This window comes from Anthonomus grandis, chromosome 8 (genome assembly GCF_022605725.1).
Source record: "Anthonomus grandis grandis chromosome 8, icAntGran1.3, whole genome shotgun sequence".
NCBI classification, from domain to species: Eukaryota; Metazoa; Arthropoda; class Insecta; order Coleoptera; family Curculionidae; genus Anthonomus; species Anthonomus grandis.
The window spans coordinates 19,044,809-19,504,462 of record NC_065553.1 but is presented as its reverse complement, the minus strand read 5'-3'; the positions used below and the strand labels follow the sequence as shown (position 1 = coordinate 19,504,462).

Sequence of the window (459,654 nt, the reverse complement as noted above, 5' to 3'; positions counted from 1 at the left end):
TTAACGACGTATTTAATTTTGAACCCAACCTTATTTTTAATAATCTTATTTAATCAATTTTATATTTACATAATCTCTTCCAACTGAAATAAGTTTAATATTGTGTTAAAATGCCTTGGCTGAACAACAAATGTTTTGAACTTCTCCTCAGTGTTTCGGTAGCCCATAGGTTATAGTCTCTGGCTTGTAAGCTTGTTGTCGCGGGTTCGATTCCCAATAGATGTGATATTATTTTGCAATTTTTTATTTTTTGGTTCTAAATAACTGTATAGTCATCCTAACATTAAATGTATGTTTATTTACTGTTTTGCCAACGTTAGTGGCTTTTTTAAGGTTTTAGTCTTTTTAATGTCCTATTTTTTTCTTTTTTTTTTTTTTTCTTTCAATACTAATTATTATTGTTTTAGGCCTGATGATGCTCTGAATAGAGCGAAACACGTGTAGCTTTAAGTAAATGTTGTGAGACTGTGACTTTGTGTTTTTCATTGTTTTTCGTCTGTTGTATACGTCGGTCTCTTTGTGAAAAATGGATGAGATTTTCTTATTATTATATTGTAGAGAGGCAAAAGAATCTCCCGTAGCCAGAAATCGTAGTGTTACTTGTAATTTGAGACGAGCTGGAATAGCGTCTCTCATATGAGTGTTTGATTTTTGTATTTTGTTGGCTATAAGATTCAACAAAAAGTTAAACTGTTCTGTTATTCTTAGGTGATTACGATATGATTCTTGGTCTTCATCTCCTAATTCACGGATTAACCTATGCGATGCTCCTAGCGTACTTCTTCGTGAAATCCAATCACGGATCCAATACCTATGTTTACGTTTTTTCTTTTCTTTCAATTGCTTCCGCATTTCTGAACACAAAATTTTGCAACACAACATTGATACTAGCACGAAGAATTGCTGCCGTCGCCATTTTGATGACATAAATCACATGCCAGTTTAGAATTTTAAACAAACCTGTGGACACGCTCAATGGTGCCAGTAAACTGGTGAATACTGGCGCCAATAATCCCTGCATGTGGAAACCCCCCGCTCAAGCAACTCTCTACGCGTAATGATTGATTCCCCAGCCCGTATAGGAATATGGATATTGCTTTATAATACTAACTTTTAATAATTATAGTAAGTTCGATATTCTTAGACTTTACTGCATTTGCAATATTTTTGTTCTTTTTAATTATATATCGATCTAATAATGCCCTTAAGGCGAAACATGTTAACATTTGACTAAAATTTTAATAAATACGCTCTGCATCTGTGAATTTCGATTTGTTTAATGTTATAACGCAACCATAAAAACATAACATTAATGTTTTTAAAAATGTTAATGTATCGTTGGTTTATTGGGAACAAAATAAAAGAACAGCGGTTTTATTTAACAAATTTTACTGTAAATACACCATTTTAAAAATAAAACGTGACAAAGCAAACTGGGCTTGAAATCACTGAAAAGCGCGAATCCGGTTATTTTTACATAAGACAAATAAAAACATATAGACCCGTCCACGCAAAAAAAAACAAAAATAAACTGTGTTTTCTAACTAAAACACATATTATTTTGGTTTTGGCGGCGCCTACGATGGAGCCAGTACAAAAAACGAAGCACATGTTTCCTAATATTGCTTTATACTTAAGACTTAAATTTGTTAAAAACTATCCTATAACACAGTAGCTTAATGATATTATATGTTTTTAGACATGTTTTTTATACAAAAAAAGCTTCACTTATAAATATTTGGTATTGACTTTGCTTACGATAAAAATTAAGATGGCAATTGAAGTTTACGAAAAGAAAGATCTTGTATTGAAATACTGCATTAGTATTGGCACACCAATATAAAAAGAATACAGTGCAGTACGCTTTTTCACACCCCGAAAACTCTTAATGTTATAGAATATAAATTTCTGTAGAAAGATTTCTTGAGTTTGAGATAATATAAGTGAATTTTTAAAGTGTATTGTACTATGTATAAGTACGTGAATCTGTCATAGTAAACCTAAAAGCTAAATAAAAATAAACAAAATATACAAATGGCTCAAATAAAATTCAAAAATAAGATAATTCTATAAGCAACTGGCACAAAAATAATGAGTATATCGCCTTTATATACAAAATATAATGTTTTCTTATGAAATAAATAAAATTTGTAGTGAAAAAATAATATTTTGTAAGGGCAGATTCATCCTATTTCTAAATGTGAGTTCTTTGGTCTTTGAATTTATTTTTAAAATTAGTGTTTGCCGTAAAATTATTTGAAATAAGCAAGTATTTTTGTGTTATTTTGATGTATGCACTTTTTAAAGAAATGAAAATAAAAAATAAGTTTAAGTATTAATTGGGATTCGATCGATTATTTTTTTTTAACTATGTAGCATTGGAAACTTGTTTTTGGAAATCTGCTTTTTGGGGTTAAATTCCCTTGCTTGAAATTTACAGTTTGAAGTTATTTAAACCGTTCCGGTTAGAGAAACAAGACCTTTCCTAAATTACAAGGTTTCGATGGTTTTCTCCAAGCAGAAAGCGAGCATTTTGGATTATTTGCTTGTTTGCACCTCACAAATTCTGTTTGTAGGGTACAAAAATTCTTCATTTATATCTGAAAAGCTCATTTCAATCCAAATAAAAAAATCGTACGAAACTCAAACCATATTTAGAACCATTAATAAATGTTATTTAAGTATTAGTTAAAATTAAGAGTGCAATATTAAGAGTTCCTTATGACTATTAAGATCCATTTTAGTAAAAAAAGTAAGTAAAAAAGAAAATAGTACTTTTTTTTATTATGGAGCATTGCAAACTTGTTTGTGATCAGAAAACCTGCTGTGTAAACTCATTAAGTAACAAAACAAATTTATAAAGTTTATTTAAGCACTATCGGTTGGATAAACATAACTTTTATTGAAGTTGCAACAGTCTACTACAAGAAAAAGTGAAAATTTTAGATTTTAGTATGATTTCGCCAGAAAAATTTCACTTAAAAACCCCATTACAAAACTAGCAATTAGAAGACCATTTACCCTATTCTATTACCAATCGATATTCAAAGACCTTCATTTGGAAATAAGAAGACACCTCCCGCATGAATATGGTACATTCTGTCTTTTTTTTAAATAAACTGAAATCAGTAATCAGTCTAAAGCAGTATGATTTAAAAAAGTATTTGAACTTTTAAAAGAGAGTCTAAAAAAACCTTTTTAACGTTAATGCATAAGTTTCTGAGTATTTGACAAGATAACAATTTTAATGAATATCCGAATATTTTATACGGGTCATTAGGTTTCGATGTATGTAAGTAACAAACGCCACCTCTATGTCAATACAATTTTCACTTACGCATTAATCTATTGCAGCTTTTAAAGTATTCAACAAAAAAAAACTAAGGAAGTTCCAAACGCCCCAATATCACTTTAAAGCCTTCAAAACCATCACTCTTAGGTGTCCGAACTTCCCCAAGAAACTCTAACGAAAAAAAAGCTATTTTAAAAATAAATTTACAAAATATCGCCTAATTGTTGCAACAAGACTTGGTCGAACTGGGCAACGGTTTTTTATCGACCATCACTTTATCGATGTTATCTCCGGGTTCCCGGCCGGCGGTTTTATCTAAAATCGCTTCCGCAAGCTCCTTAAAGGCCCGTTCTATGTTTATGTTCGATTTTGCGGAGGTTTCCATGAATCTTATGCTGTGTTCTTTGGCAATCTGTGAGTGATAAATAAACTTTTATATGGAAAGTTATTGTTGTTAAGACTTACCGTTTCACCCCTTTCTTTACTAACAGTTCTCTTATCTCCCATATCACATTTATTGCCTAGGATCATTTTTTCGACGTCTTCATTAGCGTGCTGCAAAATAAAGGGAATATTTAGTTTTGTCTGTTTCACATCTATTGAAAATGGAGTGTTTAATGAAATTCAATATTTGTGTGTAATTTTTGGATAAGCAGGTAGACGTTTTATGAAGTACCATCCAGTTAAAAACATTAAATTCGTGGACAACATAATTATGTCTCCAACTGACTCAATAAAATACTTAGGAATATTAATCAACAAGCATTTGAGGTGGGATAAATCAATAAAACCCAAAATTTCAAAAACGAGATTTCAATTACACCGTTTTCCTACCTTCATCTCACCTTACATTAAGTCAGTTAAAAATTCTCCAACATGGCTGGGGTGGTAAGGGATTGCTACTTAAATAATCTTGAAGTAATTATTTATTTATTTATCAACGAACTCATTATTTATTTATCCTTCTATATAAAAACTCCAGCTCATTAAAATCACATTAAGCAATAAGTGCATAGTTTTTATTAGTCACAAAATTGCCGAAACAGCCAAAAAAAATCCATAACTTAAAACAAGTATCTAAAAAAATAATTAAAATCAATCAAATTCAAAATTACATAAACCATAGAAAATGCAACAGTAAACATTAAAACAAGTTGTAAAGTGAGAATCACAAAATGTTCTTTAAATCTCTTTTAAAGCTTGTAAGTTTGAAGTCAAAAAAATTAATCTGGTCAGCCAAACTATTAATGGGATTTCTTTATCTTGAAATTGTGAGTTTATGACACTTCCCAACATGTAAAGTCATTTTATTTGCCACACACCATTCAAAAAACACTTTAAGGTCTTCCTGAGGACCAATAGCATCATTAAGGGACCTCTATTCCCTGAAAAGCTTCCCATCATCAGCAAACCATAAAGAACTACTGTTTTTAATTCTCTCACTTAAATACATAAGGAAAATGCAAAAAAGTACAGGACTGCAATGGGAACCCTGGGGCACCCCTGAAGTAACCTCTATCTTCCCAGTAAGTATTGTACGTATTGTTAGCTGTTAAACGCGAGTTTAAAATGTTACCTCGAAATTTATCTGATTTGCTTCAAATTGTATATTCTATCGAGATTGTAGGTGCGCAATAATTGTCCTTTGACCATTTTACGTGCTTTGTATTTATTGTCTATATACCTCCTGCTAGTAGCAAATGGGTTTATGATATGGTGTACGATTACTTTGAAACAATGCAATATTTGTGTGACAAGAAAATAATTATAATGGGTGATTTTAATATCCCCAATTTTCTTAGTCACCAGCATGACTCTATTGTGAGATCAACTTTGGCTTTTATGAATATAATGGAATTCGTACAATGTAACGACGTCCTTAATGTCAATGGAAGAATTCTGGATTTAGTGATAACCAGTTTGTCTGAGTGTGAAGTTCATTTGAGTAGTTTTTCTTTTGTTGAATGTTATTCTTATCATCTCTCATTAATTATGAATTTTAAGGGTAAATTACGTCAGACTAATAATTTCACCCACAATTTACTGGTACAGAATTGTTTCAATTTTAGACGTGCTAATTATCCCATGTTATATAGCTTAATTGAAGCTGCTGACTGGCAGGAGGTGTTTTTGATTGTGCCTCTTTTGATCCTAATGTATCTTGCGACAGCTTTTACAGTACACTTAATGAAATATTTCATAGAGCAGTTCCGCTTAAAATCGTTAAACTAAAGAATTTAATTCGAAAAAACCTCAAGAAATACAGAACTCATTATTATGAAAGTCAGTTTAAAATAGTTCGAAGCAATATTAAAGAACAAATTAGGATTGCTTTCTTAGAATTTTCTCAAACAGCTCAAAATCGAATTAATGTAGACCCCTCCGATTTTTGGAACTATGTGCAGAACAAGAAAGGAATTTCGCGTATTCCCGGAGTAATGCTGTTTCAGGATCGTACAATAAAAGATCCACAGCAAATTGTTGATGCATTTGGAACTTTCTTTCAAAGCGTATATATTGAGTCGGACCCATCTAGTATTAATGTTGGTATTGAATCGAGCCAAACTATTAACAACTCTCTAAATTGCTCTTATAATTTTTCGGAAGATGAAATTGTCACCGCCTCTAATAAACTAAAAAGTAAGTTGACCTCCGGTACCGATGGAGTACCAAGTCTTGTCGTTAAAGATTATATTCGCGCTTTATCAGGGCCTATTGCCCACATATTTAATCTTATCTTGTCTTCAACAGTATTTCCCGATAAATGGAAGACTGCAAGAATATCCCCGTTACTCAAAAAGGGACCGAAGAACGACATTCAAAATCACAGAGCTATATCGATCTTATGTAATTTCTCCAAACTTTTTGAAATAGTTCTTTATAATAGAATATATGCCCATGTCAAATTAGACATAGCACCTAATCAATTTGGTTTCATCAAAAATCGCTCCTGTACAGTAAATCTGGCTTGCCTAAATGAGTATCCGTGTCAGCATTTGGATGTTTTGGAATAGAGGTCAGGTTGATGTAATATACCTTGATTTCTGCAAAGCTTTTGAACAAATTGACCACTTTGTACTTCTTCATAAGCTAAAATTTTTTGGTTTTTCTACGGATTTAGTTGCTTTAATAAAATCTTACTTACGAGATCGTAAACAGTTTGTTGAATGTGAAGGGTTTAAGTCTCCTATATATATGAAGTGTGCTCCGGAGTTCCGCAAGGATCTAACTTGGGCCCGCTTCTCTTTTTATTATTTATAAACGATCTTGCCAATTTACTGTCTTGTCAGAGTTTACTGTTTGCGGATGATATAAAATTGTTCACAAAATTAGATACTGAAGACGAGTGCGAATTCCTTCAGGTAAATCTTAACAAAGTAGAGAATTGGTGCAATGTCAATAGACTATATTTAAATGTTAATAAATGCTCTATTCTCTCATTTTCTAGAAAACTGTTGCCAATCAATTTTGACTATAGAGCAAATAAAGTTGTGTTGGCCAGAGTGGATGAGGCGATTGATCTGGGAATTACTTATGATGCAAAATTAAGTTTCGCTAAGCATATAGCAAAAATAGTTTCTGACTCTGCCAAATTGTTGGGTTTTGTTTATCGAAACTGTCGGCAGTTTGAAAATATTAATACTTTAAAACTACTTTTTTTCACTTACATACGCTCAAAAATAGAATACGGATCTCTAATTTGGTACCCAATTTATAGATGATATTGAGCGCATTCAGCGCAAGTTTATGAAGCATCTCTGGTTTAGTGAGGAACGTGTCGTTCCAGCCAGAGGTTTGGATAGTCAATTATACTTAAATAAATTTAATATTATACCCTTAGCAAAAAGAAGAGAAATTAATTTCATAAAATTCTTATATAACCTTATTCATAACAAGATTGACTGTCCCACCCTTTTGGCTAAATTAAATTTTCGGGTACCAAGAATGAACTCTAGGCATTTTAGATTATTTTATGTAAGTCCCGCTAGGACTAATATTTTGTTTAAATCCCCTATTAATATAATGTGTCAGAATTATATTAATAATAATTTACATGAACGGTTCGATATATTTGTTGACAGTTTAATGTCCATTATAGAAGGTATTAAGTAAATAGGTGATGCAGAGTCTTTCTAGTATGTATATAGATAGTCTGTTTAAGTGCATAGAATGTTAAGCATTTTGATTTTTCATTTTTATACTTATTTTGGTAAATATTTTCTTTTTACCTGTTGAAAATAAATGCCTCTTTTTTTTTTTTTTTTAGTACGAAACCCTATAATTTTTACCACCTGGGTTCCACCTGTTATATAATCATAGATCCAGAAAAGAAAAGGAGAGAAAAGGAAAGCATTAGTTTGCCACAAAGCACCCCATGATTAACCCGGTCAAATGCTTTAACAAAATCCGCATAGTCAAAGTTCAAATCAGTAGATCTACCCTTAATATTTAAAAAATGAATTTTAGAAATAATCTTTAATAGGGACAAAACTTATTCTAGTGTTCTTTTATACAAAGAAGCAAACGTTTTTTTATGTAAGAAAAACTTTACTGTTTAAAATAATTGTACTGGTAAAAAAAATATATCTACATACCGTGACATACGAAAAAAATACAAGATTTAGAAATAACTGTATGAGGATATAGAGCATAGGTCAAGTGAGTACCTTGCACCATATTTTTATAATTGTTCTAAAGTGGTTATTACAAATAGAGAGCGACATCACAGCATTCCAGTTTGTATGCATTAAGAATTATTTTAGGCAAATGCAGATACTGTAAACTAAAAGTTTCAAAATTACTATGATATGAAAAGTTAGTAAAAGATGAAGTGAAAGGTACAGATCTCATTATACTCATTATATATTATGTAATCCTTTTTTATCCCTAACAGGAATAATTTAACTTATGCTTTCAGGTAACTTGTTTATTTGCAATTAATTAGGAAGTTTATATTAAAGGAAATAAATTTGTAAATTGGCAACTAAACATTGTTTATTTTATATTCTATGCTGAACATTTTTTTTGCATCCTGTGGAAGTATATTTAAATTTAGAGTTAGAATATTTAATTGTAAAATGCTGGATTTTGGAACTGCTAGAATTTTTATATGTGTTCTTAATATTAATTTAATATTTAGTAATATTTTATATTTTCAGGTTTTTATAATGTTTAAAATTGCAAAATTTGATCTATTTTACCACTTGTGTTAGGCATATTGATATTAGTAAATGAATTTTGTTATAATAAATGCTAGCTTAATAAAAAAATTAATTACATTTTATTTGATGCATTTATAAAGAGCTAAACTATAATTTTTGCTACTACCTTCAAAATCCTTTAAACAACAGGAAACGGTGAAAGCCATATTTTTGTCAAATGGGTCTCAATATATTAAAAGATGTATTGCAACCCTAACCCAGGATAACCTTTCTATAATTTGAATTTGTATAATTCTAAATTTTTTTTTTATTTTATTTCAAAAGGCAAATAAACATTATCTATTTTATATTTTATGCTAAATTTAAATTTAGCACTAAGGATATTTAATAGAATTTTTGGTTTATATAATGTTTACAATTGCAACATCACTAAATGAATTTAAGTTTAAAGCAAAATATATTCATGAAGAACACTAATCACAACTGCCTTTATTCTTTGAATACTTCAAATACAAATAGTTGAAAGTCTAAAAGCATTAATTAAATTTTATTCCATGGATTTATAAGGAAATCAGTTATAATGTTTAGTTGCTATTTTCAAAATCCTTTGAACAACAGAAAGCAGCAAAAGCGATCTTTTTCTCAAATGGGTTAAATTATAACACTATAGGATATAGGGAATCCAATCCCGCAATACAGGATCCTGCAAATGCGGGATCCCTCTAAGTTTCTGCGGGATCAACATGGCGGGATTTTCCGTGCGGAATCTGCGGGAATCAATATTAAAATTCCGTATTCGACAACAAAACTACAAACGTCTTTTAAAACGCCCCAGAAAGCAAAAAAACCACTCACAAATAATTACGGACTTATCTGGTCGGACATCTGTTATATAATTGCATTACTGCACGGATTTAAATCCAAGGGGAATCCCCGAGCGCCGACGCTTCGTCGCCCGGGATTTCCCGCTGAGCTATTGGAAATAAGTTGGAAATAATATTTTTCTCAACTTAAAATAAACTTAAATAATAATATTTGTTTCAGGACGCTGATTCAGAAAGTACGATAAATCGTAAAAAATTTTAGTTCAAAATCTCCAATGAGAAATGACTTATTGCAAAATTATATTAAAGGAAAATTTGGCAGAGAATTGCAAATAGTCAAAGATTGTAAAACACATTGGAGCAGCCTTGCAGCAATGATTTCAAGGTTTAACCTCGTCAGAGAGTGTTTATTTAAAGCTCTCATTGATCTTAAAACTACATCATCTTCATATTCATTTACTGAGGATAAATGTAATACCTTGACAGATATTGAACGTGCATTTGAACCAGTTAAGCTGGCTGTAAGCGTTTTGTGCTGCGAAGATGCAACACTAGTTACTGCTGAAACTACACTGCGATTCATGATCAGCAAATTGGAAAGTCATCATAATTCTGCATTGAGTAAAGAAATGGCTAAAGCTTTACGTTCTAGGATAAAAGAGCGCCGTTCATTACTGACAAGTATATTACTGTATTTGGAAAATCCAGGCAAATATCTGGAATTTCTGGAACAACAATCAGCATCTACCAACGGTCAAGAAGATACTTGTTTACTTCATAGCAAATCAAGACTATGAACAGAAATAAAGAGTTTGATTGAGAGTCTGCAAATAGAGAAGTCTTTAGAAGGCCAAACCGAAGCCCAGACCACTTATGTTGAGGTTATTGAGGAGGATGAAGAGGATAATATACCTTTATCTAATCTAACAACAAGACGTGAACTATCAGCATTAAATTTAGAAGAGGAATTGAATTGTAGTCTTCGTACTGCCTGGGTATCAGAATCAAAGGCTTCTCCTATGACTTTACGAGCACGAGTAACACTTGACCAGTTACTGAAACATGAAATGACCCTGTTTCAATGCGCAGGGAATAGGGGTATATAATTGGAAGCTGTTTACAACTGTGTAAAGTCTATTCCGCCGACAAGTGTCGAAGCTGAGCGCGCGTTTTCAGCTGCAGGATATATTTGCAATAAAATAAGATCAAACTTAAAAGAAGATACCTTGGATATGTTATCTTTTCTCCGAAAATACTTCCAAAATCAATGTGACAAGTGACCTTTAAACTAAGTACTTGAACCACTAACTAATGTATTTTGTATATGAAATAAACACTTTTTTTCATCTACCATAGTTTGTTTATAATTGCATAAGACATAAGACCTTTTCTTATAGCAATTATACTCTATTTCAGAAGTGTATAGAGCAATAAACTGGGGAATTCCGTTCTGTTTGGCTACATTTCGTGGTAGTTCATAGGCGCAGGTACTTATAATATTTATGAATTTAATTTTCACGGATTAAATGCCTTTATTTTGAAAAAAATTAAATACTAAATAAATACTTTTAATCCTTTTGTATAGGTACCTATCTTTTAACGCTTTGTAACATGCAAAAATGGGGTCAGGTAATATATACAGACTATAAATACTTTTAAATCATATTTTAAACGTTAGTAGTCACTGCTACGCTGTAGTGTAATCACAATATTATTATCCCAATATTTAAAAAATGGAGGTATTCAGTCCAACAAAAAGATGTACTAAAAATTCTCCACTATCGCTGAGTGAAAAAGTTATTATTTTAAATGTACATGATTGCATAAAACACGATTACCCTAGTTTTACTGTGCAAGAAATTGTTGAAAAATGTTCTCGAATGAGTGGAATTGGAAAGTCCACCATTTTCAAATTGTTGCGGGAAAGAAAAGTAGCAGGTCAAGTGGAATCTCCCAAGCAAAAGCCAGGACGACCTACAAAAGTCCTTGATGAAAATGCTAAATGTATAATTCGAAGAAAAGTTCACTCTTTTTATTTTAAAAAGGAAATACCCACCCTAGACAAAATTTTAATGGAGCTTGGCCGAGATGACAGTATTCCGTTGATAAGTAGAAAACTTTTATGGAAAACTTTAAAAAATATGGATTTTGCCTGGGAAAAGCATAACCGCAAAGCACTTTTACTGGAGAGCGACGAAATTGTTTGTTGGAGACGACAATACTTAAGAAGTATCAAGCAGTACCGCAGGGAGCAAAAAAAAGTTTTTTATCTTGATGAGACGTGGATTAACGAAGGTTATATAGTCCAAAAAATGTGGCAAGACAAAAATATAACCAGTGCTCGCCAAGCTTTCATAGAAGGCCTGTCTACGGGTATTAAAGTACCTTCGGGAAAAGAAAAAAGACTTATAATCACACATATTGGAAGCGAAGAAGGATTTGTAAAAAAAGGTCTGCTAACCTTTAAGTCGACTCGCACAGGAGATTACCATGAAGACATGAACTCAGACGTTTTCGAGGACTATTTTGGTGAAATGATAAAATTTCTTCCGGCTAATTCGGTGGTGGTTATGGATAACGCAAGCTATCATTCACGGCGAATAGAGAAGACGCCAACTTCAAGTTGGAGAAAGCAAGAAATTATCGATTGGCTGACTGCAAAAGGTATTGCGTTTGAAGCAAATTTGATAAAAAAAGAACTGCTGGCAATAGCAAACTTACACAAAACTCGTTTCATGAAATACGCCGTGGATCATTGCGAACTAAATCCTATAGAACTGATATGGGCGCAGGTAAAAGGATTTGTAGCAAGATAAAACACGACTTTTAAAATGAAAGATGTTAAGCTACTGTTTGATCAAGCCATTACAGAAGCGACACCAGAGAATTGGCGAAAAGCAGTCCAGCATGTAATTAAGCAAGAGGACAAAATGTGGGATCTTGACAACCTCATCGATCAGACAGTCGATCCTTTAATTATAATGTCAAGAGGTGATGACAGTTCGTCAGATGACGAAGAAGACTACAATCTATTATAATTTAAAATTGTTATACACTGTTCAAAAAGTGCCAGATCCAAAAGTGACATTTTCAACTGTTTTACTCTACATATTATGTTCAATAAATTTGTGAAAAAAATATATTATTCCATTTAAACAAAAGTAACTTTCTAAAATAAAATAGCATTTAAGTACATTAATTATAAGTTAAAAAACAAGTCCCAGTTGCACGCCTTTGGCGAACCGTTTTCAATGTTTATCAGTGAGTAACAATGGGCAAAACTCATAAATTGACCCAAAACCGGGTGGCACTACCTGCAATCAACGAAAAGAAAGAATTTTACATTGAAACTAATACCCAACTAAGGTAGTGGCATAAAATATTGGTGGATCACCAGGTACCACTTTTGCATACCTAATGAGGTTTTATTGCTCTACACACTTCTGAAATAGAGTATAGCATGTTTAATAGGTTTATTACAAAAAGTTATATATATATTGTTAACAATCCTGTATTCTTGTGGATCCGCGGGATCAATGATTTTTATCCCGCAGGTTTGCGGGATTGAATTCCCTAATAGGATACATTGGACACAAAAATTCCTTCAATTTTCCTATATAAATAAAAAAATACCTAAAAGCTTAAAGAACAAAGAAAGTAAATGCAAAGCTGTCAATAATGCATTGTAAAGAAAATGCCTAATTAACACTCACTAAATCACTTTTTAATTTAGCCTCTAATGTAATAAAGACATTTTCCTTTCCACATTTCTTCACTCCATGTTAAATATGATAATATTTAACATGTAATAAAAAAATTTAATCAGAGATTACTTTGGTTGGCAATATATTATAAAAAGTAATAGGGATTTTACTTTGTCCCAATATATTGAAGGATGGATTGCAACCTCAAACTTGGATAATGCTTTTTTTTAAATTTTATAATACAAAAATTAAATTTTATTTCAGATAGATATTAATAGACATTAACATAAATATGATAGGTGTATAAGTATGAGTAATGAATATGTTTATCTGAAAGGCGAGACCAGCTGTGAATCACTAAGATGATTGAATTAAAGCTTTAAAAATTGGCATATGTTTAGAAATCTGCTTATCAATGATTTATTATTGACTTAGCCTCACAAATAATTTCTATTAATAACTTTCAAATCTGAATAAATTTATTGACTTATATAAGAAGTATTGACTTATTTATATAAATCAAAAATAAAGTATCCTTTAGTGTAAATTGCTTCAACATAAAAAAAAATTCCAAAGGCCACACTAGTAAAAACAAAGCTGATTTATTACTTAAACTAGAAGTAAATATATTAACACCTTTTAAAGTAATGAAAAATATGTTTAGGCCTTGGTTAAAACTAGATCACATAAAACACACAGTTTTTCTATATTGTATTTATCCTTGCCTACAAAAATAAACTAATTATGAGAAACAGATGTCAATAAGTACAGAATTAGATGTTTTTGTTCTTTGCATGTTAGTTAACTATATGTTATTATTAATTGCTACTATAACATAATTGATAACATCTCCAGATGCCATTAGTTAATGGAAATAATATTATCTTTATAGAACCATTTAGGTGTGTTATTAGGTTCAAAATTAATTAATTAATTATCCTTACTTACCTCATCTATATTTCTTAACCATTTCACTATATTTTCAAAACTTTTCTCATTTGTTATATCATAAACAAGCATTATACCCATCGCCCCTCTGTAGTAAGAGGTGGTGATAGTGTGGAACCGCTCTTGTCCCGCTGTGTCCCATATTTGCAGCTTGATTTTTTTGCCCCTTAGTTCTATAGTCTTGATTTTAAAATCAATACCTAAAAAACGTATGGAATTATTCATAATATGATGATGAGTATTATGACACAAAGGGTGTTTTTACAAATATATTTTTAATCAATAAAAAGGGTTATTCATTCTGATGATCCAATGCTTCCGTGTTAAGTTCATAAAATTGTTTCAAATAGGGCTTATTAAGTGATCTTATGTAATAGAAATTAAGCGAAAATACTAAAAAGTTTATAATTTTTTTCAGGTTTAACTTACCAATAGTTGATATAAAAGTAGTGGTAAAGGCGTCGTCGCTAAACCTAAACAAGATACAAGTTTTCCCTACCCCAGAGTCGCCGATTAGCAACAATTTAAACAGCAAGTCGTACGTTTTCTTGGCCATTTTTTTATTATAATAATAAATAATTTATATTTCGGAACAGAGGAAGGGTTTATTTTTGACTTTGACACCGACTAAAAATAACGTCACAAAACAACCTTCACGCCTTGTCCGTCCTGACCAATCAGAAGCGAGGGGAATTCTTACATCATGAATCTATACGACCGGGTTTATATCCTTACTCTGATATTTAAGTTAATTTATGACTCTGTTATATTATATGACTTTCAACATTGAATTGAAATTTAAAAATGTTTTTTTAAATCTTCTTCCTATTGCCAAAAATGCCCCTTTTTGGGGTATCTCTCTCTCTGACTCGCTTAAGAATAATAACGACCTTAGTGGCATCCTTTTCTAATGTCAGTAAAACGTCAACCGAGAGTAGATGACAAAGGTGAACCGATGAAGTGACGTTTTTTTTTCCTCAAAAATATTATTAAATAGTTAATATAAAGACCGTTTTAATGTCTAAATTAAAGAAAATCCTGACCATGGAAAACGCCAAAGTCGAATATGTATACGAAGATGAAAACGGACAAGAGTTTACGGCGGAAGAGCAGCAGATCACCGAAGCAGATCTGCTGGAGCAGCAGGGTGAGGTCCAGGAAATAATGATCGTTGAACATCACTCAGAAAATCAGGAACTTGGCGAGAATAAACCCTCTTTGCTACATGCTGAAAATGCCGACAGAGATCCCGATTGTAAACGAGGAGGTAATTGGTTTCTTCGAGTAGGATTTATCAAATCAAAATTACTATTTAAAGTCAATTAATTTTGGTTCATTTTTTGGGTAGATTACGTCGGCCATCTTGGTTATTCTTATTTACATTCATCTCTCTCATATGTATATGCATATATATTCATCTCTTTATTTACTTTTTAGTTTATGTCATGTGGGTTTGACGTTATTTGGGTGGGGGGGGGCAAGAGGAGCATACGTTAAAATACAAATATGCCCAGCCAATCAGAGAAATTGAGAGTGGAGCAGCACTGCTGATCCTTTCGTGAAAGTTCGTACGTCAAATTTAGTTGCCGATTAGCTACGGAAATTGAAAATCAACGGATTGGTTTTGTTTAACTTAACCTATATTGGAGATTTTATTTGCTTTGCTTGCTTCCTAATAATTGATTTAATTATCAACAATTATATCAACTTTGCGACTATTTGAGTGAAAATTCATAGTGTATAGTGTTGAGTGTCTACTCCATTATCTATACAATCCATATCTGTGCTGGTTTTGGGCTCAAAAACAAACAATTTAGTGTTTGATTTTCATTACCTTTCAATAAACTTGCCAGTGTGTTTCTTAGTGCATAATTTCCTTCCACTTAAACCAGTATTTGCACTTATCTGTTGCTGTCTGTTAGACAATTATGGCATCACTAAGGTAAGATACATATAATTTTTTTAGCTCTAATTTGAATAATTATTTATTTTGCAGTCAACAAAATGCAATCTGTGAAGTTTGTGATAAGGAATTTTCAAGCACATCTACCAGAAACAGGCATTGGAAAAAGTTTCACCCTGAATTTGTTGGGAAGGAAGAAATAAAACACATTATATGTCCAATGTGTACTAATGATATCCAGACATTTTCATATTTTAACTGTTTAAACAAACATTTGCTTGATATTCACCATAAAACTGTCAAAGAATCAATTTTAAATTTTAGGAATTTTGAAGAATTCACGTCTTGGAGGGCACAAGATAATAGGGAAGTAGATTATGCTTGTCAGACCCGAAACAAGTTTAAGAATGGGGAAGAACAAATATTTTACAATTGCAACAGGAGCGATATCAGAGGTTGTACAAAGTCTTAGTTATCATTATCAAACAAACATACATAAGTATGTTTTGTTGAGTTTACTTTTAGGATTTAATAGTGCATGCAAAGTGAGAAGTCTGGGGGAAGCATTCGCATTTTGCAATATGGAAAATTTAAAGTAGTAAGTGTTTCGATAAGTGGTAAGTTCTATGTTGTGTCTTGTCATGAACTATGTGATGAGCAATGTCGCACTGGATACTGTAACATCTGTAAAATATGTTTTCATAAATACAGATGTGAGTGTCCAGAAAATTCTGTCAAAACAGTACTTTGTAAACATATACATGCTGTAGCCATTTTTGAGCAGAAGAGTTTGTTGTAGGTTCCCCAACTGTGAGTGAAGAGGAAGAGGATAATGTTTTGTTTGTTGATCAACCACAACTAGCCAAATCAATTATTAGGAGGATGTAAACTATTTTATTCAGGAGAGTTCGAAAATGAAAGTCAATAGTTCTGCAATGGAATTGAAGTATTAATTGACTAATTGACTGACTAATTGACTGAAGAAAATCGAGAAGTAGTTTGAGTAACCTATAAGTTACATTTTTATTACATCGGTTATACTTATTTTAAGATTGCATTGCAAGAAATTTGTAGCTATGGTAGAAGTTTAGATAAAAATGCATTTGCCAGATTTATGGCTGTAATCAACAAATTTAAAAAAAAAGAAATGGAGGAAGAAAATTCTCAGGGCATTGAAAAGAAAAGAAAAATTAAAAAACAAATGTACTATCCAAATAAAAAATAAGCTAGATTTCTTTGTGTATTTAATGGCTAGATAATATTTGAATTGTAGCGATTTTTTTATGTTTGTAAAGCTGTGAAGTTAACAAAAATAGAATGTGGTATTTTATATGGTATTTTGTGTTATAATCAGTATAATATAACTAAGTATATTTTTTGTAAGGTTTTGGTGCAGGTTTCAAATTGTAAATACAAATTTTATGTAAGAGGTCATATACATAACTAGGTATAGTTTTTGTAAGGCTTAATTTGGTGTAGGTTTCAAATTGTAAAAACAAATTTTAAGACGTCATAGGTGTTGGTTTCTGTATAACTATTTTTATATCTTTTAAGACTAAAAATGTTAATATTCAACTAATCATTTTCTATTACATTTTCTTTGCTATGTTTTTAATATTTTTTAGGGTGCAGAAAAGCTAATTGGATTAACTTAAAATTAACATGGAACGAGGGGGAAGATCCCCTGTGAGTATATATTTATTAATTAAAATGTATACAGAGCAGTAATTTTTTTCATGTCACTATTGAATGGAAGTTTGAATGGTTTAGGCTGTATATACATGACCAGCAGAGATGATAAATAAGCTAAAGAAGTGCGAGTCTACATACTATATATCAGATTAATACATTTAGCCTCTTTGCATTTAATTTTGAGGTTGTTGATATTAAAAGTACCATAAATTATTATATTTAAATAACGAATAAATTTATAGATTTTTTATTATTTGAAATAAACAAAGTTAAAATATAATTTCTACGTTTTTTTTTGTTTTCTGTTCTTATACTTTGACTTTTTAGTCATATTTACCCTTTATCCAGCTTTTCCAACCATATATATATATACTTCATATCAACCACTAAAGTATAATGTATAGTGGTAGTGGACAATTTAAAATAATTAAAATAATATACTTTTAAATAACTATTGACAATTATTATATTACTAAGGTGCATATTAGAATTATGACATAGAGATATGTAAAAATGAGAACTTTAAAATGTTCACCATATATTGTTAAAAAATTGAATTGCCTTTTATTTTCTAACTTTTTTATTTATCCACCTATTAACCAATTAATTTATCAGCTCTACACACCAATTTAATTTCGTATCACCCCATTTTTAATATTAAACTAACAATAATAATTAAATAATTCATACATTGCGCTTACACGTACCGCTATACCAAATGATTAACAAATTTCGTCAATAAAAGAGATAATTTGCTATAAAAACCAAATTTGGCAAGTATTTATAAAATATTTTTAAAATAATAATTGATCACACGCTGTAAATATTTAAAAAAATCAATAATCCATTTACTAATAATAGCTAAAATATCTTTTTATTAAATGTTTTTAATGCATATTGCACTTTTCTTCATCTAAAATATATACGCATCATAAAAACCTAATTAAATATAAATATGAATAGAAAAACTCTACATACATTGAAAATTTCCTATTTTGAATTTGGCGGTTCGCATACCACGCCCTCGCGGATGCCGAAGCGCTCTCATTGGCTAGGCATATTTGTATTTTAACGTATGCTGGCAAGAGGCCACCAAACCAAGATTTGATTATCACCAATTTTGAAATCTATTCTAAAAGTTACTTAGAATTTTTTGTATATTGTTAAACTGTTATTTTAAATTCGCTTAAGTACTGTAAGCTGCAGGCGTTTTCTGACGATTCGCGAATTTATTATTCCTTTGATTTCAAAGACTATAATGGAGCAAAATTACTTATGAATTTATTTATTTATCTATTACTTTCAACGTTTACATAAACGTTCTAAGATAATAGAGGTATATATAATATATAATATTAACTATTAAGTATCTAGAAATAGAAAACTAAACTAAGATAACATCATATGCACATTTCTTAAATTTGTTAAAATTACTGCAAAAGAAATCAAGACTATCTGCATACCTGTTGACAGTTGCAGAAATCTTATTGGATTATTTAACAGATATGATTTTTGACAAAAAGGAATATTCAGAAGGTACTTTGTAAAAAAAAAAACAATCTTTATTGTTATTAGCAAAGAAAAATTGTTCTAAACAAAGCTACCTTAAATTACTACCACTAAACTTAACCACTACACCCCATACACACTCGAGTTCCAAAACAAATATCAGAAAAAAAAACATCCCTAAAAAGTAAATTAAATTCCATAATTATTATCTCCTCAGGTATAAGACAGCAAAAAATTCAAACCATACAAACAAATCAAATAAAATTCAAATACTGTAAACTTACACTTAGGGAAAATTAGAATGTGTCAACGTAGTATTCATCCAGTGAATAGTAACATTTTTCGGTCAAAAGTATTTTCAATTTACGTTTAAAAGTGCCAATACATGTTGCCTCCCTGATTCCACCTGGTAAACGATTGAAAATTTTGATTCCCTTGTAGAAAATAGATTTTTTAGTTAATGTGGAGGAGGCGATCGGAAGATTTAGATCGTTCACTTGACAGGTTAAGGATCTTAAATTTGGGGTTATAAATTTAAAGCGATTTGCAAAAAGTAAGCAGGCCACTTCCTGAATGTAGAGGGAGAAGACAGTGTGTATGCCCAGCCTAACAAATAATGGGAGATAGGAATCTCTTGGTTTAGCCCCACAGATGTAAAACAAGCAGCATTTGTAGAAGGTAGGCAGCTGCATTGCCCCAGAAGCAAATGGCATACCTAAGGTAGGATTCAAATAATGAAAAATATACGGATCTTCCAAACTCCATGCCAAGCTCCAGGATAGCCACTCTGACTGCAAAACAACCTGCAGACACCTTTTTGCAAGTACTGAGGATATGCTCTTCAAATCTGAGTTCTCTGTCAATGAATATACCCAAAAATTTTGTATGAAATGAAATATATCTTTATTAAGTAGGTACATCTAATATACATAAAAACAAAACTATACTAAATAAGTAACTTAACTAGGTAACAAAAAATAATAATAAGCACAATTTCACCCTCTTGAAAGAAAAACAAACCAATAAATGAATTTCCACCAACCACATTAGTTTATTGCCCTAATTCGCCAATTTCCAAATTAATTTATATTATTCATATAATTCTTTAGAACAGTTTTAAACCAATCAAGAGATTGTGATTCCTTTATTTCTCAAGGAAGACTATTATATTTTTGAAAACCCTTAAAAAACAAAGAATTCATGGTACTTCTAAAATTTGCTATTGGAATAAAAATATCATCACTATTTCTTGTAGGGTAATCATGGACATTTCTATTAAAAGTAATGAACAGTTTGAAGGTGGCGCTAAATTATTTACAATCCTATATATAAAAATCATAGAAAGAAAGCAAAACCTTCTCTCAACAGAAAACCAATTTAGAGTGTTGAGCATAAAGGATATTGGTGTAAGGCGGTGTGTATTTAATATCACCCTCATGCCCCGATTCTGAAGCTTCTGAAGTCTGTTAGTCTGGTTTATATTAAACAAATACTGCACTGAGGCACAAAAGTCAAAATGTGGTTGAATGATAGTATTATAAACCATTAATTTAAAAATCATTGATTGATAAGATAGACTTGTTGATATTTTACTAAAAAAGAACATTTTTTTTGCAATTTTCTTTTCAATGTAATCACAATGAGTTTTAAAGTTAAGCAAATTATCAAGTTGCAGACCCAAATATTTCATACATGTTACAAATTCAATTTGTTCATTGTTAATTAATAATTGAGGACTAATATCCACAATTTTCTGATATTTATACTTAGATGTAAATATTACTGCTTTAGTCTTTGCCACATTTAACTTTAACTTATTAATATTTAAATATAATGATATCTGTGACAATACCCCATTCATTTTATCTACTGCTCTGTTAAGACTTGTATCCACTACATGCCAGAAATGTGCCATCAGCAAAAAGGTTTATAAATTCACAATTTACAAAAAGACCAATATCATTCATATACAATATAAATAGAAGAGGTCCCAAAACACTTCCTTGAGGTACTCCCATATTGTTATTTAGTTCAGTAGACTCATTTCCATTAAACCTTACTCTCTGTTTTCGATTACTTAGATAGTCAACAAACCAGTTATAAACAATACCAGCAAAGCGATAGCTTTAATTTTTGCAATAATATGTCCCTATCAATAGTTTCAAAAGCTCTCCTTAAGTCCAAGAACAATACACCACATATTTATTATTATCAAGATTAGTTTTTATTTTAGATAAGGTCAATATGAAGGGCTGATATCAAACTGCTGGACTACTGAATTAGAAAAGGGCATGTGGTCTAGACCACATTTAAAACATAATAATTTGGTTTTTTGAGGATTTAGTGACAGCAAGCTTGATTCAAACCAGAGATTTACTGCCTGAAGATCAGTTGCTAATGTAGTTCGCAGAGTATCTGTGTCTGGGCTGTGCCAAAGAAGTGTGGTATTATCGGCAAATAGAGTAAATTTCCCCCGTACATTAAGATTGGTAAGATCATTTATGTATAGGAGAAAAAGTATAGGCCCCAAAACTGAACCCTGAGGAACTCCCCGAAAACCATATGAAGATGAAACTCCCCGAAAACCATAATGATAAAGCTTCCGCAGCAGAATCCTGTGGCTGACACAATCGAAAGCCTTCGACAAATCACAAAAAACTGCCGCCAAAACTCCACCAGCATTTATCTGGGAGTAAAGCTCATGAAAAAAATTAAACATGGCATCATTGGTACTGGTATTTTCACGGAAGCCAAATTGAAGTCTGGTGAGGATGTTTTTGGACTTATTCGATTAAAAAAAAAAGGACAATATTCGATTTTTAACCAGTTTTTCAATTACCTTTGATAGCGTAGACAAGAGAGAGATGGAACAAAAGTTGGAAGAATTATCAAGAGCTCCACCCTTGTGAATTGGGTAACTTTAGCTGATTTTAGGCAAGATGGAAATATCCCCTTGCTCCAAGAAAGGTTAATTGCGTCAACTAGTGCCTTTAGCGCCGTTTCTGGAAGGTTGAGAAAAATCTTAGCTGAAAGGTTGTCTTCTCCAGTTGAATTTTTATTTTTTTCAGTATACAGAATATCCTTGAGTTCGTTTAGGCTTGTAGGTATAAAGAAGAAGGAATTTGGAACATGAATGGCTGGCATAAAGGAAAGAGGATCCACAGAAGGATTCAAATTTTGCTGAAGTTGTACAGCAATATTAGAAAAAAAATTGTTAAAATCATTGGGAGAGACTTCAGGGCATTGTCTTGACTGCTTACCACAATTGTGTCGAATATCGTTAATAATTTTCCAACTCTCCTTATATTTGTTAGATGAACCACTTAAACGGTTGGAGTAATAAGTTTGCTTAGAGATTCTTATCAGACGACGATACAAGGCTCGGTAAGAATTGATATTAAAAAAAAAAGGAAAACCAAGCTCCAAGATCATTAATAAAATGAGTGAAAAGCAGGGATCCAAGATGGGAACCTTGAAAAACTCCAGAAGATGCCTGAAATGGTGAAGAAAGGCAGCTTCCGATTTTTACTTGCTGCTCATGGTTGGTTAAATATGATTTAATCCATTGTAATAAAGAGCCGCAAATGACAAGTTTAGCAAGTTTATCAAAGAAGACAGTATGATTGACTTTATCAAATGCCTTACTGAAATCTGTATGAATGGCATGAGTTCACAGCTTTTTCCAAAAGATTTAAAAACTTAGATGGTAAACAAACAAAAATTGTTTTGACTGAACGCCCTTTAATAAAGCCATGCTGCTGATCACAATTATCTCTTAAAAATCTTTAGATAAAAAATTTTCCACACAGTGCTCGAAAAGTTTAGGGATAGATGATAAAATGCTGATGGGGCGATAATTTGAAACGACATCCTGGTATTACCATTTTTGGGCTGAGAATTAATTAACTTCCAGAAATATTTACTGTCATTATTAACAGAATTTTCTGCTCTTGTAAGATAGCTGTTGTAACATTCCTTAGACAGATTCCTAGCTTTCAACCTCAAGGCACTAAAGTTTACATAAGCAGAAGGGGAACCACTCCGCTTATACAATTTATGCGCGATTTTCTTCTGAGTTATAATGTTTTTCAATTTAGGATAATGTTTAGAAGGAAAAAAGCGTTTTTTAGGTACAAACTTATTAAATCAGTCATACAGTTGAAAGAACTCATCCATTATCTCAAAGAGACCTATGTAACTAGAGAAAAAAAAAAACTCCAAGTCTTGGTCTCAAAACATCCTTTTATATGTCACGAAGGTTACATGTTTCTCTCATCATCAGACCTTATAAACTCGATGACCTGCTAAGTACTCAGTATTCTTTTTTTTTTCTACTGTCATGCAGTACCAAATAAAAGTTAGCAACAGTGAGATCTAAATTAGAATTTGACATGATGGTTTCCCAGTTGTCATCTAATAAGTAATTGTTGACAAGATTGAAATCCGCATGTTTAAAATCATAATACAGAGAAGCAAAGATCATTGACCACCCTATTGAACTGAGTCAAACTTTCAAAGGCTACTGTATAACATAGCAAGGTCTCTCTTTTATGCAATACAATACTAGGATGGAGACCATGCTGATCATCACTATAAACCCACAAGATGTTAGGCAGATTATGGTCGCCAATTACTACCACTTTATTGTAAAGGTCACAAGCTTTGGTAACGGTATCACAGTGCAGTTTGTAAATAGACAAATCCTTTAAAGGAGGAATGTATACACAGCCTATACTATACTATTCCTGAGAATCAGCTAATTCCACAGATATCCATACTTCTTTAATAGAGGGATTGGAAATGCTTAGCCTATGCGACTTTATATGACTTTTGACTGCGATGAATACACCGCCGCCGCGATTCTTGGAGCTATTCCTTATTGTTTCGGTCTGTTGCATAGCAGGGGTCAAGAAATTCAGAATCACAAATGTCAGAGTCCAACCAGGTTTCAGTTAAAGCTAAAATACTGTAATAATCTGATTGAGCAGCACACATCAAGGGAAATCCTTCAGATTAGTTTTCAGGCCCCGAACATTTTGGTAGAAAACGACAAGATCACCATCCACAGGCCCGGACGTTCTGTTGGGCCACGGGGGTTCTCACTGGCCTGAGGTTCGCATCAAGTAGGCCTGTCAACAAAGATTCCTTGACGCCAATTTTAAATGACTCTACATCTTCGTTTTTATGTAATGTTAAGCACTTAACATCGGTTATCAACAACTGTTTCTCCATATCGACTGTTTACTACTAATACCTCCTATCTACCACATTTTCCCAATATAAGATTTTTACTTGACTAAATTGTTTATTTTTAAATCTATCGAATAGAAACACCTCCTAAGTATAAATATTTTAAAGTTCCCGCGTATTTTCAACTGTCAATATCATCAATCTGCACAAGTCAAATATTGTGGAAGAAATACCTCTTATCTCGCATTGTGTTGGACAGCACCACGCGTAAATTAGCTGGTAAGTTTTATTTAAATTTATAATGTTTTCGAGGAATTTTTGTTACTATAAAGTATTCTAGTTAACCAAGAACCTAAATTTTCTGTTGTAATTGTTTAAAAGACATAATATTTTATTCACAAAAACCTCTAAAATAAAGCAGTATGCAGATAAGAGTTATTTCCATTCCCATATTTTGCATACTCGCTGCAGTTAGGAGGTTTTGTGGATACATAGCAAGCCTAATATGGGTAAATTATTATTCTTATTGATACCATAATATTTTTGTAACTAAAAAAAACAATAATAAATTATTAATAATATAAAGATGTACAAGGGACATCAAGTTAGTTGTCCTTTATGTGGGTGTATTGAAAAATGTTGATAAAAAAATATGATTTTTAAATTTTGTTTATTGTTCAAGATAGTTCAAAATTCTGAAAACATTCTGTAGGCAACTTTTTTAGTAGAATCCATTGGCATACTTAGAGTTTGTTGTATTTTATTTTAGATCAAAATGTCTACGAGAAAAGACAAAATTATTCGCATGGTAAGAAAAGAGACAGAAGATGCATCTCTTGAAGACCAATCTATTCCATTGACGCCTTCTCAAGCTAATTTTGTGTTAGTTACACTAGAAAATTCGCTGGAATTCCTTCAGGACTGTAATAATTTCGATTGCCAAGATACGCTAAATAATTATGGTGCTGACAACAATGCCGAGATCTCGTATGTTAATAATGAAATTCTTGTTCTTCTAAATACTGATCCCAGATTAATTTCTGATGAACAGTCAGCTAATGCTAATAATGAAGACAGAATTGTAAAGCAAACTGAAAACCAGCTAAATGATGAACTACATATTGTCGAGGAAGATATTGCAGAATACGGAAACATGAGCGAAGGGAGAAAAAGAAGACACAAGGCAGACCAAAATAAATTAAAGAAAAATCAGAATAAGAAACTAAGAATGGAAGGGAAGAAATACTTGGGGTATACAAAACCAAAAGGAAAAAAACTGGAACAAAATGAAATAAGACCACCCAGATCCATAAAACCTACTTGTACTTCTTCGGTTTGTGCAAAATCAAAGAAAAGAATGAGTAAAAGATTTACTGAAGAAGAAAGGTAGTGCTTATTTGATAAATTTTAGACTGAGCTTAACTAGGACCAAAGAACAATCTTTGTAGTTAGTCACGTTACCAGGGTTGTTCCAAGACGGAAAACAAAGGTCGGTAGCTCTCGCAGAAGTGAAACCTTAAATTATACGCTCACTTTCAGTAATAATAAATATCCAGTCTGCAGAAAGATGTTTCTGAATACCCTTGGGTTAGGACCCTTTACTGTGCAGAGCTAGACAAAAAAATAGTATCCATTCTATGCATAAGTGCAAGGAAGCACAAAATTTAAGTCACGTGAAAAACAACCCTCATCAAATAGATATTGATTTCCTAAAGAATTTTTTTAACCAGTTACCAAAATTGCCTTCTCATTACAATAGGGCCAACTCTTCAAAACTTTATTTGGAGTCTGTTTTTAAATCATTAAGCCAGCTTTATCAATTATATTGTGAAACGTGTAAAAATGCAGATAGAAAACACCTTTCAAACAAAACATTTTACTGTCAATTCAATGATAGTAATTTGTCGGTCATACTGTTGGGAATATTAGTGATGATCAGCACTTAATTCACATTCAAAAAAAAGATAGAGCACGAACAGAAAAACAAAATAAAAAAGCTTCAGCTCAGGAACAAAACTGCATTGTTCTTACTATGGGCCTCCAGGCGGTTAAAATTTCCGAATGTTCAAGCAAGCAGTGTGTTTTTCAAGACTAAATTATGTGGATACAATTTTACGGTGTACGATATTACTAGCCATCATAGTACATGTTATTGGTTCACTGAATATGATTGCGAGTTGGTAGCTTCTGCGTTTACCTCATGCATTATTGATTATTTAGACAGAAACTGCACCAACAAAAAGTTACCTGTTATTATATATTCAGACGGTTGCACCTATCAAAACCGGAACAAAGTCTTGGTCAATGCAATGCTTAATTATTCCATAAGATTCCTGTAACTCAAAAATTTCTTAAGGGGGGTCACATTCAAATGGAGTGTGACTCCGTTCACAGCTGCATTGAGCGGAAGCTCAAAAACAGAGACATTCACCTGCCAAGTGACTATATTTCAGCCAGCAGAAAAGCAAGAATTAAACCATTCCCATACGAAGTTGTGAAATTAGGGTATGACTTTTTTAAAGACTATTCAAAACCTTCTTTTTTGAAGTATACAAATATTCGACCAGGTAGGAAAGCCAATGATCGATCCTACAGTCATGGATATTCATTACAAATTAGATGGAACAATTCAATACAAATTGCTATTTGATGATGAATGCAAAACACTACCCTTAAGGCCTAAGAAAATATCCGAAGTAATACTTAATTATCCACAGCTTAACAAATCCAACATTCCGATAAAAAAATCAAAATATAAACATTTACAGGAACTTAAAAATGTGATACCGGATGACTGTCACAGTTTTTATGATACTCTGCCATGTAAAGAAGACTAATTATTCATATGTAAAGCACTAATTATTTTTAATTAATATTTGTTTAATTACGCCTAATTTAAACTAAAACTTAAGGTTTGTATCCATATTTTATTTAAGTCCTCCTATATTCAATAAAAGCTATGCCAATAACTCCTATGTTACAAAAGCACCTTAAAAACGATTTTTTTCCTACCAATTACATAAAAATTGTTTCACTTAAAGTAAATAAATTCCTAATCAATAATGTTCTAATAACTTTGCACTTAAAAATTATTAAATTGATTTTTTAAACGTTTTTTTTTCCTCCTCTAAAATTCTGGCTTTTGCATATAGGAGGTATTGGTAGTAAACAGTCGATATATTCTACGTATCTATTTTGGGCTTTACCTGCATAGTGTGTTTCTCGAGTTTTTATTCTTTTTCTGTTAACTAATTTGCCATTTTTTATATAAAATTATTATTAAAGGGATTAGCTTTTAGTACCTCAGAACCTAATACTGTTTTTGTATTTGCTTTGTTAATAATTGATAGTTATAATTATTGTATAACTGATTGTTCTGTTGGGCAATAAAAGTTTATTTATTTATATTTAGTCTCAATTACGTTGCTAGTTAGGAACTGATGATAGTAATTCCTTTCCATATACCAAACAAAACATCTTACACTCACGTAATGTTTGTTGTACTAGCTTAAAATATATGTTCTAAAAATATTTAATTTAATACGATCCTCTTATTCTTTCCAGATAATCACCACTGTTGGGGCATTCAGCAATCGATAAAACTAATAGAAACAATGAAAAAATTCAAAAACGAATTGGCAAACACATCAAATCGAAGGGGAGTTTGGACGCAAATCCACGAAGACGTGTGCAATAAAGGTCTAGCCGTAAGTGTACAAGAATGTCAAAACAAGTGGAAAAATCTTATACGAACTTACAAAGAATGTTGCAAAATGAGGAACAAAGACAACATGAGGTTTCGCTACTATAAAGAAATGGCAGATTATTTCGGTGGAGAAACGTTTGCTGGAGATCACGATTATAACAAGTCCAAGTTGCATTTATTTCCCTTGACGAAATCGGTTAATCAAGCAGGAGCTTCCAGCTCACACGGAGCACCAACAGTTACATTTCCCCCGATATGTTTTACGGATAGGCAATTTATCGAATATACAAACATGAAAAGAGAGGAGTACGCTGCCAGACAAAAAAGGCACGAAGAGGAAATGGCACTGAGGAAAATGGAACTGGATATCCAAAAGAAGAAATTGGAAGTTATGAAAAAAGCGGCCATGGCCTCAGTGCAGGGCAGCAAGGCAATTAATTTTGGTAATAAAAAGCGAAAATATCCTAAAAGCGATAATAATAGTAGTATTGAAGAAGTGGAGACTGTTCAGGTTGTCCAGCAAACTCCTGTCAATAACTTTCAGATTTTGGCTGACTTGGCGTTTTGAGGGAATCCCTATTTTTTTTTTGCTTTTTGTGAGTCAAATTTTTTTTATATTTTTTTTTTGCTAAAATTGTTTTAGGACATCTAAACTGCAGAGGTATCTTTGTGTGATACAGGTTTTATGTTGCAAGGGCCTGATTGTTAATGACAGATTTTTAAAAAGAAGTAGTAAAGGCTGCATCACACAGCCTATACAAAGTGGTCCAGGTAAAACCAAAATTAATTATTTAAGTAAATCCAGCTCACACCTCCACACAATTTTCATTGTATGGCATACTTTGATTTACGTTTTATTCCTAAATCTTAATGGACACTTCATTCCAAATGGAACAATGATAACATTTTAGTAAACAATGTAATAATGTTATTTAAAAACTTAATTATCAAACAATTAAAGTTTATCATTTTAAAAAAGTACTTAACATATTACAAAGAAAATTTAATTTTCTGCGTTTTCAAATAACTATAATGCGTCATCGGTACTTTAGAAAGAAATTTTAATTTCCAACTTAATTTAAATAACAAAGTTAAATATTCCTAGAACATTCGTCAAGTCAATTATGATTATCTGGTCTCATGTTCTTTAGATTTGCGATTGGTTAATATCAAATACGAATTACGATATAATTTATTCAGTATCCCTTTGGCGTTAAAATTGGCACAAAATAACCCAAACTAAAGTCTTTTGCCCTTCGACCCATCGTTTGTAATGTCTCTAATTTGGTGTAAATATTAAATATTCTCAGTGGGTCGTGTTTGCTAATGAATAAAGATCTTGATGTTGCAACATATGTTTCAAATTTGGTGGTTCTTAGATCTTAGTTGACAAAAGAAATGTTCTTAAATGAAACTATTAAAGAAAATATGTTTCTTTTATTCACAAAGGGAAAATTTGTTTGGTTTAATGTTTTTTAAGAATATTCCAATTATTTTTTTTTAACATTTCACAACCAAAAGTGCCTTGACTTCACAAATCGTTAATCGCGTTCATACCCTCAAACCCCTCTTTAGAAATCCCCCTATTTTGGTGTTGACAAATTAAAATATTTTCAATGGTTCGTAAATTATGTCCAATTATAGTGAATCAAAAGATGGATGGTGAAATACAGGTTTCAAATTTGATGGTTCTTAGACATTGGTTAACAAAATCTTCTCTAATTCAGGAGGTACAAAAAGAAGTTCTTACGTGAAACTATTGAGAGAGAAATGCTCTTTCTTTGGCTAAAATATTTTTAAGTAAAGTCCAGTGCAACGATATATTAGAATTGTCACCCGTCAAAACACCAGCATTTTACTTCTCAAACAATGTAAATAGAAGGTGGATGACATTGTTTGGCAGGTGGAATGCTGGTGTTTTGACGGGTGACCATTCCAATATATCGTTGCACTGGACTTTATATTTATATTTTCTGAATGCGTATAATATATATTTAGAAAAGTAGAACATTCCTGGTCTATCGCTATAAAATCCCTGCCTAAAAGACAAGAATATTGCATGGTAATGTCTAAGACAATATAAAAAGAGACATTCAAATAATAAAGTTGTAGCAACCCCTAAATTATTTAACAACTAATTTTGTGTTCAGATATATTAAGATTTTAGATTTAATAAAAGTCAGTGTTTTTTTAAACTTGTATACCTAAATCATCCTCTCTTTATTAGGCAATTTGTGTCGAAAAAAATATTTTTTACCAATGGTTCTATCACTTATCCAAATTAATGCTTTTTACCTGCACCACCTGTATATATCAAATGTGTTTAAAAATATGTCTTGTCAGAGCAGTAGAGTTCAACAAAAGCCTGACTCACAAAGAGCAAAGAACACCGTGACAAAAAAACCACTCCATTCGTTTTTTTGTTTGTAGATTTTCCATGCCGTTGGCCGGACGAGGCGACGAGTCTGCTGATTTCAATAATCCGCGAAAGAAAATTCGAAATAGCCGATCGGGACCAGCAAAATAAACCGCGTCTGTGGAACGAAATAACGCTGGAAATGGTCGGGAACGGATTCCAAGTAACTTGCAAAGAGGTTAAGGCGAAATGGCGAAACCTGATCAGAACCTACAATTTACGATCGAAAAATCCACGACAGAAGGGCTTTAAGTTTAAGTTTTTTAATGAGATGAGTGAGTTTTTCCAAGAAACCAGCTCCTTAGGTATGGATCCTCTTGTGTTTGAAATATCTTACGTTGAAGAAGTGGCGTGAGTGTTACAACTGTTTGTTTTGTAAATATATTTATTTAATTTTCATATTTAGTTTGTATATAAATTATTATTTTAAGGCATACCAATTCTTTTTTAATGTTATTAAATTGGAAATAGAATATGGTTTTTGCACATGCATTTAAAACATCCTTTTCGTAAAAAAAATCTTGCTTTACTTATTTTTTCCAGGAGCTTTGTTTAATTTATATTGTGAACTTATAGAATCCAAGAAATAAAGCTTCGGAATCGTGTCAACAAAATTTAGAATATGTCCTAAGTTTCTAAAAAATCGCGAAATTTGTATGTTCTCAAAGTCAAATCAGACTCTGACACAAAGAAAGTGGCCTTCGTGGTTTTGGTGAACCACGTCACATAACATATGTCCGCCTACTTGATCCAAATATAGTATGTAGTCCATTGACGTCATTGGTTCAGCAGTTTTAGTACCACTTGATATATAAAAGATCCAAACTTCAAAAGAAACGTTGATCAATTCGTGACATTAATTGCATACATTAGATTATATAAAGTTAGTTTCAGATCCTACTCTCTAGTAGCCATGAGTACTAACAAAGTCTATATATTTCAACAATTTAATTTCAAGTTGAAATATATAGACTTTGGTACTAACATCAAAATTAAGTAAGCGTTTTCACTTGCTGAAGATGTGTAACCCGGTTAAATCTGGTCGGCTTTAAATTGAAAACAGGATGTGAAAAATCATAAATTTTCAAATCAAAAGTAAGGGGCCTCTCAATTGGCAAAAATGTAACGTGGAACGTCATAGGCCGTCAAAGAACCTACCTACAATTATTATTTGATCTCTACTACAGAGAACTTAAAATACACGCTGCTAAAATAAAAAATAAAATTATGTATTCCAAATGGTATAATTCCTAACATTAGGAATAAGGAAACCTCGGGTGATGCTGAAGATTCGATTAAGCTAGATTATAACATTTTCGTCTATTTGTGTATACTCACCACCTATCGCCAAAGCTAGATTTTTTGTATCAAGTTATGGATTGGATCAGCTCAAGGGTGGGTGAATTTTTTGTAAGTGAAATTCACAAAAAAGAAATCCATAAAGCTGATTACACTAGTATTGATGCTGTACTATCAAATATTAATTGGAATAATCTCTTAAATAAGGCATTACCTACTCTATAAAAATGTATCCACTTTTTATTCCATTCTAAATGTCATTATAATAATACATTGTTGTTCAGAAATAGGTCGAAACAATTATATCAACCACATAGATAGTCGCATATTTCAATTACACTTTTACGATTGAAAGCAATTTAGGCAATTTGTTGGGCTTAAGCCAAACAGCATAAATGTTCCATTCGAAATGTTCTATGGAGGCGACCGTGTCCCGGACAGTGAAAGCATCCGTAATTTATTTGCCAGGTACTTTAAAAGGGTATACACATAGAACAAATTCTATAGGTCTCTGGTTTTTAAAAACTATATGCAAGTTACTGCAACTCTACGCTACGAATTTGAATTGTAGAACTTTGCTTAGAACGTCGTCAAACCAACGTTATAATAATATTTTTATATAACATAGCTAATGCAAATATCGACTGTAAGCATTTATTGTCAATAATACCACTTGTTTTGTGATTCCTGTTCATCATACTAATAGATCTTCAAATTCACCATTAAACAGGATGCTCAGATTAGCTAATACATACTGTGAGGAAACAGATTTTGAATAAGGTATCTTTTTGTAATGTATTTGAGTTTAATTTCTGTAATGTGATTAAATAACATTTATTTTCTATTAATGTAATATATGTGGACACATTTTTTGGCGATTGCCTGTTTGTGTTTCCGAATAAAAATAAATAAATAAACATTAAAAAAGAATGAAGTGAAAAAACTAAGCTCTACAATTTAACAACGAAACTAAGTAAGCTTATAAAGTATTGCTATAAATTATGTGCCTTAAATAAAAATTATCAAAATGATTAATTAAGGGCCAAACTTGTTAATAGTAACGTTATTTTTTTTAATATTAAGATATAATTATAAATAAAGTTACAACCTCGACTAAACTCATACTAGCATAAGCTTTGAGAATAAATGTACAAAGTAAATAAACTTAAGCTTAAGTACTCTTTGTATCTGTAGCTTCATATCCACCTTTCTAGTAATCATGGGTATTTCTTTGTCAATTGTCAAACAATAGTGCCAACGTCAAAAATGGGTACACGCCTTTAGCTGGTTAAATGTCTGCTCAGTCCAAGGCTACAGGGATGGTAGAGTGTATCGACAGAACCCACCTGAATTTAATAATAGTTTCCATTGCAGTTGTGACCTATCCAAAGCGTCCGATACGTATGTTAACCTCCATCTTCCCCTGAAAAAACTTGCATGTTACAAATTTTCAAAAGGGAGCATCATAGAATTATTAAAATGCTATCTAATCAGAATTACAGTGCGATCTGCATCTGAGAGAGTTACAAATATAGGAGTACCACGAGGTTCAATCTTGGAGTCCATCCTTTTCCTTATACCCATATAATTTTATAACCTACTCAAACACCATAGGTGAAAGCTATATCCTCGTTGCAGATGAAAGAGATGTCTGTCTGATGTCTGATTGTCGAGATGTCTCTTGGTTTGATACAAATAGGCTGAAACTAAGACTTTTCTTTTGCCCTGACTGAAAATGTCAATGGGAGTCGGCGACGTATCAAGTACGTAGGTGTACAAATTAACCCTACTGTTAAGTGGAACTGTCATATTGTTGAGCTTTCAAAAAATTTTAGGGGGATTCCTATTCATGCCCTCTGCATATCATGCCCTCTTCTACTCAGTAATGACATATACTGTAATGGCTTGAGGTCATGCTTCTTCACTCTGGGAGAGTCTTTGGTCTGCAGAGAAAACCTGTGCGGTTTCTGGATGGGCTAAGTTATATAGAGGCGTTCTATATAGGCATTTGTGAATCTCAAAATCGTGACATTACCATCTCAATATATCCTTAAATGAGGGCCTGTACAGAGACGAACAGAGAAAACTTATTGTGCCAGAAATGGGCCAGATTGTCTTAGAATTAAATTGTTTAACATTTTTCCTCAAAATATCAGGTTCTTACACTTAATAAATTTAATCTTGAAATAACGAAAAGCCTGCTCAAGGGGGCTTTTCATGTGTTTTTGAAGGTGGTAGACAATGGTACAGTGAAAACATCTTGTCGGACTTGCATTGTCTTATTTATTTAATGTAACACGACGTTTCGGTTGGTAAGTATCTCCAACCGTTATCAAGTGTAGACTGACAGCAAACTACTATTCTATAGGCTTATATACTAGATGTGTGCAGCGATGTGGAAAGGAAAGTCATCCGTGAGAAGAGTTGGGGGGGAGGACACGCCTCTCTCTAGATCCTACACTGTCCTGAGAGTAGAGGCTTTTAGATGTTGGGTATATCGACGCTTGGCTGGCTGAAGATCCCCTGATTCTGTGAAATGAAAGCTGCCTCTATGAACTTCCTCTTCCGCCAGTGCTGTTCCTTATGCAGAATCTTGGCTTCTGACCAGTGGATATTGTGTCCATTATGCCACGCGTGCTCTGCTATTCCGGATTTCGAAACCTCTCCTCTTTGGGTCCAGCTGCGATGTTCCTTCGCTCTGATTTCTAGGGGGCGCTTCGTTTCGATCCGGTAGACGCAATTTTTGGTATCCAACATGCCATCTGGTTTGGTCTTTGATACCACGCTTCTGATAGTGGTGCTAGATCTAAAGGCAGTTCTAATATTGTACTTGCTGGCAATGCGTCGGATTTGTTCCGATGTACGCCTAATGTAAGGTATGGGTAGAAGTCTGGTTGTCGTGGTGGCCTCGTCTCTGATTTGATTTGGACGCGTCCTTTGGATGGTCCTACTTATTAGCTTCTTTGGATATCCATTCTGTTGTAGGTCTTTGTAGATGGTATCCACTTCAGTCTTGAGATCCTCGTCGTTTCTACAGATGGTTCGAGCTCTATTGTAGAGGGATCTTATGATGCCTACTTTGGTGGTTTCAGGATGGTTGGACTCATAGTGAAGATACTGGCCCGTGTGTGTTGGTTTTCGATAAACTTAAGTTCGTAGATTTCCACCGACCTTTTTAACGAGGACATCTAGGAAAGGTAGAGCTGAGTCCTTCTCTGTCTCCATCGTGAACTTGATTGTTGGTCTGAAGCTGTTGAGGTGAAGCAGAAACTCCTGAAGTGCTTTTTCCTCTTTGTCCCAGATGATGAAGGTGTCGTCCACATATCGAAGCCAGAGCTTGGGTTTGCAATGGGAGGCATCTATTGCATGTTTTTTTTCGGGGCTTTTCATGATATCACAGAATTCATCAATGCATTTTCTAATTAAAGTATGGCATTATTTATTTCTACATTTCACCCAATGCAAAAGATCCATTATCTTTTATGCGGCGAGAGTATCAGTTAATGGAACCCTCTTTTTTATAGAGATTACAACTGATGAACTTTTAAGAGCAGATCAGAAAGAAAAAAATTGCAGGATGCGTTAAAATATCAATAATTCTTTTTTTAAGCCTTTTCTTAGAAGCTCTTTCAACATTGGCAGAGTTTGCATTAATTGCATGAATGAATCTGTTCTGAGTGGAAATTTTCCAGATTTGTTAAGAAAGGCCATCGTTACAGATATATATACAAGCAGGAATAGCGTCTCTAACTACCGGCCTAGATCACTGCTTCCGTCTTTGTCAAAGATCGCTAAAAATGTTATAAAAAACAGAAAGGCAGATTATCTGGAGGTTAACAATATATTAAATACTTCACAATTTGGCTTCCAGTCCTCCAGGGGCACGGGTGATGCAATTGTTCATCTTCTTGAGGAGCTTTACCTAAGATTGAACGATGCTGGGGCCGTCGCGGGGATGTTTTGTGATTTGGCAAAAGCCCTTGATTGTGTTATTATATTTTTTATCTCAGACAAATCGGTATTTTCAGCAGGGAATTTTGTTACACGTAATCTATTGATAAACTAATACTAGTTCATGTTTATATTTTGCAAAAACAAACTGTTTCCAGAATAAAAAGACAACACAGAGTTAAAATAATATGGGTCAGAAATAGAGGGCGGCGACAAGAGTCACGAGGTTTGGTTCCACAACCACACGAGATATCGAATGGCCTCTTTCTGCAAAACAAATAGTGAACTAAAAAGGTAATTAGAGCAAGGATCCCAGAAGTAGATTCCATATCGAATTTTTAAACATTTAATTTTTGTGTCACACCACTCTTTTATTTTCAACAAATCTGTTCTTATATGAGATAAGAAGGAAATTACTTAAGGGCAGTTCCCCTAAAACGTTCGTAAACGGTTCGTCGAGTACTTCCTACTACACGAACAAGGAAGAGAGCGCATATTTCTTCTAGATACTGATGGACCATTAGTACAAAGTTTTCTATTTCGTTTTTTTTTATTTTGACAATAGGAAAAGCAATGTGAAAATTATTTGGAACGAACATGAAAACTATGCAGAGGATTTATTGCAAAGCAAGGAGAATTTGTGAAATTCTCCTAAATACCACTATCAAGTTTCACAAGCCCTGCTATATTGCCTCATAATGAGATAAACTAGCATTATCGACATTCAAACTATTTAAGAAACAGGTACAAGCTATTTTATATTTAAAGGTATACTACAGCATAGACGAGTACTTTTTCGACCATTTTTGATTGAATATTGAATTAAACTTAATAATTGTTAGTCTTCCCCAGTAGTGATTGTTGATATGCTTGTAACTGTGGTCGTAACTTTATAAACAATCGAGTTTAAAATAATTTTAATTTAGTCATTATTAAGTTTCTAATTCGTATTGTTTTTTATTCATCTATGACGTTATATATTTGTGTATTATATGTATATATTATTTACCAAGTTTATACGAGTACCTTAAAGTGGTTTAGTGGAAATCGGTTTAACATAATTTGCAGGTATTACCACGTTTACACACAACCGTTAATGCTCATAAGAATTCCTTGTTTGGCAATGATAAACAGCTCTTGAATCCTAAGGTGGAATCTTTTTCTTAATCTTCTCATGTAAACACTAGACAAACTGAATTATCTCTAAACCGGTTTAGCCTCTAAAGTGGTTTTATTTCCCTAGAAACTTGGTAAATATAAACACCCGTAAACCGCTTTAGCGTTCGTAAACCGGTTTAATTTAAATCGATTTAAATAAGCGGATAATCCTATTTTCAACCGCTTTAAACTAGTAAACTACCATGTAAACCACCCAACCGATTTAAGTCCCAGTGCTACCAACACAAATGTGCAAATACTTTTAAAAAATAGTTGGATGTTAATTTTTTGTCCAATCATTTTGTTATAATTTGTTAAGGTACTCAACTTTTCAGCCAATAAACTAACTAGCCAGCTCAGCCAATTTTTTTCATTTTAATTCCTAGATTGGCAATGGCAATAAACAGCTGTTTAATCTTAAGGTGGAATCACTGGAATTGGAATCCCTTTCTTAATCCTCTCATGTAAACACTAGCGTCACTAGTCAAATTGAATTATCTATTAACCAGTTTAGCCGCTAAAGTTGCTTAATTTTCCGTATAAAATTGGCAATTGACTCATTTTAAACCACGGTTAGCCTCTTTGTTGAATGATTCTTACTTCAATTTTAGTTCCTATACCTATGTTTTATTTATAGTAACGATGTTCACAAGATTTGCATTTTTTTAGCTTTGTCAACAAATAATTTCTTCACTTTGACTTAGCATTAAATTGTGTTGTGATATTTTCTATAAATTTTTTAGTTTGGACCTTTATCGATAAGCTTTTTTATTTTACTTTTAGTGATTTAAACTTGTGTATATGCTTCTACAAACTGCTTAGCAAAAGCGCATTTCAACCCACGAGCAAAATCAAATGTACTACTTTATGGTGATTCTAGTGCTAGAGGTTTCTTTTCTCTTCTCTCAGGTATTCTGAGCTCGTCATACAATACCTGTGTTTATGTGTTTAGTAATGTTACAGCCCAGACCTTATGTAATTATGCGTTTCCGCTAATTGTTAACTATACGTAGAATGATGTTGTTGTTGTTTGTCTTGATTTTTCTTGTACATTGCCATCTTTTTCCCAAATAAAATCCTTGCTATCAATGGGCAGGACAACTAATGTAATTGTTTGTATTAAATACGATTTTAATAAGTGCTCAAAAAGTAGATATTACAATACAATTCATTTTATGAATTCTTTCATCTGTAACCGTAACTTTTCTGTGAGAATAATTACTGATGTCAGACAAAATTTTAGGTACCGTCACTCTGCCAAATCTATGTGCAAACTTTTATCTTTATATGTTAAAAATACTTTTCTGTCATCCAAATTAGTATCAGCAATAGTGGGATAATCAGCGATACACCCTTGATCGAAGGTAGGTCTTCGGTTACGCCTCAACTAGACCAATCTATAGACACCCTTGCTATTGGATCTTCTTTTTTAATAGAAACTTCGACCATAATCAAGTTTCCCTAGCATTTCTTAATGTTCAATCTGTGCGTTCAAAAGTTAGCGAATTGGAACTATTTTTACAATCGGTTAACTTTCCTAGTGTGTTAATTCTTGTTGAACACTGGTTGAGGTCTGACGAGCCTATTGATATCCCTGGATATGTACTAATTTCCAAATTTTCACGCAAACAATATACACATGGTGGTACTCTTATTATGTTAGAGAAAGATTTTTTAACTAAACTTGTGTTTATTACTATTGACAGATTTGATCATCTATTGATTGAAAAGGTGTGCGAGTTTTCTATTGTATTTAGCAGTAAGTTAAATTTGTATATTTTAGGATTGTATCGATCTCCATCTGGTAATTTAGATTTGTTTTTAGAAAAGTTGGAGATCCTCTTAAGTGAAATTTCGGTTAATGCGATGTTGATTCTGACTGGCGATCTTAATGTAAATTTTTTAGACAAATCTAATGGATCAAATCGAATGCTTTTTAATCTGTTAAACTCATTTAATTTTAAGATGCACGTGGATCAGCCAACCCGGATTTCAGCATTTTCTTCCTCACTGATAGATTACTTCAATACGAATTTTAACCAACACGAAAATCAGTGTACAACAATCAATGCCGGTTTGTCTGGCCATGAGGCAAAAGTGGGATTAGTAAAGCTTAATAGTGCAGCTAATGAAAATAAGTTTGCACGCGATAGACTTTATACTAGAGCTAATTTCCGCAAATCCTCCTTGCTTTGCAATATGTCAAGTTGGAATAATGTATTGACTACTGTTAACCCACTGCATAGCTTTCATCAAATAGTATTAAACAATTTTAACACTGCTTTTCCTGTTGTCAATATTCAGAAACGAAATAGAAAACCTTGGTATACTAAGGGTTTACGAGTATCTGGGAAAAATATGCGCTCTCTTTTTTACATTAGGAAATACGCTATGAACAATGCAACATTTTTAAATTATTATAACAGATACCGCAAGATTTACAGAAACTCAATCAAAATGGCTAAGTGGATCTACTTTCAAACGAGGATAAATAATTCCTCCAACAGAGCAAAAGAGTCTTGGAAGATTTTAAATGAGCTAAGGGGCAAAAATAATGTCTTGGTTATTCCAAGTACCTTAGATTCCAATGTCCTCAATTCCTTCTACTGTGATATTGCAAGTAACCTTGCAGCCAATCTCTCACAAAAATATATCCCAGGAGCTATCTCAGCAATGTGGTAGTAGCCAAATCTTTCTTTTTTGCCCCCCACAAGTGTAGAAGAGCTTAGACAGTTAATGGTTAATATAAAGAGTTCATCAGGTTGGGATGGGCTTTCTCTTAAAATATTTTCTGCTTTACCTCTTATTGCTTTGCAAGTCTTGGCCGAGTCAATTAACTTTTAATTAACCATATTGTGAATGTATGTAGAAAAGTCTCATCAGGCTGCTACGCCCTAAGGGTTATTGCAACCAGTCTTAATTTCTCCATCGCCAGATCTGCATACTTCGCGATTATCGAGTCGCACCTTCGATATGGAATTTGCTTTTGGGGTTCATGTTCAAATTCACTTTTTAGTTCAGTGTTTGTACTCCAGAAAAGAGCTATTAGATATCTATGTGGGGCCAAGCCTCGTGACTCATGTTGCCCGCTTTTTGTAAGTCATAATATTATTATGAAAATGTAAATACGTTAATTATTCTGCTAGTTTTTGTACAATTTTATTAGTATTGTGTAGTTAAAGTTGATTCGTAGGGTTTCTTTAGGGTTCTACTTACGTTTGGTTTATTATTTTCATCTATAGTGTTTAGTTTTTAGGTAATTCATCTTGTTTGAGAGCCCCATTTTGGCCCCAATTTAGGTTATTTAGGTTATATTATTGTAAATCCCTGTAGTTCTAATTTTCTAGAATTTGTATACTTGCTTGCTTTGACTGTCAGTATTCTCCTAAAATTATTGGTCTCTTTGGGCAAAAACAATGAAGATAATTCTAAATATTTCGAAACTGTTCCATCGGGTTTTAAAAAGGACGCGCTTCGTGACAAATCATTCAGTTTTAATTGTTTAGTCAGTTTTTACCTTGGAAACAATTAAACAACAGTCAAAGCGAGTTAGGTTAGTGTTTTTGACGTTGACAATAAAAGTGTGTTCCCGAATTTCGTTACAATTGGTGTCAGAAGTAAAGGATATTTGGAAGCTCATTTTAGTGGATGCCTTTAACAAGAAGTCAGGCCAAGATGGAGACCGAGAAATTGATAGAGCTGCTATTAAGGAAGTTTGACGAGCAAAAAGTAGAACAAGAAGAACGAGACCGTAAACAGAAGGAAGAACAAGAACAACGAGACCGTAAACAGAAGGAAGAACAAGAAGAACGAGACCGCAAACAAGAAGAACGAGACCGTAAACAGAAGGAAGAACAAGAACAACGAGACCGTAAACAGAAGGAAGAACAAGAAGAACGAGACCGCAAACAAGAAGAACGAGACCGTAAACAGAAGAAAGAACAAGAAGAACGAGACCGTAAACAGAAGGTAGAACAAGAAGAACGAGACCGCAAACAAGAAGAGCGAGACAAGAAACAGGAAGATTTACTAAAGACAATTAAATCTGACCTGAAGAAGGAAAATGAAGACCTGATAAGGACCATGAAAGATGACCTAAAGAAAGAAAATGAAGACCTGATTCGAACCATGAAAGATGACTTACTTAATTTAAAAAATAATCTTAAAAAGGAGCAGGAGGAACGAGACAGAAAACAAGAGGAACGAGTTTTACAACTTAAAGAAGATCTGGAGAAGAATCAGAAACAATTAATGACTAACTTTGAAGCAACAGTAGAAGAAGAATTGGGGCAAGTACAAAAAAAGATCCAAGAACTAGAGATGAAAGTAAAACGGACTCCTCTTCATCCCGATCCTGGAATGCAAACAATGATGAAAGTAAAACCACCAAAATTCGATGGCAAAGAAGCTTGGAGTACCTATTTGAATCAATTTGAGGCCGCTGCTAGGGGAAATCGCTGGGATAACGAAGAAAAGGCAATCAATCTTAAGCTAAGCCTTAGAGGAGAAGCTACAGAAATATTAAGAATGGTGCCATCTGAGGATCAGCTCAATTTCGACGTACTGGTGCGTACCTTAGAGATGAGATACGGTGAAGCCCATCTACAACAAGTGTACCAGGCTCAATTGAAATCTAGAAGACAACAACCCGAGGAAGGACTCCAACAGTTTGAGGCCGATGTTGCTCGATTAGTAAATCTGGCTTACCCTTCAGCCCCAACAGAGTTCCGAGAACAAATTTCTATAAATTGTTTTATTGACGGAGTTCGAGATCCAGATACTAACCACGCTCTAAGGATGGCTCATCATAAAAGTATATCAGAAGCTTTGGCCCATGGACTAGAGTATGAGGCAGCTTTTCAAGCAACTAGAAGGCAGACACGAATAAGACAAATCAGAACTTCGGAAAGTGATCTCGAAGACCGCCTAAAGAAGCTTGAATCATTATTAGCGAGGAAACCTAAAAGACCATTGCAATGCTGGAATTGCAATGAGGAGGGGCATCTTAAACGTCAATGCCCCAAGCCTTTAAGAGATCCAAGGAACCAGAAAAACTTCAACTAGTCAGCTTTATGGGGCGCAAGCTGGCTGGGTGCTACCAAGCCCCACGTATAAGACTAAACCGGCTGCCACATCCTGGAGAGAGCTTGGTAGTACCGGGAAAAATATGCGGCCGTGAATGTGAGATGGTAGTGGATACAGGATCAAGTCATACTATCGTGAAGCCGAACATCGTAGCACACTGTAGGCTCTCAGCACCACCCAATTTAATTCTGGAGTCTGCAAATGGAAAAAGGATCCCGATTCTTGGATTGCACGAAGCTACAGTCACCATTGGCTTAACAACATTCCAACAGCCAGTACTAGTGGCAGAAATCATGGATGATGTCATATTAGGATTAGATGTTATGAATGCTCAGCAGTTTAAAATGGATGTATATAACCGGATATTGACGACGAGAAATGAAGAGATTTTTATGCACCACCTATATGAAGATAAAGTAAATACCAGAGTCGTTAAGTTATTCAAGGATGTTACTATACCAGGAAATTCAGAGGTGGTGGTTTATGCTACAACTGGAGGAAAAGAGGGAGAAACTGTTTTGATTGAGCCCATGGGAAAATGCAAACTATATGGTCAAGGAATTTTTCCAGCCAAGACGTTAACTACGCAGAAGAAATCTACTATTTTGGTTCGAATGGTAAATTTAAAAGGATATGATCAACACCTGAAACAAGGAGAGAACATTGGCGTATGCTCTGAAGTAGTGGCAGTCATGAAAAATGCTGATAGAAGTCGTTATTTAAACAGACCTTTTCCTGTATGTTTACAAAACCTATTTGAAGAATCTTCTGCCAATTTAACCATGGACCAGTGTAGTAAATTGCGACGTCTTCTTGAAGAAAATCAAGATGTGTTTTCCTTGCACGATAAAGACCTGGGAAGAACTGATTTGGTGCAGCATCGAATTAACACTGGAGATAATACTCCGATTAAACAAGCACCTCGAAGAATTCCGATAGCTAAACAAGGAGAAGTTTCCTCAATGCTTCAAGAAATGAGGACACAAGGAGTGATAGAGCCTTCTCAGAGTCCTTGGACATCTCCAGTTGTGCTAGTGAAGAAAAAGGATGGATCCACTAGATTTTGTGTAGACTATCGGCGACTGAATGATATTACCAAGAAAGACAGTTATCCCCTACCAAGAATTGACGACACCCTGGACACGCTATCAGGTTCACAATGGTTCTCAACACTCGATCTAAAGAGTGGATACTGGCAGGTAAAGATGCACCCAGAAGATAAGGAAAAGACCGCATTCTCGACTGGAACAGGACTTTGGCAGTTTACAGTAATGCCCTTTGGACTCTGCAATGCTCCAGCTACCTTTGAGAGACTTATGGACACAGTTTTACGTGGAATGACTTGGGAATCATGTTTAGTTTATCTGGATGACGTTATCATACTGGGGAAAACATTTGAAGATCATTTGAAGAATATTCAAAAGGTATTTGTTAAACTGCGAGAGGCCAACCTTAAGCTAAGTCCTAAAAAATGTTGCTTATTTCAAAAAGAAGTTCGATACCTTGGCCATGTAATATCAGAAAAAGGTGTCAAGACTGATCCAGATAAAGTAGAGGCGATCGAAAAATGGCCACGACCCACTGACAAACACCAGTTAAGAAGCTTTCTGGGCCTTTGTACCTATTACAGAAGATTTGTAAGAAATTTCGCTAATCTTGCAAAGCCTCTACATAAGCTCACGGAGGACAAAGTGGTATTTAGTTGGTCAACAGACTGTGAAGAAGCATTTCAACAGTTAAAGAGAGCACTATGCACATCTCCAATTTTAACATATCCGATTCCTGGACAAACTTTTATTTTGGATACCGATGCGAGTAATGTTGGAATTGGGGCCGTTCTATCACAAAAATATGAAGATGGCGAGCAAGTAATAGCTTATTTCAGTAAAACATTATCAAAACCAGAAAGAAACTATTGTGTCACTAGACGAGAGCTATTGTCAGCAGTAAAAGCTATTGAACATTTCCATAAATATTTGTATGGTCAACGATTTATCCTTAGAACCGACCATGCTTCGTTGAAATGGCTGTTTCAGTTTAAAAACCCCGAAGGACAAATAGCAAGGTGGCTTCAACGATTACAAGAGTATGACTTTACAATAGAACATAGGAAAGGCGCATATCACCAAAATGCCGATGCTTTATCGAGAAGACCCTGTATTGAAACATGTCAACATTGTTTTAAAAAGGAATCAAAACAGCATCCAGAGATATTTACTTGTAATCGTATTGGCCTTCACAGTTCTAAAGAGTGGGATGTAGCTAGTTTAATCCAAGATCAGTGTGATGACCCAATATTTGGTCTTATTTACGAACTGAAATCTCGAGAAATTTCAAAACCAGAATGGAAAAACATTTCTGACAAATCTCCAGAACTTAAAGCTTATTGGTCTCAATGGAATTCATTGGTTATAAAAGATGGATTATTAAAAAGAGTCTGGGAGAGCGTAGATGGAAAAGAAAAGACATATCTGACAGTCCTTCCTCGAAAACGTATTCCGGAAGTCCTTGAAGCTGTTCATGGCGGTGTCGGCGGAGGACATTTTGGAGTTAGTAAGACCTTGGCAAAAGTGAGAGAACGGTTTTACTGGCTGAACAGTCATCAAGATGTTGAACGCTGGTGCCGACAGTGTGAGCAGTGTTCGTCAAGCAAGGGCCCAAAAACCCGGACAAGAGGAAAGATGATGCAGTATCTTGTTGGTGCACCTTTTGAACGAATTGCCATAGACGTAGCAGGACCCTTTCCTACTAGTAGCTCCGGAAACCGATATGCTCTTGTTGCTATGGATTACTTTAGTAAGTGGCCCGAGGTTTATCCGATTCCAAACCAAGAAGCAACGACAGTAGCTGAAGTGCTGTTCCAGAACTGGATTTGTCGATTTGGTGTACCCAGAGAGATACATTCAGACCAAGGAAGGAACTTTGAGTCACAAAAATTCCAACAAGTATGCCAGTTGCTGGGAATCAATAAGACCCGTACAACCCCACTACACCCTCAGTCTGATGGAATGGTTGAAAGATTTAACCGCACATTTGAAACCTATTTAAGGATGGTAGTAAACTCTAAGCAAACCGACTGGGATACCTGTATACAACCATTCCTATTGGCATATCGTTCTTCTATCCACAAGTCAACTGGAAAAAGCCCGGCAAAAGTTGTCTACGGTGATGAACTTCGTTTACCTTTGGACATTATTACTGGAAGACCCCATAAGTCTGAAACCCTGGAGGAGTACGTCGACCATTTACAAGAGCGTTTACAAATTGTTCACGAACAAGCACGGGATAAACTTCATCTAGAAAGTAACAGAATGAAATCACGTTATGACATAAAGGCAAATTCTACCGGTTTTAATCCTGGGGATAAAGTCTGGTTATACAATCCACGGAGGACGAAGGGCAAGTCACCAAAGCTCCAGAAGGATTGGGAAGGTCCATTCAATGTGGTCACCAGGATCAACGACGTGGTGTACCGTATCCAGCGACATCCGACAGCGAAGATGAAAATTGTAAACATCGTCCGGCTAGCGCCCTATCATGACTCAGGTGGTCCCATGTTTGATCGGGACGATCAAACTTGAGAGGGGAGCAGTATTATGAAAATGTAAATACGTTAATTATTCTGCTAGTTTTTGTACAATTTTATTAGTATTGTGTAGTTAAAGTTGATTCGTAGGGTTTCTTTAGGGTTCTACTTACGTTTGGTTTATTATTTTCATCTATAGTGTTTAGTTTTTAGGTAGTTCATCTTGTTTGAGAGCCCCATTTTGGTCCCAATTTAGGTTATTTAGGTTATATTATTGTAAATCCCTGTAGTTCTAATTTTCTAGAATTTGTATACTTGCTTGCTTTGACTGTCAGTATTCTCCTAAAATTATTGGTCTCTTTGGGCAAAAACAATGAAGATAATTCTAAATATTTCGAAACTGTTCCATCGGGTTTTAAAAAGGACGCGCTTCGTGACAAATCATTCAGTTTTAATTGTTTAGTCAGTTTTTACCTTGGAAACAATTAAACAACAGTCAAAGCGAGTTAGGTTAGTGTTTTTGACGTTGACAATAAAAGTGTGTTCCCGAATTTCGTTACAATATTTTAACCCTGTGTTGTATCTTTATTTTGGAAACAGTTTGCTTAGTTTTTAGAAAATATAAACAGGAACTCCACTTAGGAAGCCGCTATAATACGCGACAAAAATATTTGTTGAGGCTGCCCATTCCTCATTTTGAACTTGTCCGTAGCTCTATCATATATGGAGGTAGAAAGCTGTTTAATAAACTTCCACTAGAAATAAGACAACTTAAGACTGAAAAAAGCCTACGTACAAGGACGAAAATATTTCTTGCTAGCAAAGCGTACTATAGTTTAAGTGAATTTTTTAATGATTAGCATTTAAGTATTTTTTAAAGTTTTATATAATTTTATTTTATTTTAAATTAGTTTCTCGTTTTTCTTCCTTTAATGTACAGTCTATTGGCTTTGTCTACAACTTCTATGTTTATATTCACAATAAAGCATTTTTGAGTTAAGTTGAGTTGAGAAGTATCGTGCATGTTTGCACGTAATATATTGAATTTGAATTAAATACTGGAGCGGTAATGACATAAACACTATATTTATAAATAGTCATCCCACAAAACAAAAAAGATGACTTACATATTATTTCCTTATCGATTGTCGTGGGAGGAAAAATCGTGACAACGTCGCAAAATGGCCTGACGATTTCAAAAAGGCGGAGTCACGTCATTTAAGACCGTGACGTAGCAGTTGGTAACCCTACATTTTGTTATTATTGTAATTTTGAAAAAAATCATTTTTCTCAATCTAGTTTAAAAAAAAAACGTGATAACGTGTTATTTTTGAATAGGAAAATTGATAACAATTATCGGTTCGCAACGTTTAAATTATGTCGCCTCGCGCCTTTTCCCAGTCAGTCCATTTCTATTGATTCCTACGTGTATTATACTGTGGGACTATTACTGTGTTTCTTTTTACGGTAATGGACTTTTTTATACTAACTCTGACTTATTACTAGATTTCTGACAGAAATAGTGCATTTTAAAGGAAATTAATTAAGAGCGACAAATATCTATCCTAAGACGATTAATAAGTATCCAAATTTAACCTATTACTCCCCTAGAAAACACCCTTCATTACCTGAAAACTAATTAATTTACCTGTATAAATTAGTATTATCAGAACAAGTGTTGAACAAACTGTCAATTATATACAAAAGGGCCGTCAGACAACATGCCAGGAAGTACAGAACATAAAAAGAATAATGAACAAAATGGCATCGAGAACGGATTGGCAGAAACCAAAAAACAAGTTCGGGTATGGTGTGATGGATGGTAAGTGGGAAATATTTTTTTTCTAAAGGTGTCTCAGAAAGTATTTATAAGATGAATTTGTTGGGTAGGGCCATTACAAATAAAATACTCAGATGTATCTGGTGTTTGTGTAGATAGTTTGAAAAATGTTATTGTCATCCTCAGGGTCTTAAAAAATGTATACATTTTTATATGCTAAGTTGAGAGGTACCAAATAAAATTACAAAATATTTTTAAATACACAATGTTTAAAACAGTGATATGATAAATATGACTTTAGAGTTTTCTTAGCTTTTCTTCTAACTTTATCATGAGGCATATAAGATCAAAACCCTCTAAATCCACTTTACTTAAATTTTCAGAAAAATCCAAAAACTATTTAACTAACTTTAAAATCAACTTTAGGGTTAAAGTTTTGTTTATAGATTCTTCGATACTATTAGACTCTATTTAAGTAAAAGAAAATATCCTGAATTTTACCCGAAATTCAGAAAATGGAAATAAAAAAATGGATTTTGATTGTAAATAAAATGGACTTAGTGTAGTTTGTCACGAAACAAAGTTATAATAGAAAATTAAACCAAACAAAATGTAACAGATATAACAAAAAGAAATATAGGACTACTTAAAGATACAAATCCTTTATTAAATCCATAAAACATGTAGTTACAACAATACACATTTTTTATTACCTATGTGAGGTGTGGATTTTGTCAGTAAAAAAATTCTAACTTAATTAAGTATACAATTAAAATATTTATAAAATTTAAAGCATTCAGTCACTTATCCATTCATACATCCATTCATGTCATGATTTATCAAAATATTAAATTTAAATATAAATAAAAAGGCAAAACGCGATTACACAAAAATTAAATAACAAGAAAATATAACATTCATTCACAAATTAACTCATGCACTAATAAATACTAGATGAAAGTTTCATTTAAATTTTCAGCCATATGAAGAGAATAAAAGGCCTTTTCTTGCAGATATATTTTTAGATCTTTCTTTATCTCTTTATCTGATTTTTCTCTGAAGTTTATTCCAGACATCTAAAATACTATGTACCACATTTTTCTTAACAAATGTAAAATTTGGTTTACAAGTCTTGAAATTGTTTTTGAACCTAGTATTATGCGGATGTTGCCGTTTCAGATTCTCAAAAAAGATTTTATTGTCAAGGATAAATGAAACACATTCATAGATATAAATACAATAAAATGTTAGGATGTTATGATTAATAAAATATGGTTTACAGGATTCGTGATAGGGTAAATTGAATATAGTTCTCAAGCACCTTTTTTGCAAGATAAGAACTCTTTCAGAGTCCCCCGAATTCCCCCAAAGAATTATACCATATCTGACTCTGGACTGTATATAGGCATGATATGCTGAAAGGGAAGCCACTGTACCCACCTCCTGTGTTATTAGTCTCAAAGCGAAGCCCTAATCCAATCTTTCATCCATCATTACCCCAAGGAAGTTAGTGAGTGCTGTGTTCTTATCTCTGTCCTTCCAATTTGCACTAGAGAGCTTTCACTAGGCCATTGTTTAAAGTTTAATATTTGCATTTTGTTGACATTCAGCAGAAGATTATTTATGCTAAACCAGTCTTCTAGCAATCCATCAGTTTAGGCCACTTGATTTGCACACTCCTGATCTGTATTTTTGCTGCATATAAGACTTGTGCCATCAGCAAACATAACCATATCATCATAGACATTGGTGACATCATTGGTGTAGATTATATACAGCAATGGTCCCAGAACGGACCCCTGAGGCACACCTTTTTTATTTCTTTGTAACCAGACTTGAACTGTCTACCATCACTCATTCTGTCAACTACACACTGCCTACAGTTTGACAAATAGGACTCTAGAAGTTTGAGGGCAACTCCTCTGATTCCATAGGCTTCTAGTTTTTTAAGCAGTATTGAATGGTCAACTCTGTCAAAAGCCTTGGATAGGTCAAGAAAAATTGCCATTGTAGCTTTTCGATCATTCATTGATTTAATGATTTTCTGCAGTGCTTGATATGTTTTTAAAGTATCTTCAGATCACAAAAAGACACAATTCAAGTAAAAAATCTAAACTACTAAATCCGGAACTATCTCTACTGGTTCACAGAGATTGTTTTGGTTGTCCACATAGATTTCATAATTTTCTTGCGGATAAGTCCCTCCTAGATATTTTTCTAACACTACCTTATAATAATCTAGACTACCAAAATCTTTCCACTGGGCTCCATAACGTTTAATTAATAGCGATGACACATCCTGTAGTTTATTAATTTTTGGTGGTACTCCAGTTTCTATTGGCAAGGGATTTAAGGAATCTAGAGATTTTCCTTTTTTACAGACAGATTTGCGCTGATTAAGGTCAGACATATAACTTTGTTCTCCTCTTATGGTCACGGTATTATTCCTCCCTCTTTTTAATATGAACCTTTTGGACATATTGAATTTAAAATGCCACTTAGATGGGGGATTTAAAACTTCCTGTGAAGCAGATTTCCAGTCCATAACTGGCACATCTTTACCCAGTTCAACAACTGTTCCATGTTGTCTAAATATATCCAGGTATTTTATAGGTTCTACTATCTGTTCAATATTTCTAATGGATTTCTCAATATCACCAAATACCCAGTCCGGAGGAATATATGAGTGTCCAACAACAGGAAAGACAAGCTCTAGTTCTTTTATAGGTGCAGTACTCAACCATTTAAAACACATTGCCAACATGATGCTGTTCTTATTTTGTCCTCCGCATCCATCAGCGACAAGACTAACTTTTTCAATACCATCAAAATTACTATGGTTTAAAGTATAAAAAACAGCAGATGCAATTTCATTTGCTCCTTTGCGATGTTTATCCTCAGTCCATGCAAAAATCCGAACATTTTCTGGAGTAAGTGAAGAATGAGAGTCTCCTGTGAATGTTGTGAAGTTATACATATTACAGTTGTCTGCTGTAGTATACACTGATCTGGAATTTTGGGCAGAGTTAAATTCTTTTGACAATCAAAACTTATTATTAGCAACCCTTTTTTTTTTCTCTCAATTTTGCAAAAAAAGCTTTTGTTCTCAGTGTGTGAATTCGAAGTTCAATCATTATCTTGTTTTTCTCACTCGCATCTTTTTCCTCTTTTAACTTTTCTCCAAGCTCCAAGCATTTTGAACATACATCAGTATGTGGAGATCCAAACCCTATGTTAAAATAGGTATTCAAAATTGATCGGAAATAACTTTCTTTTACCTGAAGCTCCAGAGAAGCCTCGCTTTTGTATAATTTCCACAAACGCCGAATATTTAGGCTGCTGGGTAAATAAACTCTGCATGCTGTTTTGCTGCGGCAGTAGTGAGACTCAATAGCCTTAAATTTTTTTATGAAGCTAATTATTGCATGTCTTCTAGGCTGAAATAATCTTTCTTTTCTATTTCCACCTCACCTTTCTTTTGCCATATTACGACTTGTGAAATGTCGATGCAAAACATCTTTTACTCTATCTGGGCGAAGGCAAAGTACACCTAAAAAACTTTCACGGCAAACTGGTACCAAATTATTATTTTTATTCTTTGGGATGAAATACTTGCACGCAAATTGTCGACTGGATGTTCCCTTGTTATTTCGACGGCGACGTGGTACCTCTATCTGGGAGAACTTTATGATAAAGTTGTCTTGACCCACCTTAGTTTGGTTCTCGTAAAAAGCATTATGAAACTTTTTAATATCTAACATTATCAAAGTACTGCATCTATAACTTTTAGTACAATGTTTACATTTTGGGTATTTTGGTACTTACAGCAGAATATCTAAAAGAAGAACACACCATCCTTAGTTTTTCTTAACTTTAAAAATGTAAACAAAACTCATTACCTTCTGGTCTTTTCCACATTCCTTTTCCAATTTTCTGGAGCTCGCTGCCTCTTTCTAGCCTTATTTTGATTTACTACGACGATTTCTTTCATGTTATCGCACATTACTTTTATTATACTTTACTTTTTTAAATTAAATAAACTTTGAAAACATACTGATGTCAACCGCAAACGAGACGTTTCTGACAGCATTTCAAAATAATAATATCAACGGAATACTATTTTGACCACATGACCACCTAGCTGAGTATCTGATTGGCTAATTTGGATTTGGCGGTATTTGAAAATAAACCAAGTTGGATTTAAGGGAATTTGAAACTGAACCGAGTTTTTAAACTATATTTTATAGTGGATTAGATGGATTTTGTTACTGAATTTCTGTTCATGTGGATAGATATTTTTATGACGAATATAATCATGTATATAACATATTTTTGACTAAAATTGGATTTAGCGGGTTTTGATCCTATATGCCTCATATGTATCTGTCAATTTTTGATTTGTTTAGAACAGTCTTGTCTAATGTTTTAATTATTATTTTATGTATTAATATTATGCTCATGTGTTTGCTATATATAAAATCTTTTATTAGGTACCTCTCATCTAACGATGCAAAAATATGTGAATTTGTTTAGTATCGTGAGGACAATAATAAAATTTATTAAAAAAACAATATAAAGACCACACAGATCTTAATATTTTAATTATATTGGAACAAAACCATCTCATAAATATTTTCTTGTTCAATATGCCTATAGTTATTAATTCATTCCGTAATTAGCTATGATATGGTGCATTTTGGCCATGCAAATTCTTTGAGGCAAGCTAAAGCTTTGGGGGACTATTTGGTCGTCGGAGTTCATACGGATGAAGAGATCACCAAACATAAAGGACCCCCAGTTTTTACAGAACAAGAAAGGTAAAAAAATATAATTTTAATAAAATCTATATTGTGACAATTAATTCATAATTAGTTTAATTGGGTATTATTTCACAGTGCAGTGCAGCAATTTAAGACCCAATGATTTTTATGAAAAAATTTTTGTTTATAGAACATTTTTGTATGAATCATATTTTGTAGCAAAAAAATCAAAAGAACTTTTTACTAAATGACATCTTTTTCAAACCATTTGAATGCAAAAACTGTGCAACATGTCAATTTTGTATTTTGGTAAATCATTGTAAAGTCCGCACCAAACAGTGACTCTTAATGGATGCATTTCCTTCTCATGAATGACTCTAGGATTTTCTTCGCCCCAAATTCGGCAATTTTGTTTATTAACAAAGCCATTAAGGTGAAAGTGTGCCTCATCGGTAAACAAAATTTTTTTCGAAAAATCGACATCTATTTGTTGTTTTTGCAATACCCAAGAAGAAAATGTACGGCGCGCGTCGCATGGTCCACTGGCTTTAATTCTTGGATCAATTGAATCTTATAGGCATGTAAATGAAGATCTTTTGTTAGAATTCGGTGGGTAGTGCTCTTCGAAATGTGCAACTGCTGTGCACGATGACGGATAGATGTCCCGGATTCTCGCCAACACGTTCACGCACTGCGGCAATATTTTCAACAGAACGGCTAGTACGGTGACGCACTGGTGTTTTTACATCCACGAGACACAACCATTTTGTACAAATTTATCAATTAGTCTTTGGACGGTCGTGTGATTTGGTGCATCGTGTCGACCAAAAATGCCCCGCAATTTACGAACTGTTTCCGCAAAACATTCTCCATATTTGTACTGTGTTTTAACAACAATAATTCGTTGTTCGACCGTATATCGTTCCATGGCTACTAATTGCAAACTGTTTACATTATTCTTTTCAGTTTTTTTTTTTTTGACATACTGCGATAAAAAAAGAATGCTGCGCAATTCAAAACGTGCGTTCCTATTGGGACACGCTTATTTTCATTCACAAACTTGAAGTAATGGGAGTTGGTGGTGCTCTACTCAATTAGTTGGGCAATTACATTCCAGGACGAACCCAAGTAGTAAAACTGAAGAATGCCTTATCTAGAGAGATAACTGTTCATTCTGGTGTTCCCCAAGGTGGACACTTATCTCCATTTCTTATTGTATGCCAATGATTTCAAAATTTTTACAGAGGTCAAATCTATTAATGACTGCTTTAATCTTCAGCATGATTTTACACTTATTTTTACTTTATGCTTTCCACTTCCACTGCATAAGGTATCCAATTTTATTCTCATATAAGATTCGCAGTATTATTCTCGAAAGACCACAAGAGAATATAAAGAATCTTGGGGTCACCTTAGATCTTGGAAAAAAGGCTTGCACTTGCTTCTCAGATATTCAACAGGGCTATAAAATTTCTTGGTTTTGTATTGAGATCCCTCAAATGCTTTAGTAATGTGTATGTCATTAGGGATGTCTATTGTGCTGTTGTAAGATCTTTCTAGGAGTATGCTAGTACTGTGTGGTCACCATTCTATCAGTGCCACATCGATCTTCTGGAAAGGGGTCAAAAATGGTTAGTAAAGATTATTTATAACTTTTCTAATGTATTTGTAAATAGGAATTCTGTTAATAAGCTATTATTATTATTATTTTCACAAGGATATTTGGCACTGCTTATCTAAGAAAATTCCATAAGGTCTGGGTAAAAGTTGGCTGTTAAGAAAGTCACTGATCAATTCTTAAATTTCTTGTAAGTGAATTTTCTATTGTTCAATGTACATACTCTATTTTACCACACATCAACAGTTTAGATTATTTTTTTTTACAATAGAAATGGTACAGATCCCTCATTTGATATGTCCAATTTAAGAATGTAAAGGCTGGAATGTCTTTAACCTGATTGAACCCAAATTAACCCTCCTCTAACTCGACCCATTTGCCTATGGCTCAAGCAAATAAAATTTGATTTATAGAAAATTACTCCATATAACTAATGTAAGATATAAAATGTAACACAAGTAAAATTGCTTACAGCAATATAAATAAGATTAGCCTGTAACAGTATCATAATACAAATAAGAATATATGAAAATTTTATTCCATATACAACATAAATAGATTTTCATGTTTTGTTGTTAAAAAATGGTTAATCCAAGAATTTTTATGTTGTAATATAATGTAGGCTTCCATAAAAAAATCTAAAAGCCATTGGGTCATTAATTTCTTGATCACCTACCTATTTTTTTAACCCTTAAAGAGTAACAATAAATATATAAAAATAGATAATTATGTTCTGTATTCCTCTTTGCTTCTATTAGTCTTTGACTTATAAAATCTAAATTAATAAAACCTAATTAAAATCCATCTAAGAGTTGATAGGTACTTTAAAAAATTTATAATTTGTCAAAAAGATTAATTAATTACTACACAGAGCTTTATACTCGTATATTTATTAATATAGCTTTTATGATTTATGTATTAATATTGTTATATTGTAAAGTCCACCAATTGTATATTGTGGCATATTACCCAATAACACAGTTAATCGAATATAATTTGGAAATAAAAAAATGTCATACTTAAGTTTGTTAACTCAATGTAGGTATAAGATGGTAAGAGGAATCAAATGGGTAGATGAGGTGGTAGAAGGAGCCCCTTACGTGACAACCTTGGAGACATTGGACAAGTACAACTGTGATTTTTGTGTGCATGGGGATGATATTACTATGACTGCTGAAGGGGTGGATACTTATCATCTTGTAAAAAGTGCTGGGAGATACAGGTTAGTGATTATTTTAACTTTTATGGGAACTATATTATTATTTTAGCAACAGAATGTTGGCAAGAATATTCAAGCTGCAGATGCAGAAAACTAGTTTCTATTTTAATGGAAATATAAATTCCAGTAATAGAAGAAACTTAATATTAGGGAAATAGTATATTTTTATAGCAAGATGCTATACTAAATCTAGATCTGATAAACTTAGACAAATTATTAATTTCTATTTTCTAGAACAATAATCATTTATCAAGATCTGTTCAATATTTTCTGCTTTCAAATCCCTATCAAATTGTTAAATAACAGGTATATATACCAAAACTAAAAAAATAATAGATAACAAAACTAAAATTTAAAAAATTATCCAGTATTGTTTAATATTTTCCAAATTGTATTAATTGCATTCAATTGAAAGTAGTTTATGTCTTTGTTTTTTGAAGATAACAATAGATAAATACTTTCATTTTTAATGATAAATAAATTTCAATTGTTTGTTAATTAAATTTTTAAAACCTTTCATTATCTATTTAAATGTTATCATCTTCTTTCAATGTTACTAGTTTATTATTCATTAACTTAACTTAGTTTCAACTTTATTATAAGAAACTTTAAAAAATGGTTAATAATTTATCAATATACAAATGGATTATTTATGATCTCCACCTCTAAGAATTACTTGTTTATCTATATTATTTTATACCAGTCTTGCAAAAAAGAAATGGGTTTTTTATATGTTAAATTTTTAATAGTATTTTCTGATTTGAACCCAACCTCAAAAATTAAGAATTTTAAATTATATTTTCCAGTTCAACTTTCCATTTTCAAAAATTAATTGTTTTGTAATAAAATTTTTTAATATCCTCTTTGTTTATTTAAATGTTTTTTAACATTATTACTAATTTATTGTTTTTATGCAACAAAGTTATCTTAGAATAAAACAAATTAATTTTAACAAATAATAAATATTATATAATAAAAATGCAAAATAATAAATATTGCAAAAATACTTATAAATTAATAAAATAGTAACTATGGTGTTTTTATGCCATAATATCCTGTGCCAAAATTCAGTTCAATATTTTAAACCCTATTTGAAAAAAATTATTAAAAACGAAAAAAAAAATAAAACTTTAACACCCTGTATCTTAAAAACTAATCATTTTAGGACCCATGTTTATATGAACTTTTTGACTTAAAATCAGTCCAGGAATGTCCCTTTTAAATTATGACATACCTTTAAGTAACACCCTGTATAACCCAAACTGTTTCTTAGGTAAATTATGAATTAAGATACTGAGATTCCTAGGATTTGGCCCCTTATCTTGGACATCCTGCTTTTTTTTATGCTTATAAATTGCTAAAACATGTCAAAAACTTATAATTATAATACTCCAATACCTAAATCACAAATTTCCGTCAATTAGGGAAGTTCAACGTACAGCAGGAGTCTCAACGACCGACCTAGTAGGCAGAATGCTCCTTCTGACACGAAACCATTTCAAACAAGGTCAGTATGAGTATCAGGTGGCAAAAGAGCATTCTGCAACTATGGGTCAAGACTCTTCCGCTAGGTCGCCCTGGACTGGCTGTAGTCAGTTTTTGCCCACCACCCAGAAAATTATTCAGTTCTCCGATGGTAAAGCGCCCAAAATGGGAGACAAAATTATTTATGTTGCGGGGGCGTTTGACCTGTTCCATGTTGGACATTTGGATTTTTTGGAGAAGGCTAGAAAACAGGTTAGTCAGTAAACACCAAAAGTGCCACTATTCCCTATTAATAAGTCAATAACAAATAGAGTCATTTATCCTAAGGTTCATAAATATAAAAAAGGGGAAAAGACACAAATTTTACCTGTAAAATACCCTTCTTTAGACTATTGATTTTTCGCTGATGCATAAAAGTGAGTTTATTTATTGAAGCACTTTCCAGACTTTGAATCACATAATAAGAAAATCCTTGATGAAAGTATTTATTATTATTGATTGAATGTTTTTTTTATTACTTTTCCCACTTAAATGAATTGAAAAATATAATCTTTTACAAATTGTATATTATTGGAATTAGATAATAATAATTGCTCTTGCTTGCTAATAACGGTAATCTAAAAATTTTTTCTGTAGAAATTTTAATACAACCAAAATGAAGAAAAGACCAAATAAAATACTAAATGTTTTCATTCCTACAATTTTTTTCGCCAATAATAAATCTAACATTAAAATTGATAATCAAATTAATTTTAAACATCCGTTCTTTTCAGGGCGACTATTTAATAGCAGGTTTACACACCGACCCGGTAGTGAACAGGTATAAAAAATCCAATTTTCCTATAATGAACCTACACGAGCGAGTATTGAGCGTTTTAGCTTGCAAATATGTTTCGGAGGTTGTTATCGGTGCTCCTTATAAGGTAATTTAAAAAAAAAACACGCGTTTAATGAAAACAAAGAGGTTTACTTGTTTAGGTAACCGAGGATCTCCTGACCCATTTCAATGTGGATTTAGTGATTCATGGAAAAACGGATGTAATGGAAGATGAAGACGGAACAGATCCGTATGAAATTCCCAAAAAGCAAGGAAAGTTTATGACAATCGACTCAGGTAAAGCAATTTAAATATTGACGTTTTTAATTAAACGTTTTATTTGAAATTACGTAGGTAATTGCTTAAACAAAAATGAGCCTTCCAATATCCGTGGGTTTTTACCCATAAAAAATGACCAATTGATTATATTTATTTCGCGCTTTTGTTTAACTTAATAGCTCGGTTAAATTATATTTTAACCGAACCATTGATAAAAACCAATGCAATTATAGAAAAATGCAGTTTTCCCGAATTCCATGTCTATGATAATATTTTTCTAAAATGTTAATTGCTTTGTTTTGTTACAATGAGGGCAATTAATAGTTAAATATTGACATTGCCAATATCTAAACTCTAATAATAAGTCTAATAATTTTCTAAGTTTAAGTCTAAGTTTTTAATAAGTTTTTCTGATGAAAAAGTTTGCTTTTTCTGCACCTCGTAACCTTCATTAACTTTACACTTCAAAGCAGGTAGACAAATATCTGACAGTGACACAAAATAATTTTTAAATTGCTCCATTGAACTTGTTCAAAAACTCTTTAAAATGTCGATTTACACTACGGAGGAACGTATTGAGATGATTTCAAACTACATTGGAGGAATGTCGGGGCAAGAAGTGGTAGATAATTTTGCCGTGTCTTATCCTAACCGTCCCGTCCCGTCTAGATCAACTGTACAACGGTTTCATGAAAAATTTATTATGATTGGATGCATGGCCAGTTCTCACTTAAAACGAAAAAGAACCGAAACTGTAGTAGACGAAGAATTTAAAAAGGAGGTATGCTTGGCCGTTGAAGAAAATCCAATAAATAGTCTTACTCAGTTTGCTGAAGTAACCGGAAAAAGTAGGAGTAGTAGCTATAAGGCAATCAGAAAAGAAAAATACAAATCTTTTAAAGTTAGTAATGTTCAAGAACTCTTGCCTAATGATTATTTTCTTAGAATGCAGTTTTGTGAACAATGGATGGAACGAATTAACAACGACCCCACAATTACAAACAAAATACTATTTTCAGACGAAAGTACTTTCTGTACAAATGGTACAGTCAACAAACAAAATCTCGAATATGGGCGCGAGAAAATTCTCACGTCATCCAGGAAACGCATACCCAAACAAGACAGAAACTTAACGTGTGGGCAGGAATTCTCGGAGATCGAATAATTGGACCATTTTTCATAGAGGGTAGCCTGAATACTGCAAAATATTTAGAATTACTTCAGGTGCAGGTCATTCCCGCATTAGGAAACGCTGTTCAAAATGGCAGGATAATTTATCAACATGATGGAGCCCCTGCTCATAGTGCAGCGACTGTTACCGAGTTTTTGAATGCCACGTTCCCAGGATGCTGGATTGGACGTTTTGGGCCATCTAAATGGCCGGCGCGAAGCCCCGATCTTTCGCCTTTAGATAACTTTTATTGGGGCTCTATCTATCATCGAAAGTGTTTGATATTGTTAGAGGCAGACCCAACAATATCGAAGAACTTCGTAATAGAATTATCGAGGCTTCGCGTACCATTACTCCCCGGCAGCTCCTAAATGTTAAAAGACATTTCTACAACTGTCTGGGCTTTTGTTTGGCTCTTATTTATTTGAAAGGTTTTATTTGTTTATTGTTGATTTTTGAAAATATATTTTTGAGATTTTGAGGAAATTATTTTGTGTCACTGTCAGATATTTGTCTACCTGCTTTGAAGTGTAAAGGTAATGAAGGTTACGAGGTGCAGAAAAAGCAAACTTTTTCATCAGAAAAACGTTTATTTTTTAAAGTCTGTTAACTTAAACTTCACTTGTTCCAAGTTTCAATCCTATCGATTAAATAGAACAGGTTCTGACATGGGGTTGAAAATATTACACGTAAAACCCTATGACCCGAGATAAAAAAAATGCACTGTATACATATTTTTGCATTTGGTCTATGTACTATATTATTATTTAATTCCTTATCCTAGGAAATGATATGACCACAGAAAAAATCGTAGAAAGGATAATACTAAACCGAATCGATTTTCAAGAGAGGAACCGACATAAGGAACAAAAAGAAGTGGAATTGATTAACGCCCTTAAACTGAAGGGTCTGGCGGTTTAAACCGTTTTTTACTTCGTTTATAGATTTTATTTTTAAAGCAACTTTTTAAGGAAGGCAAGTACGTTTTACTATTGGCAACAAAAAGAGCGTTTTATATTATTAAATTAGCATTGCATTTAATAGTTGTGATTGCCAAATTAAGTACAAAGTTTTTAATTTAAATCGTTCTTTCTGTATATATTGGTTTATATGTTTCTAGTGATAACCCAAAGAGTACCAGTGTACCTACTTTAGCCATTTTGTTTGTGATAGTTTTGTTATTAGCGAAAAAAAATATTATCATGTACTATTTATACCAGCTCATATTCAAATATGTGCCTAAATAATAGGTTTATTTTACGTTTTTTTTTAATTGTATAAGTGTTTTAATTAAATAATACTCAACTTTTAATACAATCTCTTTGATCTGTTTCTAAATGTTTTTAGATTTTTTAAAGTATAGAAGCCACGTAGCTGCGCCAGCCAAATATTGAGTGTTATGAAGTGTGGTAATCTCTTTTGATGCTAAACGCGTTTTATGACCAGCAATTGTATACTTTCACAGGGAGATTACCACGTTTTAAACTTTTTATTTTAATTATTTACTTATGTATTGTGGGCATTGTAACTTTATTTACATACTGTTTTATATTTGCATTCGAATAATGTAACTTATTATTGTTAAATATACTTATTGTTTTTCGCAAAACAATGTCTCGTATACTTTTTTTACGTATATAGACTTTTTAATCATCTGTATATTAAAAGAAAATATTAATGTTATTACTAATATATTTAATCCATGATCTACTTAACAATTAATGTGATTTATGCGTTTTAGATAAATATTTGGATGATTATTCGTCGTCACTTTTGGGGTCAGCGATACCGCCGTTTGTGATAAGAAATTCCGTTTCTTTCTCTTCTAAATTGGGACTATCGTATAATTTTGCTATACGAATATTTCCTTTTCCTGTAAAATAATTTTTTGTTAAATAATTCGATATAATTCAAAGAATCACAAGCTTTATTACCCGACTTTCTTTTTGGCCAGGCTTTATTCTAATAGATTAAAATTAGATGAAAACTAAATTTTAAAGAAAAATAACAATTAAATCATTTAATCAGGATCAATTATATTATTAATGCTAAATTCAAATATTGATCATAGTTTTAGTGGGAAAAGGTTTTCACGTTTTATTGAATGTTATTATGTAAGTGCAATAGTGATTTTTATTTTAAGTTATGACGCAATGTTATTCTATACAAGGTGGTCCAGTTTAAACGTCGTCGTGATATAGAATTTAAAAAGAAACAGGACTTTCATTATAAAACTTTTCTCAGAAATGTTTAATTACAAAGATACAGAGTGTTAAAGTTAAGAATAATTATTTAAGTTTTAAACTACCACCTCAATTTTGATTAAATTTCGCATGCAGGTTACTGTAGTGAATTGTCAATTACAGATGAAGCCAATTTTTAAAAAAATTGCTAGTGGCGTAACATATGGAGGGACTTGGTCCTTTTTTGCCTCAAATGTGCGAGGCGATAAATATTTTTTATCGCCTTTATTATTAAGATATTTAAAAAAAATAGTGCCTTAAATCATAATTTTGCAAGAGTGACTTTTTTTCCAAATTAAATGGAGAATCTAATAGTCGACTTCTTATAAAAAAATATTTTATCGCTTCGCAGATTTGAGGCAAAAAAGGACCGAGTGCCTCCGTATGTTACGCCACTGGCAATTTTTTTTAAAATTGGCTTCATCGGTAATTGACAATTCACTACAATAACCTGCATGTGAAATTTAATTAAAATTGATTTGGTAGTTTAAAAGTTATGACATATAAGTAAACAAATAATTATTCATAACTTCAACAGGCTGTATCTTTGTTATTAAACATTTCTGAGAAAAATGTTATAATGAAAGTCTTTTTCTTTTTAAATTCTCTACCACGTATTAAAATTAATGACGTTTAAACTGGACCATCCTTGTATATTCCTCATTTTTTTCTGCCCTCCGTAGAAGTCGTGTTTCATATCGGCAGAGAATTTTTTCCAATACCGTCGTTTAATTGATTGGATTTCTACATTAACCCGGTTCTTGACAGTCGTAATTGTATTCGATCGGTACGAATTTCGTTTTTCAGCTGCTAAGTTCTAAGGTCTTACTCAAATTACGGCTTAATATTTCTTCTTGCGGTTTTGGTTGTACTTCATCTCCCAAGTGCTTCATCTGCTGCACTGAACATTAGATTTGTTCCTAATTCATCTCAGGCCAAGTTCACGTCATCATCATATTGATCCCGTTGCCCGTTCGCAATTTTCTGTTTCAGGCTTTGTTGGTATAAGGTAAGGTGGGGTAAGTGCAAAAAGCGGGAAAATGCACACACAAAGCTAGTATATTTCAACCAGTAAAACCAGCGCCATCTGGTTCCTAACGTGAACCTAAAAGCTCATCATAAAGTCCGAATCCTTACAGTAATGCATCTATTGTTTATACGTCTTAGTTTCAAGCTAAGCGCGAGAGACTGCATTAACGCGAAGCACGTGTATTTTTAATTTGCTGGCTTTTGCTGAAAAACTATAATAAAAAAGTATTTTATTTTAGGTGAAATAATAGGGTATTATTTATGAATTGTATTGTTTTAAATAAGTATTGCCAATTATTTTTTCTTTGTTTACATGATTGCACTTTCCCGATATACAAATATCATTTGATTGCACTTTCTCGATGGGTATTTTTTAGTTTTAGATGGTTTGAAGATATAAAAGAAAGACACAACGAGGAACAGGTTAAACAAAAGAAGCTATTGCGGCTGCGATTCAGAGCATAAACTCCAACCTATTAAGTTTAAGAGCTGCCTCAAAAAGATACTCTATTCCATACAGTACTTTACGGTGCTATCTGTCTGGTCGTCGTGGCAAAAAAAGCCAAACTGAAGGGTGTTGTACAGCGTTAAAAAAAGAGGATGAAAAATTGCTAGTCGAGTATCTAAAAACTTTAGAAAAAAGTGGTTTTGGTCTTTCACGAAAGGAGCTTTTGGACGTCATTCAACGGTATGTGAATCGGAGTCAAATTCAAACACCCTTTAAAAACGGACGTCCTGGCAAAGACTGGTTTTTTCTTTTTACACGGCGTCATCATCTAGCAATAAAAAAACCGCAGTCGGTTGAATACGTTCGAAAAAAGCAAACCGATCCGTTTATTATAAATGAATATTTCAATTTACTTGAGGGAACCCTTCAACGGTTAAATTTGGCTGACAAACCACATCTCATGGAATTTGGATGAAACGAGTAAATGTACAGATCCTAGTAAAACGAAAGTTGTAGGTGAAAAGGGAAAACCGTCGTCTAAAATTACTGGAGGCACCGGAAAAGAAAACTTCACGTGTTTGGTAGCTGCTAATGCTAGTGGCGAAAAGGCACTAACTTTAGTAATTTTTAAGGGCTTAAACTTATGGTCCAATTGAATTCCTGAAAGTATGGATAATAAATACCCCGACAAGACTGTTGCTGCTAGTAAAAATGGCTGGATAATCTGCGAAATCTTTATTAATTTTTTAAAGAATAATTTGGTTACCACATTTACTGAAGAGAAACCTGTACTGCTGATATATGACGGACGTGCCCCATCCATATTACCGAAGAAATTTTAATATTGAAATTTTAAAATTACCAGCCCATACAAGTCATTTGTTGCAACCCCTAGACCTTTCTGTTTTTAAATCAGTTAAAGTATCTTGGGATGAACGTTTGTGTGTTTGGCAACGAAAGAATCCAGGAAGGCGTGTTTCAAAACGGGAGTTTGAACTTCTCTTTGGAAAGATATGGGCCAATTTGAAAACAAACATTATTAAAAGCGAAATAGATTTCGAAAAGGAGAAATTTTACCATTTAATAGGAACGTTATAACCCCTGACACGTATGATCGTGATATATGGTTAAAATACCAACAACTTCAGCATCAAAACAATAATAAGCCATCAGTATCAGATAAATCTACAGACCGAAAAGACACCGGAGCAAAGTGACCCATGTTTTAAAAATATTTTATTGGATACAATACGATTGAATAAATCGGAAAATCCTCAAGCCATTGGACCGCGAAAAAAAATTTCAGCAGGTGCTGAAGTTTTAACTGCTACAGTGGCACACACAATTCTTGAAAGCAAAACTACAAAAGTCGTTATCGAGCAAAACGATGTTCCAAGCACTAGTGGAATGAACAAATGGAAACCTAAAACCAACAGGAAGATAAGTTCAAGTTCTGAATCTTCAGATTACGAAGAGTCAACATATATTGACACCGAGGATGACATAGATTTGGAATCAAATCGTTCCAGAGAAAGCCTCTCAAGATTTTGTGATGTACAGGAAATTACTGAAGAATCTGATGGCTCAGAAAACATACCTTTGAGCGAATTAAAAAACCTATCAGCCTAAAGATCTAGCTGTAGGCACATACATAAAAGTGGCATTCAAATCTCGAAGTTGTGAGAAAATATACGTTGGGTTAGTGACCGAAATAATTGAGCCATTTAAAATGTATGACTGTTCATTTATGAAAGCTGCTGTAGGGCAAAAATATCCCAAAAATACTTTTATTTTCCCAGACGTAGAAGACAAATCAGTTGTGTATAAGTATGAAGTTTTGGAAAGTTTAAATAGACCGGTGGTCAGACGCGGGGGCTTTTCACTTCACTCTTTTCCTCCATTTTACGTTTTTACTTAACTAAATTGCGATATGGATTTGGTTTTTTTGTACTTTTTCTCAAATTTCCACTTATTTGTTACATTCCTTTGGTTTAAATAAAAAATATGCTTAAATTTAAAAATATTGTTTCCTTTTTTCTGATGGTACGCATTTTATATTAAAGATATTTTCAAAAATATAATTTATTCCGATTTAAGCTTACTAGAAACATGATGCTCTTTCCCGTTCTTTTTTATAATACGATTTAACTTTCCCCCTCCGGTTGGGAAAGAGCAATCGCCTGCAACTAAAAATATATATTATTATATTTCCAAAATTTGTAAAAGTCTTTATATTTTTTAATACTATATCTTTATAGGAAACTCCTGAAAAAGTTCGCAAACAAAAATTAATTCGGCAATTTATATATTTAAAAAAAATATGAATATGTAAAGAGGCACTATTAAAATTCTTGGTCGCCATTACCCCACCTTACCTTAGATGTTGTGTAGAGTATATCGAGTAGCTTTTTCTTTATTTTGATAAGTCGTGACTCTTATTTTGGCTATTACAAGATTGTGATTGTTAACAGCATTTGCTAAACTCAGAATCCATAGTCTAGTATTCGGGAAGGGTCAATATTTCTGTTTGTTATTATAACCATCTGTTATGCACTTTTGTCCTCGTGTGTTTTGAAATGTAAATTTGTATTGCGGCGAATGTGTTGGAAACTCGTAGGTCGTTGAGGGTGCATATCTGTATCAGTTGTTTTGTCGTTGATTGTTTCTTCATTAAATCGGTTTTTGACCCCAAAATAATTACTTCATCTTACTTTGAGATACCCCTGAAACTTCTCGGCAAATTTTGGTAAAAAGTGTCTAGCTCTACATGGGTTTGGTGATTTCAGGCGTACAGGCACTTTATGCCAATTATATACCATAATTTTATGTCTTGTTTTTTTTTTGATGTCCCAAATTAATTGCAGTACTTACTACTAGTTTATGCCCCTTTTATTATTTTTCCACTTTTCATTTATCAATATACCTACTCCCGTTGATGAGCATCTGATATCCAATTATCGAGGAATTTCACTCTTATCGATGTTTTCAAAAAGTGTTTCTCTAAACGTTTGGAGTCTTTTCTACTCAGAGAATTTTTTTTAATAAATACCAGTTTGGTTTCAGGACGGGTCGCTCTACACAAGATGCAATTTTGTCCCTATATTAATATGTTTTGTCTAATTTGGAATTAAACAATAAATGTGTAAGCCTATTTTTTGACCTAAAAAGGGCGTTTGATGTAATAAATATTAACCTAATGTTGGATATATTTAATGACTGTGTTATGCGTGGTCTTGGCCATAAATGGATTAAATCCTACCTGATCGATAAATATCAAAAACCGATATTAAAGAATGGAAATGTTTTAGTTGCGTCTGAGTCCCTACCAGTTGTTAGTGGTGTCCCACAGGGTAACATTTTGGGGCCACTGTTATTTGTTATATTTTTTGATAGCATCTTGGACGAATTTCCTGGCAACCATATAGCTGCGTTTGCAAATGATGTTGTTATATCAACGTCGAGTGGTGACTTAGAAGAACTATCTAGAGGTTCAACCGGGGTAGTTGACCGAATGATAAGTATCAGTAGCAGGAACAGCCTAGTGCTTAATGAGTCAAAAACTGAAATGATTTTTTTAGTCTTAAAGATTTGAATAAAAGCTTGCTTGTTAAAGAAATTATCAATTTATGCCTATGTAATCTGGCAATTACGTAATAAAATTATTTGGTTTCAAATTGGTTCAATTACTTGGTTAAAAATTATTCGATATTGGCCTGATACTTCTTTATTACTATGGTTATGTCCAGTCATGTTTGTCATATGGCATAATGTGTTAGGGTAACTGTTCTAGAAGTGGTGAGTTTCTTACGGCCCAGAAAAAAATAATTAGAACTATTTTATTCAAGCCTTATACATTTTCTTGTAGAACACTTTCCATACTTGAAAATTATGCCTATTCATTTTCAACTCGGTCCTACATATAAAGCGTAACCTGTCTGATTATTCTTTGTCTAGAAGTACCCACTATGAACTCAGGGTTAGCTTAAATTTGGATTTACCCAAACATAAATTAACCAAAGTGGCAAACGGCCCACTAGTTTTACCAATTAAATTATACAATCATCTTTCCATTGAAATAAAAAGAATTAAGAAGGTTAATAATTTTAAAGCTTCATTGAAAAGAATTTTAATTAAAAATTCCTTTTATACGGTAACAGAATATTTAAATTGCAGCGTCTCATCCTTACTCCCATAATTCGTATTTGTTTGTTTGTAAAAAGCTGTAGTTTTTACAAACAAAGGGCCTTTCTAAAAGTTGTATGTTTATTTTTTGACATTATCCGATACTTATTTGTATGAGTCTATGGAAATAAATATTTGAGTATTGAGTATACTCCCGACGTTGCTCTTTAATTTTTTTTTATTTGCCGCTGTTTATAAGTGTGTAGTTTCAATCCCGAGTGCTGCCTTTGCCCTTCTTCAAATAATGAAATAGCTTTTGTATATGCCGATTCTAGCAAGACTGGGATTCTTATTATTGGAAAAACATAACTGCAATTAAACCTCCCTTAATAATTGGCACCTTTAGTTTAACTGTGCTAAAATCTGGTTGATTTGGTAAACGTGCTTTCTTTTGGATAAGAGAGATAATACAATAACGGGCGAATTACAAAAGAAATTGGCCAAAACCGGCATTTAATACAGAAACTTTAGCAGAAAATTATAATAAAACTGATTGCTGCCTAAACATGAATCATCTAGGAAGAACAAGATGTAAGAATTTAAACCTTTGTTATTATTATTTTTTTAGTTTAGGTCTCTACGTTTATTTCTCAATAACCTGTGGCGTTATGTTTTCCAGAATTCCAATGCGAATTCCGCCAAACCAATTTTAAAATATTAAAAATTGACGCAAGACATCTTATAAAAAATACTTGGATAGCTTTGCTCGAGACTCCGAGACTCAAATAATAAATGATTACCGAATTAACACACTGCAAGTATACGAATTTAAGAAATCTAAAAGTAACAAATTAAAGTTAAGCCTCTAACTTGGCCATATTAGTCAGAGCATTCACCATTTAGTTTCCATTATATTTACAGTTAATATTACATGTTATGTTACTAGTTTCTTCGATTTTCTCAATTAATCTTCTATTTGACTTAAGTTTCTTAATTAACTATTTAACGATTAAAAAAAACAGTCAAGTGAACGTTTTATGTTGCTTCACGACAAATTAATACCAAACAAATTCTATGACAAAAAGATTGAGTTATGCATAAGACAGAAACGTCGGCCTAAGTTAAATTTAATAGAATAAGTCCTGCCCAAAAAAAGCCTGTGAATTTTCTATTAATTTTTAAATATTCTTTTGTTAGAAAACCCGGATTTTTACCTTTTTTTAAGGCGATTCTGGTGGTGGAGGTGTGAGCTAAAATATTACCGCCAACCGGTTTAACTTCCAAGTCATTCAATAATGTGAAGTTTAGATCGGTGGTAATTTGGTTTGTTAGGAACACCGCAATGTTGTATTCCTCGCTGATTTTCTACAATTAAAACAAAAAAATTAATTCCTCATATTTTAAATATGCGTGGGTACCTGTAAACGTGATAGCATAAGTCCCAATTTCGATTGTCTTTCAGACATTTCTCCCGAACCGATGAAATCTACTCGAAATAGGGCCATAATGGAGTCTACTATCAGGAGTTTGAACATACCAGGTTCCTCATGGAGCTTTTCAGCCACACTATAAATTGTTTTGTTAGAGTAAGGCTCATTTTTAATTAAAACGTTTCTGAATTTGTGCGACAAAAGCCTCTTAAGAAGGAAAATTTAAAACATAAAAAAGGGCAAATCATATCTCCTTAACAAAATATAATAAATCCAATTTTTTTTATGGTTTCTTTATACAGAATGACTAATTCGATTATACGGAAACAAAATGCCACATTTGAAGAATACCTAGTTTACTCTTCTAGAATACTCTGTTGTTCTTTTCTCTTCCTCGGTTATTAATAAATTTCTTATATTTAAAAAAATAATCCTTCCCTGGACTTTTGTTACGTAAATTCAGGAATCTCTTAAAAATAATTTTTACCCATTTAAAAGTTCATATTGGTGTTCCGAATTGTATGCTCGAGCATAACAAATATTCTCCAGAACAGATGTGTTATCTAAATCAAATCGATCTGCTATCGGTTTGATCCTATCCGGCCGGCTTTAAAATATATAGTCAAGAAAAATGATTAATTTCTATACGAATTGAACTTTTATAAAAGCAAAAAAAGGATACAAAGTGCTTTCAGTATCAATAACGATAACTTTCCCTCCTAAATAGCCGTTTTCACCGGGCATTTGTGCGGTCACGCACAGGGTATGGGCGAGTTGTGTTTTGCCTGTGCGTGCCTCGCCAAAAACTTCGGTAAGAGACATGGATTCTACGCCGCCACCTAGAATTTTGCTGTGAAAAAAAGTTTTTTTATTTAAATTTGTAAGTATTTATAAGGTAAGTCTAACTTCTTTCGGATCATATAATCTGTCTTTTGGACTGTCCCTTCGAATATCTATATAGGGTATTTCGGGAGGAAAGGGAAATATTTTGGGGACATATTCAGAAGGTCAAAATAAGATGAATTAACTGATATGTTTTAATCCGAATCTTAAGCGTTTCTGAAATAATCGGTTCTCAATTTTTTTTGTAAATTTTTGGAATAATTACGTTCTCTGTATTTCTAACTCACCTTGCAGGTATTTCATCATTGTTTGTTAAAACCTATTTTAATTGACTGGTAGTTTTGAGAAGCATAGTTGTCAGTTTGATTGATTCTGAGCAAAAAGCGTAAAGTTTCCATTACGTAATACCTAAACCATACACTGAGAAAAATGCAATCTTTAGATATCTCATTTAAAAATAACTCAATGAAGGTAAACGAATATCTAATTACCAGCAAAAATTATCGTAACAACACACATTAATGTAGCTGATAGATACATCTTAATAAAATGTCAAACGCAAAAATATAGATCACCTATATTTAACTTTTGACCATCTTGGAAGATCTAAATATCACAACAAATTAAACTTAATAAGTCACTATTTCATAAATTAATTTAAGACCAGCAATAGATATCTTACTGATCTTAACAAATTGGTCTCTCGGGAGGGGATGACAAATACACTGTTCATTTTTGGTCATAAACATAAACGTCATCATACGTTGAAGGATTTGAAGGTAAATTCATTTTTTGAATATTTAATTTACCTATTTGTACAGGATGTTTGATGTAGAGCCGCAAATAATATCCCTCTTCTCAAGAAAACATATAATTCTGATGTCTAAATTGCCATTGACAGGGTTATCCCATATAGCACAAGTACGTCCTGATGAGTACATAACCGGACATAAGCACGTCCTAACTATATACAGTTTTATATCCCATAACGTACTCATACATAATAAATAATTACATAATAATCCAACCCAGCTGCTTTTTAAAATTATATCTCACAAAAAGTCAATATAATTGTAATACCTATTTAGTTTCAAAATTTTATTAAATTTTTATAAATTATACTGAAGACTATAACAATAAATTACGAGGCAGTTTTTTTCTTGGGCTTTTAGTATTTTTAGGCTTTTTTTATGAAGTTTTGCATGGCCCTTTGTGTTTCTTCACAAATTTTTCAGTCCCTTTTCCGAGACCCTGAAATGAGATTTTATTATGACATAATAAACTCGGATCTATATATTTTGTTTATAAATTTTATACCTTCATGTTTTACACAGGGTGTTCCAAGCTGCATAGGCTTCGACGAGATTCCAAGGGTGTCAAAAAGAAAATTTGTATACCGCAGCTCTTAAACAACCTATATTAAAATGTTAGTGTTTTTTTTTTGAAATTTTTTCGCATTTATTTTTTATTGATTTAGCTTGGCCTAAAAATTGCAATATTAATGTCGAATGCGTTTTATTAGAACCTAAACTAATACCATATTTAGACTATCTTAATATGAATAATAGACTTATATGGAAGATCGATTATCTTAATATGACATTAAAATATCTTAAAGTGATACTAAAGAAAAAGAGTTAGGACATTAATATAACTATTTGCCACTAATAAGATCAACTTATAGTTTTATTTAGATGCATATTGATAGACACTAACCAATCTAAGATAGTTTTATGATAAGCTATTGCGTGGTCTTAAGATATATCTATTAAGGTCGTCTATTGATGGTTACTGAGACGAAGTTATTAAGATCAATCTATTAGTGGTATTTAGACCATATTGTCATCCCCTATGTTAGTGAGATATCTTATTGACTAGCAGTGAGAATCTTCCTGATGGTCTTAGATTATTTTTCTCGGTGTAGGGAGTATGCCGACATGATATTCGTGTATGGTTTCTGTAATGGTACCTGCTGTTGATGAATACCGTTGTCGTTTTCCAAATCGAAGAATCCCTCAGGAAACAGGAATGTTTCCAAGCGTAAGAATTAATTCTGAACGAGAGGCGGGACTAAATGTGGAAAATTAAGAAAATGTTGTGGATTAGTACGAGGCGGATTACAAAAGAACTTCGATTAGCATCACATGTGGACGTTTCGAAGACACTTAGGAAAAACGTTTTTAAGCCTTTCCATATTCAACCGCTTCAACATTTTCAAGAGGGTGATTATGGCTTAAGGGTTCAATTTTGCTAATGAATCCAACAAAATCGAGGCCTACATAAATATTTAGCGATGAAGCTCATTTTACCCGCAATGAAATTAATAATAGACACAGTTATTCAGTGTTCACGTGTGGTGTGGAATGCTGAACGACCAGTTGTTTGGTCCTTTTGTATTAGATGAGCATCTTACTAGAGAAGGATATTTACGCTTTTTGGAAGACCATTTAATGCACATGTCGTCGGGTGCGTCATTTCTTTGCATCTTTCTTGCGTTCAAGGATCGCAAGTTTGGCCACCGAGGTCACCAGACTTAAATCCACTGGATTATTGCCTCTGGGGGTGGATAAAAGCCCGTGTACGAAGCACCAGTAGAAACCGTAGAAGGACTCCCAAGCAATTAAACGTGCAACAAGAGCGCTTAACAAACGTGCCGCAGCTTTTCTTGAAGTTGGTAAGGGTATTTTCGAAAACATTTTAAATTAGTGGCATTTTGTTTTTTTACTATAGTATTTGTTTGTGTTGCTTTTAAAATAAAAAAAACTTCAAAACCGATTATTGCAGAAATGGTTGAGAATCGGATTAAAACATGTGGGTTAATTTATCTTATTTTGACCTTTTGAACATGTTCCCAAAACATGTCCCTTTCTTCTTGAAACACCCCGTATACAGAGTGTTTTTTCATATTAAGACAAAACTCATGAGCGTGTTCCTTGGACGAAATTAAGTAAAAGCTACAGAGTGGTGTTTATGCCAAATGGCTTATAAAATGTAAAACTGGTGGTTTTAATAAATTTAATACTTTTTTTTTTGGACAAGAAGATAATGTATTAAAAAGATAGACCGTGAAGTATGATCACAGTACTTAAAAGTTTTGAATGAAAAACATTCCATTATTAAAGCATATGAGTTAGTATGCATGTAATTGTTTTGCCGAAAAAACTATTAAAAATGCTGAAAATTAGTTATAGAAGTAATATTTGATTAAGATAATCAGATTTAGGCGTTATGGCGATGCACAATTATTAATAATGGTTCTTTTCTTTCTTTATGCGAAAAACTGTTGGAATATACGGGATTCAGGACGCAATGAAAACACCAAGATTAATTTATTTAAGCTATTTATTTAAAGAACGAAATTAATCGATAAAATGTAATGATTATAAAACGGGCTCCGCGAGACAACTACTATTAACCTTATTTTTTAAAGGCGATACTTACAGAAACAGAAACACAAACTGCCTAATAAACATTTTTTTAAGAACGCCACTTGCCAGGAAATCGAATACAAGCTCAGCAGATTTATTAATAGTGATGTAAGCTCTTGAGCCCAACAAAAAAAAAACTATAAACTAATATATCGACCTTTTTATATTGGAATAACAACAAAAACAACCAGATATGCTCTAAAAGAAATACAAAATTCAAAAATATTTTTTATTACAAGAAAAATCAGTAGCGAATCCTTTTCTTTTAAAAAAATATTTATTTCAAAGCCCGCATGAACGCCAATGGGCAATGGCGAAATAAAATATTTAGATTACGTATAGGAAAAACGCTACGGTATGCTTCGAAACTGCATACCAATTTTCAGAAAAAATTGGTATAATTTTTCGTAAAAAGTAAGTTTTTTCTTTCAACTTTACGACTCTGTAGTGTAAAATCTAAGACGTTTATGGGAACTTTTTTGGTTGATTTCGTCCCAGAATCACGCGCATGACTTTTGTCGTCATAACAAAAAACTATATAAACATTTAACAAAATAGGAGTACGGAGAAGACAAATTTGTATTAGTACCCATAAGATTTTCATTTTAGCCAGTTTTCCATTTAAATGAACAATCACTAAATTGTTGAATGCACAATTTTTATTTTGCTTAAGTGTTACGTTCCGTAAAATATGTATGAAAAATTTCAATTTTGTAAATTTTTGGACTATATCTGCTATTTGATACTTCTAATAATAACAAGAAAACTAACAAAAAGAAATGTTTTGGAAAAATGCTTAATTTATTTCAATTTAGTCAGGCGTTCCTAAATAGTGTATTATTACTAGACCACATGCATATATTTATTTAAAATAACAACATACGTTCAAATATATAAAATTTGATGAATTCTAAAGACTAAATCATTCCTGATCTATTCAAAAAAAGCAGAAAAAGTGATAGTAAAGCCAAAAGAGAAATTTAGATAACAAAACACTATGTATTATCATAAATACACTATGGGGCACTTAAAGTTTATTACTTACCAGTAAGTATAGGTATTTACCAACTACTAAGTATAAGGAATATTTTTGTTTTTTGATTTTACTCAATGTAATTTAATTGTTGCTAAATAAATAATGTGTTGATCAGGACTCTTGAAAGGCACTTACTCGATATTTTTGCTACCAGTGGATAACCGGAAAACTTGTTTTCTTTGCTCAGACAGTTCCAGGCAATTTATAAAAGAGCTCGTAGCAGAACCGATTTGAGCGATTTTTTTACACGCTTCTTTGATTTTAATCACTTGCGCTTCGTTGAATCCGTTGATCATCGACAACTTCTTCTGGGTAGCCATCTGAATTCCTTTAAAAAACGTGTAGAATTTTGACCAAATGGTGCGAAAAGAGAATGTTATTATATAATTTTTATATGAAGTTATTTACCTTTAACCGTATTAAACCCGGCCTTTTTAAGTTGATTAACTTCTTTTAAACTAATCCCGTGATCTAAAAGTAAATCAATATCCAAAAAACCGACATCTTCCTCCTCACTGTTCAGAACTGATTCTTCTGCCTCGGTTCTTTCATCGCTCGAAACCTCCGATACCGCTACCACTTTTTGCACTTCTTCGATTTGTTTTTCTACAATTTCTCGAGGTTTTTCAGCCATTTGGGCCATTTTTTTAAAATTTATTTCAACTTTTTATACGCTCTTTAAACTTAAAATTTGGCAGTAATCTAGGATTCGAATGCTGCACGCAACTGTTTTTACCGCCATCTGTCATTTGTATACAGTTTGCATTATGGGTAATTTAGGCGTTTTCACCATACGCTGTCATGAGGCTGACCATTATACCGGGTTAATTTGAGTTAATAACCAAAGTGATCTAGATGTGCACGAGTCGATATTCCTAAAGGATAATCGACTATATCGACAGATAATTTAAATTCTTTATTTTTATCTGATAAGTTAATCTGATTCCTAGTTAACAAACAAATATGCTCCTTTAAAGAAAGTGTTTGTAAAGATAGACCGTTTGCACATGGATTACGGGTAATATAAGACATTAGATGTGAGGCAGTGAGCTCCAAAAGTTATCTTATCCAAAAACGTAAATTTCGGAAAATCGCGTAAATGCTGCGTCTTTTAATCTGTTAGGTAGAAATAGAAAGAATAATTATTTAATGGAATTCATTCATATTATATGTACTTAAATTAAAATAGATAAGAATAGTTTTGCTACAAAAGCATAAATAAAGGATACAGTACTAAAAAACGAAATTAAAAGATTTAAACTAATAAAGTATTTAAGTATTGCAATTTATTGAGTTCTTGTCAATTCATGCCAAAATGTTGCTGCAGCAGCTTATCAGCATCTTTTAATTTCTCAGATTACACTAAAACTCTTGATGGAAAGTTATTTATCACAAAATTACAAGAATTGCTCTTTTTAAGAAATATATTAAAATATCCTAAAACCCTTTTATAAGTAGCCTCGACCCTTAGGACTACGCTTTTATTATTTTTTATTTATGAGAATCTTCCATTTAGAGTTTTTTCCATTTTTGCAGAATTTCCGAGCAATTTAGCTTCCAGATCTTGCAACATTTGACCAATATCGCTTTGCATCAGCAATAACATAATAGGTACAAATTAAGGATTTCAATCCTGGTATTCCGATTACGAAAATCTCGGGATCCTGGAGAAAATTAGATGTCCGAAAAAAACCAAAATACGAACGAAGCAAAAAAACTATATTAAAATGAAATAAATTTAATTAAAAATATACATTCAGTGTAATCCACGTAATTATATTTCAATTACGTCATTAGATATGGCTAACTTGCTAAAGGCCATCTTTCTTCCCAACAATCAAGGAAATGCGAAGTGAAGAAGGAGAAAAAGGGGTTAATTTGAAAATCAAAATATAAACACGATTTTAAACGTCATAAACAAAAACCCTAATTTTGATATTTTCATAATAATTAAAACTTTATCGAAAAAAAAAATAGTAAAAAAGGCATGTTGTGAAATTTTTAAAAAGCAGTAGTGTCAAAAATGAGGTAAATCTAAAAAATAATAGCAGGTACCTTATTTATTCACTAAAAATATAATTTTTAGGTTAAGTGTGGACGGCCTTATAGTATATTTTCCTTATGAATACATATACCCGGAACAATATGCCTATATGTGTGAGCTTAAAAAGGCTCTGGATGCCAAGGTAAGGCCTAAGAGGGTTCAGCTGCCCTTTTCCTTTAGAGCCATAAATAAACTGAAACCATGTGCCTTTTTTGTAAAACCTTACTTTTTCATGCCAAATCTGTTCGCAAGCTTTACTTCAGCTCTTACTTAATATAGAAATATCTGTTTTATTAAATTTTAAACTGTATTTATTTGCCAAGGTATATAACATTTAAAGTATATATTAACAATTACCTTACCAGTAATCCCAAGTACTAGCTATAATACTGAACTACTAATAATGAACTCTACTTAACTCAGCTTAATCTAATGATTATAAGATAAGTACTCATTAGAGGGGCAAGTACCATCCCAAAATGATTGCTGTAAATAAAAAAAAAACAAGTTATTTGGAAATCAAATCAAAGTAGAGCTATTCTGTTAACAGAACTGACTGTTTTATAAGAAATTAATACCTATAGGTTAGATCCAGGTCTGACATCATAAGAGCATATTATCTGGCAAACCTGATGTGCTTTTTATTTTACAAACTAATTTAACCCTCTTGGATTTTGCACACACTGATTGCTTGCAATCTAGGTGCAAGAATTTTAGAAAGTTTAAAAGGCTCAAATTGTAATGTGTTATTTAGTTTGATTATTGTATTTTAGAGCTAATATTGTAAATTATCTGAATAAATTATTAGAGAACATTTAATATTTAACCTAAAAAAATGGGAAAAAATATCTAATTTTTAGTTTTTTCATAAGGTACCGTACGATGACGAGGAAGTCTAGCCATACTGCCTTGTCACCACTCTGGTTTGTCAAATGAAGAACAAAGCAAAAAATGAAGAACCATTTTCTTTAAGCAGTATTTTTATTTTTTAACAAACTCAAATGAAACTAACATCTTTCATATAGTTACAGTCACAGTCCTCACTTTCTTCAACATTGGTTTCAACCTCACACTGGCCTTCTAAAATTGGAACTAACCCTTCCAATTCTGGATCCTGATTCCAGTTTTCTCCAGATAATGATGCCAATAATTTTTTCAAACTATCTACTTTTTTTCCCTTTATTTTATGACCCAAACCTAATTCCTGCCATTCTATTTGATCGAATCTTGCTCGTGGTTTTAGGAGTGATTGAAACTTTTTTGTCTCATCTGAATTGCGATATAGTAACTCAGTTTTCAGCTAAATATTATGGGTGGAACTTTTTTTCTTTAACAAAAGTCTTCGACAAGAATGAATGCCAGTCACTTTTTTCAGATGCAGCAAAAGTTTTTTTATGTCAAGTCAGTTCCAAGTTTTTGTACACCACCCACCTTGGTGTAGATATCCCAATATTGATCTGGAGTTTTTTATAATACTATGAGACCCTAAGCTTTTTTCAATGCGTCCAAAGATACGATCGGCGGGGAGATAAGAGTGACCTCTAATTGGAAATATAATTTCTATGTCCCTAATCTGCTCACATGAAAAACGTTTGAAGCCAAAACATTAAAGCATGCACAACATTTATTTATTTTTATTTTGTCCTCCACACCCATCTGCAAAAAAACGGATTTTCGTCGCATTGTCTGGAAATGTAAGTTTTTTTCAAGAAATCGATAAGAGCGGAAGATATCTCAGTCGCCCCTCTATCTGCTTGGTGATCCATCCACGTATAGAATACTGGGTCTTTACAATTAAGTTTGGTAATGCAAACTCAAAAATGCTTTATTGTCAATATAAACATAGAAGTTGTAGACAAAGCCAATAGACTGTACATTAAAGGAATAAAAACAAGAACCTAATTTAAAATGAAATAAAATTATATAAAACTTTGAAAAATACTTAAATGCTAATCATTAAAAAATTCACTTAAACTATAGCACGCTTTACTAGCAAGAAATATTTTCGTCCTTGTACGTAGGCTTTTTTCAGTCTTAAGTTGTCTTATTTCTAGTGGAAGTTTATTATTTATTATTTAAAAAAGTATATTGACAGCTGTTGGGCGTAAAATGCCTCCTGAATAGGGACCTTGGGTAATACCTAAACTTGTTGCAGATCAAAGCAATATGAAATGGTATTGGGATCTTCAAATTTCATTAATTTATGAAAATGTGATGCACGGAATTTATGCACTTTTAGTTCAGTAGATAACTTTTGTTTTTGTGTAGCAATTTGAGACATACCAATTCTGGTTTGTGTTCTAACGCAGTAGCTACAGACATCAGTAGCGGGACTACCGAATCCTATATTATAGTATTTACTAAACACCCGGCTGAAATATTTGTAATTTACTTTCAGGTGCTTTTTTGTTATATAATTGCCAAAGTATGGAAATGTTGTATTCTGATGATACATAAATCCGTCGAGACTTTTTTCTTCCATAGTGGCTTTCCTTTCCTTGTAACTGACTAATAAAAGATCTTGCAGCACTCAGTTTATCCACAAACTTAAAAGTGCATCTCCTCCCCTTTTTTCTGTTAAAACTGTTTCCCCACTTTGCACGTTCCTGCAAATGGTATTCACCCTCCTCTGACCAACATTGTAAACAGCATTTATAAACCTCTGACAAACCTGCAATTTTTTGTTGCTTAACAAAACCTAAAAAAAAATTTGGTGAAACATTTAAACTAAAAAAAGATTTAATTTTAATAGGTAATTAGGTAAAAAAAAATTCAAATCCATATTTTTTTTAAATAAAAATAAATGTATATAACAGTTTTTCGTTTAGGTATATCTAAAGTAATGTAACTGACTAAAATTCCATCTTGAATGGTTTTATTGGATTTTCTATAAAAAACTTCTCGAAGTTTAATTACATCTTCTCAACTCACATAAATTCATACCTCACTTATTTTTTTCTTTCCCTAGTTGTTAAATTAATTTGTCGCTTTCGGCTACCCCGGTCACTATCACCAACAATGTGCTTACCATCTACAGACTCCATTGTGATTTAAACTTCACGAAAAAGTTATGAAACAAACACAAAATACTTGTACATAAACTAAAACCACACCGACAGAAATTAGGTTATGAAACAAACATTACATCTGGACCAAACGCGATTTGCTTGTCTTGTGGACAAAATACTTTTTGTTTGTCTAAAGGTGATGGACTAAATGCATTTTGCATGTCTAGGGGATTTTCGCAATATATTTCAAATGGTACAAAATTCGATTTGAACGTCCAAAATGATGTGAAATAATAGAAATTCGGTTAAATAATGTTGCGCCACCTTTAGTTCAAAATGTGAAAATTTGGACAAACTGCGTTTTGCAATTCTGCTCCTCAAGTATATAATAGAGCAACATATTTATGCTTATTGAAATCTTATCACTTTTGAAATCTGTACAATCAGAAAATGAAACCTATTACTCTTAAATAACACTAAAAAAAGGTATCATTTTAAATCAATGTGAAAATAAGACTTGTTACACTACACATGATTTTTTTCTTGAATGATCTGCATCCTAACTGAGAGGGTTTGATTAAATTAGTTTTAGCTGAGTAGGTTAGAAATTATGGCATTTTATTAAATTATAATATTAAATAATGTTTACTACTTTGTAAACTTCTTATATAGTGTCTTAATAATCACTGATTATTAAAGTGTTTGTAAGATTTTTTGAAGTCCTAGCAGCTTATTATCTGTATACTGTGTTCAAGGTGTTGGGAGAAAGTAAAACTTGGATTCAAAATGACACCCAAATTCTTGACTGAGTCAAGCTGCTTCAAGGGGATATTATTAATAACATATTGACAAGGCTTTCTTCCTGTTATCAGCCCCCAGGTCAAGAAGGAACATCTCATTTGGAACAGCAAAAGCACAAAATGAAACTTTTACAAACTCCAAAAAAAAATTCTGCATCTCAAGTAATTTTCAAATATAAATAATTATCTTAGGTAAAATATAAAAAGATCTATTTAGCAACCTGAATGGAACCTTATAAGAGCTTGAAACAGTGCCCAACACAAAAATACCATTAGTGTTCTTTTACTTAGTACCAGCTTTATGTAAAGTTAGAAGACAATAGAATAATGGAGTATTCATAAATAAAATGTACAAATTTAAAGACATAAAAAGTTGCAAAATAAGTTTTGCATTTTATATTTTTATATAAAAATAAGGATACAATTTATAGATCTTTTTATATTATACAGAATGAAACGAAATAATATTGAAGAATTACTACACCAGTTAATTATTTTTTTCAGGAATTCATAACAGCAAAATTTACTACAACCTAAATACTTTTTATTGCAATATAGCAAATAGGTTTACACAGAATCTACCATCCGCTTCAGAACGTTTGTGTTTTAACAACCTCCAAACTATTAAATGTTGGCTTAGAACATTGAATGTGTATTCAATGTTCTAAGGTTGTTGGCATTGATTCTTGGCTTGAAGGTGGTTCTCATGTTCCATTTTTAAAAAAAAGTTGGATATATTAAAAAAAAACATGGATAGTGCATTGGCAGAGGTTTTCTTTGATCTCTCTAGTGACTTTGATTGTGTGGGCCACAAAATTCTGCTATTAAACCTGGAAAGGTATGGGTTTCTTCCTTGATGGAGAGCTGTAAAACCCGTGGAACTCCCCACAGGTTTCTTCACACTCTGTTTTAGGACTGATCATATTTTTACTTTATATTAACGAACTGAGTGATATTAATTTTATATGCACCCTATAAATATTTTTTGGCACACATATAAGTACCTTATTAATACAAAACCCTTATTACATTTTCATTTGGACAAACTTGCTTAAGATTAGCAAAAAAAGGCAATCATATTTTTGAATGCTAATTTTTCTTCTCATCAAGAATCTCTATTTCAGGGCCATGGACTGCTTGAGATGCCTTCTGGCACTGGAAAAACAACCACTTTACTATCCCTCATAGTGGCATATATGATAGAAAACCCTCACAGTGTTAGGAAGTTAATATATTGCTCTAGAACAGTTCCAGAAATTGAAAAAGTCATGGAAGAACTGAAAAAGTTACTGGATTATTATGAAAAACTGGATGGACAGTACCCGAGCTTGGTTGGACTAGTCCTTAGCTCCAGAAAAAATATGTGTATACATCCCCAAGTATGGTTCTGTTTTTAAGTTATAAAGAGGAACAACTTATTGTAAAATATTTTCTAGGTAAGTGCAGAAAGAGAAGGAAAAATTGTAGATGGCAAATGCCACAGTCTTACAGCAAGTTATGTGAGAGAAAGACATAACATAGATGACACCACACCAGTATGCCAATATTATGAAGGGTTTGCTTTAGATGGCAAGGAGAGTAATTTACCTTATGGTGTTTATGGATTAGATGAAATAAAACAATATGGGAGAGATAGAAATTGGTGCCCCTATTTTTTGTCTAGGTTTGCTGTAAGTTACTTATACAAGATGCCATTCTGGTATAATAAATTTTTTTTTAGATAGTCCATGCAAATATTGTGGTCTATAGTTACCACTACCTCCTGGATCCTAAAATTGCCGATGTGGTCTCAAAAGAGCTGGCAAAAGAGTCCGTAGTAATATTCGATGAAGCTCATAACATTGATAATGTCTGTATTGACTCAATGAGCGTCAAAATACATAGAAGAATCATTGAGAGAGCGACTGCTAACATTGGTACATTAGAAAAACATGTTTCAGAGTAAGAAAGTATGGTGTAGTTAAAGTTTAAATTTTAATAATAATTAATTAATAGGATGAGGGACGAAGATAGCAGGAAGCTTCAGGAAGAGTACCAAAGGCTTGTGGAGGGTTTGAGAGATGCCAGTGTGGCCAGAGAAACGGATATGATCCTTTCAAATCCAGTATTGCCTGATGAAGTGCTCCAGGAGGTTGTGCCAGGAAATATTAGAAATGCTGAACATTTTATTGGTTTCTTAAAGAGATTTGTGGAATACTTGAAAACAAGGTATCGATTTGATAAAATTTAATGAATAACCAATTAAAATTTGAAAACCAAGTAAACAAAAAATTAACTGCAGCCTATAAGTTTAAAAAAAATTTCTAAAGTCAAACAATATTTCTTTTTTAAGGTTAAATATTTGCTCTGTGGATCTCTTATTATTTATTTATTCTCCATTACTTGGAATCCATTTTTAGAGATTACTGTAAAGAAATACAAAAGCTACAAAAACTCATATATGGGGATTGCGTCGTCAATATCCTATAGAAATCGTAGGTATAGTTACACCATTGTTTCGTGGGTTTCTTTGACCCAAACAATGCCATCTTTCTCTTTTCACGTGTCTTATTATAATTTTTTTTTTCTACTTAGGTACTTTTAGCAACGTTTGTGATAAACTTGTGTGTTATGTTTATCTAAATCCATTTTAGGTTACGGGTACAACACGTCGTTCAAGAATCTCCAGTTGGTTTTCTCAAGGATGTCCAACAAAAAGTGTGCATAGAGCGAAAACCTCTGCGATTCTGCGCAGAACGCTTGGCATCCCTTTTGCGCACCTTAGAAATCACCGATATGACAGAGTTCGGTCCTTTGACGCTAATCACGCATTTGGCAACGCTGGTATCTACGTACACCAAGGGTTTTACCATTATCGTAGAGCCGTTCGATGATAAAACTCCCACTGTATCTAATCCAATACTTCATTTTAGGTAAGTTGAGGTGTTGTTAGTGACATGGTCTTAAGGAAAAAAAAAACAACAAAATAAAAGCACTTTATCAACGCAAATCTAAAATGCGTGGGTCTGTGCAATGTCTTGAGCTATCTTAAATAGAAATTCATTATTCATTTAAATTTTGAGCTGTAATATTAGGTTTGAATAAAAGTTCTTATAATTACATTAATAATACAGAAGTAACAAAAAATATATTACAAACCACAATTTTTTATAGTCAGTAGTTAAAGAGCAAAATAATGTTTCTTTTATAGATTCTTCTAGGTATACATGTTTTGGTAGTTGATTAATGTTTAAACAAATGTAGGTCTTAAAAAACGCAAATTATACTCTATACTGCTGCCGGTTTCGCATAGTCAAAGCTGCAACACTGTCTTCAGGGAACAATAAACTGAAAAACAAGTAAAATTTTACGCTGACAAATATAGCAACTAAGATTATTTATTTTAATAATCTTTAAAAGCGTCTGTTTTTCAACCTAGTGGATAAATTTTGTGAAAGGAATGTTTTTATTTCTTTTTTTTTGCTATAGTATTTTCTTCTTATTTAGCTGTCTAGATTCATCAATAGCCATCAAACCAGTCTTCGATAGGTTCCAAACTGTAGTGATAACGTCTGGAACGTTATCGCCTTTGGATATGTACCCGAAAATTTTAAATTTTCATCCGGTAGTGATGTCTTCGTTTACGATGACCCTGGCTAGACCCTGTTTACTTCCAATGGTACTGCAGTACCTCGAATTTAAATTAAATTATTCAAACGACATTTTTTAGATTGTTTCCAAAGGTAATGATCAGGTGGCCATCTCCTCAAAGTTCGAAACCAGAGAAGATAATGCCGTGATACGTAATTATGGACAACTTCTAGTTGAGGTAAAAAAATCCCGACATCTTTGTTTATTTTACAAAAATGAAGAATAAAGGGCAAAATATTAAATTATTTTTTAGGTAGCTGCCAATGTTCCTGATGGCATAGTATGTTTCTTCACCTCCTATTTATACTTAGAGTCAGTTGTTGCTGCCTGGTACGACCAAGGTGTCATAGATAGTTTACAGCGATACAAATTGCTGTTTATTGAAACTCAGGACTCTGCGGAAACTAGTTTTGCATTGATGTATTATATTAAGGTAAACCAGAATCTTATATTTCGTAGTTTATAAAAGATAATAGGAAATCATCAGAAACTCGCTTGCAAGGGACTCAGCTAATAGGGTATAGGGTGGGCATTAAAGGGTCAAAAGTGCTTTAACTCGATTTCCGGCAAAACTGCGATAGATCTCGTAGTTTTGTCTTTTAAAAAAGAGTTAAATAGCAAAGTTGTAGGCAATAAAGAGATCTACTTTAACTTTTTTCACATTACCTCAAAATTTTTTGTAAGTAACCAGTTTTTGGTTTTTCATTTTGATTTTTTGCAAACAAAAAACTATGAAATTTGATGAAAACTTACCTTTTTATGTCCCAAACTCACTGTAATGTTTTTGATTTAAAATATATAATTTTTCATCCCATTTTGACGTATCGAAAAAGTACCCTCATTTGCACTCGAAAATCCTTCCGTAAAAATATTAGGTTTTTTCAAAGAATTCGGTGGGCTTTTTGTTGGTTGAAGTTTCTACTTTATTATGGTGTAGAAAAAAAATTAATATCGTAAATTTTCTCAGAAAATGCGAACAAAGGAGAAAAACTCGAGAAACCCTTTTTCCATAGGATTTGTAGTTTAGTGTACTCTGTAGCATCTGCCCGTAAATTATTTTTTCTTTCATGTTATGTTTTTTTCCATTTCCAAAGGGTTTCATTCTAATGTAACTTTTTCACTTTTTACCATTTTCAAAGGCTTCAGCCCTAGTCTAATATAGCTGCTCTTACGTATAACCTACAAGTAGGTAACTTATTAAATAAAAATAAAAACAAAAAGCTCATAGAAAAAAACAGTAATAAATACATCATTTATACCCAAAAACTAGTAACTTCCTTAACTGTATAAATTATTTATTCTCCGCTTAACAATTAAACCTTTCTGTCACTGCTATAAAGATGCCGAAAAAGGTGTACAGTAGGTACAATAAATTTGACAGACAATTCTTTGAGTAATTTTAATACAAGAAATTAAAAGTAATATATTAGAATAATCAACAGTAAGGGCATGAGTAGTTAGAGATCTAAAATAGTGCCTTTTAATTTCTGTAAGGGAGGTATTAAATATATCAAAATCTCTGCTAATATGATATAATAAATAGGATAAAAACCGTAATTTATTTGTTCCAGCTCTACATAAAGAGAATAATACATTTTGACGTGATGATTAGCGAGAAATACTAGAAATTTAATTTTGTCTAATAGATCAGAACAATCAAGTTGATTGTTGAGTAACTTAAATAAAAACACTTGTAAGATATATTATCTTCTGATTAAAAGGGTTTGCATATTAAATGGTATAAGTAACTCTTCCTCTGAATATCCTTAAGGAGGATAAGCACCATGGGTTTTAAAGTAAAGCAGCTTTAAAATCATCCTCAAGGTCCACAATGTGTTGATTATATTCATCCATTATACGTAATATATGTGGTGACAAGATTATATGGGCACTCCAGCCTAGATCTAATATTAAATTTATTTTAGGCTTGCGAATCAGGACGTGGTGCAGTTCTTTTATCAGTAGCCCGGGGCAAAGTATCAGAAGGTATTGATTTCGATCATCATTTAGGAAGGGCGGTACTGATGTTTGGAATTCCTTACGTTTACACTCAATCAAGAATTTTAAAGGCCAGACTCGATTACTTAAGAGATCAATTTCAAGTAAGGATTTGTTGATTAATTAATCTTACGATTAATTAATTACGGATTTTAGATCAGGGAGAATGATTTTCTTACATTCGACGCCATGAGACACGCGGCCCAATGCGTCGGACGAGCTATAAGAGGGAAAACCGATTACGGTATTATGATTTTTGCGGATAAAAGGTTTTCGAGGGCGGACAAGAGGTCCAAGTTGCCCAAATGGATTCAGGAACATTTGAAGGATAGTTTGTGTAATTTGTCTACTGAGGAAGCCGTGCAGGTGAGAAAGGATTTGTCACAAGAAACAATATTAAATCAGTATTTAGTTTTCTAATATCTTAAAATATATATAGAAACTTTTTATGAACGTTTCCATAAAAATGTATTTAAAAATATTATAAAATGTATCTGATAACCCTTTAGATATATCGCCATGAGTAAATTACCCGTTATTTTGTGTTACACGCCCAGATCCGATTAACCTTGGATTTTCTTAATACGAGTATCAACGAAAAAAAAATTATATAGTGTTCAAACGAATTAAAAACTTACTAATGGAAGGATTTTTTTCACAGTAACTGGCCAAAATAGTAGAAACATTAGTTGAAATTAGTGTAACTTCTTTCTTACAAAATGTTAACAGTCTGAAACTGAGAGATTATGAAAAGTAAAAAAATTGTCTTTCAGCAGATTACAAGGGATGCCATGTTCGCCTTCTTTGTTCAACTATATAATAAATTAAATATTGGTCAGGTTGAGGCAGCAGTATTTTGTGATCTATCGTAAGCATTTCAACGCATGAATCATTAGATACTGCTTGAATCTGTATTACTCCTTCTGTATAGAAATTACTCCAACAATTTAAATAAAAAGGCATATCTCAAAAAGTAAAAGCTTGGTGCAAATTTATTGGTGCCTATTTATTGAGTTTGAATGCTTGGTTTCAAAAATTTGTCTAGATTCTGTCCTTGTAATCAAATAACATAATAATAAAAGATAAAAGTTTTTTAGGCCTAAACTTACATTTATAAAATTTAAAGAGCACATTTCAGATTCGCAATAAAGTCTTATCTCGTTGTTATGCTTTGAAGGTTATAGCAAATTATTTCAATTATATCACAATAAAACATGTTTACAATTGATGTTCATCTTCGGCATGGCATTTCATTTTTTTCTGTGAAAGATTCGTGTCGTCCACATTTATTAAGTATAAAAATATTAGCTTTGTCTGGATTCTTCATCCTGGAGACTGTAGTGCTTAGTTTTAAGAAGTTTAAGGTTGAAATGAAGGGATTTCATTTCAGCCTTCTGTGTGAATGAACATGCATCATAAAAAGTTCATTCATACAGTTAAAATGTTGTATGAAGTGTAAAAGGGCATTAGAGGCATGCTTTTTATTATTTGGATGGATTTTATGCCTAAAATTTAGACTGAGAAGTTTATTTTATTTATCTTTTCACTGTCACGTATAGTGAGGAAAAACCATTTCTTTTAAAAGTAAAAAAAGCCACACGTGTTTCGCTAATTATATTAGCATCTTCAAAGAGGTATACAACTTATACATAAGTATATCCATTCAGGAAATGATGGATAAGTAATTTTAGCCTAGCGCCTATTGTACTGCTCCAACCTTATATTTACTGAACTATTACTGATTTTCTTCAATTGAAATAAATATTTTGAATTTCCATATTAACTTTATTTTAAATCATATATGCTTAAAACGTATTTTTTTGATAATCTTTACATGTAATTGTAGATAGCCAAAAGATGGTTAAGACAAATGGCCCAACCATTCACGAGAGAAGATCAACTAGGTGTGTCACTTTTAACTTTAGAGCAACTACAGAAATTAGAAGAAAAGAAACAGGAACAAGCCCAAGAAAAGATGGAAACTAATTAGATTTTGATAGGAAGAGTACAATCCATAAGTGCTTTTTTGTACCTTCGTATAGTTTAAGCAATAAAACAATTATTTCAATAAATAGTGTATTTTTTATAAAAAATAGCTATTTATGTATCAAGGGCATTGTAAGGACGATTATGCCCGGAAGGTGAAAATAGAAATGGAAATAGGCTAGGTTTCCGCCTGATGGGCATTAGAGTCTAACAATGCCCGTGGTGCATACAATGCTTTATGTTTTACCTAAAAATTGATTTTTATGAACAAAAATAATTTTAATATTAATTAAAAAATAGGGTCTACCTGTACCGGTACGTACATACCTACCTACAGAAATTTATCAAGTGACTTGCAGTGATTATTTAAGTTTGACTTTGATGTTTCTGTCAGTTACTCAGTTGGAATTTTTTGTTTAAATATTTGCTTAAAATGGAAGAAATTCCACAAAATATAAGAGAAAAGGTCATAAAAGCGACCGAAAATCTTTTGCTAGTTAAATCAAGGCAACAGTATGATCGGGAGTATGGCATATTTGGTATTTGAAAAGATGCCAACGCAATTGTTCAAATAAGCGAAACCGTTCTTATGGCATATTTTCAGGAACTGGTAAGTTATTGATTTTATTTTAATAGGTACATATGTTTAACAAATTTTAATATTTTTAGTCGGAAAAATACAGTCCGAACTCTCTCTGGACCAAGTATTCTACCCTAAGGTCTACGTTAATGGTCTATAAAAATATAGACATTTCGCAATACCATCGTCTCATATCTTTTTTAAAAGTTAATTCGAAAGGATATGTCCCGAAGAAGTCTAAAGTTTTGGAAGGAGAACAAATAATAAAATTTATTAAGAAGGCTCCTGATGATATCTACTTGGTACACAAAGTCATATTGGTAATGGGTGTTTTTGGAGGTTTAAGACGAGATGAGTTGGTCAAAATGACCATTGATGATATTGAAGATAGAGGAACGGTCTTGGTTATAAAGGTACCAGAAACTAAAACTTCAACTTCAAAAAGTTTTACTATCATTGAAGAAGATTTAGGCGCTTTAAATTTAATAAAAAAGTACGCAGCATTAAGACCAGATTCTTTCTTACCTATAGAAAGAGTCGCTGTACAGTACAACCTGTTGGAAAAAATACCATAGAAAGCGTCCCAACATTGATCGCAAAATTTTTAAAACTGGATAATGCAGAAGCTTATACCGGCCACTATTTGCGTCGCACATCGTTAACTTTACTTGTTGAGGCAGGTGCTTGGTTTGAAATGCTAAAACAACATGGGAAATGGAAAAGCTCTTCAGTAGCTGAAGGATATATAGAAGAAAGTATTTTATCCAAAAATAAAGTAGCCAAAATGATTGCCAATTCAGTTAATTCCGTATCGACTATTGAAAATTCTTTAATGGACAATTTACAAACTATACAAAATAGCGTTAGTGCTACCACCTCTACCATCACAAAAAACACCGACCATTCTATAGTGGGATCAGCTACATTTTCCGGGACATTTCAAAATTGTAATTTTTATTTTGGAAATAAAGTTTAATTTTTAGTATTTAAAGAACATTATTTTTTGTATAAAATGGATGTTTATTCTTTATTATAAGAGAATATTGGATAAACAATAAAATTTCCGGGCATTATCATAATGCCCGCTTATAATGCCCTAGGTGTGATAGCAGGTATTATTGCTACCATAACATATTCCGTTTCTAAGGTATTATAAATCAATAATAGATAGGTAAAACATAAAAGTCTTTACGCACTAGTGTAAAATAAAGTAATTTGACGTTTTTAGGTACTAGTGTGTAAAGTAACTTGATACTTTTTTAATGTTTTCTTCGGTAGTAGAAAAATTTTGTTTTGTTACCCGTACGTATATTTCCCATTCATAAAAAAAAGGATTATTTGAGGAGCAGAGTTGCAAAACGCAATTTGTCAAAATTTTCACATTTTGAACTAAAGGTAGCGCAACATTATTGACCAAATTTCTATCATTTCACATCACTTTGGACGTTCAAATCGAATTTGATGATAACGATACGGAAGTTGTTAATTTCATTTGAGTTTGTTAAAAAATAAAAATACTGTTTAAAGAAAATAGTTCTTCATTTTTTGGTGGTAATTTTACCCAAAAAGTTTTTCCAAATGACAATCAAAAGGCATTTTGTCCACTATAGACATGCAAATAGCATTTTGTCCATGTTTTTCTAAAATACCAAAGTTACTTTTGCTTCTTCTATTCTGCCATTCTAGTATTTACTTATCCTAAATTTTCCTAATTTTTTGGTAAAAGTCCTAATTCGGTAAGTAAGACCGAGTCGTAGCACCAGTTTTTGATGTTTGCTGAAAATTTACTTTTTTAAGTCTGCTCCTCATTTTACCCACTTGTCACATAAATAACTATTTGATAAAAGCACGTGTTATTTATTAATAGATAGTGTTGTAGTATAAGCAATAAAACACCAATGATTTCAATAAACAGTGTATTTTTTATAAATTAAAATAAAAGCGATTTAGCCTATTTTTTTCACAATTTTTTTTTAAACAAACATCCATCTTCATAAAACTAAAAAATATAATAAATAGTTAAACAATGGTAATACTCCACGAACATTTTTTTCCTTAATACAAAATTAAAAAAAAAAAAAAGAATTACAAATTGAGCAAAACAAAAATAAGGTGATTATGATATGTTTCGATATACGAAAACCTTTACTCTCCTGATAATTCTAAAAAACGGGGTCGAATCAGGCACCTCATGCAAATCACATGCCGCGTACCAAGGTTATATTGAAAATAAATACCCGTGATTCGAGAATAATTATAAAATACGTATCTATACCCGTAAATAATGGAGTAAATATAGTAATCAGTGATACAGGATATTAAATTAGGCTTCCTTTAGGAGATACAGTGTTAAAATTTGAACACTCTGTAATTCCCTCTTAAGGGAAAATTGCCTGTCATGTACATTTTGAGTAATATAACCACGTATGAATGCAAATCGTATTAACTAATTCCATCTCTCTCGCTCGAACAATGTCATTTACAATTTAAATAAAGTAGGATATGGAAAGGTTGTTGCACACAAATCAACCTTTGAAACTATGCGCGCAATCACGGCCGTTTAAAGAATGTGGTAAACAAATTTAATTGTTTAATGAACGGATTCATGTGACTTCACGATGATGATGATGATGCCTGTTTCGTTTTATGCGAAGGTCAGTTAAATATTATCATTATTAAAATTACTGGATCCACCCCGCATTTATAAAATATATTACCATTTTCAAAAAACACATTAACGCAGCTTAAAACTTTTTTTTCATATATAATATTTAAGGTACAATACCTAACCACGCATAAATTAATTCTTCCAATACGCCCCACTTTTTCTCAAAGCCGTTTTGCGAATATTTTTTTTATTTCCAATTTACTAAGGGTATATTTTATTCTAAATATTTGGCCGAAAAATTTCCTAATTTACATTCGCAAAACCGCCCCTAAAATAACATCACAATTATCAAAAAATTACATGCTAATAAGCGCATTCGAACCGTAGTTTTATATTAAAGCTAACTAAGACATTCACTACAATATACTCTAACATACGAGGAAAAAGTGGGGCTAGTGAAAGAAAGTTGTACAGGGTTGACAACAACAAAAAAAAAGATAAGGAACATACAGCAAAGGTCTTATACAGGATGCTGATAGTTGTATTTTGCTAATAGGGAGACTTCTCAAAAATAATTTGTCTTTGAAGAATTATATAATAATGCTAGTCGTCTTAAAACCTTTTCGCATTCAGTCATATTTTCTGACTGAATACCCTGTTTACATATATAACCACACTGATTTTGTAGATAGGGGCTAGAATCCCAAAAAATGATTAGTTGTTGAAGGAATGAATATTTAAAAGAAAATAAAAAATTAAGTTTAAACCAAAGGAATCAAAAAATTAGTCCAGGAAAGTGTCTGGAACAAGTTTTTATTTGTATTTATAATCACTTCAAATGCCTGAAAGTAGTTTCCGATTCTTTAAGAACTAACAAGTGAGAATTGTACTGTTAAAATGGAAAAATAAGCCACTTCTCATAATTTAAATGGTAAGCACTTTCCTTAAACTGGCTTCATAATGAAACTACAGCAAAATACAGTTATTACAATACAATTTTAAATCCTTTGTATAAGAATATAAAAAAATTATTTTCATAAACCAGCTCTCTCTGTACACAACACGAACATTCACACGACTTATAGCGAAGCAAACATAACCCTGTACATAGAGTATAAATCTCATTTCTAGACTGGTAAATCTTCAAATACCAGGAAAACTTGTTGAAATTAATAATAATAAACTTTTTGGGCCTAGAACTAAGGACATTTAAAAATGTTAATTTCAGTTTTATTTGGCATCCGACATGAATTCTCCTTTAAAAAATAATTATATTTTTATTTTAACTTTTAGGCCCAAAAAGTGGCTATACCATACACTCTTATTAAAATTAAATATAGAATATATTATAAACAAAAAATTACACCTATAAGTTTTTCCTCCCCTAATTCAGTCTTAAACACAAGGTGTTCATATTTTTGGTTACCAAACGCTCATGTGTCTGTTAGTTATAAAAACACATTCAGAATCAGTGAAAAAACACCCTAGATACACCCTACATGTTAAAGTAGTTTATAGTAAGCGGTCCAAAACGTAGAAAACAGTCCAAAAAACGTACAAAATCTGCTATCCCTACAGTACAAATCCCAACAAGCAACCAAGAAACCACAAACACTCATGTCATTTTGGCACGGAAATAACCGACAATGCGGCCTACATGAACGCCAAAATTGTCAGTTTTAATCATATATAAGAACACGAACAATGTCGCAACCTCCTTTCAAAAATAACGATGTTGAATTATATTTCAGCAAAACCGTATTAAAATAAGATCAGATGAGATGTCGGGCATATTGTTTTGTAATTGATTCGTGAAAAAGTGGTAATAATAACTAATAATAGTTTCTTTCTGATTTTAACGGCGTCCATATTCTCGTCAAAACATTTTATTTTGAATTGTTTCGTTTTTTACGATAAACCGTGTAATGCTTATTTATACATCGATGTTTTTTTAATATGATACAAAATTCAGGGCAAAAAAGTAAATGGTGGCAAAAAAGTAAAATATTTACAATCGGAAAAAATGCAGGCTATAAAAAAAAATTCTTACAACTTTACCACCCGTAAGTCAAAATTTAACAGAAAGTGACTCATATTAAGAAAAAAATTCTTTTAGTTAGATTTGGAGACTTAACGACTCTGACTTATCCAGAAAATTGACAAATTATTATCTGTTGTTCAGGCAGTTCAAATAATATTTTATTTCATCCACTTTTTGTTTTGCAGAGTCAAAAGAACTGAAGAGTTCTAAGAAAAGGACTAAAAAAATTACTCCAAATGGAGTAATTCTTAAAAACCACTTGGAAAAGTTTTTGGTTCCCATAAGATGAAAAAAGTAACTATAAATAACTGAAAAAAGTATTTGACTCCCTGGGAAATGAAAAACTGACGTGGTAAATTTGTAAGAAGTTTGCTATTTCGTTAAATTTGGTACATTGTAGACACTTTCTTGAAAATTGGACTTTTAATTTCTCGAGACAAAATTTTCAATCGAATAAATACAAGGATATCAAATGTATCAAAAAATCATTATTTCTTCCAACTTGACCACTTAGACTTGGAGATTTAACGATTCTGACAAAAAATTTATAAAATATTGTCTCTTTTCCAGGTAGCTGCAGTAATATTCTATTTTATACACTTCGTTCTTATTCATTATAAGAAAATCAAAATATTGATTATGTAACCAAAACATCACTCCAAATGCCTAAAAAAAGTTGTCGGTTATTCTATGAAACAAAAGTACTAAAAATCAGCCGTCCAAAGCCTAATTTTTTTTTACATTTAACTATTCTTTTCAAAAAATCAGGTATTATTTGTTAATAATATCGAAGAAAAGTTTACTATGCATGAGAGAATCAGTACAAAATGAAATTGTAAAACTTGATCTTCCCAGATTTAACTTAAATGCAGTTAGCCACTTTTATTCTTTATACGCAGAAATGATTAAAGGAAATTTCGGTTCCCATGGGACATAAAAGCCTGATGTGATAATGTTGCAAGCAACAAAACTAATTTGAGTAGACACTTTTCTGAAGATTTAACTGCTGTTTTTTCGAGTACAAATTTAGAATTGAAAAAATACAGGGATACCTAATGTATCGGAAAAAACCCTCTTTTTCACAACTTTACTAGTAATTTAACATTTCTTGGATTAGTTAATTTAAAGAATATTTCCAACTGTTTATTATTTTTTCAGGTCACATTAAGAAAAATGATAATGGTATAGTGATCATTGTTTTATTTTGGTTTGTAGACTTAACAATACTGACTTCTCCATACAATTGACAAAATATCTTTTCCAGGCAGTAGAAAAATATTTTAATTTCTCCAATTTTTTACCCTTATTTCCCACGAGAACTAAAATATTGACCCATATACCGGTACGAATATGTCGGTTCAAAACAACAACAAAAATTACTCCAAATGCATGGAAAAAATTGCTGGTGATTACGTTAAACAAACAAAAAATTCAATGTCTGGAAAACGTTTTTGGTTCACAGAAGATAGAAAAATTTACTACAACTAAACTGGAAGAAGTTTTGGTTTCTGCGAAAACAATAAACTGACGTGGTAAAAAAGAAAAATTAAGGAAAAAACTATTTTTAATGACATCTTTACTACTATTGCCCCCCAGTGAAATAAAAATAAAAACCCAAATGCCTGGACAAAATTGTTAGTTCTCAGAGAAAAACCAAAAAAATTACTCTTACTTCTGAACCAAAACTTATGTCGTTGTAACATTAAACATTTATTTTAATAAATTTAATCTTATCTAGATATATTTTTTGGAAATTGCCGAACTCTCAACAAAAAACTTTTAATTTAAAAAACTCGTTTTTTTCTTACAACTTTACAAACCTAAAGTTCAAAATATAAAATTTTTCGGAATACATACGTTCATATTAACTATTTTCTTTGATTCGTCAGAGTTCCCGAATTTTGTCGCAATAATAAAAAACAACAACTTGTATAAACTTATTTACAACGGTGTTGAAAGATTATTTTCAACCTTTTTAGGAAAAAGTTAAAAGTTTGAATTCTAAATTATTTATTATTCATATTTTAATAGAAAACATTTTTGAGTTGTATTACTTTTGAAATAAGGGTGCAACATGTCTTGGTATTCTTTGCATGGTATTAACTGAAAATTCTAACGTTTCCTCGCATCGGCCAACGCCGATTACCACCGACCTAAAACGATCGTAATCACCCACAAAAAAAGCTCCAATCACATAGGGATTATAGTAATGTAAATGTAATATCTCCGCATACACGTAACCTACACGAATTTGGGCACATTGTAAAAATGCATGGAAACCAATTAAAACAAAACAAAAACGGAAATGACTAAAGCTCTTCTAACGTTCAGTTCTCTCAATTGTTATTCGGTGAATTCTGACAGAGAGTTTGCACGATACTGTCGAACTCGTTGAGGTCACTCTCGAAAGTTTCCAGTTGTTTTTGGAGGTCCGTCGCCTCGATGGGAGGCAACTCCTTGAAAGTTTCCAGCAAGGGAGCTTGCTGCCACTCCCTGAAAAACTGGGTGAGTTCGAGTTTCTCGCCTGCCGGTTTAGCAAACGGCGTTTTCTGTAACAAAGAGATTTTGATGTTGTTAATATTTTTGGTCAAAATCAATGTAAGGGTTAGTGGTTAAACAGGTTAGTTGGATTTCACGATTATTGAAAAGAAGTCAAAATATTGCTTGAAATTGTCGATGTTTCTTAGAACAATGCATTGTCATTGCAAGTATGAAAATTAAAAAAAAAAACTATAATTTCATACCCTGAGGATTATTTGAAATGATTTGAAAGTTTTAGCAGCTAAGGTTTAAAAATTATATTTTTGTAAAATACAAGTATATTGACTATATTTTGAATATTTTGGCGTGAATTATTATACTACCCTATTATAAAAGTCGCAGTTTAATTTATTCAAAAAGCTTTCAATATTATTTAGAGAAGTTTTTGGTTTCCAGGATAATATAAAAAAAATTACTATAAATGCTTGGAAGGAGTTTTTGATTCCTAGGCGAATTAAAAAATGAACTTCGAATGCCGGGAATATGTTACTGGTTCCCAGAAGAATTAAAAAAATATTCTACAAATGCCTGAAAGAAGTGAGTAAATACAGAATACGGCACTGGAATGTGACACATTTTAACAGGCCACTGCATCACGTATGGGGAAGTTCTGTTTATGATGACTGATGTGTTTGTTATTGTTTGCAGATTGTGCATTAATTATCTCCCCAAGATCCACCTAACAGACTAGCATTTTGCAAGGAATTTGTAAGCTTGTTGGGCAAAAAAGCAGATGTTATGAATAATTTAATTATGACGGATGAAGCTCATTTTAATTTATCGGGTTTTGATAATCAACAAAACTTTCGATATTGGTAGGCACAACCATGCAGTTGAATGAAAAATCTTTAGCATTGCAATCTTTGGAATTATTGGAACATATATTTTTTTAAAGACAACAATGAAACTGTAACCGTTACCACAGATGTAAATAGCACGCTGCGGAGCTATTTACATCTGTGCCCTTACCTCATGCTGATATTTTCAAATGCTACAAATCTTTCTTAATGTTACGAAGATTTACAATTTGACAGATCTTTAATCACGAAACATAGTTTCAACAGAATGGGGCAACTAGTCATACCTCCAGAATAGTTATGCACTTAAGGAATAAGTTTCCTGGAAGATTAATTTCCCGAAATGAAGTCCTTGCTTGGCCAGCACGTTCTCGTAACTTAAAGGCTTCAGATTGTTACTTATGGGCATTTTTAGAATCTAAAGTGTACCTAAACAAGCCCCGCATAGTCGATGATCTAAAGAACAACATAACTGAGGAGATAAGAATTGATGGAAGACTTTGAGACACAGTTATGATCCACGTCCGAGAAAATATTTAAAGATTTATAGTGTTTAAAATGGACATTTACCATCTGTAATTTTTAAAAAACAATAAACTATTAAAAACTGCATTAAATAAGTATTATTTTTCAGATTTTTACTTCTTTTTACAACAAAATGTCGAATCACTACAGTGTAGCGAAAAACGTTACATTCCACTGCCGTACCCTGTATTTTACCGGACAGGAAAACAAAAATATAAAAGCTTTGAAATTCATATCACCTGATAAAGGAAAAAAGTTGTTATTTTACTGTTTCTACTGTTTTTGTTATTTAAAGATTTTTGCTGTAAAAAGGAACTCAAGAAGAGAAAAAGAAAGTTTCCAAAATTGTTCTAATAATTTATTCAAAAATCTACATATCCTATGAGTATTTTTTTTTAGATCGGCGAGCGGACTTATATATCAAAAAGACCAAATTTATTGAAGAAAACCACCTATTTTTAAATTATATGCGTAGTATTTTATACTCGTTTAGATTTGGGATTCAGCATGTCGCGTCGTTTTTTGTCGAAAATCTTTTTAATTTTTTTTATTGTATACCGACAGCCCTATTCATGCGCCGAGGGTTGTTTGTGTTAGTATTTCTGGGCGGTGCCTTTTGGAGATGTTTCGGTCGCGCGACTAGGGAACGGCAGAAAGTAAAACTCAGCCATCGAGGGTACTACTTTAAAAAATTATTGAATCGTATTTAATTTGTGTTGAAGTGGTTTTTTTTTTAGATTTTCTACAGGTTAGTAAATTTAAAACTTATTAGTTTGTTTGTTTTTTTTTTTATAGGCAATGTGTAAATATATTTTTATTAATGTTTATAAATTTAATACTTTGCGTGAATAGGAGGAAATAACTTATGCATGTATTTATCTAAAATTGTTTCATGCTGAAGAGAAAATTAATATTTAAAGTGATCACCTGAGATAATTTATTTACTGAATTTTAGGTATATTTTCGAAATTAGTTTTTTTTTAATTATTTGTGTGTTTCAAAAGTAAGCTAGAGCCTTGTTGAATCTAACTAACATTTCGACCCTGACTGGGTGAATATTCAGACGTAAATTATACCACAGATAAATAAATATAGGTTTCGCGAATTTGTCCATTTATCTGTGATAATACCTAGAATATTGACTCAACTATTCAACTCATAGCTGGGTAGCCTCCCGTATGGGACCTCAGTACCTTCTAGTGATGGCTGGATAACTAACCCAACTCTCTTCAGTTTTAAATGGATAGTATGTATGAGGAATTAGAAAGGAACAGTAAATAAATTATCTTTATTTTTTTGTTTTAACCGAAGGAAGAACTTATTACTCAGCATGATTCGATTTTTAGGGAATTGAGATCGAGGGTTTCTCTGCCGTGCTCTTTCCCCTCGTGAATTCCAGGCTGAGTACGGCATTATTTTTTTACATAAATAAACTAAGTAGGTGTATTATCAAGACTGCATTTTCTTTAATACCATCCTAATAATTCAAGTTTCCCTAATTTTGTCTTGTCAAGCGCATCCGAGGTAAGTAAAAGAGAGAGTGATTCTATTACAAAACACAACGTAGGGAGGGTATTGGTTTCTTATTTATTTATTTTTTTCTCGTTCGATCTTTTTCTTATTTATTAAAAAAAAAAAACTTATCTCATCCATTCTTTATGGACGAACCTGGGTTTGTTATACTACATTATGATAATCTCAAAATCAGCAACAGATCTAGGGATCAACGAAGACCTAGTAGATAGTCAGTAAATATAAATACTTAGGAACAATGGTCAATGAAGGTAATGAGGAAATTAATTCATGTGTTTATTGGTCTGTGGAAACCAATTTCGTTGTCGTGACGTGTTCGATTTTAATAATTTGAAGGACCACTACTTTAAACACTAATTTATTAAAGTAGAAATGTAAATCAGTTACATATGTATTATTTAAACTAATTATTACAACTTATAAGAAAAACGTAAAACAAACGATTATAATTCATGCCATTGTTGCGTAACGTGAAGAGACGCTACTTTCGCGTCGGCGTGTTAAAGAGAAGTCTGGTCCCTTCCTTTCTTGCACGGAGCCGTCGATATAAGCTGCCCAGGTATACGCGGTTGCCAAGAGCTGCATAATGTTTTCGATAATCATATAGGCCTCAACATGCCGCCCGCCTTGAAAAGTCTGCTTTTCAAAACAAAAAGTCTTCATATTTACTATTCAATCGGCAATAAGCATACTTTGTTTATTGCACGTTTGGAAACCGTACCGTTAGGCAAACGCACCGATACTACCCGCACAATGTTATCAGCACCTTTATGTATGTCAACAATTCGAGCCATTGTCCATTTTAATGGCGGCCAATTGTCGTCCATTAGTACCACTAACGCACCAACTTTCAAGGAATTGTCTTGATCCGTCTTCCACTTGGATCGTGTTTGTAATTGACAAAGATAGTCCCTAGACCACCGCACCCAGAACTGCTGGTAAAGCTGCTGCATATGCTGGTAACGGGACAGTCTGGTCATCTGAAGATCGGTTATATTTTCTTCTGGTAGACTGGCTAGTGAGTCGCCAATTAAAAAATGCGAGGGAGTTAAGGGTTGGAAATCATTTGGATCTGTTGATATAGGCGTTAAAGGACGTGAGTTTAGGCAGGCCTCTATTTGTACCAGTACCGTATACATTTCTTCATACGTCAAAGAAGCGTCGCCAATAACTCGCTTTAAATGAAATTTGACTGATTTAACTGCGGCTTCCCAAAGTCCGCCCATATGTGCTGACCGCGCAGGAATAAAATGCCACTTTATTTTATCCCCTGACAAAAAACGTGATACCGTTTCATTATGTTTGCAATCATTTAACGTATTATATAACTCTAAGAATTGATTGTTTGCTCCTATAAAATTTAACCCATTGTCAGAAAAAATGTCACTCGGTTTTCCGCGGCGTGAACATAACCTTTTTAAACAATTTAAAAAACTTGGCGTCGTCAAATCTCTAGCTAATTCAATATGAATTGCTTTGGTAGAGAAACACACAAATATACATAAATATGTTTTTACAATTTTACTCCTTCTCAATGTGCCTTCTTTTACATAAATAGGTCCCGCATAATCGACACCGCAATTCGAAAACGGTTTACTGGGATTTACTCTTGCACTTGGTAAATCTCCCATTAGAAATTTACACGGTTTAGGATTATTTCTGTAGCATTTTAGGCATGATTTGACGATTCTTTTAACGGCATTTTTACCGTTAATAGGCCAGTAAGTCAACCTAAGTATGGAAAGCAAATTCTGAGTCCCTGCGTGTAAATACTTTGTGTGTTGGTCTAAAATGATTAGATCGGTAAGTTTGTGTTTGTAAGGCAAAATTATGGGGTGTCTTTGATTGAAAGTTATTTCAGATTTACTTAATCTACCACCTACTCTTACGATTTTATGTTGATCAAGAAAAGGTCGCAAACTTAAAATTTTACTATTTTTATTCAGAGTTTTACCAATGTTCAGTCTTGATATTTCTTCCGGGAATGATTCACTTTGAGCTAATTTGATTAGTTTTTGTTGAGATTCGGTAAGTTCGGTTACTGTTAACTCAATAGATGATTGAGTTACTTTGTTTAATACTCGATCTTTGAATCTTAGTATATAAGCAAATACTCGTAGCAACTTAATGAAACTGGAAAATCTTTCAAAAATATCGATATCGATTTTAACCGTATTTGTTTCTCGAGCTAATAACAATGTTAACTTTAAATCCGGTAATTCATCTGAATTGTCCAAATAAGGAATTTCGATAACATTATTGTTTTTAAGAAATTCTGGCCCGTTAAACCAGATGTAATTTTTTGAAAGTTCCTTAGGATTAAGTCCTCGCGATATGATATCTGCAGCATTGTCTTTGCTTCTTACATGTCTCCACCTTTCGACGTCAGAAATCTGTGTAATTCTTGCTACTCTATTTGCTACGAACGTTTTAAGATGACATGGTTCAATTCTTAACCATGAAAGTACAATTGTTGAGTCGCTAAAGTAAGTTATTTTGGAAATGTTCATGTCTAAAATATTTTGCAATTTGTGAATTAATTCCGCTAGTAGATGTGCTGCTAATAGTTCAAGACGAGGTAATGATTGTTTTTTGAGAGGTGCTACACGAGATTTTGCTGTTAAAAGTCTAATTTGGTTTTTATTATTATTCATTGATCCTACATATACACACGCACCGTATGCTTTTTCTGAGCTGTCACAGAATCCGTACAATTCTAGATTTTTTATACCTGTTAATAACACTTGTCTAGGAATTCTTATTTTGTTAAGATAATCGATTTGTAGGATAAATTCCAACCAAGCTGTTTTTAAGTCATTCGGTATATCTTCGTCCCAATCAATCTTTAAATGCCAAAGTTGCTGCATAATTAGTTTAGCTTTAATGATTGACGGACCTATTAACCCAAGGGGGTCGAAAATCTGCGCAATGGTTGATAAAATATTACGTTTAGTGATTTTATTTTCATTCGTGTAAGGTGTAACCGCATATTTTAAAACATCCTCATTAGGATCCCACTTGATTCCCAAGGTTTTTAGTTCCTTTTGGTCATGAAACAAAACCAAATTTTCGTCTTGACTATTACTATTATTTACAATGTAATTCAATATATTTTTATTATTAGAGGACCATTTTCTTAAATCAAAATTTGCGCTAGATAGAATTTCAGATATTTCGTGATAAACTTCTATTGCTTCTTGTTCCGTGTCTAAACTTAAAAATAAATCATCCATGTAGAAAGATTTACGTATAATTTCTGAAGTACGAGGATACTTGTCTTTATATTGTAATGATAGTTCAAGTAAACAACGCGTTGCTTGAAAGGGTGCACTCGAGGTGCCGTATGTGACAGTGTTTAGTTCAAATACTTTAATTTTTTCTTTGGAATCCTTACGCCATAAAATTTGTTGATAACTACGCTCAGTTGAATCAATTTGAACACATCTGTACATCATTTTAATGTCAGCGCTTAAAACATGTTTTCTAAGGCGTAATCTTAAAAGTATAGAAAAAAGATCTTCTTGTATTGTAGGCCCTGCTAATATGATGTCATTTAATGAGATATTCGTATTTGTTTTCGCACTGGCGTCAAAAACAACGCGACATTTTGTCGTCAGCGATGAATCCCTAAGAACCGCCGTATGTGGTAAAAAATATGAACGATTATCAATTGAATTATCTGTGTCTAATGTGCCCTTTAGTGTCATATGCCCTAACGATTCATAATTTTCCATAAACTCAATATATTGGTTTCTTAGTGTTTCGTTTCTATTTAATCTTTTTTCTAAGCTATTAAATCTTTTTAACGCTGTAATTTTCGAGTTTCCCAACCTATCTTTATCTTCTTCTAAAAAGGGATATTTTACTATAAATGAACCGTCTTTATTTTGTTTCGTGGTATTTTTAAAATATTCTTCGCAGAACTGTTCGTTTTTTGATAATATATTTTTTGCTTCTAGCTCTTCAATTTTCCAAAATTTAAGTAAAGAGTCTTGTAATTGTTTATTTGAAATCTTTGTAGCTACATTACACACTTGCCTTTGGTACATATCAGTATTTAAATTTAAATTCCCCGTTAATATCCATCCTAAAACCGTTTCTTTTAAAATTGGCATGTTTTTACCTAATTTTATAATACCCTCTTGTAGCAAATCAAAATAAATACCTGCTCCTAATAACAAGTCTATTTGTTTTGGTGTATTGAATTGCTCATCAGCTAAATCAAGATGTCTCGGGTATTGTATTTCCGATTTTTCAAATTTAAATATCGGTAATTTTTCAGTTATTTGCGGCAAGACTAAGAATTGTACATCCATTTCAAAGCTATTAAATCGTGACTTAATTGTTGTTTTTGTTCTACTAGTAATTTTAGTTTCTATTTGGTTAATTCCCGATAAAGGAATATCAATTCGTTCGCTTTTTAAATTTAATTCATTAAATAAAGATTGACTCATCAAATTACACTGCGATCCTGAGTCTAATAGCGCGTTACATTTTATCCATTTATTTTGACTATCTTGAATCAAAACACATGAAGTCGAAAGCAGTACTTGATTTGTACTTAAAGTGGTGTACGTAAACATTCTTTGATTATTATCATTTAGTTCGTGTGGGTTTTCAACGTTCACTTTTGTATTTGAAACTTCACGATTATTTTTTATTTCCGGTTCCAATAAACCCTGACCTCGCGGCGCTTTATTATGCTGAATTTGTCTAAAATTTGGATTTGAATTCTGTGCAAAAACGCAAGGTGTTTGATTGTGATTATTTGAGAAGTTACCGTGTTGCTGAGGATACGTTTGAGCGAGCAAAGTCATATTTTTATTTTGGATCTGATTTTCATTAGTATGCAAAGAAGTATTATGCTTACGATTGCATATTTTGCATCCTCTTGATAAACAATTTACCTTTAAATGTCCTGGCCTTAAACAGTTACTACAGAGTTTATTTTTATTTATCTCAGCATATTTTTCTGAGATTGGAAGATTTTTGAAAATTGGACATGTAAAAATAGGATGATTTTGTTTACAAATGAAACAAGAAAAATGTTGACCAAATTTGCCGGAGTATTGATTTGTTTGATTAAATTTTGAAGCCGAGTTATTATTGTCGTTCGAGTAATTGTTGTCTTGAAATTGGGTATTAGGACAAGAAACTAGTCTGTTACCCTTTTGTAAATATTTTTGTGCAACTTTATGTTGAGAATTTTGATTGTACGAATTTTTATTTTGCGTATTAAATGATTTTTGAGTGTCTGTTACTTGAACAGCTTCTAGCGTGAAACATTTTTTGGTTAAAAATTCTTTTAATTGTTCTAAAGTTGGTAGTTGTTCGGTCTGTTTGTTTTCCCACTCTCGCTTAGTACGATCGTCTAATTTTTGCACTATGATTGGAATTAGAAGAACGTCCCACTGTCTCACAGGAAGTTTCAATTTTTCCAACGCGGCTAAATGTTGGTGTAATGTATCCAACAATTTTCGTAGATGAAAGGATGATTCTTTTTGTACGTTTGGGAGGTCAAATAGTATTTTATTTACGTGCGTGTTGATTATTGCTCTACGATTTTCATATCGCTTCATCAATAATTCAAAGGCGATAGTATAATTATCTGAGGTTAGCTCAATTGAATCGATTAACTTTTTCGCGTCGTCTTTACAGCATGATTTTAAAATTAACAATTTGTCGATGTCACTAATATCCTGCTTGTTACCTACGATCGAAGAGAAAACGTCTTTAAAGCTATACCACGACTCATAATTACCGTGAAAAGAAGGAAGAGCAAAATCCGGAATCTTACTATTGGCAACAACGCGAACGCCTGCTTGTGACGATGAAGCCGCTGCCGCTGCCTCCGTCGCCAAATAACGCGGATCGGATGCTAATTTTTGCTGTGTAAGCGCAGTTTGAGCTAAAGAAATAAGTTTTTTGGCTTGGGAAATTTGATTGTAAAAACATGATTCTGTATCTAAGCGATAATCTATTTCTGTTGAATCTAGAAACTCTAGGCGTGTTTGAGTTTTGTCAAATTCAGAGAAATCCTCTTCGACACTTTTTAGCCGACATTCGATTTGAAATTCATCTAAATTTAGAATGTCTTTTTCGCGTTCCTGATATAAAAATTCCACGAATCTGTTTAATCTATCCGTGATAACTTTTCTTGCGTGTTTTAATTCTAATATTTCAATTTCATTAGGATCAACATCCTCTGATGACTGTTTTGTTTTTCTACGAGACATGTTTTCTTAACTTTTTTTTTTAAATTTATTTACGAGAAAACGAGCTGTTTTTTGTCTAGATTTCGATAATAAAATGGCACTCACAATCGATTAAACGATTAAATAATTTTATGTTCAATAAACGAGTTAAAGACGATACAACTTGTAAATTATAAACTAAACGATAAACGATGTACGATTTTTTCGTGATTGTTATTTAAATATTTATTTATTTCGATATATAAATAAATATCCATATACGTTAATACGAGTTACGATAAATACGATACAGTCTTAAAGTAAGTATATATACGAGATAATAATATAATAGAAGCTTGCTTTCTCTAATAGGATAGAACAATTTAGGAATTAGGTTAAATGCATTAAATTAAGAACGAGCTCACCCAATTGTCTTCGTGTGTAGATCCATCCATACCATATTATTCCATAGGCGATATCATCCGATTCGAAGTGACCATGTTTATTGGTCTGTGGAAACCAATTTCGTTGTCGTGACGTGTTCGATTTTAATAATTTGAAGGACCACTACTTTAAACACTAATTTATTAAAGTAGAAATGTAAATCAGTTACATATGTATTATTTAAACTAATTATTACAACTTATAAGAAAAACGTAAAACAAACGATTATAATTCATGCCATTGTTGCGTAACGTGAAGAGACGCTACTTTCGCGTCGGCGTGTTAAAGAGAAGTCTGGTCCCTTCCTTTCTTGCACGGAGCCGTCGATATAAGCTGCCCAGGTATACGCGGTTGCCAAGAGCTGCATAATGTTTTCGATAATCATATAGGCCTCAACATCATGAATTGGACATGACCATATTTAACAAAGCAGTAGGGATCTTAACTTACAACTTAAGAGTCAGAATACTGAGGTGCTACGTTTTCTCGATGTTTCTAAAATCTTGGATATTAAAGAAGATTATGAATGATCGACTGGAAGCATTTGAGATGTGGTCATCTAGAAGGATCTTAAGAAGACATTGGGTGGACATTGTTTTTTTCTCAAATTCGTAGATAGAATTGCTAAACGAAAAATTGATAACAGTGGTTTTTTGGTGGATATAGTAGTCATAAATTAAAGGAAACCAACTATTTTTTTGCCAACTTTTTGAAATGTATTCAAGCTCAAAGCTTTAAAAGCGGAGAAAAAAATGTCATAGTTATGAAAAGTAAAAAAAAAACTACGAAAATTAATTACCCTAAATTTTTTAAGTTTTTATATGTACGGCGGATAAACATAAAATATTGCCGGTATGACTAAACTCTAAATTACGAATAACTTAAAATATGCCAAGGAATTGAACCTAATTAAATTCCAAATACATCGGCATATTGTTTTAAAGGATTTTCCTTATTATCAAATGTACTTAAAAGATTCTTGGAATATTAAATGGAAAGAATGCCTCATTAACCTAATTTTTCAGAATAAATGTTCAAATGGACTTAAAAAATAATTTAGCTGCAGTTTAATTAATGGCATGGCTATATGTGTTTCACTTAAATTAGAGCCTTATCAGGTCATCAAAATGCCTAAATACTTTTCAAGCTCAATATAAAGTGTTAATTGAATTGTTTGTTGATAGAAGTTGAATTATCTTGAAAATTTTTATGATTTCATGGATTCTTATTAAAACTTCCTATATTGTTGTTAGCAAAATCATAATTATTATAATTACTGTGTGATCTTAACAAATACAAAATATTGTCTCGATTAGGGTTAGTCCCTTTAGCCGTTACAAAATCTGATCATTTCACAGGTAAAACCACTAATTTTTACAATAAATTTAATATAGATAGAACCTAAATTGATAAGATTACCAACTCGGCGCCAGAAATATTATCAGGATATAAGATTATATTACAAAGGAATATATATATTTTTTTACGTAGAATATAATAATGTATAGTTGATTGTACTTGAAAATAGATATATCTAGGAGGTAAAGTTTATTTTACTGGTACTTAAAAGATTAGTAACCTGTACAGGATGGCAAAAAATGGATTCTTAAAAAAAAGGAAAAACTAAACATTGTTGAAAGATGTGACTAGGAAGACGTAAACTATTAGTTCTTGTGACCATAGAGGGAACAATTAATTTTGTAAAGCAATTCGGGAGCTGTTGCTCTTCTTTATAAGATCTCGTTCCTTTAGTCGAATTGTATAATATGACGTATTGAGAAATTTGAATAGATCTGAGTCATTGAACTTATCTTCTTCTTGTTAAAAATTGTGCGTAACTTGTCTAAGACTCTGAACATGTATATGTTATTTCTATTAACATTATTTAAACCTGGGACTTAATTAATCGTATAATGCTTCATTGCTACCTTCAATTTTCTTTTTCCGATGTTCAAAGTCATTTTTTATTATACGTATAATAAAATAATATAGTTACGTACGTATTAATACAGGGTGTTTCCTAACTACGGTACGAAACTATACAGGGTGAATCGTTAGGTCGTTTTATGAAAAAAAGTTCCTATGAACGTATGTCGGGAGTTGCTTTGTTTCTGAGATACAGGGCGATGAAGGTTCAAAAAAATAACGGTATTTTAAAAATACTATAACTATCCTTAAACCGATTTGGTTGAAATTTGGTGCAGTTATTTGAAGTTATAAGACGCTTATTTAGCTGTAACTAGATTGAAATTATTAGGTCCAGTGGCGTGTCAGTGGGCACCACATGCTTATTGTTGAGAAAAAAACAAGGCCAATAATTGTTTTGCAGCTTTTTATTTATTTTTGTATTTAAGCAACTAAAAATACAACTTTTTCGTATCTTATATTATCTTCATATCTGGCTTTGTTTTCGAAAAAAAATTTTTTTAAGTATCTTGAACTCATTCTAAAAATTATCCATGGACGACAACATGAAATAAAAACCAATTAATTCGATAAACAATGTCGACCTTAAAGTAAATGAGCAAAATGCCCACCTTTTGATAAAATACACGACTGCAAACGATTTGTCATGGACACGCTCAAAAATACCTGGAGTATCCCTTATGATATTGCAATTGACAATTATCTGATTCCTCAAGTCATTCACATCTAGAACAGGAGTTTTATAAAGAAGAGCCTTCAGATGGCCCCATAAATAGTAATCCAGGGAATTCATATCAGGACTGCGAGCCGACCAATTTTGAGGTCCTGCACGTCCAATCCAGCAATTAGGGTAGGTGACGTCGAGATGCTGACGAGCAAGAACACTGAAATGAGCTGGAGCCCCGTCGTGCATAAACCACATGTTGACTCTTACTTGTAGGGGTACTTCTTCTAATAAAGTGGGAAATGGTGTTGCAAGAAATCCGTGTAGGATTCACCTGTTAATCTTGCCGGTAAAAAAAAATGGGCCAATTAGGTAGTCACCAATAATTCCTATCCAAACGTTCAGCGAAAATTGTTGCTGAAAATGAGTTTCTCTAATAACGTGGGGATTTTCGTCGGCCCAAAAATGATCATTGTGGAAGTTCATAAAAGCATCTCTTGAAAAATTTGCCTCGTCCGTAAATAAAATATTTGGTAGGAAATTATTATTGTGTGCCATCGTATGAATTAACCACCTGCAAAACATTAATCTTGGATGAAAATCCCGAAACAGTAGAGCTTGTACACGCTGTATGTGATATGGATGCAGGAGGTTTCTTTTTAGAACTTTCCAAACGGTTTTTGAACTGACTTCAAGCTGCAGTGCAATCTTCCTGATACTATTGGAAGGATCTTCTTCTATCTCATCAAGTATAGCTTCTTCCAGTTCAGGCGTTGTTATAGTTTCTGGTCTTCCACCACCCATATTTTTATTAAAACTCCCAGTTTCACATAATCTTGCATGTAGTTTTATAAATGTTTTTGCACATGGAATTACTCTGTTAGGATATCTGTCCTGGTAAATTCTTTGTACTTCTTCCGCATTTCCATTTGCTAATCCATAAATAAAGTGCATGTCGGTCATTTCATGGTTAGTAAAATTATTCATGATGGAATAATGAATCACTGCTAATTGACAGCTGAATTTTACTTATAGCAATTCTATCACTGTCAGCTGGTCTCCAAAGGGTAGGTACAAAGGAGGTACTTGAATGGACTTGCCAATTATTTGTCATAAGAAGCAATGTATATGTTATTTTGTTGTATTTCAAAAATCTGATAATAATAATCGTAGAAGTTGAATGTTTATTATGATAGTAAACAAAACACAAGAGACCAAAAAGTCGTGCATTGATGGAGGGTGGAAATTTTGCTCTTGTACTTTACTTTAAGGTCGAAATTGTTTATCGAATTAATTGGTTTTTATTTCATGTTGTCGTCCATGGATAATTTTTAGAACGAGTTAAAGATACTTTAAATTTTTTTCTCGAAAACAAAGCCAGATATGAAGATAATAAGATAAGATACGAAAAAGTTGTATTTTTAGTTGCTTAAATACAAAAAAAAAATAAAAAGCTGCAAAACAATTATTGGCCTTGTTTTTTTCTCAACAATAAGCATGTGGTGCCCACTGACACGCCACTGGACCTAATAATTTCAATCTAGTTACAGCTAAATAAGCGTCTTATAACTTCAAATAACTGCACCAAATTTCAACCAAATCGGTTTAAGGTTAGTTATAGTATTTTTAAAATACCGTTATTTTGTTTGAACCTTCATCGCCCTGTATCTCAGAAACAAAGCAACTCCCGACATACGTTCATAGGAACTTTTTTTCATAAAACGACCTAACAATTCACCCCGTATAGTTTCGTACCGTAGTTAGGAAACACCCTGTATATTTTTTATTTATAGTTATTTTTCCACATTTTAAAAACATTCAGGTTTTTGACTTTTAAGACTAATTTTGTATGTCTTTCTTGGGTAAGTAAGATTTAATTTAGTTCCAAGTATTTAATATCTTGTCTGATTAATTCAATCTTTAGTGATGTTAACAAAATATTTTTTTTTTAAAGTGTTTAAAAAATATATTATGTTTTCAAAGTCTATTCCATCATTTCATTCTAGTAAACGCAGTTCTAAAGTGTGTTTTTTTGTTGAGAGTTATTTAAGAGGCATACCAATAAGATCCAGATGAAACCTTTGGAGTACTTTTGAATTGGAAATTACAAATTGCAAATGCCAAGTTTCTTTAAATTTTTGGATAAACAACTTTGTCGAACTCGAAAAGTCTGTGTGTTTTGGCTCAATTGTATCATTTTTTAAAAAGAACAGTGTGAATTGGTTAAAAATGAAATTTAAGTCACATACAATGCAAGTCTGGCGAACTTTCAAAAACAATAGGACTATAAAATCAGCTATTATTAGATTTATCGCCAAAAATTTGTTAGTATGTAATAAACAGACTCGCACATAGAAAAGCAATCCGGTATATGTAAATTAAATTCACATGCAAGCACTTGAAAAAATAATAATTATTATCCTTTCCACGACTTTGAAATATAATCTATCAAACAGTAATTATCCGACAAAAACAATGAGCCATAAATTCAATATAAATTTATATTGTTGAAAGATAAATCAATTTTTTCCAAACAAATATTATTGAATGATATCTAATGCAGATATCGAGCTGGAAAACAACTTATTTTTGGCAGCAGTTTTTTTCCCGAGAATCGTGGCGAAAAATGCAGTTTTATCTTGGAAGGTTACGGTGATAAGGCCGACGACGCAAGGTTATTTATCGGTAAACGTAAGATTAATAAATGCTCGGTGCATTTATTTTTTATGTGCTATAAACCTTAAATTTATATTATTGTAAAAATCGGTTATAAGCTATGAGAAAATATGCTAATGCATTGTGTGATCAAATATGTACCTAAAATGTGATATTTAAGTAATATTAATGCACCTATTGTATGATTATGTAACTAGGAGAAACATACTATTATCCCGAACTTGGATGTAAACAAGTTCACGGTCAGAATGTTTAATTTTAGAATTATTACAACAATCTCGTTTTCTACGTCAATCAGTGGAACTTTTTTATTTAAATAGTGCCTTGCAATATTGTTTGTCTCGGTCAATATTGATTAAGGTGTCTGCGATAATTTTGTTTGATATTTAAATGAACATTTTGACAAACAAAATCAATAGATTTATTTGATCGTCAAGGTTTGCACTTAAAAAATGCTAGGACGCATCATCAAAACATGCGACAAAAAAAATTACCACAATCTAATAAAGTCATTGATAAAGTGTAAGACCCTGTTTATTTTCTAAAGAATTGAAATATTTTTCTTAGTCATTAAGATGAAATTTATCGGTCTGACCGAAAAGAGGTCCAGGATATTTACAAAACTAAAGCTAGCTCAGCGGTACCGTAAGTAATCAAATACGGTTTACACTTAGCGTTTCCCCTCGGGAATTATTTTTATGGGTTTCGACAAAAGAGTGAGATAAATATTTGGTTTATAAAATTCATTTGAGTTTTGGTCACTAAAGAGTGAAGTTATTTAATAAAAACAATAAAGGGTGTTGCGACGTGAAATAAGCTGTGTTGGTTTGGTGTAGTGTTTTACTACAAGAAAGAGTGAGTGTTATCACAGAGTATGCTTATTTCTATCTTATTGATTACACCGATATTTTACCTTTTTAATTAAAAATGTGATTAATGAAATATTTTAATGACCGATTGTTGTTTGTCTTGCTTGTGTTGTTGTGACGATTGTTTATTGTTTCTTGTTAAGATACTGAGCTGGTCTGGGACCATTGCACAGCTCGTTGTATTTAACAAGGCTTTGTATCTGGAGAGGACCCTCGCGTTTTGGTGTCCATTGCACCCCTCAGTACAAAGTGTGTTATCGTCAAGTGGTCTAGATCGGAGATTGCTGTCTCAATCTCATGTTTTATGATAATGTTTTTGGTAGCATTTTGGCTACGGTTTGTGAGTAATGTAGTGCTCACGTTTTGGCATATTGAACGATTGTATATCATTTAATATCAGTACGTTGTCGTTACTGGGACATTTAACAATCGGATAAAAATAATAAGTTGGTGAATAATGAATTTTGGGATATTTAAGTTAAGTGGTTAAATGTTGGTGAACATGAATTAAATGGTTATCGTAAAAGTAAAATTACTGAGCAAGTTTAAAACATATTAATTCATATTTTTCATATTAATGAGTTTTGATTAATATTTTTATTATTATTTAATTTTACGGGAATAAGTATGCTCAGGTTACTTTTATTATTTCAGGTCTACACGTCACCATCTCTACTTTGGAGTCGCCCAAGCGTCCAGTTGTTTTACAAGGTGTTTATTCTATTTTTATGATTTATTTTGGACTATTTTGAATTTATTTAACGTATTAAAAATTATACAATTATTTAAATGACGCTCACAGGTTTTAATTATTATAAAAGTCAGTAATAAAGTCACAATCAATATTAAAAAAGTTATTTAAATTCATTTTTAGGGTAATGCTCAACGAGAACCTTGTGCCTTTTTAAAAACCACTTTATTTTATCATTATCTAATAGCAAACAAACCTAAATTTTTAACAAATATTTATAAGGTTAAAAAATATTTTGGCTCGGCGGATCACTGTGTCATTTGGTATACGTGCATTTTCTGTCAAAATTATTCAATATTTTGTAAAGGCACATGGTATACTGCCATGAAAAAATTGTAATTTTTTTTAACAAGTTAAGGGATCCGTTAGACCCCTTAGGGGCAGTCCTGCACGTGTGCCGATGATTTTCCGGCATTTGTTTATTGTAAACTTTCTTTTACGAACATAGGCACATGGTATACTACCGTGAAAAAACAACAAATTTTCATACAACTTTTCATTTGGTTTTCCGAGAAAAGCTCAGGGGGGGAGTGTAGTTTTAAAAATAAATTAATTCGTACATACATAATATTCATATATCCAAATGGCACATGGTATTCTACCATGAACCATTTTTGTCCCCTGACCTCACGGTCTAAAATGCTACATGAAGTAGAAAGAAGTTTTCAGGAACGTATTAATTTATGTTTTGAACAAAACGAAGGACATATTGAACACTTAATGTAATAATAATAAAATGATAAATATTTTTAATATGCTTGTTTAATTATTATCGTGAATATTTTAAAAACGACTAAAGATAGCTAAGATTGTTTACATAATAGAAAATTTTCATGTATTAAATCCTCATTAAATGGATAAAAAATATACAGGGTGTTCCATTAAAAAAAAGCGAGAAATGGAGCTTTGAAATTCGTAAAATATGATTGCTAACTACGAACACCCTGTATATGACAGAAGGAAACAATTTAAGTCAAAGTAATTCTCAATTCTTCTACAATCCCAATTAAGTCCAATATTGACATTGAATTAACATTTTTAGTATCAAGATGAAATTAAATGATGTGATGATTTTTAGATTTTTTTTTATAAAAAAAATTATTGCAGTCAAACTGCGCATCACAAAGCAGCCATATTTAGCGCATATACTAGGTAGCCTAAGGCGGTCTTAAAAATAAAATAAAAAGAATGGCATTCCATTAAAAAAAATGCTGCTTATATCGCCCTACTTTTTTGAAGCACCCTGTACACTTCAAAATATTTTCCAGATATGCGCCATCAGGTCCCAACATTTTTTTAAGAGGTTAGAAATTTTTAACCTTATTTTTTTAGGCTTTATGGAAGACCGACGCACTGTTGCAGGACCCTGTATAAATTATATCTAGGAGGTTCAAAATACTTCAAATATTAAGAACATTCCTTCAAATGGTTAAGATTTTCAATCCTACACTTAAAAAATGTTCAATTTTAATTCAGTAAATCCTTGCAAAATTTAAAAACTTAGTTGGAATTTTTTAATAAAAACTTCGAAATCATCTAAAAGCCTAAAATTTGGTTAATTTTACCTTAACAGATTGAAAAAAATATATAAATTGCAATTAGGAAGTTAAAAATAGTACACAAATATTTTAAAGCATTAAAATTAAATGTCTAAACAGACTCTTTTGGAGTGCAAAAGATGCAAAGAACTTTCGATTTTTTTAATAAAACTTTTAAAATCACAAAATTCATTAAAAAAAAAAATTGAGCTTCGCCAGATAAACAAAAGTTTTAAAATAAAAATTGTACGAATAAATTCTAAAGAAAAAAATAAGTAAATTCTAAGATTCTAAAAGTTATACCTCCTAAAATTTGCAAAACAAAAAAACAGTTCTAAAAATCCTTTAAAACCCTAGAACTTAAAATGAAGGCACCTAAAGATTTACAGAAATCATTAAAGAAAAAGTCATCAAAAGTTCAGACTAGATCTTAAAGAATGTATACTTAACTTAGATATTCATCTAATTAATTTTCTTACTTATAAATAAAATTTGACGTAATTAAACACAATAAAAATCACAACATCAATAAAAATGTATTAAAAACTTCAAAATATATCAACATTATTACTTCAGTATTTAATACCAAAAATCTTAAAAATAATTATTATCTTCGAGATGTTGTTCTAAGGACCTCTAAGGGATTTTACTTAGGAACGACCATTAAAATCCCATCATTGTCTTAAAAAAAAATATATAAAAAATACAAAATCTAGATCTTAAATATTGGCTATAATATTAGCCCTCCCCGGACATACTTTTACCCTATTTATACATGAAAATGAAGCAAAAATCAAATTCCAAAAACTCAAGTCAAGTCTGTCCAAACAAGCTCTCCTCTAAGCATTAAACATCATACATTAAAGTGCGACATAACTTGCCCCCAGCACACACATCAAATGTTAGTACATTACTCGGTTTATTTAATGTAAATCGATTAAAAAATTTATTCCAAAATAGGGTTAAGTGGTAATGAACGTAATCAAAAGGCATGCGTCGAAAAAAAGCAAAATCAGCCAAAAAAAAAAATTACCAAGTCTACCATGATAAAGTCGTCGCCTGTTGACACCATGGACACCTCCTGAGGTTTTTGTGGCTGCTGTTGTTCTTGCTGAACATTTCCATTTTTCTCGTTCGTCTTCTGGGTCTCGGAAACCTCCTCGACCAATTCGACATTTTTCACGCTCAACCTGTCGTTGTCCGGTGAGGTAGCCAAACTTTGGGGTTCGCTGTCGATCGGTTGGTCGTTCAAAGAAATTTTGTCCGCGAAAAATGTGCAAAACGGTAGTTCCAGTTGGGGATCTTCGAAGTATTTCTTTTTTCGGTCGGCGAACGCCCCGATTTTCATCGTTTCTGATAGGGATGATGTTCGATCGTCGCTGTAAGAAATAAACAATCATTAAGTGAAATGTCATTTTATCAATAGGAAATCATTTGAAACTGGCCTTTTCAAGCTTAGAATTATTTTGTTTAAATTTAGGGATTTGGAATGACTATGTAAGACACACGAACACACTGGGAGTTCTTCTGGGTTCTCTTCTGGAACCCCTGAAGATCAGGAAACCTAAAAAATTTGTATTTCTGGATGTGAACATTCTCATTAATCTAGATTCTTACGTCTATTTTAGGCATATTTTATATAAATGTAAATGAATTTATTAAATGTTTATTGGGAACATTCACACGTATATATTTTTTTATGAATCAAGGACGGCGACGGCGGTTTTTTACCACGTTTTAACCGTTCTCTTGGGTTTCACGGTACTATTTTTAGCTCGCGTAAACAACTAAATAATTATAATTATTGTTGTAATACAGTTCAATATTGGTTAAATTAAAGGGAATTACATTACTGGTAATGTTGAGGTCTTATTATGGTAAATTTTATTGTATAATAGCATATATTTTAATGAAAGGAATTTTTGCTGTATGTGGCAAATATGCCTATCATAGATTTAAACACGCTCTAAAACATTTAAGATTCGAAATTTGAAAACCAAAATTTATAAGTTCAAAATTCGAATATTTTCAAAAGAAAATATAAAATCCAGTTTAAAATTTCCACAATTTGAAAACGTCAAAATTTAGTAAATGTAATAAAAACTTCAAAACTCAAAAATTTATCATTCACTTATTAATTACGATACTAGCAGCAATTTAAAAAATATTATAGCAAAGAAATAGTATGGTAAGAAATTTTTGACCAAGACACTTGTAATTAAAAAATATTATAATAATAAACTATAAATTAAAAATAAAAAGATTTAAAGCAGGAAAATTAAAATTGACAACATTAAAGAAAAGCTTATTATTTCAAACATTTAAAAATTATGTAAATTCAAAATGTGCATTTAAAGCCATTTCTTTTTGTATTTTAGGCTTTTGAATTTTGCTTCTGAAATTTCGTCAGTTTTTCATTTCTTTCAAGCAATTTTTATATCTTTTCCAGGCTTAGGGAGGCATTTTTCATGCAGTTCCAGGCATTCGAATGAATTTCTATTTCGGAGCTATTTCTATTTAACTTAATTTATTCTAGACATTTTAACATCTGAGTTATTTTTTAAATGTTTTCCAGGCTTTGAAAAATAATCCAAAATGCCTGGAATAAAATGCTCTTCACTCCGAAAGCCTGGAAAAATACTATGGATTTAATAGTTGAAGACACAAGTGGATAAAGGTGTCATGTATCAAAATTGTTATTCCGAGATAAATAAATGAGTTTAAAGTTTTTTAATTGGAATTTTTTTATGCTTTTTATATTTTTAAATTTAACAAATGGGATATCTTACATATTCTTTAACTTTTTAATAGAAGGATTAACATTTTAAAAAATATATATACTTTTGGAAAAAATACATTTTGAATGAACATAACACCTTTATCCATTATAAATTTAATTAAAAGAATTAAGGCAACATATGGAAAAAAACGCTATTTGCACAAAATCATTTATTTATTAAACTTATGTGCACAAAATAAACAGCTTTACTTAACCTAATAAAGTATTACTTAGTTTTTCTCTTTTTCTTGACATTTTCCTGACTATCTTCCAAAATGTTTTCGTAAAACCACAATTTACGGCCTTTGTTAGATGTACATATTATTTGATACATATAAAAATGTTTTGAAACCAAGTCAACATCAAGCTATTGATGAATCGATGATCCGATTTAAAGGCCGAAGCTCCCTAAAACAGTATATGCCAAAGAAACCAGTAAAACGTGACTATAAAATTTGGATTCGTTCTGAAAATTCAGGATACGTATGTCAATTTCAGATTTACACTGGTAAAATAGGTCAAATGACCGAAAAGTCTCTTGGTGGTAGAGTTGTTAGAGACCTTACGAGAGACTTAGTTGGAAAAGGGTACGAAATATATTTTGACAATTATTTTAATTCGGTCGACCTGCAAAAACAACTGCAAACTGAATTGATTTACGCTTGCGGTACCGTCATAAAAGATCGAGAGAATCTACCAACAGATCTACTAGATGACAAGCAGTTAACAAGGGGTGAATTCGATTGGAGAGTTAGCACTGATGGGTTGACATTTTTGAAATGGATGGATAATAGGCCAGTCCATTTTTTAACTAATTATCTGGATCCATGCAAAAAAATCAATGAGTTTCCCGCAAAAAAAATGATGGTTCCGCCGAAGATGTCACCTGTCCTGAACTAGTAAAGAAATATAATACGCATATGGGATACGTGGATAAGACGGACATGCTAAAAACTCTTTATGAGGTTGACCGAAAGTCGAAAAAGTGGTGGCATAGAATTTTTTCCTATTTCATAGATTTATCCTTAGTAAATGCATTCATATTGTATCAAAAAAGAACGGATTCCAATGCGCAACTTTCGCTAAAACTTTTTCGACTTTCAGTGGGTCTAGGACTTGTGGGAGCTGAACAAGGTTTACCGAAAAGGGGTCGGCCATCAGCAACGATGAATCATTTCAAACGTACTGTACCATACGAAATTCGGTACGACTCTTGTTCCCACATGCCTCTATATGGCAAGCCTGGAAGATGTGCTTTTTGTAGTACCAAGGCGGAACCTCACAAATCTAGATGGCATTGTACAAGGTAGCTGTTGATATTACATTGACAAATAAATAAACATAGTTAATTATTGTTATTTTTATAGGTGTGATGTTGCCCTGTGCCTTTCAGATAAGAAAAACTGTTTCCGTCAATATCATACAAAATAATTTTTTTATAATCAATGTATTTTTCTAGCAATAAAAAATTAGTTTTTGCCAATTTTTTTTTGTTTATCTGCCTAGTGTCCTTACAGTGAGCACACCTCATTGTAACTAACTCATATACAAAAAAAAGATTTAATATTAAAAACATATTAAATAATCTTTAATTAATTGAGCAAAACAAAAATTTTCACCAAAAGTTAAAAAAAATAAATCCTGCCTCAAAGGGTTAACCTCTGGGAATCTCGTTTATTTTTAATATTAGAAGAAAAAAACTCGTAAATATAAAAAATATGGCATCTTTTAAGAATATTTATCAAGAAAAACGATATTTTTAAAAAGATGTGACATGACACCCTTATCCACTTGTGTCTTCAGTTATAGACTGCATATACTTCATAAAGTCACAAATTGACCTAATATTTTAAGATTCGATGGAAGATGGTTTTTAAAAAATATTGAAAAATATCCGAAACCTATAAAGCAAATAGAAAATTGTGCACATAATTTATACCAAAGCTTTTAGGATTCATAATAATATTCTTAAAAAAAAATAATACATAATTATTTTAAAAAATATCCTGTCAACAGTGGAAAATGCTGAAATTAAAAAATCTATGTTTCTTAAAATTATTTAAAAAAATAAATAAGGTGCTGGGATATTAGTTGGCCCAATTTTACCACTAACAGAAAAATTTTAAAAAATATAGAAACTTTAACTCAAGACCCTGCATATTCTTAATTTTAATAGAAAAAAAATGCATTTTATGCACTAATTTCCACAGTTCCGATCGACCAATCATTACCATGTCTTAATACTTTTAGACACAATTGAGTTTCATAAACGTGGCGTTGAGGAATTTTAACTATAAATATCTTATTAGTATTATGTATGCTTTCTCGAAAACCGCCATCTATTGTTATTCACAAATCGACAAAAACGCTTATTATTATTGTAATTTTATTTATAGCTTGTAGGCCGTCATTCGCCATTGAACGTTGTTTATCCGCATGCAATGGCGCTTTTTTTTTTAGAAAGCTAAAATAACCATTTAATTTATGTAATGCAATTGTACTTGTCACAAGCTGTTACAACAGTTGTTGCTGTTTTATTGATAATGGTGAGGAAATAACTGATAAAAGGCGTAGCAGTAGTAATCAGTCGGCCATATTCCGAAAATAATCTGGCAATATTGCAGAAGAAATTGGTGAAAAGGACTTTTGAGATTTCAAGTCTTCTCTTGTGAATCTTAACTTCCGGTTTCCTTGATTTTTAAACTATTTTTTTTAATTGTTTTTGATTTTTTGGTTTTTGTTTTAACTAATAAATATAATTGAATATCGTGTTACTTTGCCGCTCTTTGATTGTCTGACCATTTAAGTTGTCACTTCTTATTTTATAATTTTGTTTTTCGTTATTTTGCTGCCTATTCATTGTTGTCCTTTAGAATTTTGAACATGAACATTGGCTTCTTCTTATCGACACATACAAATACGATTTTTGTTGATCAATCAAAAGATTCGTAAATTTATTATAAACTTATATGTACTTTCTTTAATTCAGTGAACGTTTAGTTTTTCCACTTTTAACTGCTTATTTTTTCCCAAATTCGAGGGTGACCATTGGGAACTCGGAAACCGTAAGAGTTACGGGGTCGGTTAAATGGAGGCAAAGTTGCGCAATTTGGAGCTTAATAAAGTGACGTTTAAAAAATTTTAAAAATCCGGATACTTCCGGTGTTATCTGGAAAAAAAACGAAATTTGCAAAATCGTTTTACCTTCTATCGACTTTATTTAAAGAGACATCGGAAAACTGAAAACAGTTTTTCATTGCCATCATTGGATAACTCCGGAAGAGTATCCGGAATTTTAAAATTTTTTGAATGTCATTTCATTAAGCTCCAAACTGCGCAACTTTACCTCCATTTAACCGACCCTGTAACTCTTACGGTTTCCAAGATTCCAATGGTCATCCTCGAATTTGGGACACCCTGTACTACGTACTTCTTTTCAGTTCGTGAATTTTGGAACATTTAATGTCACTCTATGATCCTTTTCCCTGACTCATTGAAGATTTCATTGTTTTTCTATTGAAAAAGTTTTTGAATTCTTAATTCTTCACTGCCCGTATAATTTTTTTAAGAACCTGTGATATATAATTTTTTACTTGGTCTTTAGCGCTTTTGTTTCTTTTTTATGCTTATATAAAATGGCTTATTTGGATTTAAGCCTTTGATTCTGAACTTTTTCAACCCTGTGACTTTCTGAAACTGTTGCATTTTATTACTTTAAGATTTTTAAGCATTCTAACACGTTTAACTATTATTTTCCGAATTTTCCTATATTTTTTTTTTGATAAAAAGATTTTTGCTATATCTTGATTCTCTGATTATTTACAAACATAAAACTCAACGTCTTCTTTAATTCTTGGATTCAAAAATAGATTATATTTGTCATTTATAAGACTTTTACTACTTTGACGATTAATTTGAATAACTGTTTAACCACTACCTACTATATACACCTAACTCTCTATTTCCGTAAAAAATCCACGACACACCTCCATAAAACGACCTACAAGTAACATTTTGCATAACAAAATCGATCAACTTTTACTATCAAAGTCCTGATACAAGGACGAATCTTTGCAACGACCTTTTTTCAAACCAACCGTTTTTGCCTTGTACCGGATGTGAATGAAATGTTATTCTACGTATCTCTCTCTACAGCTATTATCCTATTCTTGTTGGCACTTCAATGAGAACCTGCAGGAAATAATAAAATATCTTTAGACGCGCCATGAATGATGACTAAACATGAGAAATTTCTCGACAATGATGTTGCTAAGTCGATTTTTCACAAAAAAGTAATGAATCAATTACATTACTACTTCATTAACTATGCTTGTGACGTTAACGAAAAAAAAAAGTGGAACAGACACGTAATTGTTACATTTCGACCTTAAGCAGTAAATTACAATCCAAAGTCATTTAAGCCGTATGTTGCAATCTTGCCGCAAACTATTAATAATTTATCAAAAAAAAACTTAATTAGCAAACAATCAATCGAATTACCATACTACTGGTTGTTAATGCAATTAGGGCTTCGATGGAATAGTTGAACGCACTTGGCTTGTATAGTAGAAATGAGGGCAAGATGAACAAATACCCGCTATTTTGCTAAAAGTTAATCAAATATTAGTTGAAAATGTTTGTTTTTAGCATTGGTTGTTATACTTGCGACTTGCTTATAAATGTTCACGAGTTTCTATTATCGGGTTTTGCACATTAGCAGTTCAAAGATCTCAAAAGACTTGGACTCTCTAAAAACCGCTAATTATGAATTTTAATGCTTTGGAGCTTCAAAATGATGGAATGGTTAAAATATTTATTAGAAAATTATGGCTTAGAGTATCGACAGCCTTGCTATAGTCAAGCATCACCAATAACTACAAATAAAATATTATCAGTTACAGAGTACAACATCTGTGGTTCCATCTAAACCCTGATTGTGTTACCGATAAAATTGAGTTGTCTTTAAAATATTTTTGAAGCTGTAGTATGTCCATAACTTTTTCTAATATTTTTAATAGCGTTAGAAGAATGATTATTGGTCTCAGATGTAAGAGGAATTAAAGTTTTAGGCAAAGGGTAACTTCCACATTGAAGGAAACAGCACTTTAGAATTATTGAAGTTTTTTTTAATGACAGGGTTAAGGTAGTAGTAGAAAAGACAGGAATAATCGGATGGTAGGTATATTAATTTCGCCAATGTCCGTGGCTGTAATTTTAATATTAATCATAGATGTTTGGATTTCCAATTTAAAAGTCGGCTAATAACCAGACCAGTAAGACAATTTCTTATAGGCCAACTTTAACCCTAACAAAACCATAATTTATTATATTTTTTGGAAACCATCATACGATTATTTAACGTTTATATGGGATTTATTTATTCAGAGGGGTAAAAATAAGCCAGTTGCTCTTCGCCTTTCAAAATAGTGGTCACATCTCTCGTTCTTATTTTTTATTCTTACTGAAATTGGTTGACTCTCGATCTCCGTTATATTTCCTTATATATCGAGCAATAATATAATTAGTAAACATTTTAAGTGAAAAAGTGTTTTATTATTGTGATTTGAGAGTTTGGGGCATTTGTATAAGGAAAAACTTAATAGTAACCAGAACCAGCAATAAATCGAAGGTGGATGCGCTAATTTGGGATTAAATTCAGTAGGTTTTACAATATCATATTCTGGCACGGCCAAAAACCTAAAATTCGTTTGAAATAAGTTATTTTAAACATTTTTATAATAATTGAGTGTTTTTTTATTCGTGGGAGATGAAAATCTTCCAAAGATACCAGGAGGTATGTTGGATTACCGGATTTTTTAAAATTATTATTAAGAAATAATTAATAGGTCAACTGCTTGAAATCTATGAATTGACTACCCACCAAGATTTAATTTGCCAAGTGCTTCAGAAAATGGAATTTATGACTGAATTCAAAAAACTCATCCATTATTCTCCAAGAGACCAACATACAAAATTGACGAAAAACAAAGAAAAACACAAAGTCACGGTCTCACAACATGTAATAAAACGGGCTACACGTGTTTCGCTATAGTTAGAGCATCATCAGGCCTTTAGAAGCCATCTACACACTTCACAGTACAAACAGAATGAGAGTAAATGTGTAAAATTATTAGGAATCATCATTGACCAAAGTCTAAAATGGAAAAGTCATGTTGATGTATTGTAAAGTGTGTGGATGGCTTCTAAAGGCCTGATGATGCTCTAACTAGAGCGAAACACGTGTAGCCCGTTTTATTACATGTTGTGAGACCGTGACTTTGTGTTTTTCTTTGTTTTTCTCAATTTTTTATGACTGAATTGGCTGAAATTTGACAAATAAGTATTCAGGTTCATAGTATGAAGCCTAAAGAAATAAATGGAAATTTCTCAGGATATTTTTGAACGTGAAAATATCTAATATCTCAATAACTAGTGAATTGTCATGAAATAGAAAGCATGATATTCAGAAAAATGTTCTTTATTGGGTAATCTAGTCCAAGGACTAGTTTCATAATTATTGGCACGTTTACATGATTGTGCAAGAACGATATTTGCTTTTTTTTACTTTCCACGAAGAACACTAATTTTAAAGTCCAATAACTCAAAAGCTATAATGGGAATATTCCCATTCCCTAATGAAATAAAAAGCATATTCTGGTGTCTTACCATGTAAACTAAGCCAGAGAATAGCCAAATTTACCAAGTATCAAACCAAGTTTACACTCACTGGAAACCAAAAATATTTGACAATCCTATTAACATGAATGTGAAAACAATCGATGATTTGACTATCTGAATAAAAATCTGGAGATTAACCGACTGAAATACTTTTAGAAAAAACTGCTTGATTATCTGAAATTTGCTGATAGCTACAAAAATTTAGTTTTTTTTTACATTTTGCCGTGCAAGTTATATTTTTTCCTATTCTACGTAGTTGAAAAAAGTCTGCATTTTAGACGCTTGATCTAAACTTTCCTGGTAGGTAAGACCTAAAGTACCTTTTTTTATTCAAACAGTTGAGTGGTTTAATGCGCCGAGCCATCTGACAGTAACCATATGCCAGTTATCTTATCTTAAAAAATTCAGGAATTAAGTCATGGATTCAATTAGGAAATTAAACCTTTTTAATCATAAATTACTATTTTTTAATTAATTTCAATTAAGTTATAAATATTTTTTTAGATAGTAAGATATTTCAGGAAATTGATTCATTAATTAATTCCTGGAATTTTTTTTCTAGATTCCTGGACTTGATAAGGAATGGCCTCGACTGCCTGGAATTTATAAAAACGACATGAGATGCCTAAAAGTAATGAAAAATAACCTCGAGTGCCTGCAATTAAGTAAAAATTACTTCGAATGTCTGAAAGAGAGAGAAGTTACTTTCCAACTGCCTGAAATTAACAAAAAAACGACTTCCAATGCTTGGAAATGATGAGAAGTGGCGTCAACTGACTGGAATTGATAAAAAAGGACGTGAGATATCTGAAAGCAAAGAGAAATAGCCTCGAGTGCCTGTAATTGAGAAAAAATAACTTCGAATGTCTAGGAGAGAGAGAAGTGATTTTTGAATTAGCAGTTTTTTATATTTTCTATATACTCGCAGTATAACTATTCCAGGCATCAATATTTAATTTTTTTTTTGTTTTTTGCTATCTACAGTATTGTGCAAAAAGATAGCAACATTGAACTTTCCTGTTATATATATCTTTTAGTATCTATTTTATAAGTAAGGTTTATATATTATTTATAAGAATAGTTAGAGCCTGTTTATATTTTCATATTATCATATTTTTTGCATCATAATAAATAAAACACCAAATTGTTTTATGCAAATTTATTATTCAAAAATATAGCAACAAAAAATAGTTTTGATTCAATAAAAATACAACTAAACTAAACTAAAATCAATTCAATATTTCGTGTAGTACCCCTTCTCCTTTATAACATCTGCACATCGTCTTGGCATGGACTCAATTAATTTCATAATATAGTCATTGTTCACTTCTTTCCAAGCCTTTTCCACTATTTCAAAGAGAATATTTGTATTAGAGCATGTTAGGTGCCTGATTTTGGTGTCAATGTAATGCCATAAATTCTCTATAGGATTTAGGTCTGGTGATTGAGATGGCCAGACCATTACATTTATTTTTTCATCGGATAGCCACCTCTTAACAAATTGAGAAGCATGTTTTGGATCGTTGTCATGCTGAAATATGGCTGTTAGTGGCATGACTTCATCCATATATGGCACTAATTGCAAAATGTCTTTGTACATGGAATGATTCATTTTGCCCACTATTCTTACTATGGGTCCCACGCCACGAGCCGAGAAACATCCCCATACAAGAATATTTCCCCCTTCATGTTTAACTGTGGGGCAAATGTACTTTTTGTTTAATCTTTTTTCACTGGGGCGTCTGACGTACATCACTCCATCAGTCCTGAATAAATTATATTTAGATTCATAACTAAATACGACTTTCTTCCAATCAGCTATAGACCAGTGGACATGAGATTGGGCAAAGTGAAAATGAGCCTTGACGTTCTTGGCGGGGCGACGAGCAGGTAAGTTGGCATCAAGTAATCTTCTCCTTACGGTACTGGAACTGAGGTTTACTCCTCCACCCTCTTTTAATTTTGCCAAAATTTGGGAAGAAGACAAAAAAGGATTTTCTTTGGAAATTCGTAGCAGCTGCCTATCCATCCTCAAATTTGTTTTTCTGGGTCTACTAGGAATGGGCGCCGGTGCAGCTGTTCCAGTAAGGCGAAATTTTTTGCAAACTCTGGATACGATTGACAGGTGAAGCCGTAAGCTTTTTGCAATGTCACTCTGCGTAACACCATTCTCGTAATGCTCCACAATAATTTTTCTTACATCACCAGAGACGGTTTTTGAGCGACCCATTTGAAGTTAATTCTGAGATTCAAAAATAACAACTTTACAGCAGGTAAATCGATATTTAACTGATAAAATAAATGCGAAACAAGAATGTTGCTATATTTATGCACATTGTCTAAATAAACAAACATGAAGTTCCTTACTCTGCATTGGCATTCTTATATCTCAGTATATTTATAAATAATACAGAGGCGCGTACTTAAAAGTAAAGAAATAATATGGAATAAATAAAGGAGCAAATAATATTTTTGAAAACATCGCTTGTTGCTATATTTATGCACAATACTGTATATCCTGCATTATAGCCCTTACAGCGTCGCCAGTCAAGCATGTCTTTGAGAAAGTTTTATACATGGTGCATGTAAATTAAGTAAGACGACTATGTTCTCGATTACAAAGAAATTTTTAAGTCAACATCTGTTAACTGATATATGTTGGTCCGCGATATAAACCGAAGATCCATCTCAAAGTGTTGCAGATTTATATTTTTGACACGGGGAGATGTCATAAAAATAGGCGAATTTTTTGTTGAAAAAACACTGTCTTTATATATACATACACTACCGCTCAAAAGTATTTGCCCACCATGTATTCTTTTTAATAATTCAAATTAGATACAAAAATCTTATCTTTATACCTATATTTAGATTGTATCTCTTTTGTAAATTGCATATATGCTTAAACGGCATACCTATCAACTATGGTTCGCTGAAAAACACTGAGTATTTAAAAATAGTCCTGCAAATAACGAAAAATGTAGTGAAAATATGTACTTCTTCTAAAAAACTAATCTGTTTACAGCTCGTTTCCGATGAAATTTGAAACATTTAAAGGTGGTTAGTCTTCAAGAATTGATTTTGTGTAACATTGGTAAATAGTTTCGCTTGCTTATTGACGATTGTCACCGTTTCTTTGCTGGTTTTTCAACCTTCTTTAAAATGGCTAAAACAAAAGAGTTATCGGTAGAAACAAAAGGTTTTGGAGATAAAGGTCATTGGAGTTCATAAGGCTGGAAAGACTAACCGTCAAATTTCGACGGATTTGGGAATTCCAATGCGGACTGTCGATTATAATGTTAGGAAATTCACCAGAAAAGGGACTATTAGCAACAAACCTCGATCGGGAAGGCCAAAGGCAACAAGTTCAAAGGAGAATTTCAATATTATAATTACAAGCAAACGCAATAGACGCCTTACCGCCCCTGAAATCACAACAAAAATCAACAATCAGCGTAAAAAAGCGGTCAGTGTTTCGACAGTAAAACGGCGACTTTATAATGCTGGTCTTAAAGGACGTTTAGCTGTATCAAAACCGCTACTGAAGGATGTTAATAAGAAGAAAAGACTTGAGTGGGCCCAATCACACAAAGAATGGACCGTTGATCAATGGAAGAAAGTTCTCTGGAGTGACGAGTCGAAATTCGAGGTTTTTGAAACGGAGAGGCGAGTTTTTGTTCGCCGTTATGCCAATAAAAGGGTCGCTGAGAATTGTACGGTGGTCTCAGTTAAACACGGTGGTGGTTCGGTGATGGTGTGGGGTTGTTTCGGAGGATCTGCAGTGGGCGATCTAATTAGAATAGAGGGAATTCTTCGAAAAGAGGGTTACAAAACAATTTTAAGTGACAATGTACTTCCTTCTGGTCCTCGAATAATTGGGGAAAACTTCATCTTTCAACATGACAATGACCCCAAGCACACGTCGAAATTGTGCAAGCAGTATTTAGGTCAATTACAAAGGCAACATCTTCTGAAAGTTATGGTATGGTCCCCACAATCACCGGACCTCAATCCTATCGAATTACTGTGGGATGAACTGGATAGACAAATGCGAAAATCATGTCCCACTTGTGGAGGACCATCCAAGAAGAGTGGCAGCAGATACCTCAGGAAACTTTGGACAAATTAATTAGAAGACTACCGAAACTCTGTGAAGCTGTTATTAAAAATCGAGGCGGACATGTACATAGATGAATCCAAAATTTGATTTTCTTAAATTTAATTAATTGAAAAATGTATTGTTTATATTCATTTTGTTATAAATAAACAGTTTCATAAGAATAACTGATGGGTTTATTATTTTTAGTTATAACTTTAAAAGTCATATGTGGGCAAATACTTTTGAGCGGTAGTGTATGTAAGAAAGTTCTAAGCCTAGGAGAATAGCATAGTGTAACATCCAAAAATTATATTTTTTTTAATATAACAGATAAGGTTTGCTTTCTAATAATACGAAAATAAAATTCTAAAAATCATTGGTTGTTAAATTCCACAATTGCCGCAAATTTTAGTCTAACCGACCCACATCTTAAGAGTTCAGCATCGTTCTCATACTCGAAAAACTACCTACCATCCAATTACCGTTATCGTTTTGGTGTCGCGCGATACGCCTCTATAGTTATAGTTGGCAGATGCCGGACCGGTGGACCAATCGCGACACACCACGACTGTGGCGCTTTCCGTGCGATTACCGGTTCAATCAAAGACGCAAGGTCGCTCTGCCGATTTTGCTGTTGCCGTGTTTTTTTCTTGGCGGGAACGGGGCGGTATGTCTTTGATTGGTTCGGCTTATGTCTGGGATTACGAGGGTGTGTCTTAATGTATTTTAATTGAATTTTAGGAGGGTTGTTTAATTGATTTCATTGAAATTTGTAAATTATACAGGGTGGTCTTTTTTTCGATAAGATTATCGTTATCCGTAAATTTGCATATTTCAGGTCTATGTTTAATATAGGATGTGACTATGTAGGCAATGAAACATTTTTTAAATTTAACGGAAAATTATAGTAAGCCCTGTACTATAATTTTCATTATTCACAGGCGTTTACATAGATAAGTTACACAGATAAGCCAGGACCTAGTAAAAAAGTAAGGTTAAAGATGAAAATCGGCAGTTTGTATGCAGCAAATTTGGACTGAGAACTACTTTTTTGTATGGTCGAATAACAAAGTCGCTTGTTTAATTTGCAAGAATTCTGTTGCAATTGAAAAGGAATATAATGTAAAATGGCACTATGAAACGCAGCATCCTTCTTTTACCAAGTTTACACATGAATTAAAAAAGCAAAAAATGTTGTCTTTAAAACGGGAGCTTATTGGTCAGCAAGCTATGTTTTAGAAAACCCATTCAAAATTCAGAAACAGCTACAGAAGTTGGTTATGAAATTTCTCGAATGATAGCAAAGCGAAGTCGCCCCTTCAATGATGGCGATTTTATAAAAGAATGCTTAGAAATTGCCGCTAAGAAAATTTGTCCAGAAGCAGCAAAAAAGTTTGAGAAAATTCAACTGAATCGTATGACTATCCAAAGACGAATTATGTTTTTGTCAGGTAATATTATGGAGCAATTAATTGAAGAAACTAAGTTTTTTTCATTAGCATTCGACGAATCCACTGATATTAGTTTTTTTGTAAATTACTCTCACTGTGACAGTGAGAGTAATTTAATGAGAGTAAATGTGTAAAATTATTAGGAATCATCATTGACCAAAGTCTAAAATGGAAAAGTCATGTTGATGAACTGTGAAACCGACTAAACTTTTCCATGAAGATAAAACTAATTTAAAAAAAAAATCACTCAATTAAAAAAGCTTTTTCTGTAGAGATTGTAAATGCTATTTATTCTGACGGTGCAGTATATTTCATTTTTTCTTATTAATCTAAATGTTTAATGTTTTGGTGTACTGTTTTTTACGTCCCTAGTTAACAAATTAGTTTTTTAGGGTTTTAAATTTTTTTTAGAGTAGGTAATTAATTCTGACTTTTAAAATATTTAGATGTTGGTTTATATAATGAGAGCCCAAAAGTGGCACTTGCCCCATTTTCATCATAAAAAATAGATTTTTCTTTTATTTATTTTGGCTCTAAATTTTTTATCAATCGCTTAAGGCTGTCCTCCAAGAGTTTTTACTAATCTGGATATCTATCGGCAAATTTCCGATCAAAGTCCTTGACAAAACTTTGGTGTGTGTAATTAATTTGCCCCGTTAAAATAATTAATTAATTAATATCTGTCAAAAGTCAACAATTTTCTGATTTTTAATAGAAAGACAGAATTTATTCAAAAGATTTGAACTAATAACTACAACATACCGTATTGCGATGGGTTGGTGTCGCTTAAATATCCGAATATCCTTGTAAAAAATTTCTTACTTTTAATAATAAAATCACAAGAGTATATTCTAATTAGAGAACTTACCGCAACCGCGTTATAGGAATGGATATCTATCGCAAGATACACTATCGCTCATATATAGAGCAACTTTTACAAAAACAATAAATAAACATATTTACTGCCAAAATATTTAGGAATTCAGACATAAATAAGATTTAGCATTTAACAAATACCATGATCGGAATGTTTTTGTTTAACTTGTGAGACCACAGACTTTGATGATAATTTTATTGGTTTTTAAGCAGTCCATATATAGAGCAACTAAATTTTATTTGAAATTCTGTTCAGACCCGCTTGTACTCTTCAGATATTCTGTGGTGAATGAAATAATACAAAGACTTAAAATGCCAAGGGGTGTACATTTGTCACTGCAAATAAAGAAAAAGATTATGGAAAAAAAATAAGAATTGGAGAAAAGCAAAAGAAATTGTTTCTTATTTTAATAGAAGGGGTACTTTGGAGGGAGTTCCAAAAAGTGGCAGAAAAAGAAAAACTGATGATGTGGTAAATAGAAATTCAAAGAGATTGGTTGTGCAAGATCCCTCTATTAGTGCTTGGACTTGTTTCAAAAATAAAGGTAAGCACCATAAAACGAAGACTTAAGGAAGCTGGTTTACATAGCAGAAAGTCCATAAAGAAGCCGTTTATCTCAAAGAAAATCAGAGAGTCTAGACTTTGATTCGCAAGAGACCATTTTAACTGGACTTACCAAAAAAGGAAAACAGTAGTATTTTCATTTTAAACTATTTAGATCCGATGGTATTTGCTGGGTTAGGAGACCGGTAAATGAAAGATTTATTAACCCTAAGTATACGCGACCCACCGTAAAACACGGTGGTGGTGGCATTATGGTTTGGGGTTGCTTTGGTGAAAATCGAAGGTGTTATGGATCGCTTTGTATACCAAAACATATTGAAAAGTCATATGCTACCATGGGCAGAAGACAACATGTGTTAAGGTGGGTTTTTCAACATGACAACGACCCAAAACATACATCAAAATTAGTTAAAAATTAATTAAGTGTTAATAAACTTGATTTTATGCCTTTTCCAGCCGAAAGCTCAGATCTCAACACCATTGAGAATTTGTGGGATGAAATTGATATAGGAGAATTCATAAAAACAATCTATCAAATGTGAACGAATTGCATCAGGAAATTCAAAATATCTGGAAAGCAATTTCTCAGGACTATACAGGGTGTTTCAGAACTATGGGATCAAACTTATAGAGGTTATTCAGTGCAACAGTAAAAAGCATTTGAATATCATTTGAGTACCCATGTCCCGAAAATGGTCACTACAGCCCTAAGACGCTTTAAAATTAAAAAAGGACGATAAATTTCCTAAACAGGTTTTAATGCATTTAGTTTTAAACTTTTGTAAATGTATTATCATAATAATTGTTCAAACTGTCTTCCTCCAACCCGAATATACCGATTTAAACGTCGCACATGATTTCGGCGGACTTAAAAATTTAAAATAACTAAAAATTTGATATTTTTTTTGAATGGTTCCACATGCTGCTAGAGTTCGTTCAATTGGTCTTTTTCTGTTTCTACTGGAGTTTCGTAGACCCCAAAGACTTTACATTTCGCCACAGGAAAAAAATCTAGCGACTTCAAATCGGATGACCTAGGTTATCGTTTTTAAAGATAAGAACACAAGCGCCGGTAAATAATTTTAAATTATCAGCTATAAAATTATTAAACATTGACATTCACGTTGACATTTTGAGCAACTGTTATGATGATATTAAGTACAAAATGCAGAAATTAAATGGATTAAATCGTATTTAAGCTATAATTCATTGTCTTTCCAAATTTTAACGCGCCGTAGTGACACTTTTCCGGACATGGATATCTATTCTCAAATGTTTTCTACTGTTGCACTGAATAACCCCTAGAAGTTTGATCCCATAGTTCTGAAACATCCTGTATTGATGGACTATTAAAAATCAATGAAAAACAGGTGTGAAGCAGTTATTAGAAATAAAGGATATGCTACCAGATACTAAATAAAATGTAAATTAATTTAAAAGAAATAATTTAAATTTAGGTTGCTCTACTTTTGACCCAGACAATTTAGATTTTTTTTGAATTGTGATATAAATAAAGTTGTTTTACTATTACATAAAAAGTAAGCAGACCTATTTTCAAAAAAGATATAAACGAAGAAAAAAACTAGTTTTTTAAAAAGTTGTTCTATATATGAGCGATAGTGTATGTGCGTGTAAGAAAAATTGTCAGGAGAATGCCTTGTGCGTGAAGTCTCACCCTAGATTGTCTGCATTCTTCGAAATGAATTTACAATGAAGAGAAAGGTGACAATAACTGCGTGGTCAATGAAAGATATTCTATAAGAACGGTAATATTTAACGCATACCTGATAAATGATAATCTATGCTAAAAATTAATATACAAGGGTTTAAAATGCTCTTCCCTATTAGACGAAAATCTCTTGCCACACAATGATGCCTATTATTAACGTTATCCGGTCTATTTTTAGTTCGAAACTGCAACTTGAAGTCAGCATCGCTATTTATAAATCGTAAAACACACATTCGTTTTACAGCTTCCAAATAATTAGCCGAAATAAGAATTCCATGAACAATCACGCGGAGGCAAACAAACTTAATTAAATTTAACTGTTTACCCAATAACGTATATATAGGGGCGTAATGTGTCTTATGTTGTAATTTAGTAACGTCATCAACAGACATCCTATTTCGTGATAAGATAATTTGCACCGAAGTCTTGGTGTCATAACAATATTTTGGGTGGCCACTAGTCGTGAGATGATAGCTATCAAACTTTCACAACAAAACTTTAATAGAAAAACTGTGACTAGAATTCATTAATTAATGAAAAGCTCGTTGTTGAACGCATAACTTGTTGAACTTGCTAAACTGAACCTCAACATTCCAAAGAAGCATATTAATGATATAATAACCCCAGCAGATTTTGTGACAAGAGATTTCGCAGAGATGTGAAATGATCTACCTAGATCTTAGGCTCAGTTCTAATGTGTAATGTTACAATGACTATGACTATTACAGTGGTATTATGATACGCCTCCTCGGATCGAAGTGAAATTAAAATAACTAGTTTATTAATTAATGAAATCCTCTTTCAAACTTAATTCATTCAATTTAACTAAGCTAAATAAATAATATACTAACCGGAACAGATATCTCATGGTGGTTCCAACCATGTTGGCACGTTTGAACGTAATCTTGAAAGCTCTTTAAAGTCCCTTGTGTGCAAACTATGCGAGCGAAGAACCGTATAAGGTTCCGCCCAGTTGTTCTTTCGGCGCGACTGCGAAAAAAGACCACAAAAACTCCTTAAGAAGTAAAGCGAAACCGCATCGACGTGAAGAAATGCCAACAATATGCATATACCGAATGTACTGATTGGTACGATGAAATGAAGGAGCGCGAGTGGCTTTGGCAACTAGAGTACCAACGCGCGTAGAACCAACCGGCGAGTAAACATAAAGTAAACTGAAAAATACGATTGTGAGTCTCGCATCGCGGCAACGGACTTTGACTGGAGCGGCTTGATTCCCTAGCGAAAAACGACTTTTGAATTCGAGACACGTTGATTTTACGAGGGGGAATCGAGAAAATTGCGATGATGCGGGTCTTAGGATGACCGCAGTTTTGTAAGCAGCTGTATAACAGTTTTCGTTTCTAAGCAACGCCTTGTAATTTAATACTCTTAAGGGTAACTACCCCTAACATGGATATTTCATGTAATACAATTAAATAACAGTTGCGTGCGCCCTGGTATACGATCCCAATAAAGCAACTCAAAAGAGAGAATTATATTATGCCCGCATGTATATATATACTCGTATCTATGGTTAAATTGACTTTTAGACCAGACATCTATGGCACAAGAGAAACATATTCCCGCATAGGTACATAGAAGGGGAGATAAAAGGATTCTTAGAGCCAATCAACTTATTGACTTCATTTTGTGAAGTTATATTTCTGTATTTGAACTGCTGTACACTTTATCCCTATTATTTAAGGCACTAATTATTTATCATGACGGGATACCGTAAGTCATTTCTCTATTACTACTTGAATCATTTGGATATCACAGTTTTGTTACGTAATGTGTATACGAAAAGCATGATTTATTTATAATAAGGCTGGAATGACTGATCATGTCAGTCAAGTCAAAATCAATCGTCAAAGTATTACGAAAGTATCTTTATTTTCATTGATGAAGGTATGAAGCAAGATTAAGATGTACATGTACGAAGAGAGAAAATTCAAGAATCTTTAAGATTGGCTATACCAATAGAGCTTGAGAATTGATACAATGCAAGTCGCATAGGACTTAGCAATTATTACAGACAAGCAGTCAGCACTAGACACTACATTCTTTTTGCAGCGAACCCATTATAATTCGTCTGTAGTACACTCTAACTTAGCAAATTTATTTATTGGTACTGATAGGAATGAGCCTATTGTTCATAGCAATATTCAAATTCAAATATATTTAGTGTCTAACAGGAATCTAATCCTAATCACTAAGACAATATGTCAAAATATAAGTAATAAGAATTCATATATCATGAAAAATAATAATAATCATATATAAAAATATAACTAATAGGTAATCATAAAATATGTTCAAGAGGAAAAAAATATATATAAGAGGCATATTAACTAAAAAGGTTTACGATATTATTTGATAATAATTTTTTAAAATGACGAGAAGACATACTAAAGAGATTGACATCCAGACTCAAATGGACCAAGTTAAACCAAGAGCATGCTCTGTATCACCTCAGTATATAGGCTCTTTCTTTGCTAAATTTATGCTATGTGTTTGTAAGTAAAAAATGTTTTGTCTTCTAGTATTAATGTAAGGCACAACAAAGTGTAGAGCTGCTAGCAATGCCGGGTAGTTATTTTCGACCATTACACAATTTGAAAAGAAAAAGCAAACCTGCACAAATTGTTTCCTGATAAAGGGAAAGCATATTGAATCTGCTAAGTAACAAGTGCTGATCGTATCCTTGTTCCGGATAAATTCCATCAGTTGTAAAAGCGATATGTTTCAGAAATTTACGTTAAACAAATTCAAGTACAACAATGTGACAGTACAGTTTGGATACCAGAGTGGAGCCGCATAAAGTAATCGCGATTTTATTAGGGAATTAAATAAGATGATTCTACTTGATATACTAGTGAAGTACATCAGACTTGCTCTTATAATAAAACCCAGAGGTTTTAAAGATGACTTTATGATATTATCGATATGATTGCAAAAGTTAAGCTTTTTGTCAATAGTGATACCCAAATCAAGAACATAATCACAGTTAGAAAGATTGTACCATTTAATGTATAGTCGAAGCTAATTTCATTTGATTTCACTTTTCAATATTGAGAGGAAGCCTATTAATCTTGCACCAGTTGTAGATTGAATTAATATCATTTTGGAGAAGCAAACAGTCATCCCAATTAGTTACAATGCGAAAAATCTTTAGGTCGTCAGCAAACAGAAGATTATTGCTTAAAATGTTATCAGGTATGTCATTGATAAAAATAAAAAACTAAAAAGGAGCAAAATTGCCAACCTGAGGAGCACCATAACATGAATGTATTTATTAAAAGTGTATCACTAGCTAGATATTTCAATAATTTAAGTGAGTATAATAGGTATTTTATAGTGACTTTACTTCCTCCGGATCTTATGTACATTAATTCAATTCAACTCAATTCCACGTCATTATTTAGGTAATAATACACAATTATTGCCTACGAAAGCGAAGATTAGCTAAAGCCACTCTTAAGAATAAGATATGAAATATATAAAATATTTTAATGACATTATACGGTCCCTATGGTTGGAACCTTTGGTGTGACACTCAAATTACGAGACAGTTGTACCACTAACCAAAACTCTTTATTTTTACTCTCGACACGCGTTTCGCTAACGACGTTAGCATCTTCGGCAGAAGCTTAAAATTGTTTAAATAATAATAGAATTATTGTCAAAATTTACCAACACTTGAGGAATGATTTCATATAAAAAAATGTAGAATTTCCGGTAACTTTGATTTAGGAGGTCTGTAGACAGTACAATTTATAAGAACAATAATAATTTCAATTTCAAATTCAAATGCTTTATTTGCCCATATATAAAATACAGTTATAATCTAATTAAAATTTTGGCAAAAAGAATTAATTCTCGATTATAAAAACCGTTAATCTGTTGGTACAGACCCAATAACCCTTAAATATAATTAACTTATATCAAATAAATGAAAAGGAAACAAACAATAATAATAACAATAAGGAAAATAATCCAGATACGGCAGTGGATAAAAGAATCAAGGAGGGTAACGTCCAATATTTAAGACCCCAAAAAAAGCAAAAATGCAAAATGTCGATGTTCACAAGGTAATGACAATTAATAATGATTTTTTTTTGTTAGATTTTTACCCTCATTTGTATCCGATGTTAACTGACCTATTCTTTGTTCAACTAGCAACTGTGATTTAATTTTTTTAGAAAATATGTTTAAAGATAGTTGTTTAATGCTGGCTGGAATACTATTCCACATTTTAACCCCCGCAAATTTAAAAGAGCGCTGAAATGATGCGGTTCTATGGCGTGGCACAACAAAAATATCATTGTTTCGCATCATGTGTTCATGCTCAAAATCCAAAAAAATCATCTCGCAAGTTTGCCGGTTGGCCTTTCTTTATAATCCGATAAATAAAGTTAAACCTATGATGCTTTCGTCTGTTTGTCATATTTAATACATTTTTGTCATTAGGATATGGCGTTATATCGTTTCTATATGGGATATTATAGACAAATCGCATGCAGGAATTTTGAATTATTTGAATGGCGTTTTTGGTACTTGAACGTAAAGAGCCACCGTATACCACATCACCGTAATCGAACAAAGATAAAACGAGACTTTCACAAAGTAAATATTTTTGTTTTGTGGACAAGTTCCGTTTAAATTTATTTTAAAAGGTTTTTCAGGCGTAAATAGGCTGCTTTAATTTTGTTTTTTACATGGGGTTCAAAAGAGAGAGAATTGTCAAATATGATACCCAAATTTTTTGCCTCTGGGACAATTGGAACTGGAGTGTTATTTATATGAATATTTATCCGATTTTCAAAATTTCGCCTTAAATTATTATTCGAACACATCAAAAGAATCTTAGATTTTTCAGCATTTAATTTGAGGTTGTGATTTTTTGCGTACTTTTCTAGATTCATTAAATCAAACTGAAACTTATGGTGAAATGAATTATTATTCATATCATCAATAGAAACAGGAATATACAGTTGTGAGTCGTCAGCATACTGCTGTAATGTGGAATGTTTTACAGCTTTATACATGTCTGCCACGTAGAGTGAAAAAAGTAGGGGTGATAGTATAGAACCCTGAGGTACGTCTTGATTTGTTTGCCTCAACATTATTTTTCTAACCGTTGGACTGTCATAACACAACTTTCACGATTATATAGGTATTCTTTAAAGAAGTTAATACCATATTCAGAGATTCCAAAATACCTTAGTTTAGCCAACAACATTTCGTGGTTAAGTGTGTCGAAAGCTTTACTAAAGTCTAGCCGAATAATGTGGTTGCAATAATTTTGTAACAAACATTTAAATTTAAAAAGATATATTTAAAGCTTACACCGTTAACGTTCACGATTTCACATAAAATAGTTGATCTAACGTAGAATCCTACACAGTTACCTCTCCCTAATCTATCCGTTCGAAAAAAAAGTGACCCAGCAAAATAACTTGTGATCCACGTTACGTACTCAATAGCATTATTGAGTAAAGAAATATTAAACCCATCTGGATTCTTCAATGATCCTGCTTGTTGTCAAAGAGTCTTGTGTATGTTTCAAGTAGATAATAATTCATTGATATCCATATTCTGGGAACAACTAAAAAAATGTCCAAGCAAAAAGACTTTTTCCAAGCAATTGCACTTAAAGAAAGTAATTCTATTGGTTACTAAAAATGAGCCGCAAAAAGGAGAACCAAGATGGTTAATGCCTTTAAAAAGGAGAAGATAAATTGCTTAGAAAATCTTCACTAGGAAAATGTTGAATTCCTTCCAGGCAATTAAAGCCAAGAAAACAATTCAATTGGTTACTCTATAAATCTCCGATAAACTAATCTGGATCCTTCAATGATCTCTTGCTTGTCAAAGAATCTTGTATGTTTCAGATAGTTAACAATATTACTGGGTCGCCATATTCTGAGAAAATCTTTCAAATCTTTCAGAAAACTTGATTTTTTTTTATTTCTTCCAAAAAATTGAAGTCAAAAATACGGTTGCTTACGCTGTAAACCCCCGATAAACTAAGCTAATGTCAAAGAATCTTGTCAAACTTAACAACCTTTCAGACAACTAGAAAAATTTTAAATTTCTTCCAGGCTATTGAAGTCAAAGAAACCAATTCGATTGCTACCTCATAAAAGCTTGTGAAGGAGAAAGAAGATTTGTTAACGTTTTTAAAAAGGAGAAAATTAATTGCCTAGAGAATACATAAGTTTATCCGAGTATCATCCTTCTTCCGGGCAACCGACTTCAACTGATAGGAAAAGTAAGATGCATGACAAATTTTTTTTTGCAGGCGGCTAGACAAGGTTTATTTGTGAATTTTATGAAGTTCGAGGACTTCCGAAAGTTCACGAGAAACAAGAGCAAAAAGTTCTTTTTGCTTAACAAGACTGTGTTCGAATCTAGAAAGAAATTCTTTTATTTTCTCTTGTTTTATCACTGCCAGAAGCTAGTAGTGTCACATGCATAAGATCATTATGAGTTCCGAAGGCACCGATAGTGCTGAATCATTTTTTATATGACTAATAATATTAATAAGATTGTTGGGCTTATTAATAAGGCAACATGATGTTACAGAAGCATAACTGGCTACAATAAAATTGTTTTTTTCATGTCGGTCGTCACCCTCAAGTTTGGCAATGTGCTCAGTGGGTCAGGCTGCAAACAAAAATATATTGTTTTGTTTTTACATACAATAATAGTATGAAGCCCTAGATGATGCTATTTATGCTCTACTTTTCAAGGTTTTTAATAAGAACCTCGTAACATTTAACTGATTAGCACGGCAGGTCCGATAACAAAAATCCACTTTAAAACCTTTTCTGATAAAATAAAATGTCGCAATTTGTACACGTATGGTATATAATAATTGGGTTTACAATAATATTTTATGATCCTCTGACTATGTCACAAGACAACCAAATTTTAGCACTTTTTGAAATTGGATCAAATTGATGAGTAAAAGACCTTTCTTAACCTTGAACAAGTCGAGCGGACTCCAAAGTACCATCGCGGTGCACATTTTTTTCTATGCTATTTTCGAATGCAATCACTCGCATTATTATTGTGCTGTAATAGGATACAAATAATATTTGGCCGACCCGTGGGCGCCAGTATGTTGCGCTTACGTCACAGTCGATTATGCTGGCGGAAAATAGAAAAACAACCTTTATAAGCGGTTATTTATTATTACTACAGTAAATTCAATTAATTTATTGGAATTTTTTATTTGTTCGTTTCGCTGATAACTGGTTTGCTATGTAAGCGCATTTTTTTCAGTTTAGCTATTGTTGGGTGAGTAAAGGCGATTTTCTGAATTAATCATAACACAACTAGGAGTTTCTAGGGATAAAAAGATATTCGATCAATATTTTTTGGTCATATACAGTATTATTCACAGTTCTCTTGTTTTATCTGAATATTTTCGAATTTTCTCATTCAAATTATACCATAAATCCTCAATGGGATTATAATCTGGAATCCATTTTTCACCTCACAAATTTTATTATTTTTTTTATAGCATGACATCTGAAATGCTTGCTTTTCTCCTAAATATCATTTGGCTAACTCATTGATCAACTTACTTCTATGTTCGTAGTAACTCTCGTGCTGAGACATTTGCCATATCCCAATGAACCAATAAATTTTAAAAGCAATTTGTTTTTTTTTCCTATTGTTGGGTGAATAAGAAGAGCTTTTTAAATTAAAAAAACTAATGGTTTTCAAAGTTAAAAGCTTCTAAATTATTATTTTCTTGGTGAAAAGTTTGGAATCCGAAAAATGTTCTGAAGAGAAGAAAGTAATGTATGTAATCTACATTAAGGCCATAATCTGTTAATCTTTAAGCACATATTTTTTCATTCTTTCATTCAAACACAGTTGAATTTTGTTTTAATTGATTTGAATCTTATTGAAAAAAGCTAGCTACGCATTTTGTGATTCGCCAAAGACATTCGATCGAGTCTCTTTATCTATTTTCTAATGCAACATTGTGATTTATCAGTTTCAAAAAACTGAATTTCAACAACTGAAACTATTCTTGAAGATAGTGGAGTGCAATATGGTTGACTTCATTGCTGTTAAAAACCCTGTTTTCCCACATCTAAATTCCGATTTCATGATTTTTGCCTACGATAAAACCGTTCTAAATCAAGATTTAATAGTAGCGAACTTGGATTTTTTTGGTGATACTGGGCTATTCTGCATACGTCTAAATATTTTCTCTTCAGTCGTTGCCCTTCGAAGTTATAGCTGTCAATGTTTCTCCAGCTGTTGCTGTATAATAGTTTGCTTGTGTCTATTTTACAATAACTTCAAAATTCATTAAGGTTTGCATTATAAGGCTGAATGTAGAACGTATGATCAAGTCTGAACACCTTCCGTTACTTGGTTATACAGTGCGGCTCTTAATTGTCCTCTCCCATATCTTTTGAATGCTAGCAACCTAAATACTATTTTTTGGTCCCTAGCTCATTTTGAAAGAAAAATAAAACTAAATAGAATTTATATTAGACATCGTTTGAAAGCTCCCACTAAATTCTTTATGGTCCTAGAATATTTAGTCATTACTTCTACCCATAGCAAAATAGCAACCTTCCAAATCTTATTTTTCGCATTTTTATTTTCATTTAAGATAATCACTTTAGGTAACACAGAAATGTAACTATACCACTACAAAAGCTGTTGAAAATGCGCACCATTAACTTCGAGACAGTAAAATAATCTATTGGAGAACTCTTCACGAACGTTTTCGAAAGTGGCAACATCAATATTGGGACATGCATCAATTATTCTTTGACGTAGATCGAAAATAGATTCTGACTGAGCGACTTAGCCTTTTTGGTCCAAGTAGCCCCATAAAAAAAGTCCAGAGGTGTAAGGTCGGGCGACCTGGCTGGCCACTCGGTAGGCCCTCGACGACCAATCCACCGATTAGGGTAATTATTAGTCAATTATTCTCTAACATTTCTGTTAAAGTAAGACAGTGCCCCATATTGTTGAAAAACAGTTTCCAAATCAAATTCATGAGGATTGTCTCTAATAATCTCAAGGATCAGTGGTTCTACTGCATTTTCCAACATGTTTAAGTAAAGGTCCCCTGTCATATTTTGGTCTAAAAAGAGAGGCCCAACAATATGGTTCCCTAATATGCCAGCCCACACATTTATTTTTTCTGGGTATTGTGTGTGTGTTTCACGAAATATGTGAGGATAACTGAAACAAAATGTTCTTCACATAAGCAAGCGGGTGTCCTATTCTCTCGGTCATTAGTTCGCAGAATTCCATACCAGTCGATCAGGATCATCTTCTGTCAATTGACGGACCATTTGAATCTTATACGAATGAAATTTTTTTTTTTTAATGAAAGTACCCTTTTCACTTGTCCCAAACTATGGCAAAAACGGCGTCCCGCTGATATTTTAAAGTTGTGCAAAATGAGCTAGGGACCAAAAAGTAGTATTGAGGTTGCTAATGATATGGGCCTAATTTCAAAATTTTAATATAAATGCATTCAAAAGATAAGAGGGGGGAAAGGACAATTAAGAGTCGCACTGTTTATTTTTCCTTGCCTATCCAAATGCTAATGGCATGTCAACTGTATCAAGAAAAGACATAGCAAACTTATTTGCTAAGCACTTCTCTAGCATCTATCACTCTAATGAGATAGATCTAGGCAACTTTAATTTTACAGTAAATAATTCTGTTGACATCTCATTTATTCAGGTATTTGATTCTGTAAATGGCCTTAAGGATAATCCTACATATTTCGTCAACAGATGTGTTTTCAGTTTAACGAAACCCTTGCATACTCTTTTCAATTTGTCACTTAGATTACAAATTTCTCCTGATAAATGGCGTGATAGCTTTATGGCCCCTGTTTACAAGAATGGTGACAGAGAAAATATTAAAAATTATAGACCTGTTGTTATGCTGTCTGTAATTCCTAAGCTTTTTGAGTTCAAAGTTAACAAACTTCTTACTTGGCATTGCAGAAATCTCCTGGTCAATGAACAACATGGGTTAAGACAGGGTAAATCTACCTATAAAAATCTAGCATTGTATCATGACTACATTGTTGATGCCTTTGGGGATAGATATCAGGTGGATTCCATCTATACAGATTTCTCCAAGGCCTCTGACTCTTGTAATTCACTACTTACTTATTTTTAAATTAAAATGTTATGGATTCCCTGAGTGGCTTCTATCTTGGCTAAAAAGTTTCCTAAGCAAGAGAATTCAGTTTTGTTTCTATTAGGGGTTCACTCTCAACACTGCCTATTTTTATTATACGCCGAACTATATTTACAAATTTCAAATTTATCTGATTGCCATAGAATCCAAGACGATCTTAATTCACTGTACAAGTGGTCTAAATCTAATGGCTCGCATCTCAATAAAGATAAATGTTTTGTATAGAACAGATCTCCTTTAGTAAATTCAAAACTGTTATCGCTTTTGCCTATCATAATATTAATACAACGGTTCTTTCGAGGGCGACAGAAATTAGGGATTTGGGTGTACTGTTTGACAGCTCTTTGACATTTATTCCCCACATTAATAATCTGTTAAATAAGGCCTCTCGCGTTCTTGGTTTTATTACAAGGAATTCTCGTGATTTTTCTGTCTTTTCTGGCATTTAGAGTTCTGTATATTACTCTTGTTCGTAGTATTTTGTTTTACTCTTCTCTAGTATAGCCCCCTATTATTTAAACCACATTCATAGCCTTGAAAGAGTTTAAAATAGGTTTCTCAGAACCTGTGCTTGGCGGCTAAATTTAATTTCACTTGACAATTATAAGACCAGTTGTGATTTACTTTTTTTCTATAAACTTCTTAAAGGTAGTATTATTTGTCCTGAATTATTAAGACTTGTAAATTTTAGATGCAATACCATATATCTTAAAGAGATGCCACTATTTTCAATTAAACAACACCATACGCATTATGGTAAATATTCTCCTATTGATAGGTTTCACATGCTGGTAATTATGATATAATTGATAAGGGTTTTTCTGGGTTTAAGCGATGTTATGTTATGTTATGTCTGACTTATGATATGCATGTACATAGTTTGAAATGTTTTTTAATTGGATCAAATTTAATCTCAATTTATTAGTCATAGAATCGCGAGATTTATTAATTTCTTATTTATTTTAATAAGTATATTGTTTACAAATGGGCACATTTTGTTTAATTACTTAAGGTATATTGTTTATTTTTTTGTATTGTTATGGTTAGGTTATTAGTTTTTGTTGTAATTTATTTTGTTTGTGGGGATGTATATAAATAAGTAAATATAAAAGAAAATGAGAATAGGTTTGTATAGACTCAAACTTTATAACCACCTCAAAGGCATCTCTTCTTTAGAATAAGGCATCATGTTTTTGTATAGAAGGAAATAGTCTACTGTTCCCTTTATTTTAACATTATACTTCCACTACTAGGTTTTACTGTAGATATCTGGTACTTGTGACTTTGGTCAACCAACTATCTCACTTAACAACACTCTCACTTTTATTACTACATAGTGATAATATTTGTTGATAACTGGCTCCTAGACTATCACATAATTGGATATTCTTTACGTTTCAAAAACAGTTCAGTGGAAAATCTTGTACTGGAAGACATGCATTCCACGTATTTTAATTATACATTTAATATGCGAAAATGAAGATGAATGCAGAATGGCCATCCAACGATGTGCATTTCTTGTATAATTAGGACTCTGGTTCTTTCATAACGTTCGACATTCTGACATAACACTGCGGAATAGGCGAATTGAAACAAATAGAACGATCGGCCCTCCTACTTGGTTACCTGCAAAAAACGAAGCAACGGAAAAAAAAACTGCATTCCTCAGAGTTACTCAACCGGGTAGGTCGAGTCGAGTGCAAAGCGACTTGGGTTTCGCGTGCTAAAAATAACCAGACCAGCCGTATTAATAAAGAGTTACTGGTCACAATTTAATTATTATTGTAGCATGAAAAGGTTCAGGGTTACGGTTTTAAAGTCTAAAGGTAGTGTAGTAATAGTGGTTTTTAAATGTTATATAAATGATGAGACTATAAAAGTATAAGGACCCATAAAGATGAAGGGATTTGGATTAAGAAAACTCCAAAAAATGGTTGATTTTTTTTCCAAAAAAAAACCATAAGTGTGTTTTGTCGTCGTGTTAAATCGTAAATTAATAAAAGATGTACTATAATAATTATGGTAGTGCAGCCCAGCTAACAAAAAAGAAACACAGCACTAACTGAGTACATGCATATCAGAAAAGAATATGGCAACTTCAAGATTTATAAAAACCTGAATGAATATCAAATAGAAAATACAATTTACATTTAATAATAAATCAAATTTGAATTTCCTAGCTAACTTCAGGCTTCCAACAAATCAAAGATACTATTGAGAAACTCTTCAATTTAATAATTTTACAGAATTAATTTAAATTCTTGGTGAATACTAACTAAATTCGATTCCGCGAATATTTAATTTAGGGATTTGAAAGGTCTTATTGGAACGTGTGTCACGAGAGTGAATGGCTTTTCGTAAAATTAATCCAAGTAGAGAAGCATATAGATTAGATTTTGTGTTATGTAAAATAATAGTTTTGTTAGTCAATATTTATCAAAGTCTTTCTTAGTCGATTCTTAGATTGGTTAGTTGCACATCTGATTAACTGCACTCATATCATCCCTTGTATTTGAAAAAATTATCAGAATTACTAAAAAATATAGCTTTGTTACTCACCTATAATTATATAGTTTGTTATATTAACTAGAATAACTGAAACTATTGTCTCAAATTCTTAACTAAACTTTCATCTTGATTTATGCGTGTGACTCTTTAAGGTCTATCCATTTATTAAATATTTTCGGTACTATATTTAAAAAAGGTGTATTTTAAATAATTTATAAAATCATTGTTAATTAATTGATATTTTCGTTGTTAAAATCAGAGTGAGATCATCGTTTGTAAGTCTCATCTATCAGTTACAATGATTTAACGTTTAAGTTTTATACATTGATTAAACAAAACGCATTAAATATAAGGATAATCATGATCTGATGATCTATTAGGTATTATAATTTAAAAAATATAGTATTGTTATACTATATAAGTAATTAATTTTAATGATGGACACTCCCAGTTTGTAACTATAGTTTGTTACTGGGAGTACCAGAGGGCAGTGTCCTGGAAACTATTCATTTAATTGTAATTTGATTACTCTCTTTGCTGATGACACCTTCTTGGTCTCTCTAGTGATGTTAATTAATGAAACAAGATAGGATGTTTCAACTTCATTACATGTAATTAATAGCTTAGCTGGGGTGTGTAATGTGTACAATAAATAAATTTCTATTAAGAAAAAATAATATTTTCCATCCATTTTCAACTGTTTCATGTTGCCCTAAAATTATTTCTGGGCCATTTGGGAAAAGAGATTTCGAATGTATATGAAAATAGGAACTATATGTCTTATGTACTAGGTGTTAAATAAAATCTAAAAAAATGTTAAAAGTATTAAAGTATAAAAATTTTACCTGCCTCCGCGGTTAAGGTAATTTCTAGAGAAAACATTCTTCAATAGTGAAATGATGTCAGAGCTATACGCATTGTGCGTGAATATATCTTGGGATTGTGTCACTAGTCACGTAGACATTTTTTAAGCGCCGAAAAATAAATTCGGTAATAGTTATGTTTGGTGACCTTCCACGTGGTTCAGCCGCATGTTTTTATTATTTTTAATTGTGGAAAAGTAGGACAGATATTATACGAGTTGCTTTTTTAAGGGTGTTTTGGGAGATATGTTGAGTAACAGCAACTTTGAAATATCTAGTAGTTTTTTTTATGTTTTTCGTTAATTTTGCCCCTTCCCTTCGTTTTTTTGATGCTACAAACCCTTGTTTAGTTTATTCAGAGATTAATTAAGAGCTTAGAATTTGTTAGTCATTGACTTTTTTTTCAGGGTTGTTGTAGTAATAATTTATTTTCTGTAGATATATGATGTTATAGTTTATTTTTTATAGTCACGCAGACGAGTTGCTTTTTTTTGGAGAATGGTGGATGGATACACGTTAAGTAAACATAATTTTTCAAATATCTGTACTTTTTGATGTTTTTAGTTAATTTTATTCCTAGAAAACTATTTTTTTATACACCCTCATTTAGTTCCTTCAGACATTAATTAAGGGCTTAAATTGTTGGAATTATCAGATCATTGGCTTTTTCTATTCAAGCATCTTATGATATTTTAATTTTTTAACAGGCATTTAATTTAATTTTTTATAATACTGTTTTTTTAAGTTCAATTGAATTCAGTGTCAAATGATTTCAACTGCCTTAAAGAAATAAGAAATTACTTTGGATTGCTTGAGAAACAATAAAAAAATAATTACAGTCCAATAATCCATGCTATCTAATTGAAATATTCATTATTTGTTTACCTAAGCTATGAATATATACAAGTTATTTTATCAATTAGTGGACTGAAGGAATTAAAAGGATATAAAATTACCCCAGGTCGTTTACCTTTTACAAAAAACGACATTCATGCAGAAGGGCGCCCAAAACATAAGGTATTATATTGCCTGTTTCCATTAAAGAACATCTGCTGTTATTATTTCCCCAGTAAATTTTGAAAGCGGACCCTTTTCAAAGTAGGCTGAACGGATCTGGGTCATAAAATAAGAATGGGACAATGAAATCAGTTATACATATTTTTTTGAAACTTTTAACCAGGTAGATTTAAGCACAATGCTGTAATGATCCAATTATCACTCACAGGAATTTTATCTAAATACTTGCTAGTAATAAATATTCCGCATAAACATGATATTTACATTTAAACTAATAAAGCCATTTCCTCATTCCTCTGAAAAAGTACTTGACGGCATTCCGGAGGCGCAGTCCGAAGGCATCGACCTCTGAAAGCCGCTTATCTATGTGAGTCTATAATTATGAATTATCTGAAACATGGACTTTAAACTGTTCGGGATTTTCTTTAATGCTTTCCTATCGACATTCTTTTGTACCAGCAGGCGTTTTAAAAACATCTAAATTAACCTAGTGCTTGAAAACAAATTATTTAGGGTATCTGCCTAATATCTTAAATAATTTGGCCGTTGTTTGGTAGTGAACTTGTTATTACATAATAGGAAGCCTAGAATTAATAATTTAACAGTATTTAACCAGATACAAAAGATTTGAGATTGACTTTTGTCACTTTCTGTTTTAATTTTGCTTTTTTTATCAGGCTCTTTTCCTAAAAACAAGTTAAACATTAATATATAATAAGTGTAAATCCTACATTTAAATGGAACTTTCATATAAGGAACTTTAAAGCAAGAAAAAGCTAAATCAGACATTGTACACATTTTGGGAAGTTTTAGAAAGAACAGGTCTAAATATTTTTCATTGCGTATCCAATACGGTATACATTGTACATTATATGATATGTGTCGATTCTAAAAATTCATACTTAATGTAAGAGGCATATATTGTAATGCTAGTATTTCCATCTTTATGGGCAAAAATAAGTCAAACATACATTTATTAAAGTTAGCCATTTACTGTTAAATCCTTGTTTTATATAGTCGGTCATGTTTGGACCCATCAAGGTTATGTTTCCTTGCAAATTATATTCAATGTTGCCTTGGTTTTAAAAAAGACAACAGGATAAAGGTCAATTACTTAAAAAACAAAATAAACAGGCGCCAAAAAATTTCCACTAAAAGATATAACCGACTTTGTCGTAAACAAAATTATGATTCTCATAGTTATGAATCATACACATTTAGTAGATACCATATTAAACATACTATCACACCAAATTAAAGGCACCCACCTTCGAACCTATGTGGTGAACCAACAATGATTTATGATCAATTGGTAGGCTTTTATCTGCCAATTACTGTTTCAACAGACTGAATCATAACTTTAGAATGTCACACCTACAGGCTACATTTCATGAATAAAATATAGTAAGAGAGAGCTCTCATTTTTAATTTACACCCAACTAACTGCAGGTGGGCACAAAAACTTGTGGGCTTAGAAAGTAGCATGCTGTGGACATTTTTAGAATAATGAGGCATTGTTTTTTTAAATATAAATCAATTAAAAGTATTAAAATCTTGATTGGTATCAAGCAAATACATATCAAAAATTGCCATATGTCAATTTGGAATAAATTTAAAATGTTAATAAACAAGAAATGCACCTATGCCCAACCCTAAATGACTTAAAATTCAAGCAAACCACCATATAAGATGAACTTAAGCAGCATTGCCCATCTATATTTAGATATACCTTATTTCACCATAGTGTATTAAGTAAGGTCATTCTTTTATTGCAGACATTTCAAACAGGTTTGTTTGTTTTTGTGTATTAGAAAGTAGACAGTCTAGGTTTTAGAATGGGATAACATGTGTGTCGGTATTAGATTTAAAAGGCCATTCACTTCACAAGAAATAGTCTTTACTCAAGGGAGATCTGAAACCTTTTTATTTTAATTTTTTTGTCAAAGAAAAAGATATTTTTTACTGAGAGATTACATAAATTATTGACAGATTTATTGGTCAAGTTACCAAACAATATGAGGTGAAAGTGTCATTATGCAATGACTATTTAGTATTTAGAACTTTCCTTGTAAGTAAATAAAATTTATTCAAACTACTAAGCACTATGAGACGAGAGTGTCATTATGCAATGAATAGTTTGTATTTAAAAACTGCCTTATGAGTAAATATAAAAGAACCTTAGAAAATCAAATTGAAGAAAGCATGTCTTAATCATCTATTAAACCCACACTTTATAATCTTTAAAAACATCTATAAATGACTAATTAATAGCAAAATAACCCCTATTTACAAAACTGGTTTGAGGCAAAACATTAAATTTTAAGTAATATTTGACTGTCTTTACTAGATTTTCTAGCCCTATTAATGTTAGTGAGGTTTATTTAAAAATCAACCCTAACAAACTTAATCTTGTTTTGTCAATAAATACATTCAGCTGTAAATAGAAAATCCCAATTGGATACCACATATACATACAGAATGAATTTTCCAGATTGAGAAATCGTGTAATAAGTCCTATCAGTGTTTCTTCTTTTTATGTGAATTGAGTTTAATCTTACTGAAATTGAGTTTAATCTTAACGTAAACTATGGGCATCAACGAAGGAAAATTAAATGTTTTAAATTGACCATCTTCAAAAATACTCCATTGGGATCTTTAAAGACTCTTGAACCACTAATCTTAATAGATATAATTTTATACATTACAAGTATAAGGTTTCCCCCAAATAGTCCAAAAAAGCATTTATAGGACACATTCAACAAAAACAATTAAATTAAAACCAACTCAACTGAGACAAACTAGAACAGTGATAAATTCCATGTTATTTGAAAAAGGCTATTTTAAAACCTGTGCCAAACTGTGAACTTAGTTATTTACCTGTATCTTCTACTCTTAGGACTCAAGTTGGTGTTAAAGTGATCGCTTTTTAACATGATTGAGTTGCTCGCTTGTGTCGGTGATATGGTCATTTTGGTCCTATAGGCACAAGACAGCTGCAGGGTTCCAATGGGCATGCAAATCTGACCCACGCAAATCTGCTTGAAGCCCTCACCGAGACTGTGGTGCAAAGGTTCGTCCATATACATTCTGTAGCACATGACATATGTGTCTGGACCTAGAGAACAGTATAATTTTTCTTTATCTTATTTCTAAGAATAATTAAACAACAGAAAATAGTACAATGCAATATTAGGAATTTATGAACAGTAATTCTTCAGATATTAAAAGGCCACTGATTTATCACAATCTAATATAAAAATTAGGAGTGTTTCATAGACAACTATTACCGTATTTGCGAATTAAAAAAAAACTTCATAATTGTGGAATTAAAATGGGAGAAAAAATTATTGTACTACTCCAAGCAATTGAGCTAAAGATTTTTTTATTACATTCCAAACAGATAAACCATGAATTATTTCATGGTTTTATTATTTATTATATTTTATTTATTATTTTATTTATACCCATATTTTAAAACATTTCAAAAGTAGCATTTCATCAAAAAATGTGTCCACAATAAAACCAAGTAATTAACCTGGACTTCTAAATACTGACTGTGATAGGGATTCTTTTTTATAGATAAATACACAGAAGATGAAGCTCACTCATATTCTATAAATAACATTGAAAATAAGCATGCGAAGTTTCAGTAGTTTTATTTTAAATATAGTCTCTAAAAAATAAAATGGACGAGCTTCATCTTTTACTTGATTCATGTGATTTTCCTGATATTGTATTACTAACTGAGCACTGGTTAAAGCCTAACGAATGTTTCTTAATATCTGATTATATTCCTATATCAATTTTTTGTCGGCAACACTCCATACATGGAGGAACAGCTATTTTAATTAAACAAACAATTAAAGCTTTTTTTTGTAAAATTAATAAGTATGATAGCTTTCTGTTGGAGAAGGTTTTTGAATTATCCCTTTGTTTTCGTAAGCGATTTAATTTATATGTTCTTTGTGTTTATAGACCACCCACATGAGATATTGGTATGTTCCTGGACAAACTTGATTCTCTATTATCCCAATTGTCTCTACACTCCATAGTTATATTGGCTGGTGACTTTAATATTAACTTCACTGATGTAAGCTTGCCATCATATCATACATCCCTTTTAAGTATATTGGAATCTTATGACTTGAAGATGCATGTTCTTTCACCCACATCTATAACATCCTCATCTGCAACTACTATTAATTATTTGTGTACAAATTTAAATGATGTGTCATGTAGAGTACTCTCATCTGGTATTTCTGACCATGAAGCCATTCTTGCTAGGATTCCATGCAACACTGTATTTCCTTCATCTCATTATATAGGAAGAATTTTCAGCAGAGCAAATTTTAATGCTTTTTCTTCTACTACAGCTTTGGTTAATTGGAATGCAGTTGAAATGGCTCCTGACCTATTTACTTTATTATTTCATGTGCTATGTGACAAGATCAATCAGTGTTTTCCTAAAAACAGGCTTAAAATGAAAAATAAAAAAACCATGGGTCACAGCAGGCCTTAGAACTTCAGCTAAAAACCTCCGTTTTTTGGCTAAGTTGTGCAAGTATACAACTAATGCAAACATTATTCTTTATCATCAGAAATATTGTACTCTATACAGAAAGACGATAAAAGCAGCAAAGGTTAAATATTATAGTGACCTCTTGAATATGTCCTCAAATAGGCAGAGAGAATGTTGGTCAATTATAAATGACTTCAGGCATTATCACAAGAAAGTTTCAGAACCAGAAGTAAGACCAAATAGTTTAAATGATTATTACTGTAATATTCCTCATTTATTGCTCAAGGATGTAAATACTAATATTGATCCTTTGCATTATATTCAACAAGTGTCAATTCAAAATTCTTTTTTCTTTTATCCTGTTAGCCTTACTGACGTTAAAGATGCAATTAAAAGCTTAAAAAACCTCAGGACGCTGTGTTCGGCTTTTTGGAGAGTGTCTATGTGTCCTTAAATTTTGGAGAGTCCGCGGCGGCAGTGTTTTGCGATTTATCCTAGGCATTTGATTGTGTAGATCATGGAATACTACTGTCTAAGCTCAATAATTATGGCTTTAGAGGTGTGGCATTGCAATGGCTGGAGTAAATAGCCTATCTGTCTAATCGTACCCAAAGAGTTACAGTATCTGGATGTTTATCCGATTCCAGATCCCTTAAAACTGGAGTACCTCAGGGTTCAGTATTAGGACTACTATTATTTTTGCTCTATGTAAATGATTTGAGTTCATTAAAACTCCAGGGCAAAGTGGTTCAGTTTGCTGATGATACCTCCATTTTATGGAATCATAGAGATTCTGATAATGTTAGAGCCCAGGTTTTTAAGGATCTTAAGATTTTATCGGAGTGGTGTGCTGCAAACAGGCTTGTATTTAATGTGGGCAAAACCTTTATTATGGGATTTAAGTGTGACGTTCAGGGCCTTATGTTTAGTGAAAACTCCCCCTTGTAAAACAAAGAAAGCTGTAAGTTCCTTAATATTACCATTGATGGTCGCCTTTGCTTCAAAGATCATATCCTAAATCTTGCATCAAAATTATCCTCTGGATGCTTTGCAGTAAGAATGGCGGGGCATGAGCTGGGAGGGGTAGTTGCACGTTCAGTGTACTTTTCTCTTATTGAGTCCCATCTTCGTTAAGGCTTGCCTTTTAGGGGTTTAAGCAACAAGGGATTATTAAACATAATTTTTGTGATTCAAAAAAAGGCAGTTAGATACCTATGTTCCGCTGGGTTAAGAGATTCTTGTAAACCTCTCTTTATATCTCAAAAAATCCTAACTCTTTTTATCTTAGAAACAGCTACTCTTATTCATAAATGTCCTAAACCTCCCTCTAACACTGGTCATATGACTCGCCAGGTTAACGATTTTCCCTTACCAATCCCTACATCCTCCCTCACCAAGAACTCACTTATATACCTTAACAAAAAAATTTACAACCATGTTCCTCTATGTATCAGACAAATTTTAGAAGTTAAGAAATTCAAAAAGGAATTAAAATCACTTTTATTATCCAGGGCATATTATAGCCTTGACGATTTTCTTAATGACACCTTTTAACCTGTGCTCTGACATCATTTTAGTGTTTTAGTTTTGTTTCCTATTAAATAATTTAATTTACTTCCTCTAAATTCTGTTTTATTGACAGCTTTACTTATTTTATAATGAAATTTATCAAAAAGATGCTTTTTTTTTCTCAATCTGTTTTGTTATGATTAATTTTGGTAATGTGTGTAATTTTTATGGTAAAGTGTTTTAGATGTTATGTTTGTTTGAAATTTGAAATTAAAAGTGAATTTGGAATTTTTTAGTTTTTAGGATGCTTGTACACAAGATTCTGTTGTCTTACGTAATATAGCACATTTTCTTTCTTACTTTCTTCCTTTCCAAGCAATTGAGCTAAAGATTTTTTTATTACATTCCAAACAGATAAACCATGAATTATTTCTCTTTTATTTTAGTAAGAAATTCACCTACATATCAATTCAAGATTATTTTGTTAATTTAATAAATACAGCCCTTAATTTTTCTCAATAATTCCAAGCAATTGAATAACCACAAATTCATTATTTTCTTAGTTTAGGCAGTTAAACCATTTCCAGCACAAGAAACAGGAAATTTGAGAAATTAGTAACAATTCTGGAAATAGGTGAGGAAAATTCTAAATGAACAACTTTTGATATGTGTTTACAAAGCTCTTGTGGAATTTTTACAGTGATATGATTACTTAATACAATAGGATGAAGAAGTTCTTATGCAAATGCATTAAAATTTTAAAAAAATAATTTTCAAAAGTACATTCTTAAAATCATTTTTAGAAAAGATAAAATGTTTCCTACATGACATTTTTACATTGAAGATGTACTTACAATTTGATCTTTGCATGTTTTAAGTTAAGTTTTTAACACAAGGGTGTTCTGTTGATCATGTTACAAACTTCTAGGTACAGTGGTGGCCAAAAGTATGGAAACTTTAAACTTTTTCAAAAAATGCAGAAAATATTGCAATGCAAAAACTTTCAAAAATGTAAATAAACAGCTTATCAGCAAATAAAGAAATTCCAATGGAGATAAAGCAAAAGAATGTTGTTTATTAGTTTTGATGAAAGAGGAGTTATTTCTCTGTGGCCAAATGTATGGAAACCTTTAATGAAATCATAAAAATTGTTTACTACAAGCTGTTTAACAATTTTGTTTGAGTGAAGACAGGCATCATGTCTAAGTGTAAATACTTATCTAGTGATTTAAAAAGTAAAATAGTTGAACTATACCAGAAGGGTTATAAACAAATTGAAATAAGTAAAAATTTAAACATTTTAAAAGACACTGTTTCAAAAATAATTAAAAAATTTGAAGAGAGTAGAAATGTTTCGGTAGCCCACAAGCAAGGAAGACCAAGAAAGTTGTCCAAAAGGGCTATGAAGGTAATGAAAAGAATATCAATGAATGACCCAAAGAAAACTTCTATAGATATTTCTGGAGAAATGAGTGAAATGGGGATTTCTGTGTCTGCTTGCATGGTGAGAAGAAGGCTAAATGAAGTGGGGCTTTTTGGAAGAGTTGCTGTAACGGAACCACTAATATCAAAGAAAAATAGAAAGGATCACTTGAAATTTGCACGAGATCATCTTACCTGGTCTCACCAAAATTGGAATACCGTATTTTTTAGTGACCAAAGTAAGTTTCAATTAATTGGGAGTGATGGGAGATGTTATGTCCGGGGACCAAAAGGTACAAGGTACGGCCACAAATACCACATGCCTAAGGTAAAACATGGTGGTGGAAGCGTAATGGTGTGGGATTGTTTCTCCCGATCAGGTGTTGGCCCCCTGGTTAAAATTGATGGAATAATGGACCGTTTTCTATACAAAGACATATTGGAGAACAATATGTTGCCTTATGCTGAGGAGGAAATGCCATTGAGATTGTTATTTCAGCAAGACAATGACCCTAAACACAAGTCCCAATTTGTGAAAAACTGGTTAAATGAACAGAGCATTGCTTTAATGAATTGGCCTTTACAGTCCCCAGATCTGAATCCCATAGAGAATTTATGGGATCATTTGGACAGGAAGATTTGAAACCATTCGATTTTAAACAAGACTCAATTGTGGGAAATACTGCAAACTGAGTGGGCTGCCATTTTCAGTGAAGACTGTGCAAGACTTGTCGATTCTATGCCACAAAGATGTAGAGAATCAATCAATATATGATTTATTGTCATAAAAGTAAATTTGTTGACAAAGCTGTAAAAAAGAAAAACATATACACAAACATGTAAAAAGGTTATATAGCAGAAGTAATAAATTTGGAGGGATATGCCACAAAATATTAGCAGATTTTGATTTAGATGTAATTTATATAAATAACTTTCTTCAGTTTCCAAACTTTTGGCCAAGAAAATATTAACTTTATTTCATTTTCTTTTTATAATATGTTTAATTTCAAATTAATATGTTAAGTTAGGTAATATAATATATATACTTTATCCCAATATGATGAGTAACTTTATTATAGTCCCTGGTTTCTTAAAAAAAATACAAATTAAAAAAGTTTCCATACTTTTGGCCACCACTGTAGATAGAAAACATTAAAAAAAAGAAAAGTTCATATAAAAATGAGTCTGGAAATGCTTCCTCAGGGAGTTAGAGCTCTTTGAATATAACCTTTAAAAACTAGTTTTCATTTTATAGCTTCATAACTACTTTATGTATGTTTATTCTTTTGAACCTACTAAAAGAAAAATATTTAAATCAAGGGTGTGGAAATCAGGGGGATATTTGGTAAATTTAACCCCATTTCCCTAAGACTTCAGTTTCTGGTATCAGATTGCTAAATATCACAATTCTTGTAAAAATTGATTAAAAGTAAATTAAGATACAGCACTAATAACAATACCCCCCTTGGCTCACACACCCCTGGTTAAAATAATTTTTTTTTTAATAAGTTAAAAAGCATAAGCATACTTTATGTCTCAAAATTGGTTGCGGTAGCAGTAGTATTTCTGAAGCTATAAAATGAAAAGTTTTCGGACCCATATTCATATAAAGTTTTCTTTTTTTTTTTATCTTCTATCTACCCTAGAAGTTTGTAACATGATCAATGGATGAATCAAGGGATGCATAAATAAATAGTAGGTATAACAGTAAACTTGGGTAATAATAATAATTTTGGAAACTAAGAATAATCTTTATCAGAGCCTTTACTTTAGCCTCATATATAAATATTAGTACTGAATTAAATAAACTAAGTACCTTGTCTTCTTGACAGTTTATATGCTGGTGTGACCCTTGTAACTGATACAAGTGATTTTAACAGTATCCCCATTCTATTGTAGATAGTTTGTCCATTGGTAGCTCCTGGGTCGCACTGCTCTTGTAAAATCTTGGCACACCAAGTTTCCAAGACCATATTATCACCTTCGGCTGTTCTAAGTGAGATTTCAATACAGAAGGGAAATTTTTTCGTTAGCAGCAGTTCACTGTTTAGAACTTTTTTGGCTTCAATTACCACCTCGGGAAGGTCACTTATGTTGAGATTGAACTAAAATATTAAGGAATTTAGAGCTGTCTCACCTAAGACTTTAGAATGATTAAAATAGATGCAATTGACTTACCCAATCTGGTCCATTGGAATGGGGTTTGCAAGGTGTAGAGACCTTCTCCCCCAAACGACTTTGCACAATAACTTCTGTGGCTTTTAAAGCCAAAAACTTTGAGAATCTGTCCAATTCCTTTTTGTCATTTTTCGAAAGTCTCATCTTGAAGTCCCTTTTCATTTAGGCCTTAGGTTTGTTCAGAAGAATATGTCAACACTAAACCTGACCTTGCACAAATCACCAAAAGGACAGTTCACTCCCAAATCAAAACCCTTTGCATTTTTTTTAACAATTAAAGACGAATCAGTTTTGCATTATTAAAATTCCTGTTAATTCGCAAAACCAGAACACTGTACGATAAAAATACAACGTCTATGGAAATTCGATTTCGATATTAGAAAATCCAAACAATCGATAAAAACATGATACTATTAGGATACGCACCACTCACGAATCACGATCCGCTAAACTCCAACGAAAAATGTCGGAAAATGACAGGGGGTCATTCTTCTTCTTTTCTTCTCTCTTAGAAATTATTGACGTTGCCAAAGAGAGAGACAGAGCCATATGTTGTAGTCTAAAGCTTCGGTTTCCTACGAAGCGGTACCGCAAAAGAGCGGCCGTAATTTGACGGCACGCTTCGCAGCGAAAAAGCGTGTATGTACTTGCAAATCGAAGTGTGTTCCTCCAGAGCGTTCGGCACAAAAAAAACGGCACCGTAATCTAGTTATTAATTCTTAATTTAGTTATTAGTTATTAATTCTTAATAATCTATTAATTATTAGTCTAGTTATTAATATATTATCTATGACCGTAATTTCGGAAGCGGCCGCTCTGTACGTTGGGATAGTGCAAGCACGATTTTTGATGGTAGTCTACACAGAACACAAATATATAGGTAGTCTATATAAACGTTTTCGGGTGAACTGTGGTCTTGTGTAGTTAGTGTAGTGATTGTTCGTTTAAATAATATCTAATAATTAGAAATGGCTGAAGAAAATAGTTGGTCTAGTAGCGAACAAGATGAAATTTTAATTGATTTTGTTCGAACTCATGAATCACTTTTTAAGGCAGGAAATTGGGATAATACTTCGTAAAAGAGGTGAGTATTATTTATTAATAATATAATTATTATATACATATACATACATATATATCTAAGGTTTCAATATTCTCTAAAGTAACGATTTTGCCATTCAATGGCGCCAAGTCCATTGAAATAATTCTTGAATTTATCACGAATTTCAAGTGATGTCTATCGGGCACGTGCATTATTTTTCGCTAGATTAATCAGATTTTGTGTTGGTAGAGGCATAACATCATCTACTGTAGCTTGATTAGGAGCAGGTATTTTTGCTTCACGCAATATATTGTGCAATATACAGGCAAGGGCGTCGCCAACCGGTAAGCTAGGGAGGGGCAGCATGAAAGAACTAAAGACAAAAAACAAAAATTTTAATTAAAAAAGAATAAAAACCGAACAAAATATTTACGTGAAAATCAATTGAAACATAATCTTCTAGGGTTCTTTGCAAATTCGTTAGTCACTTTGTTAACAAAATCGTCCAAGTTTTTAAAAATGTGTTGCCTGTGTACACTCATCATAGCAAGGCCACTGAGTCGAGTTTCAGACATAGTGCTCCTCAACCAGGTTTTGATTCTCCTAAGGCTACTAAATGACCTTTCAACTGTTCAAGTCGTACAAGGTAATGCAACAAGGATCTGTAAAGCCTTCTTAATTTCAGGAAAGAAATCATCAGTTTCCTTGAGGATGTCCACAACACTCATTTTGACCGATTCTGGTTTTTCCTCCCATATTTTTTTCCAAAGCTCTATCTCATTTTGGATATTTGTAACACCGTAAAAATTTTTAAATTCCTCGCAAGCCTCTTCAAGTTCTTTCAAAGAAATGTTTTTCATTTGCGCAGGATGTAGTTTTGACAAAGTAATTGATGGTCTATTTTCTTCAGAAAACCTTATTTCTAGGGAATTTATAATTGAGTCCAAATAAGGAATTGTTATGGACCTGCGCCAAAATTCTGAGGGGCTTTTTGATGGGTGGTTGCTACGGTGTTGTTGTCTTTCAGCAGTACGCGGTATTGATTTCAGATCCAATCCAATTTTTTCCGCAATAACAGAAGCATCTTTGAAAATTTCTTCTGTCATTTTTTCGGGATTCTCACGGTCGTTTTTGATCAGTTTTAAAATACGACCAACATGCTGTCTGAACTGCACCCAAGGAGACTGATTGGAGCACGTTTACTGTTGGTTCTAAAAGAGCGGAATATTTGGCTATCAATCCAAGGCTAAAAATAAACGAAACTTTGGAAGCTGCAGCATAGAGCTGATATGTATGTTTCCTTGTCGCAATATTGTCATCTCGAGACAGGGTTTCTAGTGCCTCCATTATATCACAAAAGTTCTCTTTAAAAACTCTGATGCTCTTGTATTTCTCGCTCCACCTTGTTTCGCACAGCTTGGGAATATTGGGTATTAATTTTCTTCTTAGAACCGATTCACGAAAAAATGTAATTATATCTTTGATGGCCCCAACTGTATTTTGGATCTCCGGCAGAGCATTCAGATCATTGATTACCAGGTTGAGTTTATGTGAAGAGCAATGAAAAAATAGTGCTTTCTTGTATTTTTTACGCAAAATAGCCTGAACGCCACCTTCTTTTCCAGACATCGTGGAACAACCATCGAATCCCAAACCAACGCATTTACCTGGATCGAGATCCTCTTTCGTCAGGAATTCGTTTATTGCCGTGGCAATCGATTTAGCGTCCAAGGCTGTAAGCTCAGCAAATCCGAGGAATACTTCTTCAATGTTGCTGGTTTCCTCATCAAAATCTCTTATGCCAACTGAGAGCTGTTCCTTTCCAGAGATATCCGCTGTTTCGTCTGCTAAAATGCTATATGCTTGCGATATCTTCACATTTTTTATGCAATCGGCCTTAATAACATCTCCACAAATACTAATAATCTCATTCTGGATGTCAACCGATCGATAACTTGCATTTTTCTTTCCATGCTCAAGATGGTTTTTTAAAATAGTGTCTCCTGCGTCAATTCGCATGTTATACAGCCCTTCCAGAATTCCATCACTATAGCTTGCCCCTGTTAATGCTAGGTCGTGGAATCCGCAAAACGCAATGCAAGAAATAATCGATCTTATAATTTTCCTGTTTTTTTCAATACTTTCCTGAGAGTATTTGTTAATTTGCACATCTCCTGGCACATTATCAAGAAAAGATTTAGCTGCTTCCAATGCCGTCTTATGAAAGTGAGTATCTGCGTGTTTTCTGCAGTATTCATGAACATCTTTGAACTTACAAAACGGCCTTATAATGAACGAACCTAAAACACCTCTAACGGAGCTCAGATTGGGTGGAAATAGTGTACAGAATTTACAGAAGGCTCCTTTTTGTTGGCGGGAGTATGCTAACCAGGAATTATTGAATTTTCTTTTCAGATACTGGGCGTCTTTAGCAAAGTCGTACGTTTTCCGTAGTATCCGTAGGTTCTTGGCTCAAAGTGAGCGTAATCGTTTCAATTCGCTTTTCACTTGCGAGCGCTTCGAGCCCCCGAAATGTAAATATGTATAGGTATAGTAAAGCCTTATCTTAGATTGAAGTTACCTAATATTCTAATTATTAAGTGAAATTAGAAACTAATAAGTGATAAGTTACGAAATATACGTTTTCAAAAGTAAAGTTTCAATTAGCCGGATGATTGGTTTAGCGTTAACCTCTAGAGGCCTAGAGGAGCAGCTGCCTCCCCCTGCCCCTCTCTGGCGACGCCCTTGTATACAGGCACACACAATTAACATATCTGTTGTTTCGGGAGGTACAGCGAAAATATGCACATAGTATATTCCGAAAGCATTTTCAGTTGTACGCCTCACCCTGTAATGCAGAATGTGTGCAGAATATTCCAATAATAAAATTAGACATAAGAGAAAAGAATCAAGCAGTCAGAATTTAACAAGTTTGTCAAAATCTGTTAACTTGTTTTTAAATGGCGAGCTGTCAAATATTGGCCAAAAAAGTAGGTGCGTCGATTTTTATGACGAGCAGTTTAGTATATTAATCTACGAGATGAGAAAATGTTTGATTATTGTCGAGAGATTGTGTAATCTTAAAAATGATAAAATTTTCCAAGAAGTGCTATTTACAATCCTATTTTCAACCATGATTATTTCTATCAGATGGTCAATGGAGCAAATACTGACAAAATATTTAATTTAGTACCCGTTGTGGAGAAGTGACATGGTATGGTATATGGTAACGGGAAACTGTACTGGAAGTAAAATGCAACAAATTGGAGATTCTGGAACTGTTTCTGCGAGGGAAGGAGAATACAGTAAAGTCAAGTCTAAATTTTGCAGAAAATTTCTTTTATTAAAGGCCTTTAATAAAAAAAAATCTTGAAAATTTAGACTTGGGTGAGTAACTTTAGGGTGAGGTTGTTCAGTCGGTTTACAATGACTTTTCCAAGGCGTTTGACATAGTGAGTCATGCTCATTTGGTTGAAAAAACTCTCTGCATGGTGGAAAACAGATTGTAAAAATACAAAAATTCTTTACTTTCATTTTGCACCTTTACTTTTCATTATTCTTATTAATGATGTACTGTATTATTTAGTCTGTCAAATTGTGCTGTATGCAGATGATTTTAAAATATTTGAAGAACTTTACAGTGAATACTGTCTCAAGATATTAAAAAATTTACGTGCATTCAATTTAGTAAAAAAACCTATTGTGAATCTAAATAATTAAATTAGAGTGTACGTGGATAGTATGCTTGATCTTGATTTTATATTGGACTCCAGAATATTATTTGTGGATTATATTAGTCACTGTCGCAATAAAGACTTTAATAATCTATTGGCTATATATATCTATATATATCTATGGCGCGAATAATAATTGGCGATGGTTTAAGTGAAAAAAAATGAGATTTGGCTAAATTTATATAATCCGAAAGTGACGATAGAAATAATTATGTACTTACCGAGATACAGGGCTTCAAAACTTTTTAAAATTCTTAAATATAAATAGTTAATATTTTTATTAAATAATTTTTTTTAATATTTGATATCTAAAAAGTTTAATATCTTATAAATGGACCCAAACCAAAAATTTTAATAAGTTGCGTCAATGCCGAAATTTGAAAATATCTCGAAAACGATCATATGTAGCTGGTTTAAAATTGGGTTGGGTTGGTACCTTTAAAAAAGACGTAGGAACGATAACAACTCATTAAAAATATCAAAAAATTACTGCTAAAAAAGTTAGACCCAATTAAAAAGAAGAATATAGCGTATGTACCGCCCTCTAAGTCTTACATGAAAATTTAGTCCAAATTATGATTTCTCACCTCAAAAAACCGCTAATAATTGTCAAATTTTGGGTAAAAATTAAATTTTGTGTTAATTTTATGTTAAAAATTCAAAAATAGAATTTCATTTTCAACTCCCTGTATCTCGGTAAGTATCGACTTTTGGATTATAAACTTAGCGAAGCCAAATCGATTTTTTTTAACTAGAAGAATCTCCCGAAACTCTATATGTCGCATTTATTACAAACCATCCTGTATACATAAATAGTTACTTACCAGCTAACTTTTGGTATTTATTATTGTTTTTAAAACAAACTGGCACAAAAACTGAATTTTTTTCCAAATAACACAAAAAAATACAGATATATGTAGGTAACATATATCGAAAGCTGATTGCTGCACGTGGTTTTTCTATTATTATTATGATTGGAGACAACTGTAGGTGGAACTGTAGCATAAAAAGTCGTAACTGTTTTGCGCCAATGCAGTTGCGGTTTTTTGAACTAATAATCCGCGTTACGTCTTTCTAAGCTACAAACATCTAATATTTATTTGCGTTAACTGTAAAGTAAAAAGGTAAAAGTTTTAGATACGGGAATGTAAGCAACATTTGCTAGTTAGGGTTGTTTAAGTTATGAAATCGGAAAATTACGTCATTTTGTAGTAATCGTATGTACATTTAAGCAAACTTGCGACGCAGATACGCGTTTTTAAGATACATCAATTGATTCCTCATGCCTCAAATACCCATATTATAGTTTTAACCAAATTTAAAAAAAAATGCAGATACGGCTTCCTTTCTTACGACGGCAGTATGAAGACTGTATATATTTTCTTAGTAAGATCATCCCACTCAATGAGTTTAGTTGTCTTGTGTAGTCCCCATATTAATTCCTTTTATATGGGTTACAAGCTCATTGTTCCCATAGATGTGCTTGATAGAAATCTTTAATATTCTGAGTGCTAAACATAAACTTATGAGCAGGTTTTAGCTTATAAACTTCTTAACAATCAAACTTATTCACCAGAATTGTTGGCTTCAGTAAGCATAAATGTGCCTGTCAGAGCACTTAGAATAGTGAACACATTTAACCGAGAATCTCATCGTAGAACACTATATGGTCATCATAATGCAATTTTATTTTGGCGGCTAATTAAATGAAAGTAGATATTTTCAATACTAGTGTCAACCAAATAAAACGCAAACTGTGATTTATATACTTACTTGGTATATTTAATTTTTTTTGTAGTGTACTTTTTATCATGCAATATTCAGTTTTATATATATCTGTGCTTTCTATTGTTTATCTAGTTTGCCTACTATATGTCAATCTGACCCCTAGTTGAGGACAAAAAAAAATAAACATTTTTTGTGGTTGTACAGTTTAAGGAAATTTCGTAATGCGCACTGTGCTCTTGAAAAAATAAATAAATGAATAAAAAATGTCCTACATATAAACAGTTGGGTTGTCAAAAATCCCAAGGTGGTTAAATTCGGACCGCACTTTTCAAACAGCGTATTGTCATTTGTCATATTACAGGCGTGACATGTGACAATTGTGACATTCCATTTTCTGGAAAGGCACGCTACTACGACAAAGTTAAGCATTTCAACCAGAAAAATTGTGATTTTTGAAGATATTTCCACCCAAAAGAGACGTTTTCCTATAGTTTTAGGCGTTTTGATATTAATTTTGTGAAGAATAATAACGTGTTCGTCGAGGTAAGTTATCAAAATCTCCACATAATAAAGCCAAGGCCATTTTTTGTTGAGGGGCCTTACGATAACCGTAGGGACTGCTACGATCGTAGAAGCTGCAGTTCTCGTTTAGCGCATCATCAATAAACAACAAAAATACAATTTGGATAAGACGACTTTGGCTTGGACTGTTCATTTTATGTGTTTTCAGATATCTATAACCTTTTGCATAAAAAAGCAACTAGAAACCATTCCTTACTTTTGCTTTTTACAATATAAAAGTACTATCTAGAGATAAGTAACTCTAAGTATATTGTATGATTGAAATATTTGAATGGAACAAATATCTATTGTAAAATGAACATTAATCTTGTCCAGACTATTGTGTTCAAGAAAATGTTTTTTATTTTACTGGTAGAGAGCTTTTGCCCTCTAGTGGGACATCTCCAGTGCTAACATCATCATGTTTTTATACCAAGCCTAAAGACATAACTGGGTATCTAGAGCCAAGACATAAAAGAACATTGGGTAAAGGTCTAGTTTAGGACCTTTTCTAAAAATCACACCTAAAGTTCTAGGCTAAAGCTTAAAATGTGTGTGATTTTTACCAGAAACAATATTCCAATGGTGGAGTAGTGAATTTTCAAGCAGGTTCTTATTCCAAAAAATAAATTTATTTTGACATTTATATATTTTAATCATACCTCAACGAATTATAAACTCAACCCAACTTTTCTGAAAACTGCACTTAAAATTATGGAAAAAGGATATAATTTCTACACTAAGATGTGAGGATAATTAAATTTTTGACTGAAATATAAATTGTCAACAATTCATCTTTCAATGCTGTTATGGTTGGGTTAAGTTGGAAGTACACACATTTTAACCCTTTTTTTCATAATTTCAGCTGCAAATAAATTTTAACAAATATATATTGTTTTTTTTGGAAGAAAAGAATGTCTATATGAAAATTTGCTCTTTCTGCATCAAAATACTGTTTCTGGTAAATTGGCACATAGTTTAAGCCTTCTTCCTTAATTTTAGGTGCAATCTTTAACAAAGTTACTTAACTAGACCTTCACTGAACATTGTTAAAGTGATGTTTCAAATCTTAAAATAATACTAATGTTGGAATTATACTAGGTACTATTTCTGGTAATTATTTACAATTCAGTTTTTAGCTTTTTTACCAATAAACAGGATATTTCTTGTTTAAGCACTTTGTGTTGCTTGTAATGTTTATAGATGTGCTGGCAGAAACACGCATTTGCCTTTTTTTGTAAATTTTGAAAGCCAATTTTTTTAATGGAAATGACAACCAAACTTACAGCATTTCAAGTAAATGACACTAATTCACCAAATTTTTTTTTTTACAAATTTCTTTATTTTTAAACATTACAATCATATCTTTACAAAACCAAAATCCTTAAAACAGTGCCAATGCACTGGTACCAAGGATATGTAACGTTCAGAGTGTACAACAACCTTAACCATATATACAGATATATTAAATATACTATAAACCTTTTAAAAAAAAAGAAAACGAAACAAATCAAAATCCCTGACGATGTCAATTACATCACTACCCTTATAAATCCAATTAAATACCTACACTAAGTGTAATTTTAGATATTTTTCTTTAAGTATATTTATAGCAACCAAGCAAAACGAAAAAATAAAAAAAAAAGAAAAACTATTCTAATATATGACTTAAAAGTTTCGCTGTGAATTTTTCAACCGAGTCCATGTTCTTAATGACTACATATTTTCTCCATTTTCCTAAAATATTAAGTCTTATCTTTATAAATACTCTACAAAAACAAAAAGATCCAATAAAATCGGCAACATTTTGTAAAGTCTTCATTCTGTTAACTGTCTATGTAAATCTTTTCTTCTTTTATTAAGGTGTAATTATGTATGTCTCAGATTACATTGTTAAATGATTGTAAACAGTTCCTTAAAAGACATGGTTGCCATGATTGTCTCTTCTGGATGGGATGGCATGGGTTGAGTTGGGTTGGGATAGGATTGGATGTGTTGGGTTAAATTGTTTTGAGTTAGGTCGTCAATCACATGGGGAGCTTCCCGATGTGCTTGACATTAATGATCCCTCTATATACTTAAAGCAATAAATCAGAGATAATTAAAGGCGATAAGACCTCAGGTCTATATTCAGTAAAAAAAAATCTTTCAGCGCCAACAGTTTTGTGTTTTATAAAGACAGTAGACAAGGCTTAGAGAAATTTTCTTATGGTAGTGATATAGCAAAAAACTGTTTTGTAAACTATCACAAAACAGTTTGTAACTCATGGAATTGGCTAAAACACATGTTGCTAACTACACCCATTTATTCAACATCATTTTTATAAGTCATAAGGTATAAGTATGGATAACTTGTAAGGTTGACAAATTTCACCTTTTGTACCATCTTGGGCAATACATGATGGCATATGGCAATAACAGCTGATAAGGTTTATTAATTTTTCTTTGTGATAGATAATAATTTTAGATTTCTAGTTTATTTTACAGCCATATAAATAATTTTTAAAACAAACAAAAAAATTTGCCATAAAAAAAGTAGTTTGTCCAGGTAATTCATTAGCACTTGTAGTGGGTTAATCTTTTGGTTACCTACAACTAATTTAAAGGATAGATACACCAAATAAAAGAAATATGTACTTAGATTTATTATTGTATTGTTGCACAAATGATAAAAGTGTAGAATTAAGTCTAGCTAGTGAGCAGGAAATTATTAAGAGTGTTTACAACAAACAGAAATTATTTGGTTTATTTTATGAAGATTTTTACTATGATTTTTAAAATGCAAATTACTTGAGTTTTGATAATTATTTCTCAGGGACAGATTGGGCACAGTGTTTATACAACCAGGACATAAATTTATCCTTGAAGGTTTCTTTTTGTGCCTTTAACCAAATATAAAACTAGTAATTATCTTAAGTGGTTTTCTGCTGAGCTTTCTACTTTGTCATTAAAATATATAACATGAAAAACAATAACATGAATAATTTGTCTATGTAGTAACAAAATAATTTGAGAAGTGTAGTGAGTTTTCTAGGTTGCCTAAGGAGTGTAGACCTGTCAAGTATCGGCAGCAGTATTTAAGTAAAATGGATCATTAATTCAAAGATAATCCTAAATACTTTTGGAAATACATATCAGATTTAAAGATTAATTACTCTCTTCCTCAAGACATCTTTTACAATAATGAAGAACCTAACAATGGTGAATACATTGATTGCACTATTTAAAAACTACATCTCGATGACTATGATTGTAAAACAACAGGATCTAGAAATGTTTGTCAATCAAAAATTAAGTCAATCAAATAACATTAAATTTAGGGTGTTACATAAGATATATTGTGATATAAGTCTGATGTTAATAAATACTGGGATTGTAAAATGAAAATATTGATATTAAATTTGGAAATGTAATATAATTGTAAAAGTTATGAATTATCATTTTTCAATCTGTTTGATATTTGAATTCCTGTTCTTTAATACAAGATTACATTTTCATTACACATCTCACATCAACGGAAAAGAAAATTATATAAAGAGATTATTAATTATGAATTAAAATATAATTATCCTCAAACGTATATGGTAACAGGTGTGGTCATAAACCCAGAGATGTCATAAAAAGCACATCTTAAGAAGGAGCTTTTAACAATGCTTGTACATTTTTGTAACTTCAAGCTTCTGGTCTTCATTTAGTCAGATGCAGAGAGTTGTTGATAGAAATCTGCATTTCTTCAACTATGACATAAGTTAAATAACACAACATTAATCTATGCAAAAATTAACCATCACCTACCTATACAATCACTAATCAAAAAAGAATTATATAAAACTTGGCGAAATGGAAAGTCAAAGTTAAATTAATTTTCATTAATATGAATAGGTTTGGTTTTTACTGTTTTAAGTTCTTTGTAAGTGTTTCTGAGAGCTCTTATTAACGGTTTTTCAGTAAATTTATTTGAATTACATAAGTTATAATTTTTTTATGTAATTATTATATTTGCACACTATGTATGCAAGTTATTTCTTCATTAAATTTATCTTTACATAACAGTTACTTACTCAGTTTCAAATATAACTAAACATTTTTTAGACATTTTATTACATCAATTTATTCCTAATCAGCAAAGATTCTGGTATTGGAAGACAAACCTATATTTATATCATAAGTTAAACCACATTAATATTACAAAAACTGTAATATAATTATGTAAAATAATTTTCTCATCAATTTTACATATTTGTTTGGACTGTTCTGTCTGAACTCGAGTAGGTAAATGGGTTTCAGAGAGACACAGATCAACAGTGTGTATTGTCTCAATGGCAGTTAAAATTGATTTCTAATGGCCTCATTCTGAATCATTTGAATTCTATTCTAGGTGCCCCATAAGTGCTCCAAACATTAATTAATAAGATGTCTTAAGATATGTATGCATTTAAAATAAATGTTCAATCAGAATTATTTAGGTATGAGTTAAATCTGTCTAAGGCTTCTAGCACTAGGACAATCTTAACAACCTTCTCAATAGTCCAGACCAATTAATTTACCATCTAATATAAGGCCTAAGTATTTTGTCGTAGACACCCTTGAAATCCATATACCATTATTTTTTATGTTAAGTTTACATTTACACTGTTTATAGATGTATACTGCTTTTGTAATAGGTTACCTAATAGATAATAACAGTGTTTTGACACAAAATAAGTAAATTTTTTTCATTTTATGAAAAATGCTGTTTGTCTGGCTTTACAATACAAATAAAATGTCGTAGCATTTATTTTTTTGAACATAGCTTTTGCCTATGAAATTGTTGATTGTGAAAACACCCACATTGACCAAGGTATGGTACCTTGGTCAATGTGGGTGTTTCTGATAATTGTAATTTGATTGCGTTTTTTGAAAGTTAACTCAAGAGTCTTTAAAATGTTGGGTTTTGTATAGGGATCTACAGAAGACCTTTCAAACCTTTTAATCAGGCAAGTGTATTTTATTATGTATTGGTCAGACCTTTGTTGAAATATGCATAATCTGTCTGTAGTTCACTATGTGTGCCATATCCATAAGCTGGACTATGACTTTTGAGATATTCCATTCAGTATATTATGGTAATTAACCAATTTACAAAATAAATATAGCATAAAAAATATTCAATAAAATTAGATTTTATATCGCAATAGAGCACTTGAAGTATTAGTACTATCATTAAATATCTAGCATAAAAAACAGATAATAGGTAACATCAAAGTCAAGATATAAAATTATATTGCACTTAAGCAGATTTTAAAATTCGTTTGAAAAAGTGAACTCAGAGAACAATGAAACAAATCTATACTGACACTATTTGAGTTTCACATCATTCTATCCAGTGCAGAGTTTTCACCATACAGTGTTGTTCAAGGTAGAATAATCTAGTCTGTCTAAGCACTGTAGTAGGAGGAACATTTAAATTAAGCTGACACAACAACTCAGGAGACTTTATTGCATGTTAAAAATCTTGTATGTTGTGACAATATCGCAGTTTTTACGTCGAGTCTCCAATTTTTGAATGTTCAGCAATCTATATATTTCATTGTAATTAATATCAATACAAGGAATACTAAGCTTGTAAGCAATGTATCTTATGAATTTACATTAAACTTCTTCTAGACACATATATATTTAGCATAATAAGGTGACCATATACATGAATTCAACTCAAGTTGACTGTGAACCAATGAAAAATACAGAAGTTTGATGGAATCAATACTGCAGAAATTATGAGTATGTCTCGTAATAAAACCCAACATTTTGTAAACCTTATTTCACAAGTTTTCAATATTTTTTGAAAAAGTTAGTCTGCAATCAAAAAGCACCCCAAAATCACGTATCTCTGATACCTTTTTAATAAGTGAACCCATTAGATGGTACTGATGGAATGGTGGACTAAAACTCCTGGTAAATTGAATATATTTGCATTTTTTAGTATTTAGGACCGTTCTATTGTTGCACTATAATTCAAATTTGTGAAGATCAGAACAAAGTTCATGAAGTGCCAAGTTACTGTCTATAATTTAATATTGTTTGCTTTTAATATTGTGACTAGTTGCATAATAGGTTTTCCCCTTGTACTCTTCAGACTCATAGACAGAAATCTAATTAATCTACATAATTATTAATGGGGTGGTAAATTGCCCTCATCAACTATGTTCTTTGCCCTGTAATGGCAACCATAATAATTTTCTTTCAAGAGATGTGTGAAGTTAAGCAATGGTCTCCAAATCTTCCTTTTAGTGTTTCTGAAAGAAGCTTTGCGCACTTTACTGATGAATATTATATTAATGAGGAATAATAGAGATGTTTCTTGCTAAAAAGAAGTAGAACTGATAAATGATTAGTTGGTTCTACTTCTTTTTAGAATGAAGCAAAAGACCATTGAATATTATAAGCATTTTTTGAGGTTCGCTACGATTTACTAAAGAACATGGCTTAAGAATAAATAAATAGCTTATTTATGATACCCAAATAAACTCATACTCTTGTGTATAGAATTCTAGTACGTGGATAGGCTGGACCCGAATACCACTATTTTCTAGTCTTCTAATAGAAATTTCAACTGCTTGCATTTGATTTAACTTACGGCAAAAAAAACATTTCTAACAGCCTGATATGAAAAAGAAAGGTTTTACCTTTAAAGTGACATAAAATTGAGCGCCAAGAGCTTCACATTTCTAATGTGTTTTTTTTCAGGGTTTTTAGAACTTTGAATGAAGTGTGGAAAATTCATTTATGAATTTAAAACCACATGGAAAGATCTGCGTTCAGGCTTAAACAAAAAAACATTAGATACTCAAGCAATGACAAAGATATCACAAAGTTATATTTTTTTATCGACTATCATTTTGAGGACTGTACCAATTCGTGTAATAAGTGATTCATGTAATAAGTTCTGACAGGCATCTTTCTGGTGCATTTAAAGCTAATAAATCTTTCTATATTTTATCGCTAATAGGTTACTAAAAGATGGAATCCCAACATTTGTTCTTAAGGAATGCTTGTGCACAATTGCAAGACCAATACATATTATTTTTAAGCCATTACTTCCCCCTGAAAAAAAAGTAACCAATCAAAGTTAGCAAAATTTCTGGATTGCCTCGTTAGTAAGAAAATAAGCTGGAGTTCTAGAACTATTCTTAATCTGGGTTTATAAAGGACAGATCTGCTGATGTCACTCAGGTTTTGTATGTTAATCATGTAAACAATTGTGTTGGGGGAAGATCTCAGGTTGACTCAATCTATAGAGATTCCTCTATAGCTTTTGATTGGGTCAATCATGAGGGCCTCTTAGAAAAACTAAAGGCTTTAGGTATGCTGATCCTCTTCTTCAGTGGATATCTGATTTTATTGGAGGGAAAACCAAAGTGGTCAATCTATGTGTACCATTAGGGATACCACAAGGTTCCCATTGTGGCCCTGTATTGTTTTGCATCTTAATTGGAAAATTTTAAAAATTACAGTATTTTATTATTTGCGAATGATGTCAAACTCTTTAGGAGTATTGAGTCCTTGAGTGATGCTGTACTTCTACAAGAGGATCACTCAAGGTACATTTATGGAACTATCTGAAATAGTTGATTGGATGCAAATATTTGGTATAAATGATTTTACATACAGGATGGCTAAACAAAACGACGGCCATGTCGGGCTCGTAAAGATTTTAAAAAGATAACGCTCGAACACGTCAATTTAGATTACCAGGGGGAAAGATTTTCAGAGTATAATACCACCTCCATCTGTCACCCTTTACCCAGGGTGGAACTAACCTCAAAAATTTTATAGAATAGAATAGTGGCTCGAGTTGGGTCAAGTTGGAAAGGTCTTCGGATTCTTTTTACGGCTATACCTAACTTACAGGATTTTACTTCAGCCGGTCTTAAACAATTGACTATTTTAACATTTAATACAGTTTTTTGGAAAATAATCACAATTTTTTGTTAAACTATTAATAGATAACAATCATACATAAACACAAGTCCAACAAATGCTGAAAATGGCCACCATTAACCTCCATGCAATAATACAGATTTTGTTCTAATCGACGTCGCACATTTCATAGCGTATCAGGAGTTATCTGTTGGCATTCAATAGTAATTCTTCTGTTGAAGCTGGTTGGGTAGCAAAGATTTTACTTTTTATGTGACCCCACAGAAAAAAATCCAGAGGTGATAGATCAGGCGACCGCGCTGGCCATTCAACAGCCTCTCCGTCCAATCCAGCAACCAGGATAGTTCTCATTTAAATAATTGCGGACAGCTATTGCGTAATGAGGGGGCGCACCATCCTGCTGAAACATCACCTCGCCTTCAACGTATTGATTGTTATTTCTATTTTCAATAATGTTCGTTATTGCCGGATCGATAGCTTCTTGTTATAACCTGAGGTACATATCCCTATCAAGATTACCGGGTATAAAAAATAATATGATCGAATTTTTGGGGATGTTTAGTATGTCCTTCTTGATAAATGTGTGGATTTATGAAGAAGTTTCCGACCAATAACGGCAGCTATGACGGTTTACAGTGCCGTTTAAGAAAAACGAACATTCATATGAGAAAAAAATTTTAAACACATAATTGGGATTATTTAATGCTCTTTCACTAGTTATTTCACAGAACTCCAAGCGCCGATCCTCATCGTCTTCATTTATTTCATGTACCAGCTTAATTTATATGGGTAAAAATGATCACTTTTTAGAATCCCTTGTATACTTCCCAGATACAGAAGCTAACTGTCGAATGCTTAGTGTAGGATCCATATTAACATGTCCCGAAACCACAACCTCTACAGCTTCGTTCCTTACCAGTCAACATTCCTTTTTTTTATTGGCCACCAATCCTGTTTTCCTGAATTTTGTAATTAGTTCTATGCCATACTTTCTTTGCACCTTTTCTGTTTTCTTCACGTCCATTGAAAAGTTCCGCTGTTCCGCAGAAAATTACTCCACTATCTCTATTCTCTCTTGTAGGGTATAAACCATTTTGACTTTGTTTGACACGATAAACTAAAAATCAATTATCCGATTTCACTCTGACCAAGTTGAACTGATAAATAATAAGTGACATTAATATTTATTTGTATTTTGACATTTTTATTTTTTCCCTCCTAAACATCGATTTGAACAAAATCTGTATTATTGCATGGAGGTTAACGATGGCCATTTGTTGGACTAGTGTTTATGTGTGATTGTTATAAATTAGTAGTTTGACAAAGAATTGCGATTATTTTCCAAAAAACTGTATTAAATGTTAAAATAGTCAATAGTTTAAGAACCGCTGAAGTAAAATCCTTTAAATTAGGTAGGGCCCTAAAGAGAATCGAAAGACCTTTTAAACAAGGTATAACTCGACCCACTGTTCCATTTAAAATTCACTAAGGGATGACAGATGGGGGTGGTATTATACTCTAAAATTTTTTTCACCTAGTAATCTAAATTGACGTGTCCGAGCGTTTTCTTTCTAAAATCCCACCGTGTATATTTGATGTTTTGAGAAAACAGTTGATTGTCTTGTAAATTATACATGGTTTAAATTAATGCAACAGCTTCTTGTTTTATTATAGGCACTCGCCTAGTTACATTAATTATTATTATTACTTTCATTTATAGTTCTGTAAACGCATTTACTACCCAAGTTAAAAAAACAATTACATTTTCAAAGAAAATATTATATATCCACAACATTATTAACTTTCACAGAAAAAAAGGGTTTTACTTATCCTTTATGTAGAGAGGTACCATTTTTTATTTTACAGGTAGATAATATTTATGACCTAACGAAAACCTTAAAATATAATAAACCTATCTTATCTCTGTGCGGTAGACCTTTACCTTTTTAAGAGGAAATTCAAATTGTCCACTTGCACGTTCTTTCGACGAGAAAAAAATTTTGCTGTGTAGAGAGTGGAGTTCCTTTGTTGAGAAAGTGTTTATATGTAGTTAAATCTCAAGATATACTTGTGCTTGGGTTTGTTAATCAAATCAGTGATTACATTTTATAGTTCTACCGAGAATTCACTCATAAGCTTGGTTCTTGAAAAACGGTAAGTGAAATTACTGAAGATATATTTGTTTTCATCGAAAGAACGTGTTTTGGGCTATTAAAACCTAATTTACTAATGCCTCTTATTTTTTTTTGCAGATGCTCCTAAGAAAACTACAAGCGGCATAGAGTTCATTCATTATAAGTCAAGAATCCCAACACTAACTACATATTATCAACCTACAAATAAATAACCACAATGTATCTATATAACCTTACACTTCAAAAGGCAACAGCCATCACACATGCCATTCACGGGAACTTCTCTGGTCAAAAAAGCCAAGAAATCGTAATCTCTAGAGGCAAAAGCATAGAATTGCTCAGACCAGACCCAAATACTGGTAAAATGCATACTTTGCTAACCATTGAAATTTTCGGAGTTGTAAGATCACTGATGGCATTCAGGTTGACAGGAGGTACAAAGGACTATGTTGTAGTAGGTTCTGACAGTGGCAGAATTGTAATTTTGGAGTATCAGGCACAAAAAAATTTGTTTGAGAAAGTCCATCAAGAAACATTCGGAAAAAGTGGCTGCAGAAGAATCGTTCCCGGTCAGTATTTAGCCACAGATCCTAGAGGAAGAGCCGTCATGATTGGTGCCATAGAAAAACAGAAACTGGTATACATTCTTAATAGGGACGAGCAAGCTCGTTTAACAATTTCCTCGCCCCTCGAGGCTCATAAAAGCAATACCTTGGTGTATCACATTGTGGGTGTAGATGTTGGATATGAGAACCCCCTATTTGCTTGCCTCGAAATTGATTATGAAGAGTCGGATATTGATCCCACTGGGGAGGCAGCTCAAAAAACTCAACAGACTCTAACTTTTTATGAATTGGACGTTGGAGTCAACCATGTCGTAAGGAAATATTCAGAACCTCTTGAAGAACACGCAAACTTCTTAGTAACTGTTCCCGGAGGAGACGATGGACCTTCAGGAGTGCTAATTTGTTCAGAAAACTACCTCACATACAAAAACCTCGGCGACCAGCACGATATCCGTTGTCCCATCCCGCGAAGAAGGAACGACCTTGATGACCCCGAACGTGGAATGATATTTATCTGTTCAGCAACGCATAAGACAAAATCCATGTTCTTTTTTCTGGCACAGACCGAGCAAGGAGATATTTTTAAAATTACTCTTGAGGTGGACAATGGCATGGTTACAGAAATTAAGCTTAAATACTTCGATACAGTTCCTCCAGCTACTTCCATGTGCGTCCTAAAAACAGGTTTTCTATTCGTCGCTTCAGAATTTGGAAATCATTATTTGTACCAGATCGCTCATCTTGGTGACGACGACGACGAGCTCGAATTTAGTTCTGCTATGCCTCTAGAAGAGGGAGACACATTCTTCTTTGCACCCAGGCATTTACGAAATTTGGTACTTGTAGACGAAATTGAAAGCTTATCGCCCATTTTATCCTCGAGAGTGGCCGATTTGGCAGGCGAAGACACTCCGCAATTGTACATGCTTTGCGGTAGAGGCCCTAGATCTTCTTTAAGGGTACTAAGACACGGTCTCGAAGTTTCCGAGATGGCCGTTTCCGGCTTACCGGGTAACCCGATCGCTGTGTGGACTGTAAAAAAGCGAAGTGACGATGAGTTCGACGCATTCATTATTGTATCGTTCGCCAATGCAACCCTAGTACTTTCCATTGGTGAAACTGTCGAGGAAGTTCACGACAGTGGTTTCCAAGGCATCACGCCAACCTTGGCTTGTCATGCCTTAGCGGATGACGCTTTGGTTCAAGTATATCCGGATGGAATACGTCATATTTGTGCAGATAAACGTGTTAATGAATGGAAAGATGGCAAGAAAGCTATTGTAAAATGCGCTGTTAACCAGAGACAAGTTGTCATTGCTTTGGCTGGAGGAGAGCTGGTTTATTTTGAGATGGATCCCACCGGAAGTTTGCATGAGTATAAGGAGCGTAAGCGGATGAATTCTGACGTGCTTTGTATGGCATTGGGCAGTGTAGCTCCCGGTGAACAACGCTCTTGGTTCCTAGCAGTAGGTTTGGCCGATAGTACCGTCAGAATTATATCTCTGGATCCTGCGGATTGTCTTGCTCCGCGTGCCATGCAACCTTTACCAAGTTGTGCAGAATCCCTTTGCGTTGTGGAAATGGGAGGAGGAAGAGAAGGGGATGGGCCTAGCGATCAAGCTGGAAGCACCCTCTACTTGTATATCGGTCTGCAGAACGGTGCGCTGCTCAGAACGGTCTTAGATCCCGTAACTGGGGATTTAACCGATACCAGAACAAGGTACTTGGGTTCTAGACCCGTAAAACTATTCAAAATTCGTATGCAGAACTCCGAAGCTGTCTTGGCAATGAGCAGCAGATCCTGGCTTAGCTATTACTACCAGAGTCGTTTCTATTTAACACCACTTTCTTATGAAAGTTTAGAATATGCGTCTGGCTTTAGCTCTGAACAGTGCCCGGAGGGCATAGTAGCGATCTCCACAAATAAACTAAGGATCTTGGCGTTAGAAAAGCTGGGGGCAGTGTTTAACCAAATTTCGTTCCCTCTTGAGTACACACCAAGAAAAATTACTGTTCATCCTGACACAAACAATTTAATTATCCTCGAGACTGAACACAATGCTTATACGGACGAAACTAAAAAGCAAAGGCGGCTTCAAATGGCAGAGGAAATGAAAGAGGCAGCAGGAGAAGAGGAGCAGGAGCTCGCGAGAGAAATGGCCGAAGCTTTTCTTAGCGAAGACCTGCCGGAGAATATTTTCTCTGCACCTAAAGCCGGACACGGTATGTGGGCTTCACAGATTAAAATTATGGATCCAATATCTGGTACCCTGCATAATATTATAAAGCTAGAACAGAATGAGGCTGCAATGTCGCTTACCTTAGCCAAGTTTCATGGACAACCCGAGCACCAGTGGTTCTTAGTTATCGGTATTGCCAAAGATTTTCAACAGAACCCTAGAGTGTGCACGCAAGGATTCTTGGACACCTATAAAATTGACATGATGTGTAGGGAGCTGGAGTTGGTGCATAGGACGCCAGTAGATGAGGTTCCTATGGCATTGTGCGCTTACAATGGCAGATTACTGGCTGGAGTGGGTCGAATGCTAAGGCTTTATGACATGGGAAAGAAAAAATTGTTAAGGAAATGTGAGAATAAACATATCCCCAACGGAATTATTAACATTCAGGCCATGGGTAAGAGGATTTTTGTGGCGGACATTCAGGAGAGTGTGTTTATGGTGCGGTATAAGAGGGCGGAAAATCAGCTAATTATCTTTGCTGATGATACTCACCCCCGATGGATTACTACTACTTGTATCCTCGATTACGATTCGGTGGCCACAGCAGATAAATTTGGTAACATTGCAATTATGAGGCTGCCTCCCAATGTTACAGATGATGTAGAGGAAGACCCGACAGGCAATAAAGCATTATGGGATCGTGGCCTGTTAAATGGAGCTTCACAGAAAGCGAATACCATTGCGACCTTCCATGTCGGAGAAATGGTCACTTGGTTGCAAAAATGTACCCTTATACCTGGTGGTAGCGAGTCGTTGCTTTACACCACCCTCTCTGGAACTGTGGGTGTTTTGGTGCCGTTCACCTCGCACGACGATCACGACTTCTTCCAACATTTAGAGATGCACATGCGTAGCGAGAATCCCCCTTTGTGCGGCAGGGATCATTTGTCCTTTAGGAGTTACTATTTCCCAGTGAAGAACGTTATTGACGGTGATATGTGCGAACAGTATAACTCTTTGGAGCCGGCCAAGCAGAAAAGTATTGCGGGCGATCTGGATAAAACTTCTGCTGAGGTCTCGAAGAAGTTGGAAGATATTAGGACGCGATATGCGTTTTAAGATATTCTATTGGTTATTTTTTTTTAAGATGTTTTGCTATTAAGATTAAACTGTTCGATGGAATGTTTGTTTTAGTTTATACTGTGGGAGGACGAAGATGGCTATATTTACTTGTACATATTTGTGTGTAATATTTCCATGCTGCATATTAATCAATGTTTAATTAGAGAGGAAATGTTATTGATTTTTTCCGATATGAACAGACATCCGTTGTCCTAGACGATTTCTCGGAACTATAATAGTGTTTACTTCTTAGGCTAAAAATAAACATTTCATTGCCATGAGATCAAAGTGTTATGCTTGACTTAGTTGCATTAAACATTGAATTATTTACTTCCTTTCTCACTAATAAGACATTTAATTTAGATCAGAAAGAATATTGATAAATTGTAAGCAAATACAACGCGATACTTCTCAAAAACAAACTAATATAATGGCAAAAAGTAATTATCAAATTATATAAGGTATTTATTCGTATGGCTAAAATCAACTCTTTTTAAACACAACCAAACGCCCAAATCTTAAAGATGAGACATCAACAGGAACGAATGGTAACATGAGCAAATATAATGGGTTTCTGGATCTCGGCTTGGTCGACAAAGCGGCTGTATTAAATAAATAATAATGGACCCAAGTGTTTCTTAAAAAATATTTTTAAATTATTTTATATATTTTTTTATCAGGTTATTGACAAGATCCCTTGATAAACCATTTAGAAGAAAATAAGGCCCATTCTAACAAAAGTAGAAAATCAGACTATTCAATTATTATATAACAATTATATATTTTTTATTTATACTACGAACACGTAGATATAGCCTATAAAGTATTTCCTGATTAGTACCAGCAGCAAGTACCATTTTATCTTAAAGGTTCAAAATCTCTTATGCGATACATTACATCATTATTAGATGCGGCGAAAGTTCTCAGGAATATTACGAGGTATCCGTATGTTAAAACCGATTAAATAAAAACGATTCTAGCTATCATAGAATCGGAGAAAATTGAAAAAAATTATAAAACATAAATATCAAATGATCAAGAGCCCTATGGAAAAATTTCAATTTTTTATTTTTCTATTCTGCACTATTTCAAAGTACCTTTAAAAAAGATTATTACAGATTTGACTAAAATGAATTGAAAACCTATTTCTTTGCATTTTTCGGTTTTCGAACAAAATCCGGGGTCAAAATGACCATTTTTTCAAAATATGCTCTGAATTCGAAATTTCTTTTTTACCTGCTTATAGACGATTTAAAAAGTAGTAAAAAAGCTTTATGACAAATTTTTCCACGATTCAGACGAGTGCCACAATCTGAAGAGAAAGATCAGGTCCCGTAAGAAACTATGTATTAGGATAGGAAAAAGAGGTTTGTTTCTTGTTTTTTTTTCGAAGGCAATTATAATAAAATTACAAACATTTAAAGCAAAAAAAACGAATAAAAGAATTGGAAAGTAACTACCTGATTGGTACCAGCAGCAAGTACCATTTTATCTTAAAAGTTAAAAATCTCTTATGCGATACATTACATCATTATGAGATACGGTGAAAGTTCCTGAGAAATACTGAAACGTACCATCTTCAAACTGTTATTAAATAGAATGTCACCCGGGAAGTGAAATTAAATGTTGGAACAGGTCACGAGCGTCGTTATTGAGATTTTTTTCGAAGGTGAGGTTATTTCTTGAGTTTATATGATCTTAATTATATGGTATCGGAATAGGTTAAACACCATGTTCCTTGCTTTCTTATTTTGTATAAGAATCGTTTATTGAGAGACAATTGAGTGCTTGTTTTGGTTTAAAGTAGGTATATGTCAAGTTTTATCGGCCTTTATTGCGACTAATCATCATTAAGATGCAGAAAATTAAAATTATTATTTCTTTAATAGAAAGTGTATGTGGAAACATGTTTTACAATTATTGATCATTCAAGTAAAAGTTATACCACAAGATTTTGCATTATCTTAGAACTATTCGTTAGGATTACCTTGACTATAAATAATTTTCTACTTTCTCGAATCAACATTGGAAATTTCGGAAGGATTTACCTGGATTGCCTCTGCTTTGCGTTAATTCACAATATTCTATGCCGTGTCTCTTTGGGGTAATTTCTATTAAACACAATAGAATTTTATGAGAAAAGCAACCTCTGTTCCATAATATATTTCAAAATAAATTATTTATTAAATTTATTGTAAGATTTTCTTTGTCCCAAGCAGCACAAGCACCTTTAATTTTTTTCCCTATTAAGAATTCCAAATTTTGTTTATTCCCTAAACTAGATAAACTTGTATTTCTACTTGTCTCGCTTTAAAAGGAAACCTAAATTAATGAAATACAAGTTGAAAATAGCGCCCTATGGTTAAAAAAATGACAAAACTATGAAATTTATTTAAATAAAACTTAATTGAACTATACTACTTAGTTGAAATACACTACACAAAAAAGGTTCTGTAAACATACAGTGAGGACGCGCAATTTGAAACAAATTCATTTAAAGTTCAGGGGTGTGTTCGAAAAAAAAACGCTCGGACACGGTAATTTTAATTTTTTGTCGCGGTTTTTTTGATGATGAGTTCATGTACTCAGGGTGGACCAAAAATGAGCTGCGACTATCAACTTAATTTTTTTAAATAGAAACACCCATTCTTTATTTTATTTTTTAATTCTGTATAAAAATTTTACCTAACCTCAATATTTATTAAGAAATTTGCGATTAAATTTTGTATAAATAGCCATGAATTTTTGGAACAGTTTATAAATAAAACAAAACAAAAAAATTAAAATAAATGTTCGAATTGTCGACCATTAACTTCCTGACAGTAACCAAGTCGATATTTAAATTCTTGTAATACTTTACTTATTGTTTGATTATTGCCGTATTTATTATATTTCGGCTGTAATTTTATTTTTTAATTCTTCTAAACTTTCAGGATTATCAAAATAAACTTTAGATTTTAGATAACTCCATAGAAAAAAATCCAATGGGGTTAAATCTGGCTACCTTGCTGGTCATTCAATCCATCTATTTGGGAAAATGTTGTTAAGGTAATCTAAGTACTTTTTGTTAAACAGATCGCAAACTTCGGCCTGTGTTCGAGTCTTGTCACCAGATCCTACCATCATCAAAATTTCAATTCTTTGTTCTTCAGTTAAACTTTTAAATATTGCAACTGCACTTGACATTTACGAGGGTGAATCAAATATGAACCGGACTTTGGTTTTAGTAATTTTATTGGTACAGTAAATAAAAGTTTGAACACATGTTATTTTTCTACATAATCTCCTCTCTTATTTACGCATTTTTCCCACCGGATCGGAAGTTTTTTAATTCCTTCATCAAAGAATGAAGCTGGTCGTGTCAGTAACCAATTGCGCACAAACGTTTCCACACCTTCGTCGTCGTCAAAGTGATAACCTCCCAATTCTTCTTTTAGTGGCCCAAACATGTGGTAGTCACATGGTGACAAATCGGGACTGTAAGGCGGGTGTTCAAATCGTGCCAAAAGCCTTTCACACACGGCAAGACGGTTTGCTTTCTGATCTTCCGTCAAAAGGCGAGGAACCCATCTTGCACACACTTTGCGGTAACCCAAATTTTCTGAAATGATTGATTGAGCACTTCCGTATGATATTTCGACGTGTGCAGCAATTTCCCACAATGTAAGGCGGCGGTCACCTTCAATCAGCTCACGGATCGCACGAATGTTCGCCTCATTGATGCTTGTCCTGGGTCGGCGTGCATGGCTCTCGTTTTCCACTACCTCTCGGCCATCGGAAAATTTTTTGTGCCAGTCGTAGACTTGAGTCCTTGATAAGGTTTCATTACCGAACTGTGCAGTTAGTCGACGCAAAATTTCGGAAGGTTTTACGCCCTCACGCGACAAAAATTTTATAATAACGCGTTGCGCAACAGACGTGTGTACCTCTTGTTCAGACATGATGCTACTAACAGCTCATCTACTCCGGTGCGCCAAACCGACTGACTCCCCTCCTCTTGACATCCCTATCTAGCATATATCAGGACGTCGCGCCACTCGCTTCACCTATGGCGCGCTAAACAGAAAAGTCCGGTTCATATTTGATTCACCCTCGTACGTAAAGTATACATACTTATACATACTATGTTTCCATGCGATTAAATAGTGACAAGGTGTCAAGAAACAAATATACCTGTTAAAAAATTATGAAAAAATGTTTGAATATTCTCAAATTACTCATTAACAGTTGCAAATTTATTAATAATGTTGGTATTAGGTATAAGACATGGTATACAAAATATAATTAAAATTCTATGTAGAATTCAAAAATGGAATAAAAAATAGGGTGTTTCCATTAAAAAAATTGAAGTTAATGGTCGTTACTTATTTTTGCTTCACCCTGTATAATGAATTCATGTTCATCATCAAAAAAATCGCGAAAAAAAATAAAAATCGACGTGTCCGTGCATTTTTTTCCGAAACTCCCTTGAATTTTAAATGAATTTGTTAAATGAAATTTTAAATGCCGGCCCCGGCAGCGCGGTGGGTATATACATACCTGCCTAGCAGTCGTGTGGCCCTGGGTTCGAGTCCCAGACTTAGCATGGTCGTTTGTGATGTCCGATTTAGTTTAAGTACTAACATATTATAGAGGCCTTTCGTGACTAAATATGCTCAGCACAAAGTCAATAAATAAATTAAAAAAAAAAAATAAATAAATAAATGAAGAAACAGTATTATCGCAAATAAAAATCACAAAGCGAGTGATCGATCTCTTAAGTTGACTTAAGGATCTTATGTCATAATATTATTATTAATATTCAGATTGTTTAACAAACCCGTATTCCTGACCAAAGGAGTATAAGTAGCACCAGAGGTATTACGGCGTTGACAGAGCAGCAGTGAATAATTGTGTTTCAATGTAAAAATAGTCCAAGATAGTTTCCAAGCCATCAATATCAGTCTGGTGATATGGAAATTAAACCGCAGAACAATACTCCAGTATCGTCATTATTAGGCAGCAATAAATCCTCCCAGCAATTTTGATGGTGAGCTTCTCGTCCTAAATCCCTAATAGAGGCAGCGTAATTAAGAGGCTCACTATCTATAAAGTAATTGACTTGTAATCGGTTGACTTTGACTGCATTTTTTTTGCTGATATATTTATACTGTATACCCATCGAGAGAAACATTGTGACTCTTACAGGACCAAAAACATGTGCCCTGTACTAAAGGCTAAGATATGTACCCATACCTTAAGCCTTTAAGTTCGGTCGGTGTATGAGTTAATGCATTTAACGATCCTCAAAATCAAACGCCTTACTTAAATCGTTCTATATGACATTTATTTATTTATTTATTTATTTTATTTACGCCATTCAACAGAAATACATCCAATTACTGAATGGGAAAAAAATACATTTACAATCAATAACAATAAGGAAATGCTTAAAAAGAAAAACAATGAGAAAAGTAAAGAAAAAAAAAACAAAGTTTTACTAAGAATAGTGTACTTTTGTGATATCTGCTATGCTACAGTTAAATAAGTCACATTGACCCTGAACAGAATTATATGTGTTACAGGTTCTGCGTAGTGGAGAAAATTTGTTAATGTTAGTCCTTGGTCTAGGTAGGTAAAATGTTTGTGAGTTTCTGGCTGATATGCGAGGTATGTGAAAGTTCAGTTCTTGTAATAATTCTGGCAAATCGATTAAGTTGTTCACTAATTTATATAGAAATTGCAAATCAGCAGATTTTCTTCTAAAGAATGAAAGAAAAATCTTTCCAGTAACCGTGCATGTGGAAAACCGATTTCTGGGTACACTCCATCGCATTTATAGCAAAGAAATTTTAGAAATTTTCTCTGTATACCTTCAATCTCATTTATATGGTTTTGGTAATAAGGGGACCAAACTTGAGAAGCATACCCAAGTATGGATCTGACATATGAGAAGAATAAGATTTTTAGGCTGAGGATATTATTAAAATTATGAGAGTTACGTATTACAAAACCTAGCATTCTGTAGCTACGTTTGACAATATCTGTAATATGTGGCTGAAAAGAAAGAGAGCTATCAAATGTTACACCTAAGTCATTCAAAACTGTTGATCTAGGAACTGTGACATTGTCTATGGTATAGTCATAAATAATTATTTTTTTCCTTAAACTGAAAGAAACAACATTACATTTAGCAGCATTTAGAGGCAGGTTATTATTTTTACACCATGCAATTAGTTTGTTTAAGTCACTTTGAAGTAAAATACTGTCCAAAATGCTGTTAATTCGATAAAAAACTTTTTTATCGTCCACGTATAATAGACTATTTACAGAAAGTTCATCAGATATTTTATTAATAAATAAGTTGAGAAAAAGCGGTCCCAAAATTGAGCCCTGTGGGAGTGGGACTCCAGAGGCGGCAATAATCTTTGACATGTCTATGATCCTCTCACTTTTTCAGATTGATAAATTAGCAGCTGAAGATTTATTCTTCAAATAACCATGTTGTGAATCTAAAATTAGACCTGTTGTTTAATCTTAATATATGTTGTTTAATCTCGTGATTTAATTAGATTCGTTAGGTTTATTACGATTGTTTGGGCTGCTAGACTATCAAAAACTTTAGTTAGTAATAAATGAATACATATATTATGATAGTTTTATATGACATCCTACTACTATTCTTAAATAAAGGCAGGATGTAACTATCCTTACAAGGAATTGGAAATGTGGATGACTGTAAGGCAGTTATTAAATAACCAATATGTTTTATACGAAACACGTTTGGGCCATGCCAGTTCGATGGTCAATCCGATTTTTTACAACATATTTAATAAAGTGTTTTGGCAGGCTTTTAAGAAGGTTTTGACGTGTAAGTATCGGAAAACCATCACTTGGAGGCCCCACTGGTGACAAATGAGGATGAAAAACGTCCAGAAGTCGAACGTGTGAACCGGTTAATTTTTTTTTTTTTTTTGATCAAACTGGTCTTGACGCGAACTTAAGTCTATCATTAAGTTGTGATATATTTATTTACTTCTCAAGCAACACGAGTTCGTAAAATATACGTTAGTTTTGCATATTAGTTTTTTTTACGAAACGTTTGATATACGCATATTATACGATTTGTTTTCAGTTCCTCTTACCTTATGTGTTTATTATAATTAGCGTTTTTTTAACGTTTATCCGAGGCATATAGTATAAACCTCTATACAATCCATTTTTAAATCAATAATCCATTTTTGGCTCTATACAATAATTTCAATTGTAAGTTTTGTGACTGGTTCGACTTTAAAAGCTATTATCCAATCTACTAACGCTGTTTTCTGTCTTTCGAAACTGATATTTTTGGCAAAGACTGAGCCGTCCAGTACGAACCAACTTGTCGTTATGAAATTTTCAAAATATTTGGAAAATTACAAGTGCTACAGCAAAAATGCCTAGAATAAATTTTGTAGAATATAAAATTGTGTACAAGTTTGTATACTACAGGTTTTTCAGAAAATTAATAGAAACTTAGATTTTTGCCATAAACTGAGCCATCACTTAAGAATCAGTTTGTCGTTACGGAATTTTCAAATAAAAATTGGGAAAGTTTTTTGGGCCTGCAGTAATTTTGATATGGAGTGAGCTATTACATTACAATATTTTAGAGATGTTCTAATTTTAATATAACTTAAATTTTGACCAATATTTTCATTAGACGGACCAGTAGGTTGCTGATCGTTATTGATACCAGGAGAGTATATACCGGGTGGTGCGTCACACATTTTTCTGTAAAATGTACAGGGAAGCCAATAATTGACCCCCTTAAAATTTACATGGGATTTCCTATGTTCCGCTCGGCGACGCACCACCCGGTATATACCCTTTACCCTAAACCTAATTATACTTTTTAGGTAATAAAATTCACATATTCAAACAGTAAGATTAAACAACCTAAAGGGTAATTTTCAGTTAGTGTTTTTGAAATGTTAAAAAATAGCGAAAATTAATGCTATATAATAGCGGTCTAAATCTAAAAATATATAAATTGGATTGTTTCAGTATATTTAACATTAAAAGTAAGTTTAAGCTTCATCTGTCTTATACGCTATTAAAGCATCGCTATTAGCAAACCAATACCAACAATTTGTGTGTCAAAGATAGCATTAACAATATAATTGACTATGTAAAATCCACAGTATATTCTTACGGTTTTTTTATTTTGCTTCTCCAAAAGACTTAAGATGGTAACTGATGTCCTTGTGGAGTTTTAACGCATTCCTCTCAATTTATAATTTAAGACTACAGATGACTCTAATAAAATTTTCCTTTTTTTTTCTAGTATATTATGGCAACAGCGCAACATGTCTCCTAACAGTGACCAGTCCAGATAAGAGGAGTCGCTGTGCCTGCGTGTGTTAGCGCTGTTGCCATGTAATGCAAAACGTAGGAATATTTTAATACATTATTTTGTGGCATTTTGGTGCTATAATACCTATTGAGATCTCCAGAAAAGGTTTATATTCAGGTCAAAGTCGACATATTTCATATATAAAATATCTGTCCAACCAAACGTGGTTCTGGCTATAGTAAAAACAAGCAGAATTCAAGAGGTGTTGATGAAACAGATTACGAGATTTAGACTAACCTAAATCTTATTTTTTGTGTTAAAATAAGCAAGAACCTGATAAATTTTCCAAAAGATCGACATCTTTCTTCGACCAACATTTCTTTTAAAAAGTCCTTTAAGAGAAAACTTTCCTGTTTTTTCACACCTCTAGTACATGTGCCTAAAATAAACTTGGATAATTATATGGAAACTGACGGTACTTTAAGCGATCTTAGTGCCAAAAAAACTCAACTTATCAGTGAAAAAGAAGAAAAAACTGTTCAGTGTGTTCAAGAAAGAAGAAAACTACGTCGTTGATCTTCATTCAGGTGTCGTGGCAGATTTATGGTGATGGAGTCGTTGATGTGCCTGCAGAAGGATCGCTTTGATATATGTTTTAGATTAGATGGTGCCAAAAAAGTAAGGTATTTATTAAAAGAAATTTGATTTTCCTTTGGGGTTGAATGGTGCAGCTAAGAAGTTTTCTTGATATGAAAATATGGTTTTTATAGCAAGAAAACTTAAAACTATCAAGAGTAATTTTAATTTTGGGTGCAAAACGGAAATTAAAACAGAATATCAGTAGAAGCCAAATCTTATGATGGTCTGTGAACATGTGCCTAATGTCTTCATTTTATTGTGCTTCTAGAGGTATTTTGTTTTTTGATATTCATTGGAGTTAAAATCTTAAATGGTCAATAATATACAAAATCAATTGAATTTCAAAATTTACCATAAATCATTACAAATCTCGCAATAAGTTTGATATACAGGGTGATCAATTAAGAATGACCCTGGACGTTCTACCTCCATCTGTGAAGCTTACACAAACAAAAAAAAAATCGAAAATAATATATAACTTGAGGTGCTAGAGATATCTCTATAGGGCATTGAGGGAAATGCCCCGAAAATAAGTCCTCCCTGCCACTCATCACTTATCGATACAAAAACTTAATAAATATTCCAATTTAATAATGAATCAAACGTAGTATCGATTTTTTATTTTCATTAAGAAATCAGCCTTAAACTAACGACCCCACTCGTTTAAAAAATCCGTTTGTTTATAACCAATAAGGTGTTTTAATGTAGACATCTTTATTAAACAATTTGTTTCTCATATTGATAATATGGTGAATTGATACACTCTGCTTTATTTCACCATTTTATGCACTAATTGAAATGTTAATAAAAATGCCTGCATAGCCAATGTCTTATTTGTTATAAAAATAACAAGTTTTTAATTGCGTGTAGGATAGCTGATACATGCAGAATATTAAAAATACATCGTACTGCATGTCATAGGTTAAACTATTATGGCCAAATAATTTGCTGTTCTTGAGTTTTTGCTTAAATATTTTTTTCGTGAAATCAGGAAAAAGGTAGAAAGATATTAATACATATATATGCTGGATAACAGACTTAGCTAGTGACTAGCGCAATCCTGAAAACACCCTAATACGTCCCTACTATCCTAATAGAGTAAGTACAGACAATTCGGGTACCATAAAATGTATATTTAATGATGCTGGGAAAGTCGTGAGAATTCCTCTGTATAGCTGAAGATTACATAACTTATTTATAAGTTGTTGATATAGTTCGTCAGCGCGAAGCCTTGAAAACTTAGTAATTTTTTTAATCCAAAATAGTTTTACCAATTTTTTAAATGATGTTTTAATTTCCTACAGACTTTCGATGATCATATTATTATCTTTGCTAAAACATTAAAACTGTATTTTTTCATGGAGGTGCTTAACATGTCTGAAAAAACTGGAATAAACTAATTATTGTATTCATTGTTAATTTTTCTATACTTGCATAAATAAACGAATTTTGCAAAATAAAGACGTTAACAAAGATAAGACGCTTCATTCACAAATAAAAAATTATCGTTTCTTATTATGGAAATAAGAGAGCACCATCAGCTGCTTGGCAATGCTGTAATTCGTACTATTTGATGACTACAATCTTTCTGTGGAAATGAGAGCGATATCTTCTCACTGCTTGGCAATGGTGCAATTTGTTCTATTCGAAGATTTTTAGTTTGATTTGTTTACCAGTGGAGCGTTGATCTCAGGTCGATAAGGTGATCAAATATTGATGCAAATCTATTCATGAAAATTTCGCACCAGGAGTGATAGGGCTTGCGTAAAAATATATTGCAGCGGTGCCAAAATGCCTAGAATTTTTAATTACTTTTTATGTTACTCAGATTTTTTTGAAATATTTGTGCGCTAAGGAAATGAGCTTGAGTGTTAGTTTTAAAAAAAAAATCCAAAAATAAAAAAACCAAAACTTGACTGCAAGGACTGCGTCTATTGATTTTACTGCCATGTCAACTTAGTTAACTAGCTAACTAGCTGAAGTTTTTTTCCGTTACAGGAGTAAAAGCTTATCATGAGACACTTTCATGCGATATTTGCTTAAAATGTTAATTACATTCTAAAAATACGTGGAAAACTTATAATTTTTTAAAGAAGAAATCAGTATTTCTGGAAATTGACTTTAAAGTAACAACCATCAGAAAATGCTCGTTTTAACCCTCGAGAATCAGGAGATGTCATCGTTAGAATCTTTAAAGGAAATGGAGGGTCAAGTGGCACATAGTTTTAAACAGCGTTCAAATCCCTTTACGGTGGTATCCTATATTGTTGGTTTTTGTCTACAATTTTTTTCCGAATAATCGTGTTTCAAAGTTGCAGAAACAATTAAAGTTGCCTGCATTGAGATTTTGGTTTGCAGGTTAGTGTTTACACAAAAACTTGCATTGGGTCTCATTGTAGTACAAATGATTAGAGGACTACGTTACACCGTTAAAATCATTGAATAACATAAAGAAAATCTAGTTTAAAGACTTGATTTTTTATTTATTGATTATTTACTTCGACAAAAATTACTTTATTTGCGGAAGATACATTTTTACAATAAGACATATGGGATGCATTTACTTACTATCTTACGAGTTGTGGAAAATAATGTCCATTGTCCTGTAAAGAATAATAAAGTCTGTTTCTACTATTTGTTTTGTTCCGGTGATCTTGGAGGCCATTCAATTGGTCCCTTCTTGCCATCATGGTTTTGATGGCAAGGAGGATCAATAGTCTCTTCAAGCATTATAAGATATAAATCACCTGTCAATTTTCCTGTAAAAAACAAAGGACCAGTAATGAATGGCATTTTCAAGAAAACTATCCAAAACATCAACTTTTTGGGAATATTGTATATTTCCTTGAAAAAGATGCGGGTTTTCGTCACTCCGACGACGACAATTTTTTTGTTAACATTTTCATTCGGAAAAAAATAAACTTTTATCGCTGGAACAGACATTCGGCAGATTGACGACGTTGCCTTGTCAACTCATGAATTCACAAAACTCTATTCTTTTACCAAAATCATCGCCATAGCGTTCTCGAAGTATCTGCATTTTCTAGGGATGGAATTTATTAATTTTCAGTGCCTTTCTTACTGTTTTGTGTTCTGTATATTTCTGTCCTTTCTGATTTTTCTGATTTTTAACTCAAAGAAAGACATGAGGTGGGGAAGTTTTTAAATTGACTCCTTGTATAGAAGTCTTCTAGGGGAACAAGTGCTTCTTTGTCCTCCAGCAGCAGTTCAGAAAAACTTCCTCGTGGCGTAGTAGAATAGAATACACTTCTTCGGTCAGAGAAAGATAAATACTTGTATGCAATTGGCATTGACGCAAACTTGAAGAATGTATAGTGCCCAAAGAGCAATTCTTCAATTGCTCTCTATCGATACATGGTTTGATCCTCTTGGTTGGATAAGGACGCGGCAACCTAAAGGTTATTTCTCAGCCCTATTCTTTAAGTGGGTGACTAATTCGAATTGATAAGGCATAGTACGAGGGTGGTTCCAGAAGTACCCGACCCAAGAAAGAAAACACGACAATTTTGGAAAAGAATATATTTATTTTTCAACATAATCTCCTTTCAGCTCTATATACTTTTTTCAGCGATGTTTTATAAGTTCGATACCCTTTTTATAATAAGAACTGTCTTACGCCTAGAAATAGCCATTAACTGCCGACATCACTTCTTCATCGTTGGAAAATCTTTGACCACTGAGCCAGTTTTTTAAGTTTGGAAACAGAAAATAATCTGAGGGGGCTAAATCTGGCGAATAGGGTGCATGAGGTAGTGATTCAAACTTTAATTCGTTAATTTTGGCTATTGCAATAACGGATTTGTGAGCTTGGTGCATTGTCTTGATAAAACAACACTTTCTTCTTAACCAAATGCGGCCGTTTTTGCTCGATTTCTTCGCTCAAACGTTGCAATAAGTTCGCATAATACTCGCCGTTGATAGTTTTACCTTTTTCAAAATAGTCAATGAAAATTATCCCTCGCGCATCCCAAAAAACCGACGTCATGACCTTGCCTGCAGATGAAACGGTTTTCGCCTTCTTTGGAGCCGGTTCTCCCTTTTGAGTCCATTGTTTTGATTGTTCTTTTGTCTCAGGTGTGAAGTGATGGACCCATGTTTCATCCATGGTTATGAAAAGACGCAAAAATTCTACTTTGTTGCTATTAAATTTCGCTAAACACTCAATTGAAACATCTTCACGACACTGTTTTTGCTCGAGTGTGAGCAAACGCGGCACCCATCTTGCACACAGCTTTCTCATGTCAAAATTTTCAGTTAATATGCGATGTACCGCACTTTTTGAAATGCCTACTATGTTAGCGGACTATGCTCGCGCACTTTCAGTCGACGATCATCCAGTACCACTTTGTGAATTTTCTTTAAAATTTCTGGAGTCGTCAGCTCATTTGGTCGACCACTGCGATGATGCTCGTCTTGGCAGATCGTACGGCCTCGTTTAAACTCTGCTACCCAATATTTTACTGTTGTTAACGAAGGAGCAGACTCACCCAGAGTAGAATCCAGTTCAGCTTTTATATTGGTTGAGCTGAGGCCTTTCAATTAAAAGTATTGTATCACATAACAATGACCAACTTTCTCCATTTTCACAAATTCACTGCAAACGTTCACTATTGATGGCTGCCAAACAAATACTAAACAACGTGGCGTCTTCAAACTTGAAACATAATTATGCTTTATAGATTGTATACTTTCTAATACACTGATATTTTTCAAACTACTACCGACATCTCTAGGTCAGGCCGGGTACTTCTGGGACCACCCTCGTATACCATTCTAGATACGCAATATATTTTTTAAGCATTGCAATGCTAGGAATATTTTATGATACACTTCCAACATAAGAGGTTCCCATGTAAGGCGTCGTCTATACGTAAACCAAGGTGCTTAATCAATTTTTTTCTTTTTCTGTGCTTTTATGTTCAAGAATGACAGTTTATGATATCTGAGCCAATGATCTATACTCATGTCGTTTTCTATCACATTTTCTAGTATCTTGGAATCTTTTGCTGCATGTAGTAAAACAGCATCATCAGCTTATAGATATACAATAGACGTCAATGATGGTAAAGTAGTGTATGTACATCGTAAATAATGCTTGTCCCAGTAAAAAAACATAAGTGCATTTGGAAGAATTGATTAAATGCAAGAAACTAATTTAAAACAATCTTTAACGAAGAAATTTTATAATTTTTTTAATTGAAAAAATGTGGTACTTCCATTTTCCAGAGAATTGTGATTGCGTCAAAAATCTTTGGCTCTTCCGGATTTTAAAAAATCGTAATTCGAAACGTGTTGAGATTTTAGTAATTCTTTAAGCACCGTTGCGTTAAAAAATGTTCTACGAATTGATTTATGCGAAAATATAATTTTTGTCAAAAGGTCACTTATAAAGTTTATTCTCTGTAAAAGCCTGATATTGTTTTCCACTGCACCAAGAATGTTATTACAGAGAGTACTCTGTGTTCTGCCACTTAGGTACTCCTTTAGCCAAGTAAGAGCCATACCTATTTTTCTATATGGCTCAAGCACCAAAGTAAGTATTCTATGGTCGACCGTATCAAATGCTTTTTGTAGGTCCAGTGATATAAACGCAGCTCAGACCGTTATCGATTTTCCTTAATTTTTGTTGAGAACCATCTGTTAAATTAACGAATCGAACCAATTGATTATTTACGGCAGCTTTAAGTATTTTTGACATGGCTGTTAAACCTTACTGTTAGAACGGATATTGCTCGATGATTCCCAAGTTTCGTAAGGTATTACTTTTGCCACTTTCATAGAATTAGGAATTGATCCAGTTAAAAGAGATAAATTCACTATTCTGATTAGGTTAGATATCATCATCAAATTCTTTAATTAATAGTTTAATGCTAAAGCAGTGTTACTCAAACTTTTTTCGTGACGGAACCCTTTTAAAAAACTAAATTTTTAACGGAACCCTAAACTCTAAACTAAAAGCAAAAGCAGTTATATGTGAATTGTTTATTAATAATCATACAAAAAAAGATAGATACAGTAAGTAGTGAGTTAGTAAGCAAATGATAACACTAAGTTCATTTAATGCGAGGCATGTAATTGTTTTTTATTCCTCATCAACTGGGTAATGTCAGGCTTAATAGAAGAAAGTTGAATTCTCATGTCTGGTTCGGTATCCAGTCTATTGCGGTATTTTGTTTTTGTAGCTGTATATGCTGAAAATCCCGTTTCACACAAATACGTTGTTGGGAACGGCAGAAGAACATTCAAAGCTTCTGTGGCAAGTTGTGGATATTCATCACGAACCCTGCACCAAAAATCATTTAGTGAAATTGTTTTGAACAATGATTCCATGCTTGTATCCGATGTCATTTCTAGAAATGATTTGACATATTTTCAGGCTTCTGCAATTTAGATGGAAAAGGGTTTTGAATCCATGAGTTTATTTTCTTCAGAAAAGTAAGATCCAAAAGTCCCTTGCAGATCATTGAGATATTGGTGCAATAAATATTTCATTTTGAAATATTTTTGTATCGCTAAGACTATGGTGACTAAGGAACTCACTTAGCAATGAAAAATAAGTAATCTAAAAATCTAATTTTCTTTTAAAGCCTTGACAAAGTTTACCCCGAGACAACCCTCTCACTTCAGTATGGAGCAATAGCGTTTTATGATATATGCGCTATCATAATCTTCACATAATATTGAGAACAATCGGGATTGTAGTGGACGTGACTTGACAAAATTAATTATTTTTACACTCTCATCAAGAATCAATTTTAGATTTGGTGGCATTTTCTTAACCGCGAGTGATTATCTATGCGGGATGCAGTGGCTGGAACTAGAATTTGGCGCTTCCATTTTTATTCGTGATATTACTTCTGCTGTTCTACCTGTCTTGGCTCCATCGGTACAAATATCAATGCAATCTTTGCGATCGAGTTGATTTTCTTCAAAAAATATGTTAATCGTGTTAAAAATTCCTTCTCCGGTTGTGTTAGTAAGCAGCGATGAGCACATAAGCAAGTCTTCTTCGAGTGAATGTTTATATGGATATCGCACAATTACTAGCAAGATGTCCAGTCCAGCAACATCAGTCGACTCATATTTGCAAGACGAATTTGTTATTTTAAAGCCGTGAAACCAGTTCTTGTTTTATGTTTGCTGCGATATCCCTAATTCTCTTAATAGATTAATAAATTTTCCGCGCCAAACAATCCTCCTTTATATTATACCAGCAACCATCGGATCATCTCGAATTCCTCAGAAACTTCGGAGAGCCACACGATTTTCTCCGAAGTACGAACCGAGGTCATTCGATTGCTTATAGTCCGGGGGCGAATGGTGGCGTACGAGTAACGCTGTAACATTTCGATGTAATAGGATTTACTTATTAATACATAATATATTAAATTTTCGCACATGTACCAGTAACACCTATAAGTAGGCGTTTCATTTTGGTTGTTTATTTTTATCTTAGGTAACTTTATTCTTATAGGGTTTACTTTAATACATGCATTCACTTATTATGACTGCTGGCGAAGCCCTACCGGAGGTTTCGCGGAGCACCGGGGCTCTGCGGAGCACACTTTGAGTAACGCTGTGCAAAAGCCATCAATTTTATTATTTTTTTTAGTTGCATGATTCATACACTCACCGGCAATAAAAACGGACCCTTAACATTTTATATATAATTTCTTTTTAACATGTTTTGCGAGGTATTGTTCTTATCACTTACACACAAATAAAACAACATGAGTAATGATGAGTAATTTCTAACCACAACCATTTATTTGAAAAAAAACTTGTTACAACACTACCGAAAAAACACATAAATTGGTAGTTTATGAGAAATATCTTCTTGAGGAACAATAAGGAGCAGGAACACAACTTCGTCCTAATTCGAGAACCTCCTTGATAGCCTACCTAGGACTAAAGATAGATTCTGCAAAACGTTAAGTGTTCATGATTCCTTGCAAACAAATCGCGTAACACGATGACACCTAAGAAGCTCTTAACCTGCAGCTGGTCTTTGAGTAGCAAGATTGGCTTCACCAAGTCTTCGTATAACGGTCCATTTGCTTACATTGGTATTCCGGATGTGATCAAGTCGATTTCTGATACAGCTGTAGCATCACGATCTCAGGTCGTCTAGTGTAACCTTCAGTTTACAAAAAACGTTTGGAAAAATAACGCTCACTTCTTCCGTCTCGAATCAATGCAACCATAGCAGTCGCTTATTTTAGATCAATTAAACGCAGCAAAACTGTGACAAACATCTGTCTATTCATCTAGCAATAATAACCTTCTAAAAAGTTCTATGTAACTAATCGAAGAGGAAAGTATTAAGGGGTGATTGTTAATTATTTTATGATTCTCTATTTCATTTTAATAAACTGTTTCATTTCGGTAAAAAAAAAACTAACAGGAAAAATTTTAATATTCATTAAAATCTATCCTTTAAATGTTTTCTATGAGCTGCAACTACACGTTGGGCTTCTCGCGTACAAAACCACAGAGACTTTACGACCACATAAAACAATTTTTCTAAAAAAATATTTGATTTATTTTCATTAAAATCTGCCTGTTGATAACTACAAATCTTGGAATGGGTTTCGGTAGTCGAAATAGCAATAATCAAAACCTAAAAAAAAATAAAGCAAATCATTTCCAACTACCATTTTGGTGTAATATACACTAATTTGAAAAACAAGGGATCACGGACGCAGTCCATGTCAAAACTCTTCCATTTTAAGTTTGTATAGATGTACGATGGGTAATTAGATAAGGTATAAAAGGTAAGTATTCATTTTAAGACCACTTAATCAAAGAAAAACAGTTATCTACTTCAAAAAAGTACCTTCGGTATAATTATATTATTAATAATATAGTCATTAATTAATTATACGATAATATGAGTTCTAACGAATACTAAAAAGATATACAGTTAAAAATATAAATCAAGACAAAATGAAATTAATAATAATTTATAAATACATTTAAAGGATAAGTGTTGTACGTCGTAACACAATCATAAATTATGGGAATTTCCTAGGAACCGCTGGACCGCATTTATATTAAAGAAAAGCCGTTCAATAAAAATATATGCCATGTTTAACTGTAAACTTAAGGAATTTGATGCATACATATATTTCAAATTTGAAGGTTAGAGAGGATCTCAAAAGTCTCCATTATGGCCGTCAAAACTTTAAATTTGTGTAACTTGTAGAATAATAAAACAAGTTAGTATACAGGGGTGATTCAAAATTGAGTGCAAAGATTTCAAGGGCCTATTTACCAGCCAATAATAAGTTTTTTCATAAAAACGTATGTCCTAACTTGTGTAAAAGATTCTTAATAAAAAAATTTTTTTTTTTGGTATGAAAATATGCTTTTGTATGTGTCTGTTACTTCGGCTAAGTTAAATTTTGAAAAGAAATTAAATGAATTTTGATAATCGATGCGAATTTATTATTTGTTTTAATAGGACCAGGCAAAAGTTCTAAAAGTAATAGAACACAGCATCAGCAGTTCCTAAGTCAAAATGTCGTCTTACTCCAAAGTGGATATTAATCAGGGAGGGTTGTTTTTTGCAAATCTCAATCAAATTTACTCTATAATTTTGCGGTTGCTACTCTGTTTAATAGAACTCTCTTAAGGCGACAAACATTCCAATAAAAGTTCCGGAATATCCATCATCAACATTCAGGAAAATTATCTCCGCCAGCAAATTGAATTTGAATATTCCTGGAATACTGCCTATTGTCATATATCCTATCATAATTGCCTGTTTTATATTAAGATCTATAGACGTGTTAAACGTGTTGACTGAAACCCCTTTAAGAATATTACGATTATTTCATGAAAATGTTCTAAGCAATCCTTAGTCTGGAATCACTTTTCTACCTCAAACCATCCATGCCCAGAAACTCCTGTATAATAACGCAAAAATTTTTTTTTTCTAATTAGCCCTATAAAAGTTCGTTAATGAAGAGAAATCATCATTTTGCAACATACGTTTTAAAACTTCAAATTTGGCGCTCCCAAACTGTTTAATTTGAGCTTTTAAACCTGGAGATCGGGAACACGGGATAAATTCTCTCTATCTCAGAAGGCAATATCTCTTCTTTTTTTGAGTCAGGTTTCCCGAATGTGCATATACAGGGTGTTCATTTGAAAACTTCCCACCACGGATTTATCGAAAACCACTGTTTAAAAAAAAACGCCGAAATACGTCAAAAGGTTTGTCAAGGGGGACAACTTTCTAACCTAAAATTACTTCACCCTCTGCCCCCCAGGGTCATCTCCTTAAAAATTTTAAATGGCAAGGGGTATCCAGTAATAGCTTGTTTAAAAGGTCTTTCGAAGTCTTTTATTTTGACGTTTGATTTTTTTAAATCGGTGGATTCGTTTTCAAGAAAATTAGAAAAATCTTTATTTATCTTTATTTGTTCAGATAGAAAACAAAAACATGAATATATCAGTTTTTATTTCAATAAGTGTTCAAAATGTTGCCCGTTTTTGGCCAAACAATGATATAGGCGATGTTCAAATTCCTGACGGACATTTTCAAAAACATGTTGTGGGATATCATGGCAGCTGTCGATGATGCGTTGACGAAGTTCATCCAAAATTTCAGGTTGGGGAGTAAACACAATAGATTTCAAATGACCCTATAGAAAAAAGTCTAACGGCGTTATATCAGGAGATCTAGCAGGCCATTCTATAGGCCCTCTTCGCCCTATCCATTTATCTGGAAACTCGTCGTCTAGCCATTGCCGAACGGGAAGAACATAATGAGGAGGAGCGCCGTCTTGCTGGAAATATATTCCAGCCTCATCAAGTATAGGGTTTCCATCATCATCGATTTGGTTTTCAATGGATTCAGTGATAAGCGGATTGATGGTATTTTCCAACATATCCAAATAAATGTCTCCATTTAAATTTCCTTTAATAAATAATGGCCCAATCACTTTATTTCCTAAAATGCATGCCCATACATTAATTTTTTGACGGTACTGGGTATGCCCTTCAACAAATGCATGAGGATTTTCATTGCTCCAATATCTACAGTTATTAACAAATCCATTTAGATAAAATGTGCATTCATCGCTGAAGCAGATATTCTTTACATGAATACTATTCATACCGTTATTCGCTTCAGTCATTTTTTCACAAAACTCATCTCGCCTATCGAAATCGTCTTCGGTTAACTCTTGCAATATTTTCATTTTGAATTGATGAAATTGATGAAGTTTGGTAACTGTGTGAACAGAGACTAATGAAATACCAGTGGCAGCAACAATTTTGCGTAATAAAGTATTAGGATTTATTCCAAAATGACCCAAAACTTCAACTTGAGCGGCTTCATCCAAAAATCGCCGATGATCACGCTTTTTATTTGCAACAGATCCAGTTTCAGTAAACTTAATAACAAGGTCCAAAACATACCTATGCGAAGTTATCTTCTCCGGATGTCTGGCGTTAAACGTGAAATAAAATATTGAAATAAAAACTGATATTTTCATGTTTTTGTTCTAATTTTCTCGAAAACGAATCGACCGATTTAAAAAAATCAAACGTCAAAATAAAAGACTTTGAAAGACCTTTTAAACCAGCTATTACTCGATACCCCTTGCCAGTTGAAATTTTTTAGGAGAAGACCCTGGGGGGCACAGGGTGAAGTAATTTTAGGTTAGAAAGTTGTCCCCCTTGACAAACCTTTTGACGTATTTCGGCGTTTTTTTTTTTAAACAGTGGTTTTTGATAAATCCGTGGTGGGAAGTTTTCAAATGAACACCCTGTATATAGTATGTATTCAAAAAAATACAACGTTGGCCTATTCAGAAAATATTTATAGCAAACCTATCCTGAAATATAATAAATGAACCTAAAGCAGGCTGAGTAATGATTAACGTAACTCAGCACATGCTTTAACAGCTATATACTTAACATAGGAATATAAAATAATTTTTGTCTTTGATTTAAGAAAATTTTGATTTGGTTTCACAAAATTGAGATGATAAAATTAATTAAATATTTTATAGCAATTCTAAAAAAAGCTATGCAGAGTTATATTTTCATGTTGGGTTTTGTATGGAGGGCTTTGAATACTATCATTTAAAAAATAAATTAATCAATTTACGGCCTAATTTAACCTAACCCAACCAACCAGTATATGTTAAAATATGTATATCTTTAACGTGGATATGTTGAACTGCGGTACATAAGCCTCCCCCATTTCTGTCCATTTCTTTCTGTCTTAAATTCTATGTATCTAATCAGATGCACATTTCTTTAGGTCGTCCTTTCAAGGTGTAGGAACTCGTCCTTTGCTTCTTTTATTCAAATACGGGCTCCACTTAAGCAGCCTTTTCGTCCATCTTTCCTGCCCCATCATTCGTGCGTTATGTCAAGCCCACTATCACTTGAGTTTGCAAATTGGGATAACTGCATCTGTGACGCCGGTTCTTCGTAATCCTTAATTTTTTATATGGTCCCGCAATGACGCCCTAATCATGGACTTTTCTTAGCACTTGGCGCGTTAGTGTTAAAGTTTTAGCTCCATAGGTTATGACCGGCAATACACATTGATCATAAAACACCTTCCTCTTCAAACATTGTGATATGTCAATGTGTTTTAAAGACTTGCCATTGTTTGCCCAAGATAGTGAAACTCTTCACTTCCCCTGTTAATGTCTTTAAGGTTATCTGATAGCAAAACTATATCAGCCGCAAAGACGTAGATTTTTTAAGTTTCGATCATCTACATTTAGACCTTTGTCTTTACAATTGGGTTTTCTAAAAGCATACTTCAAGACTTATAAAGAGATTGGTCGACATCGTGTCTTTCAGTCTGACACGTCTTCTGATTTAAATGCATTTAGTATTTTCATGAAGTTTTGAATTTTCCGTATGTGAATAGACCATGTTATCAAATAGATAACAGAAATTCTAAGGATATTTACTGAATAAATACACAATTGAAGATTCATATTATTTTATGTAAATAATTAGACCGAGTCTAAAACCATTTTGACAATATTCTAAAACTTGAAATGATATAACATGAATAAAAAACATTTGTATTAAATATGGTTTTTTTATTTATACATGATCAAATGCCATAGAATAAGAAAAATTGGAAAAATTAATATTTCTATTTTCATGACATAGGACATCTCATACCAATAATCTATTCATACTGAATTCTGCTTCTCCTATGTAGTGTAATAAATTACATAAAAACCACTGGATTTTACGAGTATTCACAACACAATGAAGACGTGAGAAGCGGTAGAGCCTGCGAAAAGTGGAAGGTCCGAAGTTTTATGTTAACCTATCTCAGACCGAATTAACATATATACTGTAACAAATATATATAATTTAGATCTTAATTGAGAACCGAGTAGCAGTAGAGATGCAGATATGATAACCCAAGTATAACATGGACGTAGTAGTATAACAGGGTAGATGTTGAACAAACTACGTATACAAGATACGATTTTAAGATTTTTATTCTTAGACATCGCACTTCCAAGTACTACTGATGATCGGAATGAAATGATACTTTGCTTCTGTATTAGGACAAATTATGACAAGCACGATTTCAATTACGATGTAGTCGAAACCATGACGAATAAACAAATTATACAGGGTGATTTTTAAGTTGATACTTTTTTTTTAACTGTGTATAGAACTCGGAAGAAAATGTTATAAAATGAGTCCAATACTAAACTAAACTTTTCATATACCCCCACAAAAAAAAGTCACATGGATTTAGGTCTGGCGACCTTGGTGGCCATGCAACTGGTCCATTTCGGCCAATCCACCGATTTGGGTAACTTATATCCAAAAATTCGCTCACTTCTCGTCTAAAATGGGCAGGTGCTCCATCCTGCAGGAGCCACATAGCTTGCCTGATATTCAGTGGCACGTCTTCACAATTCCTGTCCACACATTAGCGGAAAAGCGGTGTTGAAAATTGGTTCTGCGAATTGCATGGGGATTATCAAGAGACCAAACATGCGTATGTCGAAAATTGTTAGTTCCGTTAGCCACATAGCTGCTGATGAGATTTAAAATTTGTTCGTCCCTATGAACATTTTCAGGTCTCCTTCCTCTTCCTGCATGCCCTCCACGATGTTCCCGTAAATCGCCAGTATCCCTAGCCCGTTGAATAAGATTTATGAAACTTCTGAGTGTAGGATGATTCCGCAAAGAAAAGCGGTCTGCGTATAATACCGAAGCAGCAGCAGCACTTTGAAGACACTCTCCATAAATAAGCAACATATCCACAAGTTCATTGTTTTCATAACGATGTGCCATTTTAAGGATTTGCAAATTTAAAATTAACAACAATAAACCAAAAGTGTCTAAGACTAACTGATCGGTACAATGCGTGATCGATAATACAAAAAGTCGAGCAAAAACGGACAGAGGAAGATTCATTATATTTTTCTTGCTGTAATGCCTGATAAGTGATTTCAAAAAAATGTATTTAAACAACCGTAAACTTTTTTTTACCAGTTAATCTAGTTTACATGAAAGAATTATTGTAAAAAAATCTAAAATTTGCCAGTTAAGAATTCTGCTACTGAGATGTTGCATTTTGGATCACCCTTATATTACGGAGAAAACGGCTTACATTGTGGCGCAGGTACTAATTAGATCAACGACAAACATAATCTAATAAAAGTCATAAAATTTAGAATTTTATTGTTAATTATACTTAAGATTCCTTGAATTGTACCTTGTACAGGTAAAAAAATGTAACATTAAGTACCTAGATATATTTAATTCAACTCATTTTGATAGATTGTATTGTTCCCACCCTATTTATAATTCAAAATATAGAAAAAGGTTATTGCTTAAACTACGTCTGTTTCATTTCCGTATCCTACACCAAACACTCCACTTGCACCTCGGGACACGTTCAGAACAAAAAAACAATTGGAAAAAGTGACGAGCGGAGTCTTCTTTTGATCTTTCTAGGTGCGGGGTTAGTCGCGCGTGCATTATCTAAGTTGGCAGGATGAGTATAATCATACGGCTGCAAAACCTGCCTTGGTCGGCCAACGCTTTGGATATCAGACAATTCTTTGCCGGTCTGCAGATACCAGAGGGAGGCGTCCATATCGTCGGCGGAGAACTTGGTGATGCTTTTATTGCTTTCAGGTATTACCTATTAATAATCTGTTTTTCTTATTTTTTTGCCTATGAGGATTTTATTGAAGAATTTGGATGGTGCTCCAACACTATAATAAGAGAAATGTTCATGATTCTAGATAACCTAATGATAATTTTATATGTACTGGGTGTCCCAAATTCGAGGGTGACTATTGGGATCTCGAAAACCGTAAGAGGGGTCGGTTTAATGGAGGAAAAGTTGCGCAATTTGGAGCTTAATAAAATAATGTTTGAAAAATTTTAAAATTCCGGAGAAAAAAAACGAAATTTGTTAAAATCGTTTTTACCTTCTATCGACTTTATTTAAAGAGATATCGGACAACTAAAAACAGTTTTTCATTGCCACTTTTTATGCTCTAGAACTTAAGGCAAAAAAAAAAAAACCGACGTTAATTATTAAAACTAATATACAGGGTGTTCCTATGATCATGTTACAAACTTCTAGGGCAGATAGAAAACGTCAAAAGAAAAACAAAAGTTCATATAAACATGGGTCGGAAAAGCTTCCTCAGGGAGCTAGAGCTCTTTGAAAATAACCTTTAAAAACTAATTTTTTTTAATAGCTCCGGAACTACTTTAGCTACCGCAACCAATTTTGGAAGGTAAATTATTGTTAGTACATTTATTCTTTAGAACCTACTAAATAAAAAAAAAAATTACCAGGGGCTTTAGAATCAGGGGGGTATTTGGTAAATTTAGGCCCATTTCTTTAAGACTTTAATTTCTACCACTTTGGGCATTAGATTATGATGTTCCTATGCTTTTTACATAAAAAAGGTGCTCTTAGTAAAAGTCGGTAAATGGTAAATATCACCGTTTTTGTGAAAATTGATGAAAAGCAAGTTATATGATACAAAAATGTATTACCTATTATCATTAATAAACAATTTAAAAAAAATCTGGCGTAAATAAAAAATAAATGTTTAAAAATGTTAAGGTAGCCACTTTATTAAATTGGTACTCAAATTACTTAACTGTCACTTTAATTACCTTGAGGCATAAAATGTTTAAATGATTTTTTTAAGTGTAATAAAAAACCAACAAATTAACAATTTTAGAAACGTAAACAAATTTTATTAAAGATTGGTATTACAAAAATAAACTTAAAATATTAATTGCTCAAAATGCCGGCCGCCACGATCGATACATTTATTGTATCTACGCACCATATTAAGGTTGACGTGGTTAAAAATATCAGGCGTGGTTTGGATTACTTCAGCAGCTGCGGAAATTCTGGCCATCAGGTCTTCTTCTGACTCGACTGGAGTTTCATATACGAGACTTCATATGCCCCCAAAGAAAAAAATCTAAGGGTGTCAAATCTGGTGAGCGCGCTGGCCAGATGACAGGGCCTCCGCGGCCAATCCAGCGCCTTCCAAAATTTTCATTTATAAACTCGCGGACAATAAGTGAAAAATGAGCTGGCGCTCCATCGTGTTGTAGCCATAAGTTCTGTCGTATATTTAGGGGCAGATCATTTAATAGTTCTGGCAGTACATTTCTTAAAAAATTTAAATAAATATTTCCCGTTAAACGAGGAGGCAACATATTTGGATCAATTAAGCGTTCTCCAACAATGCCGGCCCACATATTGACCGAAAACTTATGTTGATAGCTACTAAAATGAATACCATAAGGGTTTTCCTCACTCCACACATGATTATTCTTAGAATTAAAAATGCCTTCTTTTGTAAATAAAGCCTCGTCAGTAAAAAGGACATATTTTGGAAATTGAGGTTATTCTGTACACCGGTCAAAAAACCACTGGCAAAAATTCAAGCGAGGCATAAAATCATTGGGTCCTAATGATTGCACCTTTTGCAGGTGGTAGGGCCGAAAAAGCTGTTTATTAACAACGTTCCATACCCTAACATGATTTACATGCATCGCATCAGCTACTGCTCGAGTACTTACTGATGATCTTCAAATCGCTGAAGCACTTCTTCCTCAAAATTCGGGATTCGGTTGTTCCTTTGCGCGCCATTATCTTGGCGTTTTATTTTAACGGAGCCAGTCTCCCTGAGCCGTTGATTGACCCTTTCAAAAAATGTGTGAGCTGAGTTTCGCCTTTCGGGAAACCGCTCTTCATATAGTCGAGAAGCAGCTCTACCATTACATCGAACTTCGCCGATATGCCCATAAATTAAAAGCATATCGGCGTATTCAGCAAAAGTGTAATTTTCCATTACTTAACTGTAATAAAAAGGGAATTAATATCATGTAAAAAATACTGACAGTGGCAATGAATTAGAATTATTATTATTATTAAAATAATTAATTCAGGTGCTGTATCTTAGTTTGGTTTTAGTCAATTTCCACAAAAACGGTGATATTTACCGACTTTTACTAAAAGCACCTTTTTTATGTAAAAAGCATAGGAACATCATAATCTAATGCCCAAACGGGCAGAAATTAAAGTCTTAAAGAAATGGGCCTAAATTTACCAAATACCCCCCTGATTCTGAAGCCCCTGGTAATTTTTTTTTTTTATTTAGTAGGTTCAAAAGGATAAACGTAGTAACAATAATTTACCTCTCAAAATTGGTTAGCGGTAGCTAAAGTAGTTCCGGAGCTATTAAAAAAAAAAAACTAGTTTTTAAAGGTTATTTTCAAAGAGCTCTAGCTCCCTGAGGAAGCTTTTCCGGACCCATGTTTATATGAATTTTTGTTTTTCTTTTGACGTTTTCTATCTGCCCCAGAAGTTTGTAACATGATCAACGGAACACCCTATATATATATATATTTATATTACCCTATATATATATCACCCTATATATATATAGTTATATATATATAGTTATATATATATAGTTATATATATATAGTTATATATATATAGTTATATATATATAGTTATATATATATATATATATATAGTTATATATATATATATATATATATATATATATATATATATATATATATATATATATATATAAATAACTATTTTTCAAAGAGAATTTTTGTTTCCGTACATGATACGAGGTTTCGCCTTTTAATGTCCGCTATATTATTTAAAATTATGTATGTATTTTAAAATCGCATCTAACAAATTTTATTTTTTTTTATTAGTTTTTTATTTTGGGTTTACTTTTTCAAGTTTTATGTGAAAGTTTCTTTACCAAAAAGGTCGTTACAAGTAAATGCAACCGTTTGGCAGTTTTAAGTAATGTTTCAGCGAACTAAGGGCTTTACAAAAATTATAAATAATTTTAAACTGGTGGAGGTTCGTTATTTAAATATTAAAAAAAAAAATACTTTTTCTGTGGATTTGTGACAAAAAAGGGAAAAATCAAATTTTCACGTTTTTAGTACATATTAATGTTAATTGGATCCGTTTCATGCTTATAAGTTTTAACTGGCGGCGCAGTTTTATATTTGCTCTATTGTCTAAATAATTTGAAATGTTTACACCTAGAAACTTCCACAGAAAATGAATTGAACGAGCTTTTTTAACTGCTGCAATGAACAAGTCAAATCAAGTTTTAAAATGAAGAGATGCGCATTTCATATCGTTGCCAGTGCTGCCAACTGCAGATATTTTCTTTTAGGGAAGTTTGAACGTCAAAGTGAGAAAAGAAGGATTTTTATCAAAAATGCGACAGAATCCTGTAACTGCGATGTTATTTTTTCATAAAATTTAATGCTACAAAAAATTACAAACTCAGAATGACTCTTAGGTAACTGTAATTTGTTAATATAAATGAAGATCAGGGAATTCTTTCTAGGCTACTGCTCTAGGGAATATATGACGAGTAAAGTTGCCATCACTTACTATAATTCCTTATTGTATATAAAAGAGCACTTTTCGTGCGGCTCTGAGAAATATATTTCGAGAAAGGTTGGTAACATTAACTGTCATTTTTTACTATAAAAGAGAGGTTTTTTAGTACTTCTCAAGAGAATATATGAAAAGAAAGATTGGCACCACTATGTGTCATTTGTTATTATATAAAAAAGAAAACCTGATACTGCTTTAGGAAATATATATATTTTAAAAAAGGTTGGCAACGCTGACTGTCATTTCTTATTATATGAAAAGGGGAATTTTTAGTACTACGCTCGAGAAGAAGGTTCGTGATACTGAGAGTTGCTTTGGTGACGTAATCCATGGATCTAAATACAGATGGATTTGTTAGCCTTTACTCGCTTATTACCGATAATACTTACCGTTTTCAAAAATCTTTAAAAATATCGACAAAACTTTACATTTAATCGGCGGTAGCGTTACCAACTTGAATGACATTAGTTTACGTTGGCGGGAAATTTGAGTTTGTTTTCTATTATTTGGTTAACTCCATATAATTTAATCCGTCGATAAGAATTAACCTAATGCGTAGATTTAATAAGGTTGTAGATAATATATGTTTAGAAAAATAACATCGATTTGACTTTTATTATTCTTGAATAAAGTAACATTCCTACTCTAATCAAAGAATTTGAAAACCAAAGATGCCATGAACGTCTCTAAAGAAATATTCCTTCAAGGTGATACGCTTTCTGATTGATCTGTATTCTTAGGAGAGTAGATTTTACATTAAGCAATTATTTGCTTTATGAGAACGTTTGGAATAAGTATTCCAATATCTAAAACCAGCAATTAAAGAATGTTCGTTATTGAAAACAAGGGTCAGTTTTTCCAAGGTCAAGTTTCTTAATTACTGATGTCACTGGTTCAGAAAGAGCAAACGCATATTGGCCGTGCTATGCACTATTTTTGCCATATGGTTTTACCTTTACCAAATAATACATTCGTTTCTAACGAAATCCAAATTCACAAATAGATTAGGCCAGTGTAGCACCATCTATTCGCAAATCCTAATCACAATAAAAACAATATACTTATTACATTTTTTGTAGTACTGATGAAGACGCTCGACAAGCTTTCCTTCGGAACGATGGAAGTATTAAAGGAATACAGGTTAAGCTTATGCTCAGCTCCAGAACGGAAATGCAACGCGTCATCGAACAAGCTCGTACCCAAAGCATGGCTGCATTTATGCTACCTGCCACACCTCAATCTATCCCACAGGTAAAACTATCCCTGAAATAGTAAAGTTCAATAAGTAATTATAATTATGTTATCTATAGGTCGGAATTCCTGCTGTCCCAATGCCCGCCGTTGTGCCTCAGGTAGTTCAACCGGCAGCCGTACCAGATTTCCAAAGTAAAGATGATTACTCGGACAAAAGACGGGATAGTAGGCGTCGCTCTCGTAGCAGGAGCCGAGATAAATCAAGGAGACGATACAGGGACAGAAGTAGATCACGCTCCAAAAGTAGAGACAGAAGAGATAGAAGAGGCAGAAGAGATCGAAGTAGAAGCAGAAATAGAAGCCGAGACCGTGATAGTCGCAGAGGCCGAGACAGGTAACTACTACATTTTTGTAAACTACTTATATTTGAAAACCATAAAACGGATCAGATACACCTGTTACGTAAATAACTTTCCTTTCAGAGCGAGGAGCAGCAGCACGAGGGACGTTGACACTTCCAAAAAGATGCCGGACATTTGGGAACCCCGTCCCACATTAAACATAATCCCGCCGGCCGCGGTGATCGGCAGCGATAGTCCAAGATTATTGCCGCCTTCGCCGTGGAACGTGCCGCCCCAAACCGCCACCAATTTGGTAGCCGTCAACTTACCGACGCGTGGTATCAACGCTTTCGCCGCCACATCCGTCCGAGTGACAAATCCGATTGTAAATCCGGTAGCGGGAAGGGACAGCTGGCCCCCAGCCAATAAACCAATGTCACTGGAACGTGAGCCGTTTACGATTTCGCCCGATTTTAGTGCAAATAATCCGGTTATCACTAGTACAACTAACCGAGCTCCGCCAGTTCTTGATACCAGGAGCTCTGGTATCAGACCGGTCGGCAAAAGGGATGAAAACTTATCGGAATCGCGCATGAGGGAGGAATTGTATGGTGCAAAACCAATCGAGAAAAAAGCCGCTATTCCAAACAAAAGGAGTCGGTCTGATATGTTCAAAAATGGGAGGAGAAGTAGATTTGACGATAGTGATAGCAACAGTAGTTCAGGTCCTGTGAACGCTTGCATCTCCCTTGAGCCATTTTACGGATCCTACGGCGACTTAAGGAAATTTTTCAGCAAACTATCGATTAATTTTAGAGGGATTAAGGTGATCAACGACGAATACGGACATAAAACTGGCGTATGCCTGGTCCAGTTTAGAGATTTCGCCAATAAAACCGAGGCTCTGAAAATGGACGGTCTTGAGATTAACGAATCGGTCATCAAAATCAAACCAATTTCTGATAGAGTATTCGAAGAAGCAATAGACCGATACAACCCTAAAATGGACGAGATGAATCCCAACAATGACCAATCTGAGCGAAACAGAAACACGAAAAAGTTCCTTAACAATGAGCCTGAAATTAAGAACTTTTTGAGCTTAAAAGTTGAAGATTTACCTACGATGGTAAAAGAGCAAGACATTTTGCACATTTTCTCGCATCATCCGTTGATTTCTTTACATCTGGACTTTAAACCTAAAGGCGGTACGGTGGCTTACGTGAAATTTAGCAGCACCGAAGTGGCAGAAACAGCACTGAACGAACTGTCTCAGCACGTGATCCGCGGAAAACCAGTTACAGTAAAACCTTGTTCAGACGAAGAATTCAACAAAATTAATATGCAACAAGACGTTATTTTGGAGGCACCCAATCCCATTAAAATCGAATCCGACTGTTTAAATGTCATTAATCTGCCTGTGAAAACCAGCGACAGGGACATATCGGACTTTTTCTCCGACATCGGCGTTATACCCGTAAAAATCCACCTAATGAGCAATAATTTAGGGTTCACCGGACAGGCCTATTGCGAGTTTGAAACCAAAGAGGAAGCCGCCAAGGCGAGCACCAAAGACGGCATCGTGCTCGGCCAAAACACTGTCAGAGTGGAATTGATTCCCCGAAAAACTATGGAGGAGATTTTGGGCAATAGTCTTCCCCATCCGGGTACAGCGCCTGGGGAAGCTTTACCGCCCGGGACCCCTCTTCCTCCAATTAAGGCACAAGAGGAGCTAAATACTGCTCAGAAAGAACATAAGAAATCTCTTGAACCAAAGCCGAATGAAGAAAAAACTGATGCCGATGATAAAGATAAGCCACAACAATTAAACTTTATAAGTCCAGAAAACGTAGATCCTAAAGAATTTTACAATGACGAATCTTTCGACAATCGGTTTGGGGACCAATTAGAAAGATTCAATGACAGAAGGCACTTTAATGAATTTGATGATAGAGGAAACTTTGATGATAGAAGGAACTTTGATGATCGAAGAAACTTTGATGAATTTGATGATAGAGGAAACTTTGATGATAGAAGGAACTTTGAAGATATAAGACAGTTCGATGGTCCTCCTCTTAGAGGAATGTTTAACGGAAATCGTGGTCGTGGTTTTGGACCTAGAGGCCGAGGCTTCGGACCAAGGGGCGGTGAAGATTTCGCTCTAAGAGGCGGAGACAGCTTTGGCCCGAGACTCGAAGGGTTCCATCAGAGAGATGAAGGTTTCGGCCCTAGGGGCGGAGATTTTAGGCACAGGGGTCGCGGTTTTGGACCCAGGGGCCGTGGAGGTAATCAGAGGTTCGAAGAGAGAACGAGAGTCGTACCGGACGAGGACGATATGGACGACGAACGACCCGGATGTGTCGTTTTTATGGACAACGTGCCTTACAGGGCCGGTACTGACGAAATTTTGGAATTTTTCGCCGGATACAATTGCACGGAAAACGTGAGTAGGAGGTATAATGCCGATAACACTCCTAGTTCCGAGGCGAAAGTGACGTTTTTCACGCCTAGCGATGCATTTAGAGCCGTCAGAGAGCTTAATATGAAGACGATTTGGGGGCGGTCGATTTATTTAAGGCAAGAATAGGAAGTTGCCGAAGAAATGCGAAGTTTGCCGATTTTTTGGGTTAGCTTTATAGATTATATAATTTTTTTTTAACCAAATCAGGATAAAAGTATATAATACCATAATAGAAAACAAACCGAATGATTGAATTGCATAGTTTTAAATTTACTTGAGGCTTTACTATTATTTACCTCGATATTATATGCGTTTTGTATCTGGTACAAACTTGTTAAAATATACTGCTATATTAGTGGTAAAAAATTCAACTATTTTTAATTAAAATATTATGGTATGAAGCCAGTAGAACTGTTTTATGCTTGGAATAATTTTAGGGTTTCTTAAAAAAGCAATTTTTTGTGTTTTATTTATTGTAAATAGTTTAAATAGCGTATTAGAGAGTATTCTGTATCAAAATATTGTTTCATTAACTCCTTTAGCAGATTAAATAATAATTAAATTTGCTATAATTTAAAAAAATTGCTTTGCTCCCTATACTGTAAATATATGTTAAAGCGACTAAAAGAAAACAGCTGTATTATATAGCTACTTGTTTGAGCCAATATGGCTTCACAAAAAGTTAAGTGATAAAAGGATAGTGCTTCCGTTTTCCTTGCTTTTCTTCCCTAAAGAAACCAATAAGCAGAAACACGTATCGGAAAATAAACCGCTCAAGAAAAAACTTTAAAAACACTTGTATACAAAAATATATATTAAAAGTGAACACTATAATAATAATAACAATACAATACAATAAGGATCACCTCACCAAGCTATTTCCAATCAAACGCAACGACCTGCTACTCCTCTCGATTTCCAAGCTTTCCCCATATTTTTCTTTGAACAGATCCGACAAAGAATCCCAACACACACCATTTCCCTCGGAAATGTGAAATTCCGCCCTTCTGCTCATTTGCACCGTCCAACCCTTCTCCATCGGATCAAAATAGGTCCATATGTTTGAACAGGCAGTAACATTAACATACGATAGACCATTATGTTCCAGAAGTCTTCTTAGAGATATTGAAGTCAAGTCCGGATTGTAGGTGAGATTAAGTGATGTGACGTTTGGTGCCAGTCTAAAATACAAATATTGGTTTAACCATTTATTATTTCTATAGATTATACTAAAATACGCAAAAAACGTCAGGGCAGGATTATAAGGGTACATGATTCGGCAAAAAGTCCTAGTTATGAAATAAGATGCCTCTGTTTAATAAATTATTAATTATCCACTTCTAACCATAATTTCTAAAACGTTTTCATTTGAATAATCTTTCTGAATGGCTCAAGCTACCAAACCTCAGTTTTAATCTCTAGCAAAATAGGGATGGAATAATTGTTCTACTTTAATTTCTTATTTCATTTCTGATAAATTTTTTGGATAATAGCAAAAAAACGATTCTTTTGCTTATATTTTGCTTCAGTGAAAATCTTTCCTGAAAAAAAATGCGTAAAACTTTTTTTTCAAAATATCCTGATTTTTTGTGCAGTTAAGTTAGTACGTTAGTATATAGGGTGTCCGGAAGCTAGATACAATCCTTTAAGGGGGTGATAGCTGACTTAATTTTATTTTGTGTTGTCTAATGTGTATTAATAAAAATACGATCAATTCCAAGCTTCTGTGTAAACTTATTAGAAAAAATAGAGACATTGAAACGCCCTTTATTTTTAGATATCACTCGTGTCAATGCCTGGCCAATTCTCAGAATTATGGCAATATTTTTTCTACTTCTTACAAGGATGTGTAGGAAAAAAAAAGCCCTTTTTTCCTTAAGTAGCAATTACGCCACATGAATTACTTTTAATTACAGATTTTTCACCTGAAGCTCAGACATCATTTTTTTCCGAGATATGATACCTTGTCACTATTAATAAAACACCCTGTAAGTAAAATTATTGATCAACATTTTAAAATTGTTTTTTTTTTTAAAATTTTGGACGTTTCATCATTTAACTCACCCACCACAAAGGAACTTAATGACGACTTACCTTAAAAAATCAAATAAGTCAGAATCATTGACGTTACACGCTTCCAAATTGATTTTTTCCAAAACCACAAGAGTCTCCAGCTGGAAAACTTCCAATATCTGCCTTAACAATTTCGGCGATTTATTTCTGCTCACATTTAAAGTTTTTATCACATTTCCATCCAACCAAAGCATTATACTTCTAATATCACCATCAGTCAACCCATTATAACTCACATCTAAATGCTCAACGGTTTTGAGACATAAGGTATCCTGCTTTGCCGCTCCCTCAGTGAGGCCTATATTACTTAGATTTAACTCCTTCAAGCTCAAATCGTTGCTTATAACCCCTATATCTTTCATACAGGCATTTTTAAGTAATATATTGTCGCTCAAGTTCAATATGGATAATTTTTCCAAACTGTTGGCATTGTTATGTATCGTGCTCGCGAGCTGACTTAAATAATCCTTTCGGAGGTTGGTGCAGCTCAAATTTAAAAGTTGCAGGTTTGGCAAAGTGGTTATGCTCGCGCATAGTAAATTTATGCACTGGCAGTTCAAAAAGTTCCCGGATAAATTAATTTCTGTGATGGCTTTTTGATTGTTGATGGATTTGAGTAGTGGGTGTAGAATGTGTCCGAGGAAACCCCGATCTGAGATGTCTAAAGTTATTGAGAGAGTTTGGATTAGGTCGCATAAATCGGTGTCGATTTCTGTAAAGAAAACACTATGGTTAGAAATTTGAAGTTTATGGGGATATTTTGGTTAATTATGAGGATAAAAGGGGTACCTAAATACTCCTAGAATGTTTTCTTGTTTACACGGGCTCGTTTGCTAAGAATTTCTTATTCATTTAATTAAACACATAATACAAAATTGCAGACGTATATTTTAAGTCGTTCCCAGGGACTCTCCTCAAGAATTCTTTTGTGAAATGCAATAATTGATGAATGCACAGGGAAAATTAATGTGTAATTTATTTAAAAATCGCTTATGAAATAAAAATGGAACGATTTCTCAGAATTTTGTTTTTGTTGTATTTTTGGTTTTTGTCAAGTTTTGGAAAATATGCTAGTAGAAATGTTTAGCAGTAATATTTCCAGTATATTCCAGCAATATCCCAATAATATATATTTACTTAACTTTGAAGAATTTAATGATTTTTTTGCCTTCAAAAAGAAGCGACCTTTTGAACTAAATATGTACGTCACTTTAATTTTAATTACAGTAATGTATGGATAGTCCGAACCCCGTATAATCCGAACTACTCTATAATAATCCGAACGCCCCAATTGCGTAAAATTGATTCCATAATCTGAACACCATGAATTCCGTAATCCGAATTGTTGGTACGTACGCGAGCGTGGGCGTCTAGTGCGAAAAGATGATGCAACGTTTAATTTATGTGAGTAGTTCAAAATTGTCAGTTTGTTCTTGCAGCAAGACGTTGCGTGGTTTTATAGTTGTTTTGAAGTGTTTTATGGAAAATGTAGAGTTATTTAGTTGTGTTGTGAGTTGCACGCTGCATATATGTATATGTATCGCATATTTCATTTAAACCATGGATTCTAAACGTAAGCATGTCACATTAAGTCTTAAACAAAAGGCTGAAATTTTACGTCTGCTGGATTCCGGATGTTCATTCACGTCCTTGGCGACACGCTTTAATGTCGGAAAGTCAACAATATCCGATATCAAGAAAGAAAAGAGTGAAATTAATCGTTATGTATCGCGTACTGAAAAAGGTCCGGGAACAAGAAAAACGATGCGCAAAGCGGAATTTTCTGATGTTGAAGATGCAGTGTATACATGGTTTTTGCAACAGAGAGCACGACATTCACCGATTTTCGAAGCAATGATACTTCAAAAGGCTCGTCAATTTTTCACAGAAATGAATAATGACGAATGAGTCAACTTCGAAGCTAGCAGAGGATGGTTTCAGGGCTTCAAACACAGATTTGGGATCCGCTCGTTGAAAGTTACCGGGGAAAAGCTGTGTGACGAAAATGCTGTGGAACCCTTTCGTATAGAACTCAAACAAAAAATTGAGCAACTCGGTCTTTTTTCAGAGCAAATCTATAACGCGGACGAATCTGGATTATACTGGCGCTGCCTTCCTGAAAAGACATTAGTACACGCAGACGAAAAGGGTGCCCCGGGTCGTAAAATCAGTAAAGACCGAATTGCATTTATGCCTTGCGCAAATGCAAGTGGACGATCGTATCTTCGAAGAATGGTTCCACAGTGAATTCGTATCAAGCGTAAAAAAGTATCTTCTAATCAATAATTTTGAAGAAAGCCCTTGTAATACTAGACAATGCTTCAGCTCACAGACCAGGCCAAGAACTAGTCAGCCATGATGGTAATATTCAATTCATGTTTCTTCCACCTAACTGCACTGCCCTGGTTCAGCCGATGGACCAGAATGTGATCCAAAATATAAAAGTCACATATCGAAAAAGGCTGCTGCAAGAGGTACTTGTACAAGTTGATGAAAACATTGCGCAATGTTTAAAGAATGTGTCGCTAAAGGATGCTGTGTTTGCATTAGCCGAATCTTGGAAGCAAGTGCCTGAAAAACTGGTGAGAAAATCGTGGTGTCAACTTCTTTTCGCCAGGGACATGGATGAAGAAGATTTGATACCCCTGCATGCTTTACGAGGAGAAATATGTGATTCTATTTTGTCAGATGAAGGACCTGATCTAGTAGAGTTAGTGAACAAAATGAATCGTGCTGATAATCCGATAGATAAAACAGAAGTTGAAAAATGGGCAAGAGGTGATGACGAGGAAAATTTGGATATAGAGATCTTAGAAGATGATGAGATCATTGATAATGTCGCAGGAGAAAATCAGAAGCCTGATGACGAGGATGAACTTATACAAAAAGTTTCCAGCACAGAAGCGGTGATCTCATTTGATAAGTGTCTACGTTGGGCGGAGGAAAATGAATTGCCACTGTATGAAGTGATCCTTCTAAGAAGAATTTGACAGAAGGCTGTCGATCTAAGCATCAAAAAATCTGTTCAAAGAACTCTGGACAATTTTATTCAAAGAAAATATTAAGAGGCAATGAAGTATGTCCATATTATGTATGCAGTTAACTGGTTTCTTTAAAAATCGTAATTATTTTTCTTGTTAGATAAATTTTTACTGAATCTTTTGTTTGATTTCCTGTTAAGTTTATTTTTATTTTGAAATATGCATTTATGTATGCACATAAATAAAGGTTTTTAAATCCATTATGTACAAATATGTTTTATGGTGAGAGTGCATTTATATGGTGAAGAAAGTTATCTATAAACCGAACGTGTTCGGATTATAGAAATCTTTTATTATAAATCCTATAATCCGAAAATTTTGGTAAACCGAATGGGGTCTGCCAACTTTCTGTTCGGATTATCCACACATTACTGTATTTGATATTTGTAATTTTTTTTATGTTTTAAAAACTTTTAAAAAAATATTTAATTTAATTTAATTTCCGTTCAAAAACATTAGCCTTTTTTCAAACCTTAATGATGCAATTTATTTATTTTTAAATATATTCCAAGAAATTTTTATTTTTAATAAAAAAAAATCATAAGAAATTATAAAATACAAACGTAAAAAATATTAGAAAAATAGCCTGACATCCATTTCTTATAAATTATAAAATTATTTCAGTTTACACGTATACTTCATTTACATTTCTAGGAATATTTATTTATTGCTTGGGAATATCCCAGGGATGTATATGGGTCATTAGGGTATCTTTATACGTTTTTTACTAAGGGTTCGATGGTGTATATAAGTAAAAAAGAAATAAATCCTTAAATGGGCTTTACTTCCTAATTTAACCATCTTCGAATCTCTTACAATATCAAATAAGTAGATTAGCAAAAATACATGTCCATGAATAAGAAAGTACAGCACATAGGACACAGCTTCGATGCAGTTAGGCGTCATCAGAGCTATTAAAAATTACCCATTAAAAAAACGTTTAAATTATGTGCAGCATTTAATTTTATTTTTCTAAACTGTTATTTATGATCTCTAGCTCTCAAGTTTCCTTGCTTTCTTATTTTAGGCCTGATGATATTGACTAGCATCGAAACGTAATAATATATAAAAAATTTAGACCAAGTACTCCTTATTGAAATAAAACGCGCTTCTTGAATTATCTGCACATAATAAGTTTATTTCAGTAGAAAAAATATAAAGAAGACAAATATGCTGATGCTTCTATAATCAGAAACAACAGTGGCGTAGCTATAAATCTGAATACTTTGGGCTTTATTTTCGACACTCATAACAGCTTACTTTGACGTGTAAATATTTTATGGGCACTACCCATTTGTAGTGATGGTTCAATATAGGTGGAACCGTTGGCAATTTTAAGACTTAATGCCTGAGAATCTTTTGGAAAAAAAGCAAAATCTATTTTGACACTGTGTTAACGTCAGTAACAAAATTATTAGTATTAATTACAATAGAATATAATTCAATAAAGTTCAGTCTCAAAATGGAATGAGTCAAGACATTTCGCTATTAAAAGCATGTGACCTTCTTTCTTTTATGTTGTAAGTTATTTATTGACTCTATTAAAAAAAAAACAGGAATAAAAATCATGATTTTACTGAAAAGTTGTTGCTTTAAAAACGTAACAAGAGAGATGAAGCACAGGTACACTCGCAAAACATATCTCGACAAACTGAGACTTATAGATTAAAAAGTTCAAGTGACTTCAAGTTAAGAATCATCCCAAAACATGATACTATAGTTAATAATTGATTGTACACTTACCATTTATTGGTATAGCTTCTTTCAGTTTTCGAATTGAAGGACGTTACTATTTAGTTTAAGTATGAGATTCTGGCGGTGTAAATTTCAACTAAACGTACGATTTCCCATTAAAATTGACATAAAGAGAATTAGTGTACTAATTCACCTCACAAATTCTTTCGAAGGACTCATATTTCAATAATTGGTGAATCCGCAAATTCATTTTAAGATAATCTAAAATTATTAAAAAGACTAAGAAATGATGCCCTAAATCGATTTCGCCTTACACGTTTGCCTCAACATTGGGAATATTACAAACAGCTTCGTAATACTTTTACAACACCATATCGCGCAGAAAAAAAAGCATACCTAAATATAAAATTCCAAAGTTGTAACTCTAGACAAAAGTGGGCTGAATTAAAAAAAATTAATGTTGTGAATAGAAAACTAAATTCACTTCATTTAAAAAAACCTAACGAGATCAATTCACATTTTGTTAGCGCAACAAATTCAAACTCTGCTCCTAACAAAGACCTTTTAGAATTTTACAAGAATAATAAAAAAGTCAATCAGGAATTCTGTTTCACTGAGGTAACAGAGGATACAATTTCCAATATTGTGCTGGGGATGAAATCTAAGGCTTCTGGAAGCGATGATATTAACAGTACTATTTTAATATTGTGCCCCTTTATCATTCCTTATATTAAACATTTAATTAATTATTGTTTACGATTATCAACATTTCCGAGTGCTTGAAAGTCGGCCATTGCTACTCCTTTTCCAAAAGTAAATCAGCCCAATGACTATGGACAGCTAAGATCTATTTCTATCCTACCAGCTATGTCCAAAATTTTAGAGAAAGTTATGGCAATGCAAATTTCTGTCTTTATTTCAAGTAATAATATTTTGCCAGAAAAGCAGTCAGGATTTCGACGTGGATATAGTTGTACAACTGCGTTGGCTGAGATTACAGACCGTATTAATGGGGAATTGAATAACAGCAAAGCTAACGTTCTGGTACTTCTAGACTATTCACGAGCTATTGACTTAATAAATCATGATGTTTTGTTGAGTATTTTGGTTTATATTGGTTTTCGGTTTAATGCCCAATCTATGATTTAATCTTTTCTAAGTAACAGGACGCAGAGGGTATTAGTTGATGGGAAGTTCTCTGAGATAATGACTTTACACTCAGGTGTCCCACAGGGAAACGTCTTGGGCCCTCTTTTTTTTTACAATTTACACGTCTAATTTTATTAATTCTATTCGCTACTGTGATTATCATTTATATGCCGACGACACTCAAATTTTATACTCTTTTAAGCCAGAAAATGCGACAGAGGCTAACCTTAGAATAAATACGGATCTTCGGGCGCTTTGTGAGGTGTCCGAGGGTCACATGCTGAGGTTGAACCCCTTGAAATCGGTGGCTTTATTATTTTGTAATGATAAACTACGTGAAAAGATCTTGAGTCAGTTGGATCTAAGTATCGGAAACGCTAATATTTCTTTTAAAAATTCCACTAAAAACCTGGGTTTAATTTGTGACACTAAACTTAAATTTACCGAACACATAACAGCTTGTATTAAAAAATCCTACTGCGCCCTTAAATCTCTTTTTCCTCATAGGCATTACTTAGAAAAGAAAACCAAAATTGAACTCTGTGACGCACTCGTACTATCACACTTTAACTTCGCGGATAGTGTTTATGATCTGGATACAACACAGGTCCGGAGAGTGCAAAAGGTTCAAAACTCATGCATACGTTTTATATGTGGCATAAGACGTGGACAACACGTATCGCATAAGCTTAAAGAACTTAGCTAGTTGTCAATGTTCAATAGGCGTGTACTGCACTCGGCTTGTCTGTTTTATAACATCATTAAATTTCAGTAGGAAAATTGTTTACAGAACTGATGTTCATAATATAAATATACGTAGAAAGCATATCCTTACGATCCCCAAGAACAATAAGGAACTTTTTAAAAAAAAATTCTCTTATAACATAGTGTCAACCCTAAATAAATTTCAAGTTACTCATTTTAACACATCTTTATCCTGTTTCAAAAGAAGGATCAGGCTGCGGCTTCTCAGTGAATGAGTTTTTATGGGCGTTTATATGCATTTCAGAGAAAATAAGATATTATATACATACAATTTTCTGACCAGAGCTTAATAGTTTTACCATGTACTATCTCTGTACCGCTTAACATAATGGACCGAGTCATCTAACTTCATTAATGTATTGGGATTTATTAGGCTTAGGTTAGGTAACTAAATGTAAGTACGGCTTAGAATTTTTCTACGGCTTTAACAGCCTCTCCTTTTGGAGAGAAGCTGATTATAAAGGCCATTTGTTTCATTTATATATTTGTTTTGCATTTGCAAAATTGTTATAAATAATTGGAACGATGAAATGATTTATTATTATTATTAAGATCGGTTTTAAAATGAAATCAAGAAAAATAATTCAGACCTTTTTCTTGGAAATCTTCTTTTTTTGATCACTTTTGAAAAATTATAATTTCTATTTTTTCGTTTAAAAAATCGTATTTACGTTCATACAATATTCTTAAGTAGAATGGATGTAAAGAACTGGTCTTTACCATAGCATTTATTGAGATAGAGCACTTTGGCCTGAGATAGAAACAGAGAATAAGTTTTCAAATCTTAAACCGAATAATTCAAGAACTATTCCAGGCACCCCAATGAAACTTTCATAGAAAGTTAAAGAGTTTCTTAGATAATAGTTTTATGTATAAACAATTTTTATTGCTCATTAACTCAGAGTTAGGGCTCATTAGTGCCATGTTACTAAACCACAATGCAAATAATAAATGGATCTCGAGCACACTCCATTGGAAAACTATTTCAGATATTTAATTTCTTTTAATGGGAATTACAGAGGGGTCTTAGAGATGAATTAAATGTATAAAACAGGTCTATATCCCTAGTAGTAATTGAGTTAGAACAGTTCTAGCTGAGGTACACTTAAAGAAAAAATTTTTAAGTTTTAGACCGAATAATTCATAAACTATTCCAGGCACCCCAATTGGTAATAATATTCTAGGCCAGCTTTAAACCAAAACCTCAATAAATAATAAAATAAATCAAATATAAATAAAAAAATTAAATCAATATGAAACCTACAAAAATCTACCTATACAAAGCATCTCAAAATGCGGACCGAATTATTTATATAAAAAAACAAAGAATAAATAAATAAATTCTAAATAAAGTTTTTTAATAATTTTCAAGGCAAAGCTAACGCTTTTCAATATTTTTTAATGCACACTCTAAAGTTGTGATAAAAATAATTTTAATAGGAATCATCGGATACTATTTCAGATTTTAATTAAAATCTAAACTTATTAATAAAAAAACATCTTTTTTTTCAATTAAATGAATTAATTATTTTTGACAAAATCTTAAATAATGAGGCACATTTTAGAGATGTTTACAATAATTCTACTAAATAAATAATTCTTTAAATGTTTTAGAGGTACTATCATAGAAAGGAACAAAAAATTTTTTTAACGTACCAACTCCCATATTGTTGCAAGTCTCCTTATATCTTTCAAAGACAGAAGCCTGGCTCCACTCTTTAACTTTGCCAACTACTTTCTCAGCTTGCATCCCACCCATTGGAAAAAGCAACGTTAAAACGTCATTATCTCCTAAAATAACTCCGCTAACGGTTTCCAGCTCCAAAACAGGTTTCATAAACTCCTTACTACGCAAAAGAACGAAACAGTAAAACTTTTAATTCTCTGTTTTAATCGATTTACCTTTCATATCTTTGTGATGCTTCATCTGCAAGCCACCGAATCGTCTTCACTTGAAGCTGAGACATTAAAATGGGCACCCTGAAGCACTTTCCTTCGATTTCTACATCAACGTAAAGCATCGGATCTGAGATTCGTTGAGTTGCTTCCACTGGCCTAAAACTGTCGCGCGGTATTGTGGTCGAATCAGCTTCCACCACGATGTTGTTCGGGCTACCGAAGTTTGTTATTTTCGGTTGAGTTGTGCTAAAATAAAAATTCAGTATCCAATTTAAATCTCACAAAATAAAAGAATTTGAGACATATATGACTATTTATGAATTATAGACCTATTTCAATATTAAATACTGCAATAAAATTTGCAATAATGGTTAGTTTTTTAAGGAAATAATGTGACATCTTAAAATCACTTTGATTTCAGAGAAGATAGCTCAACTTTCGTCTTAACAACTTTATATAATTTTATCTACAGGGTGTTTCAGAACTATGGGATCAAATTTCTGGGGGTTGTTTAGTGCAACAGAAGAATCCATTTGAGTGTAGGAACCCATGTCCGGGAATGCGTCATTACGCCACTACGGCCCTAAGACGCGTTAAAATTTATAAAAAACATTAATTATCTAAATAGGATCTACTGCATTTATTTTTACCTTTTGTACATGATACCATAACAACAATTGTTTAAAATCAACGCTTATCAATGTCATGTTTAAAAATTTTATAGCTTACAATTTTTAAACATTTGTTGCTAATGAAAAACTTTACCAATCAAGAATTGGCGGATATGCATTTGGTATACGGAGCAACAAATTGCAATGTACGAGCAGCATGGCGGTTGTATCATGAACGTTATCCCGAACGACGGCATCCTAGATACAAAAAGTTTATTGCGGTTCATCGGCGGCTCGCTGAGACAGGCATGTTTAAGACCAAGATGCATGATATTGGTGTTGTTCGAACCGTAAGAACGGTCGAATTTGAAGAAGAGGTGCTTCAGCGAGTTGCCGATGAACCATCAAATAGCACACGTGACGTCGCTAAAAATATGAATACGAGTAACGCTTCTGTCTGGCGGGTACTACACGAGCAACAACTCCATCCTTACCACTTCCACAAAGTTCAAGGTATGACTGCAGCCGATTATCATCCTAGAGTTCAATTTTGTCGATGGCTTCTGGATTACAGGAAGATTTTGTGGACCGATGAAGCCTCTTTCACAAGAGACGGTATTTTTAATAGTAGGAATAGCCATGTTTGAGACGAAGAAAATCCTTATGCAATTTTTCCAAGAAAACATCAGAATCGTTGGTCTGTCAACGTATGGGCAGGCATTGTTGATGATTATTTAATTGGGCTATACCTTCTACCGGAACGGTTAACAGGACCTATTTATCTGCGTTTCTTGGAGGAAGTTCTCCCAGAACTCCTTAAAAATATTCCACTCAACGTTAGACAGCAAATGTGGTTTCAGCATGATGGAGCGCCAACTTATTTTGCTGTACAAGTACGCGTTTGGGCACCATTGGATTGCCAGAGGTGGAGCAGTTTCTTGGCCTCCTAGGTCACCCGATTTAACGTCGCTCGATTTTTTCTTATGGGGACATGTAAAGTCTTTAGTCTACGAAACTCCAGTAGAATCAGAGCTAGACTTAATTGGACGAATAACAGCAGCATTTGAAATCATTCAAAACGAGGATCAAATTTTTAGTGTAGTCCGCCGAAATCATGTACAGCGTTTAAATCGGTGTATTGAAGTTGGAGGAAGACATTTTGAACAATTGTTGTGATGGTATCATATACAAAAGGTAAAAATAAATGCATCAGATCCTATTTAGATAATTAATATTTTTTCTAAATTTAAACGCCTCTTAGGGCCGTAGTGGCGTAGTGACACATTTCCGGACATGGGTTCCTATACTCAAATGGATTCTACTGTTGCACTGAACAACCCCTAGAAGTTTGATCCCACAGTTCTGAAACACCCTGTATAAAAAATAGTTTATTATCATAAGGCTCAAAAATTACTGCTTGCTTTAAGTTGTAAATTTTGAAAATGCAATATTTTTTTGGAAAAGAAAAATTGCTCTCTAGATCACCAAATGGTATGTTGGCATTTTGTAAATTGATTAATTTATTTATTGATTTTGGGGAAACAAGTACAATCCTGTTATACATGTCACTATACAAAGTCACAAAGTAAAATATAAAAATCTACACAAAATTAATTCAAAACAAATTAACCATAAAATGATCATCACACACAGACATTCCAAGTAACTGAAAATCAAGTGAAGTTATCATTACGGGTTCTAGAGAGCTTTTGAAATGGTTCCATAACGAAGCCACTCCTGGTGTTGTGCCTGTAGATCTGAGCGACAGTCGCATACTTGACAAGATTCCTTCCAAGAAACCCTTTAACCTAGATGAGCTATGACGTTTTGCAACCCAAATGTTTTGAGCATATAAACCGAACGATCCCAATTCCTAAGACTGTATGTCATCAATCATTCAAACTTATCAAGAAGTCTATTAAGCTCCATTACAATCAGAAGCCCGTGACAAATCACAGAATATTGCGTGGAAGTGTAAGCTACTTTCAAAGCTGTAAGAATCTGTAACTGCTGTGTAAGTGGAGTCTTTTTCCCTTAAGCCATAATGCTTTGCTTAAAATAGAGAATTATGTTTAAAGTATTCCGCAATCTGATTCTTAACTAGGCATTCAAAATTCTTATCCAAAATCGGCCCAAGAGAAATTGTTCGAAATATTCATCCATTATTCTCAGAGACATAGATGTGTGACAAGAAGGAAATTGAACTTAAAGTCTTTAATGTTACACGATGTTGTAGATATTATTTTTATTCTTACTAAGATGTTACATTAAGTGTTTGTTTAGTATGTGTTGTTGTATATAAAAACGTTTGATGATGCCGTAAAACGAAACGCGTAACCCAACAAATAGACGCTGCATTTATGAAAAAAGCGAAATATGCCAGAAAAACATATTTTAGATACGTTTTAAATTCATATATATGAATGTTGAACACTCAAATGATAGCCAAGCAAAAAAGGCAAAATGGCAGCCCGTTCAAAGTACCTCGTTTAAATCCATGCAAATCTACCATATGAACCATCATAAAAATATAAAAATTGGCTACACAAACAAACTAGGATCAAAATAGATCAATTTGTAACAATAACTAGAGTACTTTACTTAATGTGATCATGGCGATAATCCAGAAAAACAAAGGAAAATAAATAACAATAAACTAAATTAATTCATTACACCCTCATTTCATGTTTACATGTCAAATGTCGAAAATGTTGAATGTTTTGATTTTTTGCTGTATCTATCTGAATATATCCTAATCGCCACTAACGAGGGATACCTACGGGTTCCTTTTGTAGATAACTGTTTATTTACATTTCGATATTTACGTTTTTTTTAAACAAATTAATATTTAGTGATTTTTATTTCTATAATAAGATTGAAAAACATACAGATTTAATTTACAAAAGCTTGTTTATTACAATTTGATTGAAAGGATTTTCAATATTTTTCATTCAAACATAAAACCCTAACAGAAACTAAATACAAACTTAGAAAACTGTAGTATGTGGACATTTTAAGGAAATTTTTATATCTCAATAACAACAAAATCAATAACAATCAATCAATAACATTCATTTTCAACTACCATTTCCTTACTATTAGATATAGAGGCGTGATTCAATGACTGCTACGGGAGCCAATAAATAAAGTAGATTTTATTCATCAATAACAAACCTGGGAAATGAATAGTTTTCAAGACAATCAAAATTTAAGTTTTTTGCAATTATGTTTCAAGTAGATATTAAAAAAATATCATTATTTCTATGCTATTAGAGATTTGAATACTAGGGTACCTAAACTGTGTTAACCCAAAACTTTAATTGCCCTTTTTTTACTCTCATACTAAATATACTATTGAGTAGAAAATAATAATTCAGGCATATTATACCTGGCAGGTTTATGTCTAGAAGTGCCAAAAACTGGTGATCTGTTGGCTGTTCTCTCTCTACTAAACCCCGAGTCTAGTAGAGTGACCTGAGTTCTTTTCCAGGATGTTGATGACTGATTTTCACCGCTTGATCCTCCAGAGTTTCGTTTTCGTGGGGAGAGAGCGAAGTCGTTAAAATCTTCATTAAATAAACTTGCCGGTAAATCTGGAATGTCCTCCGGAAAATCATCTGTAATTGAATGTTTATTTTATTTAAAACAGGAAATATGTTCAAGATGCTTAATTGCTAAAGCTATTCACTGTCATGTCAGAATATTTCTCTTTTTATCTTGACGCTTTGCTTTCAGTACATGGTGTTAAGATGATGTTGGGATTGTAGAAATCAATACATATTAGTATTCATGAATCACACTGATTAAAATTAACATACGCATCCCGAAGGCGGAGATGACATATGTAACAGAGATAATGACTTTTATTTGTTTATTTGTTGTTTGCGCTTTTAAAAAATATTCTTGTCTACAAAGAATTTAATTAAAGTATTGATATACCCATTTTTGCCTGACGCATTATTTTATCATTATCATATGCCTAAGCATTTGATTTTTGATCACTGGGAAAATACGTTATCTGTATTTTGGTCGAAATAGCGCTTGAGTTGCCAACGGTATCAGCTAGAGATATTGCGGTTTAGGCTTGTGTGTGTGTGTTTGTGTGTAAGAAAGTTTTTAGTAATATTGAATTTTAATCGGTGCTAAGTGTATGTGTATTTTCGAAAAAAATGCCTAAATTTCTTACGCAAAAAGAGCTGGAGAGTGCTTTATATGAAGTAGTAGATGAATTGGAAGCAGAACATTCCGGAGATGTTGGTAAGATCTACTAAGTATTTTTGTTAGGCCTGTTATGTAGACGGAAATTATTTTAGTTGAAATTGATGCTGTTTATATTCCTCCATAACCAGATAGCACTGACCAAGAAAATATAGATGACGATGTAATTGCTGTAAACGAAAAAAAATAACCAAAATGATGTGGACATAGCGGGCACATTTGAATTAAAGATAAGACAGGACAATGAATTTGACTGGGATTCGTCTGATGATGAGAGTTTGGCAGAAAAGAAATGGAAAACCGAAAGGTCTAACACCAGCCAATTTCAAAGTAGGGAATCAAAATGGAAAAAGGGTTCAATTCCTATGATGTCCCAGCCTATTTCGAATGAAGGCCCTGCGCTTGAAAAATTGGTAGATTTACTCCACGGAAAGTCACCTTTAGACATTTTCTTTTTGTTCTTTGATGACCAAGTATTAAATTTTATTGTAACATTTTCGGAAAAAATATGCAAAAGACACTAATCGACATGATTTTGAGTTGGATAAATATGAATTACTAAAGTTTATAGGACTGCTAATATTTACAAGTTATCATAAACTACCACAAACACAACTATATTGGTCAACTGATGAAAACAAGGGAATAGACATTGTGAAAAAATGTATGAGTCGAAATAAATTATACAATATAAAAAAAAACCTCTATTTGTCAGATAACGCACAATTAGATAAAAATGACAAGTTTTGTAAGCTTTTTTGATCCATTTGACATTGATTTTGAGGCCATTTTTTGATCTCATAAATCAGAAAATGTTGCAGTTTGGTATATTTTCACACTGTTTGTCCATTGACGAACAAATGGTTCCTTACTTTGGCAGGCACTCCTGCAAAATGTTTATTAGGGGTAAACCCGTTAGATTTGGTTTTAAATTATGGTGTATTTGTTTGTCAGACGGTTATTTATATCAGTTAATTCCATACGCAGGAGCAAATCCAAATAAACAAAAATCTGTATTGGGTGGGCAAGTTGTTGTTGATTTATTGTCTATAGTGAATGACCCAATGGAGCATCAGGTATTTTTTGATAATTATTTTTCTTCGTTTCAATTATTTTCATATCTTACCGATAAAGGTTATTTTGCAAGCGGAACTATAAGGGAAAACAGAACCCTCCGCTGTCCTTCAGAAGGGACCAAAAGTGTTTCTAAACAAAAACGCGCCTACTATATTTCGGCACATGACACTCTCAGTAGGGTCTCATTAGTTAAATGGAACGATAATTCAGTGGTCACAGTAATAAGTAATCATTACAATGACGAACCATTATACAGAGCTAAAAGGTATGACCGTAAAGCAAAAAAAGACAATCCTATTCAGCAACCTAATGTTATCAAGATGTACAACAAATTCATGGGGGGAGTAGATCTCCACGATAACGGGATAGCCAATTATAGAATAGGGATATCTGGAAAAAAGTGGTGGTGGCCTTTGTTCGTTAACACTATAGATAGCACTTTAGTCAATTGTTGGAAGGTTTATAACATTGTCAGTGACAAAAATATTAGTCAACTAGACTTTAAATCGTACATTGCTCTTCGCCTGATAAAAACTGAATCTTCCAGTTCTTGAGCAAAGATATAATATCAGTCATATTATCACTAAATCGCTCAACTCCAGACGTAGATGCAAAATATGTAGTAGTCAAACGGTATTTTTATGTAAAAAATGCAACGTGCCCCTCCATACTGATTGTTTTGAGCGTTACCATAAAAAGTAAAATTACGTTTTTTTTTGTTCATATGTATTTAGCCAATGATGCGAAAACGCAACATGCCCTTTTTTGAAAGTTTTTGAATGTAACTTTTTTTGTGTCATAATCTTCTTTTCTAACCTATTTTAATACATAATAAATATTGCTATTCGAAAAATTGTTGTTTTTTCATGCCCTGGTAAAATATGGGTTAAACATAATCCATTAATCATTAATATATATTGTTTAATACTCGCAAAAGTATTCTTCAGTAGGTTGATATTAATTTCATCAGGACTTGTTTTATTCGCCATGTTCTCTATAATCCATCTGTAAGTTCTGTATAATTAATTAAATTAAAATGAGAAAATCCACGGTCCAAAGTTCCTGCTTTACTAAGTCCTCTGAAATATTTGTTCTGTCTACATCTAATATATAACATATTTCTGAAAAAAGAACATCTCTGATTTTGTGAATTTATTCAAAGTAAGAGGGTCGCACTGTACTCTTGAACAACTTGACAACTTGAATCGGTAAATGCATTGACGCAAGCAGCGCAAACTCAAAAAACCAAGGCCGAAGCAACTTGAACCGCTAAATCGCCGCTCTTACGCATCAACTTAAATATAACCTGTGCTCTTTAACATAAAAAATAAATAATTAATAAAACAACTCACTTTCTGTAATGTCACTCCTGACACTTTTCGCCGGTGATCTGCTCGAGGTACTTCCTCCACCAAACGATCGGTTTCTTCCCCAAATAAAATCTCCGCCCTCGGATTTTCTCTTTTTATTCTTACTGGGCCCCAAATCGTCTTCAAGCCAATCGTCGTCGACAAAATCGCTCTCGTTTATCAGAGCGGAACGTTTCGATGTTGCCGGTTTTGACGAGTGGACTATTTTTTGTGGTTTCTGGCTGTAGTTTTTATGACGAAACGATTGCATTACCATTTGGTATTCATTGGAGGCCGCAATGTTGCTTGTTTGAGAAATGATCTCGGATTCGGGGGATTCTGCAGTTAAAAAATTACATCCGTTTTTTTCTATCAAAATATTTCTTCATACCTTCTTCAGTCATATCCTCTTCAATTCTTTCATCCAAATAGATCTCTCTTCTAAGTTTTCCCACGTTCGAGCTGTTACCGTGCCTGTTTTCTTTGCCGGGACTCTCGGAAATGGCCCTGAAGCTTTTCTCACCCTCTTTTTGACCCGCTTTTTCCAAAGAACTTTCAAGTCTTTTAATTACTTTATTATAAAGACTACGTTTTTCACCTGGTAGGTCTTCATCTACCCGACTGTACCTTAAATGTTTTTCTAACCTTTAGTTAAATTACGTTTAGCATACAATACATATAGCTTACCATTTTCTGAGTTCAGTCAAAGGGGTGTTACCATCATCCATTTTAGCCAGCGCTGAAGCTCCTCTGTCCAGAAGCAGTTCCATTACTTCCAAGTGGCCATTACTTGCTGCATCGTGAAGTGGTGTAACTCCTATATCAATATTAAAGTAAATATTTACATACAGGGTGACCCATCGAAAACAGTCCAGCAAGGTTTGGGGCTCTTTTATAAAAAATTTAAAAAATGCCCGCACCCGTCGATTTTTGATTTTAGTAAAACGATTTTTTGTTTAAATTTTTAACCCCACAAATTCAATCCCTTGGCGGGAGCGACATTCACCGGAACGGGTGTGTTTTAATACATCTTTTGAAAGGGCATTCAATTTACTTTACAATAGCGCTTTGTTTTTTAAATTTGAGCTACGCATCGCCAAGAAATAGAATTCCAAACATTTTACTGGATAATTTAGGTGTGTAAGTAAAAAATTGTTTTTAAGCTGTCAACAATCCGACTTTATGTTCAGTAAACAAGTTGATATGAATTAGTGTGTTTTTCTTTCGATTCGATACAAATGGTTTATTCTATTGTGCAGAGAGTGGAAATTATTGAATTATACTTTATAAACAATCAATGTACAAGACTAACGCCAACTTTGTTTATTGAGACATGCAAATAAACACGTACATCATGGTTACATCATTGAGTTAATGACACAATTTCGGGAACCTAGTTCGGTGGCAAATAAATAGCAGAATATTGAAAATCCAATGAGAAATGAGGCAGTAAGTAGAAGTAGATGTTCTCGGTGAAGTTAGTATGAACCCTACATTAATTAAGTACCAGAAAACTTTCTCATGTAACGGGACTCTCACCAACTAGGTACTGTACAGAGAATTCTAAAACATAATAAATGGCACCCATATAAAATTCAACTTCTGCAAGAATTAAATGAAGCTGATAACGACCGCCGTTTACAGTTTTGTGAAATAATGTCCGAACTAATTTCAAATAATCCCAACTACCTTTTAAATGTTTTCTTCTCAAACGAATGTTCATTGTTTCTCAATAGCTTTATCAATCGTCATAATTGTCGGTACTGGTCCGACACAACATTTCGATTGGTATTTTTGGTAATCATAAAACTGGGCTATCTTTCTTAACGGGAAATTTAAATGAAGATACGTACATTGGAGAATATCGTTAACCCAGATTGAAATTATGGAAAACGACCAACGCTACCATGAAGAAAATGCGATATTTCAGCAAGAGGGGGCTCCTCCCCATTGTGCATTACCAGTACGACAGTTTCTGGATACAACGTTGCCTGGTAGATGGATTGGGAGAAGGGGTGCTATCGAATGGCCCGCGAGATCACCCGATTTATCTCCTCTTGATTTCTTTTTGTGGCGACATCTGACATCAAAAATTTATGCCAGCCAAGCTGAATCGTTAGAAGATTTACGGAACCGCATCATTCAAGAATGTTAACAAATAACACTTCACAATATCCGGGAACACTTTGAACAGTTACTGTACCATTGTATGAAGGACGGCGGACATTTTCAACATTTAATAACATAATGTGTAAGTACTAATCAATAAAATTAAATGAACTTTCAAAAGCTGTATCACAACACATCCCTTCCCATTTAAAAAATAAGGGCGAATGTCGCCCTAAGAGGTTGAAGTTGTGGGGTTTAAAAAATTTAAACAAAATATCGTTTTTCTAAAATCAAAAATTAACGGGTGCAAGTGTTTTTTTTTGTAAATCAAGAAACTCTAAAAACTAGCGCTGAAGGTATTGAACAATGGTATTGTTTCAAAATCTTTGACAAGCTGTTATACTGCGAAAACTCAAGTTAGCAATTTTAAACTTGGCAGATGTAACTAGAATAAAAAGACCTAAACACAAGGATTCATTTTATCGAATGTTACGACTACGAAAGTACAATAGTTAATTTAAGACTAATACATTTAAAAAATATAATCTAAGTTGTATAATAAGTTTTATTTAAGAGCGAGAAAGACAAAAAATACAATTTTATCATCAGAATTACTTTAAGTTATCGTAAAAGTAAAATTCTTGTTTATATGGGTATCAACTAATAGCTTTATTTTTATTCTGTGTAGACTTTCCGGAAGCTTGTCTAGTTAACTTTCGTCCTCTTATTGGGGTTTGTTGTTTTTCTTTGCGCTATAGTTACTGAAAAGCTGATTTTTATTAACAAAAAAGTACACAAAGTACAAAAGTAAACCTCTCAGGTCTTCTAAGCTGAATTTCTCATCACTTACAATAAGTTTGCTTTTGACAATTTTTACTTAAAACTCCTTACGTCTGGCTATTTTGCAGTAATTACAGTAAAGAATTTTTTGATCTTGCTGCTGTTGTGCAGAAGATCATTCGCAATCCTGATTTGAGATCGCTTTAGACTACCTTTTAAAATCTCCTGTTTCTTTGTATATCTTATAAAGCTAACAATAACAGGTCTGGTGCTTTTTACCTATTCTATGTAAGTTATCTAGATCCAGAAGACTGAATATTTACTTTAACAATGTAAGAAAATATTGTCAACATTAATTTTTTTATCGGCCTTTCCTTTCCACTTTATTACTTGCTTCTTCTTGTCCGATTCTCCCAGGTGGCTAATTTTCTTTTGTAATTTCTGGTTTCCGTTTTCTAATTCGCTGACTTTAGCATCTAATTCTCCAATTTTTTCTGTATCCACTGAGCTCTGGTTTAATAGACTGCACGTCACTTTATATACTTTACTTCTGCTGTTAGATTTGCTGGTTAGTTATGATAGTATCTCGCTACATTAAAGCCGGCCAGCTTAGACGATAATAGACCTTGAGCTGTATGCCTTGTATGGAACTCATATTGAAGATCCATATAAAATGCTAAACGTACAAGCTTCAAGTAGTTACCTTAGCACAGCAGGCAAAATGAGTGTATGGGATTTATTCTCATAATTTATGCGAAAAAGAGAATAAATAAAAGAATAAACTTATGCGAATTAATTAAATTATTTAATTTTTATTTTTATTGAATACTGAATAGTTAGTTAATCTTAGAACAATCAATATTGCGCTACATAATACTATTAAGTAAGGCATGAAAGATTTTCAAAAAACTCCCTAACTCTTTCAAAAAAGAAGTGACAAAATGTTTTTACCAAAAACTTAAAGAAGTCTTATAAATGAATGTTAAAATATTTGCGTAAAAAAATGCGTTATACATTATGCTTTACAAGTAATCTTTAGTAATAGTAGTTTTTCTGCCAAACATGTTGTAGGGTAAGTATTTTTTTTAATTGTCCGCCACTAGTACTGTTTAGAATAACTGTAACTCAAGCTAAAATAAGCGATGTAATAAATATCTAACAATTTATTGATATCATAAGAGATTTTCTTAAAAATATATATACGAGCCCTGTCTCAGTGAAGTTGGCTCCACCCCCAAAACATGATATTTCTGCATTTATTTAAGGGCTAATTAAAATTTTATTTCAAATATATAATTTTTGGTATCTTTAAATGTTTATCGCAAGAGAACGAAACCGACGCAGCTATTTTTCAAGCGTTTTTATTTCAAAAGTATTTTCTATGGAAAATGACTTCTGTCTTACAAAATATGTGATGAAAACATCATACCTAAGTTGAATGGTGCGTTTATGCGCTTCGATAAAATAAATGATAATATTTTAAATTGCTAAGAAGCCGATTTTGACATTTAAATCAACTTTGTTATTAACAACACCAATGCATGGTTTTGTTAATAACAAAGCTTCCCAAATTGCAAAAAGCAAAAAATTCCCAAATGCTTCCCAAATCGCTGACAGTATTAACAAATTTAGGTGTACAACTCGAAATAATATTAAATTGTAAAAATCAACGGGATCTACTGCTCAAAAACCCAGAATTGAAAGCCGACCACGATATTGCAACACAAACTTAAGAGCCTTAAAATGGATTATCAAGGGAAATGGGCATGAAAATTAAAATGAATTAAAAATATTCTGTTATTAATTAGACAAACACAAAAGAGTTTTCAAGAGCAAATTGTCACAGAGCTGCCCAAAAATGGAAGTAAAACTTACAAGGTAGGCTTAAATTTTTTTTTAATATTCGTTTTTAATTAATTTTTTTAGGAAAAAGAGAAACTCTTACTAACAAAGATTCAGCAGAAAATAGACTAGCGTGCGCTAAAGAACACAAATTACGGTCTTCGAACCAATGGAACTCTATTATTTGGAGTGATGACGCCAGGTCTGAAGTATGCGTGAGTGATAATAGGAATCGCGCTATAAAAACTAAAGAAGAAGTATTTCAGAATGAGTATCTTAAAAAAAATTAAGTTTCTGGTTTTTGTTATGAAGGGCCATGTCAGCAAGTGAAGTAAGAAACTTACTCTTTGTCGAAGGTATAATGAATGCTGAGAAGTACATTAATGAACTTCAAAATAACTTAATACTTCAAATGGAACAAAGGCGCTTAAACAATATTGAATGTATCTTCCAACAAGATGAAGACGTTTACCTTACGGCCAGAAAAGTAAAAGACTGGATGTTAGAAAACATTATTTCAGCTTTAAAATAGATGTCGAGTAGTCCAGACCTATCTCCGATTGAAACCTTGTGGCATGTCATGACGAAACAGCATAGATCGAATTCCGCAAGAACCGTTCCAGAATTACGAATCTCCAAGAAATTTGGAACAGTTTTACAGCAGATGACTGCCAAACATTAGTTGACAATATGTCAAGACGTATAAAAGCAGTAATCAGTCGAAAAGTCGATGTAACGCCGTGCTGATTTGCTGCTATTTGATTTCGTTGATTTTTATTATTAATTATACCTTAATCGGCAGTTTTTTTAATTTTTTTTTAAGATATTTTTTCTCTGTTACAAAATATGTCGTATTTTAGGCTAATATTAAATAAAAATATCGAATATTATCAGAAGTACATTTTAGTTTTTAATACATTTCGGCTAATATGACAAATTTCATAAACAAACGTAGTTTTAATAGTTGGGCGAACTTCACCGAGACAGAGCTCGTATATTTAACTAAATACCTATTAATTTCTAATCATGTAAGAACTTACCATTGCATTCAGAACCTCCTCTATCATTAATCGAAGCTTTTGCATCTAAGAGCATCCTAACAATTTCCAAATGTCCATGAACTGCTGCTTCATGCAGTGGTAACCATCCAGCATTATCTCGAACGTTTACAGGATGATCTACTTCTAACCAATATTGAACCTACAAGTTATTTTTTAATATTTAGTAATTTTAAACTATTTATTTATTTCCTAACCATTTTTGCATTTCCCTTGATACAAGCGATATGTAAAGGCCATTCCCCGTTTAAGTTTTTCTTAAATTTCACCGTGTTTGGCTTTCTACGCTTTGATGGTTGCACCGTAGTCATTTCAGGTACTTCATTGTCAGATTCTTCAGAAAGATCTAAAAATACTGAGAATTAACCATTTCAGTCTTTTTATTGGTTATTTAAGGTCATACCAGTGATATCGCTAAGAACTATATCATCTCCTACATGAACTTTCGAAGAATCTTCACTTTCACATTCTGACGATGAGCTGTCATCATTATCAGGTGCTTTTTCATTTAGCTTGTTAAGATATTGGTCCAGTTTAAATGCATCTTTATGGCAGGAGAATCTTTTTAAGAAATCTATATACCTTGCATAAAATATAGGGTTTAATTAAAGGAATAACAAGTGAAATTTTTGGTACTTATTTTGCCAGTCATCAAATATTGATATTATTGTTTGTGATTGATATAATGCCTATAATATTGTTAAGTATTTCTTCGTTTCACGCTTCGTATGTACATCTTGTATAAATCCTTTGGATATATCGCACAGGTAATCCAAAAGTGTCACTATACAAAATATTTGCAAAATGTACTTTTTACAATAAAACTCTTCCGAACCACACCGGCAACAATGTCACTATACAAAATATCTTGAATAATTACATTAGAGACCTCTAAATGGCGCAAGTGTCATTATGGCTTACGCAATATTAATACGCTCGTGGTGGGCAACAGTGACATTAAATCAGTAGAAACGCGAATGCGGAGCAAAATGTACGCGAGGACTTGTGCAATAGTGATAATTTTTGTTTAGTGACGGTTTAGCCAAACCCAAATTGAAATATATTAGAAAACTTCATACAGTGACCAAACTTTTAAGCAAATTGTTCGGTGCCTCGTTCAACACGTCAAAATCGCAAAAGTTTTCAATTAAATAAACTTTACCCAGAAAGATTAAAATTGTCCGATCGAAAAAACAAAACATCAAAAGTCTTATTGAAAATTCCTTAATACCTCAATGCTATGTACACTCCTTTTATAATAATATTTTACGATAATTATTAATGATAATTACCCACTATATTTAATTTACCGAACGAAAATATTTTCAAAGGGTAATTAAAATAGTTTCGGTCATCCTCCATTAAATTTATTGGAAAACCATCTATCCTACATGTTTCGGACATATAAGATGTCCATCATCAGGGATCTATAAAGAACCGAGGAAACTTATAAGCTAAGGATTAAAAGTGTTGAAATAAAAAGGTATTAAAAATAACTTACATACAATGAGGGTTTTCATCAGAACACATAAAAAGCCACAGTGCTTCTGGCAAGGTCAAAGGTTAAAATTACTAACAATAAATAAAAAAGGCATCTACAATAATGATAAAAAGGCTTAAATAACTAACAAATAAACAATTGGACGTTGAAGACAAAAAAACTTACATTAACATGCACGAGAAAGTGACTAAACAGGGTCTACACAAACATTAAAATCATTAAACATTAAAATTATAGATCCCTGATGATGGACATCTTATATGTCCGAAACATGTCCAATAAATCTAGTGGAGGATGACCGAAACTATTTTACTTACTCTTTGACATATTAACTCCACTGCAAGTATGGACTACTTCTTCAACTTTGAAAATATTTTGTTTTTTCATAATGGAAGCTGTCCATATTTAAAGTTGTGTTTATGTTGTATTTACCAGGTTTTTGAATATTTTGTTTTAGGAAATAGTTTTTTGTTTTTGCAGTTGTTTTTATAGCCATTAATTTGGCTTTAGTGCCATTTCTGTATCAGTGATGTAAACTTTTATTGGCACAGTGTAAATTTAACCATAGTTTAACATTTAAACGTAAACGATAGCTATTTTGTATGAATTTGAATGGAAAATAACAGTGATGGTTTAAATTTTAAGCCTTTTTAAGTTCGCGGTGCATAAGTGGTCATTTAGATGGTCGGTTTAAGTTAAGTTAGTAATTAAGATAAAAAATATTTTTTAGAAGTACCTACCTACATCATTTTTTGCTCAAGCAGTTGTGTGTAAAAATAAATGTTTCATGTTTCATTTAATATAATAATATTATGCTTTTCTACATATTTATATTTTTTTTTTTATTTTTATGGTTTGAAAAATTTTGACAAATTCTAAAAATATTGCATATAATAAATGGAAAAGTGACACTATAAATCAAAAAACTAAAAAATAAACAAATAAAAGAATTTATTTTCCATTTCTGTTTATTACTAAATTATACCATTTTACAATGGTTAAAGCCAAAACATCGTTCACTGTGATAAAAAAATCGTTCATTTATTATCAATCTTCTAAAGCAACTCCTTCAATAATTATTATTGCTTCTTTAATATCAAAGTAATGTGCCTGATACTTAAATCAATTTAATTATTTCTTATTTGTCAAACAGGCATTAACATGTTGAGGTCAGAGATGTCAGGTATGATTTTTACACTGGTAGCTCTGGAGTGCATCAGTGATCTAATTTGGGACCTCTATTATTTTTAGCTATCAATATTAAATTACGAGACAGTTTCACCACTAACCAAAACTCTTTATTTTTACTCTCGACACGTGTTTCGCTAACGATAAGTTTTAATCTTCTCCCGAAGATGCTAACACGTGTCGAGAGTAAAAATAAAGAGTTTTGGTTAGTGGTAAAACTGTCTCGTAATTTAAGCATCACACCAAAGGTTCCAACCATAGGACTAGGCTCGGTTAGAGTTAACTCTGAAACATTACTTTTTGCAGATAAACTTAACCTATACATATACAGAAATTAGGTCGGAGGTTGTGCCAGTCTACCTCTGTAAATTTTAATAATATTATAGAATGGTGTGAAGAAAAGGCCCTGAATAAGAATATAAAATTTTTCTTGGTTCTAGTTATTTCGAGTTTTTCTAACAGGCCTAACTTCTTCCCTTTAGAGTATTCATGCAGTATGTCAGCTCCATCAGGTGCAGTGAAACTGTGGGATGTAGTTAGCAGATGCTTAGCGAACGCTGATTTAGTTTCTGTAACATCCGTGTTTCTGTATTTATCCACAAAAGCCGTATGTTCTTTAATTCTAGTGGATATTTTTCGGCCTGATTGTCCAATATACACTGCGTTAAAGTCGTTACACTTTAAAGCGTACATCCCCGATTTAGAGAAGACGTCAGATCTGTCTTAAACCTTAATTAATTGTCCTCTTAAATTATTAACTGTTTTAAAGGCTATGGTTAAATTAAAAGGCTAAAAGCTATTTGGTGTGAGATGCTACCGAAGAATGACATGGACCGATATACTTGTTGAGTTTTCTTATCATGTATTAATATTAGAGGCAATTTATAAGACTGTGGAGAATTTGACGAAAACTGAAGCGGACAAAGGCAACTGTTTAGTAGTTCTTAAAAAGGAAAACTATATAAAAAAGGTGTTGGATTTTCTGGATTCGGGTGAGTTTGTTAAAATTAATAAAGATCACACAAACTCTTTTTTCACTAAGGTTAAGCAAATGCTCGACAAATGCAGCCTAACCCTGGTGTTTTTTCATACCAAGAAAAAGAAACTTTATCCCATGAACTCTAGAACTCCAATCATCTACGGTCTTCCTAAAATCCACAAATCTAATATACCCATTAGACCGGTTGTTTCCTTTGTTGGTTCCCCCTGTTATAATTTATCCCCTTGGTTGAATGCTACGTTGAGAGAGGTTACAGGTTTTAGGAGTGATTTTTCTGCTAAATATTCTGTAGAACTGACAAACTTCTTGAAAACAGTTACCATTCCACAAGGTTCAAAACTGATTTCTCTCGACGTAAGAAACCTTTTTCCCAGCATCCCACCAGATGAATGTATTACCCTAGTTAGAGACCTTTTACGTAAGTCTTCCTTATGTCGTATAATAAATGATCTAATGAACCTGCTTAAACTGGTCCTTGATCAGAACTTTATAAGCAAATCATCGGTTTGGCTATGGGATCTTACCTCTCTCCCCTCCTAAGTGAGATTTTCATGAATGATTTGGAGAAAAAGATCATAAACAGTGGATTTGGAAGGTTTCTGACTGTATATAGGAGATACGTGGATGACATTTTTGTGGTGTGGAATGGTAGTGATGTCGAAATGTTTATTAATTCTCTTCACCCCAATGTTTCCTTCAGCACCGTTTCTAGATGTCCTCGTTAAAAGAAAAACTCGAAATAACTAGAGCCATGAAAAGTCCTGTTCTTGTGTGTGTTAATGACGTCTTTATATTTGAACAAAATTTAATTTTTAATAACATTTCCTAGATAATTTTTCTTTCTGTAATTTTAAATTGTATATACATGTTATCTGTTTAAGTTATAAGTTACCATTTTAAATGTACATGTCTAGCAAGCAAGAGGTCTATGGTTCAAAACCCAACAAGAAGATCACAACCTTTTTATTTTTGTTTTTATTTGCTTATATATTGTGTTTCTAACCTCACTAGTTTGTTTATTTTTGTTGTAAGTTTTACAGTGTATGTGTAGGTCCTAAAGTAGTTTTATTTTATTTTGCAAATGGTTGTATACTAAATACCTCTTTTTATTGTTTTTAGGCCTGATGATGGCCTGCTTATACAGGGCGAAACATGTGTAGCCAATAAAATTTGCTTATGAGACTGTGACTTTGTTTTTTGTTTGTTTACCTGAAGAATGCTGTTAAATATAATTTTATTATAACATGCACAGGGTAAACCTTGGAGAATCCAATAGTAAGAAGGACCTAGGAGTTGGTTCCTCAATATGGAGCAAAAAATAGAACGAGTGCAACGCACTTTCTCAGGTGCGTGTTTTTTTTTTTTAATTGGGTGTTTAATAGATCGTCTTTGGAAAATCGGTATCAAGATTGGGTTTATATACTTCTATAAAGTGTTATCAAATAAAACTGATTCCTCAGAAATTAATTCTTTCAATGCTTCCATTTTTGGTAAATTTTAAACACCAGATTGAGAAAGACGTTTCATTTAAGCTTTCTTAAGACTAATGCGTATAAAACTCACTATTTACAAGATGTGCAATTAATACAATATTTATACTGGTGACTTGAATCTTGATATATTAGATTTATAAGGCTTTTCATTAAAATTGTATTCAATTTTTCAAGGCAAAATAATTAAATACATAATTTATGCTGTTCAAATTTAGGCCTTACTTGTAATGTAATTATTGGCAAGTACACTATGTTCAAACATAATTACCTGTATTATTTTTAGTTTTTTTATACTTTTATATTGTGGCTATGGTACTTTATATTATTATTAAAAATTTATGAAAATTGTGTATTATTATTATAGCGTCTGTAATTGGCCTCTTGGCTGTTGATGCTGTATATATAAAAAAAAAATTAAAAAGCTGGAAAAATAAATATAAAAAAATCACTGCTGGCATTATTATTACCAAAATATTAGTTCTTTTTACCTAAGAATAATTCTCTTCTCTTCCTTAATATTATTTTTTTTCTTGCAATTCATCAATCCTCTTTCGTAAATCTTCTTGATTTCATTGATGTCTGCATTCGCCATTTCCTTCAGGTCGGCTATCTTGCAAATAGTATTGAGGCTCTCCTTAAGTGTGTTTTTACACAACTCATATTCTTTTTCTAAATAAAACTCTGCTTCTTTAAAGTTGCCTAGGTCTTTGTAGGTTTCCCCTGAAAAAGTAGAGATTTTGAAAACCATTCATAATTTTTATCCATGAATTATTATAATTTATTATGTATATACTATTTGTTAAGAATTTATGAGAATAATGTAAAAAAATCAGTTAATTATATTCTTTCCTATATTTAAATGCACCAAATTATGTTCCTCCTTAAAGAGTGTGGTTGAAAATTATATATAATATGTTTGTGTTGAAATAAATACCAAAAAAAAAATATTAAAATATTTTTTACCTAGACTGTAGTAACATTCTCCAAGTTCTTTATCACTGACTCCAGTTTTTTCAGCAGCTTCTAACATTTTCTTGTAATATTCAATAGCTTTAGAATAGTTTTTTAAATCACAAGCGCCATCACCCATTTTCTCATATAGTCTCTTTAACTCCTTTTGGTCATTACATGTTATTATGTCATCTTCCACTTTACACATACCTGCAACTGTTACGAACATATTAAACATTGACAACTTGGATATTTTTAAAACTTACCAACTCTTAAATGCATTTCAATCACTTTTCTTTCTTCTTTGTTAGGGGTTTTAAATTTATATGCCTTTCTCAATATTTGCTTTGCTCCTTGCAAGTCTGATATTCTAATTAATGTTTCAGCTTTGGCAAGTAGAGCAGCACATATTAGTTCCACTCTTTTGGAACTAAGTTTTTCTGAGGAAAAAGATCACATTAGGCATTTAAAATTCAAATAACCAATATACATACTTGCTATTTCAATTGCCATATTGTAATTCTTTACAGTTTCTTGGTACATCTCCTGTTTTTCAAACAATGAAGCCATTGATAAGTAACCTCTGTACAATTGCTCATAAATATCATGTTTTTTGCAAATTTTGATGCTCTTTTCATATAAATTTAACGATGTTTTATAATCTCCAAGATTTTCCTTTACCAGTCCTAAATTTGAAAACAGTCTGGCCAACATGTCCTGTTTTTCCACAGAATCCGTGAGACTTTCACACTTCTTCATACTTCTCACAAAATAGCCGTATGCATTGTCCAGCAATTTTTTGTTGTTTTCACTCATGGTTTCTAGATACCAGGAAAGATATAAATGACCCAGTTGGGCCAGAGCCCTTTGTTGTTCCAAAGCATTTTGTTCTTGAGTTGCAACTTCTAAAAAATTAATAAGATAAAGGGTGATAAAAAAATTAAATAATGATTTTAAAAGTAGGTATAAGGTTCAATATATTAATATATACAGACCAATTTTTAAATTTAAATCAATACTTACAACAAAGTTGGACATATCTTAAATTAATCTTTTTCATTTAATCACTTATTTTAATAAATACATTCATACTAATAATATTCATTTTCTGTCAGTTTTTTCCTGTGTTGCACGATATAGCCGCAGTCGATTTTTTGTCAAGTCCTCAGCAATGCCTATATGTTTGTCTCTTTTAATTTTCCAACATTTTTTAAAATTAACATTCTATTGTTATATTGCTAAAATTTGATGATGTGTGTTCTAATGTGATTTTTGTGTAATTAGTGGTCAATCTTGCAGGCTTATTATCTGAGGAAATATGTGTGCCATCAGCGGTACCACAAGGTTGCCATTGTTGCCTCTGCAATCATATTTTAGTTGGTGTGACAGGATGCCATTTAATATTAATAAATGTCATAAAATTACCTTTTCAAGGCAGATAAAACCTATACATTTTATTTACTCAATAAATCAGACGTTTCAGACTTGGGAATGTAGGCAGTCTACTGTCGTCAGTTTTTGTATACAGACAGTCTAAAACTTTTGTAATACCATTTCACCACACTAATTAGGGCATGAATGGATCCACTACAAGACTGTTTCACAGTGCTAATGGCCTACTAGGTCAAATAAATCTGTTTGATACTAAATTTAATCCTTTTAAGCAAAGAGTAAGACATATTTTTGTAAATTTTATTATTTAATCCTGTTCGTAGTAATTTTTGTTGTTGTTAGTAATTTCTGTTATATGATGTTCATATGATTGCAACTTATTTATATCTGTTTTGTTTTTGAAATATAGCATTGTCCCACAGTAGTCTAAATGTGGGTTTATTATGCTATTAAAAATTAATTTCTTTGCAAAGATAGTTTGTATGTTAAATGAAACAAAAACCAAATTTTCTTACCCATTTTACCAATGACATTCTCAAAATAATCGTTTAAAATTTAACTGATTATTTAATACATATCCAAGAAAGAAAGAAAGAAAGAAAGAAAATGTGCTATATTACGTAAAAATAATCTTGTGTACAAGCATCCTACAAGCTAAAAAAACAAAACAAAAATACAATTTCAAAAATTGACAAAACAATGAACAAAATTAAACACAAGAAGACAAAACTTTTTGGACATACTTGAATTAAAGATAACTAAATAAAACAATCAATTACTAAATAAAGGTAAACTTGTTGACAAAAAAAAAAAAAACTTTATAACATGTCCAAGGTTAAAACCTATCATTAAAAAAGTCATCCAGGTCATAATATGCCTTAGCCAATAAAAGCGTCTTTAATTCTCTTTTAAATTTCTTAACATCCGATATATGTCTAACACATAGAGGAACATGATTGTAAATTTTTTTACTCATGTAAATTTATGAGTTTTTGGTAAGGGAAGACGTAGGAATAGGTAGGAGAACACCATTTACACGACGAGTCAAATGGCCAGTGTCAGAGGGTAGTTTGTGAATTTTGTGAATAAGAGCAGCTGTTTCTAAGATAAAGAGTGAAAAAAGAGTTAGGATTTTTTCAGAAATGAAGAGGGGTTTGCAAGAATCTCTTAACTTAGCAGAACACAGATACCTGTGTTGCTGCTTTTTTTTTGAATAACAAAGACAATGTTAAGTCGCCCCTTATTGGTTAAACCCCAAAAAGGCAAGCCATACCGAATATGAGATTCAATAAGTGAAAAGTACACTGAATGTGCAACCACCCCTCCCAGCTCTTGTTTTGCCATTCTTACTGCAAAACATCCAGAAGATAATTTCCCAGCTTAATGTAAAATATGATCTTCAAACCAAAGGCTACCATCAATGGTAATTCCTAGGAACTTGCAGCACTCTTTATTCTGCAAGAGGGAATTTTCGTTAAACATCAGACCCTGAACATCACACTTAAATCCCATAATAGACGTCTTTCTTACATTAAACACGAGCCTGTTGGAAGCACACCGCCCTGATAAAATCTGAAGGTCTTCAAGGATACAAGTCTTAATATAATCTGAATTTTTATGGCTCCATAGTATGGTGGTATCATCAGCAAACTGAACCACCTTGCCCTGCAGTTTCAATGAACTCAAGTCATCCACATACCGTAAAAATAACAGTGGTCCCAACACTGAACTGGCATTTTAAGGATCTAGAAGCAGACAAACGCCCAGACACTTTAACCTTCTGAGTACGATTTGATAAATAGGACTCAAGTCATCGCAACGCTACGCCCCTAAAACCATATTTATCGAGCTTAGATAACAGTATTCCATGATCCACACAGTCAAATGCTTTGGATAGATCACAAAACACTGCCGCCGATGACTCTCCAGAATTCAAGGACACATAGACGCTCTCCAAAAAGCTAAAAACAGCATCATGAGTCCCTTTACCGGCCTGAAATCCAAACTGATTTGCAGACAAAATGCCATTATGATGTAAAAAGGACAAAATTCTGCTTTTTGCAGGTTTTTCAACTATCTTAGAGAGGGTAGACAAAATAGAAATGTGACGGAAATTAAAAGGCTGATCCAAATCTCCACCCTTATGAAGAGGGATAACCACTGCCTCTTTTAAACATGAAGGAAAAATGCCAATATGTAAATCATTGTTTATGGCAAAAACTAAAGCATATAAGACTGAATCAGGCAAAAAGAGTAACAATCTCGAAGATATCCCATCACCTCCTTAATCCAAAAAACCATAATCCGATGATTTATGGTTTTTTAGGCATTTGATTTTATTTTTTACTTCTGTAAGATCGACAGGATGAAAGAAAAATGAATGCTCAACCGACACTTGTTGAAGATAGTGTAAGGGATCAATGTTACTATGAATGCCCTTGAGCAAGATATTAGGTATATCACACATGGTATTTCCAAGGTATTTTATTTTGTCCATAAATTCATATTTTTATTATTCATTTTAATAGTACAATTTTTAGTGAAGCTTTCTTTATCTCTTTTTGACTTTACAATTATCAAACATTTTGATTTCAACAAATTAAGTTTTGACTTGTTGACACACAGCTATGAATAAACTAACTTTAATTCCTCATTAAGAGTTGTAGAAAGGACCTCATGTGACTAAGAGCTAAAAAAGATGACCATGTCAAGACATCGGCAAACCGATGTATTTGGCAGAATGTTAAGCTTCATTAATAATAAACTTGATTAACATCAATGACATAACTGTCACTGATATGCATGGTAAATAACAGTGGCCCAATTCCCTGTGGATCCCCATAAACAGATTCATGTTTAATATCTCTCAGATATGTAAGATTCAAAAAAAGATAATACTATTCCATTAATACTGAGTTTTTTTTTTAATTTGAATAAGAATTTTTTTCTACATATTGTTTCCATGGCTTGTTTTAAGTCCAAGAACGCAGCTCCAATTGTCGCACCCTGGAACTTATTCTGTTTTGGTGCTATCCACTTATTACTGTGGACTGACAAAGTCTTTATACAATAAAAACAAATAACCTTAAAAAATAAATATGCATACAACTTGCAATTAGTAAGTTGGAAATTTCTAAAACTGAAAAAATCAACTTGTCAATATAATACATACCATAGTAAATCTTGAAATATTTCAGTGTTTTGTCAAAATCTTGTAGCCCCATGTATGCCTCCCCAATTCCTCGATTAGCTTGGGCATATAAAATCATTTTTTTCTCTGTTTTGTAGATGTTGCAAAGTGTTTCATACTCTTTGATGGCCTTAGAATACTGACCTACAGAACTGTAATATGCAGCAAGGTCCGTACAGGCAGACACTAAGGCTGTATTATTTCCTGAGGCCTTTGATTTCCTTTTCAGCAGTTCTTTTGGGGGAATGATGGTTATAGAGTGATAATTTTATAAATTATAAGGTGTTACTGATACTTACTTTGTTCTTCCATAGTAGAAATTTAACTAAAAATTAAAATTAGGTAGAAGAATTAAATTTTAAACTAAAGAATAAACACAAAAACAAAAAGCGCCAAAAACTTCTAGGTTATGTGTATTTGTTTTGACATTTGTCAAATGTTGATGAGCCTGTCAAAAAATATGAGCGTTTTCAATTTGTTTTAACTTCTAGCAAGACTTGTGGAGAGCATAGTATTCCGCGCTATTGCCATTTTACAATTTACCTTATCTTATCTGGCAACAGTGCATTGTTTATATTTATTGTTTACAATTTGCAAACAATATTTTCTTTTTAATTAAATTAAAGTTTTTTAAGAAATAATACTTTTACTTTTTAAGATCTTCAGTTTAAACACATGGATGGTATAGTCGCTTTAGGCCACTTCTGTGAAACTCATGGCCCTTGTATTATACTAAGTACTCAAAGGTCTCAGGACGGCCCTCCAAAACAGCAAATCCACAACCATACAATACCCATATGTGACTCTTGCATGTCGGTAGATGCAACACAAGTCTTAGTAAGCAAAGATGAGAATGCCTCTTATGTTACCACTCGTTTGCCTTTGCAGCAGGAGTTGGCCTTTCTTTTGAAGCAGGCAGTAGTTAGAACTTTAAGTTGTGAGGTAAATTTATAAAATAAAGATTTTTATGTATTTTAGATATATACTTAAACTAAGGACATAGCCTTACAGTGTGTACCTTAATCTAATTAAATGTAATATGTAAAGAAAAAGAAAATCAAATACATGAGGAACAAAAATATGTTTTCTATTTAGTGTAACAAATAATTTAAAAGTGTTCCTGAGAATGTTTCTACTGAGTCCATGTGTTTAATGAATTCTGGTAAACTATTATAAATCCTGTTACTACTTGATAACCTACATTAGTCCTAATATTATTATCTCGATAAATGTCATGTTGAGTCATTATTGTACATAAATATTTTCAGAAAAGACAACTATTATATTAGATTTTGGGTTTATATAGTCACTTTAAACATACGAGTATATTTACACTGTACAGAAATATATGTAATTTTTTCAAGACAATAAAGTTCCACCATATTGTTTTTAAATCAATCAATTTTAAATTTTACCTATAATATCTGATTTTGCAACATTTGCATTTCATTGAAATCTCTTTGACCACATGAAACCTCACAAAGTAGAAGATATTTGAATCGCAACAGAAAAAAGGAATTGTAAATATACATCTTGCTCTTAAACAGTTTTGATAAACTCTGTATATAGCACCTTAAATTGGAACAATTTTAATAGTTACATGCATTATGTATTCTCTATATAGCTACTGTTCTCAATAGAACTTTCAAGAAAAGTTTAGGTTATATAGTTTATTACATCAAACTCATGATGTATTACAATATAAGCTTATCCATTCAAAAATTTGCATCTAAAATGCAAATCAACATTATCATTAACATTCAAAATCCAAAGAGCTTATCTTTACACATCAAAAGATTTTTGGAACCCCACAACTTACTAGTAACATATTCATACAAGTATTTAAAGTAACTATTTTTCTACATACTATTGGCTGTCTATAAAGATAAGTTAAATAAGACTGTTGCACACTTCTATTCTGTTGTTTATGATTGTTTGAATCTGTATGCGCCTCTAAAAAACACACTTAAGAAACACTACCCTCCATGGTTTTCTGGAGAATTGAAAAGTCTAGTTATTTGGGACAAAATAGCACACAGAAGGCTCAGACAATCAAGATCAAATACAGATTACTCAAATTTCAGTGCTCTGTACTCAGAATGTTGTTCACTATCTAGGAAATGCTACACACATTATATTGAGAGAGCTGAAAATGCAATACAAAACACTAACAATATTTTCAGAAGTTTGTAAAATTTTCCAGTTCAATCAAGGTGCTTCTACTATTCCAAATGAAATGTTCCTTCATAACCTGAAGGCTGATACTATTGCAAACCTCCTTGGCACCCACTTTTTATATCAGTATTTAACAAGAATAACGCCTTAGGTGTTTTTGACATCTCATGTAAATTTAACCATATCAACCAGATGCTTCCAGCACTACTAAAATTGGGAGGGAGCAGGTCCTGATGGAATTCCAAACAGGCTTACAAAAGAGTGCTAGCATTACCTTTTCTATCCACTTTTTTAATATTCTCAATCTGTCCTTTACTTCTGGAACTTTTCCAGATGACTGGAAGGTATTATATATTACTATATTTAAATCTGGAAATAAAAATGACATAACTAATTATCGTCCTATTAGTACTCTTTCTGCAATTCCTAATATATGTTCGAGAAATAATTGGGGATCAACAACATGGATTTCCTAGAAATCATTTAGTGGAAACATCCCTTGTATGGTTTTGGCAACTATAACTTTAAATCTTTTGGCGACGGCAATGAAACACATGATATACACGGACTTTAGTAAAGCTTTCAATAAGGTCAATCATAATATTCTTATCTCTCATATTTCAGATCTTGGTATGAGTAGGTCACTTTTACTTTGGATTAAATCTTATTTGACTGATAGAGAGCAGTAGGATAAGATTGGTGTTTCTTTTGTCCAACCCATTTTCAATAACTTAAGATCCCTCCTATCATTCGGCTTGCCTTCCTATTGGAATCCGAGTTCTTGCTTTTCACTAATCATTTGAAGATTTTTCGGCGGATTTCCTCCTCTCAGGATCAGTTGGTGCTTAAAACAGAATTTGAATGTTTTTTTAGATCCAAATTTTACTTTCCCTCAACACTTTAAACATTATATAAATAAAGCTAATAAAACTGCTTGGATTTATCAAAATATATTGCAAAGTCTTTAGCAATGTGTTAGGTTTGCCAGATATGCTCCAGAATGTCTGTACCATTTTTCTTTACATGTATACTCTTATAGAACACGACTTGAGGCGCTTGTCCATATTCCCTTTAGTACAAAAACCTATTTACTAAATAGTTGCATTAATGGAATAACTTCTACAGTAAATAGATTTACAATATATCTCGATTTGTTGGTACTTTTTTAAATAAATTTAAGTCTTCAGCTAGTGCTATTATTTTGGAATGGTGCTGTAGCCCCTCACTCTTTAGATTAAGCCGAGCCAAGTATAATATTATTAATATGTATTTCAAATCTTATATACGTTGACTATAAAAAAAAATAAACAAATTAAACATTAAATTCATTACACTACTTGTGTCTTTTCTATATATAGGAAACTAACCAAGAAGGGGGTATAATGTATTTTGGAGATAATGAACGAGGCCATGTTATAAGTCATTGCTTCACAATACAAGATTCCCTAGCAAGAGGCTTTCAAAGAAAATACTGTATCTTGGTGCTTACAAGAGATAAGGTTTACTAAAAATCAATTAGCAATATATCAATTTTTTTAAAAATCATATATTTTGCAGATCCACTTACTTAACTGTTGGCCATTTATAACAAAACATTTAAAGCAGATTTCTACAGACCTGCAAGAAAAGTCTGTGAAAATAAACAATGCTGAGCAAACCCACAGGCCACAAAGGGCCGTACGGCAAGCTCAAGGTTCTCCCATATCTACTGGAAGGTCTCTTGGCCAATTAACAGGTAACAGTTTAAGTAAAGAAAGTATTTCCTCACATAGTGTTTTATTAACACCAAACTTTTTTAACAATATTTAGTGGATAATAAATTGGTGGCACTCAAACGAATAACAATATAAGATTCATCAAATAAAATAATAGAAAACTTGTATTAATAAAATGATAAAAAATATTTGTGATAAATTTAATTTTTTCCCATGTACAGCTCTATTCATATTGCCAATGTTCTCTGAATAAATATGATACATCGTAAATAAATGTATATTAAACACAATGAATATAACAAAAAAATAAAGAAACAATATTTGAAGTTGAAGAAGTAGTCCATTCTTGCAGTGGAGTTAATAGTTCAAAGGGTAACTAAATGTATTCAAGTCATCCTCTACTAAATTTATTTAAAAAACCATCAATCCAACATGTTTCGGACATAGAGCATGTCAAGGAGTACGATTAAGGGGTTCTGTAAGACTTATACGTTTGGTGCCTGAGACAAAGTTAAAACGAATAAAAATAAACAAAAGTGACATATTAAAATAGAGCTGCTCCTCTCAGTTCCCGCTTACACAACAAAAGCCATTAAACGACCTATTGTTTCAATTATGTAGTTTTAAGTTGTAGTAAACACAAGTTTTGTCCAATTCACATGTATTTTAATATGTACCGTCATCTGGGGTGAATTCGGACGATTTTCCGGTATTTTTCCAAATAGCAGCTACATTTATTTTTTTAAAAATCTCAAAAAAATAAATAAATTTCTTATGTCTTTTGTCGATTCATTCCACACAAGAAAAAAAATATATTCTCATTTCTTAATATATTTTTTTTAACCTAAATAGTGTCCGAATTCACCCCTATGTGTGGGGTGAATTTGGACACCTATTGTTTTTTGCCTATATTCGAATTTTGACATGCATTAGGGTGTAGTCGGACACAAAAATTGAAAGTAAAAACTTTCCCACGTCTCTAGATGAAAAAAATATATTTTTTTGGATATGAGGAAAACACAATAATTGAGAAACATAAGATATATTCATAAGCATTTGTTCACAAAATAAATAAAACAAACTCCTTTGTTAACTGGAAAAATATTCTCACAAGAAATAAAAAAAACATATTATTTAATTATTATAATAATATATTATTCTAAGAAGTGCTTATATTAACCGGAAATTTAAATTGGTATCGGCCCCTTCGTGCGTCTTTTACAGATCTGAGAACAAGCGTTAGTTGACGTCTTTCAATGACACTTACATCTTTAGTTTGGGGGTAAGTATAATAATCTCCCATCTTGGAAGATTCATGCTTTCTCAGAAAATAAACCATATATGTATCTTGATCCAAAACTTCCTTTACACAGGCGACATAGTTTTTTATTGTCTTTAAGTTGGTCAATTTTACTAGGACAAAGGTGTCAGTTGTTATAATTGCGGCTTTTGGATCCTCAAAAGCACCCTGGACTTCGTTATTATTTCCGCTTTGATTATTTTCTCCATCAAGTTCATTTTCTTTTTCGCTTTCACCATCAAATCGTTCATCGGCTTCATCCTCATTTGACAGATCTAGTTCATATGATGAATCTGATGATGAGGAGATCCTTCTGTTGTATAGCTTTTCCGGGAGCCACATTGAGCTTTTTGCCTCTTCTACGCGTCGGTTCTTCAGTAAATCGTTTATCTTGAAGTAAGCCAACGAACATTTCAGACCATTCATCAGGAACATCATCCTGAGCGTTTGGAACTGGAATTTTGTTTAACACTATCTCCGGATTCAAGGGAAAGATTCCACATGCTCGAAATCCCGACTTGATGGTCTGCTGCATTGTAGGTTCCATGGCAATTAATGTAGTTTTAAAAACTCTCAGAAACTCTGATTTAGGAATAAATCCCTTATTTTGTAATTTCCAATCTGTTAATGCAGCCCGCCATTTTTTCTTCAATGGGGAAAAAAATGCCACGTCTAAGGGTTAAAGAAGGTGCGTGGAATTTGGCGGAAATAGAACGAATCTTATATTAAATCTTTCACATTCCTCAAGAACATGTAGTAAAGACACATGGCTTGACAGATTGTCGCCTATTTTTATTTTTGGGCCTTGGAGATTTTTTAAATATGGCAACGCAATCTTATCAAACCGGTCTTCAAAGGTGGGTCCGTCGAACCATCCGCTTTTTGTACGGTTGTAGAAAGCGCCTTCTACTCCCCCTTCCACCCACGTGGGATATAAATGTGTAGCTTTATAAACTGTGTAAGGCGGTAGTAATTGGCCAGATGCAGAAATAGCCATCATGATAGAGATGCTGCTTTTACTTGAATCCATTATTCTCTCCGCTCGTTTTGAGCCTTTACGACACAACACTTTCACACGACCCGGGTCATCACTCATGTTAGTTTCATCCTAATTGACGATGTTCGTATCTGGCACTCCCTCCAACGTGTCCCTCAAATTCGAAAAATATTCCACAATAGTTTCTCTATTCACGTTTGCTCTGACACGTTTAATGTTTTGTGCGAGTCGCTCAGTTAGACGCTTTTTTCGATTCAAAAAACAATAAGACCACTCTTGCCCTGGCATATTATCTCGGAACTTCGCTATCCTCATTCCCTTACGATCCAAATAGCTCTTGACAACATGTCGTATATCAGATCGTGTGAGGGTAAAGCCACATTCACCAAATTTTTGAATTCCCTCTGCCAAAAATCTTTCATCCTCTGCCGAGAGTGCAGTTTGCCCACCTTGTTTTTTACTGTGCTTATTTTTTAGCTTATTTCGCTGGTTGATTTCGGAATCATATAGGTTTCTGAAGCATCACGAATAGACCTTCTGCCCCGTCGAGCATCCTCTAGGGCCCGTTCCAAGGTCTCTGGCGTATAGTTCATAAACTGGACACCGAGTTTTTTCACATATTTACGTGGCATGGCTGTCCGAATTCACCCCACCTAGTGACAAATTTTAAAGTTAATCCCCTAAACGAAACAACCAAGGTCAAAAGTCACAATGTTTTTATGCTAAATTGTTGTTTATATAATACTTTTCAACTATTGTTAAAAAATGCACATTCAAATATTTCCTAATTCTTCCACCAGAAGTTTATTTCTATGGTATAGAGAAAAGGCAAAACATAAATATTTGAAGTCATAAGATGAATACTCACCTTAAGTTGAATTGTTTTTACACCGTGAATACATGAACTACATGCATACTTAGTCGTGTCTAAACGTCGACTGGCGTGAAAATCTAAACAATATTACCGCCAGGAATATTCTTGCGCAGAAACGCATTATGTCCGAATTCTCCCCAGATGACGGTAATTGAATTGCGCCCTTTGCATTTAATGCCAAAGTAATAATGGTCCATAAATATTATGAAACTACTTATTAACATTTAATAATATATGCATAAGAATCCTATCCTTTTGCACTCAAAATGGAAAGGTTGAGTAAAATAAAATAAAGACATTTGTAAGGAACTGATTTTTAAGAATATTTCCAAAAAATAAGGTTCAGATAAATACTTTTCAGTCGTCTGGGTCCCTATTCTCATTATTATAGATTTAAAGACAGCTTGCTAGTATTCAAATACATTGAAACATCTAGTTTCTTAGAGTTGATAGGAAGTTGCTATTGTATGCTTTCGAATTGGGACGACCCACATTATCGAGTCTCTTGACATTTATTGTTACAATGCGTGGATAAACATAATAACATTCCGGTAAAACATTGTTCTTTTTCTGCTCAACTAATATATAATAATTAAAAATATTTATCTTTCTAGGTGAGCCAGCAGTCTTTGCTCATATTCATTTATGGTTTACATGGATTCTTAGTGCAGAGACTGTGGTTGAGAAACCTTGCAAAATACCAGAACTTCCCGTAGATCATTTAAAACTAAATCTACGAAAAGTTTATAAAACTCTTCCTCAAGTATGACAGTTGTAAAAACAAATTTTATTCACCTTTTTAATTTTACCCTCTATGTTTCAGGAAATATTTCGTAAGTTAGCTTATTGCTATCTAACCGGCATCAAAGTAGTCTCAGAAAACCCCCAGATAGAAACATATTTTTGTCAGTTTTTACCAAAAAAATTTACTCTCCCAAAAACAGGACCATCCTGCCATCTGTCCCACACAAACCACATCACTTGGGACCTCACTTTACCCCAGAAGCTGCCAACACTAATAACCCTCATTGAAAATGCTTTGCAAGACGAAAATTTTCCCGAAGCTGCACTGGAGCCCCACCTAATAAGTCTTATAATGTACTGGTATAATATAGCATGTGTAATTTGTAGGGCCCCAAATGAAAATAATACAGATTTGTTAAAAAGCTTAGGGGTTCAAAAACATGATTTGCCATTATTAAGTTATTGGATACCACAGTGTAAAGAATGCTCATGAAAAATAGTGTAAATAATACAACTGAGTTTGTCAGTTTTAGTCCTATTTATTATTATTATATACAAACAATATTCATAATAGGTAAAATATATTTGTGTGTAAATATGCTGTTGGATTTTTAATTTTAGACCTTAACTTTCTTGCAATTTTGTTTTCTTCTTTTTCTTAAGTTTTAATTGTTCTTTACGTAGGTTCACTTTTTGTTTTTTAGGCTTAACAATATTTGTATCCTCACCACTCTGCTGGCGCTCAGACGATTTTTGCCCTTTTTTCTTTTTTGGTTCTTCTATAGCTTGCGACTTCTTCTTTCTCTTTTTACTAATATTTTTGTGTACCTCTTCCCTCTCTCCCTCTGAGCTATCCTCCACTTCCACAACCACTCTGCTCCTTACAGGTTTACTCCTAGGCACTTGTTCAGGCACATTCTCTTCTTCTGATTCTTCTTTTTTCACCTTGCCACACCATTTTGCTATAATCATGCATGTTATTCTGCATCCCGTAGATACCTTGCATATTTCCTTCAGTTTTCTGGTCCAAATTTTTATTTCTCCTGTGCTGGAACCTGTTGCTATGTATCCTTCAAAGTATTGAGCTGCTTTAATTCTACCTGTAACCAGAACATACATTTAAGACCTCTGATAATGGTGTTTATGGAATCGGTTAAGACTTTTGATACAGTACTACTACTACTAATAATAAACTTTTGCTGGAACATGATGACATTAGACCTAAGTTTGATAATATTTTCCACACCTCTGTGGTAAATATCAAAATGAGTTTTACAATTCAATTATTAGTAAGAAAAAGTATATAACTCTTACACAAAGTCAATTAACAATTCCGAATTATCTAAACAGTATTAAACATCTAAAGGTTACACATAATGTAACTAAATGTTAACATAAATCCATTAAAACACTTCATTCTTTGTTATAGAATTATATCAAAATTCCTCAAATAAATAAAATGCATTTAAAGTTTAAAAGTTTTTTACTCTGAATTTAACCATCCCTTAAAATTATATATACACCACTTTTGGGATGGAAAATGAAAAGAGCACGCAACAAATGGGGACATGCAAAATTTTCAGAAGAATTTATGGTTTTTACGCGGGCGGTAATTCTGAGGGAAGTCATTTTAGGATACATGTATATAGGAAAAAAAGTTTTATTTTAACTCCAACAATATGCTCTTAAAATATTTGCACCCAATTTTATAACACCCTGCATGTTCAAATGGTTAATTTTTGAGATACAGGGTGATACATTGATTATTAGTATTTCAGTATGGAAGAGAACATATGCCAAATAATTTATATTTGCCCAGTGACATAACAATTACCAGTATGAATTCTGATTTAAAAACATTTTAGATCCTAATATGAAAGTATCATATAAACCTTATAGAACAGGAATTAAAAAGGTGAAAATATTGTTTACTAAGTTAGGCCATGAAGAATGTAAATCATTTACATGATTCTAGCCATAATAAAGAAAACACATCTCAAAATACTGATTGTTCTAATTGCTGAGCCATGCCTAGAATACAGGAAAAAAGTGGAATGCTTCATGGAGGAATATTGTGTTGATAAATAATAAACATAGCATATTCTAACTCAAAAAATTCATCCATTATCCCAAAGATGCTGGTCATACACTTTTATAAAAGGTAAAAAACACGAAATCTACAGCATCACAAATACATTAAATAAAATAACGAAGGTTACATGTTTCGCTCGACTAGAGCATCATCAGACCTAAACAATAATTAAAATTATGTAACCCGAAAAAAGGAGAATTCAACAAAAACTTACCATAACATACACAAAACACCTGACATATAAGTAAACAAAGATTACAATAAAGTGGCAATATCTATGTACAAAGAACTCAACTAAACAATCAAATCACTTTATACATTTTAGAAATCTAACCATCATTTAAGAGTCTAGAACTACTTGAGGTTATTAAAAACTAGGTTGTCTCCAACAAGTCTAGTTTTTTACTTTTGTTGCATTGATGCAGTATTTTTATATTTTGGCTGTCAGGAAAATCATGTTTGGAGTCGAGAAGGTGATGAGCAAAAGCTGATCTGGTCACTGTGATTTCGGTATTTTTAAATTTATTATATTGGGCCTTGTGTTCACTAATCCTAATAGAAATCTTCCTACCAGACTGGCCGACGTACACTGCAGGGCACTCTTTACACCTAATCTCATAAACTCCTGGAGAAGATAGCGGGGGTAGTTTATCTTTAGTTTTAATTAGATGTCTTTTTAAAGTATTATTGGTTTTAAAAGCTGGGGTTATGCCAAAGGGAGAAAAAAAACGGGATAGTTGTGACGAAATTGGTCCAAAATAAGTAAACGATCTAAAAGTTTTGATATAGTTTGTTTGTTGTCTGATAAAATTAAATGATGATTTATACTTGTTCACATACTGAAAATACATTTTATATATAGGTATAAGAGGGAAAAAGTTACTGACTGCTAGTTGTTTAATGGTAAGGAATTCTTTTTTAAAAGCTTCACGAGAAAGTGGGATGTTAAAAAGTCTGTAAAATAAAGAATGGAAAGCAGCAAATTTATGTGAGGACAGTGATGTTGAATTATATTATCTGTTGTTGCTTGTTTACGAAATATTTCTTTCCCTCTTAAGTAATAAATCTAAGAATGGTAAGGTGTTGTTCTGTTCCCGTTCGATTGTGAACTCAATTTTAGAGTGAAGAGAGTTGACATAATTATGGAAATTTGTAAGCTCTACCTCACTTCCATTCCAAATCAAACATATATCATCCACATAATTATCATCCACATATTTCTTAGTGAAATACTTCACTAAGAAATGGCAATCAACAAGAGCCCAATGCTAGTCCTTCTTTTTGTTTGAAAAAACGGTTGTTAAATTGGAAAAAATTTTGATCTAACACAGTAGAAAGGAGCAAAAGTAGATTTTCCACCAAAAGTGAATCAAGTTTCCCCCTGAGAAGATCTTTGACTAAGTCCAGGCAATCAGCGGGTGGAATGCTTGGAAATAAGTTTTTCACGTCTAGCGATATAAGCTGGGCTGTATCTGGAACGTGAACATTCTGAATGCTTTTGGCAAAATTCACTGAATTTGTTACAGAATATGGCGCTTTGAAGTTTGAGACATTTTTAAGAACATTGTTAAGCCAAGATGATAACTGGTAACAAGGGGAGTCAACAACGGAAACCACAGGTCTAATTGGCATACTAGTTTTATGGACTTTTGGCAACCCATATAATAGAGGTGTTTTAGGGTTCATGGGATATAGTTTTTGTTTTGTGGAATTAAAATATTTTAAGGTTACCAATAGGTAACAAGATTTCTACTAGGATTAGTGAACACTAAAAATACCGAAATCACAGTGACCAGATCAGCTTTTGCTAATCACCTTCTCGACTCCAAACATGATTTTCCTGACAGCCAAAATATAAAAATACTGCATCAATGCAACAAAAGTAGAAAACTAGACTTGTTGGAGACAATGGAGATTAGTAAAGCTTTTAAAAGCCCAGATCTGTCCTGTGTTAATGAAAGGTTTGATTTTGAAGGCCACCTAATTTTTAATAACCTCAAGTAGTTCTAGACTCTTAAATGATGGTTAGATTTCTAAAATGTATAAAGTGATCTGATTGTTTAGTTGAGTTCTTTGTACATAGATAGTGCCACTTTATTGTAATCTTTGTTTACTTATATGTCAGGTATTTTGTGTATGTTATGGTAAGTTTTTGTTGAATTCTTCTTTTTTCGGGTTACATAATTTTAATTATTGTTTAGGTCTGATGATGCTCTAGTCGAGAGAAAACATGTAACCTTCGTTATTTTATTTAATGTATTTGTGTTGCTGTAGATTTCGTGTTTTTTACCTTTTATAAAAAATAGTATATTCTATTTTACTGATATGCAAAACATCATCATGCTTCCTAGAATAGATATGTCCAAGCAACTCCTCATATTATAACTTTTAAACAATCCTTTGTTCCTCTTGGTAGTTTAACTAAAGAAAATAAGAGAAAGGATGGAAATATCTGTCCAGCAGAAGCCATTGCTGGATGTGAAAAAGACAAAATTAGATGCTACAACATATTTAAGATAAAGAAAATATTTAATGTAAGTGGGCACAAAATTGCAGCAGTCAAAATAAGTTATCTCAGATATATAATTAATACACATTACACCACCACTCAAAAAATAAGTATTAAATACTTTGAGCTTAGACATACCTATATGTCAGCAGAGTCCATATTTTTGTTTAAATAGAAGCAAGAAGAGGAACCACTCTCATATTTACAAAAAATGCTTTCAGGAACTAGATTTTAAAAAACTTCATTTCTTCTAAAAAATTTTTTTTCACCCAAGACCCGAAAAGTTACAGCATTGCAAACTGAGTTGTCGGGATTCTGCCCAACTTGTCCATCATTCCTAACCAAAAATTACTTTTTTGGAATAGATTATTTCGAAGCAATGGAGAGGACCGAGTTAACTATATGAATGATAACTAAAATTCTTTATTATATATTAATTTTGTTTTAACAAACCTAAATCATTTTTATTTTGTACATTATTTATATTAAAACTTTCAAAATGATTTTTATGTCTTTTTATTTCATCATAAGAGATGATATTCATAAGCACTGAGTTTACAACAATTTTATAACTTAATTTCTTTAGAACCAAATTCTCAGTCACAAACTGAGAATTTTAAGTATCCTATTATATCTTTGGGGGAACTTGAACTTGCGTCTCTTTAAAGAATTTGAAAAAAATGTTTCTATATGTCAAAAAAATAAATAAATAGTTGGTTTCACATCACTTACCATTATGCCCATCCTTAACAGTCTTCTTTCCACTTTCCACATCAACTACAGAAATTTTTCCACTTTCATAACCCGCAAATAAAGTTTTATCATCCAACCAAGCACATGCTGTTACCCTCTCATCATGTTCAATAACTGAAACAGCCCCTCCAATGGCAATGCTCCATACTTCAGTAAACTTTCCCCCATAAATAACAAATCTAACATCACCTGGTGCAAAAATTATCCTTTCCACATTTTTGGGATCCTTGCATTTAGTTTTTAAATTAATAACATAAGCCTCTCTCCCCTTGACAAGATTCCAAGTGTGTATTTTAGCATCTTTACTTAATGTCAATGCTAATTTTCCACTAGAATGCACAGCAATATCTAAAACCTCTCCTCCTTCTTTATGAGCTTGATCCCAGAGCTTCTCCACTTGCCAGTTGCCCACTCTGACAATACCCATTGCTCCATCCTGACTTGCCGATATGACATGAGAATGATTATCGGTAAATGCTAAAGAAGTTACTGTACTGTTATGGTGGGTAAGCATACAATGCTCTTTTCTTGCTCTAAGATCGTAAATAATTATACGATCATCTGCGGCACCAGAAGCCAAATAAAAGTCGCTTGTTGCCAAGCATCTTATGCTGCTGCTGTGGTCATGAGAGGCGAAACTTTGAACCAAGGAATTGTCCTAAAATAAAGCAAGGTATTTAAGTATGGGTATTTAATTATTTAAGGAATGTAAAAGAATTACTTGTGATGAAAAAATATATCCGACTAAGTATTCCTCGTAAGTTCCAGCAATTATTTCGAAATTTGTAAAAGACATGCTTGTTTGTTTTGAATTTTTAAAATGTTTTGTGGTTAGGTTATCAATAGCTAGCGGTCAACGCTCTTCTTTGTAAATAGTAGATTGTTTGGTTAATGCTTAGTGACAACTTTTATGGGTGATTGTAGGCAACCCACCGTTTCTGGTGCTCCTGGATAACGTGGCGAACGTATCTGTGATATACCTTATAGCAAAAAAAAAATTGTATTATTTTTGTATTTGTACTAAGTTTGTATGGGAAACTAAACCACGTTAGCGGCTAAACTGATTTAGAGGTAATTCAGTTTGGCTACTGTTTACATGACAGGAAATGTTTATTCCACCTTAATTTTAAACAGCTTACCTTAAATAATTTACCTAGGAATTAAAAAAAAAATTGGTTAAGCTGACTAGTTAGTTTATTAGTTGAAAAGTTGACTAGTTTATCGGGTTATGTTTGGTTATTTTATAATTCTTTAAATTTTGCGACAGTATTACTAAGCACGTGACATAGTTGCGAATTAGCGGGTAATGCGAATTAGAGCAAAAACGCTTTGGCCTGGGTTTACACAACGGTTTTAAAAAGAGGTTACATATATGTAAGAAATTACTGCCTTTTTGAAGAAATCAAACACTTAATAACTTATAATACGTTTAATCTTCGTCGTGTTTCATACAAGACTGCCTATCACTAAAAACATCACCCGATACCTACCATTATTAATATCGCTATTTCGAGCGTTTTTGCTTACAATTCCAAAAGGATTAAATGAAATATTTTACCTGACTCACCATGGTCTGGCGGTCCGGACTTGATAATTTAATAAAAAGCTCACACGGCCAATCCTAATACTAAATTCGTTCCCGAATTTTACATTTTAGCCCGTACTAGAAAATACAATTTTAATCACATAATAATACAAAGAGCGCGTCATTTCAACGTTTAGATACTCATGATCTAAACGCAAAGAGCAGGTCTTGGACCTTTTGACAAGACATCACTCATTATTGCAAAGAGCACATCATTTCAACGATCAAGTCCTAATGACCTTGTCGCAAAGAGCACGTCTTTCAACAAATACCTAGCAAGAAATACTAATACCGATAAAATACCAATCATTCACCAAGGCAAAGAGCACGTCGTTTCAACACTCAAGGCCCCATCACCTTGATGCAAAGAGCAAGTCTTTCAAACAAACTATTATCACTATTATCAATATTGAGTGTAGTCTTTTTTTTTTAAATTGAGCTTTACTATAACTTACAAATAACTAACTAATATTAAAGCTCACACGGTTATCGTTTAGCAAATTACCAAATACTGAATAATAACTACAACGTAATCAACAACTATTCATATCTCTAGATATAACACACAAAATTTTTATAATATCAACAAAAGAAAGTAAAAAAAAAGAAACATAAATAAACAATGATTTTAAATATTTTCCTCTTCAAATTCACCTGGCCATACCCGCATCATTTCAGCAGAAACAGTTCTTTTGCAATTAGTGGCTAAATTTTTAATTTCTACCCGGTCATTATATAGGCAACAACTGTATGATTTCGAATGGACCTTCGTACCTAGGATCCAGTTTGAATAGGTGCGAATTTCCAGACGGATGGAAAACTATATCTCCTACTTTAAAATTTTTTGTTGTTTTTCGTCTTTTGTCAAATCGCTCTTTTGACTCTAAACCGCAACGAAGAGAGCGTTCGTAAGCGGTTTTACGATCATTAATTAAATTTCGATCAGTAGTTGTCACTGGTTTTAAACTTTCTGTTAAATTTTGAATATCCCTGGTATCCATAAGTTGCCCCGTTAACAAATAGAGTGGGGAAAATCCCGTGGTCTTTTGGACAGTGGTATTAAGGGTTAGTTGCAACTTAGGGAGAACGCTTGCACATTCTGACTTATTTACTTCTACGCGGAGCAGATCTAGAACTGTTGAGACGTATCGTTCTAACTGCCCATTTCCGCGGGCGGCGCTTTTAGCAATTAAATGTTGGGTAATGTTTAATTTTGAGAGTAACTCTTTTACTTGTTGGTCGGTAAAATTAGTTCCCCTATCCAGCGCCGTAGCAACAAAATAACGGGCCTGGGTTCGAGACTATATCCGCGGGCCCCTAAAGAGATACTAACCTTCGTCTCTCCCTAAATCGAGGGCTTAAGGAAAGAAAAAATTAAAAGGCATTCATTACATGTTAACTAAACTTTTATGAAATTAATATTAAGACAAAAATACAGTAAGTCAAATAATAAGCATATATTAATAAAATAATATTAATAAAAATAACAGTAGTTACGGAAAAATATTGAAAACATATGTACATAATTATAAAAAACATTTACAAAAGGATACAAATACAAAGTTAATATAGAAGAAATACACCCATTAAAAAGTTACTTTTTGAGATTTAGCAGTCGCAAATGATTTAATAATTTCCTTTAAATCTATAGAGCGAGCAACTTTATTTTCAATGGACAGCATTGCCAAAGAAGATAATCGATTTTGATTCATCGAATTCCTTAAATTTTTGATTAATTTTAATTTTGAGAACGATCGTTCTGCCGATGCAACCGTTTTGTTGGAAGGAATTGTCAGATATAAGAAGCATAATGTTATTATTTCAGTAAAGCTACTACTAGACGAATAATTGTCAACCAGGATAAATTTAAGCAAATCTTTAACTGGCCTAATATTTTTAAGTTTTTCAGAAAAACATGTTCGAAATGCTAATAATTGATTAGAAAGTATATCTGATATATCATCTTGATATATTTCACGAATATTTTCAGCCATTTGGTATATTACTGTGTCACTAGAATTTAATAGAACTTCTGTATCCAAAGTATTGAAGTTAGTAGATATTTGTTGTAAACTAACTGTTCTACATTGTAACTGACAGATTTAAATAACGCTAGCGTTATTTAAATCTGTGCTAAAGGCTAAAAGCTAGAAAAGATTTGCTTCGGCTGCGGATAGGCACATCGATGTAAAAATTAATAGCTGAGTCTTGGATTTTTATGTTTTTTATGTGGTTTGTCAGATTATGTAAGTTCACAATATATTATTGAGTTTTAGTTTAAATTTACATCCTTTGTTTATTTATTTATTATTATGTTTATTAGGTGGCTACGGGCCCTTAAGAGTGGCGGGCCTGGTTCCACCGAACCCGTGGAACCATTGTAGCTACGGCGCTGCCCCTATCGCTTATCAACCGTTTAGTATTCCCGAATATGTTTAAATAAATTTCTAGGTTTTTACTAGTCTCAGGACCAGAAAGAGTTTTTAACGGGATTAAAAATAAATATTTTGTGAATGCATCTATTAAAAGAAGGACTTGTTTATAACCCTCTGGTGTTAAAGGGAATGGTCCCACACAATCGCAATGCACTGTGTGAAAAGAAATTGGATTTTTTTTAAAAAGGGTGTAATAGTCCCTGTTTTCGCCCAGTGTGTTTTTTACTTGCTATGCATTTAAGACAGTGGTCACAATATTTTTTGACGAATCGTGCCATTCGCGGAAACCAAAAATAGTGGTTTAGTTTTGCAAAAGTTTTATCCGGTCCAACGTGTGACTGTTCGTCGTGAAAAATTTTTAACAACCCCAGTCTACTTCCCTTGGGAACAAAAGCCCTGTAAATTGGTGGGTTTTGGCCCGGGTTAATTTTTCGAAAAAGAACCTCGTTTTGGCAAAAATAGTCGTGAGTTAGCTTACCTTCAAGTAATTTTGATTTAATATCCTTAGTTTCGGGATCACGCTTTTGGTTAATTTTAAGCAAGTTATCAGTTGTAAGAACATTCACGGGCGTGACACAATCGATCTTTTCGGATGGTTGCGGTGGGGTTCGGCTAAAATAATATACGTGTGGAATGTATTTGCCTTTTCGATACTCGATATTAAAGTCAAACGATTGCAAGTAGAACCACCACCTCGCGACTCTGGGCAACAAATCTTTCTTTTTTTTTGAGTTACAGTCGGTGATAAGTTTAAATGTGATTCCGTATAAGTAAACGCGGTAATGTTTCACTGCATAATAGACAGCAAGAGTCTCGAGCTCGTACGAGTGATAGTTACTTTCTTCTTTTGTAGCTCGTTTTGAAAAATAAGATATTACTTTCAGTTTATTATCTATTTTTTGAAAGAGTATTGCCCCAAATCCCAGAGAACTCGCGTCTGTATGAAGTTCCGTGTCTAAAGTAGGGTCAAAAATCGCCAAAAGAGGTCGTTGAGACAGAAAAGCACAAACGTAATTTTTTGCAATTTCTTGATCCGTTCCCCACACAAAATCGACTCCTTTTTTTGTAAGGTTTGTGATACAAGCTGTGCGCGTTGAAAATTCAGGAATGTACTTCCGGAAGTACCCGGCAAGACCCTTAAATTGGCAAACCTGTTTTACATTTTTTGGGTCGGGCGCATTAAATAATGCTTTTAATTTTCCTTCGTCAGGCCTTACACCATCTTCGGAAATTTCATAACCAAGATGGAGAATTTGTTTTTCGAAGAATTTACATTTAACAATATTTAAGCTAAACCCTGCCGAAGTGAGGGAGGCTAGGACTCGATCGAGTTTTTCCAAACCTACCTGAATGGTTTTTGATGGTATAATGACGTCATCCATATATACCAAGGCATCGGTATCTTTAAGCTTACCCAGAGCTTTACAAATCGCTCGTTGAAACACTGCAGGGAAGTTCGAATGACCAAAGGGTGAACGCAAGTATTCAAAATGCCCATCAGGCGTGACAAAAGCTGTTTTATAAATAGAGTTTTCAGCTATAGGGATTTGGTGAAATCCTGCTGCCATGTCCAAAGTCGTAAAATAATGAATTATTTTATCGCTTTTTAATTTGATTTCCATTTCACCGGTTGTTATTGCCCTCACGGAATTGCCAACAGTAATGAAATCATTATATTTTAATAAAAGTTCTAACAATGTGTTGAAATCATGTCCATTTAGCGATGTTTGAATTTTCTCGGGAGAAATTGTTACGTTCTGAATCATTTTAGACTCTGTTTTATTTGAGTAATCCAGATAAATTCTAGACCTACATGAATCAGTGCAATTTTTTATTCCCTTGTGATTAAATAAATTCCCTACCCAAAATTGCGTCTAATTTCATAACCGAACTTTCAACAACATAAAAATTTATTTCAAATGCTGTCCCTTCCCTTTCAACTAGTAAACTACACCTTTGACAACTTGGAGTTGAATTGCCTCCTATACCTGTTAACATTATAAAAGTTGGTTCCAAATGACAGTGCAATTTATGAGCAATTTTATCCGAAAGCAAACTACATTCTGCACCCGTATCGATTAAACAATTTACGGTCAAATTTTGTATTTTAAACAAGATTCCAACGTCAATTTAGTAAAGTGGTTTGATTCGAAACCTGTACCTTTTGCTTCATCATCTACTGGCGTTGAGCCACTAGGAACATGTTCACGTTGGTCCAAAACCGAAAATAAATAGATAACAATAAATTAGCCTGCAATAGTAAATGAATACAATTTAAAAATGGGAGGGGTAGATCTACTGGATAGAGTGATTGGAAAGTATCCTATACGTGCTCGAACAGACAAATGGACGATTCGAACCATTTATCACTTTTTTGATTTTTCAATTGCTGCTAGCTGGTTAGAATACCGAGAGAATGCTATGTCTTTAAATCATGCAAAGAAGGATATTATGGATTATCTTGATTTTAAACTCTCACTGGGTAAATCGTTAATTCATTCTGCTAATGAAAGCAAAAATAATAATATTGAGGAAGAAGAAGATGAATTACCAACTTCTCGCAAGCAAAGAAAAGTTGAGCCCGTACCAGACAAGAGAGACAGAAAAAAAGGAAATAAGCATTTATCTACTTTCATGAAGAACCAGCAAAAATCACGATCTAAATGTCGAAAACCTGGCTGTGGAAAATTTACATTTGCAAAATGCACCTCTTGCAATATTTTTCTGTGTTGTAGCGTTGACAGAAATTATTTTAAGTTATTTCATAACTAATATAATATTTATAATATATATTTATTATATTATAGTTATAATATTTATAATATTATAACTATATAATATTTATAATATTATATTAGTTATGAAATAACTCAATTAATGAGTTCGACTTTTATTTGTATTTTGTATTGATATAATCCCAACGTATCATTTATTATGATACGTATTTTTTTCCAAAAATATGAAAAAGTAAAACAAAAAAAATTGAAAATTGTTTTATTACCATACTACCTACAAGGATAATGCAATGTGTTTTTGTAAATTTCATGTAATAGACTCTTGGGTCTGAAGAGGTTATGACAATAAAACAAACACATGTTCGGTTTTACAGTTTTTTATTCAAATAAAAACGCCAAACAGTATATATCTACGCAATACGTAGTCCTTATTTCATCTTTAATAATAATAATAATAATAATTAATAATAATATAATTAAATAATTGGAATGACTAGGATGGTCGCTGAACAACTGAGAACTCTCGTAAGGCAAAATTCACCAACACAATTCTGTGTATCAACTAAAAACCTACACAGTCATAAAAACAAATATAGATAACAGAAAAATTCATGTTTTACCATAATAAGATATTCAGTTATTTCCGTGACCATCCCCATAGTATAATACAATACAACTTCTCTTATTATTTAGAATATCTTGTAAGTGAGCAATAAGTCACCCGCATTGGCGGTGTATAAAGGGGGGTGTGGCCCTTTTTAATTTCCTATTACGCGATTTTTGGACCTGGACGCCCAAAAAAAAATTGGCATGAGACGCCACTACAAGGCATTACATGTACAATGTGTTATGGTTTTTTTTTTTTTTTGAAAGAATTACGCACGTTGCTGTACACTGATCGACCGAAATAAATAAGAAATTGAAAATAATACATCCAGAAGGCATTTATTGTACTCTTTTATATAGTGTAAGATACATAATATATTTTGTTGTTAAGTGTTAGATGCCTTCTTATTGTTACTGAAAATTGTTTGGATAATATAGTATTAGGAATATATGAGAAAGGGGCGCAATCACTGAAATAATAACGAAAATCTGAACTTATATAGTCGAGCTGACCTAAACTGACCTAGCAAGCCGTATCTCTAGGTTTTTTTTTGCACCCATTTCGTCTAAAGAGTCTATTCTTAACGCTAGTTATTTTTCTAGGTTAATAGGTACTTACATTACAGAATGGTGGAGAAATATTAAAATAAAAAAATGAATTTAGAAATTCTTAAATAACTTTTAATTGGCCCATTGATTCTTTTTTTTTATTAAAAATATGAATGAAAAACAACAATCAGTGGCCCTTCAGATGTTAATTTGTGTTATTGTAGGTTAATTTAAGCCTAAAACAATATATATTATTTTTTTTTTAATTTCAATGCGGTGCCTACCAATGAAATATTCTGGTGCAGCAAATTTTTAATTATGAATATATTTAAGAATATTAAATTTTAAACATAATAATATTGATTTTTTCTCGAATTGTTAAAAATGGCAATGTACTAAGACCCTTTATAAAATTAATAAAACGATTGTGAATCGGAAGTACAAAATTAACCAGTGTCACATTATTAACATTAGAAAACACGTTACTTAGTCCTAAAAATAAAAAAGTGTGTGCACAGCCATTTTTGACAAATTAATATGACATTATATATAAAGTCGTGTGAGCCCAATCATTAAAGTAAATGAAACATCAACGTGTGAGAGACAACCCATTTTAACACAATTTATTGTCACAATTTTTCCTCTTTTAAAATACAACGTAGTTCTATATCGAAGATAATATTGCAGAGACAGTGGGTGCCACAAATACTAAAACTCTTGGACTACAAATTGTTGAAAATAAAACGCTTACTTACAACTAAACAAAATATTCTTTCAATCTAACAGAAATAGTAATAAACTACCTTTAAACATTACAATATTCCTTTTTGGTATAAGTTCCTCGCCTCTACTTACACTACTACGTTGATCTTAACAATATTACATATATTTTAAAAACAAAAACTTCTAAAATTTTGTGCGTTATGACCAAAACCTCTACTTAAAAATTTAATATATGGTTATTTATTGTTTAAATTTAGTTATAATCATTTGGGCCTTCGTACAGTTTTTTTTTCTTTGATAACTGGTTTTGCTGTATGATCTTGTGCTATACAGTGCGTAAATTTTTCTATAATAATTACTGGTGAGCGTTAAAAACCTTATAGGGTGAAACTATTACTTTATATAGAAAAGTTTTTTATTTTTAGACTAGAATTTTTAAAATTTTTATTCCAAGCTTCTCATTTGAAAATGAATTTTCCTCTTCAATTCATTTTTTACTCTTTCTAGCAATAATCACCAGTTTGAGCATCGAGCATCCTCCCTTATTTATTGTCTATGACTGCAAACGCAACATTTCGTTAATCTTTATGTTAAAAAAAACTATTTGTTATTCATAATTACCCATTCATTTATTTATTGCATATTATTTAAATTTAATGTTTTTACTATTACCGATTTTCTTAAAATTTACTTCTGTATTATCAAGCATCTCGAGTGGCTGATGATAATGCTTCATCATAATTTTATAATTTTAATTTTTTTTTTTACATTGTTAGATGATGAGCTTAGAAATAATTTAAACTTGGCAATTTCATTCTAATTTTATGTTAATATATTTGTTTATGTTCATTTATCATCAATATTATTTTTTTAATTCTTAAATTTTTATTTATGGAAAGTATTTTTTTCACAATATTAAGAGTTGTGGTAGCTTTAAAAAATAGAAGCTAAGGCAAAAGAATAGAAGAAAAAGTAAGAGGAGAGTTCAAACATCTTGAAATAACAATAAAAAATTAAATTCTAGTATGAAAAACTCCTATTCAAGTAATATTGACCATCTAGAAAGATTTATTATTTAAAATCCTGAAAAAGACAATTTTAAATTGTCTTAGACTCAGTCATTAATAAATTCTTTTGCTTTTGGCTTATTAGCCTTAATAAAAGAAACGATTAGAAATTTAATGGAAAGAATTACAAAATAAAAATAAATATTTGTTTCACAAAAATTCAAAATTCGTTTTTTTTTGGAATTTTGAAATTGCCGAGGAAATTACGCTTCAAAATTAGGTTTTATATGAATAAATTATCTTCATGCGCCTAAGATAAATAAAACATAAACCTGCTTTTGGACTTATATTAATCATCCTCAGGGATACTAAATCTAGGTTTTTATAGCTGTAAAAAATACAATGTGTCTCAAAGATTAGGTTTAATTTGTAATTTTCTTTTCGGTTCTTGAAATATAACAATTTAAAAAAAAAAAAAACTTTTTAAAGCTTGACCAGCATTTTTGAAATTATCCATTCCACTAACTCTGAACTGCTCTAAAGTTGATTACAAATGAATGAGGGTAAAGAATAAGCAGTATACAGTTATAAGAGTTATTCCAGGCATTTGGAAGCTGAACATGTTTAAAAATCAAAGAGTCATTTCAATACTTATTCCAGGATTTTTGAGTGGTCTACAAGCCTTCAGAATATACCTCCAACCTGCTAGGATTATAACTAGTTGTCCCAGTAATATAAAGTCTTATTTCAAGTCATAGTCAAACCTGCTGGGACTATAATTTATTATTCTAGTAGTGTAAATACTAAATTGGTATTAAACTGATTCTGAACTGCTCTAAAGTTGGCTACAAATGAATGAGAGAGTTATAGAGTCTTGTTCCAAGCATTTGAAAGTTGTTAAGTGCGTCGAATAAGCTGATAATGCTTAAAAATCAATAAGAGTCATTTAAGGAGTTATTTCAGCCATCTGAGTAGGGGAGACTGGGGTCAATTGTAACAGTAATCAAAACTTTCTTCCGCTACAAGATAGAAACAAATTGCGCGCGTAATATAGACCATAATATCGACAACCATTTTCTGGCAATACGCCGCGGGCCATTAAACAAAGTATACGTACCTATAGTGCAAGATTTTGTGTTTTCACGTATCCAAAGTAAGTATTTGCTATATTTCTTATGCATGTGTAAATGAGTCTGTATGTGTATTTGGTTAGTTTGTCAGTTTTCATTACTTAGGCCATTAACTTAGCTTTATTTTACTTTGGTTTAAATTTGAAATTCATTTTGTTTGTAGTAAATAAGGTGTCATTTATTTAAAAAAGTCGTTTGGGGTCAGTTGTAACGGGGACGTTTGTAACGTTTCAACTGACCCCGCCGTTCATTTCTAAAATGAAATAAATTGTAATTGAGTCTGTAGTGTGTTTAGTTTGTTTGTCAGCTTTCATTAGTTAAAACATTAATCTAGTAAATTAATTAGTTCATTTCATGTCAGATGCCCCGTAAAAGAGTCTCGAAAACGTTCAAGTCGAGATATATCTTTATATGAATCTGCATATGCAGAGCTCAAAAATGGAAGTTCTCTACGCTTAGCTGCCGACCAATTTGGGATCTCTCATGTGTCTTTGTTGAGATACAAGCGAAAGAAAGAAGCTGCGGGGAATACTGAAGGTCAACCACCTGTTGCAATGGGCTATAAACCTGCAAATAAAGTTTTTAATGAACTTCAAAAAACCGAAATGGTAAAGTATATAAAAAAAGCTGCAGACATTTATCAAGGTCTGTCAACCAAAGATATTCGGAGACTTGCGTTAGAATTAACCATTAAATATGATATAGATAAACCGGACACTTGAATTAAAAACGGCATGGCAGGAGAACTGGGGTTCCGGTTTTATGTCAAGACACCGTGACTTATCAATAAGAGCACCACAAGAAACCAGCTTCAATTGTGCAAATGTTTCTGTATTTTTTAATAATCTTGCCAAAGTTTTGGATCGAGACAAATTTGAAGCAAAGGATATTTACAACGTAGACGAAACTGGTGTGATAACAGTCCAGAAACCAAATCGAATTGTAGCAAAAACAGGCATAAAACAAGTGGGTGCAATTACCTCACAAGAACGTGGTACACTCGTAACAGTTACGGTGGCAATAAACGCACTAGGCAATTATTCGATTCCGCCCATGTTTATTTTTCCTCGACTGCGGTTTCAGGATCATTTTATTCGTGATAGTCCACCAGGGTGTATTGGGGCTGGAAACGGGTCAGGATAGATGCAAGAAAAAGAGTTCGTCTTGTTCTTAAAACACTTTCAAAAGCACAGAAATTCTTCACAAGCTCATAAGGTTCTACTCACACTGGATAACCACACATCCCATATTAGTATAGAAGATCTAGACTATTGTAAAACTCATGGAATAGTAATACTTTCTTTCCCACCCCACTGCTCGCATAAATGTCAGCCCCTCGCTAGAACAGTTTTCGGTCCTTTTAAGAAAGCAATAAACTCTGCTTGTGATGATTGGATTCGTAGTCACCCTGGTAAACCGATGTCTATATATGATTTACCCGGAATTGTCGCAACATCATTGTCCTTAGCTCTTACACAAAGCAATATCCAAGCCGGATTTAAGTGTACAGGGATATATCCTTTTAACAGAGATATTTTTACCGAGACAGATTTCTCGCCATCTTTTCTCACATCAGATAGGTTGCCTCCAATCGAACCTTCAGTTTCACCTGCTTTAGATCCAGGCAACAATCTGAATCTGACAGATCCTACTTTGGAAGATACATTTGATAATCCTACCTCATCTACGTCTGTTACCAATAGGTTGCCTTCAAACGAACCTCCAAATGATCATCCTAGTTCAAATTCAGGAAACAATCTGACTGTACCAACCTTAGAAGATGAGTTTCAAAACCCAACGCCATCAACTTCTCGGGGCCTAAAAAATTGTAAAATATCCGAAAACACCCAAAATAACATGTTTTCACCAGATGTTGTTAGGCCTTTCGGAAAAACTTCACCAAGAAAAGTAAACGCAAGAGGAAAGAAAAAGAGGAAGCCAACCGTGTACATCGATACACCGGAAAAGGAGGAAATAGAGAGAGAAGCTAATAAGAAAACACAAAAGGTCAAACGGAATCTGGAAACCGAAAAGAAGGGTCCAAAGAAAATCCCAAAAAAAGCACCCGTGAGAACCAGAAAGAAGTCATCTGAAAATTCTACCAACGACGAAAGTGAATGTTTTTTTTTGGTGTGTGTTGAAGCATTTAATAAAAGTAAGCCAGGTGAACAGTGGATCCGATGTACTACTAACTGCAAAATGTGGTCGCATGAAGCATGCACACCACAAGAGCTCACATATTATGTTTGCCATAATTGCCAAAGTGACTGACCAAAAATTAAAAGTTAAGTGTTACACATCTATATTATAAGAACCACCAGTTGTTGTTTTTTAACTTTTAAAAGTTTTATTTTATGTTCCTACGTTTCTGTTTAATGGTCCTCCTCATAAGCAGAATATTAGCTTCTGTTATTTTTTTGTTGTTGTTATGAGGCATTTTTTACAGTTTCTATATGATTTTGAGTCTTTTTTGAATAATAAAAGAAAATAAACAGAAATGTGTTTTTTATTTAACTATCCCCTTAATGTGTTTCAATTGACCCTTGATCGGGGTCGTTTGAAACATTATGCTCCACCACTTATTTTTATTTGCATATTTTTTTTCGCTTATCTATAGTCAAATTTAACTACTAGGTCAAGTATGTCAAGTTCCCAGCTATATGTTACCTATTTTTTGATCATATTATAGTATTTATCTAGCCAGAATAAAAATATTTGTACCAAATGGTTCAATTGACCCAGTCTTCCCTAGTCCAAAAATATGCCTTAATCCTTCTGGGACCGTAATTTGTTATTTCAGTAGTGTAAAGTCTTATTCAAAACATTGGACTGACTCTAAACTGCTCCAACGTTGCTTACAAATGAATGAGAGTACTATAAAGTCTTATTTCAAGCAGTTGGAAGCGCTTATGTTCGGCTCTACAACCCTTCAGTATATATATCAGTCCTGCTAGGACTGTAATTTGTTGTTCCAGTAGCGTAAAGTCTTATTCAAAGCATTCGACTAACATTCAACTGCTCTAAAAGTGATTACAATTTGAATGAGTGTATTATCCAGGCATTTGGAAGCCCAAAAGTTGTCGAATAACAGGTTTCCTAGTTATATTTAACCATGGAACCCTAGCTTTGGAATCCTAAGGATGATTTAATAAAAGTCAAAACGTCGATTTGGGTCAAAAGATCCATGAAGATTTTTAAGGCTCACTCCACGCTTTATCTTAAGAAAGAAAAAAGGAAGTACCTTCAGTAAGTACTATTATTAATTTTTTGTTTAATATTGCTCGGTAGTCAGACTCTTGCTCTGTGCATGTGCTACAATTTTAATACCTTATAGATTTTTTTTGGTTTTTAAAAACGCTGTGTGACTGTGTTTTCGTGTAATATACTTAACAAGGTCAGTTTTAAAACTAGTGTATTGTTACCTTTTTTACTCATGAACGCGCCCTTTCCTTGCATTAGAACTAATTAATTGTCATAGAATTAATTTTTTAGGTAAAATATGCCTATTATGTATACAGGGTGACCCAAATATACGCCTGACTGACTCAAAAACTTTAAAGATACAAAATGCGTTAAAGTATAGCGAAATTGCGTAAATTTAAAGGTAAGTTAAACGAAAATATGATTTATTAGGATCACTCTGTTTTTGCTAACATTTATGAAACTATTCTATAAAAAAAAATAATAAAAATAACTACCTGCCCATCATAAAAAAAATTGTGAATGGTTTTTAGAAACATCGGATTTTAAATATAAAAACACTTACTATATATATCAGAAGCAATTTGAAAGGCTTTATTTATTTTAAACTTCAAGTAGTCTTTCAATTATCCAACAATTTTTTAATAAAAAATAGAATATTTTATTTATTATTATATTTAAGTAACAATATTTAGTCCCATATAATATAATATAGACTCCTATTTAAAAAAAATCCTTTGAATTTTTAAACTGTAACCTAATTATTTTCTTTCATGAATCTTTAATTTTAATAATTCTGCCTAATTATGCTTAGTTAACTCCTAACTGAAAACCTCTTTTAATCCTACGATAGACTACCTAAAAAAGGTGAATTCTAACAAAAGAGATTTCGAATAAAGCATTTTTTATTTTCTTAATTAGGATAACTTCCTACTTGATGAATTTCATTTATATCTGTGAAGCGTAACTAAAATTGATTTTCCTTTAGGTAATTTTTTTAATGTTCAAATAATTAAAATGGAAGTTTTAATTAATCCTTATCCTTTAATCCTGGCTTAACTTTTGTGACTGGGAAAAAAAACACCTTCTAAGGACGGCGTGGCTTTTTCTGTGAATTTCTACCCTTAACTATAAACATGCACATCTGTGTGGGTTGTCCCCTATCTCTGGCGCCTCGGACTGTTTGTGTTTTTGCACAAGATCAGTTCATATTCGTCAGTAACGCGTTGCACCTACTTGAGTAGAGTTTGAATTACGTTAAATATAAGGTATTTTTTATACGTTAAAATGTCGGATAGTGAGGCCGGTCCTAGTCGAAGCCATAGTGCAAGAGGAAGATGGCGGAAGATTTATTATTATAATTTATTATTTTTACATAATAGGTAAAATGTCAAAGTTAATACAGAGTATAAAAGGAGGTAAATTAAATAATAATAGGAAAATTATAATAGGTTGACCTATTCGGAATTAGAAGAAGCCTTAAAACACCTAAGTGATAAAGAAGAAGAGCCATTTATTGCTTCTGATGAAGAGGAGTATATTCCACAACTGTCAGATGGAGAGGGCGAGGATTCTGATGTTGAAAACGATCCTGTTGTAGAGCTAGAAGATTCGGAGTCTGATGATGATGATGATGACGTTCATCCAAATTTATCTTCACAATTTCATTGGACTAGTAAAGATGGCACTTAATGGAATGACTCACCTACACCACAACGACAAACGGTAGGTTGAAATATTTTGCGTGAAAAAAGTGGTGCACCAGCCTTAAGTCGTTTATATATGCCCAAAGACATCTTTAAAACTATTATATCCCCAGAAATGTGTACCCTGATTCTAAAATATAGCAATAAAAAAGGGAATAGAGTTACGGAGGAATATAACCAAAGGTTATTGGCAATAACTAAGCCGCCGAAAACATTTTTTCCAAAAGTATTTATTCCATTTACTGATGTAGACCTAGATGCATTTTTCGGAATTCTAATTACTGTCAGGTATACAACCAGAGTATATTTTGAAATTGCCTATTTATGGCTTGTCAGACATTGACAAAAGACAACTGATGTTTAGTTGTTGTAGGTTGGGTTGTTTGTATGACTTGCACTTATGGAGAATAAAGCAAGTAATAAAATAATTATAATGTGTTATTAATCTATCTCATTATTCAAGTGTACCCAATCAAGTGCTCCCAAATTACAAGTAGAAAAATAAATATAAATTAACAATTACTGCTGGTTTACATAGGTTCAATAAAGAACATATTTCTGAAATGTGGAAGATGGATTCGCTCTCTTTGTTTCGCGCAGCTATGCCTCGTGATCGCTTCAAAATGTTTCTAAGATTTATTCGGTTTGATGACCACAATACGCGTATAGAACGTGCAAAGACAGATAAAGCAGCTATAATTCGAGATATCTGGATTATGCTTAATTCAAATTTGGCAAAAAATTATCGGCCAACAGAGTGTATTACAGTAGATGAACAATTATTTCCATATAGAGGACACACTAAGTTTACCCAGTACATTCCCTCGAAACCAGCGAAATATGGAATAAAGGTTTTTTGGGCTTGTGATGCGATAAATTCCTATCCTCTAAAGGGTCAGCTATATACCGGAAAACCACCAGGTGGTGAACGTCAGGCAAATATTGGTGAGAGAACAGTATTGGACTTAGTTGTACATTATAAGGGATCAGGAAGAAATATCACAACAGACAATTTTTTTACAAGTTTGCAACTTGCTCGTACTTTAAATTCATGGAATATGACTTTAGTAGGAACAGTTAGAAAAAATAAAACGTTTTTACCTTCCAATATGCAAGCACAAAAAGATAGAGCCATAAATTTAACCATTTTTTGCATTCAACAAAGATGCTACATTGCTGTTATGTTCTTATGCTATTATGTTCCAAAAAAAAATAAGGCAGTGATTTTTTTTATCAACTATGCACACAACAGGCGAAGTAGATAATACTTCTGTTGCAAAGCCTGAAATTAACAGATATTATAACAAAACTAACGGCGGTGTTGACATATGGACCAAATGCTATGTGAATATACTGTCAAACGTAGAACAAATCGCTAGCCATTAGCATTTTTTTTCAACATAATTGACGATGCTAGTTTAGCTTCTTATTGTATATACAAGGAACCTAATCCTTCTTTCAAAGCTACTGATCAACGTCGGCGATTTTTAAAAGATCTTGATAATGAGCTGTGTTTGTCAAGTATCCAAATAAGATCCCAAATTCCAAAAGTTGTTGGTAATTATTTTACTCGTCAGGCTATAGAAATGGTACTTCACGAATGCCTGTTCCTTTAGATAATCCAGTTAGAGAACAAGCAGTTTGTGAACGAGATGCATCTGGACGTATAAAGGTGGTTGGTAGTTGCCAAATATGCCGAGAGCGAACCCATAAACAGAGAAAAACTCGTAAAGCCTGTAAATCGTGCTCCAAACCAGTATGTAATGAGCATTCAGTGGCTATTTGTCAAAACTGTAATTCATAAGTAATGTTTTTTAGTGTTTTTAAGTGTTTGTTTGTTATGTTGCGTTAATTTGTACCTCACTGTAATTTTCTATGACTTCTTATTACTGTATATATAATAAAACATATGAATTTAACTCTTAAAAATTTTATTAGTATTTTAAACATAGTATAGGTACCCGGGTAACCATCCAGTCAACTATGGGTGAAAAAATTTTACACCTTATTTACTTTGAAAATAAAAAAAAAATTCCAATTTTAACAATAACTTAAAAAAACCAAATTAAGAAATGTCACAAAAGTACAAGCTTCATCGAAGGTGAGTTAAAAAGATATTCATATCTGAAAGCTAAAAAGGTACCCGGGTACCTTTCCAGTCACATAAGGGTTAATTGAGTATTTTTTAAAATTTGAATTAGCACTACCTTTACATATAGAAAATCTTATTTAATCCTACGAGAGAAGAGACTTTCAATAAGGATTTTTTACTCAAAAAAATTAATTAAAATAATTCTTTAATGAAGCATTTTATTTAACTCCTATTTTAGTTCGATTTAATTAACACAACTCCCGAAGCAAAAAAATCTTATTTAAATCTACCATGAATAACCCAAAATAAGTGAATTCTAACCCAAAATATTTAAAATATTAAACATTTCATTGGAAAAACGAGGCAAAGGAAAAATAAATATCTTATATTGGGCAATAAGCCTCAATTTGCCATTAAACATGTTGATGAATTTTAAAGAACAGCTACAACAGATAATCTCAAATGGGTTGATTCTTAAAATTTGAATTAATTAAATTAATAATACTACAATTGTAATTCTGCTTTATGACGATGATGGATTTTGAGTAAAAATAGATCAAATGAAATGTTTGATTTATCAGAAAAAACTCAAATTAAGCCATAAATTAGGTCATATTGTATCTCCTACAGTTTTCTAGGTATACGACTTTAAATTGGTCACCCTGTACAACGAGGATTCCTTAATAAATAAATTTTAAAAAAGCGCGTCCATAGAATAAATCTCGTAATAGTTTTTTTATTTTCTGAATACATCTGAAATTTTACCTGCGACTCTAAATTATATACAACTTTCAGTAATTGTTTTCACTAGGTATATTTTTAACTGTTTCCCTTGGGCTACGAGCGTTTTACCTATCTAGGGTTCATCATCATTTGACGTAACCCTCGAGTTAGCTATTATCACTAAAATAAAGAAATATACAGAGTGTTTGGATTTGTACTGATACTGATCCGAGTTATTACTATTATTAACGACTCGTCTAACAATTCCAAACACCGCATGCGCGTTCAGTGCTTTTTGGCATGTAACTAAAATTCTACTAAAAAGTGTCAAACAACTAAAAGTCCGTCATCTAAGAAGGGTTACGTCATACGCCATTATATAGTTTTCATTTCATTTTTGTGTATAATATATATTTATTTTAATTACATTATATTTATTTTACATATTTTAGAATTTCGTTTCTACGCGACTAAGTCGCGCGCTTGCGCAATTTTTAATTTTTATTTTTATAAAATGCGTTTTTTTTTTTTAAATTAAATAGGGGTCGTTTTAGAACACCCTGTAAACAAGTCCGGCACGTTTTTGGGCACGTTTTCTTGTTTTTGGTAACTATTTTAATAAATATGTAAGGTGGTTGGTTCGAAATAAGATGAAATATAGGGTGTTTTATTAAATTTATGGTAGAAAATGGTTCAATGCTCAAGAGAAAATTTTTGAATTTAGTCAGCTAGAGGATGTATTTTTTATGGCTACTTTTGAAAACTGAGAAGTTAATTTTGTTACCTTAAGAAGCCATTCTGCAATTATTATGCAGCTTTTTGAAATCATTACGAATATTTCAGGTAAAGTGTATTTTTATCCACCAGAGTTATACAGTACAGTCAAACTGTAGCCCGAAAACAACATAATATAAACGATAGCCGGAGGCTAATTTTTTAATTACAGCTTTTTTTAGGGAATGATTGGGGTTAGTTGTGGATTGGTGCTATATCGTAAGACCTACAACATTGATCTCACCTTTAAAATTTTCAAAAAAATCTGAGCTGCATTTTACTTTACGCAGTCAAAGTCATTAGGAAGTGAATAGATTCAGCAAAAATGTTTGAAATTTTAGCTTCTATTATAAGCTGTGTTAATGTTTTTATCAATTTGCCTCAGTTCGTATCTAAAAATTATGATATGAGAAACTGACGGAAATTCGGAAATTTCGAAAAAGTTTTTTTTTCATTTATAATTCAGGCCGAATTATTGTCGAAGTGGATTCAAATGCCAAAGTTGAAGCTCTTGAAAATACGCGTTGATCAAGTATATTATTTTACAACAATAATGAAATTCTAAAAATCAATGAATGAATAATTTCTTGATACTGCAGACATAGGATGATCATGTAAGAATTAATCAATGATATTTTTGAGTTGACAAATATGTAACAATACCATTACATTGACAAGAACAAGAAAAGGATTAACTTATTATAATAAAGCTACTTGCTAGTCAATGCAAGAAGAAAAATGCAATGTAATTTCTTTGCACTGCAGAGGCACCAATCGTAATAACACACCTAATCTTATCGAAAAACGACAAAACGTCAATCGACAAAGAGCTTAGACGGATAAGTCCGAAAAAGTCGAGATTTTGGCTCTTCTAAGTCATATCATAAACGCAGCTTAAAAATAAGAAAATAATTACTATAAAATGAGTGTATTTGTCCGTAATTATATTACCTGAACTAGAAAAACACAATTTTAGAGTGATACCGAGGATATTAAAGAACTGAGACGAATATGTCCGAAAAAGTGGAGATTTTGGCTCTCCTAAGTCATATGAGTCTTCTAGATGCAAAAGCGGATAAATCTACTTTTTGTCATTTTGGCGCAAACCTATAATACTATTAAAGTTATCTACTATGCAATATTTAAAAAGTTTCTAACTCGGTCATATCACGCTAAAAAATGCCGTTTAAGCTCCTACTAAATGTCAAAACCAGATATATTTTAAGCTAAATGATATTCAAAGGTAAATCCATTGCGCTGCAAATTCAGATATATCCCAACCTTGTCGCTTCGCGTAAACGCACAAGCAAGTCAAAACAAGTTAAATCCATTTGGGCGGTTTAATACTGTTTACATTTCTTTTTTTTGCAGTCAGTTGTTCTGAAAATTTGATTGAAGTACTACCTACGTATTTAGTGTGATTTGAAATTAGTAGTATTTAAGTGTTAATGAATGGTTCTTTTATATGTATTGTATTTTTATAAAGAAAACTCATAATGAACACCCAGTAAAGCACGGAAAGTCTTGAAACAGTGTAAACACTGGAAAAGACATGCAGCTACCGAAACGAGGTATGTTTCTTTTAAATGTGATATTCGTTGCTAAGCTTACGTTTTTTGTTTCATAGATATTCAGCTACCGCTCCGCTAAGATTTCCTTTATGTTCTCACAACTCACAACACACCTTCATACAAGTGCTCCTTATTAACAAATGCTGATATTGCAACTTTCCATAAATCTTTCTTTGCTTCTCACAAAAAAAACAATACAAGATTGTTTTATTATAAAGCACTGTATTATTAAGGAAGTTAAAAGACGACGAGCTTTAAAAAATTTAAGAGCCCGAAACGCGTCTTTCCACTATTTTATACCTAAAAAAACTTTCCAAGGAATGTGTACCTGTTTGTAAAAATACCTTTTTGCGGGCCCTAGATCTAGGACATAATAGAGTCACTGGTGTATTAAGTCGATTTTTTAAAACAGGACAAATGCCTTTAGAATCCCGAGGTGGTGATAAAGTCAAAGACAAATATTTAAAAAAAAAGGAATGATCATAAACTTTATTAAGTCTTTCTCTGTTATAGAAAGTCACTATTGTAGAGGCAGAAGTGAAAGGCAGTACCTGGCTAGCAACTTGAGCATTAAAAAAATGTGGAATCCTAATAATTCAAGTTTTGAAGACCACCGGGTGAAAGAATCTTATTTTAGATCCCTATTTAATGCCAAATTTAATTTGGGATTTAAGGCGGCTCAAACAGACGTCTGCTCACGCTGCTTGGAATATAAATCCAAAATTTAAAATACGAAAGCCCAACATGAAAAACAACCTTATTGCGCAGAGTAGGCTCCATAAATTAAAATCTAAATCATTTTTCCAATTGCTGCAAGAAGAGCGTCCAGGGTTATTAACAATGTCATACGATTGTGAAAAAAATTTAGTGCTACCGAAGATACCCGACCAACAAGCCTATTATATTGTATTTGTTTCATTTATTGTTTACCAATAGTCATACCAGGTTTTCATTAGTATATCAAGAAGCTTTCTTAAACACAACAACTAATAGATTTAATTCGACCCTATTTTCCACAACCTTTTGTTAATAATAGAGGCAGAGGAAGTAGAGTTACCATTGAATGGGCAGTTTTAGTATGTCAAGATTTTATGCCACAGATTATTACCAAAGAAGCATTGGACAAGATTTTAAATTTGGAATTAGCGAAACTATTGCAAGTCGTTGAATCCATAAAATTACTGAAATGAAAGGTGAAAAAATTAACAAAATAAATAAAAATTCTTAGTGTTTACTGTTTATCAATAGAAAAGACAATTGACGTTTCCATCTGCCAAATATTAGGGAAAATAACAAATATGTACCAAGAAACCTTAATCAACTCGAAAAAAACGAGTTTAGCCGACGATTGAAATTTAGAATCACCTTTGTCGTCACGACTGACGGAGTCGCGATCGAATTCGAAGTCGTGATCATATCGAGATCGAGTCGAGATTTTGGAATCCCAGCCCAGTTCCGCGGTCTTTGACAGACTTCAAAAACTAGACTTAACAGACATAACAGATCTGAGACTTTGTTCCGATGGATGCGGAGGACAAAATAAGAACCTAACAATGATCACCATGGTATCGGTTTGGTTTCAAGGTGCTCCAGATCACATTCAATCCGGTGAGTTAATATTCCCAGTGGCGGGCCACTCATACATACCACCTGACCGGGTTTTCGCAAATATGGAGAAGAGGCTACGCAAGGAGGAGATTATTATTATTATTCCAGAGAAATACCATGAAATATTTGAGGAATTTGGTACCGTGCAAATTTGGAATTGGAAGGTTTTTGATTGGCAGGAACAAGTCAAACTTAACATAAAATGGACTTCGTCACTACATTCATGTAAACGTATATTATTTACAAAAAACCAATCAGGAAATGTCATTGTTAAAGGAGAGCCATTTTATATACACTCCGTTAGTAAAGCACAAAGTATATGTACAAAAGGAAAAACACTGATGACTGTTAATCCTTCTGAAATGAACATAAGTTGTCCAAACTTAAAGCCAGAAAAAATTAAAAATGTTGACGAACTCCTCATCGGACACTTCGGCGCAAACTGGAAGGAAGAAGCAGATATTTTAGGACTTCAGTACTACAAAGATGTTTTGAACAGAGTTGGTAACTTAACTGCAGAACAAGAAGAAATGGTCTAGGAAGAAGAAGTCCTGTGTGAGCCTCAAGAAGACGACAATAGATTTGTGTAATACATTTTAAGAAAACATTTCAACTAATATTATTATTTGATTTTTTGAAAAAATTTGTCAATTTGACACGTTTTTTTGATTAAGGATTATTTTTAAGTTTATCTTTGTTATTAAAAAAAAATAATAAAAATTTTTTTTAAAGAAATAATGTCTCTCATTAAACAGTACTTTAAAATTCAAAAACAGATAAATCCTGGCCTAAGTTTCAAAATCAGTTATATTCACAGCATTTTTTTAAATAAGTGTTTAAAATTAAGAAAAAAATAATTATTTCTTTGCTATATTTTATTAAGAACCCATCACCTTTCGGTTGGTCCAATATTCGGCCAATAATATCCTTTATAAACAAATGGCAGTTTTTTGCAATTATCTCAGTTTTATTACAAAGTGATATATCTGGTTTTGCATCTAGAGGACTCATATATCATGAATGCAGCTTAAAAATAAGAAAATAATGACTATAAAATGAGTGTATTTGTCCGTAATTGGACTTACATGAACTAGAAAAACACAATTTTAGGATGATACCGAGGATATTAAAGAGCTGAGACGGATAAATTCTATTGAATTTAAACATTTTAAACGTGGAAAACTTTGAAAAAGCACATGAAGTAAGGGACTCTGTTATTCACAAAATTCAATCAAAACGGAATTACCACGAAAGAGGAGGCAATAAATCACACTGACTCTGATTAGTGAAGAAATTGTAGATTAGACCTAATGGGGACATACAATAAGAAAAAATCGCTAAATACTCAGGCGGTGCGCGCAAATGAGTATTTTGCGTTGTTTGTGTTCATTTTACACGGTGCAAATACCTGATTGAAAATGTATAGTGACAAATTTGATTGACGATGCTACACGTGGCTTATTAATTTCTTCATGTAAGTGTTTTGGTTTGTGGTAAAACAGTCTCGTAATTTGGAATTATGGTGATTTTAAATCAAGATTTTATTCTTGTCAATTATATTCAGTCCTTTCTAAAATGAAGTTCGTGAGTTTGTCTCTGACTACTATTAAGTCGTTGGCGAAGCCCAGGCTAATATGTTATAAAATAATGTTTTCATCCTTGAAGATAACCTAAAGGTCGAAACATCGGCACAGTTTTCCGGTTTATTTATTTAAAAAAAAAAACAGTACTTTATTTGAGGTGCTCTAAAACACACTAAATTTTTTTCACAATTTTTCATAATAGTTGTTAATTGATAATGATTATTTTCGTAATAATTCTCATTTAAAGTACCCTTTTTAATCATTAAAAAAAATACTTAAGTAAACCTTGCAAAAAAAATTAACTCAAAATAACAGTTGTATTAAAAAAAAATTAACACCCTGTATACCAAAACAAAGCTCAGGTCCTTACAGAAAATATTTGATGACGGATATTCTTATCCCAAAACGTCTGAAAAAGTTATACGCTATCACGTGTAAAACTAATTAATGGTAAATTATATTTCAAACAAAAAATAATTTCTTTAATATTATAATATTCATCTTTATATTACCAAAAACAAGATATAAAATGCCCAAAAAGTCAGTGTAAGTGCTAGAAGATCTAATCTAAAAAATAATTGCATTTCAATGAATATTAGTGCATTTTAGTTAGGTATAAAAACAGGAACGTCATATTTACATGGGCATTAATAAACGTTCTAAGATACAGGGTGTGCTCCGTTCTCGACACCCTGTATAGAATGTTTCAATAATGTTACACTAGAATATTTTTTTTCGCTAAATTATTAGTCTCGTGCCTATAAACTACAAAAATATATGTTCAACGAATAAATAAACTTTTTAAAAAATTTAACAGAAGTGACAATAAAATGGTTGACAGTGCATTCGCTTTATAATCGGGTCGAGGACAGCATTAAGCGTTTTATAAAACCGTCTTTTGATGTTTTCGACCGTCTTATTGGAGTTTTTTTTGACTATATTCTAAAAGTCTTTTTTTAACTATATGACATTATTTTATTTTGGGATATTTTATATCCAGAAAACGCGGGTCCAGTAGTCATTTCTATACAATGTGCACTTACGTTGCATTAAAGGCACGTAACTTGTATAGCCCTTGAACTAGACCAACAAAAAAATAATCGGAAAACTTAACGTGTTATATAAAAATTTAATCGTAACAATTGATAGGTCAAACTCTACAGAAGGTAACTCGGAAATAGAGACGCATTTTAAAAAATAAACAGATTTAAAATTCCTACTCGTTGATTTCTAAAGAATATTATGCTTATGTTTTGGCATCGTTTGCCTTATGTCAGTTCTTGGGTGCGTATATCAGTATTAAACCACTTCAGTATAATATGGTTGCAGCAGGTTTTTCCAAAAAAAAATCTCTCCTAGAAAATTTTTAATAAGAAATTGAACCAGTATAAAATCCAAGTACTGTGTGACCCATTAGTGAAATTTTATGTTTTAACCGATGTCAACCATTTTGTTTTAAAACTATTATATAATGAAAGGCCTACGAAGGAACATCTCAAATTTTTATTTTAGTTCTGAAGCATATTATAATAATTTCTCATGATCAACAATTTTAAAAAAGGTATTAACATTTTTTTTATTAAAGAATCATCTTTACCACTCGATTAAGAGCATCATGAAATAAGTATCACAAAAACTGCTCTTTAGTAAAAAGGTTTTTTTTTAATTCAAGGTAATGCGCTATGCACAAGATAAAATATCTGTCAAAGCAACATATGCGAACAACAGAAATAATATTCTCTTAAAAATAACACTTTGTACAATATTTAATAAATGCAACCAAAAAAATGCTTACCGGCCTAATATTCAAGCTTTCGGTGATGTTCGGCTGTACGGGTCCGTTTATACTTAAATAACTGTAAATATATTAATTCTTTCTCTGTGTATTAATTGTTGGCCCTATAATATTATAATTTTTGTTGGCATTCAAATTTGCGTAATACATTGATACAAAAACCATATGCTTTCGAATGATTGCAGCTTTAAATCAAAGAAAATAAACTATCGTTGCCGACAACTATACCAAAAGGAATTATAACTTTATACACTCAAGTATATCTAGCTATCAATGGGCGAAACTCACATGTATTGATTCAGGGAGAGTGTATTTGCCCATTGAAGTTTATCAAGAATCTTTTTTCGTAGGACCCTTATTTTTGATACACATCAATGATTTGCCCCATGACTTAAACAGGCTGTTTCGTAATTCAACAAAAAAATATTCCTGAATTTTTTTCCTTCAAAAAAACAACCTGGAGAATTAGATAATGTTTATTCTTTTCACGTTCTCCTTGACATTGTTCTTTTATTCACATATCGCCTATGCCATTCTTTGTGTTTAGACTGCAAAGAAGAGCAATTTGCATTGTTGCAGGCCTGCCCAATAGAGCAGAATGCAGACGGAACTTAATAAAGCGATAGTTTCAATACAAGGCCTAGCGAGCATCTTCTTCCAAATTTCTGAATATTGGAAAGATGCATTGGCGCAGGCGTTATTTTCTAAATAAGAAATGTATTTGTATAAAATTCTGGTTACACTAACTTCAAGGTGCCCTTAATCTAATGGTAGACTTTAGAAAAATTACTAATAAAAAATAGCAAAAAGCATCGAAGAATGTCTAAAAAAATTGTTTCGTAGCAGACCTTCCACTAATTTGCCATTGAAAAAATAAATGCCTGAAATCAGTTCTTAATTTCCAACCTAAATGGGTCACACTGCATAACAGATAAATAACAGAAACTGGTATTATCACAAAAATAAAACCTGCATAGTTATTCACTGACACCTCCCAATCCATCTTCACCCAAACTATCATCGATATCTACTTATCAACCTCGAGTAGCACCAAATCATCTGCGACAACGTCCGAGATGTGCAGGTAGATGATCCAATACATTAAGTTGAAGCAGACGAAACACACGGGGAACACTATCCTAGAATACTTGTCGATATCCGATGGGGTAATGCCGTACAACTTGTTTATGTCTTTGTTCGGGTGCATGATGTGTTGGGGGATCGGGGGGCCGCCCGCTTCTTCGTCCGGACCTCCCTCGCGACCTCCACGGCCTCCGTTTACTGTACTCTCTAAGGTGCCCCCTTTACTGTGCGCTTTTGGGTCGTGCACCTTAAAGCGTACGGCCTGCTGAAACAAAGGGTCACCACTAAGAAGGATCCTTAAGAATATTCAAAAAATTCAGGGCAAGAAAGGTGTTTTATAAGCAGCAATCATAAGATTTAAACACAAATTACTCTAACTTAGATGCACGAAAGTTCCGACTCGAACGTTTTCACTCCGTGCGTCTCCACTGAGGTTAGGTACCGGAGCATTCCATATATTAGGATGCGATGTCCACAATTAGTACGACAAGTTGATATGGGTTATAGAAGTCATGGAAATAAGGCATTTGGATAGAGGAACTCTTGTTTCCAAATGGCCCGTTGCGGCAGGAGATTTATTTAGACAGAAATAGCCGATCAAAAGGTTTATTACGCAAAATTTAATGCACAGTCTTACACGGTCGTTTATTGCTTTACGAACCCTCCCGAATAAGCCACGTATACCCCATGTGTAAGTGCGTATCTTCTTCAGTCTCGATCGGCTTTTATAGTAAAAAAGATCCAGTGGAATAGGATCTGGGATCGTTCGAAGCAACGGTCTCCTAATCGTTCATCATTATTCACTTGTAATAAAGGCACATTTAGGAATATGGAGTAATATATTATCTAAATGACTCGTTTCTATGCTATCTGCAACCCATATCAACTTGCTATCTAAGTGAGGGATCCGAATTACATTAATATGGTTATGCTTACATTCAATTTAAATAAAACCGATATTTAACATCCAGGTGGTTTCTCTGCAGCGGTTTTTCTCAGCCCATATATTTTTATCGAATTCTCGCATCTAGATTAAAGTTTTTTGTTTTAATTAATTTTTCATACAATCAACCGCAAGAACAGATATCTTTTAAAATTGATGAACCCAACTATAAATATCCTACCGTTTGTTTGGGCATATGATCATCCGGTCCTCCATCGACGTTTAATTTCTTCTGTTCGGCTATTTTCTGGATCGCCAAAAATCGATTCTTTCTCATTTGTATTCGTTTGGCCATATATCCTACGGTGGCGTATTCTGAAAACAAAATATTAACATAAATATCCGCCACATTGCTTATTCGCTAGAGAGCAAAGATATATCGACATTCTGTATAATAAATAGAAATACTGTACAGATGGCTCAAATGTCTACTGCCTCATATTTTTTTAAATTTTTTGGATACAATTATGGATTCACCGGGAAAATTCTACAACATAGAGGTGTTTTAGGGTTGTAGGTTGTTTGTTACAGGAATTTAAAGTTATGATTTATCTCTTCCAGACAGTTGAAGTCATGCTCTAAGCAACTTGAAATAGGAAAGAAATACAGGAAACAACTTAATTCACATTTTCCTAGATAAAAATATGTCAAAGCTCAACTACTCAGAAAAACTGCTGCCTTTTTTAAGTTAGAATTTCATTTTGCGATTTATCTTAGTTAGAGTAGCACCGTTTTTGAAGCTTTTATATGGCCTGAAAGAATTGGCAATTTTTTTTCCAATAACCTATCGGAAAAACATTGTAACAAATATAAATCACTATAACATATAATTCTGCACTGACATTTAATCCAATATCATACAAAAATCATTTTATTATGGAACTATTAGAAAAGAAACGCCCTTTCTTGGGCCAAAACTCTTTTAAATCAAGTGCAATTATTTCTTCAAATATTACTAAAAAAAATAAAAATTTGGTTTGAAAATTGAAAAAAATTTTCAGTCTAGAACGACGTTGTTACCCTCAAATCTATCTTAAAAACTTCTTTATATTACTAAAAAAGATCATAAAAATATTCTAAGTAGTTCCTAATTTTTACCCAAAATGTACAAAAACTTTGCTGCCGCAATATGAGTTTCAAAAACTCAAATTTGGCGGCTCTGGGACCTTTAGGGACAAAATTGTCTTGAACCAAGACGAAGAAGTTTTTGAGATATAAGAAACATTTTGGTATGCAATTTTTGAAAAAAACGCTTTTTCTGAAGCAAAAACTCTTTTAAGCCATTTCCAATTATTCCTTAAAATAAATTTTTAGGATAAAATTCTAATGAATTATAGAAAAATTGTGACGTCCTATTTTAAAAAATGCTAACATGAGAAGGCGCCAAATCTAAAAAGTTTTAAGTTAATTCGAATAACATCAATTTTTTTAGATTCCCATCTGCTGAGCATTTCTTTAAGACAGCACATTAAAGGAGGGCGTCCACTGAATCGGATCGGCTCGGTCGGTTCGGCACGTTCGGTCCGTTCAGTCAGTAACTAGCGCTCATAGAATCGGCAGAAAGAAGGCACGACGACGTTTAAAAGTGGTTCGACTATTCGAGCATATAGAAGTATTGTGATTAAGCTCCCGTTTAAGCTTTTTAATAATAATAATAATAATAATAATAATAATCGTCTTTTATTCAAAAAAAAAACAATAGATTGACAAATATTACAAATGGAAAAAAAAGGCGAAGTCTAGCCTAAGGCTACTCAAACTTAACCCTAATAAATAATTAATATAATATATACATAATAATAATATATAATTATTATATAATATTACCTTATATAATAATATATAAGGTAATCATACATAATAATAATAAGAAAAATAATATAAAGATGAAATATTATAAAGAAACAATTGTTCACACCAAAAAAATACTTATACCCAACACGGAGGAGATATAAAACTCACAACCTGCACCAAAACAAGACTGTACACAAACAAATACCTCTGTATGCAATCGTAAACAACCATCATATTACCTCTGGAGCACACCATACTAGTGAGTTAAAGAATAGGAGCTCAACTGTTCTCTAAACAAATACAACCTAAATCCTGACTTAAACTTAAAATTATAAAGTAGTAAATCATTGTTTGGCAAGGAATTACATGTTTTAATCGCATTATAAGTAAAAGACTTCTTGTATGTTCTTGTATTATGTCGAGGAATAATATATTTAAATTTATTTCTGGTATTTATATCATGGACGCTCAAATTGGTTTTAAATTTATTTTTTAGAGATTTAGATATGAATTTTGAATTAGTAATTAAACCATGCATAAAAAGACCCAAATGTTGAGTTCTACGATTTGACATATTTAACCAGTTCAACTCATTAATTTTATGTGATACGTGATCTGACTTTCTTAAATTAAAAATTAGACGAATACATGTATTCTGCACCTTTTGAATACGATATTGTTCCGCTTGACGAAGACAAGGGCCATAAATAAAATCAGCATAGTTAAAGTGAGAAAGTATAAGAGTTTCACATAACATTGCCATTAACTTGGTACCTAAAAGGTTTCTATTGGAATATAGTTGCTTAAGCGATGTAAATGACCTTTGTAGAAGTAACTTAATATGATCGGAGAAATTAAGAATTACGGAGAATTACAAAATAGTAATATTTGGTCATCTATTTTGATTTTAATATTATTTTTTAAATATTCGTTTTGATTTCTTTTGCCAAACAGCATAAGTTTTGATTTAGATGGATTTAGTTGAAGGCCATGTTTTTTAGAGAGATCTTTTAGGTTGTTTAGTTCATGATTGATAGTTTCGTTACAAGTAACAAAGTCTTTTGAAAAGAAGTGATAGTACAACTGGGTATCGTCAGCAAAAGCTTGTATCTTTCCGACATGAAGAGACCTTATAAGTTCAGAAGTGTAAATAATAAAGAAAAGGGGGCCAAGGATAGAGCCCTGAGGTACTCCTGATAGTATGGCACTAGACTCCGAGTACACACCATTAACAAACACTTTTTGTGATCTGTTAGAGAAGTATGATGCGATGAGTGACAGTGAGTCGACGTCGAAACCGTAATATCTTAGCTTTGCCAACAAGAGTCGATGATTTATAGTGTCAAATGCCTTGGAGTAATCTAATAGTATAAGAATACTTTCAAGTCCATGATCCAGTGCCTCAATTATATCATCAGTTACCACAGCCAAGGCGGAGGATGTGGAATACCCCTTACGAAACCCGTTTTGCAATTCTGAGATCATACCATTTTCATTTAAATATGAGTACATCTGGCTGTATAAAATTTTCTCCATTATTTTCGAAATGGCAGGTAAAATTGCTATAATGCGTAAGTCATTGAAGGTCTCTGGCTTTTTTGATTTTGGTAAAGGTATTCCTATTGCAGTTTTCCAACTTTGAGGAAAATAATTTTGTTCTATGCAACTGTTAATAATATTAGTTATGTACGGATCAATAAATGGACTGCAATATTTTAACATAGATGATGTGATTTTATCTGTGCCACAAGCAGTAGTTTTCATGTTTTGAATAATTTTATGAACATCTTCTATAGAACACATGGAAAGCTTAAATTTTTTCGATGCGCTGAATTTGTTGTTTTCGTAAAATTCTATAGTTTCATCACAGTCGTTAGATCTGTTGTTAAAAAATTGAGAAAAATGCTGGTTTATTAAGTTTGGATCTGTTAAATTAGGTGATAACTTGCTATCACTTGAGCTTAGGACATTTAACGATCTTAGTGCTGACCATGTTTTTTTTATGTTTTTTTGTCTAGAAATAAAATTGAGATAGGCCTTTTTTTCGGATCTCAGTACAGAAACTGTAAAATTACGTAGTTCTTTGTACCGGTCCCAATCTTGAGGTTCTTTAGTACGCTTAAATTTTTGTAAGGCTTTATCTCGCTCCTTCATGACAGCCTTCAAATTTTCTATTAGCCATGGAGCATGAGGTTTTGTCACTCTAGATTCTTTAAAGGGAGCATGAATATCAAAAAGTCTGTTTAAAAAATTAGTAAAAAGAAGTAATTTTTTGTCTATATCGTTCTCATAAACAATGTCCATCCAAGGCAAATTGTAGAGATCGGACAAAAAATCATTTAAAACAAAACCTTTAAAACAACGATACGTAACAAGTTTTGATAAAGGTTTATTAGATTTTAGTTTTAAGTCAACAAAAACGAGTCTGTGATCAGAGATTGTATCGGCAGAGAGTGTACCAGAGGATGCAACTAATGTGGTATCACTGATAAAAATTGGATCTATAAGCTTGCTTGAATTTTGAGTTATCCGAGTTGGTTCGTTAAGTATCTGAAAAAGATTATATGAGTCAAAACAGTTAAGGACAACATTATTAAAATCAAAAAAATTAATATTAAAGTCTCCTAAACATAATACTACATCAAAATTTGGAACAACTTCAGATAAAATGTTATCAAAATCTTTCAAAAGAGGACCTATGTTTATATTTGGGGGGCGATAAAAATTACCAATGGCAATAGAAGAAGATTTTAGCTTTATTTTTAAAAAGATATATTCAAGTTCTTTAGTTATTGGGAAATCAAATATAATTAAGTCTACATCTAAGTGATCTTTAACATAGGCACCCACACCGCCTCCTCTACCATCTCTGTTTTTCATATAAAAATTATAGCCCGGCATTTTGAAAACAGATACATCCTGACCATTAGAAAGCCAAGTTACTGTGACTAAAATAACATCAAAGTTATTTGAATTTACAATCAAAGTCTGAAAGTCATTGAAAGCTGTGTTTATTGAGCGTAAATTAATATGCGCTACTTCTATTTTCACGCCATAAAAATTTAAAAAAAAATAAATAAAATAACTGTACTTAAACAAAGAACTCCTTTAAACTAAATATTAACGTAACAAACAACATCATTACATAATAAAGATAGCTCCAGAAGTATCTACCAATCATACGATATATAAAAATATATCAAGAAAATAATAAATCACCCCCAAGTACAGTTTAACAATTATGAATAAAAAATATTTATAAATTGATTATGATTGTATGTGGGCAATAGAAATATGCAGGTTGAGTAATTAACAATTTAAATTTTAAGTGGGTGCAGGTTTTAAGTAATATATGATAAATCCAAATAATAAACACAATTAATGTGAAGAAAATATAAATCTACGCCCTAGTACCTGCTCATATTGATAAATAATATATATTATAACTTTTAATTTACTGCAAAAACAAAAAAACCCAAAATTAAACAATTGCCACCAAGCAGTAATATTTACAACAAATAAATAATGTAGTAAACAATTAATCACAGTCCTAGCGCACCCAAAGTTATGTTATACTGGCATGTTAGAATGATTATTGTTAAAGAAAAAACGAAAATTGCAATAAATAAATCATAATATAGGTACTAAAAAAAAAGCTAGAAATCGTAAAATTGGAAATACTTAGCAGTATTAAATTTACTATGTTTAGCCAGTATACCTAAGTTCGTTAAAATTTAACGAACTGAGAAACTGTTAATTTAAAAAAAAAATTAACAGTTTCTCAGATTCTGAAGAGAATGTTATGATTGCAGTAGCCTGTGCTGCAAAAGCGAGAAATGCGAAATAGATAGCCGGCATTCATTGTGAGACACCCTGTATAGAGTCAAATAAAATAAATTATAACATAACATTCCAACGTGCATTTGAAACTATATAAATAAGCTGTCTTTTTTGTGTATTTTTGTAAAAAAAATAAATTATATTCAAAGCAAGAGTTGTACACCACTTAACACCAAAACGAGAACTTTCACACTCACACATTTCGCCGACCAAGTTGACATCCTCAGATAATTAAAACTGAGTTTTAAAATCTCCTGATGATGCCAACTTAATAAACAGTAAATAACGAAAACACGGATTTAAGATATAATAAATGACTCTTACCGGAATCCAGTTAATTTGGATACCTCCTCCCAAGAGTTTTCTTTCCTTAAATTATCATGTTAATATGTGTTTTGTTTATCATACAATATTCTAAAACTGCGAACAGCTTCGATTAAAATTTCGTGTAACATATTTATCAAATCAGCGATTTTTAAAATACTTTGAAACAGTTCCTTACTTTATTCAAAAAAATGCTAAAATAGTCGCAGGCTTTCGGTGCAATCGGCAAAAGTTGCCCTCCCCACAATATGAGATCGTCGCCGGAGAAAACCGAACCGACCGAACGTACTGAACCGATTCAGTGCGCGCGGCCCCATTTAAATACATGTGAAGCAAATCGAATCGTGCCGAGACGGTCAATGCCGATTAAGTGGGCGCCGTGCTTAATCATTAATATTTCCCATTTCTATAAAGTCAAATGTCAGAACACTACCCTTCCTTCAAAAATATTGTGCATCATATCAACTGTCAATCAATATGCTATAACGTTTTTCATTTGTTGCACTTCGTTCTACCAGAAAAATTATTTATTTTTTTAGCAGTTAAGGCATTGTCTAAAGTAATAAAGACATGTCCAATGGTAGAACAGCGTAATATGGCTGTTATTACCTGGAATAAATTACGTCTAATGCTCTCCGGTGGAACAAAGTTCAACGAATGGAAAATGGCATAAACTACTCGATTGACAGTTGACATGAGGGTTAATTTTTTTCAGGGCTGGGATTCTAAAATCACAATTCGACATGATTACTTTTTACATGCCATATTACATGCATTTATTATTGCCATTTTACATGCATAATCATGTAAATTACAATTTTACATGATTACTAGGACTTCGTTTAGGCGTTGACCTGAGCGGACGTGTGTTTTTGCGCTGACCAGTAAAGTGTTAAGGTTTGGCTGTATTTATGGTTCGAAAATTCTGAAATTTTCACAGAAGCTTCTCTGGTAATCACTACAGATGGGTAAGTGATTTAATTTCACTTAACCCATTGAATAACCATCAATAAAGTCAGTTTGATCCACACCGCAAGAAATCTCCTATCAGTCTATAGAGATAAAAAATGTCCTTGTGTGGGCTTTGCAACACGTCGGCAGGATCCTCTCGCAGCAAGCCGCATCTCACCTGCGCAGGATCTTGTAAGAAACGATCCCATGCTGAATGCATGCGTATACCCAGTGATGCAGTAAATATTATTACAACGATTCCTGGACTGATTTGGCGTTGTCTTTCCTGTCGTAATCTACCTTTGGATGAAATTAAAAGTACCATTCGGGAATCTTTGCAGAACGACATTTCTTCTGTCAAAGAATCAATATTGCAGACCATAGATGAGAAACTCTCTGTTCTACAACCTACTGAGATCCAGCAACCTAGAGTTAGTTATGCAGATGCGTTGAGCGGTCAAAAAACAAGGCTTATTATAAAACCGAAGAATACGGCACAAGATAACAGTCACACTAAGGCTGACATCTTAAACCGTATTAAGCCAGCGGATGAAAGCATATCCTTTAACCATGTTAAACACATTGCAAATGGCGGTGTTCTTGTCACAGTTGAACCTAATAGCGTAGGAAAAATGAAGGATCTGGCCAATGAGAAACTTAGGGAAGACTACGAGATTCGAGAACTTCAGTCGACAATGCCGTTGATCCGAATAGTTGGTTTATCAGAAGATTACTCTAACGAAGCACTAGAATTTCATTTGCGGTCTCAAAATAAATTGTTGTTTAGTGGTGCATCTAGGATGAGTGTACTTAAGGTCTGGCCTACAAAAAAAAATGAAACTATATTTCAGGCTACTTTACGTTTAGATACTTTTACTTTTAAAAAGCTAATTGATCAAAAAAGAATTGTTGTAGGTCTTGACAATTGCAACATTTATGACTCCACGTCAATAACACGCTGTTTTAGATGCAATGTTCTTGGTCATTCAGTGAAGTTTTGCCAAGGTAACGTCGTTTGTCCTCTTTGCGCAGTCGCACATGAAGTTAGAATGTGCACATTAAAAGTAGCAGATAAAAAAAATTATAAGTGTGCTAATTGCGAGTCTTTAAAAAATAAATATAAATTGAATATTGAAATCAATCACGCTGCTTGGGACCATTCTGCTTGCTATGCATACAAACAATCTAATAGCAAATTCAAGTCCGATATTTTTGGGTCCACTCTGTAGCAACCAACTTTATTGGTTTCCCCCAACCTGCAAGGTAAAACCGCCTGCCCTCTCTCTCGTGGTTCCTGCGGCTCGCATTCAGTCGAGTCGCGGCAGCATGATCGTTGGAATGACCTTCGCATCTGTTATCAAAACGTTAGAGGACTTCGCTCAAAAACAAAAGTATTTTACAATTCTCTTTTAACATGCAATTTTGACGTTATTGCTTTGGCCGAGACTTGGCTGAATGATGGGATTTATAGCTCGGAACTTTTTCCGAATGCGTACTCTGTCTACCGCTGCGATAGAAACTATGCAGAGATGTCCGAGAAGAGGGGCGGGGGGGTGGCATTAGCAGTAAAGCAGTCATTTTCGGTGGTAAAGTTAAACTTGGCGCTTTCTTATAACCTTAAAAATATTATTGAAATCATAGGTATAAAAGTTATATTTGAGCACTCTTATGTATATGTTATTTTAATATACATACCACCCGGACTTAATGCTGATATATATGAAAATATTTTTGAATACTTATCTTCTTTAACCTATCTTTTCAACTCAAAAATAATTTTGCTAGGAGACTTTAATATACCTGAGTATATTAATTATTCGGAAAATTCATTATCATCCAACAGATTTAACCAGATTATTTATACTTTAAACTTTTTTGACTGGAATCAGGTAAATTTTATTAAAAATTCTCAAGGTAAATTATTGGATCTGGTCATTACATCAGAGCCTCAATTCTGTACTGTGGAGCGATGCTACGACTTCTTGGTTGACGAGGAAGCTATCCATCCTTCGTTATTTATAAGGTTCAATTATACCCCTGACAAAAAGTTTAATAACTGTAAAATAGATAATATTTTTTATAACTTTAAAAAAGCTGACCTCAGATTGTTATATGACAGTTTTCTTAGAGTTGATTGGAGTGATTTGGAAGCGGTTAAAAATGGTCATACTGCTATGAACATTTTCTATCTGAAGATTTATTATTGTCTTGATATATATGTTCCGAAAACTGCAAAAAGAGCTCGTACCTACCCGCCCTGGTTTTCTTTTGAAATAGTAAGAGACATAAAACAAAAACATAAATTTTGGATAAAATTTAGACGCTTTCATTTTCAACAAGATTTAATAAATTTTCGAGAATTGCGTTCTAAAATAAAAAGAAATGTTGAGCTGTCATACAAACAATAGTGTGCGAGACTTGAGAATGATTTAAACTCGCAGCCTAATAACTTTTGGAAGTTAATTCGGAGTTCACAAAAAAATAACTCCCTGCCCCAAAATATGTTTGATCAACAAGGAACTTTGTTATCGGATCCGCAGAGTATTACTGATGCATTTGCAGCTTTCTTTCGGAGCTCATACACGACTTTTAGTTCACCTCAAGCCTCTAACTCTAATAATATTCAGACACCGTACCCGGAGTGCATAACCATAACTAGATTTACTGAAAACGAGGTATTAAGTGCTTTAAAAACTAGAAAACCCACACCGATAGTTGGACCTGACAAAATACCCGCATTTCTTTTATCAGACTGTAGACATGTTTTTGCAAAACCATTAACAATTCTTTGTAACTTGGCCCTTAAACAAGAATGTTTTCCTGATCTTTGGAAGTTGGAAGACTTTTCAAAAGCATTTGACCGACTAGACCACAACATTCTCATTAATAATTTCGACCTATATTATGGATTTTCTTCTTCTTTGTCAAATCTTTTACAGTCCTATCTTACCGAGCGACCACAACACGTGGAATGTTTTGGTCGTAGTTCGGTGCAGATAGTTGCCACTTCCGGAGTCCCACAGGGCTCAATTCTGGGACCACTTCTTTTCAACTCATTCATTAATACAATATCTGACCAACTTGATGTTAATAGCCTGCTGTACGCAGATGACAAAAAACTATATATTAGAATTGACTCTATTTTGGATTGTGAGCAGCTACAAAATAATTTAAGTCTTTTGAATACATGGTGTAAAAATAATAATCTACCCCTTAATGCGGCTAAATGTAATGTTGTCTCATTTGGCTTAAAGAAAAACTTCATTACTTACAACTATACCATAGATGATGTTATTCTGCCTACATCAACTGAATTTAGAGATTTAGGGGTGAACTTTGACAGCTCTTTCTCTTTTCAACCGCATATTTTAGATATTGTCAAGCGCAGTTATAGAATGTTGGGATATATCATCAGGAACTCGCAAAATTTTAATAATGTTCTTAGTCTAAAAATCCTGTACTTTTCTTATGTCAGATCAATATTGGAATATGCATCCCAAGTTTGGTCACCATATTATACAAATCATATTCATGAACTTGAAAATATTCAACGAAAATTTCTCAAATATCTTTGGTACAAGAGTGACGGAGTGTACCCAGAAATTGGTTTCCCACATCAGCGTTTATTGGAAAGATTTTCGTTTGCTTTGCTGGAGGATCGGCGAAAATCCGCTGATTTGCAATTTTTATTTAAGTTGGTAAATAATATTATTGATTCACCAGATCTATTGCAGCAACTAAATTTTCATGTGCCTCGCATATCAGCAAGGAATACATCAACTTTTTACCTATCAAGACCTAGAACCAACATTTGTAAATTTTCTCCTCTGCGCAGAGCATGTAACATACATGACTCTGTTCTGGATCAGTGTGACATCTTTAATTGCAGTTTGTCGGAAATTAAAATAGTACACTTTTCCTAGATGTTTTACTTTTAATTTACTTTGTCTATATTTCTTTTAATACCATTTGCTTGTAATTATTGATAATATTGTATTCTTTTTAATTTTCTTAAGATACCTATGTTTTGTAATTTATTGTTGTAATTTTCCCACTCATTAATTGGAATTTATTCTGTAGAGTGGTGTAAATAAATAAATAAATAAATAAATAAATAAATTACTCGATATCACTGATTCTAAAATATAAAATTTTCAGTCGTGAGTGTCTTGCGGATTGCCTAGTTTTTAACGATTTGTCGACGACTCGCTTGGGTATATCGTATACACCAGACGATATAGCTTCTTCCTTTTTTAATACGTGCATTATGTGTCAGCATCTTTTTTTAAATGTATTTGTTTCATTTATTGTTTACCAATAGTCATTCCAGCTGGTTTTCATTAGTATATCAAGAAGCTTTCTTAAACACAACAACTAATAGATTTAATTCGACCTTATTTTCCACAACCTTCTGTTAATAATACAGGCAGAGGAAGTAGAGTTATCATTGAATGGGCAGTTTTAGTAGAGCAGGCAGTTTTCTATGTCCAGATTTTATGCCACGGACTATTACCAAAGAAGCATTGGACAAGATTTTAAATTTGGAATTAGTGAAACTACTGCAAGTCGTTGAATCCATAAAATGACTGAAATTATTGACAATCACCTTGCTGACCGATTAATTTTTCAAATATTAATGATTGACTCTATATCAGATTGTGGTCAACTGCAAGAGAACATCAATACTGTACACCATTGGTGCACTTTGAACCGGCTTAACCTTAATGTGTCCAAGTGTAATGTGACCAGCTACTTTCGAATCAAAAGTCCAGTTGTCTTTAATTACTCAGTTAATGGAGAGTCTCTGGCAAGGTCTATCTGTTTTAAGGAACTTGGAGTCACCTTTGACCAAAAATTTTCTTTTATTCCTCACATCGAAGATACTGTTTCTAGAGCTACTCGCATGCTGGGCTTTATTATTAGAAATTGCAAACTTTTTTCGAACACTGCCACTGCCAAAACTCTCTACTATGCATTTGTTAGATCCAGGATGGACTACAGCTCCCTCATTTGGTCTCCCATTTACAACCAGCACATTCACCTATTAAAATCAGTCCAACGGCGATTCCTTAAATGTTTGGCATTTAAGGATGATGAAGTCTATCCTCCAAGGGGTTTTGACCATAACCTGCTGCTCTCTAGATATACTGAACGGTCACTTGCGAAGAGGAGAGAAATGCATTCGGTGAAATTCTTGTTTAATTTACTTAACCATAAAATTGACTGCCCATCCCTTTTGCAAAGGATTTGCTTTCATATACCACGCCCAGGATCTAGACAGTGTCCAGCTGGACACAGCCAGGTCCAACATTCTGTACCAGAGTCCTATTCACTTTATGTGTCAAACCTTTAACACTATTCCTGATTCTTGTGACATTCACCATGACAATTTGGCACTTATTTTGAGTCACCTGCGTATAATCGGTGAGGTAGGCTAGGTTATTTAGTTTTTAGTTATTTAGTTTTTAGTTTGAATACATTTATTTACTCATTTTTTTTCTGCTCTTTTGATTTAAATTAATTCTTGATTCATACCCTAATTTAGTGTTGATTTTTTATTATTTATTTTCTCAAACTCACTACTTTTTTTATTATATAGCCATTCTTTTATAGTTTAATTGCGTGAATCTAATACAGTTCATGCATTCGTACTTGTACATTTATATATTTAATTGATTTTCCTCTAACTGGGTATGTGTAACCTGTTGGAAATAAAGCTTATTATTATTATTATTATTATTATTATTATTATTATTATTGTTATTATTAAATATAAGAAATGAGAGAAATTAATAAATTAACATTTATAGAGAGATCCAATTTCCCTGGTCCTCATCAATAGGTCCTATTGATTGCGACCATGTTGCCATATTAAAACCAAAAGTGGATGAACACAACAAGTTTTTGAGATTTTCCATGAATTGAATTATTATTTTCCAATAGATAGTGGTGGTTTTAAATGAAATTTGTTTATTTTATAGAAATAATATAGGCATATATTTAAATAAAAAAACACGAAAAAAATTAACAAAATAAATGAAAATTATTAGTGTTTACTGTTGTATTAATTGACGTTTCCGTCTCTCAAATATTAGGGAAAATACCAAATATGTACCAAGAAACCTAAATCAAATCGAATAAAACGAGTTTAGCCGACGATTGAAATTTAGAATCACCCTTGTCGTCACGACTGAGTCGCGATCGAATTCGAAGTCGTGATCGTATCAAGATCGAGTAGTGATTTTAGAATCCCAGCCCAGAATAGTTCATTGACATTGACTTAGTAGGTATGAAAAATAGTTATGTTCTCTCTTGAAGATGCTAAAGAATAGATGGAAGAAAACCTAAATGAAACCTTTACTACTGGTCTTTTAGAGAAGTTATTTAACAAAACTTGGCACACTCCAAAATAAAACGCGTAACAGAACGCCAAATTTGGAGTGCAGATCAATAAAACAAAGCAGAAAGTGAAGTAAAAAGGCTTTTAGTGACAGTTGATGTCATGCTTTAAGCAACTGGAAATAGGAAAGAAATACAGGAAATAAGTAACCTTACATATCTGGAAGAAGTAACGAAAAATTTCATAGAAACGTATATCAAGGCTTAACTACTTGGAAGAAATGCCAAATTTTCTTTACATCTTTTTAGTGAAAGAATATGTGACAAATATAAAATGTTATAATATAGTTGCTATAGAGTTTTATAGGTTAGAATTTCGTTTTGAGATTTATCTTAGTTGGAAATAGCGCTTCTTGAAAATAAAACTTATTCAGGCAGTCGCAGTCATGGCTTAAAGAATCCATTATCGATTTTCAACGGCTTAGAAAATAGTATTTCGTGGCTTTTCTATAACCTGGCAGAAAAATATTGTAACAAATCGAGATCAACATAAAATATCTTCACTTAGGCTTGAGCTACCTAAAATAAGTAACTAATCGCTTCTACGTCAAAAATTTAAAAAAGTCTTTAGTGGAAAAAGTGTAACAAAAGGAAAACGTTATTGCATAGACGTTTTGTCGGATATTTGGTATGAGGAGTAAAACTTTAAGTTTTAAGATAAGGTTTTCTTCTAGAACACACAGGCATTCATGGTTCAAACGATTCGAAAAAAGTATTCAATATATAATTTTATAACTAAGATTGATAGTTGAATTATCTATTTGAAATATTTTAAATAGAAATCTACGTTTTCCCAGTAGTGTAAAATAAAAAGTATGTCTTCAATGATGCTTTAAGGACTTAAGAATAAGAAAGAAATAAAGTACAAGTAGAAATTTCTATAGCCCAGATCGACAATTCACGTTTGTAGTTTACGTTTTTTCCATATGTCTAAATGTGAACTGCTAGAGAATAAAGTGAAATATGACTTCAACTACAACTCTTTTCAACACATTTCAAAAGGTCTCAATTGGCTGGACGAATTTACAAATTTATTTTACTGTTTTTTAGCAGAGAGATAAAACAGATGGAAAACGTAACAAAAAAGACTCCTTGACTGACAATTGACATGAGAAGGCAAGAATTTTGCTTTGAGGTTTATATTAAAAAAAAAGTGGTGTCCTTTTGTAAAAAAATGCTAACATCTGTAAATGAGTGACCTCAATCTAGAAAACGTTAAGTTAATTAAAGTTATATCAATTTTTTTAGAGTCCTTCCAACTGTTTAGCATTTTCTACAGACAGAACATTAGTTACTTATTTCTCATTCCTAATAAGTCAATTGCCAGAACATTACTCTAACCTAAAAAATATTGCCCCTAATTTCAAATGCCGATCAGACGTCTATGTTATAACGTTTTCCATTTTTTTAAGTTAGAGAGGTGCTTTTATAGTAGGAATGAGAATTATTGATATGTTCTCTTAAAGAAATACTACACAATTGATGGCAGGAAAGCTAAATCAGACCTTTCCTAATGTTCTTCATAAATCATAATGAAGAAGTTATTTAATGAAAATTGGCACACTCCAAAATAAAAAGTAGCAGTACACGTAGCGTAACAACACCAAGCCTCGAGTACAGATCAATAAAAAAAAAGCAGAAAGTCAAGTAACAAGGCTCGTGTCGACACAAAAACCGAGCCCGAGTGATATTTTCAGTATTTCGGTTATTTCCTGCGGCAGATATAATGAAACTCGACAGAATATCTACTAGGGCCTTTTATTTATACGACAGAACGCTTGACGACTGTAAAGTTTAAGTGCTGTTGCATTTTTAAAAGGGAGGGGGTGAGGGGGAGCCTTCCTGCCGAGCTAGGGCCTCTAACGAGTTGCACGGTAGTCTCGCTGTTCGCGCCCTGAATTTTAGATGCAAAGATTTTAGTAGCTTTAGTCCGTTTTTGAATTATAAACATGTTTATACCAATGAATTAAATTAACTGCTTTGAATTTACTACGGTCAAAATGCTGTTTGGTTTTGTTCGAGTTTTTGCTTGAATATTCATGTAGGAATGAAAGACATGGATTATTACTTGAATTTATAATCCAATCGTAGACTATCAATTCATATCCCGGAAGAGATTGACTTGAAGTTCAACTGGAAATGATATGAAACTGAATTGGTCGGATGTTTGCTGATATATTACCTTGTTCATACATTGAAGGTTTGATTGCCTTTCCTATTTAAGCTTTAACTCTTAAGCGTGCAACAAATGAAAAACGCTATCATAGATCCAATTTTTGGTGGATCCACAGGGGGCCGCTATTTGTATGGTCTGCCCCTTCTGTTACAGCTAATCAGCTATTTGTGGCAATTAATTTTGTTTGTTTTGAATTAAAGCAGTTGAGGTTATTTATCTTGTTCTTTCTGTTTACAAATCAAAATTTCAATATATTTTTTTGCAATGTAGCTATATTCTCGCGAAAGATTTTTGACATCGATGATTTAGTTCTATGCACTATCGATTCCCAGACTCAGTTTCAATTTAAAAGTGAAGTGTTTATTTTTAAATTTTGATTAAGTCGATCTTCGATGTTTTCGTGACATTGATGTAGAAAAACATCGATGTTTTTAAGGCATCGTTGTTACCTTTCGATGTCACCGTCGATGTGTCATTTTGATGTCTCAGCACTAGACCATACAAATGGCAGTTATGGTCATTAGACGATCAGCGCTGGTCTTGGTCCATTCTCGCCTTTCTTTATTTTTATGGTTGAGACGAATAAAAATTTTTATTTGCCAAGAAAAAATAGATAATGAATATAACTATTTGTTAGAAATGACAATTTTTTTTCCATATTTAGTTGATATTAGGAGCAGAGATCTTTAGGTTCAAGCCACCAATAGCTAGGAAGAGGTCAATCAATCAATCAAATGCTTTATTGTCAGAAAATTTACGTTTTATCGACAAAGCTAAAGGAAAAAAAAATACAAATATAAACAAATAAACATAAAAAAATACTCAGACAAAATACACACAAAGTAAATAGGTACATAACAAAACAAAAATACTGTACAAATTATCAAATTGTACAATTTGGTCGAAATACATAAATAAAATAATTTTTATATACAAATATATACACAATTATATGTATAAAATTGTCAAAAACCTTAGTCTTAAAAAAAACATACAATAAAAGCAGGTAAACATTTTGCAAATAATAAGTAGCTAATAACGCCAGTGTGTGTGCTTTAAAAGGAAATATTAAAAAAGTCTTCTACTGTATATAGGGCTTTTTGCAGTAGTAAAGATTTTAGGGCATTGCGAAAACAACTAAAAGTAGTCATCGATTTTATTACGGAAGGCAGATGGTTGTGCATTTTTATTGCTGCATAAAGTATAGAGTTCTTTACTAATTCCGACCGTGGAATTGGCAGATGAAGATTATGATCAATGTTCCTTAGTGAATAGCCGTGGGATGGTCTTTCTGGAATCTGCGACACATGTTTGCGGATAAGGCAGATAGATTCAAATATAAATATCGAGGGAAGAGTAAGGATCTTATATTTTATAAAATTTACTTGGCAGTGAGTACTACTATCAAGTCCTAATAAGTAGCGAAGCGCTCTCTTTTGAAGTTTAAATATACGCTCAAATTGAGTCTTGCACCATGTACCCCAGAATGGAAGGGCGTAACGAAGATGTGACTCAAAAAGAGCATAATAAACTGTTTTGGCCGTGAAAAAGCCTAATTCTCTTGAGATTGATCTTATGGCAAAACATGCCGATCTTAGTTTTTTAGATAACGTATCTATGTGCAAATCCCATTTTAAAGAGCAGTCCACAACAAGACCCAAGAACTTGACAGACTCAACAACTTCCAAACTGGTATTGTTTAGAATAAATGGAGGAATGGTCGTTTTATATGATAAGACTTTAGTTTTTGAGAGATTTAGGCATAAAATATTGGAATCGCACCACGATTTAATGAAGACCAAGTCGTTGGAAATTGTTGTATGTAGTGCCATTGCATTCAGATTGCTCCAAGTGAAGCTAGTATCATCAGCAAAAAGACAGGTTTTTCCGCTTATGTTTAGGCTGGCCAGGTCATTTATAAACAGCAGAAAGAGCATAGGACCCAAAACGGAACCTTGAGGTACCCCACATTCAATTGGTTTACAAGAAGATCTTGACGTATCGACCTTTACAAGTTGACTTCTGTTGCACAAATATGACTTAAACCATTGAAGGGATATACCTCTGAATCCATAGTGCTGCAATTTGTTAATTAAAATAATGTGGTTTACGCAATCGAAAGCCTTTGAAAAGTCACAGAAAATTGTTGCTGTTAAGTAATTTTTATTGATATTTGAATAAACGCTGTTAAATAGGGAGAACATAGCATCGTTGGTGCATTTTTTGCTCAGAAATCCAAACTGATAAGGGGTTAAGATATTATATTTAAACAAAAATGACAAAAATCATTTTTAGCCAGGCGTTCTATGATCTTTGAGAGGGTTGGAAGAAGTGCAATTGGACGATAGTTTGAGGCTTGATCTTTATCTCCTCCTTTATGTAATGGAATGATTATTGCAGTTTTAAGGCAGTTTGGAAAGACCCCATTTTGAAATGACATGTTGATTAGGTCTACTAAATGGATTAGAGTACAATCAGGCATATTTGAAAACATTTTGAGAGTAAGCCCATCTGTACCAGCTGATGATTTGTTTTTTATTTCGTTAATTGTACTTTGAAGTTCTGTAAATGATACTGGCGTAAAAAAGAAATTGTGCAAATTTTCATTAGAGAGATATGACAGAGGATCATCAGAAAGGGTAGGTAGGTAGGTAAACTAAAAGCTTTGGTGTCTAAACAAAATTTAAGAAATTATTTCATAGCCTTAGAAAAATAAACACAAAAATTCCAACTGCCTATTTTGGCAATTTGAATTTGTTTGGCAGCTGCTTATATTGGCTTCCACTGCTTAAAAGAAATGTTCATATGGTCTTAGTTGCCTGAAAGAATTGACAAATTCCTTCTGCTTCTATTTTCTAGTGGAAAAATGTGTAACATCGAACATAGGCGTTGTAATTGACTGTTGGCATATGTCACGCTATTTACTCCAGGCCGTGGAATTCACGGTTTAAAGGGATCAACTCATCAATAAGTCTAACAGATGGGAAAATAAAAAAAGACTCCTTAACCTCCAAAGAAATGCCTGAAAGAGCTGACAAATTCGTTCTCCTGTCATCTAGTAAAATAAAGATTAAAAAATGGAAAACGCGTCTTAGTTGGCAGTTGGCTTCTTTTCTTCTTCTGTCTTTTAGTGGGAAAAAAGCATAACAGATGAAAACGAGGTGACGAATGAGGTGACTTTATAGTTTAAACGAATCAATTCATCAATGGGTGTAACAGATGGGAAAACAACTACTGATTATGATTGAACTGACTAGAAGAAATTCAAGAAATAATTTCATATTTGTCGCTGCAACAATTATTTCCCGCATCTAAAGTTAAACTTTTATATTTATACATTGGTAATACTTGGTTGGCACCTGGATGCGCAGACGACTTAGCAGTCTTGCGATTGAAGCGCCACCAGTCGTCTTTTTCTCCAAGCATATGAAAAAAGTAATTCTTAAAAGGTAGTTCTTCGCAAGTTCTTTTTCGCAATAGTCTACATTGTTTTTAAGAAAATCTAATCTAAGTGAATGCTTTGAAACAAGCAGAATCCAGTCAAGTTCTACAGAGGAAATCGGGGATCCCTGCGACACTCACATCCAGAAATTCCAAAGGTAAGGTGCCATTCATCATTTTTATTGCCAAAGTATACCCTTTTCGCGTCGAATCTCAACAAAAAATTTGTCTTTTAATAGGAACCACCTTTTCGCGACATTTTATGGTCCTTCGAGCCGGATCCAGAAATCGGTATTCATACGCTGAATTAGCTGCCATCTAGAGAGACGGTTCAATTTAAGAGAAGACATGTCTGGACTGGGACAAGTAGTAAGGGGTTCTAAGGTCAGAAAATGACCGGGGATCAATGCAACCAGATCGTTGGGGTCCAAACTTTGAGGACAAAGCGGACGAGAATTTAAAAGCGATTCGATTTGTATAAGCAAAGTATTTAACTCCTCATAGGTTAAGATTTGATCTCCAACAACACGGAACAAATGATACTTTACAGATTTTACAGCAGCTTCACTCAGTCCATTAAAATGAGGTGCAGCGGGGGGATTGAAATGCCAAGTGATTTTTAATTGCTCAGATGCTTCTTTGGACAAGTCATGCAATTGGGTATTAGCACCAATAAAATTGGTACCGCAATCGCAGTAGATATCGGAGCAACGACCACGTCTAGCGACAAAACGCCGAAAAGCCGCTATAAAAGCCTCAGAAGACATGTCGGATACTAACTCAAAGTGTACTTCTTTTACAGCACAGCAGACAAAAAGGCAAATATAGGCCTTAGACAACTTGGAACCACGATATCTTCCTAAAGATATGTTAATGGGACCTGCATAGTCTAAGGTGACATGCGAAAAACACTTCAATTGTGAAATACGAAAATAGGGTAGATCTCCCATATAGGGGGTATACGAATATTCCTGGAAAAAATTGACCAAGAATTCGAACTAAGAACTAGATTTTGGCTTTACTTAAAACAGAAATATTGATATGGTTCCAATTGCCTGGAAGAATTAATTAATTCTTTCTGCTTCTATCTTCTAGTCGAAAAAGTGTAACAAGTAGAAAATCCTATATCATAGGCATTGGAATTAAGAATTAGCACACGTGACAGTATTTCTTTTAGGCAGTTGAATTCATGGTTTAAAGAGATAAATCCATCAATAAGTCTAATAAATGGAGAAATGAAAACTGTTACTTTAACTGCCAAATGAAGAAATATAATAAATGACTTATCACACACAGAAAAGCATGAATCAAGATATCCAACAGACCAGAAAAAGTAGATTATAATTCAACTATTTGGAAGAAATTTGATATGGCCTCACCTAAAATTTTTATGGTTTGAGATGAACGTTTTTTCTTGCTAAAGCTACGATTGAATTAGTTGAAACGAACGAATAAAGCTGAATAGACTCTGATGAATTAGATGGTTTTAGCTCAAAATCAAGATTGTTTTATTTCAGGAGACTAGAGACGTGACTTAAAGGAATAAAGCCATCAATGAATTCAAAAGCTGGGAATGAAACCTCATTTAAAAAATTTAAGGAATGACTTATGCCTGGAAAAAAACCTTAATCAAGATATCTAAAGCTGAGACTGGCTTTAACTGCTCAGAAGATAGATGGATTCACCATTCATAGCCTTAGAGGAAAAAGTCTAAAAGACTTACATCAAGCGATTTAGGTGGCCATGCCGCTTCAGCTCTTTTGCTCTATCCATCTATCTGAAAATTCATTGTTTAATCTTAGAGTAAAAAACCATAGTAATAAAAAACCCATCTTGCTGCAAATGTACTCTGGCCTCATCCATTCAATCAACAATCTGGGTCTAGATCAACAATCACCGATAAAAATGACGCCATAAATAACATTCTTATACGGCACGCTTATCTTTAAAAAAAAATCAGAAAATCCCCATTTTCTTTCGCATTACATACCGCATTACATTCGCATATTTCCAAATAAAGCCCTCTTGTTCTGCATATTTTTCCATTACGTAATTCTTGCCGGAGAACCATTATTCTTATTTAGGTTAAAAATATCCCGCTCGTCGTCGTGTCTTCTTTACATTAGAAAAGATAAAAGTCAAGTTCTGAGTCGGACAAAGGGATCGGGGAGCGCACACGTCATAAAGCACGACAAAGTATAGAGAGGACAATATAGGGACAGGGGGCGTAGTCCCAGAGGAGCTTTTTCGCTTATATGACTGCTGGTAATAATATACAACCAAAGGGGTCTCTTGGTTCACCTTTTTTTCTCTGGAACGGCACTGGATTGTTAAAGGGTACAGGTAAGTGCATTAACTGGGTTAATTACATTTTTGTAGCCTTAAAATAATTTTTACCATCATAGTACCCTGTCTATTTCTGAATTAGATACATTTAATATATCGTTCAAGAAATAGTAAGTTGTAAATTAACTACAGAATTTTCACCTATAATGTTACAAATTTTATTCCTATGAATCTGATAAACCTTTGATACCCTCCTTGATTGTTGAATATTAAGACTGTACTTGGAATGTTTCAACCATTCAATTAAATCAATAAAAAAAGATTGAATTGAATAAGAAACCTACATACAATAATATCTTGTCGGAAGCTTTAGATAGACCAAAGGAAATATAGTCAATCTGAAGAGCATTTTGCAAACAAATTCATAAACAAAAAAATTACTTGTAGCAATAAACAAGTGGAGGTCTGTACACTTTTTTCCGGAGAAAAAATCAGAGTTAAATCTGGAGACTATGGGGGTCATTCCATTGCATCTTGTTTGCCTCGAAACTAATCGTAAAGTTACTCTTGAACTATTAGAGCTAGAAAATGTAAATAATAGCCCCATTTTAAAATTAATTTTCCAATGATTGCACAGTTTAGATTAGATACAGTTGTTTCATTATAGTAAATCTATCAGACATAAAGAACATTATCATATTTCTCAAAATACCAAAACCTCCACAAAAAACACAAATATATATGTCAAAGAATATCAGAGAGATATTCCAGGAATGTCAGATATAAACTTATATATTTATAACGTAAAAAAACTAAGTTATTTAGACACATTTTCATGGAATGTTCTGTGATATTTTTTTCATCTTAATTTTAATTTTTTACCATTTCTATTTCTTTATTATTCAGTTTTATTAATTAAAAGTATTCCTAATACAATTTAAAGAAAAAATCAAACAGAAAAAAAATTAAAAGAATGAAGATAAAACTTATTTAATTTAATAGTACTTATTATGGAATATAATAATACCCATACAATAGTACGCTTAAGGGAATTTAGCTTTATAAGATCAAAAGTTGAATACTCACCAAACTGTAAAATACGGCTAAATCGTGTATGGCCATATAATATGGTGATAATAAAATGGTCAAAAAATTAATACTTGGCCTATTTCATAAGTATAATGGAATATAATCAAAAGATGTTTCCCGTATGCGATGAACCAAATTACGTAAGAAAAATATAATTTAAAGATGGTTTCGGCAGTAATAGAAAAACTGGGCTTAGCAGACCCCCAATAAAAGTTTAAAAATTAATCTATTGCAATTGTTTACCGGCTCAGGCTAATTAACGCATCTCAGATCCAAGTATGAATAACGATCGTATCAATGGTCGTATGTAACGATATACTTTAAATGAACCTAGAAAACGAGTTGTCAACTAATGTAAAAAATATTGTGTAAGGGGTAATAACGCTACTTTGTGGGTACGAAATCGTGACGACACAATACAGATGAATTAACATAATTAAATTACGTTTAGCATAAATGTTTACGATAAAATATAACGGAATATAAAAGAAATCCAATTTTATTGGATAACAGCAGCCAATGAAAAAAATTCTATTTTCACATAAAAATTACTACAATAAAAAACTAGCCATTCTGCATAAAAATTTTAAAATATACTTAACTTAGAAGAAATGACTGTCATAGAGAAACATTGAATAATAGAGCATTTTAGCGAATTAAAAAACAGCCAAAACAAAAATTACAAGGCAGAAATACCCCGTTTCTTTTATAACTCAAATGAATGCATTTCACTTTAAACCCATTTTGTCAAAAAAAAACCTAGAAAAAGCTTAAAATTACTTTTAATGTCAAAAAAAAGCTTTGGCTTTCTAAAAAAGCAAATTATATAACAAAAGAATGTAATTAATGACTGGAAACTTGGAAAACGTTAAAAAATTACCTTGCCTTTCTATACGAAACAATTACATTTAATAGCAGGAAAAATACGTAAGTAAAAATTAAACAAACAATTAAAAATAAATTACGACCATTTGCAATTGATCTATACAAATTACTTTGTGTAGTAGTTATTGTCAAAAATTAAATACAATAAAATCATAACAGTATAAGGAAATCGTAATTTAACTGCAAAATTTGCAATTTTCTTAATTATATTTACGAAAACATTGAAAGACATATATATGTATATATACGTACATTTTTATATTTTTAATGTCTTTCTTTGTGTCTTTTATTTTTATACTTTTTAGTATAGTTTTTAATTTTATATTAATGAGCTTGTAGTTTCCCGAATCTTGCCTTGTTACCATGTATGTAGTAAATACGCTAAATAAATAAACATATTGTTATTATTATTATTGTTATTATTATTGTTATTATAGATGCTATTCTAGCGAAATGATAAATTCTATTTTTTATAAATAGTTAATCGAATTTAATAATAAACCAAATAATATAAGGAATTATATAAGATCATTTAAAGGGTTGTTAGGAGGGTATAATATCTAATTTTAATATTTATGTAGTTTAACGTTGTATTTTACTCTTTTATTATTTATTCGCTTACTTTTTATATTTACTAGTTTTATCAAGATTATTATTATTATTATTATTATTATTATTATTATTATTTTATAAAGACGCTATTAATAAAAAATAAGTAATTTGTTATTCTTGAAAAATATGTATTGAGATATTTATATTTTTCAAACGAATCAAACATATACAAAAAAATAGAAAAATTTTATATATGTATACAAGCATGTGTAAAGTACCTATAAAATAACATGAAATAGAAATTCATAGACAAGCCGTTAAGTTAAAGAGTAAACGATAATGCCTGATCAATACACCACTTGTGGCGTATGTACTTTAATAGTTAATTTGAAATAATTTGGCTATTGAACTGAATATTCTAACATTCCTTAAATATTAATGACATATTACAAAGTACGTAATACGTTGGATTAGGGAATGGCAAATAAATAATTTGTTAATAAATCATCTGGTTCGTCAACTAATCCATATAAACATAATAGACACATACCTAGTAAGAAATAATTATTAAAATATACGACGATTATACATCTTTTGGTGTGAGGTTTGATTTCTTGTCGAAATTTGGAATGGTTGTTGAGGTAAAAATTTAGTTTAATTTAGCTGTACAAGATCAAAAGCACAAAACTGTAGAATACAACCAAATGATCTATTGTTATCGTTATTTCATATTTAAGTTCCACTGGGTTTATTTGAAAATTCATAATTAACATCGATTAGTATAATTAGCTTGATGAATGAATAATTGATAGAAAGAGAAATTATTTCGTCAAATTTGGGTTCATCTTTACATTTAGGTTATTGTAAATTACTCCATTTTAAATTAAGAAATATGATGTAGGGAAATGATATGCAATGGTGATGAACAAAATGGTAAAAATTTGAGATTTTTCCTATTTTAAGACACAGCTATATTCCAGGCCTAAATCACAATATCTTGCCTTTTTTTCTGACAATCAATTTATTCTTTCTTTTCTAACAGTGAAGAATCTCCGATTGAAATAAAGAAAATGCTTCATGTATTAAAAAAAGACAGACTTACGATGTTAACTCTATTCATTATATCTATTCATTACGATACTCCGTGGAACTTGAGAAATAAGCAGGGTCAAAAATGAGCAAACAGATAAACGAAGAATTACTGAAAATATGCAAAAACATCTTCATTCACTTAAAAAAAGTGTCCTGATATGATATTTTAAAGAAGTAAAAAATGATGTCAAACGAATGAAGAAAATTTAAAAATCACCGGAAGAAACTCAAATTAAAAGACCTAAAAAAATTACTGTCTAGAAAAAAAATTAAAAACTCAATGGAAATAACTGTGAAAAGCTTAAATAGACTTTAAAACTCGTTCACAGCGTGAAAAAAAAATTACATCAACTTCCTGGAAGAACTAAAAAATTACTTCGACAAGGTGACAAAATTCAAAAACGACTTTAAGACCTTAAAAACAACTAAACAAATTACTTCAACCGCATGAAAAAAAATTCAAAAATACTCCCCAAGATGTTTATAGTAACTTCAATGACTTGAAAGAAGTTAAAAGAGAACTTCCACGACTTACGTCAACGGTATGAATAAAAATTAAATTAAAAATGATAAAAAATATGGGGACAAATCTAAAACAGGATTTAATTAATTGGGTTCCTAAAAGATGTAAACAATTTTGTTCTTACCTATTTTGAGATATTTTTTACCAGAGAGTCCAACCAGAAAGGTATTATTACATACCACAGCTTCATATAAATAATATTCAAAGATCAATAAATACTATGATCTAAAAACTATGATACAGTAATTGAAAAGAAACATCAGCAGGATTCTGATATATATTATTGACATTTACATTGAATGGCACATTTTCCAAAATACAAGAGCAATAAAAAATTCCATTTAATATTTTATAAAATATGAATAAATCCGAACTTTAAGACTATTGATAATAAATATATTCTTTATTATCTTATAATCAATTTGAAAATTCCGAAAAATGTCAATGTCTCTGAGAGCTAGGGGACGAATAAATTCTTTTTGAACGGCTTCAATTGTTTCCATATGGTTAGAATAAAAAGATGACCATACAGGCAAGGCACGTATAAGCCCAGAGCCTACCACTGAAAAGTAAAGCATCTTGAAATAAAAGAAAGAAAATTTACTAGAGTAACGATAAACTAAAAGACTTCAACTTCCTGGAATTATTTAAAAGCTGATTTAATTGTTTGAAAAACTTCGATAAAGCAAAAGATTACGTAGGCAATGTCAAAGAGCTAAAACATTATTTCGCATCTAAAATGAATAAAAAAATAAAATAAATTAAAAAAACCATTTATTTACAGCAAAATTATAACAACATTAGGAAATAATAATTAAACATGCAAATTTGCACCTTTGTTGAGAATTTTTTTGTTTGTGTTGTTTTCAATACATAAGTAGACGCTATTATTAAATAAGTAAACTAATATTTTCAAAAACAATATTCCAACAATACTCCATATATAGAAAACCAACACAAACCGATAATGTCATTACTCCAAACTCAAACCGTTTCTTTGGATATAAACTGGCAACTTTTCACGCATTAATTCATAGACTCTTTACGATCCCTCTTTCACCTTTGGAATTCTTAAAAGAACAGAACACTATCTATCAGATTGCAATTAAAAATGGATACAAAAAGTCCTTAATAGATAATTTGATTAGAAAAAAGTTCAATAAAATATTATTTCAGTACCTCTCCAGTGAGCCCCTTGATCAGACCATCCATCCTTACCAAACTCCGAAATATGTAAAAATTTCCTTTATTGGTCCGATTTATTTAAAAATAGGTAATTTAATTTACTTAAGTCCATAGACAACAATATAAACATTGTATATAAGTCCTTTCAAAATATAAGAAGTCTTTGTTTAAGATTAAAAGACTTTGTAAGCCCATTAGAAGGCAGTGGCGTTCATCTTTTATCATGCGACTTTTGTCCAGCCAAATATGCTGGTCAAACCGGCAGAAATTTCAAATTAAAGAATTAAAGAACATTTAAATTCTTAGTCGCCTAATAATAAAAAATCCTCCTTTGGAGTGCACCTAAGAGAAACAGGTTATTTATTTAATACAGACGACAATTTCAAAGTTTTGCATAACCTAAATAAAAGCAAAAAATTAAATATATTAGAAAATCTAGAAATTGCAAAACTAGAAATACACAAGTTAATTGTCTGAACGAACCAACTAACGCCCACTACCGAGAAGCGGTATTTAGTTTAATAACACCATTTTATATTTTACTTACATAAGAGATAAACATAGTTTTACCTTGACGATGGTTTAACAACCGAAACGCGTCGGGATTCTTGAAATAAAGATTGTAAAGTAAACAGGAACCTTCGTCTATTATTTTTCTTTGTATTAGAATGACTTCAATGGCTTGAAAGAAGTTAAAAGAGAGCTTCCACGACTTACGTCAACGGCATGGAAAATAAAATTAAAAATGACAAAAAGTATGGGGAAAAATCTAAAACAGGATTTAATTAATTGGGTAAACTAAAAGACGACTTCAACTTCCTGGAATTATTTAAAAGTCGATTTAATTGCTTGAAAAACTTGGACAAAGAAAAATATTATGTAGGGAATCTTAAAGAGCTAAAATATTATTTCGCATCTAAAATGAGTAAAAAAATTAAATAAATAAAAAAAACCATTTTCAAATGACCAGTAGAACCCAATTTATTTGCAGTAAAATCATAATCACATTAGGAAATAATAATTTAACATGCAAACTTGCACCTTTGTTGCGATTTTTTGTCAGTTTTCAATACGTAAGTAGACGCTATTATTAAATAAATAAACTAATATTGTCAAAAAAAATATTTATTAAAATTAAAAAAAATCTCGAAAAATCATGATAATTTTTTTCAGTCTGAATTATTTTACTGCATTTAATGTTTAGAAGAAACGCATTTTAAACTAAAAAGTAAAATATTAGTAAAACTCTCTAATAGACATGGTGTCATCCAAACAAAATTACAAGGTTGAATAGCCCCTTTCCTTTTATTATTCAAATGAACACTAATACTAAAAGTAACTCAAAATGCGCCACATTAAACCCAGTTTGTCCAGCGTTTCCCAATCCGACTAAAGTAAAATCCAATTTCTTGATTAAAATCTTCGACAATGGAATTGGTTCCATATATTCACCAGAATCAATTTACTTAGACCGTCTGACCGTTTTGTGGCTTTTTAAACATGGAATCCACCTTTGAAACAAAGAAAACGCTTTCACACGAGGTAAATTGCATCAGCACGCGGTCTCGACCATTGTTTGGATACAATGAGGCGAACGCTCGCACAGACCTAAACCGATTAGGTTACGCCCATCCTCGACGAACGGAATCGCCTTTAAAACGCATCCCGACTAAAAGCCCTTCAAGTTAAAATATTCGTAGAAACGGAAACACGCCGACTTTTTGACGAAGTCTTTCATACATTCCAAGCGACTTAAAAAATGCGACAGCTCTTAAACTGAACCACCTCTAAAGAGGTTCGCTAAAGAGTTTAGTCGAATAAATAAAAGACTTTATGGCTTTCATCATCGTTTGTCACCTCTTGAACAACTCGAAATTCCTGCTTTACGATTTTTCTATTTAATATGATGCGAATGACGTACAGAAGGACAAGAGCTGAAATTCATACCGGAAGAAATCATAAGTGACCTTCAAAATGGCAATATGTTTATTGCCTCCGAGTCTCTTCCAGTTGTTAGTGGTATACTTCAGTGTTATGTTTTTTCATTATGTTGTTTGATAGCATCTTGGATAAATTTAATCCTCTCTCATGAATCTCAATATTTTATTGAAAGTACTTTGCATAAGAATTTGAAGCAGTCAGATTGCTGGTGAATATGACTCACCTTAAATAAAACTCAATTCATTCACTCAAGTAACAATTTGCAGTCATCTAAGTTGAGATTAAAATTTAGTTGGTTTTGTAGCCACGTTTATTTTCGACCAAACTCCGACGTACAGCGGAGAACACACATAGGCGATCGCGACAGACATATTGCGATTGCGATCCAGTTTATACCAAAAGTGAAAAATGTGTAGTTTAGAGGAAGAGGCACTCATTCTTGCTATATTATTAGAGGAAAAAAATTGTACTAATGAAACAAGAAAGTAAGTACATAAACTTATCTTTTATTTGTTTTTTTTTTGAAGCAGTACATATTTTATAACCGTTTAAAATAAACGTCACAAGCTAAATAATATAATTTAAATTATAGAAAAAAGAGAAGGGATATTTGGGTACATGATATAAATAAAAAGCGGAACGAAGAAGGAGAATTTTATAACTCCGTAAGGATGAAAATCAGTTCTATACGTATTTCAGAATGAATTTTAATAGTTTTTGATGAAATACTAGATTTTATTAGAAAAGATATTACTAAAGATCAAACTACATTTAGGGAACCCATTGGACCAACAGAACGGCTAGCAGTTACATTAAGGTAATTGAATGAGCATTTATATTGTATTCTTATTTTTTAATAAAGTGTTTTACAACAGCCAGATTACATATTAATAAAAAATACTTAATAATTAATTGGTCAATATTGTTCATACAGAATTCCTCATAACAGCTTGTTGTAGAACTTTCTTCAGAGACTTCCTGAGCAGTACAACTGTTTGTCAAATATGAACGCTGTGGGGGAGAGTTTGGCATGTTTGTTACTTCCATGGAATTAAAAGAGGAACTATTGCTTGGCTGGTTTTGTCTTTGCATCCGGATTTCACCTAATTCTTGTTCCATTATTATTTTGGCAACTTTGTATTTGACCATTATCTGTCCTTCCGTCGACAACTTTTTTACACTTGCTGCGTACCCTTGAAATGTTATATCAATTTCATCTGTAATGTTAGTTTTCTGATTTGCAATGTGTCTCTCATCTAGGAATTTGATAACTTTATCAGCAGATGAAGCTTGTGGGTTGGATGTCGAGTCTTCCATTGATTTTCTCTTTTTTTCTTGTTTTCTTTTAAATGAATTTTTTGATATTTTTCAATGATTAGCTTCACTTCCTAGTATACTTTCACTTTGTAAGTCATCGTTTGTATCACCACGTTCTTCGCATTGTTCGCTTGCAAACTCATGAATTTCTGTTTCGTCAGTTACATTAGTATCAGTCTGAGCAAATTGTAAAAAAGGTCTGAAAACTGCCATCTGTTGCGCCCAAGGCCAGGTTTTGTAGCGGCAGATAGATTTAGCAGCTTATCCAGTTTTTGTCTTTTCGGTGCGGAGATATTTTGAGTAACAATCTCTTAGGTTTTTCCAGCGTTTTTTTAGATCGTTACCTAAATAAAAAAATATGTTTTAATGATACCTACAGAAAAAAAGTTGCATAAAATGGTGAATAGTTTATGATTACTGCGAAATCGTTGATGGTAATATGTGACACTTTTGTGGACCTCAATGTCCATTTTCAGGAGGAAAATTCAACAGAATTACATTTGTTTTCTACTAGCGACATTTATTTATTAGCAAAAGAAACTTTATTACTTTGAATTGAATATGCTATTTTTTATATTCATTATTTTAAAATATTTTAATTTTAGATTTTTGGCGACAGGCGATTCTTATAAAATAATTAGTCATAGTTTTCGGATGGGATTCTCAACAGTTGCTTCAATTGTTGAAGAAGTTTGTGAAGCAATTTGGAAGAGATTGCAACCAATTTATATGCCAAAGCCTACAGCAGAAATATGGGAAAAATCAATTTTGGGTTATAAAAATGTATGGCAATTTCCTAATTGTTTGAGTAGTATAGACGGGAAGCATATAACTATTAAGTGTCCACAAAACAGTGGATCAAAATACTTTTCTTATTTGAAAAAGTTTTCAATTATTCTAATGGCGATTGTTGATCCTGAATACAAATTTATTACCATGTAGATGTAGGTGGATATGGTAAAAACAGTGACGGATGTATATTTCAAGTATAGAAAATTTGCAAATGGCACTTTTTATGTACCATCGAATAGATCTATATCAGATGAAGATCATGATGAAATTCCGTGTGTTTTATTAGGCGATGAAGCTTTTACATTAAGTACTTATTTAATGAGACCATTTCCATACAGACAATGCCGATTTGATCGAAATAAAGAAACATTTAATTATCGCTTGTGTAGAGCACGTCGGGTTGTCGAAAATGCATTTGGCATATTGGCACACAAATGGAGACTGTTTTTTAGGCCATTAGAAGTTAAAGTAGATACAGCTAAAAAACTGGTCAAAGTAGCTTGCGTATTGCACAACGTTCTACTAGTTAAAAATGTTGATCAACAGTTTGTATACTTACAAGAGAATAATGATAGACCCCTAGTTTTATTTAACAGCTTGCCGGTTGATGGAAGAAGAGCAGTAAATTTGGCTTTTGACATACGTGACAAATTTGTTACTTATTTTAGTACTTTATCATAATTTGATTAAACTTTTCATTACTTAACTAATTATATAATAAACAAAATGCTTACCTGTGTGTTTTAATCCCATATTCTTTGCGATTGCGTTCTTTATACGCATATTTTTGTAATCTGGATGGGATAAATCAAATAAAACATGATACGTTTTTACATTTTCAATCAATAATTCCATAAAATCAGTCACTTTATCTAACCTTAACACAGTGCGACCTGCGATTAACGTAACCTGTTGCGTTTGATCGCGAATGTTCTTGTATCGCGTTGGACACTGCGATCCGTCGCTGCACAAACGCGAACAGGTCGCAGCATATATATGCTGATGTAAGGTCGGGGCACACATATCCGTACCGAGGACGCACCGTGCCCGCAGCGTAGCTCGGCCGTGTCTCGGTGCGTTATCTCCCAAAACACACATCTCCGACACACGGCCGCATCCCGCATCGCATTGGACGGTCACGACGCACTTCAAAGTATTCGGTTTGGATCGAAACTTAATTGGGTTGGTACATTAAATTTATTTCAAAGAAAAATGTTCTCGAAATTTGGTAATGATCAACAAATACAGCATTCGCAATACGAGAACAACTAAAAGATTTCTTTAGTTTTGTAGAGGGCAGCGTAGATTGGCAGGAAAATACAGCCCTGACAATTTAAATAATTTAATTAATGGATCATATTTGCCAGTTTTTTTAGATGTTGCATATTTTTCGCTAAAATGTAGTAAATAAAATCTAGATCGTATCAAATTCATGTTTTTTTACTAGTTATTTGGTTTCTTCGCCGTAAAAAAATATTTTCTAAGACGAAAATCCCAAACAACTAATGTATAATCTAGTGGTAAAAATATTGGTAATTAAACTTTGTAACCTTTTCTTATGTAAATTTAAAAACTAAATAAAAACCGAGTATATTGAGTAAGTGGAATTTGCGAATACAACTATCGTTACGAGTTATTTAAGTAAAAATCAAATTAAAATTTTTGAATAAAAACTTAAACTTGAAGAAGTTTTATTTCGAAAAATTAATTAATATTTTTTATGCATATAGAAGTACCAACCTTAGTTAATTTTAGTACTAAATAGTACTTTATTTCATTGTCTCCGGAAATACGTATATGTTCCAAATCTCACCAAAATCGGGCAACTAGAAGTTGGTCAAATTTGAGTTTCAAGATTTGCACCGAACATACATAGTTAGTTACATATGTACATACATACATATATACATACATTGCAAGTTAAATAAAAGCTTTTTAAAAAACTGCATGTCTCCTATCCTAAAATATGAATTAGAACATTTTCTAGGTCATTTTTTTACACCTGATCTCTTACACACCACTTCAAATATCAACCTCAATCTTCGTTTGGTTTTAGTAAAATGGGCTGTAATGCATCTAAAAAAAAAGAATCAATTTCACGGTGTATAAAATAATTACAACTGGAACAAACTATAATAGCCGCTTACTAAAACAAATTCGCTCATCTAGACAACCGGATGTTGCCAAAATCTACCTAATATACTACAAATTATTTAACAATTTTTCGATTTAAATTTTTTAAAAATATGTTTTATAAATTTAGACCCAGCTTTTATATTCAATTCCAAAGAAATTTTCTTCCACACTCTGTCCTTATAATCTGTATTGCTATATTTTTAATTTTTTTAATCATACAGTGATAGAAACTTCCTTACTTCCTCTATTAACCTTTCAATTTCCATTTTGAATAGCTAAATTTTATTGGTCGTTCGAGACCGTACAACGCACCGTCACCGTTGAAAATTAAACAAAACTATTCCCACTCGTCACGGATGCGGTGCGTGCTACATGCTCGGGCACGGTGCGATGATGTTAAGACTTCGCCATATGATTACTATAGTATTGCTGACAACCGAGACACGGCTGAGCTGCGCTGCGGGCACGGTGCATCCTCGGTACGGATATGTGTGCCCCGACCTTTATTCGTTTACGTTTGCTAAATCGGATCGCTATCGCTATCGCCATCGATACACACATACGCGACCACGATCGCGTATGTGTGTTCTCCGCTTACTGCACCTGTATCGCAACTGTTGTAAAACTCTGCTATTTTTACAACGTATTTTTTTTACTATAGATGGTAGCAGTAGTAATTTATACTTAAAACAACGACGTGCAAACGTGTACAATTTTTCAAATTAAAAACCCAGTAAGAACAACGTTACCTCATCGTTAGAGAATGGGTACTATGAGTACATTGCCTGATCGCCTGTGTTAAGCATTTTTTGCTGTAGAGGGAGCTTTTTGACATGTTAAGAATTTTAAGAAGAATATATAAAACAAAGGTAGAGAGAATAAGAGGCAGAAAAAATATTCAATTCAACATAACCTACTTAATCTATATTTTTATTTTATAATTTATTTTTTGCTTGGAATTATTGGGATTTATTATTTTCGTTTTGCTTTAAAAAATTAAGAGATATGAAGACGTTAAATATTCTGCAACTTACTACAGACGCAAAAAGAAAACTTGCAATGGAAGCAAAAATACCTACAGCTAGCTTGCCTGAAGTTGATATGGATTATGTAGAATCAATGGAAGTGGAGAAAGGTAGCAGTAAAAAAGTTTGTAATAAATTTCACATATTTAAAGTTTAAAATACTGGGTTTACTTTTTGTAAATGGTTTCCTTCATGGTTCCTATATTCTACTTTATAGTCTTTCTTTACACAAGAAACTAATCAGTTTGAAAACATTGGTAACTTTTATAAAGTTCTATTTTTTAGGATTTATGTAGCAGCAGCAGCAGTAATGAGAACTGAGAATGTAATTTTAACATTACATTCTGAGTTTATATTTTTCGAAGAGCTTATGCATTTTTTTGTAAAAATTAAAGTTTTTGTTAATTAAAGTTTGTAAAAAAACGTGCTGCATACGCGCAACAAACTGCAAACAATAATTGAAATATTAAAATTTTAGGTTAGGTCCATCCGTTCTTCTTCTTGCTTTGGGCCAACCAGGGAGAACGACAGCGGAACCAATAAAAAATAAATTATTACTTTAATTTACAATTAGTTTATTGTTAAGAAAGTAATTAATTTTTCTGTCGTTTCTGGCGTCCATCCGTCCAAAAATCAGTAACTCTAAAAAAGTTGCAAAAGCGTTTAGAAAGTTAACAGAGGGTCACTGCGTAACGTTAAAGCAACCAAAAAAACCTCTTTCAAATTCGTGTAAAACGTGGCCGCCTTTACGGTTAAGACAACGTAAGCGTCGAAAAATTGCTAATTGGGCAAATGCCAACGTCAAAAACACTAGCGTTGAAAGTGCAAATCAGACTCTCTAGTATTGGCGATAACTTTGAAATAATAAATGAAGTACTTACCAAGTAAACTGGCGAATACCATGACGAAACAAGTACCCAGATACACATCGATCGATTTAACGTACGAGATCTTCGGTAGAGCGGCATTGGTGGATGACATCAGCGTGGTCATGGTCAACACGGTGGTGACTCCTAAGGCGACTCTAGCGGGTGTCGCGTTCCTGTTTAACCAGAAACTGACCCAGGAGATGATTACGATTAGCCCGGACGGGATGTAGATCTGGATTAAGTAGTAGCCCATAGAGCGTACGAATTGGATCTCGCAGGCCAGACGGGAGTAGTTTCCTAATTTGCAAGGAAAGAAAATTAAGAAATAGTGGAGATTTTTTGATTTTATAAAGTTTCTCAATATTTTCGTTTTAAAAGAATAGCTGCTTTTATTTTTCTAATTAAATGAGAATCTTAAAGAGCTTTTTCGGCATTACAGCATTATATTAACTATCATTTTGTGGAGAGATGATAAATTATTTTACGAAGAAACCTAATAAATGGCATTAAGTTATGACCTCCATCAAGTTCATAACTCTATATTGAAATAAGTACTTTTATTTACAATAAAACCGCTTACATATTTTGTAATTCTTTCATACTATTGTAGAGTGAAATGAATTTAACAACATGTGCCCTGCTGGAACATTTTGTGCTCTTAGTAAGACATTTGATTGTGTTAATCACAGGAGATTTAGAAATATGATTCTGTTAGTTATTCCTTTGAATGCTTTAAGTCTTTTTTCGATAATACAGAACAATATATTTCAACTCAATAAAATATTGAAAGATAATAAAAAATATTTCGTTAAAGGCATTAGCATTCCATTACAATGGAAACATTTCAAGGTTATGTTAGTGGACTAATCTTTTTTTTTATTTATTATTAAATTTTAGACCACTGAATCCTTCATCCAAGGAATTCCTTTTTTTGTTTTATTTTTAATTAAAATTTAACCAATAACGTTACTATAACACTTACAAGTTAAGGCATCTTTGATATCACTTAGCCAAGCCAGCGCTCAGCTCACTCGCCTAGTTACTCTGCTCAATATCCTAGTAGGCGCTTAAGTCAGATACTCTCACGTCACTTTTTCCGGCAAACCAAGATGATTTGTTCGTTGATTTATTCAGAGTTCGGAATAAATCAACGAAAGGAATTGAGTCGATTTCCAAAGAATTCGCGTTTTCATAGTAAAATAATGTCGTGTTTGTCGTTCGACAGGTTAGTAGGTCTACTTTGCATTAAGTTGCTATGAGGTTCAGAAAAAATGGTCATGGATGGTGTGCAGTTTAGGACAAATTCGGGATCGGAAAGATAATTTTTTTCCAGATCAGCCTTAAAATTAGAAAAATTCTTTCAATGCCGACTTTCTCCTGAGTCGCACACTCCTAAAACATACCTCTATCGAGCGACAAATACGACATTATTCTACGCCAAAGACGCAAATTCTTTAGAAATCAACTCTCGTTTATACTAGTGCTACCTTTTTTGCCCTGTTTACGTCGAAAAGTGAACGGGCTGTCATTTTTCTAAACAAATCGATGATTAAATAATCTTGATTGTGCCAGGAAAGTGACGTGAGCGTAGCTGACTTAGCCGCCTACTCGGCTATTAAGCAGAGTAACTAGGCGAGTGAGCTGAGCGCTGGCTTGGCTAAGTGATATCAAAGATGCCTTAACTTGTAAGTGTTATACTAACGTTATTGGTTAAATTTTCATTAAAAATAAAACAAAAAAAGGAATTCCTTGGATGAAGGATCCTTGCAAAATTTATTTAAAAATAAAAAAAAAGAGTCCATTAACATAATCTTGGAATATTTCCATTGTAATGAAATACTAATCTGAATAATAATATTCCTGTATTAAATTAAACTATTGGAGTTACTCGGCGAGTAAGCTTAGCGCTGGATTGGCTACGTTGTACTAAGCATTAGAAAGAAGGAGTGCCTAATAATAATAATAATAATAATAATGCTGATATAATAATAGATCGTTTTTCTAATATGAATTACTCTTGAATTCTTTAAGTTGCAATGTTGCACATAAGGTTCCTTTATGCCCACAAAATGGTTGAAGAGTTGAGAGTTATTAAATTTTCTATCAGTAAAAATACTGAACTTCTTGGACTCTATTTTGATTTTAATCTAAGATCGAAAATTTATTGATGCAAATACTTTGTATCTATGTGGATTCCAGGCTAAGTAAGATAAGTGTTAATTACTTGGGTTGATTTATTAATTATTATCGTCGTGTCTTATCATTGTTCGATTTGGTTGAATTGACTCACATCCCCGAATAAAGATTTAAAAAGCAGTTTCTATTACCTCAGTATACAAATTATATATTTCATATAAATTTATGTGAGTCGATGGCAATATTGTCAAAATATCATCAGTTTTTGGCAATTTTCAGAGAGATTTTCGCAAATTCTTAGATTTTAAATACAAAAATCATAGATTTTGTGTCAGGATTTACACACTGCTCTCCTAAGAGGCTTCTTCATTTTGAGTATTGCTAATTTATTCATTAACTGTAAGGATTCTTTTTTGGAAAAAATCTAGTTTTTACGTTTTTCTCATACAATCCATCAATTTTCATCCATAGCTTGTTCCCGTTTGATTTTTTTTTAGTTTTGGTTATTTGTTGAGACCAATAAAGGACTTTAATTTTGACACAGGCTTTTATCAGCGTTTCTTTCAATGTCTACTATAGGAAATTTTTTTATACATTGCATCCTTTTCATATAATTTCCATGTTCCTAAGTGAAAAAACGAGAGATTACTTTTTTATTAATGTAAAATATATTAACTCAACACTACATTCACGTTTTAATTTTTTAAATACAGGAAGCTAACATAATTTGACTGCCCAGCTCCTTTATAAAAATAACAGGTTACTAGGTCAGAGGCTTCAAACGAAATTATCGTTATAATTACTTAGAAAAAATCACATTTTAAGATGATTTACATAAATCTTTGGTTTAGTTATTTAAACCGTTTTAGTTAAAAAATTTTTACGCGCGGAGAGTAGTTAAGTGAAAGTCGATTACATCGACAATTCACATTATCATCCATAGGGTGCATTTTTTTCAACTGACTAATTAATACAATTAAAAAACGTTAATGTTTAAAATACAGTTACAAGAAATAATAGCATTAGAAGAAAGTAATATGTTAAATTTTTTTTTCGCAAAAATTTTAAAATAAAAAACCCAAGTATAAAGCAAAATCTGATGATTTAGATATTCTTATAATTCTGAATAATGCAATTTTATTTTATTAAATTAAATAGAAAAATAAATAAAGCAGAAAGAACATCAGAATGATAAAGTAAAAAGATCATATAATAATTTTACCACGTTATGTAGTTTTTTTCTTTTTTCATATATTATTGTTTTTGTAGCTCTATTTTAACATTTTTTTTTTCAATCTGTTTTAAAATACAACTACAACTGTGGTTAAAAAAATCCTTTTACCTATTACTATTTTTTTGTAAGACTATTAAAATTCATATTCATAATTATATACCTACTACTATTACATTTTTAAAATTGAAAACAAATAATCAGTTAATATACCTGTAGTAAGGGATATCTCCATGTCCCTCTGTCGGTGTCCAAGGACCTTGAATTGAGGCAAGGACACTTCATTTGACACTCCGACAGAGTTGGGACCCTCGTTCCACTTATAACGGATGTCTCTCATGGTGTAACCGACTGCAATTACAAGCCACACAGGTGCCACACGTAACGAAAACAACTTCTTTCGTGCACAAACCCTCAAATCGTATGCCAATTGGTTATTGATATACAATTTGATGTATTGACGAACAAACATGAAACATTTGTAATTGCCCAATCAAATATTTACATTAAAATGGGAAAGTAAATTTTGATATTTTTTGGTAAAAATATTTTAGAAATGTTTGCACATTAAATTTAATAGTAATTTGAAATGTATTTTTCGGAATTCTTGATTGATTTTATTAATAACAGCTAATGCTTGTCTTTAAAATAATTGTTGAAATAAATGTTTTTTTTTTCTGGTTTTTATTTGAAAAGTGGTTATTTGGTATACAGAACAAGTAAGTAAGAATATTCCATTATTCTAGAAAAATATTAAATTTTAAATAAAATTTTGTACACAATATTTCAGCAAAACTGACAAATTTTCTAGAAGAGCTTATGTTTTAGTATTATTTAAGTCAATTCATTGATATTTCGTTCACAGACATACAATTATTAAAAAAAATAGTAAAACAGTTTATGTTTCTCTTTAAAGCCATTGCTGAATTAAGTTTTTTTTTAAGTGGATTTAATTTGGAATTTAGGATTCATTATCCACAGACTACTCAAGAATATTTTTTCGTAATTATTCTAAGATTAAATTACAATTTTTAACTTAATTACATTATTTCCAATAAATTTTCAAACTCATTGCCAAGTCTTACGTCATTTTTTTTTTCACATTTTTCTGAAGAAATTTTTGTTTGTTACATATAAGCAGAAAAAACTATTTCAGACTATCTATTTATAAATTTTGGTCGACGTTTTGATCTTAATGAGATCATCCTCAGGGACCTAAAAATCATACATTTTGGCATTGTTACAAAGATTAAATTTAATAATTCTAAAACTATAATGAGGAAAATTATGATTATTAACGAATATGCTTTATGATATATGTATGCCTTCTCAGGTGGTGGATAAGGTAACGCCTCTTAAGATATGGGTGGTACCGAGGAAATCAAATACTTGGGTAGAACCAAAATTTATCCTGCAGATAAGCAGCAGTATTTTAAGTACCAAGTTGAAGCACAAAAGAAATGATCTTGGAAAAGATTGGTTCAAGTGAGGACAGTAAAGAGCTTGACTGTAACCGTTATGGCACCGTTAAATCATCCCATTTACTCTCCCTGCATATCATAATAGCAAGAAACTCACAAAGAATTACCCTCAGTTCCCGGTCGACCTTCAATGGTTAGAGGGTGCGAACAATTAACGGGTTGAAAAATATAAGCCACACTTACAGAATACTGGAAAATGCCTGCTACAAGATAGATCAGAGAATTACTGAACCGCGATGGCCAGGATTATGAGCGATGACGACCTCAGGCAAAACCTTTTATTATTCGGGAAATAACGATCCCAGCCATCGACATGGAGTAGGTATGTCACTGGATTCCAATATAGCGAGCTCAGTTGTAGGTTTCGTACCGATGTATGCTCATTCAACCATGTGGAAAGCTGGTAAAAATTCTTTTGATTCATTATTAGCTTTGACCGGGGTTAAGCCTTAAAGTTAATAGAATAATGACCTCAAGAATATACTATATTATGGTAAATGAAAGATTTTACATCTCAGTCAAAAAAGACACTTAAGATCACGAAGAAAATAAACCCAACACCAGAAATTCACGTGGAGCAATTAAACAGGAAGAAAGGAAAAACTTCCCGCAGATGGAGCTTAACGCCAACTAAGTAAATCGAAGCCAACTGAAAGCAGACGGCACCGGCATTAAGAAAAACATCAATAATTGACCAGAGAAATTCTGGAGCTAATGGACAAGCACCGGGAATACAGAAACAAAAACCCAACAGAATATAGTCGCATCCATCAAATTATTTAGAGGAAAATCAGAGAAGCAAAATAAGGCCGGATGAGGGACAGGTATGAGGAACTGACAATTACAGTAAAAATATAATGGTTTCAAGCTGCACAAAAAAAAAATAAGGATAATCACCAACAAGTAAAATATATCCTCAAGGAAATAGTCATATGGAATAATTATATCCGAGATTAATTTGCCGACTTACGAGAAGTGCCGTTTACTAGCAATAATAACGCAGGTCCTACCATAACTAAATGCAAACTTAAACATGCTAATAACCAGAGGCTAGGAGCAAAGAATATTTATGCAGAAGTTATTAAGTTATTTGATGAAGAAAACTTAGACTTAAAAACTTAATTCTGGTAAAATTCCAGAATTCATTCGAAATTAATTGAGATTCATTCCCATTCCCAAAAAGCCGAATACTCGCCAATACAATGACTTAAGATTTATTGGTCGAACGAGCCCTAAACGCCCTAAAGATCGTTCTCAGAATTGCCTATAATCGAATCCGGGAGCGATGCAGGTGATCTCGAGAATAGTTAGGATTCAAAAAAGGCATGGGCACCCGTGAAAAACTGTTTAGCCTACAAATTCTGGCTCAGAATACACGGATCAGCAAAAGAGCCTATACATATACTTTGTTGACTTTGAAAAGCCATTTGACACAGTTCCACATACAGGCCTCCTAAGTTCGCTTGTCAACGTGGGAATTAATGGAAAGAATATCCAATTAATAAGGAGCCTTCATTGGCATCAAATAGTAAAAATAAGAATAAAGAATACTATATCTGCAAAAATAGAGATTTGCAAAGGAATGCGACCAGGATGCATATTGTTTCAGTTCTTTGTTTGTCTAATGTTTTCTCAGAGGAGCTATTTAAATCCTTAGAGAATTTTTTAGATGAATTTAAAGTAAACGGGAAAACCTTCAGTAAAAGAGGAATGCTGATAAAACGATATCAATAGCCAATACAGACGTTGCCTTCAGAATATTAGTGATAGCATTGAAAGAGCATCCTGATACTATGAAATGAAGATCAACATTAAGAAAATGAAGACAATAAGTAAAAATAAGAATATCCTGATTCCATTATAAATCGACGGCGAAGTCCTAGGAATGGTAAATTATTTTAAAAATTTGGGTTCCTGGATTAAAGGAGGCGCCCAACCCCAATGATGAAAGTGGTAACCGAGATTTACAACATATCATAAAAATAAGGTAAACAGCATACTTAAGCCACCTACTCAGGAATGAAAAGTACTAATTACCCTACCTAATAATTGACGGAAAGTCGGAAGAAAAAAGTGGTTTAGGAAAAAAGCTATTGACCTAATGCGAAACATCAAAAACTGGACCGGCCTGAACTTCGTCCTTAGAATGGCACAAAATAGACACACATTTGTCAATGTGATCGTCAACCTTTGAAAACGACACGAAAAAATATTAATTAATACTTTTACTGATTGCCAAAATGTAACCTTTATAATTATGCCAAAATGTATGATTTTATTTTCGTGTATCTTTTAGAGTTCTAAGGATAATCTCACAAAGATCAAAATACATAAACCGATCATCTGAAGTAGATTTTTTAAGCTATATCCAACAAAAAAAATTAACCAAGCTTGAATCTGAGGTCAAGAGAAATAATTGATAATCGATTTTTTTTGCATTAAATATTTAAGAAAAATTGACAAATTTTGTAAGACCACTAGTATTTCTCTTTAAAATAATTATTTAAGGAAATATTAAAATAACATTATTCTAGAATTATTCCGTGAAAGCTTCTGTTAAATAATTATTTACTAATATGATTATTTATTAAATTAAATCTTTTTTATTTTTTTACAGTTTTTTCATCAAATATTTAAGAAAAATTGAAAAAGTTTGTAAAACAGCTAATATCTTCATTTCAAATAATTTTATTAGCAATATTGCGCAGGGTTGTTGGGTGGGATCAGAAATAAAACAGAAACCTGTTTACTAAAATGTACAGAGATAAAACAAAGTAATTTTAAGTACATAAAAAACACTATTAAAATGAATGTTCTTTACGTGTACAAAAATTAAAACAACAAAAAACAATAACCACGACACAATTAAAATTTAAATCAGGTACAATCTGTTAAATTTTTTTTTTATAAAAAAAAATATAAAATTTTTTTTTATACATTACACTTCATACCTAAGTTTAGGTTTCTTTAGTTATAATTAAAACACATTTATAATAGGAGCGTAGAATTATTTTTAACATGGGTTAAATTGTAGGTGTTATTGTGGGCAAACTAGAATCAACAATAAGCCAAGAAACAAATGTTTTTATTCTTCCGATCATTTTAATAGTGTTTTTTATGTACTTGAAATTACTTTGTTTTATCTCTGTGATTATTTGAATCCATTTCAGTGTTTTGAGGATGACTTGATATAAGTCGAAACGTCGACATTTAAGTAAACAGGTTTTAGTTTTATTTCTGACCCCACCCAACAACCCTCCGCAATATTGAAGATATTGGGTCACAAACACGAAACTGAAAATCTTATTAGCTTCTCTTCGTTTAGAAACATTTGACGTATTATACGTAAATAAGAATATTCCAGTAATATTATATCATTGACATATATTCCTGTATTAAATTAAACTATTGGTAAAACAGTTAATGATTTTTCTTCAAAAGCATTTGATTAATATTCTTTAGTGTTCTTTTGTTAAGAATATTTCATTTGGTGTTTCATCCTTAATTAAAAGTATTTTAAAAATATTCTTTGCAAACATTTCCTAGGATATTCTTGACATATTAAATACTAAAAATAGAACCAATTGTACTACATTAAAGCCAAATGAGAATGTCGTAGATTTATATATACTTATACAATGTGCTATTGTAGAAGTAGTTCCCAAAAAAAGTAATCGAAGTTGACTGGGCAAAATACACTAAGCACAAAAATAGTATAAAATGTTGACCTGTAAATTATCTTATGTCATCTTGCACACTATTATGACATAGCTGGAAGGAACCGATTGCATGAATTTCTTTTAAATAAATTTGTCTTTTGAATTCTGAAAAAATATTTTTTTAAGAAACAGAAGCAAGTTTAACAGACCCACAACTTCATTTCACTTTATATGAAAATATTGCCAATACGATCAGCAACGGATCGACTTGATTTCCATTTTAAACATATGTGACGCTTGATTGTCGTTGATTACACACTTGCAAGACTAAGCACTATTAGCTCTTATCAATTTAAAAAAAATAATTACCTGTGGAAAAAATTACCTCAATTTAAACGTTACCTGTGGTCAGCGAGATAACCCTCTGCTTCTGCCTATGCCCAAGGACCCGGAACTGTGGCAACTCGACCTCCCTGCTAATTCCAACGCTGGTCAGTCCCGTTTCCCATCGGTAACGAATGTCTTTCATCGTGTACCCGACTATCCCGGCAAACCAAAACAATAAATTCTGTCACCTTAGAAGGTTTAAGACTTATGATTCAATACCATAGTTTTTTTTTAATAGAAAGATAATGGCAATCAGAGATATGATAATGTGAAGTAATGGTTCTCATAAGCTTTCTACAAACGATAAACTCTGTTTTTATTGGAATTTTTAGGTTTTTTTTTCAGTAACCTTATAGTAACTTGCAAAAAGGCTTTTTAAAACTAAGGATTTGTTTATAAAAAGCGCAATTTCAAGTAAGTCATGAAGGTGACAAATGACAACTTTGACGTTGACAGCGACTGCTGATTCGCGGTTTATTTCAAACAAAATTGAGGATGTAAAACGGAATTGAGCGATAATTGGTATACAGGGTCGTATTGGAGTCGGATTATTTTGTATAAAGGAGCTTCTCTGTGACTTAAGCCGATCGATTCGGCAACATGTTAAAAGGATGGAAATATTTTAAAGATAGCGGTGCTTCCGGCTTTACTGGACATAGATGTGCGTTACTTATAACTTCTGTATATTTATGAATTTTTAGCATTATTTTTTTATGATTATCATTAATAAAAAAATTAAATATACGTTATGTATGTGTCATAACAATAAATTTATATAATATTTTCAATAATTAATATTTTTTTAGGGACATATTTACGTTGCAGGCCTATTTACATTCTCCTATATATATTTGAAAGTTTTTTGTGTGTAAGTATTGTGGTAGAAAAACCATTTTAAATAATATTTCCGTAAAATTTAATATTTATTTTATAACGCGGTTAACAGACAAAGCCCATCAAAATAATAGGCGTTCAAAATAACTGTTTATTATGTCAAACGCTCCAAATTTATGTTTTTTTAGACCTGCACCTTCAACAATTCTTATTTTTATGTTAAGGAATGTATAAGAAAAATTCTTTATGAAAAAATTGAGTATTGGAACATTCTGGGGGTGCAAATTCTTTTAAGAACACATTTTTTCCAATTATCTTCTTAGGGCTATTTTTTCGCAAGTTAGATGCTAAGAAGCAAATTATAGTATTAAAAAGATACCTCATTTGACCCTAAAATTAACCCATTATAATACTTAAAAAATTGAAAGACGCTTTTCCGATTAAAATTTTACCCTTTAACAATAAAGGTGGGGTATCACAAGAATTTTATAGTCAATCTACGAGTTTTATCAGTAATTTTAGCTTCAAAAAATCAAAAGACAAAATAGAATAAATTAATAACCAAAGAAAAATAAGAGAATTAAATAAGAAAACTGAGAAAGCTAAGGGAGAAATTAAATAAGAAAACTGAGTAAAAATAAGGGAACTAAAGATATAATTTCTGTAATTTTTTGATCAAAATTATATATTAATACGCAGTAAGTTTCTGATTATTATATTTATATTCTCTAAACAATTTATATTTTATTTTTAGTATATTTGAAGAAATTCTGTAAATAAAATATGGATTATGTAGTGTCAAAAAGCACGTAATAAAATTCTTGACTTTATTATGCCAATGATTTCAATTTGAAAATACTTGGTTAGTATAAATAATATAATTGGCACCAGACTGAAGTTAAAAAAAAAACTAAGTGTTTAGGAGTCAAAGCTTCATTAATCACACAAAATAAATTATTATTAAAACAAGCAAAACTAACTAAACTATTTAATCGTGATTGTTAGAGGTAACCAGAAAAATTCTGGAGCTAACAGAGAAGCGCCTGGAATGTAAAAATAAAAATTCAACGGGATATAGAGGTATCCATAAAATTATTTAGCGGAAAATTAAAGAAGCAAAAGAGGACTGGATGAGAGAAAGGTGTGAGGAACTGGAAGATTTTCAGTGAAAATATGATGGTTTCAACCTGCACAAAAAATAAAAAAATATCTGGACCAATAAATTACAAGCAATATATAGATTGTTTGATAATAAATGCCAACAAGGCAACACATCAAACTGCCAAGGAAATCGTATAAGTAAACAACATTGGAAATCTATTTGCCTCTAAGAACCTACCATAAATAAATATGAACTTGACCCTATTATGAACCAACTGAAGAACAGTAAGAGCCCAGGACAATCGGACAATATTTATCTAGAAGGTTAATTGATAAAGAAAACTTGAATCTCCTTCTCTGAGAAGAATCTCTGAGAAGATCCTTCTCAGAGATGGGAACAAGTGATCTAGAGAGAACAGTTTGCATTCTGGCTCAGAAATGCATGAGTATGAGAATACCCTATACATATGCTTTGTTGACTTTTAAAAGGCATTTAAGTTCCACATACAGGGCTCCTAAACTCCCAGGTTAACGTGGTAATTGATGGAAAGAATAATAAATAATCTTTATTGGTATCAAATAGCATACTACATCTGCGAAAATAGATATTTGTAAAGGACTGCGATAGAGATTCATATTGCCTTTATTCCCTTTTTAATGTTTTCTCAAAGGAGCTGTTTAAATCCGCACTAGAGAATTTCAGATAGACCATAGTAAATGGGAAAATCGTCAACAGCATAAGATATGCTACCGGTACGGTACTAATGGCCGTTGAGCTTTAAAATATTATTGATACCGTTTAAAGAGATATACTCTCTGATTCATACTTGGACCTGAACCTGCGTCTGAGACTGGTGCGCTGATGTCTGGTCAATTCTGTTGTACGGCGTTGAAACATGGACGTTGAAACTGGGCGTGATGAATATACTGGAGGTGTTTGAACTCTAGTGCTACAGTCGAATGCTAAGGATTGCTTGAATGAAGAGAATTACTAATGATGAAATACTTTAAGAATAGGTGGTAAGCGGAAGCTACTATATATCATAAAAGTAAGGTAAACAACATACTTAGGACACCTACTCAGGCATGAAAAGTACGAGTTACCCTAACTAATATTTGAGGGAAAGTTGGAAGCAAAAAGAAGTTTGAGAGGAAAGCGACTATCCTGAATGCAAGATATCAAACTGGACCGGCCTAAACTTCGAACAAAAACGGTACAAGATAGTCACATATGTTCTATAATTTCTAAGATTCTAAGATCGCCAAGTTTCAATGAAGATGTCACGGAAAGACGACGAAGAAAAAACGTGGCAAAAAGCATGACCCATATGCTTACTTACATATATTCGATTATAAAATCATATATTATATAATTATTTTATAGATTTATTTGTTTAAAATTTGTCCACTTCCTCAAAAATTTATTACCTATAGAAATAAATTAAACACAATCACGAACAGAGAATATGTTGATTTCCCATGACTCTCAAGTGAAAATCTGGTAAAAATAAACACATTTTTAGTACGAAATTTCCAGAAATTCCAGAAAAGTTGATGAAAAAAAAAAGCAACTTGGCAACGTAGAATACCTCTATGTTTACAATGCAAGTATCCGATGTTGCCACTTTCTGTTTTTTTTCTAGATATTTTGACATATGTCTAAAGCTACCGTCCTATACATTTATAGTCCGCGCCCGCTGAGTCGAATGTTAAGGAAATGAGAAAGTTTCTCAATGGTTTTGAATTAATCTTTTTTTTTTTAATATATAATAAATATGTAAACGCATTTGAGATGGTTGCAAAACTCTAAAAACAAAAGTTTTTTGGTAAAAAATTTATTGAATAACTAGTTAAAAATGTAGTCAAACTACTATAAACATAACATCTAACTCAATAAGATTTTCGTTTGCAGAGGTTTGCAACCATCTTAAATGCGTTTATACATTTATTATATATAAAAAAAAAATATTAATTCAAATCGGTTTGAAAGTTAACCTTAAAAATCTTAGTTTGTCGAGGTTTATACCCGCTATAAAACAAATTAATTATCCATTGTTAATATCTAGACAAAAAATTATTAAACCTCCTTTGAAATTCCGGAATATACGGGCATTATATTGATTAAATAACAATGGACGCGGACTATAAATATATTGCTGGCAAATGACATACGCTGCGTTCTCGATTTGGTCGCTAGATATAAATCGTATACTATCTTCATTTATAAGCTTATAATAAGCAATAAATTTGCTAGACTATAATAATATACTAATTAATAACACATTTTTATAAATATTTTTCTAAAAGAAATGAAGGAAAAAAATGCAATTTTGGTATGCAATACTCAATAGATACTTTCACAAATATATCGTCTTTTATAATTTTATAACCTAGAAGGATCACACCATTGACACCCATTAAAAAAAACGCACTGAAATCACTCAAAACAAGCAAAAGTAACTAAACTATTTAATCATTTGATTGTTAGAGGTAACCAGAGAAATTCTGGAGCTAACAGAGAAGCGCCTGGAATCTAAAAATAAAAATCCAACGGAATATAGAGGCATCCATAGAATTATTCAGCGTAAAATCAGAGAAGCAAAAGAAGACTGACCAAAGGAGGGAAAAAAGTAAACTCAAAGTCCAAGTCTCATAAATCAGCGTCTATTAAAGGTTACGCGTTTCGCCGCATTAGGGCATCATCAGACCTATCGAAATACAAAAACCACACACTGATGACTCACACTTTTTTCCTCCTTTGGTCATATACTTAAGTCTTTTTGAGAGTAATGGATGATTATTTTGAAAAGAAGACTGGATAAGGGAAAGTGATGTGAGGAACTGGAAGATTTACAGTGAAAATATGATGGTTTCAATCTGCACAAAAAATTTAAAAAATATATGGAGCAATAAGTCACAAGCAATTTGATAATAAATGCCAACAAGCAAAATACATCAAAACTTCCAAGGAAATAAATAGTTGTATGGGCAAACATACATCCAAGATTTATTTGCGACTTATGAGAAATGCAATCTACTAGCAATAACAAAGAAGGTCCTACCATAATTAAATGTGAACTTGAACATAATTTTAACCAACTAAAGAACAATAAGGAGCCCAGGACCAGGCAATATTTATCTTGACGTTATTAGGTTAATTGATGAAGAAAACTTGAATCTCTTCCTAAAGGTTTTAAACCAAATATATAACTCAAAATAAAGTCGTTGGTAAAATTTCAATTGAATGGTTAGAGTCTACATACATTCCCATTCCCAAAGAGCCGAATTAATGCAATGACTTTAGAATGTTAACAAGCACCGCCCTAAAGATCCTTCTCAGAATTATCCAGAATCGAATCTGGGAGAGATGGTAATAGATTATCTCGAGAGAACAGTTTACGTTTACGTATGCACGCATTCAGCTGCGCTGATGCGCTGATGTCTGGTCAATTCTGTTGTACGGCGTTGAAATTGGGCATGATGAATATACTGGAGGTATTTGAACTCATTACATTCAAATGCCAAGGATTGCTTAAATGAAGAGAATTACTATCGATGAATTCTTTAAGAATAGGTGGTGAGCGAAAGCTACTATATATCACAAAAGTAAGGTAAACAACATACTCAGGACACCTACTCAGGCATGAAAAGTACGAGTTATCCTAACTAATATTTGAGGGAAAGTTGGAAGGAAGAAGAAGCTTGAGAGGAAAACGACTATCCTAGATGCAAGATATCAAACTGAACCGGCCTAAACTTCGAACAAAAATGGTATAAGATAGTCACATATGTTCTAATAAGATCGCCAAGTTTCAATGAAGATGTGACGGAAAGAAGACAAAGAAGAAAAACGTGGCAAAAAGCATAACCCATATGCTTACATATTTTCGATTATAAAACCATATATTATATAATTATATTTATTTTTATTCGTTGATGCTGTACAACAACTAAAATAAATTATTCCTATGTATTTATTTGCTTAAACTTTTTCCAGGTCATTAAAAATTTATTATACAAATAAATTAAACGTAATAATGAACAAAAAATATGTTGATTTATGTTGAAAATAAACACATTTTTAGTACAAAGTTTCCAGAAATGACTAAGCTTATAAATTGAAAATAACTGAAAAATTCAGGTGTATATTCAAGGAGTCTCTATAAGATATTTGCCAAGCTTCACCATTTGATTTAACAATTAAAAAGTCGCCATCCTAATATTTAAATTTCCTAAATTTAAATTATTATGTAATTGTGAGTCAACGATTGGTATTTAATAACGGATGAATTGACTTGAAGCGACTTTCCATAAAGTGCTGCAAATAGCTCCATTAAATTTGTACTATACAAAGTTGTATAGTCCGATTAATCTTTAAAACAAACGTTAGTTGATATTAAATACTCGATGCACTGATAACCGATCCAATTTCGAACTATCCCACCGACTGTGCCTAACTTCCTAAACAAATATTATTTTATTTCAAAATTATTAATTAAAAAACAATATTAGCCCAAAAGTTGATTATAATTAAGATAAAGACCGTTAAATGCAATTCCGTCAAATGCGAATTTTATAAAATTATTCGGATCTAATGATTAAAATTAAATAAAACGCCATATGATATTAGTAGCTAGACGTATGTACCTTTTTTTCTATATATTTTTTTTTTGATAAAATTCTTAACATAACCGTGGTTTATTTTAAAATGTTTAGGTTAAAAGTGTCTATAAACTTAAATAATAATTTACCAAAAGATGCTTAAAGTGGCTTATTTTGATCTGGTAAAGCATTGTAAGTACCTTTTAAAGACCCTGTATTTGAAATTTAAAAAAAATCCTATGAAGATTATCGTATTTTTCTACATAATTACTATATCGCTTCGAAAGCAGCACTTAACCCGGATTTCCATCAATTTTCATAGAAGGTGATTAATTATTTTACTAGCGTCACGAAATGAATATCTTGTTAGTAAATCCCGCAGAGATCTCTTGAAAACAAGACGATTGCCATTACCTTTCTAGTTAAAAATTCCATGATGATGGAGTTCTTAATCCTATCATGGAATCACGCTTTTTATATGATTTTTATTTCTTGTTGTTGCGACACTCTCGCTTTGCTCAATCAAATTAAAAAGATACGCTAAAGGCAGAGATTTTTTGTGAACTTTGACATTTAATTTCTAGCTTTCCGCGGTGTCGTTTAAATAGAAAGAGCACTTTTAAGTTCTTACGTGTGCACCATCAGAAATCCGAAATCTCTCTGCTGCCTCACATAAATATTCATGATGGCTTTTTTTCGGTAAGAGTGCATTTTTATACGTATATAGACGGTTTTTCTCAAAGAAGGTGCTTTTATATGTTTGCATTAGAGTATCGCAACAGCGCGGGGGAGGCAGGTCAAAAAAAACCAGCTCAAATATTGTAATTTTCGTATGTATGTGACACTTGAAAACGTGAAATGTTATGTAAAATATACACGTTTTCGTAATATGACTGTGAGAATATTTTTAGTATAAAAACGGTCTTGGGAGCTAGAAACATACCTTTATTTTATTTAGAAATAAATTTTTCGTTAGGGAATGATGAAAAATATTTGTAATATACAGGGTAGTATTAAGCTTTTAATTAAAATATTGATTTTCCCATCTTTATCTAACATATTTTCTGAGCCATAACTTTTTCTTTTTCATGCTGTAACAAATTTGTCAGTTTTTTTTTATATATGTATAATTAAACTAATAAGTATGATAAAGATAATATTATGGCGAAAATTATGAATATTAGATAGAAAAGGGTATATATTTATTCTGATTATGTGTGTTTTTTACTAATGGGCCAAAAGCAAAAAACAAACATAACAAAGTAGTAGAAAGCTGTTTATAATTTAAAACACACATAAACTTTTCAAAAATTACCAGAATCATCTTTGAAAAAATAAGTTGATAATGTGTTTGGAAGACGAAACGTTACATTTTAAATTCTTATAGAAAAGAAAAATGTATTTTTTAAATAAATCCAAAAATATATAATTTATTTAAGATAACATACTTTTTAAAGTTAACTTTGACAAATTTTTAATTTTTTACTTTTTTTACTTTGAATAGTCATTTCTAGCATATTAAATTAAACCTCCTGTATATTTTTAAATGTTTAAAACCATTGAGACATCTAAAATTTAAAAATCCTTTCTACGTTTTAGATTAAGGCTCTTTCCCAGATAATTTAATTAATATTTTATATAATAGTAATTCCAAATTATTTTATTATATTTGATACTAAAAATATTTTTCTCCTGCCTCCCGCCTTAAATAATTAACAAAATTTCATCTAATAAAACTAAAATAAAACTATCAATTAATAAATTATGTAAACCTTTAAATACATGAACCATGTAAAACAAACAAATTTCCAAAAAAAGTACAAAAAGCTCTCAAAGCAAAAGCGGGTGAAGAAGCAAAGAAAAATGTTGTGGCTTTTTGCGGTGATATCGTGCTAGTGCATGCGTGATTTTTTTTTAATTTTAAATATACAGTGTCTTGTCTCGTCCTAAGGAAAAAAAAATTAATTTTAAGAACAATTAATCGGGTATTATAATTTATCAAATTTATTAAAAATTAAGACTTCCTTCACTATGTGTTATACTAAAACAATAAAACCAAGTTATAATTTTTGAGATCCAAGAGGTTAGACACAAAAATGTAAGCTAAAATCTTCTAGGTAATGGAGATTTTAAAATCCATTTTCGATATAAGACCCTCAGTATATATCAAAGTATATTATCTCCCAATAGAACTAATAATTTAAATGAAAAATGTAACAAGGATAAACATCTCTTATACTAAAATAATTAGAACCATATATATATTATAGTCATGAAGTAATTTTATTAGCCATTTGTCACAAACAACTTATAAAATTATTTAAAAAGTATTTAATCAATCGGACTTTTTTTTTAAGTATTCCTAGATAAATGTATTGAAAATATAAAATATATTGTAACTAAAACTACATAGTGTTGAAATTAAAACACTGATCATTTCTTGCACTACGTCGTACTACGCGCATGTATATCTTTGAATTTTTGCGAATTAAATCGTTAGTTTTTTTTTCCAATAAAAAAAGTCTACATTAAAATAAAAATTCAATTACAAAGTGTAAAAATCCATATTTTCCACATTTATTACATTTTAGCTATGCTTCTTACACCCTTTATAAACAATATTATACTGCTTGACTAAGAATAACTTCATTTAATAACTTGGACGAGACAAGATAAAAATATACAAAAAAATCCTAAAATTAATAATAAAGAACAATTAAACATGCGTGACTTAAGAGAAAGTTTGTGGTTATGCCGGGAAAGTCATCGAGGATCGAAAACCCAAGATTTTCGATATTTAGGAACAGGTCCGGCCTTGCTGCTTTTTGCCGGTGGCGGCCATTATTGTCACAGTTCCAGGTCCGGCCGGAGGTTTATAAATTGGTAGCGGAGGCGATAATAAGTCGTTGTGGCCTAATTCGTCGTGTTTTTGGTTTTTGAATGTTGGCCACAACTCGAGTTTTTGGTTTTTTGTATTTTTTTTTACTGTTTTTGTTTTGCCTATAGATAAAACGATTCGGTTCCTTCCGCTAGTGCTGTATGAGAGAAGGTCCGATCTATGTTTAATTTAAATCGAAAAACCACTATATTATGCTCTAGATAAATCTATATAAGTTTAAATATTTGTATATTAGGTTCAAATTATGAATTGTACTTAAAATACATTATATAAAAAATTAACTGGAAATATTAACAATTATAAAAATATATATTGTGATTTTTCATTAGACCTACAGTTTTGACTTACAGATCAACATTGAATAATTATAAACATACATTTTTAACACTTAAAATTCCTATCATATTGAAAAATAAAATAAATGATATGTTAAAAATTGCAAAATTAAGCAGTTAATTAATTTTAAAATAATAAATTATATACACACACTTTTTAAACAACTTTTAAAAATGTACAAAAAAATCTAGTGTTGCCGTTTTGAGTGAGTAATATATTCAGAACATTATGAAAATATATGAAAACTAAAATAAAATTTAAGAAGAAAAAATAAAGCCAATATTTAATATTAAATTCTAATCGTTAAAATCAAAATAATTATTAATTTTTATTTGAACATAGAACATTCATATTATTTATATTTTTTACTGCACCACCCTTTATATTTTTTTAGCTACAGTCCTGAATTTCCATTTATATGGTCTGTGGGTCGAATAAATACCATATCACAAATTCGATTCACAAAAAAAATCTAAACCGATCTCTGTCTGACACATGACTTTCACCAAAAGTTTACCGCGTTCTAATTTATTAGACTCATTATTTTCTCTTTATTACATATTTTTCCTAAACTAAATTTCAAAATTTAATACCGAAATTTGTATTAAAAAAACCGTAAATATTCTTTTACAAATTACCATAAACTGCTTTTTCTAAAGGAATCTGATGGTTAAATCACTATTAAATACGAGTTTTTTCTATCGGAAAACTTCCTTTAAAAATTAGGTCTTAAAATCCTTTTACAAAATACGAGAACACGTCAATATCATACTCCTTTTCAGTTACTTTTTACTAAGAAAAAGTAGGGGAAACCGGTGACAATTGTAACAATTTGTCTAGTACGGCTATCTATCGACAATTATCTGCACTCGTAGTTTAATTTCAACAGTTTGCCAAAACGTAATTTTTTTACTTAAAAAGTTTTTTTTATGTCTAATGGTATTGTCCATGAACAATTTAGGCACATGAGTTACAGAAAAATCAATAATTTCTGTGCATTGAGGTCTGTATCGCCAATATTTTGCCGGTGAAAAGTTGAGGTTAGGTTAGTCGTAGCATGTAAACAAGTAATGAGCTCGGGTAGGTGTCATTTGTAACATAAGGTCGGGTGACGTGTTACAATTGTCACCGATTGGATAAACTATTCAGTTCATGTAAGTTATTTAAATTTTATTAAATTTTTTCCATATATCCATAATTTGATTTAGCAAAATGAAACCGAGACGGAGAAAAACAAACAGAGGACAAGTGCCACAATCGGTTTACGAGGAAACAGCTAACAGAGCTGTCAATGAAAATTTCATTATAAGGGCTTCAGAGAAGCAATATGATGACCTTTGCCATGTTTCACGCGATGGATTTGTTAAACAAAAAAAAAGTTAATAAGGAACCAACAGTAGGACACCATCCCCATAATAAAGTGTGCAGTGAGTAAGGGCGACAAATATGGAATAGGTCAGTAATATGGAATAGTTGTAAACCAGAAAAAGTAGCAAGCGCCCTCTATTAAAGTGCATTCATCTACGGTTTTTTTTCGATCGGTCCGTCTCTAGTTTGTTTTGTTGGCTCACCATGAACAGTCGTTTTTTTTTGCGGCATCATAAAAGTTTTGCAGATCTTACTGTTTCCGTGTGTTAGCGATAAAATACTTATTTTTTATTCAAACTGTTGTGCATTTGTGACAGTTCAAATATCATAGTTTACAATAGTTTTTAGGTAAGTTTGTTTTTTAACATAAAAATATTTGTTTAGAATATTATAAGATTAGGTTATGAGGGTCACTAATATGGAATTTTTTGAGCCACAAATATGGAATAGTATTCCCATTAAGAATACTAAAATACTGATATTTTGTTGCTATAAAAGCATTTCCAAATTTGCTAAATAATATATCAATAACAATTATTGTAACTACAAAAGCAAAAAAAAGTAATAAACAGAAGAGAGGCCATTGAAAACCTATTAAATCTTGTACTTGTACTCTGCGTTAGTAACCTCAATTTTTATATGATGAAATAGAACTATATGATTTTTTTTTATTTCAGTATAGGTCAAAAGGTAGTCGAACAAGAAAATTATTTGATACAAGCAATTTGTGCTGTTAAGGAACAGAAAAAGGGGTACCTGCAGGCAGCCAAAACTTACAATGTTCCCAGAACAACCCTTTTTAGACACTGTCATAAAAACGAAGATCCAAATATCTCTGCTGAAACAAAACTAGGTCGACCAACAGTGCTTACAAAAGAACTAGAAGATGAATTTATAAGGTACTTACTTCATATGGAAAGTAAGTATTTTGGTTTAACCAGAAAAGACATAAGGAATAGGACATAATCAGCTTGCTGTTAAAAATAATCTGCCAAATCCTTTTGGCAAAGAAACAGCTGGAAAAGGCTGGCTTAGGCTGTTTATGAGACGGCACTCAGATACATTATCATTTAGAAGACCTACAGGCACATCTTTTGCTAGAGCCAAGGGCTTTTTCAAAGAAAACGTTCAGTCATTTTTTAATATCTTTTACGAATGAATATGTAAAAAAAACTATTCAGCAGACCGCGTTTTCAACGTTGACGAGAGTGGTCTCTCTATAGTGCCTTCAAAGATACCAGAAGTTATTGCACGTAAAGGTAAACGACAAATTTGTAGCATGACTTCCGCAGAACGAGGCTCACTAATTACAGTAGTATTTTGCCCCCTTATAAGCCCGCAGCTTATAAAGGGGGCTCCACCTGGAACAAAGTTCGAATGTCATCCATCAGGGTGGATACAAAATAACATTTTTACAAAATAGTTTGAACACTTTGTAGCGACAGTAAAGCCTACACTCGCAATATTGATGTCATTAATATGGCCAGAGAAAATAATGTTACGATTGTGTGCTTACCGCCACATTCAACACATAAACTTCAGCCCCTTGACGAATCTTTTATGGGACCATTCAAAGCTCATTACAGTGAGGAGATAAGAACGTGGGTACGACAAAATGTCAGACCAGTAACTGCATTTGATGTGATGGAAATTTTCGGCAAGGCTTATTTAAGAGTTCAGCGTGGTGAGATTGCTGTTAATGGTTTTAAAGCCACCCGGAATTTTTCCCCTTAATCCAAATGTCTTTCGTGAATCTGACTTTCTTGCCTCCGGAACTATCGAAAAAGATGAAGTTGATGCTGTTGTCCCTCTTACAGTACCTCAAGATACTGAAAATCCGACGCCACCAACAAATATTGTAACTCCTGAGATGGTCTCGCCTGTCCCAATCATTTATAAAAAAACCAGCAACCAAGGACAAAAAGCAGGGAAAGCTGCCGTAATAACTGCGTCAATTTGCAACAAAAACAGAATTGGAATCATCCGCAAAAGCATCTGTTTCAACTACATCAAAACTTCAAGTTAAAAAACAAATTGGGCAGAGTAAAATAAGCTTGACTGATTCCGATACTCCCAGCACGTCAACAGCCATCTTTGTCAAGCTAAGCGTAAGACAAAAAATTTGGGATACTGTTTAGAAAAATCAAGTAGCTCTTCTGAAGAAGACTTTGTGGCAGATGATGACTCACATGATTCATTATATACTGGCGAAAATGGTGAAAAGGTTCCAGATGTTTCTGATAATCCAGAGTGCTTGTTTTGTGGTGGAAAGTTTTTGGAAAGCAAAAATCCGAGAAACAGTGGATACAGTGCAAATCCTGCAACTCATGGCGTCATTTGCAATGTACCTCATATGTATCTGGTATTTATATTTGCGATTTCTGCCAATAGATTTAGTATTTAGCTTAGTTTTCTAAGTATTCCATATAATATGTGACACTATTTTTAAAAAAGGGAAATATTAATGTTTTAGTTTTTTTAGTACGATTTTTGAAACGTTTTTATTTTTTACAAATACAAGTTATAATAGCTTAATATAACATGTTTTTTAATTACTTTTAATATTTTTGTGTTCGAAAAATAAAAAAAGTTCTTAAAATTTTGCAGTTTTAAAAAAAATTTATTCCATATTTGTCGCCCTTACTCTACAGTCTATACGAAGCCAGTTCGAATGGCCACGTTACAAAAAGTAAACCGCGGCCCGTTCAACGATCAATTTTTGTAATAGAGAGATTGAGCGGCCTTAATGCGTGTGACATTGAGCAACAAAACCAACATGTTTTTTGCCCGAGCTTGACTTTGAATGTGTACGGTACTAGAATGAATACCATTGCTGGTTTGTTAGGTTTTAATTAGTTTATTCCCACTTAGCAGGTGTCTTAAGAGTGCTCATTTTGTATCGTATTGCTACTTTGCTTGTTTTGGTGTTGTTTTGCTGTCGCTACTATTGTTTTTCAAAAATTTTAATGATAGTGATATTTAAAATATTAAAAACTCTGGCCTTTTGGAGACGTTTTAACACTTATACTAAACTAGACGTATCGGAATCCGTGCAGAAACTAATTTCAGTCCGGACATAGCTGAAATTTAAAATAAAGACTTACATGTTGAAAACCAAAGATTTATTTTAAATATTTTAGATTACTTAAAAACGAAATCGCAAAACGAAATTTTGAATAGGAATGTGTAATATAGCCTGTCCAAGCGAGGGGTGGTTAAAACCAAAAGTAAATACCGCTTCATATAAGCGATATTTGGTATTTACCGAGAGAAGTCAAATGACATCATCGGTTTAATCGCCAGTAACCCTGCTTAGGAGGAAAGTTATAGCGGTTGACAGTTGACAAATCAAAAAATTTGAAAACAGATTGTATAAACACTAACAAAAACTACTATAATATTATATTTATTTGCCAAAATATACAAAAGTGTAAAACCACAAGTGTGCTTTGTTCAAACTCCATCCATAAGAATAATAAAGTTTTAGGAACAACGTCCATGTACACAATATAGCGCCACAGAATATATATGTAAACAAATAATCGATCGACCGCAATATTAAAAACATCCCATCTAAGCGATAGCCTTAACCCTGACGTAATTTGACATTTTTGATAGTTACCGCTGGTTTTTAGCAGACTAACGCTTGGACAGGCTATAAACTAGCCCGATCCAGCTACCATCTACACAATTATTAGAGCAGCAAATGTTAGTGACAAGTCTGTGAAGCACAAGAGGAATTTAAACACGTTGATAATGACGTTAAGGAAGTCATACGTCGAACCAGTTTTATTAGGAAAACAAAGTACCAACGTTGGAAATAATCAGTCGAAAGTACTGATGGACTATTCTGATTATAAATATAAACCTTTGGACACCTTACGTAACATTTTATTAGATTTAGACAAATATAAGCAATCAAGTAAAATATTGATAATAACGAAATTTCTAAGTAGAATCGCGGCAAGAGTATTTGCGTAAAGTTAAAAAATATCGCAGAAAGAAATATAGTGTTTCTTGATGAAACTTGATTCGACACACACAATGTTGTTAAATATGGTTAGGTGGATATAAGTACTAGGTACTCAATAAATGGACGTTGTTCTGTTAGTTACCAGGTCCTCATATTACATACAACGGTTTTGTTCCTAATGCCTTATTATTGTCGGCAAAAAATATAGAGCACTCATCCGCTGACTACCACAGATAAGACGAGTAAGATATGACGGTATTCTTGAGATATGGTTTGCTCAACAATTGATGCCAAATCTACCTCCAAATTTGGTGATAGTGATGGCGACATGTATACCAAAAGATCCCAAACAACAAGAAGAATAATGAGATTTTAAATTTTATGGAAATTTCTAAAAATGCTACAAAAACAATTACTAGAAGGTATAAAAAAAGAATATGATTATGACAAAGTGTGAATCAAATGGTCATACTGTTTTACGCCTGCCTCTTTACTATTAGTGTTTTTAATCCAATTGAGATAATTTGAAAAAAAACAATAAGCCAACCTAACCTAACTGACAGTTCTTTTGTAGTAGGAATCATACGATCAGTTATCAATGATTTTAAAAACACAGATATATGGAAGAAATCTATCTAGAAAGTTATAAAAAAACAAAATGAATATTGCATTTTACTGACTATTGACCCCATTATAATTAACCCTAATTCGGATTCAGAAGATAAATTTTATTTTTATTTATAACAATTTGTACTCAACCACATTTTTTTTAAATTTTCAGTTTTGTTGCTGTTCGGATTGATTTCATAGATACTATAAATTAATTTTCAAATTTCAAGTGTCGTATAGTATTTCTTAGGCGAAATTCGTATTTGTCTATACGAACCATGGAATCTACCAGCCTCGCTAGGGCTAGGAACTTCAATATCTAATATGTTCTCAAATTTTTTGGCAACCTGGCTAACGTTCTGGAGAGATATAATTTTGAACTACACAATATATTCAATGTGCATTTTATTAGTTATGGTTTTGTTGGATGTAAAGAAACCGCTAATTAAAGTTGTTGTATGAAACATTTTCTGGTTTATATAAAACATTTTGCTTCTTTCCCAAAGCCTTCTGAAAATAATAAAATCTTACTGATTTTGGATAACCACTTATCTCATTTATCTATTCCTGTAATAGATTATTGCCGCCAGAACTTCATAACACTCCTTTCTTTCCCCCCTCACACGTCACGCAACTTCTGAATCGCTCAGTGTACAGATCATTTAACAAATTTTTTAACAATGAATATGATAAGTGGATGTGAAATAACCCCGAAAAGAGGATGACTATCTACGATAGCCCAGGAGTAGTAAAAGACACTTTGGCGTAAGCCATAACTCCGAAAAATATTACTGCTGGATTTTCGTGCACCATTTGACCAAAATATTTTCCCTGAAGATGATTTTGCACCTAGCTGCATAACAGATAGGTGTCTTGATAAAAGTAATGGCTATAATGAAGTTAAAGATAAATCACCTGAAGAGGAACTGTTAAAGAAACGCACTGACAAAAAAGTATAGTCGGTTAAACGAAAAGTTATACAGGGGAAATAAGAAAATAAAAAGAGTATTAAGAAACGGAAATCTCAAGATGTCAGTTCTTAAATTTCTAAAGAAGGCGATGCGATCTGCTTAGTTTTTTGCGGATGTTATCAGGGAAGCACCGAGGATTGGCTTCAGTGCAGCCATTGCGCTTTATGAGTACACTCTAAATGCGGTAAAAGACCCTCTATTTGTCAGAATTTTGATTCTAAATTTTCAAATTGAAATTTGTTTATATATAAAATATACGTTTTTTTCTTTAAAATAAAATATAAACCAACATACATATACTTTTTTGTTTAATTACCTCTAATTATCTTTAATTAATTAGAATTTTCAATATATTACATTATATATTACGCCTAGTCATTAGTTTATTTTTTAATTTATATTTAGGAATATCAAAGTGTAAATATATATTCTTACCTAGTTTGGTTTAATGAATATGCTTCGAAAATCTTATTACTTTACCTTATCAAGTACAAAAGTTTAAATGGTTATTTCGTTAGAATTGTCATCGGTCTTCCCCAAAATTCAGTTTTTACTATAAACAATGTTTTAGAAAAATAGCAAAAATTCTTTTCAAAATTAAGATAAACCTATTAACATGGTTACTCATTAACTCGTTATTTAATACTTTTGACCAAGAAGTCCAATACAATATAAATTTTAAGTTTTGATATTATATGCGAGACAGAGATAGTCAGGTCACAAGTTTTCTTTGTGAACTAGTGTGATATATATATTAACCAGGACCGTATCAAAAAAAGACTAAGTTAATGACTATTAAAACACAAAATAAAATGTATTTTTAATTGTACACAGTGTTTTAAAAGTTGAGCCACTTATTTTAACACATTGTGGAACTTGTCAAAAGAGATATAATGATATAATGATTAATAGACCAAAAATCACTTATATAAAAAAATTATATTAAGAGAGTTACTTCATATTATTGAAATTTAAAAAAAAATCTTTATTAAGTTAAATGGATAAAAATTGTTGCTCGGTGAAAATACGACTCTTTTTCAGCTTTGAAAATAAAATTCTGTAATCCACGAATTAAATCACAAAAATTTTTAATGCGCTCTGAGAGTTCTTTCAAAGTATTTACTGCTGCACCATCATACACCAACAACTCTTTCAAACAGCTTCACAGAAAAAAATCGCACGGCGTTAAATTTGGGGAGCGAGGAGGTCAAGAAATGGGTCCATTGCTCTCCATACATCTATTCGGTAACTGTAGGAACCATATACAGTGACCGCCTAAAGTTCCGCATAAATTCGATAAACATCAGAGACATGAATTTTTGAGAAAACGCTCGGACCCGTCGATTTTTATTTTAAGTTGCGCATTTCACATAAATTTTTGTATACAGGGTGGACCAAAAAAAAAGATATGACGTCATCGGAATATTTTTAAATAGAATGTTATATTTTTTATTGCATTTATGAAATATAGGCGAAATTCCAAGCAAGTTTCGTATTACACATCTTATCTCAAAACTCAACTGTTTCCGAAATATTTACATTTAAATAACAAGAAAACTAATAAGTACGTCTATTTACGAAATTGTACGAAAATAAAGTAATAGGGCCATGATGGATAGGACGAAGAGGGCCCATAGAGTGGCCGGCCAGGTCACCAGACCTAAATCCCTGCGACTATTTTCTATGGGGGTACCTGAAAAATATAGTTTATATTGAGAAGCCGAACAACGTAGAAGATTTGAAAAATAGAATTAGAGATGAAATAATGCGCAACTTAAAATAAAAATCGACGGGTCCGAGCGTTTTCTCAAAAAATCATGTCTCTAATTTTTATCAAATTTATGCGGAACTTTAGGCGGTCACTGTATATTCTGTTTCACATTTAAAGGAATATTTTCTAATAATTGGAGTAGATTGTGTCCAAGAAAATGTAAATAAATTTTATCGGTCAGTGGAAGTGGAAAAACCATGACATTTTCGATACCAAACATTTATTGAAGATCTATGTTGAAAATTAGATTATTTTACATCACGCGACTTTTCTATTGCCCAAACATGATTGATGCGTATAAATATTACACTTTATCTCGTACAAATATGGCCTCATATGTAGACAAAATTATTTTCGTAAAATCTTAATTTCTGCCGAACTGTTCCAAAAGCCACTGACACAATACAACTCTTCTAGGATGATCTTCAGCTTGTAATGCTTGTACCCATTGATAATGATAAGGATAATACCGTTGTTGTTGTACTTTACTATAACAAATTTGATATTCAGCTACTATGGCTCTAGAATTTGTAACATTTTAGGTTGCAGCTTTTTCAGCGTGACCTACTCGTTGTTTTTCTTAAATACCCTCAGTTACGAAGTCTAATAACTAAATTAACAAATATATGTGAAATCCGATGATTTCTTACAACCTGCATGCTGCAGCTGCGTTTTGTGGGCACACTCCATAGGTAAATGTTATGTCCAATAGTTTATTGTTTGCGTAAACATGGTTTAGCAAACACAATTTATCCACGCAAAATAATTAAACAAATTAAATATGTATTATTAAAAGACTGATACTACTGATCGAACCATACAATAACACCAATTTTGATAATTGGTAATTGGAATTGGATAATTGGTACAGCATTCGTTAATTCGTAATCGACATTATTTTTTTAAATTTTTAATGTTTCACTATCTCTTTTATTATGCAACTTTTATATCGGTGATTTTTGGTATATCAACTCCTTTTGACGAGTTCTACAAAACTTTGGATATTGTCTATTTTGAAATTAAAGGAAACCGAATTTAATAAATTTCCAAAATGGCATTATATTTAAATCCAAAAACTAAACTTCATTTAGCAATCATTTCAAAAAAATTAAAATAATCTTTTTTTTTGTACATTTTTAATATTCAGTTGTATAAATGGGATCAAGAGCTATCTGTTAGTGCTTTTCGCTTGTGTGATACTTAACCTAAAACGGTGCTAAGTTTGTAAGAAAAATTGAAAAGCTTAAAAAACATTTCAGCCTTTATATCCACCATTGATTAAAATAAAATAATTTTAATAAAATCTAACTTTGTTAGATATAAAGACTAGTGAATAGCTGATTTTTACATAATAAAGCATGGAAAACCTTAGAGTGGACAAACTGTGACCTATAGTTTGCTATAGCTGAAGAAATTACAATCAAAGCACATGTACAGGTATCTTTTGATATCCCTTTGTACGTTTTTCGAGTTTGATTTTCTTATCTTGCAAATTATTATAATAATACATTCTTTTATAAATTTGCAAAATTTCAAATCAAAAGTGATAAATTTTTTTAAATAAAAAGTTACTTACAACTTTCGATTTCAATGTGGCAAAGTTGCCTGTCCATTGGGAAATATTGAAGATTCATTGGACAGGAGGCTGTTATAGTTAATCTGTAAAAAGAAATAATAATTAGAAAATGAAATTATTGAATTATATATATGAGTTATTGTATAATGAATTTCAGCCAATTAACACCGTACCTATTTATGAAAAGCTCCTTGAAGTATGTGTTAAGGAACAGCTACTCGAACATTGTAATATAAATAAAATAGCTGTACCTAACCAATCGGGGTTCTGTGAGAATCATTCATGTGAGTCTGTCATTATTAATATTGTTGATAGTTTTCTCAGGGCCCTTGACTTTGACAATCTAGTACTTGCTGTGTTTTTGGATTTTAAGAGAGCGTTTAAAACCGTGAGTAGAGAAATGTTGATTCGGAAATTAGAACGGTTAGGCCTTAAAAATAATGTATAAGTGGTAGAGTTCAGCGAGTCATGTACAAAAATAGTTCATCTGAAAGTGTTAATGTAAAGCATGGTGTGCCACAGGGATCGGTTTTGGGCCCCTTGCTATTTTTATTGTATGTCAACGATATGGTGTAGGTAGTGCGAGGGTGTAATGTGGTGTTGTTTGCGGACGATACAATGTTATATGTGGTGTGTAAAGACATTCGTCAACTGCAACAGATGATGAACGTTGAACTCAATAACTTATTCATCTGGCTTTGTAGAAATAAACTAAGTTTAAATGCAAGTAAATCCAAGTTTTGTATATTTGGCAAAAGATCTAGATTAAGTTCTATAGACTTGGGCAATATACAGATTTCTGTGAATGGGGAAAGTATTTTGTATGCCAAAGAAATTAAATATTTGGGAGCAATTTTCGATGCCAATCTGAATTTCCATGCTCATGCATATTATGTAATGAGAAAATTCTCAAAAAAAGTTGGATTTATCACTAGAGTTGGAAAAAATGTGTCAATGTACATCAAATTAAAACTTTACAACGCCATTGCTGTTCCTCATTTACAGTTCTGTTCAACATTATTGTTTAACTTGCCACAGTATAGAATTGACCAACTGGAAGAATTCAAAATAGGGCTATGAGACTGATTCTAAATTGTAATCGTTACACGCCTGTTGTCTCTATGTTGGGTGTCCTAGATATGTTGTCTGTACATCAAAGAATTTTGTATAACGTTATAATATATGGCGATTCTAATAAGATTCCATTATTATTATTTTTTAAATGCTCTTGTATATTTTTGTAAAATTTGACTTCTTTAAATACTCGTATAATAATTATAATTACTCGTATAAGTACGACCCTGGGACTAATTTGGCATATGTTGAAAAACTGTTTGTCGAGCCCGATCAAGCAATCGGTTAAAAAACAAAAATTTTATAGGGGTTACACTTTAGGGGACACATGATATAGAAAAACGAGATCCAGATGTAAACCATTAGTATCAAATTTGAATTAAAATAATTTTGAAAACTGAGCATTTCCAAGCATCGGATTGGATTAAAAATATTTCAAACCTCTGCCTTAATATAAAACTAATTGTTTATTTTTTTAAAAGCGCACCCTTGCCGTGTCCATATCATAGCTGTAAAACCGTATCCTCCGGCATACTCTAATTAAACTCTCCGTATTCACAACAGCAAAACCATTTAACCATTTAATAAGGTAAAACGTAAGGTTAGACCCTAGACTCTAGACAGAAAATTACATTATCATATTCACGAAAATGCGGTCTAATGCGGAGAAATATAAAATTTAATTTGTTTCATCGAAGAGAAGTCATGAAATAATAAAGTTTGCATTACGTCCGCCGCGATGACTTGCCCTATCCCTCTTCCCTGCCCCTTTACCCGCGTTAAATTTTCTAAATTGATAGCTGAAAAATTAATAATCCTGGATGAATTGATTTTGCCGGACGTGTATATTAATTTGAAATTTGAACGGTTTCGGCTTAATGAGGAAAAATTCATGTTTGGAGATTAATATAGAGTACGGACGTTTTTTAATATAAATGTTTTTATACGGGTTGATTTAATTAAATTGGTATATTAATGAATAAATTCACGAAAAGCTGATAAAATATTAAGCTCCGTTCAGACAGTCTATGATCTCCAATTAATTAGAAGAAGAAATAAACAAAAATTATTCCATGTTTTGCACAGAAAAATTAATAGTTTTTAAATTTGCATAAAGGAGATTTTCTTCATTGAAAGAATACAAGTTATCGAACCAAACGCAGGTCAATCACTGGTTTATAATCTTTTTCTTGTTGTTACAGTCTCGTGATTTTTTTTGCTTTTTAAGTCGGAGATAGGAGGCGGAGGCAACCAAAAGCCAATGCTCCTGCCCAGTCAGGTGTTGTATGTTCCTGTACATCTGACATACTCAATCGAAGGTTTCTAAGGTCCTAGTCTATTTTTACTAGTTTCTTCTGTTTTATTACCTTATTCTTATTGCATATTTTTAATTTTTCTTTATAAACATAGCTTCGACTACTTGACAGTACATGCAAATTGAAAAAAAAATATAGAGAAACTAGGAAACGGGGAAAAATATCAAATTTGCATTTCTTAAGGACATTATAAAAAAACTGACATTCAGTAACGTGACAAATCATACTTTTAGTCAAATTATGTTGTTAAAAAGTCCGTTAAATTTATTTATTTAAATTATACTTACCGAATACTTCTAGTAATGCTACCCGTGTGGTGTATTCGGATAAACTCATTCGACGTGGTAGCTTTATGAAAAGATGACGTTTTTTCATTTACGAAAAACGTATCAGGCACCCATATGTTTGTGATAAATTCAGAGCCCACAGATAGTTGTTCTACCTGAAAAATCACAAGAAAAAAACAATTAAACTATATAAGAAAAATTAGCGTGTATATATGCTTACCTGAGGTCTCTTTTGAAATGCAAGTCTCGGATCAGTCCAGAACTGTCGGAAGTAAAAATCCAATGTGAAATCCTAATTAACAGAAAACGCATATTAGAAATATTTCTTATCAAATCATATAAATATAGAATTAAGAACGAAACTATAAGCTAAGTCATGCATAATGCGTACGTGCAAAAGCAAGCCTGCAAATAATTAATTATTATATGATTATAAGTTCAAATTAACCCCAAATTAGTTCCAAAAAAAGGCATCTGAAAAAAGAGCATCTATAAGAAAACACCCCTTTAACTCACTTTAACCCGACCTCGGCTCGGTTCGCCACACTTATCCAAAGGCCAGATAGCGATCCAATTTGCATTAGAGCAACATTAGCATTGGCCGTTGTTAATTTTCAGTGTTAAATCAATGTATTATCAGGCACTTTTAGTCTCCTTCCGTTTTAGATAGAGATATAACGACAATGAGCGTCTTTTGTTCGGGAATTGTATTTCCGGATAGTGTAACATTAACTTAGGACGCCTTGGGGAGGAATTAAATTGGGTTAGTTTCGTTTCGTTTGTGCCGGTTTAGTAAATATAGGGTAATCGCAGCTGGTCACCTTGGGAGGGATATAAGAAATTGTTGGATTATTTTTTAAAACGAGTATTTTTTGTGCATAACTTAAATGAGAGTTGAGGCTCATTCTATAAATAAGGAACAATTAGCTAATAGTAGCAAGAGTAATTTTTTTCTTGGTTTTTGTTGTTTCTCCCATTTTGGGTTTCACCTTTCTATAAGGTCGTCTCCATATTAAACCTCTATGATCGCTGATGAGGACAAGAACTTCTTTTTATTAAGATCAAACTTCAAAAAAGAATTCAGTTACATATTTTTGCTTTACCTACCTGTACATGTTCAGCAAATATTTTTTAAATACAGGGTAAGGTATCTATATAAGGAATATACCAAGGGATATTTTAGGGCAAAATCTGTTTTGCTTTTTGCTGAGATGCAGTACCTCGTAACCCTTAATAAAATACTTTATAAACTATTGGAGGAAATAATTACAGGAGCGCATTGAGAATATTAAAAGTTTACTTTTTTTAACGATTTCTTTGACTAAAAAATTTGTCTCGAAAAATGCTAGATCTTACAGACTAGAAGAGGTATAACCTTCTGGATGGTCTTATTTCCTGAATAAGGATAATAATATAGATAATATATGAGAGAATGAATTCTGTCTCTTTAAGGCTCTACTGCAATATATTTTTTTAAATTTTATGATTTTAATTGATTTTATGATGTAGGATACTTTCCACAAAATGTTTCTTCAAATTTAAAATTTTAGCTAAAAAGACAAAATATCTAAGCTTATACGTAAATGATGACAAAATATGTATAGGAATTGAAGCAATTTATAAACTGCTTTAAAATATATACCTCTCTTTAGCCCGAAATTCATCTCCTATATACTAGATTTTGAAAACTGAATTAGGATCTCTCTTATTATCTATGTACTCTATGTATGTATCCTATCTTCTATGTACTGACTATTCTACAAAGTTTATAGAATTTTTTTTTCATTTATCCAGATTTTTGGTGAGATACTAGCAAAAAGCTGCTGACCAAAAAGTTGCTAATTCGTTATGGAGTTATGCTGATCGAACTATTGGTTCTTCAGTATTATATAGCAATGATCATGAAACTGTTAACTTATAATGCAATTGAAAAATGGCAAATGAAGCAATTTGTATTGGTTAAAGTACGTAAAAATCCTTCAACATTCTTCTGTTTAAAAAATTAATGATTATTATTTTTCTCTTATTTGCCAAGTTTCTACACAAAAAATTATTTCTAATAAATTATAAGTTACTACAGTAGCTTATCCATTTCGAAAATTCTTAAATATAATTTTGTTAACAAAAAAAAAGGCCAAACCAAAGGCGACTTTCTCAAGGGTCAGAGTATAAAATGTTGGAGTTATCATTGGAATTATGATCACTGAATCATTAGATTTGCTCCAATCTGTTATATATCACTTTTGGCCCTTAAAATTTGTCTCCAAAAACACCAGATATTGGTGCAATCTGACGGATAATCAATTAATGAGGAAGGATGACAATCTGAAATGATCATTGGTCGAACGATTAGTTTTCCAGAAATCTTCACTGAAAATAGAATTGGATTTTTTTTATCTTTAATTTTTCAAGCAGAAACAAGTTCACCTACTGTTTTTATCGAATTCCAGCAAAAAGCTCTTACTATCAAGAAAATACTGGCCCATAAGTAAATAAATCTCCCCAAAACATCCATTTTAAATATTAAATATCAGAAAATATTTCGGACTAATCTGTAGCTTTAAGCCTCAATTAAACCCCCTTCACTAAACAAATAATACATCAATAAAACTGAAAAAAAATGACTGTCATATCCCATCAAGTTATGCATAAAACACGGCTTATTAAATATTTTCCCGGTTCAGCATTGCTATTTTCTATCAAGCTAACGGGGCGTTTAAAAATAGGTTGCGGCACAACATCGAAACTGATTGTGCATATTATAAACAATTAATCATTTAAATCGATATGAAATTACCAAGTATACAAATTCACCTTGTACACTTCAGAAAACCCCCGTTTACTACGGCAGGAAAGGTCGTGAAATAGGCTCAAGGTTGAGATATTCTAAGGGGTAAATCGATTTGAAGAAATCGCAAGTTTTTCGCTATAAACAATGTATTAGTACGAGGGCAAATGGCCATCATTTTTTTACCATAAGAAACTCTATAACCTTATGCAGATATCTTTTATAAGATTTAAGATGCATGAGGTGTACAAAATAAAAAGTGACTTTAATAACGCGATGATAAATCGACACTTGAAAAGTTACATTTTATAACACCCTCAAAGTGGTTTTATTGCACATTTCAGGTTACTGAAAGTGATCACGAAAAGAGCATTACTCCACTTTATCGTTATTGGGTGACGGTTTCATGAATATTCGCCTGCCCTCGTACTAAAAGAAACTTGGATGCAGACATGTATTGCCCCATTATGCAGTAACTTGTGCAGTTACCCTCTTTTCCTGGTCATGCAATCTTGTACAGGGTTGGTCGAAGTCATTAATTTCTATTATGTAATTTAAAGAGCTGCTTGGAAGTGTTGAAAAGGTAATTTCTTAAAAGGTTGTATACTTGTGTAGGAAGGGTGTCAAGGTTTATTAAAAAGATTTAAGTTTTTGTGTTATTTTATTTTTTTATATGATTGAATGGTCTTTTTTAATAAATTATTCTGGTTTCTTAACACACTGACATGTGATGGAAGTTATCTATGAAAGTTTTTCAAGTTTATAGTGAAAAAATTAAAAATGGCTAAAAATGCAAAAATACCTCAAATAACCATTAATAAATACGAAAATGTGCACAAATTTCATAATTAATGAAATAGATGTTTGGTTTTATATATAATCCAATAAAAGTCTAGTTTCATGATAATATTATTTATTACTGAGTTTTTAATGAAATTATAAAATTTGAATGTAAGAATATCCAAAAATGTAACATATTATAGCAATTTGTTTATTGAATAAAATTGATAAAACAATTTAATTAGAATTTAAGTACTAATATAAGTACTCAACGTGTATTAAAAAGATTTAATTTTTTTGTTTTTGGTTGTTTTTTAATACCATATAAAAAAGGTTTTTTTTTCAATAAATTAATCTGATTTCATAATTGGTCAAATTTGGGTTTTCAATTGAAGCCAAAAACTTAAAAATAAAATGTCAAATAAAACTTTTAAGCAGTCCACTTTTCAGGAATACTGAGAACAGGACCACTGCAGGCAACAACAAAAGATAGCAGAGCTGCTCAAAGGCCATCCACCCTGCAGCAAGCACCTATATAGAAAGTAGATATATATAAGAAAGAGGACGAGAAAGAGAGCACGTTTCACATTCTATGCTTTTGCCAAACATTCAGCCAGACCAAGGCGGTAGTCCTGGGAGAAGCCAAATCTTCACCAGAGTGGAAAAGAACTACACTACTAGGCAATTCCTGGAACTATGCAGGTTCCACTTAGTGGGAAAGTAAGTGGGAAACCGGGCCTGAATTAAAAACTTTTTCTTTACAATTAAATATCACTATTAATTATAATTAAATGATTTTTAAAAAATGTACTGAATTTCAAATGAGAAAAAATAATTAAATAGTGTGGTTCATAATTATTTAGATAATTGTTAGTCAAATAGACTATTTCCATAATAACATTATTTAAAACTGTGCTGCTAAACAAAATATAAAAAAATAAGTAAGGGATAAAACTTGTTAAATTAGAAAGTTGCTAAACTTCCTAATTTGTGTTTTCACAATTCATTTTAATCTTTATTAATTAAATAAATATACTCAAATTCAAATAATAACATTGGAAGAGTGGGTTGTCATTTGGCTTCATAAATAATCAAATAAATAATGAATTTTTTTAAATTCTGCACAGTATTAAATAATGAAAATATACAGGGTGTCCCGGTTTATGTGGAAAATCTCTCGGATTTAGGTAGAACATCGAAAAATAATACCGAACGTTCCTATAAAAAAAATTCCTACAGGTCTTCTTTACGAAGATACAGCCTCCTAAAGGACGCAGGAATTTTTGTTATAGGAACGTTCGGTATTATTTTTCGATGTTCTACCTGAATCCGAGAGATTTCCCACATGAATCGGGACACCCTGTATAAGACCGCGGTGGTAATCAATTTATGAAAAATTGAGTGAATATATTCCCAAAAATTAAAAATATCATGGACATTTGAAAAATGCAATTTTTTTTTCGGATTATTCAAAGGCCCAGAGATTTTGAAAAATAGTTATAGGCATTATTCCAAAATTTTTACTGGATAGTTATTTTAGGATTTTTTATGGAGTATACAGAGTGATGAAAAAAAACAATAATTTTTGGAAAAAATATTTTTTTTTATAAAACATTCATAGAATACTTTTTTCTTTACTTCGACAATAATAAAACAAATTACAACCAAAGTTTTCATAATAAAATACTTGAAAACTTGTATTTAATTCTGTAAACTTTGAGATAACTTTAATATTGGTATATATATTCCTCAATAAATTTCATGGCCTAGTTTAGCATTTTTAACATTTTTGAAAATACACCACAAAGATTTTTAGAATTTAACCTATTTTCACTTTTTCTAAAAAACATACAGAGCCCTAGGACAAAATTTTTTTGAAAGGAATTTGAGAAATTATAACTCCAAAACATCTCAATACAATTATTTCTAGCATAAATAAATAATTTTCTAATTATTTAAATATATTTCTCGTTAAAGTTTTTATCTAGCATAACTTAAATGGGCATCCTATTTTTTTCAAAACCGAATCAATATTTTTTTATTCTTGGCCTAGGAATGGTTAATTTATTTTAATGATCAGGATTCACTTAAAGAATAAAATTAGCATGTTGGAACATATTTTAAGGTTGTATGTGAAAGATTAATAGTAAATTAATTACAAATTTAAAAATGCCCAATGTGTTAAATTAAAAGAAATATTTCTAGCATTACCTTTCTAATATAATAAAAAATTCAAGAAACAAAATACATTAAAAATCAAACCGCTTTGAATTTTATATAAATCAGAATTCTCTTATATAACCTTCTAGAATAAGCTAGCCAATAATTCTATACTAAAATATAGATTCTCTAACCAGAAATTATACATTTGCTATAGTCTTTCATTATAGTAATTTGTATTGGCCTTTGATCAAATAACAGCTTAGATGAGTCGTTAATTTTAAAATAACAACTTCATTTCTATTAAAAAATATTATTAAAATTTGACTCGCTTAAACGTGAACCCAATTAAGTATCTAAAAATAAAATTTTAACGGTTGTAAAGTGGCTTACTTTTTATGCACCCCTTTACCGATGAATATTTTGTAAAGTTTAAGCATTTGAGTGGCCCCTTAAATAAGATTGAAATTGAAGGAGCCTCCTAAATTTTAATATTTATCAGTTGGTTAATTATTTATTGTGTATTTTTGCATAATTAGTTTGGGGAAGATGGAGTGCTCTTTTTCTTGTAATTAATTACCTTGGATAAAGAATCTACCTTATAGTAAATTGTACAAAGGTATAGGAATTTTTAAAAGGGACAAAAAATTAAAAAAGGAATACAGGCCTGAATCCGTAATTTAAAAAAGTTTGCACAACGAATAAAAATTTAAAAAAATAATGTTCAAACCTTAAATTTGAATAAAAAGGTGCTGAGACAGAGCGAAGAACGTCATAATAATTTATGACGAGCTTAAATCGAAATTTTACAATGATCGGTTTGTTACGCTCCCCCGAGTCCCTTTTTTTAAAATCCGCGCCCATAAATTTGAACAAATGAACTATAAATAACCGTCCGCTATTTAGTATTTAGACAAACATTCCCTTATTTCCGAAATTGGAGCGCGCGGAGCACAGCATCCGGGATTTTGGCTTAATTCCAGAATTTCCAGGCCAAGTGTCAGAAAATTTGGGCGTGCCTTTGTGTGTTATATGGAACATCGTTTAATAATGGAAGTGGTTTATTTAATCTTGTTACGATATGTGTATGTGGAAAAAATGGTACGGAACAATAGATGGAGCACCAAAAAATTGACGGCTTTACCACATCTAGGGTTCAAGGCCGAAATATTATTTTGTATTAACATGGTATTTTTTTCAAAGTACATTTGATACCGGTAATTTATTTTTATATTTTACATCATTGTCAAAATTCAAATTAAGAAATATATTGGTTTTTGGGGCTTCATACTTTAATTGGTAGATTTTCAAAAAATAAAAAAAGTAAATGATTCAAATTTTAAAAATTTTCTAAAAATGTTTAATATACACCTATTTTTGGCAAGCAACTGTATTTTCTCCTTTTCCTCGGTTTTTCTTCTAGAAATAGAGACTTTCTCCAAATATTTTTTTAAATGATGAAAACTAAATTGAGTCATGTCTCTTCGAAGGTTACCAAGGACCAATAGCCTTGGAAAAGCCAATAAGGCTCCCTTATCCGATTGGAAATAGATCACCGAGAACTAGACAAACGAGTAAAGAAAGCGACTAAAAAAGTCGTAAGATCACATAATACAAACATCATATAAGAAGCCATCGAAAGCAAGATGAATATGAAAGTCCTCCGATCAAAAAAACAAAGGGAAATTAGCGCAAATATAAAATGAAGAGCCATTAAGGACAAGCTGTGACAGACAGAGAACAGATCACATCCACTATCCAGCGTATAGACCAGGTAATCCTGAATACGGCTTTGGGATTCGAAAACGTCCCAGAGATTGATACTGCAAGCCTGAGAATGGCACTGAAGTAGACGAAAAATCAAAAGGCCCTAGGAGGAGATTGCGTTACAATAGATATGTAATAGTAAATGGATCAGTAATCATCTTTTTCAACAAATGTGTGGAGGACGAAAAAATTTCCGATGTCTCGAAGAATGATGTGGTAATAATTCTTTTCAAAAATGGAGACCAAATCAATATTGAAAGCTATAGACCGACCAGTTTTTTGTACATTTTTTATAAGCTTCTTATCAAAATCATAACCAACTGATTCAACAAAATGTTCGATTTCTTCCAGACAATGAACAGGCCGTGTTCCGAAGCGGCTTACAAAGGATCAATATATTACAAATGATCACATTCAAACCGTACGGTAAATATCTCATTACCCCTCGCATTTATTGACTACAGAAAAGCTTTCCATTCAGAGGAAACCTGGGCGGTACTGGGGGCAATGGGCAATACGAGGACTTACTCAAGATATATAAGCCTCATTCAGTATATCTGCAAGGATGCTACAATACATATTAAAGTAGACAAAAAATATAACAACACAACACTTCCTTCAAAATTATTTCCTCTAGCATTAGAAGGCATGTGTAAGAACTTAACCAGGCAATAAAAGATCGTCAACTAATACGGCAGATTTTTGAGATGTTTCAGAATACGGAGGAAAAGCGGTGTGGCATGGGCAGCAGTTGGAAAACTCGCATATATCCTCAAAGAACCGATTATATCAATTAATCTGAAATAGAAAATATACAAGAAACTATATTTTGTATGGACGCGAGACTCGTCACCACGCCAAAATGAGTGTCGAGAAAGAATGGAAGAAGGGAGAACGAAACTCTCAGCACAAAACAGATCAACATGGAAAAAATAGAAGAAGCCTATGTTCAGGAGTAGTCAACTAATACTGCCTGATAAAGTTGATTGTTGAAAATTATTTTTATTGTTATTATATTTCACTAATTTCTATATTTGAAAATATCTTTGAATCTTTACTTAAGTGTGCTTTAGGAAATTGCAGCTTAGAAGTCATGGATTTGTGTGAGGAAGTACTTGAGAACTTTGAGGGTGGCTTACACTCTCACGCCACATTTTTTCATTTATCGAAAGCCTTTGATAATGTTGAGCATGATATTCTTTTACAAAAATTAAATTAATTATATCTGATTGATAGAAGTACGTATAAGTAATAATAAAGTAGTATATTTTATTAAACGGTGTGAATTGTGGAGTTTAACAATAAAATGTGAAGTTCCAGAAAGTTCCGTTCTAGGACCTATTTTATTCTTGGTAGGCGTGCCTATTTGTGATGAGTGAGTCCTGTGTTTTATCTCTATGTGGAGGACATCAAATATTTCTTGCATCTCTCATGAGTCATGTGCCAACTTAAAAGATTGACCTGTCTCAAGCCGTATTTTTTTGCAAAAATTCCTCAGAGATGATTGCAATTTTTTTAAAAGAATTTAAGGCATATTCAGCCATTTTTGGCTTCTTGTGGATTTATGGATTCTTTTCCGGATTCCATCTGGACTACCTTTTATGCTTTTGGTTTTTCTTCGAATCAGTTAAAATTGATATTTAAATATTCCAGGCTTTTGTAATTTTTTTGTAAGTTTTTTTAAGCGGAATCGTTTATAATTGTAGGTTACCCCTACAGCGACTCGGTTCTATCGAAAACACAAGTGCCTGGATGAAATCCTTAAAGAGGTATTGTAAGGAGGTTAATAATGTGCTTCGGGCAAGCGCTCCAAAAACGAATGTGATTGAGGAAACATCGCTAAAGTCAAGAACTTGCTGCTTGGAAATCCTCACCTTAGCTTGAAAGAGCTAGCACAAGAGCTAAATACTTCACACAGACTTTTCAGGACTTCCCTTGACCCGGGCTACGTCTTAAAGTAATGGCGTGACTACTAACTACACAGACCCTAAATCGTATTGACCAATCAGCCTCACCAGTTTTCTGCTAAAGACAATTGAGGGACTGATTGACGGATCCTGGACCTACTCATGAGAAAGGTCGAGAGTGTTCTAGGGAATGGTAAGCCACACCACCGCGAAGAGGCGGTTAATAACAACTCTTTCGCAGTAACCTGCTAAGCATTCGAGGGCTATGGCTCAGAACTCTGTTTGATGAGCTGGATAGAGGCTATGCTCTCGTAACGTTATGTATCCGCAACAGTGAGATTGGTAAAACGTTGGATGCTAGGAACTACCTGCAGTGGGGAGTTTTAATCCCAATGTTGTGGTATTTAGTGTTCGACACCTTAATTAATTAATATTTAAATAGAACGGATTTATACAGACTAGTAATTTTTTGCCCAGGGAAGAATGCCGCCAAAATGTAATGATAAGGAGTCTGCGTATAATAGATAAACAGTTCCTCTCGGGTGGTCTGAGGATCAACCCCAAAAAATCACAGCTTCTACTATTTACGAGGACACGCAACTTTGACACAATACTTGTTGGAGGGCATTGTTGGTTGGTGGAACGGTGTCAACTAGTGCGCTAGAGACTCTGTAGAGTCTTCAGCTATTAGACCTCGTGTTGCAAATCCAGGCAATGAGGACTGCGTATTGGCTACATGTTCTCGATGAACTACGGTGTGGTAAAACTGGTAATGCAAAAACTGGTCACAGGCTGTACAAGAGTCTCGCTCTTCTTCTGGTGGGCAGTGACTGTATACCTAAGACTGTGGATTGCAAGAGATTTGTGACCCACATCCACGGCAGACAAGAGTGGCAACATTTCAATAAGTCTTTATTATTAAATAAGGAGACCATCTGGTATACAGATGGCTCCAGAATGAACGACAGATCTGTTGCAGGGTTCTGTGGTGGGGTCCCACATACCAGTAGGGTATATTCGCTGGGTTGCAGTTTTTATTATGTTGAAATGCGGACAGAAAATCCCAAACTGCGAGCACTGCATATTCATATTAATCTGCTCAGACAGCAGAGCTGCTATTAAGGCTACTACGCTAGGTGTGCTCCAAGCTAGTATTGGAGTGTATAAAGATCCTGAAGGAACTGGTAAAGGTGGGCTGCAGGGTTCAGTTTGTCTCGGTGCCTGGGCATGCAGGCAATATAAGAAAGGAGTGGGAATGTTTGAAATTCTTAAGTCCTAAAAACCAGAGAGCCTTATTAGTTTTTTCCAGACTTTTGTCCTCTGTTATCGCTCCGGCTGTATTTCTACATGGCTCCTGACTACATTTCACACAAATTATTTGTATGATATTTTGAAAATTAGATGTATCGCAGTTATGCTAAAAGGACTTTCACCTCGATAATCCATCTCACCTCAATTTATTTGGTCAAACAAGTACGATATTAACCCAATATGGCTCCCAATGACTTTGTCTATTTACCAAGCTCAAACTGCTTCTTCGAACAATACGTTTCGAGTCGATTTAAGTCGCACAAAAACTAATTTAAAGAAGTCGAGCCACAGTCTGTAAAAAGTGTATTGGTGATTGGATTTTGTTGGAGTAACCGTATTGCTTGGAAATTTTGAAGGCAATTAAATACTTATTGATGATTCATTAAAATTTGTTGTTATTGAGAAATTCCAGGTACATTTGTCGACATTCGTTAAAATGTATAGTCTTGTTTTCTCATTTACTCAACAAGGACGAAACTAAATTTGGCCAAATATTTGACCTTTTGCTGATGATTTTGACTGTGATGTATTGAATATAAGACATTATATGACATTGAATACACTAATTTGGTCTAATTGGTCTATTGCTTAAGGCTATTTTCCTATTATTTTTTTTAGGCTCTCTTAGAAATATTTTTGAAGTAAAACTTCGTAGTTGAAAAGGGGTATGAGGAGTATGAGTTAGAGGAGATAGAAAAAGAGAGATTTACCGTTCGTATATTAGAGTTATATTGAGAGAGAATATACATACATATATTATATATATTGTTAAGTTCTGTATAAAATAGTAGTGATGTGCATCGATTACTTTTATAAGTGTCGAGTAGATACTCATACTTTATATCAAAGTATCAGATATTTTGTATCGTTACAAAGTAGTCATTACTTGTATACTTGTTAGTCAATATACAGGCGAATATTAAGATTTTATATGAATACCTATATCAAATTTAGGGCTTACTTTGGCGTTTGTTAGATTTTTTGAGTATAATTGAGAATAATCAAGTTTTAGTCAGATCTTACAAAATGATATTTTAATATTTATGCTAATAAAAAGTTATCAAGTAATCGGGCACGACGGACAAATTCAAATACTTTTCCTTAGAACAAGGTATCGAGTATCGAAGTATAAAGCAAATGCGTGGCGACTGGCGACAACGCCGGGTAAATATAAATAGGTATAAATAAAAATGATTAATTATTGTTGGGCCGATCGGCGCCGGTTTATTTTATTTCATTTTATTAACAATATTGTCATATTTTACTAATAAAATATATTTAGTACGCATAAGCAGCCACCGGTGACATGGAAATTTGGGATTTAAAAAAGTATTCGAGTAACGAGTAGTTGGGGTCGAAGGATTCGATTACTTCGAATCTTGTATCAGATATTGGCCCGTATGAATAAAAGTGAAGCTTTTGCTTATAAGCAAAAGGTAGAAGCAAAAGGTAATGCTCTGAGCAAAAGGTAGAAGCATAAGGATTTACTTCTTTACATATGAATAACGATAACCTTTTACTCACGAGCAAATGCTTCATAATAATGAGCAAAAGGTGGCGAAAACCTCAGGTCGAGACTTGTTTAATTTCATGTGATTACGTTTGGCTCAGACTAATAAGCTGGTTCCTTTGTGTCTGTGGTTTCATCTATATTTCTTGTTACTGAAGTAGTAAAAAAAACCAAAATGACTTCTAGTGAAGAGGAAGTTGAACCACAGAGTAATATTAGTGAATTGAATTTTATTGCAAAGGAGATACAAGCCTCATACCCTGAAATTTTGATAAAATCACAAATTCCAAGCGCAAAGAAAAAGAAAGACCTAGCTGTCGAAAGAATTACAGGTAAATATGAAGCTTTTTTTGGAAAGAAAATCGAAATCACCAAGTTAACGAAGAAAGTTAATAACATGAAAACAAGACTAAAGAAAAAAACAGATATTAATAAGACCGGAAATCGAAAAATAAAGTTATTGGACTGGGAAAAATTGTTGTTTAAAGCAATGGAAGGTGATACAAATTCGACAGTTAGTAGAATTGCAGGTAAGAGTTTTAATTTTGTTGATTTTTTTTTCTTAAATGTGAAAAACTACTGTGTTTGCGTAATCGATTTTTGAGCTAAAGTCAGTTTATTGATCTTCTTTATGAAAACGAAGGACGGATTATTAAAACTGAGTGTCATGCCATGTCAAAAGTCAATTGTAATTTTATTTCTAGCCACTAGTTTTCAAGGCAACAATACTTCTCAATTTAATCTTCTGTGCTTGACTTTTTTTCTTTTGGGCCATTTCGACGTCTTTACAGGGGTTTTCACCTAAAACTCCGACCTCCGATTTTCCATAAATGAACAGAGATAATTTAGTTAGGTAAAAAGTAGTTGATAACATGATAACGGTCAAATACAATTTTTGCAAGGACAATTTATTAATCGATATCAGGGACCTCGTAATTACGAAATTTTATAAGTATTATGTACATCCAATTTATAGACGTTTTTGTCATTTACCCTAACTCGGTCGGGTCACTCGTGTGTTTGTAATTCTAACCTAATTTTTCAACAATAAAACTTTTATCACCCTGCAAATAAAAATATTTTTATAGGGGCCAAATCTTGTGGCGTGTTACAAGAAAAAAGTATAACTGCTGAAAATGAGAGTTCGTCATCATCAGTAACAGAAAGTAACAATCCTGGCAACTATGCAAATTTCAGCGTTTCTGCCATACAATCCTCAAAAAGAAATGCATTAGCGACATACGAAACAGACGAAACAAGAAGTTTGACCACTTCAGAGCTGCAACGCTTGGTATTATTAGAACAACTGAAAACCACCAGGGTGCAGAGGGAATACTACAATGTGAAACTTCAAGAAATAATGGAAAAAAGTGGAAATACTGAAAAAATTACAGCTGTAGGTTCCTTGACATATCTGGACTTGTAAATACTTTTTTTTTGGGCATAGTTGAAGTATTTTTTCATTTTGTTTTGTACTATATTCGTTTTTGTTATTACTACATTAGAATTAATTAAAATATTAGAAACCATAATATAATGGTATTTTTTTGTCCAGTATTTTGTAAACAATAAATTTAAAATAAAAAACATATCTGAGTTTCTTTTCAAACAAATAATTTATTACATACATATATTCCTTACTAACTGATGTGACAGAATGAAAAGAAAATAGTAATTTCATCGAACCCTTTATCATATTTACTAACAATAAAAAAAATAAGCGCTTCTTTTCAAACGGAATCATTTAGGTAATTTGTAACATGTTTTTTACTAAACTGTGTGACACAAAGATGAGTGTTTCTTTCTAAACGGAAATAATATAAGCTATTACATAATTAATACTAACCTAGGTGACACATGGATCAATTTATTAGATATTCATATCGTAGATTATATCAGCTAAATTTTGTCTCACTTCCTGTCCTCGAATACGAACATGGTCGTCTTCTAAGTCAACAAAATCGTTTTCATTATTATCAATAAAGAGTTCATCTTCTTGAAACTCTTCATCTCCCAATGTTTTTGCAATGTGGTGTAAAATAAAACATGATATAATAATATTTGGAATATTTTCACTTTTAACACGACAAACATACTTCAAGATTGGAAATCGACGTTTAATTTGCCCAAAGCAGCGCTCGATAATTACTCTTTCTTGTTTCAAAAGATTATTGTAACTCCTTTTAGTTGGATTATCGGGATTGCGAAATGGAATCATGAGCCATTGCTCGATTCCATAACCTTCGTCTCCAAGCAGTACGCTGTTCCTTGTTCTTGCCATAATTTGCCGAACTTTCGAATTTTTCCAAATTCTGCTGTCGTGGACCGATCCTGGCCAACTTACATCAACACTAGTGAACATACATTTGGCGTCAAAAGTTGCTTGCACGTTAAGCGTTGCTTTTCCTTTCCGGTTGATATACTCATCACCATGAAAACTGGGTTTTTGTATACCGATATGCGTACAGTCTATGGCACCAATTGCAGTTGGGAAACGATATTTATTTTGCCATAAGTCCTTTGCTTCCATTATAACATTATGAGAAGTAGGAAATTTTATCCACTGATTAGCTTGCACAACAATTCTATTAACGACGGTATTCACTGTTCGTGATACTGTTGACTGCTCTACACCAAGCTCCTCACCTATACCTTTTTGGAATCCAGGATCAGCCAGATACCTTAAACATATTTTCATCTTCTGTAAAGAAGAAAGAGCACCACCTCGCGTTTCTGTAGAAGGGCCCAGAAAATTATTAGCTAACCATTCCACATTACGATTTTCAAATCGAAATAGACTTTTGAAATCGCTATTTTGTGGAGACGACCGAGGTTTATAATATTTCGCCTTTCGCAAATTCACTACTTCGGCCATTATGAATATTTTAGGCACTACGAACAATTTATTTAACCGATCCGTTATCTATTCTCAGCAGGTGAGTCTAAGTCTGACTAGATGCAACTATTTTGAAGGATATGCTCACGACTGGAAGTAAAAACTCACTTTTATTCATACCATTTACTTTCGATGTAAGCAAATCCTCCTTTTGATAAGCATTTGCTCCGTACTTGTTAGAAAAAGGTTTTACTTTGATTATTATTCATATGGAGGGAAGGATTTGCTCTATATTTTGCAAGTATATGCTTCTTTTTATTCATTCGGGCCATTAAAGTATCAAGTAGATACTATCCGCACATCTCTAGTATAAAATTTTATTTGAATTTTACTTTTTCGTACCGCGCGACAACATTGTATCGATGCGAGGAGAGCTCCAAGATGGCGAGTGGGAGAGGGACAAGTACATCATTATCTTAAGCACATGTCTGTCAAGCAAAGTAACAAAATAATCAATTACAGTTTACGTTTAAGAGCATTAATAAAATTATCAAAACAAATCAATGTCTATAATTATTTAACAATCAACATCATAATTAAGTTGTGTGAGAGGACAGGTGGTCCTTTGAAATCCAGTGATTCAAACCCCTTCAACACATATATATATATATATATATATATATATATATATATATATATATATATATATATATATATAATATATATCTATATATATATATCTATATATATATATAGATATAGAATATATATATATATATATATATATATATAATATATATCTATATAATATATATATAATATTCATGTTCTTAGAATATGAGTAATACTAAAGGAGTATATTTCAGGTAAAGTATACAGTATGTAACTTTCTCCTCGTTTTTGTAAATCATGGACAGAATATTTTTTTAAATTTTCTGCTCATGAAATTTAGAACAATTAACTAAAATATAAAAAATAGGTAACAATTCAAAGTACAGGTTTTCAAATTTTTTTCTCACTGTATGAAAATTAAAGTGAACATTTCGTCTAGGTATTAGTCTTATTAACTTGAATAACCTTTATATGAGCCACTTTTCTCTTAAGTGAAAAAAACTTAAATAATAGACAGTTTTTGAAACCATTAAAAAGTATCACCACTAATTGACATGTATAACATTTGAAGTGTCATTTATCGTATATCCCTACCGGTACCCTCCGCATCTTACGTACGATAAACATACCCATTAACATAGCGAAACGCATGCGCATTATTGTTGTTTACATTATTGTCAAATAATAATAATTGGTTTATTTAGTCTCCTTTCGTCTAAAACAGTAAAAGTAAATTTATTTATTTTGCATAACAATGACCACGACCAACCCAAATCTAAATGCCAGTGTCTTGACAAATTTCAAGAGTCAAGGTCAGATTTAATGAGGAATACTTCTAATGGACATCCTAGCAAATAATCCCTATGTTGATTCAACAAAATAGACCATCATTCACAATAATTTTTGTCTGATTCTAGAGCCACAAAATCCTCAATCATATTCTAACTTTAGGTACTTTCCTAATTATTAACTAATTTTTAAATAACGCTATTGTAGACCAAATATTAATAAAATATTTTAATAATAAATAAAAATTATGTTAGAAAATGTAGGGAATAATAATCACAAGGAAAACAAATTTCTTGGAAATAAAGCTTTTTGCTATCGTTAGGATAGCGGTAAACGTGTCAACTATTTCGAAAACACTTTTTGGAGAGCTGTCAAACAACGCCTAAGATAACGTTTACGTCTATGTTAAGCATCAAAACATATGCATCTTCGAAAACTCTCTAATTTAAAGCAATCATCTTTTTTAAAGATTCCTTAATATTCGTATTAACATCAATAGATACATGTCATATTTCATAAAAGATTTTCAAATATACCTACCTATAACATTAAGAATAATATTGATATGTAAAAAAATATAGGCTATAATCTGTCAGACACGTTCTAGGAATACAACAACAAAAACCGGGTGAAATATTCATAGAGCACCTTCGTAATAAGTCAAATAATATTGTTAATCTAAAATTGCTCACATACAGTTAAATAAACAGTTATTAAGTTATAAACTTACTTACCCTTAAAGACTTTTACCAACAAACTTATGGATTATCATCGTACCAACCCCATCCAAAAATACACCCCCAATAAAGTTTTAAGCAACACTGATAACATACGAAGCTGGGCCAGTCAATATACCAACCAAATTCTCAGCCTTGAGTCATGCTTCATGCGAATTTTCAATGCTCACTTAGCTATTATACACAGTTGTCATAATGCTTCAAGGTGCACAGCTTGCAAAACATTTTTTTCTCAGCAGGTTTACGGATTAACAAAGGGTTTTATAGTTCAGGATTTCATGTAAAAATAAAAATTTTCAACGCGATCTCAAATCTAAAACGAAAACCGTCAAACTTTATAAATTTGTATATAAATTCCATTGACGTGTTTTTGTTAATGATTTTAAGGATAAAGGATAATCTAAAAATTTTTAATTACATCTAAGATAACTTTCAAGGCCAGGCCAGAGGGATCACGTCATGGTGTGATCTTAATAACCTTGATTTGGTTTCCATCGGCATTGAATTTGTGATTTTTTGCAGACTGGGTTTTTCATTATTTAGTATACCACATCAAAATACTAAAATAAATTAGACAAATTTTAAGCTACTTCTTTTTTTTTTCAAACTTATTTTATTGGGTGCTACTGATGAATGTATGATTACAGTTTTTCTGATTTGCGAAATGCAATGTTTATAGAGGAGAAACTTTTGAATTGAATGGAAAAAGTATTAAATGCTATTTCTCCTCTGTAAACTTTAGCTGAAATGCTTTATTTTATGTTGGTTCGGTAACGAAGGACTATTATAAAAAGAAACATTACACATATGTTTTATATAAAGTATTTACTTTATTACCTTAATTTCAATATTTGTATGATTTTTTTAATAATATTTTTACAATTTTATTTTTTTTTAATAGAATTAATGCAATTACCAACAGAACAACACGCAAACATAAAAAACATCAAAAGACGTATGTGTTTTTTATTTGTTTAATATGTTATAACTATTCTCTTTGATAAGCATTTGCCTGATTTAAACGCAAAGTCTTTAACAGAAAGTGAGAGTTGTGCATAAATTTTAATAAAACCATAAGTCTTGGTAAAAAACCTTACAGTAAATATATAATTTTTAGGGTCATTTACTAAATTAATATTAAATAAATAAATACTTTAATAAATGGTGTGTATTCATGTTTATTTGATATAAAATATGTTTGCTTAAAATAAAAACATATTTTACAATTAATTTGGTTTTTATTAATAAGATTCGTTTATTAGAATCAAGTGTTGCAATATCTTTCTTTGGACATCTTGTATATTTTAACTTGTTTACTGATTTATTATCAATTTTTTAATGTGAGCTTAGGTTAATTTTTTAACCTCATTAAGCTTAATAAAAGTAAGCAAATATAACAAAAGAAATTTTAAATAAAGTTTAAAACATGGTTTAAATAAAATTGACGAATAATTTTGATAAATTAGTAAAAACATAATTTTACCAAATACCCTATAATAAAATATATATGATACTTTATTTAAATATAGGTATTTTCTTTAAGCATTCATAGAACAAAATGACTTATTGCTAGTTTTAAAGCAAATTTTAATGGGAAATAAAATTAGGGCATATTTTCAAAATTGCATATAAAAACTCATATATTATTCAAATACTTGTCAGTGTTACACATTTTTTAGAAAAACCATATATTTCCATATATTTTGTAAATTATTCAACTTAATATATTCTTTTAATATCAATAATTCCTTACATAAAATCAAGAACATTTGAATATGATTAGTTAATTGTAAATTTTGAAAAGTTTTATTAAAAATTTTATACGATACTTAATGTTTTAAAATTGCAGAAACTTGGCGCCCAACATAAATTTTGGACTATTTTTCTTGAAGTTTATCAAATTTTTGACAGGTTCTTATTAAAAAAAATATGGCTTTTTAAGCATTACATGCATATAAATATTAATTTATTGATAGTTTACGTTAAAAAAACATTCTTGAGAGATAAAAATAGGTTAAATTACCTAAATTTTACGTTTGTTTTTTCTTTTAATCTTTCTCCAGTATTAAGTTTATTATTTATATAAAATTTTTAGCTTTTTGATTAGCAAGCTTTATGGCTTTACATTTATAAACTATTATAAATCAACATTTGACTCACAACAACTAACTGTAATATTGTGAAATTGAAATTAAAAATATCGTAGTCCATTTTTAATTTATAAAATCTCGAAAAGAATGAAAATAGTGTTGTTTTGATTAAAATAGCGGCTTTATGATTAATTATATAATAGTTATACTATTTTTGATAAAACATTGATCTAAAATAAGCCAAATTAGGATTCAGACTAGTCTATAATTTTTTATTCGGTACACTTATTTGTATAAAATTACCACTTTATTAATAGTTTAAAAAAATCCTATTGAATGAAGAAAATAGACAAATTTTCAAAATTCGTATTGTGATTTTTCAGATCTGCGTGAAAGAGCATTAAAATTCCTGTCAACTACTAGGCAAAATGCCTGTATATTAAAAATTCTAAATACAATTAACCTTATCACAATAAGACTATAAAACAAGAAAAATTTAAGGCAGAAATTTGGTGACCAAATTAAATTTTAAGGAATGACTTTTTTAAATTAAATTCTTCATAAGCAGATTTAATGGCATTAAAACTAGTATAAAATGTAAAGATTTTTAAGCATTAGAGCCATATAATAAATATTTATCGATAGTTGTCCTGTATTAAAATATACAGAAATTCTAGAACAAATATATGTTTTTTGTACATTTCAAAGTATTTAAGTAAGTTTTAAATAAAGTAATAATAATATTATAAAATAGGAAGAATGAAATAATAATAGTTAGTACAATAATCTAGATTTTATATGGCAGAAATTTGCGTCCAAGATTTCCTCAAATTTAAGATTCGTTAAATATAAAATGTTGATTAAACAACCGTAGGTATTTATAGTAATTTTGAGTATACCAGACTTTGGCCCAAGTGTAGGTATATTTTAATGTTGTTTGTATATTTAAAATAGGTAAGTATTCATTAAAGTATAGTTCATTAATTAGAGAGATTATAATTTTAAAAGTTATCATATAATATAGACATTTCTAATAATTTTTCGAGCAAAAGTAGGTTTTCAAATTGAATGCAGGCCCTAATGATGATTCTAACAACCGTTGGGATTGATTTAGACTTGAAATATAAATTTAGTGCAAGCAAATAGTATTGAATTTCAAGTTTAACTAGATCTAGTGGAAGTAATCATTTTTGAAATTAAGTAATATATTAGATTTATTGTATTTAGGTATTAAACTAGATACATTAAAATTGCTTGGTTTTAAGGGTACAGGATGTTAAAATTTTAGTTTAATTTTAGAATTAATTTAGTGTTTGATAGTATTATTACGTTCCTTTTGTGCATAGCAAGTAGGCGGTTGTTTGTATTTTATATTTAGTATTTGTAAAGCGAACAAATTAATAAATAAGCTACAAGAATATATTTTAGTTTGTTAATAAGTCAGCAGGTAGCGCCTTGTAAAAAAAGTATTTTAGTGACTTAATTTTCAAGTAGGACAATAAATATTTAGTTTTGGATTTAACACTTTTTCTTTCAAATTTTGAATGAATGATGTATTTTATATTCAGGTCTTATAGTATCAAATATCGAAAGGAATATTGGATCAGCAAATTATGGTATACAAGTATCTTTGTCTATCTACATAAGCTTGAAGATCAAATTTTTTTGGACCCATGGTGCAGCAATGCACCCTTTAAAATTTGACGCATTATTATGTAAGACTCTATATAGGGTGTCTCAAAATTAGTGGACGAAACGCGAACCCTGTATTCTTTGGTCAAAAATAACCTCAGGGAGCTATGCTCCTTTTAAAGGGGGCACCTGAAGATGGTTTTTTCCATTTATTTTCGAAACGGGTAAATATAAAAATTTTAAATTTTGGTATTCTCCCAACTTTGATATGCTGAATTTAGTTGTTACTTCATAATTTTCATTATTTAGTCAGGTGCGTATCATTTAGGAGATGAGCCTAAAAAAATACCTAAAAAAATTGTGTGCAAAGTTTTGGTTTTTTTTTCTTTAAATTTTAAAAATTTGAAGCTTTTTACGTAAAAAAGTACCTCTTGGTCAATAACTCTACGAGTTACCATTTTCGAGAAAAACGCATTTAAAAATAACGCTGCATAGTATTATTTTCACTACCAATTTTTATGAAAACTTAGTAGCAGGCTTTGGAAAAAATTGACACACTGCATAATGACATTAACATTTGTTGTAATTGATTAGTTGTCATTTTGCATTTAAATTGTTAATATCTTTTTAACTATGGAAGACTTTTTGACTCGTGAAAAAGTAGATATTTATTTTATGTATGGGTTTTGCAATGGAAACGCACATGCCGCTGCACGAGAGTATCGGCGGAGGTTTTCTGCAAGAAGGCTTCCACATTGGAAAGTTTTTGTTAGAAAAAGTTTTTGATAGAAATTTACTTGAATATAGACCCTTCGAACGTACTCGAGGGCAAGAAAGACCAATTGCAAATGATGGTTATGGAGAAGTACTGAATTTAATTGAAGAAAACCCTAAAAAATCATTGAGAATCTTAGAAGAGATTACCAATATCCCAAAGTCAAATGTAATTAAAATTAAAAATGATAAATAAATAATTAAGTACCTAATTTGTTATCCAAAAAATTAAATTTAAAGTACTTATAACTAAAAATTGAGATTGGTATAAATAGTGTTGTTATTAATTATTATCGTCGGATCGCATTAAATTCATTTCAAAATACTCTAATTACTATATTATTATTATTATTTTTTACTTTATTTACTCGGATAAGTCTTATCACAAACACCCCAAAACAAATCCTTTTGACGACTAACTGGAATGTTTAGTGGCTTACTAAGGTTTAGGCTTATTTCCTATGCAATTTAAAATATTTAAAAATAATTTCAGAGTGGAAGAATGACTAAGATGTTAGGATACCATCCTTTCCATTATAAAAGGGTTCAGGAGTTAGAAGAAGAAGATTTTCCAGCTCGAGTAGACTTTTGTCATTGGATTTTAAATCACCCAAATCTTCGTCAAAAAATTTTGTGGTCAGATGAGGCAACTTTTTCTAAGAGTAAGGGCTTTAACAGCCATAATACTCATTTTTGGAGCATCGAGAATCCGAGAGTAGTTCGACGAACTAACTTTCAGCATAGATTTTCCTTCAACGTATGGGCGGGTTTGATAGGAAATAAATTGATAGGCCCAATTATTTTGCCACATAGGTTAACTGGTCGTCATTATTTAAATTTTCTTCAAAACAATCTCAGAGATTTACTGGACGATGTTCCCCTAGAAACTCGGCTGGAAGTGATTTTTCAGCACGATGGGGCACCAGCTCACTACTTACAGCCGACAGGTGAGAAACTGGCTGGACAATAATTTTACAGGCAGATGGATAGGCCGAGGTGGTCCAATAAACTGGCCTGCACGATCGCCCGACCTTAATCCTCTGGATTATTATCTTTGGGGTAATATGTGCAATATTATTTATGCCACCGAAACTGATACTCCAGAAGAGCTTCAGAGGCGAATTCTCGCAGCTGCAGGCCAAATAAGAGAAAACAGATTTGAAATTCTTAGATCGACCCAAAATATTCAAAAAAGATCCAGGTTATGCATTCAGGAAAACGGAAACTTGTTTGAATATTTGCCTCAAATAAATTAGTATTTTTATCTGTTTGCAATTTTATTTGTCAATTTACTTTTGAAGCTTGCTATTGAGTTTTAATAAAAATTGTTATTAATAATACCATGCAGCGTTATTTTTAAATGCCTTTTTCTCGAAAATGGTAATTCCTACCGTTATTGACCAAGAGGTACTTTTTTACGTAAAAAGCTTTAAATTTTTTTACTTAAAAAAAAAAACAAAAACTTTGCAAACAATTTTTTTTTAAGTATTTTTTCATGCTCACCCCCTAAATGATACGCACCTGACTAAATAATGAAAATTATGAAATGACAACTAAATTCAGCATATCAAAATTACGAGAATAACAAAATTTCAAATTTTTATATTTACTTGTTTCGAAAATAAGTGGAAAAAAACCATCTTCAGGTGTCCCCCTTTAAAAGGAGCATAGCTCCCTTGGGGGGCGTTTGCCGATATATGTTTATAGGAAAAAGTGAGGTTATTTTTGACCAAATACAGGGTTTGCGTTTCGACCACTAATTTTGGGACACTCTGTATATTTTATATTAAAAATTTGCATACCTAATATTGTTAAATATTAAAAATCCAATATATATTATAAATGCTCAAAATGATGTGTTATGCTTTTATGTACTAGCGTCTTTATAAATTAGGTGTAAAGTTCATGGGTATAGAAAAACAAAAAAAATGTACATTCTTTTTCAAAAACATTCCCATGTAATGAGCCTATTTTTAAGTATTAACGAAGGCTTCAATGGAAAAAAAAAATTACAGCTTAAAAGACAATAATTCAGCTTCTTTATATTATCTTTTCAAAAAATGCATATAAACAATCTAATAAGCCATAATTAATATTTTATATACATTAAGATATCCAAAGAACTCAATTAATTTATTTTTTATTCGTGATCCAAAAGCGGAATCTTCATTTTTAAAGACCTGCAAACTAATTACTTTTTAAACAGATAAATAATAAATATATAAATAAACAGTGGGCACGTGTCAGTCTTTGAAATGAATAGAACCATAGTAAATCTTAAAATAAAAAATCCCCTGGATGGAACAATATAAGAAATAAATACCTAAAACAACTATCGGCAGAACTTTCACTTGGATAATAAAAAAGTCATTTGATACAGGGTGCTTTCCGGATTGTCTTAAAATCGACATTATTAAACCCTTATAAAAAAATAGTGATAAACAAGAAATATCAAATTACAGACATGTCTCACTTTTGTTAAGATAAGAAATGTTAAACAATTAATAAAAAAAAAAAAGAAGAATTTCAAATTTCCTAACTAAATTTTATGCATTGTCAGACTTTTAATTTGGTTTTAGGGAAGGAAGATCTACGCAGAATGCAATAATTAAGCTTTTAAAACCACAAATATCTGGATGCACTAAATAATAGTGAAGCTTGCTTATACCTGTTCTTGGATCTTTTAAAAGTATTTGATACTGTGTGTCATGAGACACTCTTAAAAAAACTACACAGTTAGCAACTATTAATTCAGCTGAATTGTTGTCCATTAAGCTAGAAAACTCAAATCGTTGGCAGATTGTTTTTTGATTTGATATTTCAAATTTGATTTATCCACTTATGAAAACTTGATATACAAGATGTTTGTTATATATTGCGACAAAATTCAGGAACGTGTTCTTTGGACAAAAATTTGCAATAAACTTAGGTCCTAAACCTTTTAGATTTTGAGCTACAGAGTGGTAAAGTTTTAACAAAATACCCCTGTAGATATTTGTCCAAAGATTGGTATGCAGGGTCTGTGTATCCAGAGCCATTTAACAACATACTTTTACCATTTTTATGTTCTCCAGTGGCGTGTGTGCGGATTTTCCGCTGAGTACTTTTATAAAGAAAAATGGTATGCTACTGGTTTTTCTTATATTAAAAAATATTTTTAAATTCCTCGTTTTATTTCCAACATTTTTGATCCCTTGGAGTTTGTCCGTTAGATGCACGGTTTTCGCACAAAAAATTAAAAACCATGGACATGTTGCTCAGATTTGATTGGATTTTCTTTATTCTAGTAATTATTCGTTTTTTTTAGTTTATTGCAATTTTAATAATAAATAATAAAATTTTTATTAATTAATTTAGTACAAAAGCCAGCCCAATTTAATAAAATTGTAATTAGATAGAAAAATATAGATAATATAGTATAATAGATAATAAATTTGATAGAAAAATTCAACAAAAACCTTAAATATTAAACGGAATAGGGAGGAAGCTCATCGTTCTTTGGAACAACAAGCAAAAAAATGAAAATAATTTCAAGTAAGAGATTTAAGAGTTCTGGAGATGTGCCATCTTAGGAAACTAGTGTAAGAGGCTCAGTGCAAAAATTGTCGTTATGCGGGGGTAGCCAAGGATTTAAGAAATGCAATTGAATTCGAAAATGTTCCACCAAAAGATGTTTGTGCAGATCTTCTAAAATACTCTGCAATTCCAGATGCCACAGAGTTCCCTGTACCAATAAATAAATATTTCTATAAGAGAACATTTTATTGCATAAATTAAAGGATTTTTTCTTTTAATATTAATAAGAATTTTTTGCAATATTAGTACTTGAATTAATGTTTTTTTAATATCTCGTTTAGAACTACTATGATTTCTGTTTAAATTTAAGAATATTGAAATAAAAAGTGTTTTGGTGTGACCTTTTGTTTCATTTATAAAGTACCTTATTTTTAAGCATCAATCGACGTCGCATTGATTGGCGGACACGTTCAAAAATTCTTGGTGTCTGCCGAATTATGTCACAAGACGTTATATACGCAATTCCTCCACATTATCAATTGGATTTCTATAAACCAGTGATTTAAGGTGGCCCCACAAAAAAAAATCAACCTTGCTGGTAAAAAAAATGGACCGATGAGAAAGTTTTCAATAATGCCGACCAATACATTAAGTGAAAACTGGTGCTGATCACGGTTTTCTGCCACAGCATGTGGGTTCTCATAATGCCATATGTGGTTATTGTGGAAGTTCATAATTGCGTCCCTGGAGAAATTAGCCTCATCGGTGAAAAGTATTTTTCTTATAAACGGTGCTTATAAATCTTATAAATCTTGCCTTATGCATTCTTGCATCCAACGACACAAAGCCGTTCTTTTCGGAAAATCGCCTGGCAAAAGTGCCTGCACCCGCTGAATATGACACGGGTACAAAAAGGTTTCTTTCAAGAATATTCCAAACTGTAAAGCTACTAATGTGTACCGTCTGAGCAATTTTCCCAGTGCTTGTGGTGGGATCTTCCTCGAATTCATTGAGCACCTGTTCTTCAATTTGAAGAGTAACTGTTCGGGAATGTCCGTTTTCAGCGGTGAGTTTTTTAAAGCTGCAGGTTTCATTTAGACGTTGGTGTATACGCGTAAACATGGAGTGATGAGGAATAACACGATTCTCGTGCGTTTCCGTTAGCCAGTCCATAAACGAAGTGCATATCGCATATTTCATTATTTGTGTAATTGTTAGCCATTTTTTGAACAAATTAATCTTGTCAACTGGGGGACAGTGACTATGATTTAAAATTTAAAATATCACAAAATCTTACAAATATCAACTTTATCATGGGCAGAGGAAGAATGTGGTAAAACGATTAAACTCTTAAACAAGAATGTGAATATCATTGCGGCGGCGGTGTTCGTAGTTACGTTAAAAAAAATTATGTTCACAGGCTGCTTCGCGATTTTGGAAGCGTGAAATATTAACACGTTACTCATATGTCACTTTTTTTAATATGTTAAACAAAGTGACATATTATGAATGAAAATTTAAAAAAAAAACTTACTTTTTATAACGATCGTAGAAAAAATAAATTTTAGCGATCAGTCAAAGTAGAAAAATGTTTTAAAATTTTTTGTGCGAAAACCGTGCATCTAACGGACAAAGTCCAAGTTATCAAAAATGTTGCAAATAAAATGGGGCATTTAAAAATATTTTTTAATACAAGAAAAACCAGTGGCGTACTATTTTTCTTTATAAAAGTATTCAGCGGAAAACCCGCACACACGCCACTGGAGAACATAAAAATGTTAAAAGTATGTTGGTAAATGGGTCTGCATACACAGACTCTGCATACCAATCTTTGAACAAATATCTACAGGTGTATTTAAGTTATCGAAAAAAAAATCATTTTTTTGTTAAAACTTTACCACCCTGTAGCTCAAAATCTAAAAGGTTTAGGACCTATGTTTATAGGAACTTTTTTGCGAATTTTTGTCCAAAGAACACATTCCTGAATTTTGTCGCAATATATAAAAAAACACTCACACATATAAAGATTTATTATAATAAAGTGTGTAATTTAAAGTCATCATTTTAAAAGAAAATCTGTAATAGATATTAGCAAATATTAAAAGTCCTTCTAGTTACCGTACCAACATGTAGCCTATATATAGTGAGAATTAAAATCAAAATACGACAAAAGCGTCTTACTGAGAGGAGGCATCTCATGCACACAGTCCAAGTATTCAAGACTGCGAGTTCCACGTTCTTTAGCTTCGCATGTGGTGAATACAATTTGCTGCCAGTATACATTGCAATTAATATGCTGAGCGATATAAGAAGTGAAATGAAAAATCAATGTATGCTAGGCAAATTTTTCACATAGCAGACACGCGCTAGGAAAAGAATTCTTTTTCTAGCGACGATATACGATCACGATTCACAAACACACATTCAAGTCCGGTACGTCGAGGCCCGGATGTATAATATTATGGTCTCTCAAAAATAAAAACACAAAAAAATTTAAAAAACTGAAAATCCAAACACACGCACATAGGTTGATGCTTTTTACGAAAATTTACTTCAATTATACTTTAAAACACCGATGTAGTATACAATAATATGCCTTAGTCAGTTTAAGGAAAAACCATGGAAATTGGCAATAAAACGAAAAAACGTTTTAAATTGGATTCTTTTTTATTTTGTAAATTGGGTTATTGCGTGCTTTAAACTCAATATTTTTCCAATGGTAATTATATTTTCCAATATAAGGTAATCGATTGAAATTTCCATGGTTTTCCACTCGTAATACATTATCAATAGTGATTTACATTACGATTGATAGTGTATAATTATTGTAATGTAAGTATGTAAATTTATTTATGTACCATTTGGACCTCCGACACTGAGCTGATACTGAGAACATACATGGTGACTCCTACATCAACTGGGGGTCCTGCAAACCGCAAAATTTCACTAACATATGAAACATCTTGTTCCTAAAGGTATGCATAAGTTTTGTTGTTGTTGGTTGACTTGCATAAATAATTGTACAATTATTTTTTATGTTAAATTATGCAATTTGTTAATATTTGCACAATTATCTAGCAAAGAATTTGTACAGTTTTTTCATAACCCTTATATACCATGCTAAAATATAAAAAACAGCTTTACGGGTGTTACTTTAAATTTTTTATATTGTTAATTAAAGACCAGTTTGATCTTTTTGACTTGACCAGACTTAATTTGATGAAAATACATTTTTAAAGAAATTTGAAAAATGCCTATAAGTTGATAAGTATTTTATTTTGGATATTTTTTTTAATATTAAAATCTCTTAACTCATATACAAGGTGATTTAATATCAAACCCTTCTTTTCAATTTTCGTAAAGCATTTTTTTTTCAAAATACCACATGAGAGAATGTATACATTTTGAATAGCTTATACAACATTTATTTGCAAGATGCAAAAATTGCATTTTTGTAGTGTTCAGTTAATTTTAAAAACTTAGTTTAAAAAAAATTTTAAAACAGCTTTACTTTAGTATACAAAAATTTATATTAGTATTTTACTACTAGGCCAGCAGGTTTGTTAAGTTATATTTCTAGTGACTTTTGAAAAAAAAAATCAAAAAAAAATTAAATCAACGATAAGAAACAGATAACTATACTTTTTGAGAAATGATTATTTTATTTTTTTAAATTTTTTATCCTTAAAAATTCCAGGCCAGGATTTAGCATTCATTCCTTTTTCTTTAAATGACATCTCTTCTTAGAAGATTGGCTATCATCATAGGTATTCTCACTTTCAATGCTTCCAGTTTTAAACAACAATCAGTAGGAAAATTTCCTTAGGGTCTTTAATCAGAAGCATCTTCTTTGTCTGTTTCTTTTTTCCCGTATCTTTTCCGTCATAATATTCTGCAATAATAAATATCTCTCATCGCGTGGTCTAAATATTGCAGCTCCTTGTATGGTGTCATCTGTATACCAGATATTGTTTATTGCATTAACCTTTACTTTCATTGTTGTTGCCGCCAGTGCTCTCTAAATGATTTCTTTCCAATAAAGATTAGATAATATCGGCCTTAATACATATACATTTCTTTTTTTTGTTGTAGTCAAGAAAACAGATGTACAAGCCCGGCCGGTTGAAAGAGAACGACCTGAACGCGTTTCTTATAACTTTTCGTACCGGGCGCACAGCGCCGGCAACGTCGCGCAGGCCGACTCGCAGATAAATTACGCTAAGCGGATATTATTTTAAAACCAATATGGATTTATCAGTATATCAGTAATCCTAATAAACAAATAATTGATCTGTGTCATCTGTGCTACAAGATAGGCGACTTTCGAGCTACGATGTTGGATTACAGGCACAAACAAATTTTGTTTATTAGGTAATATAAGTCTGGTAGACCTACTAAATTACTTCAATGGCCAGTATTGTGTTAGTGTTATTATAAATATAATGAAATAAGAGCACCGAGGCACTTTTAAAGAGGATTAGCTACCTGTACTTAAAATAAATAAATTTAGGGAATTACCCTCGATCATTTTCCAAAATTTACAATACTTTTTTATGATATTGTATTATTAATACGTAATACCTGGTTCCAGCCCTTTTTATAAATACCAGGGTAAGTGGGTTTAATTTATTTAGTCCTTTTCGTCCAAAGAGTTATTACAGTGTTGATTATGCCTCGTTTAAGTGATTCCGTTAAGCACCGCATCATCGCCAAATTAGAAAATGGTTGGTCCATTTCTCGACTGGCTGATGAATTTGGTATATCCAAAAACACCATTTTCAAGTTAAAACGCAAATTTGAAGAAACTGAAAGTGTGGAAAACCTACATCGAGGGGGGAATATAAAAATTACTTCGGACCAACAAGATCAACGACTGGTTAATTTTTGCCGAGAAAATCCATTTAAATCCGCCGTTGAAGCCGTGTCTACCACAGCATTCCCAGCAAGTGTTAGAACTGCCCAAAAAAGATTAGCTGAAAGCAATCTGAGGTGCCGGACAGCCAGCAACCAGATTGAGTTAACCGAAACTAATAAAGAAGTCCGGTTGCAGATATGCCAACAGTTTAATCGCTTACCGATGGGTTATTGGGAGATAGTAATATTTAGTGATGAAAAGATGTTCCAAAGTAATTACAACGGTAAAGTTTAAGTATACAGACCCTCGACGAGTTCAAGATATGACGAAAGATTTGTGTCACCCAGAAGAATAAGTGGGCATTTTTCCGTAAATATATGGGCTTGGATCAGCCACCGAGGACCCGGAATCTGCTGGAAAATTGATGGCCGATTCACAGCAGATCGTTATTGTGAAGTGCTTGAAGGAGGATTGATACAAAGTGCCAGAGAAATGTCTCCTGAGGGATTCGTTTTTCAGCAGGACAACGCTCCTGTACACACAGCAAATATTGTTCGCGAGTGGTTTACCGAAAACAATGTCGAAAAGCTAGAATGGCCGGCGAAGAGTTCCGATTTAAATCCTATAGAAAACATATGGAGTAGCATGGTAAGGTCGATGGAGAATTTCATACCTGAAAATAAGAATGCGTTATGGCAGAAAATTCAAGAAACCTGGGAAGAAGTAGCAACTCATGATCTCTGCTGCCAACTAATAGGTTCAATGAGCAAGAGAGTTTAGAAAGTTATAATAGCTGAAGGTGGCTATACGAAATATTAATATATTATATTATATAAAATTATACGAATTTTATTTATTTTATACTTACACACTTTTTCTCTTACCCAAATTATTTAAAACATTCAGATTCTGGGAGGAACAAGACTAAGATAAAAAAACATAAAAGGCTATCCGATCAAGTAGTAGTATCTTATCAATAGAAAAAAGAGTCATACAAATGGAAACAGAAATGTCGAAAACTAAATGAAATAAAGTGGGTGTCGTTGAGCTAAAATAACGAGGAGAAAGCCTGAAAAAACTAAAAATCAGGACATAATATGTTCTATCAGGTTGTTACCGGAACTAGAACAATGAGAGGCGTCGGCTTCTTGGGATACAAAAAATAGGAAAACAACATATCAGTGAACAGTGACTCTGCTAGAGTAGCTCTCTTAAACTTGAAGCTAAGTAAAATTTATACTTTAAAAATTGTACAAGTACATGCTCCGACAAATGTAGTAGAATAATTTTTCGATTATATCACACTAGCTCTAAATGATAGAGTAACACGTTTTACCATAATATGTGGCACTTCAATGCTAAGATTGGAAAAAGTTCCAAACTTATAGAAACATCAGTCGAAAAACTTGAAAGCAGAAATAAACGTAACGCAACTTTACGTAGTTTATAACTAAAAAGGAACCTATTCCAAATGAACAACTTCTTATACAAAAAGGATCATCAAAGATGCTTAGAATCGATGAAACTGGAATAATTTAGGGGAGGTCGGTGTTTAACTTTGGACGTAGAAGGCTGAATGAAGATGATACTGACTTTAATAAATATAAGAGGCATAAAAAATAATTTAATTGAATTGAAGTTAAGTAACTAAGAAAAATTTGAATTCATGGTTTTTTCTTTAAATACTAAAATTTCTAAAAAAAAAATTAATTATTTTTCTAAGCTTAATTTAAAACACAATTCAGAATGAATTGGTGTTCTTAATTGATCTCTAACTCTTTTCTTTATCTTCTCATGGGAAATATCATGAAGAGAAAATTAGGTATTAAAAATGCGACAAAACCAATATAAAATAAAGCCGATGCTAGTTGTTGACAAAAGACGAAAAGTCTCATAGTAAATAACTAAAAAACATATAGCAGAGAATTCAAATAAAATTTAAATATTTTTAGCAAAAAATATCTTAAACTATTCAAATCTTGAAATTGTAAAATGTGTTAAAGGCGTAGTGTAGTTTGTGTAGCCCATCTAGATATTATGTAATTTTGACCCAATTTAATCACTTTTGAATCTTTTATATAGCCTGTATGTAGTTTCTCAAAATTATTTCAAAATTTCTTACATGGAGCTATATATCTGTCACAGTATATTATATATGTTTTTTAATATTTAAATTGAAAAAACTCCTCAGTTTTGTGCATTTTCATTTTTTTTTTGCATTGATTTTGTCTGAAATTAAAAAAATAGATGATTTTATAGATATTTATTATAGATGAAGAGTTTTAATTAGAATAATATAATATAATTATAGTATTATATATATATTTATACCAAGATTTTTCTTTTTAATGTTGATCCTAGAAATTAGATTCAAGCTATTGTTTACTACCTTTAAAAAATTATTTTAAATGTCATATAATAAATAATGAGTAACTCAATAGTCTTTCTCTTATTATTTTAATATTTTTCCTAGTTATTATACCTTTTGAATATTAGGATTTTGAATATTCCTAAAGAAATAAATGTATGCCACTGCTTTTTCTGAAAACAAAAGTTATTTCTAAGATCCTGCTTCAGTTTGAAGTAAATTTGATTCTCTGTCGTTTGTTCCTTCGATGCAAGGTTTTCGAGTAAAAAAATTAAAGCCATCAGCAGGTTTTATGTTAGTTTACATGGAAATAAAGAGTTTTTGGCCGACGATCCGCACTTTTTTTATGAAAAATATTGCTGGAGATGTATCGTATCTATAAGTCAGAAACTCATAATTTACTGTCAAAAACTATTGATTAATTAATGAACTTCAATCTTTGGAAGATTGTATCGAAGCAAAAATAGCTAAGTAACCCCATGATATATTAGTATAATTGTACTAAAGTAAGTTGAATTATGAAGACTTTCTGTATATGTTGAAATCTTCAGTTATTTTCAAAAGTCTAAGAAAAAGAAAATTAAAGGGTTAAGTACACTTAGGGCCAAAATTTGAAATAGCTATCACAAGCCTTATTCATGATAGACAACTGAAAATACTCAAAAAACAAAGGAAGTTAAGAAAAACCTAAAAAAAGGGTCTTTGCATCATACATTTCATGTTCTTGAATAAGCTGTAAATAGATTCTAAAAACTAGAAGCTTACATAACGATCTGGATAAATTTCTGGAGCCTCACTTAAAGTAATTAGAGGCCAAAGAATTTGAAAATAATATTAAGTCGTTTTGGTTTTACGTCTTGGACTAGGTATTAAGATTAATAAATAAAATATTGGTATACATTTAAGTTATGCATAATATATATTAAAAAATATTAAAATTAACGCAAATTATAGTAAAGGATCCTATTTTTTATATCTCTTCCAAAGAAGCAGTAACAAAAAAAAACACCGTTTATGATGCATAGAACAAATTATCAAAAACTACTTAAAAATAAATAACTCAATTTATAATAATAAGGCTTAAGACTTCCCATAAAAGATGAATAAATTAAAAAAAAAATATTATCCGTTTAAGTTATGCATAAAAAAAAAAGACATTAAAGTAAATAACTTAATAAAAAGTTAAAAACAAAACTTAAAATGCCTATGAAAGAGAAATAAATAAAATGCTGTTCGTATCTGTTAAATGTACAAAATCAAATAAATAAATGACAATAAATGGTATTTACTTGAATTTAGAAAAACAGCATTTTTTGTTTCAAAACAGCCGAACTTCTCGAAGGAAATTCTAACTGAAGCTGACGTTTATGGGCGTGGATGATATTCTGAAAAGCAGTCTACGAAACTCTGAAAGAATTGGCTCTCAAAAAACGACTAATTAATGAATGAATATAATACTGACATGAACCAGTTCGCGGAAGGATCCTGATGGATTTTACTTAGTTTTACGTTAGACTAGATGTAAAGCACTTAAGCTTGCCTCTAAAAAATATGAATAATTTCCTAGCAGAGCACAGATGGTTTTCATTTTGTTTATTCAAAAACCTTGCATCTTTCGAACAAAAGGCAAAGAATTAAATTTACTCCAAACTGAAAAAGAATTTTACAAACAATGTTTGTTTTAAGGAAAAACAGGTGCGTATCATTTTTCTTTAAAAATATTCAATTAAAAATACCGTACAGACACCTAAAGATAGAAAAATTTTTTTTTTGTTACTTCATAGCTGTATCCTTGATTCACAAAAAATATCAAGTATTTAAAAAGTTACGCTTAAAAACATTTTTTTTCTTAAATATTTAACACCCTGTATTTCGAACACAAATCTTTTCTCAATATATATGTACTATTCTGAACAGAGAACTCGCTGTTAAAGTTTAAAAACTGCAATTCGGGACACCCCGTATAAATATATAACGCAATATAAAAAATTAAAAGCAACACTTAAACGCACTATAATTTATATTTTAAAGCATGGTTTTTTTAAAATATCCAATACTCACACAAAAAACAAATCTAAATATAATTTGCTACTATTAAATCAATCACATTCTTTTTTTTTTTGATAAAAATATATAAACCTTCTTTATTTAAAATAAACCGTTGTTGTAGCATGAAAACCAAATCAAAAATGTTGTGCACCCCGGGCCTGTCCAAGACCCAACCCTTGGGGTCTCAAGACCAAACCCGAAGGGCTGGAAAGTGGGGGGGACGGGGACACTAAATCGAACAAACCGAAAAACACTAAAAACAGAGCAACAATTTAATGCTAGAAAACAATAAACAAATATTATTTTATTGTATTCCTTTCGCATAAGATCTAAAAAATCCGTAATATCTGTTTCTTGTTTTAAATTTTTCTTTTGCTTCAATAAACACTCTAAAAAACTTCGACTTCGACATATAAAAACAGTAACATGGAAAAGATGCCGGGGTTTTGTTATTTTATAAGTACCATTTGGACTTCAGAGAGCGAGCTGATGGAAAGAACGTACATTGTGACCCCGACGTCAACGGGCGGGCCTGTAAATTATAGAAATTATATAATGGCCCATTATTGCGTTTTTGTATATAAAAATATATTTTGCAGTTTCGGTGAAGTGGTTAAAGCATCAATTTGTGATTTTAACAACAATTTGTAGTATTAAAGTTTTAGAACAGTGAGGGAAATCAGTAGTCGTATAAATATGTAAAGTTCTGCGGACACCTACATTTTGGAATACATATTTATAATATAGGTTAGTTTTAAGATTATATCACCATAGGTTTGTACAAAAAGTCACCTTTTATGAAGCCAAATATAAACAGTTTTTATATGTAAAATAATATTTTTATTTTGTTTTTGCAGGATCTTAATAAAATAATAAATAAAGAAATTATAATAATAATCATATTAAAAAAATCTTTTTGTCTTGGTAATTTGGCTCTCTATAATAATTTACGTGTTTATTTTATGTTTATTCTATTCTAGATCTGAGACTTTCTCACATATAATTTTAAATACATTTTTCTCGTCTTGGATATTTTTGTTCAAAATAAATACACAAAAATGTTTCATTTTCTTTTATTATATGTTTTTTTCAGTTTTGTAACCTGAGTAATATTTTTTTTTATAATGTTTATAGCAATTGTTCTTCACGTTAGTGCTTTTGCTTGCTGGTATGTGTTCTTAATATAACAATTTATAAAACAAATAATTTGGTGAAAAACTAATCAAAAAAAAATTATAAATCTGATAAACGTCATAAGAATGACCGAAACATAATAACATAAAGGACATAAAATAATTATATATAATATTTTGACTAAAACTCTCCAAGAAAAAAAATATTAAAAATTATAGGTTAGAAGTTCCCAGAAAATATAAAAAATTAGTTGAAAGATGAATGCAGATGATTATTTATTTATTAATATAGATAGAAAAATTAAATGAAAAATTTGAAAAAAATTATATTCAATTTTTGTAAGTAGAGGGATAAAGTACGTAAAGAAAAATACAATTTTAAACTGAGTTAAAAAATAATATACAAATTAAATGCGGTAGGGATAAAGAAAAAAGCAACATCAATATTTTTATATTTCAAGACATGGAAATCCGATTCTGTCTATGTGGTCACACCAATATCTTCTTCTTTTTCTGCCCCAACTCATTATGTGCTTCACCTTCCATGCCACTTCCATGTCGCTGTTTCTCACCCTGCCTCTAAGTGTCTACCCTACGATCGCGATGGTTTTTAAACTTTTCATCTCCGCTGTTCTAAGGATGTTCTTTGTTGTTTCGTTCAATTGATGGCTCTGCTACGAAACAATTTGCCAGCACGATTTGAAGATTCGGGAAAACCGTCGGGTATGTACCCTGTTCCTCGAATCGATACTTTTACTATATTAAATTATCAATCACAATCGAAACTTTTCAATCATCCGACCTGGTTACCGGCGTGAATAGGATCAACTACCACCGGCAAGGGGTAGGGAAAGGTCTGGGAAAGGGATTTAAAGGATAGGAAGGACAAACAACCACGTGTTGATAAAATGAAGGACAACAAATAAGGATAAGAAGTGGGATAGAAACTTTCACAAAGTTTAATTCTAAAATGCACGTTGGATTAACGGCAAGGAGTAGGAAGGGGTCAAGGAAAAGAATCCGTAGGATAGGAAAGGACGAGAATAATTACGTGTTGACTGGGTGAAGGATGTTCTTTGTCTTATTCATGTCAGCTCTAATCTCGAGACCATAGATTAGCCCCGGTTTAACACAGGACATTCATATCTGCACTTTACTATCAATGCGCATGTAGTTGTTTCTCCAGGTGATATCTCCTCTTCAGTCTGTATCCCCTATTCATTGTTGTCACACTATGTATAATCGCGTCGATGACGAGGGCATAAACGAATGGGTTGACCCTATCTTATTCGTATTAGCATCGGCATGTCTTTTGGTGTTATTGGTTCATTTTTTGTTGTTGTAGTGTTGGCTGTGTTCAGATTTCTGATTATATTTACGATTCATGTTGAGATTTGTTACTTTTTCAATATTTCCAGTATATCAGGCAGATTTACTTTATCGCTTTTGTTAGAGCAGCTAAACACCAGTATTCGATCGGCATTAACAAGGTATCAGTTGCTGATCGGTGCAAAGTGCGGTTATGCCTTTGAAGGTCTTTGCAGTAGATTGGGGTTTTGTTCCTTTTTAAAAGATAGTATGATATTTTCGTGGCAGTCCGTTGGTATACTGAATATGGCTATTATTTTCTCAAATATTTTTTCTTCCATTAATTTTGTTTCTAGCTCTTTATCTCTACATTTTATAAGTTCTTTGGGATATTGTCCACTCCCGGACCTTTTCTATTTCTCAGGGTTTCAATTTTCATACTTCCTCCTTCGTAACTAATAATCTCTTCTTCTGCTTCCTGTAATTGAAGTTCTACTGTATTGTCAGTATTATCATATAAGTTTATAAAATATGTTTTCCACTCGTTCAGAGGAATCGTTTTGGCCTGGATGTATTCGTTTATGGGTTTCTTTTTGTTTAAAGCATCTTCCAAACTTTCTTTTGAGCTCCATTAAGATCGTGGTCCATGTTTGTGGAGAACTTTTAACAGTATTCTTCTTTCATTCTTTTGTTTGCCACTTTGCTTTTTTTCTTCGGCCAGCCTTGTTACCTTCTGTGCTTAGTTTTGTTTGTTTCACTACTAATTTGTTAGCTGCCATTTGTCTGCATCTCTTAATTATATTCCAGCTATCTCCGACATTTTTGTCTGCTATGTTTTCTGCTGTAAGTTTTCCACTTAGTCTGCTTTTATATAGATACTTGGCGTTATGACATTATTTAATGGTTCTATGTTGAAATTATTTAATCATTATTGGTCTTTGCTTTATACTTCGATTAACTAAGTTGTGAAGGCTATTAATCGTATGTCTTAGATTTTCTTCGGTGTGACATAAATATTTGTTATCATATAGTTGGTTGATTTCTGGCGTACCGGAAAGTGCATTTATGTTGTTCTTTGTGAGGAAAATAGGTTTGTTTATTCACAGTTTCTTTCTTCGCAGATGTTATTCAGTTGGTCTCCGTTTTAATTTAATATACATATGTTCTAATTTTGTATTTTCATATGATCTTATTTTTGTTCTACATTTTTATTTACGTTCCTCATTGTTAACGGTTGCAATATCAAACGTTCCTATACGCTGCTTATTTCCATATTAAGCGGAAAAGATCAAAGGAGAAACATGAGTAACATTATTTGTTTTTTAACGGTATTTTAAACACATTGCTTGTTGTTTCCACCACTTTAAACGCATTAGCTAATTTGAATATTAATAATAATAAAATCATTAATTAATGATAGGAAACCGTTTAAATGAACAACAGAATATATAGTGTGTTAAATTGAGTTTTACTAAAAGGCCTAGTGTTCGTGGAATCAATAGGAGAAAAAGCAGAAAGACCTTTACCAAAAACAAGATTTGTGGGTTGAGATATATAGTGGGATTTGCGATGATGTCAGTGTTGATGAACTTAAAAGAAAAATGAGAAATTTAGTGCCACAGCTCTTCAGAGAAAAAAAGAAATATTGCACATATCAAAAGTCTACATCTGGAACGTAATTTGTAAGCAAGTGGTTTATCTACAAACAAGGCAAAAATATAGTTCGTCCTTGTACCGAAAAAGGAATTGATTACACAAATGTATTTATTATTTTATTTTGTCACCATTTATTTAATAGTCCTTCTGTCATGGTGCTAGGTCCTATAATAGTAGAAAAAAATGCGCACTTTTATCAAATTTGCCACGTGTCAATTTACCGGTTTCTTTTGCTTTAGTATAAAATGTACCGGATGGAACATAAATGTGTTTTGAAAGTGGACTATGTTATGTATTTAAAATTGTATCAGCCCACAATGGCAATCACAATTTTCTTTTTCTGTAAATCTTTATCACATTGTTCAGAAATTATGAAACTGCACTGGCGTAGACATGCGTTCCCTGTTGCAGAATCATAACGAAGCCTTTACAAGAAAAAGTTACCTTGGTGTGAACAGAACTTTTGATGTTGTTTCTCCTTCCATAAACAGGTTGCGGCAACCAGCAACAAAATGTTCCTCTGTGCTAAGGTGATAAGCTTTATGAGTGAATACACAAACGATGTTGCTAATTATTGGGACATTATTATTAAGTCTGAAATTTAGAAAATGTTTAATAGTTTTCTTTTACAGAAACTCTCGTGGTATAGCGATAATATAATTCTGCCTGAATGGGCAAATCTACCTAACTAATTTGCTTATATATCATCAATACCTATTGAGTGCCTTTAAGAAATATTGGAGAATCAGGTTTACACTTTAGTGTTTACATTGATTTCTCAAAGGCGTTTCACAGAGTTAATCACTAACACTTTTCTTGCAAATGATCAGATTGCAAAATATATTAATAACTTCATGTCCAGTCACTGTCCACTCCACTTGTACGAATTAAAAACTCAAAGTTTATGTTTTCTGTATCGCCTCTTAGGATTCATATACTAGCCTTATTTTATCGAAGACTACTGAATAAGTAACTACAACGATACAAGCAGTATCATTCATTACACTCTTCTTATTGTTTGCTGACGATCTTAAAATTGGGGTCCCTAATGGATGCCGAACTTCTACAAGAGAATCTGAATAGTATCGTCTCACGGTAAGTACATACATACATAATAGTTTGAAGGGTTATTGAATGGTAAATGCCATTTATGCCATAATGTAATAAAACTGTTATTAATAGTATGCAGTTATATGTCTACTTCTCATTGCCTCGATCTGCACTTCAGTAGTGTGATCGGTAACCCTTGGACTACTTCCAAAAAGCATATATCGTCATTTTTATATATATAGTTTACAATTTTTTTTATCTGTTATTCTTATTATCATTAATATTACTGTTATAACTATTTGTTGTTACATCATAGATTTTGCATGTTAAAATACTTTGTAATAAATATCTTTTATATCACTGAATAATCCTTAATTACTTCCTTTACAACCTATTTATGGCATATATTTGAGACGTCTTGTCACGTATCACTTTGGATGTCAAGCCATTTTATTAGGACGTCAAATATTATCACCGTATTCATATGTTATACCAAAAAACTGCAATTGACGTCTTTGAGATGTACTTAGCTGCCTGATAAATTACGTAAGAAAAATGCAAGTTTAAGATGGAAGTAGAAGGTAAGTAAAATATAATCGATATTTTTTCTGTTATAACATGTGAAAATCCACTTCAGATTGAATTATAATCTTTATTGAATTAATATAATGAAATTTGCTTATCATATGTAGCAACCTATACTAAAGAAAGAAATAACATTTTAAGATGGTTGATACAGCAATATTATTCAATTTTTCTATCTAGAAATGAAGAAAAAGTTATATTTAAGATTCGTCAGAAATTTGACAATAATACCCACAAGCTAGACTCAGGCTAATTTAAAAGTGAAAAATAATTAAATTAAAAGAAATTAATTGATTGTTGTGATTACATTTAAAATTAATTCGTTTCGGAAGTAAATACATTATGTAAAAATGTAATTGTAAATATTTGGACTTCTTAATAGGTGGCTTTACTTAGTTATCAGAGACAGACGTTCAAACTTTTTAACTAAAACAGTAAAGATTGAGGCATTATTACACAAGTTGAAATTTCGGCTCCCTATTACAACAAAATGATATAAATTAAAGCAAAATAAAAAATCCACAAACCAAATATTACATTGATAAACCCCAGAGATTTAAATTAATAAACGTCCTGCGTAGCCGTTAAGATTATGCAAAAATAAACTGTTCTAAAGCTTTCATTTTACAATTTTTCAAATAACAAAACGTTGCCGATGCCAAAAACTCAGTCCGCCAAACGCCCCGTACTTGGTGCTTAAAGCTTTTGTCGAAGCGAGACAAACATAAAGTGATTTACGATAAGTTCCAAACTCTGTATAATGTATAAGAAATATCTAAATACTGAACAGAATTGGGCCCTTAACAATTAATATTTAAGTACCATTTTTACTTCGTTGAGGGAACTTATACTCAGAACGTACATTGTTACTCCCACTACCACAGGTCCCCCTAGAAAAACGTAATATTAGCATATCAAGTGCGGTGGGACATTAAGCACAATAATTGCGAGATGTGTCTGAAAATAATACATAAGCTCGGCACGTATGTATATAAGAGTAATAAATAGGACGAGGACTAAAAGCACTTAAACCTAATGCATTTCCGGAATTTTTTGCTGTAATAGTCAAGGACCCTATTGCAAAAATTGATTTTATTGCTGATTTTATATTTGTCATGCTAATTGCCCATTTGTGTTATATATTCTGTTATGAAAACTAATTGGCTTATTGCTTTTATGATTTCTTTAATAGGTAAAGTTCTTAAATTAAAAATGCATTTGAATTTTACCATACTTTTTGCAACTTTTGAATATTTATACAGGAATATTGCTATTTCTTAGGAGATTCACCTTCCGGTGGTACGTATTTAGTATTAGAAAAAAAAACAAATTTCCGATCCTCCATTTTTCACTCTTAAGTCAAAATGGTGGATGGGTGCCATCTTGGACAAACAATTGAATAATAAAATGAAGGAACAAGCCGCACCACTATTTTGTAATTGAATAAAGTTACTATTGCGATGAAGTATCTCAAACCCCATTTATTATTAAAATTTCGTAATAGTGAGTGCGTGTTATCCATGAATAAAAATATAATGGAAAGTGAGATCTTGCTATTGAAAAGGTGCTAATACCGATAAGACCTACCATTTCATTTGATTTTTCCAAGATCTATCGATTGTGAAAGTTCGAATTCTCATTGTTACGTCGATGAATAATTGACCCGCTGGAAAGCTACGCTTAAATATTGATAAAAAAAAACGAGTAAAAACATTAAAAGGAAGAAGTTTTATGGATATTTGCACACTCTTTTCAAAAATAATAAAAATATTTTTATGAAAATATATTGTTTTATTGAGTGGGGACAATATGTGCCCTATTAACCTAATCAGCCAAGTCAAATTTTTGCAATGGATGCACAACCGAAAAAAATGTTTTTTAATTTAAAAAAAAAAAACAGCAACAAAATAAGCGATCGTTTTTCCTACTAATGAACTTTCAAAATTGTATTTTATATCGAAAATTGAGTAAAATAATGCAAACTTATAACTATTTACTCTTGCAAATTAACTTTAATTGATTTTGGTATTTTCCTTTGGTATCTCCATAGATATATGCATAATAATTATGGATCGAGGCCATTTATGTGTAAAATTCGTTAACGTTTCGAAATCAATATACTCGACTATAATTATATTATATGCGTTTGACGGGCTGAGCGTATCTAATATAATTAAATATTCTAATTACAGGTGAAATTTATATTATAATTTGCATTAAATATAATAGTGTTTATAACGTCGTTTAATAATTTTGTTATTTATAAAAATAACAATTGGTAATTTACCTGTTTAGTAGTACCTTTCTTAAATAAACGTTAAAAGGACTACAGCACATTTTTTAATAAGAGGCAAAAATAATTTGGTAGAAATGCGGATTAAATAAAATTTACTAAGAAAAAAGGTCTTTTATTATAAAATCGACATTATGACACTAATTTATTCCATCTTTAGGGCCAGCAAGTTATAGTTGGGCAGAAACATTTGAAATTTCGTGCTAGGAACCCAGAAATGGCTCTAAAAATTGCACAAATTAATACCGAAATGTTGGTTTTAGAGTGACAAAGTCTTCAGAAATAAATTCATTTTTCAGGAAAAGGTATATTGTTTTAAAATTTCATGGAAGGTAAAAATAATTTCCTAAAAGAAGTAACATACTTCAATTCAACTGCTTGGAAAGTATCTGAGAGTTTAGGAGCTTTAGGCTTTTTTTTAGGATTAGACATTCAGAAAAGGTCCAGATTATAGAAAGTTAATATGCTGAATTATCAAGAATAATCATAATCTTAGTCACGTATCAGAAGTCCGACTTTTTGGCAATTAAACCAATGTTGTTTAAGATTAAATGAATTTTGTAAAAAACCGTATAATAAACATTATAAAATATCCGAATATTTCTGAAGAAATCCAAAAAAAAGAAGAATCATTTTACCATGTGTTATTCCAGATTTAAACTATTTAATTGCTCGACTGTAGCAGAAAATCACCCTGTTTACTCTCTCGCATATATCACAATAGAAATAAATTTCCAAAGAATGGCTCTCAGTCCTCACAGAACCTTCAATGGTTAAAGAATGAAAAAAGAATTTTTGGGTTGGAAACCATTAACCACACTGTGCAAACATTATTCGAGGGAAGCAAGCTGCCTGCTATGATATGGATAAATTTGGCATGACACATCCTTGAAATTAGTGATACTCGTTGGCCGGGCTCAGGATCGATCACGATCTTAGACAAAACCTTTTATTATTCGGGAAACGTGCTTAGCCATCGACATGAAGTGGGCATCTTACTGAATTCCAACATAGCGACTTGCATACAGTTGTAGATTACGTACCATTATCTGATCGATGCATGTTCATACAACTATCTGAAAAGCCAATAAATATTAGCTTCATTTAGGTATACCCTCCGACCGGCGCTTAACTAAGTTATACCAGGAATGAAGTTACCTTTGTTATAAGTGACCTAAATACGAAAGTCGGACAGTGAAACTCATCAGATAAGGTTGGGAGCTTTGGATTGGACCAAAGAAATAACAGAGGGCACAGGTTAAAAGAGTTCTGTCAGAAAAACAAGTTTGTAATAGGCAAGGAAAAACTCAGCTGCAGATTGACCTTAACATCAACCTTCAACAAGTAAATCAAAGCCAACTGAAAGCAGTCGACACGCTATCTGGACCTAAATATCTATAATGCTTAAAGAAGATAGACTAGCGAAGTTGTGGAGCTGATGTACAAGACCTGGAATAAAAAAACAAAAATACATGGAACATAAACTCATTCATAAAATTTTATTCTAAACTGGAAGACTTACAGTGAAAACATGATGGTTTTAACCTACATGAAAAAAATAAAGGAAATATCTGAAGAAATTAAGCGACAAACACCATATAAATTATTTAATTGTAGTCACCAACAAGCAAAATACACCACCAAGGAAATGAAGTACAAGTGATATAAGAAAATTGCATGCGAGGTTTATTTTCCAACCTACGAGAGTACTAGCAATAATAAGAAAGCTCTTACCATAATTAAATGTGGACATGAACGTTCCATTAACCAACTGAAGAAAAATAGAAGCTCAGCATTTATTAACTTAGTTAAGATAACTCTAATATAAATAATTGTACCATTCTAACAGAATGAGTATAGTTTTTATGTATTTCTATTTCCAAAAAGCTGACTCATCGCCAATGCAATAACTTTAGGGTGACTCTTTGAGCGAAATGGATCAGTCCTTTTAATTTAAAAACAATATATCTTGTTTAGTCTTTTACTAATTAAGGTTCCTGTTGATGTTTACTTTTGATTACTCTTAGTGTTTTTTTTTAAATATCCGAATATCTACCAATATATTTTGCTTCTCATTACTTTTCATTATTATTTCCTACATTACAAGGATTTAATTATGAAAAAAAAATGGGTGCCATTGTTACATCTAATGCAATTTTTTCTGTTTATAACCAACTTAAATTTAACTCGACTCAGGGGTTTGTTACGCCGGCAATTAGACTAGTTTGCCTAAATTTAAATAAAAGAAAGGTTAAGTGGTTGCATTTTTAATTTAGTTAGGCACAAGAACGATCTTCCAAGATTGTTATTTTCTTTTTAAAAAAATCTCAACTCTCAATCCGAATTAGTTGTTTAAATAAATTAAACTGAAACACTTTAATATTTAACTTGGTCTAATTTTTATCACCAGTAAGAAAAAAAGATTTGCATCAGGTTTAAAAATAATACCCAAAGCGTTTTTTTTTTAATTAAATCATTGGGTCTAGGTGCACAATGGCGCCCAACGTGGAACCACTTTTCCACTATAAAAACGTGATTTTTACGCCATATCAAAAAAACCAACCCTAACACTCTCCAAAACATTAATAAATGCGTTAAATAAACCAATTGACGTTACGCGAATAACAAAAAAAAATGCGTATAGTAAAAAAAATTCGAAACACGCAAAACCTGCCAAAGAGATGGGGGGAGAGAGAATCGAGCAAAACATACACCTCCTGCTTTGATCTCGGTTCTCACCCCCCGGTTGCTAAGCAACCGCCGGCATCGATTTCGACCCCACCCATTTGCCCCGGCGGCGGCTACGACGGACGCTCAGCTGCTGGGCTCGTATGTAACGGTCATAGTTTAAGAGCTACCCGAGCTGCCCTCTTTAGTTCACTATTATTCTTATCAAAAAATTTAAAGGAATTCGTTTAGTTGAGAGTAGAGGGTGCCCCAAATTCGAGGGTTACCATTGGAATCTCGGAAACCGTAAGAGTTACGGGGTCGGTTAAATGGAGGCAAAGTTGCGCAATTTGGAGCTTAATGAGATGACGTTTAAATATTTTTAAAATTCCGGATCCTTCCGGAGTTATCCGAAATTTGTCAAAATCGTTTTTATCTTCTACCGACTTTATTTAAAGAGACATCGGAAAACAAAAAAATAAAAAAATAAATGATCATCATCATCACCTATCTGTTGGCGGAACAAGAATGGGACGTGTTTAACAATATTGTTATCTTGAAACCATTATAAACGAACAATGCACAAGAAATAAAATATCGTATAGAAAAAGCAAGATCAAGCCATCTTCAAAAGTCACAACATATCTTAACTTAAGCCTTAACCAAGCCACTTAAGATATGTCTATGTCTTTTCTATTTTATTATTAGGCATAGAAGCCTAGACTTTCACAGAAGCCACTAAAAATCTGGAAGCATATAAAATGTGACTGTATAGGAAAAGGCTCCGAATATGATGGGCAGCTCACATTACAAATACAGAAGTGTCAGGAAGAATGAAAAAAGATCTAGAAGTCATGTATGTACAATCTATATTCCTTACTGCCAACCATAATACAAGAAAAGGTATTGGGTAAAAGAGGACCTGGAAGAAGAACATTATACCGTTTTATGGTATTCATATATATCATAGGCTTGGGAAATGCTCCAAGCCTATGATGAATTGGAGCATTTCCCAAGCCTATGATGAACCTCCAGTAAAAATGTTTCGAGTATTTACAAAAAAAAAATAATTCCCAGCTTGATTGTCAATATCTAATATAGATAGGTACTTAAAGCACAAGAAGAGTTGAGAGAGATAAACCGCTTCCAAATATAATTGGCCAGGAAGAAGAAAAAAGTTGGAGAAATGAGCAAAATATTAATTTATTAAAGGCCTTAAGCTTAAATATTGCTTTGTAAAGGCACTAATATAATATGCCTGACGTGTGTTCATAGTCAGAAATATAGAATGAAAATAAAGTATGTTCTGAGCAATATCCTAGGAATAGGTCCTAATTATTATACAAGGTGTCTACTATAAAAACCGCCAAACTTGAAGAGGTGATGAAATAAGTCATTTGCAATAAAAATGTCGTATAACAACATTTTTTCAAAAAGTTGTTAGTTCTTCTGGTATTAGTTCTTTGTTTTTTTTTTCATATAAACAAAAATATCTCCGTTATTCTTACCACCACATAAAATGTAGTTATATCATCTGAAAGAAAATTAAATTTGCTATAAGATGGGTGTGCTTAAGTTTTTGAGTAATTTTTTATACCGGGTGTTATCAGAAGTTAAATGTAACATTTGGGAAATGTGCAAAATTAGTGGTAAAGTCCAGTGCAACGATATATTAGAATGGTCACCCGTCAAAACACCAGCATTTTACTTCTCAAACAATGTAAATAGAAAGTGAATGACATTGTTTGGCAGGTGGAATGATGGTGTTTTGACGGGTGACCATTCTAATATATCGTTGCACTGGACTTTATATTTTTCGTTGTCGTTTTTCTAAAATTTGATAAATAAGGACATTTTTTTTTCAACAAAAACTACTGCATTTCATATGCTTTCCAATGATATACTTACTTTTGTAATAGCTATTTATTTTCGCAGCAATATCATGAGCAAAAGAAAGAAAACCACAAAAAATTGAAAATTTTCAAATTTTATATTCCTTGATTGACCGAAATTAAAAAATCAAAATTTCATTAAACAAACCTAAAATTATAACAATTTTCAAAATGTCTTCCTCTTGTTTAATATATTTGATGCATCTTCTTCTGACACTATTAACAACCCGTTCAAGTTCAACGCGTTTTTGTCGCATTTCATTGCAACGCACACTAATTCGATTAATTAGTTCGTCTCGAGTATTAATGTTAATATTATAAACATTAGATTTAAACTCAGACATAAAAGTCAAGGGGCAAAGGTCAGGGCTTCTGGGCGACCATCTTACCTGACCGTATCTTCCGATCCATTTCTCCCCAAAGCATTGATTCAAGGAAACCAAAGTTCCTGTCTAGTGGCTAAGGGGATTTCTTCCAGAGAGTCAACAAGGTCATTATTTAATAAATTTGAAAACTCATTGGAACTGAGCCGATCAGGAAATATTACAGGCCCAAAAAGGCGACCTCTCATTAATCCTATTCATACGTTGACCCTTATCTCATGTTAAAAATGTGAAACAACAGTCGCATGAGGGGTTTCTGTATACCGTATATGGTTATTTCTTAAATTCATTATTCCGGCTCTTGTAAATGTTGCTTCATCTGTCCAAAATATTTGATCTGTTCCCCACTCTTGCAACTTATTCAAGTACAGACGCCACTAAAAAGCACCCGATTCCCGCCGGTGATCGCGTATGTTCGGAGAAAAATTCGGTCGTTTGACGTGAATGACAAGAATAACGAAACGAATGTTCCCGCTTTTTTTGCGTTTGTTGGTTGTTTACTTTCGTAAAAAAGCTTCAATTAATTTGATCGATTATTCCAATTATACTGAACTTTCCTTTGTTTCTTTGTGAAATATTAACCATATTGTTGCTCATAGTGTTTTAAAAAATACTTGAAAAGCTGTAATTATTCCAATTCAGCGATTTTAGCTGTAAAGATGGACGGCCCTACTCAAAACCATCAGAATCAGGACCAAACTATCAACAAAAATATGTGCCACTTATGCAGTAAAATGTTTTCTCCCATTTCAGCTAAGAACAAACATATTAAGGTTATTCATAAGCAGCAGCTCCCAGATAACCCACAGTCACACATTTCTTGTCCCTTAAGAAACTAAGTATTCTTGTGAGAGTTATCAAAAACTTGAAGCTTATTTACAGGTAAGTCATGATATCAAAATAGAGTCCTCAACTTTTAATTTTTCCAGCGAAGAAAGATTTGAGGAATAGTTAAGAGAGCATAAAATAAGCACAAACTATGCACTTCTTCGCACAAGGAAAATAATTGAAGACAAGATTGAAAAAGTATATTGTTGCAATCGAAGCGATTTTAGAGGTAAATTTGTAGCAATTTTAATTCAAGCAAAGTATTTATTACATACTGTACATATTCATTGTACTATTTAGTGAAAGATTGTTAAACATGTATTTAATGTGTAGCTGTTTCTAGGATTTCAAATCAAATGTAATAAGAGAACAATAAAATGTAGTGATTCCATTAAAATGAATGGTGTATGTCCTTCTCGTTTAAATGTCAAGATTTATGGTGCAGGTAACATATAGTCCTTTAGGGTATCCACACAACGGGCCTGGATGATCACCAGTATATAGCATGGCTATAAGCCTTATTTTTGTATTGTCTTTATGGTGTGTGAGCAAAGGAAGGGAAGCGATTCTGTTTTAGGTGAACTCCAATGTTCTTCCAATAATATTGAAGCTAGCCATAGTGTAGAAATTGAAACGTTTGTTAATGAGAAGATGACTGAAAATCAACAAGTAGCAGTACAACGATTGAACAAGCAATCAACAAGAGAAATTAAAATTGAGAGAGTATCAAACTTTTTAAGATCTTTAAACGATGAATGGTAATTAAATGATGATAAGTAAGTTATCTTTTTATAAAATTATATAAGATGTATTAACATATACCTGTAAATGTCTAGGTGCATGAGACAACTGACATCAATGATGAAACAGGTAAATAAGACAAATACAGGTAAACGAAAAATGGACAAACAAGTTTACAAAGAAGAAGAAGGAGCAGTAAATAAAAAAAATTGTATATTTTTTCTATTTATCAGTATTTTTTTTTATATAATAGTAGGTATATTCTTATAGTTTTAAGTATATATGTATATGTGTATTTTAATTTTTTATGTAAGCTTTAGGCAAATATTTGAAAAAAATATTGCCTATCTCATAGGTTTCTTGCAGTTTCTTCTTATGAGTATTAATCGAAACTGCAAATTGTAAATTATTATTTTAGCATAAAATAATTAAGTTTCTTTTTAACTCAGTCATATACTTATCTTTGCAGCATTTATAAAATAAAACTTTTAATATATGGTACATTTATATAACAGTATAATTAATTAAATCCATTGTGTTTTCACTCACCAAAATTACCTCTCTACCTAGGTATAAAAGTAATTTAAAAAAATAGGTACTTATTTCAAAAAGGTACTTATTTAAGATTAAAATTAAAGTACAATACTACAATATTTTATAAATTTTGTTTTCCATTTATTTATTTTTTCTAAATATACAATACCCTATTGTTTAAGTTGGGCTTTTCCTTTTTATATGTCCACATATAGAGAACTTAATAGTTATTTGTATAACAAAAGGGAGCAAAGTGCATAATTTTCTTACGTGGATGAAGTTTGATCCAGCAAAAGCATCCACAGTGAGGAAATGACACTGCTCCTACAGTATTCATATAATTTTTTCTACTTTCATTCTTATTAATAAGCACAATTTAATCTAAAAAATTATTAAAAAAAAAATAATAAGCAAGATATAGTCAAATAAAAAAATTCAATTAGACAGGGAAATAAAATTAAAAATTTTCTTATTAGGTAGTAGAAAAATAAATTTTTCAAATAACACTTTCTCAAAAATAAACTATAGTAATTTTAAATAATATCCAAAATCAAATTAATCCATTCCGCCCAAACAAAATTTAAAAAAATATTTATTCAAAAGAAAATAATTCAATTTCCATTCCATTGGATCATTCAACCAAACTGCATTTTTTTGATACTTACGTTAGGGTATTATATATAAACTTAATAATTCAATTTTCTTGTTTGCATCCTTTATTTATATTTAATTTATTTAAAGAATCAATAATTATTAATATTCCAGAAATGCTATTTTTTATTTTAATTAAATTATTATTCCATTAATTATTATTGCGAGAAACCGCTGCTTCTAGCAGCAAACGTTGCTCTTTTGTTGGTTGCCCGCCATTCACATAATATTTAAATATCCGAATGGGACATTCGGAGATAGCCGAATGGTGACGGGAATCGGGTGCTTTTTAGTGGCGTCTTTCAAGTACCACCTACAGAATTGAAGCCTCATCTCACCATCCACTGGCAATAAATCCTGAACTTTTTTCAAATGAAACGGATACAAATAATTTTTTTAAGAACTCTATGTACAGTGGAATGGTGAATGCTTAATGCAGCATCAATGCGGCGAATACTTCTAGATCTATCTTCTGTAACAGCTCTCATAATCGCAGGTTCTTGTCTCCAGTTTCCCCACAGCGTCTGAACACTTCTGCAAATGTACTTCTATGGAGTTGCCGTCAATTAGGAAAACGAAGCGCATACTCCCTTGCTGCCTCTCGCGAGTTTCCATTTGCAACACCGTAAATAAATAAGATGTCCCGATATTCAATGTTTGTGAAATTAGGCATTATTTTTTTAAGCACATTTAAATCAAATTACTTCTTTAACTACTTTAAGTCGAAGTGAAAACTTAACGACAGTTCTTGTCAAATTGTAAATATCTATGCTTTTGTTTTAAAATCAAGTAATACATGGTTTGTGAATTTCCTTCTTTTGCGGATTCATTGCCATTTACAAAAGAAGGAAAACCTGTTTTTTTTCTTAAAGAATGAATATCGCGATGTGTTATTTATTTACGGCTTCTCTAATGGAAATTTGTGGAATTTATGTGTTAGGGAAGATAGATCTACAAGTACTCACCGCATTGGTGTTCAAAATATCAAGAAATATAAAATTTGAAAATTTTCAATTTTTGTGGTTTTCTTTTTTTTCCCATGATATTGCTGTGAAAATAAATAGCTATCATAAAAATAAGTTTATCATGAGAAAGCATATTAAATGCAGTAGTTTTTGCTAAAAAACAACATATCCCTATTTACCAAATCTTAGAAAAACGACAACGAAGAAGATACCACTAATTTTGCACATTTCCCAATGTTACATTTAACTCTGATAACACCCGGTATAAAAAATTACTCAAAAACTTAAACACACCCATCTTATAGCAAATTCAATTTTCTTTCAGATGATATATCTAAATTTTATGTGTTGGTAAGAATAACGGAGATATTCTTGTTTATATGAAAAAAAAACAAAGAAATTTGATAAAATCAAAAAATGTTAAACACCAGAAGAACTAACAACTTTTCGAAAAAATATTATACGACTTTTTTATTGCAAATGACTTGTATAATCACCTCTTAAAGTTTGGCGGTTTTTATAGTAGACACCCTGTATACATAGCAGCATCTGTGAACCTTCTTGAAATAAATTAAGAATTTTGAAGAGTATTTCCATAGCCAATTCTCGTTAGCTTTCACAGTAATTTCTAAAAACCCACCTAATCCTAAAATTGCATAGCTCTTAAGTAATCAATTCTAATATAAGATTAAAAGGTAATTTCTCTCAATTCCTTCAAATTTTCCCATCTAATTTTAGTCATTTTACTCAAAGGTCAGCTAGCTCTAACCTATCGGTCATGTCCGAGGTAAAACGAGCGAAACCCGAAACATTCTGGGCTCCCCTTTTTGCTCAACTACGAGATAAAATTGGACCGGCACGTGACGTCATCGCGGATAGAGATGTTGTCGGGGCTGATAGAGGTCTCTATATATGTTCAACCTATTTTTGGAACAGCCTGCTTGAGACTGTTTTGAGATTTGTGGCTGCTTATAGATTGTTTTGATTGTTATTTGGAGAGTCCCGCGGGGTTTACTCTATATATATCTCTTTATCTTGTGTACAGGAAAACTTAGTAGGTTGCCGCCGATTAAATTGATTTGAGTATAATTCAATTGTCAAAGTGGCTGATTTTCGGGTTTAAGGATCAATAGATAAATGTTGAAGTTTATTTAAATTGGTCGACGTTTTGCTTGAGTATATTGGCTTCTTCCTACAACGTTTTAGAATAATAATAATTATATAGTCATTGTACTATACACCCTTAATATTTGTGCATCCTTTTGTTAAATTCACTAAGTTCTAAATCAGCTGATTTAAAAAAAATATATGCTATGCATAATTTTAATGGGTATGGCTCAACTTAATGTATCATAAATCTAAACCATTTTATACTTTGCATCTTGTTTTTTTACCGAATCGAATTTTTCGTCCAATAATATATTTGGATTTGTAATTAAAAGGATTAACATTATTTCGTAGTGCCCTGAAGAAGTCCACCTTGTTTGGCGAAACGGTGATCAATAGGATTTTAATTTATTAATCGCCGAAGGTGAAAAATTCACTCCTTTGACTAAGATGTATCAGCCAAATAAAATAAATTCGATTATCAATAAAAAGGGGCGTATTTTTATGGGTTTCGCTTCATGTTTCATGGCTTATTAAAAATTAATTACATCAAAGGGTTGATGACCAAAAACTATATTCAATTCTTACTTGGGAAATAAATCTCGACTACAAAATAAAATGCTTTACACGCTAAGGCAACTAAATTATAGTTCTTTTTAATTTTGCCAATTTTTTTGTTTATTTATATACCTATTATTGTACTATTTTTTTTTTGTTTAGTTTGTATAATATTATTGCTTTCATTCAATTTTTATCTTTTATAAGCAAAACTTGCTTTTGTTTCTGAGTTAAAATGTTTGTTGTCTTTATTTTGAACTTTCATTACTTTTGAGTAACTTGAATGAATGAATTTTATTTAAATTTTATTTTTTTTCCATTTTCAGATTTACATCTATTTCTTTTTTAGGATTATTTAGGCATGTATAAGAGCCAGTAGAGTGGAGTTTCAACAAAATTTGTAATTTTGAAATAAATACATAAAATTTAAAAAATATTTTTTTTTTACTTTATTTTCCTTTAAAGTCATGAATTGTGGCAAGTTAGTCGGCTTTGTGTTACACATAGTATATCACTGAAAAGAGTAATAACTGGAAAAGTTTTTAAAACTACCTGAAGATCTTATCTTGATAGATTTTAGTTTTTTTTTGCGTCAAGTTAAAATTACCTTTCATAACTTTTTTTGCTACTTGTATTAACTTTTTAAGCTCAAAACGAATTATTTCGGTATTATTTGTACTTGATATTGTACTTTTTTAGATTCAGGAGACATTACAGACTAAATACAAATGTAAAAAAAAATTTGAAAAATATGCTGAAAAAATTTAAAGATGTCAAAAGGCATAATTTTGTATTAATAGTAATTTTTTTGTATTAATAGTAATTTAGTAATTAATTTTTTGAAAATCCTGAAAATACCACAAAATCAATGATATAAAAAAAACCCGAGACTTTTAGAACATAAGTTTATTAAGAATATATCTTCTATATGCCCACCAAGTTTAGGTAACCCTCCGCCAAACACCTTCTATAACATATGCCAAGAACCTTCTCAGAAATTCCAAATTTAATAATATACATAATACATTTTCATTTTGTTCAAGAATTTATTTGAACACTCTCCCATTTATTAACTATCGAATTTATTCTGTTTGGATGGTTTAACAACTTTCACGTTTCATTACGATAAAGCAAATATGTGTCATAGTTTCCATTTATGTTATGCATTGTTATCTGCAGAACCACATTTTTGTATTTATATAAACCTACGTAATAATAACAGCCAAAAAATGACACACAATAGTAGTTCCGTTTCTATATATTTTTGTATTTATTAAATAAATGCATGGTTCGCGCGCCGATTCAATATAGCACCCCTAAAAAATATAAATATAGAAGACATACGAGCCCGACGTATTAAAGAAGAAAATGCAACTTTATTTTGCCCATCAATCAGATTTGTTATTTTACTTTTTATAATATTATCCTAAAAAATGTATCCAATAATATCAAAATTTCTGGAATCTTGTTACTGATCCAAAAACAAACAAAAAAATAAGAAATAAATAAAGATTAATTTAAATAACAAACCTAACCGATTAGATAAAATAAATACAATTCAAAATGAAAAACCACGTAAAAAACAAACAAAAAAAAGTTGTTAATAAGAAGGAAACATTGAAAGCGACAGGGTAGGCGCACGCTGGACTCACCTCCGTAGTTGGGTCTTACACGTTTGTCGTAGCTGACGCTGAAGGAGTCCAAGATGGCTGAAACGTTGACGTCGCCAATATAGCTTCCTCCATTCTGACCTTTGCTGTAATAGAAAATACACGATTTAGATTTAACTTTGCACTTTAAATTTAATTTACGTATTATTTTAATTTGGTAATAAAATTACGATTTGTTTAACTTACGTATTATTTTAATTTGGTAAAAAAATTACGATTTATTAAATATTTAATTGATAAATGAATGTTTCTAGTCATATGTCCATTGTCACTTTGAACTATGGTTGAATTTAAAAAAACACCTCATGGCCTAATAATCTATTCACTAAAGCTTATACATTTATTTTTCACAATATTTTTATGTTATGTTTGTTTTTTATACTTACTTTTCTATGAAATTAATTTTTATTTTTTCAGTAATGAGAGCTAAACTGACTATTTTACTAGTGTCGAACAGAAATAAAACCATATCGACCTATAAAATTAATAATGAGATAATTATTTAACCGTAATTACAAATCATTGCTGGAAGAAATTATAGAAGCTTATAAAGAAAAAACCATTAAGGGTCAATCACAGCTGAAATAGTTATTTAATCGCGTCCAAACCGATAAAGAAAACAATATTTTTCACTATTCACTATTCAATAAATATCTCAAATTACTACTAAAATAAATATGTTACTACATTCGAACTACACATCTCGTGAGAGTTTTTTTTTAAGGGCCTACAATTCTTAAAAATTTCTATTAAAGTAAATATTTATTCACCTTAAGACGATAAGAAAATTCGATTTTTTTCACTGGATAAATTAATATTTTAAATTTCTATTATATTCAAGGAACAAATACAGATTATTGCTTAATCAATTATTAAAATCAATTTTTATGGCTTAAATAGCTTAGCTTTCAAACATTTAAATAAAAATCTGATAATCAAACAATCAGACGATCAAAAATATTATCCAGTACAGTTTCATGCCAGATCAAAAATATATTTAATTCCCATAACATCAATACTAGCTTTAAAACTAAACATACATGAAGATCCTTTGTTATCAACTGTAAGGACAAAATCCCGCCAGAACAAAAATCAGGAGTGCTCTCGGATCGGATAGGATGGCCGAGTGAGAATTGCAATGCATTTTACATTGGACAGACCGGTAGAAGGTTTTCTACACGCGGCCGTATCTGGAGGGGGGGTTTTGGGGGTTCAAACCCCCCCCGAAAATCTTATAACGTAAAATAAAATTGAAACGACTGGTAACGATAACTCTTTTTTTTTTAATTTACTTAATCACGGTCAACAATACAATAAAATAGTATTTAAATCACTCTATTGGTCAAAAAAGGAAATTTCTAAAGTGCAAAATCACTTTTTCTATATTAAAAATGTAGAAAAGAAGCTTGGGAAGCGCCATGGTAGCTCTACGATTCGGGCATTTTTAATATTTTTTGTTTTTAAAAATGAGTTAGTTGCTTAGGCATAAAATAAGTAGGTGATGGCTAATCTATAGATGAAAAGCTTTCATTGATGTATTTTAGTCTTTCCATTCATTGTCACTGGTATATTTATCAGTACACATCTCGTGAGAGTTTACATTGAAATTTTTCTTTTCAAAATTTAAGCTGTCAAATAGGAAACTCCTACAACCATTTACATTACAAATTGCGGTCAAATGTCAAGTAAGAATTTTTGCTTATACCCTGCAAGCGTAAATCTGTCAATTTCAACTTACTTAATTTGGTTTGAAATTCCAATGTAAATGAAGGTTAAATTTATAATTTTGTTTCAGAAATTAAATCGAAATGGCAAAACGAAGTTTGCAAAGCTCTTTAACTGATTTTTTGATGAAAAAGAATAAATCTTCAACGACCTTAACCGAATCAACAGAAGAAATTGCAAGTTGCAGCCAAACAGTAAATTTGATGCATAAAGATGACATCGCAACATCTGAAGATAATATCCATGAGTTAGACATCGGTTGGTGTTTTGTTAAAAAACTTGATGATGCTCTTAAATATAAACTATTGACGGCTGGATGGATTCCAGATCAAAAATATAAGTTTTCTATTTCTAAAAAAATAAACTTAAAATTTCAATTGGGGTGGCTAAAACGCTTTCAGTGGCTTAGCTACACTGCCAAAGATGAACAAGGTGCAGTGTGTAAATATTGTGCGGTTTTCTCATGTGAATTTAGTGGAAAAGGAGATCATCAGAAGCTTAACGCTTTAGTTGCAAAACCTTTTAACAAGTGAAAAGATGCTATTGAGGTATTTATTCAACACGGTAAAACTGACTATCACAAAAATAACTCCGTTTTTGCCGATAACTTTATTGCAACTTTTAATAGATCTGCACCAGATATCATGATGCAACTCGATTCCAGCCGTTCGAAGCAAATTGCAGAAAACAGAAAAAAGCTAGTACCAATTATTGAGACAATTATCTTATGTGGCCGTCAAGAGTTAGCTTTACGAGGAACTTCCGAGTCTGGACTCATAACTTTGGATCAGCCCACTCATAATGACGGAAATTTCAGGGCGTTACTACGTATTCGCCTCTCATGTGGAGACAAAAATTTAATAGATCACATTCAAGGACAATTGTTAAACGCAATGTACATAAGCCCAATAATTCAAAATAATAAAATCAAAATTTGTGGCGAAATAATACAACATGAAATTGTAGTTAAAATAAACAGAGCAAAATATTTTTCTATTCTGATGGATGAAACTACAGATATTTCTCGTGTTGAACAATTATTCCTTTGTTTAAGATATATAAATTTTGATAAAAATGTTGACAACTCTGTTAGATTTTTTGAAATTTGTAGCTGTTCAGAAAACAACTGGTAAGAATTTAGCGACAGTAATGCTGGAAAGTTTACAAGCACTTGGAGTGAATTTCACTTACATGGTTGGACAGGGTTATGATGGGGCAGCTGCAATGAGTGGCAGTTTTAAAGGTGTCCAGGCTATAATTAGAGAAAAATATCCAGCAGCAATATATGTGCACTGTAGTGCTCATTCTTTAAATTTAGCTCTTGCCCATTCCTGTAAGGTTTAGAGTATCAGAAATTGTATTGGAACAATAAAATCTATTGCAAATTTTATAAAAATATCAGCTATGCGCACTGAGATATTAAAAAATAAAATTAAAGAATATGTTCCAAATAATAAATGGACTAAGTTAACATCCATGTGTGAAACTCGGTGGGTGGAAAATCATGATGGACTAATTAGGTTTACTAAGTTTTTAAACCCATTATTGAAACATTAGAAGAACTAAAACAAGTAAGAGACATCGAAACTTCTTCAAAAGCTTTGCAGTTCCTTCAAGCTATTATGACCAGTGAGTTTATCATCAGTATGTTAACAGCGTCCACTTTATTTGTTTTTACTCTACCGTTATGCAGAATTCTCCAGACTGTGGATTTTGATCTATTTAGCGCTGTTAAGCATGTGAATACTGTTATTAGTCAGGCCAGGAATATGAGACTGAATATAGATCAAGAATTCAAAAATATTTTTTAAAAATCTGAAGCTATTATAAAGCCTATAGATGATGAAGAATGCAAAAAAATACCTAGAATAGTTTTACGACAGCAGAATCGTTCTAATGCCATGGTAGCTACTGCAGAGGAATATTTTCGAATCACAGTTGCAATTCCTTTTTTTTGATCAATTTATAGAAGAACTATCTGCAAGATTTGCAAATCACGAAAAGTCTAATACCAAATATGTGCGAAGCACACATACTAAAAATAGAAGACTTGTTACTATATGAGGAATTTTTGGACCTAGATACGTTATCTGTTTATGAACTACAGTTGTGGAAACAAAAATGGATTAAGCTGCTTCAAGCAGAAAGACCAAAAAATGCTCTTGATGCATTATCAGCATGTAATCCATCTTTGTTTCCCAATATTCATACTCTGTTGCAAATTCTGGCTACGTTACCTGTATCTACAGCCTCATCAGAACGATCATTTTTATCGCTAAGGCGTTTAAAAGACTATTTGCGCAATTCAACTGGTCAAGAGCGGCTAACAGGACTTGCCCTTTTAAGCGTGCATAGAAATATTATAATTGATACCGCAGAGGTCTTAAATCGTTTTGCGAGGGAAAAGCAAGAAATATTCAGTTGTTATTATAATTACTATTTTTAAAATTTTAACGTTGTTAAATGTGTTTTTTAGTTTAAACTGGTATATCCTTTAGTAAAACCTATTTATAAATTAAAGTTTTTTTTATCTCTAATTTCTCAAATGTCACTGGCCTAACCCCCCCAAAATTTTGGTCCAGATACGGCCCTGTGACTACACGTATCAATGAACATTGTAGGGAGATTGAGAGGAGCAAGAACCCAAATATTTGTCCTACAAGCATCAAATCTAACTTTGCAAGACAAGTTTATACTAGCAACCACAGTTTTAATCCAGCTACTGACTTTCTGTCGGAAAAGCAACAAACTTGATTTGTTGGAAATACTCGAAATAAATAAAGCTACACAAAACTACTACCATTACTCTGTTAATGATCAAGTACATTATTCTTGTAGTCACTTTTCCAACTCACTGTGTCTTAACTCTTCATAATCTCTTAATACATCGTTCTTACCCTTTACAATTTCTTTTATAGTATTTATCCGTTGCTTTCCATCTCCACAGCATACGAATCATTATCTTAACCACGCCATCTAATATATTCTCTATGAACCTTCTGCTTTTCTCTTGCTTTTACCAAAAACAAAAAAAAATTGTAGTAACACACCATCACACAATAAAAATTAAAACTGAAAGCAATAGTAATAAATAGAGAGTTTTTAATATGTATTCAAATCCTTGTGCCTGTTTCTAATTTTAAACCTTTGTAAGTGTACCTTATATTAATTTTTAAATTTATTTTTCTGTGTCTGTTTGTCTTTTGTTCGGAACTATTTCCTTTTAGTACCCCCTGATGATGAACACTACTGTGTCCGAAACATGTAGGGAATTTTAATCTAACTAAATGTTTATTAAATAAGCGGAGGGAGACTGAAGGATTTTCATTTTACCTTAACATTTAAATTTGTTATGCCATAAGAAAAATTAATGGATAAAAACCAGTTAGTTTGTGTATACTATGCCATAATCCACTCTAGGGTTCTGTATGGGATCCAATTCTGGGGTTTTTCAACGTATGCGTGACGTGTATTTATTGTTCAAAAACAAGTTATAAAATGTATGGCGGGAGTACCCCCTAAAACTTCCTGTAGACGGCTTTTTAATCACTTTGAGATTTTATCTGTTCCGTGTATGTATTTGAAGTGTATTTTTTTGCTTTTAAAGATCTTAACTTATTTGTGAGAAATGGTTTGTTTCATAATTATTTAACTAGATTAAGAAATAATTTTTCTTTCTTGCGTACTAGATTAACTGGTAAATTCACCATTTTTGCTGAAGACACAACAGTAGCATGTGCCGAAGATACTCTTGAGATCGTAGAGAGGAAATTGAAAGTATTTCAGGGGGGAATTCAGGAATGGTTTAACATGAACCGATTGCACCTCAACGCAGACAAGACCACCAAAGTTATTTTTACTCTAAGACGAGCTGACATATCAAAGGATTTTTCTATTAAGTTTCTGGGAGTTTTATTGGATCCTCTACTTCACTGGCATTCCCACATTAATATTGTTGCCGGAAGGCTAAAAACATCTATATATGCCCTTCGTCGCCTAGCTGGATGTTTATCTGAATCTGGCTTAAGAACAGCCTATTTTGGCACCTTCCATCCCATAGCCACATATGCTATTCTAGCGTGGGGTCATGCCCTACAAAGAAAAAGGTTGTTTTCACTACAAAGAAGGACAATCAGAATTTTGGGTAGGCTGGGTTGCAGGGAGGATTGTAGATCTATTTTCTTTATGAAGGGAATACTTACCCTACCTTCCGTATATATATTGGAAAATCTTTTATGGGTACACAGGAATAGGGATCAGTATAAAGTACATGGTGATATACAGAACTATGGTACTAGAAACATAAATAGGGTAGTTCCGATTTACCAACGCTTAACAAGGTGTCAGAGTGGTCCCGGATTTCTAGCTGTTATGTTATATAATAAACTTCCTACCGACTACGTGGATTTAGATTTAGAACGTTTTAAGAATAAAATAAATAAAATTCTAGTCTCTAATGCCTTCTATTCAACTGAAGAGTTTTTAAACTTCACATTCTATCTGTGATATTGAGTACCTACCTATATATTGCATTTTACTTAAGACATATTGTGATTGTGTATTATTCACAGTACGTATATCAATCATTGTGTTTTGGTTTTAATGAGTTTTATGTAGTGTTTTAGGAAAAATGTAATAGAAAAATAATTTTTAGGTCCAACAGTTTTCCAGAAAATTGGGAAAAACCTTTAAACAGTTTTTCCTCATTTTCTGGAAAACTCATGGGAGTATTGAAAATTTTCTTTTACCATTAAATTCCAAATTAAAAATAGAACAAATTATAAAGAATAACTTTTAGTACGAAATAGCGTTGACAGAACCCTCCCCTTTTTTCCCCCTCACCCCGTAAAAGAATATTTTCTGGACTCGTACAGTGGTTCAAAACGCCAGGAAATCTGGCCATAAATCGAATTGTCGACCGATTTACTTGAAACTTTGTATCTCAAGGTTTTTGGGTTCGTTAAATTCGATTTTGACATGAAAATCAATAAATTCAACATTGCGGATCCAAAATGGCGGACATTTCTTCGAAAAAAATATTGGATTCACACCAAATCGCGCTAAAGGGAGGTTTTTGTGCTCGTTGAATTTGAGTTTGATATTACAATTTACATATTCAAAATGGCGAATCCAAAATGGCGTACATTTCTTCGAAAAAAAATCAGATTTACACCAAATTACGCTAAAGGGGGGTTATTATGCTCGTTGAATTCTTATTTGATATCAGATCTAATACATTCAAAATGGCGGGTCAAAAATAGCGGAAATTTTTTTCCAAAAACACCAAATTACGGTTAAGAGGAGTAGTATGCTCGCTCAATTCGAATTTGACATAGATGAGTCATTATTGGAACACTTCATTTTGGAATGGTTCTATTAATTATGAAATAAGAATATCTAATAATAAAAGTATATACAATTATGTTTGAAATAATGTTGATGTTATTGTTATTAAAATTTTTTCTTAGATAACAGGCATGGACACAGGTATAGAAAGAGGCGAAATTTCTTGGACTAAGCATATATTCGATGTCCTCGACGAACAGTTTTATTCAAGTTTGGATCACCAAATCGATGTTTATGAAAGGAGTATTCCCGAAAATGAAACTAATAAAATTGAAATTGACAGATGAAAGCGACGACGATGACACTAACGATAATGGCGACTATTCATAAGGTTGAAATTATTGTTGTAAGATAGTTGTTTGTCAAATTTTATAGTAAAATACTGGTTACAATACAATACAAACTGGTTTTTTGCAAAAAAACTCCATAATTTTGTTTCCGCCATTTTGAATTTAAAAAAATGAATATCATATTCGAATTTGGCAACCTAGACAACGTAAATAAAAATTGATTTAACAATAAATAGTCGGCCGCCATTTTGTACCCGCAATATTGAATTTCAACAAATAAATCAAATTTTCGAATTCAGCGACCCCGAAAACGTAAAGGAAAGTTGATTTTAATTCGAAACGCAATTTTTATATACAATTTGGCCGCCATTTTGAATTTTGAAAAACACATCATTTTTGAATTTAGCGATCCCAAAAACCTTAGGGTATGTACATTTGACTTGATTGTCACATGTTTAGGGGTTTTTCCAGAAATATTGGATTTCAGACCACTGTGTCGCGCACAAATGCACATGATTTGTGTATTTTGTGTTATCGGCCACTATGGTGATTTCATTTGATTTGAATATACCTTAGTCTGCGCCCTATTATTGTCAACATCAGCTTCTTGTGTTTCGGCATTCTATTGAGAATTTAAATATGCGTATTATTCTCCTATAAAGATATATTTCGAAAGCTTCAGTGTGTTTTTCTAAGAAAGGATTGAGGGTCCAACTTTCGCAGTCGTACAGGAGGATTGGGAACACGTAGCAGTGTACACAAGCCTGTAATTCTTGATAGCGCTTTTCTTGCCGAATCGCAGCTATAGTGCTCCTAGACATCTGAAGGATGTTGCTTATTCAACAATTTTATTATCTATTTGGAGGGCAGCTTGTATTTGCACTTCCGAGAAAAGATTTTAGTACAAGCTCTATCGACAATTTTCTGTTTGCCATTTACCATACCGTTGCTTCCTTTTATTCCCTCACTAATTCACAACGTTCTTTACTCCTTCCTGTATACTATATATAACTCATATTATAATCGACTGTTGCAGGTGCCATATTAATTTGATATAATCAAATTGTATCGCAAGATCAATAGAGTCAACAAGTAGAGTTTAAGGGCTCTAGCTGGAACCCTTTGCATAGATCTTGTGATGTAAAACGTTGGATTCAATCCAGTTGCACTTAAATGTTGGGTTTGTCCGTGATGTGAGAAGAGAATTAATAAGGAAAGATGAGTAGATCCACTGAAGGTTCTTAGCGGACAGAGTCTAGGTGCTACCGAAAGCCCTCCTAAAGAGCCAAAGCGCGCATATGGCCTTCTTGAATTTATTAATTTCAATTTTTTAACAAATTTTTAACCAAAAAGTATAAAAAGTAAAATTTCAATTTTCAAAAGACATTTCTCTATTTTCTTACTGCATCGTCTCTGTATATTACAGAATATTTCAAAGACATTTATTTATTGTCCTTGAGCGCAGACTGGTTTCAGCATAAATGAAATATAAATATTCGGAGCACAATGGCGCCTCCGTAGAACAAAAGACAAAGGTCACAACCTAAATGTTAGAAGCAAGTGTACAATATAAGTTAGCCCCAGGGAATCTTAAATAAGGACCGAAACAAAAAGGCTGAAATATAAAGAAAAATACACTTTTTCTAGTTCAAAGACTTCTCCTTTCTATGCTTAAAAAAGCTCGATTGTACTTTATTATTTATGACCAAAAAATCCACATTTAGAGTGACTAAGGAATAATTTATGGAAGTTTCTAATTACAATGTAGTACCTTAAAAACAGCTTATTTTGGTTTAAAATATGTAGATATAATTTCCACTAAATTTTTCAAAATAATGACTTAAACGCACGAATCTAGTTGAATATGAGGACATTGAATACCACTTAAAAATGCAAAGCATTTAATGCAAATTAAGCAATAACAACCCCTCCGACAACCTGACTATTGTCGTGTTAAAAAAAAAATAGAATGTAACGTCATATATTTATTCGAGCAGAATAAAATACTTCCGACTCATTCCAAGAGTCGGATCTTGATTGCGACAGCTTTTTTTATGTGTTTCCATAAATAACAACCGTAACGTAGTCGGAATACGTGAAGTAGAAGTAAATGTCAGCCTTTAAAATTATAACCTATCGCCCTTTCCAAGGGCTATTACGTATAGGGCGTGGGGAGCTCGCAATTGCCCGAGAAGGCTCAAAGAGTAATTCGATAGAAGTTGATCTTCATTTGGTTTTTTTTTCGTGCCTTTGCATGTAAGCAAGGAGGAACGTTAATTATTATTTCTTAAGATGTAAAGGTTATACAATTTTAATTTATAATTGGGGATAACTTAGGATTTTGACTTGGTATTTAGGTGATTTATTAAATAGAAAGCCATGTTTTCTATACCAGATTTGAAAAATATATAAAGTTTTTACGAAATGTTTTTGTCTACTAAGTCACATAAGGGTCAAATTATTGACTGTAAAACTTTTTGATTTTAATTGAAAAAGGAGGATGCAAATAATAAAGGTTCAATACTCAGTAATTTATGTATATTTATCACACATACAGTTTAAATACGTCAAAAAAGATAAAATAATATTAACTGAAAAAAAAACTATTTAAAAGGGTTTGTTGAAGCAATTACAAACAATATTTGTCACGTAAGATAGACACTAAAACAAAAAGATTTAAAACAAAAAGATTAAGAATGATAGCACTTACAACGTGTTAAAATTTGAATTAAGATACACGTCAAAAGAATAAAAAGTATTGTTTATTAGATAACCCCCTTGACCCTTTGCTTAAAATCTTTAATTGGTAAAACCTTAGTCATATTTGGTAATACATTAAAAAACTTAATAGCCCAGTACCCTGGACCATCCTGACACCTCCCCAGACGCCAATAGACAAGTACCAAATTGTTCCTTGCACGAGTAGTTGTAGTCATGGACATCCCTGTGAGCTTGAAACTGACTCTCACACTGTTTAACATACAGCAGACACTCTAGCACCTACAAACAAGGCATAGTCAAAAGACCAAAACTAACATAAACATTTCTGTAGTTATCCCTGTAACCTAAACCAAATATTACTTACCGCCTTTCTCTGCAAGCCAAAAACCCTGCTTACCCCAGGCAAGAATTGCATATGAAAGATGTGAATGAAAAATGGTAAAGTATGCTGTTCTTAACGTATAAGCAGAGATACAATTGCAGAGGTTTCTGAGCACATATAGGCCCCTGTTGAGTTTTTCCATAAGACCACAAATATGCTTACCCCATTGCAGCTTTGGGTCTAAAATGACTCACCTCTGATGCATTTTCTACATTTGACAAATCTCTCATAGAGAATATAACCCGATGTGTCTTATCACTATTTAAAAGCAGCCTGTTTGCGTAAAACCAATTTCAGCTTTCGCCTGTGCCGCCATAGATTCAAGTCGTGATTCCTCATATGAATCTGCAGCATGGTTATTGCGAGCTTTTTAAGTCTGGTATAAAAAATTGGGGATGGTATATTAAAACCCACCTAAACCATGACAGGGACTATATTCCCTTCCTATTCTCCACAGTTCTCATCAAAAATTATTACTCAGTTAGATACTCAGATAAGTTATCCCATCTCATGGAAATAAGATACATCATTAATTCATAAGGATATCAAATTAAACAAAACCGAAAATTTTTAACCGTTTCAAATTTCAATCATCATCATGCAGTCCCTCTCCTTGATTTGACCCTTCTCCAAACATCTCTAGTTCTCCAGTTCCTGGCTGTTGTAATCCAATTTGTCGCTATCCTCTTCAGGTTATCCATCCTTCTAGTCAGAGAGCTGCCTCGGCTATGCTTGTCAGCTCTTGGTCTGTATTCCAGCAGTTTTTTGGTCAATCGCCCGTTCTCCATTCTAGCAAGGTACCCAGTGCGTTTCCATTTTCCTGCAGTGATTCGTTATATAATATCATCTATTCCAGTACGTCGTATCTCTTTATTTCTCACTTTGTCCCTCAGAGTCAGGCAAAGCATCTTTTCATTCGCCTTTGTGTTACTCTTAGTCTTGCTGCGGTTTTCTTCTATAAAGTTAGGGTTCATAGGTCAGGACCGGCAATATTCACTGGTTATTGAGATATTTCCTCTTAGGATGTCCTTAATTTTTCCGTACGCCACAGTAATTCGTCTCTTTAGTTCGCAGATTTGGTTGTCTTTGGTTAATCTAATAATTTAATTTTTCTATCTTTATTACTTCACAGTAAACAGCCTTGAAAAAGACGTAAATAAATGCCGAAACGTAGGCACCTTTTCAAAAAAGGAAGTTTTTGATATCTTGGTCGTAAACCTGTGAACTCCGTCTAAACAACTAATAATCTCGAATAAACTTGCCAGGTTAACAAAGATCAGCATTTAAGGTCCGTAAGTGCGGTACGGATTAGTTAAAAACTCTCAACCTTTTTTACTATAAATAAAATAAAATAAAAAAAAATAAAATAAAATAATCTTTTTATTTAGCACTTGGCTACTTATATCTACTTAACAGAAAATAAAATATCAATTTTGATTGCGTAAATAAACAAATAGTCCCCTATTAAACATATGTACACTTGGTGCATTCTTTACCTCCTCAGGCAACTTATTAAAATGCACAGTCCCTCGTAAAACAAAGTTTTTTGTAACGCGGATGTCGTTACCTGCCTAAGGTTAAAGTTTTGCTTAGATCTAATGTTATAGTTATGGAATTGTACTCTTCTTTTTAAATAAACGTTGAGATACCCTGGCAATAAGTTATTTTCAATTTTATATACAATAGAAAGATTTGCCTTTTTTATGTTTTGCTCAACATTTAACCAATTTAAAGAATTTAACATGTCTTTAGTCGGCACATATTTGCTACAATTCAATAATACACGCATTATTTTATTTTGCTGTATTTGTAATTTTTGTATCTCTTCTTTGTTGCAAGAAATCAATAATGAACTACAATACGTGAAGTGAGGTAAAATTATAGTTTTGTAAATTAATATTTTTGACCATTTAGAAACAACATACGATATTCTATTAAAAAACCCTACTTTTTTCCTATTTTCTTACATAAATAATTTACATGACTTGACAAAATTTAATTGCGGATCAAGGATTACACCTAAATATTTAATTTCAGTTACAAACTCTATAGGTGAACCATTTATGAACAAAGACAATCCTAAATCGAAAAAATATTTACAATTTGTTACTGATCCTACTACCATACATTTAGTCTTTAAAGAATTCAGTTTTAATCTATTTTTACATAACCAATCATACAACACATTAAGCTCACTATTTAATATATTTACAATTTCTAACTAATCTTTTCCAGAGACGGATATGAGGGTATCGTCTGCAAATAAGTGTATAAAACATCTATTTAATATCCTATTCAGGTCATTTATATAAAGAATAAACAATAAGGGCCCCAAAACACTTCCTTGGGGTACACCCAGTACACTTTCCTTTTTTTGAGATACCCTATGTCCTATTTTTGTCCTTTGAAACCTGTCCTTTAGATAATTATCAATCCAACTTAGAGCATAATCATCAATACCATAAAGCCTCATTTTCTTTAAAAGAATTCTACGATCAATGGTTTCGAACGCACGCTTAAGATCTACGTTACACCAAGAACTATTTCACCATTGTTCATTTTCTCTCTCCAATTTGTACATACATACTGGATTGCAGATTCGCAGGAATGTTGACTTCTGAATCCTGATATATAATAATGACCTAAGACAGGGGAAGGCCATTCTTTTTAATATAGCTTTAGAGAAGATAGTGTGGGAGGAAAAAACAGAAACTCTTTTATTCAGAAATCGGAGCCTCTATTTTATATCGGCCTTTGCGGATGACATAGACAACGTTAGAAACTCAACTTGAATGTTAAAGAAGAATTTTTGAAAATTAAGTTTGCAGCGGAAAATGCCACCCACTTGAAATGATCGGTGTAGGTAGTGTTTCCATTAAATCAAATGAAATTACTATTAAGTCATTTCTTGTGTTGCAGCTTTTTCTATTCCTTGATGAAATGTAGGTTTTATTGACTCATGATGATTGTTCACGGATATCAGGTTGTGCTGTCACAGAACTGTTTTTAGTTTTCAATGCTATGCAAACATCCGAAACTCCCAAAAATATCTTAAAAAAATTTACATACTTATTTCTCATTTTCAATATTATGTTTTAAACTTTAAATTTGCCAAAGTCTGCAAAATATGAGATTCCAAACAATAAAAAAAAAAAATATGTAGTCTCACGTAACTCTTGCAAGCATTTTTCGTAAGTGCACTCTCTAGCTTAGTAAATATCTTACAAGAAATGACTGTGTCTTAACCAGAATTCTTCATTCCGTATTATTTTTCCAATGTGTCTCTTGTATTGTGCTTAATTTTTAGTCCTTGTCGCTCTTTGGTTTATCTCTATAGAAATCCTATAATTCGCTGAATTAATAAAAAAGCTGATAAGCATAACAGTTTTATTGGAAGTTTTAAACGGTGGGTAATCTGATTCTAAATCTTGAAAAGATTCTGTGTCTCTAGCAAACAAATTAAAGTGCAAGAGTGGCCTAAGGATCTCAAATTTTATCATGATAACACTATATAAATTACAATACAAATTCAAGTGTTTTTTTTTAAATACAGTTAATTGAAACTGACAAAATCGTGACGTATTCACTGAACACGCGGTCACTCAAATACAGATACACTGATACACAAACGGCACACAGTAGGCTAGACCAGTGCAAAAGTGCCCAATACATCACATGCAGTGCATCCCAAAAGTTATGTCTAAATTCATTTAAAATTCAGGGGTATGTTCGAAAAAAAAAACGCTCGGACCCGTCGATTTTTATTTCAAGTTGCGCATTTTTGTACGTGAAGTTTGTATTGTATACAGGGTTGTTCAAAAATAAATTACGACCATCAACTTAATTTTTTCAAATTTCATCTTTGAATTTCGCGTGGAATTCTGCGTATGTTTCATGCATCATGTCCTATACCTAAAGTCAACAGTTATCATAAAAAGGACGACCAAACATTATTATTGAAGTTCACCTTACGAGTCACCTTGAGAATTTTTATACAGAGCAAAATTCCATTCATTCGTGTTTTTTTATTGTTGGCTGGTGACCGTGTATTTTCATAGAAACTGTATGACAGTTGTACGCCAAACAGATATTGTCAAGTGTGAAGTGTACGAGCAAAATTGCGGTTTTCACAATGGTAAAGATAACGGAACGAAAAAAAATAGAAATTCTGTGCATGGTTGGGTTTGGTGATAGAGCACGTATTCAAAGAGAAGCTGCTCAATTATTCAATAAAATCCACCCTGATCGTCCTCCGATATATCAAAAGGTGGTGAATAGAATACAGGCTAAATTCAGAGAATTCGGTCATGTTAGAGATCTGCCGAAATCTGGTCGTCCTGCTCGAGATGAGAATGAACAACTTGACGTTTTGCTTCTTTGGATGAAAATCCATGCACTCCTCTGTCGCAGATTGGGGCAAATTTACACATGGCGAAATCTATAGTTCACCGAATGGTTAAAAAGCACAAATATCACCCCTACAAAGTTATTCCTGTACAAGGAATTCCTGTTATTTGATGACGATTTCGAAAGGCGAAATGAGTTTTGTGAACGCTTACAAAACATGTGCAATCTAAATAATAATTTAGTAACAAATATTATTTTTCCGATGAAGCCACGTTCTGTTTGAATGTTAGTGTGAACAGACAAAATTGTCAATATTGGGCAACAGAAAATCCGCATTGCATGATGGATGTAAATGCCCAGTACCCTCAAAAACTAAATGTGTGGTGTGGAATAGTGCGCGGAAGAGTAAGAGGTCCCTTTTTCTTTGAACATACTTTAACGGGACAAGTGTATCTCGATTTTCTCCAATTTTAATTAGTTTCAGCATTACTACCTTTATTTCCAAATCTATTGGACCCAAACTATCCTGACGAAGAACTAATTTTCCAGCAAGTTGGCGCTCCTCCGCACTATGCTACCACTGTGAGTACATTTTTGGATGAAACCTTTCCCAGTCGGTGGATAGGAAGGAGAGGACCCATCGAATGGCCTGCTAGGTCGCCTGACCTAATACTAATGGACTTTTTTTTGTGGGGATACCTCAAGCCGAAGGTATTTATTAATAGGCCAAATAATCTAGACGACTTGAAAGAGAGAATTAGCAGAGAAGTGCGCGCCATAACTCCGGAAATGATTAAAAATGTGCAAAGAGACTTTATTGATCGCCTTGGATATTGTCAAGCCGTGAATGGCAACCATTTTGAACATTGAATTTAATTTTTGTTCTAACAAATTGTGAATCAAATCACTCAAATACTGATGCTCACAGTGGGCAAGTGAGTTGGACCAGTCTTGAATTATTAAATATTATCCAGTCGTGTCAGATCAAAATTGACTATTGAGTAATTCGTTGACTTGAGTAGGTTTGGACCACTATTGCTTAATGAAATTAGGTTGATTTGTGGGCCGTTGTAGCTATTAAATACATTTTAATAAAAATGTGGTTTGGGTCAATTTTGCAGCAAACGCCTTAATTATGATTACAACTCTGGTATTTAGGTTATGTAATGCAGCTTCAAGAAGGATAAAATCATCTTTATAATTTAAATAAGGGCGTTTATATAATAAGTAAAGTCCTCTCACATATACCTTTTATGACTTAGACCAGACTCAACATGCAGTCAAACAGTAGGAAATTAGGAACGGAATGGAAAAATTAAAAGGAAGGTTTATCTTTATTATTTTCATATTTTTAATATTACAAATTATTAACTGGTCACAAATGCATCTGTTTTACATATAAATTATTTATTTTATGAGAAATTGAAAAATCCTCATTATGAAAGATTCGGCTTTGGCATTCATTTCTTCACTCCAAAATCGTATCTGACAAGAAAGAAACCAACAAAATTAAGTCAATATCCTCGGTTTTCGTGACACAAGAACATTATCCAAAGAAAACGGAAACCTTCGAATAAAAATCCGGATATTTTACCAGCAAAAAAAAACGAGAAAAAAACTCCGCGCTAAGCTAATTCATAAATTGAGGTCTTTGTCAGCAAAGCAGGAGCTGTCGATATAAGGCTGACTGTTCAAATAAGACCTCTTGGCAGCTATTTGAGCAACTTGAGCAAACAGTTCGCATTTGTTTAACGAAAACACTTCTGGGTTTTTTGATTTATGAAGGCATTTTCGGGTTTCAAATTTCGATTGTTTGCATTGGAGAAATGGACTGAAAGCCACATAGAATAGATTAATTTAATATAAATACAGACTATTAAGCAATTAAATAATCCTTTATTCTAAGTGCATAATAACAAGTTATCCGCCTCTAAGCCTGCATTTATTCAAATTGTCGTTTCAAGTGCAAAATTTTCTTAACTAAATCCCTTCTCCAACAGTATTTAAATTTAGAGTCTTTTATGTTTAAGTTTTAAAGACGGTCCTCTTTGTCCTTTTTAAGCTTTATATTCCCCAGATTCATATTTAATGATGAGTTTTTGTTTGATTTTGAAATAAAAGCGCTCTCTGCTCCCTAAGCTTGCGATTTGCGTCATCAGGTTTTATATTATTTTCTCCTTGCCATTTTTTTATGGGACGCATTGATAAATGAGTTTTTTTTTTTTTCTAATGAAGTTATTGCAGAATATTTGTTTGTGAAATTCAGTTTAGAAAGCAGTTATTTATTATAAACAAGTTATAAATAAATTTAAAGAAAAACGTTCTTGTTCCAGGAATTTAAAGCCTAGTACTGGTGGACCGTACTCGAACTCAAATTCGATCAGTTGCCTACAAGAGATGACGAAATTCTTTTAGGTTGTTCAAAGTACTTAAAAACCGGTGTTTTTTTTACATTACATTACATTACATTACATTTCAAAGTACTTAAAAACCGGAATTTTTTTTTACATATAATTATGTAAATATATACAAAATTCTCGTGGTCACAGTGAGGCCATCTATGAATTACAAGCCACTCTTTTAATGTTTTTTTTTCTTCTATACCTTTGCAATCATTTGGAAGATTCCTCTATAAAATACCCTTATTCACGTTGAATGTTTGGTAAAAATAATAAAGATCGTCCTACATCTAGGGCGTAACTTTATTTATCCCGGAAAGTTCCCACATCAAACAAGTGACAACCAGGAATAACTGAGCCCCGGTTCTGTATAGCTAGTCATCAGACAGTCCAATCACTTCGACATACAGATAAGACAAACAAACGGAGCTCATTTCGCAAATAACCACGTTTACTTTGGAGCCTATTCATTCGAACGCCCGCTTATTTTGCGCAGTTCCATTATGCACCTCCGCTTGCACTAGGCGCGCGTGTAGTTTATACATAACGTATATACGTTACACTAGTTGTTGATTAAAAACTCTTTTTTTTTATTACTTTCGCAATAAATAATATGGGCGCTATTGGCTGGCATCGGTAAACGAGCCACGAACACGAAAACGAGAAATACATATTGGGTTTTAAATTACACGCTTTTTTAACTCGATTTTCTTGATTACAATCGAAAGATAAAAAGCAAAAGAAAGTAATGGTTATGGCTTTTTGGCGTTTTATGCATCCGATTTAATTCGAATTTTGTATGCTTTTTCGGCATATATTTTACAAATTGTTTTGTTTTAAAAATGTAATGACTTAAAGAAATTGGCAGGGCCATCTGTAAGTGAAAAATTAAACCTGGTTCGCCTTTCATTTTTACATTTTATATGTACAGGGTGCCTCAAGTTCGAAGGTGACCATTGGGATCTCGGAAACCGTAAGAGTTACGGGGTCGGTTAAATGGAGGCAAAGTTGCGCAATTTGGAACTTAATAAAATGACGTTTAAAATATTTTAAAATTCCGGATGCTTCCGGAGTTATCCAAAAAAAATCGATAATTACCAAAATCGTTTTTACATTCTACCGACTTTATTTAAAGAGACATCGGAAAACTAAAAACAATTTTTTATTGCCACTTTTTGTGTCCTACAACATGACGTAAAAAAAATTAATCCAACGTTTTGTTTTTTTTCGATCATCATCAACACTATTTTTTCTTATGAGCGTCATATTGGATTTTTTCATTTTTAAAAAGTATTTTTAGTTGCCTTTAAAATGAGGTATCGCACTTGCATGTCCGATTACTCCTATAAGAACCTACTTCCCATAAGAACTCAATGGCATTATATCAATGGGATTTGTTAACAAGTTTATCTGGGAAATTATCATCAACTCTGTTTTATATACAAGGTGTCCCATTAGTGCGATAAGAGACGATAGCTCCTTATACAGTGATACAAAAAAAAATTTTATACAAAGTTACTTTACTGTCTAAGGTGCATAAAATAAAAATATTTTTGGATATACAGGGTGATTCATAAATGTGATATGATACACAACTTTTTTAATTTAAATGGAACACCCTATATTTTATTGCATTTTTGAATTGCTTTAAAAATTCTGCATACCTTTTATCAAGCATCGTCTATACCAAAACTTACCCGTTTGTGAGATATTTAATATTTTATCAAAAAATCGACGTCTGCACGTCTCCACAAAAACAAAAATACTTCACTCATTTGGGATCCTACAAGCCAAATCTTTTGTAGGTTGTTAGTGCATACTTACACTTGTCGAACTAATCGAACACTACACTGACACTAATCGAAAAATGAACAAAAAAATATGGTGTTGATCACACAAACGAATTCGTTTAACAAGAGAACTGCTTACTTTCTGTAACATTTCTCTAGTTACTTCTTGAAAAACATTCCGAATTCTTTGCTTCATGTCGTCTTTGGTGGTAACAGGCCTTTGATAAACCCGATTTTTCACAAACCCCCACAAGAAAAAATCGAGTTTTGTGAGGTCAGGATATCTGGCCGACCAAGCAAAACTGGTTTTCTCCTGCCAATCCATTTATTTCGAAAATGGTCATTTAGATGGGCCCTCACAACACGGCTAAAATGAGGAGGCGCTCCATCTAATTGTAGCTACATTCGTCTTACTGTTTGTAACGGTAAATCATCCAGCCCTTCTTCAAATTCATTTTGCAAAAAAAATAAGTTCTGACCGTTCACTGCCCCATCAAAGAAATATGGTCCAAGAAGCTTTGTCTCAATGATACCAGCCCATACATTAAGTGACCATCTATATTGATGATCCAGTAGTATCACATGCCTTAGATTTACATCGTTCTAATAATGGAAGTTGTGTCGGTTTACAAATTCATTTTTATGGAATGTCGCTTCATCAGCGAATAACACACAGTCAAAAAAGTCCTGTTGCAGTTGGATTTGATGCAAAGCCCAGCGGCAAAAGTTTCGGCGATTAGCAAAATCTTGATCGCTTAATTCTTGTACAAGCTGTACGTGATATGGATGAAATGTATGTTTCCGGGTGATTCTATGAACAGTGGATTTTTTAATGTCCAACTGCCTTTCAATTTGCCTACAAGAGACATGCGGATTTTCTACTAGGGCTTGCATAACAAGCATTTAATTTTGTGGATTTGCCCCTGTTTTTTGTCTTTGTGACATTTCATAATTTAAATTTCCAGTTCTTTCAAATCTCTCCTTTAGTCTTTCAAATGCCAATCGAATTGGATGTCGTTCCGCATCCGAATATATCTGTGCATAAACTCTGCTTGCCAGTAAACAATTTTTCTCACTTGCACCCAAACAGTAAATCATTTTCACCATATCCTCTTTCGAAAAATTCATTTTTAATGCAAAAGTGTTTCGCTTTAGTGATAAACTGACAACACTAAATCTTCTGTCAAAGTAATTGCTTGATTTTTGTGCAATTGTTATTTCTATGGCCAACTAAGCAAACTTCTTTTAAATTAAAACGCGACTATTGTGGATTTTAAGGGCGAAACTATGTTGGGGAACTCTCGTCTAAGTTATCAAGATGTATATGATATTTATCTATCTCAGTTTTCGCTTGCACGCACAGGGTGGCATATATTGGATACTTCCATTCTGTAATAACGTACGGTTTATTTACTTATAGGGTCACTCCGCTGTAAGACATATTTGCCTTACAACGCAGGTGTATAAGTGTGCTGGATTTTACATTTTAGAAAACTTTTCTTTCCTTGCCTTATAACTATATTTTCTTGTGTCTATTATTTGTTAGATTAGAAAAATTTATGACTTATGCTGATATTCACATATACTATATCAGGAACAAATAACAATGCTTCATAGCCCTGCGGTATTAAAGATATCTTGTAGGGGCACATATGGAGTACAGTTTTTCCATGTTTCGCCTGTTTCTGCCCATTTCTGCATTTAAATCCAAGGTAAAAAGGTACATTTAAAAGTACCTTTTATTTATTTGAGGAGTATTTCCGGTCCAACTTTGCAACTTTGCTAGGTCTTTTATTGTGTATAGTCGGCTATGGAGTGAATATTTCAAATATTTACAAAAAAACTATTTCTTTAAAATTGAACACCTTATATCTTAGAATTTTGATTTTCATAAAAACGTGTTTTCATACTTTCAATTAAGGGACGAGCATTAAGAGAATTGAAAAAGGAAATTAAATTTACAAAATCGAAAATCTGTGATTGAAATTTGTCAACAGTGTCAACGGCAAGACTGATGAGTCGTCAACTTGATCTTTAATTCAGGCTACGTTTTTTTGTAACAAAATCTTGAGTTACGAATTTTAAGAAATCGTACTTTCCGACTTATATGAAATGGCATTTTCTATGGCTTACCCTTTCGCTTGCACCATCGTGGTTGTACTGAGCAGTCCCATGATTATCACAATCGGTAGTAGTATCAGGTTGTAGCCGGGCCATGGCCCTGGGCCAGCCCTGTACGTCCAGGGCTTGGCCCCATGGGGCCCCATCTCGCTGATGGGGCTCGGCCAGCCCACCGATCGTCGTGTCGACGGTCTTTATCTTCCCCTAAAAAAACAAGAAAATATTTAAAGGCAACATTTTTAAATGATAAAAATGAGACAAAATTATATAAAGTGTCCGAAATTGAAAATAAATATGTTGATATTTTAGACAAAATATCAGCATAATCTAACATATTATGGCTCTTTCTGAAACATTGGACTCACTCGCTCTTCGTATGCCGAATTCTACCCTGCATGTTATGAGTGACTTCAATTTGCCTCAAGGTATATGGAAAAATGGCAGCCAAGTTATGTCAAATACCTGTAATTTCCAAAACTTGGCTGAGATTCTAAAATCACGACTCGATCTCGATACGATCACGACTTCGAATTCGATCGCGACTCAGTCGTGACGACAAGGGTAATTCTAAATTTCAATCGTCGGCTAAACTCGTTTTATTCGATTTGATTTAGGTTTCTTGGTATATATTTGTTATTTTCCCTAATATTTGACAGATGGAAACGTCAATTGGCTTTTTTATTGATAAACAGTAAACACTAAAAATTTATAATTTTTTTCGCCTTCGCGTTTTTTTATTAAAATATATGCCTATATTATTTCTTTAAAATAAACAAATGCCATTTAAAACTATCACTATCCATTGGAAAATAATATTTCAATTCATGGAAAATCACAAAAACTTGTTGTGTTCATCCACTTTTGGTTTTAATATGGCAACATGGGTGCAACAATAGGACCTATAACACCAGGGAAATCTCTTAATTTGAAAAATTAATCGGTCAGCAAGGTGATTGTCAATAATTTCAGTAATTTTATGGATTTAACGACTTGCAGTAGTTTCGCTAATTCTAAATTTACAATCTTGTCCAATGCTTCTTTGGTAATAATATGTGGCATAAAATCTTGACATACTAAAACTGCCCATTCAATGATAACTCTACTTCCTCTATCTATATTATTAACAGAAGGTTGTGGAAAATAGGGTCGAATTAAATCTATTAGTTGTTGTATTTAAGAAAGCTTCTTGATATACTAATAATGAAAACCTGGTATGATTGGCAAACAATAAATGAAACAAATACGTTTAAAAAAGGATGCTGCCACATTATGCACGTATATCGTCTGGTGCATACGATATAAAAAATCGTTAAAAACTAGGCAATCCGCAAGACACTTACGACTGAAAATTTTATTTCATCGAGTAATCGTGTCGAATCGTGATTTTAGAATCCCAGCCCTTATTTCAACTTAACTTATACCTCACACAAAAGCCTTCTCGATTTGGTGTTGACGCAAGACCCCTCAACAGAAGCATACGTTAAAAGACGAATATGCCCAGCCAATGAGAATTGAAGACGGGACCAAAAACCGATTGATCCCTTCGTTTACATCCGTAAAATTTCGCGCGCAAAATCTTGATTACACTGTAAATATATATAAAAAAAATCATTAATTTACTAATCTATAACAGCTACAAATATTTCTTTAATGAGCGTCTTTTATATGCACATTGCATTTCTTTTTCCATCTAAAATGTAAATGCCTAACAAAACAAAGTCCTATATTAGCAAATATATCGGTCAAAGATGCCAAATCTCGCTGTTCAACTACAGGCGTTGAAAAATTCGTTTAATTTTAAATTTTGGCGGCACGCAAGCTACGCCTCTGTAGTGCCGTAATGCTCTCATTGGCCGGGCATATTCGTCTTTTAATGTATGCTCTCAACAGATGTCAAGCAAGCAGACTATTTTTTGGAGAGTTATTTTCTGCTGAACAACACGGATTCACAACTGGCAGATCCACGGATATAAGTGGATTCCACCTATAATGATTTCTCCAGAGCCTTTGATACAGTAGTTAAAGTTTCGATTTATTGCTTTTTAATCTGGGATTTACCAAGCAGGCTTTGCAGTGCATGTCAACTCTTGTAAAGAGCCGTACACAGCGAGCAAAACTTTGTCTATCAAAGGTTAGTGATGTCTCTTCAGGGATACCTAAAAGTGGCCGTTGCTCACCTTTATTATTCAAACAATAAGATTTTGCTTTTTGCGGTTGACCTAAAATTGTATGGAAGTGTGAGAACCTTGGATAATTTATTGCAGAGGGACATTGATACTCTTTGGAATTAGATTTAACTTAATAACTTGAATTTAAACATATATAAGACACTATTTTAAGACACTGAGGTTTGCCTCGAGAAATTACAATAACTTTGAAATTCATATAGTGAAGACTTGTATATTGCCTCTTATCAGGTCACCGGTTAAATATGCTAAAGTTTTATTATCTTCTTTGTATGATCAATAAATTGCTTCACTTAAAAAAATTCAAAATAAGTTTTTACATAAGTGGTACTGCAATGCAAAATTTTGATAGGTAAGTTATATTTGATTGATTAGAAACGAAAACCAATTTGATGAAGTCTTCGTTTTTAGACTGTTGAACTGTCAAGTTTAATGTCCGGAACTTTTAAGTCATGTTAAATTTTCAAGGTTCAATGCTAATGTATTATGAGTTTATGCAAATTTTAACTATTGTTGCAGTTTTATATATAAACTTTTCTTATGGCTATCTTTATGCTGTATAGTTATATAATTTAATTCATAAACCAATATAATTCAAAAAGGTAGTCCATTTTTCTCAAAAAGACCTCTTAATAATAAAAATTCAGAGTTTTAGTGCCCCAAGGGAAAGAAGCTTGACTTATTAGAGAAGATGGAGATCACAAGGACATAAAGGAGTCCTGTACTCTCTTGTGTGAATGATGTTTTTACATTTGAACCGCATTTAATTTTTCACAATATTTATCACGACCTGGATAGCACGTAAGTTTAGAGCTTGCCTACGAACCCTATGGTCGCTGGTTCATTTCTTGACCAAGTCATATTTCATTTTTTATTTTATTTTTTGCTTTATTTTCGTTGTCCCGTTCAACTTAACCTTGTGGTGTTAATCCAATAGCTTTACCGGTAAGCCATATCTCAACATTGTAATTTATGTCTATGCATTGTTGCTTCCTATTTTCTTTTAGATCTGACGATGCCTTAGGGTGAAACACGTATGACCATTGACTTTGTGTCCCTTCAATCTCTGAATTTTTAGTTATAATAAGCCTAGCTGCAAACCATAAGCGAGGTGTTTGAGTTCACCATCTCTTAGACAATGATGTCAAATCGATTTTCCAATTTGTCGTTCAATATATATATAACTACTGAATATTTTTTTAATATGCTGTATTTTATAACGGGCTAAAAAGTCTACTTTTAAGACTAATCAACAGAATAAAAAATATTCTTAATAAAAAAGTTAATGAAAAAAAGCATCTTGGCAACGTAGAATAAATCAGCAACCAAAATCGAGAACGAAGCATTAAGTCATTTGCCAGCAATCTATTTATAGTTTGTGCCTGCTGTTATTTAATGGATATAATGCCCGTATCTCCTATAATTCCCTAGAAATTTTAATAATATTTTGTCCAAATTTTAACAATGAATAACTAAACCTGTTGATTTATGGTGGTTACAAACCTCTACAAATTAAGTTTTTTTTTCGTAAAAATTATTGAAAAAGTCGAATGTTAAAGAAATATTAATAACCAACAAATAACTCCTAATAAACCAAAAACGCAATAGTCAGAGCATGCGAAACGTGGGTTAGGTTAGGTCAAGTTTTAAGTTAAGATGAAAATTCTGCGGCTACATACAGAATTGCAGAATTGTATTCAGCAGTATAAATACCGGGTAAAAATTACATCATTGATAAGCAAATGATTTAAACAAATTAACAAGTAATGTTTTTTTACGAATGGTCTTAATAAAATTGTTATAATGAAAATGTATATTTATTAAACCTATTAAAATGTCTATAGCAAAGGGTATTAAACAGATATCTTAAAGATGTCCTTTGCTATATAGGTCCATATAAAATTTCAAATAACTGTTCTAATTAATTATTAGAAAAGATTGATATGTCTTCGGTGGCCGATTGCAGTTCTCTTGTTTTCTGTTTTCATCTCAATTGCTGCTATCACAAAACATTTTTCCTCTGCTAAATCTAAAAACTCTTTCTGTGTACAATAGAATTATTCTTGAACGAAAATTGTATTTTCTTTCTTTAATCAAAAATTAAACTTAAAATAATCCCACCAATACGACCGATTAATCACTAGAAGCACTTAAAATGTCAAAGGTCGGCATACACACTGCAAATGTAAATTGGATATCCGGATATACGCGCATAATGCAGGTCCCGAATTATGTGGAGAACGTTAATAAATTCGGTCATTCGTTGTCCTGTTGTCGAAAACATTTGTCAGAAAACTTCGAATGGTTCGGCAATGTGCTCATTAAATCTAAATTGTTATATTGTAAAGCCATTTATTCCATTAGGATCGAGATACAGATTAAAGTATCTACAGCCTAAATTATAGGTTCAATGCATTTGATTTAATCGGGTATTACCAACTAGTATTAACATACTGTAAATCAAAAATATGAAAACATGTTGGGATTCTGTATAATATTGTCCTGTTATTTATTTTTAAAATAAATAAATAAATATTTAATTACACAGTTAAATTTATACTGAACCAAAACAACGTCATTAAACTAAAAATATTTGAATGACAACATAGTAAGGAAAAGATAAAAATTCGGATATTTCGGATCGGTTCGATGAGCAGCATAGCGATTTGGGTCAAATGCAAACTAGATTAATTTGTCCATTCATCTTCGTTGCGTATATAGTCAAGAGCTAAAAGAGCAGAAATAATCGGTTGTCATCGGGCTTGAAATGTATATTAACGCAGCCCCAGAGATTAAAGAAGACTGATAGAAGTTTTTATTTGGTTGGAAACTCTATAGTCATGGTGGTTTTAAAATGCTAGATGAGTGAGAGAAATTTTGTGGAAAAGTAGGAAAAACAGAATTTTTATTATGAAGAAAGATGGAAATTATTGGCACTTTAGCTATTAGAAAATTAGTTAGTTTAAACACTGATTTTTTTCTAATAGGTTTGCTCTTTCAACGTTCAACTAATGAAAATATTTGCTCCTTATAGCTGATGATGACTTAAATAACTTGTATTAAATTTATTAAGTCTTGTAATTAATTTCCCAAGGATAAAAACTACAACATATAAAACCCGCGGCAACTCACAAATAAAATTTTTATTGTCTAATAGGAATATCCCCACGAGAAAACCATTATCAACTGTTTAAAGTTATATGACTCAAAAAATACAAAATACGTAGAAATTATTATATCTCATTCATGAACTACATAAAAAAGTAAATAAACTGTGGGCGTAATTTTCATTTTAAAGACCATACTTATTATTATTTAAGAACTTAATGATTAAATCCAATTCCACCTACAATCAGCTTTCTAAATGCAATTAAGGTTAAGTTTTGTAGACACCATTAGTCTTAAATGACAGGTTTTTTAAGAATTCTCACAGATTCAAGTTTAGTAACATGTACACTATTGTAAGGAAGAGCATAAAGCAATCTTCAATCAAAAGAATTCACCAAAAACAGTCAACATCGTTAATTAAAAACATAAAAAAACTTCTATCACAAAAATTGCTTAAAAACAAATCAGCCCTACATGCCAAAGATCACGAAAGTTAATTTTAATTAACGTAGCCATCCAATCCATCTATTACCAAATTGGTCTGTGATATGTTCCCTGACATTTGCACAGAAGTGAGCTGATGCACCGTTCAACGTAGTCACATCTGATGTCTTACAAAGTCGGGAAGATCTTGGGAAAAGCGTGGAAAATCCTCTCTTAAGAAATTTAGAAAAACTTCTCCTATTACACAATCTTCAAGAAAGTATGGACCAATAACAAAATCATATACTGTTCCACCTCAAACATTGATGGTGCATCTGTGTTGAAAATTATTGAGAAAAACTCGATGGGAATTTTCTGTATCAGCAGAGCGCACATATCAGTGAAGAGCAGAAATTAAAAAAAAAATCTGGTTTTCTGCTGCTTGATTTTACGCTTATTGACAAAAAGTTATTCTTTTTGCAAACTCATTTTCGGCAAGTTCTTGATATAACTGAGCATGGTAGGGATGATATTTGTTTTTTTTTTAAATATTTTCCGATACTTCTAAGTTTTTACTTATCTGTCTTACACTAATTGGTTTTCTTCATTTAAAACTATTTTCGTTCGCTTCCAGTACCCTCGAATCATTCTTTTAATTTCTTTAACACTCTATCGTCAAGATGTCGGTTATTAGGAATTTTTTCCTAATAAACTCTTGAAGCCAAAAAACAGTTTCCAAGGCATTCAGCGATAACATAAATCATATTTATTAATTTTCGCTCAGAGTAATTCATTTTGACACAAATTTACTTAACATGAATGAAAAGTAAACATTATAATTGGCATACGTCACACAACAAAGAATAAATTAATCATGACCAACTTTTTACTTGTGAGAAAAATTTTCTTATTTTTAAATGAGATATGCATCATCATTAATATTATTATTTTAATATGGTTATTACAACTATTCACTTTTTTTCTTACTAAAAAGTGTTTGAAATACAATTGAGCAGAGTGACAATGTGCTTATTACTCTAATTCCATAAAGAAAGAAATTTGTGTGAAAATGTGGTATATTACGTAAGAATAATCTTGTGTACAAGCTAAAAAAAACAAAACAAAAATACAATTTCAAAAATTGACAAAACAATGAACAAAATTAAATACAAGAAGACAAAACTAATATTATGAACTATTATATATGAATTAAAGATATAATTCAAAAAGTTTTGTCTTGATACTTGAATTAAAGATAACTAAATAAAACAATCAATTACTAAATAAAGGTAAACTTGTTGACAAAACTAGAGAAGAAAAAAGAAAAAAAAAACTTTCCAACATGTCCAAGGTTAAAACCTATCATTAAAAAAGTCATTCAGGTTATAATATGCCTTAGCCAATAAAAGCGTCTTTAATTCTCTTTTAAATTTCTTAACATCCGATATATGTCTAACACATAGAGGAACATGATTGTAAATTTTTTTACTTATGTAAATTAATGAGTTTTTGGTAAGGGAAGACGTAGGAATAGGTAGGGGAACATCATTTACACGAGTCAAATGGCCAGTGTCAGAGGGTAGTTTGAGAATTTTGTGAATAAGAGCAGCTGTTTCTAAGATAAAGAGTGTAAGAAGAGTTAGGATTTTTTCAGAAATGAAGAGGGGTTTGCAAGAATCTCATAACTTAGCAGAACACAGGTATCTAACTGCTTTTTTTTGAATAACAAAGACAATGTTAAGTAGCCCCTTATTGGTTAAACCCCAAAAAGGCAAGCCATACCGAATATGAGATTCAATAAGTGAAAAGTACACTGAACGTGCAACCACCCCTCCCAGCTCTTGTTTTGCCATTCTTACTGCAAAACATCCAGAAGATAATTTCCCAGCTAAATGTAAAATATGATCTTCAAACCGAAGGCGACCATCAATGGTAATTCCTAGGAACTTGCAGCACTCTTTATTCTCCAAGAGGGTATTTTCGTCAAACATCAGACCCTGACCATCGCACTTAAACCCCATAATAGACGTCTTTCTTACATTAAACACGAGCCTGTTGGAAGAACCCTGTTAATATCTGAAGGTCTTCAAGGATACAAGTCTTAATATAATCAGAATTTTTATGGCTCCATAGTATGGTAGTATCATCAGCAAACTGAACCACCTTGCCCTGCAGTTTCAATGAACTCAAATCATCCACATACAGTAAAAATAGCAGTGGTCTCAACACTGCATTTTAGGGATCTAGAAGCAGACAAACGCCTAGACACTGTAACCTTCTGAGTACAATTTGATAGAAAGGACTCAAGCCATCGCAACGCTACGCCCCTAAAACCATATTTATCGAGCTTAGATAACAGTATTCCATGATCCACACAATCAAATGCTTTGGATAGATTACAAAACACTGCCGCCGATGAGTCTTCAGAATTCAAGGACACATAGACGCTCTCCAAAAAGCTAAAAACAGCATCATGAGTCCCTTTACCGGCTTGAAATCCAAATTGATTTGCAGACAAAATGCCATTATGATGTACAAAATTCTGCTTTTTGCAAGTTTTTCAACTATTTTAGAGAGGGTAGACAAAATAAAAACGGGACGGAAATTACAAGGCTGATCCAAATCTCCACCCTTATGAAGTGGGATAACCACTGCCTCTTTTAAACATGAAGGAAAAATGCAAATATATAAAGAATTGTTTATGGCAGAAATTAAAGCATTTAAGGCTGAATCAGGCAAAAAGAGTAACAACCTCGAAGATATCCCATCAGCTCCAGATGATTTATGGTTTTTAAGAAGTTTGATTTCAATTTTTACTTCGGTAAGATCGACAGGGTGAAAGAATGGATGAATGATCAACCGACACATGTTAAAGATAGTGTAAGGGATCAATGTTACTACGAATGCCCTTGAGCAAGATATTAGGTATATCACAATAATAGTCGTTTAAAATGTCAGGTCTTAACTCCGGTTCAGATACTTTTCTATGGCATTGTCTAAAATCATTAATAATCGACCAACACTCTCTTTGCCTATTTGATGACATATTTAAGCGATCCCTATAATAATTAGATTTTGCTGCTTTAATTGCCTTTCTGTACAGACTACGGTATTTCTGATGATATACAAGGATATTTTCATTTGTGGTATATTTGCAAAATTTAGTCAAAAAACGGAGGTTTTTAGCTGAAATTCTAAGGCCTCTTGTAACCCGTGGTTTTCGTTTCTTAGTTTTAAGCCTTATTTTAGGAAAGCACACTCACACATTGATCTGATCCCACAGAACTTGAAAAAATAAAGTAAGTGGGTCAGAAGCCGTTTCAAGTGCATTCCAATTTACCGAAGCTGTAGCAGCAGAAAAAGCATTGAAATTTCTCCTGCTGAAAATTCTTCTCATATAATGAGATGAAGATAATAAAGTATTATATGGCATTTTAGCAAGAATAGCTTCATGGTCGGAAATACCAGATGGGAGTACTGTGGATAAAACGTCATCAAATTTTTTACAGAAATAGTCAATTGTAGTTACAGATGAAGAAGTTATTCGTGTGGGAGAAAGAACGTGCATTTTCAAGTCGTAAGAATTTAAAATACTTAAAAGAGAAGTACGTGGCAAGGTTTCATCAGTGTAGTTGATATTAAAGTCACCAGCCAATATAACCTTAGAGTGTAGGGACAACTGGGGTAAAAGAGAATCAAGTTTGTCCAGAAATATAGCAATATCTCCTGTAGGTAGCCTATAAACACAAAGAATATATAAATTAAAATGCTTACAAAAAGAAAGAGAGAAGTCAAAAACATTCTCTAACAGAAGATTATCATACTTATCAATATTACAAAAAATCGTTTTAATTGTTTGCCTAGCCAAGATCATGGTTGCTCCAGGTATAGATTGTAAAATATCATATATTAATTGTTTGCCGTGGTAAGTGTAATGCCTATGAAAAAAATATGTAATTTTTCCTTTAAGAACAAATTTTGAAAAAACGGTTAGAGTTAAAGGTAAACTTGTTGATATCAAATTAGAGATAAAAGAATGCTCGATCAAAACGCGTTACTAGATACGGGATGTTCCATTTAAAAATATAGCGCAAAATTGAATTGAAAACATTATTATTTGATTATTATTTTAAAATGAACGTCACATAGAAGAACAGGAACTCTACATAGATTTTCAAAAAGATAGACAACGTCGGTGGTAAATATTGAAATTTAAGTGAAACATTAATTTTCATGAAAATTTCTCTAAATTGCTAATAGGTAGACAAAGTCGCATTTTAGGGATAAAACGTTTCCCTATGACTACCATTTCGGAAAAAAATATAGGTTGTTCTATATAAAAAAAAAAACAAATAATGTACCACGCTTTTTTGGGCTAATTTTAAAAAGTAGCCCTTCTAACTTAATTAACATTTTCCCTATTTAAGGTTTTTTCCGTTTCAAGGTTTAGCCGCAATCAAGCACCGCGATATTAAATGGACACCCTGTATAATCTGAAAAAAAAAAGAAACCATCGCACATTTTGCTTTAAAGCTTAATGAAAATTTTATTAATATATTCATTGGATTAATGCATTTGAATATTATTTTGTGATCGTATTGCCTGATGATGACTAATTTTACGTTAAAAAATTAAATTATTTTTAAAATTTTTCTGATGTATTGTTTTTTTGAAAAAAATAGTCATATCTCACTCTATTACTGTTATCTATTATTTGAATATAGTTTTTTTTTTCGTTTTTTGGCTTTGTGCTTGGCACATTTGGCCACGTGTTCCAATATAGGAACTTATTCATAATAGAACAGGTTGCTAATATAGTATTTAAAAAATTATACTATTGGGTAGTATGAAATTGTATCTAATAAAAACAGCATAAAAAAAAAATAGTGCAAGAAAGATAAATACTAGGGATATTAGACAGGGACACAGGCTTCTCGTCCTGCAGCTAATGCAGGACATTTTTTAAAAGACAGAACATAGGGGGGCTCGGATAGGTAGGTAAACAATAGGGAAAAACAAAGGGATCTCCAAGTAACTAGTGCATCTACGTTCAAGTTATATTTTCTTTTTGGACAATTTCAAAAATTTTATGAAAATAGACTCCCTTCTATCGTCCGCAATTACGTTTGCCATAAGTGAAGTATGACACATATGAAGCAAGCCAAGCTCTTCCAATTTATTATGTAGAAACATCACTGCGTCAATATTATTTTTACATTCAAATAAAATAAGGTTCAAATCATCAATTGACTTTTATAAAAGGTAAAAACGCAAAATCTACAGCATCACAAGTACATTTAGTAAAATTACAAAGGTTACATGTTTCGCTCGACTAGAGCATCATCAGACCTAAACAATAATTAAAATGATGTAACCCGAAAAAAGGAAAATTCAACAAAAACTTACCATAACATACACAAAACACCTTTGTAATTTTATTACATGTATTTGTGATGCTGTAGATTTTGTGTTTTTACCTTTTGTAAAAGTGTATGACTAGCATCTTTCGGATAATGGATGAATTTTTCGAATCAATTGACTGGTTGTCACCATTACATATATATGAGTAATTTATTCTTAATTTATGTAAATGTTTATTAAAATTACCATGACCTACTAGAAATCTGAAGAAAGGTGTTGTCAAATATCTTCGAAAGTTACATTTGGAAACCATACTATAACTGCTAAGGGACGCTTTTATTAAAGTGTATGTATTTGAAGTATTGGCTAGATATGCAAGATATCTTCTTTTCTAAGTTTCTGAAGACCTCTTTCGAATAATTGGAACTATATCACTAAAGTGTACTTTGGAAAGAATCCTATCTGTCTTAATTGCTTCCTTGGCCTCTTTATCTGCCAATTCGTTTCCTAGCAATCCTGTGTGTCCTTCTAATCAAATAAATGCTACCTTAGTATTATGTGTATCAAGATTACTGATAGCCTCTTGAATCTTAAATATAATTAGGTGTTTAAAATTATGTCTATTTTTCAGTGATTGCAAAACTGTGAATGAGAAAGTATTAAAAAGTTTGAAATTATATTTGCATCACTAATAAATTCGAGGGCTTTTAATATTGCTAATGCCTTTGCAATAAAAATAGAAGCATAATCCTCACGCTTGTATTTTCTTTTAATAATAATTTTCGGAATAATAAAGGCACAACCTGTACCATCAGCAGTTTTTGATCCATCTGTGTATATTTCTAAGTAATTTTAAAATTTATTTAAGGTATCCTTAAGAATAGTTTGATTGGCTTTATGATAGTTCGTAAATGTAGGAAATATTATTGTGGGGTCAAAAAAATTAACCCCAAAAGCTAATTCGTATATCCATAGTATATTTGTTTCATTAATGAATTGATGGAGGTTTTTTATTTCAGTATAGGCATGAAGGACTGTTTTTATTCAACCAATATTTATTAGTTAAATTAGACATACCCAGCTTATAAATTTTAGCTATTAGTGGGTTATTCCGATATTACACATTTTACTAGCATATGGTAGCGTACTAGTCTCTGCCAGTAATTCTTCAATCGGCGTGGATCTTAAAGCGCCTATGACTAATCTCAAAGCTCTATCTTATATACTATCAACCTTTAGTAGTCTCGTTTTAGTAGCAGAATCATAAAAAATTGAGCCATTATCCAGCAACGATCTGGTAAATGCTCGATAGAACATTAAAGATGTCTTAAGATCAGAGCCCCATTTTCGGGCAGTGACTGATTTTAAAATATTCAAGCTCTTTTCGGCTTTTTGTAAGATATAATTTATATGAAGATTCCATGTAAATTTTTGGTCTAAATATACACCAAGGTATTTTTGTTCTTTTATCCATGGAAGGGTAGTATTACTTAAAATTATTTGATTTTTTATTTGAAGATTGTGTCCTGTGAAAATTACTAAGGCTGATTTTTTGCTATAAATACTATAACCATTGCTTGGTAAATATTTATTACAAATATACATAACATGGTAAAGATTATTTTTACAAGCTGGCATATCGTAGGCTGTACAATAAATACAAAAATCGTCTGCAAATTGCAATATTTTAGTCTTATTTGCAGCTTATGAAAATCAGCTGTATAAAGATTAAAAATATAATTTATATTTAGTATTTCGCATATACAAGATGACCCAAATGAACCTTTTTACGTTTTGGACATATTAGTGAAAATTCGAACTTCATATAGACATTTTTCTGGAAAAAAGTTTAAATTTACCATATAATAAAAAAAACATCAGTATTTACGAGTTCAAGTTCTCCTATCACCCCCAATCAATAATATAAGGTTCTTCGAGTTTTACTTCGTGTGAAAGAAAAATAACAAGAAAATAATACCGGCATGTTTGACTGAAATCGAACACTCGCACACAGACATAGAAGGGTGGAAGAGAAAGCATCGGCACCATCTGACACCATTGTGTGGAAAGACGAAACCAATTCATGTGAAATGTGTGAAAACATCCGTCCCGCGTCTCACTAAATTCTTCGTGTGACCGCGGAAATGACAATTGCACTCGTATTTTGTTCGATTCGACTTGTTTGACGTGTGCAACCGATAAAAGCTTTTTAGGTTTTTGCTTCTTGTAAGTGATATATCAAACGGTATTTTCTTTTTCTATTTACATAGTAGAGAAGATATTTGAAGGTTCTTTTTATATAGTGTAAACGTAGTGGAAAGAACAGGTTATCTTAACTGTATACAGGATTATCCAAATTAAGTGTCCACCATTGGTAACTTTGTTATTAGTGAAAATATAAAGTTATTTAAATTAGCAAACTAGTAGCATTTTTAACGCTGAAAGAAAATTGCAAATTCTATAATATCAAATACGATGTAACTTTAATAATCAGTCAAATCAGCTCGCAATGAGTAAGTGTCCCTTTTCCTTTAACCCTTAACTGGTATGGTGGGTCAACTTTCACCCCATCCAAAATAAAAAATTTTATTAAAGAAAAACTATTGCAAGTGGCAACACTGCCTTCCATGTATTCCTCGGCCGTACTGAGTAGAATATTTCTGCGTGGCTGTCGCATTTGAGTTTTCGTTTAGCTAAGGTCTGTGAATTAAATGGGTCAAAATTGACCCCGCCATACGTTAAACGTAATTTTTTGGGTTTTCTAATTTCTTAATAAAATGGCTTCTTTAAAGGGTAAAAAGGCACCAATAACAGAGCACGAGTTAGAACAGCTTGCTAACACTTTTTTTGATAATAGTGATTCTCTAGTGATAGTGATTCTGAACCGGGTGTTGGTAATTTGCTAGATGAAATAAATTTGGATATTGAACCAGATATTTTGGAAGATAGTAGTAATGATGAGAGTGAAATTGGCATAAGAAGCTACTATTATGGGAAAAATAGGAAAAAATGGTCAACAAAAGCTCCTGCCACAAGCCGTGCTCGTGCAAGCAATATTGTTTCGCATCTACCAGGGCTTTCTGGACCAGCACAAGTTAACAAACCAAATTCAGCCACAAAAGCTTTTAAGCTGTTAGTTGACGATATAATAATCGAGCAAATTATCGAGAAGACCAATGAAAAAATAACGAGCTTGCAAGCTAGTTATGGGCACAATGCCTTATCCTGCCAATTTTTAAATCATGTTGACGAAACCGAAATGTTGGCATTTTTTGGTCTCCTCTTCTTGGCAGGCGTATTCAAGTCGAACCACGAATATATTAATTCCCTTTTCGCAACTGATGGCACGGGTCATGATATATTTCGTTCCGTAATGACTGCGAAAAGATTTAATTTTCTCCTCACAGCTTTGAGATTTGATGATCCAGACACCAGAAGTGAGCGCATTGAAGCCGGAGACAAGCTAGCCCATATTTTCGATATATTTTATCGCTTCGTGAATAATTGTGATACAAACTATTCATGTGGGGAATATTTAACTGTGGATGAAATGTTGATTGGTTTTCGCGGTAATTATAGATTTCGAATGTTTATCAAAAGTAAGCCGGAAAAATACAGAATCAAAATGATGTGTCTCTGTGATGCTCGGACGCATTATTTAGTAAACGCCTTTGTTTATACCGGAAAAGACACTCAAATGCAGAATCCTAAGAAGCTAGCCATACCCACCCTCAATGTTTTTTCTTTAGTTGATCCGATAAAAATTTCTAACCGAAATATTACTGAGGATAACCGCTTTTCTTCTTTAGAGCTTGTCAAAGAGCTACAACGCTGTAAACTTACCTATGTCGGTACTATCCGAAAAAACAAAAGGGACCTACCAAAGGAAGTTTTGCCAAATAAGCAGCGACCGGTTTATTCTTCGTTTTTCGGATTTACCAGAGACGTGACTTTGCTATCTTATGTTCCAGTAAAAAATCGAGCAGTTTGTCTTATATCAAGTTTTCATCATAATGATAGAATTTTGGACAGCGAAACTAAACTTCCAGACATGATAGATTTTTACAATATTACCAAAGTGGGATTAGATCAGACGTGTGCAAATTTATAAAGTTGGTAGACGCACTAGAAGATGGCCGCAAGAAATTTGGTTTCGAATGATGGATATTAGCGCTGTAAATGGAAGTATTTTATATAATAATGCTCATCCAGAGGCTGAAATGACACACCAAAAGTTTCTAGTTATCATAGGAAGAGATCTAATACATAACCAATTAATTCGTCGATCTCAAATAGAAAATATTCCCAGGGAATTAAAAGCGCTTATTCATCGAATTGGTCAGATTCCAGAGATAGGTCCAGGCAGAAATGAACATGGGGAAAGACCACCTTAGCGCGAAAGGTGTTCTATTTGTCCACGCAATGATAATAAACAATCACATATATGTGATAACTGCCATAAATACGTTTGTAAAAATCATTGCGTAAAAAGAATTCGTTGCAATAATTGCCAATAATAGAAGGTTCAAACATTTATTTATTTATTTATAATACGGGAAAACCCCATTAACTGTAAATTTTACAAAGCAATAATATTTACATTAGCAACTGTCATAATATAAACCTACTTAAAAATTAATACCAAGGTAAAAAACACCTATACTACATATACTAGAAACAACCTTAATAATTTATATGCAAGAATGTAAATACAAAATTTTATGCACAATTATGAAGTAAGTGACCTCTTTAGATGCATTAAGGAACTTATGTTAAACACATCAATATTCGAATTGTTTAACAAATTCATATACCTATCCATAGGATTATTAATTCCATAGGATGTTCTGTGGAATTGAATGTTAAAGGTTACATTATGGCGCAACCCGTGATGAGGAACATTAAATCGTATGCGACCCTACAGATCAGGGCAATCAATAAGCCTATTAACGATCTTATATATAAAACTAGCACCAGAAATATTACGGCGTTGCGACAGTGTCGGAATAGATAATTGACTTTCAATATAAGAATAGTCATGGTTCTCAATAACAGTTAAAGTTCTATGAGCACAATATCTCAGGAATTTATGTTGAACTCTTTCTAAAGCATCGATATGAATCTGGTGGTATGGAGACCAAACTACAGAGCAGTACTCCAATATAGTTCTTACTAGGGAGTAATAAACCCTTCTTGTTGAAGAGACTGAGAAATATGAACAGTTTCTCATAACAAACCCTAGCAATGTTGATGCTTTTACAGTAATTGAATTAATATGATCAATAAATGTGAGTTTCTCATAAAAATTTCTCAATTTCAAAAAGTTTTATTATAAACCTTGTTAGGATTTTATTTTTAAGTGTTTTGAACGTTTTCACATTTGTTTAAGAACATCTTCTTAATTTTTTACCTAAATTTTGTGTTTTTTAGTTTATTTTCGAGTCAATTTGAAAAAAGCCTATATTTTAAAAAACCTTATATTTTTTAGTCTAGCTTCATTTTTAGTGCAATTTTTTTGGTATATATGGCCTCAGAGTTGTTAATATATTATCATTTTCATATTTTTAAATTTGTTTTTGTTTTAGTTTAAAAAAAAAACGAAAGGTCTAATTTGACTCCACCATACTTGGAACGTGATTTTTTTTCCGCCATACCAGTTAAGGGTTAATAATCATTTCCTAAATCTGTCTAAAGGTATCAATTTTACTCCGGATGAGGAGAACATTTTAAAAACTAACTTAAAGTTTAATTTTTCACAAACATTTAACAGAAAATGTAAATAAATTCTAGCAGTGGAGGCCGAGAACATCATACAAAGTACTGATCTCTAATAAGATAGCTTGAGAGCTAAGTTGGTTTTAACACAAACCATAGTCTTGAAGTCTTTGAGTTTCAACCTGTGAATAAAGAAAAATGAAACGAACCCTTGACCAGATTATTATTACCTTAGAGTTTTTTTATACCAAGAAATAAAGACTATTCCCTATGAACCCTAGAACCCCGCTGCTCTATGGAATGCCTAAAATACATAAGCCCGGTTATCCTATCCGTCCTGTAGTTTTATTGATTCGCTATGTTATTCATTATCGGCTTGGCTTAGCGTGGTTTTAAGAGAGACTATGAGTAGTTCAGCAATATTTATTAAACTAAAATTTCAGTTGATCTCGCTAATAGTTTAAAAATAAATAAATAAATAAATTTGGCCTTTATTTGAAAAACTATACAAGTTTATGGCGAAGTCTAGCAACACTGCTATTCTACTTAACCAGAAAAATTGAGAAGAATAGAAACAATCTTATAAAAACTTATTATTAGATAAAATACACACATTAAAAGAAAACAGAAAAATACAGGTACCCTTACACTAGCTAACCTAATAACATTTTAAAACACATTTCACCATTGTAAAAAAGAAAAAAAACAATAATCATCACAATTTTTAAATTTTTTATTTTTTTGTCTTTTTTTTCTCCTCTTTTCCCTTTTTTTTACTTTTATTTTTATTTTGATGGCAACAGAAACATAATTATCGAATTATATTATCTAAATAATGTTAACAGTCAGTTAAAGCTTTGAGAAATTAAAGAAAAAGAAAAAAAAAATTATTTTAGCCAAGTTGTTCAGCAAATAAAATTTCTCTAAGTTTATATTTAAATTTTAAAATGTTGAAAGACTTCATGTTTTCAAGTAATAAGTTAAGCAAAGTAATTGAATTATACGCAAACGATTTTCTAAAAACGGAAGGACGAAATTTGGGAATTGTGTATTTATGTTTGCGCCTAATGTTAATATTGTGAACTGCAGACCTAGTAAGAAAAAGACAATCTAACAGAGTACTATTTATTGATAAATTCATGGTCTTATGTAAAAAACTACCCAAATGAAGTCTCCAACGATTTTCCATTCTGAGCCATTTAAGCTGGTTAACCTTATGTGATATATGATCACGTCTACTCAAGCCAAATATCAGTCTGCAACAGGCATTTTGCAAGACTTGTATCTTATTTTTTTCAAGATAAGTAAGACATGGAAAGTAAATAAAATCACAATAGTTGAATCTTGATAGTACTAGTGATTCAGATAGCATTTTTGCAAGATTTTTATTGAGATATTTACGATTTGCGTAAAGCAGTTTTAAGTTGTAAAATGCTTTTTTTCTCATGCCTGGAACGTGATGTTCAAATCTTAGCTGAGAGTCCATTATCAAGCCCAAGTTACGAGTCACCTCAACAAAGTTAAGTGGCACTTGATTAATAGAAATATTAATATTATTCTTTAGAAATGCTGATTTTTGTTATTTTCAAATAACATTACGTTAGATTTAGAAGAGTTTAATGTTAAATTATGCTCAGTTGACAAATGATGAATAATGTCTAATTCTTGATTTACTAAATCATTAACAATTCTATATTCATCAGATTTGAATGAAAGGTACAGTTGTGTGTCATCAGCATAGGTAACCTTTTTACAATGTTTTAAGGAAGCGAGTAAGTCAGACGTATAAATAATAAATAACAGTGGGCCCAAAATAGATCCTTGTGGAACTCCAGTTAAAATATTAATCCTATCGGAAAAGTTGCCTTTATAAAATATGCTCTGGGTTCTTTCTGATAGATAAGACTTTACTAATTGTAATGCTGACGATTCGAAACCATAATATTTAAGTTTAGCAATAAGTAGCTGATGATTTATTGTATCAAATGCCTTCGAATAGTCTAACAAAATAAGCAGAGTTGCAAATCCCTTATCATAAGTCTCGAAGATATCATTAGTTACTTTTGCCAAAGCAGTTGAGGTGCTAAAACCTTGTCGGAACCCACATTGGCTAACTGGTATAATTTCGTTGTCATTGCAGAATTTTAGGATTTGCTGGTATAAAACCTTTTCAAATATTTTTGATAAGGCAGGTAAAATACTTATTATACGTAAGTCGGAAAAGTTTTTTGGATCGTTAGATTTAGGTAAAGGTATGCCCTTTGCATTTTTCCAAATGGGAGGAAAATATTTCTTTTCAAAACAGCAATTAATAATATGCACTATACAGATTTCAATATGAGGGATACAATATTTAGGCATACACAGAGATGTAGTCAGAGCCGACAGAATTTTTTTTTAAATTAAGTAGTATTTCATGGATCTCTTGTTTTGTACACATTGTAAAAGAAAAATTAAGTAAATCATTCTTAAATTCGTGGAACTATAAAAATGTATTCCACTTTGACAGTCATTACTTGAGTTTTGAAAAATCTGGGCAAAATAGTTATTAATAAGGTTAGGATCCGATAAATTTTGCGGTAAGTCTTGGCTATTTTTATTATTGACATGAATATTGAGGTTACTTAATGCATTCCAAGTTCTTCGTGGGTTCTTTTGTGCCGATATAAAACTTAGATATTGCCGTTTTTCCCTCCTAATGGCCGAAACCGTCAAGTTGCGTAATTGCTTATATGCTTGCCAGTCTGCGTTGTTTTTCGACAACTTATATGTTTGTAGTGCTTTATCCCTGTCTCGCATAAGCATTTTAATATTTGCTGTTAACCAATCTGCTTTGGGCTTTGTGACCTTTCTAGTTTTCGTTGGTGCATGTTTATCAAATAATTGAAGAATAAATGAGTTTAAGGTATTAATTTTTGCATCAATATCTTTCGTGCGTATAATTGAAAACCAGTCCAAAGAAAGTAGGTCATGTTTAAACTGCTCTAAATGAAAGTTTCTAAAACAGCGGTATGTAATAATTTTTGAAGGAGTTTTTATCTTAGGTGACGAAATATCGCAATAACACAACTTATGGTCTGAGATATTGTCAGCATTCATCGTCCCAACCAGATTAATCTTAAAACTTTTTGAAAAAAAAAATCGGATCGATCAGAGTACAAGATGTTCCTGCAATTCTTGTAGGCTCACTTAGGACTTGGATTAAATCATAAGTTTCTAAACAAGATAAAACTGGATTTGGAATTCTCAGAAAGACTATATTAAAGTCCCCGAGGTCTTACGAGGCAGATAACACTATCAAAAGTGCTACAAACATAAGAAAACGTGTTGTCAATATCGTTTAAAAAGTCCTCCATTGGAGAGTTAGGTGGCCTGTAATATATTCCAACACAATAGGTCTTTCTATAAATTTAAAATTTAAAAAACAAATATTCAGTAGTTTCACTTACATCAAAATCAAAGCCAACCTCAGTAACTGAAAATGTATTCCATATATAAGCCAGCACCCTGCTTCCTCTACCATGTAAACGATCTTTACGAACAACATTAAAACCCTGAATGCCAAATAATTCCGAAGGAATTTCCCCATGCAGCCAAGTTTCTATTACCACCACGACATCAAAATTGTTTTGTAAGACCAGAGTAGAAAATTCGTCAAATCCAGTAAATACAGATTAACGTTTAAATGTGCAAATTTTATAATTAAAAATTTCAGACTCAATTCTCATAAAAACAAAAAAAAAAAAAGATTTGATTCACTCTATACATAGATACTTAATTCAATAAAATAATAACTAATCAATATGGTAAAATTTGCCTAAAGATAGTTAAAAAAAAAAGAGACGTACACTATAAATACTTGCTAGACAAAAACGATAAAAAACAAATAGAGATTAATATAAAACACGTACAGAAAATATTACCATATATATAACAATAACTATCCTATTTATTAAGAACATTAAAAAGATACTCCAATTCTAAAGGGAGCAATCTTAATTTGCCTAGATATCAAAAACCTTTTTTCGAGTATCCCATCTATTGCATATCGCTTGTCACTGATCTTTTGAATAAAACGAACTCTGTTGAGTCTAGTACTGGAACAAAACTATTTTAAATTTAACGGAAGTTTTTTCAGATAGATCGCTGGATTGGCTATGGTGTGTAGTCTCTTTCCTTTCCTTAGCGAAGTTTTCATGCACAAGTTAGAAAGTAAAATTATGACTAGCCACTTTACCAACAGTATAATTAAAGCATCAAAATTTTGATGAATTATTTAACGCCGTAGTAGCGAAAACTTTTTGTGGAAAAATATGCCAAATTAGTAGAGTTGATGCAAAATAGATATAGAGCTGTATTAAAAGCGAAAAATTTAATAATAATTAATAATTGTGATTAATTTACTAAAAAAAATAATCAAACTCACGAAAAGAGCTGAATAAGCCAAACAGGACTCTGTCATAAATCCATAATTACTTTCAAGGCGTAGTCAGCGGCGCTGCTGTTGCAGAGCTGTCAAAGATAAGTTCTCGAGTAAATAAAACAGAAATTCATCTCTAAATTTTAATATAATTTTACTGATTATGTTTCTTAATTTTGTCTCTTTCTTTAAATTACCTTTCTTAGTTTTTTTTACGGATAATCATTTTTTCATTTAATACAAAAAAAGTGAAAGTAAACTGAAAATTGTATATAAAAATTATTGATAAAAAATTATTTAAAATAGTTTTAATAAGAAAGTAATTTTCTTGAGTTAAAAGCCATGCCACACTAAAAAATGAACCCTGATAAAACATCAAAATGTTTGCCCAAAGACTTTGATTTTATAGGATTTTTACTCCCTAGGACCATTCTGTCAATAATATTGCTCTTTCCGTAAATGTCAAGGGTCGGCGAACATGTGTAGATAGCTTGTTTGACTTCACAATACATATATTCTCATTCCAAATCAAAAAACCCAATTCTAACTTTTTTCTAAATTTCTCTTAAAGATCTTTTAAGGATTCTCAAGCCTCATCAGCCTGTTGAATGATCGCAGGCAGGGTGGTAACAGTTCGCAAACACTAAATTTATTACAATGCCGTTCAAACAACATAAACATTAAATTCTCAAAAATCTTACCTTTGAAGCGGGGCCCTAATCGCGGGCACGTCACACGATCTTGTCCTCTGGTAGAATTTAAAAGGCCTGTTCATCTCCCGTCCAATAATAATCTGAATACCAAAAACGGGACACTTATAACGGGACACGAATCTCTCACGATCGTTAATAAAAAAAAAAAATTGCGCCGTCAGTGTAACGAAGTTCCGGTGTTTCAGTCAAATTAAATGAAATGGGTTCAATTTACCCGTGCGAAAATCCTCCCGTTTTCCCGGAGTCAAATTTCTATTTTCCCACGGTTGGAAAAGTTTGTGTATCGCGGTACGGAGCAGCTCTCGTATTCCAGGTTTGTCGAGGGGCGCTCCAAGGAGTGGTCGGTCGCCGCTGGCCGGGTGAGACTCGGGTTGCGCGGGCACCCTCACGTTCACGGGGTGGCGCTCGCTCGCTCTTCTTGGTGCCTCGTTTAAAGGGTGTAGTCCGGGTCAGGGTGCTAAAAATTTTACGTCGATTTCTTCTTATTTGTGCCCATGCCGTTTAATATTAAAGTTTCTTTTGGATTTGCATTTGCTCAGTTTTTCTTAAATGAAAGGGGCACACGGAGATAATACCCTAATAAATGCATAAGTTTCTCAAAGAATGTGTTGGAGAGTTTTTCTGTCGTTTTGGATACTCTTTCAATTGTTTGCGAATCGTTAGTTAAGTTTTTGGGATGCATAATAAACCAACACCTATCTTTTCTTTCTCAAATTGACGAGATATGCAGCAAACTATCATCTAGACTGTATTTTTCTTTTACAGATGTTTACCCTTAAGAGGCATCTAGGAATAAAGGGTCTACTAAGTGTAGACCCTTTTATGGTATAGTGTACCCTCTTTTGACCTCATATGTCACTAAAAACCCTAAACCTATACTGCCGTCCTTATTTAAAAGACCTAACTCGCAAATCGATAAAGCTGAGCAAATTGAGATTTTATGAAAACTAATATGCAGTCCTCATATTTTGAAATAATTATCTGATTCTTATTATACGCTTAGAAATTTGTTTTTTACATTTGTGGGTAAAGTTTAGTGAAACACTAGATTAAAAATTTGGTGATATTTTAGAAAAAAAAGTTAGGTAGGACTTTTTAACTTAGTAAACTAATTATAATAAAAAAATATATCTGTTTTTGGACTGATATTCATTAAAGACATAGGAGTTACATTTTAAATTAATATTATAACTAAATTACTAACTAATTAAATATTAGAATATTAAAAACAGTATGAAAGTAAATCTAGAAAATTAAATTTTGTTTTCTTTGTAATTTTACACCTCTACATTGTGTTCGGCAAGAAGGTTTTGGTAACCCATCCTTATAATATTTAGCACTTAGAAAATTCAAGAGCTTAAGTTCTTCCGAAAAGGCATTTTTGTAGTACAACACATTTTCTCTCCTTTTAAAGTGCAAATGTCCCGAATTCTGTAAGGAATGTTTGAGAATAATTTTTTGAAGCTTAAACTTGGATGAACAATCTTTCCATTCAAAAAAGTTTTGTATGTTCATCTCTTTTACATAGACCTTAGATAAGTTTCTACAGCCGATTTAAAATCATTAAAATCGTACTTTTATGTTACGTAAAATACTTTTTCGTGCCCTAGAACGAGTCCGCGGACATAAAAGTGTGACTAGATTGAAAGTATTTAATTTCGAAATTCTCCAGTTCAGTTCCGGTAGAGTTTACAACGTAAACAAAATAAGCCCCAATTTTTGTTTTGAGCTGCACAGTTGTCAAGCCAGATCGTAATATTACGCATGTCTCTGTTATATAAAAAAAAGTTTAATTTAAATCTTCCTTATTTCGACCCGCAACTCCTTCGTGTCATATTATTGCCACCAGCTTTTCGAATGTGCCCCTACTGGTACAAATAAATATTTTACAAACGGAAGGCTACTTAGGACATTTTAACTTAGAAAAAGATACATAGGACATTTTAATTTGGGATTATCGTCTTTTCTGCACATAGGACAATATATTTAGGTGAATTTAAGGCATAAAAAATATAGTTAGGACTTTCTAATTTAGCCGAGAAGGTTAATAAAGTTAAAATTAATAAAGCTAATAAAATGTAATAAGCCCAAAAAACGAGAATTTTGTAGTTAGGACGTTTTAACTAAGAAGGGCAGTATATGCCTGCGACAATTTAAAATAATAATACTAATAGATTGGCGAAGGCGCGTATTTCAACACAACACCTCAGTGCGATTTAAAATAATTGTTTTAAAATAATTGTTAAAATAATTGTTTTTCACGGTCTTATCAGTGCGTTTTTAACAATTTTATACTAAAAGAGTTTAGGATGCGGTAACGCTGTATCTTTTCGTTTACGGCGTGCATCGAAGTTTGATATATGAACGTAGACACTCACCTGCATGGAAACCGGAGCACTTTATGTATAAATTCTTTAAAAATTAATAATAAATAAATGTTGCGTTGTATTTCTCTAATAACTAAATGTCGATTAAAATCTGATGCAAAAATTTTAAATTCAATCTAGTTTCAAATGAAGTCTCTCAATTTAAATAATACGAAACTGTAACCGGGAAATTGAAAACTAAATTGAATGGCGTTTACATTTTTGTACAATAATTCTATTGCATTCTGACTAAATTTTAATAGCGATCACTTTAATAATTAACAAAGATTCTTCTTTTTGTGGATAGCTTAGATCCACCGGCGATCTTCTGGCTTACGTCACACACTTGTGGACAGAGGCCATGGAGAAGCACGGCGAGTCCCGCTCAGTCGCTCTTGACATTTCCAAGGCATTTAACAGAGTGTGGCATGAGGGACTACTAACAAGCTCTCCTCAATCGGCATACAAAACTCATTATTGAATTGGATCAAAAGTTTTCTTGAACAACGAACAATCCAAGTAGCCGTCGATAGATACCTTTCCGACAAATTTAACATTAACGCTGGAGTCCCTCAAGGATGCATTCTATCCCCCACCCTTTTCTTGATATATCAACGATTTGCTAGGAACCACTGTCAATCCAATCTACAGCTTTGCGGACGATAGCACACTTATTTCCACATTTAAGTCTGCGAAACCAACGACAGCCGCAAGTTCTCAGAATCTTAGGCAGCAACAAGTAGCTTCAACCAACAACGATATTAGAGCAATCTTGGAGTGGGGCGGTAACAATCTGGTCAATTTTAACGCTAAAAAACGCAGGCTGCAGTATTTACTATGAAGACTAACCTTGGTGGCCCGGAGCTGGTTATGGCAGGAAAAACATTGCCAATGAAGTCATCTTTACATCTTTTAGGAGTTGAGGTCACCAACAGTGTGTCCTGGCATGACCACGTTGCAGGTTTAAACCTGCTGGATTCTATACAGAAGAGAGCTATTCGTCTTATCGACAAACCAGAACTGACAAGGAGTCTGGATAGTCTGAAGTCACAGGAGAAAGATGGCTGATCTCTGTATATTCTACCGTTATTATCACGGTAAGTGCTCCTCTGAGCTGGCAGGCCTGATTCCACCCAGGGCTGTTCCGGCAAGAAGGACGCGTTTAGCAGTTGCGGCTCATCAACATCGAGTCTATCTGCCTACCCCAAGGACGTCGCTGTATCGGGACTCATTCATCTGGAGAACATCTTCTTTGTGGAACGGGCTTCCACCTCACATATTTCCCGACGCATACAACCTACAGCGATTCAAGATAAATGCCCACAAATATCTTCGCGCAAGCACCACTCCAAGAGTGACATAGGACTTTCCTCTTGTGCTTGTGCTTACCATAAAAAAAAAAAAAAAAAAACACTTCAAAATACAATACTTATACAAAAATATTTATTTCCAAAAGATTAACAAAAATACATAATATAGTAAAACATCATACGTTGCAGTTACAATCCGTTATACAAGGTGTTTTACTAGGCGTGGATCGCGGCGATATCTCGGGAACTGTCAATCTGACATCATTGGAATTTTTTTGGACCCTATAAAAGTGGCCAAGAACAAATGCTGGAATTATTTTCCAGTTCGAAATTTGACCACCAGAGGGCCTAATTAAGAGGTCAGTAATTGAGGCGCCCAATTCCAAAACTCTTTAGATCCGTGCTAACCAATTTTACAGGAGAAGAGAAAAACTTCGGATTTCTTGTAAGAACAAATTTTTGTGGTTTAAAATGAAAATACACATCAATGAGAACTGTTTATTTAAATATTTGTTACTAAGTAGTAAATTTTTGTTTAAAAGAAGTAGTTATGGACAAAACTAATAGGGATATAACAAGTTTTGCTACCGCACCATGAAACTAAAAAGTTTTGTTTCAGTATCTGTAGGATTTAGGGAGTTTTAAATAAGTAAAAGTTTATAATTTAAAAACAAATATTTTTTTTATGAAACTTAAAAATTAAATTCTTAGTCCATCGTCTTCTTCCATGGGTTGCATTCCTTCTTCTTCTTCAACTTCTGTATCATGAAGTGATTCAATGATATTGTCAATTACTTTTTTATAAAATGTTAAATCGACCTCTTCAATGTTTCCCCACTCTAAACCAAAATGTTTTTTTAATAAAGCATCCACATCCTTAAGCTTGGCTGGTTTTACTGCACATTCCTTAGAAAGAGGCTCCAAATTTAAGGTAGCCAAGATTTTTCCTTTTTTCAAAACGGACTTGTATATCCCGAAATCGCTTTTGTAATTTACTTTCACCTTTACGAACACTGTTTGAGTTCCTTTTGAGTTCCATTTCTTTAAAATTGAAATTCTTTTACATGGAGCAAACTTAAAATGCCACTGCCCAGGTGGCTTTATAACCGATTCTATAGCTTTTTTCCAGTTAAAAATTTTACAATCTTTTTCGATATCAAGCACAGTTGAAAACTCGGAAAAAAATTTTCTATATTCATCAGGATGAACTATAACTTCCTTTTTTTAACTCTTTTTTCAATTCGTCCGAAAACACGATACGCCGGTAAAAAAGAGTGACCAACCACAGGAAATGTCACAATAATTTCATTCACTGTAAAGTTAGAGTGATACAGCCAATACATCAGCATACTCATCATTGTTACGTTCTTGTTCTGGCCAGGACACCCATCGCAAAAAAGTTTGATTGTGGTAAAATCAGTCAAGTCTACCATAGAAAGTCTATGATTAACTAGTGAAGATATTTCATTTGAGCCCTTAGCGCACACATTCTCGGTCCAAGTGTATGAAGTAATACTTTCTTTAGTCTGTTTGTCATTGGAATTTCCTTCACATACTGTAAAATTGTATAGATAGAGCTGCCTGGAATAGTAAGCTGATTGATCCGGGACTCGGGGCAACACCATATTTTTTTGACAGTCGAAGGATAATTTTAAAGTATTTTCCTCAGGTTTTTTAAGTGCTTCATAAAATGCCTTTGCTTTTAGATTACGAACACGTAGCATGCATATTAGTTTTGCCTTATTATCCCTGTTGGTTTCGGCAGTTATTGAGCTTTTAAGTCTTATACATTGCGAGCAACCATCGCACATAGGAGTATTTCATCAACCTGGGCGGCCAAAAGTCCGTTTTCCGAAATCGGGCCGGAAACGGATTTGATACATGTTTTTAGGTATCCAAGACTAAAGTACATCAAACCCAACTGTTATTTATTGTTTATGCTTTATCAACGCTCTTAATTGTCACTTTAAGGTAATAGTTTGTGAGGTCTATATCAAAGTGTTTAGAATGAAATAAATTTAATAATTTTTAATTTGAATTGTGTCATACCTAGATTATTTTAAGAAAAGAAAAGTTATGGAGTCTAATACAACAGGTAAGTACTTACAAACTGAATTTTTATTTTTTTACATTTATTGTATACTTTCTTTGGTATTTCATTTTTAAGATGATAACCTTTTAGTGATAAACATTTAAAAAAAATATATATCAAAAAAGATTAAGTCAAAGTGCCGGGCATTGATATTAATATTTTTGAATAGCCTACATATTTGTCTTCTATGGTACAAAAAATAAATGTCCACTTTTTTCAACTTTTTGAACTAACGCCTTAAAGGAGGGAGGAGGACATCTCAAAATATCGAAAATTTGAAATGTGACGTTTCGTGATTTTTTCATGTTTTAGCTGCATCTGGCTTTCGAAATATGACACGTAGGATGCTATTTATAATTGTCAGGGAGCGAGAAGGTATTAATATAACAGAAAAATGCAAAAATCTGGAAGGATACATCTTTAACTTTGGACCATTTTCTGATGAGGATGAAATAAAAGTAAAACGAGAAATTCATCGGTTGAAGTCTGAAATTGTATCAAAATGGAAAAAGTCACATGCTATATGGGATAAATTCGAAAAGAATAACAAAGGATGGCTGAATGGAATCATTTCACTTCCTAAACCTCTGAGCTCGTCCTCTCAAAGAGTTAGCCGTCCAAAAACAAAATTCTATGATTCGAGTGAAAGAGCCAAGAGAAGAAAAACAGAAACTTTGAGAAGAGACAATGACCTGGAAGAACTTACTTTTGCAACTCAAGTGAAATTAGGTAAGTGAGTAAACAAAATAAATTACTTTTAGACGATTTAATGCTAAAGGCCGGAAATGGCAGCAAATTTAATATTTAATGTTTTTTTGCTAATCAAATTTATCATCTAAAAAATATAAAGATCATAATAATAACCAACTTAAAGAAAGAACCGTTCAGATTTTAAAAAAAATACACACATATCTATTTATGATAATTTTATATTATTAAAATAAAAAAGGAATTAGGTTCCTATACTTAATTTATAAAAATTTAATTTAGCGCATCGTCTGCAGACCTAATTATTCTTTGAAGGAAACTTAAAATCTCTTGCCGCAACCTGCTTCGGTCCAGGTCTGGCATTGGCACCTCCTGATCCTGCATGCCGTAAATAAACGTCATTAACGTATCGCGACTTATTATCCTCAAAACGGGTCTTAAATGCCTATCAAATATATTCATCAAGTGCTGTTCGGTGCTGCTCCTTTCAGATTTAACGTATCGGCTATTATCATTTGCAGCCATTTTCAAAATTATATTTTCGGATTGAAATATTTATAATCACGAGTATATGACAACTAACTTTGTTTATGACATATTTGTCAATATCGCAGAATACTTGATTTAATAACACATATTTGCTGTAAGTGGATGATAGATACATAGGTTTTTAAACCCAATTATCAACCGTTTAGTTGCTTTCCTTTTCTAGCTAATGAAGGGAAACGTGATGATTCTTTCGTGCTGAAAGAAATCACTTCTACACTCAAACGAGCCACTGCCTATAAAAAAGCGTTCAGTGCAAGTAAATCCAAAGAGAAGGTACAACTAACACCGCAACAAGCGGTATCAATGTTCATCGAAGCAGACTTATCAAAGAGGCAGTACAAAACCATAAAAAGTTATAATCCATCTATGTATCCATGCTACAGTAAGATCCAAGAAGTCAAAAAAGAGTATTACTCCGACAAAGAATCTATTACTGTCACCAAAACTTTAGCAGATATTAAGCTTTAGAATTTGCTGGATCACACTGTATCCAGATTACTGACAGATCTTTACGAAGTAGTTAAAACGCTTGACAAAGAAAAAAGAAATGCCTTGGAACTCATATGTAAATGGGGATGCGATGGAGCGCAACAAGCGCAATTCAAACAAAAATGTGTATGTGACTCTGACACGGACGTTAACTTGTTTCAAAGCTTACGACTTATTTGTTCCTTAAATACAAAAATACTATGGCAGAACCCTACTCCTTCATCTCCTCGTTATTGCCGCCCAATCAGGCTGAAATTTATAAAAGAAACCGCAGATGTGACAAGAGAAGAAATATCATATATCAAAGATGCTTCAAAGAATTTGAACAAAACGAAAGTCCAAATGAAAGAAAATATTGCTTGCGAGGTATCGCATACAATGATGTTGACCATGGTCGATGGAAAGGTGAGTAAAAAAACAAAAATTAAAAATTTTTATTACTATTTTAAGAATTGAACCCAAAACATGATTATTAGGTTTTATTGTTGTAGTTCTATCTAATAATTGAAAAAAAAAATTCAGGTGTGCAACTCTGTGACAAGCACATCATCTACAATGAGGTGCTACATATGTGGCTTAACTTCAAAGGATTTTGCTGTATTCAAAAAAAGGGGACAGTTAATGTGGAAACTTTTGAGTTTGGTTTATCTATTCTTCATGCCCGAATACGATTTTTTAAAGCTGTTTTACATTTGGCCTATAAACTATCAGTACAAAAGTGGCAGCTCAGAAGCGATGAAGAAAAAGAAAAAGTCAAACTCAGGAAACTCGCAATCCAAAGCGAATTTAAGTCAAAGATGGGTCTCATTGTAGATGTCCCAAAGGCAAATTTCGGCAACACGAATGGCGGCAATACCAGTAGATGATTTTTTGCAAACCACGAACTATCTGCAGAAATTACTGGTATAGACGCGACATTTATTTATCGCCTGAAAATTATTCTGGAAGTTTTGTCGGGTGAATATGAAAAAATTTTCGGTTTTCGCTACAGAAACGGCAGAACTTTATATCCAGCTGTATCCTTGGCATCTGATGACCCCCATGCTCCACAAAATACTTATCTACGGGCCTCAAGTGATAAGACATGCTTTGCTGCCAATCGGACAACTGTGTGAGGAGGCTGCTGAAGCCAGGAACAAATACATACGTCTCTATCGCCAAAACTTCGCAAGAAAATTTTCTCGACAAGAATGTAACGCGGACATATTAAACAGGTGAATTATCTTTATTTAGTACTAATAATAACTGTTATGTACCGTCTTTTTTTACAGACTTCTTTTAAACTCGGATCCTGTAATGACGGGAATGAGACTGAGAAGAAGAAAGTTGTCGGAACCTTTCTCAAAAGACACCATATCAATGCTACATTCGACTGTATTTAATTAGTATTGACTATAGTATTTTTATTTTAGTATTTACTGTAGTTGGTATTAATTAATATTGTAGTTAGTATTAATTATTATTGTTGTAGTTGTCGAAACCTTTCTCAAAAGACACCATATTATTGCTGCAGTCGACTGTAGTTAATTAGTATTGACTGTATTAATTGTTATCATGTTAGAAACATGATTACAAACCAAAAATAATTTTGGCAGCCCAGATTGATGAAATACTCCTATGTGCATCGGTGGCAGGACTCTTGAAGCTATTAAATTCCTATTATATAAGGAAGGAATATTATTGTTATACATAATATTATATTATACAAGGAATATTAAAATCCCTTGTAAATACTCGGAAATAGGCATATTTTACAACCAATCTGCTGTTTTCATCACAGTATATTTTTCACAACTGCCTTATGGATAGATCACTTGGCATATACTGTCGTTAAGATTTATTCCTATAAAATCTCCATTTAAATTTCCGTTAATAAATAATGGCCCAATAACTTTATTTCCTAAAATGCCTGCCCATACATTAATTTTTGAGGGTACTGGCTATGCCCTTCTACAAATGCATGAGGATTTTCATTGCTCCAATATCTACAGTTATGCTTATTAACAAATCCATTTAGATAAAATGTGCATTCATTGCCTAAGCAGATATTCTTTACATGAATATTATCATTAATCGCTTCAGTCATTTTTTCACAAAGCTCAACTCGCCTATCGAAATCGTCTTTGGTTAACTCTTGCAATATTTTCATTTTGAATCAATGAAATTTATGAAGTTGGTAACTGTGTGAACAGAGCCTAATGAAATACCAGTGGCAGCAACAATTTTGCGTAATGAAGGATTTATTTTAAAATGACCCAAAATTTCAACTTGAGCGCCTTCATCCAAAATTCGCCGATGATCACGTTTTTTATTTGCAACAGATCCAGTTTCAGTAAACTTAGTAACAAGGTCCAAAACATACCTATGGGAAGTTATCTTCTCCGGATGTCTGGCTTTAAACGTGACGGCAGTTTGCCGAGCACATTGATTTTGGGCACCATAAATTAGAATAATTTCCACTCTTTCGGCTAGTGTGTAAACCATTTTGGAAAAAAAATTTTCAATTCAACAAATAAATTTTTACTATTCCAAAACTGTCACAAATGTAACTGACGGCAAAATAACTTCTTTATTTTCCTTAGGAACTATAAATAACTAAGCAGGTATAACAATAAATACAGTTCGCCTGTGTTGATGAAAAGAATACGGAAAAAAATTCAGGTTGTTATTTAGTTTTTTCCACGTCTAATCTTGGACGGAGAGGAGAGGATACTTCATACTACATATTAGGAACCTGCAAAAGGTGAAGTGGTCTGTGAAGGAAAGTTTTTGGAGCAGTGACAACGGGAATATTAAAAAATTGTAGACATTTAAGATACCCCACCAACAATATTAAAAAAAAAATGAAGTGGTAATAGCATAATTATTACTTGGGTATTCAAGGAGTCCAGAAAGCAAAATTAAAAACTGATTTGATATTCACAGATAGCATTTATTATTAATTATTTGCAATCAAAGTTTTGAATTTTATTTGTGTGTACCTTTGTACTTTATTTATTCACAATATCTTGGTGCTATTTGTGATTTTATTGGATAAAATATTACTATTTTACATTCTTAGTAATTAAATGCGTTCTATTATTATTGACTTCTAGATAAACGATGATATATTTAAAAAATAACCGTCCCACGTTTAGGATGATATATGTAACTATGAAAAGTATGTCTGAAGAAGCACAACTATCAAATGACCCAAACAATAAATTCCATAATTTTCCATCAAACCAATACTTCAAGTTAACTAAGCCAATCATCTTATGTAAACCCTGACCTTTCTAATTGATGAAAACTAACCCTCCAACCTCTTACTAAACACACCGGGCATCGGAAAAGCATGCCCCGGCTCCATCGGCAGGCAGAGCCCGATGCCAAGAGCGAGAGCAACCCATAAACAGAGAAGGCGATAAAAGAGATGATTGCGCGCAGAACCGCCATATCCCGGGCTGGTCTCTCTTCGGAGCTCAGCGGCGGCAGATCCAGGATCGATACGAGCCGGACTCGACGGATCGTCAGCGCTGAGTCCGGAGATTTTCTTCGCCTCCGGGCGAGTCGTCGACAAAGTAGAAGAAGGAACGAAGGAATCTCGCGAGAGAGCGACGGTTGGTTATCAGTCTTTATGCTGTCGAATCCCTCCCTGATCGCGTCTCTGGAAATCTTTCCAGAGGACGCGGAAAGGTCTTTGTTGTACCGAGATGGATGGATCGACGTCGTAACTGATATGGAATGGAATCTATCTGTATAATAAATCTACACGATTGAACGAACACGTCGTTTTTAACTTATTTAAAGCAGGTGTTTTTCTCGTGGGAGTTGAACTTTATTCGTAATTATTAATTTAGTTCGAATATGCTTTTGAAATATTTTTTACGAATTACTGATATATCTTCAATTTTCTGGCTGTAAAATAAATACATATCGAACATAAAACGCGTTTTAAGCAGCCATATCATAGGAACTGACACTGATTGCCATTGACACTGCTTGTAACGTCAATAACCCAGTGTAAATGCGTAATATCCTTAAATAAAAAAAATAATAATAATATTAAACAGAAGGTATAATGTTCCTCTTGTTTAAGGACTGCCAAAGCAAGATACGGCTAAATATCGGTCCATAACATACTTATCAACACTCTATAAACTAATTATATCTTGCAGAACAGAAGGTAATTACAGACATTGTGACCAAAACAGCATCATAACACAGGCAGGATGTAATACGTAAGACATGGAATGTAAAGAACAACTAATTATCGATTCCGTAGTTTTCAATCAGGCATTTAATAACAAGGGAAACCTTTTCGCAGCATACATTGACTACCGAAAAGCTTTTGATGCAGTTCTACATAAATGACTTATTAATGTACTTAAATTGTACAAAACAGATAACCGCGTAATTTCCTTTTTAGAATTTACTATGGCATTTTGGCGAACACCAATAAGACTTTAGGTATCGAACGGTAACTGGATTGGAACTAATATAATTCCTATTCGTAGTAGTATATTCCAGGGCGATTGCTGAAGTCCAGTTTGGTTCTGTCTTACTATAAACTCACTCTCTAACCAGCTCAATTCAACTAGGTACGGATTTGGCCTAAATAAGGATAATAGAGAACTAACAAGAGTATCAACCATCCACTTTATATGGATGACTTAAAAATTCTTGCAGCAACAAGAAATCAACTAGATCAGATCCAAACTAAACCTCTTATCAGCCAGGGTACCATATTATAATTATAAGCCGGAACCAGTTCTTCAAAATGAGCAACGGAAATTGTATTGGGATCGCATTGTACTTACAGACCAACGAGTAAGTAACAAAAGGCCTGACCTAATGCTAATCGATAAAATTTCTGGAAAAAAAAACCCTTATTAACGTAGCTATTCCCAATAATAACAACCTAAGGGCAAAGGATAATGAAAAGATTGTTAAGTACAGGGATCTAGAACATCAAATACGAAGACAATGAGAAATGAGAGAAGCGCGAATAGTTCCAATTATTAAATCAACAACAGGAATAATACCTGATCGAAAACATAAAACTTCTCAAGCTTAAGAAGAGCATCTATAAGCTGATGCAGAAGTCGACGCCATTATCCACATCTCGAATCGTCAGAAAGTTCATTGGAAACGCAGCTAACATTAACTAGTTTATAAAACATATCATGTACTTTTGGTCTATGTTTATTATTTGCAAATAAAGGTAAAAAACAGAGTCCGATAATAAATAATAAATAAAGTATAATAATAATAATAATAATAATAATAATAATAATAATAATAATAATAATAATAATAATAATAATAATAATAATAATAATAATAATAATAATAATAATAATAATAATAATATTAATAATAATAATAATAATAATAATAATAATAATAATAGTAATAATAATCAAGGCCGTTAATTCTGTACCTTATAACTGCCCAATAAAAAAC

The 459,654-nt window shown here is 32.4% G+C and overlaps 11 protein-coding genes and 2 long non-coding RNA genes across 30 annotated transcripts; 7 read left to right on the top strand and 6 right to left on the bottom strand.

Moving 5' to 3' along the window:
- Positions 1-1,372: 1,372 nt before the first annotated feature.
- Positions 1,373-14,574, bottom strand: LOC126739951 (ras-related protein Rab-10). Its single transcript, XM_050445789.1, has 4 exons — positions 14,360-14,574; positions 13,931-14,130; positions 3,758-3,847; positions 1,373-3,704 (listed from the first exon to the last, which is right to left on the bottom strand). The coding sequence occupies exons 1-4, from the start codon at positions 14,484-14,486 to the stop codon at positions 3,510-3,512; spliced, it is 612 nt and encodes a 203-aa protein (XP_050301746.1). The 5' UTR covers positions 14,487-14,574; the 3' UTR covers positions 1,373-3,509.
- Positions 14,575-14,829: 255 nt separating this feature from the next.
- On the top strand, positions 14,830-30,838 carry LOC126739948 (uncharacterized). 2 transcript variants are annotated; one of them, XM_050445781.1, is made up of 3 exons: positions 14,830-15,197; positions 27,789-28,373; positions 30,361-30,838. In XM_050445781.1, the coding sequence occupies exons 1-3, from the start codon at positions 14,948-14,950 to the stop codon at positions 30,699-30,701; spliced, it is 1,176 nt and encodes a 391-aa protein (XP_050301738.1). In that variant the 5' UTR covers positions 14,830-14,947; the 3' UTR covers positions 30,702-30,838. The 2 variants fall into 2 exon arrangements, with proteins under 2 accessions (XP_050301738.1, XP_050301739.1); XM_050445782.1 differs by having other exon boundaries at positions 27,789-28,526.
- On the top strand, positions 15,229-17,811 carry LOC126739952 (uncharacterized). 5 transcript variants are annotated; one of them, XR_007661743.1, is made up of 3 exons: positions 15,229-15,872; positions 15,927-16,431; positions 16,633-17,811. It is a non-coding gene; the product is annotated as an uncharacterized LOC126739952 (long non-coding RNA). The 5 variants fall into 5 exon arrangements; XR_007661744.1 differs by having other exon boundaries at positions 15,927-16,450; XR_007661742.1 differs by having other exon boundaries at positions 15,927-16,827; positions 16,885-17,811.
- A 15,760-nt stretch (positions 30,839-46,598) lies between the features above and the next one.
- LOC126739949 (ethanolamine-phosphate cytidylyltransferase) lies at positions 46,599-60,106 on the top strand. Of its 4 annotated transcripts, none has more exons than XM_050445786.1 (9): positions 46,599-46,832; positions 47,027-47,187; positions 51,825-51,962; positions 54,566-54,745; positions 56,167-56,479; positions 57,001-57,150; positions 57,206-57,341; positions 59,279-59,469; positions 59,842-60,106. In XM_050445786.1, exons 2-8 carry the CDS (start codon positions 47,087-47,089, stop codon positions 59,413-59,415), a joined length of 1,155 nt encoding a protein of 384 aa, XP_050301743.1. In that variant the 5' UTR covers positions 46,599-46,832; positions 47,027-47,086; the 3' UTR covers positions 59,416-59,469; positions 59,842-60,106. The 4 variants fall into 4 exon arrangements, with proteins under 4 accessions (XP_050301743.1, XP_050301744.1, XP_050301741.1 ...); XM_050445787.1 differs by having other exon boundaries at positions 46,599-47,187; positions 56,167-56,249; positions 56,301-56,479; XM_050445784.1 differs by having other exon boundaries at positions 46,599-47,187.
- A 62-nt stretch (positions 60,107-60,168) lies between these two features.
- LOC126739950 (meiotic recombination protein DMC1/LIM15 homolog) lies at positions 60,169-73,807 on the bottom strand. Its single transcript, XM_050445788.1, has 7 exons — positions 73,482-73,807; positions 73,209-73,401; positions 68,449-68,616; positions 68,254-68,373; positions 67,755-67,902; positions 67,551-67,701; positions 60,169-60,367 (listed from the first exon to the last, which is right to left on the bottom strand). The coding sequence occupies exons 1-7, from the start codon at positions 73,714-73,716 to the stop codon at positions 60,252-60,254; spliced, it is 1,131 nt and encodes a 376-aa protein (XP_050301745.1). The 5' UTR covers positions 73,717-73,807; the 3' UTR covers positions 60,169-60,251.
- A 1,127-nt stretch (positions 73,808-74,934) lies between these two features.
- Positions 74,935-86,625, top strand: LOC126739947 (general transcription and DNA repair factor IIH helicase subunit XPD). Its single transcript, XM_050445780.1, has 13 exons — positions 74,935-75,101; positions 75,160-75,259; positions 80,050-80,304; positions 80,362-80,595; positions 80,646-80,866; positions 80,921-81,133; positions 81,559-81,837; positions 82,412-82,583; positions 82,635-82,733; positions 82,809-82,988; positions 84,481-84,657; positions 84,710-84,919; positions 86,400-86,625. Exons 1-13 carry the CDS (start codon positions 75,097-75,099, stop codon positions 86,541-86,543), a joined length of 2,289 nt encoding a protein of 762 aa, XP_050301737.1. The 5' UTR covers positions 74,935-75,096; the 3' UTR covers positions 86,544-86,625.
- A 2,396-nt stretch (positions 86,626-89,021) lies between these two features.
- LOC126739990 (autophagy-related protein 13 homolog) lies at positions 89,022-155,087 on the bottom strand. 2 transcript variants are annotated; one of them, XM_050445834.1, is made up of 5 exons: positions 154,626-155,087; positions 154,264-154,552; positions 147,875-148,112; positions 113,269-113,605; positions 89,022-94,317 (listed from the first exon to the last, which is right to left on the bottom strand). In XM_050445834.1, exons 1-5 carry the CDS (start codon positions 154,785-154,787, stop codon positions 94,105-94,107), a joined length of 1,239 nt encoding a protein of 412 aa, XP_050301791.1. In that variant the 5' UTR covers positions 154,788-155,087; the 3' UTR covers positions 89,022-94,104. The 2 variants fall into 2 exon arrangements, with proteins under 2 accessions (XP_050301791.1, XP_050301789.1); XM_050445832.1 differs by having other exon boundaries at positions 113,260-113,605; positions 154,626-155,086.
- Positions 155,088-161,506: 6,419 nt separating this feature from the next.
- Positions 161,507-207,743, top strand: LOC126739940 (splicing factor 3B subunit 3). 2 transcript variants are annotated; one of them, XM_050445771.1, is made up of 5 exons: positions 161,507-161,672; positions 199,561-199,743; positions 204,616-204,787; positions 204,847-205,124; positions 205,213-207,743. In XM_050445771.1, the coding sequence occupies exons 2-5, from the start codon at positions 199,601-199,603 to the stop codon at positions 207,653-207,655; spliced, it is 3,036 nt and encodes a 1,011-aa protein (XP_050301728.1). In that variant the 5' UTR covers positions 161,507-161,672; positions 199,561-199,600; the 3' UTR covers positions 207,656-207,743. The 2 variants fall into 2 exon arrangements, with proteins under 2 accessions (XP_050301728.1, XP_050301727.1); XM_050445770.1 differs by lacking the exons at positions 199,561-199,743; positions 204,616-204,787; positions 204,847-205,124; positions 205,213-207,743 and adding an exon at positions 171,863-175,676.
- A 577-nt stretch (positions 207,744-208,320) lies between these two features.
- LOC126739939 (tonsoku-like protein) lies at positions 208,321-242,330 on the bottom strand. Of its 2 annotated transcripts, none has more exons than XM_050445768.1 (17): positions 242,210-242,330; positions 241,893-242,144; positions 237,823-238,233; positions 237,595-237,768; positions 237,341-237,544; positions 236,866-237,097; positions 231,599-231,777; positions 231,393-231,541; positions 231,178-231,337; positions 226,094-226,223; positions 225,798-226,033; positions 225,410-225,745; positions 222,151-222,379; positions 218,155-218,397; positions 217,909-218,099; positions 209,624-210,314; positions 208,321-208,710 (listed from the first exon to the last, which is right to left on the bottom strand). In XM_050445768.1, the coding sequence occupies exons 1-17, from the start codon at positions 242,220-242,222 to the stop codon at positions 208,392-208,394; spliced, it is 4,149 nt and encodes a 1,382-aa protein (XP_050301725.1). In that variant the 5' UTR covers positions 242,223-242,330; the 3' UTR covers positions 208,321-208,391. The 2 variants fall into 2 exon arrangements, with proteins under 2 accessions (XP_050301725.1, XP_050301726.1); XM_050445769.1 differs by lacking the exons at positions 241,893-242,144; positions 242,210-242,330 and adding exons at positions 238,352-238,688; positions 238,754-239,019.
- Positions 242,331-242,453: 123 nt separating this feature from the next.
- Positions 242,454-249,740, top strand: LOC126739815 (folliculin). Its single transcript, XM_050445634.1, has 4 exons — positions 242,454-242,852; positions 245,444-245,584; positions 245,643-245,820; positions 249,586-249,740. The coding sequence occupies exons 1-4, from the start codon at positions 242,586-242,588 to the stop codon at positions 249,738-249,740; spliced, it is 741 nt and encodes a 246-aa protein (XP_050301591.1). The 5' UTR covers positions 242,454-242,585.
- A 494-nt stretch (positions 249,741-250,234) lies between these two features.
- On the bottom strand, positions 250,235-256,039 carry LOC126739941 (p21-activated protein kinase-interacting protein 1-like). Its single transcript, XM_050445772.1, has 3 exons — positions 255,791-256,039; positions 255,049-255,727; positions 250,235-250,815 (listed from the first exon to the last, which is right to left on the bottom strand). Exons 1-3 carry the CDS (start codon positions 255,863-255,865, stop codon positions 250,340-250,342), a joined length of 1,230 nt encoding a protein of 409 aa, XP_050301729.1. The 5' UTR covers positions 255,866-256,039; the 3' UTR covers positions 250,235-250,339.
- A 13,686-nt stretch (positions 256,040-269,725) lies between these two features.
- On the bottom strand, positions 269,726-447,020 carry LOC126739081 (gamma-aminobutyric acid receptor subunit beta). Of its 7 annotated transcripts, XR_007661547.1 has the most exons (12): positions 446,684-447,020; positions 424,782-424,973; positions 403,631-403,734; positions 384,092-384,159; positions 349,367-349,438; positions 349,147-349,301; positions 346,470-346,552; positions 321,116-321,253; positions 317,548-317,832; positions 283,100-283,233; positions 281,862-282,240; positions 269,727-280,452 (listed from the first exon to the last, which is right to left on the bottom strand). XR_007661547.1 is itself a non-coding variant. In XM_050444587.1 (11 exons), exons 2-11 carry the CDS (start codon positions 424,913-424,915, stop codon positions 281,920-281,922), a joined length of 1,494 nt encoding a protein of 497 aa, XP_050300544.1. In that variant the 5' UTR covers positions 424,916-424,973; positions 446,684-447,020; the 3' UTR covers positions 269,726-281,919. The 7 variants fall into 7 exon arrangements, 6 of the variants coding, with proteins under 6 accessions (XP_050300544.1, XP_050300545.1, XP_050300546.1 ...); XM_050444587.1 differs by having other exon boundaries at positions 269,726-282,240; XM_050444588.1 differs by lacking the exon at positions 384,092-384,159 and adding an exon at positions 377,214-377,281 and having other exon boundaries at positions 269,726-282,240.
- Positions 396,773-398,496, top strand: LOC126739083 (uncharacterized). The gene is made up of 3 exons (XR_007661548.1): positions 396,773-397,651; positions 397,766-398,198; positions 398,259-398,496. It is a non-coding gene; the product is annotated as an uncharacterized LOC126739083 (long non-coding RNA).
- Positions 447,021-459,654: the final 12,634 nt, after the last annotated feature.

Bases quoted from the DNA above. Each gene is read 5' to 3' on its own strand.
- LOC126739948 (XM_050445781.1), top strand. From the start codon at position 14,948: ATGTCTAAATTAAAGAAAATCCTGACCATGGAAAACGCCAAAGTCGAA. The intron at 15,198-27,788 runs GTAATTGGTTTC...TATTCTTTCCAG, and splicing joins TCCCGATTGTAAACGAGGAG to ATAATCACCACTGTTGGGGC. The intron at 28,374-30,360 runs GTAATAAAAAGC...TTTTGTTTGTAG, and splicing joins CAGCAAGGCAATTAATTTTG to ATTTTCCATGCCGTTGGCCG.
- LOC126739940 (XM_050445770.1), top strand. From the start codon at position 171,963: ATGTATCTATATAACCTTACACTTCAAAAGGCAACAGCCATCACACAT.
- LOC126739815 (XM_050445634.1), top strand. From the start codon at position 242,586: ATGGATGGTATAGTCGCTTTAGGCCACTTCTGTGAAACTCATGGCCCT. The intron at 242,853-245,443 runs GTAAATTTATAA...TTCTATATATAG, and splicing joins TTAGAACTTTAAGTTGTGAG to GAAACTAACCAAGAAGGGGG. The intron at 245,821-249,585 runs GTAACAGTTTAA...TTATCTTTCTAG, and splicing joins GTCTCTTGGCCAATTAACAG to GTGAGCCAGCAGTCTTTGCT.
- LOC126739950 (XM_050445788.1), bottom strand. From the start codon at position 73,716: ATGGCCCAAATGGCTGAAAAACCTCGAGAAATTGTAGAAAAACAAATC. The intron at 68,617-73,208 runs GTAAGTGCCTTT...TTTTTTTCACAG, and splicing joins ACTGGTAGCAAAAATATCGA to CAAAATTCTAGGTGGCGGCG. The intron at 68,374-68,448 runs GTATCCTTTTTT...TATATTTTAAAG, and splicing joins ATTGATACTGAAAGCACTTT to CCGGCCGGATAGGATCAAAC.
- LOC126739081 (XM_050444587.1), bottom strand. From the start codon at position 424,915: ATGGGGCCCCATGGGGCCAAGCCCTGGACGTACAGGGCTGGCCCAGGG. The intron at 384,160-403,630 runs GTGAGTCCAGCG...TATAATTTACAG, and splicing joins TGTAAGACCCAACTACGGAG to GCCCGCCCGTTGACGTCGGG. The intron at 321,254-346,469 runs GTAAGTAACTTT...TTGTAATTGCAG, and splicing joins CCACATTGAAATCGAAAGTT to TCGGTTACACCATGAGAGAC.
- LOC126739990 (XM_050445832.1), bottom strand. From the start codon at position 154,787: ATGAAAAGGGACTTCAAGATGAGACTTTCGAAAAATGACAAAAAGGAA. The intron at 148,113-154,263 runs GTACTTAGTTTA...ACTGTTCTCTAG, and splicing joins TAAACTGTCAAGAAGACAAG to GTCCAGACACATATGTCATG. The intron at 94,318-113,259 runs GTAATTTTTTTT...TCTTTGTTACAG, and splicing joins ACTTTATCATGGTAGACTTG to AAAACGCCGTTTGCTAAACC.
- LOC126739951 (XM_050445789.1), bottom strand. From the start codon at position 14,486: ATGGCCAAGAAAACGTACGACTTGCTGTTTAAATTGTTGCTAATCGGC. The intron at 14,131-14,359 runs GTAAGTTAAACC...TACGTTTTTTAG, and splicing joins TACTTTTATATCAACTATTG to GTATTGATTTTAAAATCAAG. The intron at 3,848-13,930 runs GTAAGTAAGGAT...TTTATTTTGCAG, and splicing joins GGTTAAGAAATATAGATGAG to CACGCTAATGAAGACGTCGA.
- LOC126739939 (XM_050445768.1), bottom strand. The intron at 222,380-225,409 runs GTGAGTTGTTTT...ATTCAATTACAG, and splicing joins CAGGAGTGACATTACAGAAA to ATGATTTTCCGGAGGACATT. The intron at 208,711-209,623 runs GTAAGTCGTCAT...TTTGTATTTTAG, and splicing joins GACTTATTTGATTTTTTAAG to ACTGGCACCAAACGTCACAT.
- LOC126739947 (XM_050445780.1), top strand. The intron at 80,867-80,920 runs GTAAGAAAGTAT...ATTAATTAATAG, and splicing joins TTAGAAAAACATGTTTCAGA to GATGAGGGACGAAGATAGCA. The intron at 82,584-82,634 runs GTACTGCAGTAC...GACATTTTTTAG, and splicing joins GACCCTGTTTACTTCCAATG to ATTGTTTCCAAAGGTAATGA.
- LOC126739941 (XM_050445772.1), bottom strand. From the start codon at position 255,865: ATGTCTTTTACAAATTTCGAAATAATTGCTGGAACTTACGAGGAATAC. The intron at 255,728-255,790 runs GTAATTCTTTTA...GCTTTATTTTAG, and splicing joins GATATATTTTTTCATCACAA to GACAATTCCTTGGTTCAAAG. The intron at 250,816-255,048 runs GTAAGTGATGTG...TTCTGGTTACAG, and splicing joins TGTTAAGGATGGGCATAATG to GTAGAATTAAAGCAGCTCAA.
- LOC126739949 (XM_050445786.1), top strand. From the start codon at position 47,087: ATGCCAGGAAGTACAGAACATAAAAAGAATAATGAACAAAATGGCATC. The intron at 47,188-51,824 runs GTAAGTGGGAAA...TTCCGTAATTAG, and splicing joins CGGGTATGGTGTGATGGATG to CTATGATATGGTGCATTTTG. The intron at 54,746-56,166 runs GTTAGTGATTAT...TCCGTCAATTAG, and splicing joins AAAAGTGCTGGGAGATACAG to GGAAGTTCAACGTACAGCAG.